Source organism: Typopeltis vanoorti, chromosome 12 (genome assembly GCF_054136105.1).
Source record: "Typopeltis vanoorti isolate ZY-2024b chromosome 12, IOZ_Tvanoo_1.0, whole genome shotgun sequence".
In the NCBI taxonomy this organism is placed as follows: domain Eukaryota; kingdom Metazoa; phylum Arthropoda; class Arachnida; order Uropygi; family Thelyphonidae; genus Typopeltis; species Typopeltis vanoorti.
In genome coordinates, this window is record NC_143560.1 from 136,398,421 (window position 1) to 136,975,136 (window position 576,716).

Genomic DNA, 576,716 nt, shown 5'->3' on the forward strand with positions numbered 1-576,716 from the left:
CACCTGTATTGAATATATTCAGGAGTGGTGTACACTATTTCTCACACCTCTTCAGTCTATGGATTGAATTAATTTGAAGGGAAAGGATCCTGTGACTTGCAAGAACATATTACTAGATCTGAGAACTGGATACAGACTACCTTGATCTTCACAGTGGAAAAATTTTCTTTATACTTCCTTGCTGATTGGTCACTAACATTTGCAACACAGATGTTATTTCGTTCAGTTTTGAGAATAGAGGATACACCGCACATTGTTGTAATTGGCTTGCAGGCAATTTTTATGACTGGACATACACAGCGGTATTCCCTTTCCCGAATGTTGAAAGGTTTCAATGTGTGAAAATTAACGATAATTCATGAATACTTCCACGTTTAAAAATACACGGCTTGGTCACTAACATTTGCTATACAGTTGTTATCTAGATGTTCTGGATCTAAGCTTTTCAACATATTTACAAATGTTATTCTCCTCAGAATATTTCCACTATAACATATGTATTCATGAAAAATGCTTAGAAAACTAAAATGACAAATTCCAGAACTTGTTGCGGAACACAGTTTGGGAAACCCTGGGGCAGGGCCGCACCTAGGAATTTTGCCACCCCTTCCCCCTTATTTTTCGTATAGTTTATGCCAACTTTGTCTCCCCATGCAAATGCAGGTATTGCACTGTTGGTGGAGCCGGCCCTGCCCTGGGGTAATCAATCCATATTGTGGGATGAATTGTTTATTATTACACGGGGGAACTTCTCTTTTATGATCATTGTAATTTTTAAAGTGGTAACTATTTTACTTGTATAACAGTTGGAAAATTTTACCTATGAAGCACGTGATTTCGTGTGTTGTTGACCAATTTGTTCATCGCCATTGTACATAATGAACAGCATGTTGCAGCACATTCTGGCGTAATGTGATAACATGTAAGCAGTGAGTGTTCGTGAAGTTTAATTTTGCATGTGAGTATGTGTTTGTCTTTTTATTATCGAAAATCTAAATTTTGCTAATTGTTATTCTAAAGATTTAATTTGGCCTAATGGAGAAAAAAAGCACCGAAGAAAATTGCAATTTTAGATCACTTACCAAAAGGAGAGGGATCTACGGCAATCGGTAAACATTTTAATTTAGGCAAATCTACTATAAGAGCAATTAAAAAGAATGAAGTCGCAATAAGAAAATCTGTTATTTCTGGCACAAAACTAAGTGCCAAATTATTATCGTTCTCAAGAGATGATTTATTAGAAAACACGGAACGAGCACTCTCAATTTGGATTGGAGAATTAACTCAAAGAAGAATTCCTATAAGTGGTTATTTAATTAAACAAAACACTTCCGTTTTATGAACAGATGAAGCAATTAGAGCCGTCTACTTCCGCTTCCCAGGCTGATAAAGAATTTTCAGCTAGCAAAGGATGATTAACCGGGTTTTTAAAAAGGAATGCACTTCATAACGTGAAGATTACAGGCAAGGTTGCAGCAGCAGCCAAAAATTTCCAAGAGATGTTAGCCAAAATTATTGAAGATGGTGGATATTGTCCCAATCAAATGTTTAATGATGATGAAACAGGATTGTTTTGGAAGAAAATGCCTAGTCGAACTTACATTGCAAAGTCTGAGAAAAGAGCAAGTGGGTTTAAAGCATGCAAAGATCGAGTAACGTTGTTACTTTGTAGCAATGCATCAGGAGATTGAATGTTGAAACCCCCTCCTAGTAAATATACATGGAAACATATATGAAGCAAAAAGCTCTTTATTTTAAAGTTTTATTAATTGTTGACAATGCACCAAGTCATCCACATTTAGAACATCCAAATATGCAAGTTGTGTTTTTTCCAACCAATACAAGCATCATTCAGCCATTAGATCAAGGCATAATTGCTACTTTTAAAAAATATTACGTTAAGCACACTTTTCAATTCATATTGGATAAACTAGAAAATGAATCATTAACAGTAACTGACATTTGGAAAAAAATTTCTATTTTTGACTGCTTAAATCATGTTGCATCTGCTATCGCTCAAATAAGACCACAAACTTTTAATGCCTGCTGGAAAGCAGCTTGGCCTGGATGTGTTGCAAACAGACCAACCATGCAAACATCAACATTATCAGCTGAAATCATTATTTGGCACATGAAATTGGTGGAGAAGGTTTTGATACATTCAGCCAGAATGATGTAGACGAATAGATTGTGGATAATGCCTTAAGTGACGATGATATTATTGGATATCGATTAACTTTAGATATCGTCGAAGATCCAGAAAACTATAGTGAAGTGGAAGAAAAACCTGTCCCCCCTCATTGCAAATATAATTCGAGAAGGTCTTGAACTGTGCAATAAATTGGAAAAATCATTTTCTTGTTAATGACACAAATTCTGAACGAGCCTTTAAATTCCAACGTGAGCTGAAGAACTGTATGTCTGGATATCACAAGCTGTATAAAAAATTAGTGAATTCATCATCGCAAAGTTTAATCAATGCTTACCCTGTCAGAAGAAAAAAATCAGCACAGAACGAGGGTGAAGCTAATTCTGTTTGTGAAGAACCATTAACTTTACTATACAGATTTGATGTGCTGACTATCTCTTCTGGTGATGAAAGTGATTTTGCACCAGTTCGTAAACATTGCCGAATATTGTCTAACAGCGATGATAATTCTGATGACAAAATGTAAAAAAAAAAAAAAAATTGTTACTTTTCAATAAAATTAAATGAATAAAGCTTTAAAACAAACTTAGGCATTCTTATTTTCCTGAATTTTCATAAACTTTTTTTAATGCAATTTTAGGTTTATTTTAATTCATTGATTCAGTTTTATGAGGTTTTAGAAAATTATGTATTGTATCCCTAATTTTTCAACATAAGTTAGGTCTTTTTTGTGTGATTTTTTATATGCGGTTTTCTGTGGAACATATCTACCACATAAAAAGTAAAAAGAGACCCGACTGTGTGTGTATATATATATATTTTAACCTGATATGATTGTATCTCATGTCACAATCTTACATATACCTAAATACATAACACAAGCATGTTGTGTGTAGGTAAATGATTTTGAAGAAAGAAGGAATCAATGCATTTCTTTAATGTCTTGCAGAAAAACACTCTGAAGATGGCTGAACAGCAAAAGATAGAACTCAAAGAACAGCAAAAGATAGAACTAAAGTGGAGGATAACACTTTGATCTGACAAGTACAGAGCTGAAATGAATAAGAAAATTGATCACAGTTGCTTGTGTTTTTACATGCCCGGAAGAAAATTAGAGGAGGAATTATGGTAGCTAGTTCTTGGAGCAGTACCCATCAAAATATTTCTAGAAAAGGTAGAAAGAAAATATCTATGAGAAAGTGGAATGAATTTGTGAGAGGGGTTGTTTATTGACTGGACTGCCCTTTTCTGAATGAACACCAACTAAGGTGTAATGGCCTTTTTCTGACTTATTACCATGAAATAATTTTGGGATATGATTTATGACATCATCGAAGTTCACTATAATGAATATTTTAAAGCCTTAGTGATATATGTATATACACACTTCATACATGAGAAGTTGCAAAACTTCTGATAAGCAAGATTTATAACACAGTATACCAAGTGTGGAGTGGGGGAGAAAGAAATAATCAGTAGGTATGTTTTTTGAACAGCTGTAGGTCAAGCCTTGAAGAAAATGGTATGGGGAAAGAAAAGTTCACAGCTTCAAGTGATTCTTCAAGTTTCATCTTTAAAACTTGGAAATTATTATTATTATTTTTTTTAAATACATAATCTCTGTTATATACAAATGTGATAATGGTTGTTAAACACAGTACCACTTTTCAGTTCAAGAAATCTTGAAGTAATTGAAATGATTATCAAATTTCAACTGAAGACAGGGGAATCCTTCATTTTCCTGTAAAAGATAAAGTGAATATGAGGAACCTTTTGGAACAAGCTTATTTTGAGATTCTGACTGTTTTAAAGTCAATGGAAGGGATTATTTTGTATAAATATTAGAGTAGATTAAGATATTTAAATCACGCTGAGTTTCTTCCCAACAGTAATGAAGGCATCTACAGTTTTATCTATATCCTCTTCTGAATGGGCAGCAGAGATCTGCACACGTATACGGGCTTTATCTAGAAAGACATACCATGTTAATAAAATTCAAAGTTGAAAGCTTCCAAATGCTAATTATAAATTAATAATCACAAACACACACAAAATTCTTGCACACAACTAAAATAAAAATAAAAAATAAAAATGTAATAGCACAACTTAGTTTCCTAGCTAGTTAGTTGCTGAGCAACATCGAAAAGAGGGACAACAGGAAGCGTGGAGAGGAAAGAAATTGCTGTACTGGTTGGAATTAATACTTTGTGAAGTGCAAGAGATAGAATCAATGATATGATAACTATATGTAGGAAGAGAGGCCTTGAGTATGGGATAAATTTGAGGGTAAGAGAGAACTTCATTTTGGAGATGGGTTATGGCAATATAATATTGGGTGGATTACTGCGCAAAGCTTTCTCATTTGCAATTCTTCATGCTAAATATATCCTGCACGTTCTTTTGAAATGCCTATAGTCTCAGCAATTTCATGCACTTTGACTCGCCAGTCATCCAATACCATATCATGCACTTGATATCAATGATTTCTGGTGTGGTTACACTTTTTTGATGTCCTTCACATGGATCATCTTCAAGGCTGGTACAGGCACGTTTAAACTCTGCAGCCCATTTGTTAATTGTCGAAAACGAAGGAAAAGATTGCCCATAAACTTTTATGAACTTCGAATGAATTTCTTTTGGCATTAAACTTTCTTTTACAAAGAATTTTATGTTATAAAATTCTTTGTAAAATTCAACCACATGATACTCAATTTTATCTATTTCAAGGGATACAGACAACACTTTTGCTTCAGACAGAGTATAAAACAAACCCACTTGATAGAATAACTTGCAATTTCACATGGATGCTTATGATAGATGTACCAGCTTAGAAAAAAAAAATCTTACCAATAGTGTTGCCATCTATGGTCGAGGCCGAGAACTTTTAGAGTTTTTTTTTTTTAGATCTGTGTGCTCATGGACCAGTTTTCCTGAAGAAAAATTGATAATGGTTGTAAACACAATACACTATGCATTTCAAGAAATGAGAAGCAACTGAAATGTTTATTAAATTTCAAATGAAGACAGAGAATCCCATGTTTTCCTGTAATGTTTCCAGGAGAAGAAAAAAAAAAAAAAAACTCCACCTCCATATGAGGTTGTCTAACTCTTGGTTGAAGACCTGATGATGGTTCTCATATCATAAATGGGATTTGAACCCAAGTCTTTACAAGGTCTTTTGTGACTATTGAGGCTTCCTAAGATCAGTTATTGATGGCCATGTCAAGTTGTCATGAATGCCATAAATCACGGATTTAGACTTTTGTGCTGGTTGAGGCTAATACTGTGGTTTAATAGTTTCCAGAACAGTATTTCATCTCTTTCAGAGATATAATCTGGGATGCAATATGAGAATTGTAAAAATGCACAAACAACACAAAAACTAAGTGGAAAATGGCCACCCAACTATTCATCTGCATGAGAACATAACAGATAAGAAGATGACAAAGTGGGGTGAAACTGGTACATGAAAAGAGATGGGCCAAAATTCTAGAGAATTCTATAGTTATGCAGCAGGTAGAAAAACTGGTCAGTATAAAAAGAATAATTGAAGATGCTGGAGGTGCCACCCACTGATGTTATAGTAGAAATGTTCAATATTTTTTTTTGTCAGTGTGTGTCATGTTCGTGGGCCGAGACTGGGAGGGCCATATTAGCAGTTTATGAATCTCAGATGGTTGTAATCCACCTGAGATTCATGGTTGGAATCTCAGATGGCGTGTATCCAGAGCATGGTCAGCAAGACCAGAATGGCTGTACTTGTGAAAGCGGATGTAGTACTCGATTAACCCTTGGTATGCAGTCATACGTTGCTTTTGTCAGATACTGCCTTGTGAGTTTCCATGCATTGTCAACATCTTTTCTGCTAAGCTTATCTATGCAACGTACTGATGCTAACTGACTACAGAGTTTCCTATAATCACTTGTTTTGTACTTCCACATGTATCCATTTTTGGCAGTGATCTTTTCTTGTTTCATCACTTCCCAAACAAGTACCGCATGATCACTCTCACCAACCAGCAGCAGTGTCAACACTTCATTAACAACTACATCTTGTGAAGTTATGTTATCACCAAATCCAAAACATTAAAGCTTCTAATTGCTTCAATCATGTGCTTCTTAAGATACTTATCTCTCAGAAATTCCATAAACTTGCTCTCCTTGTTCCCAGACACTATCTCCTCCTTCCAGTCTATATTCCTGTAATTAAAGTCTCCCATCAGGATCACCTTCTTTTTACATGCCCAACTAATTTGCCTAAACATTTCACAATCTGTATTCTCTGCATTCCTTGGCCTATAATAGCATCCTATCAGATACACCAACCTGTTTATTTAATTTATTTAACCTGCTTATTCCTTATAAGAGAAGGAAAATTATCCCTTTGAATAAATTTTTTTATTCAAAATATTACATGCATGTGCTGGGGACCACTGGAATGCTGAATCTATAAATAAAATAATTTCACAGCTTTATTAGAGGAATTCCAGAGGAACAAAATAAATTTTGTTCCTCTGATAACGTCTGATTACATCTGAAAGATTGCTGAGGAAGTTCCAAATTAGATCAAAATGAGCAAATTTATGCTGCGCAGTACGTTTACATTATTACTTGCTTTCCATATATCTTATATGCAAAGTGAGAAAATATAAGAAATATCTTATATTTCAGTCTTGCAGGGCAATTCTAGTTCCACTGAGATCTTGACATTATTCTAATTCTTCTTCTTCTTCTTCCTGCCATCAGACAGCTATTTCGATGACATTTCCTCTACCATTTGTATACCACCTTAGATGAGTTCTGTTCACACATTCTTGAATGCTGACAATATCAAGTTCCTTTCTTCCTTCCGAGTTTCCCCCACTCCTGAAAATACTTCAGGTGCAAACTTTGTTTGCTTACTATTGGATAAAGGATTAAACCAAGTATATAATTTCTTGATATCTTTAATTTATAGTATAACCAAGTGAAAAAACTTTCAACAACTATCTCTAAATCAGAGAATTTTAATAATAAGGTGTTACACCTTTTGACAACTCATATAATGAAAATATGACTTGGGTCTGGCTCCACTGAAGACACCTTCTTCCCTTCTCAAAAATCTAGCTGAGAAGTTCTTTACCAAGACAAGTAACCACCCAAACCCTTTAATCAAGGAAGCCTCGGAATATAATGAAGAAGAAATCAACAAATATAAAAGACCAAAGTCTATCTTAAGTTCAGCTGAACACAACTAACTTCACTGCCCTCAATGGGCGAGCATAAAGCTCACAAACATTCCATTTAAAGTCCTACCATTACAAGACAAAGGGGAATATGAAAAGCAATTTTGCTTCACCCATCTAGCCAGAAATGTTAATGTTAAATGAAGACACCTAAATAAAGGTTGAAACTGGTCTGGGTAGTGGCCCTTCCCTTAATGCATAGCATTATACATGTCCGTAAGGAGATGTGCTTTGCATTATGGGAGATACTAAGACAAGTAGAGATGAGAGCTTGGTCCACCTTTGCCACGAGTTGCCTCAGTCCTGAAGATACTTCAGGCACAAACTTTGTTTGCTTACACTTGGATAAAGAATTAAACCAAGCATATAATTTCTTGGTATCTTTAATTTATAATATCTTCATTTTTAACATGATTCTGCCATACTCCTCTAATTAGGCTAAGAACTTGCATATCTATGTTTTGCGAGTTCAGAAAAATTAGGGGGAAAACAGATAGCATTAGTTGTAGAATCATATTTTAAAATATGGTTTTATTAATCATTATGACCATAAAATTTTTTTTATTCAAAATATGCATGGTAAACAAAGGAGAAAACATGTCAATGTTTCATATGTGTGTGTGTAAACCCACTATAATGGAGTGGTGGCTGGCCTAAGGGTTAATATAGAAATCCTGGTGTAGAGAACAACCATGTAAAACTTTTAAAGCTACTTCAGTTCTTCAATTAACTGGTCTACTAGGTAGTGGAATTCATATACCACCTAAAGACATTCATAAATATCCAAATCCTCAGTCAGACTTGAACACATGACCTATTGGCTGGAGAGCATCACCAACTAGATAATCATACAATGATTATCATTATTCATCATTAATATTATTACCAGAGGAGCATTTAATTCAAAATGTTTGTAAAATTTTCAGTTAAGTTTCATAGCCATTGTCAATACAATTATCAGAAACCACAAAAAAGAGCACAATTCAATTGAAAGCACGTGATATTATGTACACCATCAGTTGCAGGAGAATAGCTCCATCTGTATTAATATTTAAAATAAATTACAAATTAAGGAACATATGAATGGCGGGTATTAGTCAGCATAACTTTGAAAAATTGAGAAAGTTTTAGGCAATCATTTCTGTTCAGGTTTGGGTTGCGAATGTGTGCTTCACAGCTATCCTTGTACAGCCTTTCCAGAAGAAAATAACTTTCGTGTAACACTTTGGTTTTGTTCCACTGGATCCTGTGTTTTGTAGATGTGTGGCTTGCTAAATCAGATTTATTGGGCTCTTTAATTGAAATGTATTCCTGATGTTCTTCAAGATGAATTTGTGCAGAATGACCAATTTGTCCATAATAACGTAAGCCACAAGACCAGGGGATTCAGTAAACTCCAGGATAAGAAAGAGAAGGATATTTGTCTTTAGGTGAGATAATGAAGTTACTAAGTTTGCTATTTTGTTACTTACTTGCTATTTTTTCTGAAAGTCCTTTAACATATAATACAAATTCTGGTAATTTCTTCTTGAGGTGGGTTAGGATGATGGACATTATCATTATTTTTCCAATAGTTTTTGCATTATAACCATTAGAATAAAAGTAGTTCTGATAATAAACAGTTCCTTGTTTAGAAGAGAATCTGTAGAACATATTTTATGAGCTCTGTTGACAAAAGATCTGATTACACCATATTTCTGAAAAGTGATGATGTGAATTAAAATCAATGTATTTACCAGTACGAGTTGGTTTTCTACATATTGAGAACTGTAGATTACCATTCGGTTAACACAGAATGAGAAATCCAGAAAAGGAAGACAACGGTTATCTTCTATTTCCAGGGTAAGTTTGATTCTTGGGTTTATTGAATTAATTTTTTCAAGAAATTCATGAAGATCAGACAAGGCTTGATTATGTGTTTGCTGTATGGAACTCCTCCTATGTTGTACCAATTTCTCCAAAATCTTAACAACTACAGAAGAAATACAAATTAGTCTATAGTTTAGTGTCTCCATTCTGCCATCATCTTTATGCAATGCGATCTTACTCTCCAGTGAAAGGAGGTATTTCAGTTTCTTAGCACATTCTCTTAAACACTGGTGAAATCCCATCTAGTCTTGCTGTCATTAATATTCCAATAAACAGTTCCACTATGTCATCTGCATTGGTAGCTTGACCCTAATTTCCATTTAATAGGGTTATTTGTCAATAATCATTTCTTCTCCTACTAGCCGCATAAAAGAATTCCTTAGGATTTTCCTTGAATCAAGATGCTAGTCTCCCTTTTATTCCATTTTTGTCTTTTTTACTATATAAGTTACTTTACTGGCTTGAATCTTATAACTGCTCATGAAACTGCTCTCCACATCTTTCTCTTTATATTTTGGATAACCTCTTTTTCATTTGCAATTCCTGTTTGATTTCATTAATCATTCACTTTACACAGAGTCATGTTATCTTTTCACTTGAGGAATGAAATTTGCCATATTATTTCTTAAATAAATTAACTGTTGCTAGCTGATTTCTAAGATTATTGAGTAGTCACTAGTCTTATAATTCCACATAAATTCATTTCCCCTTGTTACTTTTGCATGTCTTCTCTCTCCCCCTTGTCCTCTCACTTATCCACTTTCCTCTCATCTTATCTCTCCCTTGTTCATCTTCACTCTCAACCTTTTCTGATCCCTGGATTCTTCCATACTCTCTCCTCCTCTCATTCCCATAACTTCCTCTCAGAATTTATGGGAATGAAAGGAAGATAGGTGTAAGTGATCTTATAAGCCTCTAGTAAAATTAACTCATTTTTTATACCATCCACTTCCTCCCTCACTTTACCTTGAGATTCACTGAATCTCAAGTGAAGTTAAACAAATGACTTCACACACAACACCATTCTTCAGATTCTTTATATCTTTAGCTATAACACTAAATCCAATGATGTATCATGCCAGTCTTCCTCCCCCTGGATCATACTACTTTTTGTCTGTTAGCACTGTTGCACAGCCATCAGTGTCACTGAAACCAGTGATATTGATACCGAAATCACCCAGCTCTTTCCAATGTCTAAATTTCATCAAATATGCACTCCCCAACTCTCACCCACCACATTTTTAAGTGATGGGCAACATACATGCTACAGTGCAGCATATTACAAAATCATGTATAATACTATGAAAAATGTAATCATTATATAGTGGAAGTTGGGTGACAACATGTCAGTAAACAGAGGTTGGCAGCCATGGAACAATGATAAAATATTGTTATCAGATCCTTCACCTGAAAAGCTTTTATAAATTTCATATATCTTGAATCTGGAAATACTTTTAATGGGATTATAATGATCAAGTGCATTTCTTGACCAAAAAGCTCTGGAAATACTTTTAATGGGATTATAATGATCAAGTGCATTTCTTGACCAAAAAGCTCTGGAAATTTCACCAACTAAGCAACAGACTTAGTTGGTGAAACTAGTTGGTATAACATAGTTATTATAATTGATTGATTATAGTTTGTAACAGTTTTTAACTTTTTAGTATGTACCCTGAAGATGTCAACAGACTTAGTTGGTGAAACTAGTTGGTATAACATAGTTATTATAATCGGTTGATTATAGTTTGTAACAGTTTTTTACTTTTTAGTATGTACCCTGAAGATGCCAACAGACTTAGTTGGTGAAACTAGTTGGTATAACATAGTTATTATAATCGGTTGATTATAGTTTGTAACAGTTTTTTACTTTTTAGTATGTACCCCGAAGATGCCAACAGACTTAGTTGGTGAAACTAGTTGGTATAACATAGTTATTATAATCGGTTGATTATGGTTTGTAACAGTTTTTTACTTTTTAACATCTTGAATCTTTCTAATCAAAAAGCACTATTACTGCTGACTTAGATAAGGAGACTCAAAGAACAATTTATATACTTTATATACAGAAAAGTAAATGAAATCGTAGTTAGTAGGTACTAATGACTTAACTGGCGATAAGTTCAGTATGTAGGTGTGAGAGATCTTATAAGTCTCTAGTCTCTCCCTTCATACAAAAATCGTAGTATTTTACCTCGCTATGATAAAAATGAATTAAGAAGGACTAATGGCAAACAATTTGATGAGAAGGCTGTGTGATTTTGGATGTGTGGAGTGAGTTTGAGGAAAGATTGAATTTGTATAAGAGGAATGGCTTACACCTGAATGCATTTGGTATCAGGAGTCTAGAAAAACTAATAACTAGTAGGAGACCTAACACTAAATTATAAACGGAAGAATGGCATGAATGCGAGTGTAAGAGCGACGATGTTATATAACTGTGTTAATGATGGGAATGGGCTTTGTCAAGGAAATGTTGATGAGGAGAGAACGATTTAGGCTTTGTGTTTGTCCAGTTCGTACCCATCAAACGTGCAAAGGCATTAGAGAAGAATAGAGATCTGCAAGTTGTCCAACTATGTCAGGCAGACTGCAGACGAGACTGTACAAAAGAACAAACAGGTAGATTATTATGACTGTACACGAATGCTAGGAGTATCAGAAACAAAACAGTACAGTTTGTTGTCTTAGTAAATATGTTGCGACCTCAGATTGTAGGTATTAGTGAGAACTGGCTATCAGAATCAGACTAACTGATATCGGGTGTCAAGGTTATTACAGTATTTTTAGGAAGGATAGAGAGGAGGGGGCTTGCTGCTAATGATATCGGATGACTTGAATCCAGTTACAGTTGAGACCTATGATTGTAGTACTACTACTACTAACAATATTTCGTGAGGCAGTGAGTTTGAAGCCATCCGGTGTGAGGTGGAATCTAACAAGATCAACTACATAGTGGGGTGTGTTACAGACCTGATGGATTGGTTGCTAGTGATGAAGAAATGCATAACCAAATAGAAAAGATGAGCATGAAAAAAATAATCATAATGGAGACTTGAATTATCCAAATATTGATTGGGTAGCAGTAGAATCTCGTGAGAAGAATGAAAATGCATTTATTCAGCTATTGCAGGATAACTTCCTCAAGCAGCATGTGACAGAAGGAACTCGAGGTCAAAGAGCGTTAGATTTGATTATGGTTTTAGACGACATTTCATTTAAAGATGTAACTATTCTGCCTCAGGTTGGTGACAGTGATCATGCAGTGCTCACTTGGAAGGTGACTATGTTTATGAATGTTCCACTCAGAAAAGGTTACATACTGAAATACAAAGCAGGAAATTATGACCAACTGAGGAGTATACTGAGTTCAGTGGAATGGGACAGGTTGCTGGATGGAAAGAATATCGACAGTGCATAGGAAGCATTTAAACAATACTTAAATGATACAATATCAGAATGAGTACCGAGAGTTTGAAGAATAAATAGGGTAGAAGTCATATAGATGTTTAATCTTATTAAACAAGTGATTCACAAGAAAAGGACGATGTGGAAGGAATACCATGTGCATAAGTATGATGTCCATTATGAATGTTATAAGCATCAGGCTTGAATAGTCACAACTGTTGTATGGAAAGCAAAGTTCCAAGTATGAAAAGAAACTGGCTCTGCACGCTAAAGACAACCCACAAGAATTCTATCAATATCCTGCAAGTAAAAGAAAGAATGAATGTGAAAGAATAATTCTCTAAATCCAGATGGCATGAGGGTTATAGATGCAGAGGACGTTGTTCAACTAATGAGTACCCATTTTGTTAAAAGCTATCAACCTGGTGTAAGCGACATTGAGCTCACCGCTATCTTTTCACTGGATGAAGAAATGCAGGTGTATGAAGAGAAGGTATTAGAGCTGTTGCACAAATTGAATAACAATTCAGCAATAGGGACTGATGGGATATCAGCACGTGCGCTAAAAGAGTGTTCAGCTGAACTGGCTATTCCTTTGACCAGGCTGTTTAATATGAGTCCATAATAGGGAAGATTCTGCAGGAATGGAAAGAATGTATGGTAATTTCATGCACAAGGGTGGTGTAAAGACTGATGTATCCAACTATCAACGATTAATATTTCAGGAGTGGTGGTGAAGATTTTGGAAAAACTGGTTAGGGCTCAATCAGAAATGAACTGACAGTGAATCTCTACTTTGCAATGAGCAACATGCATTTACTAAGGGAAGGTCATGTTCTTGCAACTTGCTCACATTCTATAACAATGATACCATTGAACTAGACAAGGGGAATGGATACACCGTGATACCTTGGATTTTACTAAGGCTTTTGACAGAATATAGCATGGTAAACTGTTAGATAAATTGGAGAATATGGGTTTTGATTATTATTATTATTCATGCCTCCATGAAGTCAAAACTTAAACTCATTGACTGTTCTCGCTCTCACTACTCTATCAGGCAATGCATTCCATGGCTCAACCACACTCCGTGCAAAGAAACCACTCCTCACCCTCTTGCTCACAGTTTCCTTTCGTAACTTCCAGGGATGGCTCCTTGTCATCACTTCTTCCCGCTGTTCAACCAAGTGAAAGAACTCACAGTGTCAACCCTGTAACCACCTCTCAACAATTTAAAAGTCTCAATCATATCACCTCCCCTTTTTCTAACTCTGTAGTCCACATTCCCTCAGCCGATCCTCATAACAACATTGTACAGTCTTGAAACCATCTTTGTTATCTGCCTTTGCACCCTTTCCACAGTTAATTTATCCCCTTCAAATGCTGGGGATCAAATCTGAGAACAATAGTCCAAGTGTGGTCTGATCAGAGTCTTATACAATGGAACGATAACTCTTTTATCTCTGTAGGTCAGTGTCCTTCTCATTATAGCAGCAATCCTCTGTGTTACCTTCACCACCTTTGAAATATGTTCCCTAAATTTCAGGTTTCTATCAATCGTCAACCCCAGATCTCTAGTCTCTCCTACTTCCTCCAGTATAGCTCCTCCCATAGAGTATGCAGCATCCCAAACCTCAAGACCTTACATCTTGCTGCAGTAAACCGTTTCCCTCGTTCATTTGCCCATCTGTCTAGCTTATTCAAATTCTCTTGCAGGGCTACCACATCTGCACTATTACTAATAATTCTTCCCAACTTCACATCATCCGCAAACAACTGAATATCCCCCTGCAATCCACTGACAATGTCATTGATATAAAGGTTAAACAATATAGGTCCCAGTACTGAGCCCTGTGGGACCACACTTGTAACCCTCTGCCTCCTTGAAACTGCCCCACTATACACAACTCGCTGATACCTATCGGACAGCCAATCCTGAATCCAGCTGACCAACCTGACACCCAGACCCATGTGCTGCAACTTAAATATCAGCTTATCATGTGACACCCCTGTCAAATGCCTTCACTAAGTCCAAGAAAATTACAATATATGCCTTTCCCTCATCTACTGCCCTTGTAACTTTATTATAAAAGGCTAGCATATTGTTAAAACAAGAGTGCCCCTTCACAAATCCATGTTGACTTTCACAGATAATATTACACTAATCTGCCCAATGCTGTATACGGTCCCCCACTAATTTCTCCAAGATCTTAACAACTACTGATGACACACAATATGGCCTATAATTAGACACTTCCAGTCTTCTAACACCCTTATGCAATGCCACTATCTTACCTTCTTTCCATTCCCTGGGCACCTTTTCCGCAGAGAGACTTTTCATTGAAAAGCCAGGTCAAAGGGTCTGTCAGTTCTTTAGCACATTCTCTCAAATCTCGTGGTGAAATACCATCCAGTTCCACTGCTTTACTGACATCCAGAGTACTCAGTATTTTGGAACACATTCTCCTCCTGCACCTCTAAACCTCGAACCTGCCCTATCCCCTCTAGTATTAAAATTTACTCCTCCAGAATGAAATACTCCAATAAAGTGTTGATTAAACAATTCCACTGTCCACTGCATCAGTCACTCTATTCCCATTTTTATCCCACAATGTCATTCTTTCAGTCATTTCTCCTCCTACTGGTCACATAGCTAAAAAATTCCCTAGGATTTTCTTTGGATCTTAGGGCCAATCTCTTCATATATTCTAGTTTCGCCTTCCTTACCATACTAATCACTCTCCTGGCCTGTGTCTTCTATTCTTCATGCATCTTCTCTTCACCTGTCTCCTTAGATCTCTTCCACAGCCTCTTTTTCACATGCAGTTCCTGTTTAATATTGTTTGTCATCCACTTTACTCCAAATTGTGTCATCTTCTTCACTCGTAGAATACAGCTTACTATTGCTGCTAACAAATATTCCTTTACAATTTCACAAGCACTAATGACAACCCGTCCTTCCAATTCTTTCCTCCATGAAACTTCCCCAAGTTTCATGGAGGGAGGAATTGGAACATATGTTACCGTCTCTTTGATACTCCTGCATGTCTATTCATCTTCCAAGTCAAAACTATATAGTCACTCTCTCCAACTGGTGGGAGAGATGTCATCTCGGTTATTATCAACTCTTCTGATGCTATGACCAAATCCAAAACTCTTGAACCTCTTGTTCCCTCTATTACATGTTGCCTAAAACATTTGTCCCTCAAGAATTCTAGAAATTCTATTCCCTTATTGCTACATGCATCTTCCTCTCCCCAATTTATACTGCTGTAGTTAAAATCCTCCATAACAATCATTCTTCTTGCACTTGCCACACTCAACTGTCTAAACATCTCCTGGTCCCCACCCTCTGTGCTCCTTGGTCTGTAGCAACACCCCACTAAATATCCTGTCTTGCCCACCTCTACCTCACACCATATGCTTTCAAAATCATTAGTGTCACTGCCTTCCAAAGCTTCCACTCTTAGAGGACATGAGTCATCACTTATCATAAGCAGTACTCGACCACCATGCTTTCTTCCTGCCGAAATATGCTGTACCCAGCTACTTCTATTCCTGTTATAATATCCTCTTCTGTCAACCACATCTCAGTGATCCCAATAATCTTTAGCCAGGCTGATGCTATCAGCGCCACCAATTCCTCTGCTTTATTCCAAATACTCCTGGCATTAGTATAAAGCATAAAAATGCCATTGTTTCTATACCCAGCATTACCTGATGTCATCCCCTTTCCTCCCAAGTACCCATTCCCACAAGAGGACACCCCCTGCTATCATCCACCCTGGGACACACCAACTCATTCAGAACAGCAATCTCTCCTGATGCCTACGTCCTTCCTCATTCAAATGCAAGTGGTCTCTCGCAAACAGTCTCTTTGTCCTCAAACGCCCTCCAAGCATCCACATAGGATCTTGGTGTCGAGGCTAGCTGGTGAACGGACGTGCTATCGGAGAGCTCCTGAGAGATTTGTGTTTTTTGTTGATTTATTGGTGTTTTGGATTCAATTTAATGGACTTAAGTGTGTAATTTTGGTATATTATTGGAGCTTTATTAGCGTGGTTAGTGTACTAAAGTGTTTTATAACATAATCTATGTTGGGAAGTCGCCGCTAGATGAATTTGTAATGTGTAGTGTTCGTGCAAGCTCCAGATAAGATAAGTATCATTTTCAGTTATCGATACAAATTACTTAATATTGTGTAGTTTTGTTTTGTTTGCCTTGCGTATTTTAGTGCGTCTATTTTTGGTGTGTTATAACGTATAATTTGACAAAACATGTTGCAAATAATTATGGCACCTGTGTGAAGGAAAATGGCGGCCAGTAATGAAGGTTCGCCATCGTTATCAGAGAACGGTAGCATAAAAGAAATGAGTCAGTGTACTAGCTGTGAAATGTACGCTTTGCGGAGTGCGGTCGGAGTGTGGTTAGATGATAATAAAGGATTGAATGTGTGTAGAAAATGTAGGGAGAATGAGGAATTGAAGTGTATTTCGGATCGTGAGTGTGATATTTTTGTCAACCTTCAGAATGAAGGAAATAGGGATATGACAAGAAATGGCAAGGTTGTACATGAAAATTGTGAGAGTGTGAATGATAGTATAAATGGTTTCTCAGAGAACAAAAAAGATGAGATAGATGCATTGAGTGAGATCGCGTTGTTGAATAGTGCGAGAGAAAGAGCAAAACAGCAGCTAGAGTGCATGAACAAAAGTAGACTGAATGAACCAACCAATAATAAAAGGTATGACAGGAAATATAGACGTATGAATGTGAACATGAACAAAATGAAGGATAGAGTGCTGTATGGAGACTCGTTAGTACGAGGTGTGTTAGTAGAGGATTTGACAAAATCGTACCAACCTGGTGCGACCATAAAAGACGTAACTGCGTCTATTAGAGAGCAAAAGGAAAGGGTGAAAGAAATGATTGTTGTGGCAGGTACGAATGATTTGAAAGGAGATAAAATGGAAATGATAGAAGACCTGAATGAATTGTTTGAGGTAGCAAAAGAAAAGAGTGAGAGAGTTAGAATGATTAGTCTTTTGCCACGGTATGACAGTGAAATGTTTAAAAGGAGGGCTATAATTGCGAATGACTTTATGCGTGGGTTATGTATGATGAGTGGTGTGGAATTTGTGGATGTGTGGAGTGAGTTTGATGGGCGAAAGGATCTATATAAGATGGATGGCTTGCATTTGAATGGTTACGGTGTAAGAAGACGTGAGAAAGTGTTGCTGAATGTAGTGGATGTGCAAATTCAGGGAAACTAGATTTGTTGGGGGGGGGGAGAGTAGAGATACAGTCCTTATGGAGGCAGTTGAATGTAAGAATGAATATAATATGCCAGAGCAAATAAGGACAACAAATCTGAGTGGGATAGTTAATATAAGGCATCAAGGTAAGGTTGGGGCTAATGGGGGTCTTAAATTCATGTACACTAATACTAGAAGTATTAGGAACAAGAAGGAAGAGTTTTTGGCCATGGTTGGCACTTCCAGACCACAGGTTATAGGTATTAGTGAAACATGGCTGACTGTAGATGATATAACTAGTGGGATTGAATGTGATGGGTATAGTGTGTTCAGGAATGACAGAGAGAATAAAATGGGGGGAGGAGTATTGTTGATGATAGCTGATGAGCTCCAGCCAAGGAGAATAGAAGTTGAATTGCAGGATAGAGAAAAGAGCACATTTGAGGCCATTTGGTGTGAGATTGTGGCTAGCAGAACTAAATATACAATTGGGTGCTGCTATAGACCAGGTGATGGAAAAGATGGTGGTGACGTATGCACAAGCAAATAGAAGAAATGGGTGGAAGGAGGGTGATTATTATGGGAGATTTCAACTATGGTCGCATTGATTGGAGTGAGGAGAGGACACACGGGAGGAAGGAACTGGATTTTATGCGGTTATCAAGGGATAACTATCTGCGACAGCATGTAATGGAAAATACTAGGGGTCAGAGAGTGCTTGACCTAGTAATTACATCTGAGGATTTGGCTGTAACAAATATGACCACATTGCCACCAATCGGTGAGAGTGATCATAGGGTCTTGACTTGGGAGGTGGCTAAAGGTGTAGAATTTTCAATTAAGACAGGGTACATGTGGAATTATCGGGCTGGAAAGTATGACAAGCTTAGGAGTTTGATTGGTTCAGTGCCATGGCATGTACAACTGCAAGGACTAGAAGTTGATAGTGCATGGGAGGTAGTTAAGAAGTGCTTGCATGAAGCAATGGCTGACTGTATACCTAGAGTCCGAATAATAAATCAAGTAGGGGTTAAATGGATGAATAACACCATTAAGCTTGAGCTGCAAATAAAGAAACAAAGAAACTCTTATCGAGCCTTGATAAGACCCCATCTGGACTTCTGTGCCCAGCTATGGGCACCAGGGTTTCTTCATGATGGGGAGGAAGTGGAGAGGGTCCAGAGACGAGTGACCAAGATGATAGCAGGTCTGTGGAATGAACCTTATGAGAATAGGTTGAAGATTTGTGGGTTGCAGAAATTGGACGATAGGCGAAGGAGGGGTGATATGATTGAGACATTCAAATTACTGAAGGGTTTTTATAAGATTGATCCAGAAGATATTTTTGAAAATATGACTGGTGGTGGGAGGACTAGGGGCCATGCACGGAAGCTGGGCAAGAGCGTGGTTGACAAGGGTGTTAGAGCTAGGTTCTTTACTTGGAGAGTGGTAAATGAGTGGAATAAGCTTCCAGAGTCTGTTGTGGGTGCTACGACCGTGAATGAGTTCAAGGCAAGGTATGATAGATACTGTGTGAATGTTGAATAGTTGTTCTTGACATGATGTTAGGGCCTCCCTCGATGAGTCTGTTGACTCCTTGGAGTTTCCCGGAACAATAATAATAATAATAATATTCCAATCCTCTCTTCTGACACATTCTAGTTATTTTGTTATTCAATATTACTGCTCTTCTGCTCAGCTTGTCACTATCATACCTAGGCAACACGCACACTATATTTCCTCTCTGTGTCTTCTTTCGTACAACCTCAAGCAAGAATCTCATATCTCTCGCTGCCCAATTTACATTACCACTCAAGTCATTTGTTCCTACCATCACAATCATCTCATCCACCCCTCTTAATTGCCATAGCCGCACTTTCTATCGTTCCTCCAGGCAAACACTCCTCACGCATCCTATCTTGAACACCACAAATCATTGAGTCCCCATACATTACACCTCTTACCACTCTATTCCTTGATTGCTCACATGCATCCATCTCTCTCTCTCTCGCTCTCTCCCCCATCTAACATTTTCTCTCTGTACTCCCCCTACTTACCTGCCTTCCTGACATCACTCTATCCTTGGTTGTAGTGCTCCCTTGCATTCCCTCTCTCTCCTACTGTTTCCATTCTCTCCTACTGTTTCCATTCTCTCCTCTTCTATCATTCCCATAATTTTCTCTCATTCCCTCTCTTCCACTGTTCCTATTCTCTCCTCTTCTATCATTCCCATAACTCTCTTCTACTGTTCTTATTCTCTCCTCTTCCATCATTCCCATAACTCTCCCTCATTCCCTTTCTTCTACTGTTCCTATTCTCTCCTCTTCTACCATTCCCATAACTCTCTCTCCCTCCTACTCTGCCTTGCATTTGTCTCTTCCATTCGCCTAATCTCATTTTTCACACTTCTCATCTCATTTCCTAGACATTCCACCTGCTCTTTCAGCTCATCTGTCTCTCTCTGCAAGTCAACCACTCTTATTTGCCATTCATCCTCTCAATTGATATGATATCAATTGAGAGGATGAATTGAGTTGAATGATAGTGAAAAACTTCACTATCATTCAACCTTTATATACTCCCCACTCTCATTATTTTATTCATTTCTCTTGCCCTCTATCATACCACTCATCTCTCTACGTTAGAATATTATAGAATTATAGAATATTAACATGGATAGGGGGATGGTTGACTGACAGATATCAAAAAGTGGTATACGGGGGGGGATGTGAGTCTGCAAGATTTAAGGTAATAAGTAATGATAATCAGCGCTTAAGTATCTCTATAGGGTAAGCTAAATAATCTGAAGGATACATGGATCATAGGTGTAGGTTTCTGTGGTTTAGCAGTTCAAAAGAAAGATTCTGGTATTGTGACCACATATTTATTAAGATAAATAAAAATAAATAAACCCGACAAGTTTCGTATGTCGTTTGACTTACATCTTCAGTGGTTAAAGGTAACTTTCTAATTTCTTGTGTTTAAACTTTTAGTTACCTTTAACCCCTGAAGATGTAAGTCAAATGACATACGAAACTTGTCGGGTTTGTTTATTTTTATTTATCTTAATAAACATGTGGTCGACCGGAATCTTTCTTTTGATAGATGGATCAGTCTGAGATAAACTGAATAGCATATGATATGTTTCAGTTGCCAGATCATCATGGCATTGTCGCATATTGGTTTGTATGGTTCATATCACTCTTTTCCATTGTTTGCAAATTTCAAATACAAGGATGTCTTTACATTAGGTATTCATGTGTAATCCAAAATGAAAGTTCAGTGTTTATTCTTTCAGCTGTGTCTGGGGAGGACAAAAAATTAAATCAAACCATGTTTATAAAAATCACAGATGTAGTTACCAATTTTCCTTAAAAAAAAAAAAAGCAGCAACAACTTATCATGAAGATTGATGACTTCTTCTCTCTTCCATCATCTATGTGGATGATGATTAGGCCGAATGAACTCTTTCCACCTCTGTCTGTCCCGGGAGAATCTGAACAATTCTGTCCAGTTTGGTGTTGCTTGTTGTGATTTGGTTTTCAGATTGATGACTAAAACAAACTAAAAAAATAATGAGAATACTGGATAACTGGTACTGAACTGGATACAATGATGATATATGTGGCATTTTGGATTGTGTTACTTGGAAATTGTGCTCTGTTGTTACATCGTTGTGGAACGTGTGGGATCCATGTGGTCAACAGCAAACTTCACATAACTTTCTATATCCATGTCATGTCATAAATATATGCAGTCTTGGTCTCACCTTAAAAAACTTAAGAAACTCAAATCTCAACCTCCCAAAACACTACTCATCTGTTTTCCCAATCACACTCCTTGACTCTTTTTGCTTCAGAGATAGGGTCTGATATACCATGCCAGAGATATCCAACTTGAAATCTCCCAATTTTGACCTTCGGCTAAAAATCACTCTACCTCAACCCTACCAAATTCATATGCTGTCTCTACTTCTCTCCCGATGCCAACACAACCACCCTGAACTATTCAATCACCTTTCTTTAAATGTTGATTTTCTTCAATCCAGCTCTCCAACAACAAAATCATTGTCCTCATAGACTTCAATGTCTACAACATCAGCTGGATGTCCATTTCCAACTGCACAGATCAAGCAAGTAGAGAAGCTGAAACTTTTGCAATCACAAATGATCTCACACAAATTGTCAACATGCCTACCAAAATACCAGATAATCAAAAATACTCTGGATTTCTTCATCACTAGTGACCCATCTAAGTATGCAGTGAATGTTGTATGTAGTGTAGTGACTTCACTGTAGTCAAACTACAATGTAGTGCAGACCTCTTCCCCCATGGAGAAACACAAGCACAACCATTCACATCCACCTGTTGTATGGCATTACCAGAAATCCAAGTGGGATGATCTCTACAACTTCTATGTTTCATTTCCTTGGTGAGATTGCCATTTCCAGCCTGAGAAAACCTATGTGCAGAATGAATCACCAAAATAATTCTCATCAGCATGGAATCATTTATTCCCTACTCCATCCTAATTCACATCCCTTATCTAAGCCTTGGTTCTCCCACAGGTGTGCTAACCTGTACGAAAGAACAATCAGGCATACTACAACTGCCTTGCATCCAAAACGCCATCTTCCTATACTGCCTGCATCAAAGTCCAGAATTGCTGCAAGAAAATTATCACTACATTGAAAAGTGATTTTGAGAGAGCTAAAACCAGGAAACTTTCATCTTGTCCAAATGGCAGTCATGCCTTCTGGGTTCTAGCCAAAGTCACTTCTGTCCAACACGATTCCCACCACAGTTACACTTAGGTGGTACTACCGCATCAGCATCACCCACAAAAAACTGGCCTAGCAGCTTCCTACTTCTCCAATTCTTGCATAGCTGATCATGGTAAATGTCCCTCTACCATTCCAAACACTCAATGTCGTGTTTGACCTTTTACCAGAAAAAGATCAGAAAAATTTTGCTCAAATTGGATACCAAAAAGTCTCCTGGCCCTGATAGCATTCCTCCAATTGTCCTAAGAGTGTGCTCCAGATCTGGTCCCGCTCTATGCTGCCTATTTAGACTTTCTTATTCCATGGGTATCTATTTTGCAGTCTAAAAATCAGTCCATATCAGGAATAGGTATTCCTAAGAATGGTGAGAAATCTTTACCTTAAAAATACCATCCAATTTCTTTCACCTTAATTCTTTCTAAAATAATGGAAAGAACCATCAACACACCCAACTTCTGCACTATCTTGAAGACTCATCTAATAAATAATGGGCAGTATGAATTCCATCGCTGCTGATAAACAGGGGATCTAATAACCTCTGTCACCCATCTCTGGACAAACAGCATGAAAAGTTTGGTGAGTCTAAAGTGCAACAAAGTTTGGCATAAAGATCTATTACGTAAACTCCCATCATTCAGCCTGCCATCTAACTTCAACAAATGAGTAGCCAGTTCTCTGACTAGATGCTCATTTCAAGTGATGGTGGATGGCTCCTTATCTTCCAACTATACAACTAATGCTGGGGTGCCACAAGACTATCCTTTTGTCCACCATCTTCCTTCTATATGAACAATCTACTCCAGATGACTGCAAATCCAATACCCAATTTCACTGAGGACAGGATATTGAATTTCTCCTTTTTGTTTGATAAAATCTGCAGAGCACAAAACCTGCAAAACCCTAACCTCTACTACCTTAAATCCTAATCTTCAAAACATTCATCAATGAGATCAAGATAACCTTGCCAACTTTAGCAAAACACAGCTGTGCATTATTTTGCACAAAAAAGAACCCTGTTCCACTAATCTTACCCTTCACAATACCCAAATCTCTATTCAAGATGAGATTTATCATCTCGGAACTGCCTCCTTTGAACCCAAAAAATCAGGCTTTCTCTTTCACTCAAGGCGTTACTTTAATGCCAAATAGCTTGTTACTCTATACAAATCTACCCAAGCAGCGAATACTGCTCTCACAACTGGAGTGGTGTCCTAAGAGCTCCCTACAAATAGCAGATTCCATACAAAAAAGAGAAATTAGATTGATTGACACCTCTCTCTTACTAATACTCCACTTACTTTCACACAAGCATTCAGCTTCTGCAGCCTGCATCTTCTATAAATACTTCTATGGCCACTGTTCATCAGAATTAACATCAATAACGATGAGTCTTGTAACTCCATGGAGGTTAGGAAAATAATAATAATTCCTCCACTCTCTTGTAAGTCCATCCAAATGCATGCAGCAGCTGACCAATACCCTCTCACAGTTCAACCGCACAAAACAAATTTTTCCTCTTCTTTGTTCATCCCTTCCACTACTTCCCTCTGGAACAGTCTTCTACCACATTTTTCAAGGAGTACAGTCCACTGCATTGGCGCACCCATGGAGGGGGCCAAGGGGCCCTGCCCTCCCCCCCAAAAGAAAATGGAAAAAAAAAACTAGAAAAATTTCCAAAAATATTTTCCTAATTAAAATTATTATTATTTTTAAAATTTATATTGTGTCTTCTATTTCTATGCACTTATGAATTAGCGATCCCATAAGGTGGGAATACCCTATAGCACTCGGGAATCCTGACTGCTGTGAATGCAAAGCGAATGAAGTAGTGCTTGGGCGCTACTTTGTTTGCTCGAGCTGGGCCAGAGGAGATCACGAGTATCATGTATTGGCAATCACTGCAGATGCTCAGTCATAGCTCGTATGCAATGCGTAGTGTGTATTCTGAAATCGTCTACTCCCCCCCCCCCCCCCCCAAGATTAAATCTTGAGTGCTCGGCCCCCTCCAAGATTAAATCCCGAATGCGCCACTGTGTGGACCTCTTCAAGTCAAATGTGAACCAGTTTCTTATTACTCATTCACAGTACTAGTGTGAATGGACTATAGTTTAGCCCATTCATATAGTTTTAGCCAACCCTCTAAAGAGATTCAAAGATGACTTTTAAGACTGTAATAGGCCATTCTAGGCCTAAATCCTTGAAAAGTATGATGGTGGTGATGATGATGATCAGCTTAAATCAGAAATACATATGATGGAAAAGCAAGATAACATTTCACAGGGTGTTACAACTTAAACATGGCCCTGCTGTTTCTGTCAGGGAACTAGGCTGAACAGGGAAAAGTCGATTACTGAACAAAATCAAACTTAACATCTAGTAGAATATGATGAAACCCAGCACTGCAAGAACTGAAGATGGGAAACATCAGTATAAAGAGTATTAATGGAAAGGAAATCAAACTTGTGGAAGAACTGAAAAATTATCACAAACACATGAGTAGCATTACTGAGACCATTTTCTGACATACTGAAAACCAAAGGAGACAGAAACAGGTAGGATCTTACTAAATAATAAGAACAGATTGCTATATTTGGACAATAATGATCAAGGAAAGGAACAAATAACAATAGCATTCAACATCACACATACAGATAAACTTCTTGACTAGAAAGCAATTTCAAATACACTTGAAAAAAAGAGTGCAAAATGAATCCCACCAGGCTAATACAGTAAAACCTAGATATAACGGACTAATTCAGGTGAGGGGGTGTTCCGTTAAATCCGAAATCTGTTATATAATAAAGTAGATTTTCTGAATGCATCGGCCAGCATGCATTAAAACTGCCACAGAAAGTCATGGCACGCGACAAAAGAACCAATTACAGCGCGATTAGTGTGATCACGTGCTAATCATTCGGCGAACATGTTGTACGAGCAGTGACTCATTTATGTCAGCTAAATTACTACAGTGTTTCTCCAACATATGATGGCCTATTCGCAAAAATTTGTTAAAAATAATAGGAAATTAATAAAAAAATAACTTGTTAATTTAATTATAAGCAAATCTTGTTTAAAAGCATTTTAAAATTAACAGGATGTTAATTTTCACGTGACATATGGACCGGAAATTTTGTCCATTAAATCCGAAAGTCTGTTAAATCGAGGGTTTACTGTATATGCATTTTGGGAAAACCTGAAGAAAAGGCAAATCTAATAATAATGGTAAATATATGCTGGATATATATTAGAACAACGAGTTCAGGATATAGATTACTCATACTAACACCATATTCCAACATAAAGATGGAGATAAGTTCATGTGGAAAGAAGATGCAAAAAATCAGAAAAAATCTGATTATGTCATTATTGACAGTCATATATAGCAATGTTAAGGACAAGTTGGATAAAGGGAATAGATATACTATGATATTGTTGGATTTTGCTAAAGCATTTGATGGGATACATGTGAAAGGCTGTTGCATAAACTGGAGAATATGGGTTTGGAATATAAATGCTTGACTTGGATAAGTGGATAGTTGACAGACAGATATCAAAAAGTGGCATACGGTGGTTGTAAACCTGCCGGATTTAAAGTAACCAAGTAAAGTAACAGTAGTGTACCCCAGTATTCAGTCCTTGGGTCATTATTGTTCATCAGCATTAGGAAGGATCTAACAGCAGATGTGCAATTGTTTGCTGATGATGCAAAGATAGGCAGGGCAATCAGGAATGCTCGTTACTGATATCCAGCACTTACAGAATGATTTGAATAGGCTGGAAATTTGGGCAAGCAAAAATGGCTGTCAGTTTAATGGTAGTACATAAAGTTATGCACTTTGTTGTGATATGGTTTCCAGTGGGATATATTATATTATATTAGTAGAGTTATGCTATAAGAAACTCATGAGATTAGGGATCTTGGCATAATGGTGGATAGGAATTTGAAGTTTAGAGGTCACATATAGAAAAAGTTGCAAATACAACTGAGAGGATAACTGCGATAGTGAAGTGAACCTTGACGTGTAGGGATAAGGAAGTCATTTTGCCTGTTTTTAAGGTCTTGATAAGACTGCACCTGGATTATTGTACACAGATTTGGCCTCCTGAATTCCAAAGGGATAAAGAAGAATTACAAAGATTATATCAAAATTATGAGGACAGATCTTGATTATGTGGTTTGCCAACTCTGGTAAACATGAGAAAGATTGGTGATATGATAAAGTTCTATAAACTTCTGAATGGGTGTTACAGGATATCATATAATGAAAATTTTCATTATATGGAAGGTAGGAGCGAATACTGGTGCATCCATGGAATTTAAGTTTGTTTGTAGTCAAGAAAAGGATAAGAGCTAGATTTTTCTCTCACAGAACAACGAGTGAGTGGAATGGTTTACCTTTAGAGGTAGTGAGTATATCTAGTGTGAATGAGTTTAAGAGAAGGTATGATGGCTGGTCTGGATGATGTGTAGCCTTCATCAATGAGTCCCTGACTCACTGAAGGTCTCAGATAATAATATCTTCATGCTGATTCAAGAGTATACAGAGGATTTGAAATTGGAAATGATCATCATTCGGTTTTAAGTAGGATAAAATGAATGCTGCATTGAAAAGAACAGTATGCAAGAAAGTTTTCAAAAGAATTAAAGGTAAGCAGATTTTATAGGTAATTTGAGATTTGACTGTATAAGCTTCATTCAAGAAAAAGCATGACACAGTTTGAAAAAGAAAAAAAAAGAACCAAACCTTGCAGATGGATAGAAAAACTGTGAAGAAAACATTGATTCAGCTAGGGAGGCATGTGTAGGTTATCTGCAAAATAAGAACACTATGGAGGCCACAAGAAGAAACGATAAAAGCACACTGAGAGCTGCTAGCAAATAAGTCGGCAGATGCCCCAAAAGAATGCAACTGATACAATTCAGCCTCAGTAGAATGGTATTGGTTGCTAGATGGGAAGAATATTGACAGTGCATGGGAAGCACTTAAAAAATACTTAAATGACACAATATCAGCATGTATCCACAGAGTTCAAAGAATAAACAGGGTAAGAGTCAAATGGATATGTAATCTTATTAAACAAGAGAATGTAAGAGAGAGATAACATGGAAGGAATACCATGTGCATGAGGATGATGTCCATTATGAAAAGTATAAGTAGCAGGCTAGAATAGTCACAACTGTTGTACGGAGAGCTAAGTCTGAGTATGAAAAGAAACTGGCTCTGCATGCTAAAGACAACCCACAAGAATTCTACCCATATGCTGCAAGTAAAAGAAAGAATGAATGTGAAAGAATAACTCTTCTAAATACAGATGGCATGAGGGTTATAGATGCAGAATAGGTTGTTCAACTAATGAGTGCTCATTTTGTTAAAAGCTATCAACCTGGTGTAAGCGACATTGAGCTCATTGCTACCTGCATATAAGCGACATTTGAGCTGTTGCACAAACTGAATAAGAATTCAGCAATAGGGACTGATGGGATATCAGCATGTGTGCTAAAAGACTGTTCAGCTGGCTATTCCTTTGACCAGGCTGTTTAATATGAGTCCATAACAGGGAAGATTCTGCAGGAATGGAAAGAATGTATGGTAATTCCATGCACAAGGGTGGTGTAAAGACTGATGTATCCAACTATTAACCAATTAATATTTCAGGAGTGGTGGTGAAGATTTTAGAAAAACTGGTTAGGGCTTGCATTCAGAAATGAGTTGACAGTGAATCTCTACTTTGCAATGAGCAACATGGGTTTACTAAGGGAAGGTCATATTTTAGCAACTTGCTCACATTCTATAATAATGTTACTATTGAGCTAGACAAGGGGAATAGATACACCATGATACTTCTGGATTATGCTAAGGCTTTTGACAGACTACATCAAGAAAGACTATTGCATAAACTGGAAAATATGGGTTTGTATTAGAAAATATTAGTGTGGATAAGAGGAAGGATGACTGACAAATAAGAAAAAGTGGTATACGGGGATTGTGAGTCAGTAAGATTTAAGGTAACTAATCGATCAATCCCACAAGGATCAGTCCTAGATGCACTATTATTCAATCTGTACATTAATGATAGTGGGAAGGATTTGACAGGCAACATACAGTGATATGCTGACAATGCAAAGGTAGATAAGAATCAGGAATGCAGCTGATATGCAGCATTCCTGATTATCTTTTGCAGAATGATTTGTATAGGCTGGAATTGAGGGCATGAGAAAATGGATGTTTGTTCAATGTCAGTAAATGCAAAGTCATGCACTTAGTGAGGCCAGCTATGACCTATGCTATAGAAACTGTGGCCCTGAGGAAAAATAACATCAGCAGGATGGAAGTAGCAGAGATGAGAATGCTTAGGTCGATGTGCGGTATGACCAGAAAGGATTGTCTGAGAAATGACTATGTGAGGGGAACAGTGAAAGTTATGAACTTAGAAGCGAAGATACAGGAAGCAAGGTTGAGATGGTTTGGTCATGTGATGAGGAGGGAGGACGAATATGTGGGAAGAAGGGTCATGCAGATGCATGTGCAAGGAAGGAGGAAGCATGGGCGGCCAAAGAAGAGGACTTGAGGATGAAGAACTTGGATGTGGTGATAGCCCAAGACAGGAGGATGTGGAGGAGACTCATCATCAACAGTGACCCCACTTGAGTGGGAGAAGCTGCAGAAGAAGAAGTAGAAGATGCACTTTGGTGTGGTTAGATACCGAATGTCGTATCATATTAGATTGGTGGATTATGCTAGAAGAAATTTATCAGGCTAGGTATCTTGGAGTGTTAGTAGATAGCAAGTTGAAGTTCAGGGACTATGTAGCAAAGATTCCAAATACAACTCAAAAGATAATTGCAATGCTGAAACAAACTTTCACATGTAAATATAACGATGTCATTTTGCCTCTTTACAAGGTCTTGATAAGACCTCACTTGGACTAATATGCTCAGGTCTGGTCTTCTAGTTTCCATTGTGATTCTGATACAGTGGAGAGAATGCAAATTAGTGTTAAAAATGATATCAGGATTGTGAAATACTGATTATGAAGACAGATTGAGAATTTGTAGACCGTAGACACTAGCAACAAACAGAAGAAAGTGTGGGGTGACCTGATTGACACCTGTAAACTTCTGAAAGGGTTATCCAGGATTTCAGTTGATGGAATTTTTCCTTTTATGGAGGGTGGGGAAAGGACAAGAGGGCATCCTTAGAAGCTGAGAATAAATTCTGCTAAGAAGGGGGGGGGGGGTGAGGACTAGATTTTTCTCTCATAGGGTGGTGCATGACTGGAATGGACTGCCATTAGATGTAGTATGTGCAAGCAGAGTGAATGAATTCAAGAATAAGTATGATAGCTGGTGCATGTAGTATGTAGCCTCCCTCAATGAGTCACTCGTTGACATCATTGACAGATGACATCACTGGCAGAATCATATTAAAAATGAACTTAACACATTGTGTGGATTCAAGAATGTGTGATCAGGGTTATTCTAAGGTGGTATCATCATTTAAACAGAATGGGAGAAGAAAGATTAGAAAAAGAATGCCAAGATGACAGGAAAAAATATCCAGAGGAAGTCATAGGTCTAAATGGACTGATTGGGTTAGAAGTGTCTTGCAAGAACTAAATAACAGATACGACAACACTGGAGCGTTGACAAGTAACAGACTAATTATGAGGAAAACTGTTGGTAACACAATTAACAATAATGCAAACTTAACATTTAGTGCTGTCATAATAGTAGCCTGATCAACCATCTGAGGGTAGATATGAAGAAATTGATGATGATGATACAGTTAAATCTCTGAGAGGAAATAATCTGGTATCTAGATGATACCAAATTCGGGAAAGTAATGGTAAAGAGTCCTGATGTGATGTTACTAGAGGAGGATTTGAATCGATTAATGCTGGGGAATAACAGTCATTGTAAACTTAAAAAGTGAAAAGCTCAGTGTGGCCTTCTAATGAGAACTGTTAATTCTAACCATTCTCATTTATAATTTTTCTTTCATTCTTGAAAGGTGTATATTAGTGATGTGCAGTTATATTTTCTTTCATTTCTAGAAAAATTCATTGTCATACACACACACACACACACACACACACACACACACACACACACACACACACACACACACACACACACACACACACACACATATATATTACTTAATTTCTTTCTGTTTGTTGAATTTCTCAAGAAAATTACTCATGAATTAAAGTGTTTTAAACTGAAAAAATTAAACATGATTTAAAAAACAAAATAAAACTGAATTAGACATTTTAATATTAACAATATTTTATAGGGATAAGGGATAATGAATATTAAAAATAAAAAAGAAATAAATAAAAATCTTAATTGAAAGTTGGGGAGAACAAAATGTATGGTTTAGAAAACTGGGCCATGGTGGCTTCCTCTTTGCATTTTCTTTCTATTTTTCAGTGGCTATAAGTAAATTCTATAAGTCATTTTCTCATTTGCTAGGTGTGAATTTTAGTTGTCTTCATATCTATCTGGTTATCATGCTTGCAATTACCATGAATTGCACCCATCTTCTCATGAAGTTGTGTCACATGATCAATGCTGTCTTCTTGTTGCATTTCAGATAACAAAAACATTAATCTAGGATCTAAATACAAATCCTACAAATGCTTTTTGTCTAAAAGCTTTTTTTTTCTGTAATTTTCATAGCATCTAAAATGATGCAAGCCAACAAAAGCTGTTTCTTAACATTTCACTTTTGCAATGCTTGGGTAGTAAATTTCCTGATTGCAAGCGAGCCTTTTTAGCTAGTTCTAAAGCTCATTTTAAATTAAAGATGCCAAGAAATTATACTCTTGGATTAATCCTTTATCCATAGTTTGTGCATGTGAAGTATCTTCCCAACTTGGACTACTTCTATATAGAGGCTAATGACTTCACATCCATTGCCTTAGTATCCCATAATGCAAAGCACATGCCCTTTTGGATGGCCACTACCCAGACCGGTTATGACATTTATTAAGGTATGTTAAAGCGTGGGAATACCTCTACAAAAAAACTCTTAGTGATCTACAAGATTACTCTAAATCACATTAAAGAATCACTATTAAACTTATCCCTCCTGACTTGAATCACTGCAGAACAGGAAACTCAGCAGTGGCTCCACTCAACGACAAGTAACAACCAATCAACCTCTCTACTCGCCTGAAAGAAGCTACCATTAATGGGAGCCAGATCCAGAGGTGATACCAAGGTTGCAGTAATGCAGAAGTCAAATATTTCCCAATACAAGTAGTGAAAAGGTGTATCACCTTATCATTAAAAATAGTCTGGATCAGGGATAGATGATGAGTTTTCCCATATGGCTAGACTATAAATTAAAGATACCAAGAAATTATATTCTTGGATAAAGGATTAAACCAAGAACATAATTTCCTTCTTGGTCTGGCACCCAATGATGATGTTCAGAGTTCCAGTAAACAGAATAACATACCATACATACATTGAGCACTACTGAGTAACTACATCTCCAATAGCATGTGATAATTTTTTCTTTTCAGAAGCAATAAATAGCAGGAGTAAATAGCATTTTAGCTAATTTTCTTGGTTCAGATAGTCTTTGCACACCACTAACTAAAAAAAAATCTTCTAGTTATGTGGTAAAGTGCATGCAGCACACTTAACCAAAGAAATATTTTGCAATTTTATTTCACCAAATTCATCACCATCACTTATTATTATTACCCAAGACCCCCAAGAAGTCAAAGACTCATCTAGGAGGTCCTTTTATCATACACACAGCTAATCATACTGCGCTTTAATCACACTCAAATTCTCTGCAGACACCACACTCTCAGGCAAGGCATCCCAATCATTCACAACTCTGCATGCAAAAATCTTGCTTCTTGCTCCCCTGCTCACACCTTCTTTATAGTCCGTGCGGTTAACTTGTGGCTTTGCGTTTCGCAACCATATGCCTGGGGAAGGAGTGTCCTAGGATCGATTCCCATCGATGACACGAGGAGCTTAAGGATCTTCCTCAGCCATAGCCAAGTTAGCCGGTCTTGGGAGTGGACAGCAGGGTGTTTTTCAGCAGTTTATCTGGGATTTTTCATCCTGCAAGCAGGCAAACCGGCCTCGTGAACACACACAGAATACAGCCAGGAATATTGACCAAGCCATAGGACTGATTCATCAGCCTGTACCGGTTCCGGAGCCAGATAAAATTTGGGGGGACAAGATGGTACCCCAGTGGGAAACTGGCTAATGTGATGAGAGAAATGGAGAGACTGAATATTGGTATATTGGGAATAAGTGAAACCTTTTGGAAGGGCTCTATAGACTTTGAGTCGAATCTCCTGTTGGAAGTTTTTTTTACCACTTGCTCAGACTATAATAAATTTAGTTTAATCCTTTATCCAAGTGTAAGCAAACAAAGTTTGCGCAAGAAGTATCTTCAGGACTGAGGCAACTCGTAAAGGTGGACCAAGCTCTCATCACTCCTTGTCTTAGTATCTCCCATAATGCAAAGCACATCTCTGCAAGGTTACCTATACATCTCCGCAAATTTACCTATACGAGTTGCCAAAAGGCAACTCGTATAGGTAAATATGACTTCTCCATTGCTTCCACCTCTGTATCACCACCTTTGGGTCTAGTTCCCACTGATGAGACTTCAATAAAGGTTGAAACCAGTCTGGGCAGTGGCCCTTCCTTTAATGCATAGCATTATACATGTCCACATGGAGATGTGCTTTGCATTATGGGAGATACTAAGACAAGGAGTGATGACAGCTTGGTTCACCTTTACCATGAGTTGCCTCAGTCCTGAAGATACTTCAGGACTGAGATTATCCAAATGTGAGCAAACAAAGTTTGCTCACATTTGGATAAAGGATTAAACTAAATTTATCATACGTTGTGGCTTCCTTACATAATTTAATAGTCACGTACTGCCAACATATAAGCCTTTCTACAAGAATAAATTTATTATAGTCGAATCTCCCAAACGATAAGACATATAAATTATATACTTCGGGTGCAGAAATATCAAGGAGGGGTGTAGCATTCATTGTGAAGAAGAAAATTAGTAACAAAATCACTTACGAGGGCTGTTCGATAAGTCCATGGAAAGTCTAAGAGATGGTGCCACCAGTACGTATCGAGGTTATTTTTAGTTGCTGGCAACTGTTGGAGGATCACACATAAATTTCAGTCATATAGATCTATTACTCAGTGTTTGCGTTCATTTGAATCAATCAAGTACTGTGATTAGTGAAAAATGGATGAGAAAGAATTTCGTGTAGTGATTAGACATTACTTTTTGAAAGGCAAAACGGTTCAGGAAACCAAAGCTAATCTTGATAAACATTATGGTGAGTCTGCACTTTCGATTAGAATGGTTTATAAGTGGTTTAGTAACTTTCGAAGTGGCGATATTACGAGCACAAGTGACACTAAACATTCTGGATGCCCTGTTGAGGTCACTACTCCAGAAATTATTAAAAAAAAATCCATGATATGATATGAGATGTCCACAGCCTTAGCGTGAAATTGCTAAGGCTGTGGGCATCTCATATGATGCGTACATAACATTTTACACGAACATTTACATATGAGAAAACTATCTGCAAGATGGCTGCTGCATTTGCTCACACTGGATGAAAAGCTTCAACATGTGAACTGTTGCAAGCACAGCTTGAAGCTGTTTCAACGGAATCCAGAAGAATTTTTGCATTGTTTCATAACACTGGACAAAACATGGATTCATCACTACCAGCCTGAGACCAAGGAACAGTCAAAACAATGGGTTGCAAGCAGGGAATCTGCACCAAAGAAAGCGAAAACCATTCCTTCAACAGGAAAGGTTATGACCACCATTTTCTGGGATTCTCATGGCATAATCTTCATAGACTTCTTGGAAAAGGGCAAAACAATTACCGGAGTGTATTATGCATCTTTGCTGGATCATTTAAATAATGAAATAAAGGAAAAACGACCATACTTGCCAAAAAAAGAAGATTCTTTTTCACCACGACAATGCACTCGCTCACTCTTCTGCAATTGTGACTGCAAAATTGTTCAATTTACACAAAATATCCTTTCGCATCCTCCCTACTCTCCAGATTTGACTTCCTCAGACTACTGTTTCCAAACATGAAAAAATGGCTGGCAGGAAAAAGATTTTCATCAAACGATGAGGTGATTGCTGAAACAACTGCCTATTTTGAAGAGTTGGACAGCAATCACCTCATCGTTTGATGAAAATCTCTTTCCTGCCAGCCATTTTTTCATATGGACGGGATCAAAAAAACTCGAGCATCATTGGACTAAGTGTATAGACCTCAAAGGTGACTATGTTGAAAAATAAAAAATGTTTGTCCAAAAAAATTACGTTTTCTTCATTTTTGCATGGACTTATGGAGCAACCGTGGTATGTCATTTAAAAATCAGATAGAGAAATTGCAATTCTAGTGAATGCCAAGCCCAGAGATATGCTTATCATTCAGATATATGTTCTTACAGAACAGAATGAAGAAGTAGATGCTATAATATGCATGATGAAATAGAGTGGTGTATAAAGGTATCTGATGGCAAGAGAAATAGTTATTTTGTGGTATGGGCAACTGGAATGCAAAAGTTGGTTCAGAGTGAGAGAGAGAGAACATCTGCAAATTTAGGACATTTGGACTGGGAATTCTATATATGAACAACAGAGAGGCTCCAGAAGAGGAATGGGAACCATTAATGCTATCCTGGAACTAAAAATACTAATAGAAAGATCACCTGAAAGGAACAAGAACATATACTTCATAGACTTTCAGAAAGCCTTTGATCAAGTAAAACACAATAAACTGGTTAATATTCTAGAAAAATTAGCCTTAGAAGATCATCTACATAAACTTATAAAAATGATTTACTTCAAACAGAAAATGCAACTGTTTAACTCTGAGACTTCTGAAGTGAAAATAAAAAAAAAATGTGTTAGACAGGGCTGCATTCTTTCACCAAATCTATTTAATATTTACAGTGAGACAGTGATGAAAGAGATTGAAAAACAAAATATAGGAATCAGTATCAATGGTATAAAATACAAGAATCTTAGATATGCATAAGATACCATTCTAATTGCAGAAAACAGAAACAAATTAATCAAATTACTGCACCTACTAATTGGAGATGGTCAAGATTTTGGCCTACATTTAAATGCAAAAAAGACCAAATTTCTGAGAATCTTAAAAGAGAATAGATCTGAACCAGAAATATTCATAAACAATATAAAGATTGATCATACAACAGAATACAAATATTTAAGTACCTACTTTACTTCAGATGGAAAACAAGATAAAGAAAACAAAATAAAGACCTGCTCAGAAGTTCTGTGAGTATAGAGACAAAAGAAGAGAATTATAAGAACATTAGTTTGGCCAGTTTTCACATAAGGAAGTCAGACCTGGATATCCAAGAAGAGAGTAAGACAACAAATAGAGGCCTTTCAAATGCGGTGCTACAGAAGAACCCTGAAAATCGAATGGGCAGAGGTACTACAGAGAATGAAAACACAGACATCTTTATTGCAGGAAATGATCCAGATTGAGGATCATTTCCTTTATTGCAGGAAATGATCCTCAATACATGTCCTGCCAGAGACTGGCAGGACATGTATTGAGGGAATCAGTAGGACAGAGGACACTAACGTTTTAGAAGGAAAGATTATGGGAAGAAGATTAAGAGGTAAAAAAAAAAGAAGGACATGGCTTGAAGTCGTATCTATAGTGAGATCTTATATCATGGATAGGACATGATCCTATCCATGATCTTATATCATGGATAGGATCATGTGACTATGCAGAAACAAAAAGAAGAGCTGCCACCAGAGAGGACTGAAAAGACATGCTGCTGTACCCTCACATTGAGGAAATTACATGATGATTATGAAGTGTAATTTTTACTCGCTAGCAAAATGATTTTTTATGGTGTCTCTTAAGATGCTTTGTCAGATTTATAGCAGGAGAGTACTTCAAAACTATATTACAATCACTTACTTTACAAGTTGCTTTTGCTTCCTTACTAGATTCGTTAAGAGCAAAACATGAATATACTTGATACACTTTGTGATGGCCCTTTTTCAAAGGCCTATAGAAAAACTAAAAAATAATGTGCAAGAGAAAATAAAATGAAATTAGAAAAGTCCTTTTGTTCAAGACTATGTTTGCAGAATGACAAGTTTATTCTCTTTTCTACGATTTAAATAAATTATTTTTGTTTGTTTCTTCACAGCATTCACACACAATTTGGATTTAAATATGTAATTGTTAATACAAAGCTTGGCTGCTCAACCTTCCTTAGGAAATCATCAAGGAATGACTGAAGTCCCCCCCCCCCTGCTCTTCATAAATCTCTCAAATAACTGACTAAAGCATCATTTATTTCTCCTTCGACTTTTAAGAACCATGATGCATTAGGATCCATCTTTTCCAATTGTGTGATCCTGGCTGAAATCTCATGGAATGAGAATGTAATCTCTTTCTTCACAAAACACCTCAGTTTTGCTCTGGTTACAAAGCTCTGGCTTGCTCAACCTCAGAAATTTTGCTTTAAATTCACTAAGTTCATTTAATAATTCATCCCCATTGGAGTGAATCAGTTGTTCAACATGTCTGTCAACTTCTGTTTTTAGTCAGTAAGCATCACTATTTTTTTGTCAAGTGTTCAAAAGTTTCACATTGAAGCCAAGCACAAACTGAGGATGAATTTTTTTTTTCCAATCCAATTTCATACAATTTTGTAACTACTTCAGTAATTGTGCAATGTTTTGTATAGCTTAATAAATATTCTAGGAGTTCCAAAATTCTTGGACTGTTAAATCAGGATCAGGTTTTGGATTAAATCCAAAACCACTTTTGGAGCATTTATATTTGGGTTCAGTTTTTCCCCTTTTTCCAGTCATGATTGTATTCTACCACAGCATATATAAAAATCAAAATATGTATAGTGTGCAAACACTAAAACATGCAACACTAAAACACTAATAGCACATTCATGTTGAAAGCAAGACTTGGGAAGAGTATGAATTCATCAGTGAGCTGTCTGCCTTGTGGAAGACCTCTATTAGATGGTGTGCAAATAACATAGGTGGCAGAAAAAATTTAAATGCCAAAAATCTGGAAAACATCAATCATTATACCCTTACTAAAACCTAACAAAAACCCTAGCGACTGTAAAAGCTACAGACCAATAGCTTTGACTAGTACTCTTTGCAAACTAAACGAAAGGTATACATACTAGACTTATGAATTGGCTCTTAGAAAATAACAAGATCAACTTCTACCAAACAGCATACAGGTCCCAACATAGTACAGAAGATCAATTATTTTATCTTTGCCAATCAATCATAGATGGCATTCAAGAAAAACCAACAAAGAAGACAACAGCAATTTTCTTAGATCTTACAGCTGCCTTCGATCATGTGTGGAGAACAAGAGTTAATAAAAATTGCATACGATAATGGAATAAGGGGGAATGCATTAATTTGGATTTTAGATTTCATGAAAGGAAGAATAATTAAAGTAAAAGTTAATGGAACTTCTTCCAACATATATCGAACTTGGACTGAAGTTCCACAAGGTTCTGTTCTAAGCCCACTCCTATTTCTCATCTGTATGAGCAATATTCATCCTGATGTAATAAATGACATAAAAATAGCATGCTATGCGGATGATATAGCAATCTGGCACACAAGCAGCAATCCTCAACAATCTGAGAAAGACCTAAATAAATCAATAAAAGGCTTAGAAAGATGGGCAAAGGAATTCAAATTACAGATAAACCCAGAAAGAAGAAAACTTAGTATCTTCTCCACTGGTAGAAAAAATATACACAATTACAACCTCCAAATCGAAATATATAATACCAAAATATGAAAAACAGTCTCCCAAATACTTAGGCCTAACTCCAAATACATAACCCTGATACTGAATAGATAGATACATACTGAACTAAGATTTACAACCCACATCACAAATATATCTAATAAAGCTCTTAAAAAGCTTTGTGGAACATAGTGGAGTGCAAAACCGAAGACACTCAAAACTACACATACAGCACTCATGTGACTCACTATGGAATATGCCTCAACAAGCTCCAGCTTCCACTAGCTCAAAAGAAAAGCTTGACAGAGTACAATCAATAGCAGCAAAAATTATTATAGGTGCATAAAAACATCAAAATATGTATGGTTTCTCATCCACAAATAACTTAAAAGCTCAACAGGAGTCTGGGCTTCACATACTAGAAGACAGAAGAAAACTCACCACAGTTAAGTTCACTAACAGAATCAGGAGCCAACAACAGGATCACATCTCACTCAGTACTTTCGATGCCTGGACCGGATAATCTAGACTAAAGAGGTCATCTACTTTACAATATGATCATGAAATTAGAAAACAGTCAGACTTCAAGCATCTGTCCATTGAAATAATCAAAGAGCCATTCTTTTCCACTAAAGTACCAAAAAACATAATGATTAACTTAAAGCTCCTAGAACCATGTTCAAAAAAGGACTCACAGCAGGTAAATAAAAGAAAAGGACTTGACACTATACACCACTTAAATAATCTAAACCATGTCATTGCCTACAATGATGAATCATCTGATGAAGCACTCAACCAAGGAGAAGCATTTCCTCACCTCAAGGAGAGGTGAGGAAATGCAAATCAAAACCACAGCTGGCAAAATAGTTTCAAACTTCACGTGAACTAACAGCCATACAAGCAGCTCTCAAGTTCTATCTCTCTCTAATCCAGTAAAAAATATTACAGAAGGAATAACTATCTACAGCAACTCAAAATCTGCACTTGAAGAATTAAAAAATGGAAAAACAAAACTCACACAGGTAATTCAAGAACAACTAACAACTTTAAATTTGAAAAATAGGAACTGTACATTGCAATGGATACCAGCTCATGTAAATATTGAAGACAATGAGAGAACAGACAGACTATCCAAAGAAGCAAGATATTTACCTCAAAAATTACACCCACTATCACTAACTGATGCAAACTGTCACAAAAATAAGACTGGTAAAACAAACTATCAAGAAGAAGAATGAAATGAGTGAAATAAATGAAAATAGAGAAATAACCACAATCATTACCAGGCTAAGGATGAAACATTTTAAAGGCATGAAAATTCATTCCCGACGGTACTAGAAGTTATGGAACATGCAAGAACTGCCCAGGGGTCGAACTCGCACCTGCCCATATCTATTCTTGTCCAGCAATTGCCGCTGCTCTGCAGAAAATTGACAATAATCCTACAGAAAAGCTCTACTCCATCAAAGTTCAAGATATTACCAAAGCAGTTCTACAGGCCCACGGTCATAACTAGAAGCTCTTCAGTGAACTCAACAATAACAACAACCACTTTCCTTCATAATGTAACCCATACAGATTATGAATAACAGAGGGATAACGTACATCCTTGTCCGACACCAGATTTAACATTAAACTATCTTCCTATACTTCCTTCAATTATAACTGCTGACTTACAGCTCAAATAAAGAGACTATTGCTTGATATAATATCCCACTGACACCATACAACTGTAGTGTTTTGAATAGCTTTTTTCTTGGCACCTTGTCATATGCCTTTTCCAGATGTACAAAACTTAAATACAGATCTTTCTTATATTCCCATGATTTCTCAACTATTTGTTGTAAAGTGAACATCTGATCCTGACAGCCTCTATTTGGCCTGAATCCAGCTTGTTCTTCACCAAGCTTCCCTTCCACAATCCTTCTCAAACCATTTCTCAAGTAAACTTATATAAATCTTACCAGGAACACTCAGAAGCGAAATACCTCTGTAATTCTCGCATTCAGTTTGATTTCCCTTTTTATATATGAGTACTATGAGAACTCTACTCCAATCATCTGGAATTAGTCCCTTTATCCATGCCTTCTGAACTATGCAGTGCAGCCAATGTAAGTCTTTTATACCTCCATACTTCAGCATTTCTGGTCGAATATCATCTACTCCAGCTGCCTTTCTACGTTTCAGGCTTTTGGTGGCTTTTTCTACTTCAAGTATGGATATGCATTCTGTTTGCATGGCTGCTGAGTGTTTTTTACCACTGTGCTATCACTAGTTGTTTCATTTAGAAAGTTTTCAAAGTTATTACCCCATACATCAAGGATATCTTTTTCTCCAGTTTTCATGTCAACTTTATCATCTCTAATTCCTTTTACAGCAATCTTTTCTCCATTTCTGAGCTTCTCAACAAACTCTAGATTATCTTGCCACCTTCCTGATATTTATTTTCAATGTTCTTAACAAAATCTTCACATGACTTTTGTTTAGCTAGTATTATACTGTTTTAGCAGTACAGTAACAAGGATATGGCAAGTGTCTAACTTGCGCTCCCTAACCCAAAAATTTTGAAAAATTTTGAAAAATTTAAATGTAACAAGTTAAATTTTACTAAATGCAATTTAAATACTTACTATTAACCACATCAAAATGAATTGCAGTGTGTTGCAGAATTTGTGTGTCTAAAGTGGCGTATTGCCGAAATTTAAAAATACGATATAAAATAGCGGACTTTTATATCTATTTATTTATTTTTACATTTTGCACCTTAAACTTAGTTGTGCCCATGGCGGGCGCCTCTTTCGCCATGCACTCGTTATGGCACTGGTGGTTAGGTTTCTTACATTTGTCTCTGTATTCTCTAAGATCACAAGCTCACTTAATTGCCAGGAAGGAACTTTTGATATGCTTTCTTCTTTTTCTTCACTGCCTCTAACCTCCTGTGTCCACCATGGAGCTCTGATTTTTCTATCCTTGCAGATAAACTCACCACATACCACTCTGGCTGAATCAATCAATGGTTTCTTCAGGATTTGCCACTGAATCTCAAAGGTTTAGTTCTTGTTCTGAAACCCTTTCATTTTTTCTTGAATAATGTTTGTGTATTTTAGTCTACAGTTCACATCTGAGAGCTGCTCAACTTTTATTCGCTTTAAAACTTTCTTACATGTTTTTCTTTTCAATATAAAATTCAATTTTATCCTGCTCAAGACTAAATGGTGGTCACTTCCACTTTCCAATCCTCTGTACAATCTGGTGTCCTGCACCAGGGGAAAAAAAAATCCGTATCAACAATAACATAGTCAATGTTATTGTTGATACAGATGAGACTTTTATTGATTGTTATTGTTGACCAATGAGACTTTTCTTATTCCTTGCCTCTTCTCTCCATGTGAATTTTTGCACATTTTATGTTGGAACATTGTGTTAGTAATAACCATTCCATGTCCTGAGCAGAAATCCAATAGGTATTTGCCATTATTATTAGCTTTTCTCTTTTCTCCAAATTTTCCCAAAATATTTTTGTATGTCTGACAATCATGTCTTACTCTGCTATTTAGATCCCCAACAAGGAGCAACTTTTCATTTTTCATTGTATCAGTTGCTTTCTCTAAAGCCTCAAAAAATTCACTTCTACCTTAGTAGAACCTTCTGTGGGACCATAGGTACAAATACATCTCATTGTCCAGTTCCCCATTCTGATATTTGCCCACATCACTACTTGATATTGCCTGCCATTCAAGATTAGCTTCATATTTAGTGTTGAATGCTATGGCTACTCCTTCTTTTCCTTGATTTTGATTACCTGAATATAACATTTTGTATTTATTGCTCAGAAAGATCTCACCAGTTTTGGTCTTTTTTGTTTCAGTCACCCCTATTATGTCAATCTGGTACTTATCCAGTTCCTCAACTAGCTCCATTTCTTTGCCATTCAGTCTTCTTATATACTGATGTTGAGTCGGGTTTGTGTTTTAGGATTTGTTTCAGTAGCTGACTTTTCATTGTTTGCCCTAGTTCCCTGGAGAAAACAATGGGTCCTTTTAAATGGGCGACACCCCAGCCGGCATAAAATTCTTTCATGTTATACATTCATTTTATATTGTGGTTTAAGCCAATAAGAATACAATTTGGTCAGCTAAATGCCAAATTGCAGCCTGTCCTCGTTCGTTCAGTATCCAGTAGATACCTAACAGGGTGCACCACGAGAAGGTGAGGATTGGACATTAGGTCAGAAGCCCTGGTCGGTTCTCTCTGCATTCCTTTAAAGGCTATTTGGTGGTCTCCTCTCAGTTATACAGCTTTGACCCTTAAGTATCCGCTCTGCAACATTCCACAGGGAAATATTTGTGGGATTTCTTAGGTTTTAAGAGGTTTTGAAAAGACTGCTGTTCTGCAAGTGGATCATAGATGGTAGACAATTCAATGCTTTATTAGGTTTTATATGATGGGCTGAAGAAATTGCAGACTGTTTATTACATTTGCTGTGGAACTTCACTACGAGAAAATGATGATGCAATGAATCTTCAGATGATAGCAATGTAAACAATACTTAAGAGTATATAGGTAAAGAAGTTATCAATTCCTCTTTACAATGTCTTGATATATGGACCATGATTCTGTTTTGTTTGTTTGTTTATTTTTTTAAAAAAAAGAGAGAAAATAATAAGGATGTAGGGCAAACACAAGATAAATACAAGAATGTAGAAGAATGTTAACTATTAGGAAGTTAAGCAAATGCTGGCTTAAGAATTTGATAAGGGGGCCAAAACAAGGAGATATAAAGACCTATATATTAGTAAAAATATTTTTCAATACAAAAATAATTTCTAGAGGATATGAAATAACAGGCTCAAGAACCTAAGAATTAAATTTTTTCTCACTGCAAATGATGAGTTAGCATAAGACATCCAGAGTGCTTCTGGATGTCTTATGATTGTAAATTCCATGTGTTCTATTGTCAGCCTGAATGTTTTGTGGAGTGAAAAACCCAAGATCTAGAGCAAAAACTGTGCCACCTCCATATGATACAAGCTAACTGACCTTTAGCTGAAAAGCCTTTTTCAAATGTTCTGCTCATACCAGAATAGGTACTGAATCCAGGTCTTTATAGCCAAATGATATCATTACTACTCAGTATGCAACAGTGAATGCTTTAAAGTTAAGTAAGGATAGACATGTGAATTACAGCCAGTCCCAGAAGTCCTAGTACTGTGAAGATACTCACAAAGCAATAATGACTTTGTTATTTGCAAATAACAAATAATTCAATTTTCATGAATTGTCCTAGTTCTCAAAATTAGATCATAACATTTTATAAAAATTAGCTTTACTGCTAGAATTTTTAAAAAAGCTGTAATCAGCAGTTCGGAAGAAGAATAGCTTCCTATGGTAAAAAACTACTTCTATCTACTAAAAGGTTTAGTAATCAAAATGAAAACATTGATCTTGAGGATTGTGGTAAAGATCCTACCTTTAGGAACAACAGGATAGCTGAAACCAATCACATAGATCCCTTTTTCTGAAAATAAATTCATATTTTTTAATGTGTCAAAGATTAATTTATAATTATTTTAAATTACAGCATTTTAATACAACCTTTAATCAACAAGTGCGCATTCTTATTTCATTTATTTATTTATTTTCTGGTATCACTGTGACATTTCAGTCGATATAGTGGTGTTACTGAGCGCACACTTTGCAAAAGTATATCATCCAGGTGGTGACATTGAAAAAATGAAGGAACCATTAGTTTATACAGGAATTGTGATGAATGAAGTGGAGGTGAATAATCTATTACAGAACCTTAATGTGAATACATCTGTGGGATTGGATGGTATACCGGCACGGGTCTTGCGTGAAGCGGCTAAGGAATAATCAGTGGCCTTGACCATGTTGTTTAATCTGAGTCTCGGGTCTGGTTTAGTCCCAAAGGTGTGGAAAGAGAGGAAAATAGTTTCACTGCATAAAGGAGGATCCAAGACTACGGTTGCAAATTACCGACTGATCAGCATATCAGGAGTCGTTGTCAAGTTCTTGGAGAAAGTAGTTAAGGGAAAAATACAGGAATGGATTGATGAAAATGAGATACTGTACAGGGGACAGCATGGCTTTGTGAAGGGTAGATCATGCCTCAGTAACTTGCTCAAGTTTTATAACAAGGTGATGGCTGAACTGGATAAGGGAAATGGGTTTACAGTGATACTGCTGGACCTGGCAAAGGCGTTTGACAGGATACCACATGGAATTCTAATCCGTAAAATACAACATATGAGAATGGATATAGGGTTGGTGAGATGGATAGGTGGGTGGTTGATAGAGATATCAAAGAGTAGTTTATTCAGGAGTAGTGTCCAAAAGACGGCCTGTGACTAGTGGTGTGCCGCAGGGTTCTGTTCTTGGACCACTGCTGTTTAATCTGTTCATTAACGATATAGGGAAGGATCTAAGTGGAACAGTTCATTTGTTCGCTGATGATGAAAAGTTGGGTAGGGAGATAGTGAATGCAGAAGATGTCAAAATCTTGCAGGATGACTTGGATAGATTGGAGTTCTGGGCTAAGGAGAATGGATGTCAATTTAATGTGACGAAATGTAAGGTTATGCATTTTGGGGTGAAAAGACTAGCAGCAGTATACCACATTGGTGGAACTGTACTCCAGGAGATTGATGAGGCCAGGGACTTGGGAGTGTTGGTGGATAGGGAGATGAAGTTTAGGGGGCACACTGCAAAAGTAGCTAAATCAGCTCATCAAATCACTTGGTTACTGAAGAATACTTTGACGAGCAGAGACAAGCAAGTTATTGGACCGCTGTACCGAGCCTTGATAAGACCTCATCTCAACCACTGTGCCCAGATTTAGTCACCTCGGTTCCTTCTTGATGGGGAGGAGGTGGAGAGGATCCAGAGGCGAGTGACTAAGATGATAACAGGTCTATGGAATGAACCATATGAGAACAGGTTGAAGATTTGTGGGTTGCAGAAAAGGGAGATATGATTGAGACATTCAAATTGCTAAAGGGACTCATATTTTATAAAATTTTACTCACATTATAAAAGGGACTCATCAGAGGATATTTTTGAGATCAGGACTGGTGGTGGGAGAACTAGGGGACACCTATGGAAGCTGGGCAAGAGTGTGGTTAGCAGGGGTGTTAGAGCTGGGTTCTTTACTTTCAGAGTGGTAAATGAGTGGAATAAGCTGCCAGAGTCTGTTGTGAGTGCTTTGACGGTGAGCGAGTTCAAGGCAAGGTATGATAGAAACTGTGAGAATGTCGTATAGTTGTGTGGACATGATGTTTAGGGCCTCCCTCGATGAGTCTAAGGACTCCCTGGAGTTGCCCAAAATAATAATAATAATATCTGAATTTCCACTTGCAAATATTTCACTAATTACAGTGAATACTCAATTATCCAACCTTCAGTTTTGGTTAACCAACTTTGGTTGACCATGACGTGAAAACACCTTACAGGAGGTCCTGACTTTCATCATCATCATCATCATCATACGTATCAAGGATTTAGGCCTAGCATGGCCTGTTCCGGCCTTAAAAGTCATCGTTGAATCGTTTAAGAGGATGTCCTGGCTTTCTTTTTCCTAATGGCTTGTACTTTAAGGCTTGTTTTGGTAATCTTTCTGTTTTCATTCTTTGAACGTGTTCCATCCATTCATGTTTATATTTTTTAATTTTTTCTATTACCAGTAATAGAAAAAATTAAAAAATATATTGGTTTAATTCTTTCATAATATCTTCATTTCTTTTGTGATCAAATAGGGTATACTTTGCAGTTTTTCTCATAAACTTCATTTCTGCTGTTGTTAATCTTTGTCTTTTTGTTTTATTGTCCAGATTTTGCTTCCATACATTAAGACCGGTACGGCTAATGTATTGTATACTTTTAGCCTGGTTTGTTTTTGAACTAGGTTTGGTTTAAATATAGAGTTAATTACACCTGTTATTTTTAAATATTTTGCAATTTTTACATTTATATCTTTTTCATTTTCATATGTGATCATACATCCTAGGTAGTTAAATGAATTCACCTGTTCTAAGATCTTGTTATCTATTACTATTTTAATTCTTGCTGGATCTTGTTCTTTAAAGGCCATAGTTTTTGATTTTTCCGTTGATATTATCATACCATAATCTTTGGATATCTCATTTAGATTTAAAATAGCTTTCTGTAAGTTATCTTCAGAATTTGTAATTATTATTTGGTCAAATAATAATTACAAATCTGCAAAGAGGAGAGTGTTTAAGTGTTAACTGTAGGTGAAAGTTTAATTCCTTGATATAAATTTTTACTCCATTTTATTATTATTTCATTTAAGTAGATATTAAAAAGAGTTGCTGAGAGGGGACATCCCTGTCGGACCCCTTGGTTTATCTCTCTTGTATATGAAAGCTCGTGATTTAATCTTATTTGTATTTGATTATTTTCATATATACTTGTGATAGCTTTTAGGATATTATTTGGTATTTGTCTTTCTTTTAATATGTTTCTTTTAACTTTGTCAAATGCTTTTTCAAAGTCAATAAATGCAATATGTGTTTCTAAATTATATTCTCTTCTTTTCTCTATTATTAATTTTAGGCAAAAGGCTGGGTCTGTACATGATCGTCCTTTTTTAAATCCATTCTGTACCTCTAGAATAAATTTTTGGAATATTTCATTAGTTTGTTATTTAAGATTCTGCTATATATTTTGTAACAGGAATTTAGTATACTGATACCTCTATAGTTTTTAGGGTCATCTCTATTACCTTTCTTAAAGATAGGAATCACAATTGCTTTTTTCCATTCTATTGGGGGGATACCAGTTGAGTAAATTTTATTTAAAAATAATAAGAGTCTTTTTTTGAATCTTGTTCCTGCGTATTTATATAGTTCTGAACCTAGCTTATCTGCTCCAGGTGATTTTTCGTTTCTTGTTTCTTTCAGGCTGATTTCTAATTCTTCTTCAGTTATTTCCTTTTCATTTTCGTTAATTGTTTGCCGGTTGTCTTTTTTAAAATATTTGTCTGTCCACAGTTCTGTGTAGTAATTTAGAAATTCTTCTAATTTCAATTCAGTGTTTAATTTTATGTTTTCTTTGGTATCTGCATTTAGGTGTTTCAAGATCTTATATACATTGGGTCTTATTTTATATAAATCATGTTCTAAATTAGAAACAAATTTATTCCATGATTCTCGATGTCTTTTTCTGACTTCTCTTTTAGCTATGGCTCTTATTCTTTTATATTCTATTTCATCTTCTAATCTTTTACTGCTTAACCATTTGTGATAGGCTTCTTTGTTCTTTTTGATTATTTCTTTGATTGTATCATCCCAGATCTTCAGTTTTTTTCTTTTATTGAATTTTTTGGTCTTTCCTAAGCTTTCATTTGCTGCTGCATTTAGTATCGTTTTTATATTAAGCCATTCTATTTCTATTTCTTCATTTTGTTTTATTTTATCTAGATATTGGTTAATTCTTTGTTCATATAGCCATTGTACATTTGTGTCATTCAATAGTCTAGTTTTATAAACAAATGTTTCAATTTTTCTTTCTGTTCTTGTTACTTGTAGCCATTTAGGTGGTAATCTTAATTTTATTTTAACAAGGAAGTGGTCACTGCTTATTTCATATCCTCTGTGAACTCTAACATCTAGTGAAAATTTTGATGTCTTTTCATTTAAAATGAAGTAACCTAATATTGATTTCCATCCTCTTGCTGCCCAAGTATATTTATGTATGTCTTTACGTTTATAGAAGGAATTCATTATTTTTAGGTTATTATAAACTACAAAGTCAATCAATTTTTTACCATTTCTGTTTAGAGTATGTTCTCCATGTATTCCTATATTATTATTAATTTTGTGTTTCCAATTCTTGCATTTAAGTCTCCTGCTAAAATTATGTAATCATTTTTATTTATTTTATTATATATGTTTTGTAGCTGATTATAAAAATCAATATTATCCTGTTCTCTTCCTTCTTCTGGGGCATATAAACCAATTATTGTTAAATAGCCTCTATCTATTTTTATTCTAGCTTCTATTATTGTTTCATTCCATAATTTATAATGTTTTAACAGTTTTGAAAGGGAGTTATGAATCCAAATCATGACCCCTGCTTGTGCTCTTTGGTCTCTGTCGACTCCACTGTATATCACATTAAAATTTTCAGTTCTCATAGTTCCTTTTAATTTCTTTTTTGTTTCAGTGATTACTGCTATTTTAAAATTTCTTTCATTTAATAACTGGTCTAATTCTATTTCTTTATATGCTATTCCTCTTACATTCCAGTTTGCTATGTGTATTATATTTTGTCGTTTCCATTTTCGTTTTCCCATTTCCATTCCAGGGTCGTTTCCCATAGATTCAATCCGATTATCTTTTTCTGTACAAGTAGGATTATGTTTTCCATGTCAGGGGACTAGCCTGATGATGGAATAGTTCAGTGGTAGGGCTGCTATCTTAAGGCTTCTGAACTAGCCTTCTTCCGAATTTAAACCCATAAAAGGAATAGGGTATATTGAAGGGGAAAGAGTAGATTATAGAAGAAATATAGTAAGGTTTATAGAGAAGGCATAGTTGTAAGGCCAGAAATGAAAAGATCCCATGGCCCTCGAGTACTCTAATAGCATAAGGGTCATAAAGTAAGAAGAGTTGGCTGATAAGGCCTTATAGGAAAGATTAAAGTAAGTGGATCTTCCTCAAAGTAGAAGAAGGAGAGGATAGATCCAGCTAGGGGTCCATGGGAGTGCCGCTTCCCTTACAATCAAGATGACTGCCCCTTATGGCCCTGTTGGTCTATTTTAATTTATATTTTACATAATCTGGAAACCCTGTTCTAGAGATCAAACATGGAACTTGTTCAAACCATCTAGAATCCAGTAGAACAGTGGTCTCATGCCAGGCCAATGAAATGAAATTCATCTCCTACCTAAAAACAATCATAAAAACATCCATAGCAGGATTTAAACCCACAGCCTGTTGCTTGAAGAGTGGATATATTAACCAGGCTATGATGAATATTTCCTGCTTTCATCTCTTCCAAAATCAGATGTGTTAATAGTTAGCTTGTAGCTATTTCAATATCTGATATAAAATGAAGATGAAGATTTCAATGAAAGCCAACTGCAATATGCCTGGTTCTTCTCTTGTACCACATTGGCTTATTTTTGAGAACCAAAGTCCAGATGAGAGATGAGAATTTAAAAGTAGAATGGCAAATTAACATTTCCATAAATAAGAATTGCTTCAGTGATGTGGTCAATGCAGATATTTGGAACAACTAAAAACAATAATTCAATCAAGGAATGAGGCATAAATCACATAAAGATCAATCCTACTTAGTCTACTTAAAAGAAATACTAGCAAGGCTTGAATACAACTGGATAAATCAGAAAGTTCTATGCTGCTAAATTTAAAACTGGAACCATAGAAGTTTTGACATGTTATTTTTATTTTTGGTTCCTGAAGTCTTCACTTAAATATAAAATAAATTTATTTAGTTAGATATTAGAACATAATTACAATTTTGGATGAGCAGTCAGAATCTGAAATGTTTATGCTGTTTCAAACAACATCTATCTAGATGTTGTTTGAAAAATGTGTCACTGTCTGCACTAACAATCATCCCCATTTGTCTCCTCTGCATACCATGAAGATTTTTGAATGCAAAATTGATTCATTTAAGAGACATTGTTACTATATCACCAAATCAATGTGGCTTAAAGTAAAAAGTTGTGGGATGACAGATGCAATGCATGCCATCCGCCTACTAATGGAAAGACAGGGAGAAAAGAAAGACAGTCCACATGGCCTTCGATTGGGTCCCACATGAACTTTCTTTCTTTTTTTTTTTTTTAATGTTGGGCCCATATACGAGATGTTGACTGGTCAACCCATAGTACTTTAGTACCGTATATGGGTAGAAAGCCTGTATATTGTATTCCTTGGGGAAATACCTCAGGGGAAGACTGTTCCACAGTACAGCATTAGCAGGGATGAAGGAGGAGGAAAAGACACTTGTTCTGTGGGTTTCATGGTGTACTGTGAAGGGATGTTAGGAGGAGGCTGTACGTGTTCCAATGGGTTTAGTGCAGAGTGGGGGGATTATTGATGTTGTTTCAGATGAGCATTTTCCATGAAAATATTTGTAGAATATACAAATTGCAGAGACTAAACGTCTATGTGAAAGTTGGTAAGAGAGGGATCATTTATCAGTCTAATTGCTCTCCTTTGTATTGAGGCAAGCATTTTGAGGGAACTTTTAGGAGCCCCACTCCAAATGCGAGAACAGTATTCGATAGCTGGGCAGATTTGTATAAGGTTAACAGCTGTTTTGAAGTGAAGTAACATCTTGAGCGAAAGAGAAAGCTAGTTTTTTGGAAGCTGAGGATGCAATGGTTGTGATGTGTTTATGCCAGGAGAGGCCTGATGTCATGGTAATTCCGAGAAGAGAAATTTCGTCTTGTCTGGGGATTCGAGTGTTATCAAACTGATCTAGTACTCTCTATGCACCCATTGCATCCCTGAAGCCAATACACTGGGTGTAGTTCCTCTACACTAACACCACTAGCTCTATCTGCTGTATTGCTGGTGTCACCAAGTCATTTAACATTCAGGTAAGCATCCAATCTGCCCTATCACCACTTCTGTTTATCCTGTGCATGGACACAGTGACTGCAGACATGCAACAACCTCACCCTCCTTTACACCAACGATGTCGTGTTGGCCCACAAAACTAGAGCAGAACTTGAATGACTGGTCAACTAGCAGAAAACATGAATTGACAACTTTGGTTTGCGACTTAACTTGACAAAAACTGAATATTCAGAATGTGGTACCCAAACAGATGCACAATTCTAGTCAATGGTACTGAATTTACTAAGACCTCTACCTCGGATCCCATGTGATGTCTGATAGTAGTACTCTCCCAGATACCAGAACATACGTTAATTCTGCCTGGCTGAAATGGCACCAGGGGTCACTGGAGTCCTGTGTGACAAGAAAATACCACAGTGTCTCAAATCCAAGATCTATTGCACTTTATCGAGCAGAGTGCTGGCTTGTAACAAAACAACATGAACAGGCACTGCATGTCATGGAGATGTGGATGCCCTGACGGACACTACTGGGATACACACACATTACGAATAATGACATTTGGGAAATTCTTGGTGTTGCCCCAGTCCCGCAGAAGATGAGGGAAGTACACCTATGATGGTATAGGCTTGTTGCCAAGGCTGACAAGGAATCTCTTTTAGTCTGAAATTAAGAGTTTAACCACTCAGAGTGTGTTAGGGAGTAAGCAACCTCCCATACACCTTAATTCATGCAGTTGACAGGATATGAACTATATAAGAAAACTGAAGCCCACCACCTTTTTGGCAGGCATTAGTTAAAATAATATGATTTCTTTCCCTGCTTCAGAGACTAAAACATTGTAGTGACTTAATTTTTTAAGTCACTACACAACTGTAGCCTTATACTGGGCAATGAAGTTTACTATCTAAAGGTACTCATAAATATCAATGCCCACAATGGTATTGAAACCCACAGTTGGAGAGCTGTGATGCTATCCATTCAGCCAACTGGGCCACCTACAAATGCACTTGAATATCACCTGATGATACCCTATTATTAACTAATTAATAATAAATGGGTAGGTTCTGTGCAAAACACTAGAACATAAAGAGGAGCAGAGATAAGTTTTAAGAGCAAAACTTATTATACTATCATCTCATTAAGAGCACATTGCAGTTGATGTTTAAACAATGCATGCTAAGTGCTGCCACAGTCACTATTAATGAGGCAATGCTGAACATTTATTATTATTACCCTAAGACTCCTCTAATAGGTCCCTTTGGCATATACACAGCTCTTCATACCATGCATTAAACACATTCAAATTCTCTGAAGAAACCACACTCTCAGGCAAGGCATTTCAACATTGACAACTCTGCATGCAAAAAAATCTGCTTCTCATTCCCTTGTTCACACCCTCCTCATGCAGCTTCCAGGAATGACCTCTTGTTCTCCCCTGATCTCCCACCATTTTATGAATAACTTCTTCAACATTGATATTATAACAATCCCTTACCAACTTGTATGTCTCTATCATATCACCCCTCTTCCTCCTATCAGCTAGACTCTGTAAATTGCATCTTCTCAACTTTTCCTCATATTCAACATTCCAGAGATAAGAAACTACCTTAGTCAGGTGTTTATGGACCCTTCCCAACATCTCTTCATCCTTTTGAAAACCAGGTGACCAAATCTGTGCACAGTGGTCCACATGTGGCCTAATCAGAGCCTTATATAATGGAACAAGAATCTCCTTATTTCTACAAATCAGTGTCCTCTGCATCATTCCCAGAATTCGGTACTGTCCTCACAATTTCGGCAATGCGTCCTCTAAATTTTAGATCCTTATCCACTGTCATTCCAAGATCTCTTATTTCCTCCACTTCCAACAATATATCCCCACAGAATGCATTTCTAGAGTTCTCAGGCATTATGAAAGAGCTAGTCCACAAGATTGAAATATAGAGTGCACGAGATAGTTTCAACATCCAAATAATGAGAACAGACTAAAGTATAGTTCAAGTTAACAAAGAAGTAAAAGGATAGCTGAAAATAGATAAAAATTTGGGTTTAACATATGGCAGACAAGACAGTTAAAGAGAATAATCATGGAGGACTATATGAAGTTATTAACAGTTATCTAGGGGGGGGGAGAGCATAGTGACTCTTCTGACATCTTGATCTTTTTCTAGTTTCCAAAGACTTCACAGTATAACACTTCCCATTTTTAAAAAAGAAACAGCACATTATATGACAGTTATAGAGGCATTACCTGTAATAGATAATAGGCTAATTATGTATTAGTCAATTATCTGTGGTTACTTGTTTTGTTGACTTCAAGAGGGCTTTTGATTTGGCTGATAGATAAAATTTATAGAAGATGGTATGGATTTATACAATATCTGATAAACTTATTAGCATTACGACTGATTTCTATCATAACAGCAAGGCTTGTGTTAAAGTGTATAAAGAAAATAGTGAATTGTTTAAAATAACAATTGCTGTGAGATGTCTATTTAATCTTTAATTGATTTTGTGATGAATAGGAATGTGCAATGAATGGGATGGGGGATCTAAAAATCAGAGTATCTGATCTAGATTATACTAATGATTTGGCCTTGAATATGAATTTCTTATTGCACAAATTATAATGCTAGAAGTAAACTTGGCTTGATTATTAACCCTTTAACTGCTGAGATACTAAATAACCAGTATGACCCTCCTTGTTGAGTTATTTTCACAATTATAAAATATTTTATAATTATATAAGATCATGAAAAAATGAACATAAATGTTGTAAAAACTCACCATTCATGATGTAGATGTTTGTAGATGATCCAAATTTTCAAAAATTCTAATTTTTAAATATTAAAATTCCATGTCAAATAATGTCACACACAACTTCAAGTGAGAAACACCTCCCCCAAAATACTTCAATACTTTAGTAGTGTGTGGTAATTTTGAAAGCAGAGGTGTACACATAAGGCTGTGTCACATTTCACACACATATACTGGCTCTCTTTTCTTTTTCTTTGCTCCAATGTGGTATTTGAACACACACACATGACAATTTCTAGTGGGATTTGCTTTCTTGGGTGTGGGTGGCACAGGTATTAGGAAATGTCTTTCCCCCAGTCTGAGGGGTTCATCACCCTGCGATGGTCGTCCAGATGTAGTGGTTGGTCTTGGCACGTGGAACTTTTGAAAAATTTCTCTGATGAGAGTCAATTGAAAATTAGCATGTGTGATATTTTTACCAGTATGTACATTATACAAAATATGCAAATTGAGAACAGTGAGATCCAAGAGATGGAAAGAGAATTTTCTATACCATTTGAAGGCCTTTAGCACACATTCAAGAGAACTGACTATCATGTCTGTCCTGTCCACAGCCTCCATATTCCTATTACAATCCATGACATATTCAAGTTTCATTATTGGTGTGTTTGTTGTCCTGTCAACTTTCTCTGATTGTTTCATAGAGTCTGTGTGGAGTGTGGTCAACCAAACTTCTTGTTTATCAATCCATTTTACCACCATCATATTATCTGTGTGTCTGGATTCTACCTGTCCTTTGTCTAATTTTTTGTTCAGTTTCGGCAACCCTTACCTGTTTTTCCTAACAGTCCCACATGCATTGGTACCATTTTATGTAGCCAGTCGTACAGAAGAGGGCCAGAATACCAATTGTCTAACCACAATGTGTGCCATTTCTGCAAATACTTTGCCACTAGGATTTGCACCACGGCCGCAGAAATCCCAAATTCACGTTCTGGAATAATGTCTGTAGTTGCCCCTGTGTACACTACAAAATCTAACACATATCCAGTCTCACAGTCACACAACACAAAAACTTTGGTCCCGAATCTATGTTTTTTCGAAGGAATGTACTGTTTGAACTGGAGGCGGCCCTTGAACAGTATATTTTGAAAAGGGATAAATACTTCACTGCAGGTTTTTCTCAGATGATCGATAATTGGTTGTAGTTTGTGCAGTCTTTGTCCCGGAACCCGAGTTTCATTGTCATTGAAATGTAAAATACGTAAAAGTAAAAGGAATCTGTCCCTGGACATGTAGTCTGTGAACTGTGGAGTAGCTATGAGGGGATCCTTGGACCAATATTCTGCTATTGTTAGTTTTTTTACCCTAGCCATAAGCATTATGATTCCAAAAAATATATATAATTCCTCTGGGATAGTATTTTTCCGTTTTTTCAAATGAGATTGGGGTGCTGGTGGTAGTTTCTGAGTCAAAAATACATAATATTTATTAGTTTCATCAGCAATATGTTGCATTATATGAAGGGGGGGGGGGGGGAAATTGTTTAAAAAAATCAAAAACAGTTGAACTATCATCTATAATTGCTGAAATACCTGAATTATCATTATTGAAATGGTGAACTGTTGGACGAAAATTTGTATCGCGGCATCGAAACAATGAAGCGTCAGTACAATTTCTTTTTCACGGATGCACTGGTGCTGGTGGTTCATTATCTGAACTTTCACTATCACTATTTTCTAAAAAAAAAAATATCATCATTGTCACTGTCACTCAAATCTGATAAATCAGAAGGTCAAGTTTCTAATACTTCTACTAATTCCGCCTCAGTAAGAGAATGCTGCTATCTGCTTGTCGAAGCCATTTTTACTAACCCTGGAATCACCGCATCATGTGATCACCTGGCTCCTATTGTCAAGGACGGCTCTGATAACATTGTGCATGGTCTCACAATTTGTTACAAAGATAGAGCCACAAAACAGACAGAAGCTTGAAAATTAGTTCCTTCTAATCCTAAGAGATGGCACTATAAGTCCGCTCAATTCAAATGCTTTCACAAACTAAACTAAATGAGTATTATACATTGAGAGTTCAAATCGAGTTAACTCGATCGTAGCAAGTCGCCATTTTTTCCGCACTTGAATTAACTTGACCGTAGCAGTTAAAGGGTTAATGCTGAGAAAAAGAATGTCACATTCTCTTGTCTCTGTAGTTGTGTAATAACTAATACTAGTAAGGTGAGGAATGAAGTAGGCACACTGCTTGGAAAAAAGTCAACGACCACCCCCATAGGCAAGGTGCATCATACCATGTAACGAGTCACATTTGCAGCCAGCCATATTCTGAAATTAGTACAACTGTTTCCGGGTGAAATGGCTGTGAGAAGGGAACTGACAAAGTTTGAAAGAGGCATTGTGACAGGATGCCATGTTGCAGGCCAATTTATTTGGCAATTGAGCCACAGTCAACAATCATACATGATACCATACTGAGATGAGTGAAGGGAGTCAACTGCAAGTGCTACCTGCAGGTGGACAATCCACTACACTCACTAAATGTGACTGTAGGGTGCTATGAAGGATAATATGTAAAAACTGCAATCAGTTTTGAAGATTCATATTTGCACAAAAACATTCAGAACTGAGGGTCACAACATGGGGCTCCATGGGAGGACTGCAATATGCAAGCCCCACATTACCCAACCCAACATCATCCACAAAGTTATTTTAAAGCCTCTTTAAATTTCAGAACAGCTGGTGCAAAGAGCATGTACAGTGGGATATGGAAGTTTGGAAAGGTGTGTTATGGAGTGATGATTCATGCTACATCCTCTACCAATTACATGGATGGGTGAGTGTCGCAGATGCCTAATGAACATCTCTTACCAGACGCTTAACCCCATGGTGATGGTGGTGGTAGTGGTGTGATGGTTTGGTCCTATTTTTCCTGATTTGGCCTCTAGACAAAGCAATGCTTCCTACTTTGCAGTATTTCTATGGAACTGACCATTGTCTCTTTCAGCAAGATAACACACCATGTCATAATGTTGCTGCTGTAACTGCATGGTTTGTGGACATGAACATCACCACACTTGACTGGCCTCTACAGATTCCTGATATCAATCATACTGTGAACATCTGTGGGATGAACTAGAGCTTCAGGTAAGATCAAGGAATGACCATCCCACAATGGTCCAGGACCTCATTGCATAAATAAGAATGGTCCAAAATTCCCATTGATCACTATAATATGCTTGTGGAAAGTAAGCTTCATGGGAATGCTGCAGTCATCAGAGCAAAAGGAGGTCCTACATCATGGCTGTTCATTCCTCACACTATGGTGTCCATTGACTTCTTTCCAAGCAGTGTAAAGATCAGGAACAGCTTCTGTATTTTTAGAAACTTATGGAAAGTTTGAAAAGACAGCAAAATAGTATTAAGGATGAAACTTAAGATTTACTATAATCAGGTTCTCCCAAATAATGAAGCTGATTTGGACATTTAAGGAGTATCTTGGGAATGAGATGGTTTGCTTTCTATGATACAATGGAGGAGTTGTCAGCCACCTCTTAGCAAAGAGTAAGGAACATGTGGCCTTTTATTAAAATACTATGTTGTGTAAAGAAAGATTGCTAAACCATTGTAGTCTTTCTTTACACAGCACTGTATTTTATGTAGGCATACACTTGTTCAACAAGATCATGTGGAGTGATCCAGAAGGTCATGTTAGGAAGAGCTTGGTTCTGAACCAGACCTTAACAGCAGCAGATGTGCAGGACAGACCTACCGAATCATTTGCTGCTTGAGGAACTTATGTGTGTGTGTGTGTGTGTGTGATTATGTATGTATATATAAATATAAAACAATACTTTAAATACATAAAATATAAAATTCCTTAGTATTAAAGAAAAAACATTAAACACCTTTGAACACTCCTACTAATCCACACCCATAGAATGTGGATTAGAAGGGATCAGCAGCATCACAGAGTGTTCAAAAAAACAGACCACAATGGCAGAGTTAGGAGTTATTGAAATTACAATAAATTACATTAAGTACATGAGCAGTGAAAAGTCTAATACTCCTATTTCAGATTTATTGTTACATGCTACATTAAATAATATAACAACCTAAGAAATTTTCTCTTTGGATGTGGTATTGCTTTCATTCTGTGAATAAAATAATATGAAAACAATGTGTTTCCATGGTTACATGAAAGCATCTCGAAAGTGAAAGATGTCATCTGCATAGTGATTTTAACTATAGCAATAATATGTGAGTATGTGGTAGGCTAAGCATTAGATAATACATTTAACTCTGCTCTAGAGATTAAAATTTTTCAAGCTGCTTCAGGTCTGCATTAAATAGGGTACTGGTCTCACTGCAAGGAAATTCATCTACTAGTAAGGGCATTCCATACTCTATAGGCTATGGGCTTGAACCCAAACTTATGTATTCACCCATGCCAAAGTTTGGATTCAAACCCATTGCCTGTAGAGAGAAAGTAGAGACACTGTCCACTCAGCTAACCAAGTCAGTGAAATAACTGCCTAGAAATAATTATTGAAAATGCATCAAATTAATGTTCAGTAGTTACCTGAAGCATTTAAATACAAAAACGGATATCAGAATAGTTGATATGCCAGCTTAGTGAATATTGAACATGACTTAAATTAGCATCAGCAAGGTCAATATTTCTGCAACAATTTCATCCTAAACTGTTTTTTTCCCCTCTCTCTTTATGATGATGATCTCACGCATGAGAGATTGGTCAACTTATAATACAATGGTACTGTGGATGGGAATTATAAGTTTTAATTTATTTATATCCCAAAAAAATCAGACAGTGTAAGAGGACTGATATCAAATTGAGAGCTAGCCTTGCTCACTAAGAACAGTTAGATCAAAAAATGGAATATTGCTTAAATATTATCAAAATACTCTGCTCCTCTTGACCTTCAATTCTGTTCTTATCTCTATTTTCTATTTCTAGATAAGTTTTAATAACATCATACAGTCCTCCATGATTATTCTCTCTAGCTGCCTTCTATGCCACACAGTTACCCCAAAATTTTAATAATTTGGATGTTGTAACCATCCCACACACTTTCTATATTTGATCTTCTAGGCTATCTCGTTCATAAAGTCTAAGCAACTCGTGCAAACTATGGTAATGTTCGGCATTACCACAGTGTTAATAGTGACTGTAGGGCTTAGCATCAACTGTAATGTACTTTTAATGAGGTAATAATCAAATCTATCCCTGCACCTTTGTACATTCTAGTGTTTTGTGCAAAACCTACCCATTTACTATTAATTAGCACAAAATCATGTTTTTGTAGTTATCATCAGGTGACATCCAAGTGTATTTGTAAATTGTTGTCTAGTTGGCTGAGTTGATAGCATCACATCTCTCCAACCAACAAGCTGTGGGTTTGAATACCATCGTGGACTAAATATCCACAATGTTTAGAAACATTTAAATATTTCTAAAAACATTTAGAAAGATGTAGTCCACAATGGTATTCAAACCCACAGTTTGCTGGCTGGAGAGCTAGCAAACTGTGGGTTTGCTAGCTCTCCAGCTACCAACTCAGCCAACTAGGTTGCCATTTACAAATACACTTGGATGTTTTCAGGTAGAAAACTTTCAGTGCTCCATGTGCACCCACCATCCTGTTTACAGGAAGCCTGAAGTGGTTTGTAAAAAGTACCATGTTCAGTCTCTAGAGCAGGGTAACTATATTATTTTAATTGCAACTCAAGATATTAAAAAAAAAAAAAAGTTTATGCTTAAAACAGGTGTCAGTTATTGAGAGGTTTAATCCCAGTCATAAAATCAGCAGCCAAGAGCATTTCACTAAGCAGGGCACTGCTAGTATTTCTATTACGTAACAGTTCTACACCTTGCATTCCTCACATTCAGATTGTATGAATTGAGTGATACCTTTCCGAATGTCACCTTTTTCTGTCCATCTCACTTCCTGCAGAACAAAAATCTAATCTGTATTGCCAAAATTCTTAAGTAAAGATATCAAGCACCAGACAGTAGATGAGTTTTATCACCTAGTGTAATATCACAACTTTGCCTGGTGGCAACTTGAAGTGGCCAAAAGCCATGTTTGAATTATAGAGCAAAGAGCCCAGTTTACTTTCTTCCCATTTTTTCCAGCATAAATGACATTTTCAGAATTACATCAAATATCATGGAGAAACCCAACCTTCTTTTTTACAAGGGCGCAGATTTAAAACTGTTATTTCACAAACCAGTCACAGAGAATATACTGGATTGAACTTAATGATAGTTATACTTCAGAAGAGTTCGAGATTTTTTTCCAGCAAACACTATTTGTCATTATTCTGTTAGGTGTGGCTGGAAAAAGTTGGTGTAGTGGTATGTGGTGCTTGTATAGCAGCTGATGTGATATTATTATTACATGACACCTCCAGGGAGTTAGAGACATCAAGGGAGGGCATCTACTCTACAACTCTGTCTCCACCACTCACTCCATCCACCAACTAGAACAAACTGCAACTACACCAACACCATCTACTGCCCACGACAATCACAAACATCCATGCCCATCGCGTAATTCAAACCCGCAGCCTTTTGACTGGAGAGCAGATACACTAACCACTCGGCCAACCAAGCCAGCACTTAACTCAACTGCTATATGCAATTGAATGAAATTCTCCATGTGCATAGCTTAGTAATAATCCATTACTATCTATTTTTTTTTACATTACTGCTATCTATTACTCAAACAGCATCCAAGAAAAGTCAAGCAAAAATAAACATTGCATTCAGAAAAAGAAAACCCTCTTTTAGCATCAGATTCACCTTACAAATATACAATAATTCCAAAGTAGGAATGTCTGCTTCTTTCACAGTATGACTCAATTCAGTTTTCTCCATCATAATACTTTTTGACTCAAACATTATGTTTATTTATTATCCTATGTTACAGTTTCCAAGTTCTGTTATATCAAGTTCATTTTCTAATTTCACACTCTCCTAATGGTACAAACCATTCTGAACTATTTCATTTCTTTCCTTCTTTTAAATACTGATTTTTTACATTTGCTAATATTAATGTTATCTTCCTTGGAGATTTTAATGTTCCAAATGGCATTCCTTTTTGAAATAAGCTGATAGAGATGTCATGACATATGCTATCAACAATGATCTTACACAAACTGTTCATGGGTCTACCGCAATATCAGATATCCCTTAACCACTCTCTAAATCTCTTCTGTGATCACTAGCGACTCTTTTTAAGTATACCATGGATTTTTGTCCTCTGTGCAATTCAAAGCACAATCCAGTGTTGATTTCCTCTTGAGAGGAAATCAATTTATGCATTTCCTGGCTGGATTACTGTTTTCACTCTTCTGTTGCAAACAATTCTTACTGGTATGGAAACATTTATTCTTCATTATTGTGCCAAGGCTGTAGAGAAGAAATGGGCATAGTGCCACTGGCTTCATCAACATTTTTATTATCTTTATCATCAAAAGCTTCAAATAGCAGCAAACAAACTATCAACACATACACACTGATTTTGAAAGAGCTCAAAGCATAAAACTTGCAATCACGTCCAAATGGCAGCCCTGTTTTCTGATCTCTTGCCAAAACAATTGAGAGGACAGCACCTAAGATCTGCACGTGTGATTGATCTATATAAAATTTTTTATGGATTTTTGAGACTGTATATTGCTTTAACAGCAGAATTTTAATACAGGAAGCCTGAAGCCTCTTTCTTCTTCTTTTGATAGCTGGAGAAATTCCTTTATAAGTTCTTTGTATTGCATGAGTTTTACTAAACATTTTTTTTATTTTTTTTGCCTCTGTGATATTATTTTTATTATTATTATTCAGGCCTCCACGGAGTCAAAAGACTCATTGTGGGGGGTCCTTCCTAAGAAACACAAAGTCTATCAAGACTCATCGAGGGGAGGTCCCCCCCCCTAAGAAACACAAAGTCTATTATACCACTCCTTAAACTCATTGACCGTTCTTGCCCTCACCACTCTATCAGGCAATGCATTCCACGGCTCAACCACCCTCCATGCAAAGAAACCACTCCTCACCCTCTTGCTCACAGTTTCCTTTCGTAACTTCCAGGGATGGCCTCGTCATCACTCCTTCCTGCTGTTCAACCAAGTGAAAGAACTCCCCAGTGTCAACCCTGTAACCACCTCTCAACAGTTTAAAAGTCTCAATCATATCACCTCTCCTTCTTCTATCTGCCAAACTCTGCAGTCCACATTCCCTCAGCCGATTCTCATAACTATCCTTGTACAGTCCTGAAACCATCTTTGTCATCTGTCTTTGTATCTTTTACACAGTTAATTTATCCCCTTCAAATCCTGGGGACCAAATCTGAGAACAATAATCCAAGTGTGGTCTGATCAGAGACTTATACAACGGAATGATAACCCTCTTATCTCTGTAGGTCATTGTCCTTCTCATAATTGCAGCAATCCTCTGTGTTACCTTCACCACCTTTGCAATATGTCCCCTAAATTTCAGGTTTCTATCAATCATCAACCCCAGATCTCTTGTCTCCCCAACTTCCTCCAGTATAACTCCTCCCATAGAGTATGCAGCATCCCATCAGTTTCCCAAACCTCAAGACCTTACATTTTGCTGCATTAAACTGACACCCCCATTCATTTGCCAATCTATCTAGCTTATTCAAATCCTCTTGCAGGGCTGCTGCATCTGCACTATTACTAATAACCCTTCCCAGCTTCGCATCATCTGCAAACAACTGAATATCCCCTTGCCATCCACTGACAATGTCATGTGTGTGTTTTCTCTGAATCTAATGGTTTGTGGGATAGCAGTGCTACTTTACTAGGGAATAATTGTAGAACAAGGTGGTTTTCCATTATATTCCCTGTGCAACAATATTTATGTCTATGTTTTATAGGTATGTGCATTCATGGGGCCAGTTTGTCTGTCTTGAGGGACCAAAAAACTCGAGTTTCCAGTTAAGAAAAATCCATCCACCGCTGCAAGAGACTGAACTTCTCTGTGACTGAAAAGCTCTGCTAAAGGTTCTTTGCATCATAGATGAGATTTGAACCCAGGTTTTTTCAACCGAGGAGCTCTGTGATGAGCAGGAAAGATTATGGTTTTAAGTACTGTGGTTTTCAAATTGGTCTGATTTTCCAGTATTTTATAGAGTTTCAATGCTTTTTTGTTTGGGTTTAGTTCAAAGGGATGCCCTTTGAGATTTCATGCTCTATGGATTTTTTATTTTGCCATAGGCTCTTTGATAGCTGCCTTTGTCTACTTCAATCTGTAGGAGGAAGCAGAGAAAAATACATGCCTGAAATGTCAAATGTTGACATTTCAGTTCATTTCAATAGGCAAGCACTCCTGTGGCTCTACACTGCACACCACGAATCATTGAATCTCCATGCATGACACTCATATTCTTTAATCCTTCTCTCACTGGCATCCCTGACTCTTATGGCTTCCAATCTCCCCCCCCCACCCCCATTCTTTCACCTTCCTATGTCCCTTGCCATCTGATGCCTTATTTCTACATTCTCTCAACTTACTTCCTTCAATTTCCTCTCATCCACTGTCTTTCTCATTCTCTTGCCTTCCTCTCTCCCTTGTTGTCTGATGCCATTCTCTTACACTTACTATCGTTCCTCTCACATTAGTCAACCTTTCTATCCTCCCAAGATCTTCATTCACCTTCCTCAGCTCAGTCTTTATTCCTTCCATCTCATTTCTCAGTGCATTCTGCTTTCAATTCACATTCGTACACACAATTACGGACATCAGACAGGTCACCTTCATCTGCTAAACTTCCCAATTCTAAATCCACATATACATCTTTAACATTCTCTCTACCCTTCGACACACTATTGGCATTCACAAACTGAAAATCACCCATTTCCAAAGCACTATCTCTGCTGCCACCAAATCCCAAGATCGAGACATTTATGTCTCCCAGTGCCTACATTTCCTGCACATATGCACATTCCCATCTTGCACCTGCCACATTTTTAAACAATGGGATATGTACATACTGTACGCATAGCAAGTGACACAAACATCAACTATGTTATGAAAAACATAGTCTTTAAATGGTGAGAGGGAGCTGAGAATAGTGCTAAAATAAGAAGCTGCCAGGTTGAATATAATTGATACACGTGAAGGTAATACTGAGATAGTAAAATCCTAACAAAATATCACACAATCATACAAAAAAAATTGTCAATTTGAATAGCGTAAACCGAAAAACCAGTAATGTCATTAAATAAATAAAATAATATCTTTCCTTACTACTAATACTTATCTTTATTTACCAGCTTGCATCATTCATTGCATTCATCTTCACAAGATAACAGCTTCATCCTATGACTATGCAGGCATAAACTACACCAGGGTTTCCCAAACTGTGTTCTGCGGAAGGTGAATAACTCTTCCGGGAGAAATTCTCCTGGAATTTGTCATTTTAGTTTTCTAAGCATTTTTAGAATAATATTTTATAGTGAAAATATTCTGAGGAGAATAATATTCATGAATATGTCGAAAAGCTCAGACCCAGAACACCTAATAACATCTATGTAGCAAATATTAGTGACCAAGCTGTGTATTTTTAAACGTGGAAGTATTCATGAATTATCATTCATTTTCACACATTAAAACCTTTCAACATTTGGGAAAGGGAATACCGCTGTTTATGACCAGTCATAAAAATTGCTTGCAAGCGGATTATAACAATGGGCGGTGTATCCCGTTTTCAAAACTGAAGGAAATGACATCTGAGTAGCAAATGTCAGTGACCAAGCAGCATATTTTTAAACATGGAAATATTCATGAATTATCATTAATTTTCACAGATTGAAATCTTTCAACAATTGGGAAAGAGAATACCACTGTTTTTGACCGATCATAAAAATTGCCTGCAAGCTGATTACAACAATGGGTAGCATATTCTCTATTCTCAAAACTGAAGGAAATAACATCTGTGTTGCAAATGTTAGTGGCCAATCAGCAAGGAAGTATAAAGAAAATTTTTCCACTGAAATTGAAGATCAAGTTAGTCTGTATCCAGTTCTCAAATCTAGTAATACTGAATACTTTCTTCGCAAGTTTGCATTGTTGGGTGCAAGTTTCGAAACCATAGTGGCGTGATTTTTTAAAAGTAATAGGCCTGCAGTTTTAAATTTTAATATGAATTAGACAAAGGGCTTTGTTTAATTTTGGTATTAAAAAAATCTCTTGATAAATTTAGTTTAATCCCAGTGAGAGCAAACAAAGTTTGCACCTGAAAATATCTTCAGGACTGAATATAGTGTTGTACTATCTTACCTCGGTAAGTAGTACAACACCAGGCAACTCGTAGCAAAGGAGCAAGCTACGAACACTCCTATCACAGTATCTCCCATAATGCAAAACACATCTCCTTGTGGATATGTATACTGTAATGCATTAAGGGTTGGCCACTACGCAGACTAGTTTCGACCTTTATTGAGGTCTCTTCAGTGGGAGCCAGGCCCAGAGTTGGAGAAACCAGGCAGAAGCAGTAGCAAGGTCATCTTTACCTATAGGAGTTGCCAAAAGGTTTGGCACCCTTTTTTATTAAATTACTCTGGATTTAGAGAAAGATGTTGAAAGTTTATTTTTCACTAGGTTAGACTATGATAAATTTAGTTTAATCCTTTATCCCAGTGAGAGCAAACAAAGCTTGTGCCTGAAAATATCTTCAGGACTGAATATAGTGTTGTACTATCTTACCTGGGTAAGTAGTACAACACCAGGCAACTCGTAGCAAAGGTGGAGCAAGCTACCAACACTCCTATCTCAGTATCTCCCATAATGCAAAACATATCTCCTTGTGGATGTGTATACTGTTATGCATTACAGGATTGGCCACTACCCAGACTACTTTCGACCTTTATTGAGATCTCTTCAGTGGGAGCCAGGCCCAGAGTTGGAGATACCAGGCCGAAGCAGTAGCAAGATCCCTTAATGCATAACAGTATACATATCCACAAGGAGATGTGTTTTGCATTATTGGAGATACTGGGATAGGAGTGTTCGTAGCTTGCTCCACCTTTGCTATGAGTTGCCTGGTGTTGTACAACTTACCCAGGTAAGATTATACAACACTATATTCAGTCCTGAAGATATTTTCAGGCACAAACTTTGTTTGCTCTCACTGGGATAAAGGATTAAACTAAATTTATCATAGTCTAACCTAGTGAAAAATAAACTTTCAAAAAAATCTCTTATTGAAGGTGTTTGTGACACAACAGATAGTGAGTCATCCACCACAGCCTACAATGCGATCTCCAGGATGTACAAAAGGAGGGGAAAACTACTAGCACACAGGAGAAAAAGTCTGCATTCACTCGTAAGTACTTATAATAATATTATAAATTTTTGATGATCAGAATGGGATATGTCAATGAAAATCAGAACAAATTAATTTAATGATCTTTATGTTTAATCGATCTTTAATTAATAATTAATGATCACTTATTAATTAATAATACTCATCAGCTAAATTAACAATTGATTATTAATTAATACATTACAAAATAACCAAGGTGTTCCGTGAAAATTTCAGGATTTGTGAAGCGTTCCATCATAGGAAAAGTTTGGGAAATGCTGAACTACACTATCAACATTCTTGTAATCTCAAATAAGATCATCTATTAAATAATCTAATGTCATCGTCTATCTAATTAAGTAATCTTTGTCATCATCATCAAATTCCTGATATCTACTCTCAGAGAAAAAGGTGTATAGGATTATGATAGTACTACATGAAAATATATCAATACTAACTTTCGATCAAAAATTTTCTTCCAAATTAATCTAATATCTCTCACAACTCCAATATTATCAGATTTTATATAACAAACTTACAAGATACTTCTTATACATCAACCACTTAGATCCTAGTCTTCCTCTGGTTCTTTTACTGCCATCCCAGCAAAAAATAAAAAATAGATTTACTAAGCTTTCCTCTCTCTGTTTAAGAGACCACTCCACCTGAGACTAGCTCTGCTAACAATGTCATATTCTTTCCTAATATCTTTATTTGTAATATGATACTGCCACTGATACCATCAGTTCAGTCCACTAATCTCACAATTATTTTCATATCTGTGGGCCTCGATCAAACGTTTTATTTAGAACCCAGCTTACAGATCATCCATTAATTAATAATGGTTTGAAGATCACCCACAAGTTAAAATAGTTTAGAGTTTTGACCAATTTGTCTCTTATCATCATCGTCATCAATTTCCTGATGTGTACTCTTAAAGTGGTGTCCAGGCTACCGTGAAGGCACTTCTGTGTGAATCAATTCACTTTGACCTTTGACTTCTTCTGGGTCTGTCCAGCCATCTTGGCATCAAATATCTGTTTTGCTAACCTTTCTTCTCGCATTCTGTTGAAGTGACCATACCACCTTACATAGCCTAACTCACACATTCTAATATGACTCTGCCAATGATGCCATCTATCTAACAGACAAGCTTAGGTGTTGAACATCATTCCTAATTTATTTTAACAGTATTAACAACACCAAATGAACTATTTCATAAAAGAGATGTTAATTAACTGGCTTATATGTCACTGAATTTCAAAACAGCATGTTACAGTTCACACATGACAACGAGTAAGTGAAACATTTCAAATTGTAACAGACAAAAGATCTAAAGTCCTAATTTGGCACTCTCTAATGTTGCAAAAAAAGAAAAAGTATTACAGCTATGTAGGAGTTGATCTTAAGATAACAGTCTCCCAAATTTTTGGCAAATTAATGCAACCATACTTGTTCAGGTTAGGAGAATTCATGGCCAATTCTAAAAATAATCTTTCTGATCTGTCATGACTTCTAAATAGCACACTGGTATTTACACTAAATAAATAGTACACTTCCATCTAATCCTGTGTGAAGGGGGTGTCCAAATTGTGATCTACCAGTCCTGACTTGCCATAATAATGGTAGCAAATTATGTTTTATGTTATCCAATTCCTACAAAATAGATAAAATACAACATAGCCCCCCATTACCTCTCCCTCCTCTAACACACAAGAACAAAACTTCACAATTCCTGTTTCCTATGTTAGAGGTAGATTAGAAAAGATAGCGAAAGTACTAATAAAACATGGCTTTTTGCACCACATTCAAACTGCAATTGGCAACTATGATCTGCCTCTTAATAAATAAACTCCATCTTTTAGCATATTATTATTATTATTATTAAGAAAGACCTCCAAGGAGTCAGGAACTAATCGAGGGAGGCCACATACTACACGCACTAGCTATCATACTTATTCTTGCATACACTGCGTGCACTCACAACATCCAATGGCAATCTATTCCAATCATGCACCACCCAATGAAAGAAAAATCTAGCCCTCAACCCCTTCATAGCGGCATTCACTCTCAGCTTCCAAGGATGCCCACTTGTCCTTTCCCCACCCTCAATAAATTGAAAAATTCCATCAACAGAAATCCTCTATGACACTTTAAGAAGTTTGTAAGTCTCAATCATATCACCCCCTCTTTCTCCTGTTTGCTAGTGTCTCCAGTCTACAAATTCTCAATCTCTCTTCATAATCAGTATTCAATAAACCTGATATCATTTTTAACACTCTCCTTTCCAATAACACTCTCTCCAATATATCAGAATCACACCAGAAACCAAGAGACCAGACCTGCACACAATAGTCCAAGTGAGGTCTTATCAAGTATTTGGAAAGAGTCAAAATGACATCCTTATCTTTATATGTGAGTGTTCGTTTCAGTATTGCAATTATTTTTGAGTGTATCTGCAATCTTTACTACATGGCTCCTGAACTTCAACTTCCTATTTATTAACACTCCAAGGTCCCTAGTCTAATCAGTTCCTTCTAGCATAATCCGACCAATATAATACGACATTGGATATGTAATCACACCGAAGTGAACAACCTTACATTTACTGACATCCATTTTCCCATTCCTATAATGCCAGCTATTCAAATCATTCTGAAAGTACTGCATATCAGCAGCAGCCTTCCTGATTACCCTACCTATCTTTGCATCATCTGCAAATAACTGTATGTCGCTTATCAAATCCTTCCCAATATCATTAATGTACAGATTGAATAACAGTAGACCAAACACTGATCCTTATGGTACACCACTGGTTATGTTAAATATTGCAGAATTACACCCCCCCGCATTTTTTGATATCTGTCCATCAACCATCCTCTTATCCATGCTAATATTCTATAACACAAACCCATAATCTCCAATTTATGCAATAGTCTACCATGCCATATTCTGTTATAAGCTTTGGCAAAATCCAAAAGTATCATAGTGTATTATTATTATTATTGTTCCGGGCAACTCCAAGGAATCGACAGACTCATCGAGGGAGGCCCTAACATCATGTCAAGAACAACTATTCGACATTCACACAGTATCTATCATACCTTGCCTTGAACTCATTCAAGGTCGTAACACCCACAACAGACTCTGGAAACTTATTCCACTCATTCACTACTCTCCAAGTAAAAAACCTAGCTCTAACACCCTTGTCAACCACACTCTTGCCCAACTTCCATTCATGGCCCCTAGTCCTCCCACCACCAGTCACATTTTCAAAATTATCTTCTGGATCAATCTTATAGAAACCCTTCAGTAATTTGAATGTCTCAATCATATCACCCCTCCTTCGCCTATCGACCAATTTCTGCAACCCACAAATCTTCAACCTATTCTCATAAGGTTCATTCCACAGGCCTGCTATCATCTTGGTCACTCATCTCTGGATCCTCTCCACTTCCTCCCCATCACGAAGAAACCCTGGTGGCCATAACTGGGCACAATAGTCCAGATGGGGTCTTATCAATGCTCGATACAGAGGAACAACTTGTTTGTCTCTGCATGTTAAAGTATTTTTCAGAAGCCAATTGATTTGGTGAGCTGTTTTAGTCACTTTTGCAATGTGCCCCCTAAACTTCAATTCCCTATCCACCAACACTCCCAAATCCTTGGCCTCATCAATCTCCTGGAGTACAGTTCCACCAATGCGATATACTGCTGCTATTCTTTTCACCCCAAAGTGCATAACCTTACACTTTGGCACATTAAATGGACATCCATTTTTCCTAGCCCAGTCCTCCAAACTATCCAAATCATCCTGTAAAATTTTGACATCCTGTGCACTCGTAATTGCTCTACCCAACTTTGCATCATCAGCAAACAAGTGAACACTTTTTCTCAAATCCTTTCCTATATCATTGATGAACAAACTGAAAAGCAGTTTTCCAAGAACAGAGCCCTGTGGCACTCCACTAGTCACAAGCAGTCTTTTAGACTCCATTCCTGAATAAACCACTCTCTGGAATCTCTCCTTCAACCACCCTCCTATCCATCTCACCAACCCTATATCTATCCCCATCTGCTCCAGTTTACTGATTAGGGTTCTATGTGGTATCCTATCAAAAGCCTTGGCAAGGTCCAATAGTATTACTGTAAACCCATTACCCCTATCCAGTTCAGCCGTCACTGTGTTATAAAACGTGAGCAAGTTACTGAGGCATGATCTACCTTTCACAAAACTATGTTGTCCCCCATACAATATCCCATTTTCATCTATCCAATCCTGTATTCTTTTCTTGACTAATTTCTCTAAGACCTTGACAATGATTCCTGATATGCTAATTGGTCGGTAATTTACAACAGCAGTCTTGGAACCACCTTTATGCAGTGGAACTATTTTCCCCTCTTTCCACCCCCTCGGGACTAACCCAGACCTGAGACTCAAATTAAACAAAATGGTCAAGGGTACTGACAATTCTTTAGCTGCTTCTCGTACGACACGAGCTGGTATACCATTCAATCCCACAGATGTATTGACATTGAGGTTATGCAATAGACTACTCACCTCCACTTCATTCACCACAATTCCCGTATAATCTACTGGTACATTCGTTTCTGCAATGTCACCACCTGGATGATATATTCTTGCAAAATGCTCACTCAGTAACTCAACTATATCAACTGATTCAGTTACCTCCCTACCATCGGCATTCTTTAAAATCATTCTGCCATGTACATTTTTCCTTTTACTTGCTACATATCTAAAAAACTGTTTAGGATTCTCTTTAGCCTGCATGGCCAATGTTCTTTCGTAATCCTTTTTTGCTTTTCTTACCACACTCGTTACCCTTCTGGCCTGCACTTCATACCGTTCGTGTGCCTGCCGGTCACCTTTCTCCTTAAATTCCCTCCATAGTTGTTTCTTTTTTTGCAGCTCAAGCTTAATGGTGTTATTCATCCATTTAACCCCTAGTTGATTTATTATTCGGACTCTAGGTATACAATCAGCCATTGCTTCATGAAAACACTTCTTAACTACCTCCCATGCACTATCAACTTCTAGTCCTTGCAGTTGTACATGCCATGGCACTGAACCAATCAAACTCCTAAGCTTGTCATACTATCCAGCCCGATAATTCCACATGTACCATCTTAATTGAAAATTCTACACCTTTAGCCACCTCCCAAGTCAAGACCCTATGATCACTCTCACCGATTGGTGGCAATGTGGTCATATTTGTTACAGCCAAATCCTCAGATGTAATTACTAGGTCAAGCACTCTCTAACCCCTTCAGCATGTAATGGAAAATACATGTAATGTATTTTCCATTACATGCTGTCGCAGATAGTTATCCCTTAATAACTGCATAAAATCCAATTCCTTCCTCCCGTGTGTCCTCTCCTCACTCCAATCAATGTGACCATAGTTGAAATCTCCCATAATAATCACCCTCCTTCCACTCATTTCTTCTATTTGCTTATGCATACTGTCACCACCATCTTTTCCATCACCTGGTCTATAGCAGCACCCAATTGTATATTTAGTTCTGCTAGCCACAATCTCACACCAAATGGCCACAAATGTGCTCTTTTCTCTATCCTGCAATTCAACTTCTATTCTCTTTGGCTGCAGCTCATCAGCTATCATCAACAATACTCCTCCCCCCATTTTATTCTCCCTGTCATTCCTGAACACACTATACCCATCACATTCAATCCCACTAGCTATATCATCTACATTCAGCCATGTTTCACTAATACCAATAGCCTGTTGTCTGGAAGTGTCAACCATGGCCAAAAACTCTTCCTTCTTGTTCCTAATACTTCTAGTATTAGTGTACATGAATTTAAGACCCCCATTAGCCCCAACCTTACCTTGATGCCTTATATTAACTATCCCACTCTGATTTGTTGTCCTTATTTGCTCTAGCATATTATATTCATTCTTACATTCAACTGCCTCCCTAAGGACTGTATATCTACTCCCCCCCCCCTCCATAACGAATATAGTTTCCCTGAATTTGCACATCCACTACATTCAGCAACACTTTCTCAAGTCTTCTTACACCATAATAATTCAAATGCAAGCCATCCATCTTATATAGATCCTTTTGCCCATCGAACTCACTCCACACGTCCACAAATTCCACACCACTCATCATACATAACCCACGCATAAAGTCATTCGCAATTATGGCCCTCCTTTTAAATATTTCACTGTCATACCGTGGCAAAAGACTAATCATTCTAACTCTCTCAATCTTTTTTTCTGCTACCTCAAACAATTTATTCAGGTCTTCTATCATTTCCATTTTGTCTCCTTTCAAATGATTCGTACCTGCCACAACAATCATTTCTTTCACCCTTTCCTTTTGCTCTCTAATAGACTCAGTTACATCCTTTATGGTTGCATCAGGTTGGTACGATTTTGTTAAATCCTCTACTATCACACCTCGTATTAATGAGTCTCCATACAGCACTCTATCCTTCATTTTGTTCATGTTCACACTCATACATCTATTTTTCCTGTCATACTTTTTATTATTGGCTGGTTCATTCAGTCAACTTTTGCTCATACGTTCTAGCTGCTGTTTTGCCCCTTTGTATCGCACCATTCAACAATGCGATATCACTCATTGCGTCTATCTCATCTTTTTTATTCTCAGAAAAACCATTAATACTATCATTCACACTCTAACAATTCTCTGGTACAACCTCGCCATTTCTTGTCATATCCCTATTTTCTTCATTCTGAAGTTTGACAAAAATATCACACTCACGATCTGAAATACTCTTCAATTTCTCATTCTCCCTACATTTTCTACACACATTCACTCCTTTATTATCATCTAACCACACTCCGACCGCACTCCGCAAAGCATACATTTCGCAGTTAGTACACTGAATCATCTCTTTTTTATAGTACCGTTTTTTGATAAAGAAGGCGAACCATCATTACTGGCTGCCATTTTCCTTCGTACTGGAGCCATACTTACTTGCAACGTATTTAATCAAATTATAAATTATAACACACCAAAAACACACAAAAAGATGCACTAAGAGACGCAAGGCAAACAAAACTACGCAATATTAAATAAATTTATCAACGATAACTGAAAATAATACTTATCTTATCCGGAACTTTCACGAACACTACACACTACGAATCCCTCTAGCGGCGACAGCCCCAATAAAATATGTTATAAAGACACACAAAATACTCTAAAAACATGAAAATTGTTCTAATATACTATAAAACCAATTTTCTAAGGAAAAACACACAAAAAACACCAAAAATCACCAATTTTACATGAGCGCTAAATTACACCGACCACTCACTATCCATTCGCTTTGTCTAGTTCAATGGTATCATTGTTATAGAATGTGAGCAAGTTGCTAAAACATGACCTTCCCTTAGTAAACTCATGTTGCTCATTGCAAAGTATAAATTCACTGTCAACCCATTTCTGAATGCGAGTCCTAACCAATTTTTCCAAAATCTTCACCACCACTCCTGAGATACTAATTGTTTGATAGTTGGATACATAAGTCTTTGCACTACTCTTGTGTCATGGAATTACATACATTCTTTCCATTCCTGTGGAATCTTCCCTGTTCTGAGATTCATATTAAATAGCCTGGTCAAAGGAATAGGCAGTCCAGCCTAAACACTCTTTCAGCACACATATCCCATCAGTCCCTATTGCTGAATTCTTATTCAGTTTATGCAACAGAGTTTCTGCATCCAGTGAAGAGGTAGCAGTGAGCTCATTGTCACATACACCAGCTTTTAACAAAATGGGCACTCATTAGTTGAACAACCTCTTCTGTATCTGTAACCCTCACATGCTTTCTTTTCTTTCTTTCTTTTACTTGCAGCGTATCGACAGAATTCTTGTGGATTGTGTTTAGCACACAGAGCCAGTTTCTTTTCATACTCAGACTTTGCTTTCTGTACAACAGTTGTGACTATTCTAGCCTGCTGCTTATAATTTTCGTAACGGACATCATCCTTATGCACACGGTATTCCTTTCACATCATCCTTTTCTTACAAATCTCTTGAATAATAAGATTACACATCCACTTGATCCCTGCAGTATTTATTCTTCGAACTCTCGGGACACATTCTGATTTAAGTAATGCATCATTTAAGTAATGTTTAAATGCTTCCCATGGACCATCAATATTCTTCCATCCAGAAACCGATACCATTCCAATGAACTCAAGTATACTTCTCAGTTGGTCATAATTTGCTGCTCTGTAGTTCAGCATGTACCCTCTTTTGGATGAAATATTCATAAAATTAGTCACCTTCCAAATGAGTACCGCATGATCACTGTCACCAATCAGAGGCAGAAGAGTTACATCTTTAAATGAAACGCCCTCTGACACTATAATGAAATCTAACACTCTTTGACCTCGAGTTCCTTCTGTCACATGTTGCTTGAGGAAGTTCTCCCCCAACAGCTCAATAAGTGCATTTTAATTTTTCTCATGAGATTCTACTGCTACCCAATCAATATTTGGATAATTAAAGTCTCCCATGATGATTACTCTTGTTGCCCTCATCTTTTCTATTTGCTGACACATTTCTTCATCACCAGCAACTGTTCATCAGGTCTGTAACAACACCCCACTATGTAATTGATCTTATTAGATTCCACCTCACACCAGATGGCTTCAAACTCAATGCCACATGAAATAATGTTAGTAGTAGTACTATAATCATAGGTCTCAAATGTAACTGGATTCAAGTCATCCCATATCATTAGCAGATTGCCCTCCTCCTCTCCTCTTTATCCTTCCTAAAAATACTGTAACCTTTACACTCGATACCAGTTAGTATGTCTGATTCTGATAGCCAGATCTCACTAATGCCTACCATCTGAGGTTACAACATACTCACCAAGGCAACAAACTCTACCCCTTCATTTCTGATACTCCTAGCATTTGTGTACAGACATAATAATCCACCTGCATGTTCTTTTGTATAGTCTTGTCTGCATGACATATATCTGGGGGCAGTGGTTCTCAACTCTGTGAGACCGTGGCTCAGTAAATTCTTTTTTTATAAGACAATGCCCAGTCCCAGCAAATTTATTCGTAAATACTTTCCAATTTTTTTTTGAAGTTCATACATTAAACTAACATAAGTATTAATAAATAATTATTGCATAATCATAAAGAGTATTAGTACACTTATGTATACAGTGTAGCATGTTGATAAATATAAAATTACATTTAAATTAGTTATCAATCACTGGACTAATAAAATCTTGTAGTATATTGTAGTTTCTTCATGCCAACATCATTAAATTAATTTGTGCTGATTTTCATTGATATATCCCATTCCAATCACCAAAAAGTTATTGTGCCTAGAGCTTTTAATCTAATCTATTTAAAATGACTCTCAGAAGATGGGACAAGATTTTATCAGAGACTAAAATGACGATAATTTCTGTGATTATATAAAGGGTCTCTCAACATATAAAGAAGAACTCTTGTATAAACTTTGTCAAGAACTAAACTGTGATATACTGTGCATATAGGAAATACACAGGGATCTAAATCAACAATGTCCAAAAATTCCAGGAATGAAATTGGCAATGGAATGTCCCCATAGCAAATATGACAGTGCCGTTTTCATTAGACCAGACCTTCACATCCTAGCAACATCTATTACAGAGGAGAATGAAATAGAGATAATCACTGTAGAATTCAATAATTCTGTCATCTATTCCATCTACAAACCCCCAAATGCAGTTTTATCCTTTAAACCTCCTGCCAATCTTAACAGGCAGAAAGTGACTTTAATAGCCACAGCAGTATCTGGGGTTACCCGCAAGATGATACGAATGGAGAGGTTGTGTTGGAATGGGCTGAATCATACCATCTATCCCTTATCCATGATAGTAAACATCCTCCTTCGTTTTACAGCAGAAGATGGAAGCGAGGCTATAACCCAGATCTCATCTTTGTGAGTGAGAAGGTAGCTAGCTCACCAGTGCGTAAAAGCTGTTTGTATGCCTATTCCAAATTCACAACATCGACCTATACTCTGTCAATTACTAGCAGCAATCCGACCACAAACTGTTTGCTTTAGACGAAGATATAATTTTAAAAAGGCAAACTGGGAAAAATTTTCCAACCTATTAGATGAGAAAATCAAGAACATTAACCCAGAGGCCTATGACCTCATTGAAGAGCTGTTCGGAAATGCTACCGAGAAACCATCCCAATTGGACATAGAATTAACCACTTCAAAGGATTAACTCCCGAGATAACTGCTCAGCTGACAGAATTCTGCAACTTATTTGAAAGAGATTCTTTTAGTGATGAAACTATAGCAAGATGACAACAGGTTGTTACATTCATATCTGAAGCAAAACAGGAACAATGGATAAAGTTAATGAATGAAATAGATATGGGAAGGAGTAGCCAAAAAGCCTGGAGGCTAATTAGATGCCTCAGTAATGATCCAAACAAAACTTCGACACATTCTAATGTCTTGGCAAATCAAATTACACACCAACTTCGTAAAGTGGCAAACCTATAAATCCAGTTCGAATACAAAAGACAGGACTTCAGAGGAAATATGGAAAAGAAATAAATTTTTTCTCCAAAGCTTTCGCAACGAAAGAACTTAATAAGGCAAATAAAATTTGTAAGAAAGGAAGAACAGCAGGTCTGGATGAAGTTTGTATTGAACAAATCAAGGCATTTGGTCCTGCAACCAAAGACTGGATGCTGAATTTATTCAACAATTGTACTGATACCTTCAAAATACCCAAAGTTTGGAGAAGAGCTAGAGTTATTGCAGTTCTCAAACCAGGGAAAGATGCAAGTGATCCCAAATATTATAGACCCATTTCTCTATTGTGTCATCTATATAAGATTCTTGAGCAAATGATCCTTGAAAAACTAATGAGGATAATTGATCCACTCCTAATCCCTGAACAAGCTGGCTTTCGAGCTGAGAAAAGTTATGCATCATAAGTTCTTCAACTAAAAAAATATTATTGAGGATGGTTTTGAGAAATGGAAAATAACAGGAGTAGTTTTCATAGACTTAACTGCTGCTTACGATACCGCATCTTGTTAAGTAAAGTGTACAAAATGATGAAAGATTATAAGGTAACTCAACTAATTAGATGCCTTCTTCAGAATTGAAGATTTTTGTTGAATTTCAAGGACAACATAGTCGTTGAAGGAATCAGAAGAATGGCCTCCCTCAAGGCAGTGTTCTTGCCCATATGCTTTTTTAACATCTACAAATGACCAGCCTCTCCCCAAAGATACAAAAAGTTTTACCTACACTGATGATCGGGCCATTGCCACTCAGGCAGATCATTTTGAGAGTGTAGAACAAAAGCTCTCTGAAGCACTGATTGAACTTAGCCATTACTATAGTGAAAACCAGTTGAAACCTAATCCCCTAAAAACCCAAGTCTACACTTTCCATAACAGGCAACAGGAAAACTACATATAACTTGGGAGAGCATTCACTTAGATCATTGTCCAACACCTAAATATTTTGGGGGTAACTTTAGACTGTACTCTCACTTATGAAAGACATTGTATAAATACAAAACAAAGTAACCGCGTGCCCTGTATGGTATAGATCCTGCCACGCTAAGCAGGTGGATGTTGCCTTAAATGAGACATGTAGCCTCGTTACTGGTTGTTTGAGACTGACACCTCATGCAAAAATCTATTATTTAGCTGGCATAGAACCTCCAGATATTAGATGCAAGATGGCAGCTAGAAATGAGAGGCTGAAGGCACTAGTGTCTACAGATCATCCCCTATTTGAATATCAATCTGTTCATCAACGGTTAGAATCGAGGAAAAGCTTTCTTCATACCACTGAAAGCCTTACTGAACTACTCCAAAAATCAAGACTAGTTTCATGAAAGACAAGAAACAACCACCTTACAGATTGGGTTGTACCATCTGAAAGTTTTCTGCCAGGCCACAGAGAAAACTGAACTACCTGGAAAGCTTTAAATAGGCTGCGATGTGGCATTGGAAGATCCAAGGATAATATATAAAAAAGTGGGGACTCTCATGCAAATCATCCCTATGTGAATGTGGGGAGGAGCAAACTGTGGCTCACCTCTTGAACTGTAGGTTATATATCCCTTTAGCTGCACAATGGATGATTTGATTAATGCAACACCTAACGCTTGTGATCTGGCCAAATTCTGGGGGCAGCAAAAATTTGATGGACCTTCTGGTGTACTTTTACATTGTGTACTTATGATGTAAATGTGTTGTTTTTCTTTTCTTTTTAATTCCAATATATAATCAATTATTTTTTGTAAATTTATGTGTGTTTGAACTATGTTGCTTCTGACACGAATAAAATAAAATAAAAAAAATCACCAAAAAGTTATATTATTCAGTGTAAAATTGATTATTGTATTATTAAATTGATTTTAATAATGTTGGTTTAAAAAAAAAATGGTAGCGAGAAAAATATTTATGCATTGTAACTCACACAGAAGTCAGCTGAGCAGGGGAAGCAGCAGAAGGACGTCAACTTGTCGGCGAAACACTTATTATCACATACACTCGCCAAATATTTATATATGCAAAGTATGTAATTTAATAAATAAAAACGTATGAATCTCTCAATTCTAAACACTAGTTCCAATACTAATTAATATTTTGAATTTAAAAACGCAGCACTTTAACACAGCAATTATAAGTTATTGAAAAAGTTGAACTTAGTTTCTTTTATTACAACTGAGTTTTTTGAAGGTTTTAGTTAGGCTAGTGAGACTTTTGTTGCTGTTTTCTGTCCATTGGCTTATTAATTCTAGGATGAATTGAAGTGATAGCCAAACGGAGACAGTTAGAAAGTTGCAAGTGGTACCTCTGTTTCGTTTTAAGCACAGTCATGACAGAAGATGCAGTTTCACAAAGATATGTGGTGGAAAAACAAAGAAGAAATCTCATTGCTATTTCATGTAAATTTGGATATTCATTTTTCATTCTTATCCAGAATTTTGAATTACTCATAGAATTAGTACCTTCCAGTCCTTTGTCCAATGTTAATCAGTTGAAGGGTTTCTTCATGGGAAAGGGCTGTCTCTTTCAGGGGCGAATTCTCCATGCTTGCTGTGCAAGCTCATTACTCGAGAAAGAAGTAATATTTATTTGTTAATAAATGCATGCATTTATAAGCATTCCATTTAGGCTTTTATTTTTGTAGACAGAAGGTGTCTTAAGCTTGCATTGCAATAATAGCTACCTTGGCTTGCTCATTTGTCGGAACTTCCAGGTCCTTGCTGCAGCACTGTGATTTCATACGTGTGCATAGCCATTTCCTCTCCCTTCATGTCGTCTTAAACAGAGGCTCTAGCCAGTGAGCTTCAGCCAGCCTTTACAAGTGTGCGTGTTACTTGGGAAAATTAAGTTACAACCAACTTTTTATGACGATGTTATTGACCAGTTCATAAAGAAGAAACATAGGGTAGAATTTGTATTCAAGTAGCTAAATTGAAAAAGATAGAATTTGTAAAATAAATGTTGTATGTATTTGTATGATTAAATGTACATAAATTTCTAAATATATAGTTTTAAATGGTCAGCAATTCATTATTCTGCTAATCAGACTTCAATCACGCCTCAAACACCCTGAATGATAACAAGAGCAAGCATGAATTTCATGACCAGCATTCGTCCCTGGTGTCTTTGTATTCAACAAAGCGGTTTACAATTCACATATTTTGCCTCTGGGGATCTTCACGTTTGAGATAATACTTTTCAAACGACAACAACATCTTCAAGTGGGCTGCAATATTATCTGAAACTCAATTCTGTGAAAAGAAATCATCTGCTTCCATAATATAATCTGAGTGCGACTGAAACATTTCATTATTTCTTTCTGCAATCATATTAAGCCAGAGTTTGAGTTTCTTTTTGAATGATTCAATCTTGTTCCAAGCATTAAATATTGTTATATCTGAACCTTGAAGTTTTAAATTCAACTCGTTTATGTAAGAAAATATGTCGCTGAGATATGCCAGCCTGCCACCTATTTTTTATCCTGGAAATAATGGGACAGGTCACTTTTCTTATCAATTAGAGAAAGCTCAACTTCCTTTTGGAGTTCATATAACCTCTTGAGAACTTTGCTATGGGACAGCCAATGAACTTCCATATGGAAAAAAAGATCTTTCATCGCACAATGCTTTAAACAGTCTTGTATTTAAAGCACTGCTTTTTTATATAATTAATAATATTAACATATTGAAATAGGACTTCAATAAGCTCAGGTGCTAATTTTTTGGAGGCCAGGTTTTGCCTATAAATGTAGCAATGTACTGACAATAAGTTATTGCCCACCATATCCTTAATTTTAGTGATTATACCTGAATTTTTATCTGTAAGACAGGCAGCATCATCAGTATAAACTCAAACACAATTTTTCCATTTAAGACCTTTTTTTCTTCAATGAAACCATTTAAAACTGAAAATTTCACTGCTGGTAGTGTTCATAGGTAATTCAGTAAATTCGTAAGTAAAATGCTGTTGTTCTGAATATTTGTAGATTCGTCCAGTTGTAATGCAAACAATTTTGATTTTTTAATTTTTTCAACCAGTTGTGTTTCTATATCTTCTGCAATATCAGATATCCACCATTCAACAATGGGATGTCTTTTATTTTACTTGCCACAGACTGACCTAGTACTTCATTACAAGCAGCAATCAAAGAAGGCCTAATGAGTTCTTCGCCAATGGAATACGGTTTTTTTACATTTAGTTATCCATAATGATATTAAACAGGATGCCATCAGAAGTGAAGTGTCAGTGGTTGAAGCTTGGGAAATAATTTTCTTTTCTATTTTAAGTGCATCTCTTTTACACGTAAATAACTCAATGGGTTTTGACTAGATCGGAATGTTATGTGTTGAGATGTCAGGCAAGTCACGATGGCTTCATAGCTTCATTTCCCAGAACAGTAGCACAAAGACATACTGAGGTTGTGGCAATTGGTCAGTGTCAGGGCATTGTATGAAACCAACTTTTAAATAGCTGTCCATGTACTTACGAGTGAATGCAGACTTTTTTTTCTGTGTGCTGGTAGTTTTCCTCTCCTTTTGTACATCCTAGATATCACTATGTAGGCTTGAGTTGAACGAATCACTATTTGTTGCATTACAAACACCTTCCATAAGAGATTTCTTAACACCAAAGTTAAATAAAGTCTTTTGTCTCTTCTTCAATCTTTTGGTTCTGTCCACTGCTGGACGAAGGTCTCCCCCATGATTTTCCAGACCACTCGGTTTTCTGCCTCTCCCATCCATCTCGCTCCTGCAATTTGTTCCAGTTCATTCCTCCATTCTTCTTGATCTTCCTCTTTGTTTTGCTCCATCATTGGTCTCCACTCAGTTGTTTTTCTAGTCCATCTCCCGTCACTGCATCTGGCAATATGGCCAGCCCATCTCCACTTAGCCTGTTTAATGTATTTTACAATATTCATGACACCTGTTTGAGATCTTATCCAGGTATTTGTCTTCCTATCTCTTAATGTTATTTTTAGCATACTTCTCTCCATGCGATGTTGTGTTGTTCTCAGCTTTTTGTTTAGGGTTTCTGTAAAGTCCATGTTTCTCCTCTGTATGTTAGGACAGGAAGTATGTATGCATGCATTGGTCGAAAGATTTCCTTTTTAGACTCATAGGGATGTCACTTCTGAATATGTCTCTCATTTTCCCATAAGCCATCCATCCAAGGTGAATTCTTCGTTCGATCTCTTTTCTTTGGCAATCCTCAAAGGATAACAATTGGCCCAAATATACATATGAAGTAACTTGTTCTATTTCATGGTTTTAAACTTTGACAGTTCTGTGGTTTATGTATTTATTTATCATTATTTTTGTTATTTCTCTATTTATTTTTAATCCAATTACTTTGGAGCCTTCATAGCTGATTTAGCCTTTCTTCCAGATCTTCATGATTATCTGCTATTAGGACAATATCATCTTTGCAGATGATGATGATGATATTTCATATGATGCAGCCTTTCTCCATTTTTGTTTATTCCTTTTATTTCCCAATCAAGGCTTCTAAAGACTTCCTCTAGTGCAGCTGTAAATAATTTGGGGGATATGGTGTCGCCTTGCCAGATGCCTTTTTGTATTAAGAACTTTTCACTGTTTTTATATAATTTAATTACAGAAGTTGCATTGTTGTAAATATGTTTTAGTGTTTCAATATATGGTTTCTCAGTTTTCTGAGTTTCAAGATCTTTTAGGATTGCAGATGTTTTAACTGAATCAAATGCTTTTTTGTAGTCTATATAGGCCAGACAAAAGGGTTTATTGTATTCAATTGATTTTTCAATGAACTGTCTTAATGTGTGAATATGGCCCAAAGTATTGTAATTCTTTCAAAATCCAGCTTGTTCAAAGGATTGCATTCTCTCTAGTTTAGATTTTATTCTATTATTTATAATTTTTGTGAAGACGTTATATATGGTGGGGAGTAGGCTTATAGGTCTGTAGTTTTTAATTTCTTCCTTATTACTCTTTTTAAAAATTAATATCAGAAGTCATCATCATCATCATCAAATTCCTGCCATGTACCCTCAAGGGGTGTACAGGATATGACAGTACTACATGAAAAAATTACATCATTACTAACTTCCTATCTACAATTTTCCTCCAAATCAGTCTGTTACTTGTCAAGACTCCAACATTATCAGATCTTATATTTCTATCGTCAAAGGCACTTTGTACCGTATCAATCCACCTATATCTTGGTCTTCCTCTGGGTCGTTTTCCTGCCAACCTGGCAGAGAACACTTGTTTTGCTAATCTTTCCTCTCCCATTCTATTTAAGTGACCATACCATCTGAGATTAGTTCTGCTAACGCATTCCTGAATGCTGACAATGTCTAGTTCTTTCCTAATATCCTCATTTTTAATATGATATTGCCATTGATGCCATCTGTTCATGCCTCTAATCTTTCTCAGGACTCTCATATCTGCGGTCTCTAGTCTTTGGTCAAGTGTTTTACTTCTGACCCAGCTCTCAGATCCATAAGTTAAAATTGGTTTGAACACAGTCTTGTATACAGCTAATTTAGTGTTCCGACTAATTTCTTTCTTATTCCATATGAATTTATTCAATTGACTTCCCACGATACCAGCTTTGCTGATTCTGTTGTCTATTTCTATATTTAGTTTACCATCTTCAGTAAAAATTGTGCCTAAGTAGCTGAAATGTTTTACTTGTTCCACAGGTTCTCCATTCACAACACAGTTGACATTTTCAATGATTCTGCCTATTTTCATTGTCTTTTTATTGCTGACCTTCATACCATATCTATTACAACAGCTATTCAATTTAGTCAGAGAATCTTGCAGACTTGTAGCGGATTTATTTAGAAGTATAACATCATCCGCATAAAGCAAAGAGCTGACATTAACATCTCCAATTTTGATATCAGGTTTAATACCACATTCCTTCATAATGTGATCCATATAGATAACGAATAACACAGGGGATAATGTACATCCTTGTCTCACACCAGATTTAACATTAAACCATCTTCCTGTACTTCCTTCAATTCTAACTGCTGACTCACAACTCAAATAAAGACTAAGTATTGCTTGATATAATGCCCCATTGACACCATATAACTGCAGCGTATTGAATAGCTTCTCTCTTGGCACCTTGTCATATGCCTTTTCCAAATCGACAAAACTTAAATACAGATCTTTGTTATATTCCCATGCTTTCTCGACTATTTGTCGTAAAGTGAAGATCTGATCCTGACAGCCTCTATTTGGCCTGAATCCAGCTTGTTCTTCACCAAGCTTTTCTTCCACAATTCTTCTCAACCGTTTCTCAAGTATACTTGCATAGATCTTGCCAGGAACACTCAGTAGGGAAATACCTCTGTAATTCTCACATTCAGTTTTATTTCCCTTTTTATATATGGGTACTATGAGAGCTCTACTCCAATCATCGGGAATTCGTCCCTCTGTCCAGGCTTTCTGAACTATGCAGTGCAGTCACTGTAAGACTTTTATACCACCATACTTTAGCATTTCTGGTCGAATATCATCTACTCCTGCTGCCTTTCCACATTTCAAGCCTTTGATGGCTTTTTCTACTTCAAGTATGGATATGTATTCCTGACTGCATGCCTGGTCAGTGTTTTTTTATCACTGTGCTGTCATCACTGCTTGTTTCATTTAGCAGTTTTTCAAAGTAATTACTCCATACTTCAAGGATATCTTTTTCTCCTGTTTTCATTTCACCTTTATCATCTCTAATTCCTTTTACAGCATTCTTTCCTCCATTCCTAAGCTTCTTCAACAACCTCCAGAATATTTTCCCACCTTCTTGATATTTATTTTCTATATTCTTGCCAAAGTCCTCCCATGACTTTTGTTTAGCTAGTTTTACACACTGTTTAGCTTTCTTACATTTGCCTCTGTATTCTGTAAGAGTAAAAGCTGACTTATTTGCCAGGAACTTTTGATATGCTTTCTTCTTTTCCTTCACTGCCTCTTTAACTTCCTGTGTCCACCAGGGATGTTCTGATTTTTTTATCCTTGCACACAACCTCACCACATGCCTCTCTGGCAGAATCAATCAATGTTTCCTTCAGAGTTTGCCACTGAATCTCCAAGGTTTGATTCCTGTTCTCAAACTCTTTCATTTTCTTTTCAATAATATTTCTGTATTTTAGTCTACAGTTCACATCTGAGAGCTGCTCAACTTTTATTCGCTTTAAAACTTTCTTACATGTTATTCTTTTCAATATGAAATTCAATTTTATCCTGCTCAAGACTAAATAGTGATCACTTCCAATTTCAAATCCTCTGTACACTCTGGTGTCCTGCACCAGGGAGAAAACATCACCATCAACAATAACATAGTCAATAGGGAGTGCTTAAGGGTCAAAGCTGTATAACTGAGAGGAGACCTCCACATAGCCTTTAAAGGAATGCAGAGAACCGATCAGGGCTTCTGACCTAATGTCCAATCCTCACCTTCTCGTGGTGCACCCTGTTGGGTATCTACTTTGATACTGAACGAACGAGGATGGGCTGGCAATTTGGGATTTAGCCGACCAAATTGTATTCTTATTGGTTAAACCAAAATAAAAAATGATGGTACAACAATATCACTTCTGATATTGTTGTACCATCATTTTTTGTACCACCAATTTTTTGTCTCTTATTCATATTAAAATTTTAATCTCTGTAGGTCTATTACTTTTAAAAAATCACGGCACTCCGGTTTGAAAACAAGCACTTACATGCTGCAATACGAACTTGCGAAGACACAGTATTCAGTATTACTAGATTTGAGAACTGGATATGGACTACGTTGATCTTCATTTTAGTGGAAAAATTTTCTTTATACTTGCTGTTTAAATCTGTTTCACTATAAATTTACAATTCACACTTCACTCAGTGATTCACTAGACACAGAGGGCAAACAAATACTGGTCACTGTTCAAAACAGTAATGAACATTTTTTTCACAAATCGGAAAAACATGAACCAAAAACAGGCACACGTGCTTTATTACTGCAATAAAACATGTGTTCTATAGCTACCTCGCCAATGGTCGAGACAGGCCAACCCATAATAAAATTTTAAGACAGAAAAAGTGTCCCATGGTCGAGGTTGTTAGGTTACGTATCTCAATTACTTTTACGATTATAATTTGTGGAATTTTTTTACTTCATCCCAGGGATTCCTCATTCCCCCCCCCTCTGCGGATGCACATGACCGTATGATTGCATTTTTATCGATGTATGAAAGTTTAAGAGTGCATAGCGCATCAGTGCTCATCTTAATTGGTCCAATGCAATTAATTGCAGGATAACATTGAATACTTCTGCAGTGGGGAAACAATCAGTTTGTTTTAGAATTTATTAGAAAACAACAATGAAGGAGAATGCTATATTTGGTTGGTATATTTGAAATACTCAAAGATGAAAATATGTGAACGATCATTAATAAGACATGTGAGAATAGGAAATGAAAGGAAAGAATAAGCGCAAGTAGAAATACTTTCATTAATGATAAATGAATTATTAATAATTAGCATTTGTGATAGGCATGTCCTATAAGTTGCTGGGTAGAGCGAATAGCACAAGCCTATAAAGTCTAGACATGAATAAGTGAATTTATGATTGCATAATTAAAAAAAAAAAAATTACGAGGAGACAGAGTATGGCAGGAATAAATATGGTCTGATGGAGCAGCCAATCATTTCGTAAAATTTGTTGCCCATGTTATGTGTATTTCTCTGGTTCGTGTATATTTTGCTCCGTTTTCAAGAATTTTCTTTTCTTTATTGAGACTCAGTGTACATAACATCTGATCATTATCAAAATTATCCACACTTTTGGGAATCCTACATTCATTAGTTTTTGTTTTTTTTTTAGTATCAGCAGTTCGTCTGTCTTATCAATCTCACATATGCTGGTATTTTTTTGTATATCAACAACGTCTTATAATACACAGAATATTCATTTTTATTCAGGAACTGATATTTTTTACTGTCTGTTGTTTCCGAAGATTAGAATAAACATGTCTCTATACTGTTAAAAAACTTTGCAATCTCAATAGATGCTATACTGCATAGCAAGAGAAACATTTTTCTCCTAATATCCACTTTCAAATTTTCAGTTCCAGAAAACATGTGTAACAGCTGTTTGTAATACAGCCATTGGATACGGAAAGCACTCAACTCATGACAAGTGACATTCAATTGGATTGGTTGACACAATAACCAATCACAGCCACTAGGTGCTGGGTGAGCTCTCAATGTGAGCTCACGCAGCCTCGCCTTCTGAGTGGTTTAAAAATAGTAAAATGCTAAGAATTTGACCTGCTGTGCCCTCTTTGCATCTTTTAGAAGGGTTCAAAGGTGTATGCATTTTTAAAGCGCACCCAGGCTATTAACGCATATGTGACGCAATGTTTACATGTCGAAAAGTGCCTCTTCACGAAGCACTAATGCTTCATTATCCTCGTGAAGAGGGCAATGAAGCATTAGTATATTGTGTTTAATTATAGGAATCACGCAAATTCTGCAAAGAATTAGGGGAGTCTTTGATGGAATAAATGCAAAAATATAATATCGGTGATACTCATATTTCGTGGATGACCACTGCAGACCTAGCACACCTGGAATATTCGCCCCTGATATACATATATATATATATGGCTATTCTAGTGGCAGTTCTACTGTTTAGCTTACTCAAATTACTTCGTTTATATTTGGAATCATACAAATCAAGCTTTCAATCTTCAGCTGGCTTCTTTAACATATACTAAATTAGAAATATATTTTAAACTACACACACACATATACAAACAAGGGCTGTTCGATAAGTCCATGCAAAGTCTAAGAGATAGCGCCACCAGTATGTATCAAGGTCATTTTTAGTTGCTGGCAACTGCTAGAGGATCACACACTAAGTTTCAGTCAGAGAGATCTATTACTCTGTATTTGGTGTTCATTTGAATTGATCAAGTGCCATGATTTGTGAAAAATGGATGAGAAAGAATTTCGTGTAGTGAATAAACATTACTTTTTGAAAGGCAAAATGGTTCAGGAAACCAAAGCTAATCTTGATAAACATTATGGTGAGTCTGCACCTTCGATTAGAATGGTTTATAAGTGGTTTAGTAACTTTCGAAGTGTCCATATGAGCACAAGTGATGCTGAACATTCTGGACGCCATGTTGAGTTCACTACCCCAGAAATTATTGAAAAAAATCCATAATATGGTGATGGATGATAGAAGAGTGAAGGTGCACGAAATTTCTAAGGCTGTGAGCTTCTCAAATGACTGCGTAAATAATATTTACATGAATATTTACATATGAGAAACTATCCGCAAGATGCTTGCCACATTTGCTCACACCGGATCAAAAGCATCAATGTGTGAACTGTTGCAAGCACAGCTTGAAGCTGTTTCAATGGAATCCAGAGGAATTTTTGCATTGTTTCGTAACATTGGACGAAACATGGATTCATTACTACCAGCCTGAGACCAAGGAACAGTCAAAACAATCGGCTGCAAGCAGGGAATCTGCACCAAAGAAAGTGAAAACCGTTCCTTCAACAGGAAAGGTTATGGCCACCGTCTTCTAGGATGCTCATGACATAATCTTCATAGACTTCTTGGAAAAGGGCAAAACAATTACCGGAGTGTATTATGCGTCTTTGCTGGATCGTTTAAATAATGAAATAAAGGAAAAATGACCACACTTGCCGAAAAAGAAGCTTTTTTTTCACCACGACAATGCACCCGCTCACTCTTCTGCAATTATGACTGCAAAATTGTTCAATTTACGCAAAACATCCTTTTGCATCCTCCCTACTCTCCAGATTTGACTCCCCCAGACTACTGTTTCCAAACATAAAAAAATGGCTGGTATGAAAGATGAAGTGACTGCCAAAACAGTGCCTATTTTGAAGAGTTGAAAAATCATGCTATATGGACAGGAACAAAAAACTCGAGCATCATTGGACTAAGTGTATAGACCTCAAAGGAGACTATGTTGAAAAATAAAAAATGTTTGTCCCAAAAAAATTATGTTTCCTTTATTTTTGCATGGACTTATCAAACAACTCTCGTATAGTTTGGGTTGTTCGATATCGTTTTGTTGTGTTTTTTCATCAGAAAATTAGAGTATCATAATGTATTAGTGTAGATTTTTGTGTTTTTAGAGTATTAGTATATTTACAACATATTTATTGTGATATTTTCGGCATGGCATCAACGACCATGTTGTCTGGTGATTTGAATTTGCGGGATACTATTCAGTGCAGTGAAACTGTGGAATGTGTTAAGAACAATGGGAGTACCAGAGCATTTCATTATCCTTCTGAGGAATCTTTATTATGGAGGAGTCTTCAGTTGGAATTAAAATTGGTGGAAGAAATATTAATAATTTGAGGTATGCAGATGATACCACCTTGCTAGCAGAATGCAAAGAAGATTTGGAGGAACTTATTATGAAAGTTAAAGAAGAAAGTGTTAAATATGGCCTTAAACTTAACCTCAAAAAGATAAAAGTTATGGCAACATGTGAACTTAATGATTTTGAAGTAGATGGGGAGAAAACGAAAGTAGTTAACAATTTTCTGCTCCTAGGATCCCGAATTGATCAAGATTATTGGTTATTGTACTGAAGAAGTTAGGAGATTATTACTCGGAAAGAAAGCAATGACAAATTTAAGCAAGATCTTTAAAGATATTAGCCTCAAACAAAAATCAGAATTGTGAAAGAAACGGTATTCCCTGTGGTATTGTATGGATGTGAAAGTTGGTCTCTGAATAAGAGTGAAAGAAGGAAGATAGACGCATTTGAATTATGGGTTTGAAGACTTACTAAGCAAACCAATAAATCAGTTGTAGACAGAATAAAGCCAGATTGCTCCCTCAAAGCTATGATCATCAAGCAAAAATTGTCATACTTCGGACATATTATGCAAGCAGGAGAAGAGGAAGACCAAGAATTAGATGGGTGGATGGAGTTAAAGAAGCAACTGGAATGCACTTGGAAATTCTGAAAGATATGGCCAGGGACAGATCTGAATGGAGAATGTATGTTCATAGAATCACCAGGAGTCGAAAACGACTCAATGGAACATAACAACATTCAGTGCAGTGTATGCAAAATGTATGCATCGAGAAAATTAAAGAATATGTGGAAGGAGAACGCAATAAATACCAACAATAAGATCGAAAATTATGTTAATATTGAATTAGACAAAGAATGAAATGGATATCAATAAAGAAATAGCATGCTTAAATGTTAAGTGTTTTAAAAGTGAGTGTCTATTAGGTGAGGAGAACGCAACAAATACCAATGATAAGATAGAAAATGATGTTAATATTGAACGTGCAGCTGTGGAAATAGACAAAAATGAAATGGATATCAATAAAGAAATAGCGTGCTTAAATGTTATCCTTCATAGGACAAAGTGAGAAACTGAAAAACTGCAGAAGCAGCAAGAGTTAAGCAGGGCTGAAAAAAAGAAAGAAGCAGGTGATCTGAAAGAATAATAAAGACCAACCGAACAAACAAGAAAAACAAGCAAGGAGAAAATTATGAGTGGAGACTCAATGATCAGGGGAGTACTTAAAAAAATTATTTCAAAATCATGTTTCCTGGGTGCAAAAATTCACGATAATAGCAATGCCATCCAGATGCAAAAAAGGTAAGTCAAAGAAAATGATTGTCTTGGTTGGAATCAATGATTTGAGAGGTGAGAAGTATTCTATGAGGGAGGATGTAAAGGAGTTGTTAGAAGAGACAAAACTGTAAAGCGAGGAGGTGAAGATTGTAAGTCTCCTACGACGCTATGATAGAGGCGAACTGAGGAGAAGGACACTGATAGCCAATGAGCTTATACGTAGATTGTGCAAAAGAAATGATGTAGAATTTGTGGATCTGTGGTCTCTGTTTGATGGAAAAAACGATTTATACAATGCAGATGAACTCGAATAGGAGACAGGTGGGACAGTGGCGATTCATTTGAAGCAATCTTGTGTGAGATTAAGATCAGTATGACAAAATATACAGTTGGTTGTTGCTATAGGCTAGGGAATTCCACAGATGATTTGGAAGACATACGTTGCCAAATTAGTACAATGAGCACAGGTTGAGTGATTATTATGGGGGGGACTTCAACTATGGAGATATAGACTGGAAGGAAGAAAGGCTACACGGCAGAAAGGAAACAGAATTTATACACCTGCTGAGAGATAATTACTTAAGGCAGCATGTGATGGAAGGGACTAGGGGTGGGAGGTTATTGGACCTGGTCATAGGATCAGAAGAGCTATCCATAACCAACATGATCACATTGTCTCTGATGATGAAAGTGACCATGCAGTCTTGACTTGTGAAATTGTAAAACAAGAGGAATATTCTTTCAAGAAGGGGGTATATGTGGAACTACAAGGCAGATGATTATGACAAGCATAGGAAGAAGCTTAAATTTGTGCCATGGCATAAAACACTGGATGGAAAAGATGTTAGTATGCATGGGAGATAGTTAAGGGTCAGCTAGAGGAAGCAGTATTAAATTGTATACCTCAGGTAAGGAGAGTTAATTGGATAAGGAGTTAAATGGATGAGTAATATCATTAAACATGAGCTGCAGAAGAAGAAAATGCTGTGGAAGGTGTATACAGAGAAAGGTGACTAGTAAACTCATGAACAGCACAAGGCTCAGGCAAGAAAGATGGCCAGTATATGGTAAGGAAGGCAAAATCAGATTATGAGAACCAAGAATTTAGCTAAGCAGGCCAAAGGAAATTCCAAAGAGTTCTTTCGTTATGTGGCAAGTAAGAGGAAGAATAACTATGGAATATTAACCTCAATGAGTGATGATGGTCACGAGGCGAGAGAAGCGGATAAAATAGTTGAGTCACTGAGTGACCACTGTGCAAGCATATATCTTCCTAGTGAGGTTACTGCTTTAACCTACATGACAGACACCAATGTGGGAACAGAGGTGGATGAATTGGATGTCCTTACGATATTGCAGAATCTCAACGTAAATATAGCTGTGGGATAAGATGGGATATTAACTAGGGTTTTGCAAGAATGTGCAAGAGAAATGGCAATGCCTTTGACTAAGGCGCTTAATTTAAGTCTCAGCTCTGGTAGAGTTCTAAGGGAGTGGAATGAGGGCAAAATTATTCCTTTGCATAGGGGAGGATCTAAGACTACAGTAGCAAATTATAGACCAATTAGTATCTCAGGTGTGGTGGTAAAAGTATTAGAAAAATTGGTAAAAAAAAAAGAGAATTAAAGAATGAGTAGATAAAAATATGATACTGTATGAGGATCAACATGGCTCTGTGAAGGATCGGTCATGCCTTAGTAATTTACTAACTTTTTATAATAGAGTAACAGCTGAGTTGAATAAAGGAAATGGGTACATGATGATTGATTTTGCTGGAGTTTGCAAAGGCATTTGACAGAATATCACATGAAACACTGTTATGCAAATTAGAATAGATAGGAATTGATATGACACTGGTTAAGAGAGTGGCTGCTAGACAGATATCAAAAAGTGATATATGGAGGGGCAGAATCGAGGCAAAAGCAGGTGACTAGTGGTGTGCCACAAGGTTCAGTGCTGGGACTTTTGCTGTTCATTTTATACATAAATGATATAGGAAATAACCTGAAAGGAAATATTCAGTTGTTTGCTGATGATGTGAAATTAGGGAGTAATAGTTACTCATGCCGATGCAGAGAGCTTGCAGGACAATTAAAATAGGCTGTCAATATTGGCAAAAGATAATGGGTGTCAATTTAATGTCGAGAAATGTAAAGTTATGTACTTTTGGATAAATAGATTACAAGGCGGTTATCACATTGATGGAACTTGTACTCCAGGAAATAGATGAAGCTAGAGATTCAGGAGTGGTGGTAGATAGAGAGTTAAAGTTTAGAGAGGATATACTGCTAAAGCTGGTAAGGTAGCACATAAGATTACTTGGCTAGTGAAGAACACATCAACAAGTAGAGATAAGGAAGTTGTAATTCCTTTTTATAAGGCCTCGATACACCCACATCTGGATTACTGTGATCAAGTCTGGTCCCCTGGGTTTCTTCGGAATGTGGAAGTGGTGGAGAGGATTCAGAGGCAAGTGACCAAGATGGTGAGTGGCCCATGGAATGTAGCCTATGAGGATAGATTGAAGGTGTGTGGATTGCAGAAGTTGGTTGATAAGAAAAAAAGAAGGGATATGATAGAATCATTTAAGTTTCTTAAAGGGATTTATAGGATAGATTGAGGGGAAATGTTTCAGCATTTGGCTAGAGGGACCAGATCAAGGGGTCATCCCTGGAAGTTGAATAAAGGTGTGGTCAGTAGGGATGTGAGGACTAGATTTTTTGCTTGGAAAGTGGTGAATGAGTGGAATGGGTTGCCAGAGTCAGTTGTGAGTGCTTTTTCTGTTAATGGGTTCAAGGAGAGGTATGATAGATTGTGTGGATATATTGGGTCTCCCGCACCCGCACGGAGTCTTCGTGCCCGTATAATAATAATAATAATAATAATAATAATTATTATTATTATTATTATTTAACTGAGGAGTTTTTTCACTGTTACTGTTCTGAACATCTCAAATTTTAAAGCACTAATTAATAGTCACATACAGAGATAATAAGTTAACTTTATATGCAGACTGTTCATAATTCTAAATACTTTTTTTATCTTACCCAACATTTCATCAGCAAATAAACTTGCTAAGCGTGCATCTCCCAGCATTACTGGACATATTGGATGATCATCACCCTGTAAAATAAAACATTTTTAAGTATACGGATTTTAAAAAGTCATAATTTTTGAAGTGGATTTGCATGTTTTCTATGGATAACTGCAATTGAAATGCAAGGTCAAATTTCATTCCAGAATTTCCATAATACTGCAAAAACAGGGAGATAGGTTAGCCGCATTAGATTAGATGAAAAATGAAACATAGAATGGAAAAGAAGAGAGAATTAGGTCAACAAAGAATGAAACGACAGAAAACTATATCCAGTAGTGGATGGGAGGAGACTGAAGAAGAAGAGCATGTTTAAAAATGAAAATGTGACATGAAAATAATGGCTACTGTACAAGAGTTGCTTTCAACACAAATAACTATAATATGCAGTGCGATTCCTGATTGTGGCATGCATTTTATTGCATATTATAACTGATTGATAATTATGGTTGGACACTAAATTGGTTGTCTATGCTGGAAGAAGAAAGCCAGTAGTGGTGTGACATGGATGTGTTTTAGGAAAATTATTTTAATTTAAAGATGACATTATATTCTTGTTTAATACTTTATCCAAGTGTAAGCAAGCAAAGTTTGCATATGAAGTATCTTCACGACTAGGCTACTTGTATATAGAGGCCAGTGACTTCACATTAATTGCTTTAGTATTCCATTATGCAAAGTGCATATCTTTTCAGGTTAGTATAATGTTATGCATTATGGGAAGGGTCATTGCCAAGACTAGTTGAGAAGTATGAGGAGCAAAAGTGATGGTGTGTGTCTCTCCAGGAGGATTTGTATAGATTAACTGTGTGGGCAGTTAAATGGAACTAGTAATTTAATCTTGCCAAGACTGCAAAGTTTTGAAATTTGGAAGGCAAGGATGAGATGTTGTATACACTATTGAATATAATTAGCAGGGATATATTGAAGTAGGCAGAAAGGATAGAGGACCAGAAATTTTGGAGCCACATATAAAGATGGTAAGAAAAATCACCACAACAGATAATGGCAAATGAATGTGGTAATGTTGGTTAGTTAGTTGGTTGATTTATTGGTGCAAGGATGGCAAAGATCATATTGTGCATAGCAATGGCCACAGCAGTAGTACACAAGGTATTAATAAATAGTCAGAAAGAGATGCATTAGTAAATATGTCTGTACAAAAATGAAACTAATCAATGCAGTATCAACACATAAATAAAATTTATAATCAAATGTATTTGTATAAATTAATTCTTTGTGTTGTCTTGTCTTAAGCTTTTTACGAGCCTTTAAGGCTCTTTAGCTGTGGACTGCAACCGTCTTGAGGATGAGGTGGTTGGCCCTATGCCTCCCAGTGTGTCATACGTCTATACCTGTGTGTGCTTATGGGTGAAAAAACCACCAACCTCTGTATGAGACCAGCTAACTCACCTTTAGTCGAAAGAGACTAGATAAAGATTCCTCATGTCACGGACAGGAATCGAACCCAGGTCTTTCCAACCAAAGGGTTTTGTCTATACCAAATGAGCTATGGAGGCTCTCAAATTAATTCTTCATAAAAAATTTAAAATGTCATACAATTTGTGATAACATCTGCCTGAGTAAATGGGAAGGCTAAATAGACAAAAATTTCATTCCTCTCTTCTCATGTGGCACTCTACCAGAAAATAAAAAAAATGGTAAGATGAGTGTTGTATTTTTCACACACAGGTGAGTCATCAGCCCTCAGTAAATAAGAATGTGTAAGATGACCTATTTGCAGCCTAGCAAGAACAACTTCCTGTGTACCATCCCAAATGGGTGTACAGTATTCTGAGAATGGGCAGATTTGAGATTTATATAGGGAGTCAGCAAAGGTTGGTCGACTGGTAGAGCCTCTGTTACTAATGGCTCATGCAAAAAGTTAAGCAAGTTTGAGTGTGGTTACTAGTTGGAAGGGAAACAATCGTTCGATGCTGTTGGCACACTCTTCTTTGATGAATCTTTGGACTCCCTGGCGGTGTCACATGATAATAATAATAAATAATAATAATAGTAGCTTCTTGTAAAATAGCTTCTTGAGCAGAAAAGCATGCCTAGTTTTTTTGTTTTTTTCTTAAGCTAAGCAAATTATTTGTGATGTGTTTGTGCCAAGAGGTAAATGTCAGTCCAAGGAGAGAGAGAGTTCAGCTTGTATGGTGATGTGAGTATTACTGAGGATGAGGGAAGGTGAGTTGAGATCCCTTTTGCAACAGAAAAGAAAGTACTGTTTTTTGGTGGCATTGAAGGTAATTAGGTTATCCTTGCTCCACACTGAAAGATGATATGGAGATCAATGTTTAAGGTACTGGTTGCAGATGATTTTGATGTAAGGGTTGTCTGAGAACTACATGTTTTGTCAAAGGAGTATGATGAGTGGAGAGTGCTATTGTCAGCAAAGCTATTGATAGGATTCATAGTGATGGAGAATAAATCATTTATGTATAAGAGAAAGAGGGTAGGTGAGAGAAGAGAGACCTGGGGTACTCTTGCATTGGCGGCAAAGTTCAAAGAAAGGGTGCAATCCACCATGGCATGCAGTGAATGACCGGAGAGAAAGCTGGCTATCCAGTTACAGAGGATGGGTAGTAGACCAAAGGAAGGAAGTGCAAAGGGCCTTGATGCCAAACATGATCCAAAGCCTTGGAAATGTCAAGGGCAACAGTACACATTTCTTCAAACCTTAATATGGCACGTTTCCAGTGGTGAATAATGTAGACTAAGATATCAGCCATGGATCTGGATTGGCAGAATCCATACTGGGGTCACTAATTAACTGGTAGGTAGAGAAGAAGTTGACCAATGATATCTTTCTCCATTATTTTGGAGAGGACTGAGATGATGGCAATTGGTCGGCAGCTGAACAATAGACTTTTATCTCTCTTTTTTTTTTGGAATAGGTTAGATATATGTTAGGTTCTATGAGATGGGGGTAGGTGCCAGCTGAGTATAGAAGGTTGAAGAGACTATAGAGGACAGGTGTTAGCTCTGGAGTACAACAGTTGATTACAGTAGGAGAGATGCCATCATGACCAGACAACTTTGTAGTGTTCAGGCTGTTTGATATTCTTCTTATGTCTTACTGTTGAAAGGCCACAGAAGGCATATGGTGCTCATTTGTTGGTATGGAAGGAGGTGATTTGTCTTTGACGTCTATGCAGGAGTTAGAAGAAAAGAGTGATACTAGGAGGTCAGATATATCTTTGTGTACTGGAACAGTGGTGCCATCTAGATGGGAGAGAGTTGGGAGTGCAGGTGATGATTTTTGTGAGGGATCAGAAGGCAAGGCTACTGTTGGACAAGAGACAAGTTTCATACTAGTGGCTTTTATGAAGTTGAATTTGGATTTTCTGATAGTTAATTTACATTTCTTGCATGCTTCTGCACAGGCTGAGTATGAAGCTTGGGTTCTTGATGTAAGTCACCTGTGGTAAGCTGAGTTTTTTTTTCTTCGAATGTTTTTATACATCTTCTGTTGAACCAGGACTCAGAAACTGGATGGGAATTTTGGATGGAATGGGAGATGAATGCCTTCATGCCACTGAGGATGATTTCTCTGACTTGCTCAGTGCAGGTATCTGGGTCAGAAGAGCAGAAGCAATAGTCATGTCATGAGAGTAGTAGCTCCAGAGATCAATCCCACTTTGTATCACTGTAGTGCAAGAAGTCATGAGGTTAGGTGTGGTCAGAGGAGGGATGTACTAGAAACTTGCACTAGATTGTGGTCTGAGTTAGTTAATTGTGTAGAGGAAAGATAACTTCTACAGTGTGTCTGGAAGGAAAGCTAGTTAAAAAAAATCAAGGGTATTGGGAAAGAGAAGGGGATTATCTGGAATTTAGATAGGTAGCTGCATGATTTGTGTTAGATCGTTGTTTATAGTAAACACCTGCATCACCTTTGGTTTGATCTGTAGCGTTGGAGAAGGGGAGCCAGTTGGAGTTGTGGACATTCAGGTCACCAAGTACAATAACTTCACTGTTTTGGTAGCTGGTCGATTTTCACGGAAAGGAAGGTGAAGAGATCTTTGTGGTCTTCAGAGTTTGGAGACCAGTAAATGCAGCAGATGAATATTACTAAGCAGGGCAAGGAGACCTTCAACCAGAGTAGGTCAAAAGCAGGGGATTCTAAATTTCACCTTCTCTGGCAGGCAATGTTAGAATGCACAAAGGGACAGGTGCCACCTATGTGGCGAAATAAATCACAAAGAGTATAACTGGGAGAACTGTGGTTGAAGTAGCTGTAATTTAGATTTCTGTTAAAAGAAGGAGGCCTGGTTTGGATGTCTATATGTGGTGATGAACACTGTTTATGCTGGAATTTTATGCTGTGGATGTTTCCGAAGTGGATGTGGAAATGAATTTTTTTTTTTTTTTTTTCGTAGGGATCTACCAAACCATGGTGAGTTTGGAATATTGTGTTTGATTTGAATTGTTTGGATAAATTGATTGTTGAAGGAGATTTACTATTGTTAAATTGTGAATGAAGAATTTTATGATTTATTAATACTTTATTCATAATTTAACATATATTGTATTTCCTGAGCTAAGTTTGCGCCTGTGTAAATTGTAAATTAAACACTTACTGTTAAATTTTTATTGAATAATAATTGTAATATTTTTTAGTTATTTATTCTGTATAAATTTCTTATATAATGTAAATATATCCTAAATGAATTGTGATATATGTTTTGTATTATTGTAAATGAAAGTGAAAGTAAATTTAAGCAATTCTGCTATTATGAGATTTGATTGGTCACTGTCAAGGAAACGGAGTTATTTTTAGGTAGCACATGATTAGAGCGTGGAGTACTGTATACAAAGGGAGAAGCGAGTTGTTATGAGCTGAACTGATCAGAACCAGATTTTGGCAGGAAAGAGGAGAACAGAGTTAATTCGAAAACGAAAGTAAGATATAGAAAGAAGCCCTAGAGAGAGCATAGAGTGTGGTAGCGAGTAGCAGAGGGGAAATTTATATATGCCGTAAATTGACTAGGAAGGACCGGGAATTAATACGCATTTCGAATTACTTCTATGGGAGTTCTGATACTACGATAAATTCCAAATGTTTAGTGGAAGAATAGTGCAGAACTGAAGTTGATACATAGAAGAAAATAAGGAATTAGTAGATAACTTAAACCAAGTGCATCAAGATTTGTATATTTCTGTGTCTACAATCCAGTTATTATAGTGGAAGATTTCCTTTGAATTGTGTTGCCATTAAGTAAAAGTCAACAAGAATTTCAAATGTGCCTATGCAAATTAGATGTGTAGAAGCAGTAATCCGGTAGATTACTGCTTCTAAAGAAGAGTTGTCCTTTCTATAACCTGTGTGAAGCAATAACAGTTAACTCCGCTGGATATATTTTGACCTTAGCTGTGATGTTATGTCGATTAATGGTCGGATGTTAGATGTACTGAAGTACTTTCCCCTCGAATAATAAGTGGTATGTTGTTCTATTAAGTGTTAGCTGACTGAGAAAGAATATAGTGTAGCCTGTCACAGGATTAGTTATTGTGACATTAAGAAACTGAGCATAAAGAACTAAAAAATTAATGTTTGATAGTTAATGAATTGTAATTATTCTGAATACTTTAAACTGAGCTAATCTATTTATGATTTAATTCATCCAATTGGGTAGAGAGAACTATGTGAAAAAATTACTGATGCTTTAAGAATTAAGAAGTGTCAACATTAGCCATAATCCTCAAACCTAAATAAGAAGTTACTAATATCTGAATATGAATTTTTGTAATTGTTCAATTTGATAACCTTTTGCAGATATTTATGCTTGAATGTATACGTTGTACTATTCCACATTAAATGTTTTCTTTTGTTGAGTTAATCTTGGTGTTTGCCTGATTTTCTTTCATTGCACCGCTCATAAAATTAATCGGACCTTTGCAGAAGCCTTAAAAGCTATTAATAACCTCGGCCTGAAAACAAGGTGGTAAAATAAGTATAGTTGATGATTGATTCCTCTATATGGTTTAGACTAATCTGAATATAGGGTGGCGCAGTATAATATAAATTTTTTTATATTCAGATGAGCATCAATCAACTATCGAAGAGAAACGGAATTTAAGGAGGTAAAGATAAGATTAATAAACCAACAAAAATGGAACAGTCAGTTATGTAGGACATTCCAACACTATTATTATTATTTACAACATCTACATGGAGTACAGAGATTCATCGTGGGAGATCCAAATTAATGATTATACACACAAATCCTAACGTACCTCCCCTTGCATCCATTCACTGTCAAGGAACTCGAAACCAATTCTTGCAATCCATTCCACTCACTCACCACTCTCCATCCAAAAAATCTGGTCCACATACTACACAACTTCCAAGGATGGCTCCTATTTCTCTGACTAATTTTTCCTATATTGAAAAATTCACTTACATCAATTTTTAAAACCCCTTTAATATCTTAAAAGTTTCTAGCATGTCCCCTCATTTCTGCTAAACAACTTTGGAATCCACAAACCTTCAACTTATCCTTGTAGGGAGTATTCCACAGACCTATCACACATTTGTCTCTGAATCCTCTCTACCACCTCCTGGTCTCCAAAGAAACCAAGGCCTTATAATCATAGCCTTATAAAGTGGGATAATAACTTCCTTATTTTTACTTGTTAGTGTATTTTTCAACATCGGAGTAATTCACTGAGCTATTTTAACAACTTCTGCAATATGCCCCCTGATCTTCAACTCTTTGTCCACCATTATCCCCAAGTTCCTAGCCTCATCAATTTCCTGAAAAACAATACCATCAATATGATATTGATGGTATTGGTATTCGAGTGGAAAAGGTTGCACCATGTACAACCTTTTCTACTCGAAGTGTATAACCTTACATTTTGCAACATTAAATTGACAATCATTATAAGCACCTCTGTAGCGCAATTGGAAGAACGACGGTACGTTGCGCTCTTCGATTAGAAAAGGCCTAAGTTCAATTCATGTTGTGATGGGAGGAATCTTTATATGGACTTTTTCAATTGAAGGTGGGTTAACCGATCTCATACGGAGGTAGCAGGGTTTTTTTCCTGGAAAAACGGGTTTTTCATCCCACATACAGACAAATTGGCCCTTCAGAACACATGCAATTTACAGACAAAAAATACTAGTTGTACAGTGGGTGTCCTCCCGCGATGAGTCTTTGGACTCCTTGGAGGTGTCACGAATAATAATAATAATTATTATCCTTTGGCCACAATTCCAATTTATTTAAATCATTCTACATCTACATATCTACACATTTATCAACTATTGTTCTTCCCAGTTTCGCATCATCAGCACAGCAAACAACTGAATATCCCCTGTTAAATCTTTCCATATGTCACTGATATACAAATTAAAGAGTAGTGGTCCTAGTACCGAACCCTGAGGTACTCCATTAGTCACTATCATTCTCCTGGACTCCACTCCACCATATACTATTCACTCGTGTCTGTCCATCAGCTCCTCCCCCCACCCACCCCTATCCATGCTACTAGCCTTAAATCCATTCCCATTTGCTCCAGCTTTTGTAATAGTTTTCCATGTAGCATTCTGTCAAATGCCTTGGCAAAGTAGAGCAGTATCATGCTGTAGCCATTACCTTTATCCAATTTTGCTGTCACTTTATTATAAAATGTGAATAAGTTATTAAGACAGGACCTATTCTTTGCAGAGCCATGCTGCCCACTATAGAATATCGCATCCTTACCCACCTACTGTTGTATTTTACCCTTCACCAATTTTTCCAATACTTTAACAACAACCACTCACGATATATCGATGATGATATAGAGTAATTCATAGTAAAGAATTTACTATGAATTACTGTATATCATCAAGAGTAGTATATGGTGGAGTAAAATAAATATCACTCTCAGGTAAAGTGGAGGCATTCCACCAGAACATGATATAGAGTAATTCATAGTAAAGAATTTATGGAGACATAGTTTGCTACCCCTATCTTGAAGCCACCTTTATGCACTGGTACTATATTACCCTCTTTCCATTCTCCTGGAACCCAGCCAGAGCTGAGACTTAGATTGAACAACTTTGTCAGAGGCAATGGCAATTCTCTTGCACATTCACGTAGTACACAGGCTGATATGGCACCCAATCCCACTGCTGTGTTCACATTCATATTTTTTAATATGCTGAGCATCTCCTATTCATCTACCTCAATTATTATCTGTCTGTAACATCAGCAACTGTAAAATCACCACCTGAATGATAAATCTTTACAAAATGATCACTCAGCAATTCAACTATTTCTTCTGGCTCATGTTTGGCAACTTCCCACAACAAGACTGCATGGTCTCTCTCCCTAGTTGGAGACAGAGTGTCTACCTTGGTTATGGATATATCGTCTGATGCCGTTATGAGATCTGGCACTCAAACTCCTTGTCCCCTCTATAACATATTGTTTCATGTAATTATCCCTTAGCAACTGTGTAAATCCCACTTCCATCTTGCCACCCCCACCTTTCCTCCATCAAATCGATGTCTGCATAGTTAGTCTCCCATAATAATTGTTCAACCTATACTCATTGTGCTAATCTGCTGATACATGGCATCTACATCTTCCTGTGGATCTCCCCCCCAAGTCTATAACAGCACCCAACAACGTATTTTGTCCTATTTGCCTCTATCTCACACCAGACAGCATCAAATGAGCATTTCCCCCAGGCCTAAAATCCTCCTTAACTTCTAATGTTGTTGGTTGTAATTCTTCACTATCATCAGCAATATCTCACTTGCTGTCAGGGACACCTACACTGCTTCTATGTCTCAATTATATTGAGATATAGAAGCGGGCAAGAGGTTCAGATCAATGTGGATGAGGTTTTTCACAGAATGAGGAGGGAGGAGTACAAAAAAAAACATCCCTGGAACTATATAGGAGGATATAAGCATGGGAGTTAAGAGTAGGTTTTTTGCATGGAGAATAGTGGGTGGGTAGTTGGAATGTGCCAGATGCAGAGACAGTGAATACAGTTAAGTCACAGTACGATGAACTGTGTGTATGACAGTGGAACTTCTCACAATGAGTCTCTGGACTCTACAGAGGTCTGATGACGATAGTAATATACAAAACAACCAAATGAAAAAACTTTCTTCAACTTTCTCTGATTCAGAGTATTTTAGTAATAACGTGATACACTTTTCCTAATTGTATATGGAAAATATATTATATCTACATAGATTCAATCTTGGTATCTTCCTGGGTCTAGCTCCCACTGATGAGTCCTCAATAAAAATTGCAACAAGTCTGGGTAGTAAATCTTCCCATAATGCATAGCAAAATGCATGTCTGAAAGGAAGTGTGCTTTACATTATGGGACATAGGCAACTGATGTGAAGTCAACAAACTATATGGAAGCAGGTTAGCTATGAAGATACTTCACATGCCAACTTATACTTACACCCAGGTAAGGATTAAAACAAGAATATGATTTCTGGTCAAGTTTAATATATTTGAATAGACGATTTAAGTAGGCAGTTGTGTGGAACTACAAATTTAATTTTATGAAGTGCAACGTTCTGACTTTTAGAAAGCATAGATAGGATTTAATATATACAATTGATGGGCATATCTTAAAAGTTTGTTTGGAATTTATTAGCATAAGGGCAATTACGGCCAAAATGTCTAACGTCAAAGGTTATAGCAATGCATGTGAAAAATAAATAACTAAATAAGTAAATAAATAACTGTGTACAAGAAAACAAAGTGAAAAAGTTTAACAATGCAGCATATAAGATACATTTATGATCCAAATTAATTAAAACCTTCATGTATTTTGTCTGAGTCCAATAAAACCTACATGAATGTGTATGACTTAGCGAGCAGTATAAAATAAATATCACTCTCAGGTAAAGTGCAGGAATTCCACCAGAACATGATATAGAGTAATTCATAGTAAAGAATTTATGGAGACACAACACACATATTAGAATAATTACTTTACTTAACATTAGGAAAGTAACATTCAGTGTTTTGACCTCTGTATTGAGGTCATCATCAGGAAAAATACATGTGTATTTTTCCTGAGTTTGCTGCCCCTCTCAACACACACCAAAAATACCATAAAAAGTCAAAACGATGTATAGGGAAATAAATTAAACACTATGTTTATTTTCGAAGTAAAACTTTAATTTCAACATTCTAAAATGTTATTTTTCTTGCTTTTCTGTTAGCAAGTTTTCTGTTAGAAATTTAGGTAATTCTTAATCAATTTTATTTAGAAAAACTCCTCTCACAGCTAACAACGCTTACAGCAATTGTGAGGAAAATTCGCTGTAGTATTACAATAGTTGGAACTGAGTTCTCAAGACTGTATTTTAGAATTAACTGCAAAAGTTCAAAAATGTTCAGAGTGCCGTCTGGGGTGGACAGCCCCCTCTAGCTATGCCTCTGTCTTGGAATGATTAGTCGATCATTTTTGTTCAGGTTTGGATATTTCAGCATTTCACAAGCTTATTTGAATTTTCTTTCAAACCAGGTTTTGGTGCAGTGTAGGGACTTAGTCAATTCTGTGACATGTTTGGAGTGCATGGTCTGATAGGCCAGTTTTACCATAGTGGAGGTATTTAATGTGCCGTTTGGGATGGTGCATCCTGTTACCCCTATGTAAGGTTACACGTACACTGAATTTTGTAAACTCCTGGGTGGACCAGGTATGGCAAAGGATCTTTGAAAGAGCTAAGTAAATTTCTTAATTTTGTAAGGGGTTTGAATGTAGTCTTAGTGTTGTATTTCAGTAGTGTTCTATCTATTTTTTCTGAAATTATATTTTATTTTGGTTTTGCAGAAGAATTAAGAAGAATGGGAACTGGTTCGAATTTCAGCTACTAATTCCGCTAAGAAATAAGCTAATTGGAAAGGCTAAGAAATTTTTTATTCCTCCCCAATACTAAGAAACACATTAGATTATTCAAAATTTAAAGATACATTAATTATCAAATACTCTAAAGTTAGGAGCATAAGCAAAAATATATGGAAATTATACAACTACATACAAAGGGAGAAGGAAAGTGTTGCAGACTTTTATCACAGATTACTGACTCTTGCAAGTAGTCTGAGTGTTTTTGAGGAGGATAAGCCGCATTTAGATTAGGCAGTCTTCCATCAATTTTGATTGGGATTAAGGGAAGAACTAAAAGAAACAGCATATAAAAAGAATATAAAGAACTTGGAAGAGTGTTACCTTGCAGTCACAGACAGAGAGGAAAGGCTTGGTGATATACATCCCGCCTCTATCCCCAAACAAGTACACTCAATTAAACAAGAAGGCGATTCCACCTGTAACTCAAAAAAGGTTCTTGATATGCTGAAAGAAAACCCCGAAGAGAAGTGGAAGGAAACAAGGCTCATATTAAGGTTATAAGTAGAGAAATTGACCACTGAACCGAAGTTAACTGATCCCTTTCACATGGAGTCAGTAAGATTATTAATTAAACATGAAATAGAGAGGTGTTAAATATTGTGTTGTTCTGCACCATTGTTATGTCATGTTACTTTTCCTAAAATGATTTACTTCCTTTATGAATTCGACCTCTCTACAATAACTACAAGACTTACCAAATTTCCCTGACTCTAATATTTGTATCACTTCTTACGTGTTCATTTAATAAGGAAAGCAAATTCTATATCTCTAGCCGACTCCCAATTTTACTCACTTGCTCACCCCAACTGTTAAAGGTTATTCCTTGCTAAAAGAAACAAATCCTCTAATTTCTTTCTGGGGTCGTCTCCTCTTCAGATATTGATAAATTTATTTTTTAAAGCTGCGCCAGCCAATATCTTAGAATAGAGGGGACTCTTATTCAGGGAGACTTTTCCAGACTTTTGGTGCACATAGGTGAATAAATTTAGTGCTTAAACTCATAAATTAAACGCTTTAATTTGCAATCATAACCTCTATAGCAACATGTTATACCTTTCTTTCAATCCCCCCCCCCCCTCCCGCTAGGATTCAGATTAATGAGTGGTAGTTTTGATTCATATCACAGGCAAAACTCAGGTATAGAAGAAAAGACATATTTATTGGAATCTAAAGACATATACACTTAGACCAATCTCACTTTCAATTAGTTCAGTGACATGCTAAATCAAACTGTATCAAACTGATTAATAGTCTAATGCATGAACAATAAATCCTTCTTTTAAGTTAGAGATTAAACACACCTAATATACACATTATACACTTCTAATCAATTTTCTACCTACTATGTTAGTCTTGCACATTAAACTAGTCACAATCATCTAAGATCATTCCAGACAATTTGTCTTATGGACATTAGTCACTAAATAATCACTTAAATTCTTAAATACTGTCCATACTCGATTATTACACTACAATGATATTCCCTTTTATTGACTGGGTAATTTTACAACAAAATCTGTACTTTACCATTTCTTGGGGCAGGATCTCCAGGTCAGTCTGAACTGTCCTTCTTTGTTTGAATTACCTCTCGATACTTCCATAAGCCTGCATCCATGTGGTGGGTCACTATGGTCATCATATTAAGCTATACTCTGCACCTGGCGTTTTTCCCTCATCTATTCTCGATCTGTTTCGGGCCATCCTCGTTTCTACAGGATACGTCCACAATATCATTCCGTTGGAACTTTCAGCAAAGGAGTGAAGACAGCATATGCCGACATCTTGCGCTTTAGTACCGGCAGAAATTCAGACATCGAAGGGAAAAGGTGCACCTTCCGATATCATACTATCGCCAAGAAACACTATCAGGAACTTCCGATCCACGGGCGAAGTCGAATCATCACCCAGCAAAATAGGCGAAAAAAGAACCTCGAGGAAGGGGTGCAAACCCTTTTTATTCTCCCTTCACCCCCCCCCCCCCTTTTAGCACCCTGTTACTCGCTGCGATAGCGTCCTCTTCTTTCTGTGATCTTTTCCCGCTCGCTACTTTCTTCGTCCGCAGGAATTTTGGTACATCGCGAGATCTCTAGCAGCATCTTCCAGGAAATTAATGTGCGTCGCTTTCTGAGATTGCCAATGCCTCAGGCCCGCCCGTGACCCTTGGACTATTGTTTATATCTAATTTACCCATTCATTGTATACATAATGCATTCGTATAATACTAATTTATACACAAAGTTCTTTACATGGTATTACAATTCTACTAAAAGGAGGTAATTCTATTTCTATTTACAGTTAGTACTTTATTTCTTCTGCTCGAGTACAAGTTTTTTCTCTCAGCTGATTTTTCTGACTTGTTAAATCCTAAATGAATTGTTTCCTTTTAAAAGTTCTTCATTCAGGATGTAACAGAGACTACACCAACCAGTAATGAAGTGATTAGACGCCATTATCAAAGAATTGGCGAGCTCAAAATGATAGCCCCAAAATTTAATCCATGTCAGGAAAGGTGGGATACTGAAGAGAAAGGCAGAAGAAAGCCACCTAAATGTTACAACTGTAACAAGGTAGGACATTTGGCTAACAACTGCTTTATGAGGAGAAATTCACCCCCTAGAGGAATGTGATATGAATCAAATGTCATGTTTAATAAGAAAAGTTCTCAAGAATATATATCTGAGAAAACAAAAGAGTTACATCAGAAAGAGACCTGATAATTCTCTGATTATTCAAGGCTTGGTGGGGGGGGATACCTTGTGATATCCTACTGGATACCGGGTCCCACGTCTCAGCTATAACCGGGTCATTCTTCAAGAGAGAGTAAGTAACTGTATCACAAATAACAAATAACGTGATAGAGCTGAGAAAGCCAATCAAGCTTAACAGGCATCTCAAAATCTGAAGTATATACTCAGAGAAAGATAAAAGTAGGCATTAAGCTACCTGAGTTTAATTTGAACGTTTCCCAAGAAGTGTTAATTTTTCCTATGTCCTCTCGTCCGAGCGTTCAAATTATTTTGGGATTAGATTTTCTGCAGAAGTGCGGCTTTTCATGTGATTTCTAAAAAGGGAAAATTTCCCTAATGGGAATTAAATGCACACAAAATGGCAGCAGCAATCCTAGGTCTCAGGCAGAAAAAGTAGACAAGAGAACCAAGCCAGTAAATAATGGCAGAAAGGTGATTAGACAGAGAAAGAAAGAAAAAAATAAGTACCGATTTGACTCGAATGACTCTTTCGATAATCTTGTAGAAAACAGACGTCTCAAAAAGGGAATGGTTACTAAAACATATACGATCTCCAGTGTTGCACTATCTGACCCTATTAAGAGGGAAGACAGTAACATGAATAAGCTAGGCAGTACTGAGACTTTAGGTAAAGTCTTATATAAGCCTCCTCATCGCCAAACCTGGGGCAAGCCCTGTATTATAGAGGCTCAGAAAGGAGATCCTGAGTTGAGGAATATATATGAAAAAATTAAGAGAGGTGACCATATTCCTAAGAACCGAGCATTCCTCAAAACACTTTACCTAGATAAAGATGGACTTCTCTTGTCAAGGAAGAGAGTTTTAAGAAAATTTGCAGAAAGGGTTCTTGTTCCAAGAAACATGATTCCATGGATAATCTACCAGTTCCATGATTCAAACGGATATAGGGAATTTGATGAAATATGGCACCAGATTAGTGAAAACTACACATTTGAACATTTCCCAAGAAGAAAACGTTCAAATGTGTAGTTTTAGGAATGAAAAATGATATCGGCAATTATGTGGCAAGTTGTCGTATGTGTCAACAGAGGTTTAAAAATTGAAAGTGTAAGGAACTAGTCAAGGTCATCTCCAGAGAACGAAGGAAGCAAAGAACAAAAAAATTAAACCTTTGAGTTTAATTTTTTTAGAGAAAAGGGTGGCCTTTATAAAATATCGCGAGAAATAAGTTTTGATTAAAGAATTTTTGCTAATTATTTTACAATTACATTTTTGTCTAGAATAATAAAATATAAGAATGTACTATGTAGTTGCACTAATAAAAGAATTGTAAAGATGTATATGCTGTTAAAAGTGCACCTGCACTATAGAAATGTTACTAAGAGCTAAAAAAGACATAAGTCGGATTAGCGTCGAGTGCCACAAAGATCGTAAGGTCAAATGGCCTGCGATGACGTAGGTTCATTCGTTGCTCTTGGCTAATCTTGGAATGTTACGAATTGAGAACCAAGAACTGTGATTTGAATAAAAGGGCAATACAGCACGTGGTTCAGGGCTTTTTTTGACCTGTGGCTGACCTTTCCTAGACTTTAGCACAGCACCTACGAGGGCCCCTTCTGGAGTAGAAGGAGGACAGTTTTTTCCCGTCGCCGATGTACTTCTGCTGCCCACTATTTCTAGTCTGTGGATAGTCATGGCAGAACTCCAGTGCATAATTCGAAGGAAGACTATCGAGGATTTTACCTGATAGAAGTGGCCATGTGTATCATTAAGGAATCGAACTTTCTTCTCGGAAAATTGTTAACAAGTAAGCCCTCGTTTTGTTTTGCAGTATGTGATACGATTGTGTCTAGAAATCGTAAATAGAAAGAGACTAATTGTTAACTGGCGGCTATATGTGAACTGAATGTCTTGTTTTTTTGAAGAACTTGTTTTATTAATGTTGTCTGATTCTCAGGATGCTTGATACAATATCTGAATTAGTCTTAATTAAGAAGTAAATGTAACGAAAGAGAATTAACTGTGATAATGTTCTTAACAATTGTGTATGCTTATGAGTTATATTTGTCCCATAGAGGATATTCTGCGATAAGTAAGACTGAGTAATTTTGCTAGTAAAAGTGTTATAATCTATATTGTTCAGAGAGTAAGTTAAAGTGTGATATAAGGTGGATTTTGTTTAAGTTAGTATTTAATCATTCTTTCTATGCTTTGTATCATGTCTTTGAAGTCAAAATAAATGTTTGGTTTTTACATTTGCCTGATTCTAATTCTTAAGCCAATGCACTATCCCAAAAATAATTAAAGAACCTGTGGGAGTAAATTATAACAGCGAACCACGACTTGCATTTTTGGATATTTGTGTAGACGTGTAAGATTACATTTTGTCTTCTTCTCACCCTGACTGTTAACATAAATTAGATCAATTAAGTGGCACAGTCAGAAAATTAAATAAATTTCTTGATTTGTGTACGATGGCGCAGGGATTTCCACGCCAGATAGATCTTAAAAACAAGGTTTATCTAGCAGCAGAAGAAATAATAAGTAAGGAAGTAAGATAGATATAATAATAGAAGACATGGAAAATATAACAGTAGGGCTATGACATTCTTGTAATCTTTTCTGTTTTTAGTGGTGTTTTTATGGAGGATCTCGTGAACAGTTTTTTTTATTGTACCCATTTATTACAAATGTTTGGTTAATGATTTCAAATTCTTGGTTTAGAGCTCGTTCATTTGAGCAAATTGTTAAGGCTCTGTGTATGAGGGTGCTGATATGAATTTTTATGTATGTATTGGCCTGTTTGTGTAGGTTTGCAGTAGACTGTGAAAGAGAGACAACCTGAGGGAAGAAGTGTGATGAGTCTAGAAAAGGAAGAGAGTTGTTATTTTTGATTTCGATGGTGAATTCGATATGTTTGTGTTGTTTGTTCAGGTAGCTTAGGAATGTATTTAATGTTTCGTAGCTGTGGGGCCAAATTGCAAAAATATCATCAACATATCCGAGCCAGACTTTGGGGTTTAGGCTGGCCAAATCTAGAGCTAGTTGTTCGAAGTCTTCCATGTCTGGCTCAGATATGTTGATGATATTTTCGCCATTTGGCCCGATGGCAGTGAAACATTAAATACATTCCTAAGCCACTTTAGGAATGTTAACCAGGGTAGTGTTAAAGGGGGTCTTGCTGTACCTGTAACCTATCTAACATAGGGGAAACAAGACACATCATCCCAATCAGAAAAGATGAACACAAACAACACATTAAATACCTCCACTATTTGTAAAACAGGCCTATCGGACCATGCACTCCAAACATGCCATAGAACTGATTGGAAAGGTACCAAGTCCCTACACTGCAACAAAACCTTTCAGCATTTCACAAGCTTATTTTCTTTCAAACAAAGAAAATAAGCTTGTGAAATACTGAAACATTATCCAAACCTGAACAAAAATGGACTAATCATTCCGAGAATGTGGAGGGCCCATCTGCAATCCGTATAACAAGAACAAGGCCAAACATAAGAAATCTCAACACGCGAGGACTTGAGAAATGTTTAATGTAGTTCCGTTTATATGTTATTTTTACTAATTATATGAAGAGCCAAAGGCTTCAATTCAGCGACACGAACTTATTTAAGTTAAGGGATATTACATCCCATATTGTTTCTTAGCCGAATATAGAAACTATATAAAGTTCGGCGATTCCAAGCGTAAGCAAATACCTGGATAGTGCAGCACCTGACCCATTTGGTAGTGCAAACTGAGGCAACTCATAGTAAGGGTGGAGCAAGCTCCGATCACTATTCTTGGTATTTACCCATAATATGAACTTAGCTCCTAGGAGCTGTACTACTGTTCTACATTATGAGAGAAGGTCACTACCCAGACCGGTTTCAACCTTTATTGAGGTCTCATCAGTGAGTAGGTAGACCAAGTTAATACCTAGTTTGTAGCAAACAGAACTTACATCCCTTATATGAGAATTGCCTTCTTGGCAATTCTTATAGAAGGGATGTAAGTTCTGTTAAAAATATGTTATTTTTATTATTTTTTTAAATTTTTATTAAAATTTTTTTAAATTTTAATTTCTTTAATTTATTTTTATTTTTTTCTCCACAAGACTCTGCCCTCTTGGTCAGGCTAGGTTAAATGATTAACAAGTATTTAGATTCATCTTACTTTTGTATAGGGCAGTGTCATGTAGCTTGTATCTTATACTTATGTATTTTTCCTGATGATGACCTCAATACAGAGGCAAAACGTCGAATGTTACTTTCCTAATGTAAAGTAAAGTAATTATTCTAACACATGTGTTGTGTCTCCATAAATTCTTCACTATGAATGCTGACCACTGCATGACCTTAAAAGAAGGAATGATATAGAGTAAAACAAGTATTACAGTGTTCATATTTGTTTAGCTTGCTTCTTGCTGAGAAATGAGTTATACGTAAGAATGAATGCATAGGAAGATTGGCCTATGCAAATTCCTAGCAAGAATTTCTCTACCTTTCCCATGCAGACTGAATTGTTGGTGTCTCTCAGTGTCATACTAATTGTCACTGGCGAATTACTTTATTTTTATTTTACTGGCTGTCTGTAGTCTGTATATTGGACTTACATAATTTGAGAAAATACAAACACATATAGCAGCTGCAATCTCATTTCTTTTAATTGAAATGTGACTTCGATCCAACCTGACCAGTTATCCAGATTGAAACTGTTCTATTTCACTGATAAAACTGAATATGATTTGTAAACAAGAGAAGCATGGTCTGTAAAGAAAAGTGAATTTTGTCTAAATCACCATCTTTCACAGCAATTTTCTTTTATGTTAACAAAATATGTTGTTATAAAATAATCTTAATTTCATAAAATGGTATGGAAAATGTGCAAAGCAATGCAAAATTCTAATAATTAAAGATCAGCTTCTGCAAAGGATGGGTCGAGATTTGTGTTTATAACTGAAAACAGAAAAACATGGCTGTACAAATATGTCACATTTAGGGATCTGTGGAATTAAATATTTACTCTTCAAAATGATAAAAGATACTATTAAAACAAATGGAAACATTTCTTCTAAGTTTCTGGAGCTGTTTTGGATTTCCAAATCACATTCAATCATCATCATCATCATATTCCTGATATGTACCCTTGGGGGGGGGGGGATTGAGAATAATTATGATAGTACTACATGAAAAAGTTACACCATTACTAACTCCCAATTTTCCTCCAAATTAGCCTGTTATCTGTCAAGATTCTAGTATTATCAGATCTTATATTTCTGTCTTTTAAGGAGCTTTTTACTGGGTCTTTTTCCTGCCAGCCTAGCAAAAAATACTTGTTTTGCTAAACAAATGCCAGGACCATCAAAAACAAAGGGGTTGACTTCGTTGCTTTATTGAATACAATGTGGCTTAAGATTGTTGACATTAGTGAAACCTGGCTATCAGAATCAGATATGGTAACTGGGATTGAGCATAATGAGCGAAGAGATAGGAGAGGAGGGGGGGGGGAGGGATACTACTAATATCAGATGACTAAAGTCCAGTTAGTGTAGAAATACAAAAAAACAATGATAGTAACAATGTCTCATGTAGCGGTGAATTTGAGGCTATCTAGTATGAAGTGAAGGCTAACAGAATGAAATATATGGTGGGGTGTTGCTAAAGATCTGGTAGTTCAGTTGCAGGGGATGAAGAAATGCACGAACAAGTTAGCCTATGGGTACTAAACGAGTGATGATTATGGGTGATTTAATTATCCAAACAATGACTGGGTAGAAGGGAAATATGATAAGAATGAAGAGGAATTTATTGAATTGCGTGAGACAACTTTGTCAAGCAGCATGTGAAAGAAGAAACTCAATGTCAAAGAGTGTTAGATTTGTTAATAGCGTCAGAAGGGATCTCTGTTAAGAATACGACTATTTTACCACCAGTTGGTGACAGTGATCATGCTGTGCTTTCTTGTAAAGTATCTAATTATATTGATGTTCCCATTAGAACAGGTTACATGCTGATCTATAGAACTGGAAATTATGAACTTAGGAGCATACTATCTTTGGTCCCATGGTATCAGATACTGAATGGGAAAAATATCAGCAATGCATGAGAATCTTTGAAAAAGTGCTTAAATGAGGCAGTATCTGAATATTCCTAGTGTTCAAAGAATAAATATGTTGGGAGTGAAATGGATGTGCAACTTTATTAAGCAAGAGATATACAAGAAGAAGATAATGTGGAAAATTATATTGTGAGACTAAGAGTGAGAGGCATTATAAAATATACAAAGCACAGACCAGAAAAGTAACAAATATGAAAAGAAATTGGCACACATAAAAGCAATTAAACAGAATTTTATCATTATGCTGCTACCAAAAGAAAAATAATTGTGGAAGAATAACTTTACTGAACACATTTGATACATTAGTGTTAGAAGCTAATCAGATTGTTCAATTAACGAATGCTCACTTTTCTAAGATATATCAACCAGGTGTATGTAACATGGTGCACAGTCTCCTACTGCTACATTGGATGGAGAGTTTGAGGTGCATGAAAGTGAAGTTGAAGAACTGTTCTATAACCTGGATAACAATTTATCAATAGAGACAGATGGAACATCAGCACATTTACTAAAAGAATGTTCAAACTGGCTTGGCCTTTCAGTTGTTTGTATAACTTTAGTCTCAGCTCAGGTATGACACCACAGGAATGGAAGGAATGTATGATAATTCCATTGTACAAGGTGGTGCAAAAACTGATGTGTCTAACTATCAGTATCTCAGCTGCTAGTGAAGATTTTAGAGAAGTTGGTAAGAACGCTCACACAGAAATGGGTAAACAAACAAGCTATACTCTGAAAGGAGCAGCATGGGTTTACTAAAGGAATGTCATGTTTTAGCAATTTGCTCATATTTTATAACAATATCATGGGCACGTTGGATAAAGGAAATTAATACACTATAAAATTGAAACATACTATTTGATTTTTAAGACCATGGATTTAATAAACATGTATACAAATTGTCTACTAGTTTCGCTAGCAGTAATGGTCTAGCTCTGTCAAGATGAGAAAGGTTATGCTAATATTAAATGCAAACAACAAAAGAATGAAGTAACGGTTTAAAAACAGTTAGACAAATTGGAGAGCACTGATGATCGTTTTCCAATTCTAATGTGAATTAATTTTATGATGGAAGGAGTTAATTTTTTGGAGGAACTCTTGTAAGGTATCTTCCTTATCTTTCCAGATAATGAACACATCATCAACATATCTCCACCAGACTGATGGATTTAGATTCATTTTGTAATTTTTCCATGAACAGGTCTGCACACGGAAATTAACTCCTTCCATCATAAAATTAAATTCACATTAGAATTGGAAAACAATCATCAATTACCCTTTTTAGATGTACTAGTTAAAAAACAAGATAATTTTAATATCAAACTTACAATATATCGTAAACCTACAGATACTGGACATTATCTCCATTATACATCCAATCATCACTATGCACAGAAACTGAGCATTATACATATGCTAAAAAAAACAGAGCCAAAAATATCATCACAGAGGAAAAAGACGTACTTGCTGAGCTTTACCTTATATCAAAAACCCTATCACAAAATGGTTAACCTCAAAATATAATCAACAAAATTCTCTATAGAAACAACCTCCAGCGACAACCTTGGACGACCCAATACATCTCATCCTTCATCATACCCTATGATGGATCAGTCTCCACCAAAATAGCAAGAATCATGAGACCTTTTAACATCAGAGTTGTTTTTAAACCTACCACAACTACAAGACAGTGGACCTTAATCCACTATCCTTAGTGGATTAAGGTCCACTAAGGATAGAGTCGCTTTCTACAAATACGCAGGTGTTTATAGTATACCATGTATGCATGGACATGTACATAGGCGAAACTTCAAGAAGCCTGACTGATAAATGCACGTAAACACAAGAAAGATATTTAATTAACCAAATATTTTGGTCTGGATATATTTGGTTAATTAAATATCTTTCTTGTGTTTACGTGCATTTATCATTCAGTCTTATGTCACAAGTATCCTTAAAACAGCCTAGAAATTCGAAAGAAGGAACATGTTGGAAATGTCAATCATAATAGAACAGACACCTCAGGCTTAGCACATCATTTCTCAACTTCAAACCATTCAATAGATTGGGACAACAGTTCCATGCCATATATCGAAGAGGATTTTAGATCTAGAACCGTTAAAGAAGCTGCAGTAGTCCTACGAACAGGAAATAATCTCAATAGAAACCATGGAATAATATTAAAAGACATGTAGAAAAATCTGTTAAATTCATTAAGTTTAATGGAACTAAATTCTGCAAAAAATTATAAAAAACACGACTTAATAACAATAACTAAGTCTTCACGCCTTATGCATGTGATGTCACGCATGCTCTCCAATTTGTCTAACTGTTTTTAAACCGTTACTTCATTCTTTTGCTGTTTGCATTTACTACTAGCATAACCTTTCTCGTCTTGACAAAGCTAGACAGTTACAGCTTGTGAAACTAGTAGATGATTTGTATAAATGTTTATTAAATCCATGGTCTTAAAAATCAAATAGTATGTTTCAATTTTTAATGAAAAGGATCAAATAATAACTTTCAGTATGAATACACTATGATAATGTTGGTTGGATTTTACTAAGGCATCTGATAGGATATCATATGAAAGGTAGTTGCATAAACTGGAGAATATGGGATTGGAATATAAACTCTTGACTTGGATCAGTGGATGGTTGACAGATAGATATCAAAGTGGCATATGGTGGGTATGAATCTGCCTGATTTAAGGTAACCAGTAGTGTACTTCAGAGTTAAGACCTTGGGCCATTGTTGTTCAATCTATACCTTAATGATATTAGGAAGGGTCTAACAGCAGATGTGCAATTCTTTGCTGATGATGCGATGACAAGCAATCAGGGATGCTACCAATATCCAGAACTTACAGAATGATTTCAATGGGCTGGAAATTTGGGCAAGCGAAAATAGCTATCAATTTAATGTTAATAAGTGTAAAGTTATGCAGTTTGTTGCAATGAGATTTCCAGTGGCATATTATATTAGTGGGATTATGCTACAAGAAACTGATGAGGCTAGGGATCTTGGCATAATGGTGGATAGGAATTTGAAGTTCAAAGGGTCACATAGTAAAAGTTGCAAATACAACTCAGAAGATAACTGCAATGGTGAACCTTGACATGTAAAGGAAGTAACTTTGCCTGTTTATAAGGCCTTGATAATACTGCACTTGGATTACTGTGCACAGATTTGGTCTTCTGGGTTCCAAGGGAATAAAGAAGCTGTGGAAAGGGTGCAAAGAAGAGTTACAAAGATTATATCCGAATTACGGTTTTTAGATTATGAGGACAGATTGTGAGTATGTGGATTACAGATTCAATTAATGAATGCTCACTTTTCTAAGATATATCAACCAGGTGTATATAACATGGTGCACAGCCTTACTGTTACATCTATAAACTTCTGAATGGGTGTTACAGGATATCATCTGATGAAATTTTTCATTTCATGGAAGGTGGAGAGAGAACATGAGGACATCCATGGAAGTTAAGTTTCTTCTCAGTCAAGAGAGGGATAAGAGTTAGGTTTTTCTCTCAAGCAGTGCATGAGTGGAATAGTTTGCCTTTAGGGGTAGTGAGTGGATCTAATGTGAATGAATTTAACTGAAGTATGACAGCTGGTTTGGGTGATTTATAGCCTCTCTTGATGAGTCATTGACTCCCTGGAGGTCTCAGATAATAATAAGAATCATCAATAGCATTTCCTCAAGTTCCTTTCTTTGTGAAAATCATTTATCCCTTCATTTCTGTTCATCTTGGAATGCCATCATCATCCAAGCGGGATGTGAGAGCGGTGGAAACCTGGGTGAGCAGAAGTTGTGCCCAAAGCTCTTGGCAAGGGACCAGAAGGAGCAAATGTCGTTTGGGCAGGAGATGAATTTGCAGCTTTTGGCCCTTTCAAACTATGACTTGGACTTGGTGATGATTCTTTTGTAACTGTTGCGGGATGCAGTATAGGCAGAGTGGACAGCTAGAGTTTTGGTTCTGAGCCATTTGTGATGTAAGCAGAGGTTTTTTTATTTTATAGCATTGGCACATTTTTTTGTGAACTGAGGCATCAATGGTTGCTTAGAATTTGGACAATGACAAAAGATGACAGAAGAAGAATTGAGGCGTTCCAGCTCTGGTGCTGGAGAAGATTGTTAAGAGTGTCTTGGACAGAAAAACGAATAAACAAAAGTATCCTAGAAGAACCGAATATCCACACAAGACTGATAAACATAATTGACATGAGAATAATGCACTATTTTGGACACATATGTAGAAGGGAAAGCAACTGCCTGGAACAAATAATCATCCAGAGTAAACCGTATGGGAAAAGAAAAAGAGAAAACCACCCTACAGGTGGAGTGACCAAATAGCAAGAATCACTGGACTTAAACTAGAACAAGCAATAAGAAAAGCACAGGTGAGAAAGAAATGGTGAAGCATCATCAGAAAGGTCATGAGTCTTCAGACATGAGGAGATCCGAGAGAGAGAGAAGGGATGAAAGCCTTCATTCCTTTGAGGATGATTTCTGTAATTCAGTGTGAGCAGGTGTGTTTGGATCAGAAGAACTGTAGTAGTCGTAGGACCCTGGGAAGGAGGAATAAAAGTCATGGAGCCCCGAGTTACCAGAGGAGAACCAACAACCACAGTATACCTGGAAGGGAAGCTTTTTATGAAGAGGTCAAATGTGTTAGCAAAGTGGAAGGGGTTGTCAAGTATTCTGGTAGGAAGATTGATGACCTGAGATAGGTCATTACTGATGGCAAACACCTCAGCATCCCTGCCTGCTTGGTTGGCAAAACTGGAGAAAGGGAGCAAATGTGAGTTGTGGACATTGAAGTCCTGAAGGATAGTGACCTCACTATTGGGGTATTTTGACTGAAGAAAGTTCAGCACTAGAGAGAGCATATGAAAAGGGCAAGTTGGTTTGGAAGGGAAATTTTGAGGCAAAGCAAATCAAACTGTGGGGATTCGAGGATGTACTGTAGTCTCTGGCATGGTATGTTGGTTCTGAGGAATGCACAAGTGCTGCCATTGTGGCAGAAAGAGCTGTAATGTGTGGTTTGGGCAGTTGAGGTGGACAGTTGGGGTTCTGATAGCAATAGTACTTCGTTTAGATGACTATAGGTGGTGCACATTGCTTTATATTGCTGTTTAGACAATGGATGTTGGTGAAGTGGATGTGGAAAATTTTTTTTTTTTTTGGAAGTGGGTTGTTTGGTAGAATTTCTGTTGTTTTTTTATGTTTTTTATGTTAGGATTTTTGATGTACTTGGGCAGCAAGAGGATGGAAAACCATCTTTCTTTATGGTTGTGGGTTTAGAGAAAGATGTTGGAGGTTTTTTTTTTCTTTTTTTTTCCCACTTGGTTCGACTATAATAAACAACTTCGAACATCTTTCTCTAAATCCAGAACAATTTAATAATAAGGTGAGACAGCTTTTGGCAACTCATATAGGTAAATGACTTCTCCATTACTTCCACCTTAGCCAGACCAAGAGGACACCACCTCTGGGTCTGGCTCCCACTGACGAGACCTCAATAAAGGTTGAAACCGGTCTGGGTAGTGGTCCCTCCCCTTAATGCATAGCATTATACATGTCCACAAGGAGATGTGCTTTGCATTATGGGAGATACTAAGACAAGTAGTGATGACAGCTTGGTCCACCTTTACCACGAGTTGCCTCAGTCCTGAAGATACTCAGGCGCAAACTTTGTTTGCTTACACTTGGATAAAGGATTAAACTAAATTTATTATAGTCCAACCAAGTGGGGAAAAAAAAAAATCCAAAATGGTTCTTTTTTTGTGAGAAATAAGATAGAACTGGGTTTTACTAGCATTGAAATTGATGAGGTTATCTGAACCCCATTGGAGGATGGCTTCGAGATCAGAATTGAAGGCAGAGGTGGTTGATGTTCTATAGGTTGAGGTGAGTTGTCTAGAATAAGGTTTATCAAATAAAAGGGAGAAGTGCAATGTGCTATCATCTGCAAAACTGTGCATTGGGTTTCAGGTCAACTGAAGTAGGTCACTGACATATAGCAGGAAGAGGGATGTTGAGAGGATAAGTGACCATGACCAACCTCCAACACAGATAGTGTGTCCAGACAGAACACTGGCAAACCAATTACAGAAGTCCTGAGAGAGACCAAACAATGGAAGTTGCTTAATAAGCCTTTGTGCCAGTCCCAGTCATAAGTTTTGGAGATATCAAGTGCAACCACTTGAGATTCACCAAACTTATCCATGGCATTTGTACAGAGATGAGTGGCATATGTGAGCAGATCTCCTGTTGATTGGCAGCGACGGACCCATACTGGCGGTTGTTTATTAGATGGGTTCCTTCAAGGTAGTGTAGGAGTTGGGAATTGATGATTTTCTCCATTATTTTAGACAGGATTGAAGTGAGTGAAATAGAACAGTAGTTAGACAGCACTGATTTGTCACCCATCTTGGGAATGAGTTGAATATAGGCCAATTTCCAGGCTGTGGGATAGACTCGAAGAAAAACATCAAAACGGTGACAACAACTGGACCATCGACTACAGATAAGATAAACTGGTGAAAAAATCAAGTGATGCCACTTGCTGGTCTCCTTGGTGGCTGCTAGTGGCATCACTAGCTGCTAGTGGCTGCTAGTGATGCCACTAGCAGCCACCAAGGAGACCAGCATACAGGCACTGCATAGGAAATGTGCAATATCCATGCGGTCCAACATACGACACACAAAACCCTACACATCCACTTCACCAACATCCGTGACCTAAACTCCAACCTGAATAGTGTCCACTACCACCTACAGTCTACCAAACCCCACCTACTATTCCTGGCAGAAACACAAATCTCACCTCCCCGCAACACTACTTATCTCAACCTTCCAAAGTACTCACTCTTCAACAACTTTCGTCCCATGGGTGGTGTCTGCGCATACATCTGCTCTGACATACCTTGCCAGAGAGCACCCAACCTAGAATCACCCAACTTTGACCTCCTTTGGTTGAAAATATCCATTCCCCACTCAGTTCAATTCATCTGCTGTCTCTATTGCTCCCCCAACACAACCAACCACACTGAGCTCTTTAATTTTCTCTCCCTAAAAATCGACTTTCTCCAATCCCACTTTCCCAACATCGAAATCATCCTCCTAGGAGATTTTAACGTCCACAACACTAGCTGGCTTTTCTCCTCCAGCTGTACAGATCTTGCAGGTAGAGATGCCAAAACATTTGCTAACTATTTGTCCAGCTAACTAACAACTTGTCCAGATGCCAACCAGAATACCAGATAACCCAAACCACTCCCCAAACACCCTAGATCTCTTCCTCACCAATGACCCCTCCAAATACATAGTGAAAGTAGTGAGCCCTGTGGGCAATTCTGATCACAACCTAGTGCTCATTTCCTTCCCCATGCAACAACGTTTAAACAGACACTTCCACACAAGAGTAGTTTGGCACTATGACAGTGCCAAGTGGGACAGCCTCCGCAACTTTTATGTCGTATTCCCACGGTTGGACTATTGCTTCCGGCCTTCCAACCCAAACATATGCACCGAGCTTATTACCAAAGTAATCCTCACCGGCATGAATACATACATTCCACACAGCACCCTGAACTGTCATTCCCTAACGAAACCCTGGTTCTCCAAAAGATGTGCCAAGGCTGTGGAGATGAAACACCAGACATACCACAACTGGCTGAAATCAAGAATCCCATCCTCCTTCAAAGCTTACACCGAAGTCTGTAATAAATGCAAAAAAACAATCAACACTTCCAAAACAGAGTTCGAAAGAGCAAAAAGCAGGAAACTAGCAGCCTGTCCAAACGGCAGCTGAGCATTTTGGTCTCTCGCCAAAGCAATTGGCCGTAATTTCTGCCCAACACTATTCCCATCCCGATGGCTCTACTACATCATCACCCACAGAAAAAGCCAATCTTCTGGCCTCATACTTTGCTTCAAATGCATGCATAACTGATAATGGTAAATGTCCCCCAACCATTCCAGACAACCAACATACAATTCCCCCCATATCCTTTTGCCAGGATGAGATCAGAAAAATACTGTCCAAATTAGACACAAAAAAGTCTCCTGGCCCTGATGGCATTCCCCCAAAGTTTGTGCTCCAGAACTGACCCCTATCCTATGTCACCTATATATATATATATATATATATATATATATATATATATATATATATATATATATATATATATATATACTCTCCTACTCCACTGGAATCTATCCCACAAACTGGAAATTGGCCTATAATTCAGCCCATTCCCAAGAAGGGTGACAAGTCACTACCATCCAATCTCGCTTACCTCAGTCCTGTCGAAGGTAATGGAAAAAATCATCAATTCCCATCTCCTACACCATCTTGAAGACACTCACCAAATAAATGACCGCCAGTATGGATTCTGTCACTGCCGATCAACAGGAGATCTACTCATGTATGTCACCCATCTCTGGATGAAGGCTGTGGAGAGGTTCGAAAAATCTCAAGTGGTTGCACTAGATATCTCCAAGCCTTTGACCGGGTCTGGCACAAAGGCCTACTAGGCAAACTACCATCATTTGGTCTGATCCAGGGCTTCTGTACGTGGATCGCCAGTTTTCTGTCTGGACGAACACTCTGTGTGATGGTGGATAGCTCCTTATCCTCTCACCACTCAATTAATGCTGGGGGTCTCACAAGGTTCTGTCCTCTCACCAACCCTCTTCCTGCTATATATCAATGACCTACTGCAATTGACCTCCAATACACAGTTTTGCAGACGACAGCACACTACACTCTTCGCTTGCATTTGATAAGCCTTACCCTACACAACTCACCTCAACCTACAGAACATCAACCACTGCAACCCTCAACTCTGATCTTCAAGCCATCCTCCAATGGGGTTCAGATAACCTCATAAATTTCAATGCCAATAAAACTCAGTTCTGTACTATTTCCCATAAAAAAGAACCTTTTTTTCCCAATATCCTTTTTAATGATACCCAAATCTCCAGACAGTTTGAGATCTCACTCCATGGAATCACCCTCACATCAAACCTCTACTGGCATAAACATATCTCAAACATTGCATCCTCAGCTTCAAAAAAACTAGGATTCCTCTTTCGCTTACTTCACCCATGAACAGCTATTAACATTATACAAGTCACAAATCCACCCAACTATTGAATACTGCTCTCACATATGGGGTGGGGCCCCAAAAAGCTCTCTCAAAATGCTCAACTCAATACAGAGGAGAGCACTTAGACTTATCAATGATCCATCCCTTACCAACTCTCCCCCCCCCCCCCCCCCCTTCACATAGACGTATGGTCTCTGAAGTATGCATATTCTACAAATATTTCTATGGGAAATGCTCATCGAAAATATTATCAATAATTCCTCCGCTCAGTACTAAACTCATTGGAACACGTACAGCTGCTGCACAACATCCTTTCACAGTTCACCTAAAAACAAACAGAACAAGTTTCTTTTCCTCTTCCTTCATCTCTGCAACTACTGCACTGTGGAACAGTCTTCCACCTGCTGTGTTTCCCAAGGAATACAATTTAAAGTCATTCAAATCAAATGTAAACAAATTCCTCCTTTCCCAACCCACCACCCATACACGGTACAAATGTACTATAGGTTGACCAACCAACCTCCTGTGTATGGGCTCAACATAAAAATAAAAAATAAATAAGATATCAGTAGATTAAGAGAGAGTATGTACAAGTGACATAGGATAGGAATCAGTTTTGGTGCACAAACCTTCAAGACAATTGGGGGAATGCCATCAGGGCTATGACACTTTTTTGAGACCAAGAGACCAGAAAATTTGGAAATAGTATTTTTCTGGTCTCTTTCTGACAAAAGGATACAGGGGGCACTGTATGTTGAGCATGTGGAATGGTTGGGGGGGGGGGGGGGCATTTACCATTCTCAGTTATGTGTGCATTGCAAGCAAAGTGTGAAGCCAGGAGATTTTCTTTTTCTGTGGGTGATGATGCAATAGAGTCATCTGGGTATGATGGGGGAGGAATAGTGTTGGGCAGAAGTCATGACAAATTGCTTTTGCGAGAGACCAAAAGGCTTGGTTGTCGTTTGGACAGAATGCTAGTTTCCTGTTTTTTGCTCTTTCAAACTCTGAGAATAATTTTCTTGTTTCTATTTCGGGCTTGAGTATAAGCACTAAAGTAGGATGGAGTTCTAGATGTGAACCAGTTATGGTATGTTTGATTTTTCATTTTCACAGCCTTGGCACATCTTTTGGAGAACAAGGGAACGACAGCTCAGAGCAGTGTGGGGATTGTGTGTTTCCATGCCAGTGAAGATTACTTTAGTGATATATTCGTTGCATTTGTTTGGGTGGGAAGCCAGAAGCAATCTGGTATCCGTTTTTAGTGCAATCCTCCCTTTTTTTCTCCCTAGGTGCTGGTTGTTGTTTCTCCTAATTTTCTTTGATACAATTTCTAATGTTTCCTTTCTAAAAATTTATTTTAATTGTTTAATTACTGTAGCTTTATTCTTCCACTTTTTTATATTCACCTTAAATGCATTAACATTTCCAACAATGATCTAAAATCCTAAAACACACCCCACCTTAACATCACCAGAGTTCAAGATCGGTACTATCAACATAAGAAGCCTGAATGGCAAAGAAATATAGCTAGCTGAGGAACAGGATAAGTACCAGATCGACATAATAGGGGTGACTGAAACAAAAAAGACAAAAACTGGTTAGAAATTTCTGAGCAATAAATACAAAATGTTATACTTAGGCAATGAAAATTAACGAAAAGAATGTGTAACCGTAGCATTCAATGCTAAATACGAGGCTAATCTTCTTGAATGGCAGGTAATATCAAGTAGAGTGATGTGGACAATGAGCGTATTTGTACCTATGGTCCCACAGAAGGTTCCTTAGTAGAATCTGCTGTGGGACCATAGAGGTGGAGGAATTTTTTTGTCTTTAGAGAAAGCAACTGATACAATGAAAAATGAAAAGTTGGTCCTTGTTGAGGATCTAAATAGCAGAGTAAGAAATTATTGTCAGACATACAAAAATATTTTGGGAAAATTCGGAGAAAAGAGCAAAGCTAATAATAATGGCAAATACCTGTTGGATTTCTGCTCAGGACGTGGAATGGTTATTACTAACACAATGTCCCAACATAAAAATGTACACAAATTCACATGGAGAGAAGAGGCAAGGAATAAGAAAAGTCTTATTGACTATGTTATTGTTGATAGCGATGTTTTCTCCCTGGTGCAGGACACCAGAATATACAGAGAATTTGAAATTGGAAGTGATCACCATAAAACTGAATTTCATATTGAAAAGAAGAACATATAAGAAAGTTTTAACGTGAATAAATGCTGAGCAGCCGTGAGATGTGAACTGTAGACTAAAATACACAAACATTATTTAAGAAAAAATGGAAAGGTTTGAGAACTGGAACCAAACCCTGGAGATTCAGTGGCAAGCCCTGAAGAAAACATTGAATGATTCAATTTTAACTTATGGATCTAAGAGCTGCATTAGAAATAAAACACTTGACTAGAGACCACAGATATGAGAGTCTAGAGAAAGATTAGGAGTATGAACAGATGGCATCAATGGTAATATCATATTAATTTATTATACAATGAAACTAAACAAACACACGTAATAACTACAGTAATAAGTTTTAATAAGTAAATATTTCATCCTAAGTATCTTAGGACATCGTCAGTACAGTTAATTCAAACAATACTAGGAATAACATACAGTTAGGGTGCATATTTACAACGGAATCCCAATATCCATGCAGTACCGTGTTACAGAATTAAATTAAGATATAACTGAAAAAAATATATATATATATTTTACACAATTTTGTATGACATTTTCCCATACTTTAGGAATAGCAAGAATGTCATTACAGTTTAGATTTGGTCTGTGAAGTACTGCTTCAGCACTTTCTTTATATAAACGGTCTTTTCCTAATGGATCTTATGGTTTGGGTTTTCAACCCCGTGTTGAGTGAGGCCAGATTTCTGCAGTTTGATAAGACGGATATGGTGTTGATGTTCCGAAATGCATTTATGAACAAATCTACCTGTCTGCCCATAGCAAGACAATTTACAGGAGCATGGAACCTCGTACATGCCAGGTAGCATCAGAGGTGAGAGTTTGTCTTTAGAAGAAGGTAACAAGTTATAGATCTGGTTGATGAGTTTGTAGGTAGTAGCAAGTTTGTATTTCTTCATAATTTTTGAAAGACGTTCGGAGATTCCCATACCTTTGACATAAGGTATGGGAATCCTATGGGCTTGTTCTTGTCTAGGTTGATGTGTGTGGGAAAGTGACTGATGATTTTTTGAGTTGTTTTAAGATTGTATCCATTTAGTATGGCTGCATTTTTGATTATTTCCAATTCTTGGTTTAGAGATTCTTCAGAGGAGCAGAATCTGTGTGCGCTGGTTAGTAATGCTTTAATGATGCCAAATTTTTGAGATGGATGATGAGTAGAAGAATTGTGAATATAGCAACCTGAAAATGTCGGCTTGCGATAGACAGAAGTGGAGATGAAAAAACCATCTACTTTTCTTTGGATGTGTAAATCCAGAAAGGAAATACCTGTGGACATTCTTTTTCTAGCTTAAATTTGATGCGAGTATGAAGAAGGTTTATTTTATCTAGAAACAGGCGTAATTCTTGTTCGGAATGACCCCAGATAGCAAAGATGTCATCGACATATTGTAGCCAAATTTTTGGTTTGAGTTTAAACGTGAAAATTTTTTCTTCAAGATATTCTAGAAACAGGTTTGCTAAGTTTAGTAATAAGGGACACTCCATTGCTGTTCCTTCCTCTTGCTTGTAAATTTTGTACCTGGCATGTACGAGGCTCCATGCTCCTGTAAATTGTCTTACTATGGACAGACAGGTAGATCTGCTCATAAATGCATTTCGGAACATCAAGACCATATCTGTCTTACCAAACCGCAGAAATCTAGCCTCGTTCAACACGGAGTTGAAAACCCAAACCACAGGATCCATTGGAAAAAGACCAAACTTTTACATAGATCTTTATATAAACATGAACGTTTTATATAAAGAAAGTGCTGAGCCCTACTTCACAGACCAAATCTAAACCGTAATGACGTTCTTGCTATTCCTAAAGTATGAGAAAATGTCATACAAATTTGTGTAAAATAATTTTTTTTTGCAGTTATATTTTAATTTAATTCTATAACATTTAAGGAATATATCATTTTCAAATGATTAATTATATCCAAGTCAATTAATCATAGTCCATCTTTATTTTCATATAGTTTATCATTATTTTGCACACAACATTTAATTGCATTTAGAGCACTTTACAACTTTACGAGCACTTTATACAAGCATGTAGTCATTTTTAAATTGTGTTGCTAATTCATTGGATTCTTTATGTTTTTCCAGAGCAAAAAACAGTGAATACTATTATGTATTTTTTTATATTTTTAATATTGTTTCTACTATTCTTTGGTTCCAATATTTACAGCAAATTATTATTATTATTTTTTTTTTCAAGTCTTTAAATGTCATCAGAATGGTTCTGTTTTAGCTCTTTCAGATTCTTTACTCCCTTGTATCAATCACTGAAATCTGTTTTTTTTTCTTCTTTTATGTCAACTATTTTTATACTGTGTATTGTATCTTTATATAGTCCAGAGTTTATTTCCTATTTGTCCATCTATACTCTTTTTCAGGTTATTTCGGAAGTAGTGGAATAAGCTACATTTCCAGCTTTTCTTATCATTCGTACTATAGGCTTGCACTGCATAAAATAGTTCCTTAAATTTTTTTGACACACTTCACTGTTGTCATAGTAACAATGAATTAATATCTCGCTACTTTCAGAAGTGGTATGGCCTGTAGTATATTTCTTTACTTTCAAGATAATCTGAAAAAGAGTATAGTTACTGCTGATGTGAGACTTATGAGTAATAAATAAGTTGTTTGATTTGCTTAAACAGCCTTATCAGAACTACATAATATGCATGAGGAAACAAACATCAGCATCTTCTGTCAAATGGAAACACCAGTTACTCTTAAGTAAACCAATCATTAATATACATATATTCAAAGCAATATGACAAGATTCTCACCAAAAATATTGAAGCACTATAGAGAAAATGAGAAATATTGTTCAAGAGTAAGAAAGACTTGACTCTTCAAAAAATAAAAATTGAATACGCTGAACTCAACTTGGAGAGCGAGATCAGAAAAGATGTGTGATGTTAATGCTACATTAATGAAGGATGTGCCAAAAAATAATGCCAACTTAAAAATAGGAAAACATTGGCATGTCTATTGGAAAAAAATGGATCACTACCTAAAAATATAAAAAGGAAAAAACCACCAACAACAATAACCAGTGGAAAATTCTCACAAATGGCAAGTAATTTCTATTTGTGCTATTACTCTTACTGGATAATAAATAAGCTGTTCTCCTGCTATCAGCACAGAAATTGAGAATGTCATACATGAGATGAAAAATGGAAGAACTCCAGCAAAGATGAAATAAATGTTGAACTGTTAAAACATGGACTTGAAGAATTGTTACTTATTCTGGTTGAACTTTACAAAAACATTATTATCAATGAATTTGTCCCAGATCATCTGCTAAAATCAAAGATATTTGTTAGCTACAACAATTTCTCATAATTACATACTGTTCATCAGAATATTTCGAAAGAGACTATCAGGCCAAGCAGAAGCAAATAAACCATATGAGCATAAGCAAAATTTATGGAGAACTTTCCTACAACACACCTGCATACAATAAATCAAATTACTAAAAAAACATAATCATTATAAAAAAATCTCTATACATCACTTTTATTGCCTATTACCAAAGCAATTTGTAATTTGACTCCACAGCCCATGCAGCTCTTTTAGATGCTCTAATGGAGCAAGACATACATTAATATATTAAACCGAGCCTAGCTATTTATAGCAAAATTCATGTAGCTGTCTGCACAAAGAAAGAAAGGCAGATTACTTCCCACTCAATAAAGATGTTAAACAAGGTAACCCAATATCCAATTGATTTTTTTTTGCTACCCTTGAACATGTATTCCAAAATGCCTGAATGGAAAATAACAAGATGGATCAATATTTTGGGAAAGAAACTAAGCATCACTGATAATGCCATCTTAACAGAAGATTCCACTAAAATGATGGTAATGATAAATAAACTAAGCAATACAAGCAAATCCCTGGAACTTTAAATGAATTTAACAAAAGAAAAATCATGACTAATAGCTAAAAAATTTCTATCTTGTACAATAACATGATATTGAATACCAAAGTATACCTATCTGGGATAAATAATATCCTACAACAACAGACAAGAACTAGAAATACAATATCTAGAATAATTAAAGCATGAAATAATTACAGGAGACTGGGCCAGTGGATGAAGGGCTATTCCCCATCTCTCTCTCTCTCTCTCTTAAAGGAAGGGATGATGAATAATATAACTGTAATATACAATTAATACAGAGTGACTAAACTTAGTTCTTGACAAAGAAAACTTAAAAAGGGGATCGATATTTGATCCCTCCACATTTTTGACATTAGACAGATCACAAAAACTCATGTTATTCACAAAACTAAACAAAGGATGTGGGCTGGCCATGAAGCCAGGAGGATAGTAGATGGACAGACCATCAATATTACAGTTCGAATTCCCAGAAAGAGCAAGAGATCCAGAGGAAGATAGAGGATGAGATCATGGGAATAGCAGTAAAACTGGATGAGAATGTCCCATAAGAAGGAAGAGTGGAGATAATGGGAAGAAGGCTTGGGTCAGCAGTGGGATATAACAGTCTGATAACAACAACAAATCTTATATATAAAAGGAGTACCTTCAGACTAAGCATGAATTTAAAAATTGGATCATTTAATTCAGTGAGATTAAGTCAGAATACTTATCTGTTAAAACAGACTATATCATCATAACAAAGCTGATTTAAGATCAGCAATAAAAGAAAAACACAGAAAACATCAGCTGCACTCAGTAGAGAAGCTATTAAACAAAACATTTCAGCTATTTAGACACAATTTTTAGTGAAGATAGCAAATTAAATATGAAATAGACAAAAGAATAAGCAATATTGATATGATGAGAAGCCAAATAAATAAATTTACGTAGAAAAATGCCCTCCAACCATAAGGCTGTGGGTTCGAATCCCGCCACGGGCATGGATGTTTGTGATTGTCTGTGAAAATAGTAGTGCTAGTGGTAAGCGGTAGATGGCGTTCGTGTAGTTGCGGTTAGCTGTAGTTGAAGAGTTGTAGAACAGGTGCCCTCCCTCGATGAGTCTTTGGACTCCCTGGAGGTGTTATGTAATAATAATAAAAGCCTGGGGGAGACCTGACTCCTACCAGGTGCTTCCCTTGGGTAGCAGGTGAGGGAAACCCCAACGGGTTGCTCCGAATAAAGAATAAGGAGTTGTGGACCAAAGGATGCAACAGAGGAGTGGCAAGCTGGCTGCATTATTCTGCCATTCAACCCTATGAATCAGGAGTCTCCACTGTGTCAAGAGAATGTTACTGTGTCTGAGGAAACTGACACGACTGATCCTAGATCACAGGGAGCAGCCGAGAAGTTTAGTGTGTGGTTAGCCAATAGAGTTTCGCATCTCTTAACCTTAAATATAAGGACAATGTTAAAACCTGGGAAAATAAATTTGATGGAAAAAGAACTTGCTAGGATTAAATGGGACATTGTAGGTTTGGCTGAAACCCATTGGACAGGAGAAGGAGTTATAAATCTAAATTCAGGAAAACTATTCTACTCGGGCAGAGAGGACAATATACAGAGAAGGAGTCACCATTATAGTGAATAATAGTCTACAAAATGCAGTCATGGCCATAGAACCACATGGCCCAAGAATGATTGCTATGAGATTAAAAGGTAAAGAAAAACATGTTCACTTCACAATAATTCAAATCTACGCCCCCGACCAGTCACACGAAGATGAAGAAATCGATACCTTTTATGATACGCTGCAAGATCTCATAGATAAGACACCAATAAGAAAGATATATTAATAGTGATGGGAGATTTTAATGCCAAAATTGGGAAGTTCACCCTAGGCATGGAGGATGTGATGGGCAGGTTCGGAATCGATAACAGAAATGAAAGAGGTGAAAGAATATTAGAATTTTGTAAAGAAAATAAACTATTTATCTGTAACACCCTTTTTTTCCATAGACCTTCCCACAAATACACATGGACCTCACCAGATGGTACAACAAAGAACTGAATTGATTACATTCTAATCAAACGCAACTGGAAATCATCAGTGCAAAATGTTAGAACTTTAAAAACTCCAGACTTTGACACTGACCATGAACTGCTAGCAGCAAAAATTAAACTAAAATTCAAATATCGTAAATCACGAGCTCCTATCAACAAAGTGGACCTGTCAAAACTGAAAGAGAAATCTATGCAAGATAATTATCAGACACTAATAGGAAATGAGTTTAGAAGATTATCCTATGACAATATAGAAAATACATGGAATCAAGGTAAAAAAATTGTTAGAAGTGCTGCAAGAAATATACCTGGTGCAACATCAAGACCAAATCATGAATGGATAACCCCTGAAATTCTAAATACCTTAGAAGAAAAAAGAGCAGCAAAGCATATATTAAATATAAAAAATACAGAAGAAAATAAACAACATTATAAGAATCTTAAAAACAAAATTGATAAAATGTGCATATCTGCCAAAAATAACTGGTTGGAGGAAAAGCAAAACTCTGCGAAGAAGCTAATAAAAGAAATGATAATAAAACGGTATACAAAATTATCAAAGAATTAAGTAAGATCTATAAAGATAAACCATTAACAACCATAACTGGAGCAGAAATTATAAATGCAATAAACCAAATGAAACTTTCAAAAGCTACAGGTAAAGATGAAATATCTATAGAACTATGGAAATATGGTGGCAAGGAAGCCATTAACTTCTTAATGAATTTATTTAATCAAATTCTTTATAGTGGAGTAATTCCAACTGACTGGAAAACAGGAATTATTATACCAATTCATAAAAAAGGAGACAAAAGAATATGTAAAAATTACAGACCCATAACACTCTTAAATCATAGTTATAAACTATTCATTCAAATTATACAAAAGAGAACACAGGTGCTTACAGAAAAAATCATAGAGGAAAACTGAGAAGGATTCAGGCCACATATATCCACTATAGATCATATCTTCACCATAATAATATAGGAAAAATATTGGGAATACAACCTGCCCATATACTGTTGTTTTATAGATTTTAAGCAAGCCTTTGATTCAGTTAATAGAAACAAATTGATTACTATCCTAAAAAACATAAAAATGGATTCTGATATTTTAACTTTATTACAAATTATTATGGAGACACCAAAGCTTTTGTTAAAACAAACATTATTAAAACCGAGAATTTCAGAGTCAAGAAAGGTGTAATGCAGGGATGCCCTCTCTCACCTCAACTCTTTATCCTCTTCCTAGAAGAAGTCTGTAAAACCATAGCCGATGAACCAGGTGTAAATATCAATGGTACCAACATTAATCACATAAAATACGCGGATGATATCATTATTTTAGCAGATTCTAAACCACAGCTAGAAAAAACTATTAATATTTTAAACGACTCTTGTAAAACTTATGGTATGAAAATAAATCTTCATAAAACAAAAATAATGAAGATAGGTAGAGAAGAAGAAAATATTTCTATAAATCTTGAAAATCACTCACTGGAACAAGTTAATAAATATGTTTATTTTGGCAGTCTTATATCTAGTAACCTCAACAATATGGAAACAGTAAAACACAGGCTAAACCTAGGTTGGACCAACATGAATAAACTAAACAAAATATGGAAAAATAAAAAAATCCCAACGAGTCTAAAATTAAAATTATATAAAACAATTATTATCCCAATGGCTACTTATTCTTCAGAAGCTTGGAGATCAACTCAACAACCAAACAAGAAACTTCAAGCATTTGAAATGAAATGCCTCAGAAAAATTAATAACACCTACTGGATGCAATACAAGACTAATGATCAAGTCTGATAGACTTCCCAGATAATATAATAGACACAATCATTAAGCATCAACTGAGGTTTGGTCATATTCAGAGAATGGCCCCTCATAGACTCCCATATTTAGCTCTGAATGGATATATCGGAAGAAAAAGACCTAGAGGAAGACCAAGAAGTACTTGGATAAAGTTGCTGAAAGAACATTCACATCTACCCAGCGATAGAGTCATGATTGAGATGGCTAAAGATCACGATAAGTGGAGAACCTTTCTTCTTAGTGGACTCAACCCGTTACCAATCGGATGAGATGAGAGAGAATAATAAAAGAGAAAAATCAACTACAACAGTACAGACAAAACAACACAATGTTCAAACCAATTCTGTACGGGTTAGAAATAAAACAACTGATCAAAGATTAGAGGGCACGTATATATATATATATATATAAATTGGTACATCCATTAAGCATAATGCCTCCCCTCACCATGACTCCAGCACCATTGTATCTATTCTTTTCAAGAATGTTCTTGCGATGGTAAGCAGCATCACTTTAACGATAGATCAAGTGTTGTCTATCAGAGGAAAGATTAAAATGCCTCTCATTCGTAAACAGTACATTAGTCCAATGGGGTCTTGTCCAATTTTTATGGTACAACACCACTGAAAACGTGTCCTATGATACCTATAGGTATCATAGACCTATGCCTTTTCATAGGTATATGAAATATACCTATGAAAACGTGTCATATAAACCTACTACTGCCATGGTGTGTCGATCATATTTTGCTGTTATTACAAAAAATATATCTGGCTTCATGCTCTGTGGAAGAGCAAGGGCAACATTTTAGCAAATATCTAGAACACATCTGATTGGTTTGAAACACTGTCCAGAGCCTGGATACAATGCTATGTGAGATTCCAAACGCTCTGGCAATATCAATAATTCTTCCCCATGTGAAATCATCTAGATGATGTATCTGAGACATTAGAAGACATCCAAGTTTGCAACTTTATTCTTTATCAAAAAGAGCTTCCTTCAAACAAAATTCGCTTAAAGCAGCCTTTTATCCTGTTGAGTGCTACCAGGTGACTCCTTTGCATGCGATTCAAAAATATGAATGTATACCTGCTTTCTACTTGAAATCATCAGTTATACGAATTGCTACAAGCTAATTTGTCTGAATTGCGGTTGTAATCTTCAGAAATGGTGTTCGTCCTTAGGTTTTTTGACACCAGTGTAGTTCAGGCACTACTCAATATCTGTACACAGCCTAATGCAAAACATATCAAACTAATGCCTCATTTTACCCTCTACCTGTCTCTCCAAAACAGTCATTTATATACTGTTTTTCTCAATGAGTATATAATTCACAGCTTTTTAAGAAACTTGTTAAAGATTACTTCTTTCTCCTTAATCACTTGCCCACACTTGGCACTGTTGTGTGTTGTTGTTATTATTATTACCACCCCAAGACCTCATGGAGTCAAAGACTCATCTGGGAGGTCCTTTTATCACACACACAGTTCATCATACTGTGTTTTAAGCATATTCAAACTCTTCACAGACACCACATTCTCAGGCAAGGCATTCCAATCATTCACAACTCTGCATGAAAAAAACCTGCCTCTCACTCCCCTACTCACACCCTCTTTATACAGTTTCCAGGGATGACCTCTGGTTCTCCCATGATCCCCCACTATTCTCTGTAAAACTTCTCCAGCATTGATCCTGTAATAACCCCTTACCAACTTGTAGGTCTCTATCATATCTCTCCTCTTCCTCCTGTCCACCAGACTCTGCAAATTACATCTTCTCAATTATACGCACGGCATGTATTTTATAGCCTTAATCCTTCCATTTCCCTTTTGTACTTGTATCCATCAATCAGTTTGCCACTTTTGTACTTTTACCAGCAACTTACTACCAACTAAAGGCAATCATATCACATAAAAGTATTATCTTTCTTATTCCACTAGCAAAGCTACAAATTCTAATGTTTGCCGATGATCTAGTACTGATATCCCACAACCCAAAAGAGCTAAAAGAAATAGGTGAAAAAGTATACACAAACAGCAGTAAGATAGGCTTAGAAATGAATCTAGAAAAAACAAAATGGATCAAAAACATCTACACAAGTGACAGCCACGTATGTATTGATAACATCCCTATAGAACAAGTTGACTCATACAAGTACTTAGGACAAACAATAAAAATGAATAACGATTTATCTGAAGAACTAGCAAAAAGAAAGAAAGCTGCATGGCTATCATTCAACAGACTAAAAGAAACACTTACTGATCCAAATCTTGACATCTCTCCGAAGGCAAAACTATTTAATAGTGATACTCTACCATCACTCACATATAGATCAGAAACATGGAACACTACAAGAAAAGAAGAAGAGACTTTCAGAATAACTCAGCGTGCAATAGAACGCAGGATTTGTAACATCAGCAGAATGGAACATGTTAAAAACACAGAACTAAGAAAGAGATCAGGCATAAAAGATGTGGTAACTGCAGTATATGAAAGCAAGATGAGATGGGCAGGTCACGTAGCCAAACTCAGGGATAACAGATGGATATATAGAATACTCAACTGGCAACCAAGAATAAAGAGAAAACCAGGAAGACCACCTACAAGATGGGAAGATCCACTAGTGAAATCTAAACATAACAGCCAAACTCAGGGATAACAGATGGACATATAGAATAATCAACTGGCAACCAAGAATAAAGAGAAAACCAGGAAGACCACCTACAAGATGGGAAGATCCACTAGTGAAATCTATGGGTATAACACGGCCGAGAGAGGCTCGAGATTGTTGGAGGCATCTTTGTGACCTGCACTCGTGGAGAAATCCTGAGTGAAACACGGGTCCATCAAGGTAATTCCACTAGCTATTTTTATCCACTTTTGCAACACTACTATTATCAGACTCATGTATGTAAAAGTATAGTAATTCTTTGCTGCACAATCAACTCACTCAAACTTAAAACCATGCTTGTTAACAGTCACTCCCATTTTATTGTAGTGGAGATAAAAATATTTACCACATATTCTTTTGCCATCTTATCTTAATAGTTATGCAGAATAATACTTACGATGATATTGAATCCAGCAGCTTTCATGTTTTTTCTGAACTTTTTAGTGTTACTGTTCACTTTTTCTGTCAGTGCTGAACTGCTCAGAAGGATATCAAAAACCTGAAATAAGTAAAATTAACCAATTACTATAAATATTAATTTTTTCATTGACAGGTGTCAGTTTCATTACTAGTTTCAATTTAAAATGCATTCATTGCAGCCAATTACTGCAAAAATTCTTAATAAAAGAAAGTGGTTTCTTTTGTCTAGCTGTAAGTCTGAGCATGTTTAGTGCACTTTATTTTATTTATTTACTTTTTTTTTCAATACCTTCAAGCAGACTTTCTCCCAACACAGCATCAAAATATTAACTTTGTTATGAAAGATGAAGTTTTCTCCATTTGATAAACCTAAACATTTTCATCATATACATTAAAAATAAAAAATCTTGCACTGAATTTGCATTAGAAAAAAGATAAAAACAACTAACTGTCCACTGTGAACATCTTGGTGATAATTTTCCATTAACATTTACTGCATTTGACTGATATATGCACAGTTTATTTTCACTACTCACATTACCCAGATTGAGAGTCTCGCCTTATTTATTGAAGGGCTAAATTTAACCCTTAGTTAAATTTTACTGTAATTTTACTAAAGAAAACTGGAACACTGCATTCATAATGGAATCTCTCTTTCTCTTCAAGCTTATCCCAATATCATTAATATATAAATTGAGTGTAAAAAAGCCCAGCCACCCTCTTATCGATGCTACTAGTTTCATTTCTGTCCCCAAATATATTATCATCTTCCATGCATTATCCTGTCAAATGCCTTAGTAAAGCTAGTAATGTCTTGGTATATCCATTTTGTTTATCTGAGTCAGATACAATTCAGTTATAACTTTATTATTATTAATAATAAAATTCCATGCAGTCAGATTCATTGCTGGAAGACTTTCTCAACCAGCCACATACAGTATCCATCACAGCAAACCTGCAACTCATTCCCACTCCTAGCATTCACAAAACATTCTGGCTATGGATTTCACTCATCCATTACTCTGTAAAAAATCTACTCTCACTCCTTTTTTGCCACATTTTTACAGAGTAGGGATGGCTTCTTATTTGAATCCCCCTTGCCTGCTATTCCATTAATCCTGTAAAATTCCCTCACTAAATTAAATGCTTCTTTTAAGTGTCACCTCTTTTCTGCCTAGAATTTACATTTCTTCAACCTCTCCTCAAAATCAATAGCTTTGAATGTCAATTTTGGGGTGTGCAACATTGACACAGTTTCTGAATCCTCATTAGGGTTGACACATTATGATGTAAACCAGATAACAATATCTACAATAGAGTAGTCGTGTTTGTGTGTGTGATCTAATTGATGTCTTGTACAGCAATACAACCATATCCTTATCTATACCTGTCAGTATGCTTATCATAGCAGAAATGCACTGTCAAAGTTTCACATTGTAATAGGTTCAGGCCTCTGTTGAAGGCTCCATGATCCTCCCACATTTCATCAACTATGATACAGTGCTACACTTATGCATTCTGAAGTGCAAGTCCCTGAACTTATTAACAGTAAAACTCCTACTAAAAGTCTATTTAAATCTTCCTGAAGGGACTTGATATCAGCATTACCTCTTACAATTCTCCTCAACTTTGCTTCATCAACAAACTGAATCTCCTCCAACAAGTCATATGAAATATCATTAACAAATAAGCTGAATTTCAAGAATTTCATGAAACTAGGACATAGAGCCCAGTTAACCCCCCCCCCCCAATTATTTTCATCAGGGAACCAGGACAAAAGGCAGAAAAGTTAGTTACTGGAACATATCCCAACTAAACCTCAGCAGAGTTCAAGATTGGAGCCATCAACATAAGAATTGGATAAGCCAGATTGACATAATTTGTGTTACTGAAACAAAGCAGACAAAAAAGGTGAGATCTTTCTGAACAAACAAATACAAGATGTTGTATTTAGGCAATTACAATCATGGAAAAGAACGAGCATCTATAGTATTCAGCACTAAATATGAAGATAATCTTCTTAAATGGCAGGCAATATCATGTAGAGTGATGTGGGCAAATATCAGAATGGGGAACTGTACAATGAGTTATTCGTGCCTATTGTCCCACAGAAGGTTCTACTAAGTGGAGGAATTTTTGAGGCAAAGAATATATAGAAATATATATAGAAATATAATAAACAGATAAATAATAGAAATATATAAAACATATATAAAAATATTTTGGGAAAAACTGGAGAAAAGAGAAAAATCTAATGATAATAGCACATACCTGCTGGAATTCTGTTCAGGATATGGACTAGTCATTACTAATACTATGTTGCAACATACAAATGTACACAAATTCGCATGAAGAGAAGATGCAAGAAATAAGAAAGTCTCACTATGTAATTGTCGATAGCGATGTTTTCCCACTAATTCAGGAAACAAGAGTGTACAGAGTATTTGAAATTGGAAGAGATCATCATTTAGTTTTGCATAAGATAAAACTGAATACCATATTGAAAAGACAAGTGTGTAAGAAAGCTTTAAAATGGATCAAAGTTGAGTAGCTTTCGAAGATGAGAGTAGACTAAAATACACAAACATTATTCAAGAAAAAATGAAAGAGTTTGAAGACAAGAACCAAATCTTGGAGATTTAGTGGTGAACCATGAACCTATATGGTGAGGTTGTCTGTAAGGACAGAAAAACCAGAACTGCATGGTGGACTCCTAAAGTTAAAGAAGCAGTCAAGGAAAAGTAAAAAGCATACTGAAAGATCCTAGCTTGCAGAATCATTCAACTAAGTCAATTTGTGCTCTTAAAGAATGTGGAAAAAAATGCAAGAAAGCAAAAGACTGTATAAAACTAGCTAAAAAAAAAAGTCACGGGAAACTTTGGTAAGAGCATAGAAAATAAATATCGAGTAGGTGGCAAAATATCCAGGAGGCTATTGGAAAAGAATAGAAATGGAGGAAAGAGTACTATAAAAGGAATCAAAAATGATAAAGGTGGCATGAAAACTGATAATAAAGATACTCTAGATGTATAGAGTAATTAATTTGAAAGATTGTTGAAACAAGCAGTGACAGCATGGTGGTAGAAAACAGTCAACAGGAATCCAATCAGGAATACATATCAACACTTGTAGAAAAGCCATTAAAAATATGAATGTGTAAAGGCAGCTGGAGCAGATTATATTTAACCAAAAATGCTTAAATATGGAGATATAAAAGTTTTGTAATGGCTACTCTGCATAATTCAGAAAGCCTGGTCAGATAGTAGGGTTGAATTCCAGATGATAAGAGTAGAGCTCTCTTAATACCCATCTATAAAAAGAGAAATAAAACTCAATGTGAGAATTACATAGGAATTTCCTTACTGAGTGTTCCTAGTAAGATTTATGCAAATATACTTCAGAAAAGGCTAAGAAAATTTGTGGAAAGGAAGCTTGGTGAAGAACAAGATGGGATGGCCAAATAGAGATTAATAGGATCAGATTTTCACTTTTAAGACAAACAGTTGAGAAATCATAAAACATAATGCTCTATCTTTAAGTTAGATCATTATGTTTTATGATAATGATAATAATAATGATAACAAAACATAATGATATATCTTTAAGTTTAATAGATCTGGAAATGGCATATAACAAGGTGCAAAGAGAAAAGCTGTTCAACACACTACAGTTATACTGTGTAAATGGAACATTATATCAAGCAATACTTAGTCAATATTTAAGTTGCAAGTCAGCTATTAGAATAGAAGGAGTTACAGGAAGATGATGTGGACTCTTGTCTCACAAGAGTCCACATTATCTCCACTGTTATTCATCATATATATGGATCATATTATGAAGGACAGTGACATTAAACCTGACATTGAAAGTGGAAATGTTAATCTCAGCTCTTTACTTTATACATGTGATATTATACTTCTAAATAAATCCAGTACAAGTCTTGCAAAAAAAACCTACCTAAACTTAATTGTTGTAATAAATTTGGTATGAAAATCAGCAATAAAAAAGACAAGGACAATGAAAATAGGCAGATACACTGAAAACATCAACTGCATTTTGAATGGAGAACCTATAGAACAAGTGAAACATTTCAGCTGTTGCATGCAGCGAATATGGCAAATTAAATATGGAAATGAACAACACAATTAGCAAAGCTGGTATGGTAGGAAGTCAATTGGATAAATTTACATGGAATACGAGAGAAATTAGTCAATACACAACACTGGCCTTATACAAGACAGTGATCAAACCAATTTTAACTTATAGATCCAAGAGCTGGGTTAGAAATAAAACAAAGATAAGTCATATCTCTGTCTCATATCTATGGTCTTATCTTAGTCAAAGAAAAGACCATAGATATGAGAGTTCTGAGAAAAATTAGGGGAGTGAACAGATGGAATCAGTGGCAGTATCATATTAAAAATGAGGATATTAGGAAAGAACCTGACATTGTTAGAATTCAGCAATGTGTTAGCAGAGTTAATCTCAAGTGAAATGGTCACTCAAACAGAAAAGAAGATGAAAGGTTATCCTCCCTACCTGCTGAGGTGGATGACATAGTGAGACCAAATTACACTTCTTATCGATGTTATTCAATGGGTGTTACAGAATCGTATCCAGATTTAGCTGTACATCTATAGACATCTTTTCCAGTTGGGGAGGGTAATAAAACAGGATGGCAGAAAAAAGACCCAGAGGAAGAACAAGATCTAGGTAGACCGATACAGTAAAAAGTGCCTTAAAAGACAGAATATAAGATCTAATAATATTGCAGTTAAGACAGATAACAGATTAATTTGGAGGAAAATTGTCGATAGAAAGTTAGCGAGGATGTAACTTTTTCATGTAATACTATCATATCCTGTACATCCCCTGAGGATACATGTAGGGAATTTGATGATGAAGTAAGCTGAAAGCAATAAGCTCTCAAAAAAAACAGAACCTTACAGAACACCACTAGTTACTTTCCTTTTTTTTTCTGGGACACTGTCCTCCCTTTACTCATATGACAGTAACATTATATCACCAATTTCTTATCCATTTGACTAATCTATCATTCATCCCCATCTCTTTCAATTTATATACCAATTGGTCACATTGGTGGTAATCTATTAAATGATTTAAGAAAGTCTAGCAATATCATGAAATGCAAATCCTCACTAGTCGGCATGTTTTAACAAACCTATGGTGATCATCACAGAGAATCCAATTTCTATCAACCCAATGTATAATCAATCTCTCCAATATCTTACCAGAGATAAACAAGCTAGTATATAATTGGCACTAGCATAATAGTACATAATTGGATTTTGCTATCTAATCAGTTCTCTGTGATGACACTCCCTGATACACGACTCATTAAACAACTAAGTTAAAGACACAGCCTATGTTTTGACATTTCCTGAAAATATGTATTGATACATCCAATTTTTCAGCCTTATTAACATCTACCCATTCAACATCTCATGTAACTCTGGTTTTTTCACTTCTAGTCCATACAGCATTTATTTCCCCTTTAGGTGTTGCACAGTATCACTCACAACAATATGTTATACACGAATAAGGGGGTTTACATTAAATAAATCAACATATTTTCCTCTATAGGTGCCTTACTCCCATCACCATTTGCCTTTTCCATAATCATTCTTCATTTATCACAAAGCAGGAAGAATTCCCTCAGTTTGACTGGCCAATTTCTTCTTATATTGTGATCTCCCCCCCCTTCCTTACCATCATTATCACTTTTAGATACTTTTTTAGAGCCATTTTATGATCCTTATGAACCTGATCATTATCCTAATAACTTATGGAGACAAGCCCTGGATGGGTTGTGTTCTGGAGGACCATTTGTAAGTTGATTCTTGTAAAGTGGATTGGTCTCCAAAGCCGATGGTAACCAATAGAAGTGCACCAAAAACCAATCTCTCCAATCAAAGGCACCAGGTTAGATATGTTTTATAATGTAATGTTAAGTGCTAAAAAAGGGAAATTTAAAATAATTGCTCATGGTAATAGCATAAATAAATTAAGAAAATCATTAATGTAAAAATAATTTTAAAACAATTTAAAATGTTTATAATAGTGGATTTCAATAATTCAGATAATTTAAAATGTCTTTTAATGTGAGCTCATTTTCACAGTTGATGTAGCAGTTTAAAGTTACATAAGAGATGTGTAATTCCCTGATCACTTTTGTAGTTCTTCATATTCAATTTCATCTCAAGGTCAATTATTATGTTTATGAATGGATGCACTGCTCATATAACATTTAGTCTTTTATTTCAATTACACAGGTCTATGATGGAAATATTGTCTGAGAAGTAATAATTGATTCTTATAGATTTTTAGGTGCTGAGTTCAGAAAAACTTGTAAAAAAATTAAATAGTACATAATTGTTTTTATTAGTAGTATTTGGATTTAAATTCAGAACATTGCTATTTATTTTCATTCTCCTTTGTTTACAGCTAATTATTTTTATAAGTGCCTTTTTATGGTAAATAAAGAAATTTCCAAGAAACTTCTCATTCTTAAGATAGGAGAGGAAGGGATGAATGCAGATAAAAGTGCAGGTGGCCACTTTGAATCTGATTTGCCAAAATAACGGATGACTTTCCTGTTGTCATAGACACATTTTCTTGTGTGATTCCTTAATTGAACTTTAATCGTTGACTACTAAAGGTATCATATTTCTGAAAGGCGGCATATTTTCTAAGTTAATGTGAAGATTAAATTTAATGTTTTGCAGTTTTTTAAAGATTTTTAGATAGTGTCATGTCATTCGTTAAAATTCATTTAACTGTGTTTTAAGTGGTGTTTGTAATGGCTTCAGGAGGTTGCAAAAATTTGCCTAACATTTTTGAGTGTGAGTGGGACAGCCAAGATCGAGAGCAACATTGGATCAAGAAGGAATGGACAGAAAGATTCACATTAGAACCTGGAAGTAAAAATGTGTTACACGAAACTTTGGCTGTTCAGGAAAAAATCCTTTTACCACTGCTTCACAAAAAGCTGGGCTTGATGAAGCAATTTGTCAAGGCTATAAACACAAAAACTTATTCTGATTATAAGATCATCGGTTTAATACACACATGTACTATAGCGTACTATAGTTCCTAGCGCTATAGTTCCTAGTACTATAGTTTTAGCGTACTATAGTTCCGCTATACTTAATGAATTAATCAGATTTTTCCATGTATCTTTTAATACTGCTCTTGATTTCTGTTCAGATTATTTCCTGTATGTAGGACCACTGCTGCTTCTTTGAATATTCGGCATCAGTAATCATCCTCTATATATGGCATTGAGCTCTTTTCCCAATCTATTGCATGGCTAGATGTTCAGAAGTGATGCACAAAAACCTCAGGTATCCGTTCTGTTGTGATTTACATCTCCAACGTGTTGCTTCTGTCTAATTTCCAGGCTTGTTGAATGGTATTTAAGCTGCATGGTATTCTATAAACACCTGCATATTTGAAAAATGGAACGCTGTCTTTAGGGGATCTTAAAAACTGTCTAATGGTTGCAGTCGGTTTAAACACAACTCTGATGTTGTAAGGCTTCAAAATTCTAGCTATTTTAGTGGAGAATGAACCAACATAGGGAATGACTATGGATAAAATGTACTGAGGTGCTATCTTTTGTTGTTGGAGGTTATTTTTATAAAGCAATTTGTTGATTATGTTTAGAGGATAACCATTTTGAGATAGCGATTTCGATATTTGAGAAAGTTCTGTATGTACATCTTCTTCGTCTGTGAGGCTTGTTTTGGGCTCTATTTCTATTTCCAATCATCATCATAAAGATGATGATTGGAAGTAAAATGCAGATACCATCCAGTATCTGTTGGTTTTCTATATATACTAAGTTTAATATTATCATTAAATACAAAATTAATAACGGAAAAACTCGTGTAAAAAGATTATTTAATAGTATAATATTATCATTCTCTTGTCTTTTGACCAGTATATCCAAAAAAGGGAGTTGTTGATTGTTTTCCAATTCTAAAGTAAATTTGATTTTGTTGTGAAATAAGTTGATTTTATTTAAGAACACATGTAAGCTTTCTATTTTTTCTTTCCAAATGATAAAAATATCATCTACGTATCTCCACCAGACTGATGGTTTTCGAACAATGTTGGCTACAATTTCATTTTCTAATTTCTCCATGAACAAGTCCGCACATAGTGGTGACAGGACCCATGGCTAGCCCTTCCAATTGTTGATAAACGATGTTGTTGACTTTAAAGAAATTGGACTTCAGGCAGTGATGGAAAAGTTGTGTGATATCCCTAGGAAAGAGATCTTTTATAATGTCTATGACCTCCTCAACTGGAATGTTCATAAATAAGGAGACCACAACCAGACTGGCCATTATGTCTGTTTTTAATAGCTTAACGTTCTTGAGTTTCTCAACATGTTGAGAGTTCCTTAAATAAGACTGATTGTCTGATTTTTCCTTTTAGTAGGTTGGCAAGGTGTTTGGCTAACAGATATGTGGGGGAGAATCTGCCATAACGATCGGACGAAGTGGAACTTCTTCTTTATGCAGCAATTGTTAATTCTTGACCACAAAGATTAATGAAAATTAACTATTATTTAGATATTGGTCAAGTGTAGGTGAATAACTAATTTAATTACCAACGCTTCACAGGCTTGTGCTGTCGGTGTCTTCGGGGTACAATCAGGAAAGCAAAGAAACGAAAATTACAAGCTATACGTTAACACAATTCTATTTGAATAACAAAATAGTAGTGCACGTGAAACAATACACGTGTCGCGGATACATGATTTACTTGTTGAGATGCATTTTGTAGTTTGCACTGAAGTTCATTTCTTGTGTGTTTATTGCTCTAATTAAAGTATTCTATATATCTGGTAGAATTAAACCCTGGTTCCTGTTGAGGTTATTTTTGGAACGAGCGACTGTAGCAGCTTCTTTGAAGATTCTGGAACAGTAGTTTTCCTCTATATATGGCATAAGACTTTTATTCCATTCAATAATGTGGTTGGTTGTAGAGAGTGGGAAAAAAGGCCAGAAATATCTTGTCTCTGTTGTTTCTAACATAGCTCACTTCGAAGCTTCTAGACGTCTGACCAATGTAACTTAGACCACAGGAACAAGGGATGTTATAAACTCCTGCATGTTTGCAGAAAGGATTGAAATCTTTTGGTGATCTTAGACATTTCTGGATAGTTTCAACTGGTTTGAAGGTCACTCTAATATTGTGTGGTTTTAGGAGGCGAGCTAGTTTTTTGGAGATGTGGAGATGGTACCAACGTATGGAATAGTTATAGTAGTTATATATTGGGTGTCATCACGTTGTCTTTGTGGTATATCAGAGAAGAGAATCTTGTTAACAATTCCTCTAGGGTAGCCATTTAGGAGTAAATCGTTTGATATTTTATTTAATTCTTCTTGTAGATCATTATGGTCCGTGGTGAATTGTGCAGCTCTTTTCTTTAGCATATGAATAATGCTGAGTTTTTGGGAGATGTGGTGTGATGAGCTAAAGTTTAGATAATGTCCGGTATTTGTTGGTTTTCTATAAACTGATAAGTTGACAATGTTATTTTCTTTTTTCTTTATTATGATGTCTAGGAATGGTAGTTGTTTGTCCTTTTCATGATCAAGTGTGAATTTGATAGTATGGTGGAACATATTGATTTTGTTTAGGTAATCTAATAGCTCTTCCTTTTTGTGGTTCCAAATGATAAAGATGTCATCAACATATCTGAACCATGCATTAGGTTTTGGATTAATTTGAGATAAGATTTTACTTTCAAGATCTTCCATAAATAAGTCAGCACAAGAGGGTGAGAGGAGGGGGGGGCTTCCCATAGCCAATCCGGTTAATTGTTTGTAAATTGTTTTCTTCCATACGAAATAGTTAGAAGATAGACAGTGGCTAAACAATGAAGAGACGTCTTGTGGGAATAAATTCTCTAAGATGTTGATAACTTCAACCACTGGAATGTTGGTAAACAGGGAAGTGACATCAAGGCTGGAAAGTATATCATTTTCAGAGATAGAGATGTTTTTTAATTTTTCTATAAAATGTTGAGAGTTTTTAATATAAGTATCTGAATCTACAACAACAGATGTGTTGTTGTAGAATTTTAGCTAGATATTTTGATAAATATGTTGGAGAGTTGTTAATTCCATCCACTATTGGGCGTATGAGGAGCCATCCTTATGTACTTTTGGAATGCCATATAGTCTAGGAGTTAGAGGATGCATAGATTTTAATTTTTTAATTAGATCTGTAGGCCAGTTTGTCATCTGATGTAATAATTCATTGGTATCGTTATGGTTTTTTAACGTACAATCTGTATTAAGTACATTAGACAGATGTATCCGATAAAAAATTGTTGAGTTCGTCTTCATAATCTTTTGTGTTTAAGATGACAGTGCTGTTCCCTTTGTCCACCTTAAGTATGATGATGTCTTTGTTGTTCTTTAAGTTAAGTAGAGTTCTTTTTTCCATAGGGGTAACACTGGTGTGAGATCTCTAAACAAAATCAATATGTTCCACTATACTATCAAATTCACACTAGATCTTGAAAAGGACAAACAACTACCATTCCTAGACATCATAATAAAGAAAAAAGAAAATAACAGTGTCAACTTATCAGTTTATAGAAAACTAACAAATACTGGACGTTATCTAAACTTTAGCTCTTCACACCACATCTCCCAAAAACTCAGCATTATTCATATGCTAAAAGAGCTATACAATTCACCACGGACCATAATGATTTACAAGAAGAATTAAATAAAATATCAAACGATCTACTCCTAAATGGCTACTCTAGAGGAATTGTTAACAAGATTCTCTTCTCTGATATACCACAAAGACAACGTGATGACACCCAATATATAACTACTATAACTATTCCATACGTTGGTACCATCTCCACATCTCCAAAAAACTAGCTCGCCTCCTAAAACCACACAATATTAGAGTGACCTTCAAACCAGTTGAAACTATCCAGAAATGTCTAAGATCACCAAAAGATTTCAATCCTTTCTGCAAACATGCAGGAGTTTATAACATCCCTTGTTCCTGTGGTCTAAGTTACATTGGTCAGACGTCTAGAAGCTTCGAAGTGAGCTATGTTAGAAACAACAGAGACAAGATATTTCTGGCCTTTTTTCCCACTCTCTACAACCAACCACATTATTGAATGGAATAAAAGTCTTATGCCATATATAGAGGAAAGCTACTGTTCCAGAATCTTCAAAGAAGCTGCTACAGTCGCTCGTTCCAAAAATAACCTCAACAGGAACCAGGGTTTAATTCTACCAGATATATAGAATACTTTAATTAGAGCAATAAACACACAAGAAATGAACTTCAGTGCAAACTACAAAATGCATCTCAACAAGTAAATCATGTATCCGCGACACGTGTATTGTTTCACGTGCACTACTATTTTGTTATTCAAATAGAATTGTGTTAACGTATAGCTTGTAATTTTCGTTTCTTTGCTTTCCTGATTGTACCCTGAAGACACCGACAGCACAAGCCTGTGAAGCGTTGGTAATTAAATTAGTTATTCACCTACACTTGACCAATATCTAAATAATAGTTAATTTTCATTAATCTTTGTGGTCAAGAATTAACAATTGCTGCATAAAGAAGAAGTTCCACTTCGTCCGATCGTTATGGCAGATTCTCCCCCACATATCTGTTAGCCAAACACCTTGCCAACCTACTAAAAGGAAAAATCAGACAATCAGAGTCTTATTTAAGGAACTCTCAACACGTTGAGAAACTCAAGAACGTTAAGCTATTAAAAACAGACATAATGGCCAGTCTGGATGTGGTCTCCTTATTTATGAACGTTCCGGCTGAGGAGGTCATAGACATTATAAAAGATCTCTTTCCTAGGGATATCACACAACTTTTCCATCACTGCCTGAAGTCCAATTTCTTTAAAGTCAACAACATTGTTTATCAACAATTGGAAGGGCTAGCCATGGGTCCTGTCACCACCATGTGCAGACTTGTTCATGGAGAAATTAGAAAATGAAATTCTAGCCAACATTGTTCGAAAACCATCGGTCTGGTGGAGATAAGTAGATGATGTTTTTATCATTTGGAAAGAAAAAATAGAAAGCTTGCATGTGTTCTTAAATAAAATCAACTTATTTCACAACAAAATCAAATTTACTTTAGAATTGGAAAACAATCAACAACTCCCTTTTTTTTTTCAGACAAGAGAATGATAATATTATACTATTAAATAATCTTTTTATGATTTTTTCCGCTATTAATTTTGTATTTAATGATAATATTAAACTTACTATATATAGAAAACCAACAGATACTGGACGGTATCTGCATTTTACTTCCGATCATCATCATAAACAAAAATACAGCATCATCCATATGTTACGAAATAGAGCCCAAAACAAGCCTCACAGACGAAGAAGATGTATGTACAGAACTTTCTCAAATATAAAATTCGCTATCTCAAAATGGTTATCCTCTAAACATAATCAACAAATTGCTTTATAAAAATAACCTCCAACAACAAAAGATAGCAACTCAGTACGTTTTATCCATAGTCATCCTCTATGTTGGTTCATTCTCCACTAAAATAGCTAGAATTTTGAAGCCTTACAACATCAGAGTTGTGTTTAAACCGACTGCAACCAGTAGACAGTTTTTAAGATCCCCTAAAGACAGCATTCCATTTTTCAAATATGCAGGTGTTTATAGAATACCATGCACTTGTGGACTTTCCTACATAGGCCAAACTTAAAGAAGCCTGGAAATTAGACAGGAGGAACACGTCGGAGATGTAAATCACAACAGAACAGATACCTCAGGTTTGGCGCGTCACTTCTCAACTTCTAAGCACGCAATAGATTGGGAAAACAGCTCAATGCCATATATAGAGAATGATTACAGATGTCAAATATTCAAAGAAGCAGCAGTGGTCCTACGAACAGGAAATAACCTGAACAGAAATAAAGGAGCAGTATTAAAAGATACATGGAAAAATCTGATTAATTCATTAAGTATAGAGGAACTACAGTACGCTAAAAACTATGTAATGCGTATTCACAATAATGACTGAAGCATCTCACTACATGCATACATTGTCATGCGAGCTGTCAAATTTGGTTGCCTAACCCTTGTAAACAGTTACTGTATTCTTTCATTTTTTTGCATTTATTATTATTTTTTTCACCTTTTTTAGTCTTGACAAAGCTAGACACTATGCTAGTGAAACTAATCAGCATTCTTGTACATATGTGTATTAAACCGATGGTCTTATAATCAGAATAAGTTTTTGTGTTTATTACAGTATATAAAGACCAAATACGAATAGTCTAAAATTGTCAAGGCTTTGTCGAAAGAAGGAGAGTGTTTTAAATACATCTGCGCAAAATTTCCAGGATTATCTACAGCAAAATTGAAAGAAGGTATTTTTATCAGCTCGGACATCGGGAAACGTATGAAGAATAAACTGTTTGAAGAAAAAATGGCAACTGTTGGAAAAAAAGCATGGAAAGCTTTGAAAGAGGTGTGACCAAATTTTTAGGAAATCACAAGGACTCCAACTATAAAATGATTGTGGAAAACATACTATAGCAATTCAAGGATTTTGGATGCTCCATGAGCTTAAAAGTGCACTTTCTCAAATCTCGTTTAGACTACTTTCCTGAGAATCTGGGAACTGTTAGCGAAGAGCAATTCCACCAAGACATCAAGGGATGGAAAGAAGGTATCAGGGCAGGTGGAATGTCAACATGATGGCAGACTATTGCTGAATGTTGCACAGAGGCGACCCGGGAAAAGAATTTCACAGAAAAAGTTCAAAAAGAAGCTTCGAAGGAAAAAGAAAAAGACACCCCAATGAAATATAAAGTATGCACTAATGATTGATTTTTAATTACTTTAATTAAAAATTTTTTTTCAAATACTTTCATTTCAAAAATGTTTACAGAAAATTTTCAATACTGTTATTTTACTTAATACAATATGTTTTAAAGCTATTATACTATAATAGTGAGATCCATTTTGTGAAAAATCCTTATATGAAAGAGAAAAATGGAAGAGATATTTGAAATCGGCAGTCAAAAATAAATCAGAAACATTTAATAGTTTCCAGACAACTTTTCATCGCTCGAATTTTGCAGGCCTGTGTTATTTAACCCTGTAAATAACAGTACAATTAAAAAAAAAAAAAATGAGAATACAATACATATCCACTCAGTGGAGACTACAGCAAACACATGACTCTGTCGGTGGTTGGCCAATATGCTAACTCTGAAACACAATTTCATTAGAAGCTTTTGCTCAGATTGTCCAATAAGCCCTGCTTGGCACTAACATTTCAGTAGATGCTCTCCTGTTATCATTCATAACTTCAGGAGAGGATCAGCATAGGTTGGATCTATATAAGTCAGACGCTTGACTGTACAGTCAACATAACAAATTTTCCTATTATTTATTTCACACTCCTACTTTATTTATTTGCTTGACTCTTAACAGTTGTATTGCTTATGCCAGATGTGTCCTAACTAATTCTCATTCGCTATGAGCTCTTTTCACTCCAAGCTTTCTACAATTACCTGCCTAGTTCCACATATATCCCTTTTTAAATGTAAAGGTGTAAAATTCCTATTAGGGTTATTATTACGGGCAACTCCAAGGAGTCCTTAGACTCATCAAGGAAAGCCCTAACATCATGTCAAGAACAACTATCTGATATTCACACAGTATCTATCATACCTCGCCTTGAACTCATTCACAGTCATGGCACGCACAACAGACTCTGGCAGCTTATTTCACTCATTCACCAATCTCCAAGTAAAAAATCTAGCTCTAACACCCTTGCTAACCACACTCTTGCCCGGCTTCCATGTATGGCCCCTAGTCACAGTCCTATTCTCAAAAATATCTTCTGAATTAATCTTATAGAAACCCTTCAGTAATTTGAATGTCTCAATCATATCACCCTTTTCCGCCTATCAACCAATTTCCACAAATCCTCAACCTGTTCTTATAAGGTTCATTCCATAGACCTGCTATCATCTTGGTCACTCGCCTCTGGATTCTATCCACCTCCATCAAGAAGAAACCCTGGCACCCAAATCTGGGCACAGTAGTCTAGATGGGGTCTTATCAAGGCTCGATACAGAGAAACAAACCTGTTTGTCTCTGCTTGTTAAAGTATTTTTCAGCAACCAAGTGATTTGATGAGCCGATTTAGCCACTTTTGTGATGTGCCCCCTAAACTTCAACTCCCTATTCACCAACACTCCCAAATCCCTGGCCTCTTCAATCTCCTGAAGTACAGTTCCACCAATGTGATATACTGCTGCTAATCTTTTCACCCCAAAATGCATAACCTTACACTTCATCATAAAAAATGACATCTATTCTTCTTTGCCCAAAACCCATTATGCAAACTATCCAAATCATCTTGCAAAATTTTGACATCCTGTGAAATTTTGACTCACTATTGCTCTACCCAACTTTGCATCATCAGCAAACAAATGAACACTTCCTCTCAGATCCTTTCCTATATCATTTATTTAAATTAAGAGGATATTAAATCCCACATTGTTTTAAAACCGAATAAGAAACTCAAAGATTGAAATCAGAGAGTTTCATGCCGAATATATAGTAAACTATAAAAATATCGGCGATTACTAGTGTGAGCTAATGCAAGTAGTCCTAGTACGTAGTACAATACCGGGCAACTCGTTGCAAAGGTGGGTAAAGTTCTGATCGCTATTCTTGGTATTTTCCATAATGTAAAAACACATTTCCTAGGAAATGTATGCTGTTATTACATTATGGTGGTTTCTGCCTTTTTTGAGGCTTCATCAGTGAGTAGCTAGACCAAATTAATACCAAAGGATATAGCGAAAAGAACTTATATACTCTGCTATCCGAGTTGTCCAAAAGGTGCACCCTTTAAGTTACTTAAATATAAAGAACCAACAGGCTTCATTTCAGCGATATAAACATTATTTAAATTAAGTTACCATTATCCTTATCCCATTAATTTAAATAATGTTTATATCGCTGAAATGAAACCTGTTGGCTCTTTATATTTAAGTAACTTTCCTATATCATTAATGAACAAATTGAAAAGTAGTAGTCCAAGAACAGAACCCTGCGGCACACCACTAGTCACAGGCCGTCTTTTGGACTCTACTCCTGAATAAACCACTCTCTGATATCTCTCCATCAACCACCCTCCTATCCATCTCACCAACCCTATATCCATCCCCATATGCTGCAGTTTACTGATTGGAATTCCATGTGGTATCCTGTCAAAGGCCTTAGCAAGGTCCAGTAGAATCACTGCAAACCCATTACCCTTATCCAGTTCAGCCATCACTGTGTTATAAAATGTGAGGAAGTGACTGAGGCATGATCTACCTTCACAAAACGATGCTGTCCCCCATACAGTATCCCATTTTCATCTATCCAATCCTGTATTTTTCTCTTGACTATTTTCTCTAAGACCTTGACAATGATTCCTGATATGCTGATCGGTCGGTAATTTACAACAGCAGTCTTGGAACCTCCTTTATGCAGTGGAACTATTTTCCTCTCTTTCCACCCCCTCGGGACTAACCCAGACCAAGACTCTAATTAAACAAAATGGTCAACGGCACTGACAATTCTTTGGCCGCTTCACGTATGACACGAGCAGGTATACCATCCAATCCCACAGATGTATTGACATTGAGATTTTGTAATAGACTATTCACCTCCACTTCATTCACCACAATTCCCGTACAAGTTATTGGTTCATTCATTCCTGCAATGTCACCACCAAGATGATATACTCATGCAAAGTGCTCACTCAGTAGTTCAACTATATCGACTGATTCGGTTACCTCCCTACCATTCTTTAAAATCATTCTGCCATATACATTTTTTCTTTTACTTGTAACATATCGAAAAAACTGTTTGGGTTTCTCTTTGGCCTGCATAGCTAATGTTCTTTCATAATCCGCTTTTGCTTTTCTTACCACACTCGTTACCCTTCTGGCCTGCGCTTTATACTATTTGTGTGACTGCCGGTCACCTTTATTCTTAAATTCCCTCCACAGTTGTTTCTTTATTTGCAGCTCAAGCTTAATGGTGTCATTCATCCATTTAACCCCTACTTGATTTATTATTCGGACTTTAGGTATACAGTCAGCCATTGCCTCATGCAAACACTTCTTAACTGCCTCCCATGCACTATCAACATCCAGCCCTTGCAGTTTTACACGCCATATCGCACTGAATCAATGAAACTCCTAAGCTTCATACTTACCAGCCCGATAATTCCACATGTACCGTCTTAATTATAAATTCCACACCTTTAGCCACCTCCCAAGTCAAGACCCTATGATCACTCTCACCAAATGGTGGCAATGTGGTCATATTCGTTACAGCCAAATTCTCAGATGCAACTAATTGGTCAAGCACTCTCTGATCCCTAATATTTTCCATTATATGCTATCACAGATAGTTATCCCTTAATAACTGCATAAAATCCAATTCCTTCCTCCCATGTGTCCTCTCCTCCTTCCAATCAATGTTACCATAGTTGAAATCTCTCATAATAATCACCCTCCTTCCACTCATTTCTTCTATTTGCTTATGCATACTATCTCCAGCATCTATTCCATCACCTGGTCTAAAGCAGCACCCAACTGTATATTTTGTTCTGCTAGTCTCAATCTCACACCAAATAGCCTCAAATGTGCTCTTTTCTCTATCCTGCAGTTCCACTTCTATTCTCCTTGGCTGTAGCTCATCAGCTATCATCAATAACACTCCTCCCCCCATTTTATTCTCCCTATCACTCCTGAACACACCATACCCATCACATTCAATCCCACTAACTATATCATCTTCTGTCAGCCATGTTTTACTAATGCCAATAACCTGTGGCCTGGAAGTGCCAACCAAGGCCAAAACTTCTACCTTCTTGTTCCTAATACTTCTGGCATTAGTATACATGAATTGCAGAAGCTCATTTGTCCCATCCCTATTTTGATGCCTTATAATAACTATCCCATTCTGATTTGTTGTCCTTTGTACTCACTCGGACATATTACACACACATTCATACACTCAACTGTCTCCCTAAAGTCTGCATATCTACTTCCCCCCCCCCCTTAATACCTCTAGTTTCCCTGATTCTGCACATCCACTTCCACTTCATTCAACACCTTTTCAAGTCTCCGTACATCAAATCCATTCAAATGTAAACCATCCATCATATATAAATCCTTTTGCCCATCAAACTCACTCCACAGTTACTTGTTATTTGTTGTACCAACTAACTAATAATACTTGTTACTGAGTGTACCAACAAACAACACACTTGTTATTTGGTACACTCAGTAAACATTTTTGCCAACACTCCAGCTGCCGATTTGCCCTGTGTATCGCTCCGCATAATTGTGCAATCTCATTCATCATCTGTCTCATCATTTTTATTATCCGTTAATTCATTCATTCATTCTGTATGTCTACCTTTGTTCTCACTTTCAACGCCACTCTCACAGCTATCTGTTACTACCTCGCAAATATCACTATTATCCTCCTAACACACCCACAAATTCTACACCACTCCTCCTGCATAATCCGCGCATAAAGTCATTAGCAATTTTGGCCCTCCTATACTATTCACTGTCATACTGCAGCAACAGACTCACCATCCTAACTCTCTCACTCTTCTCTTTTGCTACCTCAAGTAATTCCTTCAAATCCTCTCTCATAGCCATTTTGTCTCCTTTCAAATCATTCATTCCTGCTACCACTATCAATTCTTTCACCCTCTGATTTTGCATTCTAATTGACTCGCTTACATCCTTAACGTTCGCACCAGTTGGCACAATTTTGTTAAACTCTCATCTATCACATCTCTTACTAAAGAATCTCCATACAACACTCACTCTTTTATTTTGTTTATACTCACTATCATACTCTTATTTTTCTTATCATACTTTTGCCATTTGTTAGTTGGTACACTCAGTAAACATTTTTGCCAACATTCCAGCTGCCGATTTGCCCTGTGTATCGCTCCGCATAATTGTGCAATCTCATTCATCATCTGTCTCATCATTTTTATTATCCGTTAATTCATTCATTCATTCTGTATGTCTACCTTCATTCTCACTTTCAACGCCCCTCTCACAGCTATCTGTTACTACCTCGCAAATATCACTATTATCCTCCTAATAAGGAGGAGAATAGTCCTTAACCTTTTTAAACTATATTATGAAATGTATAATAAACTTAGCTTTGGAAGAAAACATTGGTATTAGAATTACAGTTGATGGCAAAAAAATCAATAATCTCAGATTTGACAATGACCTAATAGCAGAGAATGAACATCAGTTACAAAAATTAACACATAGAGTTTCTAAGGCACTAATTGATTATGGATTAAAGATCAGCATTCACAAATCAAAAACAAAGTCTTCGGGCAATAAGCCTATGAAAATTTCAGTTAATGATGAAAAATTGTAAGTAGATCCACCTACTTGGGAAGTGTACAGCAAAGAGATGACCAATCTAAACAGATATTAAAGCACACACATTGCTAAAGCAACTATTGTCCTTCAGAACTTACAGCTACTTTGGAAGGACAATAAAATACAATTAACTACAAGAATGTACCTCATCGATACCCTTGTTAGTTCTTTCTTATTATACAGATGTGAGAGTTGCACACTGCTAAAGGAAGATGACAAAAGATTATTGGCCTTCTAGATGCTACAGAAAACTTTTGAAGATACCATACACAAATCACATAACAAGTGATGAGATTAGAAGGAAAATCTGCTCCCTTGTCAGAACAGAAGAGAATATCACCTGGACAGATAATATTAGAAAATGGAGTAATTCTTCATTCTTTATCTTGTTAAGGAGATCCCAACACAGAAATATCTGAAGAGACTATGGGTGAAGAAGAAGAAGAGAATGCACTATAGTTCAACCTATAGTGCCATGGATGAGTAGATAGTTCAGAGGAAACTTGTTAGCACTGGATTTGCAAATCTATAGAATGCCCTCTAAGAGGGACAACCTATTTCCAGACAGTAACAGAAGAAAGGAATGAATGAACAAAAATGAGAAAAATTCACCCTGCAAGTATGAAGTTAAACTGTGAAAGAGCGTTGAATTGCTGTTGCATGTTTTCGAAAATTTAGAAGACAGCATAGTTGTCTGCACTCTATAGCTACAGAAACCAAATGCTACCATCAACGCTAGTAGACCTAAGCAGCTATACCGTGTGAAATGGGAGGCATTGGAAAATGAAGCTGTGAGGAAGAAATTTACAGATAACATCTCCTCCAGGTTCAAAGAGATTCCCAGACATACTGCAGATGCACTCTATAGCTACAGAAACCAAATGCTACCATCAACGCTAGTAGACCTAAGCAGCTATACTGTGTGAAATGGGAGACATTGGAAAATGAGGCTGTGAGGAAGAAATTTACAGATAACATCTCCTCCAGGTTCAAAGAGATTCCCAGACATACTGCAGATGTTGAGGAGGAGTGGGAGTTGTTCAGAACAGCTGTCACTGCCTCTGCACTCTCATGCTGTGGCAAAAAGCAGCTCGGCATGGTGACAGGCAGTGAGAAAAGGACACCTTGGTGGAACCAAGAGGTCCAAAAAGCTGTCTGGGCAAAAAAAAGGAGGCCTACCTAACATGGCTTAGGGCAGGGGTCTTCAATGCATGGCCCACGGAGCTCTTTGCCATGGCCCACCAGCCATTTTGAAAAAATAACTACTTAACATTAAAACGCGATTAAATAAAAAATAATTTCAATGAAGCCCGTAGGCCAATAAGCTATACTACAGTATTTAGAACTGTAAGATGCTTTCTAGATTCATAAGGAACACTGTGCATTTGATACTTTACATAAAATCCTATAAAAATAAATATTAAATAGACATGCTTCTTCAGCCATCTATCAGCGCCAAGCAGTACTTAAGTACTAGTACTAACGTCGCAGGTAGATGGCTGAAGCAGTAATTCGTTCGAGTGCACTGTCTAGTGCCTTCTAGATACATCTCGTAGGTTCTCGATACTTCATTATTTTCATGTAAATACAAGAGGATCTCATCCACAGTCAGTCAGTCAGTCAGTCATGAACAGTGTGATATTCATGTATAAGTGCACGCAGTTTCGTCATGTCAGTCATAGCCTATTGTGGTTTTATATTGCCAGACTTTTTTTCATTAGTGTGAGACATATTTAGAGTGGATAATAACCGTTACACAGCCATTTTGGATCATTTTTTGGGTTGGCCTTCCATCACTATGGCGTCTACAAGTAAAAAGCATAAATCAAGTGATTCTTTAATGAAAAGTGGCTCAATTGGTACTTTTTGTGTCAATAGACGATAAGCCAGTGTGTTTAATTTGTCGTGAGTCAGTGTCAGTATCAAAAGAATACAATAAAAAAAGGCCCGATGAGACAAAGCATGCTTCCAATTTCGATCACCTTCGGGCAGCTTCATGTGGACAAAGTGAACCATCCCCAAATTGATTTAAAATGCCAGCAAGGTACGTAAAAGACAGAGGGAAGAGAGCAAAGCATGTGTCAATGTAAGTTATGTAATAGTTGAAAAAATTGCTAAAAAATCAAAAGCCTTCTTGGACAGCAAGTTTGTGAAAGAGTGTCTCATCACTGCTGGGGATATTCTGTGTCCAAATAATAAGGAAGTGTTTAAAAAAACGAGTTCGTCTGGGGTAACTGTAGCATAACATGTCAAAGAATTTGCCAATGACATTGAAGGAACTTTAAAAAAATGGTCGTCTGAATTTAGTTCATATTCACTTGCTTTGGACGAGAGCATAGATATGAAGGATACAGCACAACTGGCTATCTTTTTCCGTGGCATTGATCAGCAATTCAATGTGACAGAAGAACTGCTAGCACTCGTATCTATGAAGAGAACGACGAAAGGCACTGATATTCTTGAAACCACGAAGAAAACGCTCCAACATTTTGACCTCAGTTTAACCAACCTCAAGGATGTGGTAACTGACGGTGTCCATGCTATTGAGAAAAAATGAAGGGTTTGTTGCATTGCTATGGAAAGAACCAGAACTAGAAGGAAAAGATTTTATACATTACCACTTTTTAATCCACCATGAGAAATGAGAATTTGTGCGTGAAAACTATCGGATTTGAGAATGTCATGAAAGTTATTGTATCTGTCGTCAACATTATTAGGGCAAGAGAATTGAATCATCGTCAATTCCAAGAGTGCAAAGTGGATCAGGCGATGTGGTTTATTATAGTAATGTGCATTGGTTGAGCAGAGGGAAGGTTCTTAAAAGAGTCTGTGACTTAAGGAGCAAAATACAGCAGTTCATGCAAACCAAGGGAATCCGATTGCAGAATTTAATGATCAGAAGTGTATGACAGACATATCACTGCATGTGAATGACCTAAATATGCAGCTACAATCCAAAGATCAACTGGTGCACACTCTGTTTGATCACATCTAGGCTTTTGTGGCCAAGTTCAAACTTTGGGAGGCACAACTTGCAAAAAAAGACTTAACTAATTATCAGCTTCTCAGTGAATCAAACTGTTCGTCTCTTGATGAATATGCTACAAAATTAGCCATGTTGCGAAGTGAGTTCGAAGAGAGATTTAGTGATTTTCATAACCAACAGTCTTCTTTAGATTTATTTACAATGCCATTCAGTGTCAATGCTGCTGAAATGCCAGGCTCAGTACAAATGGAGCTGCTTGAACTCCAAAACAATTCTTCTTTGAGAGAAAAATTATTCAATGTGCCCTTGCTTACATTTTACAAAGACTACATTTCTGAGGACGCATTCCCTAATCTTTGCCAGCATGCTTTGGAGATGTGCACTTTGTTAGGAAGCCCATACTTATGAGAGCAGTTCTTCTCCAGAATGAAGCATGTGAAGTCCAAGACAGGAACTCAGATTACGGACCAACATCTCGAGAATGCTCTGCGCATAGCGACTTCCAACATTGATAAGCTGGTCAAGGAAAAACATTGCCAAGTTGCCCGTTTACATTGTAAAAAAATGAATTTCTTCATTAAATTATCTTTTTTTCAAGTATTGATTGTATTTACTTAACATGAACCTGACTGCTACCTACACTCTTAAAGCTCAGTGTTTATTTTTTTTAATAGGATTTTATGTAAAGTATCAAATGCACAGCATTCCTTGTGAATCTGGAAAGCATCTTACAATTCTAAATACCACTTGGTATAGCTTAGTGGCGCGGGGGGGGTTCACTGAAATTTTTAATGCAGCCAGCACTGCCTGAAAGGTTGAAGACCCCTGGCTTAGGATCAGGTCACCTGAGATGCATTTCCGGCATACTGAGGTGCAAAAAGCTGCTGCTGAGGCAGTAAAGACAGCAAAGGAGAGGGCTTGGGAAAAGATTAGACTCATCCTATGCAAATGCAAACAAGGTATTCCGGCAGACCATCTGCTGCCTTTGAGGGAGGAAATCGTGCACAGCAAGGGCAATTAAGGCCTCTGATGGTGCACTTTTAACAACCGAGAAGGATATCCTCCACAGATGGAGGGAATACTTCAAGAGCTTTCTTAACCCAGGTAGCCTGGCAGCTGTGGACATCCAAGAGATGCAGATCGGGGCGATGACTAGTCTCACAGCAGAAGAGGTCCATTTAGCAATAAAATCGGGCAGGGCTGCTGTGATAATGAAATTCAGCCCGAAATGCTAAATGCCTTAAATCGAGACGTGTTCTCTGGCTGACTCGAGTGTGTCAGGCTGCTTGGATATCTGGGCGAGGACCAAAGCAATGGCAGACAGGCATAATAATACCAGTCTTCAAGAAGGGAGACCAGAGAGATTGCAGCAACTATCGTGGCATCTCTCTGCTCAGCCTGCTTGGGAAAATATATGCTAGGTGCTTGAAAAGAAGGTGCAGGAGCATAGTTAAGCCAAAGTTCCAAGAAGAACAATGTGGCTTTCATCCTGGTAGAAGCACAACTGATCAAATCTTCATTTTAAGGCAAGTCTTTGAGAAATCTTGGGAATATGCCAAGAATGTCTACACATGTTTTTGTGGACTTGGAGAAGACAAATGACCAGGTTCCTCAGGATAAGCTTTGGCAAGAAATACAGGAGTATAGAGTGGATGGCCAACTATTAGCTGCCATCAAGTCCCTGTATGAATGGCTGGTGTTTTGTGTCAGGGTAAACAGCACAAAGTCTGAACCTTTAACAGTCTCCATTGGTCTCTGCCAAGGGTGTGTTCTGTCACCCCTCCTTTTCATAATATTTATGGACTGGATTGATAGGCACAGCCGAGGCAGTGAATGTGTCAGAATTGGAAGATGTACCATTGGAAGTCTGTTTTTGCAGATGACCTAGTTCTGCTTAGCTCTGCCACAGATGACCTCCAGCAGACCCTGGATAGGTTTGTAGCTGTTTGTGCAGAAGCCAGGATGAAGATCAGTGTGGCCAAAACGGAAACATTTGTGGTCTCAAGATCACCATCCCAGTGCACTCTACATGTGAGTGGAGTCCCACTGAGTTAGGTGGAGAAGTTTAAATACCTTGGGTCCATATTCACAAGTGATGGAAAGTGGGATATAGAGCTAGATAATCGAATTGGATCAGCAAGAGCAATATTGTGGGAGCTTTGTTGTTCGGTAGTATTGAAGCTAGAGTTGAAGGCAAAGCTGGCTATCTTCAATACAGTCTGTGTCCCCATCCTTATTACCTATGGTCATGAGAACTGGGTAATGACGGAAAGAATGCAGACACGAATCCAAGCGGCTGAAATGAGGTTCCTTATAAGGGTTGCAGGGCTGACAAGACTCGATAGGATTGGAAGCTCTGCAATTCGAGAAATCCTCAATACTCAACCACTGCTTCTCCAAGTTGAGAGATGACAGTTACGATGGTACGGGCACTTGGTCAGAATGCCACGAGGAAGGCCAAGGACTCACTGGATAGACTATATCCAAAACCTTGGGTGGACACATCTGGGAGTCCCACCAGAACACCTGAGCTTGGTGGCAAAGGATCGTGACCATTGGAAGTTGCTCTTGCAGCTGCTGCCTCCATAACCCAATTATGGAAAGGTGGGCCTTGAAGATGGATTGATGGATGGATGGCATAGTTTTTATGTATTTACAGACAATGCCAACAGCAGAAACTAAACATCTGCATGAAATGAAAGCAAGTAGAGTGAAGTGGTGATGTAATAACTCTCTTCTGTACCAAGCCACTACCCCAAACGAGAGAACAACTTGCAATTGTTTGATAGATTTGTGTAGAGTTGATAGTAATTCAGCGTTTTGCTTAAAAGTAATACTTTTGAGCAAAACAGGAAACCTAATTTCTTAGATACTGATGAGTCAATATTTGTAATATGGAGAGAAAGAGAGATTGAAGGTTACAAATTTCATTTTGTCTACAAAAAAAATTCTTTTTGGAGAGAATAAGACAGAATTGGATTTTACTAGCAATGAAATTAAAGTTATCTGAACTCAACTGAAGAGTCGTTTGGTGAAGATCAAAATTTAGGATATTCCAGAAGTTGATTTGTGTAGTGCAACAATCATGAAATCAAAAAGAGATAGAGAAGAATGATGTGCTGACATCAACAAACTGTAGACTGGATTTGTAGTCAACTGAAGGTTTTATATATGAAGGAAAAAAAGTTAGTGAAAGTTATTACCTTCTTTTGGTGCTTTTAAAATAATTTTTGGATATGTTAATAACTAGCTGGCCTCTATTTAATATAAAGAGACAGAAATCTCAATTAATCATGCATTATTATTCTTGTGAACAATCTTCACAAACTTCTTGGAGGGAATGAAGATTTAAAGTAGAATTGGGAATGAATATTTCTATACTAATAATTATATTTCAGCCAATACACTCAGAAAAAAGATATCGATTAGAAGTGGCTAAAACAAGCAAGATTCTTCTAAATAATAAGATGATTTATTCAGTTATCAGAGTTCAGCAAAAGAAGGGGCTGACTACATATAGCATTCAACATTAAACACGAAAATTAATGTTTTGAATGCCAGACATTTTCAAACAGAGCAATGTAGACAAATTATCCACTTCGAAACTTACTTTGGTAAGTTTCAAAGTGGAGAATTGGACAATGACACTATATATATATATATATATATATTTATTTAAAAAAAAAAAAGAGGGAACACTGGTTCTTGTTGGAAATCTAAAAAAGGAAAACTAGAAAATAAATCTAGTCATACAAAAAATATTTTAGGAAAATCTGAAGAAAAGAACAGGTCTAATAATAATGGCAAGTACTTACTATTTTTCTGCTTAACATGCAGATTGATAATTACTAGTACCATGTTCCATTCTAAAAGAATACCAAAATTCACATGAAAAGAACACAAAAGAAATTTTAAAATATTTTAATAACTATGTTACTGTTCTAGTTCATAGGCTTAGATGTTGGATGTTATTTATAACTAATTTTAAACAAAAACTAAATTAAAAAATAATATTTATTAACTGGATTATATTTTGCTAGATTTCAAACTAGTTTCCTCAAAGCAAAACAACATGTTACAGTTTGCATGCATGACAACGAGTAAGTGACATATTCAAAGTGTCATATGTAAAATAGCATTTTGTACTGCTCTGAGGTGCTGGGTTTGAAATCTGCAGAAATATAAACCAGTTAATGCATATCCTTTTATAACTTAGTTTTGTTTGGTATTATAATACCATTAAAATAAGTTATATTCTTTGTAGAACATGTTGTTCATAGAGATATGAACAACATATAGAATCACAGACTCCTTTGTGATTCTATAGCATACAGAGAATTTTAAATAGGAAGTGATTTTTATTGTTCAGAGCAGAATAAAAATGAATATCACAGTGAAAATAAAAAAAAATTGGTAAGAAAGTTATAAACAGCATTAAAATCAACCAAAATAGCAGTCGCACAGGCTACCACCAAACATTGAAATTTAAAACTGTATATAGACTATATAATTGTCTATAAAAAAATGGAAACATTCATTCCAAAATGTCAAAACATTAAAAAAGATTCATGTGGACATAGACCATGAACTATTATCAGCCAAACTAAAAATCAGTCTTAAAAGGAATAGAACAAACCACCAAAAATGAAAAAAAAATAGACATCTCAAAACTCAAAGATAGCATAACCACATCTAACTACTAGAGAGCAATGGAAGAAAACTTAAATAATCTTGCTCTAGATACGGCTTCAGAGTCTTGGAAAAAAAGGTCCAGATATTATTTAAATTAAGGGGGTATTAAATCCCCATTGTTTTAAAACTGAATAAGAAACTCAAAGATTGGAATCAGAGAGTTTCATGCCGAATATATAGTAAACTATAAAAGTATCGGAGATTACTAGCGTGAGCTAATACAAGTAGTCATTTTAGATCAAATAGTCATTTTACATTATGGAAAATACCAAGAATAGCGATCAGAACTTTACCACCTTTGCTGCGAGTTGCCCGAGATTGTACTACGTACTAGGACTACTTGCATTAGCTCACGCTAGTAATCGCCGATACTTTTATAGTTTACTATATATTCGGCATGAAACTCTCTGATTCCAATCTTTGAGTTTCTTATTCGGTTTTAAAACAATGTGGGATTTAATATCCCCTTAATTTAAATAATGTTTATATCGCCGAAATGAAGCCTATTGGCTCAAGTAACTTAATGGTTGCACCTTTTTGACAACTCGTATAGCAGAGTATATAAGTTCTTTTCGCTATACCCTTTGGTATCCATTTGGTCTAGCTACTCACTGATGAAGCCTCAAAAAAGGCTGAAACTGGTCTGGGTAGTGACCTCCCACCATAATGTAATAACAGCATACATTTCCTAGGAAATGTGTTTTTACATTATGGAAAATACCAAGAATAGCGATCAGAACTTTACCCCCTTTGCTGCGAGTTGCCCGAGATTGTACTACGTACTAGGACTACTTGCTTTAGCTCACGCTAGTAATCACCGATACTTTTATAGTTTACTATATATTTGGCATGAAACTCTCCGAATAAGAAACTCAAAAAATCTTTGAGTTTCTTATTCGGTTTTAAAACAATGTGGGATTTAATATCCCCTTAATTTAAATAATGTTTATATAACCGAAATGAAGCCTATTGGCTCTTTATATTTAAGGTCAATATATTATTAAAGAAACAGCAGAAGAGCACTTAGGTTAATAAAGCACCAGGTATAGAGAGTATTCATAAAGAACTTCTGGAAAAAGTAGGAAAGCACAATAAACTAGACGAAATGGTTCAATAAAATACTAAAGGAAGGAAATAACAAACTGAATGGAGAACAGGTCAGATCATACCCATCCACAAAAACATAGATGCCAGCTCTTGAATTAATTACAGGCCAATTATCTTTCTAAGTCACTGTTATAAAATATTTATCAAGATTATTCAACAATTTTCATATTAAACAGGCTAGCAGAGATCTTATGAGGGACAAAAACAAAAAATTGTACCGCTGCTGCTTTAGAGATTTCAAACACACCTTTGACTCAATAAACAGAAGCAAACTCTGGAAAATAGAGGGTTTGACAAATACCTATTAAATTGAATTAAGAATTATTACTCAGAAACAAAAGCAGTAGTAAAATACAAAAATCTAGAAACAGATCAAACAGGAATTAAAAAAGGAGTTATCCAAGGATGTCTGCCCACTGTATCTAAACTAAGTGGTAGATGAAGCACTACAGATGTGTGAAGGCATAACTGTAAATGGAAGAAATATAACACACTTAAAGTATTCTGATGACATAGTTATCGCTACAGACAGTCAAGAAAAATTAGAAAATATTCTGACCAAACAGCATCAAACAAGTAACAAATATGATATGAAAACCAATTTTAGTAAAACAAAACTAGTGGTAATAGAAAGAAAAAGGGAAACAATCCAAATGAAATTAGGAAACAATAATATAGAACAAGTAAAAAAATTCAATTCCTAGGCTCAGTGATCACACTCAAAATCTTGATTATTTGAAACCATAAAACATAGAACCAATAACGAATGGATAACAATGGACAGACTAGGAAAAAAAAAAACAATAAAAGATTAAGTAAAGAACTCAAACTAAAAGATATATAAAACAATGATAATTCTTACAGTACTTTATGGCTCAGAATGCTGGATGATCCTAAGAAAAAAAGAAATGCATACACTGTTTTGGAGATGAAATGTCTAAAAAAAAATCAATAAAACAAACCGAACAGAAAGAAAAACAAATGAAAAAATCAGAGAACTTAACTTTAAAGAAACAATAATTACAATGCTAAAAACAAATCAACTAAGCAGGTTTGGACATGCTTCCAGTAAAACCCAGAAAGACTACCAAATATTATTAAATGGTAGAACTGAAGGACAGTCCAGCAGAGGAAGACCAAGAAAAAAGATGGATTGACAACATAAAAGAAAGCACCCACTTAAACTCCATAACAGAACTGAACAAAAAGACAGCAGACAGAAAGAAATGGTGAAAATTTGTCTTTGAGGAACTCAACCCACCATGAGCAGAAGAGGAAGAAATTCAACAGCAGGTGAACTATACACTCATATATGCAAACATGAATTAAGAAAAGACAAAGAGTGTGTAAAAAAGAAAGAAACCTGTGGGAAGTTTTTGGTATTGAGACCACATAAGCAATTAAAACCCAACCAAAGAAACCAAAAAAATTTGGTTTCTTTGGTTGGGAAACAATAGAAGCACATCAATGACAAATATCATTGATGTACTTCGTTACATCAATGATATTTTTGTCATTTGGTCGGAAATGGCAGATGAGCTGATTGCTTTCAAAGATTATCTGAACAACTTGTATCCCAATATAAAATTCACTCTTGAACTAGAACACATAAAACATTACCGTTCCTTGATATTCTCGTTGAAGTAAACAAAGAAGAAAAAAGGTTATCCTTTTCTGTACACAGAAAACCTACCACAACTGGAAGATTTTTAAATACTACTTCACACCACCATCCATTGCAAAAGACAGGCATAATTAAAACTTTACAAGACAAGAAAATACAATATATCAAGCATGGCAATTAAAAGGAATGAAGAACTGCACCACCTGGAACAGGAACTCACACTTAATGGTTTTGAACCTAAGACGATCAGAAAAATTCTTAATACAACTCCTGCAACACCCTTACTTAAACAAGATTTCAAGAATGCAATCATGCTGGTTTATATCAAGAATGTCATAGACAAAGTAGCTGTGTTGCCGTTGCCCCACGAGTACAACAGAAAAGTGACTTTTTTACCTTTACAAAGAATATCATGAATCCTACATCCACTAAAACCTCCACATCACCCCATGAAAAAACCAGACACCTATGAGATTTAGTGCTCTTGTGGTATTTGTTATGTAGGCCAGACAGGAAGGTCGGGAGAGATCTTCATGCCTGAACACATAGAACGTCAAAAAGAGAAGAGAGCATAAATCAATCCCGCCATTCCACACAATCAATAGTGGTTGTGTGGAATGCATGGGCATGCCAGCAATATGTGCAACATGTGCGACACGCAGAGGCAGCAGGATAGTAAAGGCGCCAAAGATTTCAGGCGAGGAGGAAATCTGTATTTTGTAGTAGTAGACCACTAAGGTGATGTAAAAAGACAACACAATTTGATTACGAACATAAAAATGAAAATATGGTAGATCCTGAAATTTCATTTAAAGTAAATTTTTTTTCTCTGCATAATAGATCAAACAGAATCTTTGCAGGAAAGATTTATTTTATTAAAAGAACATATGAATTCATTTCAGTTTTTGTATTTGTTAAGTACTTCACAAAATAAGGAATATTTATTATCTTGTTGTAAAAAGTTATGATAAAAATTAACATATGAGAATCATTCAGATGATTTATGCAAAGAAATTTTACACTGTCAACCATTTATTTCTAATTTTAAAAACGATATATATCAGATAATTCAGTATATTTATTCAAACGACTTAATCACAGTTTATCCAAACTTTACAATTGCTCTTCGGATTCTTTTGTCATTACCGGTATCTTTTGCATCTGCAGAACGGTCCTTTTCTAAACTTAAAATTATTAAAAACTACTTGGGCTGCACAATGGTACAAGACAGACTTTCAAATCTTGCCATTATATCAATAGAATAAGATAATTTGGATCAACTTGATATACATGATATTATTCGAGAATTTTCATGAATGAAAAAAACTAGAAAAGTTCAATTCAATAAGTGATTTTTCTTTCTGTTCAAATATTTATTTACCTATTTCTTTACACCCGATAATGTTTAATATGTTCCTATTTTATATACTTGTAAGTTTATCTGTTTCTTATTTATACCTATACAAAGTACAAATGACAAAGTGATTTTCTTGCCAAATAAAACATAGTTAGTTTAATTTTGAACCAAAAAATATTTAATATTTTTGTTTTTATAAAATTAAGTTTATCCGTTAATTTATGTAAAACTTCATGAGGTGCAATCCGTAAATGATTTTCTTGCCAAATAACATAAATTACTTTATTTTTTTCCAATTTATTTTTGTTGTCAGTACCCTTCTTGTATGTTTATTGTTTTTTATAAATTTTTTTTTTGTAATTTCTGCTTTTTGTTCAATAAACTTATGTTTAATATTTTTCATATTTCATTTTTACTCACTGATACATTTTTATAAAGTGATTTTTTTTATTGGGGGGAGAGGTATAGGTGCGCCAACTAAAGTTTTGCACACAGGCGTCAGACAATACTGGCACGCCCCTGGTGGAATGATAAGTACTCTGGTAACAAACAAAAATGTCATATATTGCCAAATAAAACATAGTTAGTTTAATTTTGTACCAAAAAATATTTAACATTTTTGTTTTTATAAAACTAAGTTTATCTGTTAATTTACGTAAAACTATATGAGGTGCAATCCGTAAATGATTTTCTTGCCAAATAACAAATTACTTTATTTTTTTCCAAATTATTTTTGTTTTTGTTCCCTTCTTGTATGTTTATTGTTTTTTATACATTTTTTTTGTCATTTCTGCTTTTTGTTCAATAAACTTATGATTAATATATTTCGTATTTCATTTTTGCTCACTGATATGTTTATAAAAAGTGATTTTTTATTGGGGGGGGGGGGGGGGGTATAGGGGAGCCAACTAAAGTTTTGCACACAGGCGCCGGCCACTACTGGCACGCCCCTGGTGGAATGACAAGTACTCTGGCAACAAACAAAAATGTCATATATTGATCGTAACCTGTTTTACAAAAAAATAATTTAAAGAAGCCTCGCAAGTGCTTAGGATCTCTAAACAATGCAATAAAAATCAAGGCTTAATTTTACATCAAGTATGGTCTGCTTTCATAACAAATTTACCATGCATGATACCACAAAAAGTGATAGCAACAACTAGCAATGTTCTACCATGCATACAGTAATGAATTTACTGTATGCGTGCTGGTTTATCAATTATATTTAACAGCTGTGAAGTTATCAAAAACATCTGATATGTGTAATTAATTGTTAATAAGCTTTTGTTGTGCAAAACTTTTATGTACCACTACCCCTGATGATGTAAGTATTACAACGTACAAAACTTGTCAGGTTTTAATTACAGTAAAACTCCAAAGTTACACGGTAGGTGGGACCAACAAAAAGCGCGCAAGTCGAATTCGCGTGACTCGGGAAATAATTTTGCATGTAATTTATATATACAAACATACAATTTGGACCAAAGGTTTACAAAAACACTTATATTTTTTAAGAAATATAATCATAATTGTAGTTTTTCGTACATAATAAAAAGAAAGTTATTTCGATGTCGATGGTTTCATAAAATTTAATAGATTCGTCTGAGGGCATAATGTCTTTTTCTTGTCATGCAAAATTTCTTCATAGCAAGCTAATGATTTTTTTATTCCTTGCCTTGTGGCTACAATTCGTTCCTCGTTAGATTCTATGTCCTCCAAAATCTGTAAACCTTTCTTTTATGATTGTTCCTGTGGATTCTTGTAGATCGAACTTCTTTGCTAGCTCACAAATTTTCATTCCGCCTTCAAAATCCTTAATAAATGTTGAGTTTTGTTTCCAAAGTCAATGTTTTTCTTTTCTTGCTAGCAGTAGAAGAATCAGACTTGCTTCTTTTGGATGACATTATTATTTTTTATGTGATAAAATTTTTATCAAGAACATAACATTAAACAATCGCAAGGTTTGTAGACTATAAAAATCGTGTATGAATGGAGACCACGCGAAACAAGTCAGTGCATGTTCACAGCATGTGCAACACTGGCAAATGCAGCCGGTGCCTGAAAGATACGACTAGTGGTGAGGCGTGAGGCGGGACGGGAATACGTACATATAAGAAACCGCGTAACTCCAGATTCGCATAAGACGGGGTAGCATAAGTCGGGGTATGACTGTACTTATTTTTATTAAACTCCTTATTTATATTATAATGTGGTCTCAATACCGAAAACTTCCCACAGAACTGCTAAACCACAAAAACTTACATTTATATAATAAAGAAACCTGCATGTGCCTAAAATAAAATAGAGAAAAATGTAACAAAACTAAGTTATGTATGTATAAAAGTAACAAAACAAAAGTAATGAGAAAGACTGGTAGGAATATTAGACAATAAATATCACAAAGACAGATGTTCTTGAGGCTAATGAAAAGCTTAGAAATGGAGGAAAGATTACAAGACATAAAAGCTGAAGACAAAGATATTCTGGAAATCTCGACTAATTACTTTGAATATCATCATCAGTTTCTTGCTCTGTATCATCAGGTGTACAGGATAATATGACAATACCAGATAATAAAGTTCACATTAATACTAACGTCATGTCAACAATTTCCCTCCAAATTAGTCTACCACTTGTCAGCACTTCAATATGGTCAGGTCTTATATTTCCTAACCTTCCCTCTTTCATTCTGTTTATTATTATTATTGGCTACTCCAAGCACTATCCAACATTCACACAGTATTTATTGTACTTTGCTTTGAACTCATTGATACTCACAGCACCCACAACATACTCAGAAAACCTATTCCACTCATTCACCACTCTTCAAGCAAAAAATTTAGTCCTGACATCTCTGCTAACTAAACTTTTGCTCAATTTCCAAGAATGGCCTTAGCCCTCCTAATTAAAAATTTCCTGTGTATTAATCGTCAATCATATCACCCCTTTTCTGCCTGTAATCCACACATCTTCATGTGTGGATTACAGAAAAGGGTCACTTGTCTCTGGAACCTCACAACCTCTTCCTCAATTCCAAGAAACCCAGGTGACCAGATATGTATGCAGTAAAGATGAGGTCATACCAAGGCTCTATAATAAAGACGTATAATAACCTACTTGTCAGGGTATTCTTGCAGGTAGACAGATAATGGAGTATGAGTCTTCTGTAGGTGATGAAGTGAGAGGTTACAGGATGGAGTACAAATCTGCCAATAGCTTCCATAATCTCTTTAACATGCATACCAAAGGGATATGCATGTTAAAGAGATTCCTTCATCACCTACAGAAGGCTCATACTCCATTATCTGTCTACCTGCAAGAATACCCTGACAAGTAGGTTATTATACCTCTTTATTACAGAACCTTGGTATGACCTAGTTTTTACAGCATACATATCTGATCACCTGGGTTTCTTGGAATTGAGGAAGAGGTTGTAAGGTTCCAGAGACAAGTGACCCTTTTCTGTAATCCATACATGAAGATCTGTGCGATACATGATGATGTGTCTGATGTGTGCGATATTGATCTTCCCGATGCAGAGAAAAGATACTAGTCCACATAGGATGTTCTGGAAGGGACTATTTTCAAGGCAAAGTTAAGAGACAACTGTTTTTGTCTAAACAATAGAGCAGGTTTATTTGTTTCAACATAAAGACTCTGAATGGGCAATGCAAAAACACCAGTAATTATTTGTATACCCCTCCCTCCTAATGGACAGTGTCCAACCACCAGAGCATGCTCTCTCCCTTGCAGAACTGTAAACCTGGGACCAATAATCAAGCTGTGACCATACAAGCACACAATAAAGGCAAAGTAAGGAATATTGATCTTATCCCGTTCTGCAGAGGATAGAATGTAAAGGATATTCACTACTTTTTTGAACTTGTCTCTAAGTTGATGAATGTACATAAGAATTGTAAGTTTTCTATCAAAGATGAGTCCCAAGACCTTGGCCTCTGGTGCTACTGGAATAACACTTTGTCTCATTCTTAAATATGTATCTGAGTGTAGGATATGTTTTTGGCAGAAGTGTACACAGATAGTTCCCCCCCCCCTAAAAACCTGAACCCATTACTATGAGCCAAAGAAGAGACACAATCAATTGCTTGTAGAAGTCATCTTGCAATCATCTTCATATTGCAGGAGTAACAGTGAATTGTGAAGTCACTGACTTAAAGAGCATTGCCCACTGTGGGAGGAAGCTGATCAGTGATTGAATTAACTTTGACAACAAGGAGTATCATACTTCAGGCAACACTCCCTTCTTGATGATATGGCAGAGATAACATGCTTCCCACTCAGACGTGGAAGACTTGCCTGGAGAGAAAGTTTTAATAAAAACAGGAAAGTGTCCCCTCAGACCAAGATTAAAGAGTTCTTTTAATATGCTGTATCTACAAGCTGTGTTATAAGCTTTCGTCCATGTCAAAGAAGAATATAACCAGATGTTCTAGTTTTAGAAAAGTGTACATTCTTATACATGTTTCGAAATGGACCAAACAGACCACTGTTGATCGATGTCTACAAAAGCTAGATTGTGTGCTGGAAAGAAGTTTGTTGTTTTTTAAGTACTAGAGAAGTCATGCATTTACCATTTTTTCAAATATCTTATAGAGACAACTAGTCAGAGCAATAGGTCTATAACTGTTGCCTTGTGTTGGACTCATTCCAGGTTTTGGGAAGCAATGACAATTGACTTATGTCAAGAATCCAAAACCCTTCCTCTGTAAGTATTTTGTTGTCCCCTGTAAGAGAAGAAGATCCAAAGAATATGATGAAAGATATTTTATTCTCATAATGGATGTCATCAGGTCCCATTGCACAGTGCTCTTTTTAGTTCCTCCTTAACGAATGGCTGACTGTATAGTTCTAGCTCATTTGAAGAAAAGACTAATTGCTGTTTCTCTTGTTGTTCTTTCAATATTAAACATCCAAGAGGATGTGAGGCTGTTCCTGAGATTCTAACAAAATTTTCTCTGAAAATGTCAGCCATAGCTTTGGATTTAGCAACAAGACATCTATTATGATCCAAGGTAGACAAATGGTGCGTTCTATATCTACAATTCATTTTTGGAATTTTATTCCATAGAATTTTTGAATTTTGTGCGATTAACAGATGATGTAGAGCGTATCCAAGATTGTTTTTGACTTTGAAATTTAACATAAGGTGCTTTGGCCTCAGCAAATCCAAAAGCAGTGAGATTTGATGCAGGAGGGCATCCACTAAATATACCCCATGCCGTGTCTTGATCCCTTTTGCCTACTTAGTACTCAAAGTTCCAACAAGGTTTGGATGCAGAGGTAATTGAGATGATGTTTTTGGAATTGTGACAGTTGCTACCTGGACAATACAATCATTACACACCTGTGTGTTGAGGTTTAAGTGCTTGAGGACATCATGTTGGGGACTTAATGGATTGTATACAGCACTCAGAAAGGATTAAAATAGAATTTAATACTTCCTATATTTCATCTCAGTCACTGAGACATCTTCAGGGATTACAAAAAACTAATGTAACATATACACAAATACCACACAATACTAAGCCAACCACATGCATGACTGTAAAGTCCTATCAAGGTGGAGCACCCTCTATGAGTAGTTGTAGGTGGCCTGGAATGTCACATGGGATCTCTGATGATTAGTGTTTCCCAAATCTTAGGAAGCTTAATGCAACTGTATTTATTTAGATTTGGTTGATTTCTGCAGATTCTAAAAATAGTCTCTCTTTTTTGAATTTACTGTGGTGGAGCATGTTGGTTTTTTCCCAATAGATCCTATGGGTTGTATCCAAGACATGGTCAGTCAGGCCTAGCTGAACCATAGTCGTGGTTGCAGATGTATGACTTGTGTTCCTCTAGGCGGATGGTTGCTGATCTGCCTGTCTGTCTAAAGTACACCAGCTTATAGGAACAGGGAACTTTATAAACTCCAGGCACTGAGAGAGGAGGGAGCTGATCTTTTGTAGAACGGATAATGATAGCAAGTTTGCAGTGAGGATTAAATGCGTGTGAGTTGTACTTATTTAAAATCTTGGCTATTTTTTCCGATATGCCATGGATGTAAAGTATGGTGATGGCATTTCTAAACTCTTTCTGAAGAGATGGCTGCGGAATGGGGGAGGAACTGATTATTTTTTTTAATACTGTGATTGCTGTAGCCATTAGAGAGGAAGGTGTTGTGTATGTGGTCGAGCTCAGTTGCAAGGGTGGTTCCACTGGAAAAAAGATTGTGGCCACTCTTGGTTAGAATTTTAATAATGCCATATTGTTGAACGGGGGTGGTGGTGGGAGAGTTTGTGAATGTATCTGCGTGTGTGCATAGGTTTTCTGTATAGAGTGAAGGAAAGTGTACCATTAGGAAGGCGTGTAACTAAGGTGTCTAGGAAGGGTAAACTATTGTTCTTTTCCTTTTCCATCGTAAACTGGATTCTTGGATGTAGGCTGTTGAGGTGACTGAGGAAGGAGTCTAATGTGTCTGGGCTATGAGGCCAAACAGAGAACACATCATCTACATATCTTAGCCAGATAGTAGGTTTGAGAGGGGCTGAGTCTATGGCTCATTTTTCAAAATTTTCCATATAAAAATTGGCAAGAGGGGGGAACCCATGGCAGTTCCCTCTATCTGCTTGTAGATTTTGTTCTTCCAAGAAAAATAACCAGAATTGATGGCAAAGGAAAAGAGATCTAAGATGTTAGAAGGAAAACGTTTTCTAAGAGTGTTAAGGTATCAATTAAGGGAATATTGGTAAAGAGTGAAGAGATGTCAAAGCTTACTAATGTCTGTATTATTTAAGGTTAGATTTTCTATTAGGGTTTTAAAATGGGTAGAGTTTTTTATATAGGATGTGGAAAGCCCAGTGAGGAAGGTCAGAGAGTTAGCCAGCTGTTTTGACAGTTTGTAGCAAGGTGATTTAGTGGGATCTACAATAGGTCTTAGTGGGGAATTAGGTTTGTGGATTTTTGGTAAACTGCATATTTGGGGGTGGGACGAGAACAGAAGGATTTGAGTTTTTTTTGTAATGTCCAATATTCCTTAATTAATAGCTTAACACACTCTTAGAAAACGTTTTTCCTTCTGACATCTTAGATATCTTTTCCTTTGCCATCAATTCTGGTTATTTTTAGTTTACGATGGAAAAGGAAAAGAACAATAGTTTACCCTTCCTAGACACCTTAGTTACATGCCTTCCTAATGGTACACTTTCCTTCACTGTATACAGAAACCTATGCACACAATCAGATACATTCACAAACTCTTCAACCACCACCCCACTCAACAATATGGCATTATTAAAACTCTAACCAAGAGAGCCCACAATCTTTGATCCAGTGGAACCACCCTTGCAACTGAGCTCAACCACATACACAACACGATCCTCTCCAATGGCTACAGCGATCATAGTATTAAAAAAATAATCAGTTCCGTGGCACATCGGAAAAAATAGCCAAGATTTTAAATAAGTACAACCCACACAGCATTTAAGCCTCACTGCAAACTTGCTACCCTTCTACAAAAGATTAGCTCCCTCCTCTCTCAGTCCCTGGAGTTTATAAAGTACCTCGTTCCTGTAAGCTGGCATACTTCGGACAGACAGGCAGATCAGCAACCATCCGCCTAGAGGAACACAAGTCATACATCTGCAACCATGACTATGGTCAGCCAGGCCTGACTAACCATGTCTTGGATACAACTCATAGGATCTATTGGGAAAAAACCAACGTGCTCCACCACAGTAAATTCAAAAAAAGAGAGACTATTTTTAGAATCCGCAGCAGCTCTCAGAAATCAACCAAATCTAAATAAATACAGTTGCATTAAGCTTCCTAAGATTTGGGAAACACTAATCATCAGAGATCCCATGTGACATTCCAGGCCACCTACAACTGCTCATGGAGGGTGCTCCACCTTGATAGGACTTTACAGTCATGCATGTGGTTGGCTTAGTATTGTGTGGTATTTGTGTATATGCTACATTGGTTTTTTGTAATCCCTGAAGATGTCTCAGTGACTGAGATGAAATATAGGAAGTATTAAATTCTATTTTAATCCTTTCTGAGTGCTGTATACAATCCATTAAGCTCCAACATGAAATCTGTTATGCACTTCATTGCCTCATTGATAGGTGTTTGACTGACTCCTGGGGAAAACAGTTCCTATGAAGACATACTGCAAATAACAGGAAAATGATCGCTTCTCTAGATATTCTCTTCGACCAAATGAGAAGAGGAAAAAATGGTAGAGAAGCAAATTGTAAGATCTGTTGCAAAATACCACTGAGTAGGCATATGGAGGAAGATGCCAACTATTATTAAGATGGGAGAGGCTTAGTTGTAACAAAAGTAAGGATGATGTTTCTGGTTTGGAACCAAGTAACCATCCCTACGTATCAGGATGTGCCTTATACCTGTCACTCCCTGATCTTTAGGCTCTGAACATATCTTCTCATCTGAAACATCAAAGAGATCCCCATTCTGATATCACTCACAAGAGAAACAGAATCAGGCCAAATATAATGATTGTCAAGCATTCAGTGAATGATATGACCTCATCCATTTGTGTTTGTGATATAAGACTATCAATATAAGATTATCAAGTATCATCTCATTTAACTCATAACCCAGTAACATATTGTATTGTATATACAATAATAAGGAATCCCACAGATAGGCAAACTGCTACTACTGCTGCCACAGAAGTTTTAGGCAGGATATGATGGAAGAAGCAAAGACTGCCCATTAGGATAGATACACCATCATGGGTAGTCCATCTCCAGTTCTGTCTTATGAACAACAGTGAAATTTCTTAACACAGGGTGCTGACTGTGTTTTAAATGTTTTCTGTAGAAAGAAACAGAAAGACTTTTGTTTCTGCAGAAGAATTTTGATATTAACAGTATTCTAGTGAAACTCATGAAAGTAGCACTGTAAAAATTTTCCTATTGTTTTGGCTTTGTGAACTTGTCTGATTCTTAGAGGTTCAGGGCTTACCTTTGTCAGGTTTATATCTGTCTAATGATTTTGGAAAGTATGGATGACCAGTGTCCATTTCTTCCTCTGGAAAAATGTTCAGTATATCATCTGATGTATAAAGATCATTTAGCAAGTTTAATTTGCTTTCAGTGGTTACTAAAGTATCAATTTTTATGTGTGAGGTGTCTGGTGGTTTATCTTTAAGAAATATCATTGCCATAATTTTTTGGACAATTGGGTTCTCATTGAATGGGACCATTTTTGAAGTTGTTTCAGAAGTGAGACTAGATTATGTGACTGATGTGCTCCACAGAGAAGCACTCATGATCATAAAGTTCAAGAAAGGTAAATTATCAAATAGTGGAATAAATATACGAGTTTGAGATGCTGTTGAATTTTCTTAACTGCCACTTTCTCAGCATAAGAGGATCTCAAGGCAGATGTGGTGGTGACTAACTGCTTTTTTGCATCCTGATATGATATATTTTGTTCTGCTTTAATTTTTTGCATTTTATTTTCATCCTTAAACTTCTGATATGCACAAGAGTAAACTAGATGTTCTCCTTGCCATTTGACATATTTAACTTTCTTTGCAGAGAAAGATATTATGCTCTTTACTACTACATTGGGCACAGGTTAGCCATAACAGGCAGTTTGGACATGTCCATATTTTTGACATTTAAAGCATCTCAGAGGATTAGATATATAAAGCCTAACCAGGAGAGTTGAGATACCTTGCTTTTATAGATGTCAGAGGCTTAGTTGTAACAAAAGTAAGGATGATGTTTCTGGTTTGGAACCAAGTAACCATCCCTACGTATCAGGATGTGCCTTATACCTGTCACTCCCTGATCTTTAGGCTCTGAACATATCTTCTCATCTGAAACATCAAAGAGATCCCCATTCTGATATCACTCACAAGAAAAACAGAATCAGGCCAAATATAACAAGAATATGTATATAAGTTATGAAGATTAGAAGGGGGGGGGTAAGTAATAAGGTGAGATGCTGAGAAGCACAGCTAGCACACAAAGACAGAGGTGAAGCTATTAAAAATAGATAAGTATTAGTAGTGAGGAAAGATATTGTGTTTACTTCATTGCCAATACTGGCCTTTTAAGTTTGCGCTATTCATGCTGATACTTTTTTGTATGATTGTGTGGTCTTTTGTTACAATTTTATTGTCTCGGTATTGTATCTGACTGTATCGATTATATTCAACATGGCAGCCACCAGTTTTAGCAACTCAACCAGCCTACTACCATTTAAAGACATTATTTGTAGCATAGTTGATGATTTTGTTGCTTGTTAGACATGCAGTATGTACACATCCTGTTGTTTAAAAATGTGGCAGGTGCAGAACGAGAATATGTATGTGTACATGATATGTAGACAGTGGATGGTTAAGTATCTCGATTTTAGGATTTAGTGGCAGCAGAGACATAGCTTCAGAAACAGGTGAAATTCAGTTTATGGATACCACTAGTGTCTTGGATTGTGGAGAGAATATTAAAGACATACAAATGGGTTTAACATTGGGCAGATGGAGATGCTTTTTCTGATGGCCATGATGGTGTGAATGTAAATTGAAAGCAGGATGTGTGGAGAGAGAGAGAAAGAGAACTGCTAAGAAAGAAGAAGGAATGAAGACTGAGTTGAGGAGGGTGAATGAAGATATTAAGAGGATGGAGAGGTTTGCTAGTGCAAGAAGAATGAGACTATGTATAAGAGAACGGCATCAGAGAGCAAGAAAAGAGAATGGGGAGAGAGAGAGTAAGAGTGGAAATTGCAGAAAGTTGAGAGATTGTGCAAGCAAGACAAAAGACAGTAATGGAGATTGAGAGAGAGAAAATGGTAGAGTGTGGAAGCAAGGGATGGATAGAAAGAGAGAGAAGAAGGAGAGATTGGAAGCCATAAGAATAAGAAATTCCAGTGAGAGAAGGACAAATGAATTTGTTTGGAGTGTCATATACGGAGATTCAATGATTCGGGTGTGCAGAGTAGAATGCCAGACGAGTGCATGCCTTGTGAAACAATAGAGACAATAGAGAGTGTGGCTGTAGCAGTGAAGAGGGGTGAAAATGTAGAGGAGATGATGGTGATGTTAGGGACAAATGACCTGAGAGGTACCATCAATTGTGTAGTGCAAGATTTGAGGTTGATGTAAGAGATAGTGCAGTAGAAATGTGTCTGAGGAAAGATACTGAGGATGTTAACCCAGTATGATAATGTGGAGTGAAAAGAAGAGTGATGATAATGAATGATAGTAAGAATGTATAAGAACAGAGGTCTGGAATATGTGGAGGCATAGAGCACGTTTCAGGACAGAAAAGAGTTGTATGAAAGAGATGGATTACATTCGAATGCAGAAGGGTGCAGATATTTAGATACTGCTATTTTCTAAGCAAGTGAGTGTGTCGATGCAGGAAAACTAGAACTGCCCAAATGGAATGTAGTAGGAATGGCCGTGTGGGGATAGTGACTTGAGAGGTGAAATGAGAGGATGTACACTATATTACAGAGCCAGAGAGTATGAGGAGAGTAATAATGGCTATACAAATACTGGTAATGCATTGGTTTTTCTGTATAAATGCTAGGAGCATTAGGAATAAAGAGAATGAGTTTGTTGCATTGATTGACTGAGACTCTCCATGGTTTGTTGGTATCAGTGAAACTTGGTTAACTGAGGAAGATGTTCTATCCAGGATAGAAATTGAAAGGTGTAATATATTTCAGCAAGATAAGGAGGGTAAAAGAGGTTCGTGGAGTATTAGTTCATCAAGACACAATTCATCTCCTGATAAGAGATGAATTGTGTCTTGGATTAATCACCGGATTAATGCAACTTAATGCAATAATCACCGGAGTGAATAGAAAAGACCTTTTGATTGTACAGGGCAATTGGAATGCCAAAATTGGAACAGACATCGGTAAAGATTTTCTCCCATTTGTCGGACTGTATGACTATGGGGAGACAAACAAAAGAGGTTTTGAACTGATCAATTTTGTCTTACAAAATGATCTCACCATTACTAATACTCTATTTCTCAATAAACCTTCCAGAAGATGGACATGGACTTCCCCTGATGGTAAAACACCAAATCGACTTTATCCTTGTAAGCACAAAATTTAAAAACTCCATCAACCTCATAAGAACCAGATCATTTCCTGCAGCCGACATTGGTAGTGACCACAATATGGTCATCACAAATGTGAATATGAAAATGAGAGAAATATTACCTACAAAATCAACTCATAAAAGATATAATATAGAAAAATTAAAAGACCCCCAAATAAATACATTATATAAACATAAATTAAAAGAAATTTTTGACACAAGCTTCAAAAAATATAATAATATCAAATCTAAAACCAAATACATCTCACAAAAGATAACTGAAACAGCTGAAGAAATTCTTGGATGCAAAAGGAAAGTTAATAAACTATGAACCTATGGAACTTTGGACCTATGCGATGAAAGAAGAAATTTGAAATCTCATATTAATAGTGGTGACAATAGAGAACAGTATAAAAATATTACCAAGATTATTAAAAAAGAAGTCAAACATGATAGAAACCTTTGGATACTAGATGAATGCAAAAACATAGAAGAGGAATTAAATAAAAATAATCCTAAAAGTGCTTTTCAAATTATCAATAAATTAACCAAACATTTTACTGCAATTAATTGGAGTATAGAAGATGAAAATGGAACTCTCATCAGAGATAACCAGAAAATAGTTGATAGATGGAAACGTTATGTAACCAAGCTTTTTCAAAAGGACCCCCCAGCTGACTGATGATATTTTGGACGGAATTTTGCCAGGAGGTTTGGAGGAAGGAGATTACCCGATATTAAAAGAAGTCATTGCAGTAGTTAGCTCCTCAAAAACAGGAAAATCACCGGGAATTGATGGTGTTACAATGGAACTGATACGTGAAGGAGGCGACATCATCACAGACACCTTGCTAAATTTATTTCAGGATGTATGGAACACAGAGACTTGGCCTTCTGTCCTTGTACCTATTCCTAAAAAGGGAAACAGCAATAAATGTAGCAACTATAGAACAATAAGCCTTATTAGCCATCCAAGCAAAATCCTGTTAAAAATATTATTATTAAGAATTGAAAAGACAATAGAAAGCAGACTATCAGATGAACAAGCAGGTTTCCAGAAGTCCAGACGTACAATTGACCATATTTTTACAATACACATAATGTATTTTAAAAATATAAGGAGAAAAATACATAAAACATAACAAAATAATTTGTCACAACTTTTTAGACCTTCAAAAAGCTTTTGACTCAATATGGCATGAGGCATTATGGAAAAATTTAGAATATTATGGTATAGACAATAAAATCATTAGGATTATTAAATCTTTACTCCTCATCTGATATGAGAATTGAAATTAAAAATTACAGCAGTGAACCATGTGTGTGTGTGTGGGGGGGGTAGCACAGGGATGCATCTGGTCCCCCTCTTCTTTTTAATTGTTTTCTGGAACATGTCATAGATGAAGCTCTTTATGAATATGACACTGGAACAGTAGTTAGCAGACAAAGAATAAACAACTTATTTAAGAGGGAGATGTTAAATCCCGTTTTATTTTATAGCCGGGTACGAAACTCAGGTTGAAATCCATCGACATCCATAGAGTTTCAATGCCGAAAAAACTATCGGCAGAACCAAGTGTAAATGATCGCTTGGATAGTACAACACCAGGGCAACTCCATGCAAAGGTGGAGCAGGCTCCCTCACTAACTTTAATATTCTTTCATAATGTAAAACTCAGCTCCTAAGAGATGTATATATATATTGTTTTACATTATGAGAAGAGGTCACTACCTAGACCAGTTTCAACCTTTTTTGAGGTCATATCAGTGAGTAGGTAGACCTTGAATATCAAGGTTTTAAGTGAACAGAAACTTACATACCTCTACTATCGAATTGCCGAAGTGGTGTACTATATATATATTTTTTTTTTTAGCATTGAAACTCTATGGATGTCGATGGATTTCGACCTGAGTTTCTTACCCGGCTATAAAATAAAACGGGATTTAACATCTCCCTCTTAATTAACAAATTCGCCGGTAAAATAGCCTTTCGGCTTATTATCTTTATAAACAACTTATGTTTTGCAGACGATATCGATCCGGCAGAAAGTGAAGAAGAATTACAAGAGATAACCAGCTGCATTTTTGGAACATTGATGTATTTTTGTGAGGCCTGGACTTTATTGAGGGAAGAAGATTTAATAGATGGGAAAAAAAAGGGAAAATATTCTGACAGTCATCAGAAGAAGACTGATGAAATCGTTCTGGGATCAAAGGTTAGGGACCGACCTCGATTTAAATGGACTGACAATATCAAAAAATGGAAAAATTCCTCCCTTTCTCAACTGACATCAAGAACAAGAGACCGAAATGATTGGAAGAGGATAACAAAGAACATCATCTACCAGCCATGAATGACCCAATGGTTTATTTAGGACTATGGGAGAGAAGAAGAACATAAAGTGGGTGACTATCATAGACTTAGAAACCAGCTTGCAGCAGTAAAATGCATGGGAGATACATAAGAAAAAATTGCTGACAGCAAAAGAAGACTAATATAGCTTGAGTGAAGAAGATAAAGCATTTTGGAGTGAAATAGAAGACATGAGAAATAAAAGGGGTATTGCAGAAGAAAAAGAGATTATGGAAGGCATATATAGAGAGAGGCGAAAAACAGTTGCATGAGAAATATAGAGCTCAGGTTAGGAAAGTTACTAACATTCTAAGGAGAGAAAAATTAGAATATCTGAGGAGTCCAGCACTGCAATCCACGGAGAATCCTAAGGAGTTATTTTCGCTATGAGGCAAGTAGGAGGAAAAATTATAGCAGATGATACCCGATTCCCATTTCCATCTTGCTGGATGGAGATGGGAATCAGATGACCAAAACAGATGACATAGTTGAGTTATTTAATGATCACTTTATTAGGTGTTCGAGCCTGGTACAGCAGGCTTTATTCCTAGAAAGATAATGAGTGGTGAAATGTGAGAAGTGAAGTTAGAGGACATATTCCAAATACTATGACGGTGGTATGAAAAGTTATCGGCCTCGACCATAGTTTGGCAAGATTTTTTTTTTTTTTCTAAGTTGGTACATCTATCATAAGCATCCATGTGAAATTGCAAGTCATTCTATCAAGTAGTAGTTTGTTTTATACACTGTCTGAACTCCTTCGCTTTCGACAATTAAGAAATGGGCTGCCGAGTTTAAACATGGCTGTACCAGCCTTGAAGATGATCCACATGAAGGACGCCCAAAAAGTGTAACAACACCAGAAATCATTGATCAAGTGCACGATATGGTATTGGATGACCAGCTAGTCAAAGTGCATGAAATTGCTGACTATAGGCATTTCAAAAAAAATGTGTAGGATATATTTTGCATGAAGAATTGCAAATGAAACAGCTTTGCACAAGATGGGTGGTGTGCTTGCTCGCAGCAGATCAAAAACGCACTTGCATGAAAATCTCTGAACAGTGCTTGTAATGTTTTGACAAGAATAAAATTGATTTTGTACGTTGATTTATTACTATGGATGAGACTTGGATTCACCATTACACACCTGAAACCTAACAGCAGTCAAAACAGTGGACAGAAGCTGGTTATTCAGTGCCAAAGAAGACAAAGTCGGTTTCATCAGCAGGAAAGGTCATGACATCGATGCTTTGGGATGCTAAAGGCATTTTGTTTATTAATTATCTCGAAAAGGGTAAAACAATAACGGGAGAATATCATTCCGATCTTTTAACCAGCCTAGACAAAAAAATTCATGAGAAAAGACCCGATTTGCAGGAGAAAAAATCATCCTTCATCAGGACAATGCACCTGCCCATAAAGATGTTTTGACAATGGGAAAATTAAGGGATCTGCACTATGAATTGTTGGAACATCCACCTTATTCCCCAGATTTATCTCTCTCTCTGACTTCTATCTCTTCCCAAAACTAAAACTCTTCCTCGCTGGTCAGCATTTTTCTGCAAATCAAGAATTGATTGTGGCTGCAGAGGAGTATTTTGCAGATCTTACTGAGAACCACCACAGGGATGGGATAATGGCACTAGAGCATCACTGGAATAACTGTATTAGTCTTAAGAAAGATTATGTTGAAAAATAAAAATAATTTTGATATTATAAATTTGTTTTTTCACTGTTAGGAAGAGAACTTTTCAGCCCACCCTCATATATTGAGTATGCTAAATGTTAATAAGGCAGGGAGCCTAGATGGAATTTCTCCATCCATCTGCTTTAAGAGAATGTGATACTGAACTAACCATGCAATTAACTTGGCTGTTCAATGAAAGTTTAGCTATGGGACAGGCTACTGGAGTGTAAGTTGGGTAAGATAGCATCATCATTATCATTACATAACAGTGGCAGTGGAATGGATATAAGATGTATCAACGTATAGGCCTGCTTGTATTTCTTCGGTAGTTGTTAAGATGAGGGCAATATTATTTATGCAGGCCAGCATGGATTTGTTAAAGGACACTCTTGTTTAAGTAATCTGGTTACCTTTTACAACAGAGTAAGAAGAGCAGTATATGAGGACAAGTCATACACTATCGTTTTTTTGGATTTTTTTTTTCAAAGGCATTTGGACAGGTGCCACATGACAAGTTGATTTTTAAATTGCAGTGTGTGGGTTTGGATATCAGGTTAGTATATTGGATTGGTGATTGGCTCTCTGGTAGATATCAGAGAGTTGTATGTGAGGTAACAATATCAGGGAGTAAGAAAGCTAAAAGTGGAGTTCCACAGGATTCATTACAGGGACCATTACTGTTCAATCTTTATGTCAATGATATCGTCATAGGACTACAGCATGATGTGAATTGGGAAGATGAGGGCAATATTATTCATGTAGGCCAGCATGGATTTGTTAAAGGATGCTCTTGTTTTAGTAATCTGGTAACCTTTTGCAACAGAGTAACAACAACAACAATAACAACAACAGTTGATGAGGATTGTAGCGTTGATGCTTTGGTTCTTCAAGAGGATTTGAATAGGCTGGAAAAGTAGGCAAATGAATGGAGATATTCGTTTAATGTAACTAGATGTGAGGATTTGAAATTTGGGATCCACAAATAAGATGCTTCATACTCACTTGATGGGATTATACTGGAAGAAATGGAGAAAGCAAGTGAGCTTGTGGTGATTGTGGATAGAGATTGAAAGTTGTGAGAATATATTGCAAAGTTGTGAAGCCATCAAGAATTGCAGCAACATTGAGGATAACATTGATCGTGAGAGATAATGTGCAGTAATCCCATCATATGAAGCTTTAATCAGACACCACATCTAGATTTCTGTGCTCAGATTTGGTCACCATGATTTGAAGGGGGATGAAGTAAACTTGGAGAGGATGCAGAGATAGATAACATAAATGATATCAAGACTGTACAATGTTGATTATGAGGACAGATTGAGGGGATACAGACTGCAGAGTTTGGTGGATAGCAGACAAAGGGGGTATGATCGAGCCATTTAAGCTGTTGAAGAGTTATTATTGTATTAACACTGAGGAAATTTTTCATATAGTAGAATGAGGGGAAGGAGCAATGACAAGGGAGTTGAGCCATCCCTGGAAGTTGCAAATCAGAGTGGTGAGTAAAAGGGTAAGAAATTAAGTTGCATGGAGTGCATTGTCTGAGAGGCTGATGAATGTGCAGACAGTGGATGAGTTTAAGGAGTGGTATGAGAGAATTTGTGTTGACCTCCTATGATAATTCTTGTGATTCTATGGAGGTCAGGAAAATAATAATGATAACAAGAAAAAGAAGTTCTTTAAAACACTACAATTCTATGGTATAAATGAAATATTTATACAGTGCACTACATAGCCTAGTCTTAAGCTCTAAGTCAGCAAAAATTTCATATTGTACAGGACAATGGATTGAAATAAATAACAGTGAAGATGAGTGTACACCGTCTCCACTGTTATTCATCATTTATATTATTATTAGATACACCACATCATGAAAGAGAGTAACATTAAACCTAATATCAAAATTGGAGATATTAAACTCACCTCTGCAGATGATGTTAAAATCCTAAATAAATTGAGTACAAGTTTGCAGGACTAACTATATTCAATACTGTTGAAATTAATTTGGTATGAAAATCAGCAAAAAAAGAGACCATAACTAATGAAAATAGTTACAATCTCTTTTTTTGTAAATTTCATGATATGGTAATGTAAATATGGTAAACTTCAGCTTAATTCTCAATGGAAAACAATAGAACTGTAAAATATTTCAGCTATTTAGATGTAATTTTTAATAAAGACAACAAATTAAACAGAAAAATACATAATAAAATAATTAAGACTGGAGTGGCTACTTATATAAATGTATATGGAGCAAAATTTGCCAAAACATTGAACTGGAAGTATAAAAGACAGTTTTCAAAACCAATTTTAATCCATGTATCTGTGAATTGAGTTAGAATAACACATGATCAAAAATTAGAGATCACAGTCATGAGAGTTCTAAGAAAAATTAAGGGAGAGAACAGATATCGGTAGCAGAATTACAGGATACTACCCAAACTTTAATATATAAAATGGAGCAAATGGAGTTGGATATGAATAAGAGGATGGCTGATGGAAAGACACCATAGATGGAGTAGAATTCAGAAAAATGTAGATAACCAGTGCTGTAGGTTTCTATACTGAGGCCACTGATTTTAATTTGTACAATCAACTTTTATGACAAACTCATTCACTATAAACAAACTACTGAGAAGTCTTAACCAAAGCTCAATAACACAATGCTATTCTAAAAGAAATTTAGTAAAGTGAAAGTGATGGAACTTCTTTCTCAATGTACAGAAAACCCATCCACATAGATAGAGACACGCATAAACTTTCAATCATCCCCCTTCTCAACAGTATGGTGTTATTAAAATCCTTGTCAACAGAGCCTGCAAAACTGCACAATACTAATACAGGAATCGATTTGAAATGGAATATCCAGTGATCTTCTCATGATGTAAATCTGAAGAGGGCAATAAGTAATCAATAATAGTGTTATAGAAATCCTGCAAGATGATTACAGAGTGCCAATATTGTAGCCAGTGGAATGTATCAAAATAAACAGCTTAGTATTTAGGCTTATGTGTTGATTTAAAATCAGTATTAGGATTAATAGAATGAATATAGCACAGAGAAACAGTAAAACTCAAGTTTAATGATAACAGCCATGGGCTCACCATTTTAAAAAACATGCCCTTGATACTGTCATTCTCAAATCTTCTATCTGGTTAAGATACATTGATGGCATGTTCTCTATTTGGCCACATGGCTCTATACATTAGACTCCTTCCTCCATCTCAACAGCCAGCACCCTAGAAAATAAAATAACAGCCTACCTTTTCTAGATACTCCATTCATGTGTCTTTCCAATGGCACTTCTTTCTCAATGTACAGAAAACCCATCCATGAGACATGCATAAACTATCAACCATCCCCCTTCTCAACAGTATGTATTAAAATCCTTGTCAACAGAGCCACCAACCTTTGTTCCACCCAGGCTTCTCTTTCAGATGAACTCTTCTTTATTCACCAGACTTTCCCATCTAATGGTTACAATGCTAAAATATATTAACAAATTGTTTTTTTCTCCCTTCTCTTTACATCCCTTTCTATAAACAGACTACAGTAATGCTATTACTATTCTCTATATCCAGGACTTTTCAAAGCTTCTGGGGCTATGACGGCTTTTCAAAACACTACAATTATATGGCATGAATGGAACATTATACAGGGCAATACATAGCCTATATTTAAGTTGTCAGTCAGCAGTCAGAATTGAATAAAATACAGGAAGATGGTTTGATGTAAAATCAGGGGTAAGAAAAAGATCCACATAATCCCACTCTTATTCATCATCTACATGGATCACATTATGAAAGAAAGTGGCATCAAGCCTGATATTAGAACTGGAGATGTCAAACTTAACTCTTTGATTTATGCAGATGGTGTACTCCTAATCACTAGTGAAAGTCTCCAGGATTCACTAACTAAACTGACAGCTGTAACAAATTTGACATGAAAATCAGCAATAAAAGACCATAGCTATGAAAATAGTCAGACATACAGAAAAAAAAAATGCAGTTGCATTCTGAATAGAGATCCTATAGAACAAGTAAAATATTTCAGCTATTCAGGCACAGTTTTTAGTGAAGATGGCAGGTTAAATATATAAATAGACAACAGAATAAGCAAAGCTGGCATGGTGGGTAGCCAGCTGAACAAATTTATATGAAATAAGAGAGAAATTAGCCAAAACGCCAAACACTAGCAGTATACAAGACAGTGTTTAAATCAGTTTTAAGTTTTGGATCTGAGAGGTGGGTTAGAAATAAAGCACTTGATCAAAGATTAGAGACCAGAGATATGAGGGTTCTGAGAAAAATTGGGGGGGATCATATTAAAAATGAAGATATTAGAAAGGAACTTGACATTATTAGCATTCAAGAATGTGTCAGCAGAGCTAATCTAAAATGATATGGCCACTTAAATAGAATGGATGAAGAAAGGTTAGCAAAACAGGTGTTTGATGGCAGGAAAGAGACCCAGAAGAAGAAGACCAAGGTCTAGGTGGATTGATTCGGTCAGAAGTGCCTTAGAAGCATGAAATGTTAGATATGACAACATTGGAGTGCTCACAAGTAATAGACTGATTTGGAAGAAAATTGTTGATAGGAGATTAATAATAATGTAAACTTAATCATGTAGTACTGTGATAGTAACCTGAACACCACTTGGGGGCACATATCAGAAATTGATGATGATGATATATCCAGGGCATGTCAGAAAAATTAGCCAGAACTCTAGAAAAATAATATGTCTGAAGCGATTTCATGCCCGTATCTGCTCTCCTAAGAATCCACTCCCTCTCCTCTCTGTTCCAAATGTTTACAAGGTTCCCAGTTCTTGCAAAATATCATTATTATGGTCAAACTGGGAGATCTGTTTAGAAGAATACAAGAAATACATCTGCTGCCATAAATATGGTCAGTCTGGTCTAGATGACCATGCTTGTATAGCTTGCACAGAATCAAACAGAAAAAACTACTATGCTTTACTGCAACAAATATAAACTCGAAAGACTTTTCTCAGAATCAGCAGCAGATTTGTTAAACCAACATAATCTTAATAAATATGGTTCTGTTTAACTTCCCAAGATTTGGAAGCTTTAATTCTTCTTAGACCTCTCACCCAATAGTACTTATAGAGGGAGCCCTCATAGGACTTTAAGCTTAAAATAGTCTAATTTCTTTCACTTATTTTGTGTTTCTTCTGGTGTTATTAAAATTTTAATATTGTATTCCCAAAGATGAATAGCGATGAAATATAGGATCCAATAAACTTGTATTTTATTGTTTCTCTGTGTTGTATGCATTCCATTAAACCTAATAATGAATGGCAAAACAAAGTTAAATATAGTGAATAAAAATAAAGTTGTGTACCAGATATCAAGAAATTGACATGCCTAGGGATTTGGAGTGATGGTCGACAAGATGATCTTCTTGTCCACCATCAAAGACAATGAACTTCTGAGGGCATACTGCAAAAAAAGTTGACAAAGTAACTCAATAGATATCACCTGGATGTTGAAGAACACACTGACAACAGAGATGAGCAGGCTTTTATTCTCTATATTCTCTGTATGTTATTCTCTATAAGGCTTTGAGACAGCATCAAAATCCAGACTATTGTGCCCAAATCTGATTGTCAGGGATGAGATGGTGTTGGAAAGGATTCCAAGGCAAGTCACCAAAATGTGACTGGTCTATGGAGTATTCCAATGAGGACAGGCTGAAAGTCCAGTTGATTAGCAGAAATGAAGTAAAATGAAGGATATGATACCATCACAAGTTATTAAAGGACTTTTATAGAGTAGATGCTGAAGAAATTTTCCAATGTATGACAGCAAAGGGAGAAATTTTTGTTTGGAGGATGTTGAATGAGTGGAGTTTGTTGCCAATGATTTCATGTGCTGAAAGAAAGGGCAAGAGGCCTAGTGGAACAGAGAGCCTTTGTTTACTATTACTATTATTTGACACCTCCAGGGAGTCCAACGACTCATCGAGGGAGGGCACCTACTCTACAACTCTCCATCACTCAACCTCATCATCTATACCAACGCCATCTACTGTCCACCACCATCACTATTATTTTCACGGACAAACACAAACATCCATGCCCAAAACACTAACACGTGAGCAACTTTCCCACGAAGTGTAAGTCATATGCGTAATGACAAATCAGCTGAAATGCAAGCATCAACATATTGTATTCTGCTTTATTTCTTCTTATTTTCTAATGGTAACCTGAGCTTAATCTAGATAATTAGCCGCATAATTAGTCATTGGACTCTATGGAGGTGTTATGTAATAATAATAATAATAATTTTTTTTTAAATAATATCAATAAATGAGTTTGGTGCACACATTCAATGATGAGTCTATGTACTCCATGGAGGTTATCCTGCAATAATAATAAGAATAATAAAGAATGTAAGAGCAGAGCTAATATAAAGTGCTATGGTCACTTAAACAGAAATGGGATTGGAACAGCTGGCAGAAGTGTTTGTTGCCTCAGTGGATAAATAAAAGACCTAAAGGAATTGATGTAGTTAGTAGTGCCATGTCCGCACGGTTAGTCTAGTGGCTTTGCACTTCGCAACCATATGCCTGGGGAAGGAGTGTCCTAGGTTCGATTCCCGTCCACGACGTGAGGAGCTTAAGAATCTTCCTCAGCCATAGCCAAGTTAGCCAGTCTTGGGCATGGGCAGCAGGGTTTTTTCCGCCAGTTTATCTGGGGTTTTTCATCCCGCAAGCAGGCAAACCGGCCCCGTGAACACACAGGTTACAGTCATAAATACTTATGGCAAGGAAGGCAACAGGAAACCACCTTGCTCATAATCATCTCTCCCTAGAATGGTAGCATATAGCTACCCTCCCCCGGCCGTATGGCAGATGGGAACCAGAAGAAGTAGTGCCTTAGAAATCAGAAGACTAAAATATAAGAGCTTATAATTAATCAAAATCAAAGATAAATTTGGAAGAAAGTTGCTGATAGGAAATTAGTAATAATTTAAACTAAGCAACCAGTTATATATGCTAATTAACTAACCAGATATGATGAGTAGGTATGTACCATCTTATGAAACCAATATAAAGCTATTGGCTATGATGCATTATTATTTTTATTTATTTATTTATTTATTTTTTTTTTTTGTCTATCAACTGTATGAATTTTCCTGGCCAGTTTGCCTGGTTGTGGGATAAAAAACAAAAAAAATCGGAGTTTGTGGGAGAGAAAACCTTGCTATCTCCATACGAGACTGGCTAAGTCACTTTTAATTAGGTTCCTACATTTCCTGTACACTTTTCAGCATATATGATGAGTGTGTTAATTAAAGTACAAACTCTATATTGAACAAATTCATCTCCAAGGTAATGAATTAATCTTCTTGTGAAATATATAAATAAATAGTTCAAGATCTGAATCTAAAAGTAGAGCTTTCCTCTATAAAAGATTAATACTACCTTATCTGCACAAGCCACAACAGGTGGAGGAAGAGAATTTGAAAAGAGATAAGGTCGAGATCGTTGACGAAGGAGCTCAATCAATTCCCATTTCCCAGTTGTATATCCTCCTGCAATATGGGGAAAAAAAATAATAAATCATTCAAAACATGTCACACACAAACTTTTGTTTGCTTATGCAAAAATAAAATATCTATGAAAATAAGAATATAGTCTATCAAATATAATTCAACCTGACAAAAAAACCTGCTATAATTATTTCATTCTAGTGTATACCCACCACAATAATATAGTGATATGCCATTTTACTACTTGTACATGAAAAATGTGACTTCTGACATTGAGATATCTCCAGCATTCTCCATGGGTCTTCCCACTGATAACACCTCAAAAAAGGTAAAAATGAATCAATATAAGGTGTGTATAATATATTATTACATACATCTTCTAAAAGGAGTATGCTGTTTTAAAAAAAAATAGTCCCGCTGTTATACCAAATCACTGTTTCGTGCACTGTGACAAACCGTTCTTGCGTTCTGAGGATGCTGGATATAGTACCAGCGAAATATAATAAATAATAATTATTTTCTTATCATTGATTGATTACAATCAATACCGTGAAAGTAAATTAACATGATTGATATATAAATCCAAGGCTTTCTCAAAATCTACAAACACTAAATATGAAGGTGAATATTCATTCATTTTTTCTATTACTTGGATAATAGTGTAGAAACGATCTATTGTAAAGAATTCTGCTGAAGCCTTTAATTATGATAGCAAACTGACATAATCTCTGCTGCCCTTTTTATATAATAAGATGATCACTGATTTATGCCATTGCTGTGGAATTTTTTCCGTATTTAAAATATCATTGAACATATTCAGTATGACCTTATGAAACTGTGAACCTGATTTATGTGTCCACTAATATACCATCTTCTCCAAGATTCTTTATTCTTTGGCAATTTAAAGGACTTTTCATAATTCTTCTATTACAACTGGTGATTTTGTATGTACTTCATTTAAATGTAGCACCTATTTCTCTGCCTTTCTATAGGTTTCCGTAAAAATTGCTGTATATTTCTTATTATTTCTCTATTGTGTTGTACTATCCTCACTTATTTTTCAGTTTTGGAATCTATTTGTTCATCTCAAGTAACACTTGTGTGATCATTTTGAGTGATTCTTTGATTCCTTTGTTGTTATATAATATTTTCTGATGTTATTTTTGTTTGAATTTCTATGAATTTTATATTGTCTGTACAACTCCTGCATCTCCTTTTCCTTAATTTTTCCTCTTATTTTATTTTATTTTTTACATTAACTGTATCACCACACTGGGAGGCAAACCCAGTGTGGTGATACTAAGGCAGAAGCAATAGAGGTCATATTTACCAATATGAGTTGCCAACCAGTGTACCACCTTATTATTAAATTACCTGTATACATGTCCACAAGGAGATGTGCCATTATGGGAGATACTGAGACAAGGAGTGATGTGAGCTTGGTCCACCTTTGCTGCAAGTTGCCAAGGAATGTACCATCTTACCTCAGTCCTGAAGATATTTTCAGGTGCAAACTTTGTTTGCTTATACTTGGATAAAGGATTAAACTAAATTTATTATAGTCTAACCAAGTGCAAAATAAACTTCCAACATCTTTCTCTAAATCCAGAGTAATTTAATAATAAGGTGGTACACTGGTTGGCAACTCGTATGGGTAAATATGATCCCTCCATTGCTTCTGCCTTAGTATCACCACTCTGGGTCTGCCTCCAACTGACGAGATCACAATAAAGGTCGAAACCGGTCTGGGTAGTAGTCCTTCCCTTAATGCATAGCAGTATACATGTCCGCAAGGAGATGTGCTTTGCATTATGGAGATACTGAGACAAGGAGTATGAGAGCTTGGTCCACCTTTGCTACGAGTTGCCAAGGGATGTACCACCTTACCTCAGTCCTGAAGATATTTTCAGGCACAAACTTTGTTTGCTTACACTTGGATAAAGGATTAAACTAAATTTATTATTAGAGTGTTTGAGGGAAGTAATGGCAAACTGCATACCTAGAGTCAGGAGAGTAAATCAAGTGGGAATTAAATGGGTGAATATCATCATTAGGCTGGCGTTGCAAAAAATGAAAAAAATGTGTAAGGTATTCAAGGAGAAAGGTGACCAGCAGGCACATGTGCAGTACAAAGCACATGCCAGAAGGGTAACTAGCATGATAAAAAAGGCAAAAGCAGAGTATGAAAGGAAATTAGCAGTGCAGACCAAAGATAATCCCAAACAGTTTTTTTGATATGATGCATATGTAAAATATGTATTCGATATGTAAAAGGATGAATATTTATGATAAAATGATTTTAATGAATGCTGATGGTAGGGAGGTAACTGAATCAGTCAAAATAGTAGAATTACTAATTGGACACTTTGCAGGAATATATTATCCAGGTGGAGATATTACAGTAATGCAATAGGCAGACTTATATGCGAACTGAGATAAATGAAATAGAGGTGCTTAGCATATTACAGAACATTAAATGGGATTAGATGATATATCAGCTTGAGTTTTACGTGAAGGTGTTAGGGAATTGTCAGTGCCTTTGACTACATTATTTAATCTAATTTTCAGCTCTGGGATAGTACCAATGGGGCAAAAAGAAGAGAAAATAGTGACATTACATAAAGAAGGCTCCAGGACTGATGTAGTCAATTGATCAGCATATCAGGAGTTTCAAAATATTGGAAAAGTTGGTCAAGAGCAAAATACAGAAAGGGATAAATGGGATATTGTATGGGGTGCAGCATGGTTTTGTAAAGGCTAGGTCATACCACAGTAATTTGTTCACATTTTACAATACAGCGACAGATGAGTTGGATAAAGGTAATGGGTTTACAGTGATATGCTGAACTTCACAAAAGCCTTTGACAGGATACCACATGGAATTCTAATCAATAAACTGCAGCACTTGTGAACGGATATAGGGTCGGTGAGGTGGATAAGAGGATGTTTGATGGAGAGATATCAGAGAGTAGTTTATTCAGGAGTAGAGTCCAAAAGAAGGCCTATGACTAGTGGCCTGACACAGGGCTATGTTCTTGGGCTACTACTACTGTTTATTTTTTACATTAATGATATAGGAAAGGATCTAAGAGGAACTGTTCAATTGTTTGATGCAAACTTGGGCAGAGTAATAGTTAATACAGATAATGTAAAAATTTTGCAGGATGATTTGGATAGACTGGCAGTCTGGTCATAAGAGAATGGATCAGTTTAATGTGGTAAAGTGTAAAGTTATACATTTTGGGGTGAAAAGATTACCAGCTGTATGCCATATTGATGGAGCTGTACTGCAGGAAATTAATGAAGCCAGAGATCTGGGAATGTTACTGGATAGGGAGTTAAAATTTAGCATAGCAAAAAACATAGCAAAAGTGGCTAAAGCAGCTCATTAGATTGCTTGGTTACTGAAGAATACTTTGACGAGCAGAGAAAAGCAGGTCATTATTCCTCTTTATCAAGCCTTGATAAGATCCCCATCTTGACTACAGCGTGCAGAACTGATCACCTGGGTTTATTGTCAATGAGGAGGAGATGGGAGGATTCAGGGGCAAGTGACCAAGATGGTAGCAGGTCTATGAAATGAACCTTACGAGAACAGGTTGAAGATGTGTGGGTTACAGAAACTGGTTGACAGACAGTAAAAGGGTGATATGATTGAGACATACAAATTACTGAAAGGTTTTTACAAGATTAATACACAGGAAATTTTTCAGAACAGTAATGGTGGCAGGAGAACTAGGGACCATTCTTGGAAACTGAGCAAGAGTTTAGTTCGAAAGGATGTCAGGACTAAATTTTTTGCTTGAAGAGTGGTGAATGAGTGGAATAGGTTGCCTGAGTATGTCGTGAGTATGACTGAGTTCAAAGCAAAGTACGATAAATACTGTGCGAATGTTGGATAGTACTTGGCATGATGTTTAGGGCCTCCCTCGATGAGCCTAAGGACTCCATGGAGTAGCCAATAATAATAATAATAAGCAACTTGGGTTAGTAAACAAGGGAAGGTGATTATTATGGCAGTACGGAATGAAATGAAGAGAAAGCATTTTGGAATAAGGAAAATGAAGTTCTTGAGAGACAACTATTTTCAGGCAGTATGTAAAGGAGAGCACATGAGGATTGAGAGTTTCAGATCTGATCACTTCATCAGAGCATGTGATTGTGAGTGGGGTTTTGCACTTTCCTGCAGTTGGCGAGAGTGATCATGACATGATCACTTGGATTGTGACTAGCCAGAAGACTTCTGTGAGGAATGGATATATGTGAAATTACAAGGACGGTGATTAGGAAAAGCTCAGCTTAGACAACTTAGAGCTATATCATAGAATGAGGTGTGTTAAGCAGGCAGGAGATGACTTCTGTATGGGAATTGACCAAAAGATATTTAACAGCATCAACATGCAAATGGCCGGCATGGTTGGCTGAGTGGTTAGCATGTCTGCTGTCCAGACAAAAGGCTGTGGGTTTGAATCCCGCCATTGGCATGGAGGTTTGTGATTGTCCTACAAACTCTATATGGAAAGGGAATCTGCAACCCTACCACTTATTCTAGCAGTGGACTTCACTCCCAAAATCGGGTGAGGTACGGGAGTGACTATACGGCATCTACAGCCATCAAATGTGTAATTTTTTTATTTAGCATGCAATGTATTCCGAAGGTCAAAAGACTGAATAAAGTAGGTCATACAGTGGTAGTGGACAGTAGATGATGATGGTAGTTGAGGTTCGTTGTAGTTGGTGGATTAAGTGGCGGAGAGGAAGTTACAGAGTAGGTGCTTTCCCTTGATGAGTCCCTTGGACTCCCTGGAGGTGTCACATAATAATAATGTTTTATCAACTGCTTTATGTACTATAACAAGATGACAAATGTATTGAATAAGGGAGATGCATATACATTGGTATGGTTAGATTTTGCAAAGGCTTTTGATAGATTGCCACACCACAAGTTGGTCACTAAACTGAAGCAGACAGAATTGGATAATAGACTACTGAGCTATCAGATATTATTATTATTATTACTATTACCCCAAGACCCAATGGGGCCAAAGACTCATCTAGGAGGTCCTTTTGTCATACACACAGCTCATCATATCGTGTCTTAAACACACTCAAATTCTCTGCAGACACCACACTCTCAGGCAAGGTATTCCAATCATTCACAACTCTGCATGCAAAAAAACCTGCTTCTCACTCCAAAGCTCACACCCTCTTTATACAGTTTCCAGGGATGACCTCTGGTTCTTCCCTGGTCTCTGACTGTTTTCTGTAAAACCTCTCCAACATTGATCCTATAACAACCCCTTACTAACTTGTAGGTCTCTATCATGTCTCTTCTCTTCCTCTTATCCACTAGACTCTGTAAACTACATCTCAATCTTTCCTCATATTCGACATTCCAGAGGTCAGAAACTACATCAGTCAGTTGCCTCTGAACCCTTTCCAACATCTCTTGATCCTTTTGAAACCCAGGTGACCAAATCTGGGCACAGTAGTCCATGTGTGGTCTAATCAAAAGCTTTATACAATGGAATAAGAATCTCCCTACTTCTACAAGTCAGTGTCCTCCACATCATTCCCATACCTTCTCAATCTTTCCTCATATTCGACATTCCAGAAGTCAGAAACTACCTTAGCACCTGCATCATCAAGCTGTGTATCGGGGAAGGGAGAGGGGAGGGGCACTATCTCTAAAGAGGGAAGTCGGTAGTGGTGTGCCACAGGGATCTGTTTTGAGAACATCATCAAATTCCTGACAGGTACCCTCAAGGGGTGTACAGGATATTATGAGAGTACTACATGAAAAATTACATCATTACTAACTTCCTATCAACAATTTTCCTCCAAACCAATCTGTTATCTGTCAACACTCCAACATTATCAGATCTTATATTTCTATCTTCTAATGCACTTTTTGCTGTATCAATTCACCTATATCTTGGTATTTTTCTTGCCAACCTGGCAGAGAACTCTTGTTTTGCTAATCTTTCTTCTTCCATTCTGTTTCAGTGAACATACCATCTGAGATTAGCTGTGCTAACACATTCCTAGATACTAACAATGTCAAGTTCTTTCCTGATATTTTCATTTTTAATATGATATTACCACAGATGCCATCTGTTCATGCTCCTAATGTCAGGACTCTCACATATCTGTGGACTGTAGTATTTGGTCGAGTGTTTTATTTTTAACCCAACTCTCAGATCCATAGGATAAAATTGATTTGAACACTGTCTTGTATACAGCTAATTTAGTGTTTTGACTAATTTCTCTTATTCCATATGAATTTATTCAGTTGACTTCCCACATACCAGCTTTGCTGATTCTGTTGTCTATTTCCATATTTAATTTACTGTCTTCACTAAAAATTGTGCCTAACTAGCTGAAATGTTTTACTTATTCCATAGATTCTCCATTCACAATGCAGTTGATATTTTCAATGCTTCTGCCTATTTTCATTGTCTTGGTATTGATAATTTTCATACCAAATTAATTATAACAGTTATTCAATTTAGTCAAGGGAATCTTACAGACTTGTACTGGATTTATTTAGAAGTATAACATCATCTGCATAAAGCAAAGAGCTGAGATCAACATCTCCAATTTTGATATCAGGTTTAATATCGCTTTCCTTAATAATGTGATCCATATAGATAATGAATAACAGAGGGATAATGTACATCCCTGTCTGACACCAGATTTAATATCAAACCATCTTCCTATACAGGTAACCCTCATATAGCGCGGTAATTATAAAACGCAGTTTCGATATAACGCGGTCTACAAATTGTAGTAACCCTTGTTCAACGCAGTACTTATACAACGTGGTTTCGATAAAAACATGATCTACAAATTGTAAACAAAATCATAAGTGTGTTACTACAAATTGTAGTAACCCTTTATCTTATCATATATTTTTCACCCCGCAACTTAAAAATCAAATTTTATTTTTGTTAAATTTGAGTCTGCCCGTATTGCGCGTGTTGTTATAAGAATAGAATTTATATTAGGGGAAATAACCTTTAGCATGCATGCACGTCAATTGTTTATTGTATAAAGTGTTTATTGTTGAAAGTTGTCTTCGTTTTCTGCCAGGAAAAAGCATTAAAAATCGTAAGCGTGTTAATCTCAAGCTGAGCACTTTATTTTCTGGTGAGTTACATACAATATCTAAAGCTTTTTTATGCAAAAATTTATTTTTTTAGTAATGGCCACTTAGAGGGCTTTTGCGATATTGTTGAAAATGAAATTAGTGAATTAATTGATGGGGAAATAGATTTAAATTAGTAGGAACTGGTAAGATTAATAGATGACTTCGAACCAAGTGGAGGGAAAGTTCTGTTGAAGATTGTGATGAATCCATTAAAGAATTCAGTTTAAAGAAACAAGCAGAAGGATTGGACTTGGCAAGAAAGTTAGGAAGTTATTTTACAGATAATGATCCAACAATCGAGTGCTCTGGAAAATTCACGAGATAATTGGATATTTGTTTAGCTCCGTATTATGAACTTAATAAAAAACTGCAGTATAGTGGTAAGCAAACTCTTATTAACTTCTTGATAAATAAACCAGCCAAAGTAGGCAATGAGAATTATACAAACGATATGCAGGAGATTTCAAGTGATAATGACATCTGGCCACTCGTAAATAAAGAACATCTACGAAATGTTTGTTTTTAAGACAGTGATGACGATTAAATTATGCACTTTATTTTATTTTGCCTAAAATATTTATGCATTATTTGCAATTAAGTTTACGTACAATTTGTATTTTTATAAGTTTATACTATGTATTTTGTTTCATAGTTTATATGCTTTCTTAACTTACATGAATTACCTGAATTAAATAAAATTATTTTTCATTGGATATGTCATTGTTGTTTATATAATTAAAAAAAAAAAAAATTTCGGAACATAACCTTTTCTATGTGATCTGAGTCTCGCATAACGCGATTTATATAATGCGGTATTTCTGTTGAACCTAACATCCGCATTATACGAGGGTTACCTGTACTTCCTTCAATTCTAACTGCTGACTTACAATTCAAATAAAGATGAAGTATTACTTGATGTAATGCCCCATTGACACCATATAACTGTAGCGTCTTGAATAATTTTAGTATTGGCATCTTGTCATGTCTTTTGCAGGTCTACAAAACTTAATACAGATCTTTGTTATATTCCCACGATTTCTCAAATATCTGTCATAAAGTGAAAATCTAATTCAGACAGCCTCTATCTGGCCTGAATCCAGATTATTCTTCACAAAGCTTCCCTTCCATAATCCTTCTCAACCGTTTCTAAAGTATACTTGCATAAATCTTACCAGGAATACCCTGTAGGGAAATTCTCGCATTCAGTTTTATTTCCCTTTTGATATATGGATACTATGAGAGCGCTACTCCAATCAACTGGAATTTGTTCCTCTGTGCAGGCCTTTTGAACTATGCAGCGCAGTCACTGTAAGAGCCTTACACCTCCATACTTAAGAATTCTCGTTGAATATCATCTACTCCAGCTACCTTTCCTCATTTAAGTTTTTTCTACTTCAAGTATGGATATATATTCCTGATTACGTGCCTGGTCAGTGTTTTTTACCATTGTGCTATCATCACTGTTTCATTTAGCATTTCAAAGTAATTACTCCATACATCAAGGATATCCTTTTCTTCAATTTTCATGTCACCTTTATCATCTCTAATTTCTTTTATAGCACTTTTTCCTCCATTTCTGAGCTTTTTCAACAATTTCCAGAATATTTTGTCACCTTCCTGATATTAATTTCTATGTTCCTGCCAAAGTCTTCCCATGTTTTTTGTTTAGCTAGTTTTACACAATGTTTAGCTTTCTTTCATATGTCTCTGTATTCTCTAAGAGCACAAGCTGACTTATTTGCCAGGAACTTTCAATATGCTTTCTTCTTTTCATTCCCTGCCTCTCTGGCTGAATCAATCAATGTTTTCTTCAGGGCTTGCCACTGATTCTCCAAAGTCTAGTTCCTGTTCTCAAACCTTTTAATTTTTTCTTCAATAACATTTGTGTATTTTAGTCTACATTTCACATTTGAGAGCTGCTCTACTTTTATTCACCTTAAAACTTTCTTACATGTTCTTCTTTTCAATATGAAATTCAATTTTATCCCGCTCAAGACTAAATGGTGATCACTTCCAATTTCAAATCCTCTGTACACTCTAGTGTTCTGTACCAGTGAAAAAGCATCACTATCAACAATAACATAGTAAATGAGACTTTTCTTAATCCTTGCCTCTTCTCTGCATGTGAATTGGTGCACATTTTTATGTTGGAACATTGTGTTAGTAATAACCAGTCCATGTTCTGAGCAGAAATCCAACAGGTTTTTGCCATTATTATTATTATTAGCTTTGCTTTTTTTTTCAAATTTTCCCAAAATATTTTTGTAGATCTGACAATCATTTCCTACTCTGCTATTCAGATCCCCAACAAGGACCAACTTGTCCTTTTTCATCATGTCAGTTGCTTCTCTAAAACTTCAAGAAATTCCTCCACTTCTACCTTAGTAGAACATCTGAGGGACCATAGGCACAAATGTCTTATTGTCCAATTCCCTATTCTGATATTTGTCCACATCACTGTACTTGATATTGCCTGCCATTCAAGATTAGTGTTGAATACTATAGCTACTCCTTCTTTACCCTGATTGTTATTGCCTGAATATAACATCTCGTACTTATTGGTTAGAAAGATCTCACCAGTTTTTGCCTTTTTTGTTTCAGTCACATTATTATGTTGATCTGGTATTTATCCTATTCCTCAGCCAGCTCCATTTCTTTTCCATTCAGGTTTCTTATGTTGATACTACTGATCTTGGATTTTGGTGATGTGTTTCAGGATTTGTTCCAGTAATGACTTTTTGCTGTTTGCTCTGGTTCCCTGGCGGAAACAACAGGGTCTTGTTTAACTGGGTGATGCTCCCAGCCAGTATGAAATTCTGTTATGTTGTATCAGTTTTGAGAACATTGTTATTTAATTTGTATATTAATGATATTGAGATAGATTTAACTGGTGATATACAACTGTTTGCAAATGATGCAAACTGGGAAGAGCGATGAAGATTCAAGCGGATGTGGCCTTATAGGAGGACTTGAATAGATTGTATGAGTGGGCAACAGTACGGACCTGTCAGTTTACTGTTCAAAGCATAAGGTTCTGAAATTTGGTAGGCAACAATCAAATGCAAAGTATACACTTGAAGAGATAAGACTTTGGACTGGTGGCAGACAAGGATCTGAAGTTCTGCGGTCACACTGCACAAGTTGTGAAGACATCATATCAAATTATGGCAATAATGCAGAAGGCATTAACTTGCAGAAATAATGAGGTTCTGGTTGCATTGTACATAATTCATGCCTCGTATGAATTATTGTGTACAGATTTGGTCCCCAGGTTTTCATGGTGATGAGAATATATTGGAGAGGGTCCTAACTAAGATGGTAACTGGTCCTTGGGATGTGGGATATGAGATCAGATTGGGAGAATGTAGTTTGCAAAGCCTTGTGAACAGGAGGAAGAGAGGAGATCTGACAGACATTTAAGTTGGTAAAGGGTTGTTACTGAGTTGATGTGGAAGAACTTTTTCATAGAATGGGAGAGGAGAGTACAAGGGGATATACCTGGAAGCTGTATAAGGAAGGAGGTTCTTTGCATGGAGAGTGGTTGGTGAATGGAATGTGTTGCCTGCCATTGTAGTGAATACAGATACAATGAATAAGTTTAAAGCATGGTTTGATGGGCTTTGCATGCGACAGTGTATGTGCCTCCCATGATGAGTCTGTTGACTCCACGGAGGTCTAGTGTTAATAATAATAATATTAAAAATCTACATTTCAATTCCATATTTCATGAATGGAAGTATACAACTATCTAATATCTTTCTTTTAATTCAGATAATGATGTTTTCTTTGAATGCTTCATGGTGTTTTCCAAAGCCTAACTAGCTAAGTTGAATTCTTCCTATAATTTCTTCCTTGCACCTACACTCTACTGTCATCTTTTGCCTTAGATATACGTAGAAAGTTACAACATCAGTTTTCAAATGTTCCACATGTATTGGCTTTTTGGTTATATATTTATTCTTCTTCCCTTTTTATAGTGCTTTAATCCCACTTGGTGCAGGGTTCGCTATGATTATATGATTGTGGGATACCCCAACCAGCTTGTCACAAAGTCTGGCATTGGGGTGGGGGAGAAATTTTTATGACACTGTAGATATATGTTCATGGGGCCAGTTTGCCTGTTCTGGGGGGGGGGACTAAAAAAAACCAAATTTCCGGGTGAAAAAACCCCTTTATCTGGCCTTTATGAGAAACCTTTAATATATAATAAATATATAATAATATATTTATTATATATTATTTTTGCTTTGTCTTTATGTTTAATCTTTTTTTCTTTCTTTCTTTCAGCATTCAATTCATTGATCATTTGTTGTTTCTCTCCCCTTAAAAAAACATCATCAGGAAATTATAGGTGATTTAGTTTCTTTCCCATTTACAGTCCACGTGGTTAGCCTAATGGCTTTGTGCTTCACAACCATATGCCTGGGGAAGGAGTGTCCCAAGTTCGATTCCCGTTGAAGATGTGTGGAACTTGAGGATCTTCCTCAGCCATAGCCAAGTTAGCAGTCTTAGGTGTGGGCAGTAGGGTTTATTCCGCCAGTTTATCTGGCATTTTTCATCCTGCAAGCAGGCAAACCGGCCCCGTGAACACAAGCTTGTGTATTTGGTGTTTCACTATGCTGCATACACGAAAACCAAATTTTCTTCTTTTCATGACCATCTTTATTCAATAAATTTATCCTTCTGTAATTACTCTTCTTCCTTTTACTTCCTTCTACTCTTTATTTAGCCTGCTCTAATTTCCTGTCATAATCTGAGTTTGCCATCCTTTATCATGCCTGTCATTCTTCTAACTTGTACTTTGTTGGGAATGCTCATTACATTTTTTTGTACTACACTTACAATATTTTCTTTTTTACGCAACTCCTTCAAACTTTTAACTAATTTCTCCGTCCTAGCTCTGGGAATGTAGTCTGAGAAAGGTTCCATCAAGGAACTCAATTCCAGATGCTGATAACACTTTGTTGCAATTTTTAATGTCATGATAATATCATCAATTGGTTCTAAGTTTATCATAATTGCTACTTTATATACCCTTTTGTAACCAAAAAATTGGACCCACAGAAAAGTTGTAAATCAATATTATCACTCATATTTCTTAAATTAGGGACACAAAACACACGTGTTGAAAAGATTATTTTACTAATTAATAATAAAATAATAACTTTACGTTTCCACCCCTGTATTGAGGTCATCTTCAGAAGGATACATTCAGAAGTATAAGAACAAGCTACATGCTGTTGCACTCTATACAAGTAAATTACATCTACGTTGTTAACTAATCTTTTTTCTTAGCCTGCCCTCTAGTGGAAAATAAAAAAAATAAAAAATAAAAAAATAAAAAAAATAATAAAATAAAATAAAAACTACAATAAACTCTGCTAAAGTCCTCACGTACTAGGATTCTTCTGGAATTATACAGTTATATTATGATTATCTTCTGGATTTGTACAGTACAGGTTGCTATTGAATGTTCAAGAGAAAAAAAAAAAAAAACACTTCACTAGGTCTTGTATTGAGATTTTTCTTCGTGGTGGCTATGAAGGTTGTAGATGGGTCCTCCACATTCTTGGAATTGTTAGACCATCATTTTTATTCAGATTCGGATCATGTTTGAGCATTTCACATGCTTCCTTGAATTTCCGCACGAACCAGGTTTTGGTGCGGTGTAGGGACTTGGTACCTTTCCAGTCAATTATGTGGTATGTTTGGAGTGCATGGTCAGAAAGGATAGTTTTTCCAAAATGGAGGTATTTTATATTTTATGTGACATTTGTGTTCATCTTTTCTGATTGGGATGGTTCGCCCTGTTTCCCCTATGTATGGTATGTTACATGTGCAATCTATTTTGTAAACCCCTGGGTGGGCTAAGTGTGGCAGAGGATCCTTGGAAGAACTGAGTAGGTGTCTTAATTTTGTCGGGGGTTTAAAGGTGGTTTTGATGTTGTATTTGTGTAGTGTTCTGTCTATTTTTTCTGAAATGCCTCTTTCTGAAAGCAATAGCATTCTTGAAATCTTTTTTGTTATTAGTGGTATCTTTGTGGAGGATCTTGTGAATGGTTTTTTATACTGTATCCAATTTTTATAAAGGTATGTTTGATGGTCTCATATTCATGGTCAAGAGCTTGTTCATTTGAACAAATGGTTTGAGCTCTGTGTTTAAGGGTGCTTATGACCCCTAGTTTTTGTGTTGGGTGGTGATAAGAAGTTTTGTGTATGTACTGGCCTGTGTGTGTGTAGGTTTGCGGTAAACTGAGAAGGAGAGACAGCCTGAAGGAAGACGTGTGACAAGTGTGTCTAGGAACAGAAGAGAGTTGTTTTTTTCAATTTCAATGGTGAATTGGATGCGTTTGTATTGTTTGTTCAGGTGGCTAAGGAATGAATCTAGTGCTTGGCGGCCGTGGGGCCAAATGGCGAAAATATCGTCGACGTATCTGAGCCAAATTTTGGGCTTTAGGCACACCGATTCTAGAGCTCGTTGCTCAAAATCTTACAAAAGTTAGCTATTGGGGGGAGAGTGGAGAGCCCATGGCGGTACGTACCCTCTTTTTGAAGATAAAAATTGTTTTGCCACACGAAGTATCTGGAGGGGAGTACGTGGGCAAAGAGGGCCGTGATGTTGTGTGGAAATATGTTCTGTAAGAGTAGGATAGTATCATTGATTGGGACATTGGTGAAAAGGGAAGTTATGTCAAAGCTGACTAATAGATCTTGGTCATTGAGTGTAATATTTTTAATTTTGTTTATGAATTGTTGTGTATTTTTTTATGTAGGAAGGGGAATGACCAACCAATGAGTGTGGCCGCTAATTTTTTGGCTAAGTAGTAATTCGGACTGTCAATTCCTTCCACAATTGGACGTAATGGCGTATCTGTTTTGTGTGCTTTTGGCAGGCCATAAATTCTGGGTGCACGGGCATACTGCGGTATTAATTTTTTGATTGTTTCTTCAGGCCACGTGTTAACTGATTTAAGTAGTTTTCTTTTTGTTACGTTGCGTAGGGTTGTAATTTATCATTTGGTAGGTGTTGTGGTCTGATACCAAATGGTTCATTTTTTCAATGTAGGTTGTCCAATTTAAAACAACAGTGGCATTCCCTTTATCGGCTTTAGCGATAATAATGTCACGGTTATTTTTTTAGGGATTTGAGGGCCAGTTTATCCGCTTTGTTTAGGTTGCTGCTTAATTTTTTGGTCGAATTTAGTAAACAGGCAGTTTCCATTTGTAATTTGTCAGCTACATTGGCGGAGAGGGATCTTAAACCTCTCTTGATATGATATATTATATGTAGTTTATTTACTGACCTCGGAGAAACGGCGTAATTTAAACCTTTCTCAAGTAGCGAGAGTTCACCTTGTGTAAGGTTGTAATCCGATTGGTTGATAACCAGACAGCGGTCCAATGGTGGTTGGTTGCTCCTAACTGTGTTGTTGGGTGATTGGCTGCTCCTTCCATTATGGCGTCGGAATTGTCTTGTGCTTTCCAGTAGTTTTAATGCTTGAAACTTTCTTATTAATTGTTCTTTGTTTTTGAGTTGTATGTGCTTGGCCGAGTCGTCTGTGATCCTGTCTAGAATATTCCAAATTTCCTGATTAACGTAACTGAATAGCTCAAATTTCAGTTGTAAAACTTTGGCCTGGGTCGATTTCTTCTTTAGTTTAATGCAGTTCGGTATAAAGTTGCTGTCTCTATTGTTTCAAACGATGTAGAGAAAGAATAAATTTGCATCAGCTAAAGCGCTCCGTATCTATGCCAGGCTAGAAAAACCTTTGTTAAGAGAACAAATTCACGAGACACGAAAGAACTTAGCATCGACCCAGGCCAAAGCGTTACAACTGAAATTTGAGCTATCCAGTTACGTTAATCAGGAAATTTGGAATATTCTAGACAGGATCACAGCCGACTCGACCAAGCACCTACTAATCAAAAACAAAGAACAATTAATAACAAAGTTTCAAGCATTGAAACTACAGGAAAGCACAAGACAATTCCGACGCCATAACGGAAGGAGCAGCCAATCACCCAACAACACAGTTAGGAGCAACCAACCACCATTGGACCACTGTCTGGTTATCAACCAATCGGATTACAACCTCACACAAGGTGAACTCTCGCTACTTGAGAAAGGTTTAAATTACGCCGTTTCTCCGAGGTCAGTAAATAAACTAGATATAATATATCATATCGAGAGAGGTTTAAGATCACTTCCCACCAATGTAGCTGACAAAATACGAATGGAAACTGCCTGTTTACTAAATTCAACCAAAAAATTAAGCAGCAACCTAAACAAAGTGGATAAACTGGCCCTCAAATCCCTAAAAAATAACCATGACATTATTATCACTAAAGCCGATAAAGGTAATGCCACTGTTGTTTTAAATTGGACAACCTACATTGAAAAAATGAACCATTTTGTATCGGACCACAACACCTACCAAATGGTAAATTACAACCCCACGCAACGTAACAAAAAGAAAACTACTGAACTACTTAAATCAGTTAACACGTGGCCTGAAGAAACAATCAAAAAATTAATACCGCAGTATGCCTTGCGCACCCAGAATTTATGGCCTGCCAAAAGTACACAAAACAGACATGCCATTACGTCCAATTGCGGAAGGAATTGACAGCCCGAATTACTACTTAGCCAAAAAATTAGCAGCCACACTCAAGGAATTGGTTGGTCATTCCCCTTCCTACATAAAAAATACACAACAATTCATAAACAAAATTAAAAATATTACACTCAATGACCAAGATCTATTAGTCAGCTTTGACATAACTTCCCATTTTCACCAATGTCCCAATCAATGATACTATCCTACTCTTATAGAACATATTTCCACACGACATCACGGCCCTCTTTGCCCACGTACTCCGCTCCGGATACTTCGTGTGGCAAAACAATTTTTACCTTCAAAAAGAGGGTACCGCCATGGGCTCTCCACTCCCCCCCCCAATAGCGAACTTTTACATGGAAGATTTTAAGCAACGAGCTCTAGAATCGGTGTGCCTAAAGCCCAAAATTTGGCTCAGATACGTAGACGATATTTTCGCCATTTGGCCCCATGGCCACCAAGCACTAGATTCATTCCTTAGACACCTGAACAAACAACACAAACGCATCCAATTCACCACTGAAATTGAAAAAACAACTCTGTTCCTAGACACACTTGTCACACGTCTTCCTTCAGGCTGTCTCTCCTTCTCAGTTTACCGCAAACCTACACACACAGGCCAGTACATACACAAAACTTCTTATCACCACCCAACACAAAAACTAGGGGTCATAAGCACCCTTAAACACAGAGCTCAAACCATTTGTTCAAATGAACAAGCTCTTGACCATGAATATGAGACCATCAAACATACCTTTATAAAAAATGGATACAGTATAAAAACCATTCACAAGATCCTCCACAAAGATACCACTAATAACAAAAAAGATTTCAAGAATGCTATTGCTATACCATATGTTAGAGGCATTTCAGAAAAAATAGACAGAACACTACACAAATACAACATCAAAACCACCTTTAAACCCCCGACGAAATTAAGACACCTACTCAGTTCTTCCAAGGATCCCCTGCCACACTTAGCCCACCCAGGGGTTTACAAAATAGATTGCACATGTAACATACCATACATAGGGGAAACAGGGTGAACCATCCCAATTAGAAAGGATGAACACAAACGTCACATAAAATATCACCATTTTGGAAAAACCAGCCTTTCTGACCACACACTCCAAACATACCACAGAATTGACTGGAAAGGTACCAACTCCCTACACCGCACCAAAACCTGGTTCGTGCGGAAATTCAAGGAAGCATGTGAAATGCTCAAACATGATCCGAATCTGAATAAAAATGATGGTCTAACAATTCCAAGAATGTGGAGGACCCATCTACAACCTTCATAGCAACCACGAAGAAAAATCTCAATACAAGATCTAGTGAAGTGTTTTTTTTTTTTTTTCTCTTGAACATTCAATAGCAACCTGTACTGTACAAATTCAGAAGATAATCATAATATAACTATATAATTCCAGAAGAATCCTAGTACGTGAGGACTTTAGCAGAGTTTATTGTAGTTTTTATTTTATTTTATTATTTTTTTTTATTTATTTATTTTTTATTTTTTTTATTTTCCACTAGAGGGCAGGCTAAGAAAAAAGATTAGTTAACAACGTAGATGTAATTTACTTGTATAGAGTACAACAGCATGTAGCTTGTTCTTATACTTCTGAATGTATCCTTCTGAAGATGACCTGAATACAGGGGTCGAAACGTAAAGTTATTATTTTATTATTAATTAGTAAAATAATCTTTTCAACACATGTGTTTTGTGTCCCTAATTTAACAAATATGAATGCTGATCACCGTGTAACCTTAAAAGAAAGAAACAATATTATCACTGTGTGCAAGCTAAAGGTTAGCTAATTACAGAACCTTCTAGAAACCAAATATGGCATTATTTCAAGATACTTCAAGACTTCATTTGAATAGTCATGATGACCTCATACTCTAAATGAAACCACCACCAACATTTCAAAAACATCCATGCTATAATTTGGGATTGGAATGCTCAGCAGAGATATTATCCATTTGGGCAACAGAAACTGGAAAACTGGCAAAGTATTTACTTGCAAATTTTCTGTGCAAGAGACTTCTAGGATACAAGACTCTTAAACCATGGTCTCTTCAGTCCCATATTTTGAGGTAATTATCCCTTTCTTACCCCATAAATTTCCTTTTCTTCCTTTTATGTGTCTATGTCTCCACAGACTGAACATGTCTACATTCATAGCTTATATATTATTATTTGGGACCTCAATGGAGTCATCAGACTCATCATGGGAGCCTATCTTAAACAACACAAAGTCTATCATACCATTCCTTAAACTCATTCACTATTTGAGTTCTCACTATAGCAAGTAATGATTCCAAGGTCCAACTATGCACTGTACAAAAAGGCACTTCTAACCCTGTAACTCAATGCTTCTATTTGTAACTTCCAAGGAAAGCCTCTTATCCTCTCTCCTTTCCCTTGTTCCACCACACAAAAGAACTCCCAGTTTCAACCCTGTAACTACCTTGCAACAGTTTAAATGTCTCGATCATATAACCTCTTCTTCTTTTATTAACCAAATTCTGCAGTCTTCATATCCTGATCTATCCTCATAGCTAACACTGTAAAGTCCTGATATAATCCGTTGACTTGACTTTTGTTGACTTGACCTGTATTGTTCAACCTTTATATCAATGACATTGTCAATGGATTGCAAGGGGATATTCAGTTGTTTGCGGATGATGTGAAGCTGGGAAGGGTTATCAGTAATACTGCAGATGTGGTAACCTTGCAAGAGGATTTGAATAAACTAGACAGATGGGCAAATGAATGGGTTGAGTTCTTCCAGGCAAGCACTCTTCTAGCATTCTATCTTGCACTCCATAAATGACTGAATTACTATATATCACAGCTCTCAACTGCTCCATTCATTTCTTGCTCACCTGCATTCCTCACTCTCTCTCCTTGCATTCCCACTTACTTGCCTTCTCTTTCATCTCTATATCCTTAGCTCCTGCCTCTCTTTCTCTTTGCACTCCCACTTACTTGCCTTCCTGTCATCTCTCCATTCCTAGCTTCTGCATCATCCTGTTGTCTTCTCAATTCCCCTTGTCCTCTGGTACTCCCGCTCTCTCCATTATTCCTATAATCCTCTCACTCCCTCTCATTTATATATATATATATATATATATATATATATATATATATATATATAAGTAGGTAGTTCCCAATTTATGTAAATTCAACTTACAAAATTTCAGACTTATGCAAATTATTCCGAAAGGGCTATGAAAAATATTCGACTTATAAAAACTTTACTCACTGCACAGATCTTACTTCCATTGCCACCTAGCAATAGTCATTTACAAGGCAGACAGCCTGTGAGGTACTTGCATACAGCTTCCTTACCACTGGACGATGATGCATGGTGTATTTGCATTCATACGCTTTCATAACTTTTATTGTTTGTGTGCTGTGGCAGAGTAGCAGAGTACAGTCATGACTGAGAAAGGAAAAGAAGTGGAAAAAAGAGGGAACCCATGCATAAACACACTAAAATTGATCTAGAGATGAAAATAAAAATTATGAAGAGAAAGAATAATTATCTGGTACTTATAAAAATATTCTGTATTTGGTACACAATGCATACTGCTGCACATTTAGAAGTTTTCAAAGTTGATTTTTGTGTCACAGAAAGCGCTGAAAACATCTTCGCTATATTTCTATCCCCTTGATATTTCTGTAACATAATGATTCCATAATGCAATGCTTTTTTTTTTCCTGACAAAAAAGCCTGGATAACCCTAGTAAAGAAGTTTTTAATATCAATATGAAGATGGACAAAGCAGTTAGAGGAAAGCCTCAATGTCTTAAAAAGTCTGAAGAGAAATAGATGACACTTTTAGCCTTATTGCAAGCTTTATGAAGAGAGGAAAGTGGCCACTGTTCAATCATCTCTTGATAATTTCATATGGAAGATTGAATGACCAAATTCAATTTTTTTTCCCTATTTTCTTATACTATTTATACTTTTTTATATTATTTAGCATTAAAAATTACATATTGAAATCTAATTTGTACGTGCATCCTGTGAAAGAATCTAACATGGAAAAATCTTTAAAATATGCTAATACACTATGGCATACACAAACTCTAAACACAAAACATAAGAAACAGGGTGTAATTAAGAAGTGAGGAGATTAAATCTAACTTAAGTTATGTAAAATTTGCAGACGGTGACTTATGTAAGTCAGTGACTGACTTTACATTTCATTTTCATCTTCCTTTGCATCTTCAGGCCTATTATTGACTTCATACATAACTTCCAAGTCTCCAATGTTTTGATGCTGATATAAACACTGACATATAAGGAAGTCAGTTTGTCTCTTTACAAGGTGTTGATATAACCTCATCTGAACATTATTATGCATAAATCTGGTCTCCTAATTTCCAAGGTGATGTAAAAAAGAGTTTAATTGTTAAAGATGATATTGGGACTGTGAAATCAGTTTAGGGACAGATTGAGAATTTGTGGACTGCAGACACTAGCAAACAGGAGAAAAAGAGGGAGCTATTGATAGAGACCTACAAACTTCTGAAAGGGTCATACGTCTTCCTTCCAACAGGCTTGCCTTCACTGTTTACCATAAACCTACACATACTGTCCAATATACACACAAACTCGTACCACCACCACCACGACCACCCAACACAAAATCATGAGTGAGAGCTAGATTTTCCTCTCAGAGTAGTGCACGAACAGAATGGCTTACTTTAGACACAGTGAGTGCAGATAGTGTGAATTAATTCAAAAGAAGGTATGACTGGTGGTATGAGTGATGTGTCTTCCTTCGATGAGTCTCTGAAGGTATCTTGTAATAATAATTGTTCTCTTGAACTTACGACAGCAATATATTAATATCTCCTCTCTCAAGCTACTGACACCTATCTGTACAATCATCTCTCTCACATTTTCTTCATCCCTCTCTTGATGTACATTCATGACCTCAGTGACATCATGAATCTTTACTGTAGGAAAATATGCTTTTATTACTCATTCATTTAATACATTCCTAATCATCAAATCTACACATCACATATTTTTCACATCTGCTAATGTAACATTTCCTCCTCCCTTCCATGTACACTCTTTCCTAAATATTTTTCCATTTGCTCCACCTCTTGGCTGATCTGACAGTAGATTCTAAACAATCTTTACTGTTTCAACTTGTACTTTTTCCATTTTGCATTCTCTATCACCACCGATCTTTTACATTTCTTTCTTTCTTTCTTTCTTACCTTGTTTTTACCTCTTTGATCATAACTGTGCTTTATGATACAAACAACACCAGAAGATAAAATAAATAAATGAATTTATTGAACTTATTAATATTTTGCTGGTTTTTTAACAGCATTCAATTAGACTGTTGTAGAACAATTCAAATTGTAAGTGAATAAGAAGGAAGAAGGCAAGGCAAACTGTGATCTTAGAATAACTGTTTCTCAGATCTTTGGCAAATTAATGCAACCACACTTGTTGAGGTGAGGAGAGTGCTTCATAGGAAATGCTGGGTCTAAAAATAGTCTCTCAGACTACAAGAAAACCTAGCTTAATAAGATTAATTAATCCATCAATTAATGCATGCTAAGAGAAATCACATTAAGCGAATACAATAAACAATAGGAATAATTATAATTCATCCATCAGTTAGCATAAATTTGAAAACAATATACATATATATGCCATATTAGAGGATAAAATCATAAAAGTTATAAAAATCAATTGCTTAAATTTTTATTTAATGTCTCAGCATTTGATTGAGCTACTTTTTTTTTACAAAAAAAAATAAGTACAGATGTCTGAATAGTGCTCAACTTTTTCATCTTGTCATGCAATTTGCGATAGCTGGCGATTGCTATATCAAGATTTCGACAGACTTCGAAGCTTCATTTCATAACAGGATCACCATCAAACAAAATTTCCTTAGCATGCTCAATGTGAATGAAAATTAGCTCAAGTTCTTTTTTTGCAGTTAGCTTCTTGGTCATAACATTCTCTTCTTGTTTGCATTCCTTATCTTCTTCTTCATATGCACGCTGTTCTTCTAATTGAAGGAGATCATTCTCACTTAACTGTTCTGAATGGAAATCGAGCAAGTTTCTCACATTTTCATTATCTAGTTCATTTCCAATTGTGCTGATTTCTTCAATAATGTTATCAGCTGGGTTATTAAACCCATTTGCACCGTAAGGTAAGACTTTCTGCTACACAGCTCTCATATTGCTGGCAGTGACTTCCTCCCATGCTAAATGAATATTTTCTACTACTTGCTGATATTGTATTTTTTTCAAAACTTGGGTAAAGAAATTGCATTGCATTCTCTTTACTCGTTGCTTTAAGGGCCTGGGAAAAGGTTCTATGTAGGAAGTATGCTTTAAACAATGATATGACCCCTTGGTCCATTGGCTGAAGTAAAGAAGTTGTATTTTAGAGCAAAAAAAAACAATCTTCACATTTTCATTAAGATCAGCAAGCCCTCTAGGATGACCAGGAGCATTATCCAATAACAAAAGAGCTTTTAAAGGTAAGATAATTTTTTTTGCAGTAGTCTACAAGAAAAATTATAAGACAAAAAAACAGTTGAACTACTCCTCGAAAAGAGTTTTGGTCACCCAAGCCTTCTTATTTGATTTCCAAATGACTGGCAGTTGTTGTTGGTTACATCCTAACCAACAAATGATCATGGATTTTGCACACGATAAACAAAATAGGCTTGAGTTTAAAGTCGCCTTCTGCATTGCCTCCTAATAAAAGCATAAGACACTTTGTATCCTGGTTGTGATGCTTCAGTTTTAACTAGGAAGGTTTTTTGGCAAAAGAGACCAGTTTCGTTGATGCTGAATATTTGACGATCGGCATAATCATCATCGCTGCAGAATGGCGACAAAAAATTTTGTGTAACGTAAAATTTTGGATAACGTAAAAAAATTGCATTATCTGATTAATCACTCGCTTAAAGCGGAAAATTGTATCATTTCACTCAATCATGCTAATTGATTATCACACATAACAAATTCGTGTTAAGCGAGTTTTCCTGTATTTTTAGACAATATGGCTGCTTCTCTCATTTAATCCTGTTGGAAGGAATATTCAGAACACAGTCTGCCAGTCCTTACTTGTCATATGGACGACTGTGAATGCCATGTTCTTTAAGGCAGATGTTAACAGATTTACCACTCTGTCCAAAGCAGGACAAGCTGTAGGCACAAGAAACTTTATACACTTCAGGACATGAAAGAGGGTAAAGTTAATCTTTAGGAGAATGGATGAAGGCAGCTAGCTGAATGCGTGTTTTGAAAGTGGCATGGAGATATGTCTATATGTGTCATTTATAGCCTGTGTGCATAATAGGTGTTACCCTATTATGATGAGGGTACTGCGCTTCATGTACTAATGCATTTGAAACAAGAGGGAGGAGTTTTTGGCATTACCGAGACATGGCTGACATAGATGATACAGTTATTGGGAGAGAATGTAAGGGGCATGGTATTATCAGGAAGGATAGAGTGAATGGAATGAAGAGGTATCTGTTCAGAATGGACTGATGACAGGAATGAATTGTAGCCACAAAGTAAGGAATAAAAAATCATTAGCTTGCTATGAAAAAATTTTGCGTGACAAGAAAAAGACATTATACCGTCAGACGAATCTATTAGATTTTATGAAACCATTGACATCAAAATAACTTTCTTTTTTTTATGTACGACAAACCACAATTATGATTATATTTCTTAAAAAATATAGGTATTTTTGTAAACCTTTGTCCCAATTAACTAATATTTTGTATGTTTGTATATATAAATTACATGCAAAATTATACCCTGAGTTACGCGCTTTTTGTTGGTCTCACCTACCGCATAACTTCGGGGTATGACTGTACTGAAGTTGGTTAGATCAAAATTTAGAAATGGATAGATAGCAACAAAATAGTGTATAGAGGGCAGCATGGTTTTATGAAGATGGTTTTGTACTGAAGTCATGCCTAACAGCCAAGTTGAATAGAAAGAATGGCTACAAAATAATGCTGTTGGACTCTATAAAGACACCTGACAGGAGAGGGCAATGAACTCTGTTACATAAATTGGAGCATACAGGTCTGGATATGAAGTTAGTGATGCAGATATAAGAGAGTAGGTGTAGATAAGAGAGAGTAATTTATGAGGAATAGAGTTCAGGAGAAGGCATGTGACTATTGGTGTGCCACAGGCATTCAGGCCACTGCTATTTAACTTGTATATTACAAAGGGGAAATATTCAGTTGTTTGCTGAATATTTAGGGTAGAGCAACAGTTAATAAAGATGATGTAGGAATCTTGCAGGATGATTTAAACAGACTGGCAAAGTATAATGTTATGACAATGTGGCAAAGTATAAAGTATGATAATATGGCATAGTATGAGGTCATACAATGTCGAATGAAAAGATTATCAGCTGTGTACTGCATCTGCATTGATGGTACTGGGCTGCAGGAAATCAATGAAGCTAAAATTCAGAAAGGATATTGCAAAAGTGATTAAAATAGTTCACTGGATTACCTCTCCATTACTATACTGACAAGCAGAAATAATGAAGTTATATGTTTTTATGAGACTTTGTTTCCCTTCACTGGAATCCTCACCTTGACGTTGTGAAGGGGCTTGCATGTTTCGATGATATATTGAGCTATTCCAGCGGTAGTGTATTCTACCAGCAAGGCTTCCCAAGCCAGACAAGTCGATATCCAGGAACCAGACTAAGAGGGATTCTGACTGGGTGCATGGTACTGCAGAGAAGCAGCTTCCCAACATCATATGCTATCATTGGAATATAGACAGCTGACTATAGAGCTTATTTACTTGGTCACTTGAACATATACTGAGGCAGAGCAGTGTAGACTGGGTAGAAACCGAGGCAAGGCTACTTATCCTTTTGGACGGCAAAAGTGATAATATCAATGATTGTGTTCCACAGCTCTAGTTAGATGGGCTACTGCCAATCCTCTCCTAAGATGATTAGTCATTGTGGGAGAAAATATGATCCCCCTCCTATTAAAACCGTAATATACTAAATACTGGACATACCACTCCAAAACAAAATAATAAAAGCAAGTGTAAGAAAACTTATCTCATTATTGCAATATACAATGTAAGAACGTTAGCAGATGATGTAGAAAGTTTTTCACCTTGGGTGTACCTATACGTTAAAGATACCAAGAAATTTTATAAACTTGGTTTTAATAATTTTTTCCCAAGTAAGCAAACAAGAAAGTAAGCTAAGTTTGCACTTGAAGTATTTTCAGATCTGAGGAAACTCATGGTAAAGGTGGCATAAGCTCTGATCACTTGCCTAAGTATCCCATAATACAAAGCACATATCCTTATGGACATGAATAATGCTATTATGGGAAAGGTCACTACCCAGACCGGTTTCAACCTTTATTGAGGTCTCGTCAGTGGGAGCCAAACATACATAGCCTTACACATGTCCATAAGGATATGTGCTTTGTTTTATGAGATACTTAGGCAAGTGACCAGAACTTATGCCACCTTTACCACGAGTTTCCTCAGATCTGAAAATACTTCAGGGTGAAACTTAGCATACTTGCTTGATTGCTTACTTGGGAAAAAAGGATTAAAACCAAGTTTATAAAATTTCTTGGTATCTTTAACGTATAACCCAAGGTAAAAAACTTTCTATATCTTTCTCTCATCTAGAGATTTTTATTTAATAAGGTCAAAGCACCTTGTGGCAACTCGTATAGGTAAATAAAAGTTCGGCATTACTTCAACCTTGGTATCACCACCTTTGAGTCTGGATCCCACTGATGTGCTTTTGTGCAGAAGAGGTTGCTTTCCCTGAGATGTGAGAGGCTCAGCTTGGGGATGGGTTTTTGTCTATCTCTGAGTGGGGCCACCACTGAGATTATGGCTCTGCTTGGTGGTGGAGTGAGCCTGTCACTGAGTGGAGCCACTGCTGAGTTGGATGGTCCTTCTGTCACTCATAGGGAGTTGTCTGGGGGACAGAATAATGTTTAGAGAGGTCTTCACTCAAACAGCACCTCGATAAAGGTCGAAACCGGTCTGGGTAGTGACCCTTCCCATAATACATAGCATTATAGATGTCCATAAGGATATGTGCTGTGTATTATGGGATACTTAGGCAAGTGATCAGAGCTTATGCCACCTTTGCCACGAGTTGCCTCAGACATGAAAATACTTCAGGTGCAAAATTAGTTACTTGCTTGTTTGCTTACTTGGGAAAAAAGGATTAAAACCAAGTTTATAAAATTTCTTGGTATCTTTAACATTAGCAGATGATGAAAAGACAGCAGAACTCAAATATGAAATAAGCTAAATGAAATGGGATATAATACGACTAAGTCAAATTGAAAAGAAAATTAGAAGAATGCATCGTCGTCATCATCGTCCGGTAGCATCCTCTAGCAAGAGGGTTACAGCAGATGAGTAGCTCTTGTCCATTTCTCTGTCTGTCGCTTCCATCATTCTTAAACCAGTCCATTCCACGATGTCATTAAACCACTCTCTAGTTGGTCTTCCATGTCTTCTCTTCCCCTCAACTTTCGCTTGTAATATAGTTCTTGTCAGGTGTCCTGAAGAACCTCTCAGAAGATGTCCTGCAAATCTGGTCTTTCTTTGCATAATATTCTTTAGCAGTGTTCTTTCCATCTCAACTCATCTTAAAACTTCTGGATTTGATATTCTTTCAGTATAGCTAATCTTTTCCATCTTTCTATAACACCACATTTCCAATGCATTAATTCTTTCCATATCTCTCTTTCTGAGTGTCCATGACTCACTTCCATAACTTGCAATACTCCAAACTGTTGCTTTAACTATTCCAATTCTAATGCCTATTTTAGTGTTCTTGTTTATTAAAATTCTCTTCATTTCCATAAATGCTGATTTAGCGTTGCCAATTCTATTTCTAATGTCCAACTCTGAAGTTCCTTTCTCTGAGATCCAGCTACCTAAATATTGAAATCTTTCACACTTCTAAAATCTTTCCTCCACATCTTATTTTTACATTATCTCCTATTATTCTATTATTATTATCTTGGTCTTTTTTGTGTTAATTCTTAGTCCATACTCTTTACAAGAGTTTTCAATTCTTTGAATAATTTGTTGTAACCCATTTTCACTTTCTGCCATCACCACTACATCATCCGCATATCTTAAGTTATTAATGATTCTTCCGTTTATTTTTATTCCTTCTTCTACATCCTCAAGTGCCTCTCTAAACATTTGTTCACTATACAAGTTAAACAATAATGGTGATAACTTGCATCCTTGTCTGACTCCTCTCTCCACTGGGAATTCTCCTGTTTCCTCTCCATTTACATATACTGACGGTATTTGTGACCAATATAATCTCTTTAAAATTTCCAAGTCATAAGAGTCAATATCGGTATTTTCTAGAATGTCAAAAAGCCTTTCATGTTTCACTGTATCAAATGCCTTTTCAAAATCTAGAAATCCCCAAAACAACTTTCCACCATGGTTTAGTGTTTTCTCCCCAATAATTCTTAGACAAGTTATAGCCTCTCTAGTTCCTCTGTTGGTTCTGAATCCAAACTGTTCCTCATTCATTTCTTTTTCTATTTTATTCCTAATTCTCTCTAAAATTATTTGCACCAGAATTTTTGCTGTGTGAGTTATAAAACTCATCGTTCTAAAATTGTTACAGTCTAAAACTCCCATCTTTTTTGGAATGGGGATAAAAATTGATCTTCTATACTCCTCTAGTAATTCTTGTCCTTCATAAATTCCGTTAATAATTTGCCATAACACTTCCATACCTTTTTCACCTATATTCTTTATAAGTTCTATCTGTATACCATCTATTACAGGCGATTTTCCTTCTTTCATCTTTTGAATTGCTAGATTCAATTCCTCCCTCATGAATGCATAACACTAAAATTGGGAAATGTACTTTACTGGAAAGGACCAGATGATATCAAGAACAGAAAAGTGGGTTTTCTCATAAACAAAATTGTAGTAAACAAGTTTTCTAAATATGCAGGAATATCAGATCAAGTAACATATCATAGTACAAACATCATAACAGAAAAGAATTAAAATAATACAAATATATGCACCAACCAGCAGTTATGAAGAAGTAGAAGGATTCTATGACACAATGTCCAATACAAGGTTTCACAGTGTTGGGAGATTTTAATGCAACACTGGGAAAAAATAAAAATGAACTTCAAAAGTTTATAGGAAAAAAACGGCATAGGAGAATGAAATAAGAGAGGAAATATAAGGCTGAACTTCATTGTGAAAAACCATTGAATGCTCTGAACACATTTTACAAGAATTTAGTTAAATATCAAATCAAAAATGGATATAGATTAGTCTAAATGGACAAACAGAAAGTGAAATAGATTGTATTTTATCATTTCATGTAAGAATATTTAAAGATGTTTTGGTTATCAATTAAATAGGCATAGGAAGTGACCACAGAATTGGAGGGAAAAATAACAACAGAAGGAAAAAATTACAGAATGAAACAGAATAAAACAAAATATGTAAAGATAAATGATGACACATTAGTAGCCAACAAAAATTATATCAAGAAATAGCAAAAAAAAATTATATTATCAAAGAAATAGCATGAATGAAAACAGAAATACACAAATGGATAATATACAGGAAAGTCTAAATCTAATCATCATCACAGAAGGAATACATAAGATTGGAAAAAAAAAAAAAAAAAAGGTTAAAAATAAAAACAGAGAAAAAAAAATATGTAGAAGGAAAAAGAAACACGGTACGCCTTACAGAAATAAATAAAACAACCAAAAAAAGAAAAGAAAAGATAAAATGATACAAGAAACAATAGATAACAAGAAAAATATAAAAGTACAATTGACCCTTGAATAATGCAGGGGTTAGTGGTGCCTACCCCACCACATTGATTGAAAATCTGCATATAACTTTTGACTCCCCAAACACTTAACTACTAATACCTACTGTTGATTGGAAAAGAAAATACATTTATAATACTGTACTGTATTTATCAATAAGTTCATGTCATCTGTTTACAAGATGAATCGTATGTCTGTCAGTACCTACATCAGTATTGTTTTATATGATACAAAACACTCTGTAGATGTTATACATATTACTAACACTAGACATTAAAAATGCATAGATAATATGAAAAAGAAATTATTCATATTTATTTAAAGATATAATGATTCATGCATTGATAATGAAGCAGCAGCAATATCACTGCTTTGCAGTAGCCTAGTCTATGCACTAATGAATGAATTGTTATAATTTTTATTTTATGTAAATTAGTTCATTTAAGTAATTAATAACAGTTATTTTATGCAGTTATGATTTAATAATACATCTTTAAGTTTCTTTACATTTCTCTCGATTGCGAATGGCTATGCACGGTCTGTTAGTGTTTGTGTGCATAACTTTTGATAAATTTTAACTTTTTTATAGTAGATTTATGTATATTTTACGGTAATAAACACGTATATGTGGACCCACATAGTTCAAACCCACATTCTTCAAGGGTCAACTGCTATGAAACAATCTCACACTAGAAAAAAAAAATACTATTATTAGATGAAAATGGACAAGATATCAAAAGATAAAAAAGGGCACTAGAAAGGGCTGGACAAGAGTTCTCAGAATTGTATAACACCACAAGCACTTTGAAGCCAGAAGAACATGTATATAAGAAAGTATTCCAGAAATGCAAAATTTTGAAATTGCAACGAAAGATATGAAAATCATAAAATGCCATATGATGGAATTACACTAAAAATGGTGAAAGCAGCAGGAGAAATATTAACAGAAGAACTAAAAAATCTATTTAATAAATGCCTAAAACAGAAAAAATATACCAAACAGCTGGAATAATGCTATTCTGATACTCTTGTTCAGAAGAAACGATAGAAAATTACAGACCCATAAGCTTGCAGTTACAAGTACATAAACTATTATATTTATAAAAATAATAACAAACAGAATCACAAGATTATTGGATGAAACTGAATCTAATGAACAAGTTGGATTCAGAAAGGGATTTTAGCACAATCAATCAATCATAGCTAAGAGAAAAATGCAGAGAATACAACTAATTTGTGTACCTAAGTTTTCTTCTTCTTCTTCTTTGGTGCATCAATATGAAAATTATATACAGCTAAATAAACAAAATATATGAAAAAGCAACTGCTAATATTATCCTTATAAATGAACACAACAGCTCATTTCAAATAAATAAAGGAATATGCCAAGGACATATACTATTTCACCCAAATTATTCAACATTAATATTAATGTTAAAAAATCTAAATTATTTATGATATGCTGATGATGTATAACAAACAACACATGAGAACTAGAAATCTAAATGAACTAAACACAGTCTCATATAAAGTAGGATTAAACATAAACTATGAAAAAACTAAAAGGGTGACAAACAAAGGAAACCAAATAGCAGAAGACAATAACAAAATAGAGCAAATACAAGAATATGTATACCTTGGTAGAACCTTTCCATGAGAAAAAAGAAGCATTTATGAAGAAATAAAAACAAGAATTCAGCTAGGCTGGATTGCTTTTGGTTTTCAACTTAAAAAAATTCTGTGCAGTAAAATAAAACTAGAAAATAGAGTCAAACTTTTCAGCCAATTCATTACCCTAATTATGACACATGAATCAGAGACATGGCCAATAACCAAACAAATACTGGAGAGAATAAGGAAAACTGAGTGCAGAATGGAGAGATTCATGATAAACATCGAACTGCAAAACATCAAAAAAAAACAAAAGTGTTGGGCATAAGGAAAGAAATTTTAAAATTAAAATGGAGATAGGCAGGACATACTGTACAGATGAACAGTGATAGATGGACAATCACTCAGTGCCATCCATATGAAGGGAGACGAATGCCTGGATGACCAGAGAGAAGATGGAAGGATGACCTAGTGGAGATGGCTGGAGAATGTTGGCATCAGGAAGTATTCAACAGAGAAAGAAGGAGGCAAATGGAGGAGGCCTAAAACCATAAATGGTTATAAAAAAGCTAGAAGAAAAAGAAGACGAAGGCTTTGATGTGGTCCCATTTGACAATTTTGCACAAATCTAATGACCTGGATCTGTTAGAGATGTGAAAGATCCAGAGAGAGAGAGATGATAGAAACATAAAAGTTACATAACACATTCATGCCGAGCCATGTTTCACAAGTATGCTGCATCTGGTAGGACCTTGCTTGATTATGCAATTTGCCAATGTATATGCCACACAAATTTCAAGTTCTTTGGTAGAATTTTCATTTAAAACAAAAGTTTGTGAATTGTCATCATGATATAGACAATATCTCAAAAGTAATGTTTTATTTTTGAGTATGTATACTCGAAATAAATGTCACACACACACACACACATATATATATATCAGGGACAAATATTCTGGGTGTGCTAGGTGTGTGGTGCACCCCTAGGAAATAGCAACATCATCGGCATTACATTTTTGATAAAATAAAGAGCCAAAAGGCTTCATAGATTTTTGCATTTATTCCTGTTAAAGACTCCCCTAACTGTTTCCTGGCTTCATGTGATTCCTAAAATTAAACAAAATATACTAATGCTTAATGAAGAAGACACTTTTCAGCATGTAAACATTGCATCACATTTGCTTTAATAGCATGAGTGTGCGGTCACAAATACAGATACCTTTGAGCCCAGCGTGTCAAATTCATAGCATTCTAGTGTTTTTAAATGGCCCAGAAGGCAAGGCAGGGTGGGCACTGAGACAATAGCACCCAAAAGTCAACAGTCGTTGTGACTGATGCAAACCAATTGAATGCTGTCATTTGTCACGAGTTGCTGTTTTTGTTTTCTGAGTTCTGTTTGTTTTACGTGCGCAAAGTGTGAACTTTTGTATTTATGACACTAACATAGACAAATGGGGTGCTTAAGGGTCCAAGCTGTATAACTGAGAGACCTCCACATATCCTTTAAAGGAATGCGGAGAACCGACCAGGGCTTCTGACCTAATGTCCAATCCTCACCTTCTCGTGGTGCACCCTGTTGGGTATCTACTTGGATACTGAACGGACGAGGATGGGCTGGCAATTTGGGATTTAGCCGACCAAATTGTATTCTTATTGGTTAAACCAAAATAAAAAAAATGATGGTACAACATGACAAAATTTCATGCCGGCTGGGGCGTCACCCAGTTAAACAAGGCCCCTGTTGCTTTCGCCAGGGAAACAGGGCAAACAGCGAAAAGTCAGCTACTGGAACAAATATGAAAACAAACCCCAACTCAACATCACCAGAGTTAAAGATCGGTACTATCAACATAAGAAGCCTGAATGGCAAAGAAATGGAGTTGGCTGAGGAATTAGATAAGTACCAGATCGACATAATAGGGGTGACTGAAACAAAAAAGACCAAAACTGGTGAGATCTTTCTGAGCAATAAATACAAAATGTTATATTCAGGCAATGACAATCAAGGAAAAGAAGGAGTAGCCATAGTATTTAACACTAAATACGAGGCTAATCTTCTTGAATGGCAGTCAGTCTCAAGTAGAGTAATGTGGGCAAATATGAGCATGGGGAACTGGACAATGAGACTTATTTGTGCCTTGGTCCCACAGAAGGTTCTACTAAGGTAGAAGTGGAGGACTTTTTTGAGGCTTTAGAAAAAGCAACTGACACAATGAAAAATGAAAAGTTGGTCCTTGTTGGGGATCTAAATAGCAGAGTAGGAAATGGTTGAGACATACAAAAATATTTTGGGAAAATTTGGAGAAAAGAGCAAAGCTAATAATAATGGCAAATATCTGTTGGATTTCTGCTCAGGACATGGACTGGTTATTACTAACACCATGTTCCAACATAAAAATGTGCACAAATTCACATGGAGAGAAGAGGCTAGGAATAAGAAAAGTCTCATTGACTATGTTATTGTTGATAGTGATGTTTTCTCCTTGGTGCAGGACATGAGAGTGTACAGAGGATTTGAAATTGGAAGTGATCACTATTTAGTCTTGAGCAGGATAAAATTGAATTTCATATTGAAAAGAATAACATGTAAGAAAATTTTAAAGCGAATAAAAGTTGAGCAGCTCTCAGATATGAACTGTAGACTAAAATACACAAAGATTATTGAAGAAAAAATGAAAGAGTTTGAGTACAGGAATCAAACCTTGGAGATTCAGTGGCAAACTCTGAAGAAAACATTGATTGATTCTGCCAGAGAGGCATGTAGTGAGGTTGTCTGTAAGGATAAAAAAATCAGAACTCCCTGGTGGACACAGGAAGTTAAAGAGGCAGTGAAGGAAAAGAAGAAAGAATACCAAAAGTTCCTGTCAAATAAGTCAGCTTGTGCTCTTAGAGAATATAGAGACAAATGCAAGAATGCTAAACACTGTGTAAAACTAGCTAAACAAAAGTCATGGGAGGACTTTGGCAAGAATATAGAAAATAAATATCAAGAAGGTGGCAAAATATTCTGGAGGTTGTTGAAGAAGCTTAAGAATGGAGGAAAGAGTGCCGTAAAAGGAATTAGAGATGATAAAGGTGAAATGAAAACGGGAGAAAAAGATATCCTTGAAGTATGGAGTAATTACTTTGAAAAACTGCTAAATGAAATACGCAGTGATGATAGCACAATGGTAAAAAACACTGACCAAGCATGCAGTCAGGAATACATATCCATACTTGAAGTAGAAAAAGCCATCAAAGGCTTGAAATGTGGAAATGCAGTGGGAGTAGATGATATTCGACCAGAAATTCTGAAGTATGGTGGTATAAGAGTCTTACAGTGGCTGCACTGCATAGTTCAGAAAGCCTGGACAGAGGGACGAATTCCTGATGATTGGAGTAGAGCTCTCATAGCACCCATATATAAAAAGGGAAATAAAACTGCATGTGAGAATTACAGAGGTATTTCCCTACTGAGTGTTCCTGGCAAGATCTATGCAAGTATACTTGAGAAACGGTTGAGAAGAATTGTGGAAGAAAAGCTTGGTGAAGAACAAGCTGGATTCAGGCCAAATAGAGGCTGTCAGGATCAGATCTTCACTTTACGACAAATAGTCGAGAAAGAATGGGAATATAACAAAGATCTGTATTTAAGTTTTGTCGATTTGGAAAAGGCATATGACAAGGTGCCAATACAGAAGCTATTCAATACGCTGCAGTTATATGGTGTCGATGGGGCATTATATCAAGCAATACTTAGTCTTTATTTGAGTTGTAAGTCAGCAGTTAGAATTGAAGGAAGTACAGGAAGATGGTTTAATGTTAAATCTGGTATGAGACAAGGATGTACATTATCCCCTCTGTTATTCATTATCTATATGGATCACATTATGAAGTGGTATTAAACATGATATCAAAATTGGAGATGTTAATGTCAGCTCTTTGCTTTATGTGGATGATGTTATACTTCTAAATAAATCCGCTACAAGTCTGCAAGATTCTCTGACTAAATTGAATAGCTGTTGTAATAGATATGGTATGAAGGTCAGCAATAAAAAGACAAAGACAATGAAAATAGGCAGAATCATTGAAAATATCAACTGTGTTGTGAATGGAGAACCTGTGGAACAAGTAAAACATTTCAGCTATTTAGGCACGATTTTTACTGAAGATGGTAAATTAAATATAGAAATAGACAACAGAATCAGCAAAGCTGGTATGGTGGGAAGTCAATTGAATAAATTCATATGGAATAAGAGAGAAATTAGTCAGAACACTAAATTAGCTGTATACAAGACAGTGTTCAAACCAGTTTTAACTTATGGATTTGAGAGCTGGGTCAGAAGTAAAACACTTGACCAAAGACTAGAGACCGCAGATATGAGAGTCCTGAGAAAGATTATAGGCGTGAACAGATGGCATCAATGGCAATATCATATTAAAAATGAGGATATTAGGAAAGAACTTGACATTGTCAGCATCCAGGAATCCGTTAGCAGAGCTAATTTCAGGTGGTATGGTCACTTAAACAGAATGGGCGAGGAAAGATTAGCAAAACAAGTGTTCTCTGCCAGGTTGGCAGCAAAACGACCCAGAGGAAGACCAAGATATAGGTGGATTGATGCGGTACAAAGTGCTTTAGACGATAGAATATAAGAACTGATAATGTTGGAGTCTTGACAAGTAACAGACTGATTTGGAGGAAAATTGTAGATAGGAAATTAATAATGATGTAATTTTTTTCATGTAGTACTATCATATCCTGTACACCCCTTGAGGGTACATAGCAGGAATTTGATGATGATGATGATGATATAGACAAATTTTTAATATATATTTATAATTTCTATAAATAATTTACAAATTTTTTACCCATATTTATAATGGGAAACAGTGTTGATGATCAACTGAATTTCCCGTTTTCTGCCAGTGCTTTTGCAGATTTTATGATTATAGACAAATGAGGTTGAAACCTGTGTATAATAAGCAAGTAAAACAAGTTATTTCAAGTCCACGTGTTTTATGTTCTAGTTCATGCCAGAAAAATAATAATTTTCCAAGTGAATACTTTTTCAGATTTCTGTGCATATTATATGGCTGTATTTAAAAATCACATTTGCTCATATTATGTTATTTTTAAATACAGCCATATAATATGCACAGAAATCTGAAAAAGTAATCACTTGGAAAATTATTATTTTTCTGGCATGAACTAGAACATAAAACACGTGGACTTGAAATAACTTGTTTTACTTGCTTATTATATACAGGTTTCAACCTCATTTGTCTATAATCATAAAATCTGAAAAAGCACTGGCAGAAAACGGGAAATTCTGTTGATCATCAACACTGTTTCCCATTATAAATATGGACAAAAAATTTGTAAATTATTTATAGAAATTATAAATACATATTAAAAATTTGTTTATATTAGTGTCATAAATACAAAAGTTCACACTTTGCGCACGTAAAACAAACGGAACTCAGAAAACAGAAACAGCAACTCATGACAAATGACAACATTCAATATCAATAATTCAATATAAATATAAAATCTGTTTCACTCCGTCTTCATGAACATAGATGTGACATCTCCTACAGTAGAACACGAGCGAGCGCCCTTTCCAGTCATGTTCTCTTCTCCGCAAACGCTAACCTCGAAGAACAGCCACACCAAGTTGATTGGGACCACACAACCAATTTATATATATGCAAGGATGAATTTGAAAGATGAATTATAGAATCAAAAGAAATAGTTCTGGACCCTTCACACTTCAACAACAATCTAAGCTACAATTTGCCCGATTCCCATAGCGCAGTAATCCAATACTGGCGCTCTAAAATTAGCTGTCACACACATTCAACTCATGTCAACAGTAGCATGCGGTCACCTATTCAAACATGACTGTTACTATTCTGCTTCTTTTTATTAAGCTGGAAAGTCCATGTTTTTTACCTTGTTATTTTTATAAGTCTTATGTTATTTCTTACTCATCTGAAGAAGTCGGAACACCGATGAAACTAGTCGTGATTTATTAAAGGTTTTTGTTATACTTTCTCGGGTTCTAGTCAGTTAAATTTTAATTTTATATATATATATATATATATATATATATATATAACAGTTTTATGATTGTGTAATGAAATTTTAAAACTATCTTCACCTTTTGGACAGTAGAATGGAGTATGCAATGAGCTGCATTGCCTAGACAGATACTGGGTTTTTGCACTGCCAAATGTAGATAATCTTCATTATGGTTTCATTAATGGGAGTCAAATTATAGTTTTGTTTTCAACCATAAAGATGGCATCAGATACCTACGAGCATTGAACCCATGGTTGTTGTTGATTTCAAACATATTTTACTTAAGCATCTATTTCACTTGCAAAGTCTACAAGTGAAATATATTCATAACTAACCTACTTGCATATACAGAGAGAGAGAGAGATCAGAGCTAACTTCACATTAAGATGCTCTTTGTATTTCCTAATGCACAGGATTCATATGATGCCATCCATTATAGTACAAGTCAATTGCAATTCACTGATTGGAAGTATACAGATACTGAGAACTATACACACACACCCTACCCCACCACAATCCTATGTGAACAGACTCTGTCAAAGAAAAATTGGTTGCCTGTAATTTCAAGTTGCTCACTATGATATTATTTCTAATTAGCAATATTGTAATTGCTGCTCATTTAGAGAGGAATTTGCATTCTCAACTAAAACAACAGTATCCACCAGTATAGCAGTTTCTAAATGGTAGCCAATCTACTACTGACTCGGCACTTAACTCTCTCGCTAATTTTTTAAAATCTTTTTTAAGATGAAGTAAGTAAAAGAGTTGAGGAATAATTTGTAGAAATAGTGAATGATGTAATATGTAGGAGAATCTGCAGCAACTGATTCTCTTCTCTCTCTCCTTTACATCCCAACATGCTATTTTGATCTAATACAGAAATTGTTAGGGTACTCTGAAATTTGCAAACCTATTCAACCTCTGTATGTGAGAAAGAAATCCCCTCCAAATCATCTTCATTTTAGCCAATTAGACTAAATTTCTCAGGAAATCTTAAACAATGTAAACTTTCAACCAGTAGAGGTGTTGGTAGCAGACATGGTAGGATAAGTAGCAGAGGTGTTGGTAGCATTTACTCCAATCATTTTAGACCATTTGGGCTGTATTTCACAGAGGATCTTAAGCAATGTCAGGAACAGCCAGTGGTGAGCTATAAAGGGCTCGTGCGAGCCCTTTGTTAAATTTTTCTCAAATTTGCGAGCACCTTGTTCTTCTTGTTTACTTTTTTATTTTTTTTGAAGCATATTAAGCGATAAACTCATACGGTAACCTAACAAAAATTAGTCTATTCGGCAGTGTACATATTATTTGGAATTATTGTTTCGACTCTATGACGAATGAGCCCAAGTTTGAAAATAAAATAAGCACATGCGCCATATTTATCCTTCTCCCTTTTTTTTTTGCTCGACGATGCGAGCCCTTTGTTAAAATTTCCATAGCTCACCACTGGGAACAGCTATATTTCATTCATTTGATTAAAATCAGTTGAATGATGCAACCTGTACAGATGTCTACAGAGAAAGTCCCCTCTCCCCACTTCACATAAATCCAGTTAAGCCGAATTTAAAATGAAGACCTTCAGCATCATAAAAACAAACTATATTCCAAATGTGGTTGAATTAATCCAACCTGGAGAGGTGTCCACTGGCAGATGAGACAAGATGATTCATTCAAGCCTTTTTTAATTTTCAAATTGCTCTAATTTAGATACAATTTTACTGTGAATGCAAATATGACATATGGGAAAAAAAAACCAAGAAGAAGAATTATACCTGCTGCTCCTCCTAGAGCTTTACCTAAAGTTGAATTGATAATGTCCACCTGGCCAGAGACATCAAAATATTCTTCAGTTCCTCTATTTAAAAAAAAAAAAATTTAATTAAACTAAAAATCACTAGTTAATAGAAATTTATACCAAATTGACTTATTATTTGACAGGTCTGATTTGATTCACTCTTGGAAGTTTTTTTCCACTTGGTAAGACTATAAATTATATATTTAGTTTAATCCTTTATCCAAGTGTAAGCAAACAAATTTGCACCTGAAGTATCTTCAGGACTAGGGCAACTTGTGGCAAAGGTGGACTAAGTTCTCATCACTTTCCTTAGTATCTCATAATGTAAAGCACATCTCCTTGTGGACATGTATAATGCTATGCATTATGGGAAGGGTCCCTCTACCCAGACCGGTTTCGAGCTTTACTGAGGTCTCTTCAATGGGAGCCAGACCCAGAGGTGATACCAAGGTTGAAGTATACCAAGTATCCACGTGTGCTTACACTTGAATAAAGGATTAAACTTGATTCACCCTTATTTTTATATTTTCTAAAGCACTGCTAACAAACACAGAATACTCTTCTCTCGACAACCACTAATATTAGTGGTGGCTGAGTGGTTGAAGAGAAGACCTTGTGCCCTTTTTCATTAGTGGTGCCAAACAGATAATCTTCATGTTTTCTACTTTTCTTTCCCATGATGTGATTTGTATTTCTGCTCTCCAATCCAAATATTCCTTTAGAAAAAAAAAAAAAAAAAAAAGTGAAATAATTCTTGATGGAATGAAGGTCTTTATACTCCATATTACTCAAAATCTCTGGCTACTAGAAGTCTTGTTTCAACAAGTATGTCAAGACAGTTAAAAATAAATGAATATTCACCACACCACACCATGAATGGCTTATGGTATGATGAATCTAGCTTCACATTCAGCCCACAATACAGCTCAAAACAGTTGGGGAAAAAACATGATAACAGTAAAGATAAATAATATCAATAAATAAATAACATTAAAAAATCCAACTCCAACTTTGAAAGGACAGAGCACAGAAAACCTACCTCAAGTGATTTTGGCAAGGATCAGAAGTCACAACTTCTGATCCTTGCAAAATCACTGATTGTAACTTCTGCCCCTCCATGCTTCTATCTTTCACTCTCACATCACCCCAAGACTAAGAAAAAGATAACTCCATCAATCTTCTTCTTCAAATCCTGATGATGAATAAATCACCCCCTTCCCCCAGTATATCAAACAGCTCCCTGAATGCCTACCTCTGCTCTTTTAGTTGAATAATTTGATTATTAACAAGTATTTTGGTCCTTATGGTAACTCATTCTCACCATACCTGACAACTGTATTCTATAACTAATCCCTTTCTTAAATTGTATGTACAAGCTTTCCTGAACATCTATCCACTCTAAAGCACAGGAAAATTTCTCTTCAGCCCAAAAAAGGATAAGAGTTAGACAACAAACTATTCTATTCCACTGTTCTCATCAGCATTTGTTTGAAAATAATGAAAGGGACATCAAAAGCAAACTCTTTCACAACTGGAGGTCATTAATTAATCAGTGACAATCAGTATGGATTTCACTTCTTTAGATTCTTAGATTTCTTAGCCAACAATACAACTTTTGAATATATGGCAAGGAGAGATTTGGAGATACTTGGATAGTCATATCTTGATATTACCAGAACATAATTACTTCTGGTCTTACTTAGTAAACTGCAATCTTTATTATCTGTTTTTCACCTTTTACACAACTGATGGTTGATTTTTTCTCCAAATTTCTACATGAATGCTAGAGTACTACCACCAGGAGGAGAGGTCTATTTGACTGGCATTCCTCCTTTTAATGATCAAATCTTATCGAGTTTTGTAAATGAGTGGCACTATGCTTTATTTGCCTCTTCATTTAATGGGCATCACAATGTTCAAAAATTCAAAATCTTCCATAAAAAATGCCTTAAACACTGATTTTCTTGCTCTTTCCTCACACCCCTGATTTCCAGTAAGATGAAGACAATCTTTTCAACTTTAATGCTACTAAAACACAGTGTTAAAATAAATAAAATAAAATAAAAATTATTTTAAAATATTCTGAAAAGATGCTCAAGCAATACTTATTGAAATAAATACGGTTTAAACATTACTTTTTTGTTTTCTTGCACTTTTCCATATAGTGGACAAGTAGAATTAAAAAACAGTATCTAAATTTAGATACTGTTGAGGTTTGTGAACAACTCTTTCTGCTTTTGTGCTTTTTTTGAACATGACATTATGTTAAATTACACTACATTCTTATTTTAAGACTAATTTTTAAAATATTACAGAATTATATTTAGTAGTATTTCAAATGAACTCCCAGTTGAAAAATTAAACAGATTATTATTATTATGTGTAGTGTGCTTATTTCACTAATATTAATTCGGTTTCTTAACCATTGTAAAGTACATGGTGAAATTATCTTACGTGGTCACAACTACTTCCCCCACCCAAGACTGCTCAAAGTAACTGAATTATAAATATCCACTATTATGATTACAGCTATTTTGCCTGCTTCAGTTTAGGAGTACCCCTGTTTAAATGTCATTGGCTATTTACTCATGGATTCTTAGGGCATTATGAGTGTAGATGTACTAAAAAGTATATGTAGCCTAAGGAATAGAAAATTGCACATACCTTTTTCTGTGACATATATACATACATATACATAAATATCCACTTTTTTATAATTTTGTATTTCATACTTTTCATGGTGTATATTTCGCATTTCAGTATCTGAAATCTATAACTTCATTTTGCCTATCGAGAAATGAAATGAAATAATAATTCTCTTATCTATATCCATACTTTGCTATTCTATTCTTTGCAATTTCATTATTCCAACCACTGCTGTCTTTTATTTCTGGGTCCAAGTATTCAGTTGTTTAGGGAATAGCAATCAGTTAAAATTATTGTATTTTTTACAAATAGATTACCTGTTGTTGTCTCAAGTTAAAAGGTCTTATCTTTATCATGAAAGTTAGATATGAAGGTTAATAATATTTTCTGTCCTTAGGAAGGAAGGAAGGAGGCTGAACAGCATGAATTTTTTTTTTTTTTTGAAATTTTGTTTCTACAGAATATTTTTTTAATATACCATAAAAACATTATGTTTTTTCTTTGCCTTAGGCAAATTATGTTACACAGAATGTTTCAAAAAAAAAAAAATCGTGATAAAAACTGGAATTTCATGCAAAACAATATTTGAATATTATGAGATAGCATGAGCATCTTCTATTGAGGATTGCTCTGTAGTTTTTTTTTTCTTTTCTGTAAAGTGTATATTCTAATAGTAAATGGTTTTATTATTATTATTATCAGAGACCTCCAGAGAGTCAAGGACTCATAGAGTGAGGCTATAAATCACCCAAACCAGCTATCATACCTTCCCTTTAATTCATTCACACTAGATGCACTCACTAACCCCTAAGGGCAAATTATTCCACTCACTGCTCTCTGAAGAGAAAAACATAGCTCTTACCCCATTCTTGTCTGCAAATAAATTTAACTTCCATGGATATCCCCGTGTTCTCTCCCCCCTTCCATATAACGAAAAATTTCATCATACTATAACACCCATTCAACAGTTTATAGACCTCTATCATATCACCCCTCTTTCTACTGTGGATAGCAGACCAGAGTCTGCAATCCACATATTTGCAATCTGTCCTCATAATCTAAATCCCATAATTCAGATATAGTTTGTGACTCTTCTTTGCACCCTTTCCACAGCTTCTTTATCCCCTTGGAACCCAGAAGACCAAATCTGCACACAATAATCCAGGTGTGGTCTTATCAAAATCTCATAAAGAGGCAAAATTACTTACTTATATGTCAACATTGCAATTATCCTCAGAGTTGTATTTGCAACTCTTGCTGTGACCTTTCACCTTCAAATTCGTATCCACCAACACGCCAAGATCCCTTGCCTCTTCAGCTTCTTGCAGCATAACCCTGCTAATATAATATGCCAGTGGAACATTAAATTGACAGCCATTTTCATTTGCCCAAATTTCCAGTCTATTCAAATCATTTTGTAATTGCTGAATATCAGTAGCATCACTGATTGCCCTGCCTATCTTCGCATCATTGGCAAACAATTGCACATCTGATGTTAGATCCTTCCTGATGGCATTAATGTATAGATTAAACTATAATGGTCCAAGGACTGAACCCTGAGGTATACTACTGGTCACCTTAAATCTGGCAGATTCATGCCCACCATATACCACTTTTTGATATCTGTCTGTCAACCATCCCATCCCCTGATCCAAATCAAGAGTTTATATTCCAATCCTATATTCTCCAATTTATACAACAGTCTTTCATGTGGTATTCTATGAAATGCCTTAGAAAAATCCAATATTATCATAGTGTATCCATTCCCTTTATCCAACTCAGCCATAACATTGTTATAAAATAGGAGCAAATTGCTAAAACATGACCTTCCCATGCTTTTCCTTGCAGAGTAAAACATGTTTGTCTACCCATTTCTGTATGCCAGTTCTTACCAACTTCTCTAAAATCTTCACTACCACACCAGTCAGACACATCAGTTTTTGCAACACCCCTTGTAAAATGGAACTATCATACATTCCTTCCATTCCTGTGGTATTATTCCTGAGCTAAGAATCAAGTTATACAAACATGTGAAGGCATAGCAAATTCGGCTGAACATTCCTTTAGCAAATAGGCTGATATTCCATCTGTCCCTATAGACAAATTCTTATCCAGGTTATGCAACAGCTCTTCAACTTCATTTTCATGAACCTCTAACTCTTCATCCAATGCAGCAGTAGCACTGTGCATCATGTTACATACACTTGATTGATATATCTTAGTAAAGTGAACAATCTCATTAGCTTCGGACACTCTAGTACCATCTGCATTCAATAAAGTTATTCTTCCACATTCATTCTTTCTTTTACTTGTGGCATATTGATAAATTTCTTTTGGATTGCCTTATTTGCCTAATTGGCTTGCATAGCCAATTTCTTTTCATACTCCGATTTAGTTTCTGCACAATACTCGTTACTTTTTTGGCCTGAGCTTTATATATTTTCCATATCATCTTTTTCTTGTGGATTTCTTGCTTAATAAGGCTGGATATCCATTTCACTCCCAACCTATTTATTCTTCAAACACTAGGAATGCATTCAGATACCGCCTCATTTAAGCACTTTTTTCAAAGATTCCCATGCATTACTGACATTTTTCCCATTCAGTAATTGATACCATGGGACCAAAGATAGTATTCTCCTAAGTTGATCATAATTTCCAGCTTTGTAGTTCAGCATGTAACCTGTTTGCTGCTCCATATACTACTTTTTAGTATCTATCCATCAGACACCATTTTATCCATATCACAAGTTTCATATCCATCCCCATTTGTTGCAGTTTGCATAACAGAGTTCCATGTGGTATCCTGTCAAATTCCTTTGCAAAATTCAAAAATATCATCATGTAGCCATCCCCTTTATCCAACTTAGCTGTCACTCTATTATAAAAAGTTAGTAAAGTACTAAGGTATGCTCAACCATTCATAAAGTCATGCTGCCACTGATGGAGTATCAGATTCTTATCTAGAGATTGCTGAGGTCTCTTTTTTTTTTTTTTTATCAACTTTTCCGATACTTTTACCACCACTCCTGAGATACAGATTCGTGCATAATTTACTGCCACAGACATAAATCCTCTTTTATGCAAAGGAATTACTTTGCTCTGCTTCCACTCTCCTGAAACTTTGCCAGATCTGAGACTTAAATAAAACAGCCTAGTCAAAAGGCATCACCAGTTCCCCTGCACATTCTTTAAAAATGTGAGCCAATATTCCATCAAATCCCACTGTATTTGCATTCAGATTTTGCAATAACCTAAATACCTTCAATTCCTCAACCTCTGTTCTCACACCAGTCCCTGTCACCTCTGCCATAACAGTATCTATCATCTGAACTCATTAGAGTTATCCTTCCATAGACATTCTTCCTCCTCCTTGCCACATAATGAAAAAACTCTTTCAGATTTCCTTTCACCTTCTCACTTAACGTTTTCTCATAATCTGATTTTGACTTCCTTACTATGCTGGTCAGTTTTTCTTGCCTGCTCCTTATACTGTTCATGAGTTAATTGGTCAACCTTTCTTCTTATATACCATTCCAACAATTTTTTTTTTGCAGTTCTTGCTTAATTATGTTACTCATCCTTCCAACTCCTACCCGATTTAACCTCCTGACCTTGGTATACAGTGTAATATTGCTGCCTCAGATACCCCTTGACTATCCCCCCTTGCAGAACATTATGCCGTAGTACTGCTTCAAGCTGCCTTCTAGGTGTATCATATCACCTACCTTGTAGTTCCACATATTCTTAAGATTCTGGAATTTCCTGGAATTTTAAATTCTGGAAATCTGGAATTTCCACGTTTTGCTACATTCCAAGTCAAAACCCATGATCATTTTCTCCAACTGGAGGCAATGTAGTCATCTTACGGGTCTTCCGATTCTATAACAAGATCAAACACTCTTGTTCCCCAAGACTCCTCTGTCACATTCTGCTTCAAGTAATTATCTCTCAGTAAGTGTATAATTTCTATTTCCTTCCTGACATGTGATCTTTCCTCCTTCCAATCTATGTCTGCAAAGTTGAAGTTCCCCATAATAATTATTCGACTTGCACTCACACTAATCTGCTAATGCATGTCTTCCACATGCATCATCCTTGGCAGCCCCTGGCCTATAGCAGCAACCAATTTTATATTTTGTCTTATTGGCCTTAATCTCATCTCATATTAACTCAAAAGAACTACCATCTGCCCAACTGGCTGATACTCTTGTCGGCTGCAATTCATCTGCTATCATTAGCAGTATGCCACCTTTTGCTCTGTTTACTCTCTTCTCCCTGAAAACACTAAGACCATCACATTCTATCCCTGTAACATCATCTGCTGTTAGCCAAGCCTCACTAATGTTTATAACTTTTGGTGAGGCAGCACTAACCAATGCCAAAAATTTCTCTCTCTTGTTGCTGATGCTTCTAGCATTATATATAGAAACTGTAGCATCCCCTTAGGCTCCCAACCACCTTTATCCTAAATTAACTTTGTTAAAATGAAATACAGAACCTGGAGATTTTTTTTAAAATTAGTTAAAAAAATGACATCACATAAATGCCTTCAATTTTTGGCTTCACAAAGAGTGGCCCTTTCTATAGCATGTTCCATGACACTGTTAATGTTTCTGGCTGCAGAATCCTAATTTATGTATGAATGTCCTCCTTCAGTTGTTGAATTGTCTGGGGTTTGTTCACATATACCTTTTCCTTCAGGTAGTCCCACAGGAAGAAGTCAGGAGCCATCAGATCTGGAGAACGTGATGGTTAATTAATTGCAGGTCCTTGCAAAATTATTCGCTCTTTGCATTAGAATAACTGACTGCTGATTTTCAAAATAAAATGGCACAATTTTGGTTCATTATTGGGTTGTGTTTCCTTGATTAATTTCCCAAATGTTCCTTAGAATACCTGAAAAAAATAAAATGAAAAAAATTAATAATCAAAAACTTCATTCACATTTTAAACTGCTTCATGACTTATGGGCCATCCAGTATTACCATACCCAACTCTACATCAGCAACAACTGAATATAATTTCTTGGCATCTTTAAGTTATAGTTTAACCAAGTCAATAAACTTTCAATGAGTAATTTCATTTTGAAATCTCCTGAAGTATTCAATCTCAATGTCAACATCAGATGATCTTTCAATGCCTTGTGCCTAGGCAGCTTCTATTCATTCTTCATAATGTATGTTCTTTTTGAGCATATTAATCTATTATTTTCCTTTCTTTTTCAGAAGATTGAAACACAATGTTCTGTGTTTCAGTACTCAAACATTGTTTTTAGAACACAATGTTTGAGTACTACTGGAAAAATACCATTGGAATTAGAAGACTTAAGTGTTCAGTTAGTATACTTCTGATGTCTTTTTGCCAAAAAACAAACTACAAGAGGCATGTGGTATTCAGTTTTTGGTATGTTAGGAGGCCATTTGCTTTGGAATTGGAGGAAATAGAATGATGCACACATTATCTTTATGTGCTGTAACTGTGATGCCATCTGGATGAGAAAGGTAAAAGTGCAGGTTAGAGAGTTAGGTAAAAGGTGAGAGACGTTGCATCTAATAGGCTTTACAAAAGCCCTGGATTGTATTTTAACACAGATTTTCCTAACTGTTATACACATAGTATGCCCGTTAAGTGATGAGATAACAATTATTATATCAAAACAAAGAACTATATTTAGAATTGTCAATTACAGGGATTCAAAATAATCTACCTCTAACTCCACACAATGTTTATATCTGTTGTACAGGTGTTCAAAGGCATGGTGTAAACCTTGAACAGGAACTTCCTTAAGTCTCAGGGTCACTCTGCATTGGATATCCTCAATGTCACTGAAATGCTTCCCTTTCAAGGCAAACTTCATCTTTGGGAAGAGGAAAAAGTCTGCAAGAGCCAAATCTGGCAAATAAGGTGGGGATGTTTGATCACGCAGATCAACTTCGAAGCCAGAAACTGCTTCACAGGCAGTACACAATGTGCAGACATGTTGTTGTGCAACAGAACCAACTGTTGTTGTGGAATAGTTCTTTTGACATGTTGCATGCAGGCATACAGACATTGCATTACTCCTAAATAATCATGGGCAACAATTTCCACAGCTTTCACCACATTTTAATTTGTCTATGCAGAAACTGGTGAGATTCATCCCCCAGGGACACTCTCTTCCCCCTCTTAAAATGTTGAACACCAGAAGAACACCTGTGCATGGCTCAGACAGTCATCAGCGTAGACTTTTTTAGGTCTTAATACACTTCTATAGCAGATTTTTCATAGAGCTACAGGCCTATAGCTCTCCTATGCACAACACTGAAGCTGTATGAGAAGTTAATCTTGAACAGACTAAGTCCAGAAATAGAGAAAGTGCTGATAAAAGAACAGGCAGGATTTAGACCAAGAAGATCATGCACTAGACAAGTATTAAACTTAACACAGCTTAATGAGGACGGCTTTGAAAGGGGGTTAGCAACAGGAGCTGTATTTATAGATTTGACAGCAGCATATGACACACTAAATCTTAGAAAGCTTATAGTAAAAACTGACAGCATGACAAACAGCTATCGGCTGGTGGAGATATTTAGTTCGCTGCTGTTCAGCAAGAGATTCTTTGTTGAATTTCAAGGGAAAAAAAAAGTGCAAATGGCATATCCAGAAAAATGGTCTATGCCAGGGAAGTGTGCTCTCCCCACTCCTCTTCAATATATATATATATATATATATATATATATATATATATATATATATATATGTGTGTGTGTGTGTGTAATAAATTTTTTAACTTGGGGATATTGTATATTAGGATAACCAAGTTATTTTATAAACTTGGTTATTTTAACTCCTAATCCCAACTATGCAAACAATTAAGTTTGCACCTGAAACAAAGTTCAAGTCTAAAGATGTTACAACACCAGGGCAACTCATTGTAAAAGTGGGTAAAGCTCTGATCACTATTCTTAGTATTTTCCCATAATGTAAAGCACATCTCACTAGAAGATGTATACTGCAATGCATTATGGGTGGGGTCACTACCCAGACCGGTTTCAACCTTTTTTTTTTGAGGTCTCTTCAGTGAGTAGCTAGACCCTAAATACCAAGGTTTTAGTAATATGAAGCCTTATTAGTGACCCCACCCATAATGCATTGCAGTATACATCTTCTAGTGAGATGTGCTTCTAGTGAGGGGTGCAAATCCACAAGCACTGCACACCTCTGCACTGCCACTCTGCTTTTTGACAGCCAAGTATGCTAGCCCTGTTTGGAAAAGATCATGACATATCAAAATTATTGATAACGTTCTTAATGAAACATGTTGGCACATTACTGGCTGACTTAAGCCTACAAAAATTGCCCATCTATACTTACTTCTGGTATTGCACCTCCTCACATCAGAAGGACTACACAGAGTAGATATGAGCAGAAACAACAACTAAATGATGAACTGCATCCTTTGTATGGACATGTTGCATTACATAAGAGGCTAAGATCAAGAAAAAGTTTTATTCATTCAGTGGAACCGTTGGCTGATTTCATAAAAGCTACAAGGTCAACAATGTGGCAAGAACAATCTCCAGAGGCTCTGAACTTAAACGAATCTCTTCCTTCTGGTTTACATCTTGACTGGCAAAGATGGAAGACACTGAATAGACTTCGTTCTGGAATGGGCAGATCAAAGCAGAATATGGCCAGATAGGGCTACACAGACAATGACAGCTGCTCATGTGGTGAAACACAAACCATCTTCTGCAATGCTGCTTAATAGACATTAATAATATATGTACCTGAGAAGATTTAATGCAGTGTAATGAAACAGCTTTAAAGTATATTAGTCAATGGATAAGTGAAATTTGACATTTTATGTTTTTGCTTAATATTTCATGCAAGTGGCATTTTTGTCTTTTAATGTCTATTTCTTTAAATGTATGCATTTAATCATTTATATGTATGCTCTTACATTTTCTGTAGTTCGCACACAAAATAAATAAATAAATAATAGCAGTTTTTCTCATTTACAGTAAAATTTTATCACATATTTTTGCTCCATGACACAACTTTTGACATGCTCCACTCACACACTCTTATTTCAATGGTTGCCAGAAGAAAAATGCTGTGTCACTCAACTCAAAAGTTGCACTGAAAATTACTTTTATTTAAAGGGCTGTCCTGTAAAAAATCAATCTCATTACTTAATGGGAATACTGTGTAACATAGTTGAAATAATGACAAGAATTAAAACAAATAGTTACCTTACCTTCCAGTTTTTCCAAAGAAACCTGTAGCATGGCATTCATCAACAAACACCATCGCTTTGTATTTATTAGCCAAGTCACATATTTCCCTGAAAAAAAAAGGGTAAAAACCTGAGTTTTAAAAAAATTAACTGACATATTCAAAAAAAGGAAAATAAGTTTTACTTTTTATCTGTACTATACATAGTCTTTTAATAAGATTTACTGCTTATATAGAATGCACAGTTAAAAGAGAAATATAAAATAAATTAAGTTTATTCTCAGGAAAAAATTATCTAAATACAACAACATTCTCAAAACTGTCCATAGTGATACATTTATGAACAATAAACTGGTTCCATATCAAAATCTGCAAATGATATTTGTAGATTTTGATATGGAATTTGTATTAGTAATTAACCTTATAAAAGAAAGCATTTGGCAACAATGCCATCAGAATAGTGAATTCTATGAATAAAAGATGCCTTCAATCATCTTCTAAATGAGCCATTCTCATAAAAAGCATTTGGAAAGGATGGGATCTAATGGTAATGTATCAGGATTCTTTCTAATCAGAGAATGGCAGGTGCTTCCTGTATAGGAGACATATTTAGGTCTTTTAACCCTGTATTGCATTTTCTTTCTCCACACAAGTTTATATCTACAACTTGTTTATCTATAGAAAACCAGGAAAAACATTATAAATAAGCATTATGAATAGAAAAGATCTCCCACCAAACATAAAATAGTATAAAGTAATAAATAAAAATAAAAACAACAACATTCCAACCAAAAATATCAAAAATTCATATATTCCCCATTCACTTCAACAACATTTTTTTTTTCTTAATATCTGATCCACACACAAAAGTAAGACCTATAGCATATTAGTGGTGTATGTGTGTGTGTGTGTGGGGGGGGGAATCTGTTCACATTTCACTTGAACAGCTGAGGGGTGTCATCTTTGGGGAAGGCAGAGTTGGGGGGGGGGGGACTGTTCCAAAGGACAGAAGTAGACAGGATGAAGGAGGAGATAGTGAAGTTGGTTTGGTGACTTTCGAGATGAACTGTAAAAGGGTGCTGGTTAGCAGTGGCTCTTATTTTAATGATTTTGGAGGAGAGTGAAGGAATAAAAATACTGGCCAATTCAGCAGAGCACTGTCCATGAAAGTATCTGTAGAAGAGGCACAAGGCAGAAACTGAATATCTGTAAGAGTGGTATTGAAGTGGGTATGTGTGTGTGAGAGAGAGGGATCATTAATTAGTGGATTGCCTTCATCTGGATAGAATCGAGCAATCTTAGAAAGAATTTTGGTACTCCACTCCAAATATGGGAACAATATTCCACGGCTGAGTGGATCTGGGCTTTGAATAGAGTTAGCAGCTGTGAAGGCGTGAAGTAGTGTCTTGTACGAAAAATACACAAAGTTTTTTGGTGACTGCAAAAACTATAGTTGAAATGTGGTTGTGCCAAGAAAGATGGGAGGTGCAGGTCAGTCTGAGTAGAGAAATATGATTGTGTCTGGATATTTCAGTATTATTGAAGGTAAGGAAGAGGGATGGGTGCTCTTTTTGCAAGAGATCAGACAGGACTGGTGGCATTTTGGTGAAGTTCACAAGGTTATGCTTGTCCCACGGATATAGATAGGAGATCTGAGTTTAGGTCACTGGTCATGGTAGATCTTAAGGATTCTAATACTTGAACACTACATGTTTTATCAAATGAAAAGGAAGAATGAAGTGTGCTGTCATCAGCAAAGCTATGGATAGGATTGGAAGTCTGAGAGAGCAGATCTATTTATATACAAGAGGAAAAGAGTGGGTGAAAGAGCAGAACCCTGAGATACACTCCTGCATTGGTGAGGAAATCTGAGGAGAGTAAACCATCCTCCATGACAGAGTTAGCAACCAGTGAGAAAGTTGCTGATCCAGTTGCAGAATGAGGAAGGCAGACTAGAGAATGGCAGTTTCATTAAGTAGGCCCCTGTGCCAAACCCGATCAAATGTCTTTGAAATGTCGAGGGCAAACATGTGAGTTTCTCCAAATTTCTCCATGGCTTGAGTCCAGAGGTGGGTGGTGAAAGCAAGAAGATCAGCTGTAGATTGCGACTGGCAGAATCCATACTACTGGTCAGTCACTGATTAGTTGGTATGACTCTAGGTGGTCGGAATACGGAGCAGCTAGGTTCTCGTTCCTGCACCATGTTAGTACCCATTAGGGGAAGCTAAAGCTGCTATCAACAAAACGCAAGTAATCGAACTAAAATGCTCCCAAATTTCTGCCCTAAAGGATCCTACCTGGGGCCAGGCCTAAAAATAATATCATTCAATATTGAAGGTTTCTCCAGTGTCTCAGTGGTTCTCAAACTTTTTTGTCTGACGGCACACTAAAATCAATAAATAAATTTCACGGCACCCCTAGTATTATTTGCTTTTTATAGAGAGTAAAGTGCCGATTAATTGATTCTGAAAGACTCGCATATATAGCCCATAAATAGATTGATATTACAGATACTAAAGATATGAAGGAAAGCGTGTTTAAAAGAAAACAGATTTTATTTAAACTAAATTGGTTTATTTTCAAACAACCCAAAAACATACAAAACAAAAGCTATTATAAAGGTTCAGATAATAAAATATGAACTTAATGTGAAATATGTGCTGGTGTTGTTTGCATATTTCTTTGATATTAGGCCTTGTTTTTGAGAGACATATTCTCATCTCATTTTCAAGGGTCTTTAGTCTTTCTCTCTTCTTTGTTTTAATATTTACGAGTGCAGAAAAACCCAGTTCACACAAATAAGATGTAGAAAATTGCAATAAGATGTGAAGTGCTTTGAATCCTATATTGGGGTGCTCCTTCATAGTTGTTATCCAAAATGAATTCAGACACATTTCTGAATGCTTCAATCTCAATGTACGATCGTTATTTATATCAATTAATTCTTCGGCTTCTATAAGACTTAACTCACTCATTGCTGATGTTGACTCTACAAATGGATTTCGAATCCAATTGTATAAATTGATTGAAATGTCTGGAAAATAATGGTCAATTTTTTCTTCTAACGATGTTAAATGACTGTAAATAAGCTTTTGCAGATCAGTGTTCTTACATTTTCTGGAGGCAACTTTAAGGAACATTTCTACATTGTTGGTGCTTAATTTTATCTTCCACATTTTTTATTTTATCTTTAAAAGCTTTAATTTTATCTGTAGATGTCAAAATATTCTAATTTCTTCCTTGCATGTTGGAGTTCAGCTTGTTCAGATGATCGAATATGTCTGTTAAATAGGCTAGTTTGGAACACCATCATCTTGTAATAATTTATAGAGTTCTGGTCTGTCTTCATTTTGGAAAAACATTAATATTTCTTCTTTAAGTTCAAAAAAAACGACCCAATACGCGACCTTTTGAAGGCCATCTTACTTCGGTATGAAGAAGAAGATCCTTGTAATGAGACTGCATCTCTTCACATAGTCCTGCAAATATTCTAGATTTTAATGGTCTAGCCTTGATATAATTAACCATCTGAATGATTTCTTCTAATACACTTTTTAATTCCAAGCCTATCGTCTTTGCCAACAATGATTCATGATGAATGAAGCAATGAGTCGTTATAATGTTCTCATTTTCTTTTCTAGCAAAGGAAACAAACCCTTTTGTAATTCCAACCATAGAAGGTGCACCATCTGTACATATATCCACACAAGTTTTCCAAGATAGACCATTTGTATTAAAATGTGTTCATTATATCAAAAACATCTTTTCCTGTCGTAGTTTTTTCGAATTCCTTGCAGCATAGAAATTCTTCGATAATTTTATCATCTTCAATGAATCGAGTAAAAACAAGTAAGTGTGCTTTACCGACGATATCAGATGACTCATCTAACTGAAAACTGAAAAATTTTGATTCAATTATTTTGGTTATAACTGACTTTTCAATATCGACTGACAGATCATTAATATGTCTACTCATAGTATCATTTGATAATGGAATTTTCTTTATTTCTTCTTCTGCCTCAATACCAAAAATTGTTCTCACAATTGCTGAACAGGCTGGACGAATCAAGGTTTCGCCAATAGCATGAAGCTTCATTTCCTTCGCAATTATTTCAGCGACAAAATAACTCGCTTCTTGAACTCGGTCGGAAATTGTAATCTTTCTTACAAAACTTTTACTTTGTTTTTCTTGTAATCTTATTAACTCTTTGAAATATTCAGGATTTTTATTCGACAAATTGTCATGTTTTGTGGAGAAATGTCGCATAATTTGCTAGGAACCATAGCCTCATTTGATAGAACCAAACCACACAAAATACACTTAGGTCTGGGAATTAATTTATCACTACACCACGTAAATCCCATTTTTAGATAGCTCTCTTGATATAAACGAGTTTTTACATTCTTTTTCATTGTTCCCTTTTTACATGAACTTATTCTTTCTGTTGTTTCATTAATGCTTTTTTGTTGCTGAACGTTAAAAATAGTCAAATCTTCATTGATGCAAGTATCAGTTTTTGATAATTTATTAGTGCGAATTGGTTCGTTAGCTTTGCTACAAGTAGATATTTCCTGATCGTCAGAATCTTCACTTCTATTTTTAAGGAAAAAAATTATTCATGATTTTGAAGGGCATATGTAACTTTAATATTTTATTTTAAAATTTATTTCAAGTAAATAATTTTTTTTCAGGATGGAAAAAGGAAAAACATTTGTTTACGATGTCTCTCGTTATAGTTGGAATATATAACAATAAGAAAAACCTCTACTCACTGAATTTAACGACTTTAATATCATACTTCGTTTATTCTCACCGATGACAAAAGACTCATGATTTTTGTTTAGGGGAAATGATCATGTATAATACTTGTCACACTGAACAGAGAAATACTAAAACAGAGCAGGACAACTAACCATTCATTAGTTCATTTTCCCCAGTATTTATGTGCCGTCACATATCTAGTTACTACGACACATGGTGATCTAATGAAATCCCAGGATATAATATAAGAGTGATACAAAAAATGATAATTTTTATATACGCTTCATCCATTAAAATCAAAATATATAATTTTTTTGTTTTTGATTTAGTTATTTGTGGCAATTGAATATTTTGCTTTTTCAAATAAATGATTCAAAATTTCGCGGCACCCTTGTGGCATACTTGCAGCACCCAGTTTGAGAACCACTGCTCTAGGTGGTTGGGGTACGCAACAGTTAGGTTCTTGTTCCTGCACCATGTTAGTACCCATTAGGGGAACCTAAAGCTGCTATCGACGAAATGCAAATGATCGAACTCCGTGGCATGAAACTCATCAAAGAAATACCCACGATAAATATGGTAGTGCAATATTTACAAAAGAGAACTTGATCCCATCGTCCATTGACTCAATGAACAACAGAAACATTGAGATTATTACAATCACATTTAAAAATATCTCAATCACTTCAGTCTAAACCACCAGAAGAAGCTTTTTCCTTCACTGACATCCTCCTGAATAATAATGCATACATGACTAATGTTGTATTAGGCGACTTTACCACCCACAGTGTTAACTGGGGTTACACAAAGCCCAACAAAGATGGAGAACTTGCTGAAAAATGGGCTGAAAACCTTTCTCTAAACCTGATATATAATCCTAAACTCCCTGCTTCTTTCAATAGTGGCAGATGGAAGTAAGGCTATAACCCTGATTTATTAGCTCAAAAATATCCAACATTTGTATTAAAAAGGTCTTAAATCCGATTCCACATACTCAACATAGACCTATAATGCTTCAATTCAACCCAGCAATTATGCTTAACACAGTCCCTTACAGATGATGATTTAATTTCCAAAAAGCAAATTGGAAGGGTTTCATGGAAGATCTCGACCGCTCCATAGAACAAGTCCCTCCAAACCCTAAAGGGTATCCTGAATTCATAAAAATACTGAGGAAAATCTCAACCAAACACATCCTCCGAGGATCCAGCACAAACTACAATCCAGGCCTTTCCAATGACATACAAGCCCAGTATGCTGATTACTTACAACTTTACAACACCAACAACTTCTCAGAGAGCCTATCCAAGCAGGAGAAAAATTATGCTCCAAGATGACAGAGGAAAGGCATTCCTCATGGAAAAAAGAAATAGAAGCCCTTGATATGACCCATAGTAGCAGAAAGGCATGGAACTTTATCAACAGAATTAGGAAGGATTTCACTAAGCCATATGAGCATCTGCAGGTAACAGCTAATCAAATTGCTCGCCAGTTGCTGCTGAATGGAAAATTCCCTAAAAAGCACACAAAAAAGAAGATACTTAGAACCCCAAGTGAGGAACAAAATATGATTAATTCAGATTTCACCATCACTGAACTCAACGCTGCCATAAACCTATTAAAACCTAGAAAATCTGCAGGCCTTGATGATGTCTGTAATGAACAGATTAAACATTTTGGAAACAGGACTAAAGAGTGGTTATTAAACCTATACAACACTTGCTTCAGAACTCTAATGATACCAACTATCTGGAGGCATGCCAAAGTGGTGGCCTTTCTGAAATCAGGGAAAACTCCAACAGAAGCAAAAAATTACAGACCTATATCACTACTCAGCAACCTCTTTAAACTCTATGAACGATTAATTTTGAATAGGCTACAACCCCTACTCGAACCCCATCTTATTGCTGAGCAGGCTGGCTTTAGACCAGGCAAATCCTGCACATCAGAAATTCTCAACCTTACTCAATATACAGAAAATGGTTATGAGCAAAAACTAGCCACAGTTAGGTCTACAAAGACTGCTTTGTAGACCTAACTGCAGCATATGATACCATAAACCATCTCACACTCAAAAATAAAATATACAGAAGAATAACTAGAGACTATCGCCTTGTCCTCCTGATCCAATCACTCTTGAAAAACAGATGCTTTTACGTGGACCTGGGGGGGGGGGGGTAGGAAGAGCCGCTGGTACCTCCAAAAAAATGGCCTCCCCCAGGGAAGTTTGTTATCACCATTACTTTTCAACATCTATGTCAATGATCTCCCCATCTTTCCAGGAACTAGAAATTTTTTCTATGCTGATGACCTTGCCATAGCTACTCAATCAAAAAATCTCAAGTCCAATGAAACTACTCTAGTACTTGCCTTAAATAGTCTAACCACATACTATAACAGCAATCAACTAAAACCAAACCACTTGAAAACCCAGACTGGCCTTTTCCACCTTAACAATAAGGAAGCCAACAGGAAGCTACAGATTTCTTGGGAAGGCTCTAAAATAGAACATTCCTGGAACCCAATCTACCTCGGTGTGACTCTCGATCACACCCTCTCATATAAAACCCACATAGAAAAAACAAAGGCAAAAGTGAATGCAAGAAACAATATATTACGAAAGCTTACCTCCTCCAAATGGGGTGCAGACCCTAACACACTGAGATCTTCTGCCTTGGCCCTTAGCTATTCTTCTGCTGAATACGCTTGCTCAGTATGGTCCAGATCCTGCCATGCTGAAAAACTTGATCCAGCATTGAATGAAAGCTGCCGCTTAATTACAGGATACCCTGAAACCAACACCACTAAAAGACCTGTATGCTTTGGCTGGTATTGCACCCCCTTCAATTTGAAGATCTGCATTCTCAGCTGATGAAAGAAGCAGACAAATGAATGATGAACGCCACCCACTATTCGGCCAGACCGCAGTGCCCCAAAGACTAAGATCCCAACATAGCTTCCTGGCAACTGTTGAACGACCTAAAAACCTTCCAGAGAAAAGACTTCAACAATGGCTTGCACTGTATCCTGAAAATAATACTGGTATTCCAATAGCCGAACATCTTCCACGTGTTGCCCACTTGGACTGGAATACTTGGAAAAGCCTCAATAGACTGTGAACGACAGGACGCTGCAAACAAAACCTCATCAAATGGGGTTGCTTCACTGGCCTAGACAATTGTGAGTGTGGGACAACCCAGTCCATGGAACACCTTCTTGCTTGCTCCTTTCTTCCATCACCTTGCACAAAAGAGGACCTTATATACTGCACAGAAAGAGCCGTTGATTGTGCAAGATACCAGAGGAACATCTGACCATATCAATTGTATATAAGTTATGTAATAGTTTCCTTTTTTCATTTTTAATTATTATTTCCCTGTATAATTCACCTACCAAATCTAAGCTGATCTCATTGTAATGTATCCTAATTTGGTGTAAATCATGTTGTACCACTTACTTACTACTGTACTACTTGTGTTTGGATACGAAATAAATAACTCTAGGTGGTTCAAAAGTTTGCTGTTGATGACCCTTCTCCTTAATTTTAGAGTGGACAGAAGTGAGAGCAATTGGATGGCAATTTGTTTGTTGACTTTTATCACCTTTCTTTGGGATGGGCTGGATGTGGACCTGCTTCCATGTTGTAGGGTAGATACCAGTTGAATAGGATAGATTGAAGAGGTGATGATAGGATACATAATAGGTGTTAGTTCTGGGGCACATTTCTTTAACACAATAGGTGGGATACCATCAGGACAAGATGCCTTGTTTGTGTTCAGGATATTGAGGATTCTTCAGAGTTATTTTTGTCAGAAGACTATGGGTGACATGAAGGATAGTGTGGGGGAAACTTTGCCCAGGTCATCAATGCAAAAATTTGGAGAGAAGAGTGATACCAGTAAGTTGACATTGTGGTGAGGTAATTACAGTACCATCCAGATGTGAGAGTGGTGGAAACCTGGATGGGCAGAAGTTGTGCCCAATGGCTTTGGAAAGGGCCCAGAAGGAGCGACTGCCATTTGGACAGGAGGTGAGTTTGCAGAATTTGGCCCTTTCAAAGTCTGACTTGGTGATGATTCTTTTACAACAGTTGCAAGCTGCGGTGTAGGCAGAGTGGGCAGCTGGAGTTTTGATCTTGAGCCATTGGAAAGCAGAGGTTTTTTCTTTTACAGCATTGGCACTTTTTTTGAGAACCAAAGCTTGGATGGTGGCAGAGACTTTGGGATGGAATGAGGAATGAAAGTTTTCATTTTTGTGAGGATGATTTCTGTTATTCAGTCTGAGCAGGTGTTTGGATCAGAAGAACTGAAACAGTAATTGGACCATGGGAAGGAGGAATATAAGTCATGGAGGTTTTTCAGTTGGTACCTTGTAGTGCCAAAGGACACAAGACTGTGAACTGGTTGGTGAAGGTTGTTCTGTGGCAAAAGAGACTTGTATGAGGTTGTGGTCCAAGTTACCAAGAGGAAAACCGACAACCACAGTATACCTGGAAAGTGAGCTTGTTAGGAAGAGGTCAAGTTTGTTGGCAAAGTGGGGGGAAGGGGTTCTCAGGTATTCTGGTAGGAAGATTGATGACCTGAGATAGGTCACTGCAGATGGCAAACACCTTTGCATCCCTGCCTGCTTGGTAGGCGAAACTGGAGAAAGGAAGAGAATGTGAGTTGTGGACATTGAAGTCTTAAAAAAGGATGACCTCACTATTGGAGTATTTTGACTGCAGAAAGTTGAGCATTAGAGAGAGATAGTTGAAGAGGTTAGAGTAGCTGATGGAGTTTTCAGAGCAATAGAGAGAGTATATGAAAAGGGCAGGTTGGTTTGGTAGAAAAATTTTGAGCTAAAGCAGATCAGTGGGGGATTTGAGGATGTGTAGTCTCTGGCATGGTATGTCGGTTCTGATTAATGCAAAAGTGCCATGCTTGTGGCAGAAAGAACTGTGTATTGAGTCTGGGCAGTGGGTGTTGAGGTTGCCAGTTGGGTTCTGATAGGAATAGTACTTCTGGTTTAGATGACTGCAGGTGGTGTATCATTTATATTGCTGCTTAGACCATGGATGTTGGTGAAGTAGATGTGGAGATTTTTTTTGAATGGAATTAATGCTGGTGAGTTGTTTGATTGGATTTTTGATGTTTTTTGTGAATGGATTTTTTTTGATCTGTATGAGTTTTTTTGAACTATTTTTTGTGGCCATAATAGAAATTTAAATGACATCAGGCACTTGAGTAGGTTTAATAAGACTAAGGATAAATGTGACATTTCAGGCAGTCTTAGCAATAAGCAATTATAAAGAGGTTGCAAAGTGAAACAATCAGAAAACCTTTTGACTTAGAGAAAAGATCTCAAGATGTTCCAGCTTTACTGAGATATGGTATATATTTTGTAAACTAATCTGGCAAGGATCACTCATGATAAAAGTTTAATGGAGTGAAACAGCACTAGGAAATGATTAAAAAATAGAATTTAATGCTTCCAATATTTGATCTCAATTATAGAGACATTATCAGGAAGTACAAAATGAGACTTGTGACACATACACAAAGGCAGCACAAAATTAACCGAAACATGTGGAAGAAAGACTAGAGTCCTAACTAGGTGTAATGCCGTCTATGAACACATGTCGAAGCGTTAGGATGGAAACTGTCATCTCGAAATATTAGTGCTTCCTATATTTTGGGAAAAGTCAGCAACTGGAACAAATCCTGAAACACGTTCCAACTCAACATCACCAGCGTTCATGATCATCAGTATCAACATAAGAAGTCTGAATGGCAAAAAAATGGAGCTAGCTAGAAAAGGAGTAGCTATAGTACTCAATACTAAATATGAGACTAATCTTCTTGAATGGCAGGCAATATCAAGTAGAGTGATGTGGGCAAATATCAGAATGGTGAACTGGACAATGAGACTTATTTGTGCCAATGGTCCCACAGAAGGTTCTACTAAGGTAGAAGCGGAGGAATTTTTTGAGACTTTAGAGAAAACAACTGACACAATGAAAAAGGAAAAGTTGGTCATTTTGGGGATCTAAATAACAAACTAGGAAATGATTGTCAGATATACAAAAATATTTTGAGAAAATTTGGAGAAAAGAGCAAAGCTAATAATAATGGCAAATATCGTTTGAATTTCTGCTCAAGACATGGACTGGTTATTACTAACACAATGTTCAAACATAAAAATGTGCACAAATTCACATGGAGAGAAGAGGCAAGGAATAAGAAAAATTTCATTGGCTATGTTATTGTTGATAGTGATAATTTCTTGCTGGTGCAGGACACTAGATTGTACAGAGGATTTGAAATTGGAAGTGATCATCATTTAGTCTTGAACAGGATAAAATTGAATTTCATATTGAAAAGAAGAACATGTAAGAAAGTTTTATCATCATCAAATTCCTGCCATCCACCCTCAAGGGGGTGTGTGTACAGGATATGATAGTACTACATGAAATATTTACATCATTACTAACTTCCTATCTACAATTTTCCTCCAAATCATTCTGTTACTTGTCAAGACTCCAACATTATCAGATCTTATATTTTTATCATCTAAGGCACTTTGTACCGTATCAATCCACCTATATCTTGGTCTTCCTCTGGGTCGTTTTCCTCTCAACCTGGCAGAGAACACTTGTTTTGCTAATCTTTCCTCGCCCATTTTGTTTAAGTGACCATACCACCTGAGATTAGCTCTACTAATGAATTCCTGGATGCTGACAATGTCAAGTTCTTTCCTAATATCCTTATTTTTAATATGATATGACCATTGATGTCATGTGTTCACGAATCTAATCTTTCTCAGGACTCTCATATCTGCGGTCTCTAGTCTTTGGTCAAGTGTTTTACTTCTGACACAGCTCTCAAATCCATAAGCTAAAACTGGTTTGAACACTGTCTTGTATACAGCTAATTTAGTGTTCAGATTAATTTCTCTCTAATTCAGTAGTAAATTTGCCACTTATTCTGTGCCAAATCCTGAAGAAAGTTTTAAAGTGAATAAAAGTTAAGAAGCTCTCAGATGTGAACTGTAGACTATAATACACAAACATTATTCAGGTAAAAATGAACGAGTTTCAGAACAGGAACCAAACCTTGTAGATTCAGTGGCAAATCCTGAAGAAAATATTGATTGATTCAGCCAGAGAGGTTGTCTGCAAGGATATAAAAATCAGAACTCCATGGTGGACACAGTAAGTCAAAAGAGGACAATCAAGGAAAAGAAGAAAGCATATCAAAAGTTCCTGGCGAATAAGTCAGCACTTGTGCTCTTAGAGAATAGAGAGACAAAGTAAGAAAAATATCAGGAAGGTGGCAAGATATTCTGGAGGGTGTTGAAAAAGCTAAAAAATGGAGGAAACAGTGCTATAAAAAGAATTAGAGATGATCAAGTTGACATGACAACTGGAGAGAAAGATATCCTTGATGTATTCAGTAATTACTTTGAAAAATTTCCAAATGAAACAATCAGTGACAGCACAGTGGAAGAAAACATTCAACAGGCATGCAAACAGAAATACATATCCAAACTTGAAATAGTAGAAAAAGTCATCAAAAGCCTGAAATGAGGAAATGTAGCTGAAGTAGATGATATTCTATGAGAAATGCTCAAGTATGGGAGGTATAAGGATCTTACAGTGCCTGCCCTGCATAGTTCAGAAGGCCTGGACAGATTGACGAATTCCAAATGATTGGAGTAGAGCTTTCATATATAAATATAAAAAGGGAAATAAAACTGAATGTGAGAATTACAGAGGCATTTCGCTACTGAAAGTATACTTGAGAAACGGTTGAGAAGGATTGTGGAAGAGAAGCTTATTGAAGAACAAGCTGGATTCAGGCCAAATAGAGATGTCAGGATCAGTTTCTCTTTAGAGATTTTCACTTTATGACAAATAGTTGAGATATAACATGAAATATAACAAAGATCTGTATTTAAGTATTGTTGACCTGCAAAGGCATATGACAAGGTGCCAAGAATAAAATTATTCAAAATGCTAGTTATATGGTGTCAATGGTACATTATATCAAGCAATACTTTGGCTTTATTTGAGTTGTAAGTCAGCAGTTAGAATTGACGGAAGTACAGGAAGATGGTTTAATGTTAAATTTGGTGTCAGACAAGGATGTACATTATCCACTCTGCTATTATCTACATGGATCACATTATGAAGGAAAGTGGTATTAAACCTGATATCAAAATTGGAGATGTTAATGTCAGCTCTTTACTTTATGCAGATGATGTTATACTTCTAAATAAATCCGCTACAAGTTTGCAAGATTCCGTGACTAAATTGAATGACTGTTGTAATAGATATGGTATGAAGACAATAACAAGTCAAAGAAAATGAAAATAGGCAGAATCATTGAAAATATCAACTGCATTATGAATGAAGAACCTATAGAAGAAGTAAAACATTTCATCTACTTAGGCATGATTTTTAGTATAAATGGTAAATTAAATATGGAAATAGACAACAGAATCAACAAAGCCAGCCTGGCTGGCCGAGTGGTTGGGGTATCCGCTCTCCAGCAAAAAGGCTGCGGGTTCGAATCCCGTCGTGGGCATGGATATTTGTGATTGTCTTTGGAAATACTAATGGTGGTGGTCGGCAGTAGATGCCATTGGTGTAGTTATTATTATTTATTATTATTATTTCAGCGACTCCAGTGAGGAGGAGTCAGACTCATCGAGGGAGGCCCTAAACATCATGTCCACACAACTATATGACATTCTCACAGTATCTATCATACCTTGCCTTGAACTCGCTCACCATCATAGCACCCACAACAGACTCTGGCAGCTTATGAAGCCAAAATTGGTGAATTGAATGGCGGAGACAGAGTTGTAGAGCAGGTACTCTCCCTCAATGAGTCTTTGGACTCCCTGAAGGTGTCACGTAATAATAATAATAATAACAATGGTAGGAAGTCAATTGAATAAATTTATATGCAATAATAGAGAAATTAGTCAAAACACTAAATTAGCTGTATACAGGATAGTGTTCAAACTAATTTTAATTTATGGATCTGTGAGCTGGATTAGAAACAAAACACTTGACCAAAAACTAGAGACCACAGATATGAGAGTCCTGAGAAAAATTAGGGGTGTGAACAGATGGCATCAATGGCAATATCATATTAAAAATGAGGATTAATATCCTCATTTTTAAACGAGAACAACTTGATAATGACAAAGAGGAAAGAACTTGACAATGTTAGCATCCAAGAATGTGTTCGCAAAGCTAATCTTAGATGTTATGGTCACTTAAACCGAATGGGAGAGGAAAGATGACTAAAACAAGCGTTCTCTGCCAGGTTGGCAGGAAAAAGAGGAACACCAAGATATAGGTGGACTGATACAAAAAGTGCCTTAGAAGATAGAAATATAAGATCTGATAATGTCGGTGTCTTGACAGGTAATAGATTGATTTGGAGGAAAATTGTAGATAGGAAGTTAGTAATGATGTTAGTTTTTCATGTAGTACTATCATATCCTGTACACCCCTTGAGGGTGCATGTCAGGAATTTGATGATGACGATGATATCTTAGGAAGTTTTATGCAACCATATTTATTTAAATTAGGCTGACTTTTAACAGCAGTAGCAGATTCTAAAAACAGTCATTCTTTTCTAAATTGCTGTGATGGAGCATGATGGTCTTTTTCCAAATGATTCTGTGAACTGTATGCAGATAATAGTTTGCTAGGCTAGATGACCATAGTCATGACTGCAGATGCATTTTTTGTGTTCTTCAATTTATACGGTAGCTGATCCTCCTGTCTGTCCATAGTAGAGCAACTTGCAGGAAAAAGGAATTCTATATACATCTGTAATTGAGAGAGGAGAGAATTTGTCTTCAGTGGAGTGAATAAGGGTAGCTAGTTTTAAGTGCGGCTTGAAAGTGGCACAAAGATTGTATTTCTTTACGATTCTGAATATTTTTTCTGATGTGCCTCAGACATAGGGGATGGTTATTTTAATCTTTCTGAAGAGAAGGTCTTGGGGATTAGGGAAAGGATTGATTATTATTATTTTTTTTTGATATTGTGGGAACTATAACTGTTAGGTAGAAAAGTATGGTGTATGATTGAGTTTTGTTGCAATAGAGGTCTCATTGGAAAAGATTACAAGCTCTATGGGTTAGTGTTTTTTTTTATGACACCATATTGTTGAGAGGATTAGGGGCAGTGATGGGAATGTATTTGCCTGTGTGAGTGGGTTTTCTGTATAATGAAAAGGACAGGTTACCTTTAGGTTGGTGGGTGACCAATGTGTCTAAAAAGGCCAGACTATTATTAGTTTTATTTTCCATTGTAAATTGGATTCTAGGATGAAGCCTATTGAAGTAACACAGAAAAGACATCATTCATCTATCTCAACCAGACAGAAGGTTTTAGAGGAGCTTGTTTTTCAAAATTGTCCATAAAAAATTGGCAAGTCTCTCCTCTCTCTCACATTTGAGAGAGAGGAGAGACTGCATAGAGATACTCTCTATCTGTTTATAAATTTTGTTCTTCCAAGAGTTCTTTTGTTCTTCCCAATGACTACAATGGATAGCAAAGGAAAAGAGGTCAATGATATTAAGGAGAAAAACTTTTTTTCAAAGCAATAATGTGTCATTTAACAGAATATTAGTGAACAACAATGAGTTGATGTCAACTCTCACTAGGATATCAATATAATTAACAATTACATTTTCAAAGGAGCTTTTAAAATGGGAAGAATTTTTTTATGTATGATGTGGTGTGGTATGACCAATAAGGGGCAAGATATTTTGCTAACTATTTTGATAATTTATAGAAGAGAGAATCAGTGGTATCTACTATTGGTTGTAGGTGAGAATTTAGTTTATGAATCTTTAGCATGCCATATATCCAGGGGGATGGCAATTGAAGAGTTTCAGCTTTTTTGTGATATCAGAAGGCCAGGAAGAAACTTTTTTATGTAGGATTTATAATTTTTTGATTTGCACTTTTGTGGGATCATAATCTAAAGGTGGATCAGTCTCGAAGAATGATATACCCATTTTCTTATTGTATTTACTAATGTTGAGGATAACAGTAGCAATTCCTTTGTCACACCTAATAATGACTATGACTTTATTTTTTAAAGCAATAATGTGTCATTTAACAGAATATTAGTGAACATGATTATTACATGCAGGGAGATAGATTTCTTTTGGGAGGTGAAGATGTAGAAAGTGAACTGGCGACATCAGGCCTAACGTTATTAACTATCTCAGAAGCTAAGTTATCTTTATGGGGGTCTCCCCTCTCACTCCCCTTTGCCAATTTTTTATGGACAATTTTAAAAAACAAGCTCTTGACTCAATCCCTCTCAAACGTTCTATTTGGTTAAGATATGGGAATGATGTCTTTTCTATTTGGTCTCATGGTCCAGACACATTAGATACTTTTCTATGTTGTCTCAATAGCCTTCACCATAGAATCCAATTTACAATGGAAAAGGAAACTAATAATATTGGAAGTTTTTTTCCACTTGTTTAGACTATAATAAATTTAGTTTAATCCTTTATCGAAGTGTAAGCAAACAAAGTTTGCACCTGAAGTAAAGCATATTTCCTTGTGGACATGTATAATGCTATGCATTAAGGGAGGGACCACTAGCCAGACTGGTTTCAACCTTTATTGAGGTCTCATCAGTGGGAGCCAGACCAAGAAGAGGTGATACTAAGGCAGAAGCAACGGAGAAGTCATATTTACCTATACGAGTTGCCAAAAGGTGTACCACCTTATTATTAAATTACTCTGGATTTAGAGAAAGATGTTGGAAGTTTTTTGCCACTTGGTTAGACTATAATAAATTTAGTTTAATCCTTTATCCAAGTGTAAACAAATAAAGTTTGCACCTGAAGTATCTTCAGGACAGAGGCAACTCGTGGTAAAGGTGGACCAAGCTCTCATCACTCGTCTCAGTATCTTCCATAATGCAAAGAACATTTCCTTGTGGACATGTATAATGCTATGCATTAAGGGAAGGACCACTACCCAGACCAGTTTCAACCTTTATTGAGGTCTCGTCAGTGGGAGCCAGACTCAGAAATGATGATACTGACAAGACCTCAATAAAGGTCAAAACCGGTCTGAGTAGTGGCCCTTCCCTTCATGCATAGTATTATACATGTCTGCAAGGAAACGAGCTTTGCATTATGAGAGATACTGAGACAAGGAGTGATGACAGCTTGGTCCACCTTTACCACGAGTTGCCTCTGTCCTGAAGATACTTCAGGTGCAAACTTTGTTTGCTTACACTTGGATAAAGGATTAAACTAAATTTATTATAGTCAAACCAAGTGGGGAAAAATTTTCGACATCTTTTTTTTTTTTAATTATTATTTTAAAATTATTTTTTAAAATAAATTAAAATTATTTTCCTAATTTTTCCATAACTATAGTGTCAGTGATAGCTGCAATTCCAACTGTTTCAAAACAAATCCTGAAAGACTACAATCTTTCTTTAACTAAAACTGGTGGAATAAGTGAGACATGGTTAGATGAGGACTGCATCCTGACAGGAATAGAGATGGAAGGGTATGATGTGTTCCATGAGGATAGAAAGGGAGGGGGGGGGGAGTACTATTGATGATAGAGAAAGAGTTGTGTCCATATAAATTAGAGATGCAGGAGGGAAATAATGCCAGTGGTTTTCAGGCAGTATGGTGTGAGAAAGAGGTGAACAGAATGAAATACTTGGTTGAAAGTTGTTACAGACCTGGTAATGTGGGTGATAGTGACTATAAATGTATAATCAAGCAAATAAGAAAAGGATGATCATTATGGGTGATTTTAATTATGGCAATATAGACTGGAATGATGAGATAACAATTGGAAGTAAAGAAAATGAGTTTCTTGAGTTTTTGAGGGACAACTACCCCAGACAGTATGTAACAGAGGGCATGTGAGGATTGAAGGTCTTGGATCTGATGAGACATCAGAGGATGTAATTATAAATGAGGTGTCCAATCACCCACCAATTGGTGAGAGTGATCATGAAGTGATTATCTGGGTGGTTCCCAGCAGTGTTAGAACCCCCCCCCCCCCCCAAGGTCTTTTGGTCTTAGTCCTGTGTTCCTGAGATCCTCATGGATGTTCCGGGTTTTTTTACCTCGAGGTTGGCCGCGTATCTAGGTGCCGATTCCCTCACTAGCATGCAGGAGGAATGGTTGTCGGCGAAGATCCTGATTCCAAACTTCCATCAAATAGTAGCAGGCTATACAGCATGAAGTGCCCGAGAATGTTCGTACCTGGAGTGCTAAGAAATTAGAGGTCCATAAAGAAGATCGCGTTGGCATATCGTCGATCGGAGGGAAAGAAAACAAAGCATATAGATAAGTAAAATTTTGTTCTCTGATTTGTGCGTGAAAGCAGCATCTAAGAATTGTAAAAGAATTAATCAGCGAAGAACTCTAAGAATAGTCAAAATAAGGACTGTAGGAAAGTGATTAATTTGATTTAAAGAAAGAATTAAATGAATAGGCACTGTGTGGTTGAAAATTGTTAAACTTGTCCAAGAATATTATAATAGAAATTTGATCATTGGAGTGAATGCTTAAAGAATAAAATTGTTAATTCTAAATTTAGTAGTGTATAAAGGATATTTTGTATGGAATAACTAAGGTTAATTGAATGGTGCCTGTATGATCCTTTGTGACTAAGAGTGTATGATTTTCCCATAGCACATGTATAAATTAGAGCTTAATCTCACATAGAATTATTGTAACAAAGAACCCAGAGGCAATTATTATGAGGACTTTAGGACAAAGGGAAACAAGTGTGTGGAATATTATGAGTAATCTGATGAAATGTGTATTAGATTAATGTCTGCTTATAAAAGGAATTATAAGATTGTGTCTAGAGTGAGGGAATAAAATTATGGATTGTTTAATTAAGGTTTATAGTGTTAAATAGTTGTATCAGGAGAGATATATAAGGCTTATTGAAACTTGGTGTGAAATTCATTTGAGTGACTTATACTGTTAGACTTGATTTAATTCTTAACCCTTATTGGATGAAAAACTTTCTTTGTATAAATAGTATTGTATGTTTTATGTTAAATAAATGTTTGCTATTCTTTAATTAAATCCTGTGTCTGTATGGAATTTAATGCACCACCTGTGAAATAATACGGATCTAAGCAGGGAACTCATTCAGTGTAAATTTTCGGTCACAATTGCAATTATTTGTGATCTTTGGCGAAGCTCTCTACCAACCTCTTGATTAATATTTAAATTAACCTAAGTGGCAGTAAAAAATAAATATTCTTAGGCTTAACAAGAGGTTGGTTAGAAAGAATCATCCACATAGGTTTTGGCTCGACCCTCAGGCTATTCCTTTGTGAACCAGAGATATCACGTGTCACACGTATGAGATCCCTTTGAGGTAAAATAAAATAAATAATATATATGGAAGGAGGGGATATAGCACAGGCAAGGCAGGTGACTTGGTTGGTAAGGGTAGCGTGAAAATGAGGTATGAGCAGCAGTTAGCTAATTATTATTATTATTACACAACACCTCCAGGGAGTCCAAAGACTCATCGAGGGAGGGTACCTACTCTACAACTCTCTGTCTCTACCAATCCACCAACTGCAACTACTATCATCATCTACACCAATGCTAACGCCGACCACCACTGCTAGTATTTTCACAGAAAAACATCCATACCCATGGCGGGATTCGAACCCACAGCCTTTTGGCTGGAGAGTGGATACGCTAACCACTCGGCCAACCAGGTCGGCTAAAAAGGCTTAGTAAAAGTTCCTCTAGTCGGCCTAGACTTAAACTCGAAGTTTATTTTCATGCAGTTTAGCGTTTAGGCATGCAAACACCACTTCCACTGAGCTACACAGGCTTGACTAATGAAGCCAAAAAGAACCCTAAGTAGTTCTTTCAATATGTAGCCATCAAAAAAAAAAAAAAAAAAAGAATGATTATGGAAGAAGGATGACACTAATTGGGGAAAATGGTATAAAGACAGCTGTTGCAAAAGATATAGTGGAGATACTTAATGAGCAGTTCATAAAGGTCTTTCAATCTTGTGAAATGGAGAGAGAGAGAGATTGAGAGCAGTTGATGATGGGGAGGAGAGACTAACTGTACGTGAGCAAGAGTTGTATGGGGAGTTGAGCAAACTAGATGTTAATAAGGCTGTGGGACTTGATAATATATCACCATGTATTCTGAAGGAATATGCTAGGGAGTTGACATTGCCTTGACATATTTTTTAATATGAGTCTTGCACTGGGTCAAGGTCCTAAGGAGTGGAAGATTGTACCACTCCATAATGGAGGTGATAGAACTCAAGCATCAAATTATAGGTCTATCTGTGTGTCAGGTGTTGTGGTTAAGTTGTTGGAGATGCTTCAGAGAACCAGGTTCCAGAACTGGGTTGACAACAATGGTATTATCTTTGATGGACAGCATGGATTTGCTAAAGGAAGATCATGCTTAGTAATCTACTTATTACAATAAGGTGACTGTTTCCTTGGACAGAGGAAACGGATACACAGTAATATACTAAGATTTCGCAAAGGCTTTTGATAGATTATTGCATGATAAGTTGATAGTCAAACTAGAGTAGATGGGGTGGATATTAGATTAGTGCATTGGATTGGAGACTGGCTATCTGATAGGTATCAGCAAGTTGTATATGGGGGAGCAATATCCAGGAAAGGGAAAGTCACTAGTGATGTGCCTCAGGGGTCTGTTTTAGGGCCACTACTGTTTATCTTGTATATTAATGATATTCAGTTGTTTGCAGATGATGCAAAGTTGGGACAAACCAAGAAGCGTATGGAAGATGTAGTGGCCTTACAAGATGACTTGAATAAATTGAGCGACATGGCACAGGAATGGGGATACAAGTTCAATGTTGCAAAATGTAAGGTTTTAAAATTTGGGAAACAAAGATGGGATGCAGAATTTGTGTTTGGTGAGGATATATTGTTGGAGGTGGAGGAAATAAAAGATCTTAGGGTGATAGTGGATAAGGATCTGAAATTTAGGGGACACGCTGTCAAAATCGTGAAGATAACACAAAGAAGACTTCTTGGAATGATGAGGAGGACATTGACTTGTAGAAGTAGGAAGATTCTTATTCCATTGTATAAGGCTTTGATTAGGCCACACATGGGCTACTGTGCCCAGATTTGGTCACTTGGTTTTCAATAGGACAAAGAGATGTTGGAAAAGGTCCAGAGGCGATTAACTAAGGTAGTTTCTGACCTATGGAATGTCAAATATGAGGAAAGATTGAGAAGATGCAATTTACAGAGTCTGCTGGATAGGAGAGAGATGAGAGATATGACAGAGACCTACAAGTTAGTAAAGGGTTGTTATAGGATCGATGTTGGAGAAGTTCTACAGAAAACAGTGAGAGATCAGAGGAGAACCAGAGGTCATCCCTGGAAATTGTATAAAGTGGGTGTGAGAAGGGGAGTGAGAAGCAGTTTTTTTGTGTGCGGAGTTGTGAATGATTAAAATGCCTTGCCAAAAAGTGTGGTGTCTGCAGAGAATTTCAGTGTGTTTAAAGTGCGATATGATGAGCTGTGTGTATGATAAAAGGACCTCCTAGATGAGTCTTTGACTCCATTGGGTCTTGGGTAATAATAATAATAATAATAAATGGGGGGTGCTTAAGGGTCAAAGTTGTATAACTGAGAGGAGACGTCTACATAGCCTTTAAAGGAATGCAGAGAACCGACCAGAGCTTCTGACCTAATGTTCAATCGTCACCTTCTCGTGGTGCACCCTGTTGGGTATCTACCTGGATACTGAACGAAGAAGGATGGGCTGGCAATTTGGGATTTAGCCGACCAAATTGTATTCTTATTGGCTTAAACCAATATACAAAATGATGGTACAACATGACAAAATTTCATGCCGGCTGAGACGTTGCCCACCTAAACAAGGCCCCCTTTGTTTTCGCCAAGCAACCAGGGCAAACAGCAAAAAGTCAGCTACTGCAGCAGATCTGAAAACACACCCCAACTCAACATCACCAGAGTTAAAGATCGGTACTATCAACATAAGAAGCCTGAATGGCAGAGAAATGGAGCTAGCTGAGAAATTAGATAAGTACCAGATCGACATTATAGGGGTGACTGAAACAAAACGGACAAAAACTGGTGAGATCTTTCTGAGAAATAAATACAAAATGTTATATTCAGGCAATGACAATCAAGGAAAAGAAGGACGTAGCCATAGTATTCCACACTAAATATGAGGCTAATCTTCTTGAATGGCAGGCAGTCTCAAGTAGAGTGATGTGGGCAAATATCAGAATGGGAAACTGGATAATGAGACTTATTTGTGCCTATGGTCCCACAGAAGGCTCTACTAAGGTAGAAGTAGAGGAATTTTTTGATGCTTTAGAAAAAGCAACTGACACAATGAAAAAGGAAAAGTTGCTCCTTGTTGGGGATCTAAATAGCAGAGTAGGAAGTGATTGTGAGACATACAAAAATGTTTTGAGAAAATTTGGAGAAAAGAGCAAAGCTAATAATAATGGCAAATACCTGTTGGATTTCTGCTCAGGACATGGACTTGTTATTACTAACACCATGTTCCAACATAAAAATGTGCACAAATTCACATAGAGAGAAGAGGCAAGGAATAAGAAAAGTCTCATTGACTATGTTATTGTTGATAGTGATGTTTTCTCCCTGGTGCAGGACACCAGAGTGTACAGAGGATTTGAAATTGGAAGCAATCACTATTCAGTATTGAGTAGGATAAAATTGCATTTCATATTGAAAAGAATAACATGTAAGAAAGTTTTAAAGCGAATAAAAGTTGAGCATCTCTCAGATGTGAACTGTAGACTAAAATACACAAAGATTATTGAAGAAAAAATGAAAGAGTTTGGGAAAAAGAACCAAACCTTGGAGATTCAATGGCAAACCATTAAGAAAACCCTGATTGATCCAGCCAGAGAGGCATGTGGTGAGGTTGTGTGCAAGAATAGAAAAATCAAAACTGCAGGGTGGACACAGAAAGTTAAAGAGGCAGTGAAGGAAAAGAAGAAAGCATATCAAAAGTTCCTGGCAAATAAGTCAGCTTGTGTTCCTAGAGAATACAGAGACAAATGTAAAAAAGCTTCACACTGTGATAAACTAGCTAAACAAAAGTCATGGGAGGACTTTGGCAAGAACATAGAAAATAAATATCAAGAAGGGGTAAGATATTCTGAAGGGGTTGTTGAAGAAGCTTCGAAATGGAAGAAAGAGTATTGTAAAAGGAGTTAGAGATGATAAAGGTGACATGAAAACAGGAGAAAAGATATCCTTGAAGAATGGAGTAATTACTTCGAAAAATACATATCCATACTTGAAGAAGCCATCAAAGGCTTGGAATATGGAAAGGCAGCAGGAATAGATGATATTCGACCAGAAATGCTGAAGTATGGTGGTATAAAAGTCTCACAGTGGCTGCACTGCATAGTTCAGAGAGCCTGGACAGAGGGACGAATTCCCGATGATTGTAGTAGAGCTCTAATAGTACCCATATATAAAAAGGGAAATAAAAATGAATGTGAGAATTAGAGGTATTTCCCTACTGAGGCTTCCTGGCAAGATCTATGCAAGTATACTTCAGAAACGGTTGAAAAGAATTGTGGAAGAAAAGCTTATTGAAAAACAAGCTGGATTCAGGCCAAATAGAGGCTGTCAGGATCAGATCTTCACTTTACGACAAATAGTTGAGAAAGCATGGGAATATAACAAAGATCTGTATTTAAATTTTGTCGATCTGGAAAAGGCATATGACAAGGTGCCAAGAGAGAAGCTATTCAATATGCTACAGTTATATGGTGTCAATGGGGCATTATATCAAGCAATACTTACTCTTTATTTGAGTTGTAAGTCAGCAGTTAGAATTGAAGGAAATACAGGATGATGGTTTAATGTTAAATCTGGTGTGAGACAAAGATGTACATTATCCCCTCTGTTATTCATTATCTATATGGATCACATTATGAAGGAAAGTGGTATTAAACATGATATCAGAATTGAATGACACAAGCAGTGATAGCACATTTGCAAAAACACTCAACAGGCATACAGTCAGGAATACGTATCCACACTTGAAGTAGAAAAAGCCATCAAAGGCTTGAAATGTGGAAAGGCAGCATAAGTAGATGATATTCAATCAGAAATGCTGAAGTATGGTGGTATAAAAGTCTTACAGTGGCTGCACTTCACAGTTCAGAAGGTCTTTATACAGAGGGACGAATTCCCGATGATTGGAGTAGAGCACTAATAGTACCCATATATAAAAAGGGAAATAAAACTGAATGTGAGAATTACAGAGGTATTTCCCTACTCAGTGTTCTGGGCAAGATTTATGATAGTATACTTGAGAAACGGTTGAGAAGAATTGTGGAAGAAAAGTTGGTGAAGAAAAAGCTGGATTCAGGCCAAATAGAGACTGTCAGGATCAGATCTTCACTTTACGACAATTAGTTAAGAAAGCATGGGAATAAAACAAAGATCTGTATTGAAGTGTCTAATTATAGACCAGATTGTGTGTCATCAGTAGTTAGTAAGATCTTGGAAAAAGTAGTGTAGGACCATATACAGCATTGGGCAGATGAGGATAATGTTATCTGTGAGAGTCAACATGGATTTGTGAAGGGGCGCTCTTGTTGTAGCAATATGCTAGCCGTTTATGATAAAGTTACAAGAGCATTAGATGAGGGAAAGGCATATACTGCCATTTTCTTAGACTTATCGAAGGCATTTGACAGGGTGTCACATGATAAGCTGATATTTAAGTTGCAGCACATGGGTCTGGATATCAGATTGGTCAACTGGATCCAGGACTGGCTGTCCAATAGGTATCAGAGAGTTGTGTATGGTGGGACAGTTTCAAGGAAGCAGAGGGTTACAAGTGGGGTCCCACAGGGCTCAGTACTGGGACCTATATTGTTTAACCTTTATATCAATGACATTCTCAATGGATTGCAAGGGGATATTCAGTTGTTTGCAGATGATGCGAAGCTGGGAAGTATTATTATTAATAGTGCAGATGCGGCAGCCCTGCAAGAGGATTTGAATAAGATTGATAGATGGGCAAATAAATGGGGGTGTCAGTTTAATGCAGCAAAATGTAAGGTCTTGAGGTTTGGGAAACATCGATGGGATGCTGCATACTTTATGGGAGGAGTTATACTGGAGGAAGTAGGGGAGACAAGAGATCTGGGGTTGATGATGGATAGAAACTTGAAATTTAGGGGACATATTGCAAAGGTGGCGAAGGTAACACAGAGGATTGCTGCAAAAATGAGAAGGACACTGACCTGCAGAGATAAAACAGTTATCATTCCGTTGTATAAGACCCTGATCAGACCACACTTGGACTATTGTTCTCAGATTTGGTCCCCAGGATTTAAAGGGGATAAATTAACTGTGGAAAGGGTACAAAGGTAGATAACAAAGATGGTTTCAGGACTGTACAATGATAGTTATGAGGATCGGCTGAGGGAATGTGGACTTCAGAGTTTAGTGGATAGAAGAAGGAGAGGTGATATGATTGAGACTTTTAAACTGTTGAGAGGTGGTTACAGAGTTGACACTGGGGAGCTCTTTCGCTTGGTTGAACAGCGGGAAGGAGTGATGACAAGAGGCCATCCCTGGAAGTTACGAAAGGAAACTGTGAGCAAGAGGGTGAGGAGTGGTTTCTTTGCATGGAGGGTGGTTGAACCATGGAATGCATTGCCTGATGGAGTGATCAGAGCGAGAAAGGTCAATGAGTTCAACGAATGGTATGATAGACTTTGTGTTTCTTACGGGGGGGGGGGGCCTCTCCTCGATGAGTCTTGATAGACTTTGTGTTTCTTAGGAAGGACCTCCTACGATGACGCTTTTGACTCCATGGAGGCCTGAATAATAATAATAATAAATAAATAAAAAAGGTTTGTCGATCTGGAAAAGGCATACGACAAGGTGCCAAGAGAGAAGCTATTCAATACACTACAGTTATATGGTGTCAATGAGGCATTATATCAAGTAATACTTAGTCTTTATTTGAGTTGCGAGTCAGCAGTTAGAATTGAAGGAAGTACAGGAAGATGGTTTAATGTTAAATCTGGTGTGAGACAAGGATGTACATTATCCCCTCTGTTATTCATTATCTATATGGATCACATTATGAAGGAAAGTGGTATTAAACATGATATCAGAATTGGAGATGTCAATGTCAGCTCGTTGCTTTATGCAGACGATGTTATACTTCTAAATAAATCTGCTACAAGTTTGCAAGATTCTCTGACTAAATTGAATAACTGTCGTAATATACAGGGTGTTCGGGATAAATTTGACATATTTATAATTAATTATATTTTTCCGTAAGTTACATGTATTAACACACACTTCTCTTCATTTAAAAGTTTGGACCCTTCTTCATTCATATACAAGATGTCAGAAAGGATGGATAGCTGGAACCCACCTGAATCATGGAAGAGAATAACTTGTATCATGATGATTCGTGCCCGCCATCAAAATAAGGATATTACGACTGCTGCCCAATGCTCCCTGAATACAGTAAAAACAATCAGGCATGAACTAGAGACTTGCAATGGTGACTACGAGGATGTAGCAAGAAGAAAGATCCCTAGCAGACGATCTGATTGCGTTCGTACAGCAGAATTCCTCGCAAATCTGCAGGAACAGGTGTTGAAGAACCCTGGCATTGGAATTCGGGCTTTGTTCGTGGAGTTGCTAACTGTAGTCAAGCCCTGGATAACAAGGGTAGCCAATGGTAGGCCGTATGTATGGCAGCAGGATTCGGCCCCTTGCCACACCTCTGGGAAAAGTCAAAAATGGTTGTCTGAAAATTTCTACGACTTCACCAGTCCAAATGTTTGGCCTCCAAACTCCCCAGACCTTAACCCCATGGATTATTTTGTATGGGGCGCAGTTGAAAAAGACACCAATCGCACTTCCAGTAATACAAAAGCCCAGTTAATGGATAAAATTAAAACAGTTTTTGCGGCCCTTCCCAGGGAGACTGTAGCATCAGCTTGTTCGAGGTTCCGAAGCAGAATTGAAGCTGTGATCGATGCTAATGGTGGTTATTTTGAGTAAATCTTGTTGATAGTATTGTAATTAACTCTGCCTGTAATGTTTTTTTGTCAATTCATTAAATTTAATAGATACAAAGAAGATTTTCTTTTTCCTTACGAAACTGTCAAATTTATCCCGAACACCCTGTATATGGTATGAAGGCCAGCATTAAAAAGACGAAGACAATGAAAATAGGCAGAAGCATTGAAAATATCAACTGCATGGTGAAAGGAGAACCTATAGAACAAGTAAAACATTTTAGCTACTTAGGCACGATTTTTAGTGAAGATGGTAAATTAAATATGGAAACAGACAGCAGAATCAACAAAGCTGGTATGGTAGGAAGTCAACTGAATAAACTCATATGGAATAAGAGAGAAATTAGTTGGAACACTAAATTAGCTGTATACAAAACAGTGTTCAAACCAGTTTCAAATTAATGATCTGAGAGCTGGGTCAGAAGTAAAACACTTGACCAAAGACTAGAGACCGCAGATATGAGAGTCCTGAGAAAGATTAGAGGCATGAACAGATGGCATCAATGGCAATATCATATTAAAAACAAGGATATTAGGGAAGAACTTGACATTGTCAGCATCCAGGAATGCATTAGCAGAACTAATCTCAGGTGGTATGGTCACTTGAACAGAATGGGCAAGGAAAGATTAGCAAAACAAGTGTTCTCTGCCAGGTTGGCAGGAAAACGATCCAGAGGAAGACCAAGATATAGGTGGATCGATACGGTACAAAGTGCCTTAGATGATAGAAATATAAGCTCTGATAATGTTGGAGTCTTGACAAGTAACAGACTGATTTGGAGGAAAATTGTAGATAAGAAGTTAGTAAGGATGTAAATTTTTCATGTAGTACTATCATATCCTGTACACCCCTTGAGGGTACATGTCAGAAATTTGATGATGATGATGAATAATAAATGGCGCTTTTCTGCAGAACAAGTATCATGAATTTTTATTAAGTTAAGATCTAATCAACCTTTCTTATAATGTATGCAAAGTTTTGTGTATCTTTCGCTTCTATTACTGGTCCATTCCTTCAAAGAAATGTTCACTTTTACATTTTAAAGCCATTCTTTATTTTAGAGTAGATTTGCTGTATTTTTTTCATAACTGCAGGACTCATTTAGAAAAACATTCTCAAACAAAACCACTCTAATGGCAGTATTAACAGAAATTCTATTGATTGTTTTTTCAGGTTTAGCAACTAAGTCATCTAATTCTAGCATATGCTGTTTGATAAACTACAATATTATGCTTTTTTTTTTTTAAATGGATGACATACAATTATTATCTTCACTGCATTTTTTATTTTTATGCAATGAAAATCTTCAAGATGAAGATGAAGTGAACTTGATGATAATTGGCATTGCAACGTTTTGAAACACATTTGATAAACAGCTGTCTGAATTTTATCATTTATTTTCAAATACTGCCAACATTCCTAATATATTTTACTCAATGTTAGTTGTTACTACAATATTTTGAAATATGTTGAAAGTTTATTTTTCACTTGGTTAGAGTATAATAAATTTAGTTTAATCCATTATCCAAGGGTGAGCAAACAAAGTTTGCGCCTGAAAGTATCTTCAGGACTGGGTTAAGGTGGTACAACACCGTGGCAACTCGTTGCAAAGGTGGTGCAAGCTACCAACAATCCTATCTCAGTATCTCCTATAATGCAAAACACATCTCCTTGCGGATATGTCTAATGTTATGCATTAAGGGAAGGACCACTATCCAGAGTAAATTATAAAAAAGAGTGGCACACCAATTGGCAATTCCTATAGGTAGAGATGACCTGCTAATGCTTCTGCCTAATATCTCCACTTGGGCCTGGCTCCCACTGAAGAGACCTCAATAAAGGTCGAAACTAGTCTGAGTAGCGGCCCTTCCCTTAATGCATAACATTAGACATATCCGCAAGGAGATGTGTTTTGCATTATAGGAGATACTCAGATAGGAGTGTTGGCATCTTGCTCCACCTTTGCAACGAGTTGCCATGGTGTTGTACCACCCTAACCCAGTCCTGAAGATACTTTCAGGCGCAAACTTTGTTTGCTCACACTTGGATAAAGGATTAAACTAAATTTATTATGTTATTACAATAAATTAAGTGAAATCAGTTTTTATTTTTAAAAAAATGTTGAAAATTAAATAAAAAGAGAAAAAATTCCTTAGCCTGCCCATATAGTACTAATGTACTATAGGATGACAAATCTTTTGTGGATGAGACCCATATAAAATGATTATTAATAATTACATTTTTACTAAGCTTGATTTTACACTGTAGAATGCACGTACCTGGAGGGACTGGAATTATAGCCAAATCAAAAGAGATTATTTTTTTAATAATCAGAGGAGATTATGAAATTAGCCAAAAACTCTAAACTAGCAGTGTACAAGAAAAATTAGGTGAGTGAACAGATGGCATCAATGGCAGAATCATATTAAAAATGAAGATATTATGATGAAACTTTACATTGTAAGCATTAAAGAATATGTGTGTGCAGCGCTAATCTAAAGTAATAGTAGGGTTACTTAAACTGAATTATTACTGTTATTGCATGGGCACCTCAATGGCATCCAAAGACTCATCATAGGAGACCCAAACTATCAACACAATATCCATCATACCTCTCCTTGTAAACCATTAATAGACAAAGCACTCATATCAATAGACAACCAACTAGAGGCAATCTATTCCATTCATTGACAAATCTCCAAGCAAAAAACCTAGTTCTCACACCCTTGCTAACCGCAATCTTACCCAACCTCCAGGGATGAACTCTGGTTCTGCTTTAAGTTAATTTAATTAACTTAAATTAACATTTAAGTTAATTAAAGAATTTTATAAGATTGATGCAGGAAAAATGTTTCAGCACAACTAGCCAAGTGCTGAAACATTTTTCCTGCATCAATCTTATAAAATTCTTTAATTAACTTAAATGTTTCTATCATATTCCACTTCCCCCCCCCCCCCCCATCAACCAACTTTTGCAATCCACAAATCCTCAATCTATCCTCGTATGAAACATTACACAGACCACTCATCATCTTGGTCAATTGCCTCTCAATTTTCTCCATCATTCCACATCTCCAAGAAACCCAGGTGATCAAACCTGAACACAGTAATCCAGATGTGTTCATATCAAGGTTTTATAAAAAAAGAATAATAACTCCTTTGCATCTGCTTGTTAGTGTGTTCTTCAATAACCAAGTAATCCTGTGAGCTACTCTGCTTCTTTAGTAACTTCCATTCTATGTCTACTATTATCCCCAAATCTCTTGCTTCATGAATTTATTGGAGTACAGTTCCTTCAATGTGATGCACAGCTTGTAATCACTGTATCCAAAAATGTATTAACTTTACGAGGGTGGTTTGAAAAGTTCTTGGCCTCGATCACAGATGGCAACACTATCGGCAAGATTTTTTTTTTTTCTAAGTTGGTACATAAGCATCCATGTGAAATTGCAAGTCATTCTATCAAGTAGTTTTTTTTAAACAGCTGTCTGAAGCAAAAGTGTTGTCTGTATCCCTTGAAATGGATAAAATCGAGTATCATGAGGTTATAAAATTCTTTCTAAAAGAAGGTTTAATGCCAAAAGAAATTAATTCGGAGTTTATGGGCACTCTTCTCCTTTGTTTTTGACAACAAAGAAATGGGCTGCTGAGTTTAAACATGGCCGTACCAGCCTTGAAGATTATCCAAGTAAAAGATGTCCAAAAAGTGTAACAACACCAGAAATCATTGATCAGTGCATGGTATGGTATTGGATGACCGGCCAGTCAAAGTGCGTGAAATTACTGAGACTATAGGCATTTCAAAAGAACGTGTAGGATATATTTTTCATGAAGAATTGCGAATGAAAATGCTATGCGCAAGATGGGTGCCGCACACTTGCTTCAGCAGATCAAAAACACATTCGCATGAAAATCTCTGAATTGTACTTGGAGTGTTTTAACAAGAATAAAATTGATTTTGTGTCCAAACAGTGGACAGAAGCCAGTTGTTGAGCACCAAAGTCAGTTCCATCAGTAGGAAAGGTCATGGCATTGGTGTTTTGGGATGCTAAAGGCATTTTGTTTATTAATTATCCTGAAAAGGGTACACCAATAACCACCCTTGATTTGAGCATTTCTGATTGAACATCATCTACTTCAGCTAACTTTCCATATTTCAAGTTTTTGACAGCATTTTCTACTTAAAGTACTGATATGTACTACTGCTTGCATTTCTCTTTAGAATTTTCTACAGTGATTCTGTCACCTCTTGTTTAATTTAAGTCTTTCAAAGTAATCACTCCAGACATCTAGGATATCCTTATTTTCAGATCTCATTACAACTTTATCATCTTTGATTCCTTTTGCAGTACTCTTTCCTCCATTAATAAGCCTTTTTACATCTCCAGAACATTTTACTACCTTCCTGATATTTACCTTTTATATTTTTATAAAAGGTTTCTCATGACTTTTGTTTAGCTACTTTCAAACATAGCTTAGCTTTTTTACATTTTTCTCTATATTCTTTAGGGCATGTGCTGACTTAATTGCTGGGATCTTTTAGTATGCTTTGTTCTTTTCCAGGACTGCTTCTTTAACTTCTTGTGTCCAATATGGTGTTCTTGTTTCACAGACAACTTCTACACATGACTCCTTAGCTGAATCAATCAATGTTTTCTTCAGAGTTTGAAATGAGGCTCCAAGATGTGTTTGTTGTTTAGAACCGTTTCATTCTTTCTTCAATAATTTTGTATAGTTGAGTTACATTGTTGAGGCTATAACACCTGTAAAGCTACTCAACTTTAATTATTTTTGAAACTTTTTTAAATACCATTCTTTTCAATGTGATATTCAGTTTTATCCTACTTAAAACTAAGTGATGGTCACTTCCAATTTCAAATCCTCTGCACACTCTTGTATCCTGAACTAGCATGGGGATATCACTATTGACGATAACATGGTCAATGAGTCTTTTTGTATTTCTTGTATCTTACAGAAAACTATGCAGGGAAACATTTCAGTATGCAATATGTCCATCCCGAATTGAGATGCAGCTCTCATGTCATACCATGCTTAGTACCAAGTAATTGAGGAGTTCTTGGCAAACTGGCCCAATACTCCTTCAGAGCAAGGAGAAGGCCTTGTTTGTTTTCTGGAGGGGATTCTCTAACACCAATGCATCTCCCTATTGCATCTTAAACATGTTCTATAGAGTTGAGATCTGGGGAGCATGCTAGCCACTTGATTCGATTAATATCCTCAATCTCCAGAAGTATCTCCACTGCTCATGTATGGCATTGTCATCCATAAAAAGAATTCCTTGCCTACAGTACCATGGAACAATCGAATATGATGTTAAAGAACTTCGTTACAATATCATTGATCAATCACAGCCCCTTTTTCCAGTACTTGTAAGCTCAGTGCATCCCTTAATTAAGCATAATGCCTCCCCCTATTGACTGGCTGACCACCTAGCCAATTTAAGAAGTCAAAAATAGTTGCTATTCTTAAACTTGGAAAACTGCCCCAGGAAGCAAAAAGTTACAGACCTATTGCTTTATTGAGTTGCACCTATAAAATGTTAGAACGTCTTTTGTACAACAGATTGTCCATACCAATCATGCAGCATGTCCTAATTGAACAAGCTGGTTTTAGAGAAAAACGTGGTTGCTGTGATCAAGTGCTCACTTTAACATCATACACAGAAGATGGATTCCAGAAGCAAGAAAAACACCAGCTGTCTTCTTGGACCTAACAGCAGCCTATGATACAGTATGGCATGAAGGTCTTATATACAAATTTCTTAGCATTGTCCCATGTAAACGGACTGTGCACTTAATTTCCTCCATGCTCACAGAACGTTTCTTTCAAGTTCTGTTAGGAAATAAAATGTCGACAACGAAAATTTAATAATGATCTTCCACAAGGGTCAGTATTGGTGCCCTTACTTCATAACCTATACACATGACTTGCCCACTACCATCGCACACAAGTTCTGTTATGCTGATGACATTGTAATTGCTATTCAACACAAAAAAATGAGTCAGGCTGAAGAGGTACTTACAAAAGATCTGAAAATAATAGGTGAATATTACAAAAAATGGAGGCTCCAGCTCAATCCAGACAAAACAGAGGTATCAATCTTTCACCTTAATTAATCACATGGCAGATGTCACTTTGCATATCTGCTTTGAAGGATGTTTACTACGACACGATAAGTTTCCAAAGCCATTATACCAGCAAGTATGTCATCGTGTGAACAAGATTTTTACTCAAATTAATCTAATAAAAGGGAATGTGTTGGAGTAATTACTTTTTTTTCCCTAATTATAATTATTTTTTTCCCCTTTACTTTACTTTCCTAATTATAAGTAATGTAATTACTCCAAATATGATTTTTGTCACCATAAATTAAATTCTTCACAATGAATAATAAAAGGAAAGTTGAGATCATCAATGAATCCCTCCACGCTGAATGACTTATTGATGATACATATCATTACAATGATACATTGTATTGTTATTGATGATACAGCGGCCCTTCTGTGCAGGATTTTGTTCCTGATAAATCAGTTAACAAGTGGTATTTTGCAATGAAGTAAAGATAATATGAAGCAAAGGCCAATATTAAGCCTTGTGTAAATGAGCTATGCTGTGGCATACATTTTAAATTTACATTAAAAGAAAGTATATTTCTATATAATTATGTGTAATGTGCAGTAAGAAATAAAGAATGTATCACTTTGTTTTCTCGTCAATCAAAATATTTAGTTTAAAAAAAAAAAAATTCTTAACAATATTTATAAAAAGTAGACTGATACCTTGGACGAGTAAATTTTTTTTGTAGCTAGTAGATTTAAGTTTGATTTCTGGAGTTCTGCTAATAAGTGCTAATTGTGTTATTTTGCAGTTGAGCAACTGGCTGTCTTGCATAATTTGGCAGCTTACCACTTCACTCCAGGAAAGTTTTATTTTTATGTGACTCCCATCTTATTAATTATGTGTGTATGTATATATATATATATATATATATATATATATATATATATGTAAAAAGTTTTTTACCTTGGGTGTACTATACGTTAAAGATATCAAGAAATTTTATAAACTTGGTTTTAATCCTTTTTTCCCAAGTAAGCAAACAAGCAAGCATTATACCAAGTTTATAAAATTTCTTGGTATCTTTAACATATATATGGGGGTTGTATTTTTTTTTTACATTTATTTCTTATGCAATTTGGAAACCCTACTATAGAGAGCAAGCATGGAACTTTTTCAAGCTACTTCAAGCTTTCAATAAGCAGGGCAGTGATCACATACTGGGTGATTAAATTTATCAATCATCTAAAGACAATCCCAAACACTGATGTCCACAGCAGGATATGAACCCACAGCATGTTGATTGGAGAGCAGATATGCTAACCACTTTCAGCCAACTGGGCCAGCAAGTTAGCTATCTGGTTCAAGTGACATGGTAATGCTACTAGCAGTTCATAACACATTTTTGTCATGTAAAGTGACCTAAATTGATTTTGAATAATTACCTTAAAGGGGTTACGTTACCATCCATGCTAAAAACTCCATCGGTAACAATGAGTCTCATACGTGCAGTCTGGCTTTCTTTTAGCTTCTGCTCTAAATCTGATTAAAAATAAATAAATTATATATATATATATATATGAACAAACTTGTTTTCAATGTGATAACAGGACTTTTCAATAGAATTTTAAAAATAATTTTCAGTACATTACAGATTTCATTCAGAATTGAATTTCAAATTGCTAAAAAAGCATGTCAGTGTAATAGTTCAAGAAAGCAGTTTCGGTATTTAGTTACTCATTTAAGCAGCATATGATGAAAGCAACATGAAGTTTTCAGATATTTGATTTAGTGATATTCTCAGAGAATGTGGTTGTGTGAATGAAGTATCAATACTGCCACATAATGGTGAGAGTGACCATGAGTTACTGATTTGGAGGATAATCCAGCAGGGAAAGGCCATTGTCAAGAAGACAGGTGATGCTAACTGACTACAGAACTTCTCCACAAAGCTCTGTAGTCAATCACCATCAATACATTGGAATGATGAGCTGTGCAGAAAAGATGTTGACAGTGCACAGGAAATTATAAGGCAGTATCAGACACAAGCAATATATAGTGGAGCTCCTGAGAGATTTGTGTTTTTTGTTGATTTATTGGTGTTTTGGATTCAATTTAATGGACTTAAGTGTGTAATTTTGGTATATTATTGGAGCTTTATTAGCGTGGTTAGTGTACTAAAGTGTTTTATAACATAATCTGTGTCGGGAAGTCACCGCTAGATGAATTGGTAATGTGTAGTGTTCGTGCAAGCTCCAGATAAGATAAGTATCATTTTCAGTTATCGATACAAATTACTTAATATTGTGTAGTTTTGTTTTGTTTGCTTTGCGTATTTTAGTGCGTCTATTTTTGGTGTGTTATAACGTATAATTTGACAAAACACGTTGCAAATAATTATGGCACCTGTGCGAAGGAAAATGGTGGCCAGTAATGAAGGTTCGCCATCGTTATCAAAGAACGGTAGCATAAAAGAAATGAGTCAGTGTACTAGCTGTGAAATGTACGCTTTGCGGAGTGCGGTCGGAGTGTGGTTAGATGATAATAAAGGATTGAATGTGTGTAGAAAATGTAGGGAGAATGAGGAATTGAAGTGTATTTCGGATCGTGAGTGTGATATTTTTGTCAACCTTCAGAATGAAGGAAATAGGGATACGACAAGAAACGGCAAGGTTGTACATGAAAATTGTGAGAGTGTGAATGTAGAAAGTGTGAATGATAGTATAAATGGTTTCTCAGAGAACAAAAAAGATGAGATAGATGCATTGAGTGAGATCGCGTTGTTGAATAGTGCGATAGAAAGAGCAAAACAGCAGCTAGAGTGCATGAACAAAAGTAGACTGAATGAACCAACCAATAATAAAAGGTATGACAGGAAAAATAGACGTATGAATGTGAACATGAACAAAATAAAGGATAGAGTGCTGTATGGAGACTCGTTAGTACGAGGTGTGTTAGTAGAGGATTTGACAAAATCGTACCAACCTGGTGCAACCATAAAGGACGTAACTGCGTCTATTAGAGAGCAAAAGGAAAGGGTGAAAGAAATGATTGTTGTGGCAGGTACGAATGATTTGAAAGGAGATAAAATGGAAATGATAGAAGACCTGAATGAATTGTTTGAGGTAGCAAAAGAAAAGAGTGAAAGAGTTAGAATGATTAGTCTTTTGCCACGGTATGACAGTGAAATGTTTAAAAGGAGGGCTATAATTGCAAATGACTTTATGCGTGGGTTATGTATGACGAGTGGTGTGGAATTTGTGGATGTGTGGAGTGAGTTTGATGGGCGAAAGGATCTATATAAGATGGATGGCTTGCATTTGAATGGTTACGGTGTAAGAAGACTTGAGAAAGTGTTGCTGAATGTAGTGGATGTGCAAATTCAGGGAAACTAGATTTGTTGGGGGGGGGAGTAGAGATACAGTCCTTATGGAGGCAGTTGAATGTAAGAACGAATATAATATGCCAGAGCAAATAAGGACAACAAATCTGAGTGGGATAGTTAATATAAGGCAACAAGGTAAGGTTGGGGCTAATGGGGGTCTTAAATTCATGTACACTAATACTAGGAGTATTAGGAACAAGAAGGAAGAGTTTTTGGCCATGGTTGGCACTTCCAGACCACAGGTTATAGGTATTAGTGAAACATGGCTGACTGTAGATGATATAACTAGTGGGATTGAATGTGATGGGTATAGTGTGTTCAGGAATGACAGAGAGAATAAAATGGGGGGAGGAGTATTGTTGATGATAGTTGATGAGCTCCAGCCAAGGAGAATAGAAGTTGAATTGCAGGATAGAGAAAAGAGCACATTTGAGGCCATTTGGTGTGAGATTGTGGCTAGCAGAACTAAATATACAATTGGGTGCTGCTATAGAGCAGGTGATGGAAAAGATGGTGGTGACAGTATGCACAAGCAAATAGAAGAAATGGGTGGAAGCAGGGTGATTATTATGGGAGATTTCAACTATGGTCGCATTGATTGGAGTGAGGAGAGGACACACGGGAGGAAGGAACTGGATTTTATGCGGTTATTAAGGGATAACTATCTGCGACAGCATGTAATGGAAAATACTAGGGGTCAGAAAGTGCTTGACCTAGTAATTACATCTGAGGATTTGGCTGTAACAAATATGGCCACATTGCCACCAATCGGTGAGAGTGATCATAGGGTCTTAACTTGGGAGGTGGCTAAAGGTGTAGAATTTTCAATTAAGACAGGGTACATGTGGAATTATCGGGCTGGAAAGTATGACAAGCTTAGGAGTTTGATTGGTTCAGTGCCATGGCATGTACAACTGCAAGGACTAGAAGTTGATAGTGCATGGGAGGTAGTTAAGAAGTGCTTGCATGAAGCAATGGCTGACTGTATACCTAGAGTCCGAATAATAAATCAAGTAGGGGTTAAATGGATGAATAACACCATTAAGCTTGAGTTGCAAAAAAAAGAAACAACTATGGAGGGAATTTAAGGAGAAGGGTGACCGGCAGGCACATGAACGGTATAAAGCGCAGGTCAGAAGGGTGACGAGTGTGGTAAGAAAAGCAAAAAAGGATTACGAAAGAACATTGGCCATGCAGGCTAAAGAGAATCCTAAACAGTTTTTTAGATATGTAGCAAGTAAAAGGAAAAATGTACATGGCAGATTGATTTTAAAGAATGCCGATGGTAGGGAGGTAACTGAATCAGTTGAGATAGTTGAGTTACTGAGTGAGCACTTTGCAAAAGTATATCATCCAGGTGGTGACATTGCAGAAACGAATAAACCAGTAGATTATACGGGAATTGTGGTTAATGAAGTGGAGGTAAGTAGTCTATTGCATAACCTCAATGTCAATACATCTGTGGGATTGGATGGTATACCAGCTCGTGTTGTACGAGAAGCAGCTAAAGAATTGTCAGTACCCTTGACCATATTGTTTAATTTGAGTCTCGGGTCTGGGTTAGTCCCGAGCGGGTGGAAAGAGGGGAAAATAGTTCCACTGCATAAAGGTGGTTCCAAGACTGCTGTTGTAAATTACCGACCGATTAGCATATCAGGAATCATTGTCAAGGTCTTAGAGAAATTAGTCAAGAAAAGAATACAGGATTGGATAGATGAAAATGGGATATTGTATGGGGGACAACATGGTTTTGTGAAAGGTAGATCATGCCTCAGTAACTTGCTCACGTTTTATAACACAGTGACGGCTGAACTGGATAGGGGTAATGGGTTTACAGTGATACTACTGGACCTTGCCAAGGCCTTTGATAGGATACCACATGGAACCCTAATCAGTAAACTGGAGCAGATGGGTATAGATATAGGGTTGGTGAGATGGATAAAAGGGTGGTTGAAGGAGAGATATCAAAGAGTGGTTTATTCAGGAGTGGAGTATAAAAGACGTCTTGTGACTAGTGGAGTGCCACAGGGCTCTGTTCTTGGACCACTGCTTTTCAATTTGTTCATCAATGATATTGGAAAGGATCTGAGAGGAAGTGTTCACTTGTTTGCTGATGATGCAAAGTTGGGTAGAGCAATTGTGAGTGCACAAGATGTCAAAATTTTACAGGATGATTTGGATAGTTTGGAGGACTGGGCTAGGAAAAATGGATGTCAATTTAATGTGGCAAAGTGTAAGGTTATGCACTTTGGGGTGAAAAGAATAGCAGCAGTATATCGCATTGGTGGAATCATACTCCAGGAGATTGATGAGGCCAGGGATTTGGGAGTGTTGGTGGATAGGGAGTTGAAGTTTAGGGGGCACATTGCAAAAGTAACTAAAACAGCTCACCAAATCACTTGGCTTCTGAAAAATACTTTAACATGCAGAGACGAACAAGTTGTTGTTCCTCTGTATCGAGCCTTGATAAGACCCCATCTGGACTTCTGTGCCCAGCTATGGGCACCAGGGTTTCTTTGTGATGGGGAGGAAGTGGAGAGGGTCCAGAGACGAGTGACCAAGATGATAGCAGGTCTGTGGAATGAACCTTATGAGAATAGGTTGAAGATTTGTGGGTTGCAGAAATTGGACGATAGGCGAAGGAGGGGTGATATGATTGAGACATTCAAATTACTGAAGGGCTTTTATAAGATTGATCCAGGAGATATTTTTGATAATATGACTGGTGGTGGGAGGAGTAGGGGCCATGCATGGAAGCTGGGCAAGAGCGTGGTTGACAAGGGTGTTAGAGCTAGGTTCTTTACTTGGAGAGTGGTAAATGAGTGGAATAAGCTTCCAGAGTCTGTTGTGGGTGCTACGACCGTGAATGAGTTCAAGGCAAGGTATGATAGATACTGTGTGAATGTTGAATAGTTGTTCTTGACATGATGTTAGGGCCTCCCTCGATGAGTCTGTCGACTCCTTGGAGTTTCCCGGAACAATAATAAATAATAATAATAAATAGTTGCATACCAAGAGTTAAGCAAATAAACAGAATAGGAGTGAGATGGATGAACAGTGAAATTAAGCAAGCAGTGTGGGAAAAGGAGGTGTTATGGAGAAGGTGGTACAAGACAGTTTGCAGTGAACAGATGCATGAAGAATATAAACTGCAGGCCAAAAAGGTGGCAAGAATGATAAAAAAAAAGAAAAGGTAGAATACGAGAGGAGATTGGTCAGTCAGGTTAAAGATAATCTAAGGGAATTTTTCCACTATGTGGTAAGCAAGAAAAAGAATAAGTATGGAAGTGTAACAAAGTGACCATAGCAATGGATATAGTGGAGTTATTTAATGAGCATTTTATCAGTGTCTAGGTATCTCAAGTATTTTTAATAGTATCTAAAAATAGTATCTCTCTACAAGCATGATTCTAGGACAGAAGTTTCCAATTATAGACCTGTCTGTATATCTGCATTTGTGGTCAAAGTACTGGAGAAACTGGTAAGGAATAGAATACAGGATTGGTTTCATGGACAAAAAATTCTCTATGATCATCAGCATGGGTATGAAAAAGGGCATGTCTTGTTTCAGCAATCTGCTTACATTTTATGAAAAGGTGACAAATGCATTGGATAAGGGCGATTCGCATACAGTGATATTCTTGAACTTTGCATAGGCATTTGATAGATTACCACATGATAAAATGGTGTATAAGCTACAGAAGATGGGATCAGAAAAGATTGATTAGATGGATTGAACTGGTTTTCTGAATGGTACCAACAACTTGTGTATGATGGAACAGTGTCTCAGAAAAGAAAAGTGACCAGTGGTGTGCCTCAGAGTTCTGTTCTTGGGCCTCTATTTTCTTAATGATATTTCATGTGGATTGACTGGAGATCTTTAAATGTTTACTGATGATAAAAAGGTAGGTTGAATTATCAGTATTGATGATTCTCTAGGAAGATTTGAATAGAGTTTTAGCTTGGACAGATGAGTGGGGGTATAGTTTTAATATTAATAAATGTAAGATGCTACACTCTGGATTGCAGAGATATAAGGCTACCCATTATATCGGTGGAAATGTGCTTCAGGATCTTGGGGTGATGGTAGACAGTGGACATAATTAGAAGTACAGTAATGTGTAGGGATAAGGAGGTGGCGGTGCTTCTGTATAAGGCACTGAGAGACCACACAGACTACTGTGCTCAAATTTTTTCAACTAATTTTCATTGATGTGGAAACACTAAAAAAGATCCAAAGACAAATGACCAAAATGATATTCAGAATTCTGGAGTGTTGGTTATGTAGAGCAGCTGAGGGAATATAGATTGTAAACAGGGAATGGATATTGGTGGACAGGAGGAAAAGAGGTGATCTGATAGATATTTAAATTGGTTAAGGAATTTAACCAGTTCAATACAGAAAGAATTATAAAAAGGGTGGATGGTAAGATAGGAAGAACAAGAGACCATCCCTGGAAGTTGTGTCAAGACGTGGTGAAGAAGGGTCCGAGAGGTAGATTTTTTACATGGATAGTAGTTAGCGTTGCCAGAGTGTGTTGTGAATTCAGGAAGTGTAAATGATTTCAAGGTTCAATATGATAGACATGTTGCTGGTGAGTGGGCTTCCCCATGATGAGTCTACTGACTCCACGGAAATTACTGTAATAATAATTATTTTCACTCTTAAATACAAAATAATATATAGTACTAAATTTAAATTATTACAATTAGTCTGCATTTCATCCTTTTAACAACAAGAATGACTACTACTGTGAATGCCTGTCTGTCTGTCTCTCTCTCTCATCCCCCCCCACACACAACATGAAGCGTATTATGACAGCCCTATAGAATCTATTAGTGGTTTTCTTGTGGATTAACATGAAAAAATCTCTAATACTGAATTCAGAAGTTACCTTTTTTTTTGTAAACTACTGCATTTCAGTAGACCAAAGGTATGCTAAGGGTATGACAATCTGGAATCCTACTCCAAAGACTAAACATGGAACTTTTCACATCATTTCAGTTCTCCACTAAGCAAGGAGGAGGTCTCATACCAAGCAATGATAATCATCTACTATGCAGGTAATTAAATATTAAGATGGTATTTGATAACAAGCATATATTTTGTTTTATGAGTAAACTTGGCACGTTCCAAAATATATCCCACTGTCAATAATAATAATGGCAGAGTTTACAGATTCTTTCTGTCACGAAGAACTCATATGTATTGAAAGTTTATTTTTCACTTGGTAAAAAATAGAGTATAATAAAATTAGTTTAATCCTATATCCAAGTGTGAGCAAACAAAGTTTGAACCTGAAAATATCTTCAGGACTGGGGTAAGGTGGTACAACACCAGGGCAACTCATTGCAAAGGTGGAGCAAGCTACCAACACTCCTATCTCAGTATCTCCTATAATGCAAAACACATCTCCTTGCAGATATGTCTAATGTTATGCATTAAGGGAAGGGCCACTACCCAGACTAGTTTCGACCTTTATTGAGGTCTCCTCAGTGGGAGCCAGGCCCAAGTGGAGATACCAGGCAGAAGCATTAGCAGGTCATCTCTACCTATAGGAGTTGCCAAATGGTGTGCCACCCTTTTTTAATAAATTACTCTGGATTTAGAGAAAGGGAAGGGCCACTACCCAGACTAGTTTCGACCTTTATTGAGGTCTCTTCAGTGGGAGCTAGGCCCAAGTGGAGATACCAGGCAGAAGCATTAGCAGGTCATCTCTACCTATAGGAGTTGCCAAATGGTGTGCCACCCTTTTTTAATAAATTACTGTGGATTTAGAGAAAGATGTTGAAAGTTTATTTTTCACTTGGTTAGAGTATAATAAAATTAGTTTAATTCTTTATCCAAGTGTGAGCAAACAAAGTTTGTGCCTGAAAGTATCTTCAGGACTGGGCTTCTGCCTGGTATCTCAACTTGGGCCTAGCTCCCACTGAAGAGACCTCAATAAAGGTCGAAACTTGTCTGGGTAGTGGTCCTTCCCTTAATGCATAACATTAGACATATCCGCAAGGAGATGTGTTTTGCATTATAGGAGATACTGAGATAGGAGTGTTGGTAGCTTGCTCCACCTTTGCAACGAGTTTCCCTGGTGTTGTACCACCTTACCCCAGTCCTGAAGATACTTTCAGGTGCAAACTTTGTTTGCTCACACTTGGATAAAGGATTAAACTAATTTTATTAAACTCTTATGTATTTTCTTATTTTCTATGATTTCATCTATCCATAATATTGTCAGCCCCACTATAGCAAATATCACTGTACTAAATTCAATCAACTACCAAGAACTCTAGCCAAAGCTCTATAGTATTAGCCTAATAGCTGAAGTGGATTAAATACATGCCCCACCTTATGATTTTTTAAGAATAAAAACATAAACAGCTTTCTGTCTTTCATCTTGTAATTATCTTATTCTGCTGTTGATCCCTTACTGTCAGGGCTATTAATAAATTAACAGAGTACAGGGTTGCACCCTTTGAGACCCTTACCCTTCACTTAAAATGAACTGTTTTACTTGGAATCTCCTGTATCAGACACACTCATTATTCTAATGTTTACGCATAATGAAAGAAAGTGGTATTAAATCTGATATTAAAATCATAAATATCAAATTTAGCTTTGTTTATGCAGAGGAAGTACTCCTAAACACATCCAGTGCAAGTCTCCAGGGTTTGTTAACCAAATTGTTTAATAGCTGTAACAAATTTGGCATGAAAATCAGCAATAAAAAGACCAAAACTATGGAAATAGACAGGAACATGGAAAACTTCAACTGCATTCTCAATGGAGAACCAATAGAACAAGTAAAATATTTTAGCTATTTAGGCATAGTTTTTTGTGGAGATAGCATATTAAAGTTCAAAATAGACAATAGAATAAGCAAAGCTGGTGTGGTGGGGAGCCACCTGAATAAATGTATATATATAGGATAAGAGAGAAATTAGCCAAGTCAGCAATATACAAGACAGTGTTTATGATCTGTGAGTTGAGTTAGAAGTAAAATACCTGATCAAAGACTAGAGACTACACAATGTATCAATAGTGTAATCACATTAAAAATGAAGATATGAGAAAGAAACTTGACATTGTTAGAATTCAAGAATGTGTGAACTGAGCTAACCTAAGGTGGTATGGCCAAATGGAACGGCTAAAGAAAGGTTAGCAAAACAGGTGCTCAATGCCAAGATGGCACAAAAGAGTCCCGGAAGTGTCTAGGTGGATTGATTCAGTTAGAGGTGCCTTAGAAGTACGAAATGTTAAATACAACAATAGTGGAGTGCTGACAAGTAATACGCTAATTTGGAGGAAAACTACTGATAGGAGATTAAGAATAATATAACTTTAATCATGTAGTGCTGTCATAGTAACCTGAATACCCCATGAGAATACATACCAGGATAATGATGATGACAAAGGGAAGTGCTGGGTGACTTGTGTATTACTGTGGCTTTAGTAGCAGCAGAGGTAATAAGTTGGAAATGGGCGAATGCAAACATGTGGATATGAGTAATGTGTAAGAGGGTGAAGAGAATATGAAGGAGGTGTTGATGGATTTGCAGATTGATTCTGGACCTTTGCCAGTGTGGCAGAGGGATGTGTGTCAATAGATGTCCTGACTGTGTGTTAGGCAAAAGCACTGTGTGAGAAAGGAAAAGGAAGGCATGCGGACTGAGCTGAGGAGGGAGAGCAAACAAAGACATTAATAGACTAGAAAGGTTTTAGCTAGTGTAGAGTAGTGTTAGAGAAGCACTTGCCTGGAGGAACAATACAATGGTGATGGCAATGAAGGGTGGTGAAAATGTGGAAAAGATGATAATTGGTAGTATGTTAGCGAGAAATTTGAGACTGATGTTAGGGACTCTGCAACAGAAAATATGACACAAATAGGATACTGAGTGTGTTGCCTCGATATGATAATGTAGAGTGGAAGAGAAAGAAGAGCAGTGATAATGAATAAGATGATAGCAAGAATATGTCAGAAGAAGGGTACATGGATGTTTGAAGTAAATTCAAGGAGAGATGCAGGTATTTTCAGTATTGTTTTCCGGACAAGTCTGTGTTTTTGGGCAGGAAAACTAGTTGGAGGAACAGAACATAGGAATGTTCTCTTGTGAATAGTGGCTTGAACCATGAGATGGTGCATACTCTTATTGCAGAAATGAGTGGAATATGCAGACATTAATAACAGCTGCGTGAAGATGCAATGTTTATATATTCAAATGCCAGGAGCATTAGAAATAAAGGGAATGAGTTTGTGGCAATGAATGGCTTGGTCTCTCTAGATTGCTGATATCAACAAAATTTGGATGACAGAGGAAGATGTCCTAAGAAGGATAGAAATTGAAAGATATAGCATATTTTGGCAGGATGGGGAAGATAAATGATGTGGTGGAGTGTTACTTATGGCAAGCAATGACCTGTGCCCTCTCAAGGTACAGAATCAGATGCGAAATGACACTAATGCCATTGAGAGTATGTTGTGAGGTAGAAGTTGGCAGAACAGGATATTTAGTAGGATGTTGCCAGAGATCAGAGAAATACAGATAGTGATAAACAGGAAATGATCAGGCAAATTGGTTTGATAAGTGCAAAGTGAGGGGACTTTGCATCATTATGGGAGACTTCAACTATAGCAATAAAAATTAAGCAGAGTAAGCAGCATACAGGAGTAAAGAATCTTTCTTTTACGGTTACACAGTGATCAGCATTCATATTTACGAATTTAGGGACACAAAACATGTGTTGAAATGATTATTTTACATATTATTAGAGGTAAATTGAATTTACGCTGTTATTGGATCTTTTACTTAGCCTGACCTCTAGTGGTAAAAAAAAAAATTAAAAAAAAAAAAAAACCTGCTCAAGTCCTCCCGTACTAAGATTTTCTTCTGGACTTGTACAGTTCAGGTTGCTATTAAAAAAAAAAAAAACTCCACCAAGTCTTCTTGTATTGAGATTTTTCTTTGGCTTGTTCTGGTTGTAAATGGTTCCTCCACATTCTTGGAATGGTTAGACCGTCATTTTTGTTCAGGTAAGGATTGTATTTGAGCATTTCATATGCTTCTTTAAATTTTTTCTTGAACCAGGTTTTGGTACAGTGTATGGACTTCGTACCTTTCCAATTAATTCTGTGGTATGTTGGTTAAGTATTTCACTATTGTTTCCATTACTGGTGCTTGGTTTAATTCTTTCAGCATGTCTTCATTTCTCTTTTTATCTAGTCCTGTATGACCTGCTGTTCTCATATATTTCATTTCTGCTGCAGTGATACTTTTCTTAACTCTATAGCTTATCATCATACTTTAGTAGCCATATTATAATAATAATGTTGGTTTTGATAAAATATTATTCATTCTTAGTCTGCTTTTTTTTTTTGGTAACTATTGTTGGCCTTAATGCTTTGTTTGCAATTAAATTTACTTTGGAGAATTTGTTGCTTTTCTAAGAAATGTCTAAATCTTTATTATAACTTACTTTATATCTCAAATAATCATAGTTACTGACTTATTTATTTTATGGTCTATTACTATTTTAGTGCATGGTCTGAAAGGCCAGTTTTTCCAAAATAAATTAAATAAATAATTAAATACCTCCAAAATGGAGGTATTTAATGTGTCGTTTGTGTTCGTCCTTCCTAATTGGGATGATTCGCCCTGTTTCCTCTATGTATAGTAGGTTATATGTGCATTATATTTTGCAAACCCCTGGGTGGGCTAGGTTTGGAAGAGATCTTTGGAAGAACTGAGTAGGTGTCTTAATTTTGCCAGGGGTTTGAAGGTGGCTATGATGTTGTATTTGTGTAATGTTCTGTCTATTTTTTCTGAAATGCCTCTACCATAAGGTATGGCAATAGCATTCTTAAAATCTTTTTTTTCAGTGGTGTCTCTGTGGAGGATCTTGTGAATAATTTTTTTTACTATATCCATTTTTTTTTTTTTATAAATGTATGGTTGATGATCTCATATTCCTGGTTTAGAGCTTGCTCATTTGAACAAATAGTTTGAGCTCTGTGTTTAAGGGTGCTTATGACACCTAGTTTTTGTGTTGGGTGGTGGTGGTAAGAATTTTTGTGTATGTACTGGCCTGTGTGTGTGTGTGTGTGTGTGTAGGTTTGTGGTAGACTGAGAAGGAGAGACAGCCTGAACTGTACAAATTCAGAAGAAAATCTTAGTATGGGAGGACTTTAGCAGGGTTTAATGTAGTTTTTTTTTACCACCAGAGGTCAGGCTAAGTAAAAGATCAATTAACAGCATAGATTCAATTTACCTTTGTAGAGTGCAAGAGCATGTAGCTTGTTTTATATACACATGCATCTTTCTGATGATGACTTCAATACAGGGGTTGAAAAGTCAATTGTTATTTTTTTTAATAAGTAAAATAATCATTTCATCACGGGTTTTGTGTCCCTAAATTCATAAATATGAAAGGAGTAAAGAAATTTTAGACTTCTTGAGGATCAGATGTCTTAGGTAGTGACATGTGATGGAGGGAACACAGGAATTATGTGTTTTGGACTTAGTCAAAGCATCAGAGGGTAGTAAGTTAGCTTTTCTGCATGGAATGCAAAATGAGTTTAAGGAGTGGGATGGATGACAGACCTTCCATGATGAGTCTTATGACTTCATGGAGGTCTGGAATAATAATAATAAATGATGGAGACTACTACAGTGTTAAACTGATTACTGTAATTTAAAATAAACTAAACCAATTATGCAATGTTTGGATCTTTGTATATGGTTATCATCATCTAAAGCAGCACACACGCACACACATACACTCATAAAGCAAAACAATTGACCTAGGAGCATGTTGGGCCTCCTTTAGCAAATAACTGCTCACAACCTTGGCACTGACTCCACTAGACCACAGAAGGTGTCCTGAACCAACTAAACAAAATAATATCCTCTAGGTGAGTGAGGCACTGGTGTTGACCAACAGATGCTGCATTCCACATGATCCCAAAATATTAGACTGGATTCAAATCAGGAGAATCAGGCAACCAGGGAAGCATGGATATACTCTTCAAACCATGCTTGCAAATTGCAAGCCTTGTGACATGGGAATTTGTCGTGCTGGAAGAGTCTAGATCCATCAGTATACAGTGCCATCGTGTAGGGTAATACATTAGTCCAAAACAATCCTCAGGTAAGAATTAGAGGTCAAGGTGTTCAATGGGAATGAGAGAACCATGAGAAAATCCAATATCAGGATACATACATAGGCCAGGTGGCCTGTTTCAGTCTCGGCACAATATTTCATTGGTCTCCCTCTGTTTCTTTGACTCTCTGATTTGTAGTTCATCCTCTTCCTGGGTGCTATCATATGCCACTCATTCTAAAGATATTCTCTCGATTTGGTTAAGTATTTCACTATTGTTTCCATTACTGGTGCTTGGTTTAATTCTTTCAGCATGTCTTCATTTCTCTTTTTATCTAGTCCTGTATGACCTGCTGTTCTTCTCATATATTTCATTTCTGCTGCAGTGATACTTTTCTTAACTCTATCTCTTATCATCCATACTTTAGTAGCCATATAATAATAATAATGTTGGTTTTGATAAAATATTATTCATTCTTAGTCTACTTTTTTTTTTTTTTTGGTAACTATTGTTGGCCTTAATGCTTTGTTTGCAATTAAATTTACTTTGGAGAATTTGTTGCTTTTCTAAGAAACGTCTAAATCTTCATTATAACTTACTTTAAATCTCAAATAATCATAGTTACTGACTTATTTATTTTATGGTCTATTACTATTTTAGTTTTTTTTTTTCTTGAGAGACTGATATATATTTTATTATTAAATTAATTTTATATACAGTTTTTTTTGTGGATTGTATACTCACTTGTTCCAAATATTACTTGGTTGTCTATGAAGAGTAAGGAATATGATAAAATTATTTTCCATTTGGATTCCTTTGTTGGTTAATCTCCATTTTTTGAGTATTTCACACATATATATTCCAAATATTATGTTTTTCAATTCATACAATAACACAACAAAAGGAGTGAATAATATTCACTCCTTTTGTTGTGCTATTCAAGAGCCATATATTTCGACATGAAAAGTACAGGCCAGCAGCAAACAGTAGTTTAATACAAAGTAGAATGCAAACAATGGATTGATTTGAAACATTGAGAGCTGCTTGAGTAGTTATACATGAAACAAACCATAAGGCACAAGTATCTGTAGCAGAACAACTGCTATTATATGTCGTCGTAGTAATGTTTACTTAATATGGCTTAACTTCTTTACTTAACTATCTCTTGAATAATTTGTCCTATCTCAGCAGAGCCTATAATGTGTCTGTCTTTGTCTTACTATTATATACTTCATCCCCTTAGATTATCACGTGCGTGAGTCTGATCTACAAAGGGATTGTCTCAAGCTTAAGTCAACTCCGTAGTAACAAAGCTTCTGAAGTTAAATTCTCTTAAGGTTCTGGGAAAATTTAATTGTTCTGCTGCTCCACCCAGAACCCTTAGATTGGAAAAACTTCTCAGTCAAGAAGTGAACCTTCAGATATGCACGTGGTTAATCTAATCTAATTCTATACTAAGTTAACAATTATCAATACATTCTATAATCAACCATGTTTGCAGTCGTGGTCTTAATTAACAATCATCTCCCGCTTAGATCCAAATAATTTATGAGTGGTGCATCGGATTCTTAGACACAGGCAACCAAATTAATAAGAGCAAAAGGTTTATTTAACATAATGATCATCATCATACAGAATAAAGAACTTTCAATTATCATTATACTACTAGCAGGAACCCCAGGCCAGGATTTTTGGCAGGCCCCCTCTACCTGTTGCTCAGGTTAAGGACAACACATTGCTCTACAGGGCTTAGGATCAATTAGTTTAAATGATAACACAAAAGCTTAGCCAAATCATTTTCGATGCATGAAATTGCTAGGGGATTAATTCGTTCTTGGTTATATCTAATATATCTAAGAAATTCCCATTATGAACATCTCCAATCTTCATGTTTTCTCCTTGAAATGCTAAACCACTGGATGATAAAAATAACGTTACATCTACAATCCATTGCAGAAGTGCTTTCCACTTATTTGTTTCATATTGAATTTGTAGTTGTAAGTCTTTATCGATTCCATGTCCTTTCAACGACTGCAAAAGGGATTTCCAAGTCAGATATTGTTTTCTGTGTTTGGCACTATTTTCGTGAAGAGGCAACATACCATACAACTTTTTCCAATGCTTATTTCTAGGCGAAAATCCTTCTTGGGATAAACTGCTTAAGTTTTTGTTATTAGAGTCGCAAAAAATACAACATGGTAGACAATAAAGATTTTCTTTTGATACACCCCATGTTAACCATTCTCTTGGAAAATGTTCTCTTGTTAAGACTATTACACTTTTTTTTTTATATAATGTTCGTCAAGTAGCTTTATTTTATTATCCTACATGTTTCGCCAATATTTTTCTATCGGCATCTTCATGGAATACAAACTAGTAAGCTATATGAAGGTAACAAACTAGGTTATAACTGATGGTTCTAATTCATACAAAAAATTAGTATTGAACGAGGCAATGCGCATGTCTCAGGAACGTGATTTATTCGTTATGGCTCATGATGTAATTGTTATGAAAGTTCATTTCTTTGATGTTTAATGATCTGATTAAAGCTTTCCAAATTTCTTGTAAGGTTAGACCTTGATTCTTGTTTAGGTTTTCAGTTTTACGGGCGACTGTCGCTGCTTCCTTGAAGGTTCTTGAATGGTAGTTATATAACCGTAGCATACGCACTGGTAGGGAAATGTGCTGGTAACATCGGGGCAGCGTCGGCATTGAAACAACGCCGAGCATAGAAAGCGAGATGGGTGAACGAAAAACAAAAACTAAAGTAAATCCTTTCAAATGGGAAGTTCAGAAGCGAAACCATAAGTCTGAAAAGATGGATAATGGGTTGGAAACGATTGAAAAATCTAGTAGTCCCTCTCAGCACATATTCATTCTTATTTTATAAAGTTTCTTTTTGTCTTTTGTTAGTCTCACTTAACTGGCCAATCCAACAATATGCCCCCCCCTAATTCTGGGACCCCCAGGCTAGCGCCCTGTCAGCCCAACCCTTGTGGGGGCCATGACTACTAGATTACAAAGTAATATTAATCAATATACATCACACAGTAATTAATACTACAAAAACATTATGTTCAAGATTCAAAGCTTGCATTCTTAGATTATAAAACAAATAATGACCTTGAGGTGTTAATCAAGCTGTCTGGATTAGACATCTCTACAGCTCTTAAACATAGCTAGCAATCCACACAAGTACAATTATAATACATAGCACGTATTGCTCACCGACTACGATTAAAATATCACAGTTCTGTCTTAATTTTAAATAGAGTTTCAAAACTTTATGAAGGTGTGAAGGTGTGTGATTCTTAAGTTATAATTACCTTCCCCTCACACTTGAGGAATCCCCGAACTCGAGAATTCCTCATGCTTGTCCTTTCGATTCATGGATTCCTTTCCTTCCAAACATTCCCCCCCCCCCTCTATGTTAAGGCTAAAATTCCTGTCAGCTTAGGTTGGTCCTCATGGAGTCTACATACCGATCATCTATGCCTAGAATATTCTTAGTGCGAGGCGATTCTGCATCCATAAGGCACACTACCTGGCCACTATCTTTTCCGAGAGTTGCCCGCTGCTTTGAAAATCCTCTATTCGTTCATTGTAGGGCTTGGAATCTGCGATCCCTTTATTCACAACCCAACACCTCAACTTCTGCCACCGAGAGAGAACAGAGACTTCAGACAAAAAGCTTTGGGATCCCTTTATTCACAACCCAACACCTCAACTTCTGCCACCGAGAGAGAACAGAGACTTCAGACAAAAAGCTTTGGGGGGGGGGGGTTCTAGCCCTTTTATATCAACCCCTACCAGGACTCCTTGTAACCCTAAATTTTCACCCCACATGTTATTCCTTTGCACTCGTGGGCCTTACCTTTTCGTAGCGTCTTCCACGAAAACTTAGGTCGCCACATGCTGTATGTGCGCATGACCGCTTGAGGCAACTTACTAATCCGGTGTCTTGCCCGCATACTTTGACCTTATAATCTCAGTTGGTTATATGCAATTTACACAATAATTCTTTTATATCAATTCTAACAGAAAATATGTATATAACAAATTCATTGTCTAACATACCACTTAGTACGTATTTTACATGGGAATATTCACAAGTTTTACACTAATTACGGTATCCAATATTTGTCAGACTATATACACCTTATACTAAAATACAAGCATATCCTTTTTAAGAGTTTTAACTTGTCAAATTATGAATGAAACATTCCTTAGTGAATTGTATTCATTCACAATTTACCACAACCATGTTCGAAATAACATTGTCTAGGTCCTCCTGTTTCTTCAAATGTTTTAGTTCTGTAGCATCTTTTTTTTATGCTTATTTCTGTGTTCTCATTATAGGCTGTTCAGCAGTTTCAACAAATTTATAGGTAAATGTTTTTTTTTTAGTATATCAAAGAGTTCTAAAAAAAAAAAAAATTGTGATGAGTCATTTGACTGCACAGTGGTCCAGTGTTAACAATAATAATAATTTATCCGATATGTTTATCTGAAGTGCTTCCGTAACACAACTGGAAGAACCACGGTATCTTGCACCCTTCGACTGGAAAAGGCCTGACTTCGAGTTTTGTAATCACAAAAGGAATCTTTATTTGGGTTTTTCAGTTGAAGGTGAGTTAGCTGATCTTATATGGAGGTAGCAGGATTTTTTCTACCAGAAACTCAGGTTTTTTCATCCGCATACAGAGAAATTGGCCTTCAGAACACACATAATTTACAGATAAAAAAATACTAGTGGTGGCAGTGGACAGTAGATGGCATTGGCATAGATCAGTGATGGCGAACCTATGACACACTTGAGGGTTTCAGGTGACACACCTTGGATGTTGAAAGATGTTGGTATTCTGATGAAAAAACTGCGATAAATCGTGTAAGATCGCTCTCAGTTAAGGAGGAGGTAGGTTTCGGTTCATTGAAAGAATTATATTTTATGGTTAGACTATTTCTATTTTATTTTGTAGTTAGCCAATTTCTATTTTATAACTAGCCTATAAACAACAAGAATTTTAAGTTTACGTTTTCTTTCTTAATCATTATAATTTCTACATAGTCATATGATATTATAAAAACTTATAAAAATTATTATCAATATTATACGATACAAACTTATCAATATGTGCTTTATATATTATAAATTCAAAGTTTTCATTTGACTTCTGTGTGAAATTTGTTCATACATGCATTCCAAGTCTCTCGACTGAGTAATACAAGTTCTAAACATATTTAAAACCACTTTAACAGAAAATATTCACAGCATTAAACATTGAATTTATCTGGGTAAATAATGAAAACATTTTTATAGTTGCAATAAATTCAGTAAATTTTGTTAAATAATGCAAATAGTAACAACTTACGATGATGTCACAACAAAGCCTACTAAATAGCTGCAATTTAGTAGCATGATAAAACGTACCAAGGTTGATACGAACGTAGTAATAAATCTGGCAACCCTGCTGAAAGAAATAGTGGTAGTCTTGCATGGTCTGCCACTTAAGTAATATGAGTTGCTGGTGTATAATTCATTTCGAGTAATTGTTAGTTCTTATTAATTATCATCATCAAATTCCTGCCATGTACCCTCAAGGGGTGTACAAGATATGACAGTACTACATGAAAAATTTACATCATTACTAACTTCCTATCTACAATTTTCCTCCAAATCAGTCTGTTACTTGTCAAGACTCCAACATCATCAGATCTCATATTTCTATCATCTAAGGCACTTTGTACCGTATCAATCCACCTATGTCTTGGTCTTCCTCTGGGTCGCTTTCCGGCCAACCTGGCAGAGAACACTTGTTTTGCTAATCTTTCCTTGCCCATTCTGTTTAAGTGAATATACCAAATGAGATTAGCTCTGCTAATGCATTCTTGGATGCTGACAATGTCAAGTTCTTTCCTAATATCCTCGTTTTTAATATGATATTGCCATTGATGCCATCTGTTCACACCTCTAATCTTTCTCAGGACTCTCATACCTGCAGTCTCTAGTCTTTGGTCAAGTGTTTCATTTTTGACACAGCTCTCAGATCCATAGGTTAAAATTGGTTTGAACACTGTCTTGCATACAGCTAATTTAGTGTTCCGACTAATTTCTCTCTTATTCCATATGAATTTATTCAATTGACTGCCTACCATACCAGCTTTGTTAATTCTGTTGTCTATTTCCATATTTAATTTACCATCTTCACAAAAATCGTGCCTAAGTAGCTGAAATGTTTTACTTGTTTCACAGGTTCCCCGTTCACAACACAGTTGACATTTTCCACAATTCCACCTATTTTCATTGTCTTTGTCTTTTTAATGCTGACCTTCATACCATATCTATTACAACAGTGATTCAATTTAGTCAGGGAATCTTGCAAACTTGTAGCAGATTTATTTAGAAGTAGAACATCGTCCGCATAAAGCAAAGAACTGACATTAACATCTCCAATTCTGATATCATGTTTAATACCACTTTCCTTCATAATGTGATCCATATAGATAATGAATAACAGAGGGGATAATGTATATCTCACACCAGATTTAACATTAAACCATCTTCCTGTACTTCCTTCAATTCTAACTGCTGACTTACAACTCAAATACAGACTAAGTATTGCTTGATATAATGCCCCATTGACACCATATAACTGTAGCGTATTGAATAGCTTCTCTCTTGGCACCTTGTCATATGATTTTTTCCAGATTGACAAAATTTAAATACAGATCTTTGTTATATTCCCATGCTTTCTCAACTATTTGTCGTAAAGTGAAGATCTGATCCTGACAGCCTCTATTTGGCCTGAATCCAGCTTGTTCTTCACTAAGCTTTTCTTCCACAATTCTTTTCAACTGTTTCTGAAGTATACTTGCATAGATCTTGCCAAGAAGCCTCAAGTAGGGAAATACCTCTAATTCTCACATTCAGTTTTATTTCCCTTTTTATATATGGGTACTATTAGAGCTCTACTACAATCATCGGGAATTCGTCCCTCTGTCCAGGCTCTCTGAACTATGCAGTGCAGCCACTGTGAGACTTTTATACCACCATACTTCAGCATTTCTGGTCGAATATCATCTATTCCTGCTGCCTTTCCATATTTCAAGCCTTTGATGGCTTCTTGAAGTATGGATATGTATTTTTCGAAGTAATTACTCCATTCTTCAAGGATATCTTTTCTCCTGTTTTCATGTCACCTTTATCATCTCTAACTCCTTTTACAATACTCTTTCTTCCATTTCGAAGCTTCTTCAACAACCCCTTCAGAATATCTTACCCCTTCTTGATATTTATTTTCTATGTTCTTGCCAAAGTCCTCCCATGACTTTTGTTTAGCTAGTTTATCACAGTGTTAAGCTTTTTTACATTTGTCTCTGTATTCTCTAGGAACACAAGCTGACTTATTTGCCAGGAATGTTTGATATGCTTTCTTCTTTTCCTTCACTGCCTCTTTAACTTTCTGTGTCCACCCTGCAGTTTTGATTTTTCTATTCTTGCACACAACCTCACCACATGCCTCTCTGGCTGAATCAATCAGGGTTTTCTTAATGGTTTGCCACTGAATCTCCAAGGTTTGGTTCTTTTTCCCAAACTCTTTCATTTTTTCTTCAATAATCTTTGTGTATTTTAGTCTACAGTTCACATCTGAGAGCTGCTCAACTTTTATTCGCTTTAAAACTTTCTTACATGTTATTCTTTTCAATATGAAATGCAATTTTATCCTACTCAATACTAAATAGTGATTGCTTCCAATTTCAAATCCTCTGTACACTCTGGTGTCCTGCACCAGGGAGAAAACATCACTATCAACAATAACATAGTCAATGAGACTTTTCTTATTCCTTGCCTCTTCTCTCTATGTGAATTTGTGCACATTTTTATGTTGGAACATGGTGTTAGTAATAACAAGTCCATGTCCTGAGCAGAAATCCAACAGGTATTTGCCATTATTATTAGCTTTGCTCTTTTCTCCAAATTTTCTCAAAACATTTTTGTATGTCTCACAATCACTTCCTACTCTGCTATTTAGATCCCCAACAAGGAGCAACTTTTCCTTTTTCATTGTGTCAGTTGTTTTTTCTAAAGCATCAAAAAATTCCTCCACTTCTTCCTTAGTAGAACCTTCTGCGGGACCATAGGCACAAATAAGTCTCGTTGTCCAGTTCCCCATTCTCATATTTGCCCACATCACTCTACTTGAGACTGCCTGCCATTCAAGAAGATTAGCCTCATATTTTGTGTTGAATACTATGGCTATTCCTTCTTTTCCTTGATTGTCATTTCCTGAATATAACATTTTGTATATATTGCTCAGAAAGATCTCACCAGTTTCTATCTTTTTTTTGTTTCAGTCACCCCTATTATGTCGATCTGGTACTTATCTAATTCTTCAGCTAGCTCCATTTCTTTGCCATTCAGGCTTCTTATATTGATAGTACCGATCTTTAACTCTGGTGATGTTGAGTTGGGGTGGGTTTTCAGATTTGCTCCAGTAGCTGACTTTTCGTTGTTTGACCTGATTCCCTGGCAAAAACAACGGGGGCCTTTTTTAACCGGGCGACGCCCCAGCCGGCATGAAAATTTGTCATGTTGTACCATAATTTTCTATACTGGTTTAAGCCAATAAGAATACAATTTCGTTGGGTAAATCCCAAATTGGCAGCACATTCTCGTTCGTTCAGTATCCAGGTAGATACCCGACAGGGTGCACCATGAGAAGGTGAGGATTGGACATTAGGTCAGAAGCCCTGGTCGGTTCTCCGCATTCCTTTAAAGGCTATGTGGAGGTCTCCTCTCAGTTATACAGCTTTGACCCTTAAGCACCCCTTACTGCTAAATTATGCTGTATATAATTGTGCGCTTTTTTAATTTGTGACCCTTTTACAATGGCAGCTAGCACTAATAAAAAACTAAAATTATCACAGAAAGGAAGTGGAAGAAATTTCCATGATGCCTGGACTGAACAATATGGCATTATTGATATCGATAGAGTTCTCTGTAAATTGTGCAGTGAGCTATCTGTGAGTAGAACTTGGAATGTAAGAAGACATTTTGAATCTAAGCACAGAATGGCTCCTAGAAAAAACTTTTGAAGAATGCAAAAAATACATATCGCAACATCTAAAACTGGCAGAATCACAATCAGGGATATTGTTTCAGGACCTTCAAATTTAGTAGTTGCAAATTACAGTATTTCAAATACAATTGTTCAACATGGGAAACCACTTAGTGACGGTGATTATATTAAAGAAGTTTTCATAAAGTGTGCACCATTTTTATTTATATTATGACTTTCATAATAAGGAAGTTATTGTAATGTACATGAAAGAGTTACCATTAAGTAGGAATACTATTAAACACAGAGTTATATCAATGAATGCTAGTATAGAAAATTAAATACAAGAAGGCTTGAACTCATGCCATTGTTTTTCCATTTGGCTCGACAAAACCTTAGATATTACGTCATCAGCTCAATTGGCTATTATTGCAAGGTATGTTCACGGTGATTCTATGCACAAAGAATTGATAAAGTTAGAAAATTTACTTCAAAACACGACAGGTAAAGACATATGCGACTGTGTTGTTAAAGTGTTCCATGAGAAACAGATAGTTTTATCGAAAATATTTTCGATTACAACTGATGGTGCGCCTAACATGGTTGGCCATATTGTCGGTTTTATCAAACAATTTACAGAATATGTTGGTCATCCCCTGGTTTGTTTCCATTGTATTATACATCAGGAGACACTGTGTGCAAAATCAGGCTTAAAGGATTTGGATGATGTGAAGAGAACTGTGACAAAGATAACTAATTTTATTGCTGCCAGGGCTTTAAACAAATGAGAATTTAATTCACTTTTAAGTGAAGTTGAATCAGTGTACAATGGTCTATTAATGTACAATGACATTCGATGGTTGAGTCGTGGCCAAGTACTTGAACAGTTTGTTGAATGTTTAAATTAAATTAAATTATATTTAAATACGAATGGAGCATGGAGCACGAATTTTCTCAGTTGAACGATTCTGCTTGGCTCAGTAAGCAGATGTTTTTCACAGATTTTTCATTGCACCTGAATGAACTTAATATACAATTGCAAGGTTTCGGAAAATCTGTCGATGTTATGTTTGGCACAATCAAGAGCTTTGAGAATAAATTCAAAATATTTCAACATGATTTAGAAAGTAACAATTTTAAGTATTTCCCAAGAGTGAAAATTTTTTTTTAACGAAACTATCCCCAAAAATTGTATACAACATATCAGCCAATCTATCGAAGTTCTAAAGTCAGTAACCGAGCAGTTTTCTTCTAGATTTGAGTAATTTCGAATGATGGAACAAACAATCCAATTCATAAAGTATCCTGATGAAACAGAATTCATGGATCTTAAATTAGATGGCTTTGAGTGGTTGGGTTTAAAAGATCTAGAAATGCAACTAGCCGACTTCCAGTCTAATCCTATCTGGAAAAGAAAAAATGAATTAGAACTTGAGCGGGAATGTCTGCATGATACCGCATGTAAAAATTCAGACTGTGAAATTCTAAGCGTGTGGAATAGCCTTCCCGAAAACTTTCATGCTCTTAAAATCCTTGCTGAAGCTCTTCTAACAATTTTCTCTTCTACATACTCTTGTGAAACTCTATTTTCTACCTTAAATAATATCAAATCGAAAGGGAGAAATAGATTGAGCAATGATTTGAGCACTGCCTGTGTAGCATTAAAATGTACACACTATAGCCCTTCTATAACGAACTTTCTATGTACTCAGCAACAGAAAAGTCATTAAATGTAATGTAAGTTTGTAATTTCACTTTATTAAATTAATTGTATAATATGAATTCATAGATTTTATATCAATGTCCTATTAAATAAATAGCCTAATATGATATGTATAAGTCACCATCTATGATTATGTAATTAAATTTATAATGTATGTATGCAAGTGGTATATCAACGTCAATATTTAAAAAAAAAAAGATGTTTGATACACCAGGGTAAAAAGGTTTGCCATCACTGTATAGATGATAGTGGCAGTTCAGTATGGTTGGTAATCGTGGTGGAGACACAGAGCTGTAGAAATAGGTATCCTCCCTCAATGAGTCCCTGGACTCCTTGGAGGTGTCATGTAATAATAATAATGATATCTTGTACCTGTAAAAATAAAAATTACTTATAAGTATTATGTTCCTAGAATTATTAGATAGGCTCTTTTTTTATTCATGATTTTAATAATCTTTCATTACTATAGTTATAACTTTATATATTTTCTTTCCAATCTTTCTTTATCCATATGATTAATTCTGTTCTCTCTCATCTTCAAACCCTGCAATGTAGCTATACATAATGTTCTGATTCTTCTGTTCTTAATTTCTTTTTTTTAAGTGATTAATGTCAAATCAACTTTTGCCTTCTTTAGTTCTTTCCAAGTTTTATGCCAGGAAGAGGGACAATGGATGCAATATTTGCGCTAAGGCGATTGATGGAGAAATATAGAGAGATGCAAGTGGATCTGCACATGGTGTTTATAGATCTGGAAAAGGCATACGACAGAGTGGCCAGGCAGGAGGTATGGAGGTGTATGAGGAAGAAGGGGGTGTCGGAGAAGTACGTGAGGTTGGTGAAGGAGATGTATGAGGGAACAGAAACTCAGGTCAGGTCTAGTGTCGGCATGACAGAAGGGTTCCCTATTGTCGTAGGGCTACACCAAGGGTCAGCTCTGAGCCCCTACCTCTTTGACCTGGTCATGGATGTACTAGTGGAGGATGTCAAGAAGGAGGCACCATGGAGCATGCTGTTTGCCGATGACATTGTTCTATGCGAATCATCCCGAGAGAAGCTTGAAAACACCCTGGAAGAGTGGAGAAAGGCATTGGAGGAGAGCGGCATGAGAATTAACCGGGTGAAGACTGAATATATGTCAACGGGGAGTGACGAGGATATCGTCATACGACTCCAGGGTGAAAGGCTAATTTCAGGGAAGAAATTCAAGTACCTTGGGTCGGTTGTCGAGAGCAATGGTGGCCTGGATGAGGAAATACAGCACCGAATAACATGCGGTTGGATGAATTGGAGGAAGATGAGCGGGGTCCTGTGCGACATGAGAGTGAGTTGTAAGAGGAAAGGAAAGCTCTATAAGATGGTGGTGAGGCCAGCGATGCTCCATGGTGCGGAGACATGGCCTATAACCAAGGCACAGGAGAGGAAGATGGAGGTAGCGGAGATGCGGATGTTGAGATGGATGAGTGGTGTGACAAAGGACAGGATAAGGAATGACTACATCAGAGGGACGGTTAAGGTGGGACCAATTGGCAAGAAGATACAAGAAAGTAGGCTGAGGTGGTTTGGACATGTTGAGAGGAAGGGTGAGGAGTATGTTGGTAAACGAGTGGAGTATATGGAGTTGGAGGGAAGGAGGAAAAGAGGCAGGCCCAAGCTCAGGTGGAGGGATAAGATGACAGAGGATCTTAGGGAGAAAGGATGGAGCCCGAAGGATGCTCTGGACCAGAGAACTTGGAAGAGGAAGGTTAAAGATTGATGCGCCGACCCCGTTTAACATGGGATAAGGCAGAGTGAAAGAAGAAGAAGAAGAAGTTCTTTCAAAGTAATTAGTTCTATATCTGTACTGATTTCTTCACTGTTATTTTCTATTAGCAAATTTAAGTAATATTTGTTTCTCTTGTATTATAATGATTTGTATTGTATCTCTTTCTTCATTCCTTAGCATTCTGTAGGATATTTCTCATGCTCCATGTATACTTCTATTTTATTAATGAATATATTCTTTATTAATTTATTAATGAATATATTCTAATAATGTTGGTGAGCTTTCTTTACTATGTATTTTATTAATAAAGCTATCCTAAGAATTTTGGTCAGCTTTCTTTACTGTGGTTTTAGCTACATTTCTATTCCTTCTGTTTCCTTTGTTTATTAGTTTCTGAAGGAATGATCTGTATGGTGTTTTTCTTTTACTGCATTTTCTATATCTTTATTCAAAAATTGTAATGCTTTTTTTTTTAATATTTTAGTTTTCTTTCCAAGTTACTTCAGAGGCTGTCTAACGAATTATCTTTATTAAAGTTTTCTATGCTTATTCTTATTAATTTTGACTTCTTTTAGGTATACATTTAATCACAAATTATATAATATCCTAATGTTTTCTTCTTTTCATAGATATACAGGCAGTTCTTGCTTCACACATTTTTTTCTAATATCAGGTAAAAATAAAATCTAAAATACGTAATTTAACTGCAATAAATAAATGCTAAACATTCGTAATTATGGCATTTCATAACATACATGGCTACACAGTACAGTACTACTGTGCGTGCATTGTTTATCCAAGCAGAACATTGAGCATCTCACTTATTGAACATTACATAAAAGAGTTACCATGCTGACATTTTGTATAAAGAGTGGTTGTGTTGTACTTTATTTTTGTTATCTTGCCTTATTTCAGATTTATCCTCCTTATTAATACTGTAGTATATGCCAAAATGAAGTGTTACTACATGATGATGCTAATAAAAAGAAACAGAAAAGAGGAATAACATTAGAAACAAAATAGGAGATCCTAAGCATACATGCAGCCAAAAATGATTGTTAAAGATATTTGTACGAAATATTACTGAAGCACTTCAGTATTATTGGTTATTATTGTATATATTTAAACTATACTTTAACTATTTAAATGTTACTTCATTGTTACTCAAACTATCAACAACAGTTTAAACTATTGTTTTATTGACCTTTATTTAACTATTTATTTAACTTATTTAAATGATAGAAAGATTAAATTGAATTATTTACTTTTAATTTCAGTATTATTATTAATTATAATTATTATGTTTAATACTCAAATTCTATTGTTAGGAATAATACCCCTGTTTTTACCACTATGTCTATGGGAAATAAATTCCTGCTTTACGAGTTTTGTTTTATAAACATGCATTAGGAATGAATTAACTCATAAAGTTGGGAACTACCTGTACATTGTATAATCCCCCTCCCCTCCATTTTAGTATTTGTATTAAAAAAACTCCTAAATAATGATTGAAAACATTTCATTTCCTCTATAAACATCTCTATACATCTCTTACATGTGGAGCTAGTTTATAATTAGTAATGATATAGTAATACATCTCCCTATCAACAATTTTTCTCCAAATTAGTTGGTTATGTTAGGGCTCCGGTATTGTCAGATTTTATATTTTGGTCCTTTAAGTCACTCCTAACTGTATCAATCTGTCTAAATGAGTCTTCCTCTTAGCGTTTTTCCTTCCATCCTGGCATCACATATCTGTTTTGCTAATCTTTTCTCTCCCATTCTGCTTAAATAATCATGCCAACTAACATTAGCTCTGCTTACATGTTCTTGAATACTAACAGCATCAACTTCCTTCCTAATATCTTCATTATTCATATGATTCTGCCATTGATATTGTAAAAATAATCATAATTTAAAATTCTGAATATTTTTATGAATTGTTTATGTTAGAATGTTTATTAGTTTTGTTTTCATAACACGCATTGTCGGCTTGCGATGTGCCCATTATTGATGTTATTTTGTTAAAATGAAATGTAAAGCAGTTAAAAAATTGATGTACTTACCAGATTTGAATAGTTGTGTTACTTGAAACAATTTTATCGTAGTTTAAAGTATTAAGTGTTGTGTTTTATGAAGACATTCTCTTGTCGCTAATGGAGACAACATGTCAGCCATTATATTTAGTTTCTCGCTTGCCATTTTCAAGGAGTGCGCATGCTCGGCGAGAAGTTTGATGTGTGATTGACAGCTGACAAGGAGAGCATTTGGTACCAGAGAGTAAACAAGAAGAGTGTTCGGAGAGAAAATTAGAACACAGGCCGGCAGATATTTAGATTCGGAGGAATTTGAGTTTTTTTATAGGAAAGTCAGAGGAAAATCAATAGTAAATTCCGAAAAAGGAATCGTGGAACTATGAAGTTTCAAAGTGGAATAAGTATTGATAACTAAAAGAAAATATTGCTATAGATGTTTTAAAAGGAATATTCGAGGAAAACTCTAATTGGAAGATTAGTGGTAGATTCTGAAAAGGGAATTGTAGAACTGTGAGCTTTTTAAAGTGAAAGAGTTAAGACTGTCAATAAGCATTAGTGAATAAAAGAAGAAATTGCTATTTACGTTCTAAAGGAATGTTCGAGAAAACTCTGATTAGGAAGTTTCACCTGTCTTAAGGATGCCAGATCTAACTATTATTTCTACTAAAAATGAGACAGAATTGAATCAGGAAGAATTAATGTGTGCTATACATGAGTGATGAGAAAGGATCCTGTGGAAATGAAGAATAAAGTCATATATCTTCGGAAAAGGGCCTTGACAGAGAGAGAAACTGACTATGAACATTTTGTCATTGTGCAAACAAAGTGTTTAGTCTAGTCTTAAGTGTAAGTTTATTTTTAAAAAGGCTTTGGATCCAATTAAATTGGTAGTTAGTTATGTAATATTTGTTTTAAGTGTATATATATTGTTTTTGTTATATTAAATGTGTTTATTTCGTATTTTGGTCTTGAGTCAGTGATTATTTGGATTCTGAAAGCAATATTAAAAAGAGGGCATTGCACCAATCGGAGTGAACCCTTGTGCAGATATAGGTACACTCGGAAATAAAAAAATAATTGTTAGAAAAAGAGATTAAATAAAATAAATAAAAATCCTATATTTAAACAATAGCGCAGCCAGAAGGACTAATATTAAATAAAATTAAATATCTTTCTTTTTAATTAAGAATACTCTGTTCACCATCAAAATTTTTCTCACAACGCTCATATCCAGCATGATCAAATGTTTTATTTTAAACCTAACTCTCAGATTCATAAGTTAAAATTGGTTTGAACACTATCTTGTATACAGCTACTTTAGTCTTTTAATTAATTTTCTTCCCTAGAAATTTATTCCATATACATTTATTCAACCGACTTCCTACTTTGTTTATATTGTCATTTACTTCCATATTTAATTTGGCATCTTCACTAAAAATTGTGCTTAAATAGCTGAAAATGTTTCACTTGTTCAAGGTTTTGCATTTAGGATGCAGCTGATATTTTCAGTGTTCCTACCTATTTTCATAGACTTAATCTTTTTATTGATGAATTTCATAACAAATTTATTACAGCAGTTATTCAATTTAGTTACAGAGTCCTGCAGACTTGTGCTGGATTTATTTAGGAGTATAACATGGTTTGTCCAATTATGATATCAGGCTTAATGCCACTTTCCTTCATAATGTCATCCATATAGATGATGAATAACAGTGGAGACAGCATCTTCCTGTATCTCCTTCAATTTTAATTGTTAGATTTACACATTATAACTAATTATCTGAATGGCTTAATCTTAGCCCATTTTCATATCCATTTTCCAAATCAATAACACTTAAATAGAAATTTTTGTTATAATCCCATGATTTCTAAACTATTTGTCTTAAATTGAAAATCTAATCTCGACAACCTCTATTTGGCCTGAACCCAGATTGTAATTCTCTAATTTTCCCTTCCTCAAATTTTAACTTAAACACTCAATAGGAAACACCTGTAACAAAATATGCAAAATTCAAAAGAGAACAAACAATATTCAGTTTCTGGTCAGAGTAAGTACTGTGGGCTAGAAAGATAACATCCAACTAGTATAAATCAGAACAATGTTATAATGTTACTTATATATTCTAAGAATTAAAATATTCCAAACTTTTGGTAAGGAAGGGCTCATTCTGATTCAAAATGGGTCAACACAATAAGGCTTTAAAGCTTTTTTTAAGCAAACAGCATTTACAACCCACAGAATTCATTTAATCAGACTATCTATCCTTAACAAAATTAAGCTCTTTCGATTCTTAATTCTTAGTAAATATGAGTTAAAAATGTGATATGCATAATAAGTCGGCAACATGAATGATGATGTGCTAGGTATTTCAGAGAAATCTTTGCCAGAAGGTGAAAATGCATTATGGTTTTCACCTTCTAATGAAGTCCTTTGATATTTTCATCAGAAATTTTTTTGTTTCTCCAAAACCATCTTTCACACTGATGGTTTGTCATGTATATTATATGTTCACAATTTTAATTCTTACTTTATTTCATAATTCACAGTTTTGATTCTTTGACTTTTAATTTGTTTCATTTATGTTTGATTTCTGCTATGTCTTATTTCACAAAAAATATTGGTTCCTTACCTTCCACATTTTTTTCCCAATCAGAAAAATAGTATTATTTTTCTGCACAATTTGAAATTTAGTTAATACTGAATATCAAATTGCAATCATCTCTAACTACAAGATATCTAGGTAATTTCAAATTTGTACTGTTTATAAAACACATACAGAATTTCAATTAATGATAATTTTACAGCTCCATTCCAATTTAAAAACCTAGCTACTCATATTTCTTTGGTAGCATGAAATATATTCAGAATTATATGTTAATGTTTCATATTATATACATTTTCATATTAATGTATCCATGCTATGTATTCCAAACCTAGAGCAAAAAAATAGGTGAAGAGTGTGAAAAAATTCTAAAATATTATAAGTTGTTATTTTAAAACATACTTTCAATAAAAATAATAAATTTTTACTATATCACATTCATGCTCAAAATTATGTATTGGACTAAGACTTACCAGTCATATCCCTATGTTTGTATCTGAACTTTTGTGCTTTACAAAGCCGAATGCCATCAATGATAGAAGCATGATTCAGCTCATCAGAAAGCACAGCATCATTTGATGATAGTAATACTTCAAATATACCAGCATTGGCATCAAAGCAACTTGCATAAAGTATTGCATCTTCTCGTCCATGAAACTTTGAAATCTTTTTCTCCAAGTTTTTATGCAAAGTCTGAAAATGAAAGTTGTAAGAATTTATTCCTGCACCTAATTTAACTTATGAAGGAACTTTAAAGGTAAAACTGTTGGAAAGATATATGCATATATTACAACCAATGGAATGAGTATGACAGTAAATTCCAGTAGTAATTCATGTTGTCATACTAATTACCACAGGAACAAGATATGTTACTACAAGCTGATAAAACTGAGTGCATTCATGCTCATTTTAAGTGAGCAGTGAGGAGAATTTATGCAATTTTAAATGAACAATATGAAAGTATTAATACTTTAATTCAGAAGAATTCTATGATATAATATTCAGCAACTCTGCAAGAATGTTCAAATAGAAGAATATATATATATATTTATTCTTCTATAGAGAACAGATGTACACATGACTCAGCAGATCAAACTCAGCATTCCAGTGGTTTTTAGCTGCCCAGAATAGCCAGAGTGAGTGCTAAGACAATAGCACCTAGTTGCTGTGATTGGTTATTGTGTCTGATGCATGCATGTAGCATAGTCTGCAGGGAGCAAGGTCCATTAATTGTGTTGTTTGAGTTGTCTATAATTACACTAATTGTCTTAAATATAATACATAGATGTTAAATGTCTGTTTACTGTATTTAGTGTTAAACAAAGCTACTTGTTTTTATTGCTTGTGCAGTATATCATCTGTTGAGGTTGAAATGTTTTTTACTGGTATAGGGATATTTTTATTCTAGTCTTTGGAAACAACAGACATAGTAAAAATTCATCTATTCCTGAATAAAAATGAATATTTTAAGAAGTTGCTGATCTACACCAAAATACTAGCATGTGTAAAATATTTATTATTGATAAGACGGAAAAGCCGCTGACAAAAAACAAAAACAAAAAACGAATGAATGTAGGATTCCCAAAAGCGTGGATAATTTCGATAATGATTAGATATTATATATCCTATTATTGTATAAAATGTATACCGAGTCTCAGTAAACAAATGAAAATTCTTAGAAAACGAAATGAAATATACATAAACCAGAGAAATATGTATAACATGCACAAAAAAATTTATGAGAGATGATTTGCTGCTCCTTCAAACCACATGTATTCCTGCCAAGCCTAAATGAATCACTGATCAGCATTATTAGTTCATTGGATTAGCCTTTCCTTATAGTGGCTCTTTATTATGGGTTAGTTATTTATACTCTGCAAACAGATCTCTATCCCTCTCCTCATAAGTTTTTGTTCTTTTTTAATTATGCCATCATAAATTCATTTATTCATGTCTAGACTTAATAGGATCACATGTTATTTGCTCTACCAAGCAACTTATAAGACACACATATCGCAAATGTCAATTATTAATAATTTGTTTGCCATTAATTAAAGTATTTCTACTCAAACTTATTCTTTCCTTTATATTTTCCATTCTCAGATGACTTATTAATGATGGTTCACATATCTACACCTTTGAGTAATGCTGTGCTGATATCTTATTCGACTGATGACGAAACCCATAAGATCGCTGTTAAAATAGCTGACATTACAATTGTGAATGTATATAAACCACCTGCCACTGTTTGGCTAAATGATGTTCTACAGACATACTCCCATCCAACAGTGTACTCTGGGGACTTCAACAGTCATCATACTTCTTGGAAATACAATCGGAATGATCAAAATGGGAAAATATTAGCTGAATGGGCAGATCAACACTGTCTTCACTTGGTTTTTGATGCCAAGGAAAAAGGCACCTTTAAATGAAGAGCCTGGAATAAAGAACATAACCCAGATTTGACATTCATCTCCACTGATAGTAAAAATCAGCCTCTACAGACATATTCTTGAGGTTTTACCAAATAGCACCGTCCCATCTTTATGGAATTAGGAGCCCAAATTCCAGTGATAACATCACTTCCTAGACCAAGATGGAATTTCCAAAAACCCGACTGGAAAAACTTCACTGCAGATCTAGATGCACGCCTTAGAAGAATTCCCCCAACTTACAAAAACTATACATGGTTCACTGGAGTAGTTATAGCAGTGGCAAAAACACGTTCCTCACGGCTACCGAAAAGAATACCTGCCTGGATGGACCAATGAAAGTGAATCCCTGTATTGGGAATTCCTTGAAAGTAAGGATCCTGAGATAGGAGAAGAACTGCTCCATAGTCTCAACTCTGCTCATAGGGAAAAGTGGATTCAAATAACTGAAAACATAGATTTCAAACACTCTAGTAGAAAAGCCTGGTCGCTACTTTAAAAGCTTGGTTCAAGCCCCTCTGTACCAAAGAAATCTCCTCTTGTCGATCCGAATCAGATAGCTGCTTACATTGTTTCGCTTTCTAGAGCTCTGATAGATAAAGAACATACTAAAGAGGTAAAACACAAACTAAAGGCTATGAAGTCTGTAACTCAAAAGAATTAACAATTCTCTTTGCCTTATTCCCATTAGGGAATATCCTCGGTGCTTCAAAATATCAAAATGGGAAAGGCTTCTGGATTTGACAATGTTCATAATGAATTCCTGATGCACTGTGGACCTTATGCAAGATCATGGCTGGCTAAGTTCTTTAACGATACACTTGAAAGTGTCTGCGTTCCTAAAGAATTTAAAAGGACAAAAATCATTGCTGTGTTAAAACCAGGTAAGCCAGAAGACAGAACTGAAAGCTATCGCCCATAGCCCTTTTAAGTGCAATGGAGAGACTAATATTGAACAGGATCAGTGATAAAATTTTGGAACGTGTTCCAATAGAACAAGCAGGGTTCAGAAGAGATCGCAGCAGCACAGATCAAGTTCACAGCTTAACAACCTACATTGAAGCAGGATTTCAAAGATGCTTGAAGACTACTACAGTCTTTATTGACTTAACAGCAGCTTACGATACTGTTTGGAGGGAGGGACTCATATATAAATTTTGTAAGGTCATCCCATGTAAAATATTGGGTCATCTCCTAAACCAGCGCTTCCCAAACTGTGAGCCGCGGCCCCCTTGGGGACCGTAGGTTTCGTTGAGGGGGGGCCGTGAAATAATAAAAACAAATTGAAAATGTTTCAAGACTAAGTAGATTTTTTTTATCTTAAAAGAAACTTATTTAATTTTTATTTCTTTTTTTGTTATTTTTTATATTTTAATGGGAAAAAAATCACACATCAGTTGCGGGCTCACAAATTTTGTTTCCTGCATATTTCAGCGCTTAATAAATATTAGTAAATATATGCTTATTCATATGAGTTTCATTTAACTTATATGAATTGCAGTTTCAAATATTTCACCTGATATTGACTTTTTGTGTAGCAGTATTGAAACACATCCATCACATTAAATTGTTATTAAACTTCTTTTATGTTTTTAATTTTTTTTATTACTAATCGTTTTACATTTCATGTACTTGTAATGCAAATATACAATAACAATATATCTATCTATATAAAAATATAAGATAATGTGCCATGTCAAACGTGTATGTAAGAAGCTAAAAATGTAATATTTGCATTTGATTTTTGCAATATTCGCTGCATATGTTTTGTATTGAATATAAATACAATAAATGTCTATATTACGATTTTTTTTCGAGGGGGGCCTTGAAATATTTTAATTTTTCCAAAGATGGCCCTGACATCCAGAAGTTTGGGAAGCACTGTCCTAAACAACTTACTGTGTGATCGATATTTCAGGGTAGTCACCGGAGGAAGCATCAGTAAACAGAGAGTGTTTAAGAATGGATTACCTCAGGGATCAGTGCTCGCATCACTGCTTTGTAGCCTTTACATTGCAGATATTCCTGAAACACCCAGCAGGAAGTTTGCTTATGTAGATGATCTAGCTTTGGCGATCAGCGACAAGTCTATCAAAAGAACTGAAGAAATATTGACAAATGATCTGTCGGCTTTATGGAAGTTCTATAAAAAATGGAGATTAACACCAAATTCTGGTAAAACCGAATGTTCTTGCTTTCGCCTGAACAATAGTCTTGTAAATCAAAAACCAGAGATATATGCTGATGGAACATTAATTTCATTTAATCCGACACCTAAATATCTGGGAATAATTCTGGATAGAACTCTGACATATAAACAGCATATGATTAATATCGCTGCTAAAGTTTGCACCAGAAATAATGTAGTTCAGAAGCTTTGTGATACTATATGGGACTCAAGTGCCACAACTCTGCAGTGCACTGCTATGGGTCTAGTTTACAGCAGCAGAGTATGGTGCTCCTGTCTGGCTCAATAGTTACCATGTCAATAAACTAGATACTCAACTTAACTCCACTTTGCGTTTAATAACAGATTGCATTAGGAGTACACGCTTACAATGGCTCCCCACTTTGAGCCATATTGCTCCTCCGGAAATGCTCCTCCGGAAACAGGAAGCCTTGCTTCGTGAATATAAAAGAATTTTAAATAACCAAAATCTCCCAAAACGTGAATTTATTCCAGATGCTTTATCCAATAGATTAAAATCCAGAAGACCTGCCATAAAAACTGTCCATAATCTTCTTAGACAGAATGACAGTATAGTGAGTAGGTGGGATGTACTGTGGTCCCAAGCAGTATCACCTGAAGTTCGCAATCACATAAACATCTTCCAAAAACCATCAGGATTTGACTTGCCCAGGAATATATGGACGATGGCTAACAGGATTCGTACAGACCATGGTGTATGTGGAGACTTACTTTCAAAGTGGGGTAAGATACCAAATCCCCACTGTCCCTGTGGAGCCGACACCCAAACCATTTACCATATAGTACAGGAATGAGGGCTGACAGCATATCCAGGTGACTTTAAGGATATCTTTGACCTATCCCCAGAAGTGATCAACTGGATCTGAAACCTATATGTTAAAATGACTAATCTTCTATCTGATGCTTGTCATAAATTTCATATTTGTATTTGCCTGAATGTAGACTTTTTTTTTTAATCATATATGTGTATCTTATCTATACTCATGTGTATCATATCTTATTGTCTTTAACGATGTGTACAAGCCCTACGATAAATAAATAATAAATAAATTCAAATATATCAATCAAATATAGCATTCTCCTTCATTACTGTTTACTAATATATCTTAAAACACATGTTTCCACCATTCTATGTGGATTTGGTTACAATTAATTGATAAATTAAAGTATTCAAAGTTATCTTATAATTAATTGCATTGGACCAATTAAGATGCGTGCTGATGTGCTATGCACTCTTAAAACTTGCATACACTGAGAAAAATGCAGTCAAATTGACATGAGTTGCATAAGCCACTCATGTCATTTTGACACGAGGGGGTTGTCAAATTGCATCAGCACACCCAACCGCTATGGGCACGTGATGCCACTCATATATATATATATATATATATAGTATTGTGGTTGCTTTGATATACATTCTTCGCTATATGGCCCCTGAACTTCACACTTCCTATCTACTAAAACTCTAAGATCCCCTAGCCAGATACTTTCTTCTAGCATAAATCTGAAAGCCATATTCACATGCCCAAATTCCAGCGTATTCAAATTATTCTGCAAGTACTGCATAGCCATTACATTCCTGATTACCCTGCCTATCTTTGCAGTGCCAGCAAAAAGCTTATGTCTCCAGAAAATATTATTCCCAATGTCATTAATATCGTCGTCGTCCGGTAGCATCCTCTAGCAAGAGGGTTGCAGCAGATGAGCAGCTCTTCTCCATTTCTCTCTGTCTGTCGCTTCCAATCTTAAACCAGTCCATTCCATGATGTCATTAAACCACTCTCTAGTTGGTCTTCCATGTCTTCTCTTCCCCTCAACTTTCCCTTGTAATATAGTTCTTGTCGGGTGTCCCAAAGAACCTCTCAGAAGATGTCCTGCATATCTGGTCTTTCTTTGCATAATATTCTTTAGCAGTGTTCTTTCCATCCCAACTCATCTTAAAACTTCTGGATTTGATATTCTTTCAGTATAGCTAATCTTTTCCATCTTTCTATAACACCACATTTCCAATGCATTAATTCTTTCCATATCTCTCTTTCTGAGTGTCCATGACTCACTTCCATAACTTGCAATACTCCAAACTGTTGCTTTAACTATTCCAATTCTAATGCCTATTTTAGTGCTCTTGTTTATTAAAATTCTCTTCATTTCCATAGAATAGGCAAAGCTAAATGCCGATTTAGCTTTGCCTATTCTATTTCTAATATCCAACTCTGAAGTTCCTTTTTCTGAGATCCAGCTACCTAAATATTGAAATTTTTCCACTTCTTCTAAAATCTTTCCTCCACATCTTATTTTTACATTATCTCCTATTTTTCTACCCATTATCATTATCTTGGTCTTTTTTATGTTAATTCTTAGTCCATACTCTTTACAAGAGTTTTCAATTCTTTGAATAATTTGTTGTAACCCATTTTCACTTTCTGCCATCACCACTAGATCATCCGCATATCTTAAGTTATTAATGATTCTTCTGTTTATTTTTATTCCTTCTTCTACATCCTCAAGTGCCTCTCTAAACATTTGTTCACTATAAAAGTTAAACAATAATGGCGATAACTTGCATCCTTGTCTGACCCCTCTCTCCACCGGGAATTCTCCTGTTTCCTCTCCTTTTACGACCAATATAATCTCTTTAAAATTTCCAAGTCATAAGAGTCAATATCAGTATTTTCTAAAATGTCAAAAAGCCTTTCATGTTTCACTGTATCAAATGCCTTTTCAAAATCTAGAAATCCCCAAAACAACTTTCCACCATTTTTCTCCCCAATAATTCTTAGACAAGTTATAGCCTCTCTAGTTTCTCTGTTGGTTCGGAATCAAAACTGTTCCTCATTCATTTGTTTTTCTATTTTACTCTTAATTCTCTTTAAAATTATTTGTGCCAGAATTTTTGCTGTGTGAGTTATAAGACTTATCGTTCTAAAATTGTTACAGTCCAAAACTCCCATCTTTTTTGGAATGGGGATAAAAATTGATCTTCTAAACTTCTCAGGTAATTCTTGTCCTTCATAAATTCCGTTAATAATTTGCCATAACACTTCCATACCTTTTTCACCTATATTCCTTATAAGTTCTATCTGTATACCATCTATTCCAGGCGATTTTCCTTCTTTCATCTTTTGAATTGCTAGATTCAATTCCTCCCTCATGATGCACAGTCTCTGCCCACTATGTTCTTTCCTTTGATTTTCTCCTCTTTCCCTGTCTTCATAAAGTTTACTTACATATTCTTCCCATCTCTGTAATATCTTCTCTTCTTCTATCAGAATTTCACCTCTTTCATTCTTGATTGCTCCAGTCCTTAGCATCGTTCTCCTTCCTGTCATCATATTAATGTTTTAAAAACACCTTTTAAGTCCTTTCTTTCTGCCTTTGCTGTTGTATCTTTACTTATTTCATCTAACCACTCTTCCTTTTTCCTTCTTATCTCTCTTTGTATCTCCCTACTCAAGTCTTTATACTGCTATTTTTTCTCCTCTGTTTTACTATTAACTAACTTTCTTCTTTGTGTTATTTTCCTCAAAGTATTTTCCGTCATCCATGGTTTCTTTCTTTTCTCTCTTTCTTATTCTTTTTTGACTAATTGCAATTCTGTAGCAGTAATTATGCTTTCCTTCAGAATCTTCCATTTTTCACTTGCATCATCATTTACTTGTATATTTCTCACGTTCATTTCTTCCTCTACTTTATTTGAGAATTCATTCGCCGTACTTGGTATCTTCAGCTGCTCCATGTTCCATGATTTGTTCCGTTTCCCTGTAGTTACCTTTTTTAGGTAACTACAGGTCACCCAACCTTTGTACTTAAAGCAGTTGTTCAGAATGGAGACCACGGCATCATGCCTCCGCACGTGGACCCCATGGATGCGGAATCAACACTGGGCTATATGAGACAATGTCTCACTGTAGTGGCAGCCAGCCCTACAGGTTGAGTAGTCCCTACCCTATCGAGCTGTGCGGGCTCGAGTAGGCAGGGCATTGATCCTCATCCTGATAAGGTCAATATACTCGAAACCAGGGAGGAGTCTGGTGCCATCCTTTACCCAATCATGCTGGGGAGGCACCAGATATGACTCTTTTAAAGAAGCACTATCTACAGAACAGTGCAACAGAGATGCTCACCTCTCGTGTTCTGCGGGTGCTGATTCAATTAAGGTACCCTGATAATGGGACCAGCCTTTAGCCTGCCTAAAGTCTTCTATTAATGGGATATAGAAAGCCTCTCTGCAGATAGGGGAAGAAGATAGTTCTAACTTCACGATTCTTGACAGCCGCAGGCGTGGGATCAGCCATCTAAGTGATGGAACCCTGAGTCCACCATCCCTCACCTTTGCGTGGAAATATGGAAATAGGGGTGTCAGGCAGCAGTCAGAGCCATGATCGCACGGCTGAACAGATAGCCCTGTCCGTTTGGGACAGTACTGAGATATATGTCCTACCAAGCACCAACTTGTGAGAAAAGCGAGGTAGGAGATAGTGGGAAAGGAGAAACAGTCTTTGCTGGGGCTTAAGAGGAGCTTTCCTCAAAGAAGCGATCCCAGCTTCTAGGAGAGAAGGGACAGAAGACCTTCCCTTTGGGGTGAACATGATACAGAAGTATCTCCACTCTTCCAGGATGGTCAAAGCATGCAACGGCCTCCCGTGCAGGGAAAACTCTATAGTCCTGACCTTAAGCTTCTTCTCACGACCAGAGGAGAGAAGAGCTAAAGAGCAGGACTTCTCTACATTAATAGAAAGGCCTTGAATAAAGAAGTCAACTGTCCGGTCAAGGCGTTCCTGCAAGCCTATCTTAGTAGAGGCTACGAGAATAAGATCGTCCGCAAAGGCCATAGCATTAAAGGAAGAATCGCCTAGAGAGTAGCCTATATGGCTAGAAAGAGAGTGAAGAAACTCATCTATGACACAGTTAATGAAAAGGAGAGATAGAGGATCACCCTGGAGAACACCCTGCACTGCGGGAATAGAAGTTGCATGGGATCCTGTAGTGATAGTGATGGAGCTACCCAAGTATAGCTCCATAACATAGGAAAGAAAGGGCACTGGATATCCAGCAATAGATAGCGCTGAAAAGAGAGCAGGAAGGGAGATGCTATCAAAGACCTTTTGGAGGTCCAGCGACGCCATATATAGAGGCTTAAGGTGGCATCGGGAATCAGAGAGAAGATAAGAAAGAAGATATATATTCTCGGCACAGCTGTCCGAAGGGAAAAAAGCTCTCTGTCTATAATCATGCTGTATATGTTGCTGAAGTCGTTTAACTAAGATTTTATGATAGAGTCTAAGTATCACAGGGGAGATGGTAATAGGTCTAAAGTCTGATGCACGGCTTGAAGTTTCTTGCTTTGGAATGAAGATAATTCTTGAAGCATGTAGGTATGGTGGTATTGCTTTACTAGAAAGGAGAATGTCCACTAAGTCTTGAAGAATCTTCAATGGCACCTTCCGAAGCCTAGGCACAGGAAAGCCATCAGGTCCGGAGGCAGAGAAATTGGATGGAAGAGCTGCTTTAATCTCCTGGACGGAGACAGGCTGGTATATTTGAAAGACAGGAATGGACCTCGATATCATAGGTTGGTCATCATAATCAGGAAAGTGTGGAGGTGGAGCAGAAAAGACTGTACTCCAGAATTTAACAAAATCATCATGTAAGTCTGCTAGTTGGTTTTGGCACATTGCCTTCCATTCTTTTTATAGAGGGCCTGCATCTCTCTCTTCCTCTGCTTTCTATTTGACAAAGTCATTGTAGAATGAGATGTAGGCTGATGTTGACGAGGTATGAAGTGTTTGGAGAATTCAGCATGGAGGTAGTCATTCAACTGGTGTCTGTGATATCCATTCCCAGAAGGTGAATCTGGATGAGAGATTTAAGAATTTGATGGTTATATTCTGGAAGAGGAAGATCATCTAGAGATGATGTCAATCTGAGAATCAAAGCCTGTTCTTCAACAGCAGGATGGAAGATGGAGAGGCAGGGATAGGAGATACGGAGATATTAGCTGTCCCTACCTGTGGCAGACGGGCTGCCAATTCTTGAACCAAGGCTTTCCATCTATGACACTTGATGGCATCCAAGGATCTTAATGGGAACACCTTAAATAAAGCTTCATTGATTTTCTTTATCCCTCGAGCCGTCAACTCGATCTCATAACAGCGAGGATCTATTCTTCTTCAGCAGTCCAACGTGCTTTGACGTGCTCCGTTTCTTATTGCAGTGTTGGCTTCGGCTGGATGTTTCGAAGTGCGATGCACACTAAGGCTGACTGCAGTGGAGAATGCATGATTGCAAACCTGACATACAAAGTGTCTGAGATTGAGAACTCCTTGACTGCCGGAACAAGCATGATGAGAACTTGAAGAAATGGGTTGATGACAGACCTTGCAGAGCTTCCTTTTCACTTTCTTCCCGAGGACTCCGCTGGGAAGGGTGGCAGGATCACCTGCAAACAAGAAACAGACATCTGGATTCACACTCGACGAGTTTCCTGGCCTATAAGAGTTGGAGCCTTCATCTGATGAGTTATTGCAAGTGAGGAAACTTAACCCTACCAGGGCTGCTAACCCTGGAAGGGAGAAATAGCATAGCAGGCCAGTCAGTCACCCAAAGGTGTCCAAGGAATCGCCCCTAGGAGACCGTCTACTGCTGCACTTGCGAAGTGTCTCAGGGGATGTGCAAGCCAAGACAACAACACTTTGGATTCCCCAAAATCTTGCAGACTTACATTCCCCATAGACCACTTTTTGATATCTATCAGTCAGTCATCCTCCTATCCAAACCAACAGTTTACAATCCAATCTCATATTATCAAATATGCTATAGCTTTCCAAGGCTATTTACAAAAAAGCCATAGCAAAAGTCCAAAAGTCTCATGGTGTACCCATTCCCTCTCTAACTCAACCCCTCAACCATAACATTATTATTAAATGTGAGTAAGTTAGTGATTCCTTTTATGGCACTCTTTTCTCCATTTCTAAACTTTAATAGCATCCAAAACAATTTATCACCCTCACATTTATTTTCTATATTCTTATGCTGAAAAGGAAGAAGTCAAATTATTTGCTGTCAGTAATGATCTAATACAAACTATTCACCTATAAACCATAATACCATATTATCCTCATCATTCTTCCTGAATCTTTTCTGTAACCAGCTCACCCTGCAAATACTTTGTATATATTAGCTTTCCTCTTGGCAACTCAGAACATAACCTTGCCCATGTTTTCTTTTCTACAGATCAAACTTTTCCCAGCAAACCTTATCTCTCCATTCCTATGCCACTAACCTCTGGAATTTCCATGTATGTTTTTCATGGTGCAATTACAACCATGATCTAAATACCTGCTCCAACAAAATATATAAAATAATCATTATGTACTCAATACAAACTCCCAATCTTTAAGCAACAACAAACTCCCAATACCCATCTAAGCTCTAATTCTTTAGCTTTCTTCTTGGCAACTCTGAACATAATCTTAGCCATGTTTCCTTTTATACAGATGAAACTTTTTCCAGCCAAACTTATCTCTCCATTCCTATGTATGTCATCACTGTGTACTCAACACAAACTCCCAATTCCCATCTAAGCTCTAATTCTCAACTTGCTGGTTGTTCAGCAAGTGCACCAAAGCAGTCTAGGATAAAAATTCAGCATACCTTCAATGAATGAAATCAAAAACCTCAGTTTCACACTTGATCTAGACTACAGTACACAATAACAACTGAAAAAAAAATTAGAAATTAAAAAATTAATAAAATAAAATAAAATGACATAGTAATTATGATATATCATAATCGCATAGTTCAATTGTGGACTTGTTCAATTTATAAGCTTTTGTTAATGCTATGACTATTTTTTATCCCAAATAGCTACCAATGTAGAAGTAAATATGTTAACTACTTATACATTAGTGTATTCAGTCTATGAGATGAGAGGATATCACTTTCATGAAAAAAAATTCTTACTAAAATAAATCCCCTAGGTCTACAAACATATTTGACTATATTCATGTTTTTTTTTGTTTTTTTTTAATTCTGATTTAACTTCAAAACCATGGCAGGCAGACCAGACAATATCGTATGATGCAGTTGAGAACAACCTTTGAATAACATAATATTGAATGGGACAAGAGCTCCATGCCTTATATAAAAGACAACTTCAATGCTTGCAATATCAGAGTTTATGATAGTTATTTACTGACAAGGCATAATCAACAGAAACCAGCGAATGATTTTATGTAATATTTGGAAGTCACTTATTAGATCATTCCACACGTCATACTTTAACTTTTCTGCCAACTGTCATGCATAAGTACTGAACAATGACTGACCCATGCCAGCTTTCATGCTCCACGTGTTTGTTTTTTTACTTTTGTGTAATGGTTCCTACATGTCTGGTTTTAGTTATGTAATGGTCCATGCTTATCCTTTTTGTATTAGTTTGTTCTTCCTAACCCAGAAGAAGTCACTAGCATATGTGGTAAAACTAGTTGGTTTAACTATTTATATTATCATGACCTATTAAACCCAGTGTCAGTTATCTTTTGTTACATAAGAATATTTTTATTTAGATTATGTGATGTGATGAGCAGTTTTAATAATAGAATCCATTTGTTATATTATTACAGCAATATCTAAATTATCCAACCTTCAAATAACTGATTCCTTTGGTACAGATCTCCAATTATCCAACCAGCAAACTGATTTTCACTGTTGTTGGATAACAGAGCGATTATTTTACTTCTTTTATTATTTTTATTATTGTATATATATATATATATATATATATATATATATATATATATATATATATATATATATTTTGACAATTCATTTTTACTCGGTTGGAATATTATAAAATAAGTTTAATGACTAATACCGAGAGAAAAGATGGCAAGATATATTTAACAAGATACTACTAGTTTACTAGTTTCGTTACATGAACATCATCAGGTATTATACTCAAAGAAGTATATAAAAAACTACAGAGACTTAAAATTGTACTAATAGAACAAGTGAAAAACAGTAGCATGTTTGAAAAAATGCAAGTATGAGTTCCATACAAACGAATACTACGCGCTGTCGCGAGTGCGCCAGTACTGAACAGAAGCAACGTGTGCGTCCGAGAGATTGTAACTCAGGCTGTTGTTGATATGAGAGGAATCTAGAGAGATTTCTCTTGATTCAACAATCTTTCTTTCGAGTTCATCGTAGCACACATGGATATTAGCAGTTTGAGTCCAGTTTACAACGTGCTGGCGGCCTTCGTCTGAGTTAGCAGAAAAGAGAACGTGGCTAGAGAGAGCGCTAGCTCTAGTCCTGTTATAGGAGATATCTCTACGGTGTTCATCCAAACGTAGAAGGATGGATTTAGCAGTCTGTCCATAATATGGCTTTCCGCAATCACACAAAATCTTGTAGACTCCTGGAAACTGAGTAGGAAGATGTTTCTGTTTATGTTTGCAAAGTAATGAACGAAGTTTTGGAAGCGTAGTGTAGCACGTTTTGAAGTTAAATTTCTTGAGAATCTTTGCCAGTTTTTGTGAAAGAGAGCTGATGTAAGGCAAGGAGATGAAGGCTCTTGGGGGGGGGGGGGATCTTCAGCAGTAGTTGAGTGCCTGGGGGAAAGAAATTTGTCAATCTTCTTTGGAGAGAAGCCATTGTTAATAAACGTTTTTTAAAAGCTATTAACTCCTTTCACTTTAAACCAAAAGTCTGGTACCGATATATTGATGATATTTTCCTCATCTGGGAAGACGGCGTCAATAACCTCTATTTATTTTTAGACCACCTAAACAAGTGCCACGAAAAAATCTCTTTCACCCTCGAACTGGAATCGGATGACTGTCTTCCCTTTTTAGACCTCAAACTTACCAGATGTGCTGAGAACATTAAAATCTCAATTTTTAGAAAGCCTACTCATACTGACAGATACCTTCATGCTTCTTCCCATCATTATCCCCCACAAAAATGTGGTATTATTTCCACTTTAGCCCACCGAGCCAAATCATTACTTACAGAAGAAACAGAAATTATAAATGAACTCAGTTTTCTTAAAAAAACGTTTATTAACAATGGCTTCTCTCCAAAGAAGATTGACAAATTTCTTTCCCCCAGGCACTCAACTACTACTGAAGATCCTCCTCCCCCAAGAGCCTTCATCTCCTTGCCTTACATCAGCTCTCTTTCACAAAAACTGGCAAAGATTCTCAAGAAATTTAACTTCAAAACGTGCTACACTACGCTTCCAAAACTTCGTTCATTACTTTGCAAACATAAACAGAAACATCTTCCTACTCAGTTTCCAGGAGTCTACAAGATTTTGTGTGATTGCGGAAAGCCATATTATGGACAGACTGCTAAATCCATCCTTCTACGTTTGGATGAACACCGTAGAGATATCTCCTATAACAGGACTAGAGCTAGCGCTCTCTCTAGCCACGTTCTCTTTTCTGCTAACTCAGACGAAGGCCGCCAGCACGTTGTAAACTGGACTCAAACTGCTAATATCCATGTGTGCTACGATGAACTCGAAAGAAAGATTGTTGAATCAAGAGAAATCTCTCTAGATTCCTCTCATATCAACAACAGCCTGAGTTACAATCTCTCGGATGCACACGTTGCTTCTGTTCAGTACTGGCGCACTCGCGACAGCACGTAGTATTCGTTTGTATGGAACTCATACTTGCATTTTTTCAAACATGCTACTGTTTTTCACTTGTTCTATTAGTACAATTTTAAGTCTCTGTAGTTTTTTATATACTTCTTTGAGTATGATACCTGATGATGTTCATGTAACGAAACTAGTAAACTAGTAGTATCTTGTTAAATATATCTTGCCATCTTTTCTCTCGGTAATAGTCATTAAACTTATTTTATATATATATATATATATATATATATATATATATATATATATAACACTACACATAAAGCATTTTTCTTCTTTTTTTTTTTTATATCTGAGAAGAGAAATTTTCAATATATAATTTAAAAATTCACCTTTTTCCAAGCAATATTTATTATTAAATGATAATAAAATCTTGTGCACAATTCTATCTCCTGGTTTCCAATCTGATGTAGATACATTGGATAAAGTGGAGAGGAGAATGGTAAAGAGGATAGCAGAACTATGGAATATAGATTATGATGAGAGATTGAGAATTTGTGTATTGAAGCAAAATATCTTCCTCTGAATTTGTGTATTGAAGCAAAATATCTTCCTCTTTTTGATACAATGTCTCGAATAAATTCTGAGGAGAAAAGGCATTGGGAAAGAAATTCCATGATACTTTTACTGGAGGTATACTTGGACTTGTCTTGTACAGATGTGGTAGAACACTCTGTGATAATTAATGGAGATGCCCATTTTCATAAAACTGTACCAGATGCTTCTGAAGTACTCTGAAAGGCTTAAAACCTTGATTCAGAAATATTTGGAGGTTGGTATTATCAGTATTCCTAGTCATTATGAAACTCTCATTTAATGGAGAAACCTAATAGAGATCTCAGATTTATACTTGACTTAAGAGCTGTAAACAAAGTGACTGAGTCTATTAATTTTCCACTTTATAACAATGAAGAACTTTTGACTACTTTACATGATGCTAAAATATTCTCAAAGTCAGACCTCAATAATGAATACTATCAGATACCTTTGGGAAAAGAAGATAAGAAGTATTTTGCCTTTCCTATATCTTGGTCCAAGTATGAATTAACCAGATCACCTCAGGATGCAAAAAACTCAGCAGTCATTTCACGCATTAATGAATTTAGTGTTATCTAAATTCATTTAGATAACACTAAATTCATTACGATGCTAAAATATTCTCAAAGTCAGACCTCAATAATGAATACTATCAGATACCTTTGGGAAAAGAAGATAAGAAGTATTTTGCCTTTTCTATATCTTGGTCCAAGTATGAATTAACCAGATCACCTCAGGATGCAAAAAACTCAGCAGTCATTTCACGCATTAATGAATTTAGTGTTATCTGAAATTTTAGGAACCAATATTTCAAGATGATTTTTATTATTATTATTATTACATGACACTTCCAGGGAGTCCACAGACTCATAGAGGGAAGGCACCTACTCTGCAGCTCTGTCTCCACCACTCAATTCACCAATTACAATCATCTACACCAACGCCATCTACTACCCACCACCACTAGTATTTTCACAGACAATCACAAACATCAATGCCCATGATGGGATTCAAATCCGCAGCCTTTTTTTTTTTGGCTGGAGAGTGGATGTGCTAACCACTTGGCAAAGCAGGCTGGCAACTGCTGTTTTCTCCATAATTTAAATCACATGCAAGAGCTACTGAAGAGAGTAATCAAGAAAATTCATGAGGCAAAATTGAAATAAAGGGCTCAAAATGAACCATTTCTTGAGAAAGTGAATTATCTTGAGCTGGAAGGTATTACTCCTTCACCATCTTAAAAGCTAAGTAATTCACCATCTTGTGAAGGAGATGCTGAAATTACTGATGAGTATACTTATAAATGCAGAGCTATGTACGCCCACAGATGCGAGATCCTTTGACACTTCTGCGCACGTCAGAAGAAGGAGAATCCATTCTGATATTAGGGTAATCAATGCATTTCGTGGAATGAGTGTTTATTATTATACATTGGAAAATTAGCTTTTCTTTTATGAAAATTCTAGTTCTTAAAGTGGTAACTATTTTGCATGTACAACAGTTGGAAAATGTATGTATAAAGCACGTGGTTTCGCATGTTGGTGACCAATTCGTACATCCTTTATTTCTTTCTCTCCTTCCGCATGAATTGACTATTCTTGCCACATTGCCAAGCTCAGTTCAATGAAGTGTGGGCATACAATACTTTTAGTAGTTATTCTCTAAGACCCAAACCATAAAGAATTTGTTAGCAAAAAACAATAAAATAATTATTGCTTTTTATGTGGGCCACTGTAGGATATCTGTATGAAAATTCAGATACTCCACAAATCAAAAATATAAAAATGAATTAAAGTTAAGAAGTTAGTCTTAAGGCACTTTATAAAAGTAGCAATTTAAATGTTCTTTTTTGTAAGTCACAAGCAATATGTGAAATGTTTATCTCTTTGATTACTCAAATCTTGTTTGGATGTAAAATAAATTTAATTTAGGTATTAAAGCTTACTTATAATTTTGCATTAGTAATCAAGTTTTGTAATGTTAGTATTGTTTGTATCTAGACATATTTACCAAATATGTGGTCACTTACAAGAAAAGCGAAAGTTATCACTGTGAAAATAATCAAGTAAAATTAACTCAGTGTATAAAACAGTGTGAGATGAAGAAATGCTATAAATTCTGGCTCCTTTTCTTCATAGTTACATGGTGATCAGCAGCACTCATTATTAAAAAGTTATGGAAACAAGCCAAAATAATCACCACTGAGGTTTAATCATTTATCCAAGTGTAAGCAAACAATGCTTGAGTGTGAAGCATCTTCACATCGTCCCACTATTTATTCTGGATATTTCTCTTGGAAGTACAAAAGTTATAAACACATAGAGAGTACCTCCCACTTGCCAAATTTTTTTATGGAATATTTTGAAAAACAAGCTCTTGACTCGGCCCCTCTCAAACCTTCTATCTGGTTAAAATATACTGATGATGTATGTTCCATTTGGCCTCGTGGCCCAGACACTTTAGATTCTTTCCTCTCTCACTTCAATAATTTTCATCCTAGAATCCAGTTTACCATAGAAAAAGAAACTAAAAATAGTTTCGCCTTCCTAGACACAATGGTAACTTGTCCTTTTCAGTATACAGGAAGCCCACCCAAACATGCAGATACATTCACACTCTTTCTCATCACTCCCCCCCCCAACAATATGGTATCATTAACATTATAGTATCCAGTAGAGCCTATAATCTTTGTTCCAGTAAGTCCTCTCTTACAGCAGAACTTAATCTTATACTAGGGTGACCAACTTTTGAAAACATGAAAATAAGGGAGACCGTCACTATCCATCATGAAAATATACTATGGCACTTTTTGCTTGCGGTCATTATTACCCCCATACTGAAATCACGTTTACATAATATACAATTAGCTTTCTGAATGTTGGATGGCACGGGTTTTAGCTACGAGTACTGTTCTTCCCATTTCTTCAGATAAACACACAAATATTTACATTTCTTTTTTAGTTGCCTTTTTACATTATTACTTTCCGTTTCACCATCACTATTACTATTATTACGGGCAACTCCAGGGAGTCATTGGACTCATCGAGGGAGGCCCCAAATCATATTCATCACAACTATTTGACATTCATACAGTATCTATCATACCTCGCCTTAAACTCATTCACTGTCACAGCATCCACCACAGACTCAGGGAGCGCATTCCACTCATTCACTACTCTAAAAGTAAAGAACCCAGCTCTAACACCTTTACTAACCACACTTTTGCCCAGTTTCCATGGATGTCCCCTAGTCCTCCCACAACCAGCCCTGTTCTCAAAAATATCTTCTGAATTAATTTTATAGAAACCCTTCAGTAATTTGAATGTCTCAATCATATCTCCCCTCCTCCGCCTATCAACCAATTTTTGCAACCCACAAATCCTCAACCTGTTCTCATACGGTTCATTCCACAGACCTGCTATCATCTTGGTCACTCGCCTCTGGATCCTCTCCACCTCCTCCCCATCAAGAAGAAACCTAGGTGACCAAATCTGAGCACAGTAGTCTAGATGGGGTCTTATCAAGGCTCGATACAGAGGAACAATAACCTGCTTGTCTCTGCTTGTCATCGTATTCTTCAGCAACCAAGTGATTTGATGAGCTGTTTTGGTCACTTTTGCAATGTGTCCCCTAAATTTCAATTCCTTATCTACCAACACTCCTAAATCTCGTGCCTCATCAATTTCCTGGAGCACGGTTCCACCAATGCAGTAAACTGCCGCCAATCTTTTCACCCCAAAATGCATAACCTTACATTTTGCCACATTAAACTGACATCCGTTCTCCTTAGCCCAGACCTCCAATCTATCCAAATCATCCTGCAAAATTTTGACGTCATCTGCATTCACTATTGCCCTACCCAACTTCGCATCATCCGCAAACAAATGAACTGTTCCTCTCAGATCATTTCCTATATCATTTATGAACAAATTAAACAGCAGTGGTCCAAGAACAGATCCTTGTGGCACACCACTAGTCACAGGCCGTCTTGTGGACTCTACTCCCGAGTCTATCTCTCCGTCAACCACCCTCCTATCCATCTCATCAATCCTATGTCCATTCCCATATGCTGCAATTTACTGATTAGAATTCCATGTGGAATCCTGTCAAAGGCCTTGGCAAGGTCCAGTAGAATCACCGTAAACCCATTACCCTTATCCAGTTCAGCCGTCACTGTGTTATAATACGTGAGCAAGTTACTGAGGCATGACCTACCCTTCACAAAACCATGCTGTCCCCGATACAGTATCCCATTTTCTTCTATCCAATCTTGTATTTTCCTCTTGACTATTTTCTCTAAGACCTTGACAATGATTCCTGATATGCTAATCGGTCGGTAATTTACTACAGCAGTCTTGGAACCACCTTTATGCAGTGGAACTATTTTCCCCTCTTTCCACCCGCTCGGGACTAACCCAGACCCGAGACTCAAATTAAACAAAATGGTCAAGGGTACTGACAATTCTTTAGCTGCTTCTCGTACAACACGAGCTGGTATACCATCCAATCCCACAGATGTATTGACATTGAGGTTATGCAATAGACTACTCACCTCCACTTCATTAACCACAATTCCCGTATAATCTACTGGTTTATTCGTTTCTGCAATGTCACCACCTGGATGATATACTTTTGCAAAGTGCTCACTCAGTAACTCAACTATCTCAACTGATTCAGTTACCTCCCTACCATCGGCATTCTTTAAAATCAATCTGCCATGTACATTTTTCCTTTTACTTGCTACATATCTAAAAAACTGTTCAGGATTCTCTTTAGCCTGCATGGCCAATGTTCTTTCGTAATCCTTTTTTGCTTTTCTTACCACACTCGTCACCCTTCTGGCCTGTGCTTTATACCGTTCATGTGCCTGCCGGTCACCCTTCTCCTTAAATTCCCTCCATAGTTGTTTCTTTTTTTGCAACTCAAGCTTAATGGTGATATTCATCCATTTAACCCCTACTTGATTTATTATTCGGACTCTAGGTATACAGTCAGCCATTGCTTCATGCAAGCACTTCTTAACTACCTCCCATGCACTATCAACTTCTAGTCCTTGCAGTTGTACATGCCATGGCACTGAACCAATCAAACTCCTAAGCTTGTCATACTTTCCAGCCCAATAATTCCACATGTACCCTGTCTTAATTGAAAATTCTACACCTTTAGCCACCTCCCAAGTTAAGACCCTATGATCACTCTCACCGATTGGTGGCAATGTGGTCATATTTGTTACAGCCAAATCCTCAGATGTAATTACTAGGTCAAGCACTCTCTGACCCCTAGTATTTTCCATTACATGCTGTCGCAGATAGTTATCCCTTAATAACCGCATAAAATCCAGTTCCTTCCTTCCGTGTGTCCTCTCCTCACTCCAATCATCATGAAAATATACTATGGCACTCAATGTTCAAGGATACTGAAAATACTTTGAGAATGAATGCAGACACGACGGCTGGTAAGAACGCAAGATAGGAAACAGACAAACAAAATCCAGATGTGTATATTGAAAATCGCTACCAACGATTTGATTATTCCAAATGGGTATTGATTATTAAAATGGCAGCAAAGCTTACAAGATCAATGCAACAATATAACATCTTTGCCGGAACACCCATGTATATTCGTTGGCTGGAACAGAATTGCATCGATTAGAATTTTCCAAACTATCGATATTAGTGTCAAATTGTATTTGCCAGTTATAATATACATTGAAAAATTAACGACAATGATTGATTATGAAAAATATGGGAGTATTTGAAAATCAATATGGGAGCAGGGATGATCCAAAAAAATTAGTTAAAATACAGGAGTTCCTGGGAAATACGGGCGAGTTGGTCACCCATCCCAAACATCACACCTTCTTATTTAATGGTTACAGTTCCCAAAGTATTAAAAAAAAAAAAAAAATAACCAATCCTTCTCCCAATCCTTGACCTTCTCTTGAGAAAGATTTTGTAATGCTATCATCATTCCATATGTCCGAGGCACTTCAGAAAAAATAGCCAGAATTTTAAAGAAATACAATCTCTGCACTACTTTCAAGCCCCAACAAAAGCTTGCTACTCTCATACGTTCCACTAAAGATCATCTCCTTCCTCTCTCTGTGCTAAGGTATAGAAAGTGCCCTGTTCCTGCAAGTTGGCCTCCTATTGACAGATAGGAATATCAGTCAACATTCACTTGGAAAAACACAAAAAATACATCCACGATTATGAAAATGGTCAATTGGGCCTTGCACACCATGCTTTACATATAGGTTCATAGAATCAATTGGGAAATTGGGAAAAAGACTGGAGCAGAAGTTGCTCCAGTCATCCATCACAGCTGGCCATTACATGCCATATCTTTGCATGTAATTCTGTCAATGTGCTATTAGTAAATTACTTCCTCCACTCTGAGTAGTTGAACTCTTATATCCAAAAACACTGAAACTAAATTCCTAATTAACCTTATCACACAGGTTCATATCTCAAGATCTCACATAACATCTTATCTTCAAAATTAACCCAACAACCATTTATCCATTAACACCCAACTGGCCATGATGTCTATAGATGTCCAGCTAAATCTGAATACGATTGTGTAATAACACCTATTGATTAACATGGATAAGAAGTGCAATTGGGTCTCACTATTTCATCCACCTCGACTGGTAGGGAGGTTAAGAGATTGAATCTATATGGCTTTATCATCAAAATAAAAAATTTTAATTTACAAAAAACAAAAACAAATATATTATTATTAAGAGAGACCTCTGGGGAGTCAGGGAGCCCACATACTACATGCACCAGCTATCATACTTATTCGTGAATTCATTCACACTGCTTGCACTCAACATCCAATGGCAATCCATTTCAATCACACACGACCCTCTGAGAGAAAAATCTAGCCCTCATCCCCTTCTTAGCCACCTTCGTTCTCAGCTTCCAAGGATGCCCTCGTCTTTCCCCCACCTTCCATAAATTGAAAAATTCCTTCAACTGAAATCCTGTATGACCCTTTCAGAAGTTTGTAAGTCTCAATCATATCACCCATCTTTCTCCTGTTTGATAATGTCTGCAGTCTACAAATTCTCAATCTGTCTTCATAATCAGTATTCCATAACCCAGATATCATTTTTAACACTTTCCTTTGCACTCTCTCCAATATAAAAGAATCACAATGGAAGACTAGACATGTGCACAATAGTCCAAGTGAGGCCCTATCAAGGCCTTGTAAAGCGGCAAAATGACATCCTTATCTTTACTTGTGTACATTCGTTTCAGCATCGCAATTATCTTCTGAGTTGTACTTGCAATCTTTGCTACATGGCCTCTGAACTTCAACTTCCTATATATTAATACCCCAAGATCCCTAGTCTCATCAGTTTCTTCTAGCATAATCCCACCAATATCATACAACATTGGATATCTAATCATGATGAAGTGAATGAACTACATTTACTGACATTGAACTGACACCCATTTTCCCCTGCCCATAATTCAAGCCTATTCAAATCATTATGTAAGTACTGCATATCAGCAGCATTCCTGATTACCCTTCCTATTATTGCATCAGCAAATAGCTGTATGTCGCTTGTCAAATCCTTCCCAATATCATTAGTGTACAGATTGAATACCAGTGACCAAGCACTGATCCTTGTGGTACACTACTTGTTACCTTAAATCTTGCTGATTCACATCACCTATACCACTTTTTGATATCTGTCAGTCAGTCATCCTCTTATCCATGCTAATATTGTATAACCCAAACCCATTTTCTCCAATTTATGCAACAATCTACCATGCTGTATTCTGTCAAAAGCTTTAGCAAAATCCAAAGTATTATATGTATCCCCCCCCCTTGTCTAGTTCAATGGTAATGTTATAGAATGTGAGCAAATTGTTAAAACATGACCTTCCCTTAGTAAACCCATGTTGCTTACTGCAAAGTAGAGATTCACTGTCAACCCATTTCTGAATGCGAGCTCTAACCAATTTTTCCAAAATCTTCACCACCACTCCTGAGATACTAATTGGTTGTTAGCTGGATACATAGGTTGTTGTACCACTCTTGGGCAATGGAATTACCATACATTCCTTCCATTCCTGTGGAATATTCCCTGTTCTGAGACTCATATTAAACATTCTGGTCAAACAGATAGCCAGTTCAGCTGAACACTCTCTTAGCATACATGCTGATATCCATCAGTCCCTATTGCTGAATTCTTATTCAATTTGTGCAATGGCTCTAATACCTCGTCCCCATACACCTGCGTTTCTTCATCCAGTGAAGAGGTAGCAGTAAGCTCAATGTTGTGTACACCAGGTTCGTAGCTTTTAACAAAATGGGATCACGGCTTAATAAGGGTGCTCATTCAGCCATGTTGGGGTAGGCAGCATCACTACGCTAACAATTCCTGTTAGCGTAACAAGAGTGGAAAGAAGTTTTTCTAAGTTCATCATCATCAAATTCCTGACGTACCCTCAAAGGGTGTACAGGATATAATAGTACTACATGAAAAATTTACATCATTACTAACTTCCTATCTATAAATTTCCTCCAAATCAGCCTGTTACTTGTCAAGACTCCAATATTATCATTATCAGATCTTATATTTCTATCGTCTAAGGCACATTGTACTGTATCAATCCACATATATCTTGGTCTTCCTCTGGGTCGTTTTCCTGGCAGAGAACACTTGTTTTGCTAATCTTTCCTCGCCCATTCTGTTTAAGTGACCATACCACCTGAGATTAGCTCTGCTAACGCATTCCTGGATGCTGACAATGTCAAGTTCTTTCCTAATATCCTTGTTTTTAATATGATATTGCCATTGATGCCATCTGTTCACACCTCTAATCTTTCTCAGGACTCTCATATCTGCGGTCTCTAGTCTTTGGTCAAGTGTTTTACTTCGGAACCAGCTCTCAGATCCATAAGTTAAAACTGGTTTGAACACTGTCTTGTATATAGCTAATTTAGTGTTCTGACTAATTTCTCTCTTATTCCATATGAATGTATTCAATTGACTTCCTACCATACCAGCTTTGTTGACTCTGTTGTCTATTTCCAAATTTAATTTACCATCTTCAATTTACTGAAGTTCAGTAAAGTCAATTGTGCTTAAGTAGCTGAAATGTTTTACTTGTTCCACAGGTTCCCCGTTCACAACACAGTTGACATTTTCAACAATTCTACCTATTTTCATTGTCTTTGTCTTTTTAATGCTGACCTTCATACCATCTCTATTACAACAGTTATTCAATTTAGTCGGGGAATCTTGCAAACTTGTAGTGGATTTATTTAGAAGTATAACATCGTCCACATAAAGCAAAGAGCTGACATTAATATCTCCAATTCTGATATCATGCTTAATACCACTTTATTTGCGAACAGCAATGACCCAAGAAAGACTGGTTGGTCTCGAAACTATATCGATAGAAGTGGACATAGCTTATAATTTAAATTTAGAAGAACTTATAAACAGTTTTATTGTGCGATATCCCCATAGAGCAAACATTTAATTAATATTAATTTTTATAAATAATTAATATTAATGTTTCTCTTGTAATAAAAACAAAATAGCAATTGGAGATTTTCTGATATTTTTGTCTTATAATCCATCGGGGGCAATATTTAATTGTTTGCCTCAGGGTGCAATCTAATCTGGCGATGGCCCTGGACGTGAGGGTTACAGATTCACATTCATTCTTTCTTTCACTTGCAGCATATCGATAGAATGTTGGAGGCTTAATGGATTGTATACAGCACTCAGAAAGGATTAAAACAGAATTTAATACTTCCTATATTTTGTCAGTCACTGAGACATCTTCAGCGATTACAAAAAAAACTAATGTAACATATACACAAATACCATACAATACTAAGCCCAATCATGTGGGTGACTCTAAAGTCCTATCTAGGCGGAGAGCACTCTATGGACGGTTGCCTGGAATGTAGGGTGGGATCTCTGATTATCTGTGTTTCCCAAATCTTAGGAAGATTAATGCAACTGTATTTATTAAGATTTGGTTGATTTCTGAGAGTTGCTGCTGATTCTAAAAATAGTCTCTCTTTTTGAATTTGCTGTTGGAGCATGGTGGTTTTTTTGATGAGATCCTATGGGTTGTATCCAAAACATGGTCAGCCAGGCCTGACTGACATTGTCTTGGTTGCAGATGTATGACTTGTGTTCCTCTAGGCCAGTGATTTTCAACCTTTTTCATAACACAGCACGCCTAGACTAATTATTAAAATTCTGCGGCACACTACAAATATATTCTTTTAATTTTTTTGATGATCTGGCAAAAAATAGCTATAATTTTTTGTGGATTTACACACACAAGAAAATGGAAGACCAGACATTAATAAATAAATGCGCAAATTAGGACATTATTTCTTTCAATTAATTTGTTTTCATAAATCTCGCAGCACACCGGTTGAAAATCTAGGTTTGAGAGGGGCTGAGTCCATGGTTCGTTTTCAAAATTTTCCATATAAAAATTGGCAAGAGGGGGGGGGGGAACCCAGGTGGTTCCCTCTATCTGCTTGTAGATTTTGTTCTTCCAAGAAAAATAACCAGAATTGATGGCAAAGGGAAAGAGATCTAAGATGTTAGAAGGAAAAACGTTTTCTAAGAGTGTTAAGGTATCAATTAAGGGAATATTGGTAAACAGTGAGGAGATGTCACAGCTTACCAATATGTCTGTGTTATTTAAGGTTAGATTTTCTATTAGGGTTTTAAAATGGGTAGGGTTTTTTATATAGGATGTTGACAGTCCAGTGAGGAGGGTCAGAGAGTTGGCCAGCTGTTTTGACACCAAGGTGCATTAGTGGTATCTACTATAGGTCTTAGTGGGGAATTAATTGGGATTGTAGATTTTTGGTAAACTGTATATTCGGGAGGGATGGGAACAGAAAGGTTCGAGTTTTTTCGTAATGTCCGGAGGTCAGAAAAATACTTTTTTAAGTAAGTTTTTTAATTTTTTAACTTATGTTTTTGAGGGGTCGTCTTGTTCTAGTGGGATGTAGGTAGAGCGATCTCAGAGGATGACCTCCATTTTTTGATTGTATTCCGTGGTATTAAGAATGACTGTGGCATTACCCTTATCATCTCTGGTGACGACGATACTTTTTTCTTTTTTCTTTCTGAAATTTCCTGAGAGCAGTGCATTGGCCAGAAGATAAATTACTTTTTGGAGGCGAAGACTGGGCAAGGATGTTGGCGATGTCAAGTCTGATGTTATTTGCTATATCTGGCGCTGAGTGACAGATCCTGCATCCGCTCAAGTTCTTCTAATTCATTTCTAAGAGCAATAAACTTTCTTTTCCAGATAGGATTACACTGGAAGTCAGTTAGTTGCATTTCTAGATCTTTTAAATCCAACCACTCAATGCCATCTAATTTAAGATCCATGAATTCTGTTTCAACAGGATACTTTATGAATTGGATTGTTTGTTCCAACATTCGAAATTGCTCAAATCTAGAAGAAAACTGCCCAGTTACTGACTTTAGAACTTCGATAGATTGGTTGATATGTTGTTCATGATTTTTGGGGTTGGATTCGTTAAAAAAAATTTTCACTCTTGGGAAATACTTAAAATCGTAACTTTCTAAATCACGTTGAAATATTTTGAGTTTATTCTCTAAGCTCTTGATCGTGCCAAACATAACATCGACAGATTTTCCGAAACCTTGCAATTGTATATTAAGTTCATTCAGGTGCAATGAAAAATCTGTGAAAAACATCTGCTTACTTGAGCCAAGCAGAATCGTTCAACTGAGAAAATTTGTGCTCCATGCCCTTAGTATTTAAATATAATTTCATTTCATTTAAACATTCAACAAACCGTTCAAGTACTTCGCTGCGACTCAACCATTGAATATTATTATACATTAATAGACCATTGTACGCTGATTCAACTTCGCTTAAAAGTGAATTAAATTCTTGTTTGTTTAAAGTCCTGGCAGCAATAAAATTAGTTACCTTTGTCGCAATTCTCATCACATCATCCAAATCCTTTAAGCCTGATTTCACACACATTGTCTCCTGATGTATAACACAATGGAAGCAAACCAGGGGATGACCAACATATTCTGTAAATTGTTTGATAAAACCGACATTACAGCCAACCATATTAGGCATGCCATCAGTTGTAATCGAAAATATTTTCGATAAATCTATCTGTTTCTCACGGAATACTTTAACAACACGGTCGCATGTCTTTACCTGTCATGTTTTGAGGTAAATTTTCTAACTTTATCAATTCTTTGTGCATAGAATCACTGTGAACACACCTTGCAATAATAGCCAATCAAGCTGATGATGTAATATCTATAGTTTCGTCGAGACAAATGGAAAAACAATGGCATGAGTTTAAGTCTTGTTGTATTTAATTTTCTATACTAGCATTCATTGATATAACTCTGTCTTTAATAGTATTCCTACTTAATGGTAACTCTTTCATGCGCATTACAATAGCTTCCTTATTATGAAAGTCCTAAAATAAAAATGGTGCTCACTTTACGAAAGCTTCTTTAATATAATCACCATCAACAAGTGGTTTCCCACGTTCAATAATAGTATGTGAAATACTGTAACTTTCGGCTACTAAATTGAAGGTCTTGAAACAAATTTAATTAAAGTCCCCGATTGTGATTCTGCCAATTTTAGATGTTGCGATATGTATTCTTTGCGTTCTTCAAAAGTTTTTTCTAGGAGCCATTTGTGCTTAGTTTCAAAATGTCTTCTTACATTCCAAGTTCTACTCACAGATAGCTCACCACACAATTTACAGAGAACTTTATCTCCTCTATCAATAACACCATATTGTTCAGTCCAGGCATCTTGGAAATTTCTTCCACTTCCTTTCTGTGATAATTTTAGTTTTTTTTATAAGTGCTAGCTGCCATTGTAAAAAGGTTCACAAATTAAAAAAAAAGCACAATTATATATAGTGGTAATTAAGCAGTAATAATTAAGAACTAATTACTGGAAATGAATTATACACCAGCAACTCAAATTATTTAAGTGGCAGACCATGCAAGACTACCACTACTTCTTTCAGCAGGGTTGCCAGATTTGTTACCGGTATGTTCGTAGCAACTTTGTTACGTTTTACTCTCCGCCATGCTATTAAATAGCAGCCATTTAGTAGGCTTTGTTGCGACATCATCGTAAGTTGTTACTATTTGCATTATTTAACAAAATTTACTGAATTTATTGCAATTATAAAAATGTTTTCCTTATTTACTCAGATAAATTCAATATTTAATGCTGCGAATTATATTTTCTGTTAAAGTGGTTTTAAATATGTTTAAAACTTGTATTACTCAGTCGAGAGACTTGGAATGCATGCATGAACGAATTTCACACAGAAGTCAAATGAAAACTTTAAGTTTATAATATATAAAGCACGTATTTATAAGTTTGTATCATATAATATTGATAACAATTTTTATAATATCATGTGACTATGCAAAAATTATAAACATTAAGAAAGAAAACATAAACTTAAAATGCTTGTTGTTTATAGGCTATTTCTTGTAGAAAGGCTTATCATGTTTATAGGCTAGTTACAAAATAAAATAGAAATAAACTAACTACAAAATAAAATAGAAATAATCTAACTACAAAATAAAATAGAAATAGGCCAACTATAAAATATAATTCTTGCAATGAACCAAAACCTTCCTTTGCCTTAACTGAGAACGATCTTCACAATTTATTGCAGATTTTTCATCAGAATACCAATATTTTTCAACATCCAAGGTATGTCACCTGAAACCCTCAAATGTGTCAGTGCTGACACACGTCATAGGTTCGCCATCACTGGCCTAGAGGAACACAAGTCATATGTCTGCAACCACGACTATGGTCAGCCAGGCCTGGCTGACCACATCTTGGATACAACCCACAGGATCTAATGGAAAAAAAAACACCATTCTCCACCACAGCAAATTCAAAAAAGAGAGACTATTTTTAGAATCAGCATCAGCTCCCAGAAACCAACCAAATCTTAATAAATACAGTTACATTATTTTTTTTTTTAATCCCTGAAGATGTCTCAGTGACTGAGACGAAATATAGGAAGTAATAAATTCTCTTATAATCCTTTCTAGGTGCTGTATACAATCCATTAAGCCTCCAACATTATGTCCTCACATCACTTAAGCCTCTACGCACGGATTCTAATCATTCATGGAGAAGAAATAGCATGCAAATCCAAGCAATATGGTAAGTCGAAACTACGACTATCTAGGCGACTAAATAGGCTGGCCTTTAAAAAGATGTCAGGATACAAAAGTGATAACCCAACTGAGTTAAGCTAAAGATCAACTTTCATTCCAAAAAAGCCCTCTGCATATATAACCACACCAGCTTTGCATTACTGCGGGAACAAATCGCTACTACTCGTGCCACACTCTCTGAGATGAATGGCGCCATTGGCTCTTTATAATCAGAGCTCTCTGATGTACTTAACCCTGAGCTTTGGTCCATCCTCTCTGGTATCTTAGCGTCTGCAGAAAAAGAATTTCAAAAAATAAACATATCAAAAAGTATAACAATCTGCGTAAATCCAAACCACAACCACAAATTCAAATGCTCCAGACAGTAGTTAATCTATCTTCGAAAAGGCTCACCGACGATGCCGTCAGTGCCCTAAACCTCAGTAAGCAAATGCCATTTTCACAGGGTTACATATCCCCCTGCCCCCAACCTTTCTGTTGATCTAAAAACTGAGAAGTAAGTGGAAGAATTCAGTATAACTAATTAATAATGGAATCACTTACGTTAATTTAAATACTTTTGTAGAAGTTTCACTTCAATTGAAATGCATGATATTATATGCACTATCAGCTTCAGGAGAATAGCTCCATCTGCATTAATAGATATCCAAAAATAATTACAATAAGATACCAATAAAATAAATTAGTTAATAAAATATTTTTAAATATATCTGGTTTAGCAAACTATGCATTATCTACAAAACACAGGATTCAGTGAAACAAAACCAGAATGTTATATAAAAGTTATTTTCTTCTGGAAGGACTACACAAAGAAAGCTGTGAAGCACACATTCACAATCCAAACCTTAACAAAACAATTGCCTTAAACTTATTCAAATTTTGGAAAGTTATACTGACTAATTATACTGACTCACCATTCATGTGTTCTGTAAATTGTAATTAATTGATTGTTTAAATATAAACAATCAATTAATGTAATCAAATGTAATCATAAGGCAATTGTTTTGTTAAGGTTTGGATTGTGAATGTGTGCTTCACAGCTTTCCTTGTGTAGTCTTTCCAGAAGAAAATAACTTTTATGTAACATTCTGGTTTTGTTTCACTGAATCCTGTGTTTTGTAGATAATGCATAGTTTGCTAAACCAGATATATTGAGTTCTTTGAAGTGAAATATATTCTTAATGTTCTTAAAGATGAATTTGTGCAGAACGACCAGAAAGAAAATAACTGATTCTGACTCACATCACCACTCTTCTAAGAAATATGGTGTAATATAATCTCTAGTAGCTCATGAAATATGTTCTACAGATTCTTTTCTAAACAAAGAGCTGTCTATTATCAGAGCCAGTAGCGCACTCAGGGTTTAATCTTGGGGGAGGTGAGAGGGGTAGACGATTTGAGAATACACACTATGCATCGCATACGACCTATGAGTGAGCATCTGCAATGATCGCTATTTCATAAGTAGTATAAAAATAGAGAGGATACTACACAACATAAATAAAAATAATTAATTTTATTAATTAGGAAAATATTTTGGAAAATTTTCTAGTGTTTTTTTCCTTTTTCTTTGGGGGGGGCCTCCCCCCTCTGGGTGCACCACTGATCAGAGCTAAGTTTATCTCTAATGGTTATAATACATGAACTATCAATAAAATAATAATTATGGTCATCGTCTTAACCCACCTCAAGAAGAAGTTACCAGAATTTGTATTCCATATGTTAAAGGACTTTCAGAAAAAAAAAAAAAAAAAAAAAAAAGCAGGGCTACTTCAACAGATTAACTTACAAGGCTCTTTCCATCCGGTTCATAAACTTAATACCTTTTTTTATTTTTTTTTATCTTGCCTAAAGTCAAACATTCTCCTCTTTCTTATCATGGAGTTTACTGAATCCACCGCTCTTGCTGCTTATGTTTTCATGGACAGACTGGTCATTCTGCACATATTCATCTTGAAGAACTTCAAGAATATATTTCATTTAAAGAACCCAATAAATACAGTTTATTAAATCATGCATTATCTACAACGTAGGATTCAGTGGAACAAAACCAATGTGTTACATAAAAGTAATTTTCTTCTGGAAAGACTGTACAAAGACAGCCATGAAGACACATTCACAACCCAAACCTCAACAAAAATGACTGCCTTGACCTTTCTCAATTTTGGGAAGTTATACTGAGTAATACTTTGCATTCATGTGTGTTCCGTAAATAGTAATTAATTGTTTATATTTAAAAATATTTTAGCAACTAATTTCTTTTATTGTATATCTATTGTATTTTGGATATCCATTAATGCAGATGGAGCTATTTTCCTGTAGCCGATAGTGCATATAATATATATCATGTGCTTTCAATCGAAGTGTTGTTTTCATTTTTGCGATAATTTTTCCTATAATTGTATTAAAAATGACAATGAAACAGCCAAAAATTCTACAAATAAAGATTTAAATTAATGTAAGTGATTGTTATTAATTAGTTATAATGCACCCCTTCTCTATATTAATCTGGTAAAATCTCTCACTAACTTAAACGTCTCTATCATATCACCTCTTCTCTTTCTATTTAACCAAAATCTGCAATCTATCTACATTCCCTCAACCTCTCTGCAAACATTCTAAACGCCCTCATATTACTGTAGTCATTTATCTCTGGATGCTATGGTGTTTCCACATAACATAACAATGATATATAAGTGACCAAATATGAGCACAACAGCACAAGTGTGACTTGACCAATCTCCTCATACAGTGATACTGCCACCTCCTTATTCTTACATGTCAATGTACTGCTTATCATAACAGCAATACAATGTGCAGTCACTGCAACACTTGCAATGTGACCTCTGAACTTTAGCCCACTGTCAACTATCACCTCCATATCTCATCCTTGTCTTGATGAACATTTCCACCAACACAGCACACCCATCTTCTACACCTTTGAATTAAAAAATTAGAATAATCAAAAAAAAAATGTGTTGAATGATTTGCAATTCTAATTTATTGCATAGAAAATAATTATTACCAATTATGAATTAGCATCATTTAAATCTACATACCGTATTTTTCGGACGATAAGACGCACCCTAAATTTGAGACGATTTTTAGAAAAAAATATTTTATTATATAAAGATATTTACAAATTCTTACTTAATTTGTATTTATTGTTACAATCATTTGTATTAGCATATAATAAATTTAGTTTAATCCTTTATCCAAGTGTGAGCAAACACTTCGATAAAGGATTAACCAAGTGTTTGCTCACACTTGGATAAAAGATTATCCAATCCACGTGTGAGCAAACAAAGTTTGTGCCTGAAAGTATCTTCGGGACTGGGGTGAGGTAGTACAACACCGAGCAACTCGTTGCAAAGGTGGAGCAAGCTTATATCACTCCTATCTCAGTAACTCCCATAATGCAAAACACATCTCCTTGCAGATATGTATAATGTTATGCATTAAGGGATGGGCCCTACCCAGACTAGTCTCGACCTTTATTGAGGTCTTTTCAGTGGGAGCCAGGCCCAGATGTGGAGATACCAGGCAGAAGCAATAGCAAGGTCATCTCTACCTATAGGAGTTGCCAAAAGGTGTGCCACCTTTTTTATTAAATTACTCTGGATTTATGTGGATATGTGTAATGTTATGCATTAAGGGAAGGGCCACTACCCAAACTAGTTTCGACCTTTATTGAGGTCTTTTCAGTGGGAGCCAGGCCCAGATGTGGAGATACCCGGCAGAAGCAATAGCAAGGTCATCTCTACCTATAAGAGGTGCCAAAAGGTGTGCCACCTTTTTTATTAAATTACTCTGGATTTAGAGAAAGATGTTGAAAGTTTATTTATCACTTGGTTAGACTATAATAAACTTAGTTTAATCCTTTATCCAAGTGTGAGCAAACAAAGTTTGCGCCTGAAAGTATCTTCAGGACTGGGGTAAGGTAGTACAACACCGGGCAACTCATTGCAAAGGTGGAGCAAGCTTACATCACTCCTATCTCAGTATCTCCCATAATGCAAAACACATCTCCTTGTGGATATGTATAATGTTATGCATTAAGGGAAGGGCCACTATCCAGACTAGTTTCGACCTTTATTGAGGTTGTACTACCTTACCCCAGTCCTGAAGATACTTTCAGGTGCAAACTTTGTTTGCTCACACTTGGATATAAAGGATTAAACTAAATTTATTATAGTCTAACCAAGTGAAAAATAAATCCTTTCTCTAAATCCAGAGTAATTTAATAAAAAAAGGTGGCACACCTTTTGGCAACTCCTATAGGTAGAGATGACAATGCTATTGCTTCTGCCTGGTATCTCCACATCTGGGCCTGGCTCCCACTGAAAAGACCTCAATAAAGGTCGAGACTAGTCTGGGTAGGGCCCTTCCCTTAATGCATAACATTATACATATCTGCAAGGAGATGTGTTTTGCATTATGTCAGATACTGAGATAAGAGTGATGTAAGCTTGCTCCACATTTGTATTAGCAATATTCAGTTCATCTTTACTTTTGGTACTATCACTGGTCTCGTTAATGTCACCGTTCGTATTACTTTCGTCTGAACTATTGTTGTCACTCTTTTCAAAAACTTCATCTTCGGTACCATCCATCGCATTACTCATCCCGCATTTCTTAAATGACTTTATAATCGTCTCTTCTTTCACAAATTTCCATGAATTTTTCACCCAGGTGCATACTTCTGAAATTGTTGGCCATTTCATACGTCCTGTTGCTGTAACATCATGATTTGGCTTTGCCATCCATTTGTTCCACTCTTCCCGCATAAAATTTTTGAATGGTTTATTAATAGATCCATCCAAGGGTTGTAATTGACTTGTAAGGCCTCCAGGAATGACAGCTAATTCTGAATTCATTTCTTTTAGAAGTTTCTTGGTTGATTCTGTTTTATGTGCACTGAATTGATCCCACACTAACATAGCAGGCTTTTTAAACAACGCACCTGGACGTTTTGCCCATATCTTTTGTATCCATAATTTCATTCCTGTTTCGTCCATCCAGCCTTTATCTTGAACGTGGATAATAATGCCACAGGGAAGTTCATCTCTCTGTAACGTTTTTCTCTTGAAGATTAACATGGGGGGAGGGGGGTAGTTTTGTTCCATCCATGCTACAAGCTAAAACTACACTGCAGCGAGTTTTTTCGTGACCTGCTGTTTTGATCACTATTGATTTGGTGCTTTTTGAATCTACTGTCCGATTTGAAGGAATATCAAAAGTTAGAGGCACTTCATCCATGTTCGCAATTTGATTAAGCTCAAAATTAAATTTTCTTCTCGCTGATATGACAAATCTATGGAATTCTATAATTTTAGCATCATAGTCAGCCAGCATTTTTTGGGCTAGAGTAGTTTTTGTACGCGTGCATAACCCGTGTCTTTTCATATATCTAAAGCACCAAGACGGTGATCCAGTAAAATCTAAAATTCCATTAGCAGTTGCCCATCGTTTCGCTTCAAAAATTATAATTTTCATAGAAACAGATATTCCCATGTTTCGATGATTTGTTACCAAATTTTTCATTTGTACTTCTAATTCTGGCCATTTTTCTAGGTGCGAACGGAATGTTTTCTTGTGTTTACATAGCAGTTTTAATTGTTCTTCTTGTTTTCTCCACTCGCGAACCATTTTTTCTGTTGTTGGTGGACCAAAATGTCTTTCTGCTGCTCTGTTTCCATATTGTTTTGCATAATTTATCACATTTAATTTATAACTCTCGTTATATGAACGTCTTTTTTGTTTTACACTCATTTTTTCTAATTTTAAGATAAAAATTTTAATGACTTATAAAAAAGAATTCAAATAAGCCATACAAAAGCACATATGTTTACACACTAATGACTATTGATGCTCTAAATCGGTGATTCACCCACATGCAGCGAGATAACTTAGGTACCTGCCTTTAGTGGCATACTTACTAATTTTATTAACATATTGCACCAGGAATTGAACTTCATTAACACCTTCGGTACAGTGTAAAGATTCGTATTTTAATGTTACCTTCGGACCATAAGACGTACCCCAATTTTAAGTTGATTTTTCTATGTAAAAAAGTGTGTCTTATGGTCTGAAAAATACGGTACTTTGTAGATTATATAACCATGTAAACACATAAAAATGTGTTTACATGGTTATAAATTATACAAAAACTGTTAGTTGAAAACATTCGCAAAATTAGAATAATTTTTATGTGGTTCAAAATATTAGAATATTTATTCCAAATTTTTCTGATTGGTTTTGAGGAAAGCATAGAAATACCATATATTTCAGTAGCTGCAGAACTGACTCGTGTGTGAGGAATCATTTGCATGTGGATTTCAGTTAATCATTTGCTAAATATGGGTCGAACAAGTAACATATCAGAAGCTAAGAAGTTTTATATGGTGTCTCTACACAAAGGCCAAACTCAACAGTTTATAGCTAAGGAATTGAAATGCCCTCAAGCAAGTGCAAGTAGAGTATTCAGATGGTATTCTAATAACCGGAGTTTTCAAAATAATTGCTGCTATAGCAGTCAAAAGATTATAGCTACATCAAGAGATGAAAGGAGATTGAAGAATATCGTGAAGAAAAACCACTTCCAAAGTGTAAGGTATTTTCACAGGAGATGAAAAGAACTAGGTGCGAATGTGTCTAAATCTACAACGTTGAGACAACTTCACAAATTGGGTTTTAAATTATGTGTGCCTAAGATGAAGTTGCTTATGACTTCCAAGCAAAAGGCAGCTAAAATGCGATGATGTAAGCAAAGACTGTTGTGGGGTCAAGAGGACTAGAAAAGGGTATGTTTTTAGTGATGAAAGTATGTTTGTGTGTCCCATGGTCATCAAGGAATACGTGTTTGGCATCTTAAGCAAGAAGCAATTGATAAAGAATGCATGAAATGTTTCATGAAATTTGCAACCTCTGTCATGGTATGGGCTTGTATGACTGCAGGTAGGCTGTGTATTGTGTCCAAAGAGTCAATTCCAAAGTATACCAAGAAATTCTTGGGCACTTTATGTCACTGGCATCGAAAGATTTATGTGATCGTGATTTCCTTTTTCAGCAAGATTCAGCTTCTTGTCACACTTCCAAAACCAGTACTAGATGGAGAAAAGCAAATCAATGTAATTCCTTGGTTTACAGAGTATACAGAGGATTTGAAATTGGAAGCGATCACTATTTAGTCTTGAGCAGGATAAAATTGAATTTCATATTGAAAAGAATAACATGTAAGAAAGTTTGAAAGCAAATAAAAGTTGAGCAGCTTTCAGATGTGAACTGTAGACTAAAATACACACAGATTATTGAAGAAAAAATGAAAGAGTTTGAGAACAGGAACCAAACCTTGGAGATTCAGTGGCAAGCCTTAAAGAAAACCCTGATTGATTCAGCCAGAGAGGCATGATTCAATCAGGGTGATTCATTTCCTTTTCTTTTTTCTATCCTTGCAGACAACCTAACCATTCATGGTGAGGTTGTCTGCAAGGATAGAAAAATCAGAACTCTATGGTGGACACAGGAAGTTAAAGAGGCAGTGAAGAAAAAGAAGAAAGCATATCAAAAGTTCCTGGCAAATAAGTCAGCTTGTGCTCTTAGAGAATACAGAGACAAATGTAAGAAAGCGAAACACTCAACCTAACAATGATAAAACGAATCTATAATTTCAAAATTATTTTTATTTTTCAACATGATCACTCTTAAGACTAATACATACACTTAATCCAGCGATGATCCAGCACCATTGTTCCTTCCCTGTAGTGGTTCTCAGTAAGATCTGCAAAATACCCCTCTACAGCTGCAATCACCTCTTGATTTGAAGAAAAACGCTGACCAGTGAGGAAGAGTTTTAGTTTTGGTAAGAGATAGAGGTCAGAGGGAGCCAAATCTGGGGAATAGGGTGGATGTTCCAACAATTCATAGTGTAGATCGCTTAATTTTCCCATTGCCAAAACATGATTAAAATCAGGACAATGCACCTGCCCTTTGTGGGCAGGTGCACTGTCTTGATGAGAGATGATTTTTTTCTGCTGCAAACCAGGTCTATTCTCACAAATTTTTTCATCTGGTCTGGTTAAAAGATTGGAATAATATTCCCCGGTTATTGTTTTATCCTTTTCAAGATAATTAATAAAGAAAAGCCTTTAGCATCCCAAAACACCAATGCCATGACCATGTCTTCTGTCCATCGTTTTGACTGCTGTTTGGATTCTGGTGTGTAATGGTGAATCAGTCTCATCCATAGTAATAAATCGACACACAAAATCAATTTTATTCTTGTTAAAACACTCCAAGCACTGTTCAGAGATTTTCGTGCAAGTGCATTTTTGATCTGCTGTGAGCAAGCGCAGCACCCATCTTGCACAAAGCTTTTTTATTTGCAATTCTTCACACAAAATATATCCTACACGTTCTTTAAATGCCTAGTCTAAGCAATGTCACACACTTTGAGTCGCCAGTCATCCAAATCATTGATCAAGTGCATATCGTGCACTTGATCAATGATTTCTGGTGTTGTTACACTTTTTGGACATCCTTCACGTGGATCATCTTCAAGGCTGGTATGGCTACGTTTAAACTCGGCAGCCCATTTCTTAATTGTCGAAAATGAAGGAGAACAGTTTATGAACTTTGAATGAATTTCTTTTGCCGTTAAACCTTCTTTTACAAAAAATTTTATAGGTTTGCACGATACTCAATTTTATCCATTTCAAGGGATACAGACACTTTTGCTTCAGATAGCTGTATAAAAAAAACTACTTGATAGAATGACTTGCAATTTCACATGGATGCTTATGACAGATGTGCCAACTTTGAAAAAAAAAAAAAAATCTTGCCGATAGTGTTGCCACCTATGGTCAAGGCCAAGAACTTTTCAGACCATCCTCGTATTAGGATGGTCTGAAAAGTGTCCAAAATTGCACTGTTTGACAGTTGAATTTTGTCAACAAAATAAACCGGTAATTATAAACATAAAAATTAAAATTGGTACAATCTAATTAAATATTATTGTACATATATATTATATTGTCCTAAGCATATTTTCACAGCTTACAATATGAATTAGCTCGGTGTAATTAAATGCTTGAAAATTTTACATAACACAGATTCTTTCTTTTTAATACTGTTGTTTAAAAAAGATGCAATTATCCTGCAAAACCAAGTCAAAGACTGGATCAAGTGACTGAGTACATCCTGAAAAGTGAGTTTAGCTACACATCGAGTAGTACATACTTTCTTATTTTTAGAATTTTATCATTTGTCTTCCCTGTTAGATTACTGTTCATGGATAATTTATGTGAATTCATCTTTCTTTCATTATAAATGAAAGAAAACACCAACTGAATTGTGATGAGCTGTGTTGTGGCATACATTTTAAACCCACCTTACAAGAAAGCATATTTCTGTATAATTACACGTATAGTGAGAAATAAAGAATGTATTACCTTGTTTTGTGAACTTTTTTTAACATCACCTATAGCGATATTTATATCAAGTAGACCAATACTTTGGATAGTAAATTTAACACGTTGACCGCCGTATGAATCAAATACGATTCACACTACATTTTTTCAATGCATTGCGTGAATGATATTTGCTTCGCATAAAGATTTTTCTTTCAGGCTGCGTAGTTCACCCGTGATTCATATCTAAATGAAATGATTATGGGTAATGGAAATATGGGACTTGGTAAACAGGTTTATATAGTTAGCGCGGTAGAATTTCAACTACATGTACAAACAGGTGGCCTATTATAGGGGTTTTATTTTTACCTGATTTAGGCCAATTTCTAATGTTGAATAAAACAATAACAATAGTGCTAAATATTTATTTATAATATATGTCATTATTCTCTTCTAAAATATCCAACCTCTTCTAAAATATGTTTTTCCTTGTCTGAAATTGAAGTGAGATTATTCCTTTGGTGTAATTCCTAATAACTCTTTTGTGATTTATTTCTCTAAATTCTGTGATGCTAATATTTTTATCAGTAACTCGCTTATATACTATAAATGTGTCAAATCATAAATTTTTCTTCTAAAAAATTGAAAAACTAATAAACAAAAAATGACAAACAATAGACAAATAGACATGAAAAAAATAATTAGGTGAAATTATTACTAAGCAACTACAAAGTACAGTTACGCACAATAGTAAAACAGCGAACACAGTAAAATTTTTTGCACTGAACACATTTCCACTGTGTTTGTGTGGCCTTAGACGTTGCATATTTTCTATTATGTTCTTCGGTTAACTTTTTGTAGCAAGTGTACATCTTCTCCTATTACTGGTACCAACCTCTTCTAAAATATGTTTTTCCTTGTCTAAAGTCAAAGTGACATTATTTTCCTTTGGTGTAATTCTTAATAACTCTTTTGCGATTTTTTCTCTAAATTCTGTGATGCTAATATTTTTTATCAGTAACTCGCTTATATACCATAAAAGCGTTCGCCTAAAAGAATTTCAACTGCGAGTTTTCGGTACCATTTCACACTTCTTCGAAGCATAGGCTTTTACCTGATCGGATAGATCAATACAAATTTTGCTTTTGTTATAGTCTATAATAGCTTCTGGCTTTTGCACTTCATTACCATTTCTTGCTGTAAGAGATTTCATTTTGTTTGTGTGTTTTGTTGACAACATAAGCACTTCACGTTTATTGCACCATTTTATTACCACCACCCCTGTGTTACTTTCTTTACCAATTATTTCACCCTTTTTCAATTTCTTCTGGGTAACATCCTGTGGAATTCCCTTTCGATTTTTTCTCAAAGTGCCTACAAGGTGTGTTTGTCTATTCAAAAGTTTGCGCGCTAATTCAATACTGGTATAATAATTATCTACATATATTGGGCATCCATGGTCAAGTAGATTCATACAAAGTCCCATAACAATTGAAGTTGGAACACTATTAGTGGTATTGGTCTTTTCTGCGGTGCAGTATATCTTGAAATCATATGTATCATCTTCAATACACAATCTGAATAGTTTTATGCCAAATTTGTGTCATTTATTCTTAATGTACTGATGAAAGGCAAGACGACCTCAGAAAGGAACTAAAGTTTCATCTACGCAAATATTACTTGAAGGCATCATTATTTTCTGGAAATTTTTTCTTATATGATTTATGAGAAGTGTAATTTTATAAAGTCTTTCAGAAGTATTTCCACCCTCGTTGTCTGTGAAGTGCCAGTTACTGAGAAGAAGATCGACCAATTCCTTGACATAACTTGTTTGATTTCTGTAGAATAAAGGACGTTATTCGACAATAACACTCTAATTTTGGCATCTGCACTAAACCGAACCAAATTTGCAAACCCAAAAATATCTTCATTTCATTGGGATTTGTGTTTTTCCACTTACTTATCCTTGTTTTTGTAAAACTGTCTTACTGAGTTTTTGAAGAGTGTATCTGTTAGTTTCTTGCACCATTAGGTCCAGCAGTCCTTCATCAACAAACATAAAAAATAAGTCTACAGGCTGTTTATCGTGCATTTCTTCAATAACATTTTGTTTTATTCCAAAATTATTATCCACAAACTGAAAATGTTTTAGATTATCACCTGTATCATTCCATTGTAGTTCAGTTGAATTCACATTTCCAAGCATTTCATCTGAGGAAGATTCATTAGTCAAATGCAGATTTCTTATAACATCATCAATTGTTTGTTCTACAGAATGAGCAGCAGTAAACTGAGATGTACTAGAAGCAAATATTTCGGTATTACCAGTTGTATATACTTTTATTCTTTTTCTAGCAATGAGAGAATCGGAATCTGAAGACACAGAACTAAGATCACTTCCGTTGTAACTTTCCGACGAATATTCGTATGGTTCGTCATCAGATAGAACTTCATTTATCAAGGCTTCTAAATGACGCTGCTCTTTTTCGTAGTCTCCCATATAAGGGCAATTTATAACAATATTTATCACTATAACAAATTTATTCCACCGGACAAAACACTGAACACAAATAACTGTTCATACGCGTCATAGATATGCAAGTTTGACCTTGCGTGAAGTGCGAATCACGTGTGCACCGCTCGGCCCAGTCAGTAAAAAAATTCTTCTCAAGCTGTGCTGTGCACACGTGATTCGCACTTAACAAATCTATTTAGCTGCATGAAATAGATAAAAAATCATAAAATATTATTATTTTATGTTACTTTCAACAAATTGCAAAACAAAAAGAAGTTGGCCCGGGGATCACAAAATGTTTTAACATTACAGTGGTCAACGTGTTAAGTTGTATTTCTGGAGCCCCTGATTATAGGTACCTTATCTAAATATTGATTGGGTAGTAGAGAAAACTTGTGATAAGAATAAAGGAGAATTTATTGACCTGTTGCATGACAACTTTCTCAAGCAGCATTTGAAAGAAACAACCCAAGGACAAAGAGTGTTAGATTTGATCAGTGTCAGAAGTCATCTCAGTAAAAAATGAATTAAAGATACCAAGAATATGAATTAAAGATACCAAGAATATGAATTAAAGATACCAAGAATTTATAGAGAGCGCATCACCTGGGTGGCGGATAGGGAAGCCCACCATGTGTGTGTGTGTGTGCGCGTGTGTGCATGCGTGTATGGTGGGGTGGTCCGAATATACTGAATAAGGACTTGTGGACCAACAGGGGCAATCATCTTGATTGTAAGGGAAGTGGCACTCCCATGGACCTCTAGCTGGATCTATCCTCTTCTTCTTCTACTTTGAGGAAGATCCACTTACTTTAATCTTTCCTATAAGGCCTTATCAGCAACTCTTCTTATTTTATGACCCTTATGCTATTAGAGTACTTGAGGGCCATGGGGTGTTTTCATTTCTGGCCTTACAAAAATATGCCCTCTCTATAAATCTTACTATAATTCTTCTATAATCTACTCTTTCCCCCTTCAATATACCCTATTCCTCCTATGGGTTTAAATTTGGAAGAAGGCTAGTTCAGAAGCCTTAAGGTAGCAGCCCTACCACTGAACTATTCCATCGTCAGGCTAGTCCCCTGACAGGGAGAACATAATTCTACTTGTTAGCTGACAGAAAAAGATAATAGGATTGAATCTATGAAAAACGACTCTGGAATGGAAAAGGTAAAACAAAAATGGAAACAACAAAATAATATACACATAGCAAACTGAAATGTAAGAGGAATAGTAAATAAAGAAATAGAATTAGACCAACTATTAAATGAAAGAAATTTTAAAATAGCAGTAATCACTGAAACAAAAAAGAAATTAAAAGGAACTATGAGAACCGAAAATTTTAATGCGATATAAAGTGGAGTCGACAGAGACCAAAGAGCACAAGCAGGAGTCATGATTTGGATTCATAACTCCCTTTCAAAACAGTTAAAACATTATAAATTATGGAATGAAAGAATAATAGAAGCTAGAATAAAAATAGATAGAGGCTATTTAACAATAATTGGTTTATATGCCCCAGAAGAAGGAAGAGAACAGGATAATATTGATTTTTATAATCAGCTACAAAACATATATAATAAAATAAATAAAAATGATTATGTAATTTTAGCAGGAGACTTAAATGCAAGAATTGGAAACATGAAAATTAATAATAATATACGAATACATGGAGAACATACTCTAAACAGGAATGGTAAAAAACGGATTGACTTTGTAGTTTATAATAACCTAAAAATAATGAATTCCTTCTATAAACATAAAGACATACATAAATATACTTGGGCAGCAAGAGGATGGAAATCAATATTAGATTACTTCATATTAAATGAAAAGACATCAAAATTTTCACTAGATGTTAGAGTTCACAGAGGATATGAAATAAACAGTGACTACTTCCTTGTCAAAATAAAATTAAGATTACCACCTAAATGGCTACAAGTAACAAGAACAGAAAGAAAAATTGAAACATTTGTTTATAAAACTAGACTATTGAATGACACAAATGTACAATGGCTATATGAACAAAGAATTAACCAATATCTAGATAAAATAAAACAAAATGAAGAAATAGAAATAGAATGGCTTAATATAAAAATGATACTAAATGTAGCAGCAAATGAAAGCTTAGGAAAGACCAAAAAATTCAATAAAAGGAAAAAACTGAAGATCTGGGATGATACAATCAAAGAAATAATCAAAAGAAAAAAGAAGCCTATCACAAATTGTTAAGCAGTAAAAGATTAGAAGATGAAATAGAATATAAAAGAATAAGAGTCATAGCTAAAAGAGAAGTCAGAAAAAGACAGAGAGAATCATAGAACAAATTTGTTTCTAATTTAGAACATTATTTATATAAAATAAGACCCAATGTATATAAGATTTTGAAACACTTAAATGCAGATATAAAAAAAAACATAAAATTAAACACCGAATTGAAATTAGAAGAATTTCTAAATTACTACACAGAATTGTGGACAGACAAATATTTTAAAAAAGACAACTGGCAAACTTTCACTTCTTTCACTACGCGTTATTCCCGCTTCCTATGCAGGGTCCACGTGTTACTTAGATGCGACTTCATGTTAGTACCACTCCCAACCGACCGGTCACCTAGTCTGCAGCTGGGGGGATATATTTTTGACTGTAGAGGCAACTGGCAAACAATTAATGAAAAGGAAATAACTAAAGAAGAATTAGAAATCAGCCTGAAAGAAACAAGAAACGGAAAATCACCTGGAGAAGATAAGCTAGGTTCAGAACGATATAAATATGCAGGAACGAGATTCAAAGAAAGACTCTTATTATTTTTAAATAAAATTTATTCAACTGGTATCCCTCCAATAGAATGGAAAAAAGCAATTGTGATTCCTATGTTTTAAAAAGGTAATAGAGATGACCCTAAAAACTACAAAGGTATCAGTATACTAAATTCCTGTTACAAAATATATAGCAGAATCTTAAATAGCAAACTAATGAAATATTCCAAAAACTTTATTTTAGAAGTACAAAATGGATTTAGAAAAGGACGATCATGTATAGACCGGGCCTTTTGCCTAAAACTAATAATAGATACAAAATTAATAACGGAAAAAACTCGCGTACAAAGATTATTTAATAGTATAATTTTCGCCTGTGTGTCACAGGCATCTTCAGTACATTAAGCTCAAATTAAACAATAACTAACAATTCCAAAAAGCGCCACCTAATGGTGTAAGATAACTAAAAAGGTCAATAACTTTCCTAAAAATAAAAATAAATTAAAATAAAAAAAATTAAAAAAATATTTAAAAAAATCAATACAATAAAAAGTTAGGAAAGATTAGCTGATTTGTAAAGTACTATTGTTAATAATTGGTGGATTTTTATATTGAGGAGATATTCATAGATATTATCTTAATATTTAATCCTACCATAGAGATGATCTCTGTTTCTAACAATTATTTTTTTAATTCCGAGTGCACCTATATGTTTTTATATGCACAAGGGTTCACTCCAATTGGTGCAATGACCTTAACTCTTTCAGAATCCAAATAATCACTGACTCAAGACCAAAATACAAAATAAACACATTTAATAAAACAAAAACAATATATATACACTTCAAACAAATATTACATAACTACAAATTAATTGGATCCAAGGCCTTTTTAAATTAAACTTACACTTAAGACTAGACTAAACACTTTGTTTGCACAATCACAAAATGTTCATAGCCAGTTTCTCTCTCTGTCAAGGCCCTTCTCCAAAGATATATGACTTTATTCTTCATTTTCACAGGATCCTTTACCATCACTTATGTAGCACATATTAATTCTTCCTGACTTAATTCTATCTCTTTTCTTCAGTAGAAATAATAGTCAGATCCGGCGTCCTTAATACAGATGAAACTTCCTAATCAGAGTTTTTTTCGAACATTCCTTTAGAACGTAAATGGCAAATTCTTCTTTTATTTACTAAATGCTTATTGACAGTCTTATTCTTCCAATTAAAAAAACTTACAGCTCTATGATTCCCTTTTCGGAATCTACTATTAATCTTTCAATTAGTGTTTCCTCCAATATTCCGTTTAAAACGCATATAGCAATATTTTCCTTTTATTCATCAATACTTATTCCACTTTGAAACTTAATAGTTCCACGATTCCTTTTTCGGAATATACTATTAATTTTCTTCCGACTGTCACATAAAAAACTTAAGTTCCTTCGAACTAAATATCAGCCGGCCTGTATTCTAAATTCCTCCGAACGCGCTCTTGTTTACAGCCGTTACTCAGATAGCGGACGCTTTCTTTTCAGCTGTCAATCACTCATCAAACTTCTCTGCGAGCATGCGCACTCCACTAAAGTGGCAAGCGAGAAAGTTAGGTATAAATAATGGCTGACACGCTGTCTCCATTAGCGACAGGAGAATGTCCCCATAAAACACAACTTTTGATAATTTTAAATTACAATAAATTTCTTGTAAGTAATACAAATATCAAATCTAGTAAGTACATCAATTTTTTAACTTCTTTACATATCACTTTGGACAAAACAATTCCATAACGGACACATCGCAAGTGCCGACAATGCGTGTTATGAAACTAAAACTAATAAACATAACATAAATAATACGTAAAAATATTCAGAATTTTAATTATGATTATTTTTACACTATTTCCCATAAAGGGGATAGAGGTAAGCCGTCGGATCTGTTTAAGTTAGGAGAATGAAGTAGAGTTTCACATGTTTCTTTATAAAGGCGTTCCATGAGAAACTGACTTTTGTGAAGAAATCGTCTTTCTCCAATGAACTCTGTGTCTAGTGAAGATGGCATGTTCTGCAAGTCCAGACTTTTCAGGTTTAAGGTATTCAATATAAGATTGGTGTTCTTCTAGCCGAATAGAAGCACATCTTCCCGTATGTCTGAAATAAGATAATCCACAAGAGCAAGGAATCTGGTAGACACCTGGATGATTAAGATGTGGAAGCTTGTCCTTAGGAGAAGTGAGAAAGGTGGAGATTTTTCTAAACAGTCGAAAGGCAACAAAAATATTCAGTGGTTTTAAAACTTTTGCTATACGTTCACTGATGCCTTGTACATAAGGGATAGTAACGCGTGTTATTTCTTCTGTTTGAAGAGGAAGACATATTAAAACTACTCAAAGTTCTTTTAATGAAGCAATTCTTATAACCATTAGATAGGAAGAAAGAAGTTATATATTGTAGTTCTTTCTGTAAAAGATCATCTGAAGAACAAAAGGAGTGGGCCCGATGAACCAGTGTTTTAATAGTTTCTGCCTTTTGACTGGGATGGTGATGAGATTCCGCATGGATATAATGGCCTGTATGAGTCTTCTTTCTATAAACTGAGAAATGTAGGTTACCATCTGGTTGGCAAAGAATTAGAAGATCTAAAAAGGCTAACTGCTTATTTGATTCTACTTCTAGGGTAAACTTGATCCTAGGATGAAATGCATTTAACTTAGTGAGAAATTGTTGAAGTTCATCCAAAGAGCCATTCCATACAGCAAAAATGTCGACATATCTGAACCAATGAGTAGGTCTGGGAGAAATGTTGTCAAAGATACGTGGTTCAAAATGTTCCATAAAGAAATTAGAGATAGCAGGAGAAAGAGGATTACCCATTGCTGTTTCTTCAATTTGTTGATAACTTATTTTTAAAGGAAAAATAACCAGAATTTATTACAAAATCAAATACGTTTACAATGTCTGAAGGAAATTCCTGTTGTAGTAATTCAATACTTTCCGAAAGAGTATGTGAGTTTTTTCCATTATTAATTTTGTATCGATATGTCTACTCACGGTATACTTCTTTTAAAACTTACTAATAATAGAGAAAAGAAGAGAATACAATTTAGAGACACATATTGCATTTATTGACTCTGAAAAAGCATTTGACAAAGTTAAAAGAAACATATTATTTAACATATTAAAAGAAAGACAAATATCAAATAATATCCTAAAAGCTATCATAAGTATATATGAAAATAATCAAATACAAATAAGATTAAACCATGAGCTATCATATACGAGAGAGATAAACCAAGGGGTCCGACATGGATGTCCCCTCACAGCAACTCTTTTTAATATTTACTTAAATGAAATAATAATAAAATGGAGTAAAAATTTACATCAAGGAATTAAACTTTCTCCTACAGTGAACTTAAACACTCTCCTTTTTTGGCAATGACCAAATAATAATTACAAATTCTGAAGATAACTTACAGAAAGCTATTTTAGATATAAATGAGATAGCCAAAGATTATGGTATGATAATATCAACAGAAAAATAAAAAACTATGGCCTTTAAAGGACAAGATCCAGCAAGAACTAAAATAGTAATAGATAACAAGATCTTACAACAGGTGAATTCATTTAACTACCTAGGATGTATGATCACATATGAAAATGAAAAAGATATAAACGTAAAAATTGCAAAATATTTAAAAATAACAGGTGTAATTAACTCTAAATTTAAATCAAACCTAGTTCAAAAACGAACCAGGCTAAAAGTATACAATCATTAGCCCTACCAGTCTTAATGTATGGAAGCGAGGTCTGGACAATAAAACAAAAAGACAAACAAAGATTAATAACAGCAGAAATGAAGTTTATGGGAAAAACTGCAAAGTATACCCTATTCGATCACAAAAGAAATAAAGAAATTATGAAAGAATTAAACTAAGAACCAGTAATAGAAAAAATTAAAAAATATAAACATAAATGGATGGAACACATTCAAAGAATGAAAACAGAAAGATTACCAAAACAAGCCTTAAAGTACAGGCCATTAGGAAAAAGAAAACCAGGACGTCCTCTTAAACAATGACTTCTAAGGCCGGAACAGGCCAAGCTAGGCCTAAATCCTTGATACGCATGATGATGAAGAATTGATATACTTCGTTTAATCCTTTATCCACGTGTAAACAAACAAGGTTTGTGACTGAAGTATTTTCAGGACTGGAGCAAGTCCTGGTAAAGGTGGTATGACTTCACATCACTTGCCTTAGTATCCTACAATGCAAAGCACACCTGGCGGACTTGATTATACTATAAATTAAAGACCAAGAAATTATATGCTTGGTTTAATCCTTTATGCAAGTGTAAGCAAACAAGGTTTGCACCTGAAGTATTTTCAGGACTAGGGAAACTTGTAGTAAAGGTGGTATGACTACACATCACTTGCCTTAGTATCCCATAATGCAAAGCACATGTCCGCAAGGATCACGCTGTACTGACCTGGGAAGTCATCTATATGGATGTTCCAATCAAGACAGGTTATATGCTGCACTTTGTAGTTCAAATTTGGAAATTATGACAAACTCAGGAGAATACTATCTTTGGTTCCATGGTATTCATTGCTAAATGGGAAGGATAGCGGCAGTACATGGGACCACATATAGACTATTGTGCTCAGATTTAGTCACCTAGTTTTCACTGTAATATGGAAACACTAGAGAGGTCCAAAGATATATAGTCAAAGTGATATCAGGACTCTGGAGTGTTGGTTATGAAGAGAATTTAAGAGAATGTGGATTACAGAGGTTGGTGGATAGGAGGAAAAGCAGAGATATGATAGAGTTCTTCAAGTTAGTTAAGGAATTCTATCAGATTAATACAGAAGAAATTATAAAAAGAGTGGATGTTAAGATGGGAAGAACGAGAGGTCATCCCTGAAGTTGTATAAAGATGTGGTGAAGAAGGGTGTGTGAAGTAGATTTTTTATGCACAGAATTGTTACTGAGTGAAATGCATTGCCTGAATGCATTGTGATAGACATGTTGCTGGTTGAGTGGGCCTCCTACAATGAGTCTGTCGACTCCATGGAGGTTACCAAATAACAAAAGATGCTTGAATTGTGTTATCTGAATGTATCACAAGAGTTTGAAGAACAAATAGAATTATGAAATGGATGGGCAATCTCATTAAACAAAAGATCCACAAGAAGAAGAAGATTATGTAGGAGGAATATTGTGAGAGGAGTTATGAAATATATAGAGCTTAAGCTAGACAGTTATGAGTATTGTATGGAAAGCTAGTATGAACAGAAATTGGCTGCATAGGCCAAAGATAACAGAAAAGAATTTTATTATGCTGCATAAAAGAAAGAATGACTGTGGCAGAATACTTTACTGAATGCAGATGTGATAGCTCAACTAATGAGTGCTCACTTTGCCAAGATCTATCAACCTGGGTATGTAACATAGTGCACAGTGCTACCAATACATTGAATGAAGAAATAGAGATGCATGAGGAGGTTCTAGAGCTATTGCATAACCTGGGTAATAATTTGGAAATAGAGATAGGATATCGGCACGTAAACTAAAGGAATGTTCAGCTGAACTGGCTAGGCTTAATTGTCAGGAAAGATCCCATAGGAATGGAAAGAATGTATGATAATCCCATTGCATAAGGATGGTGCAAAGACCGATGTGTCTAACTGTTGTCCTATCTGTATCTCTGAAGTGATTGTAAAGCTTTTAGAAAAGTTGTAAGAACTTGCATATAGATGTCCATGGTATACCAGAATGGTTTATTAACTTTTTCTTCTCAGTTAACACAGATTCGGTTAGGGGATTTTTTTTTATAAAAATAAATTAAGTTAAGAATTAAAGAGATTAGGTGATGGATAAAGTAAATTAAAAATTAATATCTTTATTTACAAACAAACAACATTAGTGTAAAGTATGGCATTGCAGTGTAACAGCATGTGTAAAATGTTTGTTTCACAAGTGCTTCACAATTCAGATCTGCATTATAACTTAACACTTATATTCTAAAGAGCCCAAATCAGACACAAGCATCACACAAGATTATAGATCATAGGATTTGATGAGAAGTCACAAACAGAAGCAGTTCAATTCCAACTTAATAAGACAGTTTCTTCTCTTTATCAACAGTGGCCACTAAAATATAACTAATTAACCTACTCATCATCATCATCATACGTATCAAGTATTTAGGCCTAGCATGGCCTGTTCCGGCCTTAGAAGTCATCGTTGAATCGTTTCAGAGGACATCCTGGTTTTCTTTTTCCTAATGGCTTGTACTTTAAGGCTTGTTTTGGTAATCTTTCTGTTTTCATTCTTTGAACGTGTTCCATCCATTTATGTTTATATTTTTTAATTTTTTCTATTACTGGTTCTTGGTTTAATTCTTTCATAATATCTTCGTTTCTTTTGTGATCAAATAGGGTATACTTTGCAGTTTTTCTCATAAACTTTATTTCTGCTGTTGTTAATCTTTGTTTGTCTTTGTTTTATTGTCCAGATTTCGCTTCCATACATTAAGACCGGTAAGGCTAATGTATTGTATACTTTTAGCCTGGTTTGTTTTTGAACTAGGTTTGGTTTAAATATAGAGTTAATTACACCTGTTATTTTTAAATATTTTGCAATTTTTACGTTTATATCTTTTTCATTTTCATATGTGATCATACATCCTAGGTTAAATGAATTCACCTGTTCTAAGATCTTGTTATCTATTACTATTTTAGTTCTTGCTGGATCTTGTCCTTTAAAGGCCATAGTTTTTGATTTTTCCGTTGATATTATCATACCATAATCTTTGGATATCTCATTTAGATTTAAAATAGCTTTCTGTAAGTTATCTTCAGAATTTGTAATTATTATTTGGTCGTCTGCAAAGAGGGGAGTGTTTAAATTAACTGTGGGTGAAAGTTTAATTCCTTGATGTAAATTTTTACTCCATTTTATTATTATTTAATTTAAGTAGATATTAAAAAGAGTTGCTGAGAGAGGGGACATCCCTGTCGGACCCCTTGGTTTATCTCTCTTGTATATGATAGCTCGTGATTTAATCTTATTTGTATTTGATTATTTTCATATATACTTGTGACAGCTTTTAGGATATTATTTGATATTTGTCTTTCTTTTAATATGTTAAATAATATGTTTCTTTTAACTTTGTCAAATGCTTTTTCAAAGTCAATAAATGCAATATGTGTTTCTAAATTATATTCTCTTCTTTTCTCTATTATTAATTTTAGGCAAAAGGCTGGGTCTATACATGATCATCCTTTTCTAAATCCATTCTGTACCTCTAGAATAAAGTTATCGGAATATTTCATTAGTTTGTTATTTAAGATTCTTCTATATATTTTGTAACAGGAATTTAGTATACTGATACCTCTATAGTTTTTAGGGTCATCTCTATTACCTTTCTTAAAGATAGGAATCACGATTACTTTTTTCCATTCTATTGGGGGGATACCAGTTGAGTAAATTTTATTTAAAAATAATAAGAGTCTTTCTTTGAATCTTGTTCCTGCGTATTTATATAGTTCTGAACCTAGCTTATCTTCTCCAGGTGATTTTCCATTTCTTGTTTCTTTCAGGCTGATTTCTAATTCTTCTTCAGTTATTTCGTTTTCATTTTCATTAATTGTTTGCCGGTTGTCTTTTTTAAAATATTTGTCTGTCCACAGTTTGGTGTAGTAATTTAGAAATTCTTCTAATTTCAATTCAGTGTTTAATTTTATGTTTCTTTGGTATCTGCATTTAGGTGTTTCAAAATCTTATATACAATGGGTCTTATTTTATATAAATCATGTTCTAAATTAGAAACAAATTTATTCCATGATTCTCTATGTCTTTTTCTGACTTCTCTTTTAGCTATAGCTCTTATTCTTTTATATTCTATTTCATCTTCTAATCTTTTACTGCTTAACCATTTGTGATAGGCTTCTTTTTTCTTTTTGATTATTTCTTTGATAGTGTCATCCAAGATCTTCAGTTTTTTTCTTTTATTGAATTTTTTGGTCTTTCCTAAGCTTTCATTTGCTGCTGCATTTAGTATCGTTTTTATATTAAGCCATTCTATTTCTATTTCTTCATTTTGTTTTATTTTATCTAGATATTGGTTAATTCTTTGTTCATATAGCCATTGTACATTTGTGTCATTCAATAGTCTAGTTTTATAAACAAATGTTTCAATTTTTCTTTCTGTTCTTGTTACTTGTAGCCATTTAGGTGGTAATCTTAATTTTATTTTGACAAGGAAGTAGTCACTGTTTATTTCATATCCTCTGTGAACTCTAACATCTAGTGAAAATTTTGATGTCTTTTCATTTAATATGAAGTAATCTAATATTGATTTCCATCCTCTTGCTGCCCAAGTATATTTATGTATGTCTTTATGTTTATAGAAGGAATTCATTATTTTTAGGTTATTATAAACTACAAAGTCAATCCGTTTTTTACCATTCCTGTTTAGAGTATGTTCTCCATGTATTCGTATATTATTATTAATTTTCATGTTTCCAATTCTTGCATTTAAGTCTCCTGCTAAAATTACATAATCATTTTTATTTATTTTATTATATATGTTTTGTAGCTGATTATAAAAATCAATATTATCCTGTTCTCTTCCTTCTTCTGGGGCATATAAACCAATTATTGTTAAATAGCCTCTATCTATTTTTATTCTAGCTTCTATTATTCTTTCATTCCATAATTTATAATGTTTTAACTGTTTTGAAAGGGAGTTATGAATCCAAATCATGACTCCTGCTTGTGCTCTTTGGTCTCTGTCGACTCCACTTTATATCGCATTAAAATTTTCGGTTCTCATAGTTCCTTTTAATTTCTTTTTTGTTTCAGTGATTACTGCTATTTTAAAATTTCTTTCATTTAATAACTGGTCTAATTCTATTTCTTTATATGCTATTCCTCTTACATTCCAGTTTGCTGTGTGTATTATATTTTGTCGTTTCCATTTTCGTTTTCCCATTTCCATTCCAGGGTCATTTCCCATAGATTCAATCCGATTATCTTTTTCTGTCAGCTTACAAGTAGGATTATGTTCTCCATGTCAGGGGACTAGCCTGACGATGGAATAGTTCAGTGGTAGAGCTGCTACCTTAAGGCTTCTGAACTAGCCTTCTTCCGAATTTACCAATTAACCTACTCATACTTCCTTTTCTTTGAAAATTTAATAATAAGCATCACTATGTTTATGAAATTTATATGCACATTAATGAATATACACAAACACAGAAAATCTCCTGATAGACATACATCATCAATCAAACAGACCATATCTTAATCGGTAAGACATGGAAATTGCATTCAGAAATCTGCAGTTTCAGGGGAGCTGAGTGTGATAGCAACCATTTTCTAACTGGTGCTATTCTTAAGGTTAAATTAAATTAAAATAAAATATAAAAATAAAATAAAAAATTAAATTAAATTAAAGAGGTTAAAATAAACAGTAAATACTTTTCAGCACACATAAATTAACTAAGATACAATATTAACAAACTAGAAAAAAACAGAAGAGAAGAAAATACGAGTGTGAATTAAAACAGAAATTGAAAAAGACACATCTGGAAGAAAACAAAAACACTGAAAACATCTGGAATCATATCAAGAATAGCATGAAACTCAATTGGAATTCAAAGTAAAATACAACCTAAAAAAATGGATTAATGAAGAATGTGAACTGGCAGTAAAGAAAAAGATAAAAGCACTTTGCTTAATAACCTAAATGATATTCATGCTGCTCAGAGATACAACAGAAAGCAGCAAGGAAGCCATAAAATAATCAAACAAAGGAAAAGGAAATTTTTACATGAACAAATGAAGAAATCCAAAAATACTTCACAGTAAATAACACTAGAAAATTTTTGCTTGAACTTATAAGCCAAAAAACAGGTGCTCATATCAAAGCAACAATAACCAATGATAGCAATGGACAAACACTAGCCAGTAGAGATGAAATAGCAAACAGGTGGAGAGTGTATTTTAACAAACTCCTACATTGTGATAAACCTGCTATGTCTTTTAAACAGAACACTTATCATACTGTCACCCAGAAATATTAAACCTTCACTAGCTGAAATAGAAGAAACTGTAAAGCAGCTCAAAGACAACAAAGCACCAAATACTAATGAAATAGTAGCCAAACTCATCAAATATAGGAGAAGTGAATTAACCACTCATATAATTAAGTTGCCGAAGTCTACAGTTCACCGCTTCTGCCAACTGAGCTATCGACGGTGTGTAGCTCAATGGAAGAGGCACTTGCATCCTCTGCACTTGGTCGCTCGAAATCAGACTTAAGTTCAAGTCTAGTCGCTGACTGCAGGAACTTTTTCTAAGCCTTTCTTCGACCGATTCCCGAGTTAGTCAATCTCTGGCAGGGGCAAGCGGGTTTTTCCTCCCGGAAACTCGGGTTTTTTATCCCGTAAACTCAAGAAAATTGACCGTAGTACCCACATTATTTCAGACAGTAACATATCTTGTTAGGGTTAGGTACCAAGAGATGGCAGCACTTGTTTGCCAGCCTCTTCATCGGTGGTTGCTATAATTAGTGATAGACATAGGCCAGCTATCTCTGATTGGCTACAGGTGGAGACTGAACTGCCCATTCAGTCTCCAAAAGATAGACAGGGTATAAAGGCCTCGTCTACTAATAATGGAATAAAAGGCGTTAGCTGATTTATTTTACTTTTATAATTAAGTTGGTAAACTTAATACTGGATAAAGAAGAGATACTCGCAGAATGGAAAGAAGTGCTAATCAGTATATAAAAAGGGAAATAAATAAAAATGAATGTGAAAATTATAGGAGGATATTGCTATTATCAGTTGACCACAAAATTTTATCTAAAGCACAAGGTTTTAACAGTTAAACTTCTTACTAGTTACTTATTTTATGACAATTTTCTGAAGATGTAGTTGTTGTTCTTCACCCATAGCCTAAGTAGACCTTTGTGGCACTATAATCGTGACAGTGCTGACATACTCTGTCAAGGTATTTCTGTCTTGGGATCCCCTTAACAAGGTGAAGAACAAAGAATTAGCCCATTTTCTAATATTATCTATCCAGGTGATTTTAGATCACCCGTGGTGTTTCTTTGCCAGACATCTAGCCCTCTGGTGCTATTTTAGGTAAACTATTCTGATCAGAATCTGTAGTCCAGCCACTGGAGCTGTTTCTGACATATTTTAGTAATGATATATATTTCCTGTGTTCAGTAATGGAGCAGATGTTTCTTCTAACCTTGTCATTTGTTATGTGTGCACGTATAGTATCTTCAAAAGTTTTGAAGCACTCCATCTCGAAGGCCAGTAGTCTTTTCTCATATTCCTTTAGCAATGTCCAACTCTCGCATCAGTATAGTAAGACAGAGTTAACAAGGGTATCGATAAGATAGAGTCTTGTAGTTAGCTGTATTTTATTGTTCTTCCAAAGTGGCTGTAACCTCTTGCAATAGTTTCATTAGCAATGCATGATTTAATATCGTGGCCATCAGTTAATTAACTGTAAATCATTAGTATCAATTAAGAACAAAATTGCAAGGATTTGCTACTGAATAATATATTTTTATACTAAGTGAATCCCCAGGGGCTCCCGTCTTGGGAGTACGGGGTTAGCGACCACGGGGTCCCGAGCTGAGCCTGACATTGCTTCCACTCACTTGGCTGACTCTTGCTTATTTCGACCCCGAGAGTATTAGAGTACTCGAGGTCCAAGGGTGTCTCTCCTTTTCCCAACTTTTACTCTAACTGGTAGAGGGCAGCAGCTCTACTAGTACTTGCTGGAGCACTGCGGTGGAGAAAGCAATGGGAAACCACTCCACTAATATCCCTAGAAAAGTTTAGTAGCAATGAATAGAACTTATAAGTGGGCAGCTACCAGCCGGCAAACCAAGGTGGTGTCTCTTGGCACAGAGAGGAAAAGAAGGTGCACATTGAAATGGATACAATATCGGGAAAATGGACACTTCAAGGGCTGATGTTCCTCCCGATCAAACCTCTAAAAGTGACTTAAAACAAGCTATAAACAAACTGAAAATGAAAGATCATCAGAGAATCAAAATTGCAACATGGAATGTGAGAACAATGAACAGATGTGGAAAATTAGAAAATCTCAAACAAGAAATGGACAAAGGAAAAATTGATATCATAGAACTCTGTGAAGTCAGATGGGAAGGAATAGGTGATTTTTATAGTGACGAAGTAAGAGTAATTTACTCAGGTGGAGATAAAAAGGAAAAAGGAGTTGCACCTGTTTTTAATAAAAGAACAGCAAAGAGCATCATTAGCATAAACTGTCTGAATGACAGGATTATGGTGGTAAAATTGAAGGCTGAACCAGTGGACATAACAATAATGCAGGTATATATGTCAACAAGTGACCATTCAGATGAGGAAATAGAGGAAATGTACAAACAATTACATGAACTAATTAAGGAAGAAAAAAGAAAAAACTATATGATTATAATGGGAGATTGGAATGGAGTTGTAGGAGAAGAAGAGGATGGGAGTATAATAGGAAGATATGGACTAGGTAATAGAAATGAGAGAGGAGAAAGGTTACTGGAATTCTGTAAAGAAAATAAGCTAATAATTACGAATACTTGGTTTAAAAAAATCTAAGAGAAGACTATAGACATGGAAAAAACCAGGAGATACGGAAAGGTATCAAATTGATTACATTATAGTAAGCAAAGATACAAGAATAGTGTAAAAAATGCAAGAACATATCCTGGAGCTGATATTTACTCTGACTACAACCTACTATTCATAGAAATAAATGTGAAACTAAAGAAAATAAAAGAAGCTATGTAAAGGAAAAAAATGCAACTTGGAGAAATTAAAAAATACCAAGGAATTTGGAAATAGATTGGAGAAAGAATTAGAGGAAACAAGTTTTGCCAAAACTGAAGATCCAGAAAAGAATTAGGACCAAGTTAAAGAGAAAATAAAGAAGATTGCAGAAGAAGAAATTGGATATGTAAGAGCTAAAAGAATTAAAAAAAACCTTGGATAACTAATGAGATGATTTCTCTAATGGAAGAAAGAAGAAAATGGAAAAATAAAGACACCCCAGAAGGGAAAATACAATATAGAACCCTGAATGACAAATTGAGAAGGGAAGCAGAAAGAAGTAGAAAAAATTGGCTTAAAAAACAATGTGAAGAAATGGAAAATTATGAGAGAGTGGGAAGGTATGATCTTTTATATGAAAAAGCAAGAAGCATGAATCACAAGAGAAATGGAATTCTAGCTAGAGGCATAAAAAATAAGAATGGAGAAATCATAACTGAAGAAGATAAAATCCTAATGAGATGGAAGGAATACAGTAAAGATCTATATGACAAGGAAAATAGACCAAATGAGTTGCCGTTAGAAGATATAAAGAAGGTAAATGAAGATGATCTAGGCCCAGTGGAAGGAAAGTTTCTGCTACTGAAAGAACCTGCTCAATTGCAGAATACTCAAGAAGAGAAGAAGATACTAAGTGAAGATCACACCTAACTTTTAACTTGGTTTTCACTAAATCTTATATGCATATATATATATATTTTATGATTCGAATTTAACTTGGTTTTCATTATATCTTATGCATACACACACACACACACACACACACACACACACACACACACATACCTGAGTACCACAAATGAAGCGAACAGAACTTAAACCGGCTCCATATTTTTCAAGAGCTTCTTTTCCGGCTTTTATCACCTCAGGATGACTCTAAATAAAAATTTAATAAATAGTTTACATGTTGTATATTTGCTCTGACTATAACTACAGTACTATTATCATCATCAAATTCCTGCCATGTACTCTCAAGGGGTGTACAGGATATGATAGTACTACATGAAAAATTTACATCATTATTAACTTCCTATCTACAATTTCCTCCAAATCAGTCTGTTACTTGTCAAGATTCCAACATTATCAGATCTTACATTTCTATCTGATAATGTTGAAGTCTTGACAAGTAACATGACTGATTACTATAATTATATATGATTACTATATATAATATAGTACTATTACTATAATTATAATATCATCACATATTCCCTAAATCTGTTTATCATAAAACTTGACAAATGCATAAACCTTATTACAAAAAACAAGCACAGAATTAAAGCAAGTATAGTAATTCTGATATTTAAACAACTTTTTTTTTACACTACTGAATGTTTTTAAAAGAATTTTTATTTTAAAAGCATTATCTTCTATAAGAGGGCTACTAATATCTGGTAATTACTAATAAAATTTTATCTTTGGAATATCAGTTAAGTTTGTTGACAAATTTTTATATTAAATGAACATCTTAAATCAAAAATAAGCATCATGTACAACTATTTATTAACCTTAGATCAATCATCATTTTCATCACACAAACATCAACAGCAGACAATTATTTGCCAAGATATATACCTCAGGTTATTCAACTAAATATTCCAGCAATGCACAGATATTATTACAAATTAATAAAACCATTTAATGACTGCAATAAATTAGCATTTATAAATTTCATTTTAATTTTTCTTAATTTTATCATTTTAATTGTTTCACTTTAGCTTCAAAATGAAAATAAATGAATCCTAAATTTAAAAATATTTCAAAATGTAAAAATGAGGAAACAACTCAGTGCAATTGTTGTCCAAAGCATATTTCATGTACAATAGAACACTAGTTGAATAATTAGGCATTTTGAATGTATGCATGAATCACATTGTAAAAGAAGGACTGAGGAAAGTGCAGAACTTTCAAGTAGCTCAAAAAAGAAGTAAGGTTGATAAGTCAATTTTAAACTTTTGTAAACAAGACAATTAAGTGCAGTTGTATCTAGGTTGTTGCTGAAGATGGAATCTCAATTTGAACAACTGCCAATAGTTCTTTTACACAATAATCAATTTCGAACTGGAATTTTATATTAGCAAAGAAGAAGTCAAATATCTTAAATTTAATTTTGATAGGCCATAAAAAATAAGAGCAAATATCAAGAATTAATGGAATAAGATCACCATTTTAGCCTTACCTGGATGAGTGAACCAGTATTGGAAAGATCTTTCAGTATTGTTTTTCATTAGATGTCACAAAAAGTTTTAATTTAGAATCATATACCCAGAAAATGTTTGTCAAATGACATTCAGAATATTGTGGATTTACAAATGCAAGAATCTGGAATCATTTTGAAAAAAAAAAATTGACTATAACAACAGGTGAGGATGAGGAAATTGGACGTCAAAACTCAAGTTGAAAATTTACTATGTTTTAATCATATCATTAATTTAAAAGTTGTTAGCGCATTTTATAAAAAAAAATATAACAAATAATAAATATTTTTTTTTTAAAAAATTCATGAGCAAAAATGTGTAGTCCCAGGAATTCCTGAGACTTGGAAAAAAAATGTTTTGAATAACAGGATCAGAAAAATAGCAGAGACTCAGAAACCCTAGTTATAAGATATGCACTGTAGAAGTGTTTCACTTTTGTGTTACGAGTTATGTACAAGTATTACCATCATTTTTGCATTATGGTTTAAGCCAACAAATACAATTTTATTGGCTAGATCCCAAACTGGCAGCCCACCCCAATTTGTTCAATATCCAGGAAGATACCTACACAGCCGATTCTAGACTTAGGCACAAGCGACACCGGCCTAGGGGTGCAATTTGGGGCTCTAACATCGTTAAAAAAAAAGTAATAGTATTAGTTGAAGTAATATTAATAATCAAAGCATTGGTGCCCCCCCCCCAAATGCTCTATACGTATTTTTTTTTGGCAATAACTATAAACTGCTTTTAACAATAAAGAATTTTATGATGCCCATCTTGTCATACAATGCATTGATAAAACTTGCCTAGGGGCACCACATACCCTCGAGCCAGCACTAGATACCTAATAAGGTACACCACAAGGTAAGGACTCTGCAGAAGCTCTGGTCAGTTTCTTTGCATTCTTTAAAAGGCTATGTGAAGATCTCCTCACAATTAGCTTGACCTTTAAGCATCTGTGGATCTGAGAGCTGGATTAGAAATAAAATACTTGATCAAAGAATGGAGACTACAAATATGAGACTTCAGAGAAAGATTAGGAGAGCGAACAGATGGTATCAATGGTAGTTTCATATTAAAAATGAGTAAATAAGTAAAGAAGTTGATGTTGTTAGCATTCAGGAATGTGTTTAGCAGAGCTAATCTCAGGTGGTTCACCACTTAATCAGAATGGGAGAGGAAAAGATGGCAAGAAAAAACTTAGAGGAAGACCAAGCTCTAGATGGATTGATAGTGTCTTAGAAGAGAGAAATATAAGATATGATAATATTGGACTCTTAACACATAACAGATTAATTTAGAGAAAAATTGTCAATAGGAAGTTAATAATGATATATAACTTTTTCATGTAATACTATCATAATATCCTGTACATCACCCGAGGATACATGTCAGGACAATGAAGTTATCAAATGAAGCTGGCCAGGTTGGCCAAGTGGTTAGCATATCCGCTCTCCAGTCAAAAGGCTGCGTGTTCGAATCCAGTCATGGTCATGGATGTTTGTGATTGTCCTTGAAAATACTAGTCATGGTGATGGGCAGTAGATGCCATTGGTGTAGATGATGTGGCTCAGTGTAGTTGGTGGATTTGAGTGGTGGAGACTGAGAGTTGTAGTAGGTACCCTCCTCGATGAGTCTTTGGACTCCTTGGAGGTGTCACGTAATAATAATACTAAGTTTATGTAATAACTTGTATTGAAAACTATTTCTGAGGCACATATAATATATTAACTATGTGTTTTATAAGTCTTACAAACAAGCTTACCACTTCTAATACCATTACAAACGAGACTGTGGAAAAAAAGCTGATGACATATTAAGCCTGCTCATATATAAAAAAGATATGTCCATGAGGACTGATAAGGAAATGAAAAGACAATGTGTATCTTACTACTGTAACCCTTCATTAGAAGAGTAACTAGTATTATCTCATAGAACTAAGTTCCAGCAGTATTCCTCAAATTATTTTATAAGAGGATATAGTAATCAACACTAAACACATGATAAAATTCTTTGAATAGCAGATAACTGCAAATGGGTACTTTTCTACTACAAAAAGTTCTAGTAGGAAATACAGATAGGAATATTTTGAGTCACTAGAGATGTGAGTTGACATAAAGCAACAGGAAAAGTTATGAATCTCAGATATCTAGAAAATGTTCTAGGAAAATAGCAAAACTAATAATAACAGTATGTAGGGTTTCTGTTCAGGACATGGACCATCCATTTTGTCAACATAAATATGTGCATAAATTCACATGGAAGTAATAAGAAAAGTCTTACTAATTTAGCATCTTCAAAAAGGGTACAGCAATGCTGAATGATTTATTATTATTATACACATATCTCCATAGAGTCAGAAGACTCATCATGAAAAATCCATTATTCACACATCCTTAATGGGATTTTTCATGCAATACCTATCATGCCTTGTCTTTTCAGGTGTCCTCTCTCTCTCCAGGAGATTGACTACCATGCATCTCCAGCATGTCCTGTGACTCTCTGTTACATTCCTCGTATGAAAGATCGGTCCATTCATCTATATTTTTCATCCACTCTGGTCTTGGTCTTCCTTTTCTTCTCTTTCCCTCAATAATTCCTTCAAGAAGTGTCCTTTGTAAGCAATTGTGTCTATGAATATATCCAAAATAGCTGACTTTTGTCTTTTTAATTTCTTTTATTAGGCTTCTGTTTTCACCTACCATTTCTAGTACCTCTTCATTTGTCTTTTGGTCTTTCCATGATATTCTCAGAATTGTTTGTAGCATCTACATTTTGAATGCTTTCAGTTTTTTCACACTCAATGTCTATGTCTCTACTCCATATAGTAATGTGGACCATATGTAACATTTGGAGATTCTTAGTTTTGATTTCAAATTTAGTTCTGTACATGTCAGTAGGCTTTTCATATTACTGAAGGTTGACCTTGCGATTTTAATCCTAATTTCATCTTCTGTCCTTCCATTCTCTGTGATCAAGTGTCTGAGGTATATATATATATATATATGTTTGCACTTGTTCTAGTTTATTTCCTTTTATATTAATGTATATTTTTGGTATTTCCTTTTCTCTTGAAATTATCATTTTTGTCTTTTTAAAGTTAAAATTGATGTCATACTGTCCGCTGTACTTGAGGGTTTCATCTAAAAGAATCTTGAAGTCATATTTGTTTTCAGCTAGAAGGACATGTCATCTGTGTGTGTTAGGTTAAAAATATTTCTGCCTCCTACACTGATTCCTTTGAGATTACTAATTTATTAAATATTTCTGCTGTGTATAGGTTAAAGAGAATCAGAGACAAGACGCAACCTTGTCTCACACTTTTCTGAACTGGAAATTCTTCTGAGGTCTCTCCATTTATTCTCAGAGATGCAGTCTGTTCCTGGTTAAGATTGGTTATTAGCCTAATGTCTTTTCTGTCCATGCCTATTTTCGAAAGAATGTCAATTGATTGCTCATGTTGAACAATGTCAAATGCCTTTTTGAAATCTATGAAACAGAGGCACACATCTTTTTTGTTTTTCTAAATCTTTCTATGATGGTTCTGATGTTGGAAAAAACCTTCTCTTGTATCTACATTTTCTTTAAAGGCAATATGTGTATCATTTATTTCTATATATATTTTTCTTTTATTTCTTTCAAGAATAACACATAAGAGAACTTTTGATACTTGACTGATGAGGCTAATTGTCCTGAACTGCTTTCTTCACATCTCATAGCTTTTGATATTTTGGGGATTGGAATAAAAATTGAGTAGTAATATCTTTGGGAAGAAATCCAATCTCATATATCTTACTGCATAATTCTGTTAGGAATTTCAGTCCATCTAGAGTCCACAACCATTCTGCCAAGATATTATATATACCTGCAGCTTTATGTGCTTTTAGTTTTTGGACGGCATTTTCAACTTCACAAAGTAAAATGGATGGTCCTAAATATGTCTGTAAATTAAAGATGCCAAGAAATTATATTCTTGGTTTAATCTTTTATCCAAGTGTAAGCAAACAAAAGTTTGGGTGTGAAGTAACTTCAGGATTGGGAAACTCATATATAGAGGCTAATGACTTCACATAATTTGCCTTAGTATCCTATAATGCAAAGACACATCCTTACAGATATGTATAATGCTATGCATCATGGGAAAGATCACTATCCAGACTGGTTTCGACTTTTATTGAGGTCTCATCAGTGGGAGCCAGAAGTGATACCAAGGTTGATGTTGCTTTGAAGGATATGTTTTGATTTATCCTTCTGACTCTGGGTATACATCATGATACTGCTTTCTTCAAACACTTCTTGACCACCATCTCTCCCTTCCAAATTCTCATTCCATAACACTCCCAGATTAAGATTATTTTTAACAATTATTATTTTATGGACACCTTCATAGAAGCCAAAGACTCATCATGGGAAACACAATCTATCATACCTCTCCTTGAACCAATTAACAGGCAAAGCATTCACAAATGACTCTGGCAACTCATTTCTCATTCACAACTCTTCAAGCAAAAAATCTAGTCCTCACACACCTACTAACCATACCTTTATTCAACTTCCAGGGATGACTCCTTGTTCTGGTCCCTCTAGCCAAGTGCTAAAACATTTCCCCTGCATCAATCCTATAAAACCCTTTAAGCAACTTAAATGTTTCTATCATATCCCTTCTCTTTCTCCTATCAACCAACTTCTGCAATCCACACACACACCCTCAACCTAATTCTCACAGGCAACATTCCACAGGTAATTCACCATCTTGGTCACTTGTCTCTGAATCGTCTCCACTGCTTCCTCATCCCCAAGAAACCCAGGGGACCGGACTGGAGCACAGTAATCAAGATATAGGCATATCATGGCATTATAAAGAGGAATAACAACTTCCTTATCTCTACATGTTAGTGTGTTCTTCAATAGCCAAGTAATCTTATGGGCTACCTTAGCAATTATGTCCTCTAAACTTTAACTCTGTCTACCCCCATCACAAAATCTCTAGCTTACGTCATCTATTTCCTGGAATACAGTGATATCAATATGATACACGGCTTGTAATCTATTTTCCAAAATGCATAACTTTACATTCCTCCACATTAAACTGACACCTATTATCCTTTGCCCATACTGACAGATTATTTAAATTGTCCTGCAAGCTCTCCATATTGCCTTGATTAACTATTACTCTACCTAATTTCATATCATCAACAAACAAATGAATATTTCCTTTCAGGTTATTTCCCACATCGTTTATGTACAAAATTAAACAGCAGTAGTCCCAGCACACCTTGCGGCACATCACCAGTCACCTGTTCACCAAGATTCTGCTCCTCCATATACCACTTTTTGATATGTCTAGCAGCCACCTTACCTTATCCACTTAACCAGTGTCATATCCATCCCCATTTGTTCTAATTTGCACAACAGAGTTCCATGTGGTATTCTGTCAAATGCCTTTGCAAATTCCAGCAAAATCATCATGTAGCATTTCCTTTATCCAACTCAGCTGTTACTCTATTATAAAATGTTAGTAAATTACTAAGGTATGACCAACCCTTCACAAAATATGTTGACCTTCATACAGTATCACGTTTTTATCTACCCATTCTTGAATGCTTTTTTTTTTTTGATCAATTTTTCTAGTACTTTTACAACAATGCCTGAGATACTGATTGGTCTATAATTTGCTACTGCAGTCTTAGAACCTCCCTTATGCATGGGAATTATTTTGCTCTCTTTTCACTCCCTTGGAACTCTACCAGAGCAGAGATTTAAATTAAACAGCCTAGTCAAAGGCAATGGCCAGTTCCTTTGCACATTCTTGCAAAACTCTAGCTAATATCCCATCTAATCCCACAGCTGTATTTACAGTGAGATTCTGCAATATCCTAAGAACCTCCAATTCATCCACCTCTGTTCCCACATCAGTGTCCATCACATGTTAAAGCAGTAACCTCACTAGGATGATACCCTTGCAAAGTGGTCACTCAAGTAACGCAACTATTTTATCTGCTTCTGTCTCCTTGTGACCATTATCACTCATTTAGGTTAATCTTCCATAGTCATTCTTTCTCTTACTTACCACATAATGAAAGAACGCTTTGGAATTTCCTTTGGCTTGCTTGGCTAGATTCTTCTCATAACCTGATTTTGCCTTCCTTGCCATGCTGGTACCTTTCTTGCTTGAGCCCTGTACTGTTCATGAGTTTGCTGGTCACCCTTCTTTTTATATACCTGCCACAGCATTTTCTTCTTCTGCAGTTCGTGCTTAATGATATTACTCATCCATCTAATTCCTATCTGATTAACTCTCCTTACCTTAGGTATACAATTTAAAACTCCTTCCTCTAGATGATCCTAAACTATCCCATGAACTACTAACATCCTTGCCATCCAGTGTTTTATGACATGGCACAAATTTAAGCTTCTTCCTATGCTTGTCATAATCATCTGCCTTGTAGTTCCACATATACCCCTTCTTGAAAGAATATTTCTCTTGTTTTACAATTTCCCAAGTCAAGACTGCATGGTCACTTTCACCATCAGAGGCAATGTGATCATGTTGGTTATGGATAGCTCTTCTGATCCTATGACCAGGTTCAATACTCTCCCACCCCAAATCCCCTCCATCATGTGCTGCTCTTACTTGACTTGTACTAATGATGCTAATTTGTGAATGCATGTTATTTACATTCTCCCTTACACCTCCTGGATTATTGAAACAACCAACTACATATTTAGTCCTGTTGGCCTCTATCTCACACCAGATAGTCTCAAATGAACAGCCCTCTGAATTCCTGGTGTACTTCTATTCTTTTTGACTTTAATTTCTCTGCTATCATTAGTAAACCCCCCCCCCCTCCTGTTCTTTCTTTCTGTCCTCTCTGAAGATACCATATCCCTTGCATTCTATTCCTATGACCATATCATCCTCAGACTCACTAATGCTTATAACCTTTGGCAGAGTTGTTCTAACCAATGCCCAAAACTCCTCTTATTTCAAATACAGGTAATCCTTGTATAACACAGTACTTATACAACACGGTTTGGAAATAACGCTGTCTACAAATTGTAGTAATTCTGGTTGAACACAGTACTTATACAACACGGTTTCGATATAAGACGGTCTACAAACTTAAAAATCAAATTTTTATCTTCGTTAAATTTGCATCTGCCCATATCACATATGTAGTTATAAGTAGCGAATTTATATTAGGGGAAATATCCTTTAGCATGCATGTTTACCGTATAAAGTATTTATTGTTGAAAATTGTCTTCGTTTTCTGCCAGGAAAGCGTATTAAAAATCATAAGTTGTTAATCTCAAGCTGAGCACTTTATTTGTTGGTGAGTTACATACAATATGTAATGCTTTTTTTTTATGTAAAAAAAAATTATTTTTATAGTAATGGCCACTTACAGCGCTTTTGCGCTATACGAGTTTGTAGGGATAAACCCACTTTAAACTGCCAAGGTAACAATTGAACAAGATGATGATACATTCGGTTTCGATCAGCACATGAGACTCAATCTTCGCGAACTTCTTCATAAGTGCTCCAATCTCTTCAATAGTGAATTAATTGATGGGGAAATAGATTTAAATGAGGAGGAACTGGTACAATTAATAGATGAAGTCGAACCAAATGGCGGGGAAAGTTCTGCCAAAGATTCTGATTGTAATGAATCCGTTAAAGAATTCAGTTTAAAGAAATTAGCAGAAGGATTGAACTTGACAAGAAAGTTATTTTATGGATAATGATCTCTCAATGGAGAGCAGCAGAAAATTCACGAGACAATTGGATATTTGTTTAGCTCTGTATTATGAACTTAATAAAAAATTGCAGCATAGTGGTAATCAAGGTCTTATTGCTGACTTCTTGATAACTAAACCAGCCGAAGTATGCAATGAGAATTATACTAATTCTTTATGTCCAAGAGATTTCAAGTGATGACGATGTCCGGCCATGCATAAATAAACAACATCTACAAAATCTTAGTTTTGAAGAGAGTGATGACGATTAAAATATATACTTTATTTTATTTTGACTAAAACATTTATGTATTATGTTCAATGAAGTTTACGTACAATTTATAATTTTATACTATGTATTCGTTTCATAGTTTATTTGTTTTCTTATATTACATGAATTACCTGAATTAAATAAAAAAATATTTTTGTTGGATATGTCATTGTGTATATAATCTTAAAAAAAAAAACGAATTCGGAACCTAACCCTACTTTTTCTATGTGATCTGAGTCTCGTTTGACAGGAAGAATTTATATAAGTTGGAAAGCTTGCATCTGAATGGATTTGATGTCAGGTGTCTTGAGAAATTGTTGTACAGTGAGAGTGCAGAAATGCAGAGCAACGGAAACTAGAATGTTTGGGGAAGGATGTAGGCGAGAATGGATCCAGGCCACCTTCAGGTTAGTAAGTGGGAGAGTGATTACATTATGCAAAATGTAGCACCCCAGGTTGTTAACTTTAGTGGGCTAAGTAACACAAGGTGTAACGTAGATTGTGGGATGAAGGGGATATTGCAGTTTATATATACTGATGCCAGAAGTACAGCTTACCATCGCATAAAGCGGATTTTAAGTTCCATAGAAATGCCACATTATATAAATTGTGTTACGAGGAGGCACTGCAGTCGTGACAGAAGCAGACGACGCTTAGGACTTCATTAGCAAAGTTTCCGCTGTGTGTGGTATCCATTTTTTTTTAAATGTGCCCAAAGTGAAAGAATAAGTACAACATTAGTGTTTGAAAGCAAATTATAATGTTTTTGTAATTTCAAGAATCTTGTAAAGTTTGTGTCAAGTTTTTCAGAAATAAATAACATCACTAGAGTTACATCAGTGAAATGCGTATGAATGTGTTCTAAAAGTATACGTATAAGCGAGCATTCATTCTGCGTAATGATCAAGACTTTCACCAGCTTTACCACTCATCACAAGTCCGAGTTTTACTGGCGCAGCCGACAGGATCTACAAGGTGTGAGCAATTCGTTATGTAAATACATGCTCCCATGTTTTAGAGTTCTATTTTGATTATTTGGGCGGAAGTTTGTTTTAATACAAAACAAAAAAAATGGCGTTCGGAGTTTGTTCAATCCTGGAACAGTAGTAGTTTTGATTTCTCGCCAGAGAAAGAATACATCAGTATTCAAATTTTGTTCCATCCTGGAACAGTAGTACAACAGTTTGGATAAATGAAAAACATGCCAGTGTTCAAGCTATATTTTCGTCCCAGATAAATCAGAATAGTTTTTTTTTTTTTTTTTTTTCCATTTTAAATTTATTTTGTTCTGCAGTTACCGATTTGTCCTTTTTGCATGTTAGTTCCATCTTGGAAAAGTAAGTACTTGTGATTTCTCGCCAGAGAAAGAACACGGCAGTGTTATCATAATTAATTTTTGCATACTGTTTTGATAGTTCTGTTTCGAGATTTCAGTTATTATATAGTAGCGGTGTAAAATCGGAACTATTTTTTTGTTTGTTTTGTTTTTATATATCCACAGATATATATATATATATTTGTGTATTTGAAAGTGTAGTAAATTGTGTAGTTGAAGTTTTTATCTGATAATATTGTAAGATTTATCTATGTTTACAAATGATAAGTTGAATTTAATTATGAGTCCCATAATCGCCAAATGTATACATCTCTTTTTGGGTATTTAAAAAAAAAATTGCAATTGATTCTTTTTTAAGGGTGATTTTTTTTTTAATCAGTAAAGAGAGTTATTGTTTAGCACCATGGCTTATTTAGCCAAAGGTAGAAAGGAAGATTTACGTAAATTGGCTGAAGAACTGGGAGAGAAGCTAACTGTTGAAATGAAAGTGATAGATCTTAAAATGATTATTACGGGAAGTAAATTTTATGAAGAAGAATTTGTTAAAGGGATGTTGGAGACGATTATTAGTACCAGACTCGAGGAAGAACTGATGAAGAAAGAACTAGAAGCCCAATGCCGGAAAGATGAATTGGGAGCCCAACAGAAAAGAGAACAAATGGAGTTCGAGTTGAAGAAACTGGAAATTGAAGCACGTGTTCAACCAACCTCAACTCCAGTATCCAGTGACAATAAACCATATTGTCTTGAACTAATTAAGCTAATGCCTAGGTTTAGATTACAAGAGGATGACATTGTGATATACCTATCCCTGTTTGAAAGACAAGCTAAGAGAACAAAAATAGATGTTAAAGACTGGATATCATGTCTCTTGACTTTGTTACCATTTGAGATTGTCCAATTAATTGGTAGAGAGTCAGAAGAAAATTGCGAAGATTATGAATATATTAAAACAATTCTACTAAAGGGATTTAGACTGAATCCTGAAAGTTTCAGAAAAAAGTTTGTGATGCACCAAAAGGTTGCTGAAAAATCTTGGAGGGATTTCTGTTATGAAATAACTAATTATTTCGAAGAGTAGATTGGTGGCCTTGATATCAAGGATTTTGAAGGGTTAAAAGATCTAATTATTACGGATCAACTGAAGAAGAAAGTACCACATGAAGTGAGAGAACATCTCTTAGACGACTGGGCAAAATTCGTTTCTCCAACCAAGTTAGCTGACAGATTGGACGAATACGACAGTGTTTGTAGTACATCAAGGAAGCCCATCGGAGCTATTCCGAAGGACAAGGTTACTGAAATGTTTAGACCTTATACTCCACCTGCTGAGCGAACATTCAAGAATAAGTTATTATCTCCCTCTCAAAGTCCACCGAGATGGTACCAGCCGCGGCGAAATGATGATTCATACAAGCCTCACTACAAACCAACTTGTTTTACTTGTAGAAGGGAAGGTCATATCGCCAAGTTTTGTATGAAAAATAGTCAATCAACAGGTACTCCTACTACAGCACACAGTAACCTAGTTCAAACTTCTATCACTGGGGATGACGATAAATCAGGTGTGTTGACTGCCAAAATTTCCCTTCCAGTATCCAAATCAGTGGACATTGATCGAAACGTAGATGATTTGAAGGTCATCAAAATCAAATGTGGAAGTAGGGTTTTAAATAGAATAATAGATACGGGAGCGCAAATATCGGTAGTGCGCGAAGATTTAGTGGCAGATACGCCCCATGATGGAGAAAGTAAGATAGAAATATCTTCTGCTTTCGGAGAAAATGAAATAACACCCTTAAGGATTTTTGAAATGAAAATTGATGATAATTTACATGGTAATGTTCCAGTCACCTGTGCCGTCTCAAGAAGACTGGTTACCGATCTGCTACTGAGCTCCTCTGCCTATGAAATGCTGGTCGAAAGCGTCGAGCTACATAAGAGTAGTCATCATTGGGAGACACTGGTTCTGAAATCAAAAGATTTAAGTGATAAACGGTCAGAAGATGATGAAGACGAAGACATGCCTTCGAAAATAACCAGTACAGCATTGGCAGTAAGTACGATAGAGTCCCCACCAGGTGCAGAAAATGAGTGTATACCAGAAAAAACAAAATTCGAATTTGGCAAACTTCAAAAGGATGATGAGACGCATCGAAGGTGTTTTGAATGGGCAAAAAGGCAGAAAAATTCCTATGCGTTTGACAATGGGGTTCTGCTTCATAACGAACATATTTATGGCGAGAATATTAGACAAGTAGTGCTACCGCGTGTGAAACGAGAAAATGTCTTAAAGATGACACATGAAATCCCTCTTGCTGGCCATCTCGGCGAAAAGAAAACCCGTCAGCGAATCAAGTACTCATTCTTTTGGCCTACCATTAAACAAGATGTGAAAAAATATTGCAAAAGCTGCAAGGAATGTCAAATGAGAAGGACTGCTACATATAGAGATAGAATCCCCATATGACCTATCGTCAGACCAGAAACTCCGTTTGAGATGGAGCGTGGATTGTATCGGACCGTTAGAACCTCCATCGGGAAGAGGACATCGATTCATAATATGTGCTGTTGATTTATGCACTAGATGGGCCGAAGCCATACCTGTCAAGGAAATAAGTGCTAAAACTACATGTAACGTTCTAATGAGGATTTTTACTCAGACTGGATTTCCTAAAATGGTCTGTACCGACCAAGGTATGAATTTCACATCTAAACTCACTCAAGTTTTTGAAGATCTGCTAGGCATAGCTCCACGTTTTTCCACTCCAGGACATCCTGAGGGTATGGGCACTGTTGAACGTTGGAACAGAACTTTAAAAGAGATGAGGAATAAGAATATACAGGAACATGGAAAAAATTGGGATTTACATCTTCCCTATCTTCTATTCGCATACCGAGAAGTACCACATAGCACTACTGGGTTATCACCTTTCCAGTTGGTATATGGAAGATTACCTCCAGGCCCCTTATCTTTGTTAACAGAAATTTGGACTGGTGGACGAGTCATCCCAACCGCTGCCTCTCGCTCGGTTGAAAATTATTTACAAGAGCTTCTTGAAAATCTAAGAAAAGCTCATGAAATTGCATCCGAGAATGCCAAAGGGTCTCAAGAACAATACTCCTCCAGATATAATCTTCGTTCTAAAGAAAAATCCTTCATTGTTGGTGAAAAGGTTTTAGTATTGTTACCTTCATCCTCTCACAAGCTTCTAAATACTTGGACAGGACCTGCTACAGTCGTCCAACTTACTAGAACACATTCTGCAAAGGTTGAGATGAAGGATGGAAGTATCAGGGAGCTCCACATAAATAAGCTTCGACCATATATTCAAAGAATTAATCATGTCGGTCTAGTTTTTAGAACTAGATGAAGATTTCGGAACACTCCACTATGCACCTGCTGACAAGATGAATAAATCAGTTGAAGATATTAGGAAACACCTTGAGGATATGAAAGCTCTCTTGACGGGAGAACAAAAACAAGAACTTTTTGACATCCTCTGGAAATATGCAATGTTTTTAGTTCCAAACCTGGTCATGCCAAAGTTGATGGACACTCCATCAAAGTTACAGAGAACTGTTCCCCTAAGAGACTCAAACCCTATAGGGTGCCAATCACTCTACAAAAGGAAGTAGATTGACAAGTCAAAGAACTGTTAGATATGGGTCTCATTGAGCCAAGTGTCAGTGAATGGGCTCATCCCGTAGTTTGTGTGGCTAAGAAAATTGACTTTATATTGCTGAATAGTTTTACTATTCCAGATGCTTATCCAATGAAAATAGCTAGAGATTTATTATTTGAGGTAGGACAAGCAAGATTTATCACTGTAGTTGACCTCACCAAGGGATATTGGCAAATCCCTATGGAAAAGGAAGCAAAGTCCTTCACCGCATTCGTGACGCATTCTGGTCACTATCAATGGAACGTCTTACCGTTTGGAATGAAGAACGCTGGAGGCACATTCCAGAAATCATTAGATAAAGCACCTCATAAGGCATACTGCCAATCTTATATCGACGATTTGGCTATATTTTCTAAAACATGGTCTGAACATCTCACCCATATAGATGAAGTCTTCAAAACATTAAGAGAGGTGGGTTTAACAGTAAACCTAGAAAAATGCGAATTCGGGAAAAATCAAGTGAAGTTCCTAGGTCATTTGATTGGATCCAGTCAACATTCCCCGGACCCAGAGAAGGTCGAGGTTATAAAAGGTTTAGCGACACCAGCAACAAAGAAGGAAGTAAGAAGTCTACTTGGACTGGCTAGCTACTACCGTGACTACATACCACGATTCTCCCAAATTGTATTACCACTGACAAATCTGACTAAGAAAAGTGTCCCAAACAACATTCCTTGAACTACTGATGAAGCTCTTACGAAACTCAAAGAAGAGCTTATAAAAATGCCTTCTTTGCATACTCCAGATCTCGACAAGCCGTTCCAGTTGTATACGGATGCATCAGCAACAGCAATTGGCGCATGCTTAGCTCAAAACAACGAACAAGGAAAAGAATTGCCCATTGCTTTCTTCAGTAAGAAACTAAATTCCTGTCAAATGAATTGGTCAACCATTGAAAGGGAAGCTTTTTGCGTCTTGGAGGTGTTGAAAAAGTTTGACACATGGGTATTTGGTGCTGAAATACAGGTAATTTCAGATCATAACCCTCTGACCTATCTAACTAAAAGTGCCCCTCATGGTGCCAAGTTGTCCCGATGGGCTTTAGCCCTACAACGTTATAATCTGACCGTTACATATAGAAAGGGTAGTCGTCATGGTAATGCTGATGCCCTTTCCAGATTAAAAACTGATATGATTAATTAATGTTATTGGCTTGTTTCTTAATAATGATTATATATTTTCTTGATGTTTAGTTAATGATAATTATATAGTTTTTTTTGTGTGTGTGGGAGCTGCATCGCACCATAAAGCTCTAACCTCATTTCTTGTATTTTAGTCAATTACTCGCCTGAGTTTTTTTTTTTTTTTAGATGCAACATCGACACTCCTGTGATGGATGTGCTTCCCCCAAAGGGAGTTGTAAAGATTTTTGTCACAAAGACTTGCGAATTCTCTTTAAACTGTGTACTGTGGCGAGGAGGCGCTGCAGTCGTGACAGAAGCAGACGACGCTTAGGACTTCATTAGCAAAGTTTCCATTGTGTGTGGTATCCATTTTTTTTTAAATGTGCCCGAAGTGAAAGAATAAGTACAACATTAGTGTTTGAAAGCAAATTATAATGTTTTTGTAGTTTCAAGAATCTTGTAAAGAAAGTTTGTGTCAAGTTTTTCAGAAATAAATAACATCACTAGAGTTACATCAGTGAAATGCATATGAATGCGTTCTAAAAGTATACGTATAAGTGAGCATTCATTCTGCGTAATGATCAAGACTTTCATCAGCTTTACCACTCATCACAAGTCCGAGTTTTACTCATACTCTCCTCAAGGGCTTCTTTTATCAATGAATCATCATAATCATCATCCTACAGTCCATAAAGGACCACAGAGTAGATATTAGGAAATGTTCCTTACAGAAATCTTCCACTCAATCCTTGATTGATACTTTGCTTTCAGCTCTGTAAGTAAAGCACCAGTCCAACTTTTTATATTGTCTATCCAGTTTATTCTAGGTCTGCCTCTTTTTTGAGTCCCTGAAATAAGTCCTTCAAGAATGCATCAATGAATCACCATACAAAATCTGATCCTTATTCTCACATTTTCCCTCTTTCATGCTCTGTTTTTTCTCCCCTTTCTTTTGCTTCTGATCTGCCAGGCATTTCTCCAACCATTCATTCTCATGTTTTGTTCTGTGAAGAATTCCATGAAAGTGCACTATCTTTTCTATTACCATCTGGTGATTCTCTTCATTTTCCACTGCATCATTCATATAGTCACTCATACTGCTTGTAATACTAACTATGCCAATCGCATTATCATGCCAATTTAGCCAATGAGGAATGTCGTGAGATTGTTTGTGATGAGATGCTATTAGAATAGTTAAGGGCTAGGGATGAATCCTTCTTATTTTACAATGTTTTGCTTCATGCTGTGGGAGTCAGCGTCTCTTCCACATTTGCTTTACTTGGTAGTCTGAATCTCAAGATGTCTAGTCACTGTAGGAAGACTGACCAAATATCCTCCTTAAAGAAATGGAGTTGACATGAACTGAAGCTGCAGCAGCCAAAGCCAAAATGAGCATGTTATTTTGAATGTGATATCAACTTCTCAGACTAATGATACAACTGACTCAAATCCAGATGAGAGGTCCTTTCTAGACATCTGTGAAGAATACCATGATAAGGAAATTGAACATTGAATTTTTAATGCCAGAACTTTGAAAGGAGAAGAAAAAGAAGAAGAGGTGTATAAACCTTATTTATAAATAAATTAGGATACACTTGGACATTCTAAAACTAGAAAATAGAAGAAAAAATTACTGAAATAAGTATATTTTACATGCCACTAGGAGAGATTGTGGTCCTTAAAAGATGAAAAAATTACATTCTTGAATTTAAACCAGTCCCAAAGAATTACAAGTCTTAGAGTGAAAATCAATAAGAAGCTTGACTTGAGCATAATACAAAAGTATACACCTAACTCTTCCAGTCTTTCAGATGAAGAAATTGATCATTTCCATAAGGATCTCTCTCTAACGCTCTTAAAGATAAATAGTCATTGGTTCATCATGCAGTGACGATGCATGATGAACCAATCGATTCAAAACAACGTGGGCAAAAAAGTCTTTTTTTATCAAATTTTAGCTAATAATACCAAGTTAATTTATTGTACATTTATTTTATTCATAAGTGTGAGAGACAGACTGAGTATTTTAGACCTATGTAAAATGTGTATACAGCAATCCTTTGATTAATGCGTCTCTGATTGGTGTGTTTTCAATTAGTGCATCATTTTTTTCTATACCCAAATGCAATTAATGCACCTCTAAAATTCTATTAGTGCACCTATATATATATATTAGGATAACCATGTTATTTTATAAACTTGGTTATTTTACTCCTAATCCCAAGTATGCAAACAATTAAGTTTGTGCCTGAAACAAAGTTCAAGTCTAAAGATGGTACAACACCAGGGCAACTCATTGTAAAGGTGGGTAAAGATCTGATCACTATTCTTAGTGTTTTCCCATAATGTAAAGCACATCTCACTAGAAGATGTATATTGCAATGCATTATGGGTGAGGTCACTACCCAGACCGGTTTCAACCTTTTTTGAGGTCTCAGTGAATAGCTAGACCCTAAATACCAAGGTTATAGTAATACGGAGCATTATCAACTTTACCTATAGAAGTTATATCTCCTCCAGACCGGTTTCAACCTTTTTTGAGGTCTCAGTGAATAGCTAGACCCTAAATACCAAGGTTAGAGTAATACGGAGCCTTATCAACTTTACCTATAGAAGTTATATCTTCTCCAGAGATTTTTATTAAAAATAAAAACACCTTGTTGCAACTTCTACAGGTAAAGTTGAGCCTTATCAATGGAGCCTTATCAACTTTATCTATAGAAGTTATATCTCCTCTAGAGATTTTTATTAAAAATAAAAACACCTTGTTGCAACTTCTATAGGTAAAGTTGATAAGGCTCCGTATTACTATAACCTTGGTATTTAGGGTCTAGCTACTCACTGGGGAGACCTCAAAAAAGGTTGAAACTGGTCTGGGTAGTGACCCCACCCATAATGCATTGCAGTATACATCTTCTAGTAAGATGTGCTTTACATTATGGGAAAAAACTAAGAATAGTGATCAGAGCTTTACCCACCTTTACAATGAGTTGCCCTGGTGTTGTACCATCTTTAGACTTGAACTTTGTTTCAGGCACAAACTTAATTGTTTGCATACTTGGGATTAGGAGTTAAAATAACGAAGTTTATAAAATAACTTGGTTATCCTAATATATAATATCCCCAAGTTAAAAAATTTATTACACATATATATATCTTAAAAATAAATGTTATTACAGATTTTAAAAATTTTTCTATCTATACATTTTTTTATGGCTAACTATTTTAAAAAATCACTCACCAGGATGAAATAATTTGTTACCAATTTAAAACATTTTACAAAGTTATTTTTTAATTGCATGCTATGCTATTTCCATGCACACCATGTTCCAAATTTACCACCAAAATTTATGTTGTCTGCTAATTACACAGCATTGGCAATTGTTTTCTTTACTTTTTTATTTTCAAGTATTTTCCCGACTTTTAATCATGAGTGAAAGAATTGGTGAGAAAAAAGCGGAAGTGTGAAAAGGATTCGAAAAATAATCTCACTGGAAGAAAAACTTGAAATAATAAAGAAAAATGAACAAGGTGAGCCCAGAGCAAAGATAGCACAAAAACACAAAATGGGTGAATCAACTATAAGTGCAATTTTAAGCAAAGCTGCTAAATACAAAGAGAAAGGTAAAGTTCTTTCAAGTTTATCATGTATGCAGACCACTCGAAATCAAAGTATTATAATGAATTAGAGAGACTTCTTTCTACATGGATCGAAGATTGTAATTAAAAACAGTTCCAGCTAAGCACTGATCTGGCCTAATCAAAAGCATGAAGTCTCTTTTCAACCTTGAAAGAAAGGGCTATCAATGATGGAAAGGAAGAAGAATTCCATACTAGTGCTGGTGGTTTGAGCATTTCAAAAAGAGAAATAGCCTACATAACGTTCAAATCACAGGTGAAGCTGCGAGTACAGATAAGGAGGTGTCTGCAAATTATCCAGAGATTTTGAAGAAAATTGTAGAAGGGAGCTATTGTGACTAACAAATATTTAATGTCGATGAAACTGGCTTTTTTGGAAGCGAACCTTCCAAGACTTTTCTGGCCAAATCAGAGAAATCTCAGCCTAGTTATAAAGTTGCAATGGATAGAATGACTCTTCTATTAGTTTGCAATGCCAAAGGTTATCTAAAGTTAAAACCCATGGTAATTTATAGGGCACAAAATCCAAGGGCCCTCAAAGGCATTAATCAATATGCACTCCCCATTATTTGGAAATATAACAAGAAAACATGGATTACTAAAGCTTTATTTGAAAGTGGTTGACAAGTTATTTTTGCAAATGAAATAATCTTCATTTTAAAGCTCTGCTTATTTTAGACAATGCACTGGTCACCCTGCTTCTCTTGATTTAGTGTGTGAGAACATTAAAGTGATTTTTTTTACCACTGAATATAACTTCTCTCATACAATCTATGGACCACAGAATTATTGCAACCTTTAAGGCATACTACCTGAGAAGACCATTTACACAGGCAATAGAAGCAACATCTGGAGAGAATTCTATGACATTAGTAGAATTCTGGAAAAAATGTAATGTTAAATCTGCCATTGAAAATATTCATAAATCTTTGAATGAAATTACTGCTAGCAATATGCAAGCCATTTGGAAGCGCATTCATCCACATTGTGCAAATGATTTTAGAGGCTCTTCAAATGAAATGGATAATGTTGTTGAGGAAATTGCCAACATTTGGTGTGAACTGGGTTTTGATGAAATTGACAATGATAACATCCAAGAGTTAATTAAATCTCATTCTAAGGAATTGAGTGATTCCGACCTGCTAAATTTAGATGCACAGCAGGAAGATCCTGAAGAATATAAAGAAATTTAATCACTGACAGTCAGCCAAAAGAGATTTCACAGAAATGATTTGAAAATATTTTTCATACAATCAAAGTTTTTAAGCAGCAATGCTTAGAGACTGACCCTCATGAAGAGAAAAGCAGTAAAATTTACAGAAGAGGCAATAGGGCCATACTGTCAGTTGTATGAAAAAAAGAAACAGAATGCCCTCCAAATTAAGTTAGCCCAATTCTTTGTTAAGAAATAGAATAATAAATTTATATTCTGAATATGTTATATTGTCTTTCAGTTTCATGGTTTTCGTATAACCTCAAGCATAACCTAATTCTTTTATAAAACATAACATCGAGTCAAAAAAGAAATTTGAGGAACGAATTATACTTTTTCCCATAGGTTATTATATTCGATTAGTGTGTGTTAGATTAATATGCCCATTGTAAAGAATGCATTAGGTGCATTAATCGAGGGATTGCTGTATTTCTTTAAAGTATATATTGTTAGTATGGCATCCTATAGATGGAAGAACAATGGGCAGCAAAGAAGTCATTGTTGGACAAGCTAAATTTGCAAGATTTTGTCCAGAGCAAAATTGTAAATGTATTCATTAAGAAAGTTCATTTTTCTCTGAAGGACTACATATAAGCATGCTGTTTCTTTATTCAGGTCTTCTACGTAATCCTGTTCTTACACCACCATACTTTCAGTATTATCACTGATATTTACATTTCTGGTCTTCTATCAGTACTCTCTACTCTAGTATCACATGATTTGTTCTCTCTCCGCATTCATTCTCAAAACATTTATTGCACACTCACTCACAAGTTTCACTCTCCTTCTACAAATCTTTCAACTTTCTTAATTGAAAGATTTGTAGAAGGAGAGTGAAACTTGTGAGTGAGTGTGCAATAAATGTTTTGAGAATGAATGCGGAGAGAGAACAAATCATGTGATACTAGAGTAGAGAGTACTGATAGAAGACCAGAAATGTAAATATCAGTGATAATACTGAAAGTATGGTGGTGTAAGAACAGGATTACGTAGAAGACCTGAATAAAGAAACAGCATGCTTATATGTAGTCCTTCAGAGAATAATGTAAGAGATTGAAAGGCTGCAGAAACAGCAAGGATTCAGTCAAACTAAGAACAGAAAAATAAAATAAAAAGCAAAAGGTCTGACTGAAGCCAATAAATGAAAGAAAGAGCATAAGCAGATAACTTTTTATGGCAGTTCTATGATAAGGAACTTGAGTACTTCATCAAAACACTACAAAATCTTGTTTCCCCTGGAGTAAAAATTAATAATAATAGTAATGTTGTTAGAATGCAAAAAGAGAAGGTGAAAGAATGTTCACACAAAAGTTAAACAAAACACTATGGATGGTGGTCAGTGAAAGCTAGAAAATTACTCAGAATCCTGAAGTCAGGTTTTGTGGAAACTTAAAGAACTAAACAGACTGAATGTGTGGCATCCAAATTCTTGGTATTTTTATGTCATCATTATTTTTAAGATTAGGATGGTTAATCAAAATTTCATAGACTTCTTTAAATTTCCATCTGTACCAGGTTTTCGTCTAATGTAAAGAACAAGTACTTTTCCAATCAATATGGTGTAGGGTGTTAAGAGCGTGATCTGAGAGGCCTGCTTCACCAATGTTGTTAAATTTAATGTCTTTCTTTTTTTTTTTTTTTTTTTTTTTTTTTTTTTTTTTTTTTTTTTTTACGGATAGGGATTGTACATCAGTTTCACCAATACAAGGTAAGTTACGGGTGCAATAGATACAATACACTCCAGGGTGAGCCAATGGGGGTTGGATATGTTTCTTAATTTTATAGGTGGTTTAAAAGTGGCATTAAGATTATAATAGTGCAGAATTCAATTAATTTTTTCTTGCAAAATGGTGCAGAATTCTATTAATTTTTGAGAGTGTTAATGACTCCAAGTTTTCACGAAGGGTGGTGACATGAGTTAGCATGTATATATTGGCCAGTATATGTAGGCTTGTGGTAAACAGTGGAGGATAGACTGCCAGAGGGAAGATGTGTGACCAGTGTACCCAGGAAAGGAAGTGAGTTCTGATTTTCAATTTCAATAGTAAATTGTATGCACTCATGTTGTTTGTTCAGGTGGCTAAGGAAGGTGTTCAACGTTTGGCAGCTGTGTGGCCAGATAATGAAATATCGTCACCATCATGGAGTCAACATGCATCACAGCTCTTACCACTCTATTCCTTGATTGCTCACCTGCATCTCTCTCTCTCTCTCTCTCTCTCCTCTAACTCTTTCACTCTGTGTTTCCATACTACCTGCTGTCCTGGCATCACTCTATCCCTGGTTTCAACACTTCCTCGCATTCTTCTCATTCTCTCTCTCTCTCTCTGTCTGTTTCCATTCTTTCGTTCCCATAACTCTCTCATTCCCTCCCTTCCACTGTTTCTATTCTCTCCTCTTCAATCCCATACCTCTCTTCCAATGCTCCTATTCTCTCCTCTTCTATCCCATACCTCTCTCCCATTCCCTCTCTTCCAATGCTCCTATTCTCTCCTCTTCTATCATTCCCATACCTCTCTCTCTCTCTCTCTCTCTCTCTCTCTCATTCCCTCTCTTCTAGTGCTCCTATTTTCTATTCTTCTATCATTCTCATACCTCTCTCTCATTCCCCCCCCCTCTTCTACTGTTTCTATTCTCTCCTCTCCTCTTCTATCATTCCCATAACTCTCTCTCACTCCTACTCTGATTTGCCTTGCATTCATCTGTTTCATTCACCTAATCTAATCTTTCATACTTCTCATCTCATTCCTGAGACATTGCAACACCTCACTCAGCTCATCTATCTTTCTCTGCAAGTTAGCCACTCTTGCTCACCATTCATCCTTTCCTTCCAATCATGACCATCTCCGAAAACTTCACAATCGTTTAAGCCTTCCACTCCCCATTCTTATTTCTTCATTCATATTTCGCTGCTTGTTATTCTCACCTATCACATTACTTGTCTCTCGAAAATCTCCTGCTCCTGACGCAACCAGGTCGGATATCGTAGCATAGAACTCACTGAATTCCTTCTATTGCCTACATTTTAAGCATATACGCACTCCCCCTTCTCTCACCCGCCACATATCCAACTGCTGGGACGCATACATGTCACAAGTCCTGCATACCACAAAATCCTTTATTATGTTACACAAAATATAGTCCTTGAATGGGGGAGGATTTGGTGACATGCCATTTGGACATGCTATGATATCCTACACCAGGTCGGATATCGTAGCAGCTAACTCACTGAATTCCTTCCATTGCCTACATTTTAAGCATATATGCACTTCCCCTTCTCTCACCGGCCACACACCCAACTGCTGGGATGCATACATGTCACAAGTCTCGCATGCCACAAAATCCTTTATTATGTTATGTAAAATATAGTCTTTGAATGGGGGGAGGACTTGGTGACACACCATTTGTAATTGGATCAGTGGCAGCCACCATTATTTAAATTGTGCCGAGAAATTACTACAACTAAAATGCTAAATACTATGTTATACGCTCTACTGTAAGCCAATTTACCTACTTGATACTGTAAGTATAAACTATATTTAACTATACTAAATAGCGAATAATGAAACCTATCTTTTCTTCCGCCGCAGATGTCTGACTCTGACCTCGTGTTCTCGGTAACCCAAAAATAACACAACTCAATTCCAAATGCACACCACTAAAGAACATTTGTGATACTGAGAGAAATGCAGCACAGTTCGTGACAAAAGTCACACTCGAATATACAAATATACAAAGAAACAAACTACATTACAATCTACATAGTATGCTAAAGTTACATTGATTTTGTCGCCCACTATGCAAAAACATGGAGTCATTAACACCCTCAAAAACAGTGCTATGACAATTTGCTCTAATGAACAAGCTCTTAAGCAGGAATTATAAATTATTAGCAATACATTTATAAATAATGGCTATAACAAAAATACTATCAATAAAGTTCTTCATAAAACTTCATCAAAAAATATATATAATATACATTACAATAAAACCAGCTATTCCATACATTAAAGGGATATCAGAAAAAAATTTTATAGAATTCTGCACCATTATAATCTTAATGCCACTTTTAAACTACCTATAAAATAAAAAAATAAATAAAAACATATTGAACCCCCATTGGCTCACCCTGGAGTTTATTGTAGCTGTAACTTACCTTATATTGATGAGATTGGATGTACAATCCATATCCGTAAAAAAAAAGAACACAAATGACACATTAAATTTAACAACTTTGGTGAAGCAGGCCTCTCAGATCATGCTCTTAACACCCTACACCAAATTGATTGGAAAAGTACTTGTTCTTTACATCATACAAAAACCTGGTATGAATGGAAATTTAAAGAAACCTGTGAAATTTTGATTAACCATCCTAATCTTAAAAACAATGGTGGTAAGAATTTGAATGGCACACATTCAGCCTACTTAGTTCTTCACGTTTTCCAGCAAACTCTGACTTCAGGACTCGAAGCAATTTTTCAGCTTTTACTGACCACCACCCCATAGTGTTTTGTTTTAATGAGTAACTTTTGTGTGAACATATTGCGCTCTAGCTTAATTTATTTTTGTAACCTAATAGATAATAATAATGATGATAACAGGACTAGCTTCGATGTAGTAAGGTTTTTTCCCCTTTTCACCAGAGGTCAGGCCAATAGTTTTAATGGTTGATGACATTAATGTACCTTTAGCATACCATGTAGATTGCAGTGCAGCTTGTTTCTTTGTATATATGTGTATACTCCACATGATGACCTTCATGTGAATGTCAAAATGTGGAGTATTATTTTGTTTATATTAAACTGAAGTTTTACTTCAGTTTAACAATAAATTATTCCATAATTTTAATGATGAATTCTGATCACCATGTAAGCATGAAGGAAAGGATCACTCATTTCCACTGGAAATCTGTCAAACTTTATGTAAATCCATGTAATAGTTTATCTCTGGTTTAACTAAATATTTTTAACACATCTGATGGTGTGAAAGAATAAATACTACTAGTCCCTACTAACTCTTTTAAAACCTTAGTCACTTGTTTTGCCTCTTCATATCCTGGAATTTCAATTCCTAGAGTTTGAACCCTTCGAGGAATTGGTACCATTATGTCAGGAAAAAAAAAAAACTAAAAACTCTGCATTTAATTACAAGAAACACCTTTCAGTCATAAGGTTAAAAATAAGTCATCCAGGAATATATAAACAATTCTACACCACCTGTGGCCAAAAGTAATCCACTACTGAATATATTAATATTGCATTACTAGCAATCTTATTAGTGCCTACTTAAATAATCCTGTGCCAGTGTGTGTGTGTGGGGGGGGGGGGATGACCACTAGCACCATAAAAATTAAAATATCAACATAAAAAAACAAAGCAGTTCTCTTGCTGAAATTCCAAGGTGCCATCAAGTGGGAGCCAAACCCAGGACTGACCAAGGTTAAATTAATGCAGAATTCATATATTTTCATATATGAATTCATATATATTTTATATCCAAGTAGTCAAAAGGTTTATCACCTTATTATGAAAATATTCTGAATCAGAGATAGTCAAAGAAATTTTTTGACTTACTTAGATAGTAAATTATACATCATCATCAAATTCCTGATATATACCCTCAAGGGGTGTACAGGATATGATAGTATTACATTTAAATTTACATCATTACTACCTTCCAATCTACAATTTTCCTCCAAATCAGTCTGTTACTTGTCAAGACTCCAATATTATCAGGTCTTATATTTCTAAGGCACTTTTTACTGTATCAATCCACTTATATATCTTGGTCTTCCTCTGGGTCTTTTTCCTGCCAACCTGGCAGAGAACAATTGTTTTGCTAATCTTCCCTCTCCCATTCTGTTTAAGTGCCCATACCACCTGAGAATAACTCTGCTAATGCATTCCTGGATGCTGACAATGTCAAGTTCTTTCTTAATATCCTCGTTTTTAATATAATATTGCCATTGATGCCATTTGTTCATGTCCCTAATCTTTCTCAGGACTCTCATATCTGTGGTTTCTAGTCTCTGGTCAAGTGTTTTACTTCTAACCCAGCTCTCAGATCCATAAGTTAAAATTAGTTTGATCACAGTCTTGTAAACAGCTAATTTAGTGTTTTGACTAATTTCTCTCTTATTCCATATAAATTTATTCAGTTGACTTCCTAACATACCAGCTTTGTTGATTCTGCTGTCTATTTACATATTTAATTTACCATCTTCACTAAAAATTGTGCCTAAGTAGCTAAAATGTTTTACTTGTTCTATAGGATCTCCTTTCACCATGCAGTTGATATTTTCAATGCTTCTGCCTATTTTCGTTGTCTTTGTGTTTTTAATGCTGGCCTTCATACCATATCTATTACAACAGTTATTCAATTTAGTCGGGGAATCTTGCAGACTTGTAGCAGATTTATCTAGAAGTATAACATCATCCACATAAAGCAAAGAGCTCAGATTAAAATCACCAATTTTGATATCAGGTTTAATACCACTTTCCTTCATAATGTGATCCATATAGATAATGAATAACAGAGGGGATAATGTACAACCTTGTCTGACACTATTTAACATTAAACCACCTTCCTGTAATTCCTTCAATTCCAACTGCTGACTTACAACTCAAATAAAGACTAACAATTGCTTGATATAATGTCTCATTAACACCATATACTGTAGCGTTTTGAAGAGCTTCTCTTTTGTACCTTGTCATATGCCTTTTCCAAATCTACAAAACTTAAATATAGATCTTTGTTATATTCCCACGATTTCTGAACTATCTGTCGTAAAATGAAATTCTAATCCTGACAACATCTATTTGGCCTGAATACAGCTCGTTCTTCACCAAGCTTCTCTTCCATAATCTTTCTCAACTGTTTTTTCTCAAGTATACTTGCATATGTCTTACCAGGAACACTCAGTAATGAAATACTTCTGTAATTCTCGCATTCAGTTTTATTTCTCTTTGTATATATGGGTACTATGAGAGCTCTACTCCAATCATCTGGAATTCGTCCCTCTGTCCAGGCTTTCTAACTATGCAGTGAAGCCACTGTAAGACTTTTATACTTCCAAACTTGAGCATTTCTGGTCGAATATCATCTACTCCTGCTCCATTTCCACATTTCAGACTTTTGATGGCTTTTTCTACTTCAAGTATGGATATGTATTCCTGACTGTATTCCATCAGTGTTTTTTACCACTGAGCTGTCATCACTGCTTGTTGCATTTAGCAATTTCTTGAAATAATTACTCCATACTTCAAGGATATATTTTTTTCTGCTGTTTTCATGTCACCTTTATCATCTCTAATTCCTTTTACAGCAGTCTTTCCTCCATTTCTGAGCTTCTTCAACAATTTCCAGAATATCTTCCCACCTTCTTGATATTTATTTTCTATGTTCTTACCCAAGTCTTTTGTTTAGCCAGTTTTACAGCTTTCTTAGATTTGTCTCTTTATTCTCTAAGAGCTCAAGTTGACTTATTTGCCAGGAACTTTTGATATGCTTCCTTCTTTTCCTTCACTGCCTCTTTAACTTCCTGTGTCCACCATGGAGTTCTGATTTTTCTATCCTTGCAGACAACCTCACCACATGCCTCTCAGGCTGAATCAATCAGTTTTTTCTTCAGGGCTTGCCACTGAATCTCCAAGGTTTGGTTCCTGTTTTCAGACTCTTTCATTTTTTTGTGAATAATATTTGTGTATTTTAGTCTACAGTTCACATCTGAGAGCTGCTCAACTTTTATTCGCTTTCAAACTTTCTTACATGTTCTTCTTTTCATGAAATCCAATTTTATCCTGCTCAAGACTAAATGGTGATCACTTTCAATTTCAAATCCTCTGTACACTCTAGTGTCCAGGGAGAAAACATTACTATCAACAATAACATAGTCAATGAGACTTTTCTTAATCCTTGCCTCTTCTCTCCATGTGAATTTGTGCACATCTTTTATGTTGGAACATTGTGTTAGAAATAACCAGTCCATGTTCTGAACAGAAATCCAACAGGTATTTGCCATTATTATTAGCTTTGCTCTTTTCTTCAAATTTTCCCAAAATATTTTTGTATGTCTGACAATCATTTCCTACTCTACTATTTAGATCCCCAACAAGAACCAATTTTTCCTTTTTCACTGTGTCAGTTGCTTTCTCTAAAGCCTCAAAAAATCCCTCCACTTCTACCTTAGTAGAACGTTTGTGGGACCATAGGCACAAATAAGTCTCATTGTCCAGTTTCCCATTCTCATAATTGTCCACATCGCTCCACTTGAGACTGCCTGCCATTCAAGAAGATTAGCCTCGTATTTAGTGTTAAATACTATGGCTACTCCTTCTTTTCCTTGATTGTCATTGCCCCTGGATATAACATTTTGTATATATTACTCAGAAAGATCACACCAGTTTTTGCCTTTTTTGTTTCAGTCACCCGTATTATGTCGATCTGGTACTTATCTAATTCCTCAGCTAGCTCCATTTCTTTGCCATTCAGGCTTCTTATGTTGATAGTGCCGATCTTGAACTCTGGTGATGTTGAGTTGGGGTGAGTTTTAGGAATTTTAGGATTTGTTCTAGTAGCTGACTTTTCACTGTTTGCCCTGGTTCCCTGGCAAAAACAACGGGGGGACTTCTTTAACAGGGCAATGCCCCAGCCGGCATGAAATTCTGTCATGTTGTACCATCATTTGAAATTTTGGTTTAAGCCAATAAGAATACAATTTGGTCGGCTAAATCCCAAATTGCTAGCCCATCCTTGTCCGTTCAGTATCCAGGTAGATACCTAACAGGGTGCACCATGAGAAGGTGAGGATTGGACATTAGGTCAAAAGCCCTGGTCAGTTCTCTGCATTCTTTTAAAGGCTATGTGGGGGTCTCCTCTCAGTTATATAGCTTTGACTCTTAAGCACCCCAGTAAATTATACTTTCCAATAAATTATATTTTCATTTAATCTTTCATCCAAGTGTAAGCAAACAGTGTCTGACCATGCAGTATATTCATGATTAGGCTACTTGTATATAGAGGCTGTTGACTTGACATCAGTTACTTTCATAATGCAAAGCACATCTTCTTTCAGATGTGTATATTGCTTTGCATTAAGGCTACCCAGACCATTTGGCTCCCACCTGAACAGACCCGCAGTGGAAGCCAGATATCAAGTATACATCAAGTAATGATATGTACTCAACTGCATTGATCTTGAATATTTTCTACCAATGTTCTGCAACTTCCTGTTTTATTTAACAAATCTTTTGAATAATGTAGATGGCACTGGTGTAGATGATGTGGTTCACTTTCTAAGGTGGAGTGAGTGGTGAAGATGGAGAGTTGTAGAGTAGGTGCCCTCCCTTGATGAGTCTTTGGAGGTGTCATGTAATAATAATAATAATAATTACAACAATTACTCTCAGCATGTAGAACATCATAATTATCAGTTTTATGTCACCTTTATCATCTGATTCATTTTATAGTACTCTTTCGTCTTCTAAACTTTTTCAATAGTCTCAAAACATTTTGTCGCGTTCTTGATATTTATCTTCTAAATTCTCATCAAATGGTTCCTATGAATTTTTTTAGCTACAGTTACACATTGCTTTGCTTTCTAAGATTTTTCTCAGTGTGTGCTCTGAGAGCACACACTGACTTACTTGCTGGGATTTTTTCATACACTTTCTTTCTTTTTTTTCTGCATCTTTAAATTCCTGAGTCTATTATGAAATGCTGATTTTTTTTTATTTTTTAAATTCTTGCAAGTAACTTTGTCACACATCTCTCTGGTTGAATCAATGTTCTCTTCAGTCCACTACCATGCAAAGACTACATTATTCACAGCATAACTGAGGATTTCGTAGCATGGTTCACATGTGGTACACTGCATCCCATGGATTAAAACGTAGCAGGTGAGGAACAGGAGTGAATGCAATGGGAAGCACCAGGTAACACATGATATCTCTTGGGCTTTAGCAACATTTCGTGAAGAATGTGATGTAGAGAGAGATTTGATGATTCAGGTGTCCAGAGTGGTGTTACAGGAGTGCTTGTCTGGAAGAACAAGGAAGACCAAGACATAGTTGGACTGATACAGTACGAAGTGCCCTGGCCACTGAAATATAATATCTGACAATATTGGAGTACTTATAGATAACAGATTTAATGAGAAAAAAAATTGATAATAGGAAGTTAGTAATGAAGTCAGCTTTTCAGATTGTACTATCACAAATATATTGTACCTCTTGAATGATAACCTATTTTCTACTTGTACATGGAAAATTAGTTCTGAACTGCTTTAGCCTTGGTATCTTCCTGGGTCTGGCTTCCACTGCTGACACCTTGGAATTTCAGCAAGTACTTTGGTTTTCTTTGCTCTTTACTTTGATAATTTAATTTTATTTTGCTACTGCTGGTTGTGCCTCCCACCATTAGCATAGGATTATTTAAGTAAGCACTGATACGACTGGTAATGCAGTAAATATCTGCACTACAGGATTTCTTTCGACCACAATTTTATAGCTATAGCATTTACTGGTGTTGTTGAATTGTTTTTATATCATGAGATTATTTTACTTTCAGTATTATGACTAAAAGGTGTTTCTTATAACTAAACACAGAATTTTTACTCTTTTAAGGGAAAATGGTACCAATTTCTCAAGGGGGGGGTGAACTTGAGGAATTGAAATTCCAGATTGTGAAGAGGCAAAACAAGTGACTAAGGTTATAAAAAGAGATAGTAAGGGGACTAATAAGATTTACTCCTTCGTGCTCTATGGTACAGCAAAATATTTCGTTCTAGTTACAAAGATGTGGAACCCAAGCATAATGTATTTTACATTATGCTTGGGTTCCACAGGGTTTTACATTTCAAAGTAGCACAATAATTCCTGTAATGATAGGAAGTCAGGTTAGAATAATCAGAAGTTGAGAGATTTCTAACAGAACATATAGAAAGCAGTGATCAAATACTTATCCCGACTTTCTCAAAATGGATAAAATCAGTAACATTCTCACCTGAGTTCACATTCTTAATGGACATGAAGATACCCTACCAAATTTTGTCAGCTGTGGTATAACTGAAGTAATGGTGAACTATCTGGGGATGTAGAAACAGTGCCTGCGTTGCAATCCATATGATCACTTAAGCAGAAGTAACTGCTCCAAAGTTAAATGTTTTAACTACATAGAAATGGAACATATTGCCAGTCAGTGTTCTTAACCCTGCTGGAAATGTAAAAATTCTGAATACTGCATTGCAACCTTTCCCTTTAGAACCTTTAGCCAAAGAGTGGGTTCACCAATGGATCCTATCAGGACAGCATATACATCAGAGGCAAATAAAAGAGAGTTTCTAGCATGCTGTCAAACAAATCATACACAAGTAAAATCACAAAAAGTATACAACAATGTCAACCAGAAATTAGCCTCAAAATTCCAGAACAGCAGGAGCCACTTTCCCATGGAAGGAACATGTTAGTTAAGCTTGAAAGTAATAAATTTATTATAAAAACTGAACAGATAGAACAGCAAATGCAAATTAACAAAACCCTTATACATGAAGAAATCAGAGAAGAGGAAAGAGAAAAGTAAATAAGACTTGAGAATTTAGAATTTGTGAAATTCATGGAATATCAATGCCTTTCCAGTTCACATCCAAGGACTAAACAGATCTATTACTGCAGCCAATAAAGAATGCTAGACAAAAAAATATCAGTACCTCATGGTAAAGGAATAGAACTTTACTATAAGACCTGAGATTTTATTCCTCCTATTAAGGTTATACTCCTTAATTCCTTTCTCTCTCTCTACAGGTTGCATATCAGGTGAATCCGTAGCCAGCTAACCACACTCATTCCAAACTTAATAGGGATCATATCTTAATCAATGGCTGGAGGCCTATTTCACTATTTAATACTGACTAAAAGATCCCTTTTGCATTATCAATATTAGGCTCAAGGTAGGAATGAGATAAATAGTCAAAAAGCACACAAGTCTATGTAGACAAAGCACACAAGAGTAGGCTGAGCAGTAAAATTTAATTTCTTTCTGCTACAAGATCTACTATGCCTAGTATGAAAAAAAAGCAATCAACATCAACCAAGTCCAAAGACTCATCAAGGGAAGGGAAGGGACCTACTCTACAACTCCCCATCTCCATCACTTAATCCACCATCCTCAATGGATCTTACTCAAGCATTTGATAATGTCATATCCCTTACTGTTCCACATCCTCCAGCAAACTGGAGTGAGCAAAATGCTGTTATCTGTCATTAAAGGAGCCTATGCTGATATAACTATTTGCATCATAGTCAATGGGTTTCTGTCAGACCCACTCACAATTCAAACAGGAGTCAAACAAGGATTCCCCCAATAGTTCCTTGCTCTTTGTATTTGTTGTAGAACTTTTTTTTTTTTTCACCCAAGGAAGTTGACAATTCATATGCTGTGAGAGGGATAACAGTTCCTTCAACTATAAAGGGAAATAAAGTATAAGCATATGTGGTTGACATGTTAGGCACTTTGAGAGATGATTCAATGTATCTAAATGTGAACTTTATAACAACCCAGAAAAGGTGCTGTATAAAATGCATGAATTTGACCTCTATGATTCTGGTGTGGTAAACCACGGGATAAAAATAATAAAAATAATAATAATAATAATAATAATAATAAATAAATAAATAAAAATTCAATGTATATGTCTTTTTTGATATTTTGGAAAAATTCAGCAAAGTCAGTGGACTAACTGCCAATGCTGTGATGATGAACTTAACAGTTTTTGGAAGATCCCATTTCAGAGGCATTCTCTTTGGACTAATCTCTAAGAGAGAACTTCACACTACAACTGGAGACCCCTTCTCTACTTGACCAGTTCAAAAATGATTATTATTATGTGACACCTCCAAGTCCAAAAACTCATCAAAGGAGGGGACCAATGTTCCCTCTAAGCTGTACGCATGTGTGCACGCACACGTTTTACAACTATCGCACAAAACAAAAAATATGCGCACACTAGATTTTCAAGATGAAATTAAAATTTATTAATTAAAGAAGTTCCACCTAAACATTAACCTATAAATTCTTTAAAAAATACGGTAACTCGGAAACGCTCAAGCATATAACCTCGCATTTTTATTACATTCTCAAAGTTGCACAAAACTTACAAATTATTAACAATAACCTTATTTGAGGCTAGCGATATGATTCCAAAGTGAAAGGGGTGTGGCTTAAATGTGTAATTTTTAAGTAACATATAGAATGGCGCACGGTTTGTTTACATCTCAGGCCTGACTCATGGAAAATTCCCAAACATGATTGGCTGATCAAATTAGTTCAAGATCATGACAAATTAAAACAATGGTTTCATAATTTTAATAAAAATAATTAAATACTTTTAAAAACTTAAATTAGAGTACAATTAAAAATATTGTAGCGTTTCAAAATTCTCTAATTTTTAAAAGGAATTTTAAAATAGCAGACTAAATAATAACATTCGTGTACACGCATTGAGATATAACCAAGTTAATTAAATCTAGCCTCTAGGCATATCTTTTAGCTCTTGTGTTGCCCTCGGCAATGTTTAGTGTTTGTTCAGCTTTTGCCTTGCCAAGTTATTCAGTGAATAGTGTACATTTGCAAATTTATAAAAACAATAAAAAACATTCTTCAAATAACAAAATTGCAAAAAACTGATGCACCATGTCAAATTCAAAGGAAGCAAAAGGTGTGAAGCGAAAATGAACTGCTAGCTGCTTTAAAAGTGAATGGCTGGATGAAATAGTGAAAACTGCTATGCCAAAAGCTCATGAGTTGATAAACATTCAGCTGCGTGAAATATTTATGTATGATGCTACAATTGGTGTTGTTTGTATTTATTGGCGTGATGCAAAGGTTGCTGGGGATTTTGCTAATGGGAAGAAGTTTGATGTCACTTGGAAGTTGGACTTTTTGAAATGCCATTTGACAAGTAAAATATATCTGGATGGTGTTCACAAACTTAGGCAACAAAATTGTTCATTGCAAGCTACAGGTACTGCGTATGCTAAATGAAAGTTCAGATGACCGAGAGAAAAAACGATCAAACCCAGAGCAGATTTAAGTTCTTATTGACAGTGTCTTATTAGTTGTTAAGATGAATAACTCTTTACTTTCAGTTCAACATATTAATGAACATATGGAAAAGTATGTTCAACTCCCAGACAACTGGCGAAGCAAAAATTATGCGTTTGAATTTCTGGAAACAATCAATTTAATTGTTGAAAATGACATGTTTGAGCAAATTGCATCTGCAAATTTCTACACCTTAACTATTGATGAAAGCACTGATATAACTGTTAACAAATGTCTCATTCTCTATTTTAAGTTTAGACCTAAAGATTGTAATGAATATAAAACATATTTTGGCAGAATAATTCAGTTGCAGGCATGTGATGCCTCCTCCATTGTGTTAGCTATTAAACAGTTTTATCAAGAAAAGCAACTCGATCTCCAAAAAATGGTGATGTTTACCTCTGATGGAGCCGCAGTGATGCAGGGCAAAGTTAATGATGTCGCTGCAAAACTTAAATTAGAAGTTCCACATCTTGTCCAGCAACACTGTGCAGTTCACCGTGAGGATCTGGGAATCTGTGATACGTGGAAGGAAGTTAAACTAATCAGAGATATTGATACATTAACGAGAACAGTGTACACACTCTTTTCTCGTTCCACAGTGAAAAGACATGAATTTAAAGAAATTGTGGAGGCGTCCGAAAATGAAGCTATTTGCCTTCAGACCACTCAATGAAGTGCGGTGGCTATCCAGACATTTTGCATTACAGGCAATAATAAGAAACTATGAGGGACTGATCACATATTTTGAAAAAGACAAATCAAATGATCCCGTGGTTAATTATTTTCACAATAAATTAACTAACGTGACATTCAAAGTAGCTGTTAATGTTTTAAGTGATGTTTTTGAAGAAATGGCTTCCCTGTGCAAAATCTTACAAAGGAGTAACCTTACACCACTAGACAGTCATCATTTTGCCAAAGGGAAGATTAACAAAATCAGGAATCAGTATTTAGAAGGTGATGCTTGCTGAAGTGACATGCATTGAGTAAATGCGTGTAAATATTACAGAGTAAATGCTTTACTTAAACAAGAAGAGACTGAACCAGTAGATACTAGGACTCTGTTAAATTTTATAAATTGTTTATGTGCACATTTAGAGGACAGATTTCCTGAGAATGAGATACAAGAATGGTCAGCGTTTGATATCTCCTCTATTTCACATTGTGATTTCTCATTTGGTAGTGAGCATGTTAATACCCTTTGTCTTAAATATCATGATTTTCTGGATGATACTACAGAAATAATTAGTCAGTTTAACTATTTCAAATTTTCTGTACAAGAAAAAATTCAAATTTTCAAATTCAAATTCAAATTCAAAAATTCAAATTCAAAAATATCAAATTTTACACAAATGGTTGTATTTGCTCTTCAAAATGAGCAGTTTTGTGATTTGGCAAAGTTGATGGATATTGGAGGAATCTTCCTTGCATCTAGTGCAGACTGTGAGCAAGGTTTTAGCCTAATCAATCAAATAAAAAACCAATTTAGAAACCATTTAGGAGAATGTCATGATATGGATATGCTAATGAGAGTGAAATGTTACCAATTATATGGAAATTCAATTAATTTAGATAGTGTGCATAAGGAGTGGGTGAATGCCAAAGACAGAAGAGAGAAAAAATAAAGAGATAGAAGCTAAAACTAAACGAGATGAGAATTAGTAACGGACTTATTATGAATGTTTAACAAGGTGAGAATTAGTAATGGGAATATTTTATTATGTATGTTTAGAGTTATTTGCAAAGTTGGAAAATTTAATTAGAGGCAATCAGTCACTAGTGTTATCTTTTTTTTTTACTTTATTTCTTACTTCTAATCAGATCAATATTAAATACATATAAAATATTTATGTTAGCTCTGTGATTGATGTCACACAACTTACTTGGTGATGGTAATAATACACGCACTACAGTACAGTACAGTACAGTATCTAGTACAGTCGGTATCGTGTTGGCCTCGTATGCGCGAAGTCCCCGGATCGAGTCCTGCCCAAGGCTTGTGAATCGTGATTTCAGACTGTTTACTGGGAAGGCTACTGCCATGTGTGGGAACACGGTGGGGAGTTGGGGTGACCTGGCTGACGTCTCATTGACACCAGAAGGTAAAGAGTGAACTAAAATCTTTTAACTTTTTTGCTTACATGATTAGTATGATGACTCGTATGGGTGTGCACATACTTTTCAAAAGAAGGCAAATTTTGCAGCAAAAAATGTAGAGTAGGTCCCCTCCAATGTACCATTGGAGGGGACCTACTCTACAACTCTCCATCTCTATCACTCAACACTTTCATTGCCAATCACGCGATATCGCGTGGTGCGAGTTCTCACCGAATGGCTGATCACACGTTATCGCATGGATGTCGCTATCAAGTTTCTAAGCGGAATAGTATAGTGGCCACAGTGAAACGGCGTGTAATATTTATATTGGCCACTAGGGAAGGGATCGACTTTCGTGGAGTGGGGATGGCCGTCAACCATTGTCTATGTTAGCCAGTGCGCACAGTGGCGACGTTCGGGCAAGGCGACGACGCGACGATTTTGTTTAGTTATTCGTTGATTTAGCATGCTTGAAGTTTGGTTTTTATTTATTTTTAATATTTTTTTTTTTTTTTTTTTTTAGTAAATTCCCTATAAATGTTGATTTTTGATAATTATTTTTTTCTATTTGTACGTTATTTTTAAAAATTCTATGTGATTATAAAAGACTGATAATTAAAGTTATAATTATTATATTTAAATGTTTTTTATTTGTAAAATATATAACTTATTTGACCGAATTACATATCACGCGATATATCGTGTAATAGATATTTAGAGTACATAAATCCTATGTACATAATAATAAAAGCATATAAATAATATATTTAACTTATTTTGAGCACAATAAAAACTAAATAAAAAAATAAAAAAAATTTGGCCACCACACGAAATTCCAATTTTCAGCTTGGCAATGAACGTCTTAATCCACCAACTACTGTGAAACGCAACTACCATCATCATGTACACCAATGCATCTACTGCCCACCACCACTAGTATTTTTCTGTCTGTAATTTGCATGTATTCTCAAGGCTGATTTGTCTGTATGCTAGATGAAAAACCCTGCTAACTCCATATGAGATTGGCTAACTCACCTTCAAATGAAAAAACCCATAAAGATTCCTCTCATTATGATAAGAATTGAACTTAGGCCTTTTCAAATCGAAGGGCACAAAGTACTGTTGTTCTTCCAATTGCGCTATGGAGGTGCTACATACACAAAAACATTAAAATCTAAGAAGACTGAAAAATTTGACCACTTTCCTTTTCTTCTAATGCTTAAAAACTACTTAAAACAGTAATCTCCTGGCTCAGCTGTAGATAATAAATATTACAGACATCATAGAAGCTGAAGAAAACAATTATATAGTGAACCTATGCAATTTTTTTTTGGTCTAACCAATACAGGAAGTTAAAAAGAATCTCTTTAGCTATTAAAAAAGAATAGAAGCTTAACTTCCAGTAATACCAGATTAATATTTAATATTTTTAGCATTTAAATTATGTTATTTAATCAATACAGCAATACAATCAATACAAAAATTCATAAAATATTACAAACCAATCACACATGTTCAGACCTCTGATACTACCTGGTTTTCATCTCTTGCTATTTGAAATATATGATTACAATGGCTCAACAGCTGAGACTGTTCCTGAATATTACAGCATTCTGGGACAGACATTCTTTTTATTAATAATAGCAGAACTTGGTATAAGGAACTCTTTAACCTCTTCTGCCACAAACTCCTACAGTCAAGTACTAACAATGGCATTCTGTTTAATAATCACTGAAGTTCCAAGGATACCATAACAGGAGGATCTTCCTTAGAGAATTTTATATAGTTGCCTTCTTGTAAATGCCATCAAATGGAGTTAATTCAACACCAGAGATCCGATTTTCACTATCTGTTACAGACTGGAAATAGTAGAACATGCATTCTACAGCTATCCTCTCTTTACAACAGAATAGGGTTTTTTTTGGGGGGGGGGGAGGTTAACAATACCCCCCCTCCCATCCCCACATCTTTCAGCAATGGAAAGAGAATTTTGATTTTATAATTAACAAGTTAAAATATCATTTATGGAAAGTTTGAAAAAAAAAAAAAAAACATATACACTTGAAAAACCAGTAATATGAGACACAAATACTTTACAATATTCTATTATTGAAATTTTATTGTTCAGTCCAATGATTTTTATATTTCAAAAGAAGCATTCTAGAAGATACCAAATTTTTGGCTAGGTAGTGTAGACCATCCAGGTAGATAGACCACCTAGGTAGACCATCCATATTATGCATTCACTGGGGGAAGAGAGAAAATTCTGTCTTTAATGAAAACTTTTTCACTGGTTCCATTCTCTTACTTCACTGTGGGCTTATGGTCAACTGTTAGGATGACTGAAGAGCAATCCCAAAGAAGGGCAACTCAAGATAACCACCTTGAGAAAAGGCTAACCACCTGGAAACCATTCATCTTTGGATTTTAGTTCCAATTGGCTGCTATTCAGCTGCATAAGGATGGTGAAGAAAAAATTATTATTATTATTATTATTCAGGCCTCCATGCAGTCAAGAGATTCATCGTGGGAGGAGCTTCCTAGGAAACACATTTCATCAGGCAATGCATTCCATGGATCAACCACCCTCCACACAAAGAAACCATTCCTCACCCTCTTGCTCACAACTTCCTTTCGTAACTTCCGGGGATGGCCCCTTGTCATCGCTCCTTCCTGCCATTCCACCAAGCAAAAGAACTCCCCAATGTCTACCCTGTAACTGCCTCTCAACAGTTTAAAAGTCTCAATCATATCACCTCTTCTTCTTCTATGCACCAAACTCTGCAGTCCACATTCCCTCAGCCGATTCTCATAACTAACATTGTACAGTCCTGAAACCATCTTTGTTACTGCCTCTGTACCCTTTCCAGTTAATTTATCCCCTTCAAATCCTGGGGACCAAATTTGAGAACAATAGTCTAAGTGTAGTCTGATCAGAGTCTTATACAACAGAATGATAACTTTTTTTTTAATCTCTGCAGGTCAGCATCCTTCTCAGTATTGCAGCAATCCACTGTGTTACCTTCATCACCTTTGCAACATGCTCCCTGAATTTCAGTTTTCTATCAATCATTATCCCCAGATCTCTTGTCTCCCCTACTTCCTCCAGTACAGCTCCTTCAATTGAGTATGCAGCCTCCCATCCCATCCCATCGATGTATCCCGACTTTACATTTTGCTGCATTAAACCGACACCCCCATTCATGTGCCCATCTGTCCAGTTTATTTAAATCCTCTTGAAGGGCTGCAACATCTGCACTATTACTAATAACCCTGCCCAGGTTCACATCATCTGCAAACAACTGAATGTCCTCTTGCAATCCATTGACAAGCCATTGATATAAAGGTTAAACAATACAAGTCCCAGCACCGAGCCCTCTGGAACTCCACTTGTAACCTTCTGGCTCCTTGATAATGCCGCACCATACACAACTCTCTGATACCTATCAGACAGCCAATCCTGATTCCTGATTTTGCAAAGGCAAAAGGATTTTGCCTTTGCAAAATCCAAACAAATGGCAGTACAGTTACACCCTGAGTTAAGTAACAAGTGACTTACATAAATTTGCAGTTATGTAATAAATCTACTAGTGCATATGAACATGTTTGCAGCTTTGCGCAGGTGTGTCTTTGACAGTCTTATTGTCAAAGTAGTAGATGCCTTGCGTGGTTAGCTCAGTCACTTGTTATCACTACTAGTTTCGTTGGTTTTTTTACCCTTAAAATTGAATGCAAACGCAAAACTGAATGCGCTGGTAATAAATCTAAAAAACAAAGGTCTGCAATTACTTTAGAAGAAAAGAAGGTGTGAAAATTCTATCAACAATAGCTCGGGAAATAAATCGATCTATTTCGACAGTGAATAAAATAGTGAAGGATAAAGTTCGCATTGTTGAAAGCACGAAAGGTTTGGTAGTGTTGAAGGGCACAATTATTACCAAGAAGAGGCTGGGCCGGATATCAGAGATGAAGAAATTGTTGTCTCACAGGATCGATCATCTGACACAGAAGCGGATACCATTAAGTTTACTGATTATCCAGGAGAAGGCTATGTCCTTATATAAGGATTTAAGGACAGGCTGGCATCACGGATGCGGAAAGTACATTTAAAGCTAGTGCTGGATGGTTTGAACAATTCAAGAAATGCACAAATCTGCACAGCATCAAAATCACGGATAAGGCAGCAAGTGCAGATACAGACACAGCAAGTTGATTTCCCAAACTTCTGGCAGAAATAATTGAGGGGAAATATTTGCCTGAGCAAATATTTAATGTCTAAGAAAAAAATGGCTCTGTTTTGAAAGAGGATGTATGTCAACATGAATGTTTATTGCAAAAGAGGAAAAATTTATGCCTGGATTCAAGGTCGCAAAAGATCGGATCACTGTTATGATCGGCAACATTTTAGAGGACTTAAAACATAAACCACTTACAGTAGCATTCCCAGAGACTGCCTGTAATCTGGAAATCCAACACCAAGGCTTGGGTTACACGTGTGCTGTTCGGAGACAGGTTCAATAACCACTTCATTTACCAGGTGAAGGAATATTGTGCCGAGAAAGGAATCCCGTTTAAAGTGCTTCTCCTCCTGGACAATGTCCCCGGTCACCCAGAAATGATGGGTGACTTTCATCCTGACATAAAAGTTATTTATCTTCCTCCTAGAACTACCTCACTATTGCAACCTATGGATCAAGGCGTTATTGCGACCTTTAAAGCCTACTATCTGGGGTGTACATTTTAACAAGCAATCAAGGCCACTGATAGTGGTAAGGGCATTACTCTATGTTATTTCTGGAAGAACTATAATATCCTTAATGCTTTCAAAAACATCGGGGTGGCTTGGGATGAAATCAAGCAGACAACAATGAATGCTGTGTGGAAGAAATTCTGCCCAGAAATGGCCCATAATTTTAAGTGTTTCATGGAAGGAGAGCAAACAGTGATTGATATGGGTGCTGAGCTGACACAAGAATTAAAGCAGGCGACAGAGACACGTGTGCAACTGCCACAGCAATTAGAGCTGGAAGTGGATAACAGTGACATTAACAAACTTCTTTTGAGTCACGATGAAGAGCGAACGAATGATGATCTTATTCAATTGGAGGCATTCCGAAATTCTGAAGAAAATACTAAGCCAATTGAACTACCAGACATAAAGAAATTTACAATGAAGGGACTGGACTAGCCAAGGTTTTTAACTTGATAGACATGGCGTTAACAAAATTAGGATCGATGGATCTGAACACCGAGTGGTTTGAAAATGTTACCTGCCGTATCTATTCCGATTTGTCTAGCTACAAGGCCATCTACGAGGACAAAAAGTGTGTGACCACACAATCTACTGTAGGCATGCTTGTGAGATGCCATTCACAGCAAGGTCAAGATGACAACTCAGACGACCCCGACTACAATCAGCCTTCAACATTAAAAGGGATAAAACTTCCTGCAGAGCAGCCTTCTTTAGAACAGCCAACTTATCAGTCACTAGTTGATTACAACTCAACTTATTGGTTGAGTTCTAAGTCATCAGTTAGCATTGAAGGAAGTACAGGAAGATGGTTTAATGTTAAATCTAGTGTCAGACAAGGATGTACATTATCCCCTCTGTTATTCATTGTCTATATGGATTACATTATGAAGGAAAGTGGCATTAAACCTGATATTAAAATTGGAGATGTTAATCTCAGCTCTCTTTATGGGGATGATGTTATACTTCTAAATAAATCCACTACAAGTCTGCAAGATTCCCTGACTAAAGTGAATAACTGTTGTAATAGATATGGTATGAAAGTCAACATTAAAAAGACAATCATCATCATCAAATTCCTGCCATGTACCCTCAAGGGGTGTACAGGATACGATAGTACTACATGATAAATTTACATCATTACTAACTTCCTAGGGGGTGCTTAAGGGTCAAAGCTGTATAACTGTGAGGAGACCTCCATATAGCCTTTAAAGGAATGTGGAGAACCAACCAGGGCTTCTGACCTATTCAATCCTCACCTCCTCATGGTGCACCCTGTTAGGATTCTATCTGGATACTGAACGAACAAGGATGGGCTGGCAATTTGGGATTTAGCTGACCAAATTGTATTCTTATTGGCATAAACCAATATACAAAATGATGGTACAACATGACAAAATTTCATGCCAGCTGAGACATCGCTCAGTTAAACAAGGCAGTCATTGTTTTTGCCAGGGAACCAGGGCGAACAGCGAAAAGTCAGCTACTGGAACATATCCTAAAACGCACCCCAACTCAATATCACAAGAACTGAAGATTGGTACTATCAACATAAGAAGCCTGAATGGCAAAGAAATGGAGCTAGCTGAAGAATTAGATAAGTACCAGATCGACATAATAGGGGTGACTGAAACAAAAAAGACAAAAACCGGTGACATTTTTCTGAGCAATAAATACAAAATGTTATATTCAGGAAATGACAATCAAGGAAAAGGAGTAACCATAGTATTCAACACAAAATACGAGGCTAATCTTCTTGAATGGTAGGCAGTCTCAAGCAGAGTGATGTGGACAAATATAAGAATGGGGAATTGGACAATAAGACTTGTTTGTACCTATGGTCCCACAGAAGGCTCTACTAAGGTAGAAGTGGAGGAATTTTTTGAGTCTCCAGAGAAAGCTACTGACACAATGAAAAAGGAAAAGTTGCTCCTTGTTGGGGATCTAAATAGCAGAGTAGGAAGTGGTTGTGAGACATACAAAAATGTTTTGAGAAAATTTGGAGAAAAGAGCAAAGCTAATAATAATGACAAATACCTGTTGGATTTCTGCTTAGGACATGGACTTGTTATTACTAACACCATGTTCCAACATAAAAATGTGCACAAATTCACATGGAAAGAAGAGGCAAGGAATAAGAAAAGTCTCAATGACTATATTATTGTTGATAGTGATGTTTTCTCTCTGGTAGACGACACTAAGGTGTACAGAGGATTTGAAATTGGAAGTGATCACCATTTAGTCTTAAGCATGATAAAATTGAATTTCTTGAAAAGAAGAACATGTAAGATAGTTTTAAAACGAATAAAAGTTTAGCAGCTCTCAGATGTGAGCTGAAGACTAAAATATACAAACATAATTTGGGAAAAAATGAACGACTTTGAGAACAGGAATCAAACCTTGGAGATTCAATGGCAAGCTCTGAAGAAAACATTGATTGATTCTGCCAGAGAGGCATGTGGTGAGGTTGACTGCAAGGAAAGAAAAATCAGAACTCCCTGGTGAACACAGGAAGATAAAGAGGTGGTAAAAGAAAAGAAGAAAACATATCAAAAGTTCCTGGGAAATAAGTCAGCTTGTGCTCTTAGAGAATACAGAGACAAATGTAAGAAAGCTAAATACTGTGTAAAACTAGCTAAACAAAAGTCATTTGAAGACTTTGGCAAGAACATAAAAAATAAATATCAAGAAGGTGTAAGATATTCTGGAAGTTGTTGACGAAGCTTAGAAATTGAGGAAAGACGGAGTTAGAGATGATAAAGGTGACATGAAAAAGGGGGTAAAAGATATCCCTGAATGAAACAAGAAGTGATAGCACAGTAGTAGTAGAAGTAGAAAAAGCCATCAAAGGCTTGAAATGTGAAAAGGTAGCAGGAGTAGATGATATTCGACCAGAAATGCTGAAGTATGGTGGTATAAAAGTCTTACAGTGGCTGCACTGCATAGTTCAGAAAGCCTGGACAGAGGGATGAATTCCCGATGATTGGAGGAGAGCTCTCATAGTACCCATAGATAAAAAGGGAAATAAAACTGAATGTGAGAATTACAGAGGTATTTCCCTACTGAGTATTCCTGGCAAGATTTATGCAAGTATACTTGAGGTTGAGAAAAATTGTGGAAGAAAAGCTTGGCAAAGAACATGCTGGATTCAATCCAAATAGAGGCTGTCAAGATCAGATCTTCACTTTACGACAAATAGTTGAGAAAACATGGTAATATAACAAAGATCTATATTTAAGTTTTGTTGATCTGGAAAAGGCATATGACAAGGTGCCAAGAGAGAAGCTATTCAATATGCTACAGTTATATGGTTTCAATGGGGCATTATATCAAGCAATACTTAGTCTTTATTTGAGTTGTAAGTCAGCAGTTAGAATTGAAGGAAGTACAGGGAGATAGTTTAAAGTTAAATGTGGTTCCAGACAAGGAAGTACATTATCTATATGGATTAATTTATGAAGGAAAGTGGTATTAAACCTAATATCAAAATTGGAGATGTCAATGTCAGCTCCTTGTTTTATACAGATGAGGTTATACTTCTAAATAAATCTGCTACAAGTCTGCAAGATTCCCTGACTAAACTCAATAACTGTTGTGATAGATAAGGTATGAAGGTCAGCAATAAAAAGATATAAACAATGAAAATACGCAGAAGAGTTGAAAACAACAGCTATTTAGGCACGATATTCAGTGAATATGGTAAATTAAATATGGAAATAGATAACAGAATCAACAAAGCTGGTATTGTAGGAAGTCAACTGAATAAATTTATATGGAATAAGAGAGAAATTAGTCAAAACACTAAATTAGCCGTATACAAGACAGTGTCAAACCAATTTTAACTTATGGATCTGAAAGCTGGGTCAGAAGTAAAATACTTGACCAAAGACTAGAGACCGCAGATATGAGAGTCCTGAGAAAGATTATGGGCGTGAACAGATGGCATCAATGTCAATATCATATTAAAAATGAGGATATTAGGAAAGAACTTGACATTGTCAGCATCCAGGAAAGTGTTAGCAAAGCTAATCTCAGGTGGTATGGTCACTTAAACAGAATGGGAGAGGGAAGATTAGCAAAACAAGTGTTCTCTGCCAGGCTGGCAGGAAAAAGACTCAGAGGAAGATCTAGAAATAGGTGGATTGATACGGTAAAAAGTGCCTTAGAAGATAGAAATATGAGATCTGATAATGTTGGAGTCTTGACAAGTAACAGACTGATTTGGAGGAAAATTGTAGATAGGAAGTTAATAATGATGTAAATTTTTCATGTAGTACTATCATATCCTGTACAACCCTTGAGGGTAAATGTCAGGAATTTGATGATGACGATGATGACTAATTTCCTATCTAAATTTTCCTCCACATCAGTCTGTTACTTGTCAAGACTCTAATATTATCATTATCAGATCGTATATTTCTATCATCTATGGTACTTTGTACAGTATCAATCCACCTATATCTTGGTCTTCCTCTGGGTCGTTTTCCTGCCAACCTGGCAGAGAAAACTTGTTTTGCTAATCTTTCCTCACCCATTCTATTTAAGTGACCATACCACCTGAGATTAGCTCTGTTAACGCATTCGTGGATGCTGACAATGTCAAGTTCTTTCCTAATATCCTCGTTTTTAATATGATATTGCAATTGATGCCATCTGTTCACGCCTGTAATCTTTCTCAGGACTCTTATATCTGCAGTGTCTAGTCTTTGGTCAAGTGTTTTACTTCTGACCCAGCTTTCAGATCCATAAGTTAAAATTGGTTTGAACATTGTCTTGTATACAGCTAATTTAGTGTTCTGGCTAATTTCTCTTTTATTCCATATGAATTTATTCAATTGACTTCCTACCATACCAACTTTGTTGATTCTGTTGTCTATTTCCATATTTAATTTACCATCTTCACTAAAAATCATGCCTAAGTAGCAGAAATGTTTTACTTTCCACAGATTCTCCATTCACAAGCAGTTGACATTTTCAACGATTCTGACTATATTTTCATTGTCTATGTCTTTTTATTGCTGAGCTTCATACCATATCTATTACAACAGTTATTCAATTTAGTCAGGGAATCTTGCAGTCTTGTAGTGGATTTATTTAGAAGTATAACATCGTCCGCATAAAGCAAAGAGCTGACATTAACATATTCAATTTTGATATCATGTTTAATACCACTTTCCTTCATAATGTGATCCATATAGGCAATGAATAAAATAGGTGATAATGTACATCCTCGTCTCACACCAGATTTAACATCAAACCATTTTCCTGTACTTCCTTGAATTCTAACTGCTAACTTACAACTCAAATAAAGACTAAGTATTGCTTGATATAATGCAACATTGACAACATATAACTGTAGCGTATTGAATAGCTTCTCTGTTGGCACCTTGTCATATGCCTTTTCCAGATCAACAAAACTTAAATATAGATGTTTGTTATATTCCCATGCTTTCTCAACTATTTGTCGTAAAGTGAAGATCTGATCCTGACAGCGTCTATTTGGCTTGAATCCAGCTTGTTCTTCGCCAAGATTTTCTTCCACAATTCTTCTCAACCATTTCTCAAGTATACTTGCATATTCTTGCTAGGAACATTCAGTAAGGAACTTCCTCTGTAATTCTCACATTCAGTTTTATTTCCCTTTTTATCTAGGTACTATGAGAGCTCTCCTCCAATCATCGGGAATTCATCCCTCTGTCCAGGCTTTCTGAACTATGCAGTGCAGCCACTGTAAGACTTTTATACCACCATACTTCAGCATTTCTGGTCGAATATCATCTGCTCCTCTGCCTTTCCACATTTCAAGCCTTTGATAGCTTTTTCTACTTCAAGTATGGATATGTATTCCTGACTGTATGCCTGCTGAGTGTTTTTTACCACTGTGCTATCATTGATTGTTTCATTCAGCAATTTTTCAAAGTACTCCATGCTTCAAGGATATCTTTTTTCCCTGTTTTTATGTCACCTTGATCATCTCCAACTCTTTTGACAGCACTCTTTGCTCCATTTCTAAGCTTCTTCAACAACCTTCAGAATATCTTACCCACTTTCTTGATATTTATTTTCTATGTTATTGCCAAAGTCCTCCCATGACTTTTGTTTAACTAGTTTTACACAGTGTTTAGTTTTTTTTACATTTGTCTCTGTATTCTTTAAGAGCACATACATCTTCAAGCCCACCTTTCCTAATTGGGTTGTGGGGGCAACAGCTGCAAGAGGAACTTCCAATGGTCACTATCCTCTGCACCAAGTTCAGATGTTCTGGTGGGATTCCCAAACGTATTCACCCAAGGGTTTGGATATAATCTATCCAGCGAGTCCTTGGCCTCCCAATCTCTGGCTTGGCAAAGAGGGTCTGCTGAGGAAGCCTCTCTTGTCGCATTCTCACCAGGTGCCCGTACCAACATAACTGTGATCTCTCAACACGGAGAAGTAGCGGTTGCGTATCGAGAGTTTCCATATTGTAGAGCTTCTGACTCTGTCGAGTCTTGTCAGCCCCGCAATCCCTCGAAGGAACCTCATTTCAGCCGCTTGGATTCGTGTCTGCATTCTTTCAGTCATTAACCAACTCTCATGACCATAGGTGAGGATGGGGACATAGACTGTATTGAAGACAGCCAGCTTTGCCTTCTGGCTTAACTCCCGCTTCAATACTGCCGAACGGCCAAGCTCCCGCAATATTGAGCTTGCTAAGCCAATTCGAGTATCTAGCTCTACGTCCCATTTTTCCATCACTTGTGAATATGGACCAAGGTATTTAAACTTCTCCACCTAACACAGTGGGACTCCACTCACATGTAGAGTGCACTGGGATGGTGATTTGAGACCATAAATGTTTCCATTTTGGCCACACTGATCTTCATTCCGGCGTCTGCATAAACAGATACAAACCTATCCAGGGTCTGCTGGAGGTCATCTGTGGAAGAGATAAGCAGAACTAGGTCATCTGCAAAAAGCAGACGTCCAATGCTACATCTTCCAATTCTGACACACTCACTACCTCGGCTATGCCTATCAATCCAGTCCATAAATATTATGAAAAGGAGGGGTGATAGAACACACCCTTGGCGGAGGCCAATGGAGACTGTGAAAGGTTCAGACATTGTGCTGTTTACCCTGACACAAAACACCAGCCTTTCATACAGGGACTTGATGGCAGCTAATAGTTGGCCATCCACTCTATACTCCTGTGCTACTTGCCAAAGTTTATACCGAGGAACCCAGTTATATGCCTTCTCCAAGTCCACAAAACATGTGTAGACATTCTTGGCATATTCCCAAGATTTCTCAAAGAGTTGCCATAAAGTAAAAATTTGGTCAGTTGTGCTTCTACCAGGACGAAAGCCACATTGTTCTTCCTGGAACTTTGACTCAACTATGCTCCAGCACGGTCTTTACATGCACCTAGCATACACGTTCCCAGGCAGGCTAAGCAGAGAGATGCCATGATAGTTACTACAATCCTTCTGGTCTCCCTTCTTGAAGACTGGTATTATTATGCCTGTCTGCCATTGCTTTGGTGCTCACATAGATATCCAAGCAGCCTGACACACTCAATTCAGCCAGAGAACACCGTCTTGATTTAAGGCTTTTAGCATTTCAGGCCAAATTTCATCATCGCCAGCAGCCTTGCTCGATTTTATTGCTAAATGGACCTCTTCTGCTGTGAGACTCGTCATTGCCCCAATCTGCAATTTTTGGATGTCCACAATTGCTGTGTCACCTGGGTTAAGAAGGCTCTCAAAGCATTCCCTCCATCTGTAGAGGATATCCCTCTCGGTTGTTAAAAGTGCACCATCAGAGGCCTTAATTGCCCTTGCTGTGCACGATTTCCTTCCTCAAAGGCGGCAGATGGTCTGCCAGAATACTTTGTTTGCATTTGCATAGGATGAGTCTAATCTTTCTCCAAAGGATTCCCAAGCCTTCTGCTTTGCTGTCTTTACTGCCTCAGTAGCAGCTTTTCGTGCCTCAGCATACCGCAAACACATCTCAGGTGACCTGACCCTAAGCCATGTCAGTTAGGACTCCTTTTTTGCCTGGACAGTTTTTTGGACTTCTTGGTTCCACCAAAGTGTCCCACTTTCTGCCACAGCATGAGAAGGCAGAGGCAGTGACAGCTGTTCTGAACAGCTTCCACTCCTCCTCAACATCTGCAGTATGCTTGGGAATCTCTTTGAACCTGTAGGAAAAGTCCTCTGCAAAATTCTTCCTCACAGCTTCATTTTCCAATGCCTCCCATTTCACACAGTATAGCTGCTTATGTCTACCAGCGTTGATGGTAGGATCTGGTTTCTAAAGCCGTAGATTGCACAGAACAAGGTTGTGGTCAGTTGACAGTTCTTCCCCCTCTTCTCACACGAACATCCAACACTGAGGAAAATATTTCTGCTGAGACTATAAAGAAGTCAATCAGAGACCTTTGTTCTAGTGTATCCCTGTACCACGTATACTTATGGACTTCTGGAAGCTGTTTCCAGCACTTCCGGTGCTGGAAGAAGGTATTCTTTATGGACAAGCTGTTAGTAGAGCAGAAGTCCAATAATTTCCAACCATTTGCATTAACATCACGGGCACCGTTCCTCCCAACCACACCCCTCCATGTCTGGTCATCTGTTCCAACATGTACGTTGAAGTCACCCATTAGCAGGACTGATCCCATGTCTGCCACCCTGTCAAAAGCAGCATCAACTTCCTCTAGGAAGGAAGAGTATTCTGACTCCAGATTAGGTGCATATGCTTGCACCACAGCTAAATCATGGTTTCTCATCTGAAGTCTGAATCTCTTAGGTTTGGTTGCTGTTCTCAAACTCTTTCATTTTTTCTTCAATAATCTTCATGTATTTTAGTCTACAGTTCACATCTGAGAGCTGCTCAACTTTTATTCACTTTCAAACTTTCTTACATGTTATTCTTTTCAATATGAAATTCAGTTTTATCCTGCTCAAGGCTAAATAGTGATCACTTCCAATTTCTTCTGTGCACTCTGGTGTCCTGCACAAGGGAGAAAACATCACTATCAACAATAACATAGTCAATGAGACTTTTCTTATTCCTTGCCTCTTCTGTCCATGTGAATTTGTGCATATTTTTATGTTGGAACATGGTGTTAGTAATAACAAGTCCATGTCCTGAGCAGAAATCCAACAGGTATTTGCCATTATTATTAGCTTTGCTCTTTTCTTCAAATTTTCCCAAAATATTTTTGTATGTCTGATAATCATTTCCTACTCTGCTATTTAGATCCCCAACAAGGACCAACTTTTCCTTTTTCATTGTGTCAGTTGCTTTCTCTAAAGCATTAAACAATTCCTCCACTTCTATCTTAGTAGAACCTTCTGTGAGACCATAGGCACAAATAAGTCACATTGTCCACTTCCGCATTCTCATATTTGCCTACATCACTCTACTTGAGACTGCCTGTCATTCAAGAAGATTAGCCTCGTATTTAGTGTTGAATAGTATGGCTGCTCCATCTTTTCCTTGATTGTTATTTCCTAAATATAACATTTTGTATTTATTGCTCAGAAAGATCTCACCAGTTTTTGTCTTTTTTGTTTCAGTCACCCCTATTATGTCAATCTGGTACTTACCTAATTCCTCAGCTTGCTCAATTTCTTTGCCATTCAGGAATCTTATGTTGATAGTACCGATCTTTAACTCTGTGATGCTGAATTGGGGTGTGTTTTCAGATTTGTTCCAGTAGCTGACTTTTCGCTGTTCGCCCTGGTTCCCTGGCAAAAAGAACGGGGGTCTTGTTTAACCAGGCGACGCCCCAGCCAGCATGAAATTTTGTCATGTTGTAGCATCATTTTGTATTTTGGTTTATGCCAATAAGAATACAATTTGGTCGGCTAAATCCCAAATTGCCAGCCCATCCTCATTCGTTCAGTATCCAGGTAGATACTCAACACGGTGCACCACGAGAAGTTGAGGATTGGACATTAGGTCAGAAGCACTGGTCAGTTCTCTGAATTCCTTTAAAGGCTATGTGGAAGTCTCCTTTCAGTTGTATAGCTTAAGCACCCCTTAAAAAGACAAAGACAATGAAAATAGGCAGAAACACTCAAAATATCAATTGCATTGTGAAATGAGAACCTACAGAACAAGTAAATCAGCTACTTAGGCACGATTTTTATTGAAGATGGAAAATTATTATTATTATTATTATTATTATTATTACATGACACCTCTAGGGAGTAAAAAGACTATTATTACATGACACCTCCAGGGAGCCCAAAGACTAATCGAGGGAGGGCACCTATTCCACAACTCTCCATCTCCGCTACTACTTTCATCTTCTACACCAACGCTATCTACTGCCGAGCACCACCGGTATTTAATTATATATTATTACTAAATATAATTATATAGCAATAAATTATACATGGAAATAGACAACAGAATCAACAAAGCTGGTATGGTGGGAAGTCAACTGAATAAATTTATATGGAATATGAGAGAAATTAGCCAAAACACTAAATTAGTTGTATACAAGACAGTATTCAAGCCAATTTTAACTTATGGATCTGAGTCAGAAGTAAAACACTTGACCAAAGACTAGAAACCGCAAATATGAAAGTCCTGAGAAAGATTAGTTGCATGAACAGATGGCATAATGGCAATATCATATTAAAAATGAGGATATTAGGAAAGAACTTTGTCAGCATCCAGGAATGCGTTAGCAGAGCTAATCTCAGGTGGTATGGTTACTAATGGGCGAGGAAAGATTAACAAAACAAGTGTTCTCTGCCAGGTTGGCAGGAAAAAGACCCAGAGGAAGACCAAGATTTAGGTGGATTGATACAGTAAAAAACACCTTAGAAGATAGAAATATAAGATCTGATAATGTTGGAGTCTTGACAGGTAACAGACTGATTTAGAGGAAAACTGTAGATAGGAAATTAATAATGATGTAATTTTTCATGTAGTACTATCATATTCCGTACACCCCTTGAGGGTATATAGCAGGATAAAGGATAAGCAGATAATAAATTTAATATGCTGAAGCAATCATAATTTTGAGAATTTTTCAAGGCAGTAACAAACTGTTTCTGAACTGGCCCTGTTGTTATCAATAAGAGCAAGTCAAAATCAAGTTTTATTTTAAAAGGCATAACAAGGTTATCAGGTCAAGTTATTAAGGTCCTTAAGGTTGTGTGTGTAGAGGCTTAAGTGCTGTGAGAACATCATGTTGGAGGCTTAATGGATTGTATATAGCACTCAGAAAGGACTAAAAACAGAATTGAATTCTTCCTATATTTTGTCTCAGTCAATGAGACATCTTCAGCGATTAAAAAAAAAAAACTAATGTAACATAAAAACAAATAACAAACAATACTGAGCCCAACCACGTGGGCAACGCTAAAGTCCTATCTAGGTGGAGCGCCCTCTAAGGGCGATTGTAGGTGGCCTGGAATGTAAAGTGGGACCTCTGGTGATAAGCGTTTCCCAAATCTTAGGAAGCTTAATGCAACCATATTTGTTAAGATTTGGTTGATTCCCGAGAGCTGCTGCTGATTCTATGAATAGTCTTTTCTCTTTTGAAAGAGAAAGACTTTCAAAAGACTCTTTCAAAAGAGAAAGACTATTCTTAGAATCACCAGCAGCTCTCAGGAACCAACCAAATCTTAACAAATATGGTTGCATTAAGCTTTATTAATGACATTAATGACAGGGCAACTCGTAGTAAAGGTGGACTAAGCTCCGATCGCTATCCTTAGTATTATCCATAATGTAAAACACATTTCCTAGGAGATGTATGATGTTATACATTATGGGGGGGGGTTTCACTACCCAGACCGGTTTCGACCTTTTTTAAGGTCTTGTCAGTGGGAGCTAGACCAAGAATACTGAGGTTGAGTGTTGCAGAACTTATACTTTACCGTATGAGTTGATAAAAAAGATGTCACATCACAAAAGGCACCGAGAATTACTGAAAAAGAGAGCCAAAAGGCTTCACTTCGGCGATGCAAAATTATTCAAATTAAGTGGATAATGAATCCAACATTATTTCAAAGCCGAATAGAGAAACTACAAGAGTTTTATACGAGTTGCCTTGTCATGAAAGGTTTGCTTACGCTTGGATCAGCCGAAACTTTATAGTTTCTATATTCGTCATGAAACTCTTGTAGTTTCTCTATTCGGTTTTGAAATAATGTTGGATTCATTATCCACTTAATTTGAATAATTTTGCATTGCCAAAGTGAAGCCTTTTGGCTCACTTTTTCAGTAGTATTTAAAAAATATTTTTTTGTTTATCAAATTGTAAGTTTTTAGACTTGGACTTGACATCTAGGATAGAATCAGCCTTGGATATGTCAAGTCTCAAAACACTGAGTCTTCCCAATCTTAGTGATGATAATCTTCATTACAAATGGCCAAGTGGGCTTGGCTTTCTTAACCATAGTTTATTAGGATGAGGTGATTAGTCTTATGCCTACTGAATATATTTTATCAGTAAACTGCATGTGTTCTTATGGCTAGTGAAAAATTCTGCCAGCTCTGTATGAGACTATAACTCACTTTCAGTTCAAAAGCCCCTATAAAGATTTTATGCATCCTATATGGGATTCAAACCCCAACTAAAGGATATCATCTATACTGACTGAGCTATGGAGCTCAGTCAGTATGAGCTTAAATAAAGATGGCAAATTAAATATGGAAACAGAAAAAGTAAGGATGGTATAATTGGAAACTTGCTGAAGAAACTTTTATGGAAAAAGAGAGAGAGAAATTAGCCTAATCACCAAGTTAGAAGAGTATACATATAACACGACAGGGTGGTAAATCAATTTCATCACATGGATCTGGGTCAGAAATAAAACATGATCACAGATTTATAGAGTTCTAAAGAAAAATTAGGTAAGAGAATATGTAATATCAATGGCAGAAACATATTAAAAATGAAAATATCATTAAATAATTTGGTACTATGAACAGAGCTAGTCTAGGATGCCATGGATACTTTAAAAAAGAATGGGGAGATGAAAGATTAGCAAAACTGGTAAACACTCTAGAAGTTGACTGAGGTATAAGCAGAGTGATTATAAAGAGTGCTTAGATGATCTTTTATTTGTCCACTTGAAAAATAATAGAGCACTTTGAAAATCAGATGATTTTCAAAGCCCAGTGCAAAACCTTAAATGTACTTATGAAGGTTTGAAATAAGTTAATAAAGGTGCCATTTCGGGTCATCAGAGAAGAGTTTCTGATTATCTACCCCTTAGCCCACCCACGGCCACCAAATAATGAGCTAAAGTTTTGCAAATAATTGGAATTCATATAAAAAAAATAAAGTGCACATTCTAATGAAATGAAAAGGAAATCCATATAATGTGTGTAACGTATTCCAGTGAGTACATTATGAGTATATAATAAGATTAAGCCTCAATCAAATAAAACCATTAAAACCAGCTGCATATGGAAAAGAACTTAAACTAACAAAATTATAATAAGCTACAAATTAATGAATCTAAATTACTGGTATGAAAACAGTCTTCAAAAATGAATCACATATTTCACACTTACTGACAATCCAAGGTAATTATTTGCACAAAAATTAAGAACTTTCTCTTTATGCCCAGTAACATAAATGGAAGCATCTTGTTTTGTGGTGATAACTCTTTCTGCTTTCCATGTGCCAGCGTCTTTGATGGATTTTAGCTCCTGATCAAGAATAATTTTAGTAGCTCCCCAACTACTTGTAAAGGCAACATTTAATAATGGTGAAGAAATCTGCTGAGATGCTATAATAAATAAAATATTTTAGAGAAATATTTCACATTTAAAATTATATGAATGCATATTATTCATAATCTGCAAATTCAGCAATATAATCAAATATGCAAATGAGGCTATTTGTGAAATCTACATAAAAAGATTTCAGATAAAGATCATAAGCCACAAATTATCATCTTCTATCATCTAGAATAGCTTTTGTTTGCAATCCAAGATTACTTCCTTTCTTTGATGTATATTTTTTATTTGCATTAGCTCATAAGAGTGACAATACAAGGAGCATGAATGTATAGGGGAAAGGAGGAACTAATGGTAGATGATGATATTAATAAAAGTGTAGGACTCAATGATACTACCATAATCTTAAACACATGTTCCAGAGTTAAAGGCAGCCTGTTTAAACAGAGTAAAGAGTTGTGGCTCTTTACTCTTAATAGACTCTGAGAATGGGCAAGTAACTTCCCTGTTGCAATGGGTAAGGTTTTTGAAATCTGGTAGGCAAGAATGGGATGCAAATTATACGATCAATAAGAAAATTTTCAAGATGGTGGATGGCACGAAGTGGGAGTGACATGAAGGACAGGGATATGAAGTTAGGGTTCAGACTACTAAAAGTGTGAGGACATGATGATGGATTATGAACAACATTGAAGAGCAGCTTAACATTTAGAAGAAAAGAGGTTTATGGTTCCATGTAATAAGGCCTTGATCAGACCACATATGGATTAATGTGCACAAATGTGGTCACATGGTTTTCAAGATGATGAGGATGAATTGAAGAGGATCGAATATATCCTCATTCATGCCCCAACATTTCATATAAAATGGGTATGGAATGTTACATATCATTATCATCATTAGACCTCACGGCAAGTCCCACTATTATACACACAGTTGATCATACTATGCCTTAAATATATTTACTGTCTCTGCATTCATAATACATTCCAATCACTCACCACTCTCCATGCAAAAAATCTGCTTCTCATCCCCTCCTTATACAGCTTCCACAAATGACCTCTTGTTTTCCCTTTGTTCTTCCCCATTCTATGCAAAACATCATCCACATTAATCTGATAACAACCCCTTGATAGCTTACATGTCTCAATCATATCCTCTTCCTCCTGTCCACTAATCTCTGAAGACAGATTTTATAAAATGTCATTTGCAGAGCCTCATAATGAATTTTCAATATAAGTGTGGCATTTTTTTCTAGTAAGAGAGCAAGCATGTTAGTAAATACAGTAACTTCAATGAAACAAGCCAAAATATTTCATAGTAAAATTAACAGTACATCATTAATGTGTGGAATCAACAAAGAGCCAACCAATGAAATGGTTGCTGCATGATAGAAGGATCATATTTAAAAAAAGAAAGAAAGTAAGAAAAACTTTGATATTTACAAAGGATGAGAATTCCCTAAACTTTCATGAGAAAGACAATCACTGTAGTATCCCTTTGGACTAAAGTAAGCCTCATTCCAAAGGATACTGCATTTGGCATCAATATGTTGTGCAAGACCAGACTTTTGAAGTCAAAGATACAATATTGTCACTATAGTACTGATATTTGCTAACTCTTTTTTCCATAGAATGGAACAAGGTGATTTGAATACTAATTCACCAAAAGTGAAGAACAGAGGGGTCCCCAGCTGTTCCTTTAATCTGTTTATAGGTGATATTTTTCCAGTTAAAATATCTGGATTGTATAATAAATTTAAACAACTTCACAACATCCAGAGGGAAATTTTCATTCCTGTACTGAAGGATACTTCAACAGAATGCAGGGTTCCAATCCCATATTTCTGGCACCTCTGAACCTATGGCAGAATCTTTAAGAAGTTTCAAATCATACTCATATGTTTTCCTAAGCAACAAAATGTCTGGTTTCCTACCATATGCAAAAGATAAACTTTCACCTCTATCTCTGGCCAGTATTTACCACATTTCTTGTTAACAGAATCCAATGTACTTTGGACAGACGGGCCATTATAGAAAGCAAATGGATCAGCCAAGGGATGTTAATAAATAGAGAAACAATGCTAAATACTAAATATTAAAAGCTTGTGCTGAAATAGCTTTGATATTTTGATGAAAATGTGTGAAATTCTTGATAAATGATCAGAACAATTGGTCTCACAGAACAGTCTGCTTTATGGATTTTTAGAAAACCATATAAATGAAGAGTCCTTTCATCAACATACTGTCATCCTAGCTAATAACTTCATCAAGGAGCCTATTAAATTATCTAATCTGTGTTTTTGTAGTGAAGATCACCTGCAAAAGGACATCTATCTTGTCTACAAAAGTCATCTTCACCCATTACCAGTATGGTTTTTCGTTTATTTACTTTTGAAATAAATATATGATCTTTCTGTTTCAGTGAAAACAGCACACAGAATTCAGTAGCATATAAATCAAGAATATTCCAATCCAACACTTCTGATATTTCAGTCAACTCTGACAGTGTTTCTCTATTTACTAACAACCCCTTGGCTGATACTGCTTGCCTTCTATATGATGATTTCCCTCTGGATGTTATGAAGATATTTGAATTTGTTATAGAATCAGGATATTTTTTAGCTGGAAAAATAAGATTGAGGGTACAGCTTGGGACCCTCTGTACCTATTATTCAAACCATCCATTTTTAGTTTAATCCTTTATCCAAGCGTATGCAAATAAAGTTTGCAACTGAAGTATCTTTAGGACTAAGGCAACTCATAGTAAAGGTGGATCAAGCACTCATCACGCCTTGTCTCAGTATCTCCCATAATGCAAAGCACATGTCCAAAAGATGTTGGATCTTTCTCTAAATCGAAAGTAATCTAATAATAAGGTGGTACACCTTTTGGCAAATCATATAAGTACATATGACTTCTCCATTGCTTCTGCCTTAGTATCACTACTTCTGGGTCTGGCTCCCACTGACGAGACCTCAATAAAGGTCGAAACTGGTCTGGGTAGTGCCCTTCCCTTAATGCATAGCATTATACATGTCCGCAAGGAGATATGCTTTGCATTATGGGAGATACTGAGACAAGGAGTGATGAGAGCTTGGTCCACCTTTACTACGAGTTGCCTCAGTCCTGAAGACACTTCAGGCACAAACTTTGTTTGCATACACTTGGATAAAGGATTAAACTAAATTTATTATAGTCTAACCAAGTGAAAAATAAACTTCCAACATCCAGAAGATACTTTGCCATCTGGCCTCATTCTGAAAATTAACTAATTACTCTCCTACATGGAATTGGTAGCCTACATCCACATATTCAATTCGCCATGATAAAGGAGATTTCTGGGCAGGGCCGTCGCCAGATTAGATCACACCCTGAGGCAAACAATTAAACATCGCCCCTGATAGATTATAAGACAAAAATATAAGAAAATCTCCAATTGCTATTTTGTTATTATTACAAGAGAAACATTAATGCAAAATTATTACATAATAATATTAGTTAAATGTTTGCTCTATGGGGATGCTGCACAATAAAACTGTTTATAAGCTCTCCTAAATTTAAATTATAAACTATGTCTGCCTCTATTGATATAGTTGCTAAACCAACCAATCTTTCTTGGGTCATTGTTGTTTGCAAATAATTTTTAATCAGTTGAATCTTGGAAAAACTTCTTTCTGCACTTGTTACACTAACAGGAATTGTTAATAATATCCTTAGGGCGGTGGTTACATTGGGATAAATTTCTACAAGAATTTGGTTTTATATATATATATATATATATATATACTGGGGGGGGGCTCTGCCCCCGTGGCACCCAATTCCCCGAGTTCCGGGCTGGTAAGAGCCAGTAAGCTGATAAGACAAAAAACGTGACATAAAAACGTTTCAATTTCAGCTTATCTTTTTATATATATAGATATATATATATGTATATATATGATAAAATTTGGTGAGGATCACTTTTCTCTTGTATTATTTTTGAGAGAATTTTTAATTCTTCAAATAAATTTATTGCATCTGCATCAGATGTAAAATATCTTTGCTCTAATACGATGGCTAAACAAGCGCCCTCAATTAAGCGCTGCAGTGAGGCAGGCTGCCTCTATGCTACACCCTGTCAATGGTACTGTTTATGGGAGTATATCCTTCGACATTCTTCTTACTCACATGGCCTCTAGTACTTTGTCAACCAGTCTTTATTAGAAACCTACTTTTACTAGAAGATATATACATCAAAGTTCTGCTCATCACACTTCCCAAAAAATCAGGGTTTTAAATCCTTAATTAATAAGAGGACATAACACTTGCTCTTCTTCATCCTTACGACAACAGCTTCTCACTTTCAAAACTTTAATGGAATCAAATGGCTACAACTTTTATCAAATTCATGGATAATAGACTCCTACATTCTGCACTGAAGGATACTTCAACATAATATAGGGTTCTATTTCAATTCCATATTTCTGGCATCTCTGAACCTTGAAGAAGTTACACATCATAACCATATACTCATATTTTTCTAATCAACAAGATGTCTGATCTCTTACAATATACAAAAGATAAAATTTTGCCTCTATCTCTGGCTAGCATTTACCACATTTCTTGTGAACAGAATCTAACAAATTTTGGACAGACAGGCCATTATATGGAAAAAAGAATTAGCAAACATCAGTACTACACTGTATATCTGAAATCTGAAAAGTCTGATCTTACATAACATATTAACACCAAATGCAATATGCTTTGGAATGATGCTTGCCTCATTCCAAAGGATACTGCAATGAATTCTTCTCTCTCCCACTCGCATGAAAGTTTGTGAGATTCTCATCCTATGTATCAAATGTGTGATAAAAAAAATAAGACTATGATCAGGAGTGTAAGAAAAATGAAGGAGCGAGTGTTGTACAGTGATTCATTAGTAAGAGGTGTAATAGATGAGAGTTTGACAAAATCGTACTTACCGGGTGCGAAAATTAAGGATGTGAGCGAGTATCAGAGCTTAAAAGCAGAGGGTGAAAGAAATGATAATAGTGGCAGGAACAAATGATTTAAAAGGAGAAAAAATTGCTATGAGAGAGGACTTGAAGGAATACTAGAGGTAGCAAAAGAAAAGAGTGAGAGAGTTAAGATAGTGAGTCTGTTGCCACAGTATGACAGAGAAGAGTTGAGGAGGGCCATAATTGCAAATGACTCAATGTGCAGGTTATGCAAAAGGAGTGGTGTGGAGTGAGTTTGATGGGCAAAAGGATTTATACAAGACGGCTGGTTTGCATCTGAATGGATTTGGTGTGCAGAGACTGGAAAAAGTGTTGTTGAATGAAGTGAAAGTGGATGTGCAGAATCAGGGAAACTAGAGTTATTAAAGGGGGGGGTGGATATGCAGACATTAGGGAGGCAGATGAGTATAAGAATGTGTATAATATGCCCAAGCTAGTATGAAGGACAACAAATCAGAATGGGAGAGTTAGCATAAGGCATCAAAATAGGGGTGGGACTAACTGGCTTCTGAATTTCATGTATACTAATGCCAGGAATATTATGAACAAGAAGGAAGAATTCTTGGCCTTGGTTGGCTCTTCTTGGCCACAGGTTATTGGCATTAGTGAAACATGGCTGACAGAAGATGATATAGTTAGTGGGATAGAATGTGAAGGGTATAGTGTGTTCAGGAGGGACAGAGAGAATAAAATGGGAGGAGAAGTGTTATTGATGATAGCTGATGAACTGCAGTCAAGGAGAATAGAAGTTGAACTGCAGGATAGAGAAAATAGCACATTTGAGGCTATAGCTGATGAACTGCAGTCAAGGAGAATAGAAGTTGAACTGCAGGATAGAGAAAATAGCACATTTGAGGCTATTTGGTGTGAGATTGAAACTAGCAGAACAAAATATACAGTTGGGTGCTGCTATAGACCAGGTGATGGAATAGATGGTGGAGATAGTATGCATAAACAAATAGATGCAATGAGTGGAAGGAGGGTAATTATTATGGGGAATTTCAACTATGGTAACATTGATTGTGTTGTGTCCCAATTTACAATTATTAGGCTTTCGACTATCCTTACATGTTAAACTATTATTATTATTATTATTCAGGCCTCCATGGAGTCAAAAGACTCATCGTGGGAGGTCCTTCCTAAGAACATAAAGTCTGTCAAGACTCATCGAGGGGAGGTCCCCCCCTAAGAAACACAAAGTCTATCATACCACTCTTTAAACTCATTGACCATTCTCGCTCCCACCACTCCATCAGGCAATGCATTCCACAGTTCAACCACCCTCCATGCAAAGAAACCACTCCTCACCCTCTTGCTCACAGTTTCCTTTCGTAACTTCCAGGGATGGCCTCTTGTCATCACTCCTTCCCGCTGTTCAACCAAGCGAAAGAACTCCCCAGTGTCAACCCTGTAACCACCTCTCAACAGTTTAAAAGTCTCAATCATATGACCTCTCCTTCTTCCATCGACCAAACTCTGCAGTCCACATTCCCTCAGCCGATCCTCATTTCACTATCCTTGTACAGTCCTGAAACCATCTTTGTCATCCGTCTTTGTATCCTTTCCACAGTTAATTTATCCCTTCAAATCCTGGAGACCAAATCTGAGAACAATAGTCCAAGTGTGGTCTGATCAGAGACTTATACAACGGAATGATAACCCTCTAATCTCTGCAGGTCAGTGTCCTCCTCATAATTGCAGCAATCCTCTGTGTTACCTTTACCACCTTTGCAATATGTCCCCTAAACTTCAGGTTTCTATCAATCATCAACCCCAGATCTCTTGTCTCCCCTACTTCCTCCAGTATAACTCCTCCCATAAAGTATGCAGCATCCCATCGATGTTTCCCAAACCTCAAGACCTTACATTTTGCTGCATTAAACTGACACCCCCATTCCTTTGCCCATCTATCTAGCTTATTTAAATCCTCTTGCAGGGCTACCACATCTGCACTCTTACTAATAATCCTTCCCAGCTTCGCATCATCCGCAAACAACTGAATATCCCCTTGTAATCCACTGGCAATGTCATTGATATAAAGGTTAAACAATATAGGTCCTAGTACTGAGCCCCGTGGGACACCACTTGTAACCTTCTGTATCCTTGAAACTGCTCCACCATACACAACTCTCTGATACCTATCAGACAGCCAATCCTGAATCCAGTTGACCAATCTGACATCCAGACCCATGTGCTGCAACTTAAATATCAGCTTATCATGTGGCACCCTGTCAAATGCCTTCGCTAAGTCTAAGAAAATGGCAGTATATGCCTTTCCCTCATCTAATGTTCTTGTAACTTTATTATAAAAGGCTAGCATATTGCTAAAACAAGAGTGCCCTTTCACAAATCCATGTTGACTCTCACAGATAACATTACCCTCATATGTCCAATGCTGTATACGGTCCCTCACTACTTTCTCCAAGATCTTAACAACTACTGATGACACACAGACTGGCCTATAATTAGACACTTCCAGTCTGTTACCACCCTTATGCAATGGCACTATCTTACCTTTCTTCCATTCCCTGGGCACCTTTGCCAAAGCCAGACTTTCTGGAAAAGCCAGGTTAAAGGCACTGTCAGTTCCCTAGCACATTCTCTCAAAACTCGGGGTGAAATACCATCCAGTCCCACAGCTTTACTGACATCCAGAGTACTCAGTATCTGAAACACACTCTCCTCCTGTACTTCTAAACCTCAAACCAGCCCTATCGCTCTAGCATTAAAACTGACTCCTCTAGGATGAAATACTCCAATAAAGTGTTCATTGAACAATTCCACTATGTCCTCTGCATCAGTCTATTCCCATTTTTATCCCACAATATCATTCTTCCACAGTCATTTCTCCTTCTACTGGCCACATAGCTAAAAAATTCTCTAGGATTTTCTTTGGATCTTAGGGCTAATCTCTTCTCATATTCCAGTTTCACTTTCCTTACCACACTAGTCACTCTTCTATCCTGTGTCTTATATTCTTCATGCATCTTCTCTTCACCTGTCTCCTTATATCTCTTCCATAGCCTCTTTTCCGCATGCAATTCCTGTTTAATATTTTTGTCATCCACTTTACTCCAAATTGTGTCGTCTTGTTTGCTCGTGGTATACAACTTACCATTGCTGCTAACAAATATTCTTTCACAATTTCCCACACACTAATGATATCCCAGCCTTCCAATTCCTCCCTCCATGAAACTTCCCGAAGTTGACGTTTAAGACTATTATAATCACCTGCATTATAATTCCACATAAGTTCCTGTCTCTTTGATACTCCTGCATGTCTATTCATTTTCCAAGTCAAAACCATATGGTCACTCTCTCCAACTGGTGGGAGAGATGTCAACTCAGTTATTATCAACTCTTCTGATGCTATAACCAAATCCAAAACTCTTGAACCTCTTATTCCCTCTGTTACATGTTGCCTAAGACATTTGTCCCTCAAGAATTCTAGAAATTCCATTCCCCTATTGCTACATGCATCTTCCTCTCTCCAATTTATACTACTGTAGTTAAAATCTCCCATAACAATCATTCTTCTTGCACTTGCCAAACTTAGCTGTCTAAACATCTCCTGGTCCCCATCCTCTGTACTCCTGGGTCTGTAGCAACATCCCACTAAATATCCTGTCTTGCCTACCTCTACCTCACACCATACGCTCTCAAAATCATTTGTTTCACTTCCTTCCAAAGCCTCCACTCTTAGAGGACATAGCTCATCACTTATCATAAGCAGTACCCCACCACCACGCTTTCCCCTCCTATCCTGACGAAAAATGCTATACCCAGCGACTTCTATTCCTGTGGTTATATCCCCTTCTGTCAACCATGTTTCAGTGATCGCAATAATTTTTGGCCAGGCTAATGCTATCTGCGCCACCAATTCTTCTCCCTTATTCCAGATACTTCTGGCATTAGTATAAAGCATATAAATGCCATTGTTTCTATACCCAGCATTATCCCTTCTAGACTCCACTGGGCTCAGTGTTACCTGACATTGTCTCCCTTCTCCCAAGTATCCATTCCCACAAGAGGCCACCCCTGCTATCATCCTCCTTGGGACACACCGACTCGTTCAGAACAGCAATCTCTCCAGATGCCTACGTCCTTCCTCATTCAAATGTAAACGGTCTCTCGCATACAATTCCTCTCTTTCCTCAAACGCACTCCAAGCATCCACATATACCAGTCCTCTCTTGTCACACATTCTTGCTATTATGCCATTCAATATCACTGCTCTTCTGCTCGGCTCATCATTATCATACCTAGGCAACACGCACACTATTTTTCCTCTCTCTGTCTTCTTCCGTACAGTCTCAAGCAAAAATCTTATATCTCTCGCTGCCCGACTTACATTACCACTCAAGTCATTCGTTCCTACCATCACAATCATCTCATCCACCCTTTCACCTCTCTTAATTGCCATAGCCACCCTTTCTATTGTTCCTCCTGGCAAACACTCCTCACGCATCCAGTCTTGAACACCACGGATCATTGAGTCGCCATACATTATACCTCTTACCATTCCCTCTCTCCTATTGTTTCCATTCTCTCCTCTTCTTTCATTCCCATAGGTCTCTCTCATCCCCTCTCCTCTACTGCTATTCTCTCCTCTAGCATTCCCATACCTCTCTCTTCTACTGTTTCCATTCTCTCCTTTTCTAGCACCCCCATACCTCTCACTCATACTCCCCAAATTCTCTCTCTCCCCTACTCTAATTCACCTTGCATTTATCTCTTCCATTCTCCTAATCTTATCTTTCATACTTCTGCTCTCATTCACAAGACATTCCACCTCCTCTTTCAGCTCATCTATCTCCCTCTGCAGGTCAGTCACTCTTAATCTAAATTCACTCTCCCAAACAAAACCATCTCCTAAACTTTCACAGTCACTCACACCTTCCACACTATCAACTATTATTTTCTCATTGATATATATATTTTTTTCATTCTCTCCTATCATACTACTTGTCTTCCTACATTCATTCCCCGTTCCTGGAGCAACAAGGTCAGATATCGATATTTCTAATGCAACTCTACTTGTCTTTGTCCAGATCTTATTTATATACGAGATATTACCCAAATACAAATATTCAAGCTTCTTCTCCCTTTAGTGTCCCTAAATATTTATTTTATACTGCACCTTTCAGGATATTTAGTTTAAGATATAAAATTCAAAAACAAGGAGCAATTACCAAAATATGTCTGAGTGTGAAACCAATATGCAGTCGTGACCTTTATCTCATAACTTAACAAAATTTCCCCCACCCGCTTGATTAGGTTTGTACGTTGTTACAAGTGGTGCATTGAGCGGCAATCTCAGACAACTGTATTTTCAATGAACAAAAGTTTATTGAACTCTTAAACATGGTACAATTCATTCTTTATCAAATAAAACTCAATTCAATACTAAGAATATATAATGCAAATTTTCACTAGCTAAACACAAGTATTAGGTTAAGTTCCTACATGAGAATTGTGATCATATCCCCATAACAGATTCTATACATACAAACATGTATAATCCTAGAACTAGTTGATCCTTTATCTAACCCCTTACTCACGCTATAATTCTGTATTTTCTAGGACATATATAATCAGTTACTTTAATGTTCTCACTAAGACAATATAGATTAAAATTATCCTTTCGCTGAGCTAATACACACTTTTGACCTTTAAAACTCTCTTAATTAAAATACAATGTACATGCATAGATCTCTAGGCACATGAATACATATTAATTAATAGTAACAAGCTCATTTTTATTCTAGTTTGACATGTACTAAAGTCCTAGAATAATTCTCATTAATCCTTTCAACTGTTCAGTAATTGAACAATGATTACAGTTACATATGATTTGAATTGACACGAGATTTTACAGTATCTTTTGACTTGGGTCTTCTACACTGGTCTCTACCTCTTTCTGATATTTTACCTTCCTAGGATGAACTCTTCTATAACTTATCACTCTTAAGTTCCTTTGGCACTAAGATGGGCTTTCACAATCTTTACCTTACATTCTTCAATCAAGGACATATATAGGATCATCTATTCTATGGCTGTGAAATTCATCACGTGGGCACTGACTTCTTTATAGAGTTTTCTTACTCTCGTTACGATCACTGGACAATGAAACACACTGATATTATCTTCATTCTTTTTAACTAAACGGCATCCCTCATTTCTTACAACAGGAACACTGAATCTAAATCCCGCACACTTTGTTTCCTTATTGTGTTGGACGGAGAAAACTCCTAACCCATCACTCTGGAAAACCGCGTGAGACCTATACGAAGACTCGTGAAGAAAACTCCAAGGAAAAAAGCCTCTTTGGGGGGGGGGGGTTCCTAACCCTTTTATACGATGACCCCTACCAGCACCTTCTTCAAATTCATTTCTTCCCATTTACTGGAGTCGATTTCACTGACCAATTAGAGTGGCGTTTTTCTGACAAAACATCATGGTGTCCGTGTGCACGCGACTGACACGTGACAAAGTCTCAATTCGGGAATTATGACCTTGAGCTTTGGTTTTTGTTTAAGCTAACCTCTATGTCATCTATACTAAATTAATCCCCTTTCCAAAATTTTCTAAGAATTAATTCGAATCTTTAATCTCTTAATTCAAGTGTGAAAACTAGCCTCTCACATACAAAATCCTATGAGTAATCTTCTTTGCTTTACTTCACCTTATTTTATCATATCACAACTGTAATAAATTTCCTTTTTTTTTTTTTTTTTTTTTTTTTTTAAGTTCAACAAACAATTTCAGCTATATTTTTCACTTGGATGCAAGCATATTTTTCTTTCTTTTAATTTTTTTGTATTCGTAACTTTCAAAGGCTCTTAACGATATCTGCTTAGGAACAAGTTTGCTTACTTAGTTATCTATACAGGGTTTTTAATTCTTCTCTTGTTACATCATGATAACTGAAATTTTCACATTCTTAAGTTATCAGGGTTTAACAATTGGAAGGAGGAGAGGACACATGGGAGGAAGGAATTAGATTTTATGCAGTCATTAAGGGACAACTATCTGAGACAGCATGTAATGGAAAACACTAGGGGTTCGAGAGTGCTTGACCTAGTAATTGCATCTGAGAATTTGACTGTAACGAATATGAGCACGTTGCCACCAATTAGTGAGAGTGATCATAAGGTGATCACTCTCACAAAAGTGATCACACATTTAGCCACCTGGGAGGTGGCTAAATGTGGAATTACCAGGCTGGTAAGTATGACAAGCTTGGGAGATTGCTTGGTTCAGTGCCAAGGGCATGTAAAACTGCAAGAGCTGGATGTTGATAGTGAATAGGAGGTGGTTAAGGAGCGTCTGCAGGAGGTAATGGCTGACTGTATACCTAGAGTCCAAATAGTTAATCAAGTAGGGGTTAAATGGATGAATAACACCATTAAACTTGAGCTGCAAAAAAAGAAACAACTATGAAGGGAATTTAAGGAGAAAGGTGACCGGCAGGCACACGAACGGTATGAAGCGCAGGCCAGAAGGGTAACGAGTGTGGTAAGAAAAGCAAAAGCAGATTATGAAAGGGAATTAGCCATGCAAGCTAAAGAGAATCTCAAACAGTTTTTTCGATATGCTGCAAGTAAAAGAAAAAATGTATATGGTAGAATGATTTTAAGGAATGCTGATGGTAGGGAGGTAACCGAATCAGTTGATGTAGTGGAATTACTGAGCAAGCACTTTGAAAGAGTATATCATCCAGGTGATGATATTGCAGGAATGAAGGAACCAATAGCTTATACGGGAATTTGGTGAATGAAGTGGAGGTGAACAGTCTATTACAAAACCTTAATGTGAATACATCTGTGGGATTGGATGCTATAGTAGCTCGGGTTGTACGTGAAGCGGCTAAAGAATTGCCAAAGTCCTTGACCATTTTGTTTAATTTGAGTCTCGGGTCTGGGTTAGTTCCTAGGGGTGGAAAGAGGGGAAAATAGTTCCACTGCATAAAGGAGGTTCCAAGACTGCTGTTGCAAATTACTGACCGATCAGCATATCAGGAGTCGTTGTCAAGGTCTTGGAGAAAGTAGTCAAGAGAAAAATACAGGAATGGATAGATGAAAATGGAATACTATATATATGGGGGACAGCATGGCTTTGTGAAGGGTAGATTCTGCCTCAGTAACTTGCTCACGTTTTATAACACAGTGACGGCTGAACTGGATAAGGGTAATGGGTTTACGGTGATACTGCTGGACCTTGCTAAGGCCTTCGACAGGATACCACATGGAATTCTAATCAGTAAACTGTAGCATATGGAGATGGATATAGGGTTGGTGAGATGGATAGGACGGTGGTTGATAGAGAGATATCAGAGAGTAGTTTATTCAGGAGTAGAGTCCAAAAGAAGGCCTGTGACTAGTGGTGTGCCCCAGGGGGCCTGTTCTTGGACTACTACTGTTTATTTTGTTCATTAACAATATAGGAAAGGATCTGAGAGGAACTGTTCATTTGTTTGCTGATGATGCAAAGTTGGGTAGAGCAATAGAGAATGCACGTGATGTCAAAATTTTGCAGGATGATTTGAATAGATTGGGGTACTGGGCTAAGGAGAATGGATGTCAATTTAATGTGGCAAAATGTAAGGTTATGCATTCCAGGAGTAAGGTTATACGTACTCCAGGAGATTGACGAGGCCAGGGATTTGGGAGTGTTGGTGGATAGGGAGTTGAAGTTGAGGGGACACATTGCAAAAGTGGCTAAATCAGCTCATCAAATCACTTGGTTACTGAAGAATACTTTGACGGGCAGAGCCAAGTAAGTTATTGTTCCTCTGTATCGAGCCTTGATAAGCCCTCATCTTGACTACTGTGCCCAGATTTGGGTGCCAGGGTTTCTTCTTGATGGGGAGGTGGTGGTGAGGATCCAGAGGCAAGTGACCAAGATGATAGCAGGTCTATGGAATGAACCTTATGAGAACAGGTTGAAGATCTGTGCGTTGCAGAAATTGGTTGATAGGCGGAAAGGGGGTGATATGATTGAGACGTTCAAATTACTGAAGGGTTTCTATAAGATTAATTCAGAGGATATTTTTGAGAACAGGACTGGTGGTGGGAGGACTAGGGGCCATCCATGGAAACTGGGCAAGAGTGTGGTTAGCAGGGTGTTAGAGCTAGGTTTTTTACCTAGTATGGAGAGTGGTAAATGAGTGGAATAAGCTGCCATGACTGTGAATGAGTTCAAGGCAAGGTATGATAGATATTGTTGTTCTTGACACGATGTTAGGGCCTCCCTAGATGAGTCTGAGGACTCTTTGGAGTTGCCCATAATAATAATAATAATGTAAATATCAGAAATGTTTTTTTTTTTTTTATATCCTTATAGCATATTGTGACCATTTCAATGGTTAACCAATGGTTGAATTTACCTTGTACTATCTCTTCCAACTGAATTTGTTTGAGTGAATTGCAGTCAAAATATGTAAGAGATTAGGAAGATAGGCATGTGGATAGCAGTTCATTTGAAGAAATCTCGGGCGAGATAATTGGACAAAATACAGAGCTGGTTGTTACTATATGCTCGGGAAAGGGGCATGCAAACGATGCAAATCTTGGGGACTTCAACTACAGACAAAAATTGGAAGGAGGAAAGGAAGGAAATAGAATTTATTCACCTGCTAAGAGATAATTACTTGATGCAGTATTTGATGGAGTGGACTGGAGATCTGCAAGTGCCTGATCTGGTCAGAGGATCAGAAGATCAGTCCCCTTTACCTTTAATTGGGAAGAATGATCATGTGGTTTTGCTTGGGAGGTGGCAAAGCGTGAAATTTTTTTTCAGTTAAGAAGGTTATATATGCATTTTTGAAATTATGGATTCTACAACTGTGTTAAAATAACTCTTTTTATTATCCCGACGTTTCGATCTTCATATCAAGATCATCATCTGGAGCATACATAAATATACAAGACAAGCTGCGTTACATTTCAAACCATAAGCTAGAGAAACAATGATTTGATCACATGCTACTCACTGGCATGACCTCTAGTGAAAAAAAAAAAAAATTACATCAAACTAATTTAATTTTTGTTTACATGAATAAACATTCTTGCTTACAGATGATTTTCCTTCCAGTAACAGTGATGTCGTATTTCTATTATTACAATTGTTATTTTTGATTTTAAAAAAAAGGGGGGGAAGGGGTGGTGAAGCGCAGTGGGAGAGGCATAGCCTCTCCCACTCAAATGTCAACCTCACCTTCCCGTGGTCCATCCTGTTCTAAAAGTACAAACAAGGCACTGGCGACTGAGTATGGGCGGTATAACCTTAACACCCTAACAGAGTAAATGCTGTTAGATCTGCCTGTCCAGAGGCGATAGGTAGCAGCCCTACCATTGGACTTACCCAGCGACAGGTTAGTAACCTGCCCTTGGGAAATTCAAAATACTTTCAAGTTTCATGCAAAGAAAAGCCGGAAGGACTGTCAGGGAAAAGACCACAACCCAGGAAACGGTAAACGAAATTGGAAAAAGGAACACATAATGAAGATTGCACACAAAGAAGAAGAACTTGATAAACAACTAAACCAAGCTAACATAAAGATATGTATAGTAACAGAAACAAAGAAAAAACAAAAAGGTACAAAAGAAACAAACAACTATATACAAATCTACAGTAGAATAAAAAAAAGAAGAAAGAGCAAAAGTAGGTATAATGATTATGGTACATAAATCCCTAAAGAACAATATTGTATATTACAACTATTTGAATGAAAGACTAATAGAAATTAGACTCAAGATATTAAGAGGCGACATAACAATAATTGGTGCATATGCACCAGAAGAGGGAAAAGAAGAAGACAGTAATGTATTTTATAAAGAATTACAGAATGCCATAGATAAAACAAACAAAACTGACTATTTACTGCTAGCAGGAGATTTAAATGCCAGAATAGGAAACAAAAAATACAAAACAAACATAGGTAAATTTGGCAAAGATACATGTAATCAAAATGGTCGTAGATTGCACGATTTTGTCATTTATAATAATATGAGAATAATGAATTCAATGTTTAAACACAAGGAAATACATAAATATACTTGGTCAGCCAGAGGATACAAATCAGTAATCGACTACGTTATCACAAATTTTAAATTAGCAGAGTTAATTTTAGACGTCAGAGCATATCGAGGCTTTGAATTAAACTCTGATCATTATATGGTATCAGCAAAAATTCGTTTTAAACCAATGTGGCTAAAAACACATAGAATTGAAAATTCTTACCAGCCAAGCTACAAAATTTCTTCATTACAGGATCCTCAAGTTAGACTACAATATCAAAAATGCACAAACTTAAAAACAGAAACCACACATGAATCAAGTGACATAGAAGATGAATGGGAAAATTTGAAACAAATTCTCACAAAAGCAGCAACAGAAACCTTAGGAATAAAGCACAAATGGATTAGAAAATAGGACTACGAGACTGGAACAAAGAAATAGAAAATATAATAAAAACCAATAAGGACAGTTACCAGAAATGGCTAAATTCCAAAACAATAGAAGCAGAAACAGAGTATAAAAGAAATAGTGCAATTGCCAAACGAGAAGTAAGGAAAAAACATAGAGAAAGATGGAACAATTTCGTAACAGAACTAGAAAAGGATTTATTTAAGCCACAACCCAAAACCTATAAAGTAATAAAATACATGAATAAAGAAATAAAAGAAAAGATAAAAATACAAACAACAGATTTTGAAAAATGGGTGACCTATTTTTAAAATCTCTGGACAGATGAGAACAATGAATTAAAATTCTATAAGAAAAAGAAAATAGAAAATATCACAATGTTAGAACTGAAAAATATAATAAAGAAGATGAAAAATAGGAAAACGCCAGGAGAAGAAAATATAAATATAGAACTATACAAAAATGCAGGTGAAAAATTTAATGAAAGACTTATGAAATTTTTTAATATGGTTTGGATGTCTGGAAAAACCCCTAACTCTTGGGGAAAAAAGCACTGGTTATCCCAATCTATAAAAAAGGAAATAAAGACAATTGCAATAATTATAGGGGAATTAGCCTGCTGAATACAGGATATAAAATATATGCAGGAATATTAAAAGAGAAACTAAGCAGCATTGTAGAAAACAAATTACTAGAAGAACAAAATGGTTTCCAAAAAGGCTGATCCTGCATAGATCCAATTTTTACTTTAAAATTATTAATAGAAAAGAGAAGAGAATTTCAAAAAGAAACACACGTGGCCTTTATTGATTATGAAAAAGCCTTTGACAAAATTAGTAGACAAAAATTGTTTAACATATTAACCGATTTAAACATACCAAACCAACTTTTACAATCTATTCAAGAAATATATACAGGAAATAAAATAGCAGTTAAATTAGAACACACCTCAGAATGGAAAGATATATCAAGAGGAGTACGACAAGGATGTACCCTCTCACCTCTGCTTTTCAATATATATATATATAAATGAAATATTAACAATCTGGAAACAACATAACCCATTTGGTATACAAATGACCCTGCAAATGAAGATAGTTACACTACTATTTGCAGATGATCAAATAGTATTAGCTACATCAGAAGATGACTTACAAAAATCATTAAATGATACCTCAAAGCAATATAATATGACAATATCCAAAGAAAAAACAAAAATAATGGCATTCAAAGGAGAAAACCCAATAAGAAGTAAAATAGTGATAGATAATAAAATACTAGAACAAGTAAACACTTTCAGATACTTGGGATGTGATCTATCATACGAAGAAGAAAAAGACAGACACTAAAATATCAAACTTTGTCAAAGTAAATGGCATAATAAATAATATATTTAAGCCATCCCTGGTACAAAAACACACTAGAATCAGACTATATAATGTCTTGTCAAAACCAACTCTACTATACGGAAGCGAAACATGGACCATGAAAAGGAAAGATGAAAAATGAATTCAAACAGCAGAAATGAAGTTCCTCAGAAAAACAGCTGGATATACCAAGTGGGACCACAAAACAAATGAAGAAATCTTACAATCCCTGAAACTAAAACCAATTAATTACTACATAAGACAGTATAAACAAAAATGGCTAGAACATTTAAATCAAATGGACAACAGCAGACTACCAAAAATATTATACAGATACAAAATAAGTGGAAAAAGAAGAATCAGAAGACCAAGAAAGAGATGGCATGAGACCGGAACAGGCACATGGCCTAAATTTCATGTTAGGAGGAAGAAGAAGAAGAAGATTTTAAAAAAAAATAATAAAAAAATAAATTACTTATAAATTACAACATGAATAAACTTTCTTATAGATTTTTTTCCCTTAACAGTGATGTCCTATTTGTCAGTATTAAAGCTGTTATTTTAGATTTAGGATCCTGGATTTTCTAGAGTCCTGTTTATAGTTGTTCTTAGAGAGGAAGGATTTGTGGGACGAATATATGCCTTCCATATGTATGGGATTTTTAAACCATCATTATTGTTTAGATTGGGGAGGTTGATAATGATCTCACAAGCTTCCTTAAATTTGCGTTCATACCATGTTTCACACACACAAAAACACACAACACTTCATAAACATCATCAAAGACATTACATTAGAAAAAGATGATCTATTATTCAGTTTTGACATCTCTGCCATCTTTACAAATGTCCCAATCAATGACACAATTCTTCTTTTACAGAACAAATTTCTTCCAGATATCACGGTGCTCTTCGCACATGTATTACATTCTGGTAATTTTGTATGGCAAAATGCTTTCTACCTACAAAAAAGAAGGCACAGCCATGGGCTCGCCATTATCTCCCCCCCCCCCCACCGATTGCTAACTTTTATATGGAACATTTGAACAACTTGCTCTAGGTTCCTCCCCTTCAAAACCCAAAGTTTGGCTCAGATACGTTGAAGTTTTCGTGATTTGGTCTAATGGCCGCCAGACACTAGACACTTACCTTAGCCACCTAAACAAACAACACAAACATATACAGTTCATAAATGAGATTGAAAAACATATCATGCCGTTCCTAGATACACTTGTCACGCATCTTCCCTTGGGCAATCTTTCCTTCACTGTTTACTGGAAACCGACACATACTGGCCAATATATACACATAAACTCCTACCACAACACAAAAACTAGGTGTCATCAATACCCTAAAAAACAGAGCTCTGAAGATCTGCTCCAGTGAATAGGTACTAAAAAAGGAATTTAAAGTGATCAGTAATACTTTTCAAAAAAATAGATACAGCAAAAACACTATTAACAAAATTCTCTACAAGACCTCAATAAAAAACAAAGACACACCAGATTACAGTAAAACTATAACCATACCCTACATTAAAGGGACATCAGACAAAATGATAGCAGGTCTGTGGAATGAACCGTATGAGAACAGGTTGAGGATTTGTGGGTTGCAAAAATTGGTTGATAGGCAGAGGAGGGGAGATATGATTGAGACATTCAAATTACTGAAGGGTTTCTATAAAATTAATTCAGAAGATATTTTTGAGAACAGGGGTGGTTGTGGGAGGACTAGGGGACATCCATGGAAACTGGGAAAAAGTGGTTAGTAAAGGTGTTAGAGCGGGGTTCTTTACTTTTAGAGTAGTGAATGAGTGGAATGCACTCCCTGAGTCTGTGGTGGATGCTGTGACAGTGAATGAGTTCAAGGCGAGGTATGATAGATACTGTATGAATGTCAAATAGTTGTGATGAATATGATTTGGGGCCTCCCTCGATGAGTCTAATGACTCCCTGGAGTTGCCCGTAATAATAGTAATAGTAATAGTAATAATATAAACAGAGTACTACAAAAATACAACCTCAAAGCCACCTTTAAACCTCCTGCAAAATTAAAAAGCTTACTCAACTCATCCAAAGACCCGCTCCCTCCGCTGGCCCACCCTGGAGTATACCGTATTTACTGTACCTGCAACATACCATACATAGGATAAACATCATCATCATCATCAAATTCCTGCCATGTACCCTCAAGGGGTATACAGGATATGACAGTACTACATGAAAAAATTACATCATTACTAACTTCCTATCTACAATTTTCCTCCAAATCAGTCTGTTACTTGTCAAGACTCCAACATTATCAGATCTTATATTTCTATCGTCTAAGGCACTTTGTACCGTATCAATCCACCTATATCTTGGTCTTCCTCTGGGTCGTTTTTCTGCCAACCTGGCAGAGAACACTTGTTTTGCTAATCTTTCCTCTCCCATTCTATTTAAGTGACCATACCACCTAAGATTAGCTCTGCTAACGCTTTCCTGGATGCTGACAATGTCAAGTTCTTTCCTAATATCCTCATTTTTAATATGATATTGCCATTGATGCCATCTGTTCACGCCTCTAATCTTTCTCAGGACTCTCATATCTGCGGTCTCTAGTCTTTGGTCAAGTGTTTTACTTCTGACCCAGCTCTCAGATCCATAAGTTAAAACTGGTTTGAACACTGTCTTGTATACAGCTAATTTAGTGTTCCGACTAATTTCTTTTTTATTCCATATGAATTTATTCAATTGACTTCCCACCATACCAGCTTTGCTGATTCTGTTGTCTATTTCTATATTTAATTTACGATCTTCAGTAAAAATCGTGCCTAAGTAGCTGAAATGTTTTACTTTCCACAGGTTCTCCATTCACAACACAGTTGACATTTTCAATGATTCTGCCTATTTTCATTGACTTTGTCTTTTTATTGCTGACCTTCATACCATATCTATTACAACAGCTATTCAATTTAGTCAGAGAATCTTGCAGACTTGAAGCGGATTTATTTAGAAGTATAACATCATCCGCATAAAGCAAAGAGATGACATTAACATCTCCAATTTCGATATCAGGTTTAATACCACATTCCTTCATAATGTGATCCATATAGATAATGAATAACAGAGGGGATAATGTACATCCTTGTCTCACACCAGATTTAACATTAAACCATCTTCCTGTACTTCCTTCAATTCTAACTGCTGACTAACAAGTCAAATAAAGACTAAGTATTGCTTGATATAATGCCCCATTGACACGATATAACTGCAGCGTATTGAATAGCTTCTCTCTTGGCACCTTGTCATATGCCTTTTCCAAATCGACAAAACTTAAATACAGATCTTTGTTATATTCCCATGCTTTCTTGACTATTTGTCGTAAAGTGAAGATCTGATCCTGACAGCCTCTATTTGGCCTGAATCCAGCTTGTTCTTCACCAAGCTTTTCTTCCACAATTCTTCTCAACCATTTCTCAAGTATACTTGCATAGCTTTTGCCAGGAACACTCAGTAGGGAAATACCTCTGTAATTCTCACATTCAGTTTTATTTCCCTTTTTATCTAGGTACTATGAGAGCTCTCCTCCAATCATCGGGAATTCATCCCTCTGTCCAGGCTTTCTGAACTATGCAGTGCAGCCATTGTAAGGCTTTTATACCACCATACTTCAGCATTTCTGGTCGAATATCATCTACTCCTGCTGCCTTTCCATATTTCAAGCCTTTGATGGCTTTTTCTACTTCAAGTATGGATATGTATTCCTGACTGCATGCCTGGTCAGTGTTTTTTACCACTGTGCTATCATCACTGCTTGTTCCATTTAGCAGTTTTTCAAATTTTGTAAACTTCAAGGATATCTTTTTTGCCCGTTTTCATGTCACCTTTATCATCTCTAATTCCTTTTACAGCCCTATTTCCTCCATTCTTAAGCTTCTTCAACAACCTCCAGAATATTTTGCCACCTTCTTGATATTTATTTTCTATATTCTTGCCAAAGTCCTCCCATGACTTTTGTTTAGCTAGTTTTACACACTGTTTAGCTTTCTTACATTTGTCTCTGTATTCTGTAAGAGTAAAAGCTGACTTATTTGACAATAACTTTTGATATGCTTTCTTCTTTTCCTTCACTGACTCTTTAACTTCCTGTGTCCACCAGGGAGTTCTGATTTTTTTATACTTGCACACAACCTCACCACATGCCTCTCTGGCAGAATCAATCAATGTTTTCTTCAGAGTTTGCCACTGAATCTCCAAGGTTTGATTCCTGTTCTTAAACTCTTTCATTTTCTTTTCAATAATCTTTGTGTATTTTAGTCTACAGTTCACATCTGAGAGCTGCTCAACTTTTATTCGCTTTAAAACTTTCTTACATGTTATTCTTTTCAATATGAAATTCAATTTTATCCTGCTCAAGACTAAATAGTGATCACTTCCAATTTCAAATCCTCTGTACACTCTGGTGTCCTGCACCAGGGAGAAAACATCACTATCAACAATAACATAGTCAATGAGACTTTTCTTATTCCTAGCCTCTTCTCTCCATGTGAATTTGTGCACATTTTTATGTTGGAACATGGTGTTAGTAATAACCAGTCCATGTCCTGAGCAGAAATCCAACAGATATTTGCCATTATTATTAGCTTTGCTCTTTTCTCCAAATTTTCCCAAAATATTTTTGTATGTCTCACAACCATTTCCTACTCTGCTATTTAGATCCCCAACAAGGACCAACTTTTCCTTTTTCATTGTGTCAGTTGCTTTTTCTAAAGCCTCAAAAAATTCCTCCACTTCTACCTTAGTAGAACCTTCTGTGGGACCATAGGCACAAATAAGTCTCATTGTCCAGTTCCCCATTCTCATATTTGCCCACATTACTCAACTTGAGACTGACTGCCATTCAAGTAGATTAGCCTCGTATTTTGTGTTGAATACTATGGCTACTCCTTCTTTTCCTTGATTGTCATTGCCTGAATATAACATTTTATATTTATTGCTCAGAAAGATCTCACCAGTTTTGGTCTTTTTTGTTTCAGTCACCCCTATTATGTCGATCTGGTACTTATCTAATTCCTCAGCTAGCTCCATTTCTTTGCCATTCAGGCAAAGAAATGGAGCTAGAATTTGCCATTCTTACGTTGATAGTACCGATCTTTAACTCTGGTAATGTTGAGTTGGGGTTTGTTTTCAGATTTGTTCCAGTAGCTGACTTTTCGCTGTTCGCCCTGGTTCCCTGGCGAAAACAACGGGGGCCTTGTTTAACCGGGCGACGCCCCAGCCGGCATGAAATTTTGTCATGTTGTACCATCATTTTTTATTTTGGTTTAACCAAGAAGAATACAATTTGGTTGGCTAAATCCCAAATTGCCAGCCCATCCTCGTTCATTCAGTATCAAAGTAGATACCCAACAGGGTGAACCACGAGATGGTGAGGATTGGACATTAGGTCAGAAGCCCTGGTCGGTTCTCCGCATTCCTTTAAAGGCTATGTGGAGGTCTCCTCTCAGTTATACAGCTTTGACTCTTAAGCACCCCAGAACATGGAGTTATCCCTGGAAATTGAGTAAGAGTGTGGTCAGTAAGGGTGTGAGGACTAGATTTTTGACTTGGAGAAAGGATGAGCAGAAATATTTCCCAGCATCTGTTGTAAGTGCTTTGTTAGTCAATGAATTCAAAGACTCCAGCAATAACTCCATAGTTTAATACTATATCTGTGCAATACTAACAGGAATAATAATGACTCATCTTTTACTAATTCACTCCAGTCTCTTTCATACAGATGTTCAGTTTCTGCTGCAAGCATTTCCTGCAAATATTTTTATAAATGCTGTTCATCAGAATTGGCATCAGCAATTTTCCCACTCTCTTCTAAGTCCATTAAATTCTATGCAGTAGTTATTCTACCCCTCTTGACACTTCAACTCCAAACTCATAGAAAACATTTTCTTTGTTTACTTATTCTTGATACTGCTGCTGTCTTTTGGAACTATAATTCTTCTTTTTGTATTTCCTAAAGAATACATCAATCTACAGGTCTTCAAATCTAATGTTGACAAGCTTCTTCTTTAATGGGAGAAATGTGCTATAAGTTGAACCACCAATTGCAGATTTGATTACCATAGAAATGTTTGGAAGCTTTCCAAATCAAGACTGCATGATGACTCTCTCTCCCTAACTGGAGGCATTGTATAGGCAGATAATCTGATGCTTTCATCAGATCCAGCATTCAAGCCCTAAGTTGCTGTCATCTTATGCTGTTTCAAGCAATTATCTCTTATTGTTGAAAAGTTTTTCAGTCTTGGTTATAAATTAAACATGCCAAGAAATTATATTCTTGGTTTCATCCTTTATCGATGTGTAGGCAAACAAAGTTTGCACATGAAGTAACTTCACAACTGGGCTACTTGTATATAGAGTCTAATGACTTCACATTAATTGCCATAGTATCCCATAATGCAATGCACACATCCTTATAGATATGTATAATGGTATGCATTATGGGAAGGCCCACTACCCAGACCAGTTTCAACTTTTGTAAAGGAGAAGGGGGGGGGGATCTCTGAAAAATGAGTAACCCAAAGGATCATTTAACTCCACAGTTTTTCCACTCTGTAACAAGCACACCCTGTCATGGAGAAGAATCCTCAGTGGTGACTTTGCCCAATGGCAGGCTCGCCCCACCACTGCAAATAGCTGTCATAACCTAGGGAAAGCATCCACCAAAGCAGCCACAAGACCACTTCAGCAGACTTCCTACATCATTGTCTATGTGCAGGAGAGGTCTCCAAAAACTTTAGTAATCCCTCAGATTGTCCAATAATTAGCAACTTGAACGATCATTTAACTCGGTGGTGGCTCTGCTCAGTGACAGGCTCACCCTAACACTGAGCAGAACCACTCATATTCCAGGGAAAGCATTCGCAGAAGCAACCTCAATAGAGGCCACTCCAATGGACCTCAACTCTCAGATACTCAGCAGCACTCTCAAGGCAAAAATCTTAAGAAAGCAAAAACTCTCATCCAGGACAGCAGACCTCCACCTTCAATGGAGAACTACATCAGTAGACGTCAGACCTAGAAATGATGCCAAAGTTGAATGCAGAAGTCACATTTCCATATACAAGTAGTCAAAAGGTGTCAATGCTTATTACTAAAATACTCTGGTTGAAAGTTTTTCAGTTGGTTATACCCTTGTTCTTCAACCTGTGGTCCGTGAACCGGCACCAGTCCACGGAAATTTCCTGGCGGTCCGCCAAAAATTTCATCTCTCAGAAACAACACTCCAGCTACGTATATCAAATTTTCTTACCTCTGTAAGCAGCAGCAGATGTCGCACTAGCTAAAAATTGTAATTTCATAACATTGGATTTAATAAATAAAATACTATTTACATTCGTTTATGTTTTTGTCTTAGCCATCAGCCAGTCTGCAGGTGTAAAAAGGTTGAAGAACTCTGGGTTATACTATAAATTAAAGATGCCAAGAAATTATATTCTTGGTTTCATCATTTATCTATGTGTAAATAAACAAAGTTTGCATGTGAAGTAATGCATGCACTCTGCTTGGTGGTGGGTTTTGCCTGTCACCGAGTGGAGCCACTGCTGAGTTTCCTGTCATGGAGTGTTTCAGGTCAGAAGTAATCCTTTAGAGTCATGCAGTGAAATTTAGAGTGATCTTGTCAATCACTCAGAATTTTTGAAGAGGTATCCCTGCACTTTGACATACCTCAATAAAGGTCAAAACTGGTCTGAATAGCAGCCCTTGCCATAATGCACAGCATTATACATGTCCATAAAGATATATGCTTTGCATTATGGGATACTGAGGCAAATGGCATGAAGTCATTAGCCTCTAATATACAAGCCCAGTCGTGAAGTTGCTTCATCAGCAAACTTTGTTTGCTTACACTTGGATAAAGGATGAAACCAAGAATACAATTTCTTGGCATCTTTAAATAATAGTATAACCAAGTGAAAAAACTTTCAACATTTAGTTCAACTAGAAAACAGTCTTAATATCGAAGTCTTGGAGCATTGAAGCCTCTTGGCTCTTTATTTTAAATAGTCTTAATATGTTTCTTTCTGCATTCCCTTGTGTAGAATTTTACCTTTCTTAATTTATTACTTTTTACACTTCCTCATGAAAAGTGAATTTAAGGCTTAAAAATGCTTAGATTAATTTACAAACCTACAAATGAATACATTATTTGGCCTTTTGACTTAATTCATACTAAGTGCTGTCAAACTTATTTTGCTGTCAAACTTATTTTTATTGCAGACATCTTGGTGATCTCATAATAATAATAGCATTATATACAAAGTAACAGAATAAGTACTTATTAAAGGTGTAATAAAAATATAGATATAGATACAATTTCAAACACACAAAATCAAAATTTAGAGGACATCATATCAAATTCAAAGATCAGCCAACTGATTACCTTTAGGACTTCCTAGTAATAATTCTGTTCTGTTTCAAATTTTTATAGTTTATAAAAAATATTATTCTTCATACTCTATATTTCCATCATTATTGTACATACATTTAAGTGGATTATTACACAGTTGCATTTGGATCTTTATAATCACCTTTATCAATGGGCTGAAATGAGACCTTATATTAACAGCTCAAGTCACCTGCAGAACACAAAAAACAAAACAGTTATCTATTTTATCCTAAGCAGCACAGTCAGGGCATAACATGACTGTCCTTTGTGTATAACTACTACTTAATATGCTTGGGTAAAGTAATAATAATATTATTATTACAAAATTATTGATATTGATATATTATCATCTTCAAGAAGCTAAAATACTCATTTGTGGGAGGCTGGCTGTAAGTACAAAGCCCATCTCACACCTCAAGCTTATTCACTGTCTGCACTCTCAATGGCCCTTCTGCACACCACTTTTTACACAAAAAATCAGTTTTCACTTTATTACGAAACTTCCAGGTATGGTTTCTGGTTCCTTCCTCTTGCTTACATCATAAACTAAATAATCATCTGCACCAGTCACTTGCTACATAACTAAAAATCCCATTTGAAAGACAATTAGTTATGTAGACTAAATGTCTTTTAAATCTTTAGTTATGCAGCAATAGAGACTAAACACTGTATATTGAACATAGCATAAGCAAACCAAACATTTCAATGTAATTTCACAGTTGTTTGTGAAACTCAGCCAAGTTAATTTCACCATAAGTTGCCATATCCTAAAACACAGTTTCTGAAAACCGTATATAACCTAAGAGCGTCACTTCCTTGACCTTCACTAGTCTTAGTTTGGTGGCAGAAGCCATTTACCACATATATCATCCCCCTGCATGAGAGGGTTCAAGATCTATAGCACAGTAGTGCCAGAGTAGGACAAATGGTTAAAGCGAAAAGGTGAAAGGTTATAGTTCTCCGGGAAAAGTGTCAGGAAGGCTGTTCCAAATAACAGAGGTAGGTGTTTCGGTTTAGCTAGAGGCCGAAGCAATGAATTATGAAGCTGATGTATTACGTCTATGAACTGATTGTGTGAGATAAAAGGAAAGGATGAGAATTTAGTTCGGTAAGTTTGATGGCGTGGCTGTTGACCTACTGCTGCTTTACATGCTTAGTGCCAGCCCGGTGAAAGTATTAGATATTCAAGTGAACTCAAGTGAATATCTAATAAATTTAACAGTAAGGTATTTCGGTTTGGCTAGAGGCCGAAGCAATGAATTATGAAGCTGATGTATTACATCTATTAACTGCTTGTGTGAGATAAAAGGAAAGGATGAGAAGTTAGTGCGGTAAGTTTGATGGCGTGGCTGTTGACCTACTGCTGCTTTACATGCTTAGTGCCAGCCCGGTGAAAGTATTAGATATTCAAGTGAATATCTAATAAATTTAACAGTAAGGTATTATTTCGCTTGTGATGTTACTTTACTGTAACACTGCGATTAAAACATCCCAAATTTAATTTTTTTTTTTCACCCAAGAAATCATCATACCTCGCAAATGAACTAAGGAATACATTACAGAAACAATCCAAAACCAATATACTAAAATCTAGTTATACTTGGCGTTGCTACCAAGAAATATACTGTTGCCAACTCCAAATTGCGAAATGTCGCTATATCGTTCTCAAAAATCTCCGAAAAGTAGCTAAACCACAGAAAATATCTCGACAGAGAAGTGAAAAATATTATTATTATTATTATTATTATTATTATTACGGGAAACTCCAGGGAGTCATTAGACTCATCGAGGGAGGCCCCAAATCATTGTCATCACAACTATTCGACATTCATACAGTATCTATCATACCTCGCCTTAAACTCATTCACTGTCACAGCATCCACCACAGACTCAGGGAGCGCATTCCACTCATTCACTACTCTAAAAGTAAAGAACCCAGCTCTAACACCTTTACTAACCACACTTTTGCCCAGTTTCCATGGATGTCCCCTAGTCCTCCCACAACCACCCCTGTTCTCAAAAATATCTTCTGAATTAATTTTATAGAAACCCTTCAGTAATTTGAATGTCTCAATCATATCTCCCCTCCTCCGCCTATCAACCAATTTTTGCAACCCACAAATCCTCAACCTGTTCTCATACGGTTCATTCCACAGACCTGCTATCATCTTGGTCACTCGCCTCTGGATCCTCTCCACCTCCTCCCCATCAAGAAGAAACCTAGGTGACCAAATCTGAGCACAGTAGTCGAGATGAGGTCTTATCAAGGCTCGATACAGAGGAACAATAACCTGCTTGTCTCTGCTTGTCAACGTATTCTTCAGCAACCAAGTGATTTGATGAGCTGATTTGGCCACTTTTGCAATGTGTCCCCTAAATTTCAATTCCTTATCCACCAACACTCCTAAATCTCGTGCCTCATCAATTTCCTGGAGCACGGTTCCACCAATGCAGTAAACTGCCTCCCATCTTTTCACCCCAAAATGCATAACCTTACATTTTGCCACATTAAATTGACATCCATTCTCCCTAGCCCAGACTTATCACTCACAGAAATATTACTCACATTTATTTTTGATAATAAGTGCTGATATTTTGTATATGCTTCGAGATCTATGTTTTGAGACCTAGTTATTTATTTATTGGATAGAGTGTTCTTTTTATTCCATAAATGAATTATTTAATCAATTTTCATTTCCGAAAGGGAAAAGAAGGACCCACTCTTTAAGCCCTCCAAAATTTTGGAAATCAGTAGATAGCTAGGCTCCACCTTTTATTGAATTTTACAAGCAATTCCAGTGCACTTGACCATTTTCTAGTATGCTTGACGATGTTGCTAATTACTACTGTTTTATTTTATTTTATTTTTTCATGTGCATTCCATCCATAAAAGATTGCAAATATGTTGTACATTAATACTTTGATTGGATTTAGTATTGTTATCAGTATTACGTGACGCCTCCAAGAACTCATCGTGGGGCGGCATCACATTAAGCGTTAAATAATTCGGAAACTTGGCATTAGTAACCAAACATGTTGGAAGAATGGTATATTGCTCCCTTCGATAAGAAAAGACCTGAGTTCGATTGTTTTAGTAATGAGAGGAATCTATATGGGCTTCATCAAATGAAAATGATTTGGCCGATCTCATATAGGGACAACAACGTTATTCTCCTGGAATTCTCGGGTTTTCCCATATATAGGCAAAATGGCCAGGAAAACACACATAACTTACAGACAAAAATACCATTGGTATTTTTGTCTGATGCATTTTATCATTGGTGGATTAAGTAAGTAGTGGAGACGGTGCGCTGTGCAGAGTAAAGACGAATATCCTCCCTCAAGGAGTCCTTGAACTCCTTGGAGGTTTGACATAATTGTAATAAAACATGCATGAAGTAACATAGGCAGATATCTGGTTCTGTACTCAAAATTGCAAACTTTCAAAATGGTTCAAGAACCTTTGAAACTTTCAAAGATTCATTTATTAAATATAGAAAAGGACAGTAATAGCGAAAATTATTTATAATGTCAGATTATAAAACAATATTTAATGTATTTTTTAGTCTAGCAAAAATCAGAAATAATGTCAATTTGCAACCCTACATCTTAAAGTATAAATGTCCTACAGTGAAAGACATTTATACTGTCAATCCAGAACAAAAGAATGAGGCTCTCACTTCATATCTATGATAACACGATAACACCCAAATTTGCTATAACCCACTTCTAATTACCAATGTTGAATCTGGAGTTTAAGGTGAAAAAGTTCTCTTCGCTGAAGAAGTCTTCCACATTAGTACGGGAATGAAGAAATGAAAGCATTATTACTGGTAAGTAAAAAAAAGATCTTTGAGCTGATTATTACTTGCAGAATCTACATGGCTTAAAATTTCTCAAATCAAATAAAAGATTTTAATCCCCTTAATGCATCAGTAGTGCATCTTCGAAAGCATTTTTGATAATTTTTGTTATTAAATCGAACTTTCACTTTTCATAAAAAATAGACATTGATTGGTATCTGCTAGGAACGTTCCAAAAAATTAATCATAATCATATGATTAATTTGCAAGAAATCGTTGAAATGCTTATAAAATGATACGATAAAAATTACAAAGAGAAAATTACAAAGGAAGATCTTAAATATGTATAGTTGTAAATATATTCAGTGAAATGTTTTTGTAACAGCAACTTCTAGAATTATTCGGTATATCTTATAAAAAATTTTACTGCCTCATTTTTGGGTTAACTGCAAAAGAACTTAACAGCTTTATAAAAAAAATCAAAAATGAGCTAAAGCCTTTCTATTCCAGTATATATGGAATAGGCGAGGCCATTTTAGTCCTATCTAACTTTTGGAGGCTGAGTGGGCAGTTCAATCTCCACTGGTACCCAATCAGAGATAGCTTGCCCAAGGCTATCACTAATTAAGCGGCAAGCAGTGAAGAGAGATGGCTCAACAAGTGCCGCCATCTCGTGGTCCCTAACCCTAACACTCGTATTTAATGTCTGGAATAATTGGGTTCTACGGTCGATTTTCTTGAGTTTATGGCACGAAAAACCCGAGTTTCCGAAAAAAAACCCGCTTGATCGTGCCAGAGATCGACTAACTTGGGAACCGGTCGAAAAAATGCTTAGAAAAATTTCCTCTACTCGCCGACTAGATTCAAAACCAAGAAGTCTTCCTGCGTGCGGTCAAGCGCCACGGTGTGCAAACGCCACATCCACTGAGCTACATAAGCTCTTACAGCTTTATAAGTTTAACAAAATGATTCATTAAATAAATTGAATCTGAACACCTGATGGCCTACTGACTGATTGTTTAGCGTATCCGTCGTCACCCAAGATGCTGCTGGATCGAATTCTGCTAGAGATATGGATTTGTGATTGTCCTACTAACTCTTTGTTGAAAGGGTATCTGAGATCCCTGCCACTTCTAGCAGAAAGCTTCACTCCCCAAACCCAACGAGATACGGTAGTGACTATATGGCATCAAAATGACATCACACGTGAGTAACTAACTGAACATTTTATGTAATTTTTTCTGCATTAATATTTGAGATATAAATCTCAAATTTATATCTCTAATATAAATTTGAGATTTATATCTCAAATATTAATTCGAGCTACTGAAACTAGATCAAGAAGAAATCATAATTGCAATATTAACAATATTTGCTTGAAAGCCTCAATCGGCTCCAAAAAAGTACGACGTTCGCGGATATATATATATATATATACACACACAAACACAGGTAATGGACAAAAAAAATGGAAGCAGCGACACGTTTCGATTAATATGGCGTTGTTCGGGGAGTGGACGTCTGGTGCAGCCTGTGTTCTTAGATGGAGGGATTCTCTCAGCACTTGGGACTCAATAGGAAGAATTTTACACCATTCGAGCTACTGAAACTAGATCAATTCGCCTATGTTCTTTGGAGGAGGGAAACGTTGCCTAAGCCCTCCCTCCAAAATGTCCCATAAATTTTCTATAGGATTTAAGCCTAATAATTGGAATGGCTATGGCAGACAGAGCACCTGACCTTCATGTCCTGCAAATCACTGGGTAACCATATTTGCTCAATAAATGGGAGCATTATGCTATTGAAACGACTCTGGCTGTGTTGGAGAAAAGTATGTCAACATGGGATGAATAATCACTTATGATTGAAAGATCACATGCAGCATCCACTTTGCCCTGCAACAATAAGTGGACCCAAATCCTGCCATGAGAATGCGCTCCGGACCATTACAGAACCATTAAAAACCTTCCACAGCTGGCGAAAAACATTCTGACTGGCAATATTCCTTCGGCTAACGCCACAAGTGTATTTGTCCATATGCAGCAAAAGGCGTGAATATGAATTCATCGGACCATATCGCATCCGTTCACTGTTGTGTAGTCCACTGCCTGTGATCTTTGCATAGATACCATTGAAAACGACAACGTGCATTGATGGGAGTGATCAAGGGCTTGTGTAAGGCAACTCTGTGTAGTTCCAGATGCAGAGTTATTGCTGAAAGGGGTTTCTCACGTTGGTGTTGAATGTTTCACACAATTTCTCATCAGGGCCTAGTTTTCGTGGTACAGCGCGCTAATAATCGAACGTCCCTCTCTTGCAGTAAGCGCGCGTTCGTACACTGTTGCATTTCGCTGATGATGTTTGTCCTGTCGACTGCCATGCTGACATAACCTTAGAGACTGTTCCTCGACTAACATGTGCAGTTTCAGCTGTTCTCAAAAATGCATCTGTCATCCTGGCTGGAACAATCATGCCCCTTTCAATGTCAATAATATCCTCTCTTGATTCGATTATAACATGCAATAAACGACTGCAGCCCTCCTTTTGCCTTTACACACGTCCCTAGGAAAGTCGGGAGTATATCAACTTCATCTGTGTTTGGTGCACTGTAGATGCTGAATTGAAACTACCGATAATGCAATCCAATAGCTCAGTGTTCCCTTTTTTTTGTCCATTACCAGTATACATAAATCCACTAATGGATTTTCTTCCCCATAGGAAGTAGTTCAGTTCGTTTCAGGCATATATAAATTTTAGAGACAGAGTGGTGGCAGTCAATCTACACCATAGCCAGTCAGAGACAGCTGGTCCAAGATTATCAGTACTTTTAAACGACACCGGTTGAGAACGGTTGACAAATGTTACCTGATGATCCATAACCTTAAAGCGATATTTTATTGATTGAAAGTGAATTTTCCACAAACCAACTTGCCTGTGCCAGAGATTGACTCAATCGTGAAACAGGTTGAAGATAGGGTTGGAAGTTCTTCTAGTCTGGAACTAGAATAAAACTAAGAACGGCTTTTGTTTCAGTGGCATAGCACTATAGATGCAAAGGCCATTTCGAATTCATGAAAAATATACACTGCTTGGAAAGAACTCAACTGACACCCCCATGAATAGGGTGCATCGTGCAATGTAATGAGTCACGTGTTTGTAGTCAGTATAAATTGGAGAAATGTGAAGCTCCCTAGTCAGTGCAATTGTGTCCTATTGAAATCGCTGTGAGAAGAGAACTGGCAGGGATTTAAAGAGGCGTTGTGATATGATGCCCTGTAGCAGGCTTATCCGTTCAGCAAATTATTGACAAACTGAGCCATCCCAGATCAATATTCAGTAATACCATACTGATAAGGAAGTACAGGGAGATAATTGCAAGTGCTACATGCAATGGATGACCCACCACACTCAGCGAACGTGTATGCAGGATGCTACGAAGGATGATATATTAAGCGACATTCGTCAGCCGACACGTTGAACGCGGAGTTCAGCACATTGACTGAAACACGAATCTGCACAAAACCATTCAAAACCGAGGATCTCAAGTTTACAACATGGGTTTCCATGGTAGGACTGCAACATGCAACCCCACACACACATTACCCGAACCAACATGCAGAGTAGTTTTTAGTAGTGCGTCTACATCAGGAGTTGGAAGCTTGAAAAGCAGAGTCATATATCCTCTACTGATGGATGAGTGTGGCTGATGCCTTGGTGAACCTCTCTTACCAGAGTCCATAATTCCAACTATGAAATTCGGAGGTAGCGGTGTGATGCTATGCTTCCTGTTTTTCCTGGTTTGCCCTCGGACATGTTTCTGGTGCATCCGAAAGGTATCTGAACATTCTGGACACGGCAATGCTTCTTAATTTGTACTGTTTCTACGGAACTGATCATTGATTCATTGAGAAGACAGTGAACCGTGTCATAAGGCTGCTGCTGTAACTGCTTGGTTTGTGGATATGGACTTCATCACACTTGAACTGGCCTCCACAGAATCTTGATCTTGACCCTATTGAACATCCGTTGGATGAAGTAGAGAGTCAAGTGAGGTCAACGGACGTCCGCCCCACAACAGTCCAGGACCTCATTGCATTCCTACAGAAAGAATGGTGCAATATTACTATCGATCATTATTCTACACTTGTGGAAAGTAATTCCCTTAGGACGGCTGCAGTCATTCCAGTGACATGAAGTCCTACATCTTATTAATGTGGGCACCATAGTTGTTTGTTCCTCACAATATGATATCCATCTACTTCTTTTCCACCAGTGCGTATACAATACAGTGTATCTTTCTTGGATTTGCAGTTTTTAAGGTACATCTGAATATTAAAATCAAAATAAAGTATATAATGCTTGATATTCGCAAAAAGGTTTTTATGATTATTATTACATGGAGACCTAGAAGAACTCGTCGTGGGAGGTAACTCTAGTCTACTCGGCTACTCACATCTTACCGTCTCCCCTACTACATAATTCACCGACTACCCACAACGACACTGCTGCCAACAACAACACCTACCGCCAACCTCAATAGTAATTTTTGTTTGCAAATCTCGTTGGTTCTCATGGCCGAATTTCATGTAGGTGGGTTAAAAAACCGATTGTCTAGGAGAAAACTATGCTACTACTGTGTGAAATCGGCTAACTTATCTTCAACTGAAAACCAATATAAAGTATTAGAGATTTTTGCTCTAAATGACATTTAGATGTCGGTTGAAGTGTGGCTTGAATAATATGAACATTTCAGCTATGAGAGAATTCTAAAGAATTGCCGCGATTTTATATTCCTAATTCATTTACAATAGAGAATACTGTCAACCACTCAGTTTGAATACCAAATTTTAATCTGATATTCTATGAAATGCCAACCGATATGTATCTTCTTCGTCCTGTGCTTGTTGGTTTTGTATTACCACAAAAGCAATTTTACGTTAGTATGAAACGGTCCGTTTGGGTGAGTGGGCAACATATCTGCTCTCAAACTAATAGGGTGATATTCGCTTCTTGATTGACATGGATGTTTGTGCTAGTAAATCGGATGGGAGCCACATCAAACAATTAAGGCTAGAAGACCGTAGAATCCATACTATTTCAGACATTGAAAATATGGACCACGAGATGGCGGCATTTGTTGAGCCGTCTCTTCATGAGAGCTGCTTCTTCTTCTTCTTATGGTGCCATCTTCTATCGTAGGTCAGCGACCATCTTGGCGAACAAACTATGTTCTTGCGTTGATCTGAGCAGTTGTATGCTGCTCTTTCCTGTCCACGTCTTGATGTTGTCAAACCAAGATATTCTTTTTCTTTTTCTGGCTCCTTTGCCATCAATTCTTCTTACCACAATGGTTTGTAGAAGCTGATATTTGCCGTTTTTCATGATGTGGCCGAGATATGATGTTTTTCGTTTCTTGATTGTTTGTTTGATATCTTTGGCTTTGCAAATGGATTTTAAGACATATTCATTGGTTATCTTTTTCTGCCCATGATTAGCATTCGTCTATGTAGCCACATCTCAAAGGCTCCAATTTTCTTGCTAGTTGCCGCCTTTAATATCTATGTCTCAACTCCATCAAAATGGACAGATGTAACATTTCAATATTCGGCATCTGACTTCTATGTTTAGATCTTTATTGCTGAATAATGTTCTCATTTCCATGAAAGACTGCCGTGCAACTTCAATACTTATGTTTATATCTATTTCAGGATCCCACTTTTCTTTAAGCTACCAACCAAGATATTTATACCTTGACACTTGATCGATAGTTTTTCCTACTGAGTATCAGTTTCATTAATGAGATCGATGAGGTTGGATGTTTGCTGATGACCATGTATTTCGTCTAGCTGTTGTTTATATTGACTTTCTATGTCTGTCAATGAGATTTTGGAGATCCGTGATGTTAACTGTTATTAGCACGGTGTCATTTGCATATCGTAGGTTGTTAACAATCTTTCCATTTATTGTGATTCCCTCTGGACATTCTTTCAATGCTTTTTTTTTAAAAGATTACCTCTGAGTATATGTTGAACAAGAGTGTGGTGACAGCACACATCCCTGTCTCATCCTCTATTGATGTGCATATTACTGGTGGTAATGTTGTCTAATTGAATGGTAGCTGATTGATTCTTATTAGTCTTATGTCTTTTTCGTTCAGCCCTATTTGTTGAAGGACTTCTATTAAGTTAGTGTGTCTGATCATGTCGAAAGCTTTTTCAAAATCCATGAAACACATAAAAATAATTTTCTGTTTTTCTATGCATTTTTGTATTAATATTTGGGCACAGAAAATGGCCGCTTTAGTATCAAAACTATCCAAAAGTCACACTACGTTTCACTCAGAGTTTCTTCACTTTTTCTATAGATGCGTTCTGAATTACTTTCAAATATATTTTTAATGCTTGGCTCATTAGACTAATAAGTTCGAAGTCGCCACAAGTTTTTGCTTTGAGTTTCTTTGGGAGAGTGATAAAAGTATATTTGAACCAATCTTTTGGAAATCCACCTCTTTCATATATTTTATTGAACAGTTTTTCAAGAAGTTTGATGATATCTGGTTCTATTAATTTCAAAAATGCTGTTTGCACACCAACTGGTCCACTAGCTTTTCCTGTTTTACCTGATCTTATAGTATTCTCTATTCCACATTTCAGAATTGCTGCTCCTTGAATGTTATCTCTTATATCTATAGGTTTCTGTCTATTATCATTGAAGAGTTATGTTATATATTTTATCCAAATCTGTGCTTTTTTCTCTTCTTCTAAAACTATTTTTCCACTTTTGTCTCTTAGAAACGCTACTTGCTTTATTTCTGAATTTTCCGAAAATTTCCTTGGTTTTCTTATACAGATTGAAATAGTCATTTTTTCTTCTTCAGTTCAATCACGGTACATAAATTTTTCACCCAATTTACCTTTGCTTCTTTCATTTACTTGTTGATGATGTATGTGTTTCTATATATTTGGCTAGGTCTTTGTTTTTGTACATTCTTCATGTATCACTAAGAGAAAGAATCTCATTTGTCATCCATTCCTGTTGTTTTACGTTATTCACAAAATCTACTTGTTCAATACCTGATGTTACGGTGACCTTCTTTAAGCTATTCCAAAGAGATTCCACTCTTTCACTTTCTTCCATGTTGATCTGTTATAATAGCAGGTTAATTTGAGTCTTAGCTCTTTTATTTATCTTCAGGTCTTTTTCTACATCAAGTTTTTCTTCTTTTCTGATTTTTTGGCTGATTTTAATCTAAGACGTATTTTTGCAACAATGGGATTGCAGTCAGATGTCGGCTTATTTAATTTATTAAATAAGCCCACATCAAATAAGCTACCATTAAATAAGCCCCAGCAGGTGCTTAGTTAATGGTGGCATTAAATAAGCACCTACATTTGGCGGCATTACTCACCATGTCGCCGAGTTGTCATTGGGCTTTGTGAGGTTTTAAGTGAGACAGGGTTGCCACTTCTGCTCCCCAACACCCTAATAGCTCAGCTGCTGTTGGTCCACGACTGCTTTTTCGCCACATTGCTCTGCTTATATTGCAGCTAGCCTCAATATCTGGAGGCCGTTCCGCGATCCGCCACTTCGGGACGAGCTCGGTAGCAGTCAGGTCTGCCCCAGGATGGGCTGCTTAAATTAATGATATGCTTTGGTAAGCGATCTCTGATTGGCTACCAGTGTGGATTTTGCTGCCCACTCAGTTTCCAAAAGTTAGATAGGGCTAAACCAGCCTCACATACTCCCTATATACGGGAATGAAAGGCGTTAGCTGATTTTTTTGCTGACTAATGTATTATCTCTGTTAATTGTGTTTGTTCAGTGCTGGATATGTCTGTTTTTTCAAAATCATGAACCCAGATTTCCGGGAGAGAACCATCCTGTTTCCTAATGAGACTACTTGAAAAAACATATTTAGTTCCTTTGCATCCAAAACCGATTTCCACCATATAATTAAAATGTATTGTTTTTGCCGATTTAGCTACGACTCTGTTCAATGCCTTGGGGATATTTTGTTCTCAGCAATTCAGCCTTATTTGTTGTATTCTGTCCCACTTCTCCTATATATTCACCACTACCATTGAAATATACGTTGTTGAAAGATTGCTTTTGCTTTTTAGAACAATGGGACTATTTCATCTCCTTACACTTCTCAGTACATCACACTGCTCACAAAAATCTCACTAGCAACCATGTTAAATGCAGGGTTTGTTTCTTTGCACTTTCTCATAATACAGGGGACTCATAGACTTGTTAACATCAGTCATGATGTCCCACACACTTAACCAGGCAAACCGGTCTGAGGAAACACGGATTACAGTCAGGAATACTGACCCAGACATAAGTCTGATTCGTCAGCCTATGCCGATTCCGGAGCCCGGATAAAATTTGGGGGAACTAGTTGGTACCATGAACTCCCTTAAAAAGGGGGAACGCAGTATCATCACACGAAATTTATTTTATTTTACACACTTAACATTCATCAGCTTTTTCTCAACTTGTGCAATCAGCAGAATTTCTCACCATGTGACCCACAAATATATTTATTAAACATTTTCCTTGAATCATCTGCTGCATGTCACTTTAGCACTGTCTCCAGCGATTAGACATAATTCCATATTCACCCTTTCCTTTACTCACTTCCTAAATAATTGTATGCTAGAAATTAACTAAAAGTTCCTAGGAAATTGTTTTTCCGACTTGTTAATTCGCAGAGATAAAATCCGAAAAATATAGTGAATGATCACCGATTTTAAGCTGTACTAAGGTACACAAAATTCAAGCAATACATTAAATATAAAGTGCATGATTTGATTTGTTTTGAAATCGGTATGAAGAGGATCTGTAGAAACAGATGGTTTAATTTTAAATTGCTCTAGGCTTGGGAAATTGTAAAGATCAATATCTTTTACAATTTCTTTACGAGAAACCTCAGTGTGCAAAAAAAGTAGTAAAATTAAAGTTGTTTATCGTAGAGTAGCTCAGGGGCTCACTCCTCAGGGGCTCACTTTAGTGAGTATGGGTGGCAAACCCGAGGTACCTGATGCTGGACCATGCCTTACTTCATGTAATATACATCTGTTATATTATCTGTAGACTGGTCCCTCCTCTTCCTCCCTTGCTTCTTTCTTTCTTCTCTTCTTGCTCCTTCCCCCGAATGCTATTAGAGTATTCGAGGGGAATCTTTCCTATTTTTCTGTGTCATTTCATCTTGTGCTAACAGGATATTATCAAACACTGTAACATGATCAGGCCATTAAATAAAGTTCATAGCGCATCGTCCGTCGTGCGGGTTACCAAGGGACGCGTTCGGGTTTTATGCAGACGGACCCGTTCGAAAAATATGTTACAGTCTCCTTTAGACACCACTCCTCGGCACTCTGCTAGAGGAAACTTCATCAATGGGCCGGCTACCCGTTTGGGGAGGTGTTTAGGGGCAGCGCAAAGAAATGGTTCTGCAAAAGGACGGAAATGGCAACGACAACGGCACCAGACTATGGCTTTAGGCAACTGGAACATCTCTCTGACAGGGAAGGAGTTGGAACTGGTTGAGGAAGCCAAGCGCTACCGGCTAGACTTAGTTGAGCTTTCTTGAACCAAGAGGAGAGGCTCTGGAACTGTCGACCTGGATAAGGGGTGGAAGCTCTACTACTCTGTTGTGAGCCCGACAATGTCTGTCAGGTTGGTGTGGGGATACTCACAAGCCCCCAGCTGTCAGACTGTGTTGCTGAGTGGATCCCATTGGGGGAATGGGTATGTGTGTTAAGACTTCAGATGAGAAACCATGATTTGGCTGTGGTGCAAGCCTATGCACCTAATCTGGAGTCAGAATACTCTGCCTTCCTAGAGGAAGTGGATGTTGCTTTTGACAGGGTCGCAGACATGGGATCAGTCCTGCTAATGGGTGACTTCAACGCACATGTTGGAACAGATGACCAGACATGGAGGGGTGTGGTTGGGAGGAACGGTGCCCCTGATGTTAACGCAAATGGTTTGAAATTATTGGACTTCTGCCTTTCCAAATTATTGGACTTCTGCTGTACTAACAGCTTGTCCATAAAGAATACCTTCTTCCAGCACCGAGAAGACCATAATTATACCTGGTACAGGGATACACTAAAACAAAGTTCTCTGATTGACTTCTTTATAGTCTCAGCAGACCTATTGTCCTCAGTGTTGGACGCTCGTGTGAGAAGAGGGGCAGAATTGTCAACTGACCACCACCTTGTTGTGTGCACTCTACGGCTTCAGAAACCAGATGCTACCATCAACGCTGGTAGGCCTAAGCAGCTATACCGCGTCAAATGGGAGACATTGGAAAATGAGGTTGTGAGGAAGAATTTTGCAGATGACATTTCCTCCAGGTTCAAAGAGATTCCCAAGCATACTGCAGATGTTGAGGAGGAATGGAAGCTGTTCAGAACAGCTGTCACTGCCTCTGCACTCTCATGGTGTGGCAGAAAGCAGCTCGGCGTGGCAACGGGCAGTTGCCACAAAAGGACACATTGGTGGAACCAAGAAGTCAGAAAAACTGTCCAGGCAAAAAAGGAGTCCTACCTAACATGGCTTAGAGTCAGATCACCTGAGATGCGTTTGTGGTATGCTGAGGCATGAAAAGCTGCTGATAAGGAAGACAGCAAAGCAGAAGTCTTGGGAATCCTTTGGAGAAAGATTGGACTCATCCTATGCAAATGCAAACAAAGTATTCTGGCAGACCATCCGCCGTCTTCGAGGAAGGAAATCGTGCACAGCAAGGGCAATTAAGGCCTCTGATGGTGCACTTTTAACAACCGAGAATGATATACTCCACAGATGGAGGGAATACTTTGAGAGCCTTCTTAACCTAGGAGATCCAGCAGTTGTGGACATCCAAGAGGTGCAGATCGGGGCAATGACTAGTCTCACAGCAGAAGAGGTCCATTTCGCAATAAAATCGTATAAACCGGGCAAGGCTGCTGGCGATGATGAAATTCGGCCAGAAATGCTAAAAGCCTTAAATCGAGACGGTGTTCTCTGGCTGACTTGAGCGTGTCAGGCTGCTTGGATATCTGGGCGACCACCAAAGCAATGACAGACAGGCATAATAATACCAGTCTTTAAGAAGGGAGACCAGAAGGATTGCAGTAACTATCGTGGCATCTCTCTGCTCAGCCTGCCTGGGAAAGTGTATGCTAAGTGCTTGGAAAGACGGTGCAGGAGCATAGTTGAGTCAAAGTTCCAGGAAAAACAATGTGGCTTTCGTCCTGGTAGAAGCACAACTGACCAAATCTTCACTTTAAGGCAAGTCTTTGAGAAATCTTGGGAATATGCCAAGAATGCCTACACATGTTTTGTGGACTTGGAAAAGGCATATGACAGGGTTCCTTGGGATAAGCTTTGACAAGTAGTACAGGAGTGTGGAGTGGATGGTCAACTATTAATTGCCATCAAGTCCCTGTATGAATGCCCAGAGTTTTGTGTCGGAGTAAACAGCACAAAGTCTGAACCTTTCACAGTCTCGTTGGCCTCCCTCAAGGGTGTGTTCAGTCACCCCTCCTTTTCATAATATTTATGGACTGGATTGATAGGCACAGCTGAGGCAATGAGTGTGTCAGAATTGGAAAATGTCGCATTGGACGTCTGCTTTTTTGCAGATGACCTAGTTCTGCTTAGCTCTTCCACAGATGACCTCCTGCAGACTCTGGATAGGTTTGTAGCTGTTTGTGCAGACGCCGGAATGAAGATCAGTGTGGCCAAAACGGAAACATTTGTGGTCTCAAGACAACCATCCCAGTGCACTCTAAATATAAGTGAAGTCCCAATGAGGCAGATGGAGAAGTTTAAATACCTTGGGTCCATATTTACGAATGATGGAAAAATGGGACTTAGAGCTAGATACTCGAATTGGCTTAGCAAGCTCAATATTGCGTGAGCTTGGCCGTTCGGCAGTATTGAAGTGGGAGTTAAGCCAGAAGGCAAAGCTGGTTGTCTTCAATACAGTCTATGTCCCCATCCTCACCTATGGTCATGAGAGTTGGGTAATGACGGAAAGAATGCGGACACGAATCCATGCGACTGAAATGAGGTTCCTTCGAGGGGTTGCAGGGCTGACAAAACTCGACAGTCAGAAGCTCTGCAATTCGGGAAACCCTCAATACTCAACCGCTGCTTCTCCGTGTTGACAGTTACGTTGGTACGGGCACCTGGTCAGAATGCCACAAAAGATGCTCTCTCTGAAGGCCCTCTTTGCCAAGCCAGAGGGTGGGAGGCCACGTGGAAGGCCAAGGACTCGCTGGATAGATTATATCCCAAACCTTGGGTGGACACGTTTGGGAATCCCACCAGAACACCTGAGCTTGGTGGCAGAGGATTGTGACTATTGGAAGTTCCTCTTGCAGCTGTTTCCCCCACAACCCAATTAGGAAGAGTGGGCCTTGAAGATGTATGTATGTATCGTAGAGTAGAAAGAAATCTGGTTAATGGAACTTATTTGATATTAGGCAAGTTGGTTGAGTTAAAATAAATGCTGTTATGATCATGATGATTGCGTGAAGTCTGAAAGGGACTAAAATTTAATAAACAGCTAACACATTTTAAACCCCTTATAGGGAGTAGGCAAGGCCTTTTTAGCCCTAGCTAGCTTTTGGAAACTGAGTAGGCAGTTAAATCAACACTCTGAGCCAATCAGAGATAGTTGGCCCAAGAATATCATCAATTTTAAATGTCCTGTGGTGCAGAGAGGGATTTGATGTACACCACTTCGTTGTCTCTAATCTTAACATAATATGTTACTGTCTGAAATAGCGTGTGTTAAACGGTCGATTAACTTGAGTTACCTGACGAAAAAGTCGAGTTTCCGGGAGATAAAAACGGACTTGCGCTGTTGCCTAACTCGGGAACCAGTCGAAGAAAGGCTTAGTAAAAGTCCTAGCTGGCTATTAGAATTGAACTTAGGTCTTCTGTGGTTCGGCAGCCTAGCGTTGTGGATGCAAACGTTACTTCCACTGATAAGTATCAGTCGTCTTTGTAGTATACTTAGATTAGATTAAAGATTAAAGATACCTAGATCAAAGATAAAACAACATGTAATGTAAAAACGAGTGAATTTGTAAAATTGATAGCACATAATTACTTTTAAGCAACATATGAAAACTAAACAGAGTTTAATCAGAAACAGAGTATTCATGTCATGAATTGGGAAGTTCAAATCATGGATTTCGAGAAGTGTTCTGCAGCGTTTAGTTTGACTGGAATTATAGCAGAAGCAAAGAAGACCATGATGCTTGCATAAAATCTAAATCGTGGCTCCAGCCAGACGGGCACCCACTTCACGGTACTCTGAAGGCTCATTTGATTTTTCCATTGTTATCAACACTGTTGACGATTACTGACAAGCAGCACTCTTAAATAGATGTCTAGAACACGAGGTGATGCATGGCCAAGTATTTTGCATATATGCTGCATAAGCAATGTTTGCATCCCTCTGCATAAATGTATCTAATTCAGTGGCAGGTATGTGTATCTCTGTCTACGATTGATTTCTTTTTTCACAGAAAAACTTCGTCTAGAATATATAATAATTCTTAATAAATCTTATATTATGCACCTGCACTCTTGCTGCATTAAAATTTCATTTTCTCTTACAATAATTACAGTGTTCATTACCTGCATGCTCACAGTAATGAACACTTAATTCTGTTACTCGTTGTAAGCCTCTTCTCCGGGTACAACACTCCAGTGAGTTATTCGACGTGAACTACAGTACACTACTGCACAAATCGTGTGAAGTCCGCATGTACACAGTCTCTCAAATTGCACTGACGGAATCCTTAGATAAACGGCGAGCATGGATTTTGAATGCTTGTTTTCAGCTGCATCATAGCATAGCAAAAGGATGGTGATATATTATATTTTAGTTCAAATATAATATACACTGCTTGGAAGAAGTGAACGGATATCCCAATGGGAGAGGATCATGGTGTCATGTAATGAGTCATATGTTCGTAGCCGGTATTAGTTGGAGGAATATGATGCTCACAGGTCAGTGCAACTGTGTCCAGGTGAAATGGCTGCGAGATGACAGAGCTTAAAGGAGGAGTTGTGATAGGATGCCATGTTGTAGGCCTATCTATTATGTAAATTGTTGACAAATTGGTCAGTCAAATTTAACAGAATTTTTATTATCTATTACTAAAATTAAGTAATAGATAATAAAATAATAGCACAAGTTAATAATTAAAATTGTTCGGGTTGAAAATTAAGTTACAATGAAGATGTGGAAATTTCTAAGGAAAGTAACAAATTCTCCAAAGTAAATGGGATAATAAACATTAATTCCATCAACCAAAAAAAAAAAAAAAAACTATACTTAAGCGTATTATTTTATCAAACCAACATTATTATATGGCAGTGAAACATGGAGAATAACAGAAAGAGATAAGAAAAGAATCATTGCAGCAGGAATGAAACACACAAGAAAAATATCAGACTATACAAGACTTCAAGAGAATTGAAGACATAGTGAAAAAACGAATCCAAACTCTAATAATGGAAACCATAAGAAAATACAGACCAAATGGAAAGAGCATCTAGTACGAATGACATATTATAGAATATCTAGAAGATGATGAACTACAAACCAAAGGGTCGAAGAAACAGAGCCAGACTGATGAACCTCAGGGTTGAGACCAAACAGACCACCTGGCCTAAATTCTTGAAAGAGGAAGAAGAAGAATGTTTGTGGTCTCTGGAATGTTAGTATGAAGAGAGACTGAGAGAATACAGTTTTCGAAGTATTGAATAGGATGAATAGGGGGAAGGATGTGAATATGAGACATGTAGTTTGGTAAGGTGTCATTACCAAGTTAATGTAATAATAATAAGGTAACGCCTTTTATTCCCTTATAGGGAATAGGTGAGGCCTTTTAACCCTATCTAGCTTTTGGAGACTGAGTGGTACGATCAATATCCACCAGTAGCCAATCAGAGATAGCTTGGCCCATGACTATCATTATTACCAAGCTAATGTAGATGACTTTTTTCATAGAATGGGTAAGATTGGGAGAATAATAGGCCATCACTGGGAGCTGTACAGAGTGACCCAGAATTAGCTATCTGTTTCAGTGAAATGGAACGAATTTTTTAAAAACTCATGTTTAATGATGTTTATATTGTTTAATATGTGTTATAAATAGGCTGACCTTATTTCCTTGAGAGAAAAACGGAACGGGGGTTATGTAATATTCTGTATTCATGGAAAAGTAAGACGATAAGAAAAGTTTTATTACATAAACATATTGAGCTTACCATTATTCTTTAGTGACAGAACCCATACAAAAATTTAGGTAGACGTACGAGGGGGGGTGGGACTGTATTTCACCACGATCGTACCATGAATATTTCTCCGATGAAATGATCTTATGCAGCAAATTTCGGTCTTTCAACATCTTATCATAAAACTTCTCACACTCCATGACACAATTTTGTCTTATTACAATATTACATTTATAAAACTAACATAGTCCTCATTGTCTCAACATTTAATCTAGATTTCTCCTTCGATCACATACTGTTCATAACAGAAAATATTCTCTCAACAGGTGCTATATTTCCTGGAAGACAAAGAATAAACTCTACGATAATACAAAAGTAGTGAAAGTCTAGGCGTTTTTTGCTCATTTCAGAAAAAATCTGGACTTTTGTTCTATCTTGTACACAGCTTGTCCAATTAAATAAATTTGAATTCTTTCTGGAGATCGTCATTAAAACTGCAGTTTCGCCTCTTGGACATTGCAAGGATAGACTTAAAGCTTTAAAAAATAAGATTTAAAACTTTAAAAAAAATTTGAAATTTATTATTATTATTATTATTATTATTATTATTATTATTATTATTATTATTATTATTATTATTATTATAACAACCTCTATGGAGTCAAAGACTCATCGTGGGAGGTCCACTGTTATACACACAGTTTATCATAACGCTCTGCGCTCATCGCACTCTCGGACAATGCATTCCAATCACTCACCACTCTCCATGCAAAAAACCTGCTCCTCACTCCCTTGCACACACCATCCTTATACAGCTTCCAGGGATGAGCTGTTGTTCTCCTGCTATCTTCACACGTTCTGTGCAAAACCTCCCTGACATTAATCTGGTAATAACCTCTTAAGAGCTTATATGTCTCGATCATACCCACCTACTCCTTCTATTCACCAATTTCTGCAATTGCATTTTGTCAATCTGTCTTCATACTCAACATTCCAGAGACCAGAAACCGTCTTAGTCAATCGCCTCTGAACTTTTCTCAACGCATCTTCATCATTTTGAAAACTAGGTGACCAGATCTGTGCACAGTAATCCATATGTGGCCCGATCAAAGCCTTATACAAAACAACCATAACATCCTCACTTCTATAAGTCAGTATCCTCCGCATCATTCCCATTATCCGCTGTTTTGTCTTCACAATTTTAGTAACATGGCCCCGAAATTTTAGGTCCTCGTCTACAATCACTCCCAGATCTTTCATCTCCTCTACCTCTTCCAAGATATTTCCCGATCGTGTACTTTACAACCCATCTCTGCTTCCAAAGTTTCAAAACCTTACACTTTGAACATTGAATTGACATCCCACTCATTTACACATTCAGCCAGGTTTATTCAAATCCTTTTGCAAAGCTACAGCTCTACTCCTGATAGTGCTCCCCAACTTTGCATCATCTGCAAATAACTGCATATTACAGTCCAGACCTCTCCAAATATCATTTACATACAAATTAAACAGCAGTGGACACAAAACACACCCTTGAGGCACACCACTAGTAACGTTCCTTTTCTGGGATATCGCTCCTCCATAGACAACTCGCTGATACATATCAGACAACCAATCTCCAATCCAGCGAACTAATCTACTGTTCAGCCCTATCTATTCCAATTTAATTACCAGCTTGTCATGTGGCAATTTAGCAAACGCCTTTGCAAAATCTAAATATACCACTGTATATGCAACACCCTTATCCAACGCATTTGTCACGTTATTATAAAAAGTAAGCAGATTGTTAAAGCACGGTCTTCCTTTTGTAAATCCATGCTGGCCGCCAAAGAGTCGTTTTCTGTTATCAACCCAATTCTGAATCTTAGTCCTAACTAACTTCTCTAATACCTTAACCACAACTCCAGACACACAGACTCGTCTATAATTCAAATCCTTACTCTTATCACCTCCCTTATGAATTGGAACAATTTTACCCTCTTTCCACTCTTTTTGAAATTGATCCAGTGAAAGACTCTTGTTGAAAAGATATGCAAAAGCTGTTGTTAACTCCCTGGCACATTTCCTCAAAACACGTGGTGAAATAGTATCAAGTCCCACTGCCTTATTTACATCATCCAGTGTATATGAGGAATTGAATAGACTTATTCAATTCCTCATATACTTCCTGTTCACTTACTAACAATTCCTTCTCCTCCTTCTTTCCACTGCGTTTAAGTTCTGCATAATGTCACATTCACAACAATGAAATAATTTTATAAACTGCTCATTAAATATCGCAACTACATCCTCCGCAGCAGTTATCATTCCTCCTTTCTCCCAATCAATCCCATCCTACCATAATCATTCTTTCTTCTACTGGCCACATATCGAAAAAAAACTCCTTAGGATTTTTTTGGCCGCTTTAGCTAACTGCTGCTCATACTGCATTTTTGCTACCCTTATCAGCTAGTCACCTTCCTCGTCTGCTCTTTGTACTTCTCATGCAACTGGTTGTTATAAATACTCATTTTGTGTTTCTTCGATAATACCTTCTTCTTCTTCCAAATTGCATACCTTATCTCTTGATTCATCCATTTTACAGCTACGCTATTTACTCTCTTAACCTTTGGAATACACTCTGATATTGCCTCCATGAAATAGTTCTTGAGTATGGCCCAAGGAGCATTGATGTCCTTTCCATCCAGTTCCTCATTCCACTTTATTATGGCAAGCTGTTTCCTGAGCTTTTCATAATTACCAGTCTTATAATTCCACATATATCCCTTTCTAACAGACGTCCTCGAATGATGGTCACTCTGCAAGTGATCACCTCGTGGTCACTCTCACCAACTGCTGGAAGATTTGACACTTCATTAATAATAACATCATCTGGTGAGATGATCAAATCCCATACTCTTGAACCTCGTGTACCTTCCGTTACATGGTGCCTAAAGTAACTGTCTTTCAAAAACCTCAGAAATTAATTTTCTTTATCTCCAGATGCAGTCTCTTGCTTCCAGTCTATATTACCATAATAAATAAAGTCGCCCGTAATGATCACTCGTTTCTTGCTATTTAGGCCAATTCGCCTATACATTTCCTTCTCGTTACCCTCCATATCACCAGGTCTATAGCAACACCAACTAATATTTCATCCTGTTTACTTCTACCTCACACCATACTGCCTCAAAACCATGGCCGTTATTTGTACCTTGCAAATCCACTTTAGATAGGCACAACTCATCTGCTACCATTAACAGTACTCCTCCTCCCTTTCTTCCCTGTCTATCTTCACGAAAAATATCATATCCGTTCATCTCTATTCCTGTCAGGATGTCATCGTCATCTAACCACGTCTCACTTATACGGACAATTTTGGGGCGAATAAACTCAAGCAAAGCAACAATTTCGTTCCCCTTATTTCGAATACATCTAGCATTAATGAATAAACATAAGAAATCATTACTGCTTCTACAAGTCCTACGAACGTCACTCCTACGATGAGATTCTTCAATACCTTCCTCAGTCACTTCCTCTATATTACCACCAATTCTACAACTTTCCTCACATCTGAACTCTCCCCACCCATCCCGGGCCATCTCAATCTGTGTTTTCCCGCTCACACGTTCACCCCTGAATTCAGCATCCGCATGTTTCGTAAAGTGTCTTCCCGTCCACCCACGTTTCCCTGTTTGTGTTCTACCTCTACTCTCTCATTTACTTCATTCATAAAATTCACCTCTCCATTTGCAAGTGAGCAAATTCCTCTTCCTAAACAACCGTCATTGAATAACAAAGCCACCGGTTAGCATACAAGCAAAACAAAAACTAACGCTACAGAAGAACAGACGCACAAGTGTTGCCAACATGTATTTTTTTTTTTTATTTTCTCTGAATAAATCACTGCAGACATCGATATTTAGTATCGAACAATGCGACTCCATGGTTATACAAATTACTGGTATCCATGATATTGATATACGATTATAGGTTATGAATAATAATTTATGATTGACCAATATTAAAGTATATTTTTTATTAAAGAGGGGACAAAATTGTAATTTTTGTTAAACGACGGGAAGGCCGGGAAATATGAAAAAAAAAAAGGTACATATGGTCAGCCTAGTCATAAATGTAAAAAAATAAATAAAAATAAATCAGCTAACGCCTTTTATTCCCTTATAGGGAGTAGGCGAGGCCTTTATACCCTATCTAGCTTTTGGAGACTGAGTGGGCAGTTCAATCTCCACCGGTAGCCAATCAGAGATAGCTGGCCCATGTCTATCACTAATTATAGCAGCCACCGATGAAGAGGCTGGCAAACAAGTAAACATTTCTAAATTATTGCATAATTTTATTTTCATCTCCTTTCAGAACCCTAACCCTAATACTCAAGATACAGGGAAATCGGAGAAACCTATTTACAACTGGCATAATTTCATGTTTATTACCTAATTATGATACAAAGACAGATAGATTTATAAATCATAGGTCCAATCTTTATTGAGAACTACTACATGTGTTCTTTCGTGTGTATCCCTGCAAATTTCAAATCCATCCTTAGCGTTGCGAAACATATTTTGAAGCATTTCAAGAGTTATGTCCTGCATTGCCAACAAAATGCGTTCTTTAAGTTCAGTTAAGCTATTGATTTTTTGGCGATAAACCTTTGTTTTTATAAAATCCGATGCAAAGAAATCCAGTGATGTTGAATCCGGAGAATGCGGAGGCCAAGGTCAAGGTCCTCCATGTCTAATCCACCGATTCGGAAAGCGTCTGTTGAGGAATTCTCCGACAATTAGTGCATAATGATATGGTGCTCCATCTTGTTGAAACACATTATCAAGAATGCCATCATCAAGAAGCTGTGGTTTAAGAAACTACTGAAGCATTTCAAGATAGACGGCACCTGTTACAGATGCTTCCCGAAACAAGAATGGGCCATAAATTTTGGATTTAGTCATTCCAAGCCACATGCTAACTTTTGGAGAGTCTCTTTGCCATTCTATGACTTCAGATGGTTTTTCATTGGACCAGATACGACAATTGTGTCGATTGACTTTACCACACGTGTGGAAAATCGCCTCATCATTGAATAAGATGTTGTCCAATAAACCTCTGCAAGGTGTGCAGAATTTCTGATCCAGAAATTCTGCACACCTTGCTGCTTGATTTGGATAATCCTCTTCATTTAGGGCATGCAGTGCCTGAGTGTGACAAGTCTTTTTCATTAGTGTCAAACGCAATATTCTATGATCTCCATCTGTGGCGGAGATCTTGAAGTAGATGGTTAGTGATGAAATATAAGATGGTCATAGTAATTCTGAGATCATTTGATTTCTTTAAGCTTTATGAGTTTTTTTTTTTTAGAGGGAAGGGGTTCTGAAGCTAATGAAAAGCGAATGGTGTTACTTCCTTAATAAATTCAGTTTAATCCTTTATCCAAGCGTAAGCAAACAAAGTTTGCGCCTGAAGTATCTTCAGGTCTGAGGCAACTCATGGTAAAGGTGGACCAAGTATCACTCCTTGTCTCAGTATCTCCCATAATGCAAAGCACATCTCCTTGCAGACATGTATAATGCTATGCATTAAGGGAAGGGCCACTACCCAGACCCAGTTTCAACCTTTATTGAGGTCTTGTCAGTGGGAGCCAGACCCAGAAGTGGTGATACAAAGGCAGAAGCAATGGAGAGGTCATATTTACTTATACCAGTTGCCAAAAGGTGTCTCACCTTATTATTAAATTACTCTGGATTTAGAGAAAGATGTTGGAATTATTTTTTTTCCACTTGGTTATACTATAATAAATTTAGTTTAATCCTTTATCCAAGTGTAAGCTAACAAAGTTTGCTTATTATAGTCTAACCAAGTGGGGAAAAAAAACTTCCAAATAACTCCCTTTATTACAACATAACATGGAGTTCGAAATAATAATATTTTTCAGGAAAATTTCGAAATCACATATATTATGGACACAAAATAAAACTCGAATCTTCGACCAAACAGTCAGTCATAGTCTAATTTTTTGAATCGAGTTCTTAGCCGATGACTCTTAGGTCTTATATTTGCGTCCTGAAACTCATAACAAAAGTGTTCAAAGTTATTTATTGGTAGACTGATTGGGTGTTCAAAGTTGATAAAAGGGCAGACACTATATTCAGCATGGAGCAGCGTGGGTTTACTAAAGAAAGGTCATGTTTTAGCAATTTGATCATATTTTATAACAACGTTATGGCCGAGTTGGATAAAGGGAATGGATACACTATAATAATGTTGGGTTTTTCTAAAGCATTTGATAGGTTACCACACGAAAGGCTGTTGCATAACCTGAAGAATATGGGATTGGAATATAAACGCTTGACTTGGATCAGATGATGGTTGATAGACATATCAAAAAGTGGTATACGGTGGGTGTGTGAATCTGTGACAGATTGAAGGTGAGCAGTGGTGTACCTAAGGGATCAGTCCTTGGGCCGTTGTTGTTCAATCTGTATATTAATGGAATGAGGAAAGATCTAACAGGAATTGTGTAATTACTTGCCGATGATGTAAAGACACTCAAGTGTCAAATGGAGCACATGCTACAAAAAGAAAGAAAAGAAGAACTTCAAATTGAGAGAACAACAAAAGAAAATACAGAAGGCTTAAGCAACATAATGCAATTGATCTGCAGCAAAATTGGCATTTAAATCGCAATCACAGACATCAATGCTATTAACCGAGGCCCAGAAAAAAACAAAGAGAAACCGCCACCAATCATCTCTCGTTTTAAGAGCAGAAGTCTGGGAGACTCCATTCTTGAAGCAAGCAAGAAAACAAGGCCGACAACAACAATCCTGACAAGAAACTCCCAACACCAATCTACATAACTAAACACTGGACTCCATACTTCAAAAATCTTTTATACCAAGCAAGGAAGACAAAAACAGAGAAAAACTACAAGTTTCTGTGGACTAAGGATTCACAGATATTTATGAGAAAGAATGAAAACACTCGAGTTTATATAATTTCAAGTGAATCCGACTTACACAGCCTACCAATATAAATCACTAACGCTTCACATCCTTAAGAACAAGATAAGAAACCACGTAAAAACTATATAATGGAGATCTCAAACATAGGCGAACATATCCAGTCAGACAATATAAACTTCAAGGTCTTTGACTCTTTAAAGAAATGTCAGACAACATTTCCACCAATACCAACTTCACTATCATACACACAAACATAAGAAGTATAAAAAAACACTACTTACATTGATAACACAGCTCAATTAAAACATGATAAACAGAGATGCGCTAATACTGACCGAAGTTGCAATAAACGACACAGAAATTTAAGCATACAACATAAATAATTACCAAACCTGCAACGTATGTAGACCAAACAAAAGAGGAGGTGGCATCGTGGTATTTATCAAAGAAAAATACAATGTGACAGAAAAACAAACTCACTTCGAACATGCGGAAACACTGATTTTGGAAATCACAAATAGCCACAATAGTATCAAATACACAATAAACACAATATACAGACCCCCAGATAATAATCCACTCAGCTTTCTTCATGAGTTAGAACCATGGCTAAGCGGGATCGAACCCCGTACACCACGCAGGCTCATCCTAATAGGAGATATTAACATAAATACTGTTGACTACGCTTCTTCAACCACTAACACATATCTTGATATACTAAGTCAGTACAACATAAACCCTACCATTAACTCCCCAACAAGAGAAGAAATACTCAAGAACTCACTAACACAATCATGCATTGATTATATCAACATACGGGCTCAAATCCATACATATACATCATCAGTAATTAACGCCAAAATTGTCGATCACTACTTTGTCTCAACTTCGTTTTATTACGTTACCTACCCCCCCCCCTCCCACCACCACAAAAGTTGACAAAACTCGATCATACTAAAGAGCATTGTCGATAACCATGTAAAAAATACAGACTGGAATTGCCTATTTAAAATAAACGATCCTGTAACATTATACGAGAATTTTCAAATAAAGTTCACAGAAATATACAAAACAGCAACAAAGCCTACACAAACGCGGCGACAAACAGACAACAATCCGTGAATAAATGACGACATACTAAATAGTATTACTGTAAAAGAAAATCTATGGAAAAAAACTAAAAAAGTCACTCAGTAACTCACATTTACAAACCTTATACAAAAACACAAATCAACTAACAACAAAAATTCGTAGGGCAAAAATACACTACTACTTCCAAAAATTCATGGAATATAACGACAACATGAAGCATGGGCTACACTCAACGAATTAGTAACTTGAAAAAAGAAAACGTCAGCACAAGATTTTATTGCAAAAAGCTTCGATCAGGACACAAACCAAGAGGAACTAGCAGACTCATTCAACCATGCTTTCACAAACAACATCACACAACTAAAAAAAGACCAACTACCAACGATCAACAAAAAACTACCCATACAAAGTGAACAACAAACGATGTATTTTCTACCCGTAACAAAACAGGAACTGAAAGAAGCACTCCTACAACTAAAACCAAAGACCACTCCAGGAACAGACAAAATAAGACTCACAGACCTTATAACACACTTTGAACAAATAAATCCAATACTTTTGAGACTCGTGAACATAATATTCCACACAGCCATTATTCCACAACAACTAAAAACTGCAATAATTACGCCAATATACAAACTCGGTATAAGAAACGATACTCAGAACTGCAGACCAATAGCTACCCTACCAGTCATCTCAAAAATCTCAGAAAAAAATAAAAACACACCAGACTACAGAACTATTTACAGAAGTACAACATCATCTCACTAAACCAATATGGCTTTCAGAAAACAAAAAGCACCATCTCTTTATTAGAAAACATAGCCGACACAATAAACAAAGCTCTCATTTGATACACTTCAACATGACATACTACTCACCTAACTATACTCAAGAGGAACACTGCATACATGGTTCAGGAACTACTTCTCAAACAGAACACAAGTAACAAAAATAGGTACATATCACAGCTAGGGTATACAAATAAAACACGGTATTCCTCAAGGTGCCATATTATCACCCACTGTATTCAACATATACATTAACGATGTTCATAACATGGCCATAAGAATCAAATATTTCAGTACGCAGATGACACCGCACTACTAGCAATCCACACAGACATCAACACGGCTCTCTGCAAAGCACAACACGACCTAAATGAAATCACAACATACTTCTACCAAAAGGTAATTCTAATCAACGGCACCAAAACACAGATGTTGATAATACAGAACTCAAGAATCATACGCTCTGCACCACTATCGATACACTGTCACACATACCGCTGCATTAACAACACAATTACCTGCTAATGACACCGCAAAATACCTTGGTCTCTATACAGATTGCCACCTTAAATGGACAAAACATATAGAATACCTACATACCAAACTACGGATCATCGCAGCAAAAGTCTTCCAAGTAAATGCCATTATTTCATCCAACATAAAAAAACTCCTATATCACGGTATCTGCGAATCCTTACTCAGATATATAACAGTCTATGCAAACACATCAAACAGCCACTTAACAAAATTAGAAACATTACACAGGAAAATTGTGTTAACAGTGATTTGGGCACCTTACACGCAACAACCAATATCCAACCAGCACATTGCGACACACAAAATCCTGAGCATTAAAAACCTGAAACACTACATGACATTAACAAGGAATTACTTCAACATCACCTATCGAAACAACAGAGACACATATCGTAACACGACCTACAACAACTCTCTACATCCCTACACTCCTTAAACAATTCATACGGTTCTTTTGTGAGATCACATCAGATACCCATGCAACTCAACAACCTACCAAGAAATTTAAAACACGTAAATTTAAAACTACAGAACATTAAAACACGAACTCTGGAATATATACCCATAAAGTTAATATACCCTTAACACTAATATATACATCACAAATCACCAGCATCCAATGCCTACATCCCATGCGTAAATAGTAACAACAACATAAATAGTGAAGGCTAATCCCACTCTCTTCATAAAATCTAACCCGAGCTTCTAAGTAGGTGGGATTAAATCTACACCTAATCATCATAATCAAAGACTGCAGGTTATGTAACAAAATAGCAAGTAAGGGTATAACAATAACGAAGTTACTAATGCAATTTAATAAAATAATTAAGCATTTTAAATTTAAATGAATCATTGTAAATATGAATGTGAAAAAAGATGTGAAACACATTGTTAATAATATTATTTATGCAGTTTAAATAAGATATTTTCCAAGTTTAAGTTAGGGGATATTACATCCCATATTGTTTCATAGCCGAATAAGAAACGCAGAGAGTTTCATGCCGAATATAGTAAATACATAAAGTTCGGCGAGTCCAAGCGTAAGCAAATACCTGGATAGTGCAACACATAACCCATTTGGTAGTACAAACTGAGGCAACTCATGGTAAGGGTGGAGCAAGCTCCGATCACTATTCTTGATATTTCCCCATAATGTGAAACCCAGCTCCTAGCAGCTGTATTACTGTTCTACATTATGAGTGAAAGAAGGTCCCAGACCGGTTTCAACCTTTATTTAGGTCTCAGGGTCAGTTGTAACACTATCCAGGTATTTGCTTACGCTTGGACTCGCCGAACTTTATGTATTTACTATATATTCGGCATGAAACTCTTTGAGTTTTTTATTCGGCTATGAAACAATATGGGATGTAATATCCCCTAACTTAAATAAGTTTATACGTCGCCGAATTGAAGCCTTTGGCTCTTCGTATAATTAATATTTTCCTAGAATTCTGTACTGAACAAAAAAATATATAAAGATAGATAAATAACTGATACCTTAATTTAAATAATGTTTATATCGCCGAAATGAAGCCTATTGGCTCTTTATATTTAAGTGATTGTAAACTATTACTAAAATCGTTATTACTACTAATAACACACGAATTGTTGAACTATATGACTTGCGCATTGTACAATGTATGCGACAAATTGAACCACAAGTGAAAAATTGTAGTATTGTCTTTTAAATTGTATGTAATTATATTAAATTGTATGTATTATATAAAGTGTATACATAATTAAATTGTATATATATGTATACAATTTATTTGAGAGATAATCAAGTATTATTTGACATTAATTTTTTTTTTTAAACATTTTATTATGTCTCAGTATAAGTTACATACAATAATAATATTTACAGTATTTACAATAAGGATTATACAGAATTTTTATTTTCATGTCTCAGATGAATTGCATACATAGTTGCTGTAGTAATTATATATATTTATAACGCATTACAAGTGTGTATAACAGATACTTGCAAGTTAGTAATTTTCTTCCTCGAAGCTTAGTAGAGCTTATCTGAGGAAGATAATAGATGACAGAGGGTGGTGGTTTCATGGTTATGTTCCTATACTGGTCACAAGCCAGGTGTTGATTTTACTGTTTGTTGGTACGTGCTTGGAACACTTCGACTGCTGTTACAGTTTAACTGTTTTTTTTTAATTTTTTTTTTATTTTTGTGCAAATAGGGTTGGATTTAGACATGGTGTGTTTGTTTCTTTGTGTTCTTGTAGTGATAGTTTTTGAGAGGGGGGGGGGTTGTCATAGGTTTGTGTGTGTGTGTATGTGTGGTGGGGAGAGAGAAACAGGAATTGCTCTAATTTTCGTTCTCGCTATAATATTTATATAGTGCCTGTTTCAGCTCTCTGTATGTTCCTAGGTTTCTGTTGTCGAACGGCAGTTTGTTTATCATGTCAGGTACGTAGAAGTTTCGGGTGGCTTTGCCGTTGGGATTGTTGTACTTATATGTTATGTAGTTTGTTGACTGTGGTCTTGTTATTTGATATGTTGTTCTGGTTACTCTATATGTTGGGCTGTAGTAGTGTTTTAACATGACTGTGTAGTGGCGTAAGTGTTTCACCTTAAATATTTTGTGTTTTGTCTGTGCTTCCTGCATAAGAGTGGGTTGTTCCCAGAATATCAGTTTTATCATTTTATCTTGCAACCATTGTAGCCTGCTAAGTCTGTAGTCTGTGCAGAATGCGTATGATGTGATTGCATATCTTAAAATGTTTTCACATAATGCTTTATAGATTAGTATTTTTATGTGGGTTGGGGCGATGTCTTTTAATCTGTATAGTTTGCTTGCTATTATCCTAAGCTTGGTATGTAGGTGGTTGGTATGACTATTCCAACTTTGATCAGCATCGAAGTGAAGTCCAAGATAGCGTGTTGTTTTCACCTGTGTGATGTTGTCATTTTAGATTCTGCACTTTGTGTATAGGAGGATGAATGTTTGATAGTGAGATATTTAGTTTCTATGGGCAGGGTTTGGGGGTTTTTGAATATCATTAGCTTTGTTTTTCCAGGGTTTATATATATGCCGTTTTCGGTTAACCAGTTAGTGATTTGATTGATGTCGTGTTGCATATTTTTGTAAGCGATATTTGCATTGTTGTGAATGGATACTATGGCCGTGTCGTCTGCATACTGGAAGATTTTACTTTTTAGGGGGAGTTGGCTTATGTCGTGTGTGTATATGTTAAATAGAATGGGCGATAGGACAGCTCCTTGCGGTACTCCACAGGTTACATGCACCTCTTTGCTGTGTGCTGATCCTATACGTGTGATGTGCTTTCTGTTTTTCGTGTATGCTTTAAACCACTGGAGTAGACGACCTCCAATTCCGATATGGGTAAGTTTCGTTAACAAGGTTTTATGTGTTAGTGTGTCAAATGCTTTTGTTAGGTCAATGAAGACCACTAATGTTATTCTGTTTTTATCCAATGCAGCGTTTATTAGATCTGTGAAATCTTCCAGGAGTGTTGCTGTTCCTTTATTTTTTTGAAAGCCATATTGTGTTTTGGGTATGATTTGAAATTTTTCAACGTATGTGGAGAGTTTCTGATGTACAATGCGCTCCATGATTTGGTTGATTACAGGCAGCGTGGCGATAGGTCTGTAATTATTTATTATGCTTCTTTTTCCCTGTTTGTGTATGGGTGTGATCAATGCAGTCTTCAGTGTTTCAGGTATGTGTCCCGTTTCGAAGATTTTATTTAACAGTTTTTGTATAACTGGAAGTAGGTCGGTTGAGTGTTTCTTGATGTCTTTTGGTCTGATTCCGTCTATCCCCGGTCCTTTGTTAGGATTAATTTGTTGAATTGCCAGTGATAGTTCTTCTTTTGTTAATGTGGGAAACCACATCGACTGGGTTGCTCGTGGACCTAGTGGAGAATGTTCATTTGAGTGAGGAAAGGTTGTTTCTTGTAGCTTTTGGACAGAGTTCACGAAGTGCTGATTAAAGTTGTTTGCCAACTGTTTGAGGGATTTAGGGTCGCAGGCAAAGCTGTGTTTTATTGTTTCTGAGGCAGTGGTTCTGTGTATATTGTCCAGCATTTCATTAATCAAGTGCCAGGTTTCCTTTATGTCATTCTGCGCTGTTGTTAATTTGTTGCTGTAATAGTTTCTTTTTGCCGTTCTAATCTGGGTTGTTAGGAGATTCCGTTTTCTTTTGTATTCAGCTTTTAAAGCGATATTATTTGGCGACTTTTAATAATAATAATAATAATTTTTTTTTTTTTTTTTAAACATTTTATTATGTCTCAGTATAAATTACATACAATAATAATATTTAAAATAAGGATTATACAGAATTTTTGAATTTAGAATATACATAATAATAATAATTTTTTTTTTTTTATTTTTTTTATTATGTCTCAGTATAAATTACATACAATAATAATATTTACAATATTTACAATAAGGTTTATACAGAATTTTTGAATTTAGAATATAATAATAATATTAATAATAATAATAATAATAATAATTTTTTTTTTTTTTTTTCATAAACGACTTATTTGTTTTTACAATGAAAATGATAAGGTTTACTATCACACAGAGTATCTGCACACACACAATGAAAAACATATTATCTTTTCTGTACAGTACGAAAATTCGATATACAAAATACAGAGGACATTTTATAAATATGAATATACATTTTTTTAAACTAGTTAAATATGGATTGGCACCAATGTGCACACAATTCACGACACAATGCAGTAATGCAGCGTACACACACAATTCAATAATAATAATAATAATTTTTTTTTTTTTTTTTTTTTTTTTTACATTTTATTATGTCTCATCAGTATAAGTTACATACAATAATAATATTTACAGTATTTACAATAAGGATTATACAGAATTTTTTTTTTAATTTTTTTTTTATGTCTCAGATGAATTGCATACATAGTTGCTGTAGTAATTATATGTATATAATATTTATAACGCATTACAAGTGTGTATAACAGTTACTTGCAAGTTAGTAATTTTCTTCCTCGAAGCTTAGCAGAGCTTATCTGAGGAAGATAATAGATGACAGAGGGTGGTGGTTTCATGGTTGTGTTCCTATAGTGGTCACAAGCCAGGTGTTGATTTTACTGTTTGTTGGTACGTGCTTGAAAGACTTCGACTGCTATTACAGTTTAACTTTTTTTTTTTTTTTGTGAAAATAGGGTTGGATTTAGACATGTAGTGGTAGTCTTGTAGTGGTAATTTTTTGAGAGGGGGGTTGTCATAGGTTTGTGTGTGTGTGTATGTGTGGTTGGGGGAGAGACAAACAGGAATTGCTCTAATTTTCGTTCTCGCTATAATATTTATATAGTGCCTGTTTCAGCTCTCTGTATGTTCCTAGGTTTCTGTTGTCGAACGGCAGTTTGTTTATCATGTCAGGTACGTAGAAGTTTCGGGTGGCTTTGCCGTTGTGATTGTTGTACTTATATGTTATGTAGTTTGTTGACTGTGGTCTTGTTATTTGATATGTTGTTCTGGTTACTCTATATGTTGGGCTGTAGTAGTGTTTTAACATGATTGTGTAGTGGCGTAATTGTTTCACCTTAAATATTTTGTGTTTTGTCCGTGCTTCCTGCATAAGAGTGGGTTGTTCCCAGAATATCAGTTTTATCATTTTATCTTGCAACCATTGTAGCCTGTTAAGTCTGTAGTCTGCGCAGAATGCATATGATGTGATTGCATATCTTAAAATGTTTTCACATAATGCTTTATAGATTAGTATTTTTATGTGGGTTGGGGTGATGTCTTTTAATCTGTATAGTTTGCTTGCTATTATCCTAAGCTTGGTATGTAGGTGGTTTGTATGACTATTCCAACTTGGATCAGCATCGAAGTGAAGTCCAAGATAGCGTGTTGTTTTCACCTGTGTGATGGTTGTGATTTTAGGTTCTGCACTCTGTGTATTGGAGGATGAATGTTTGACAGTGAGATATTTAGTTTCTATGGGCAGGGTTTGGGGGTTTTTGAATATCATTAGCTTTGTTTTTCCAGGGTTTATATATATGCCGTTTTCGGTTAACCAGTTAGTGATTTGATTGATGTCGTGTTGCATATTTTTGTAAGCGATTTTTGCAGTGTTGTGAATGGATACTATGGCAGTGTCGTCTGCATACTGGAAGATTTTACTTTTTTAGGGGAAGTTGGCTTATGTCGTGTGTGTATATGTTAAATAGAATGGGCGATAGGACAGCTCCTTGCGGTACTCCACAGGTTATATGCACCTCTTTGCTGTGTGCTGATCCTATACGTGTGATGTGCTTTCTGTTTTTCGTGTATGCTTTAAACCACTGGAGTAGACGACCTCCAATTCTGATATGGGTAAGTTTCGTTAACAAGGTTTTATGTGTTAGTGTGTCAAATGCTTTTGTTAGGTCAATTAATACCACTAATGTTATTCTGTTTTTATCCAATGCAGCGTTTATTAGATCTGTGAAATCTTCCAGGAGTGTTGCTGTTCCTTTATTTTTTTGAAAGCCATATTGTGTTTTGGGTATGATTTGAAATTTTTCAACGTATGTGGAGAGTTTCTGATGTACAATGCGCTCCATGATTTGGTTGATTACAGGCAGCGTGGCGATAGGTCTGTAATTACTTATTATGTTTCTTTTTCCCTGTTTGTGTATGGGTGTGATTAATGCAGTCTTCAGTGTTTCAGGTATGTGTCCCGTTTCGAAGATTTTATTTAACAGTTTTTGTATAACTGGAAGTAGGTCGGTTGAGTGTTTCTTGATGTCTTTTGGTCTGATTCAGTCTATCCCCGGTCCTTTGTTAGGATTAATTTGTTGAATTGCCAGTGATAGTTCTTCTTTTGTTAATGTGGGAAACCACATCGACTGGGTTGCTCGTGGACCTAGTGGAGAATGTTCGTATGTGTGAGGAAAGGTTGTTTCTTGTAGCTTTTGGACAGAGTTCACGAAGTGCTGATTAAAGTTGTTTGCCAACTGTTTGAGGGATTTGGGATCGCAGGCAAAGCTGTGTTTTATTGTTTCTGTGGCAGTGGTTCTGTGTATATTGTCCAGCATTTCATTAATCAAGTGCCAGGTTTCCTTTATGTCGTTCTGTGCTGTTGTTATTTTGTTGCTGTAATAGTTTCTTTTTGCCGTTCGAATCTGGGTTGTTAGGAGATTCCGTTTTCTTTTGTATTCAGCTTTTAAAGCGATATTGTTCGGTGACTTCTTAAGTTGTTTCCATAGGGCATCTTTTCTTTGTATATCTGTTAGTATGTTGTCTGTTATCCATGGATTTTGTTTCGTTTGGGGGCGTATTTTTATTTTTGTTAATGCTTTGTTGTATATTTTGTTAAATGCAAGTTTAAGATTATTATAGACAGCTTCAGCAGAGTCTAAAGATGCTATCTGCATCCAGTCTGTTTTTCTGATTTCATCGTTCACTATTGCTTCGTTTACAATGCTATGATACTGTTTTGTAGTCTCAGTGATTTTTATGGGTTCTGGTTCAGTGTGTAACTGCAATGCTGTGAAATAATGGTCTGCTAGTTTGCATGTTATGACGGCTGCTGTGTGGCTGTTTGGAGGGGCCCTTATATTTATATGATCAATGCAGGTTGAGGTTGTTGTGTTTCCGACTATCTCTTCTCGTGTATACGACTGTATGGATGGGGTTATGTTATATGCCGATAATAGGTCTAGGTATTGTTCTGTGTTGTTATTTATGTTCCTAATGTTTATATTAATGTCTCCTATTATTATCAAGTATTTTGAGGTGCCTACTTTCGTGGCTGAAAGCCATCTGTTTAGTTCTTCTAGGAATTTTGTGGTGCTTAAGTTGGGTGGTCTGTATATTGCGTTTAATATCAGGGAGTTTTCTTGTTTGATGTTTTTAATTTCGATGCATATGTTTTCTGCGTATTCTAATTTATAGTTTATTTCTGTTACTTCTAGTTTATGTTTGGTAAATATTATTATACCACCGCCTCGTTTTGTTTGTCTGCAGTGTTTGTGTTGTTGGAAGTGTGGCATTTGGTAGGAGGATGCCTCTTCGTTTGTCGTAGATACTTCAGTCAGTATTAAAATGTCTATTTCGTCTATATCTTCCTTCAGATAAGCTTGCAGGGTCAGCCAGTATTTTTGAATGCTTCTGATGTTGATGTGGAGAATAGATAGTCCTTTTTTTGGGGATTGTCAGTTGTTTCCATTCTGATATTGATTTCAGAATGTGGCAATTATCATGTTCCGGGGTGATTACGTCTGCTTGATGGTGTGCATTCATGTTGGTTGGGGTGCTGGTCCTTCTTTACGAGTTGTCGATATTCCTTTCAATGTGACAGCCTGTTGAGGTCATCTACGGATTTTATTTCGATTGGTTTTGAGTCTTGTGTTTTTCTAAGGAATATTTTGCTGTCTCTTATCCATATAAACTGGTAATTGTTTTCTGTTTTTACTTTCCTTGCTTGGTAGAATATTTTCTGATAGTGTGGAGTAAGGTATTCAGACAAGTATATTGGGGTGTTGTCGTGGTCTCCTTTCAGATCCTTTACTACTGGATTTTTAATCTTGCTAGCTTTTATAAGTGTAGTTTTTGTTAGGCTGTTGGTGAGTCGCACTACGACGGGAGAAGGACGGGTATTATTTTCTCTTTTCCTTTTTTGTGGTAACCGATGCACTGACTGGATGTCTCTTGGTTCAATGGGGGAGCCGATTTTTTGGCTTAGTTGTATTACAGTGTCTCTTAGAGGTTCCGTAGCTATTTCTGGGAGACCATTTATGAGGAGGTCATTTTTGTGCTGCTGTTGGTTTGAGAGCTCGTACTGTTGCTTTGTGTGATCACATCATATAATAATAATAATAATAATAATAATAATAATAATAATAATAATAATAATAATTTTTTTTTAATTTTTTTATTTTTTTATTGATCTCAAATATTTACATATTTAAAATAATCATCTTGAGTAACATTCAATATATTATTTAACAAGGTTCAGCACTAAGCGCTGCATATATTCTTCATTTTCTACAATGATGAGATTTCAATAATACTGATGATGATAACATAATTTTTTCATTTTTTATAAATTTTTTTTTTTTTTTTTCAAACATTTTATTATGTTTCAGTATAAATTACATACAATAATAATATTTACAATATTTACAATAAGGTTTATACAGAATTTTTGAATTTAGAATATAATAATAATAATAATAATAATATATTTTTTTTTTTTAATAAACGACTTATTTGTTTTTACAATGAAAATGATAAGGTTTACTATTACACAGAGTATCTGCACACACACAATGAAAAACATATTATCTTTTCTGTACAGTACGAAAATTCGATATACAAAATACAGAGGACATTTTATAAATATGAATATACATTTTTTTAAACTAGCTAAATATGGATTGGCACCAATGTGCACACAATTCACGATACAATGCAGTAATGCAGCATACACACACAATTCAATAATAATAATAATAATTTTTTTTTCTTTTACATTTTATTATGTCTCAGTATAAGTTACATACAATAATAATATTTACAGTATTTACAATAAGGATTATACAGAATTTTTTTTTTAATTTTTTTTTTATGTATCAGATGAATTGCATACATAGTTGCTGTAGTAATTATATGCATATAATATTTATAACGCATTACAGTGTGTATAACAGATACTTGCAAGTTAGTAATTTTCTTCCTTGAAGCTTAGCAGAGCTTATCTGAGGAAGATAATAGATGACAGAGGGTGGTGGTTTCATGGTTGTGTTCCTATAGTGGTCACAAGCCAGGTGTTGATTTTACTGTTTGTTGGTACGTGCTTGAAAGACTTCGTCTGCTATTACAGTTTAACTTTTTTTTTTTTTTTTTTTTTGTGCAAATAGGGTTGGATTTAGACATGGTGTGTTTGTTTCTTTGTGTTCTTGTAGTGGTAGTTTTTTGAGAGGGGGGGTTGTCGTAGGTTTGTGTGTGTGTGTATGTGTGGTGGGGGAGAGAGAAACAGGAATTGCTCTAATTTTCATTCTCGCTATAATATTTATATAGTGCCTGTTTCAGCTCTCTGTATGTTCCTAGGTTTCTGTTGTCGAACGGCAGTTTGTTTATCATGTCAGGTACGTAGAAGTTTCGGGTGGCTTTGCCGTTGTGATTGTTGTACTTATATGTTATGTAGTTTGTTGACTGTGGTCTTGTTATTTGATATGTTGTTCTGGTTACTCTATATGTTGGGCTGTAGTAGTGTTTTAACATGATTGTGTAGTGGCGTAATTGTTTCACCTTAAATATTTTGTGTTTTGTCCGTGCTTCCTGCATAAGAGTGGGTTGTTCCCAGAATATCAGTTTTATCATTTTATCTTGCAACCATTGTAGCCTGTTAAGTCTGTAGTCTGCGCAGAATGCATATGATGTGATTGCATATCTTAAAATGTTTTCACATAATGCTTTATAGATTAGTATTTTTATGTGGGTTGGGGTGATGTCTTTTAATCTGTATACTTTGCTTGCTATTATCCTAAGCTTGGTATGTAGGTAGTTTGTATGGCTATTCCAACTTTGATCTGCATCGAAGTGAAGTCCAAGATAGCGTGTTGTTTTCACCTGTGTGATGGTTGTGATTTTAGGTTCTGCACTCTGTGTATTGGAGGATGAATGTTTGACAGTGAGATATTTAGTTTCTATGGGCAGGGTTTGGGGGTTTTTGAATATCATTAGCTTTGTTTTTCCAGGGTTTATATATATGCCGTTTTCGGTTAACCAGTTAGTGATTTGATTGATGTCGTGTTGCATATTTTTGTAAGCGATTTTTGCAGTGTTGTGAATGGATACTATGGCAGTGTCGTCTGCATACTGGAAGATTTTACTTTTTAGGGGGAGTTGGCTTATGTCGCGTGTGTATATGTTAAATAGAATGGGAGATAGGACAGCTCCTTGCGGTACTCCACAGGTTATATGCACCTCTTTGCTGTGTGCTGATCCTATACGTGTGATGTGCTTTCTGTTTTTCGTGTATGCTTTAAACCCCTGGAGTAGACGACCTCCAATTCCGATATGGGTAAGTTTCGTTAACAAGGTTTTATGTGTTAGTGTGTCAAATGCTTTTGTTAGGTCAATGAATACCACTAATGTTATTCTGTTTTTATCCAATGCAGCGTTTATTAGATCTGTGAAATCTTCCAGGAGTGTTGCTGTTCCTTTATTTTTTTGTAAGCCATATTGTGTTTTGGGTATGATTTGAAATTTTTCAACGTATGTGGAGAGTTTCTGATGTACCATGCGCTCCATGATTTGGTTAATAATAATAATAATAATAATATTATTATTATTATTATTGTTATTATTATTTGATAACATACCGCCCAATTTACCGAAAAATTCAACCAATATGAGAAATGTATTAAATTTAATAACAGTTCGGTAGACGACATATTACAGACTGTTAGAGAAATTAAAAACAGCTTTAAAAGTCTAACGGAAAGAGAGCATAACTTAATTAACGAGACACGGAACTACGGCAAGAACTAAATTCTTTAAAACAATATTACAAACTCCTAAACAACAAACTCCTCCCAAAAAAAGGACTATCTATTCTGCATATCAACATCATCAGCATTCAATAATACTGGCTGATCTTGAAAACTTATCTGAAGGACGATATAGACAACATAGATATTTTAATACTAACAGAAGTATCCACAACAAACGAAGAGGCAACCATCTGCCAAATGCCAAACTTTTAACAACACAAACACTGCAGACAAACTAAACGAGCCGGTGGTATAATAATATTTAGCAAACATAAATTAGAAGTAATAGAAATAAACTATAAATTAGAATTTGAAGAAAAACTATGCATCGAAGTTAAAAATATCAAACAAAAGAACTCGTTGTCATAAAACGCAATATACAGACCACTTAATTTAAGTACCACAAAATTTCAAGATAAATTAAACAGATTGTTTTCTGTGACGAAAGAAGGCGCCTCTGGATATCTGATAATAATAGGTGACATGAATATAAATATTAGGAACATACGAGGGTTGTCTGAAAAGTTCTCGGCCTAACAATTAAAACACGAATTTATAATTTCAAAATTATTTTTATTTTTCAGCATAATCTCCCTGAAGACTAATACATTTATTCCAGCCCCATTATCCCGTCCCTGTAGTAGTTCTCAGGGACGGGATAACGGGGTAAGATCTGCAAAATACCCCTCTACAGCTGCATTTACCTCTTGATTCGAAGAAAAACGCTGACCAGCGAGGAAGAGTTTTAGTTTTGGGAAGAGATAGCAGTCAGAGGCAGCCAAATCTCGGGAATAGGGTGGATGTTTCAACAATTCGTAGTGCAGATCCCTTAATTTTCCCATTGCCAAAACACCTTGGTGGGCAGGTGCATTGTTCAGATGAAATATTATTGTTGTTATTATTATTATTATGACACCTCCAGGGAGTCCAAAGACTCATCGAGGGTGCCAACAGCATCGAACGATTAAATCCCTTCCAACTACTAACCACGCTCAAACTTGCTTAACGTTTTGCGTGAGCCATTAGTAGCAGAGGCTCTACCAATCGAAAAACATTTGTTGATTTTTTTCTTCTGCAAACCGAGTCTTTTCTCAGGAATATTTTCGTCTAGTCTGGTTAAACGATGGGAATAATAGTCCGCGGTTATTGTTTTACCGTTTTCAAGATAATTAATTAACAAAATACCCTTAGCAGGGCCGCATTTATACTTTTGGAGGCCTGAGGCGCAACATCATTATGAGACCTCAAAAATAAGCACTTTTTTTAGTTTATTGAAAATAAAAGTCAACATTTCGTAATGACTAATTTTAATAACACAATACAACACTGTTATACATATATTTGCATTTTTTTAAAAAAAAGTATAAGAATAAATTAGTTCAAATTTAAATAAAAAAATTAATAACTAAATTTTTTTTTTCTGGCTTTGGTTTTAGCAAATATATCTATAATGTCATCATAATTGATCGAGTCCATTACATCTGATTCAATGCATAATCACTTGTTTTATTTTGGTGCAAGTTGCTTCTTAAATAATTTTTTTATTCGTTTCAACACTGAAAATGAGCGTTCAGCACTTGCATTTGAAATAGGCACCGTCAAAAATATTTTTAGAATTGTTTCTACGTTTGGAAAAGTAGACCTTAACCCATCGTTTATAAATTTGTACATATTTTTAATTGAAGAATTTTCTTCCTTTATCATTATTAAAAATTGCTTAACTTCATCAGTAAATTTTTCTGGATCAATATCTGTCCCATAAGTTTGTAAAATTTTATTAATACTTGTCTTGTACTTGTCTTGTACCTGTACTTGAAATATTATCTGTTGGAGGTTTGGCATTATTTATAATGAAAATCGATTCAATACGAAGAAGTTTCGCCAAATGATTAGGAATGAGTGTACTTGCTTTTTCTACTTTTGTAAGGAGAGATTCTTTAGGGATAAATTTTGGTGAGGTTTTACTCCATTTACTAACGTTCCTACGGACGAGGTACTTACATTACTACAGGACAAATTATCCAAAAAAATGTTCACTTTATTAAAGCATTGCATTCATTCTGGTTACTTCAGATATCAGGACTCCATTTACCAACAAAAACAAGGCCTGGCAATGGGCAATCCTTTGTCCCCAGTGCTAGCTAACATCTTCCTTGAAGATTTTGAAAAGAAAGCCATATCTTCCTTCTCATTTAAACCAAAAGTTTGGAAAAGATATGTTGATGATATATTCATTATTTGGAATCACGGGCACACATCTCTCACAGATTTTCTTCGTCATCTAAACATCCAACATCCTAATATAAAATTTACTGCTGATCTAGAAAATAACAACTCCTTACCTTTCTTGGATGTTATGCTTACATGATGCTCTGAAAGATTAAAAAAATCTCTATGTACAGAAAACCTACGCATACCAATAGATATCTGCATAATCTTTCTCATCATTTTCCAACACAAAAACTTGGAACTATATCTACCTTAGGACACAGAGCACGTTCTCTCTTAAATGAACAAGATGAACTACAAAAAGAAATGAATCACCTCACTCTTATTTTTAAACAAAATGGATACTCTGAAAAAACAATTAAGACATTTCTTCTGGATCCTCCTAGGCAGTGCACAACAGAGACTATTAATTTTAAAGGTAGCATCTCCATTCTATACATTAGCACAGTCTCTAAAATATTAGCTAAAGTCCTTAAAAAATATAATATCAGGACCTTCTTCACCACACTTCCTAAAATCCGTTCTCTAATCAGCCATCCAAAACCTACTCATCACAACTTTAAGTACCCTGGAGTATATAAATTGTGGTGCGATTGCAATATCCCATACTTTGGTCAAACAAATAAATCTATTGAACAACGGATAGAAGAGCATAAGAGAGACATCTCTTACAAAAGATCTCACGTAACTGCGTTATCCAGTCATGTTCTTTTTTCAAATAATCCTAATGATGACCAACAAAGCCACTCCGTTTGCTGGAATAGATCAAAAAATATCTTTCGCTGTGATGATGAGTTTGAGAGGAAAATTGTAGAATCAAGGGAAATCCTGCTGAACCCGGTCCACTTAAACAACAATTTAAGTTATAACATCCCAGATAGCCATGCTGCAGTTGTTCAATATTGGCGTTCACGTGAACCTGCACGCACAATTGCAATAAACAATGGCACGCCAGTTGGAACAACTTGAAAAAATACAACGTTTTTATGTATCGATTATGTGAGGCAATTTGTACCTGTAATTTCCAGTTTGTTTAGATAATTCAATGTTTATTAGTATTCCTTTATAAATACCTGAAGAAGGCTGCCATATGCCGAAACTAGTAGTATTTATCATTAAAATCTTTATATGTTATCTCGATTTTATAGTCATTAAATCTATATATATATATATATATATATATATATATATATATATATATATATATATATATATATATATATATATATTGTTGAAATTAGGATTTACTCGGGATGTATACATTTATAAAAATAAATTTAACTGACTAGAACCCGAGAAAGTATAACAAAAACCTTTAATACATCACAACTAGTTTCATCGGTGATCCGACTTCTTCAGGTGAGAAATAAAAACATAAGACATAAAATAACACGGTAAAAAATGAACTTTACAGCTTAATAAAAAGCAGAATAATAACAGTCATATTTGAATAGGTGACCGCGTGCTACCGTTGGCATGAGTAGAATGTGTGCGACAGCTAATTTTTGAGCGCCAGTACTGGATTACTGCGCTATGGGAATCGGGTAAATTGTAGCTAAGATTATTGTTTAAATGTGAAGGGTCCAGAACTATTTCTTTTGATTCGATGATTCTTCTTTCGAATTCATCCTTGCAAATATATAAATTAGTAGTGCGTTCCCAATCAACTTGATGTGGCTGTTCTTCAAGGTTAGAGTTTGCCGAGAAAAGGACATGACTGGAAAGGGCGCTCGCTCGTGCTCTACTGTAGGAGATGTCACGTCTATGTTCCTCAAGACGAAGTGAAACAGATTTGTCTGTCTGGCCAAAATAAGGTCGACCACAGTTGCACAAAACTTTATAAACACCAGGAAAATGCAGATGGTTGTGTTTTGGTTTTGGTCGACTCAGAAAAGAACGAAGTTTTGGCAGCGTAGTATAGTCGGTCTTTATGTTGAATTTTTTCAGAATCTTAGCTAGTTTTGGGGTAAGAGTGCTGATAAAAGGCAACTGTATATGAGTGATTGGGTTGGAGTCATCTTCTTGTCGAGGATGTTGGCGTGGTCTCAAGCGTTTAGTGATGTTACGAGACGAATATCCATTATTTAAGAAGGTGTTTTTCAGGAAGTTAAGCTCTGTTTGAAGGTCTTCTTCTGTGGAAATGAGACATCTTGCTCGATGGGCGAGGGTGGAGATGATGCCCAGTTTCTGACTGTCTTAAATTTTCAATTTTTCGAAAAACCACCCACACTGATAGATATTTACATGGTTCTTCTCATCACTTCCCACCTCAGAAACTGGGCATCATCTCCACCCTCGCCCATCGAGCAAGATGTCTCATTTCCACAGAAGAAGACCTTCAAACAGAGCTTAACTTCCTGAAAAACACCTTCTTAAATAATGGATATTCGTCTCGTAACATCACTAAACGCTTGAGACCACGCCAACATCCTCGACAAGAAGATGACTCCAACCCAATCACTCATATACAGTTGCCTTTTATCAGCACTCTTACCCCAAAACTAGCTAAGATTCTGAAAAAATTCAACATAAAGACCGACTATACTACGCTGCCAAAACTTCGTTCTTTTCTGAGTCGACCAAAACCAAAACACAACCATCTGCATTTTCCTGGTGTTTATAAAGTTTTGTGCAACTGTGGTCGACCTTATTTTGGCCAGACAGACAAATCTGTTTCACTTCGTCTTGAGGAACATAGACGTGACATCTCCTACAGTAGAGCACGAGCGAGCGCCCTTTCCAGTCATGTCCTTTTCTCGGCAAACTCTAACCTTGAAGAACAGCCACATCAAGTTGATTGGGAACGCACTACTAATTTATATATTTGCAAGGATGAATTCGAAAGAAGAATCATCGAATCAAAAGAAATAGTTCTGGACCCTTCACATTTAAACAATAATCTTAGCTACAATTTACCCGATTCCCATAGCGCAGTAATCCAGTACTGGCGCTCAAAAATTAGCTGTCGCACACATTCTACTCATGCCAACGGTAGCACGCGGTCACCTATTCAAATATGACTGTTATTATTCTGCTTTTTATTAAGCTGTAAAGTTCATTTTTTACCGTGTTATTTTATGTCTTATGTTTTTATTTCTCACCTGAAGAAGTCGGATCACCGATGAAACTAGTTGTGATGTATTAAAGGTTTTTGTTATACTTTCTCGGGTTCTAGTCAGTTAAATTTATTTTTATAAATATATATATATATATATATATATATATATATATTAAAATAGCTTGGTATCTTTAACATTTATTATACCTAAGGTAAAATACTTTCTACATTTATATCTCCTCTTGAGATTTTTATTTATTTAATAAGGTTAAAACACCTTATGGTAACTTGTTCTGGTAAAATACTTAATAAGCTCTGTATTACTAAAATCTTGGTATTTCTATTTCTAGCCTGGCTCCCACTGATGAGACCTCGATAGGGGTCGGAACTGGTGGGGGGGAAGGCTTTGAAAGGCTCTGCTTGGGGATAGGTTTTTGCCTGTCTCTGAGTAGGGCCACCGCTGAGATTATGGTTGTGGCTGGTGGTGGTGAGGCGAGCCTGCCACTGGGTAGAGCCAATGCTGAGAAGTTCTCGGTGACAGGGTGAGCCTGTCACTGAGTGGAACAATGAGTTGGACGGTCTTTCGGCCACTATGGAGTGGTCTGGGGATCGTCCTAATTTTTAGAGAGGTCTTTACTTAAATACACCTCAATAAAGGTCGAAACTTGTCAATACAAAGCATCATACATCTCCTCCAGGAGATCTGCTTTGTATTAAGGGTAAATATTAAGATTAGTGATCAGAGCTTATTCTACTTTTACCATAAGTTGCCTTGGTCTTGCACTACGTGCAGAGTCAGCTAGACTTGCAACATTTGCAGGCGCAAACTTGACTTGTTTGTCTGTTTGCTTACTTGGGAAATGGAGTAAAACGAATTTTAAAATAGCTTGGTATCTTTAACATTTATTACACACACACACGCGCACGCACGCACGCACGCACGCACACACGCACACACACACACACGCACGCACACACGCACGCACGCACACACACACACACACACACACACACACACACACACACACACACACACACACACACACACACACACACACACACACACACACACACACACACACACACACACACACACACACACACACACACAGCCTGAAAATAAAAGCTAACGATATTCAAAAACCTCCAACCCTACCCATAGAAATTAAATCTCACTATCAGACATCCATCACCCCACACAGAAACAGTGATTCTAAAAAGCAACGTGGTTTTAGAAAGCAACACGTTATATCGTACATCACTGCGATGCTGATCAAAGTTGGAATAGACATGTAAACAAACTACCTACACACCAAGCTTAGGATAATAGCAAGCAAACTATACCGATTAAAAGACATTGCTCTGATACACATAAAAATACTAACATTTAAAGCATTATGCGAAAACATTTTAAGATACGTAATTAATTACATCATACGTGTTTTGCGCAGACCATAAACTTAACAGATTACAATCGTTGCAAAATAAAATGGTAAAACTGTTATTCTGGAAACCAAGAGATTAGCCCACAGTATTACGGGCAGCAAGTCAGAACACAAAATATTTAAGGTGAAACACTTCTGCCACTACACAGTCATGTTAAAACACTACTACAGCCCAACATATAGAGTAACCAGAACAACATATCAGATCAAAAGGCAACAAACTACAAAACATAAGAATAATAATCTCTGTGGAAAAGCCACCCGAAACTTCTACATACCTGACATGATCAACAAACTGCTATTTGACGACAGAAACCTAGGGACCTACAGAGAGCTGAAACAGGCGCTGTATAAATATTATAACGAGACTGAAAATTAGAAGAAAATTAGCCCCTCTCTCTCTCTCTCTCTCTCGCACACACACACACACACACACACACACACACACACACACACACACACACACACACACACACACACACACACACACACACACACACACACACACACACACACACACACACACACACACACACACACACACACACACACACACACACACAAAATCCAACCCTCCCTATCGCGAAAACATTGCAGATTGAAATATAAATTTAAACGACGAAATTCAAAAAAAAAGAAAGAAAATATTATTATTATACGAGTACACGCATGCTGATATCGCTCCTCCCGTGTTTATAGTTTTAAAGTGGTTTTAATTCAGGTTTTAAATCTAAACGTGTTGCAAGGTATCTCTACTTGTCACGCTGAAGACTCAGATGTATAAATCATCGAAATCGTCTAAGTACAATCAAAATTTTGTATGCTGAAAGTCTTAGATAAAGAAAACTGTGGTCACCAACGAACAAAGAACAAAGGACAGATAAAAATGCAAACGTAGCCCAAACAAATATGCAGCATGACAAAAATCTGCTCATTGACTGGCTCACCAAAAACTCCACACACCTAAACTCAGATAAGACAAAATTAATTATATTCAGAAATCCACTGACTCGACCAGTTGATAACAAATATATAACCATCCAACATCCACTCTCCAACATAAAAACACACAGAACAGTAATCCATTAAAATCACTCAGGTTGAAACAATACGATACCTTGGAATTTACTTCGGTGCAGATATGAACTGGAATAGCCACATAAATCATCTACAAAACAAACTCCGAACACTAACTGGTTAAAAGACATAGTTCCCACAAGCCAAAACACACTAATATACAAAGCACTATGCCAAAATATACTAAGATACGCTCTAACAACGTATGCTTTTTGTGCACCCTACAAACTAAATAGATTAATATTATTACAGTACAAAATGATAAAACTGATCTTTTGGGAACAAAGAGACATTACCGACTTTATATACATTGCAATGTCAGAACACAAAATACTAACAGAAAAACATTTATGTCACTACGCAGCTTTGCTAAAACATTATTTCGATGCCAACTACAGGACAGCCAGAAATACATACCGTATAACAAGACCTCAGACAGCTAATTATATCACACATAAATATAATAATCACTACGGAAAGGCCACTGGAACCTTCTACATCCCTGATATGCTAAATAAACTACCTTTTGAACACAGAAACCTTACAAACTAGAAAGACTGAAAAGAGCCCTAATGACATACTATGAACAAGAAACACGTACCCTACACACCTTAAAAACTGAATTAATGAAACACAATATATTCGTTCAGGCTTTCCAGTTCAGCGACTCGTCAAGACATTCCAAATTGTCGCGCTCAAGCGCGTGTGTGTGTGTGTGTGAATTTCTCAACCTACGGCTGTAGTGGATATCAGACCTATCAAACATCAGCCTAATTCTAACGCAGCAATCAAACCAATAAACAATAACTAACCTGTGCGTTCTCAGATACGCTTAATAAAAAAAGCTTCGAGGATTAAAGCTGAAATTACATCTCAATCAAAATCAACAAAAAAAGGGAAAAAATCCATATATCACATTTAAGTGCTATAGTTACAGCGCTTGTAAATCAAAAATTTTAACTATATTTAATTCACTGTTATTGTATAAATACTGTACAGTTTGATTGACTGATTGAAAAAATATATTATTGTATGTATCTAATTTACCTGAGAAATAATAAAATATTAAAAAAATTATATGTAATGCATATGCATATGTATTGTAAATGTATATGGACATATACAGAATGTACTTGTATACAAAAAAATATTATTTTATGAAAAAATATGTTAGCAGTACTGAAATACATGTATGCGAATTAGTGCGCAAGTACGTATTGTAAATATTATATGTGAATAATAATAAAGTTATTATTATTGTTATTGTTCTTGTTGTTGTTATTATTATATAACACTCTGTATTAAAACGAAAATATAGTATGTGAATAGTCTAGATGTAAATAGCCGTATGATATAGATAACACTTTGTCAAATAAAAAAGGGAAATAAATAAATATATACATTGTATAATAAAATGTAAAATGCAGCATGTAATCATAGTAACTACCTTGTGTAACTGTGAACTATGTAAACGATTACTGTTATCATTATTATTCTGTTATAAGAATTCCACATTTTGCAATTATGAAGATATTAAGAGTGAAAAGTGTAACGTAATAAATTATAGCACTGTTGCCTAAATATTATAAAATATGTCATTCTCTGAGAGGTAATGATAAGTGAAAGTAAAGTCATGTACCGAATTGTACACATGGTTAGTATAGAATTGTAAAGTTGTAAAATTGCAAAGTCTCCTATTTCATTGTTATTATTATTATTATTCGTGACACCTCCAAGGAGTCCGTAGACTCATCGTGGGAGGACACTTATTGTACAACTCTCCGTTCCACCACTACAATCAACCATCTACATCAGCGCCATCTACTGCCCACCACAGCTAGCATTCTTTGTCTGTAAATTGCGTGTGTTCTGAAGGGCCGATTTGTCTGTATGCAGGATGAAAAACCTGATTTTCCGGGAGAAAAAACCTGTTTCAATCGAAGGTGAGTTAGCCGATCTCATTCTGCGCTACAGAAGCAATTTGTTGCTGCCGATTTTTTTAATTTTAATTATTATTATGAAAAGTGAAATGAATGTGCATTTATCATCATCTATTACATGTTAATAAAATTGTAATTGTTAATATGAATTGTGAATAAAATTGTAATTGTTAATGTAAACTGTGCATAAAAATGAATTGTAAAATTAAAATGTAAATGACAAAATGCAAAAATAGCTGTTTAACTGTTTTAATGTGAAAGAGTAACTGTAAAATGTTTTTGTTAGGATTACTATTAATTTTAACATTAATTATCGTATTACATTGTCCTAATCACTCATGTAATTTCTTTGAAAGATAATAAACTGTGTTGAGAGACAGGATTTTCCGCAGGTAAACCACCTAGAAAAGGATTAGTCACATAATATAACCTCCTCATAGATTTAGTTGTTGAGGTCGTAATTTCAACCAAACCAAACCAAATAAAATAAATAAATAAAGGATACCACAAGAAATAAAATAGCAATTGAAGAGAATGAGAACACTGTTGAAAACGTCGATACTTTTTAAATATTTTAAATATTCAACACATCAAGAAAAAAAAAAACCATCATAATGAATAAAATATATTTTTCATTATTTTAAATCTACATAAAGAGCGGTATGACAATTACATGAGATAAATGACGGCTAATGGAAGGAAGGAAGAAGATTACATTTTCATAAAATTAATTTGAAGTAAATGAAATTTCGAAATATAGAAACACATGAAGTGAACAATGTCGAGAGAATGTAACAACAAAGATAATAAATCTATGCCGAAAGGAAAACATAACAGAAGAGAACAATACTCAATTCTAAATACCAAATACTAAATACTAAAGACATAATAGCAAAACGACGAAGTACAAGGAATGCATATTTCGGTTCATTTAGTTAATCATTAATAGTAACAAAAATGTAATTAAAAATTATTATTATTATTATTATTATTATTATTATTATTATTATTCATTATACAAAAAAATCTGTATAATCTTTATTGTTAATATTAGAAGAACATATGTTGTAAATACATAATGCAGAGACAAAACAGTATTATTAAAATTTTTAATTGAAATCCAGTGTAGAAAATGAACCATAATGTGGCAATAGATGGCGCTTTGTTATTACATACGCGATTGTACATACTTCTACAAGCAAAAACATTCGTATTATTATTATTTTAATGGATTCACATTTCTTCGGCCGAATTTAGGGTTAATTATTTTCATTTCCATTTTCACTTCATCATGATATGCATGCCTTATTCTGTCGCCCTATTAATGTTATGATTTGGAATGCAGTTTTGGGTCATTTTGCAAATCCATGAATTTCTCTTTTCTCTATATTTTGATTTCACTATTTTTTTCTTTATTCTCTTCACCCTGCAGTATCTTGCGTATTATGCCTTTCATTGATAGAAGGGGTATTTGGTGTACTATTATACTTAAAATTTCTTAAGTTGGCATTTCAGACGCTCGAGTAATTTGTTTCGTTTGTTGCATGTGCAGTGCAGTTTAAACCATCCATCCGTCAGCTCATTGGGCATCATCAGATGCCATATGGTTACTCCTTTCTTTGGCAATGTTCCACACTATTCGTCGCCAGTGTGGAACATTACCAAACATTTAGCCATTCCTCATCCTGTCGTAGTAAGATCTCTCCTTCCTGGAAATATCTTCTGTTAATATCTTTCAGAAGCCTTTAATTTCTGCCAATCTTTTCTAGAATCTATTAATTTGACAGTCATTCAGTATACGTGTATATCTTCAACAGCCTTCTGTGACACCCCATCTCAAACACAACTATCACTTTTTCTATCAGACTTCCAGGTCTCACATCCATAAGTCGCTGTTGGAAAAAACAGCTGCAATCAGAATCCGCAACTTTGTTCCTCTGAAAGTAGATCTATTTTCTAGATTTTAGGCAAATCTCTGACTGCTGTTTTAGCCATTCCTAGTCTTCTTCTGATGTCTTCTGAGCAGCAATTCTTCACATTAATAACCGATCGCGGGTATTTGAACTTGATGGCTTACTCAATTCTTTCTCTGTTAAAGCACATATATTTCTCAAGAGCTTTCCTGTCTATATTTCCTTTGAGAACCATAATCTATGTGTTTGCTAGGATTGAATTAAAATCCTCTGTTGTTACTGATTTTACTAACTTTGTTAAGGATTCTTACTAGTTCATTACAAAGGAGTACCGCATCATCTGCATACCTCAGATTATTACTGATCAATCTGCAAACTCTCCTAATTCCTGTGTAACGTTAATCCAATAATTGACGCACGATGTCCTCGGAATAGATACTAAAAAAGGGAGGAGAAAGTAGACATCCTTGCCTAACTCCCTTTCTATCCTGAATCCAATCAATTAATCCATCACCTGTTCTTAGTGTAGCTTCCTGCTCACTGTACAAGTTAACTATCAACCTGATAATGTGTTGAGGAAATCCCATTAATGTCATTACTTCTCACAATTTCATATGCTCAATGAATTCAAGAGCTTTGGAGTAATCCATGAATCACAATACCACAGGGGCTCTAAGTTCTTTCTACTTTTCAGTAATCTGTCCAAGGCAAAAGATCTGATCTCTGGTACCCTTTACTTTCCTAAAACCTGCTTATTCCTTGGACTCAATCCTATTTTGGATGATCTCTAATAAAATCTTGCTTGCATGAGAGATTAAACTAATAGTTCTTGCAATTCTTCATATCTCTCTTTTTGTGCAATGGTATAAAGACTAACTTTATCTAATATCTAGGCTATGTTTCCGTCTCCTATCCTTATAATAAATCTATGAAACACTTTTATATCTTTTATCACTTTTATTCCTTTATTCTTGTGTCCTGTGGCCTTAATTAACTCTGCTGGGATTCCATCTGCACCTGGGGCCTTATTGTTGTCAAGCTGTTTAATTGCTCCCTCAAACTCACGCTTAAGTGGAGGAGGTTTCCAAATAGAAATTTTCTTGGTAAGAAGGCATCTCCGAATTTTCTTTATCCTCTCTCTGCTGTAGTTCTCTTCCTATCTGTTTTTGATTTCCAGTTCTTCTGTTAGTACTGATCCGTTCCTGTCTTTGATGACATTCAGTTTGGGTTTATACTTGTGCCACGAACTAAATGAAACATCCTTTTATGATTGTGCTTCTTCATATGGAATTCTATCTCTTCTCACTTATTAGCATAAAATTTTTCCTTGTTCTGTGTGATGGCTTTTTTCACTTCTCTATGTAATCTTTTATGTTCTTCCTTCCTTGTGTCTCTTTGTTTCTCCAACCTCTTCCTTGCGATCATATCCCGTGTTGAATCTGATATCGATGGATCTCTTGGTCTTCTAATGGGGCCTAGATACTTCTTGAATGTATCCTCTATTATAACTTTGAACCTTTCCGACAGCATTTCAGGTGAGTTCTCACTAGTCTCAAAAAGATCGTCCAACCGTGTTGAAGTTTCTTCTGGGAACCCATTAGGAATTAATCTGACTTCCAGTCTTGCAGAATGGGCATGATTTGGAAGGTTTAGGAGTCTCAGTCTTACTTTGGCTCATATGGTCAGTACCACAGTCTGCTTCTGGACAAGTATGCACATCGAATGTGCTTGTCTTCTACCGCTAGAGAGTCAGTATGTAATCAGTCTGATGCCTTGACCTATCAATACTAGATGTCCAAGAATAGGTCCGTCGTAGGTTTCTGGAAGTATGCACTGGTAATAACTAATCTCTTACCATTGGCAAATTCCAGCAGTATTTCACCACGCGTGTTATTTTCACCCAGATCAAACATTCCACACTCAGGACTCACTCTCATACTCTTTCCCACATTTGAATTAAAGTCTCCGTACGATGAAAAGCACATCGCAGGCAGTCCAATACAGCCTGTAGGTTTTTGTAGAACTCCTCACACTTTTCATGAGGCCTATCTATGTGGGGCGCATAAATCACGATGATTGACACATTGGTAAGATGAGCCTGAAGTTTAATACAAAGTATCCTGTATTAACAGGATTATAACTAAAGAGCTCTTGCCTGAACTTTCCTCAGTATTGCGCTACTCCATGATGTTTTGAGTCACCTCCTGAATAAAATACTAGATTATCATCTTGTCTCTTGAAGTGACCTTCTCCATTCCATCTGGTCTCTGTAATTCTCAGGATGTCAATTTTATACCTATCTATCTCTTTACAGACAATCTCAAGAGTACCCATCTGTCGACTCCGTACATTCCAAGTGCCGATATAAAGTTCATCTCTGAGATTAATCCCTACTTTCTGTATTCCTCGTTCACAATAACAGTGACTTGCGTTGGAGACTGTAATATACTTCTTAAACAGGACTCTCCGCCTAAACCCTGAACGCGGCTCTGATTATTCGGCGCGACATTGCGGCATGAGATGTATTATAAGACACAAACATATTAGGATTTTGGAGTGATGTCACTGCAATAAAAACTGGTAGGTTTGCAGAGATCCTTTCCACGTATCTTGGGGTTTTGATCCCAGTTCATTCCGCGTTGACCAGGTGGGGGCTTTCTTTGGCTTATAAGTGAGGCAAATACTTGGGAGAGAAGGCAGTTTCCCACTACATAAAACGAAAAGAAATAGTAAAAGAGGGAGGATTCATCCGTAGCCTTCGAATACTCAAATAGCATTGGGGAAGGATCAAGAAGAAAAGAAAGAAGAGGGGGGGACAGTCTACAGATAATATAACAGATGTATATTACATGAAATACCTCGGGTTTGCCACTCCCGTAGTCACTCAAGTGAGCCCTACAGAATTCAATTGAAACAACATATTTTATTACAGGTGTTAATGGGATGAGGATTAGAGGATATAAATAAATGAATTAAGGCGAGTATACTGCATATGCACATTCCGTGTAATGTGCTATGCATCATAGTCATGCCAAATACTATGATGCATAGTATTTGGCATGACTATGATGCACACACACACACACACACACACACACACACACACACACACACACACACACACACACACACACACACACACACACACACACACACACACACACACACACACACACACACACACACACACACACACACACACACACACACACACACACACACACACACGAAATAAGTCAGAGATGAACTGCATAAATTGCCAAAATCACAACAAGCATGCCAAAACCAAAAACGACTGCAAACACATGACACTAAGCAAAGACTGCCCGACAGGCAGCTCAAAATTCTAAACACAGACTACGGAAAGAAATAATAAAACTAGCAGAAACAGCACTACTTCTCTTGAATGCCTTCAAATAAATCTTCAACGATCTATAAAGGCTGTAGATAACTTAACAGAACTCATAAATAGAAAAAATATAGGACCAGCATTAATACAAGAACCCTACAACATCAATTACAAAATATGCGGCTTCCAAAGTAATTATAAATATTTTCAAAGGGATCAGAAAGAAAGAGCTGCAATACTAGTGATAAACCCTGAAGTCGAGGCAACATTAATTTCTCAGCACAGCAACGAGGACTCGATACTTATCGAAATTACACACAGAGGAATTAAAACTTTTGTTGCAAGTATGTATCTGAACTATCACGCTGATAAAATAACCTAGAAAAAATGGACAACATCGTGGATTTTACCATAAACCACTGCCTAATTCTAGGAATAGATAGCAACGCCCATTCGGTATTATGGTTTAACGAAAACATAAACAATAGAAGAAAAAATTTGGAAGAGTTCATAGCATCAAATTCCCTACACATACTAAACGACGACTTTAACAGTCCATCACTTGAAAATGGCAGGAGGAAGCAGTTTCATCGATCTAACAATGGTAAACAGCGCTATTTTACCTCGGGTTTCTGAATGGGAACGCGAAGAAGAAGAAAGCTGTTCTAACCATCCATATTGTTTCATTATCAGTAACAAAAATTTGAACAAAATACACAACACAAACCATCGAATTAATACCAAGTACCTCACCAATAAAGCTAACTTTGAGAAATTTATAAAAGCATTAAAAAGAGAATTTTCATGCCTAATCTCAGAAGATCACCATAATGCGAACAGCGAACAACAGCCCAGCTTAGACAAAAACCTAGCCATCTGGGCATCAGTACAAACCGATACAGACTTCGATGCTTCTGCGCTTTCAACAAGTCTGATAAAATTCAACGACCAAACACTCAGAAAATCAGAGAGAGAGAGAGAGCAGAAGACAGAACTACTATAAAGCCAAATACATCCATTCAGTCCAAAATTACAAACGCGAAAACAGAATCATGGAAAAAATTCTGCACAGTTTCAACTGTATCGAATCCTTGGAATTGCATATATAAATTAGCAAGAAAGAATAAGACAACAGCTATATTATCAACTATCAAGAAAACAGACGGCATCTACACTAAAATCTTAGCAGAAACTGCAGCAATTATGACAGAAGTTTATTCCCAATGACGATGAATCAACAGATGAAGAAATCCACAAAACTTACAAAGAATGAAAACAGACATATAGACACTCATGACGACGACTTATTTACATCTAATGAAATCGAGTCAATATCAATAGATCCAAGAAAAATTCCTGGAGAAGACGGAATAACGACCGATATACCCCGAATTCATAACAACAGTTTACAACGAATGCCTAAAAAGAGGGCGATTTCCTTCAATATGGAAACGCTCAAAAATTATACCCATAATCAAATCAGGAAAAGAAACATCTGGCGAAATTAGTAAATACAGACCAATCAGTCTCATAAAAGTTGCTGGTAAGGGACTAGAAAAACTCCTAATAAACCGAATAATGCACTATGTCTACCCAAGAAACATATTAAGCAGCAATCAATACGCATTTAGACCTTAGTTCAGCACAGTAGACGCAATTATGGAGGTTAAAGAGTTCACAGAAGACAGTCTACAGCAAAAAAAAAAAAAAAGACTTACTCTGATCTCAATCGATGTTCAAGGAGCCTTCGAGGCTGCGTGGTGGCCAGCCATAATCAATCAATTAATAGATTTAAAATGCCCAAAAAACTTATTCTACCTAACAAAAAATGATTTCATAGACAGAAGAGCAACCATAATATTAAAAACCACAACTGTAGCGAAAGAAGTCAAACGAGGCTGCCCGCAAGTTTCCTGCTGTGGGCCAGGTTTCTGGAACATCCAGCGACTCGCATTTAAGACTTCCTTTCGCAACTGAAACAAAAGTCATAGACTTCGCCGATGATGCGATGTTATGATTCGGGGACGCAACGGCTTACAGTTAGAAGTAACGGCCAACGAAGAACAATTTAAAATTGCAGATTGGGCACCAGAGGAAAGAGTTACCTTCAATAGCACCAAGTCAAAAGTGCTCCACATCTCACGAAAAAAATCAAAACAACCTGTAACAGTGTTCCTAAACGGAGAAGTTCTCGAGATAGCCAGTGAGCTAAAATACTTAAGAGTAACAATAGATGAAAATATCACCTTCAATAAGCACATCTCATATGTTGCCGAAAAAAGCTTACAAGTAGTAAACCTCCTAGCTAAGTGGGAAAGGATTAAGTGGGGATTAGGCCAACAAGCGCTGAAAACAATATATACCGGTACTATACTACCTGATATCTTATGCTGCACCTGCCTGGAAACACGCTAAAATCAAAGATAAACCGGCAAAAACTAAACAGAGTTCAACGCCTTATAGCCATACGCATAATTAAAGGATACAGGACAATATCTTTCGAGGCAGCTTGCGTTTTTGCAGCTCTAACACAGATCTGCCTGAAAATACAAGAATAATCTCTTGTATATGACGTCACTTTAGGAAGATATAATGAAAGTTACAACATCGATCCAAATTACTAGAAACGCCGGCTTCACTACAGTAGGTGGCCTCACCCAGCAAAGAGAACGAAAGCTCCGAATGCGACGATTTTCAAATATACACTGACGGAAGCAAAACCGAAGTGAACGTCGGTTGTTCTTTCATTGCATACAGCAGACAGTCCATTATACAACAGTGATAGTAAAAGCACTACAGACAGCATAAAAAACCTAAACAACCATATAGCATTAATAGAACAGACAAGAAACCTGGTTTGGAATCTCACTCTAGAGGGATGGGAAATCAAGTTCTGCTGAGTGAACGCGCATACTTGGATAGCAGGAAACGAGAGAGCGGATCAGCTGGCTAAAGAAGCAGCTAGAAACAAGTTACCAAAAGTTCTGAAAATCTGCTATAAAAACACTTGCGGAAGAAAAGAGCCTAGACTTGTGGGAAGAAAATGGAAGACATCAAAAAATGGATCAACAACAAAAGAATTTTGTTGTTGATCCGTTTCTGATGCTTCTGATGCTTCCAAGCATCAGAAGCAGACACTCCATTTTTGACTACACTACTAACGGGACATGGAAAATTACACAGATTCCATATCCTGGAATCGCCATCAAGCACTTGTAGTCCACACCTTTAACAGACTGTCGACCATATACTTTACGACTGTCAGCTATTGAACTCCATCCGGATTCCCCTAATACAACATGTCATTTACTTCTGGAGACAGTATCAAAACAGAGACTTATCGAAGAGTAAAACTCAGAATTAATTAAATTTGCCAATAAGATCAACTTCCAGTGCTTGTAATCTAACATGAATTACTGCTGTTTTGTGAATTATATGATGTTAATATATCATCATCATCATCAAATTCCTGCCATGTACCCTCAAGGGGTGTACAGGATATGACAGTATTACATGAAAAAATTACATCATTACTAACTTCCTATCTACAATTTTCCTCCAAATCAGTCTGTTACTTGTCAAGACTCCAACATTATCAGATCTTATATTTCTGTCGTCTAAGGCACTTTGTACGGTATCAATCCACCTATATCTTGGTCTTCCTCTGGGTCGTTTTCCTGCCAACCTGGCAGAGAACACTTGTTTTGCTAATCTTTCCTCTCCCATTCTATTTAAGTGACCATACCATCTGAGATTAGCTCTGCTAACGCTTTCCTGGATGCTTACAATGTCAAGTTCTTTCCTAATATCCTCATTTTTAATATGATATTGCCATTGATGCCATCTGTTCACGCCTCTAATCTTTCTCAGGACTCTCATATCTGCGGTCTCTAGTCTTTGGTCAAGTGTTTTACTTCTGACCCAGTTCTCAGATCCATAAGTTAAAATTGGTTTGAACACTGTCTTGTATACAGCTAATTTAGTGTTCCGACTAATTTCTTTCTTATTCCATATGAATTTATTCAATTGACTTCCAACGATACCAGCTTTGCTGATTCTGTTGTCTATTTCTATATTTAGTTTACCATCTTCAGTAAAAATTGTGCCTAAGTAGCTGAAATGTTTTACTTGTTCCACAGGTTCTCCATTCACAACACAGTTGACATTTTCAATGATTCTGCCTATTTTAATTGTCTTTGTCTTTTTATTGCTGACCTTCATACCATATCTATTACAACAGCTATTCAATTTATCAGAGAATCTTGAAGACCTGTGGCGGATTTATTTAGAAGTATAACATCATCTGCATAAAGCAAAGAGCTGACATTAACATCTCCAATTTTGATATCAGGTTTAATACCACATTCCTTCATAATGTGATCCATATAGATAATGAATAACAGAGGGGATAATGTACATCCTTGTCTCACACCAGATTTAACATTAAACCATCTTCCAGTACTTCCTTCAATTCTAACTGCTGACTCACAACTCAAATAAAGACTAAGTATTGCTTGATATAATGCCCCATTGACACCATATAACTGCAGCGTAGTGAATAGCTTCTCTCTTGGCACCTTGTCATATGCCTTTTCCAAATCGACAAAACTTAAATACAGATCTTTGTTATATTCCCATGCTTTCTCGACTATTTGTCGTAAAGTGAAGATCTGATCCTGACAGCCTCTATTTGGCCTGAATACAGCTTGTTCTTCACCAAGCTTTTTTTCCACAATTCTTCTCAACCGTTTCTCAAGTATACTTGCATAGATCTTGCCAGGAACACTCAGTAGGGAAATACCTCTGTAATTCTCACATTCAGTTTTATTTCCCTTTTTATATATGGGTACTATGAGAGCTCTACTCCAATCATCGGGAATTCGTCCCTCTGCCCAGGCTTTCTGAACTATGCAGTGCAGCCACTGTAAGACTCTTATACCACCATACTTCAGCATTTCTGGTCGAATATCATCTACTCCTGCTGCCTTTCCACATTTCAAGCCTTTGATGGCTTTTTCTACTTCAAGTATGGATATGTATTCCTGACTGCATGCCTGGCCAGTGTTTTTTATCACTGTGCTATCATCACTGCTTGTTTCATTTAGCAGTTTTTCAAAGTAATTACTCCATACTTCAAGGATATCTTTTTCTCCTGTTTTCATTTCACGTTTATCATCTCTAATTCCTTTTACAGCACTCTTTCCTCCATTCCTAAGCTTCTTCAACAACCTCCAGAATATTTTGCCACCTTCTTGATATTTATTTTCTATATTCTTTCCAAAGTCCTCCCATGACTTTTGTTTAGATAGTTTTACAAACTGTTTAGCTTTCTTACATTTGTCTCTGCATTCTGTAAGAGTAAAAGCTGACTTATTTGCCAGGAACTTTTGATATGCTTTCTTCTTTGCCTTCACTGCCTCTTTAACTTCCTGTGTCCACCAGGGAGTTCTGATTTTTTTTCCTTGCACACAACCTCACCACATGCCTCTCTGGCAGAATCAATCAATGTTTCCTTCAGAGTTTGCCACTGAATCTCCAAGGTTTCATTCCTGTTATCAAACTCTTTCATTTTCTTTTCAATAATCTTTCTGTATTTTAGTCTGCAGTTCACATCTGAGAGCTGCTCAACTTTTATTCGCTTTAAAACTTTCTTACATGTTATTCTTTTCAATATGAAATTCAATTTTATCCTGCTCAAGACTAAATAGTGATCACTTCCAATTTCAAATCCTCTGTACACTCTGGTGTCCTGCACCAGGGAGAAAACATCACTATCAACAATAACATAGTCAATGAGACTTTTCTTATTCCTAGCCTCTTCTCTCCATGTGAATTTGTGCACATTTTTATGTTGGAACATGGTGTTAGTAATAACCAGTCCATGTCCTGAGAAGAAATCCAACAGATATTTGCCATTATTATTAGCTTTGCTCTTTTCTCCAAATTTTTCCCAAAATATTTTTGTATGTCTCACAATCATTTCCTACTCTGCTATTTAGATCCCCAACAAGGACTAACTCTTCCTTTTTCATTGTGTCAGTTGCTTTTTCTAAAGCCTCAAAAAATTCCTCCACTTCTACCTTAGTAGAACCTTCTGTGGGACCACAGGCACAAATAAGTCTCATTGTCCAGTTCCCTATTCTCATATTTGCCCACATTACTCTACTTGAGACTGACTGCCATTCAAGAAGATTAGCCTCGTATTTTGTGTTGAATACTATGGCTACTCCTTCTTTTCCTTGATTGTCATTGCCTGAATATAACATTTTGTATTTATTGCTCAGAAAGATCTCTCCAGTTTTGGTCTTTTTTGTTTCAGTCACCCCTATTATGTCGATCTGGTACTTATCTAATTCCTCAGCTAGCTCCATTTCTTTGCACTCAGGCTTCTTACGTTGATAGTACCGATCTTTAACTCTGGTGATGTTGAGTTGGGGTTTGTTTTCAGATTTGTTCCAGTAGCTGACTTTTCGCTGTTCGCCCTGGTTCCCTGGCAAAAACAATGACTGCCTTGTTTAACCGGGCGACGCCCCAGCCGGCATGAAATTTTGTCATGTTGTACCATCATTTTTTATTTTGGTTTAACCAATAAGAATACAATTTGGTCGGCTAAATCCCAAATTGCCAGCCCCTCCTCGTTCGTTCAGTATCAAAGTAGATACCCAACAGGATGCACCACGAGAAGGTGAGGATTGGACATTAGGTCAGAAGCCCTGGTCGGTTCTCCGCATTCCTTTAAAGGCTATGTGGAGGTCTCCTCTCAGTTATACAGGTTTGACCCTTAAGCATCCCCTATGTTAATATATGGATATGTAAAAATATAAACGTAAACAAAAACAGGCAAAAATAGCTGTAAAAATAAATAAATGTAAATATGAATATTGATATAAAAATATTAATCCAGATAATGTAATATAAGCATTGTATGCAATGGAGCATGTAGGAATATATTACCTCCTGGTAGGGTTACTATCGGGAGGAAAACGCAAGACACACGTACGCACGCGCGGAGAGAGAGATTTATAAATTTTTACAACATACTTACAATAACGACTATTCTGCGTGTGCGCTGTTATTAAATAGACTGCATAGAGCAAGATCATAAAATCTCATACTTTCATCCTTCACAAGAAATACCTCAGGCGCAAACTTTTGGTTACTCGTGATAGGTAAAACATGGAAGAAAATATTACTGTGATTTCTTGCTAAAGATAGTATGCTATCCTATCCAGTGGAAAACTTGCTAGTAAAATATCGTGTTAATTTATACGTTAAGCTGAGAAAGCAACGAATGCTCCTCATTTCTGGTTTTGGAAATGGCGTTCTGGGATTCGTTTCCTAAAGTGAAACCATGTGAAGCTATAGGAGAGGAGAGAATTGCAAAATAATGGACAGACGTAGCACATGAAGAGAAACAGAAAAACAAAAGAATTTAATTAACAAACATAAACTTCTTGTACAAATATTTACTGAGATTCATCGCCTTTTCATCTACGTCATATACAGGTAGAGAGAGAGAGAGAGAGAGAGAGAGACCCCTTTACATTCTTTTTTTACGCACTGTTTTTGTGATATTTGTATAATTCTATTCATACTCATATATCTGCATATGAGATGGCTTACACTTCTGTATCGAACCATCTTTTAGCCAGTATGTACACCCGATTATTTTTCAATTATTATTTCTGCATATTATTACAGCCTTCGTAGCTTAGTACAGGCGACGCTCTTTGGTCGGAAAGACCTGGTTTCGATTCCCGTCAGTGACGTGAGGAACGTTTACTGATCTCTTTCGACTAAAGGTGAGTTAGCCGGTCTCATACGGAGGTTGGGGTTCTTTTTCACCCGGAAACTTGGGTTTCGTTCCCCAGAACAGGTAAACCGGCCGCGTGAACACACATGGATACGGTCATGGATACAGTCATGAATACGTCCCATCCATATGCCGGTCCCGAGCCCGGATAAAATGGGGGAGGTGGAAATGGTGAACTACCCTGTAAAAATCTCACCAGGAATACTTTGTGGGCAATGCCTACAAAGTCACCTACTGTCGGAAGCGACTGAAAGGGAAAACCAGGCAGGCTTACGATTATGGTCAAATATTTCGTTTCTGGATGTCAGTTCGTAATGAAATTTACTGGAATCATCGCGTTACTTTGTCTTTGTTTGCAAGATATATATTTTGCATTGCGTGGAATACTATTTGTTCAGTACTTAGTTTGCATCCTGCATGCGAACCAAATATTTCAATTTGAGATTTCACTCGAAGTTATTATTTCGGATTAGGCTTCCGATATTTGGTTTCAAGTTAATAAGTTTTCCGGTGTCGAGTTAGCACGTTCGTGTAAAAACTAAGTTCATTAAAGGAAATCTCGTTTTTCATTTCCTTTCTTCGATTCAGCAAATGTTATGTATATAAATACTGTACCTTGATCTTTTTCTCAAATCCTAAGTGATAAAAGTACTCCTTTACTTAAACCTTCATTCGAGTCTTGAATGAATTCAGTGTGTGTGTGTGTGTGTGTGTGTGTGTGTGTGTGTCAGGATTACTTTTTTTCTGGTATTTGTAATGTAAGACCGTTCTTCCACACACATATTCACAGATAAAATCACAGCGAGAGAGAGAGAGAGAGAGAGAGAGAGAGAGAGGGTCTCACTACATACAAAACATACGTATGACATGACACCATGTTAATTAGAGCCTTGAACTGGCTTAAAAAGCTCCATATTTGGTCTCTAAAACAGGGTTTCCAGATTACCTAACTCTTAGGTTAACCATGATGCTAATACGAATGCACTTTTGCTAATAGCCTTTCAGGGATCACATAAAAATACATTGAAAAACACAAAAGTTGTAAAACCTATAGTACACCGCTGCCATTTGTGAGCAAGAAGAAAGAAGGAATCTGCCTATGGATAGATTAGGGTGGCTGTCCCAAAGACGTTGATGGAATGAAAGAGAGGAAGAGATGGTTGTTGTTTTAATTAACACTGAAGTAACAAGGCTGAGGACAGTACACCACACCAGTCAACTACGTGTGTTCTTCTGTGTGGTTTGTCTGTTTTGAGGAATCAAAGATTCTGTTACCTCTATATGACACAGGGAAAGAGAAGTTGGATCGGTAAGACTGACCTACACTGCTGATGATCTTTCAGTTTTGGAAGAAAGCCGAAGAATGTTGATGAACTGGATGCCAGTTCACAGACATGGCATTGCCTATGAAAATATCTATAAAGAGATTTATGGCAGGGGGAAAAAAGAAAAAACAACGGCTTTGACTGAGTGAATTGGAGAGAGTTTTTGGCAAAGAAGGATCCCCTATTAAATGGGTTGTGTGTTTGGGATAGCATTGAGCATTCGTGGGAAGATTTGCGATGCAGCAAACTCCAACGTCCAAATATTATTCTAAAGTTTGGCTAGTTTTTTTAATACGGCATCGACAGTTGTAAAGATGAGAAACGTCTTGAAAAAAAATTGAACCTGCTTTTTTTTAGACTGAAGAGACTGTGTCAGAGAAGCGTTTGTGCCATTAAAAAACTACAAAGCAGCTGGGGAAGGGCAATCTGATTATCTTTGGAGATCTGAGTATTACCAAAACTAAGGGGAAGTAACGGCAGAAAATCTTTCTTGGGAGAAATAACAGAGATCTGCATTTTGGTAGCACTGAAGTATTTTCACTCTACTGAAGAACAGCAAAGAGACCAAAGTTGAAAGAGTCAGTCACGTGAGGAGATCTTGAAGCTTCAAATGACTGTGTCCTACAGAGTTTTTCAAATGAAAAAAAAGAAGAAGCATGAAATTTTCTATTGACTGTAAAGTTGTATTGAGGATTATATGTGATTTGTGACTCTCTTCGTCGTCCATTTTTGTGGAGGAAGAAGAGAGTGGGTCAACGTGCAGGGTCCTGGGGCATTCCGGCATTTGTGAGGAATTCATCTAACATGCCATGTAGTGAACGATCAAAGAGAAAACCTTTCTATGGCGTGTCCAGAGGCGGATGAGATAACAAGGATACCACCAAGCAGTGAATTTAGAGTGGTGAAATTCATATTGATGTCCGCTGATTAGTTGGTGAGTCACAGGGAACAGTGAAGATTATCACCTTTTTTGGAGGGACAATTGACAAGTATATTCCCATGCTATAGAGTAGATGTCATTAAGTAGGAAAAAGAGAAAAGGCAATGTAGGATAGGTGTAATTGCGGAGCACACTCTTAGGACCAGATGAGTTGTTGTTATTGTTACTATGCATGCTATTCAGAATTTCTCCGATTTCTTCCTGACTGAAGACTAGAGAAGCTATGAAGTAAGCTGTTCTTAATGTGGAAGGTAATTTGCCGTGAAGAAAGAAGTCTGAGGCCTAATGAGAGATGGTAACAGGAAAGGCCAGAAATTATATTCATTGACTCTGAAATGGACCAACAGGCACGACTTTCGTTTGGCCCTCTATTAATAATAATAATAATATTATTATTATTGTTGTTGTTGTTGTTGTTGTTGTTATTGTACTTTCGAATCGCTTGATGCATGGAAACAACACACAGTACAGGCGAGAGGTCTCTCAATCTTGCATATTAACATCAGAAGCATCCGAAAACATTGGTTATTGTTACAGGCTTATCTGAGGAATTACACTGATATTATCGATATATTGATTCTTACAGAAGTATCCATAACTAATGACGAAGCGACTGCTTTCCAAATTCCAGGCTTCCAACAACATAGATCATGCCGCCAAACAAAAAGAGGGGGTGGAATATTAATATTTATAAAACAAAAATTAATAGCAAAAGAAACGGCCTGTCAGTTTGAGCATGCTGAAACCCTTTGCCTCGAAATCACTAATACCACTAATAGACAGCATCCCATAATACTAAATGCTATTTACAGGCCACAAAACCTAAACATGATAAAATTCTTGTACGAACTCAATTGCTGGCTTTCAAGCCAAGAAATATGCTCAACCGATAGCTATACCTCAATGATAATTGACGACATAAACATAAATATTGGAAACGAAAACCAGAACAACACTGTACAATACCTAGACACGCAATCCATGTATAATCTAATACTAACAATAACATCATGTACTAGAGAAGAAATATTCGGAAATACTATCACTGCCTCCTGTCTAGATCATATAAACGTCCGAGCACCACCAAACAGGTACACTGCATCAGTCATAAAGTTCAAAGTAGCAGACCATTACTTCACCGCTCTAAACCTGCACACCAAGACAATATCCATGCAATATCCCACAGAAGACAATTTACAGAAAAAACAATAATAGAGGAAGAAATAGTCAACCACAAAATAAGAAAAACAGACTGGGAACACCTGGCATCAGATTCAGCAGATATCGTATACAACAACATTAAACTCACACTGAAGGAAATATATAAGAAAGCTACAAAGAAAGTCAGAATTCGTTCAAAAACAACACAAAATCCTTGGATAACACAAAACTTAATCCTAGAAATACACAGAAAGGACACTTTATGGAAAGAATTAGTGCGATATCCAAATAACACAGCTTTAAAAACTGAATATAAGATAACAAGGAATCGCCTTACAACACAAATCAGAAATGCAAAAAGAAGCTACTACAGAGACAAACTAACCTCTGCACAAAACAACATGAAACAAACCTGGCATCTGATCAATGCGATGCTAGATTTTGTTCCCAACATCGCCTCCGAAACCATAAAACACAGCTTCATGAAAGACGCAAAACCTAATCAACAACTAGCAAATGACTTTAACCAATACTTTGCAGATTCCATCCAAGAACTGCACAGAAATATGCTCCCAATCACAAAACGAGACCCTCCACTTGGATCACAATCAAAACAGACATTATGGTTCCCAACCATAAAAGAAGAACTTCTCTCTGCAATACATCAAATCAAACCAAACAAAGGCCCAGGAATTGATGGTATCAGACCTAAAGATATAAAGCAACATGCAACTAGTTTAAGTCCTATCCTACTAAAATAATTAATAAATAAAATATTTAAAACAGGACAGATACCAAGTATGCTAAAGACCGCCATAATCACACCCATATACAAACATGGAAAAAGATATTTAATCAGCAATTACAGACCCATACCAACATTACCAATTATCAATCAAATTATGGAGCGGATCATACTGAAGAAACTCACAGCATACACTGAGATCTTTAATATTATCCCCAAAACACAATATGGTTTTCAGAAAAATAAGAGAACAACATCTCTCTTGGAAGACTTTACAGACGTAATTAATACCGCCTTAGACAAAAGCAAAATTGCCATGGTAGTCTTTATTGATCTAACTAAAGCATTCGATACACTCACACATCAAACCTTGTTAGAAAAGCTGAGGCATGTTGGAATAGACGGGCCTCTTCACAGGCGGTTTACAAACTACCTTCAAAATAGAAAGCATATCACACGTATCGGGTCAAACCGAAGCAGAGCGCTACCAGTAACCTGTGCAGTACCACAGGGAACTGTACTCTCCCCAACTCTATTCAACATTTACACGCACGATATTAATCAGCTACCACTCGAAGGTAAGATATTCCAATACGCAGCCGATACAGCAATAATATCCATCCATAATAACGCAAGCAAGCATGTTGCATATTTGCCCAAACAAATATGCAACATGACATAAATCTGATCATAGACTGGCTCACGAAAAACTCCATACACCTAAACTCAGAAAAGACAAAATTAATGATATTCAGAAATCCACTGACTCGACCAGTTGATAACAAATATATAACCATCCAACATCCACTTTCCAACATAAAAAACACCCAGAACAGCAAAACCACTACAATCAGGTTGAAACAATACGATAAATTGGAATTTACTTCGATACAGATATGAACTGGAATAGCCACATCTACACAACAAACACTGAACAATAAGTGGCAAACTCTACAGGTTAAAAGACATAGTTCCCATACGCCTAAAAACACTAATATACAAAGCACTATGCCAAAATATATTAAGATACGCTATAGCAACGTATGCTTTCTGCGCACTCTGCAAATTAAATAGATTAATGTCTACAGTACAAAAAAGTACAAAATGATAAAACTGATCTTTTGGGAACAAAGAGAAAATAACGACCTTATATACATTGCAATGTCAGAACACAAAATACTGACAGCAAAACATTTATGTCACTACGCAGCTTTGCTAAAACATTATTTCGATGCCAAGTACAGGACAGTCAGAAATACATACCGTATAACAAGACCTCAGACTACTAATTATATCACATATAAATACAATAATCACTGCTGAAAGGCCACGCGAAACTTCTACATCCCAGACATGATAAACAAATTACCTTTTGAATACAGAAACCTTACAAACTACAATAGCATGAAAAGAACTCTAAGGACATACTACGAACAAGAAACCCGCACCCAAAATACCATACAAACTTAATGAAACACAATATATTCGCTCAGGCTTCGAGTTCAGCGACGCATCAGTACATTCCAATTTATTGTGTGTGTGTGTGTGTGTGTGTGTGTGTGTGTGTGTGTGTGTGTGTGTGTGTGTGTGTGTGTGTGTGTGTGTGTGTGTGTGTGTGTGTGTGTGTGTGTGTGTGTGTGTGTGTGTGTGTGTGTGTGTGTGTGTGTGTGTGCGTGCGTGCGTGCGTGCGTGCTTGCGTGCGCGCGCGAATTTCTCAATCATAGATTTCGTAACTTCCCAACACAGCAAAAAAAAAAAAACAATAAATAATAACCAACTGGTGTCATCCTCAGATAAGCTTACATATAAGCTTCGAGGATTAAAGCAGAGAAATTAGTTCTCATCCAAGATGTATCACATGTAAACCAAAGTATGTAATGTAAGTATCATATGTAAACAAATGTAAGTAATGTATGTAATAACTGTAACAAAAGTATGCAATATGGAGTGATTATATCCATTGATATTGTATATATAGAGTGTAAAATTGCAAAGAAACATCTGTAATAATCATCATTATGAATATTATAATAATATATGTTGTAAACAGTTATTGTTATTATTATTATTTAAAAAAAACTTTAAGTACGAGAAAGTATTTGTTATGCATAATTGTCTTCATATAATGTATGTAATTTATCTGAGAAATAATTTTAAAAAAATTATTATTATCATTTAACAATTTATTAATTTTTCGAGCTGTGGACAGCAGCAAGTGTAGGCTGAGTGCGAATATGAAGTTTCAGTATTGACCACTTGTGGTGTGCTGAATATTTTCCTTGGAATGTCCTCGCACAGCCACAGATTGGGTAGCGGCTTGGACTGAATCACTGGAATGAATACTTTTTCCGGATGAAATCCGGAAAACGCATTCATTCCAGTTAAAATTACTTCTGTTATTGGAACAAGTCTTGATATCAGGTAAATGGAAACAGTAATGAGACAGCGGTAGGTCATGGAGGTCATCCTTCTGACATCACTGTAGTGAAGAAGAAACACAAGACTGAGAATGGCTGAGTAGGGTGTTCTACAGTAAATAAAACTTGGACAAGATTGTAGTTTGATTTTTCAGGAGAATGGGAGGTTGATGAGGTTTATGTGATATTGTGGTGGCAGATGATTTATTTGAGTTAGTTCAGTGTTAATAGGCAACGCCTCGTATTCATACAAATAGATGGTGATCTATTTGTATGAATGTTGTAATGTAGAAAATCAAATCTACCGATTGATAATCAAAGAGGCCAGAGTGGTTAACAGAATATGAGGCCGATAAAGATAACAAATCAATGAAGCTAAGAGTGGCAGGAAAACGCTGAGATAGATCGCGATCTCAACTGCTCTTTCGTTAAAAATAATAAGTCTGTTTGGATGACCACAAGTAGTGATACACATCGCTCTAGTGTTATGGCCACGGCAAAATATCTAATATGCATTTTTTAACATTATTATCTGCCAGATATGCTATATAGCCATATCAAACTTCCACAAGCAGCATGTGATAGAAGGAACTCCAGGACAAAGTGTTAGATTTGATTATAGTGTCAAAGGGCGTTTCAGTTAAAGTGGTAACTATTTTTCTTCCGGTTGGTGACAGTGATCATGCGGTACTCGCTTCGGAAATGATTAAGTTTATGAATGTTCCATTCAGAAAAGGTTACATGCTGAACTGCCAAGCAGGAAATTATGATCAACTGAGGAGTATTCTGAGTTCAGTGGAAGGGGATCGGTTGCTAGATGGAAAGAATATCGACAGTACATGGGAAGCATTTAAAAAACACTTAAATGATGCGATATCAGAATTTATCCTGAGAGTTCGAAGAACAAAAGTAGGAGTCAAATGGCTGTGTAATCTTATTAAGCGAGAGATTCGTAAGAAAAGGATGATGTGGAAGGAATACCGTGTGCAAGAATGATGTCCGTTATGAACGTTATAAGCAGCAGGGTAGAACAGTCACAACTGTTGTACGAAAGCAAAGTCTGAGTACGAAAAGAAAATGGCTCTGCGTGCTAAAGACAACCCACAAGAATTCTATCGATATGCTGCAAGTAAAAGAAAGAATGAATAGGAAAGAACAACTTATCTAAATCCAGATGGTGTGAGGGTTACAGATGCAGAAGAGGTTGTTCAACTAATGAGTGACCATTTTGTTCAAGTTATCGACTTGGTGTACGCAACACTGAACTCACTGCTACCTGTTCACTGGATGAAGAAACGCAGGTGTATGAGGAGTTTCTTAGAGCTGTTGCACAAACTGAATAAGAATTCAGCAATAGGGACTGATGGGATATCATCACGTGTGCTAAAAGGGTGTTCAGCTGAACTGGCTATTCCCTTGACCTGGCTGTTTAATATGAGTCTCAGAACAAGAAAGATTCTGCAGGAATGGAAAGAATGTATAGTAATTCCATTGCACAAGGGTGGTGCGAAGAACGATGTATCCAACTATCTACCAAGTAGTATCTCAGGAGTGGTGGCGAAGATTTTGGAAAAATTGGTTAGGACTCGCGTTCAGAAATGGGTTGACTGTGAATCTTTACTTTGCAATGAAAAACATGGATTTACTAAGGGAAGGTCATGTTTTAGCAACTTGCTCACATTCTATAACAATGTTCAATTGTACTAGACAAGGGGAATGGATAACCCATGGTACTTTTGGATTTTTTTAACACTTTTGGCAGAATACAGCATGGAAGACTGCTGCATAAATTGGAGTAAATGGGTGTGAGTTATACAATATTAGCGTGGATAAGAGGATTGCTGACTGACAGATATCAAAAATTGGTATACGGGGATGTGAGTCTGCAAGATTTAAGATGATCCTCCTCTTTCGGAATATAACCGTCAAATTCTTAAATTTCTCATGCAGGCTCACCTTCTGGGAATGGATATCACAGATCAGTTGAATGACTACCTCCATGCTGAATTCTCCGAACACTTCATGCCTCGTCAACATCAGCCTACATATCATTCTACAATGACTTTGTCAAATAGGAAGCAGAGGAAGAGGGCTTATGCAGCTATGCAGGCTTTCTATAAAAAGAATATAAGGCAATGTGCCAACCATCCTTGACGATGCTTCCCCTCCGCCTCTAGCAGACTTACTTGACGATTTTGTCAAATTCTGGAGTGCAGTCTTTTCTGCTCCACCTGCACACTTCCCTGATTATGATGACCAACCTACGATAGTGAGATCCATTCCTGCCTTTCAAATATACCAGCTTGTCTCCATCCAGGAGATTAAAGCAGCTCTTCCATCCAATTTCTCTGCCTCCGGACATGATGGATTTCTTGCGTCTAGGCTTCAGAAGGTGCCGTTGAAGATTCTTCAAGACTTAGTGGACATTCTCCTTTCCAGTAAAGCAATGCCACCATACTTACGTGCTTCAAGAACTATCTTATTCCGAAGAAAGAAACTTCAAGCTGTACATCAGACGTTAGACCTATTACCATCTCCCCTGTGATACTTAGACTCTATCATAAAATCTTAGTTTAACTATTAATTATATGAAGAGCCAAAGGCTTCAATTCGGCGACATGAACTTATTTAAGTTAACTTAAATTAACTTAATTAACTTAAATAAGTTCATGTCGCCGAATTGAAGCCTTTGGCTCATCATATAATTAATAATTTATTAGGACACCTTCTTGGCAATTCTCATAGAAGGGATGTAAATTCTGTTTGCTACAAACTTGGTATTAACTAGGTCTACCTACTCACTGATGACACCTCAATAAAGGTTGAAACCGGTCTGGGTAATGACCTTCTCTCATAATGTAGAACAGTAATACAGCTCCTAGGAGCTGGGTTTTACATTATGGGTAAATACCAAGAATAGTGATCGGAGCTTGCTCCACCCTTACTATGAGTTGCCTCAGTTTGCACTACCAAATGGGTCAGGTGCTACACTATCCAGGTATTTGCTTACGCTTGGAATCTCCGAACTTTATATAGTTTCTATATTTGGCATGAAACTCTTTGAGTTTCTTATTCGGCTAAGAAACAATATGGGATGTAATATCCCTTAAGTTAAATAAATCTTAGTTAAACTACTTCAGCAACATATACAGCAATGATTATAGACAGAGAGCTTTTGTCCCTTCGGACAGCTGTGCAAAGAATATATATCTTCTTTGTTCTCTTCTCTCTGATTCCCGAAGCCACCTTAAGCCTCTATATATGGCGTCGCTGGACCTCCAAAAGGCCTTTGATAGCGTCTCCCTTCCTGCTCTCCTTCTAGCGCTGTCTATTGCTGGATGTCCAGAACCCTTTCTTTCCTATGTTATGAAGCTATACTTGGGTAGCTCCCCAGGGTGATCCTCTATCTCTCCTTTTCTTTAACTGTTTCATAGATGAGTTTCTCCACTCTCTTCCTAGCCATATAGGCTACTCTCTAGGCGCTTCTTCCTTTAATGCTATGGCCTTTGCGGACGATCTTATTCTCGTAGCCTCTACTAAGATAGGCTTGCAGGAACTCCTTGACCAGGCAGTTGACTTCTTCTCTATTCGAGGCCTAGTTACCATCGCCACCATCTCTTTCCTTGAGGTTCTTTCCTTGAGGGCCCTACAGGACACACTGGTGGCATGGCGTTTCCACCAGAGAATGACTACAATGATAACTAGAACAGGCATAGGGTAAAACACTTGTAGAGGCTTAGGCCTATATCAAGTCTGGACGAGATGTGTGGGCGTAATGTAAGGGTAGTACTGTCATAACCATTACAAAGATTAATAATAATTATAATAATAATAACCAGTGGTGTACCACAAAGATCAGTGCTTGGTGCACTGTTCAATGTGTACATTAATGATATTGGGAAGGATTTGATAAGCGACATACAGTTATTAGCAGATGATGCAAAATAGGTTGGGTAATCAGAAATGCTGCTGCTGATATGCAGTACTTGCAGAATGATTTGAATATTTGAATTTTAAAAATGATTTGAATTGTGGGCATGGGAAAATGGGTATCAGTTCAATATCAGTAAATGTAAAGTCATTCGCTTCGGCGTGATTAGATATCCAATGTCGTATTATATTGGTGAGATTAGGTTAGAAGAAACTGATGAGGCTAGGGATCTTGGAGTGTTAGCCATGTGGTAAAGATTGCAAATACAACTAAAAAGATAATTGCAATGCTGAACGAACGTTCACATGTAAAGATAAGGATGTCATTTTGCCTCTTTGCAAGGCCTTGATAAGATCTCACTTGGACTACTGTGCGCAGGTCTGGTCTCCTGGTTTCCGATGTGATTCTGATATATTGGAGAGAGTACAAAGGAGAGTGTTAAAAATGATATCAGGATTGTGGAATACTGATTATGAAGACAGATTGAGAATTTCTAGACTGAAAACAGGAGAAAGAGGGGAGATATGATTGAGACTTACAAACCTCTTAAAGGGTCATGCGGGATTTCAATTGATGGAATTTTTCAATTTATGGAGGGTGGGGAAAGGACGAGAGATTATTTTCTCCGAGGGTGATGCGTGATTGGAATGGATTGCCATTGGATGTTGTGAGTGCAAGCAGTGTGAATGAATTTAAGAATAATATGACAGCTGGTGTGTGTAGTATGTGGCCTCCCTCGAAGAGTCTCTGACTCCCTCTTAATAATAATAATTACGGAAAATGAAACGAATCGATAACATCGGGATGAATTCGATACTTCGTTCGGTTTTATCTGGATGACTGGATTCACCACTTGGCCATTTTTACTTTTCATGGAGAGGAAATGATTCGAAACCTGGTGGAATTGTTGAATTGCAACTGGAATTCGTTTTCTCTCTTCGTCGGTGGTCATTCTATTTTTCGGTTGGACAAAGTTTACTAAAAGTTGGCATTCGGAATTCTTCCAAGTCTTGTCTAGGCACACATGTTTTTTTAACTATCTGTTTCAAGCCTTTTGCCTTAATTTTTCCGCTCAGAAAAGTCCTAACTAAACTAAAATCTAGATCCGTGACAATTTACGATCGAAAGTTTGAATCGCAAATTTAATTAAAACCCGACCGCTCGAGGAATAGCCGCTGTATGCATACAGACTAAGAGACAAAACGAATCTCACAGCTGCTTGCACATTGTGGGGATTGCAAGCAAAAGAATACATCATCATCGACTTTTATGATAAGCATCAGAGATAGCAAACAACAGTAGTAGTAATTTATGAAGGCTTTTTTCCCCCTTTTTTTTCATGAAAATGTTTAATATGGAACTATGGGCTTGTATTGTCTAATTCCAATACGCACGTTGATATTATCAACAAGGTGACAAAAGCGAAGGTCAACGATCCTAAAAAATAACTAATTATTTTATGTATTCTTTGTGTTCTTGATTTCGTTACCATGTTTATTAATTCAAGCGAGTGTTTGTGTTGGTTCCAGTAGTAATAAAACCAGCGGCGTTTAAACAATGTTGAGCCTATGCAGAGCTGTTGCTAAACTTCATAAATCATTGGACAAGCAAACAAAAAAACTGCGATTTTAATTTGGTATTCTGAGTCTGAGAAAATTCTCACTTCACGAACATGTTCTAAATCTTGCAAACATAAAGTTATTTTTCTTTTCGTGAAGAAAAGAAAAATAACTTTATGTTTGCAAGATTTAGCAATTAATTAGGAGAGGTTGGTATTTCGTTAAGGTAAATGTCATATTTAAGTCGTCCAAAACAGATGAAACATGACGGCCCTCCTATTGTATGAAGCGAAATTTAAAAAAAAAAAAAAAGACAAAAACACGAATTCCGAGTGCAGAAATGAAATTCATCAGAATAAAACAGCTGAATATGTCATGCGAGAGACCTCAGAAGAATTTAAAACATTACAATCCCTGAATATAAAGTCAGAGAAAGAGTCTTACTCTTTCTCTTGAGCGAGATTCACAAAACAGAAAAGGAAATATAAGCAAGAATTCGATCTTCTTCCTCTGGGCGTTTATCCCGTTCTAATGCAGGGTACGCGTGTTACAATTGATGTGACTTTTGTTAGTACAATCCCCAACCATCATGTCGCCGAGCCTGCCGCTCTGGGGGGTATTTTTGATTGTAGCAGCGTGTGTTCACAGGAGGGTTTGCCTGTTCTGAGGGACGAAAAACACGAGTTTTCGAAAGACGAAAGCCCTCTACCTCCGTATGAGACCAGCTAACTTACCTTTTAGTCGAAAGAGACCAGATAAAGGTTTTTCACGTCATGGATGGAAATCGAATCCAGGTCTTTCCACCCAAAGCGCTTCGTCCATACCGACAGCTACCGATGCTCTCATAAGCAAGAATTGGATAGAACATCTAAATTACATGCGCAATATCATATTATAATTATTTCATAATATACATCAAAAGTGAAAAATCTGGAAGAGCAAGAAAGATCAAGCAAGACTGGATGACCAGGTTGAGTTATCTTCGTCTAAATTTACATATTTCAGTATGGATCCTCGACTTTTTTCCTTTTCCTTATCACTTTCATTCTTTCTTTTTCGATAAAAAGCACCAGACAGACGTTTAGTTTTCCTATCCGACATATCTAAACATATAATAAAAACATTAATAATAATGGTAATAATAATAATAATAATAAGCACAAATTATTTTTTCTCTTTTTGAATGAATAAATAAATGTTGTAATGACCCAAACTGACTTTCTGTACAGATTCCGAAAAAACTCCGATCTGTCTGTCCGTCTGTCTGTCTGTCTGTCAGGTCTATCTGAAAGACGGTGGTACATTTTATAACAGATACTAGAAAAAAAAACAAAAAATTGTAATTCCATTTTTTTCCCAATTATGTATTTTTAGTAGCAAAAAACTATGGTTCGCTTGAATGAACATTCCTTGTTGAGTGAGGTTTTTAAAGAGACAGAGAATGAAACCGAAGAAGATATTTCGAAGTTAGCACCGCTATAAGTTTTAACAATGTTACGTCCCTATTTCAACGCCAATATTTTTAAATTAAATATAGGCTATATCGAATTTATTCCATCGGCCGCCCTAGAGATTTGTATATATATATATATATATATGTGTGTGTGTGTGTGTGTGTATATATATATATATAGAAAGTTTTTTACCTTGGGTATATTATACGTTAAAGATACCAAGCAATTTTATAAATTTGGTTTTAATCCTATTTCCAAACACACAGGTAAGTCAAGTTTGCTCCTGAAGTATTTTCAGGTCTGAGGTTACTCGTGGTAAAAGTGGAGTAAGCTCTGATCACTATCCTTATTATCTCCCATAATGCAAAGCACATCTCTTTGCGGACATGTATGATGCTTTGCATTAACGGAAGAGCCACTAGCCAAACCGATTTCGACCTTTATTGAGGTCTCGTCAGTGGGAGCCAGCCCCTGAGATGTCAAGGTTGAGGTCTTGCAGAGCTTAGAAATTTTACCTAAACAAGTTGCCACAAGGTGTTTTGACCTTATTAAATAAAAATCTCAGGATGAGAGAAAGATGTAGAAAGTTTTTTACCTTGGGTATACTATACGTTATGATGTGCTTTGCATTATGGGAGATACTAAGGAAAGTGATCAGAGCTGACTCCACCTTTACCACGAGTTGCCTCAGATCTCAAAATACTTCAGGCGCAAACTTGACTTACTTGTCTGTTTGCTAACTTGGGAAAAAGGATTAAAACCAGGTTTATAAAATTGCTTGGTATCTTTAACATATATATATACTTCTTGGAAAGAAGTCAACGGACACTATAGTGTGAGGAACATTCAGCCATGGCTCCCACCTCAAGATGTAGAATCTCCTTTCTCTGCGACGACTGCAGCAATCCTACTTTGCGCATACTTTCAGCAAGCATGCGATAGAAATAAATAGTAATTTTGGACCATTCCATCTGTAGACATGTAATGAGGTCCTGGACTCTTGTGGAATGGACGTCCCTTGGCAATAATAGGCGACCTTCCTTATACTGAAAACTGCTAGCCGTACTTTTCCCCCTCCAAAGGGATCTCGCGGAAACAGATTTATTATTATTATTATTATTAAAAAATTATTATTATGTAACACCTCCAGGGAGTCCAAGACTCATCGAGGGAGGGCATGCACTCTACAACTCTTCGTCTTCACCACTTGCAAATACCTTCATTATCTACCCCAACGCCATCTACCGCTGACCACCACCACCACTAGTATTTCACAGACAATCACAAACATCCATGCCCATGGCGGGATTCGACAATTAACCGACAATTATGCACTGGTCCCGTAGCCTCAGCTGTTCCATAACCCCCAAATTCTCTCCGCACCCCACGCACGCACGCACACACACACACACACACACACACACACACACACACACACACACACACACACACACACACACACACACACACACACACACACACACATCTCCTCCGAGTGAGAAGTCCCGTTGTGTATCGCTGCAGTAAGTACTTAGGCTGTTTCAGAGCACGGAGTAAGATTTGCTAGATAAAGAATAGCAGGAAATTTCAACGAAGAAAGCATAAAATGTTTATTACAAAAAACCAAATTTCTGTTTCACGCAACACAACGTCAGAAATCGCCCATTAGCAGCGTTAGCTTATTTTGTTTTTATATTTAAGCAACACACAAACGAAGTGCGTTTGTTTTTAAATGAAAAAAGTGCGAAGTGTGCTCTAATTGTTGCGAGAAGTCGTCTGCACCCGAAGGCCAGCACTTTATAGTGCCGGTATTCGGGTGCATAAGGGATGCGAGCAATTTAAATTCAGCTGACGACAGAATGGATTTGCATCTCAGTGACACCCTTCCGTAGTCGTGTTACTGTCAGATATGCGAGGCTTTTTAGTTTCGTTTTAAATCTGCATGCTCGAACACAATGTTTGTTGCGGCTAAACTGTAAATTAGTTGCATGAAGCAGGCAATCTTGTTTTCTCCCCTTAGTTCGGAGAGCGGTAATTGCGTCACCTTGGACCTACCTTTGCTCGCAAGATCACCAAGAGTCGAAAACGACTGGAAAGCAATAACAACAACAATTACGTCAACAAGTTCGCAGTGTTATTATTAATAAGGATTGTTTAAGTCTGAGGATTTTTTAAAATTCAGTTTTAAAAAAAAAAAGATTTCAAATGATTTAAAAAAATGGACTATCTGAAGATTACGATGAGCAACAGAAAATTCTTTACAGTACATCAACCTGAAATACATTCAGTTGTGGGTATTATGAAATGAATGGTCGGAACTAGACAAGAATGCGATTATGAAAACGCCCTCTTTTTTATGGCTGTTTATGATAATTTCTTTTGTTTTGTTTTTTTTTACTTATTCAAAACGTGGAAAACTCGCTAATCATTGCTAACCAACTGCTTTTTTTAAATATCTATTTTCTGTCACTGCATGCATTTTCCCGGATCGAATTTTTAATCTCTCTCTCTCTCTCTGTCTTTCCTTTTTTCTTGACTTTCTGTGCTGCTCCTTATGTGTTTCCGTTCCCTAGTTCTATAACGTTTTTACTGTTTTTATTTTCGCAGCTTCGTTTCATACAATTTATTTTATTGTCTTTTTTTTACTGCTACGTCTCTGAAGGTGTCTTCCCCCAGAGTTTCCTTCCCCTGCTTCTACCACGTGCAGAGATGTACACTGAGCACTACTATTAATCAGTCCCCTTAAAGATAACGTTAAAGGAAAGTAAGGGAGCAGAGGTTAAATCACAAGTTAGGCCTCCATTATACGAACGTATCTATTTATTACTTACTAGGTGAAAGAAGAAAAAACTCTTTCTTTGCTTCACCGTACTTAACTTCTTTCAGCCTCCTCCACTAATGGTCTTCACATCTCCGAACATCGTTTCGGGTTACCATGGAAATGATGAGACGATGGCTGCCACAGTTGCCGCCATGGAGCGCGTTTCCCTTTCAGATGAGAAATGCGTGGTCTGTCCGAGGTATTTAAATCCTTGTTAGGGTTCCTAATGCTGTCTCTCCCGCCGTTGATCGTCGGCAGATCAACCAGCTGTTGTGGAGGCGAGGTGGCAGAAACATCATCAGAACTCAGTCGACGACATCTGGTTGGTCGACGAGAACGTGACCGCCATGGAAAGAAGGCAGCGAACGATGAGACCTTGCGAGACCTCAGGTTGAACTGGAAGTCAAAGGAAAAACAGGCGGTTTTGTTGAATTTCAATGGTACCGTTTTAAAACGGCAAAATATTCGAAATCGTTTCTTTGCCATGGAGTGTTGGGAGTGTATGACTGCGAGTGATGGATCTCCGATCGTCCAGCTGGCGGCTACAAGAGGGAGGGGAAGGAACACTGCGCTTCCTTTATTTTTGTCGTTGTCAGAGAGACACTGAATTTGAAAGTGACTCAAATAAGCTTAACACGAACGAGAGCGTGTCTGAGAGAGAGAGAGAGAGAGAGAGAGAGAGAGAGAGAGAGAGAGAGAGAGAGAGCTTTTTAGATAATAAACGGTGGGATTATGTACGGATTTTGGATGAAGTTTTTTCTTTTCTAGTTTCGTGCGTAATTCTCTGCATACAACTGCAGTTTCTGCTAAGGATGAAACCGTAGTTGGTTTTCTTATTCAGATATTATACAAGCCTTGTGAAGTTTATTTCTAGTCTCGAGGATGTTTTAGAAACACTCTTTACCATCATTAAGTCTTGAAATAAGAAAATATCTCTCATGCTGCAATTTATGATCGCTTTCCACTCGTAAAACGAATTTTCAGAGTTCGGGAATAGGATGAGGAAACCGAGACCAGTAAATGCCAGGGTGTTACGTCAGTCAACTGAATGTTTTGTCAGTTCCTTTGCTAGCATGTTTTGGAAGTAATGCTCACCTCCTCGGGTGAAATCTTTGAGCGGCTACGTAATTTAAGAAGCCTAGACGAACTTCATTGCACCCCTTTGAAGTATGTGAATTTAGGCCTGTCTATGCGGTGCACATCTTAGTCTGTGCCATAGAAGCATCCCTTGAGAAGAAAAAACCCGGCTCCTCCTAAAGATAACTGATAAGATTACTTACGATTCCCTTGAATTATAAAGACCTGGGTTTGAATCCGTCTGGGACACGAAGAACTTTAGCAGAGCTTTTCATCTGAAGATGAGTTAGTCTGTCTCATAGGGAGGTTGCGGGATTTTTCCTGACAGGAATTCAGGTTTTTTTCGTAAACACAACAGACCGTCCAGCCATAAGAACACACGCAGTCAGCAAACATTAGCTCCAGGACCTGAATTGCTTCGACCGTAAATTCAATCCAACGAACTAATCAATCAGGTTACTTATTAACAGATCTATCCACGAAGAGAAAAACAGCTCATAAGATTCCTTCATCCATAGGAAATATAAGAGTCCTTTTAGGGAAGATCCTGTTAGGGAGTTATTCAGTTATGCACTGCTATTCGGTTTTTCAGTGCAGGTTTGGTATCGAAACAGAATTATTTATTAGTAGTCGCGATTTAGTTCATTCCTTCAACAATTCAGAGTGTATTTCATGTCTCAATATGTTGCTACGATTCAGAGAGAGAGAGAGAGAGAGAGAGGGATCGCTTTATTGTGGTGAACATGCAGTTTCAAAGATATAAAAGCAATGCTGTCAATTTCTTTTTTTTTTTCCACTTCATTGCCTAACCGAACTCAGGTTTGCTTATGAACAATACGACAAGCAGACTCTATAAAATAAAAGTGATGTACTTGATGAGTGGGTGCTTGATTTCAGAAAAGAAAGGATGATACCAAGAAGTCTCTTAAAGTGAACATTGTTATACCGGATGAGAGGTAAAGTACACCTAACTTAGACTTGGATGTGGAGCAGAGAAACAAAATCGCCTCTTCAGTTATCGCATTATTCTACCAAAACCGTCGGAGATAAAAGAATTCAAATTTATTTTTTTAAGATACCGCATATTTTCCAGAATTATTTCATTAATGTGGTGAAGTTATTTTTGAACGATACAAGTGTGTAATGATGTCTTGGATTCTAAATTGTTGTCTTGGATTCTCCGAGTCAAATTGGCGAAACGAAAACAAGTGAGTACTTTTCTGCAGTACTCCAGTTTTGCTTGCTGAACATTTCAGACTCAGGCGATGCCGAAATATCCGACACAAGATTATTCGGTTGCAAGGTTATTTGGCCTGGTCAGAAAGTAGAATTCCAGGTAATTGGAGTGCAGCTCTCATATTAGCAATTAAAAAAATTAACAATGTGAGAATTACAGAGGAATACCGAGTATTCGATTCGAGGTATAGAGAAGCAAAGAAAAATTGCGGAAGGGAAACCTGGAGAAGAACGAGCGGGGTTCGTGCCAAACAGAGGTTGTCCGGATCAGAGTTTCACTTTAAGACAAGATAGTCGAGAAACCGTGGAATTTACGTGAAGAACCTGACACTTTTTGGGGTAAATGTGATAATACAGAGCAACATACTTGTCGTGCGTTAGCAACAGGAATTCAAGGAGAAACTGGAAGATTAGCTGATGTTAAATCAAACAAGTGTGCACACAGTCTCCACTTTTACACATCATTTGTATGAAACATACGCTGAAGGAAACCGTCATTAGGCCTGGTATCAAATTTAGAGATATTCATCTCACCTCTTCACTTTAAACAGATGATGTACTCCAAAATAAATCTACTTCAACAGTTCGCGATTCGTGAAATAAGTTGAGTGACTGCTGTAATAAGTTTACTATGAAAATCCGCAATAAAAAAACAGACTGCGAAAGCATGCAGAAACATTGAAAACATCAACCGCATCCTGGATGGAGAGCCAGCCTTGTGGAGATGTTTCAACGATGCTTCACTTCTTCAGAGAAGTGAAACATTTCAGCTGTTTAGGCACATCAGTGAAGATGGCAAATGCATAGGGAGGTAGACAATAGAGTAAGCAAAGCGGGTTGTGTTAGGAGCCAGCTGAATAATAAGAGAGGAATTAGGTCAAAACACTAAACCAGTTGTAACACTGTGGATTAGATATGATCCACAGCAGAAGAACAGTTAATTTGGATTAGATAACTAGCAAAATAATTTGGAGGAAAATTATTAATTAAAGATAGTGTAATAGTAAAAAAACAATTAAGTTTACTATTATCATATTTAAGTTATTAAAAGCGAAGATGTTAGAAAGGAAATTGGCAACGTTCAATATTGTGTGATCAGAATTAATCTAAGGTGGCATCGCCGCGTAAACAGAACGGGGAAGAAAAGGTTACCAAAAATAAAATAAATTGCCGAGATAGCGGGAAAGAAATCCATCTACACGAAGACCATCATCTTAGAGCATTAATGGTTCGAAGTTTTCTTAGAAGTCGTAAATATTAGATTTAACAGAATTGGAGAGATGAGAAATACCAGACTAATTTGGACAAAAATTGTGGACATGAAGTTAATGATAATGTAAACCTTTCAAGTTGTGCAGTGTTATCACAGTATCCTGCACATCCCTTGAAAGCACATGAAGAATCTGAATGCAATAAATTTAATACTGGAGTTATTTGGAACAGTACAAAATTGATTGATATGTGAAAACGGTCGAGCCTTACAGAAAAATGTGTTAAAACGCAAATTTATAACGGTGTTGTTTCTTTTTCTTTGTTTTTTGTTCTGCGCAGCATTATAACACAAGCTTGAACACGTGTGCGTGTGAAGAAAGGTCAACTCTCTCTCTCGACATGTTCAGAGTTCTGCAAGCGAAGACTCGTGGGAAGGATGTCGGAATTGGGTCGTCAGCATCCTCTCTCAATGCTCATTGTGATGCATTTTATGGATGGCTTGGCGTATGAAGATTTACCGAAAACCAATTGCTGCAGTGTATTTCATCGAAAAAGACAATCCGCTCACTTTGCACGTTCACCATCGAAAGTCACGAGGAATTCTCCCCCAAATTCAGGAGAAGGGATGCGAGTGCATCGCAATATCAAAAGAAACGTTTTGACTACACGTCAAAATATTTCTTCTGATATTGCGATGCATTCACATCCCTTTGCCTACAGTATGACGAATTCCTCGTGACTTTCGGTAGAGAGTGTGAAAAGCGGATTTTTCGATTAAATACACTCGAGCAATTCGTCTTCGATAAATTTGTAAAGGAGATTAGCGTTCGCTCGGAAAGACTTCTCTGCCCCAACGATGTGCAAAGTGTTACATCTCTAAACTGTTGCAGAGTTTCAGAAAGGAACAGTAAGTGAGTGTCATCTGAGTGACGCGTGAGAGTACGTGCTTTTGTACCGCGATTAAGCATTTGGAAGTCCATTGGGTGCTGAAGAATGGACAAAAGGAAGAAACAGTCTGGCAAAAGAGAAACATACCTTAAAAAGCAAATGAGAAAGAACTGAGCCCTGACTGACATTCCTTGAAGGTTCCTCGCACTGAGGGATGCTGCAAGATCTTTCGAGGAACCACGATCTTTTCCATAAGGATTTCCAAACAAGTCGCATTCTACAACTTTTGTTCACAAATATGCAGTTACATATTGCAGTCTGTTGGACTTCAAGATTCCGTCGTTCTCTCTCTCTCTCTCTCTCTCTTATCGATCAACTGCTTTTGAGACCATATATCATTCTCTGTATATACAGGATGCACGTGACCACCTTGGTAAGGCAATGGTGATGCTATTACTGGACCGTCCGTCTTCAAAGTCACGAAGGCTCTATATTGAGGGAGTGATCTATAACACAACTGGTGCTTGCCGCTGTCGTTCTTATGTCATTCGCGATAAATGTTGCTACTTGGTGTGAGACCACCATGCTTACTTGAAAGCGCGAAGTGGATTGAAAACGTTTCATATTTGGTGTCTTGAGCAGGAGTACTACGCTTCTCATGCCAATGTTATATACATTCCATCTACATTAGCTCGGAACGTATGGCATTATATTGGTGATGATCTCGGCGGCTAAGAAGCGAATGAACACTGTAGTACTCCTGCTCAAGACGCCAAATATGGCGTCTTTCAGCGTATGCTGAAAGCAACCGGTGAAATGATGAAAACAAATTCGGGTTATGATGGGAAACGTGCTATGCAAATTGTCGAAAATGACAAGGACAATCTATTAGGATGAGAAAATGATTAAGAAAAATGATTAAGAAAAATGACTAAATGTAAATGGTGACTGGAGTAAAAATGGCCGAATATCTACAACATTCAGATAGAAGTGATATTAAATCTGATGCTAAAGAGAGAATTACGGCAAAAAATAGACCTGGAAGTATATACCTGATGTAAATATACGACAGGGTATCCGTGTGTATGTGTTTATGAAAGGAATATGCAAAATGATTGACTTACATTTTGACGTGATGTTTTATATTTGAGACTTTTATACCAGAGTTAACTCTGTTATTAACTCGGTGCATTAAATCATAGAATGTGAAGATCTTATCTTTTCAGTGCACTCGCATTTTATAAAAAAAATCTACAAGATGAAAACAGCAATAACTACCCGATGATATCGTCAGACTTTGTCAATATTTCAGTTTAATGCTGAGTGATATGTTGCTGCATAAACTGAGAACGGTAAGGGGATGGTTTGAATAAGAGGGAAGCTGTCTCATATGCATCAAAGAGGAGCTTTCCATATGGTGGACAGGATTCGATCTAATTCTTTAAGCAGTTTCTGATTTGTGTGTTGGGTATCAAACGGCTTAAGGGGGATGTCTACAGTTGTTCCCTGATGTGATGTAAAGTTATAAAAGACGATTTCTGTAGCATCCCTTAGAAGGAATGAAAATTGTAGTGTAAGCGAAGAAAACTTGATATCTGTCCATTAGTTCCAAGTGTATGTTTACATTTTGAAGAAAATGGAGAGAGAGAGAGAGAGAGAGAAAGAGAGAGAGAGAGAACGTGTCTCGTCCCTCTAATAGAATACACTACTTTGCGATCTTTTTATCACGAAATCGAAAAGGGAAGCGATTTAGCTTATGATATCGAACAGGGAATGGCAATTCAACGAATATTGAAAGAAATGGAAAAGAAAACACGGAAGCTTAGCAACTTTGATGAGATCTCATTGATTTAATTTGTTTTTGAGAGCGATGAAACGCAGAAGGTGCGTGGCAGATAACACAGGAGATATTGAGGACTGATGTTGAATGCGAAATAAGTCAAAGGAATGTCGTTTGTGGAATACGAGAGAAATAGGCGAAAACACGTGGATATAATCAAAGCACATTGCAAATATGATTTTGTGGGATGAACTGAGTGGATATTTCTAATGCACAGTAGAAGAACGTGGGGTCATCGATACTGTCCCTGGAATTTTACTGACTGAGATCAGCAGGATTTTTTTTTTCTATTGATGCTTGGTTTTAAGGAAGTAGTAAGTGCGACGACTGCGAACAGCAACGTCATCATATTAGAGAGAGAGAGAGGGGGGGGGGTCTTAAAATGCTTAACTTGTTAGTGACGCTTATTCAGAAAAGGATAAAATAGCGTGGTTTCATAACAAATAAGTGAAAACTGTTTAAACTCTAATGCTGGTTTACAAGTTTCAGAAGAGTTTCCTTAAGGATTCTGGGTTTACTGAAAAGAATTTCCTCACCTGTTTAGATTTTATTGGTTCAGCTAAGAAATGAAGGTCGTCTCTTCTGAGATCGTCTCTGATGCAGTTAAATACGAAACCGAACTCTTATGATGTCGCAGTTCTGTGAATTATTGATCGTTTCAGAAACTCCTCGAAGGGTTACGTTGAGTTCTCCAACTCAGTTTCATGGCAAACCACAACGGAAGACAAAATCGCTCCTTTCATGGGGAGGATGCTTTACCCTCCTGAATTATAATAAACACCTGAGTGTGATGCAGCAAGTCAGAATGCTTAAATACGCAAGGAAATAAAAATAGCGAGCTCTATCAATATCAAGCATTTAATCCCTTAAAGGGCTTCTCCAAAGATTAAGCTGCGCATTCGCTGCTGCAATGAGGGATGTTTGCATTTTTATCCGAAGAATGAAGTAGAATTGTTCTCATGATTTCAGAGAATGCATTCAGTGAAATGCGAGATGAACTCAGTTCAAATCTTAGAGCGGCAGTCCGCCCTCTTGCCAGCTGCTATCGCTAATAAAATTCACGTGTTCTGTTTTGCCGGAAGGTTTTCTCCGCACATTAACAAACGAGGAATTTCCTGCGATATTCTACCGTCAAATGTACTCCTGAAAGGTGAATTCGCTTCAATCTTTCACTATTTGCTCAAATAGTTTTTCGGAACTTCACACAACAAGGGTTGTCTAGACACAATCGAACGCCTCTGAAAAGGCAGTCGGAGCACAGCACGTGGCGTAAGGTCTTAATCACCAGCTCTCCTGAAACGTGCATAAATTGGCATGCAAATCACGAATCCTCTAATGCTATTAGCAACGAGCACGAGTAGACCGAGGCAAACGTATTCTTAAGTGTCTCTTAATGAGGAATCTGGGCGCGAGGATACCACGTGAAAGAGAAAAGTTGAGTGATATAAACAACCCGGGGCTACAAACTAAAAGTTTTTTTGCCCTTTCTTTCAAGGAAGGAAAGAAAAACTTAAATAAACGAAACTGATCTCGTGTGTGTCTACGCGATGCATTCAAAGAGCTTCAGGGCTACGCATTGTATCCATTTACTCGAATCTCTGTAGACAACGCATTTTTGGAATTTTAAATGTTGAGTAACCCATTAGCTAACACATTAGGGTTGTACAACGAGAATGAAACTCTAAAATGCAGTAAGAAATCCGATCCTGCGTAGTGATTTCAGTTTGATTATTGACATGTGCTTGTGTATCTTCATTTGTCGGTTTGGTTATCCGTTCAGACAATCTTTATTTTTTATTTTTTTTTCACAAACCAAATAACAAGGAAAACTTTTCTAATTTGGTGAATTCGAAGCTTACTGATAATCTCGTCCAAACATATTAAATGACGTATCAATCCGCTGCTTTTCCTGGCAAGCAGTCAAACAGATGCTTGATTCCGTAGAAAACTACGATGCTGTCATGAGCACACTGTTCTTTGAGACTTCGCCTGACCTCTGACCTACACTTCTCTTCGAAATCTACAAACATTAATGAAATCATTCGTCAGATAGAATCGATCGCACCTATCTTTCTCATGGCGCAGAAGTATTTCTCAGACACTGTGTAAATTAGTCGTTCAAAAGAACTGTCTGCGGTTCTCGCTTTCCCACCCGCAAAAGGCTCAAGATTTGTAGTACGGTCAGGAAGAAGTTGGCTTGTCTTAATTACAGATTAAGCAAATGCAAAGCTTGTGTTTTGTCTGTAAAATGGTGTGCGCGTTCTCCTGCTTGTTTGTCTATTTTCGAGGTGAAAAATCTGAATTTCTTGAAGGTATGATGCTGGACAGCTCGTTTCCACTTGAAAACAGATTTCAAAGGTTCCTCGCTTGCTGGACAGGATTTGTACCAAAGTCTTTCCAACCGCGTAGGTAGGAAGACGAACGCTTATAAAAGAAGTCAGGGTTGAAAGTAGTAACGAGCATAATCGAAGCTGAGTCTTCCCTTCATTTTAAGTTTTCTCGGTCTCTTAATTCGGGCTAGCATTCGAATGAATATGATTACGTCGAGTCGACATTTTTATTGAATTTATGATGCGGCTGCTATTTCATTCCCTTCCTCTCAAACATGTATCGAGAATATTTGAGTCCCTCTTTCAGTATCTTTGGGGTTTCTCCCACCATCGAGTACCTCTTGTGGTTTGTGGCAGCTATGCATGTGATTGCTCTGTCTGTTTGTTTACATCTTCCTTCGTCTATGTTAAGAGAAGAAAGTATTAGCAAAGAGGTGAAGAGCTTCTTTTATTCTCTCGAATCATTTTCTTATTTATTCCCAGTCTATATCAGCTCCTAGAAATTTAGAAGTAATCTATTGAAACCTACCAATAATCAAAAGCCAGGTAGATTGGATGTACGTTTCAAAGTTTTTCATGTGAATCTCACCCACAAAATGTATGACTAGTACTAGGGATGGCATAGGTAATCATGTTCTAAAGGAGAAACGTGGAACTTTTCCAAGACACTTCGTGCCCCACTAAGCAAAGTGATACACAAAACAAGGACACGGAAGTTGTCTGCTATCAAAAGACAATCCATGTCCAGAGGGAATCGCATCCACATCCTATTGGTGTTAAAGCTGAAAAATTGATATGCATCGTGTGGGCTCTGTTCATTGGTGGAAAACAATAATTGAACTTCGGAAAAATAAAATGGAATATGAATGCAAACCTACTATGAGAAATAAACGTAGTAAGAAATATAATTCTGCTTTATTTGTGACCTTTCTTTGAACTCTCTCAACCTTCAAATTTAATTCTGTTTTCCCGCCTGGTGTGAATCCGCCACTCTGTCTTTCAGCTCATCCACCCACAGCACCAATTATTTTTTATACGAATCCAACTCACGAAAGGATGCAAACCTGTCGCGCATTTTAGCGGTTGCAAATTCTCAGGAAATGCTGTGAAAATCAAGTGACAAAATATGACACTTTTTTTCTTATCATTTCAGGCTTTAGATAAGTAGGGTGCTGGAATGATAGTCTCTTATTGGGCAATGAATCCGTCTGATCATCGCTTAGTGATCATCTACCAAAAGATATTCATAAAAAGTTTATCCCCACCCTGGATTCGAAATTATAGTGCATTGGCGAGAGAGAATATGCAATCTACTTGGCAATGATGGGATAAAATAGTGGGATTTATAGTAATGTGTGCGCGCACGCACGCACACACACAATGTTAGGCACTCATTTTATAAGTGGGTTCATTGCTGTATACACACTGAAGAAAAGACGTGAACAGACACCATCATGGGCAAGGTGCATCGTGCCATGTAACTAGACATGTATGAATTGGAGGGATATGATGCTCCCAAGTCAGTGCAACTGTGTCCGGGTGAAATCGGATAGGGTTCCATGTGGCAGGCCTATCTTTTCGGAAAATTGTTGACCAACTGAGCCATCCCAGATCAATAGTCAGTGATGCCACACTGAAAAGAAAGCGCAGGGAGTAACTGCAAGTGCTACCAGCAGCAGACCACCAACCACACTCACGATGACCGCAGGGTGCTACGAAGGATAATATGTAAAAATCTCCATTCGTCTCAGAGTTCCGGGCATCGAATGGAACACGAATCTGCACAAAAACATTCAGAACCGAGGCTCAACATGAGTTTCAATGATAGGACCGCAATACGCAAGTCCCAACATTACCCGAACTAAACTGGAGCTTCGCCTTCAGTGGTACAATGGGAGTGTGTGCGGTGGGACATGGAAACTTGGCGAACTGTGTTATGGAACGACAAATCACGTTACACTCTCTACCGAGAAGATGGACAAGTGTGGATGTGGTGGCCGGTGAACGTCTCTTACCAGAGTGCGTAACCCCAACTATGAAATTTGGAGGTGGCAGTGTGATGGTATAATACAATATTTCCTGCTTTGGTCTCGGACCTCTGTTTTTCGTGCGACGAACATTGAACTCCGAGAGGTATTGAACATTCTGGATAATGCAATGCTTCCTGCTTTGTGGCGTTTCTACAGAACTGACCATTGCCTCTTTAGCAAGACAATGCACTTTGTCATAAGGTGCTATTGTTCTAACTGCGTGGTTTGTGGACATGAACGTCACCACACTTGACTGGCCTCCACAGAGCCTTGATCTCACCTCCTATTGAGGATCTGTGGGATTAGCTTGGTGCGTCGTGTGAGATCAAGAGACATTCGCCCCATAACAGTCAAGGACCTCATTACATGCCTACACTTGTAGAAAGTATGCCAGTAGGATTGCTGCAGTGATCACAGTGAAAGGACGTCCTACATCTTATTAAGGTGGACGCCATGGTTTGTTCCTCCCGCTATGGTGTCTGTTAACTTCTTTGCAAGCAGTGTATGTTTTCAGAACGAAGGTTTTCTACAAATTATGGCAGTCATACTGCAAGAATGTGTTGTTATCTTTCTCCCCCCCCCTCCATACCGCTTTCTGTTTCTTGTGCTCCCCAATAAATCTTTTCTGAATTTGTGACAATCTATTCACTGAATGCGTTTTCCTTTTCTGTATGTTGTTTATTTAAAAACAAGTTCACAATTTCTCCCCTTTTGCACTTCTGGGGCTTTTAAAGTGCTTTTGTGTGTGTGTGTGCTAAATCCATTCTTAGGAATAGCTTCATTCTTAATTTCTTGTGCGTTGTCCTTCTTTCTGCTTAACAGAAAAACGTTTTCTCTTTTATTTTTTTCATTCTATTAAGGGTTGGTATTCCCCTAATCGCTTGCATTTTTTATTCTTATTAATCTGCTGTCTTCGATTATTATACAATTTTGTTATATATTGCTGTAATTTTCGTTTGTTATGTTTTCCCCTTTGGCATAACTTTCTGATATAAAGGCATATTTCCTTTAATTTTTAAATTTAACTTTCAAGAGGTTTAAAAATTTAAATCAAAATTAAAATTTTAAATAAAACTTTAAAGTTTTATTTAAAACTGAGACTAGAATTTATTAAGTTTGGTCTCAGTATCGCCTGCAAAATTAGGTACATTTCTTCCTATTTTATTCACTCATTTCTTTGACTCTCTCCCGTTCTTTTTTTTTTTTTCTGTATAACATCGAAACATGTTCGCCTCGCAACTCACGCTGCCTAACACCTTCTTTATTACTGTTTCTAGAATTCAACGTTTATAGGATTCTTATGCACGTTGTCGTTTTTTTATAATCCACACTTCAATGGTACACATTCGTTTTGCAGTTCCCTTTAGTACTAATATTGAAGTCTCTCTCATATTAGTTTTACATGAACTCCACGTTGATCGTAGTTTATTTGACGGAATGTTGTGATATCATCCTTTCCGGCACTGTTACGATGTGGCTCCTTATGCGTGTCGGTTTGCAGGCTTTGCATTTAACATTTTAAAGGAATAGATTGGGACTGGCGCATTTATCAGGAACCTTTCGGAAATGTGATTATCTTTTTTATTGTTTTATTTTATTCTGGCTGTTGTGGATTATCTTCAATTCTGTTATTTTTTGCGTCCGTGGGATTTTTAGAAATCCGATGGGTGCAGACAGAAAAGGCAACCGATGCAGTGAATCTTATTATTATTGGGGTGTCTTTCCTGCCTTCGTGCATTTTACAACTGTTTGTACCATCAGAGTTGTTTCTTCAAACTGTTAAACTGGTGCATTGCTTTCTCTCCTCAATTATATCTGAAAAGGCCTCAAATGTTTTCTCGCAGATGAATGAGGGCTGCCAACAATATTAGTAATGTATTAGTAGTTTTTTTTTTTTTAAATTTCGATAGCATTTTGCTAACTGTTGCCTTTGATCAAAGTGTTCAGTGAATTATTCATTTTCTTGCTCATTTTTTTGCTTTGACTTAATTTCTGTACCACGTGATTGTTTTATTTATCTCTTCTTTTTTTCATGCATGCTCATCATTTTTAAACTCTTTCTTCTAAGACTGCAATGAATAGAATAAGATATGAATCTATCAGGTCCCAGGTACTTTTTGGTACAATAATTTTTTTAGTTCTAATTATATAGTCGATCTGGCTCCTGATCTTAACATTTCGGCTTTTCCAAGTATATAACATGATTATAAATTTGCTCACAAAATTTAGCAGTGTTATATCTCAGACTTTCGTATTGTCAGCAACTTCACATTACTGGGAGTGTTCCTTAACATTCACCTATTGCGTCAATAATTATCAAAATGCCAACCTCCTGTTTTTGTTTTATCACATTCTGTGACTCGCAGAAGTCTTGGCTGTCATCAGTGGTTACAAGATGGAACATTGTCGAAGCGCATCTATTTCAAAAGGTTTCATGGAGTTTTGATTGATGCAGATGTACGAGAGCAAGACATTTAAGACTATTTTCGGAAGTCTTTTTAAATCAGAACTCTGGCATTTTTGTGTACCTTCACCTCATAAAGAGATAAAGGCGAAGATTTCGTTTTCAATTTCCATTCCATCTTATTACAAATTCTGAAGATAACTTACAGAAATCTATTTTAGATCTAAATGATATAGCCAAAGATTACGGAATGATAATATCAACAGAAAGATCAAAAACTATGGCCTTTATAGGACAAGATCCAGCAAGAACTAAAATAGTAATAGATAACAAGATCTTAGAACAGGTGAATTCATTTAACTACCTAGGATGTACGATCACATATGAAAAAGATAAACGAAAAAATTGCAAAATATTTAAAAATAACAGGTGTAATTAACTCTATATTTAAACCAAACCTAGTTCAAAAAGAAACCAGACTAAAAGTATACAATACATTAGCCCTACCGGTCTTAATGCATGGAAGCGAGGTCTAGACAATTAAAAAAGACAAACAAAGATTAACAACAGCAGAAATGAAGTTTATGAGAAAAAGTGCAAAGTATACCCTATTTGATCACAAAAGAAATGAAGAAATTATGAAAAAATTAAACCAAGAACCAGTAATAGAAAAAATTTAAAAATATAACCATAAATGGATGGAACCCGTTGAAAGAATGAAAACAGAAAGATTACCAAAACAAGCCTTAAAGTACAAGCCATTAGGAAAAAGAAAACCAGGACGTCCTCTTAAACGATTCAACGATGACTTCTAAGGCCGGAACTGACCTAAATCCTTGATATGAATGATGATGATGATGATGATGATGATTCTAAATAATTCCTAGTTCATTAGAATTCTTAAGTTTCGTAATGAAATGGGTATTCAAATTCGATTTCCAACAAAGCCGATGGTTTTGAATTCCTCTGTGGGCATGGATGTCTTTTAAGTCACCCATGCCCATGGTTGACTTGAAAAAAAATTGCATGCTCGTTCTCCAAAAGTTCACCTAAAGGACTGACGTATTATAGGTTAAAACGCTTTGTAGGAGGGATCGGCGTCTAAAACAAAATCCAAAAAATGGATCCGCAACTTACTGTCAAAGAAGATGGAATAAATCGGGCTGTTCGTTTTCTTATTTTGCTATTTCGTGTACAACCGTATGGAGTATAATTTTTAAAAATCCGAATTATCTATAAAATAATCAAACTGTTGTACATTGTCCTGCCCTATAATGGAATACTCCTCCGCTTACGGGAAAAGGGATGCGAGCGACATTTGTGTTCAACAAAAGAGATCGTCAGTTTGCCGGGAAGTAATTTTGGTATTTCGAAATATTGGTATACGGGAAGAGTTAGTAGAATTGCAGATGGGAATGATACGTTGATGTCATTTATACGAAACCTTACAGACTCTTATGCTACAGTTGACCATTAGCGACTTATTGAAGAAATGGAAGCCAACATGGCAGGAATCGAGATACAACCAGTAGACTAGAAATATTTATCGACAGGATCTTCAGTTCCTAGAAGAGGTTAGTTCATTCGCTATCGAGTTGGGAGAAATTGTGTTGCGAATAGGGAATCTCCACAGTACTGCAACTCAAATTTCTGTTAACAAGAGCGAATCGTGATTGCCATGGATTAGGGCACGGAGAACTTAGGCCATGGAAATTGATTCTGCGGGAGACGAGTCCGTCCCACCGCATCCTCATCTAGTGTGACGTGTTTGGATGCGTATAACGCCTGGAGAATGCTTTTTCCTTGTCTTGTATTGCGCCCACGATGAAATTAACTTTTGCTTTTTTTTTTAACGATGTGGGTTGGTTATCGTAATGTGCATTACGCTCTGTTGTTGTAGTGTATATGAAATCATGACTGAACGATGCATTGTAGCAAATTTATAGTACTGTTCCTCATGCACTTAACTGCACGGAAACTCAAAAAATGGCTGCAAACATGTGATTCGAACAAAATAATATTTACAAATAGCAGTGGCCAAAACAGAGCCTCGATCTGAATTCATTAAACGTTTTTGGGAAGAAATGGAACAAATAATTAGGGAACAGCCAGGAAGGTCGACTGTCTTGCTACAATAAATCTGTAGAAAACCGACAGTGCTCGCTTTCAAAGGCGAACAAAACTTTTTTTTATTAGTTTCTAAAATTTTTGTTCTATAGTTGCACATCTCGTTATATTTCGGATTATTAAAATTGTTATTTGCCGCAAATGTCAAAATATATTTGTCAACTAGTAACTGGCAAGTAACCATGAATGCGGAATGCACTTAAAACATCGGTTTTTTGGATCCGCATTAACTTAAAATGTTACTGAAACCGATACTGTAGTGAATAAGGCGTTTATGAATTAACGAAAATGGTTAATTACCGGTGTGATGGTGGGTCGGTGACATTTCTCATCACTCTCCAACTCGCCATCTTTCAGTACTACACACACACACACACACACACACACACACACACACACACACACACACACACACACACACACACACACACACACACACACACATATATGTGTGTGTGTGTGTGTGTGTGTGTGTGTGTGTGTGTGTGTGTGTGTGTGTGTGTGTGTGTTAAAGATGCCAAGCTATTTTAAACCTCGTTTTACTCCATTTCCCAAGTTTGTGCGCCTGCACGTAGTGCAAGTCTAAGTGACCCATCAACTTCCTACATCTATCTCTTATCCTGAGATTTTTATTTAATAAGGTCAAAGAACCTTATGGTAACTTGTTTTGGAAAAACACTTATAAGCTCTGTATTACTTAACTGTAGTATGTCTAAGCCTGGCTCCCACTGATGAGACCTCAATAAAGGTCTAAACCGGTCTGGGTAGTGGCCCCCTTGCCTTTAATGCATAGCATCATACATCTCCTAAAGGATATGGGCTTTGCATTAAGGGTAAATATTAAGAATAGTGATCAGAGCTTATTCCACCTTTACCACGAGTTGCCTAGAATTGTACTACTTAGACTTGCACTACGTGCAGGCGCAAACTTGACTGACTTGTCTGTTTGCTTACATGGGAAAAGGAGTAAAACCAGGTTTAAAATAGCTTGGTATCTTTAACATATATTATACCCAAGGTAAAAAACTTCCTTATATATATATATATATATATATATATATATATATATATCCAACTTCTTCAGGCGTGGGAACATAGAAAGCAAATACAAAATACTATAAGACACATCGTATCACTATAAAAACGACTATTATAAATTTATTTAGCTTTGAACTGTACCTACAGTCCGTGTTGAAGTTCTATTGTTGGACATCTGCGTGCGTCTTATATATATATATATATTGTCATATATATATATATATATATATGTTGTCATATATATATATATATATATATGTTGTCATATATATATGTTGTCATATATATATATATATATATGACAGAATGATCATTGACTCGGTTAACATACATAGTTTTATGAAAAAATTGAATGACTAGAACCGAGATTTAAGTAAAAAGGTTTTAATATAAACACACTACTAGTTTCGGCCTGTAACAGCCTTCTTCAGGTGGCATTATAAAAGAAAAAACACTAAACATTGAGGGTTAAAAGACTATGAACAACGCAGACAGTCTCTATACATAATTAGCATGAAAAGTTGTAGTTGTATTTGAAGCTGTTCTTTCGTTTGTTGCATTGTTGGGAGAGTGCGTGAACGCCAGTACATGATTGCATCACGTGAACGCCAGTACATGATTACAGCTGAATGACTATCTGGGAGGTTGTAGCTTAAGTTGTTATTTAGATGAACAGGATTGAAGACAGTTTCTCTAGATTCCACGATTTTTCTCTCTATTTCGTCACTGCAACGGATGTTAGTAGGTTTTTCCCAGCAGACTTTGTGACTTTGGTTATCATCATTAAGATTAGCCGAGAAAAGGATATGACTTGATAATGCACTCGCTCGCTGTCTCTTGTAAGTAATGTCTCTCATGTCAAATCTGTCGAAATGCGTATGGAAGAACACATGAGAGACATTACTTACAAGAGACAGCGAGCGAGTGCATTATCAAGTCATATCCTTTTCTCGGCTGATCGTAATGATGAAAACCAAAGTCACAAAGTCTGCTGGGAAAAATCTACTAACATCTTCCGTTGCAGTGACGAAATAGAGAGAAAAATCGTGGAATCTAGAGAAATCATCTTCAATCCTGTTATCTGAATAACAACTTGAGCTCCAACCTCCCAGATAGTCATTCAGCTGTAATCATGTACTGGTGTTCACGTGATGCAGCAAGCACGCACTCTCCCAACAATGCAACAAACGAAAGAACAGCTTCAAATACAACTACAACGTTTTCATGCTAATTATGTATAGAGACTGTCTGCGTTGTTCATAGTCTTTTAACAATGTTTAGTGTTTTTTCTTTTATAATGCCACCTGAAGAAGGCTGTTACAGGCCGAAACTAGTAGTGTGTTTATATTAAAACCTTTTTACTTAAATCTCGGTTCTAGTCATTCAATTTTTTCATAAAACTATATATATATATATATTATATATATTAGGATATATTATATATTAGGATAACCAAGTAATTTTATAAGCTTGGTTATTTTTACTCCTAATCCCAAGTAAGCAAACAGTTAAATTTGCGCCTGAAACGTAGTTCAAGTCTAAAGATGGTACAACACCAGGGCAACTCATTGTAAAGGGGGGTAAATCTCTGATCACTATTCTTAGTATTTTCTCATAATGTAAAGCACATCTCACTAGAAGATGTATACTGCAATGCATTATAGGTGGGGTCACTACCCAGACCGGTTTCAACCTTTTTTTGAGGTCTCCTCAGTGAGTAGCTAGACCCTAAACACCAAGGTTTTAGTAATACGGAGCCTTATCAACTTTACCTAAAAATAAAAACACCTTGTATAGGTAAAGTTGATAAGGCTCCGTATTACTATAACTTTGGTGTTTAGGGTCTAGCTACTCATTGAGGAGACCTCAAAAAAAGGTTGAAACCGGTCTGGGTAGTGACCCCACCCATAATGCATTGCAGTATACATCTTCTAGTGAGATGTGCTTTACATTATGAGAAAATACTAAGAATAGTGATCAGAGCTTTACTCCCCTTTACAATGAGTTGTCTTGGTGTTGTACCATCTTTAGACTTGAACTACGTTTCAGGTGCAAACTTAATTGTTTGCATACTTGGGATTAGGAGTAAAATAACCAAGTTTATAAAACAACTTGGTTATCCTAATATCCAATATCCCCAAGTTAAAAATTCATTCTCATCTTTAATATATATATATATATTGCTTATTCTTCATAGATGCTTCAAAATGTTTTGTATAAGAAGATGGAAATTGAAGTTAGAAAAACCACAAGAAAAGAACAAATTGCTATCTTATGGCGAACATGTCTGCTCGACAGTGAAACGGCATTTACACGGGCAGGGGTGGTGCTATCCAAAAATGTAATTGCTAAAAACAGGCAATAACACACTTGAAGACGCAGCCGGAAGAGGAGGGAATCGCTCTGCGCCTTAATCTTCAGCTCTGAGGGAATCCCACGTGCTGGTCATTTTCACTGCAGCGGGTGAAATGCTGCGATTAATGGTAATTCATAAACGTGCAGTCTGGAATGAAGTAACTTGCTGATGCGCTGCAACATCCTCTGATAGCACAACTGCTGGTTTGGTGTCGGAAAACGTAGTCCGGAGGAGGAGGGATGGAGTTACAAATGGATTTACTTCCAAATCTGTACAGAAACATTGATCGCTGGGCAGTGCGTGTTCTAAGATGCAGCTAATACTCTGTTGTGAAAAGCAGCTAAAATCAGTTGGCACCAGTAATTCTTCCCCTTGCAAGAATAACCATTCGCTAGTTAGCCCTTAATTTCAGAACTAATTAATTTTAAGAACATGCTTCTTGTGAAGGCGATATATTCTGTCATATTTCGATCACCAAGCAATAGATTGAGTGTAGCTGTTTGTTTATTTATTATCTCTTAACACAACTCGAAATTACCGGAAGCTTTTTAGCTTTTATTTTCTTTTTCTGAAAAAAAAGTTAAAAATCGGTATTTTGTCCTCCAGTATCACCGAAACACAAACACTCCGATGCACTGCTTTATTCGTTAACGGAGTGAAAGGTCTCACCACCAACGGCACCTTTTACTCGTGGGCAATCAGAAATACACGAGCCACGAGGGTGTCTCGCCATTAGTAACAATCCTCATCAAGAAGCTCACCTTCTTCACGATTTCGAGTCAAAATGCGGTCGTGTGTGGCCAAACGATTTCTCTTATGATCGTCCGTAATTTTTTTCCTTCAGTTCTTCTACCACAAACTACGGAAGAGAAGTCAATTGTGATTTCTTATTATAACCGTGACTAACTCCAGCTGCTTTGCAACTTTGTCAACAGCTGGCTCCTGCCTGTGTGTGTGTGTGTGTGTGTGTGTGTGTGTGTGTGTGTGTGTGTGTGTGTGTGTGTGTGTGTGTGTGTGTGTGTGTGTGTGTGTGTGTGTGTGTGTGTGTGTGTGTGTGTGTGTGTGTGTGTGTGTGTGTGTGTGTGTGTGTGTGTGTTCAGTGTTCTCATCAGTCGATATGTGCTCTAATCATTTTTCGTCAATCTTGTTTAAGGCTTTTTGACCAAGTGAAAATCCGTCTTCCAAATCAGCGTCTTCCCTGTGGGTCTCGTTAGTCCCGAATGAAAATTTCTGTCTTTTAAACTTTCCGACGCTCACAAAAACTCAATTACTGCACAAACTAGTCTTCCTTGCTGTTTTTCTAGACAGCAAAGTGCAGCAGCTTATTCTGGCGACTGCATGCGGTCAGTCGTGTTCGCATGTAATTCGGCAAGAACAAATACCCCAATTAAACGGATGAGAAATGACGTTTCATGTTTACGGTCACGCTTACATTCTGCTTCAGTTGGACCAATCAGATAGATAAAGCAACGCAGATAATTTTTGACTAATCCTATACACTTGTAAATATTCAATATATGTGTGTATGTTGTATGTACGTGCGTGAGTGCCGAAGGTCACTGTGCAGATGTTGCAGCGGTGATTTGCTCTCTCCCAGTAGCAGTCAGGTGGATCAATAACATTCTTCTTTTTTTATTTCTTCTTTCAGTTCATCGATATTAGCAGAACACATAAACAGAATCTCTAAGGTAACTTCGCAAGCTAAATAAATGAATAAATAATAAAATGAAAAAAGTGAAAAAAAATAATTGCTGAAATGTGAGGGGCCATTATATAGGCCTACCAATATTCGTCCCTTTAGCTGCTCACTGGAAAAGTGACTTCGTCTTAGTGATGAAGGGGACACCTTTTCGCTCTACCTGAAGTAAATATTTGGAGTTAAGAAATGCTTGATGGCTTCTGTCCGGCATTTTAGAGACGTTCCTCAACTCAGGACTCTTACCTGAACAGTAAAGCAACAACGACTACATCATTTCAGGGGATTTAGGTTCGGCGTCCTGTCCCGGTCTCATTCCACCTTCCGCTCTCATTTCCTATACGAGGCATAAATGTGGTGATCAACATTAAAATCTTTCCGAATTCGCTTCCGAACCGGATTTGTAGTCATGACTCCCAAAACACGTGCTTTCTATTGCGGACTCGCCATGGAATCGAGAAAGCCTGATAGATAATGTTGGGTTGCTACATCAGTCCTCGCGTTGGGTTTTAAGAACTGCGAGAGGAGCTCTTGTAAACGGCGTATTTCTCCCCGATTCCGGAGTTTTAGGCGGATTTCACCAAACAAGTAAGCACTTGTTAGATTTGTTTAGAGATTCTATCCATATAGAAGTGATTTGACCTCTAACCGGACTAATTTCTCGGAAAGTTCGTATTTGGACTCCTTAAAAATTATCGAGGCATTTTAATTTTTGTTTTGGTCAAACTATTAGAAGAGGCGCAAAGAAGGAAGAAATCTGTCAAAATATTGCAATAACCCCGCACGAAAATTTGATAAAACTGGAATTAATTGGATATTAAAAAGTAAAATTGGTATTTAAAGTATCATTAAAATTTATCGCGATTTTTGATTTTGGTTTCAATCGGATCCATTTATAGTGACAAAACAAAAATCAGGTAAAGAAAAGATTGCGAACATTCACGAAAAGGTGCTGCAACTTTACCAATACAAACCGAAATGACTTTTTTAATTTTTTAATTTTATTTTATTTAATTTTTTCTTGTTGATCTATTCTGTTTCACAACAAAAATGATTGAATTGCAACATATTAAAAAACGTTAAGGGAAGACCTCATAAGAGCCTTCAACTCGCCAGAACTGAATTATAGTGCCAACTATAGAACGTTCCTAAATAACAAGTGAGATCATCACGCTCTCTGAATGTATTGTACGCGCTCTGTTCTTTGTTTAATATAATTGGAATCGGTTGGTTATAGTTTGTAACAGTTTTTTACTTTTTAGTGCCTTACATCAGTTATGTACCCTGAAGATGCCAACAGCCTTAGTTGGTGAAACTAGTTGGTATAACGTAGTTGTTTATTATTTGCTCTTGATCAATATAATCCCATTAAAAGTCTTTCTTGAATTGCAACATAGTTCAACATTATTCTCAACTCCATTTTCGATGGAATCTTTGTTTTCCCAAAAACGATTTCTACGTCTTTGGCAAATCTAATTAATTCGACAACTCCTTCTTGCAATCGTACCTTTCGTAAAAATTCACGAATGTTTCATAAGTTAAGCGGCACATCCATGGCGCTCGACTTATTTTTTGTAGCCAATGCAATTTTAGACATAATATTGTTGTTTCGCTTAATTTTTCTACGGGACTCACTCGATCGAAATGACCTTGAAGTTTACGGGATCGGAAATGCTAAGTTTTATTCAGACAGTAAAGAATTAATAACATACCTTCATACTGTTTTTCCAAATTCTGTCAAGAAATGTCATTCCAACCGAAACAGAAATTGTTTCGCATGGACACCCTAAATCGTGCACCCTAAATCGCACATTTTGCGAATTTCAACCGACCAGAAAGCATTTTGATTTGAGGCAGCGTCTTATGTCGGTTAATTGCGTCTGCATCGATTGTCCTGTGAGATTAAAAATCCAGAAGATTCAGAAAGAAAGAAAGACGCTATATGAGACTGGATGACTCGCTTTCACTGAAGACTCCCTTATAAGAGTTTTTCTCGTCCTAGACGGGATTCGAACCCAGATTTTTCTAAGTGAAATACATCGTCGATACTACGTGAGTTGAGTTGACTGGGGAGACACTGTGTCCAATTACTACACGTTTTGCCAAAATTTTGGAGGGAATAAAAACAAACATATTCAATAAAATCCGCCCACTCAGTAGAATTATAACGTTGGAGGAGCGGACGACCAATGGAATCTAATTTTTTTATCTTTTGCGGAATATCATAAGAATCACTTCTTTGATGGCCTTCTGGGAATACCCAAAAGCTCTCGGCTGCATCGAGTTAGCAGTCGGAACTCCATCTCATCGCAATATGTATCTGTGCGTGCACGTGCGAGACTCGTTTTTGCAATGGTCGTGGGAACATGCTGAATTGCCGTAGCGTTCAGTCTGAGGCTAAAAACTTGGATTTCGTTCGCAGATTTCTTTTGTGGTAAGTTCAAGAGCGAATGATTTTTTTAATTTTGCTAAAATTTGACCGTTTTTATGAGCAAATCTCTCACGCGCTACCTTCGTGGAGTTTAATGAAATTTGGTATTTGAAATGCTCAGACGTAGATATTAATCTTTATAGCCACGCGTTGGATGTACATATTTAGCCTGAGAACTTTCGATTTGTGAGCAAGAAGAAAGTACATTTGGGCGGTCGTCGAAAATGACACGCTCGCTGTCTTTATTTATCGGCATCTGGTTGGAAAAATCCCCTTCCAAGCTACGGAAGGCTTTTTCTCTCGCCATCTCATTCCTTCCCTTAAGCATATCGAGACTGTGCGTGGAAAACTTATAAACGTTTTCTGTAGACGTCCCACTTGTGATCATTTTCACTGATCACGTGGCATTTTAATTCATACTTTTAAACTGAACGTGGGATAACAGGAGGGAGGATGTTGATTGGTTCGGATAGTTTTAATTCGCGGTAAATTTGTAGCTCAGTCGGTACTGACGAGGCCTTTGGGATGTCAGACCCTGCTTCGAATTCCTTTAGGATGCGAAGAAGCCAATAAAACGGGTTTTTCAGATGCCTTCCAGAAGTCAGACGGTCTGATATGGGGATGGACGAATTTCTTCACGCAGGGCGGTTTCGCTGAAAATTCCTCTTTTAAACGGAAAACATTCGCGTAAAAGGCAAAAAAATAACAAAAACGTAAACGCGTTTTTTTTTTAAATATCACGTCTTAAATAATGGGAATGGTTCGCATTCTCCGTATCCGCTGCTCTGCGACTTCCTCTTTTCTCCAAGTTGTAATCGCAGCTTAAAGGACGGATCTGGCGGGAGGTGTTTACGATCCAGCTGGAAACGCAGTGAGCGCAACTGACATCCTGTTTAAATTAGCAACGGAGAACACGGACTCGGGGAGGAATGTTTTAATTTTTATTCGGAACGTATCTAATACTCGACGAGTCCAAATTCTGTACAAGTTACAAAAAAAAAAAAAAAAAAAAAAAAACTGCACTTCTCGATCTCGATTTTACTTTAAATGTGGGCTCTGTTTGTAGTCTTCTCTGCAGCTCTAAGACGACACTCGATGCTGAACTGGAATTTAGGCAATGGCTGACCTTATTTCGCTAAACAAGGGTAGGACAAATATTCAGTTAATTATTCGGTAAATTCAGCAAAATTTCGGTAAATTATTATCAATTTCCTCGACATTTTAAGCACACACACACACACACACACACACACACACACACACACACACACACACACACACACACACACACACACACACACACACACGCGCGCGCGCGCGCGCGCGCGTATGTGTGCGTGTGTGTAACGGTAACTTGCCACTTTTTTTTTTCCTCTTCCGGTCAACGCGCCCGCGGGTATGTGTGTGTGTGTGTGTGTGTATAATTTTTGAAATGAAATGTTCTGAAAACAAATTGCAATTATTACTAATGAACGATATTTAGTGTCATGAAATAACAACCCAAATGAAGCCTTTCGGCAACAAAATGTAATTTTTCACGTGCCTGAGCACTTCACCTTTCAAGCGAGGAAAATCTTTAATAGAAAGCAAGCATCGTTTGGTCAGTTCATAATAAACTGTTTTGTTTTCGTCTTGTAATTAAACATCGCCGTACAGTTTAGGATAAGCTTATTGAGAGAAGGAGTGGTGCATTTGATTCCTAGTTTTAACGATCTGCGCGTAGATTATTCAGTAGATCTCTGCTTTCTGCCAACATGATCTTAGTATCAACTAAAGCAATGATTCCAAGACTGAGGCTTCCTTTAATAGCCGTGCCAGTTTCTTTAATTCTTCTCTGTTGATGACCCCGTTCTATGCTGCACGGTAGCTATTTAACTTTCTTTCCTTTGGTTTTAAAAAGGATCTTTAAAAAGCTACCTCGTATTGATTGATTAATCTTCATTTTAATGCTAAAATATCCATTTTTCCTCAAGTATTATATCCTCCATTCCGTTAGTCACATTTGTTTGGTAGTTTCATAACCCAAGCATTGCTTTGCTGACTTCGTAAGAAACTCGTATTTTGTCTTTTCTAAAGAGGTCGAAAGTATTGTCGAATAGATAAAAATGACCTCAGATGAAACCTTTGGCATACCTGATTATTGGCGACACAGCGTCAAATGTTTATTTATTTCTTGGATGGCACTAAATACGAAAGTCTCATGCAGAACTCGGCAAAATAAATGAAAGAGATTCAAAGCGTTGCGTGGATGTAATGCAAGGATAGTACTTTAGTACTTAAACTTTCCATCGCTTCTCTTCAGAATTTTCTTCTTTCTTTTTTTTTTCTTTTTTTACTTTGTGATAATCGCACTGAATCTCTCCCGTTGAATGGGTGTCTTTGTGTATATTTCTCCCCACAGAATCACCTTAAAAACTAATCATTTATAAATACGGCGCACGTCTTGTTGTGACTCAGTGTTATCGTGTGCGTTAGCGTTGCTAGAACTGCACGAATGTAATTCGAATCTCTGCGCTATTGACTAAAGGACGGCGGAGTTTTTCTGATGGACACCAACGGACGAATTAGATAAAAGCGTTTTTCTCCTTTCTTTCTTTCTTGTTAGCACCTCCAAACTGCAGTCAGCATTGCGGTCGTAGTCTCTTTATCTTTCTCCGACCACAAACAAAGTATCGAAGGCAATCACCGTTTCCCCACAACAGATGTGAGTAAACCCAGCTAGGCCTAAGGTACATACATCAGCGACGCATAACCATCTGTGTCCACTGAGCCGTGCGTCAATCGACATGATGGATAGCCCTTCGCCCGACCGCTTCGCTAGGCCTAGTTCGCTTGCCGTCAATGACTCCAGTCGTCCATGTAATCACCGTAGCGTGGGGTCCTTTATTGGCTGCTGTGGGTTCTCGTGATTTTTATGAGCGTCGTCGTGAAAACACGTGTTAACAGCTGTAACCGAACTGCCAAGTGACTGCCCCGATAGGTCTACTTTCACTATCACCAACCAACACAGATATTGGAACTCTATAACAGAGACACTACCGCTATGACTCACTCCCTTTTCGCCACCGAACCCTCTCTAATAGCTGGCGAGCTTAGCACTGCACACTGGACTCATCGTACTTGGACAAATGCACGGAGTAGCATTTGATATAATCGCACACACATACACACAGACTTCATTTTATTCTTAATCCCCCCACCCTCTCCTACAGTCAGTCTTCTCTTGGCAGTTCGGTTACAGCTGTTAATACTGCTTTAATTTTGATCAAGAATATGCATCTTGTCAAAGCAGTATCAATGTAAAACATGGGGTATGAATTCCGATGACCCTCCAACCTCGGTAAGGCTTTAAATGAATCTAACAAACAAAATGAAGAAACACTCATTTCCACTTTTGGAGGAATCACTTTTTTTTTTCAATGATCATCGCCATTTTTGTCAAAAAGACGTTATAAGAATTCTTCAGTAATTTTGCATTGCGAGTTAATGCAAATTAACTTTGTTGTAATCAACAGTTTTTAAATAAAGTAGATACTTTTTTTAATATTAATTCTTCTTTATAATTGGAAATTCTACTTTCGTTTTCTTCCTTTTTTTAAGGACTTTGTGAACTGAGACTATTCTAAGTATCCTTCTTTCCAAACTGTCTCAGAAGGTACTTTTCAAGATAACCTAAAATGAGAGATACTTAAGAAAAATTATTGATCTTTTATTGCACATCCTTCCGTCTCCTCTTGTTAAAGACCATTCGATGATGTATACGACACTCGCTCGCAATATCGAACTCTCCGCTGATGATTTCCCACTTAAATATTTGGCGTGGACATCACCAATAACCAACGTTTTGGCATTCACTAGACTACAGCAGGAAGAGGACCCACACGAGCAGCAATACTCGTGCACTGAAGACTCGTGAGCGAACTGGGAAGAGGCATTTCGTGTGTTAAAAGTTGAAAAACGTTAAAATTTCTTGTTGCTCTGAGCAACGTTAGTGAGCGCTTGCACAAACACCGAATGGCAATCTCAGAAAGATTAAGGGGAGCTAGTAGGTGGATAAAATTGAATAATAGAAATAAATAAATTTGAGCATTTTGAGATAAGTTGGTGGATTTAGAATTACGTAGAAGAATCATTTCGGAAAAGGCCATTCGTACATAGCGAACGTAATTTTTTCTTACGATAGAGAATGTTTGGTAAAATAGTTTTTTTTCCCCTGTTATACGCTATATTCAGCCTCAACAGAATTCAATACCTCGATTTTCTCCGCCAAATAGATCGATTCGCATTTTAACTACGAACAGGTGTCATTAGGATAATACGATGAGCAGTAAACCTGCCTTAATGAACATTTACCACGAAAATTCAAGGTTTCTACTCTTCATGAAATCTTAAGGCCACCATCAAAGAACATGCTTATTTCAGTCGAACCCATCAATTCATTCGTTCTCTCTGATTCAGAGGAGGTCGCTTCCAATCGAGCGCATGTCTAAAGATTCCGATGGTATTTTTGCACTTCCGATTCGTACAGAGATGTCTCGGTTGCCCTCTTCTTTTTCCTTACAATTTTCCTGTGATGATCACATCGGTCACCCCTTCTCTCACCGCGTGTCTTAAGAATTGCATTTTTCCATTTTACCCCTGATCGAATTCGGTGCATTTTTTGGTTTGTTCTTTCAAATACTTTTTTGCATTTTTTGCATTTTAGCGTCATTTTTTTAGCAACTCCAGATCCACTAGTCCATTACTTCCTCCATTTGAAAAGAAAAGTGAGTATGAAATGCAAAATCCTGAAAGCAGAAAATAAATAATTTAAAAAATGCAAAGAGAAAAGAAACCAATTCAACCACGTGCAGAAACATGATTAGTGCTTGATTGAATTTTGATCAGAGTATTTTAGTTTAAATTATATGAATTACGAATTAGCCAATCTATTTACACAAATGAGTGATCTTTGTAACCTTTTGACGGTATAAATCACTAAAGGCATTTCCTTCTATTACACCGTTCTGTAGTTGTTGTTGTGTGTGTGTGTGTGTGTGAGTGAGTGAGTGAGAGAGAGAGAGAGAGAGAGAGAGCATGTGTAATGTTACAGACACAAATGAGTTGTTGCTTTTTGTTTGGTTACACAAATGATCCTTAAAATTGTAATTTGAAGTTTGATTTGAAAAGGACATTTTCTCTGAGATAAAAAAAAGCAACGTTTAGCAGTATTTCAAAATTTAATTTTTAACTTTGTATTAACTGAAGTTTCAGTCCCTTACTTCATTGACTGCTTTCAGTTTCTGACCAATTGCAAGCGACATATATAAATAATATATAATTTTTTTTTCCTCTCGTGCAAACTGTTTTTATTTGGCAGATGGAAAACAGATGATTTCAATAATATTTTGCAGACATCTCTGCTTTTGTGAATGCGTTAAAATCCTACAAAACATCCTACTTAACAGTAAACGTGGAGTATTATTTGGGCGGATGAACTTTTTTGTCTTCGATTAAAATGCATTATTCAGCAAGCCCTCTATCACTGACACCACTGCTGTCCGCTATACAGTCACAACGCTTAGCACTGTCCTTGTAATTTGGACAGTGACACGACTGTTATCATCCCCCCCCCCCCTTGCAACAAACTTTGAATGGACCAAAGAACGCTTTCAATCGATTCCCTCCCCCCGCTTGGAAGGACAATTCTAAAAGTCATTGTCCTTCCAACTATCATACTGCGATGTTTCGCGATACGCTAACTACCCTACGGAATTTAGAGAAATTTTAAAAGTGTTCGCAACGAGTACTTTTAACCCCTCCCTCCCTCTTTTTTTAGACCCAGTTATTCCTAACACCACAAGAAGTTCTTCGTCTTATGTATACTCTTATCGTGTCGGGCGAAATGTTGATAAAAAAGAAGAAACTTTTGAACACAACCGTCTTTTTAAGGAAATGATGAAACTGCAGTAGTGGGGGGGGGGGGGGTCTCTTCCACTACGGAGGAAGAAATTTTGGTCACCGAGTTTGCAGCTGAAATGCCAATAGGAGGCACTTAAACCGAATATTAAGAGAATTACGGGTGAACACTGAAACATTGTTTTTCTTGGTTATATTAATATTATAAAATATATTTCTGGTATATTGACCCACGGATCTGTACTTTGACTTCGCTCTTCCTTACGCTACTCAAATGAGTGACCTTTTTCTCTTGCTAATCTCAAATCCTCTTCGTAATTTCCCATCCCTCTTCTACACTTGACATGCCTTGTGTAGTAGTTCCAAGTCTCTTCCGTAACCACCGCCTGAAACACCGACACCCTTGCAGTTCTCCAGCACGGATCAGAAGAACCTTGAAAAGCGCGCTGCTGCCAGAAGACAGTTATTTTTCACAAGAGGGAGATGACATTTGTCCTTTTCCTTCTTTCTAGCGACCCACGATTATTATCTCGTGTCTGTTGGGTTTTGCCGATTGTATGGGATGGTGCCGTTTGTGTATCCAGCGAGTCGCCAAAGATAAGTACAAACTGCGTCAAATAAAAAATTTAATTCTGGCTGGAATCGTGACACAAGCGGAGGTTTTTGGTTCGTGGAAGTGCCGTCAAAGCAAATCATCAAAGTAAATCGATTGAAATTAATAAATTGAGCGGTTCTGATTCAGTGAAGGAACTAGATGATTAGATCCGCAATTAGACGACCCTTTCAATTTATCTCACCCGAATTTCCAGTCGTTTAAATAATCGTAGGTGGCGCTCCTTCCGTTGGGCTGCGCACTCATCACGCGTTTCTGTGTCGACGTCGTTCTCGTTCAGAAAAACTTCAAAAATGGACTGCAAACTTTTCCTTTCAGTGGAAGTTTAGCAAACATGTTGCTCATGACAAAGAAATTAAATCTGCTTTATTGATTATACATTAAACATCTTGGGGCCCTTTTTCTAAGAATTTTTTTTCTTTTTTTACTTCTTACTCAATCGATTTTCCTTCTACATTTATTTTTCTGCCTTGATTGATTTGTTCTGACTTCTTTATCCTCTTGAGCCTTGTAATCCGCTCAATTTCTCTCTTTTGCATCCTGTTTAAAGTTGCTGTTTTTTATCTTTTCACTTTTTAGCGGCTCAGTGTTGCTTCCCACTCATCGATTTTCATTTCGCGCGTCGGAGAGAAATTAATCCCCCTCTTTACGAGGATTAAGCGAAAAAATAACAAAATGTTAGGCGAGAAATGATGGTGACATTTTGTACATTTTTCTTTTCTACGGCTTATTATTCAATTCGCTGTTCATTTACCTTCCGGAGGATGTTTGCGTCGCGGTTGTCGACTGTTGTCAGTGGGCATTAATTAACTTTTTGTTCTAAGGTGTGGAAGACACGCATCACGTTTCTTTGAAGAAAGATGGCGCACGATTGCCAGATTAATTGCGTGAAATTCACAATGAAAAATTCTTCCGGCATCGACGTGAAAGTAAGGGTTAGTCCAACCGACCAGTACAACCAATATTCATTTGTCTTCCCCTTCTGACACGGTTGGAGCTACGACTTTTGTTTGGGAATTTATTGTTATGAATTGTGGTCCACGTTAGCGTCCGTTAATGAAACGAAGGATATCCAAACGTCGCCATTAGGGCAAGACACTCATATCCACTGAACTGTACACGACTGTTTACTCTTAGCAAACCTTCAGTTTGGACGTTACGAAAGTGGTAAACGCATGAAGTGGAAAAGACCTGAGTTCGATGCTCGTCGTAAAGAGAGGATTCTTTATATGGGCTTTTCAGCTGAAGGTGAGTTAGCAGATCTCAGGAGGTAGCAGGATCGTTTGCTTTTTTTACTCTAGAAAACTCCGGTTTTCATCCCGCATGTAGGAAAATCCACCAGGAGAACACATGCAATTTACACAGCAAAAACTACTGATGGTGGGCGGTAGGTGGCGTTGCGTGTATTTGGCGGATTAAGGAAGGAGTGGAGAAGATGAATTGTGTATAGCAAAGTAGAATGCCCTCCCTCGAGGAGCTTGAACTGCTTGGAGATGTGATGTGATAGTAAAACGTTGGAGAAGAGTGTTTCCAGAAGTTCTTTTGCGAAAGAGATTAAAAAAAAGCTGGAGATTATAAAACTAAATGAAGCTGCTTAGGAAGTAACAGGGTTTTGCATCGCCACTGAGGGGGAGGACACGCTATCGACGGGCAGTGGTTCTTTGTGCGGATTCCGCTTGGGTCGTGCAAACCGACATCGTCTAAAATGTACCAAAAGATATTTCCCTCAGCATGAACAACTCACTTTCTTCAAAGCTTTTTTTGGGGGGGAGGGGGGGAATAGAAGAGCGATTTTAGCGACGACGACGCAAAATACTCATATAGCGGTTTCCGACCTGAGAACGAACTCCTTACTATCCGAAGTGCTTCTTTCACCGTGCATGCTGCAAATACACGCATGCACGTAGCGGCAATAACTGAAATGTTTGATCCTTATACCATCAGCCAAGCTTCCGTCAGTTATACGGTAGTGTTGGACTTGTCCTGTCAGGTACAGGATTTTTACAGAAGGCAGACTTGGCTATCACTAGGCAACGCTTCCAGTTTCTTCAGAGCGCCTCATTCTAACACATTTCTTCGTTCCTGAGAAGTGTTGTCCAAGATGACGGGGTGGTTTCTGGAACAAAGGTCGACTGGTCTCCTACCTCTCTGTCATAGTTACCAATTTCCGTGGTTTGGAAGTTTGCGTACGACAGGGATTTCGGAACCACTTTTCTGAGGAGAATGAAGAGATAACAATCTCTAAAAAATACTCAATTTATGAACCAGTTAAGAATTTTGTCCATATCTTACTTGGCTCACTGCTACCTCCCCGTTTCGGCTGTGATAGATCGCGTTTCCAGGCCTGTACTTCCATTTTTCCCGAAGCGGGGAGCCCGAGTATCCGGGGCACTCCCACATTGTTTTGGGGTCCTTAAATTGGTCCTAATTTTTTGGAGGCCCCAGATAGAGCCTCGTGGGCTTATCCATTAGTACAGTTCTGCATGTTTCGTCGCTCTTCCACTTACTCGATGTGCATGAGGCACTCCCGCAACACAATTGCGATGATGACGCGAATTATTCTCTTCGGAAAACTGTTTTTTGCTCCAGCAAAGCAAAAAAAAGTTTCGAAAAATACACTCAGTAACAAAACTTGCACTCACTTCACCGCTGTAGTTAATTTTCCTACAAAAAAAAATAAATGAAGCTGAACGTATATGCAAAGAAGATGCTATTTCCTCTTTCACTTTTTTACCTTTCTAGAACTGCCTTTTTGTATACTTCTTTGCTTCGACTGAAAGCATTTTATTTGTTATTTAGCACTTTCTGTTTCTGTGGGGGTTTCACCTGTTTTTTTGCGCTTAGTTCAAGTGTATGTGCAAGCTCCCGTGATGTTCACGGTTTTAACAATTTGTAGCACTCTAATAGATTAACAAATACACTAATCCCAAGGATGTGACGTCATAATTCTAATGCCATCTTTCAGACGTACTTCTGTTGTTCAAACTGCTTCGGTTAAGTTGGCGCAATAGATTATCCACACGCAGACCCTCCCCAATTAACATTGTAAGATGCTTAATCGGATTATCGCCAGCCCTAAGGCAAACATACGACCGGTCTCGTTTAATAAGTCCGTGCGCCATTGCTGCCCTCGACCATATGGCCATGTCAGGAAGGTTGACAGAGCAATAAATTATAGAGACTTAGCAACAGCGAAAAGTCGTACGCTTGCGAGGCTTCTACTAATAGAATGTCAACAGTGCAATGTCTGAATTATAGTCGGCCGACCAGCCACGAACGGCTCCGCTAAAGAAGTGTGCTGTCCCTTTCTGGGTGTAATATTTTAGTAATGGAAGGCTACTCGGCCGACTCGAGTGCGTAATAACCGAAGGAGAACAAGGTTCGTTAGCTGGTCCAAGGATTCCGATGGAGAAATTTTTCACTAATCAGTCAAAATGTTCGGACAGCAATTCTGTAAAGGGGAGGAAGCGGTTCGAAGAGGCTCCTGAAAAAGTGCTTGCTTACTAGAAAATTGCACGTCAACGAGTTGGAAGTAAACGCGAGTTTCAAGACTAATTAAGTAAACGTGAAGCGAGGAATTTGTTGGAGACATTTCAGAACATATCGGGAATCACCGTTACGGAGTAAATGAAGGGTCTTAAAACAGAATCGATCTTGGAAATATGAGAGACTGTCTTCGGTCCCGGGCTACAAATAAAATTATGTTTAGATAAGCAGTTCGCCAAATGTAAACCTAACCGAGAAATACCAAGAATTAGCTGAAGAGAAGTCGAAATATTTGTGCAACACTCAACAACGCAAACATTAAATGCTTTTCGTCGTGCTGTGGGTCGCAACGCACACCGGATGAGATCAGATTAACATTAACGTAAACAGACATGCGAGGTGAAGCTGTGAGGGGGAGGGGTAGAAATTCCTCCCAGATATTCAAAACCATTAATAATCAAAGGGGAGAAAAGCGGCATTTAAACGAAGTCAAGGACCAAATCATCCTGTGAGGGTACGGGCGCAAGTGAATGAACAAGACCTCCTCCCCCGCCTGTTTGGCCGAGTGGATAGCGTTGCTTCTCTCCAACCAAAAAAAAAAATAATAATAATAATAACGAAGTAGCCTTCGATTCAGATCGCGCAGCGGACATGAATGTTTTGAGCGTCTTTCGTTGCGAGATGAACTGCATGGCCCAGGATGCGGCCACTGCCTTACTAGTTGAAGGCTGAAGTGGATTGAAGCATGCGCATCGGAACAAAACAGAGTAAGAACGCTTCTTTGACACAACTAATATTTAAAAACACGTGGGTATATAGTGATGTCAAAGCACCAAATAAAATTACCAACATCGAGATTATCGATTAGTGATAGAATTGCAATATCTATTGCGCTTTCGATTCAAATTGTCATTTTATTTTTTCGTTCGTGAAAATCAGAACCCACAGGCGGGCCGCATGCGGCCCGCGAGCAGTGCTTTGGACAGCCCTGGTTTACGGGAGGCATAACTGCAGCCGCCTCTGGCATCCTTTGCTACTCCATGACTCAGCCGACCTTCGTATCACCGAACAGTTCGCTAAATGCGCACAAAAATGGTAGTGCGTTAAGGATAAGACCACCTAAGGATATATAAGGATCACGACATACCTTTGTTTCTCCATTCAAGTTGAGCCCATAAGAAGAGTATCCGTCCAAGGCCAGAAGGAATTAAGCGATAACACATCACGAGGCAGGGGGGGGGGGGTCCCAAAGCAACGAAGGCTACGAGAAGAGTGTATTCTGGCTGAATTGGATGATTTGCGGGATGAAAAGAAAGCACAGACGTAACAGGAATCCGAGGCTTCCTGGTATGTCGGCTCGCTTCGATCGTGTTAAGATACACGACTAGCGACAAGAAACTTGTTTTAGAGGAGGCCACACTCATGAACTCGAGACTGATCAGATCCACATATGAGTGCTAACGAGTATTACTTTTAGGGTTAAATTAGGGTCGCAGTTAATAAAATGCTTCTTAGATTAATGGCTGTAACTATTTGATTCGGTTGTTTGGCCAATGTCTCGCTGTATTTATCTTCAAGAAATAATAATAATAAAAAAAATAAATGGGAAGTCACTGCCCATCATCAATTTCTTGTTATGTGCGTGTACAAATGTCTATGCGTGCGTGTAAAGAATTGTACGGTGTTAGTGTGGCTAATGTGGTGTTCGGTGGTGTGGCGTACAGCGTTCAGGGGAGATGAACGCGTGGACTCCATGGGGTGTTATGCAGCAATGCTGAAGAACGTGAGCGTATGGAGAACAGGGGAAAGTTAATATACATGAGTGTGAAGAAAGGTACCTTCGAGACTCACACGCAACATCAGATTGAAAAAATTGGCCTTCACGGATATACATTCGGTCGCAGTGGAGGTTTTTCTCAGTTTATGTATGGAGTTAGTTGGTTTTCCATTGTGATTGCAGGGACTCTCTGCCCTCCGGGGTGCTAAGGATTCATTCATTCATCTTTCGGTGATGAACTGCAACGTAAATCAACCTCTAACACATTTGGTAACAGCTCTGCACACCAGTTAAGCAAAAATTAGGAATTTCTTGAATTCGTACGATGCATCATTCGCGCATTGACCCTTCCCTCTCTCTTCGGGAGGGTGAATAGCAATTGCAACACGCTTCTTCCTGCCCTTCTGCGTTTTACTTCTGGTGCGCTTCTTTTTCCGTTGCTATAGCTTTCAACTACTTTACGGCCGTTTAATGGTTTTAATCCCCCCGAATGTGATTTCCCTCTGAAATCAGCTGCAACAATCCCACCGATGGAGCAAGATGGCCGATTCCGAACTTAGGTTCGGACTTACAAATGTAGAAGAAAACGTTGAGGGTTTTAATTTGTTCAGAGGAATTACTATACACTAAGAAAATATTTAAACAGAAATAAAGGGAAAAAACCGTTGTGTGGGTTAAATATTGGTGCATCAGCACCAATATTTAAATAAGGGAATCAGCTGCAAGCATCTTTATAGAAATCGAACGAATTGGCGAATCCCGTAACAAAGTTGACTGGTTCAATGGCAGACCGAGTGGAGATTCACACGCCTAAAAATGAATTGAAAGAAAGATAATCACGAGACGAATTGCCAAAATACATTTGCGAAAGTAGTATGATAATAAATGTTTAGCTAGTGACGCCGAAGAAAAAAAAAAGGAAGAAAAAGGACGCAAAGTTATTTCATTACATTATATTACGTCTCATTCATTTACATTTTCTATCAAAATGATAAAATTGTAAAACAGTGACATCCTATGTATAACCCAAGAGCATGAGCTCATCCGGGTTACAAGAAGTGGAACAATTACACAGAGCGAAACAGTACACAAAATATTGACAACATAGTCGGAGAATATATTACGCCCATGCACACGTGGAATAGGAACAATGCAGTTCCATAATCACTTGAATATTTTGTATTGGTTAATTCCTCTTGGTATAAATTGGTTAATTACGTTTTATACAATTATTCTAAACAAACGTTCAATATTCTTATAAAAATTTGTCTAATCAGATTTCTGGGTGTGTTTTTTTTCGTAAAAATTTTGGAGTCAAACAGATTTAGTGTTTGTGGATTATTTCTTTTTGCGCTTTCAAGCCCGCTTTTCTGCAGAAGGATCTTTTCAACTACTTATGTACTGGTTATCAGTCTTTAGGAAAAGTAGCATCCCGTAAATACTTTGTGTCTAAGTGGAAGGACATTTAATTCGGTGCATTTAGCGTTCACTGTAGTGTCTTCTCTCTATTTAATGTGGGCTAAATGCGTCTTAATTTATTTTGTAAAGAGATTAATGGTGTCAGTGTGGTACGATATGTTCCTCCCCCAGTTTAGTATTCCATACTGTGTAATAGTTTGCATCCAGGAGAAATATAATGTTCTTAACATTGTCAGAGTGAAGAATATCTTTAAGAAGAACGCTCGAAGTAGCATAAATCTTACTCTTTTGCATACTTTTGCAATATGTGGTTTCCAGCTTAAGTTGCTGTCTACTTTTAATCGTAATTAGGTCATAGTATTCACGTTTTCTGTCATCATTCAGTTGCAATTTTGGTTACTTTTACGAATTTTAGGAACATATATATATATATATATATATATATATATATATTGGTTTTACTATTAGGTGTATTGTTGAGTTTAAAAATTATAAAATTCGTTTTTCCAGCATTGAGAGTGAGTTTGTTCCCATGAATCCAGTTTGTCACTATTCGCAAATCTGCGTTCGCCACATTTTGCATTTCATTTACAGAATTTGCAGCGAATATCAATGCGGTATCATCTGCAAAGGTGTTGACTGTACTTGATAACTGTAAGTCACGGAAGACGTTGATTATAAATAGTCCCAAGCACAGAATCTTGGGGAACCACATTTTACCTGAACGAAATTACTATAACTTTTGTTGGTTTTTTACTGCTTGTGATCTAGACGTTAAATAACTCTTAAAGTAGTCATGTGCGCAGCCTCTAATTCCTATATTCTCCAGTTTTTAAATAAAATATCATGGGATACTGTATCAAAGCTTTCTGCAGATCTAGAAAGACTAAAGTTAGTTTTTCTAGATCTGCAGAAAGATAAAGAAAGATCATCACAAGATCGACACAAACTAACTTTAGTTTGTGTCGGTCTTATGATGAGTAAATTAAGTTTGTAAGTTCAGAAGCGAGTGCTCGGTGTCTAGTTTCTGTCAAAACCTTATTGGTTTCTTAGAGAATAATTTTTTTTTTCTAAAAAAAAAGTTACTAATCTATTTTTGTTACTCATTTCTGCAATATTTTGAAGAAAACCGGGAGTTGGGAGATTGGCCTGCAGTTTGTGAGATCATTCTTGCATCCTTTTTTATATATTGGTATCACCAGAGCTTTCTTCAATTCTGTTGGAAGCTGTGGTAATACCAATATATAAAAAAGGGTGCAATATATACAAAAAGGAATGAAACTAATCATTAGATGTAGTGAATTACACTTGTTTAAGTAGTCTTAGAGGCAGTATTTGCAATCCTGCGATATCTTAATAAGTCAAAATGAGCTTAAACCTCGATTTACTGTACCTTCATTATTACAGGCTGTCAGTGCACGTGTCATGCAACCCAATTCATTCGAATTCACTCACATTAAGCGAAGTGTGGCCAACTCATTAGCCTCGAAACAACTTAGACCTCGTTATAGGGAAATTTCAGCCAACTCGGAAATTTTCAGTTTGATTTTTTTATTAGAAGAAGATTTTTACGCAATTCAGCAGGGGAAAAGGAGTCCCTCATAAGAAGTGTTTGCAGTTTAATTCTGTCTCTGCTTGATTTTTATAAATCTGATCTACGATTTTGTGGGAGGAGGAGGGAAGGTTTTATAATCTTTCAAATTCGTGTTTTTTTCTTTTCGTTTGTTATTTGGGAATGTTTATAATAAATGTTCAGTCGCTTATGTTAATTTTTAAAAAAAAACTGAATGATAGGAAGCAGATGGAAGTAGCAATTCGAATGGAAGAATTGAGAGAGAGAGTAAAGAAGTTAGAGAGGAAAGAGATAATCTGCGACGAAGAGAAGAAGAAAGTGGGGCGGCAGTTGTTACAAGCGGAGCATCATCTCGTTCGCCAAGAGGGCGCATCGCAGACAATTTTGAGGCTTAGCTGGAAATTGGAGGGCTACCTAACGCCTTGTGACCTCTTCGCGATCCAAGTGTAAACAGCGTTACTTGCGAGCAAAATATTCCCTTGTTAACCGAATCGATCGCGCTGCTAGACCGAAGGACACGCACTCGCAACACCCGCCGCGATCAGCGAAGTTTCAGAAAGGAATAATCCATCGGTAAGCAACCGCAATTTCCTTTTGCAGTTCGATGGGAAATTTTGGGCTTCGAAAACTGACGCGAAATCTGCTGCCGATTACGAGAGATTATCTTAACTCGCCAATTATTACATCAGTTAGGAAGTGAAATAAGAAATGCAGCTTTGATCCGACACCAGCGAATGTCTCGTTTTATTTAGTAAATATACAAGTTTTTATGTTTTTTTTTTCACCCGAAAAATATTGAATTTGCAGATTGGCGTTTCCTTTCTCTTCCGTATTTAATAATTTTGTTTTTTATGCCGCCTGTAAAATTTTGTTCCTTTACGTTCATTCACCTACGTGTGTGCGCCCCTTTCCCCGCCTTGAACGAATTGTAACCAGCAGCTGACCAGCGGATTTTCTCCGCAGTTGCGCATTTTTAAAGTTTTTCCTTAGCAGAGTTATATACAAACAAGGATTGAAAATTTTCTCCATTATAATTTTCAGCAGAGTTTTCATTTGCAAGTGAAAGCATCAACAGCGCTGTCTTTTTATTCTTCTTCGCCTTTCTCGAGGGCATCGAGAAAAATTAGACTTCCCAGTGCAAACATGGCTTTGCTTTTCTGAAAAAAAAAAAGCCTGATTTTTCGATTCGGAAAGAAGAAAAAATCACTGCCGGCCAAAACAGGAAATCAGACAGTGTGCTTTTACTTCAAGTTGAACATGAATGATTGGTTGCTGCAGCGACCAGATCAAGGGTCTTGACACCTAGCCGTTTTCTTAAACGAAATGTTGGCCAACCCTCTTTCCTGAAATCAGGCGTACCGTTCGGTTGCTTTTTAAAGGCCCACAACATACAAAACGTCGCGGTTGTATACCGAAGAACGAAATTCTATTTCTAGCGGGCTCTGTGCAATTCGCTGGTGAATCATTCTTTCTCATTTCGGGATTTCGTAGGAAGGCAACTTCCCCATTACATTGAATTACAGAAACATTTTCAGCAAGATTTTTTTCTATATTGTTCAACAGAAAGCATTCAAGAAACAACGTTTTTCTTCTTCCAACATAATTTTGTCAAAAGAATAGCAAGAACAGCAAGAACTCTTCTGACAAATGCATTCGTTAGATTTTACTGGAATGAGTGGATTTTAAAAACTGTTCCCCAGGCAGGTGCATTTCCCTAGACAGTATGGACAATGTTTACGAAAGACAAATGCAGATCAGCAAATCCAAACTCCCCGTCCAAACAGAAATACGCTTTAGGGAAATAAGAGGTGACTGGTTTGTTCCTCCTGGACCGAACTGGAGACCGCATGTGGCTTGCGCGATGATGAGGAGTTTAGGCGCCATATTCTCAGGTCACGTGTTATCAGTTAAGTGTCTCCTTTGAAATTCAAATAACCCTCACTTGTCCCCATCGTTTTTAAGAGTGGTTCTTGAGAGTTCTTCTAAAGATTCATAGCGTTCTCTAAATAAAATCAAACATGTTTCTGATTTAATTTTTTACTTCCCTCTTCTTGACGTATCTGTTTATCGAGAAATACTTAATATTGGCCACCCGTATCATCGCTCTTTGGAACTACGGTCAAATCAACTAAAACTATGAGGTCAGTGTTGCGTGCTATTCTTGTCAAGTATTTGCTTCAATAACCTGTTTGCCTGATCTGCTGAAGAACAGCAAATCGCTATAAAAAAATCCGTAGTTTGGCAAGAGATGATGATAGTTGAATTACATCGCACGATGCCCCTGTGGTAGTTTTCAGGCTTTCCAGCATGCTTTTGTGCCACGTCGCATTCAGAAATAGAGGAAACGTGCTTCGAACCAAGAAATGTAGATTCGAATCCTCCCATCTTAAATTGTCTTTAGGTCCATGTAATTTGTCGTACATGAGACCACATTGGAGACGTGGACAACTACCATGTTTTGTCTCTCTCTCTCTCTAGAGCAAAGTTTTGTCTAATCCTTAGTTCGTCTACGCGGTTAAAAAGTACTACAGATTGTACAAGTTTTCGTTTGGAGGGATGACATAAAAACACACGCCATTGATTCCTCTACATGCACAAGCATTGTAGTGCGTTGGGGGCTATAAAAATATTTAGTTATATTAATCCCATATTTTCCAAAATCCTTCATTAACCATTTGCAAATATACGTACTGGACACTCAATTAGAAACCTTTATACGGGTGTACATAAACGTCACTTACTCAACGTATATATAAAAGACTTGGTCACGTGTTCTAGACAACTGTTTAAGAACGCTGCTGGTCAGTAATCGTCAATAGTGACGATCACAAACATGTGATCGAGTTCCATAAAGGGCTTATTGTGGGTTCCCCTCTGGCTGAAGCCACGATTTTGATCAGAGCTGACTGGTTTCTCAATCTGTGAGATTTCCCGTTTGTCGAATCAGTGGAAAAAGAACTCACATTGCTTGTCTACGAGGCGTAGCCGTCCTAAGATTGTCTGTCATGAACAATATCGCCGCCGTCTGAGAAGTCTTGTACGGACAGACAGAAATTTCTGTGTGCAGCAATTCACCGAAGCATTTATTGGAGGGTGTTCCCGACGCATCTCTCATCGAAGTATGCGCAGGAAATTGAGGTCCCCTGATATTGCGGGAAGGTCGGGTGTCCTCCAAGGAATGTCCGAATGTCCCGATCGATTGTTACCGATCAAGTCCATCCTGGAATGTTGGCTTTTTATCCAGCAGATGATGGGTATTTCGTGGACGGCAATGCTGCTGTCTATCGCGCAATAATTGTTCATCAGTGTTTTACCGAACACGACAGCGACTTCCCGCATCTTCCCTGGTCACTACAAAGCCCGCATCCGAACCCTATTGAGGATGTGTGGAGCATGTTAGAAAAGCAGATCCGGAAGGAAAGTTCTCATCAGTTGAATCTGAGCCAGTTAAAGGACTTTCTGCTAAGCGCCTGGTGTGTTGCAGACGTAGATGAAATCTAACACGTTGCGGGATCGATGCCAAACTGCGTATGTGACGTAATTCTGGCTGGAGGTCGGTTCAACAAGGCGCTAAATAAAAGTTTCTAGTTCAGTGGTCGGAAATGCATTGCGTTCAGTGTGGTGTTGAATTGGGAAGTAAATGCAGCTTTAACGAAAGCCGTGGGTCAATTCTTCGAGGGGGATTCATTTAATTTCCAATCCGGGATAGGAAAATTAGTCGACACCCAAGTGAAAACAACAGCTTAAAGGTTATTCAAACCGCCTAAAATTTGGCTATGCCTTATTAAATGGCCTCGTGAGTGTCTGACTTTAATCCTTTTGATGAGCGATCACGTCATTAACTCTCAGGGCAAGTGACAGAGAGTCACTCACCAACTCCTCGTTACAAGAATCATCACATCCAAAATTCCGCCAATTATAACTTCGATTCTCCGGTGAATATTTTTGATCCGCTGGTGGTATTTCATAGGACAGCCTGGCAAATTGTTGTTCATTAACTAATTATTATTTAAAAAATTCCCCGTTTTCTCATTTTTTTCACCGACCAATCGATTATGACTAAATTTGGGATGAAGCTCGGTTGTTGTTGACGTAGTGAAGCTTCAAGAAATCGGAATTAAATAACTGGTTCTGCTTTGGTTGTTTCTTCACCTCTGCAGGCCTCATTTTTAGTTAATTTAAATCTCGTTTCGAAATTTTTTCTTTTTTTTTTTTACGCTATTTTAGGGTCACCTGAGAATTTAGAGATAAAATTAGACCGAAATAGTGGGCGAAGGGAGAAGAAAGAAAAATGTCGCGAACGAAGTTGCATCTTTCAATTGACTTCGATCCATTTTTTATCGATCGTTTTGACCGGAAAATCTCACCCATCAAAAGCGGGCTGAGATTGCGAATTGACTACTATTGTTTTAATTATTCCTAATGTCTTAATTATGCCTCTTACGCGTGAGAGATAGCAACAGCACCACTAATCACAAACAATGTTAGTAAAGCGGCAACTTTCAAAAAACAGCCTCATTTGCTATCGACGAAGCCATTTTGTTTGAATGACCCGAGTTCGAATCCCATGTAGGACATGAAGACCCTTTATCCGACTTTTTTGAAGAGGAGATAGCGATCTCAGAGTACGGAAAGCTTTTTCTTCCGCGAAAACAGATAAACGGGCCACAAAATCACACGCAGTTGCCATTCACGACTCGCTGACCTTAGTTGCTACGGCCGTAACTCCAAATACCGCCTGCACCTCATCCTTAGTACTAGGCATTTTTTTTTTCATATGAGATATAACAGTTAAACCAAGCGCTACTACCGTTGCAATACAAGTGTCCACAGAATGTTTATACGGATTTTCTCCCTTCATTATTGTAAATATTCAGCCCGAACGAAGCGAGGGCTTTTTCACTTCAGAAAATTGAGAAGGGAGAGGTTTGCCGAAGATTAGTGTGTACGTTTTTATTTTTATTTTTAAATTGTCTGTTATACGCGAATGTCAGAAGATGTGAACGAGCCTGCGATGTCTAAAAATAACCTTCAGGATATCACGAGACAGCCGAGGTTCTCAGCGAGGTTCAGTGACGAACCGTGCGCACTTTCTTCTTCTTCGCCCGTTAGTACAAGCGTGCTTGTTCAACCCGAGGCGCCGAGCACGCCGTTGGTGGAGTTTTCGAGCTTACTTCTGACTCCCAGTAGAGCTTTTTCCCGATTTCCATACAAACAGAATTCTCAATTCTTCTGGCAGCTTCGCTTTAATATCCTTCGTCCGCTTTTTTTTTTTTTTTATTTCATTGAACTTTTCTTCGCTTCGAGCAGGAATATGAAGAATATACCATTTCTTTCCCAGTCCTGCGATATTTTATTCACGGCACCATCCCAGGCAGGTACAGAAAAATGATAGCCGCGACTTTCCATAAAGCACCGCGTGGCCCGTATTGTTTTTGGCTGTTGGGGGCTTTTCATTTGTATTCTGAAGGCGCTGATTGTCACCAGCGGTAGTGTCATAAGCTGTGGACCTAAACTGTCATGGCACGGCCGCAACAGATGGCGGTTGCCACTCTCCGATGTCATCACGGCGCTTTCTCGCTAAACTTAAAACCGTTTTTTCCCCCGACTTTTTTTTTCTTTCGTTTCTTAATAGAAGCGAACATAACACAAGCGGATCGTAAAACCAAAAAAATAGATGTGTCCACTAGGAAAAATGGACATTAAGAACAGCTACGTTGTGTCTTAAATATATTGGATTTGTTTGTTAGTGTGCGTGAAGGCGCACGCGCGCAAATATATTTATATTGCGCCATTACTACCACGTTTAATTGATGTCACAGAAGGGACACACTCATTTTCTCCATTTCATATTTTCACTCAAGATGAGCTGCGCGTGCGCTATTACGATAATACAGAAACGTCTCCTGGCACGTAGAATTGTTGCTTGCTTGGCTGAACTCCTTAAGCAGACAGGTTTCAAATTGGACTGCAAGACCCATTTTCGTCGGTAATGTATTAAAAAGATGAATTTTTGATACAGTAACGAGGCATTAAATACATTTAATACATTAATTGAAACAATTTGACCTTTCTTTTTTACGAATTCGGCACCATTTTAGCCATGACCTAAATGAAAAATTCTCGCGAATCGCGAAGTTGACCAAATGTAGTAACAGGTTGAAAATGCAGCTCGAAATACTTAAGTTGCTCAAGCTGCATTTGGAGTCTTCTAAGAACATATCCAAGATATAAGACAGTACATCGCAAGAAACAAAATACACTATAATAAAGATACGAAAAACAAGAATTACTTAAAACTGACTCCTTCAGAGTTTAAGATAGATCTGCCTTACAAATCACTAAAGTTCCTTCATATAAATACCAAATAGAAATTAATCTTCGATGCGAGAAGAGAAACGCGCTCCCTTAGCACGACACTAACATCCTCCAATAAAAATTAAAAAAAAAAAATTGGCAAACGCTGCAACCAGAAAGACGCGTTTGTTTCAAACATAAAACTGGAAAATAATCTTTCAAGATTAGGAGGAGCAAACACATCACATCTTAACAACGACTACCTCTGAAGAATTACTTCGATTGTAGCCATTTCACAGCTGAAAGTATCGAACATCTTACGTACAATCTGCGTGGACTGTACGTAAGAATGCGTAGATCTTACTTGTCACATTAGAACTGCTTTCTTAGTTTCTCGAATTCAAACTGGCAGCCCGTTCGTTGCTTCATAAAAGTTTGAAAAAATACTGAAAGACAGATCGATTGCCAGTGCAGTTTCCAGTCAAATGGATTCTTTGTTTTAAAATTGGGTTTTGAATTTTAAATTCACGTCGTTTACCGATTTGTGTTACGTGAGGAATCGCCACACTGATCCAAGTGAAATGTTTGCAAATTCCCCTTGATTTCCGTAGTTATCCAGAGCTCACGGATTTTATTATTATTATTATTATTATTATTACTTCTTATAATTTATCTGCGCAAAATTTTCCTTTCGCTTCTTTCATCTTCTGGTTTGCAATATTTTTTGTAGTCAAATTCTGCAATATAGTTTATGGGATAATTTAGTTTTAGTTTTCCATTCACTTGTAATCTATTTTTCTTAGTTTTTCTTCTCATTTTTTAATGTTTGAAACATTCATCAAGGTTTGATTGGAGCATCGTGTGTATTTTATGCATCGGTGGCTTTCAACAAAATCAGTCATGCAACGAACTTTGCTTAGTTTGCAGCACGATTGACAACCTTATTTTCAAACTTCGTCTGACAGCAGTTTTATTTCCTACTTTTTCTAGAGTAGAGACTGCGTCACTTTTCAATGAAACCAAAGCTAAAATAGAAGGACGCAATCTGTCACTCCCATGCATAAGCTGGAGCTTCATCCCGAAATTTTTTTCATCTTTATTATTATTAAGTCGGTAAACGATATAGGCAGCTAAAGTTGTCTCTTGTTACTGAATACATTCGAAGTCTGTCATGTGGAACCCAAGAAATCCTTAACATGTTTCGTATCCTTGAGCTTACAAAAATAAATACATTTTCACTTGAACGACAGCTGAAAAGATATTCCTTCAAGTCCTCTTTCTTTCTTTTTTTTTTTTTTTCACTCTTCTTTTTTCATACGCTGGCAAACCCTGCTCTTTGATCAGCTGACTGCACTTTTCGGGGAGTGCAAGAAACAAAACTTTGAAGCTTGTTTTTACAACCCACTTTGTTCATTTTCGCGAGCAAGTTTTCAACGATGTTTTCGTCGTCGCAGTTTTTGTTGTTCCCAAGGAACGTTTTGGTTGTACGTTTGAAAGCAAACCATGTTTCCTTCTTTCTGTCCAGTTGAGCTTACTGTTCCTTCACCCTGTGTCAGTCTTCTTTCTGCGTCGCATGGAAAAGATTTGGAAATCTGCAAGAAAAGTATCGTGAACATTCCTCATTATGGTCTGCTTCTTCTTTAGGAAACTGCTTCATTAAAAGAGGTCTTTCGCATCTCCGCAATGTCGCCATTTGTAGTCTTCGTATTTCACTTTATCAACACGAAGTTGTTCGACTTCACTTAGAAGTTTTTTCTAAGTGAAGAATGAGTGGGACGAAAGCGACGATATTTCACTTCCAACTTCTTTTAAACGAATCAATGAAACTACCTTCATTAGCCCGACTCCCACACTCGCACTCCCAAACAGCTAACTACTCCGGAAACATCCCTGCTGTGGTGCACTAACGAACCTTCCTGTGGAAAGAGGGACAGAAATTTCTTCTCCCGACTTTAGTACCAAGGAAATAAGTTCTTAGGCAAAGAGAGTTCTTCACTTTGTAAAGCAATTCCAGAAACTGCGTAGAACGCTTTAGAAGACGTAAATTTCTCTTAAGAACACTGAATTCGCATCGTGTAATGTTGCGGTTCGCCCTGAGTACCTCGCAAGGCAGCACTTTCATCTCTCACGTTGACGCCACATTCAGAATCAAATGAAGTCGTATCGAGTGATCCTGGTGGCGAGGGTTTGGGAAGTTAGTTCCGTGATCTGCAGACCTCACGACACAGGGGAGATTCGGTTTGAAAATGACCGTTCTGTTTCTAGAGTTTGAAATTTCTCTCTTTGACTTCGCAATGGAAAAGGAACAGACCTCTTGTTCACTTAGCTGGGGTCCTCTTCAGCAATAGCTTAACAGGAGTATCGCAAACGTTTTTGGGGGGTCTGTACTCTCGCAATTTTGGCAGATCCTGTCTATTGCTCTCCTCTTCTTCAATCGCTGATATAACAAAACGTGCCTGAAATATTTGCGAGTTCCTGATGGATTTGAAAATTTAAACAAACGAAATAACACAGTGTGTTCAAACAGCAGAAAAAGTACTCAGGATGACACGTCCTATAGAGGTTCAAACTCCTTACTCGAATGTGCTATTGCAAACTTTCATAACAGTTTCTTAATACGCATTGAGAAGCTTTCTTAATACCTTGAGAATTATGCGTTTTCTTAATGCATTTCTCAACTTTACTATTATAACACAAAAAAGATTTATATATAACCCTTCCCCCCCCACACACACACTGCCTGGAAAGAAGTCAACGGAACCAGAGTGTGAGGAACAAACAGCCGTGGCACCCACCTTAAGAAGATGTAGAACTTCCCTTCACTGCGATGAAGCAGCGATCCTAAAGGACAAGTTTTCTAAAAGCGTAAGATAAATTGGAATTTTGGGCCATTCTTCCTGTAGGCATGCAGTGAGGTCATGGACTCATCCGACGCTCAATTTCATCCCACAGATGTTCAAGATGGTTGAGATCAGAACACTGTCGAGGCAAGTCATGTGCGAAGACGTTCATGTCCACAAACCACGCAGGCACGGCAGCAGCAGCCTTATGACGGTGGTGGATCTTGCTGAAAGGGTCAGTTCGTAGGAATGCCACAAAGCAGAAGGCATTGCATTGTCCAAAATGTTCAGATACCTCTCGGAGTTCAGTGTTCGTTGCACAACAAACATAGATCCGAGGTCAAACTAGAAACAAACAGGATCATACCATCACACCGCTACCTCCGAAATTCGTTGTTTGGATGACATACTCTGGTAAGAGACGTTCACCGGACATCCACCACACCCACGCCTGTCCATCTGCTCGGTAGAGGGTGTAGCGTGATTTGTCACTCCATAACACAGCATTCCAAGTTTCCCTGTCCCACTGCACGTGCTCTTTGCACCATTAAACACGGCGCTGTGTTAGTTCGGGTAATGTGGAGCTTGCACGTAGAGGGTTCCACCGTGGAAACCCACGTTGTGAGCCTCGCTTCTGAATATGTTTCTGCAGATTCGTGTTCCAGCCGAATCCAGAACTCCGCAATCAACGTATCGGCGATTTTTGCATAGAATCCTTCGTAGCATCTTATGATCACGTTAGGCGAGTGTGGTGGGTCATCCATTGCAGGTAGCCTTTGCAGTTGAATCCCTATACTTCCATCTCAGTATGGTATCACTGATTATTGACGTGGGATCGCCCGATATGCCAACCATTTTCCGAGCAACGTGGCATCCGAATACAACGGTTCTTTCAAACTCCTTCGATTCCTTTCTCGAAGCCATTCCATCGGGACACAGTTGCACTGACTTGAGAGCATCATATTCCTCCTTATGCCGTCTACAAACACGTGACTCGTTAATTCGTTTACATGGTACGATTCTTCTTGTCAATGAGGATGTCCGATGATTGCTTTCTAAGCGATGCATGTTATGTGTGTGTTTATAATATTTTAAGTATTTTTTCGAATAAATTAGTCATATTTTATTGTTCACTTACCCGCATTCTATTTTTGAGACTCTGAAATTAACGAAGACTGTAATCTGCACACGGAGATATGGCGTGTTTTGATCTGTGATCAAAGCCCCTTCGATGGCTGCGTAAGCTAACTACGAGATGTTTTTTTTTTTTTTGTAACCAAATGACTCATTTGGTTACAAAATGTGAAAAATATTAATTACATCAGATGAACAAAATATTCCCTTTTAGTTCAGAATTTCTTTTGTCGCGCAAAAGACACCAAAGGTCATATTGCGCTAGGACACAGAGTACATCCGTTAGTAAGACAATCACAAACATCTTTGCCTTTGGTGGGATTCGAACCCGCAGCCTTTTGGCTGGAGAGCGGATACGCTAACCATTCCGTCAACTAGGCCGGTATTTTCATCGAAAGAGAGAGAGAGAGAGAGATTATCGCTATATTTACGAGAAACATTCATGCAATTAATCGCGATGAAGGGCCACAAGCACCCCCCTTCCCCAAACACGCACTTATTGAAGCAAAGATTATGCTGCAGGAGTACCAATATTTGCAGTTCATTTCTTCGGGAGGAGAAGTCAAAATATCGTCGTAAATGAAATATTTCCGATTCATTCGCGTTAGTCTGTCTCTCTTTCACACACGCCGCGACTGCCGATTTTTTTTTTTTTTTTTTTCTTCAAAAGGCAGTGTGTCTTCGATTTTGGAAGGAAACTAATTGGCGCATTTCTACTTCGAAACGCTCAAACGGTGTGTTCAAGAAACTTCTTTACGTCAAAAGTAATCCCGATGTTTAATTCTTAAGCTCGGTCGTCCACATCGCTTTCCCTCGCCCGTATTGGAAATCTAATCGTGTATTTATTTTTGTAACCCCTTTTAATATTTATCGCTCACTTTATACTACTTACTTTTTTTTACTTTGTCATTATTTCTTCCTCTTCTCTTTTCCTGATCGCGTGAAAGACAGAAGCGAGGACAACCTCATGGCGGCAATTCCAGTGCTGAGTTCATCACGAATGGTGAGCATATCCAAAATCTCGTGATTTTATTGTTTTTCTCCTCTCATTCAGGTTGCTATGGGCTGTCTGCTGCTTTGTTTTTGCTTTATTTAGATGTTCGTTCCATTTAGACTTCTCTCTCTCTCTCTCTCTCTCTCTCTCTCTTTGTGTGTGTGTGTGTGTTGCTTAAACCGTGTCCAATATTGTGTTCTGACGTAGAACAGATGTGTAGCACCGAACCGGATGTTCTTACCGGACACGAGCCTATGTTGACTGAACTCTATACTTCGCTCTTCTCTCTCTCAGTCAGAATTTTCATCGTTCTGACGTTAGGCTTGTTATTGCCTTCGTTGCTGCCGCATTATTTCGTCCTGTACACTGCGGTGGGTTTGTTAAAAGTCGCATTTGCCGCGTCAAAGCCAGATTCGTTGTTGTAACTGCGGCCGACATTGCTTGTAATATCACCTTTCACCGACATCCGACTTTTGTCGGAACCCCGTTGGGGAAAGCTCTTTGCGAGTCACTCGAGCGAGTAATTGTTCTATTGAGTTCATTTTCGCTTGGGGGTTCGGCACGTCGATGGGGGGTCAGAAGAAGAAAGAAGCGCAGTTGAGGTAGGTTTGTCAGCCACGATAATTTTAAACGGAGAAACAGGAGATGATCGTGGTTTGCAGCAGCCTTGTCGTTTGGCTTTCGGTCGTCGAAAACTCGAGTGGGGTGGAGTAACAGGAATGGGCTTTACATTCGTTTCGCCCTAATTAGATGTCAACCCTCTTCTTTTACTTCTTCTCCGCCACCACATTTATGCTAACGATACGCACTCGGAATTCTTATCTGACCGATGATAATCACGTGCTCACACACTTTACAGGAGGGAGAGAGAGATGAAAAGGGTGCAATCCAACCATTTGCTCCGAATTGGAAACAACTTTATAGCGCGATATTTTAACCTGACCCTTGTGAAAACCGTGCAGCTGAAGTACGTTAAGTACCGATTTTGCATTTTGTTTTTAAATCACGCTTGCAGTTTTGGAAAAATTTCCCTTTTAAGTGGCTGCGGTAAAGGAATGATTAATACAAAACCTACTTACAATATTTTTCCCTGTTAAAATATTTTTAATTTTAGCAGGGGAAAAAAAGATGCCAACGGAACGCATTTTTATTTGCAAGGAAACCCCACCCGATATTTCAAGCCAAAATCAGAAACCCGATAGCGCGTACTGCAAATCTTCATCGTCAAATAACCGAAATGTGGAATCGAAGGCATCCAACTGCACAACCGAATGTGAGAGGCAACACGTCTTATTTTGGCTTAAGACTGACTGCAGTGTTTTCAACTTCCGCTTATGAGCTAAAGCGAAACGACGACTCGAAGAAGCGAGTGAAATGTTTCTGGATGGAAGAAGAAAAGGAAATGCGTGAAAAGTGGAATATTTGGTGTCGCGTTTAGTTCACAGGACTGAACTGAACATCCGAAGCTGGGATCGTTATTATACTGCTTCGTTCTCTCTCTCAGAGTTGAAAGTGTGTTTATTTTATGTCGTCAGCCGTAACAGCATTTTGAATTCTACGTACACCGTACGAATCTGTTTCATTATCATTTCACGCTGAATTGTGTTTGAACTTTTTCTTAATTTCCTTCTCCGTTTCAATGAAAATGACTTTTTCTTGGTGAATGCATTTTATTAATAACACTAAACAACCTTTTTGATAAACTGAAACATAGAATATTAAATTACACGAAGCGCATCACCATTACACTCGGGTATTTCTATCGTAATCCACGCCCGAAAGTTTCTTCATTCTCTGTTGGGATGCCACATTAGCAATAAACTGAGTCCAGTGTCGGTTTAAGAAATTCAACCTCCTTCTGAGTACATGCGGCGGACATTCCCTTTTGTAGTCGGAAATAAAAATAGGAAGACTGCAAAGTCTCTGAACTACGTGGCATTATCTTCAATCCACAAGTCAGTTCCGATTCGAAATTGAAATTAAAAGATTTACTTGTGGCGTTTTTAAGGAAAAGTTAATATCACGTGACTACGTGCACCCTGAAGCCTAAAATGGGAATGTTTTTGAAAACCCTTGTTCGATCGCAACACGGCGAATAATTTAAATAAGTGAAAGTGGTAACACTGCAGACACCAATGGGATATTTTACATTCTTTTTAAGAGTTAATAAAAAAAAAACAGCAAAAAATCAACGCGTTTTCTTCTCCAAAGGAAATTCTTCAACGGAATTCTTGAGAGCTCAAACCTTTTTTGGAAATCGGTGTTTCATAACTAACTGGTGAGTGTTTGAAACAGCGCGAGTTCTACGTTCGATCAAGAGTTATATAACTCTTAATACAGTAATAATGAAGAGAGTTTAATAAAATAACTTCTAGAATTATTTCCTTAAAATATATTTTCACTCTTCATGCTGCTTAGCTTTAGTTAGTCTGCAATGACGCTTTTCTTATGCACCCAGCCACGTTCTCAGATATTCCCGTCGAACTTCTTCTCTAAGTATTTCTCACTTTTCACATCTTTCAAATTCTGTTAATGCAAAATTCTCCTCAGTTATTATTTCTTTACCGAGAATAACATTTTTTTTTTTTTAAATCTCATTCATTTGTGAAATTTGAAAGCTATCTTTACAGCAACAGAAAATTTTTACAAAAATAGTAAATGAAAAAATAATAATAAGCCGCGGGTTATATTTTTTGTTTTCACTCGTTCAATTCTTCCACTGCCCCTACTCATTTCGGCCTTTTCATGAAGTGAGTAGGGGGTGGGACTCAGTTCTAACCACAAATGAGAGGTTCAGGTTCACAAGTACCGAGCACTGGTTCAAATTCATTTCAAACTACAAGAAGATGCTTTACTACTTGGAAATCCAGTATCAATTATGCTAGTTTGAAAATCGCTTAAGGGTCTTTCCCCATTTATTCTTGCCCATCCCCTGCAGAAACTTGGAGAAACAAATCGAAAAGTGTAATGGGGTAGAGAGAGAGAGAGAGAGAGACTGAAAAGTAAGAAGCCTTGTGAAGTTTCCGAACTGAATAATTTGTCTCTCTGGCATGCAAAGCGGTTTTACTTTTTCATGGTGTGTGTGACAGCAACACTGGGTAAGTGCGATATCATATTTATGATATAAACATATCGGTGACTACCCCTGGACAAATGTTTCTCAGAGGAAAAGTCAATGGGGGAGCTACAGCGAAGTCATCCATGAAATCGATAAAATGATCGGTGTGTCATCGCACAGACAACCGTACACTCCTGGCAGCGGAGTTACTCCCTTTGCCTCTCGATATCAGGCTGCGTGTCATACATACATTCCTCCAGAATGTGGAAGAAGTATGACACACGTCCTCAACTCCTCCCTTGTTCAAGCGATGTCCCGTCGTAATTCAAATGCCAGGATTCGGAGTCATTGGTTCGGTCAGCAACAAGTTCAGGTTCACTCCGCCGCACATCCTGCTTTTCCTTATTTTCCTCAAATATTCACAGTGCGATAGAAGCGCTTTTGCACTCTGCAGCGAGAGACAACCTGTACGCATCTCTGTACTCTCTGATTATTATTATTATATGACACCTCCAAGGAGTTCATGGACTCATCGAGTCCATGGACTCCTTGTAGTCCATGCAATGCAACTCTGTTTCCACCAACTGACTGCAACTACACCAACGCCATCTACCGCCGACCGTCACCACTACTAATATTTCTAAAGGCAATCACAAGCATCCATGCCCACGACGGGATTCGAGCCCGCAGCCTTTTGGCTGAAGAGCGGATACGCTAACCACTCGGCCAACCAGGCCGATTTTAGTTGAGCATTAATTTCTGATGATGGATTTGTGAACGAAAATCATCCTTGAAATTTCTGCATCCAGTAACTGCTGCTCATTCGTCTACAAATACCATTCGTATTTGTAGACATTCACACACACACACACAACGCAGTTCAAGAAATTTATTGTGTGTATTCTTCCTGGACGCTAAAGTATTCGATAGGTCAATGGAGAGATAAGTGAGGCTTAATTATCTTTGAAGTTATTCTTTTATTTGGACAAACTGGCTTTTTGCTGCATGTGCAGAACGACAGGCTTGTCAGGATCGCAGTGCAGAAGCAGTTTTTTGTTCAGTTATGGACGGCCCTTTTCTCACTATCTTCGGAAATCAACCTGCTCACATATCCAAAAGTAGCATAGACTGCACTCAATAGTAAGGAGGACTCATAAAAAAACACCCCTCCTTCTTCTCTACAACTGCCGAAGAACACTCAATCAAATAAAGAAATGCTACGTTACGAATTTTGATGACATGTGATGGATCTCTTTTGTTTGGATGGAATCAATCGGTGTAAAATTTGTTCTGGTGAGAAAGGAGATTGTTTTCTTTCCTAATCAGTTTTCATTCAAACAAAATTAACAAAACAAATAATGGCAAGTGCCTGCTGGATTTTTACCCAGGGTAAAACGCCATGTTTCAGTAGCACGAAGAGGTGCCCAAAGCCACAGAGAGAGAAGACACCAAAAATAAGTCTCAGATGAATCTGAAATAGGGAAGATTTGAAGAGAAGTTACCACCACTTGATGTTGTGCAGGATAAAAATTAATATTGAAAATAAAAAATATGTACAGAAGTTAAAAAAATGAACGTGGAGGAGCCTTGAGAGGCGAATGAAGTGGGTTGAAAACAAGAACCAGACCTTGGATGTTAAGTGGCAGACACTGAAGAAAAACATTCATTGAGAGAGGCGTCTGATAAAATTATCTGAAGAGATAGAAAAAATCAGAACTGCGTGGTCGCCTCAGAAAGTTAAATAAATAGTCTGGAAAAGAAGAAAACATATCGGAAACTAGTAAGTAAATCAGAATATCTAAAGATGTTCTAGATGTCTGGAGTAACAGAACAGAGACTTGAATAGCTCTCGTACTGTAGCTTCAATCTAGAAAAGGAAATGAAACTGAATGTGAGACTGGCAGAGGAATTTCTGTACGGAGTGTTCCAAGCATGATTTATGCAAGCATACTTAACGAAGGTATTATTACAAATTTTATTTCCTTCTCCATTTGAATGGAGAAGGAAATTATTACATTTCGTTCTCCATTCAAACAAATGTGAATGGAGAAGGAAATGCTGGATTAAGGACAAAGAGGTATCGTCAGGACAAGATTGGATTTTGACTTTAAGACACAGTTGAGGAACTATAAAGAAACTATTA

General features: G+C 36.6%; 1 protein-coding gene across 1 annotated transcript; it reads right to left on the reverse strand.

The window, feature by feature from the left end:
- Positions 1 to 1,733: 1,733 nt before the first annotated feature.
- On the reverse strand, positions 1,734 to 445,314 carry Gcat (Glycine C-acetyltransferase). The gene is made up of 12 exons (XM_090401262.1): positions 445,228 to 445,314; positions 417,305 to 417,522; positions 362,413 to 362,502; positions 304,462 to 304,681; positions 273,767 to 273,863; positions 239,386 to 239,472; positions 228,475 to 228,557; positions 190,313 to 190,422; positions 135,422 to 135,523; positions 93,491 to 93,566; positions 44,004 to 44,051; positions 1,734 to 4,116 (listed from the first exon to the last, which is right to left on the reverse strand). The coding sequence occupies exons 1-12, from the start codon at positions 445,250 to 445,252 to the stop codon at positions 4,010 to 4,012; spliced, it is 1,263 nt and encodes a 420-aa protein (XP_090257388.1). The 5' UTR covers positions 445,253 to 445,314; the 3' UTR covers positions 1,734 to 4,009.
- Positions 445,315 to 576,716: the final 131,402 nt, after the last annotated feature.

Coding starts and splice junctions, on each gene's coding strand:
- Gcat (XM_090401262.1), bottom strand. CDS start 445,252: ATGTATTCCTTAGTTCATTTGCGAG. Junction 417,523..445,227: donor TTCCTTAGTTCATTTGCGAG/GTATGATGATTT, acceptor TATTTATTATAG/CATCTCAGCAGATTTCTTCA. Junction 135,524..190,312: donor TTGTGGCTTGTGCAGATAAG/GTAGTATTAATC, acceptor TACTTATTTCAG/GTTTTTGATATCCTTCTGAG.